General features: G+C 29.9%; 8 protein-coding genes and 2 long non-coding RNA genes across 15 annotated transcripts; 4 read left to right on the forward strand and 6 right to left on the reverse strand.

Moving 5' to 3' along the window:
• Nucleotides 1-22,261: 22,261 nt before the first annotated feature.
• LOC127286354 (MFS-type transporter SLC18B1-like) lies at nt 22,262-278,093 on the reverse strand. 2 transcript variants are annotated; one of them, XM_051312754.1, is made up of 8 exons: nt 277,729-278,093; nt 272,525-272,620; nt 128,829-129,119; nt 89,971-90,091; nt 80,454-80,677; nt 66,005-66,180; nt 56,826-56,994; nt 22,262-22,717 (listed from the first exon to the last, which is right to left on the reverse strand). In XM_051312754.1, the coding sequence occupies exons 1-8, from the start codon at nt 277,837-277,839 to the stop codon at nt 22,409-22,411; spliced, it is 1,497 nt and encodes a 498-aa protein (XP_051168711.1). In that variant the 5' UTR covers nt 277,840-278,093; the 3' UTR covers nt 22,262-22,408. The 2 variants fall into 2 exon arrangements, with proteins under 2 accessions (XP_051168711.1, XP_051168710.1); XM_051312753.1 differs by lacking the exons at nt 22,262-22,717; nt 56,826-56,994; nt 66,005-66,180; ... (1 more) ...; nt 89,971-90,091; nt 128,829-129,119 and adding an exon at nt 173,557-176,514 and having other exon boundaries at nt 277,729-277,773.
• LOC127286356 (uncharacterized) lies at nt 45,751-47,670 on the forward strand. 2 transcript variants are annotated; one of them, XM_051312758.1, is made up of 2 exons: nt 45,751-46,360; nt 47,226-47,670. In XM_051312758.1, the coding sequence occupies exon 1, from the start codon at nt 45,756-45,758 to the stop codon at nt 46,302-46,304; it is 549 nt and encodes a 182-aa protein (XP_051168715.1). In that variant the 5' UTR covers nt 45,751-45,755; the 3' UTR covers nt 46,305-46,360; nt 47,226-47,670. The 2 variants fall into 2 exon arrangements, with proteins under 2 accessions (XP_051168715.1, XP_051168713.1); XM_051312756.1 differs by having other exon boundaries at nt 47,229-47,670.
• On the reverse strand, nt 165,428-170,563 carry LOC127286357 (uncharacterized). Its single transcript, XR_007843728.1, has 2 exons — nt 168,361-170,563; nt 165,428-165,656 (listed from the first exon to the last, which is right to left on the reverse strand). It is a non-coding gene; the product is annotated as an uncharacterized LOC127286357 (long non-coding RNA).
• On the reverse strand, nt 191,008-199,167 carry LOC127286355 (cilia- and flagella-associated protein 251-like). Its single transcript, XM_051312755.1, has 7 exons — nt 198,712-199,167; nt 197,691-197,765; nt 197,345-197,437; nt 195,410-195,649; nt 191,896-192,097; nt 191,541-191,658; nt 191,008-191,393 (listed from the first exon to the last, which is right to left on the reverse strand). The coding sequence occupies exons 4-7, from the start codon at nt 195,584-195,586 to the stop codon at nt 191,021-191,023; spliced, it is 870 nt and encodes a 289-aa protein (XP_051168712.1). The 5' UTR covers nt 195,587-195,649; nt 197,345-197,437; nt 197,691-197,765; nt 198,712-199,167; the 3' UTR covers nt 191,008-191,020.
• A 21,211-nt stretch (nt 278,094-299,304) lies between the features above and the next one.
• LOC127286370 (forkhead box protein D1-like) lies at nt 299,305-300,999 on the forward strand. The gene is made up of 4 exons (XM_051312769.1): nt 299,305-299,367; nt 299,451-299,454; nt 300,126-300,801; nt 300,878-300,999. Exons 1-4 carry the CDS (start codon nt 299,305-299,307, stop codon nt 300,909-300,911), a joined length of 777 nt encoding a protein of 258 aa, XP_051168726.1. The 3' UTR covers nt 300,912-300,999.
• A 25,769-nt stretch (nt 301,000-326,768) lies between these two features.
• Nucleotides 326,769-335,581, forward strand: LOC127286358 (uncharacterized). 2 transcript variants are annotated; one of them, XM_051312759.1, is made up of 7 exons: nt 326,769-326,892; nt 331,632-331,908; nt 332,592-332,792; nt 332,967-333,194; nt 333,308-333,472; nt 333,685-333,801; nt 333,882-334,071. In XM_051312759.1, the coding sequence occupies exons 2-4, from the start codon at nt 331,646-331,648 to the stop codon at nt 333,151-333,153; spliced, it is 651 nt and encodes a 216-aa protein (XP_051168716.1). In that variant the 5' UTR covers nt 326,769-326,892; nt 331,632-331,645; the 3' UTR covers nt 333,154-333,194; nt 333,308-333,472; nt 333,685-333,801; nt 333,882-334,071. The 2 variants fall into 2 exon arrangements, with proteins under 2 accessions (XP_051168716.1, XP_051168717.1); XM_051312760.1 differs by lacking the exons at nt 326,769-326,892; nt 331,632-331,908; nt 332,592-332,792; nt 332,967-333,194 and adding exons at nt 334,181-334,340; nt 334,791-335,581 and having other exon boundaries at nt 333,329-333,472; nt 333,882-334,077.
• A 14,414-nt stretch (nt 335,582-349,995) lies between these two features.
• Nucleotides 349,996-354,044, reverse strand: LOC127286371 (uncharacterized). The gene is made up of 4 exons (XM_051312770.1): nt 353,535-354,044; nt 351,503-352,488; nt 351,272-351,342; nt 349,996-350,075 (listed from the first exon to the last, which is right to left on the reverse strand). Exons 2-4 carry the CDS (start codon nt 352,093-352,095, stop codon nt 349,996-349,998), a joined length of 744 nt encoding a protein of 247 aa, XP_051168727.1. The 5' UTR covers nt 352,096-352,488; nt 353,535-354,044.
• A 118,248-nt stretch (nt 354,045-472,292) lies between these two features.
• Nucleotides 472,293-474,354, reverse strand: LOC127286351 (acidic leucine-rich nuclear phosphoprotein 32 family member B-like). 2 transcript variants are annotated; one of them, XM_051312751.1, is made up of 3 exons: nt 474,040-474,340; nt 473,727-473,955; nt 472,293-472,922 (listed from the first exon to the last, which is right to left on the reverse strand). In XM_051312751.1, exon 3 carries the CDS (start codon nt 472,709-472,711, stop codon nt 472,385-472,387), a length of 327 nt encoding a protein of 108 aa, XP_051168708.1. In that variant the 5' UTR covers nt 472,712-472,922; nt 473,727-473,955; nt 474,040-474,340; the 3' UTR covers nt 472,293-472,384. The 2 variants fall into 2 exon arrangements, with proteins under 2 accessions (XP_051168708.1, XP_051168706.1); XM_051312749.1 differs by having other exon boundaries at nt 472,734-472,922; nt 474,040-474,354.
• A 52,085-nt stretch (nt 474,355-526,439) lies between these two features.
• LOC127286363 (uncharacterized) lies at nt 526,440-539,412 on the forward strand. 2 transcript variants are annotated; one of them, XR_007843735.1, is made up of 4 exons: nt 526,440-526,580; nt 534,853-534,961; nt 538,757-538,959; nt 539,251-539,412. It is a non-coding gene; the product is annotated as an uncharacterized LOC127286363 (long non-coding RNA). The 2 variants fall into 2 exon arrangements; XR_007843736.1 differs by lacking the exons at nt 526,440-526,580; nt 534,853-534,961 and adding exons at nt 538,287-538,417; nt 538,507-538,655.
• A 23,147-nt stretch (nt 539,413-562,559) lies between these two features.
• On the reverse strand, nt 562,560-563,792 carry LOC127286352 (uncharacterized). Its single transcript, XM_051312752.1, has 2 exons — nt 563,464-563,792; nt 562,560-563,356 (listed from the first exon to the last, which is right to left on the reverse strand). Exons 1-2 carry the CDS (start codon nt 563,683-563,685, stop codon nt 563,099-563,101), a joined length of 480 nt encoding a protein of 159 aa, XP_051168709.1. The 5' UTR covers nt 563,686-563,792; the 3' UTR covers nt 562,560-563,098.
• Nucleotides 563,793-576,716: the final 12,924 nt, after the last annotated feature.

Here is a 576,716-nt window from a genome sequence, read left to right on the forward strand (position 1 = left end):
AAATTTCACTTTAAGAACACAGAAGCCGTAGCCATTTTAAAAATTTCGTACCGAATCACTCACTTTTTCGGACTAATTTCTAATTATTTATACCGGCGCAATGGATATAATCCCACTTCTGAAATCTGTAGTGCAATAAAATAAATAAAAACAAACATAATTTAAAAGAAAGTCAGGATATATTTTAAGAAAATTGTCACTCCTTTATAATATTACTATACATAGTTTTTCCGACAAGTATAAACCACGGTCGACGAGCTTCTGCCCATCTCCTCTTATCACTTTCCTTTAATCGGACATAATCGTCTAAATTCGTAATTCTCTTCGTCAAGTCATTCGTCATTTACTTTCTAGCATTCGCGTACATTACACATATTACACTGCGTAAAGTATTGTTGTTTGGTCTAATCTGTATTTCAATACCAGCACGTGCTGCTATCTTTTGCACGTTGTTGTTAATATCCTCAATTCATCCATGATGAGCTTGCACTCTCTACTGACTCAACTTTCTGAGTCACTGACTTATATAGAGTACAATTGTGGTAAAACAAATGCTCTGCTTGCCCTCATTTAACACCCGAATGGTTTGCGTTTTGACAACGTTTACATTTATTCGAAATCTCTAAAGCAACCAAAATATAAATTTCTAGAGAGAATTTTAAAAGCTGTAAAAGGTGTAGAGTACTACCCGTTTAGCGAACATGAAGAAGTAATATTACCGAGTGAAGCTCGACAAAATTCAATTATTGTCTTTGATGATGTTGCCTGTGAAAAGCAAGACAATATTAGAGCTTTTTTCTGTATGGGTAGACATGGTCACGTAGACAGTTTTTACTTGTGTCAATAGTATGCACGTATTCCTAAGCATCTAGTTCGAGATAATGTAAACTTGCTAGTGCTTTTTCGCCAGGATGAAAAAACATGAAACACGTTTATGATGATCATGTAAATACCGATATGTCATACACACAATTTCGTGAATTATGTGCAGCTTGTTGGAATCTCGACAAACATGGATTTCTTGTTATTGATAAAGAGAGTGATATAAATGAGGGCAGATACAGAAAAGGTTTTGACTGTTTTATTGGTCTATAAATATGAGTAATATGCATCGTATTGCGTTAGTACTGACCTTGACAGTACAATGTTAACATTTCAAAAAGAAAAGAAGGTCCTTCATCAAATTGACAAAGCCAACGAGGCGATTCGACGTAAACATCGAACGCTTATGCTGGGCAAAGAAGCTGCTGAACAAACTTTAAGTACAACATTTAAACCGATAGTTGTGCCACTACAAAAACTTGTTGAAATGTCACATAATCCACCGCGAGTAAAAGCAGAACCTACAAAACATGAAGTTCAAAAAGAAGAAGAGGATAATGCTTCCTTTGCAACTGCTACGGATGAGGAAGAAGATGACAGTCTGCTTGACACTCATGATGCAACAGCATCAACACTAAAAAGTCCTGAAACTTATGATTACTTAACAAATAAATTTCTCAGAATGTTGCAACAAAATCGCAATTAATTCTTGGACATGACTTACGGCGTTCGAAAACTCGATAATAGTATTCTGATGATTGGTGATACACCTATTCATTTTGAGGGACAGTACATTGACGTTGGTGGTAAACGTTACCTTAAAACTGTTGGTCTAATGGAACTGCTGTTTCGACAAACTCCTGATGAGTCATTAATAAGTGATGCTGATCTCAACACATACAAGGAGATTATAATTGACACCAATGCACACAAGAAGAATTACAGTTCCAATGGTCCGACTCATACCAGCAGAAATCTCAAGTATAAAAATTTTATTGACAAATTGATATCTACATCTCGCAGACGGTCCGCAACCAGTGGCGGTACATTACCCAAGTTCATGACAAATAGAAAAAATGTCAACACTGACTACGTCTACTGGGATGATCCGAATGAGCTGGTAGACCGACTTCGTCTACTAGTTGCATCTCAAGCAGCTGGAAATCCTAGTTACAACAATGAAATAATTTCCATCATTGAAGAACTTCGTGAATCAGGAATCATATATTAATCGTGATTGTTATCAATATTGCTCAGTTTAAAAATGAGTCTTGACGTGTTTGGACGCCATTTGGAAAGAGCAACAGCAACAACTATAGCCAGTCGTGGACCACATGGTGTAGAATTCAAAGTCAACGTGGATGGTAACTACGACATAGAAGGCAAAAGAATTTGCAACGTTGCTGCGGCTGTAGCCGAAGACGACGCAGTGACATTAAAACTGACACAGCATATGATAGAGTACGAAGTACGTTTACTGTATCAAGTCACATCGTCACAGAGGAAAGAGATTGATGACACTAACCTGTTACTAAAAATTCACGAAGACACTGTTAATGTAAGACTAATTAACCTGGAACATGAAATAAATGGATATTTATCATATCGCGAAACGCTGAAATTCTTAAAGAATTGGATACTCGTTTAAGCGTTTTGGAAAATGAAGACAAAAAGTTGTCAGTAGTGATGGAACTTCACAAACCGGCTAGAAAAAACTATCCACGTCGCCGTGTGCAAATGCGTGGTATTGATGAGACTTGGCAGGCAGATTTAGTAGAAATGATACCTTATGCCAAAGGAAACAAAGGCTAAAAGTACTTGCTTACAGTAATCGATACATTTTCAAAATACGCATGGGTAAGTAAAAGTGACAACGATGTTAGTGCAGCAATGGAATCCATACTTGAGAAAGGACGTGTTCCAAAAAATTTACACACCGATCAAGGAAAAGAATTTTACAATACAACTTTTAAAAGTCTAATGTCACTTCATGACATTTACTTGTATTCAACACATAGTAATATAAAAGCATCTATTGTTGAATGTTTTAATCGTATCCTTAAAAACAAGATGTGGCCACAATTTAATTTAAGGGGAACCTACAAGTTGATAGACATTTTACCGCAACTTATCTCGCAGTACAACGGAACAATAGATCGAACAATTGGTATGAAACCAAAAGACGTCACTGCTGCTAAGGAGAGGACCTCAAGCGACGTTTTATCGCATTACGAAAAATACCCATGAATATAAAATATTTACATTAGGCGTTTATTTATTTAGCAGTTTATATTACAAATAGAAAACACCTCTCCCTTTCTCATTCTTCCATATCATTCTCTCTATCTATTTATCTTATTTTATAGTGTCCCCACGCAAGGGTATCAGTTGTATTTGGTAGTAAGTAACGCTTATCATCATATGGAGTACGAGCAAGTTTTGTTTGTCGAATTGTTTCTACATTGTGTAATCGTGACCAGATAAGACGTTGCATTCGCGTTTGTTTACTATTTTCTCGAAGACATTGTTTGAAATCGTTGAAAGTAATAGTTTTCTTTATAACATTTGATTTTAATCCCTTTGCTTTTTTAACATGATCGATACCATTCACGCGTACACTGTACATTTTACTCCGCAGGCAAACAAACTCGGTTATGATTTTACCGCTACATTCATCTTTCATAAGATCTAACACTTTTTTGTTGACCTGTGGCATTCCGTACACATTGTCTATAGGGTAATCGGAGGTGTCTTTGTCGATGTCCTGCTGCATTATTTCGTAAACGACATTACATTTTAATTCATAGATGAAACTATCCGTATACGTGTACAATAATTTACAATTTTTACCATACTTTTGTTGCATATAGTTATAATGAAATTCATACATAAGTATATTAGACACATCAAGTACAGTAAGACCAATGTAGATTGGTTTGTTGAACAAAACTTCCAATTGTCACGGTGGTACCTAAAAAGTTTAAATTTTGAGTTTTGTTTTCTTGTGGTAAAATTTACTTCTTGTAAATTTTAATACAATACTTTGATAATAAAACTCAATTGTCAGCATAATGCGATGGGAACGGATTCGTGACTTACTCTTGAAATGTCTTTTTTGCACATGTTATTGTTATTACAAATGTCTAAAATGAAATGTCATCACCAATAAAATACGTGCATATATTCTAACATTGTTTAAAACTCCTACGGGCATCCGTAATTAAATATAACATTGAAAAACGAACATTATCTCCACATGGTTAATTGAAAATATATGATTTTAGTACTGTAAATATTACAAGCGTGTTGGTGAACATTGCAACTGCGTTCGGTATGTTGCGGCAATGTTCCCAGTTTAAAATTGCAAAAAAAAAATTTAACAAATGAGAATGTTGCGAGTGCCTTAACGAACATTGCAGCAACGTTCTGAACGCATTGAACGTTGCGGCAATGTTCCCCACTTAAAATTGAAGGAAGTAGCGAACGACAATGATGCGAATGTTGCCAATATGTTAACAAACATTGCGGCAGCGCCCTGAATGCGTTGGACGTTACGGCAATGTTCCCAAACCAAAATTGTAGAAGTTAGCGAACGAGAATGTTGCGAGTGCGTTAACGAACATTGCAGCAACGTTCTGAACGCATTGAACGTTGCGGCAATGTTCCCCACTTAAAATTGAAGGAAGTAGCGAACGACAATGATGCGAATGTTGCGAATATGTTAACAAACATTGTGGCAGCGCCCTGAATGCGTTGGACGTTGCGGCAATGTTCCCAAACCAAAATTGTAGAAGTTAGCGAACGAGAATGTTTCGAGTGCGTTAACGAACATTGCAGCAACGTTCTGAACGCATTGAACGTTGCGGCAATGTTCCCCACTTAAAATTGAAGGAAGTAGCGAACGACAATGATGCGAATGTTGCGAATATGTTAACAAACATTGCGGCAGCGCCCTGAATGCGTTGGATGTTGCGGCAATGTTCCCAAACCAAAATTGTAGAAGTTAGCGAATGGGAATTTTGTGAGTACATTAACGAACATTGCAGCAACGTTCTGAACGCATTGAACGTTGCGGCAATGTTCCCCACTTAAAATTGAAGGAAGTAGCGAACGACAATGACGCGAATGTTGCGAATATGTTAACAAACATTGCGGCAGCGCCCTGAATGCGTTGGACGTTGCGGCAATGTTCCCAAACCAAAATTGTAGAAGTTAGCGAATGGGAATTTTGTGAGTACGTTAACGAACATTGCGTCAGCGCCTTGAGTGCGTTTGGCGTTCCAACAATGTTCCCAAGATAAAATTATGGAAGCTATTGATTGCAGATAATGACAATAGGTATTTTACTCATGTGCGGTTCGCTATTATCGCTTGCGGGTATTAAATGAGTATAGATAGGCGTAGAAACCACATTAGAAATTGGACTTCTTGCGAATTATGGAAAACGATGGTTAAACAAATCTACGCGATGAGCTTTTTCTTTCAACGAAATTCTTCTGCTTCCCATCCTTTCTTACTTTACCCCCCGCCTTCTTTTTTATTACGTATTCTGGGCCTAACAATCTTACATGCCCATGATAGTACAACATCAAAGTTGTAATTGTCGCAAATAAAAAAGGGGTAAAAATACCCAAAACCAAACATTTTCCAACAAGGAAAATTCATAAAATAGATCCAAAAGAAAAACAAGTTTTTTTCAATAATAACTCATGCTTGATTTTATCAAGTGTATATTATTATAATTGAATTTAAAGCAAACAAAAACTCAGCAATATTGGCATAGTAACAGGCCCAGAGCTCACGCCTCATACACGTGTTAAAAACCCTTAGTCCACAAAATTTTCCCACCTGAAGTCTCTAAACGTTCATATAAATGAGTATCGCGGATGTCAATTAATTGCAGTACAACTCTCATTCGCGAGTCAGCTCTGAAATTTTTCAGATGCATAAAAACGATTTGAGACGCCGGGACTAAGCCCGTCCGTGAGTCGGATTTTCAATTTTTGCAATCCACTACATAGATAGTGATTAAAATTGGACGGACGAAAAGTTAAAGTGAATAAAATAATAATTTGAATAAAATAAAATTATTGAATTTTTGTCTTTTTGACCGGCCAGTCTGAACGTGTGGTGCCTGCGCTGTTTAGATTCGGTGGACCTGTAAGTGCATTCTTGTGCGCTACCACTTGACATTTTCGCGCTTTGATAAGTGTGTACATTTTTCCGCCCGTCGGATAGCAGCTCGACGCCTCGCCCTCGTTAGCTTGCGACGGTATCATAAGCAGTAGAGTAAGTATTTAAATATGTATCGTTCCTTCTTATCTTACTATATTATTTTTATAATTTAAAGTTGAGATTTCTGTAGATAAAATAAATGTATTAAAGGGTCTTAATTGTTTTAATGTATTTTATCCCTTAAATTTATTCTCTAATAACGTAACTTGGCAGTTTCTTTTAAAATAGGATACACGATCCCATAAAATAAACGGAATTTTTTTTAATTTCGGCAGCTTGGTGCCTCCAGGACATAAGAGATAATACTTTTTATAATTAATAATTTTTGGTTCGTAAAACCAATCTTCTCAGTTCAACAGCAACAAGATTTTCTCTAAAAATCGCTCGACTTTGGAAATTTGGTTTGGCTATCAAAGCTTCAGCTCCATACCTACCCTCCCATTTCGTTACGAGTTTAACATTGACATATTTTCGGACATTTTCCATCGTTTTACCGTAAACAGCATTATTCATTAATTTGAATAAATTTTTCTCAAAATCATTACTACTCTAAGAGTAGTATTGCAGTCGATATAATTCTTGAGCCATGTTGATTGCTTAAATCTTAATAGTCGATGTATCGACTTTAATACTAACCCGTTTGTTAGAGCCTGTTTGAGAGCACGATAATGAAGAATGTATTTTCGCTTTGGTGAGAGAGTGGTAAGAAGCTTTGCTTGACTTGATCCGGGTGGACTTGCATGTTCTGGACAAAATGGAAGATCATTATGCTGATCGTGGAGCTCTTGTGGGTATTCTAAGTCGTCTTCCAGGATGTAGCCGTATGATGAATCATCCGGAATGTTAAAATCAAAGTTATTGTCAACAATAGACACCCACTTGAATTCTCCGTAGGGTATGGATTGTCCCATTGTCGATCCATACAAGTTATTTTCATCCAAGTACACAATGTAGACGCGTGGTGCCGTAATTTTCCCCAAATCTCAAATGTCATAATATTCATTTGACATAAAGACAGTTGACATAACCAATATTTGTCATAATTTTTTTGGTCATAATTTTACTTTAGCATAAATTTTAATTGACATACTAATTATTCAGCATAATTCGCATTTGACAGAATGTTTATTTAGTATAAGTTATATTCGGTATAACTTTCAATTGTCATAATTTTTATTTGGCATAATATACATTTGTCATAATCTTTATTTGACATAATTTTCATTGATCATAATTTTAATTTGGCATAATTATCATTTATCATAAAATGTATTTGATATAATGTTTATTCGTCATAACTACTTTTTGACATAATATTTATTGGTAATAATTCTTAACTGGTATAACGCTAATTTAACATAATGACTATTGGACTTAATGCTCATTTTTCATAATTCTTAATAATCATAACTGTCATTTGTAATAATCACTGTTTGATATAATGTTTATTATTAATAATCAGCAATTGACATAACGCTTATTTAGTATAATGTGTATTTGACATAATGTTCATTTGTCATAATTTGCATTTCACAAAATGCTCATTTGTCATAATTCTTATTAGTCATAATTTTCATTTGTCATAACTATTTTATGACATAATGTTTATTTGTAATAATTTTTAATTGGTATAACGCTAAATTAGTATAATGTGTATTTGACATAATGTACATTTGTCATAATTTTCATTTGACATAATTCCCATTTGTCATAACTTTATGTGTCAACGATTTTTTGCTGTATCTTCCCATCCTTGGTTTTTTAATTAGTAGTTTGTATATGTTGGTAAAGTAGATTAGGTGGCGCTGTCTAATATTTCTGAAATTAATTCTATCTTGCTTTTAAATATGAAAAATTACTTTTTTTTCCAAGTTACAATTTTAATATTGTACAATTTTTTAATGTCATCATTATTAATATGAATTGTCATATTATTTTTAAAAAAATGTAATTGAATTGTACAATATTAAAATTGTAACTTGGAAAAAAAGTAATTTTTCATATTTAAAAGCAAGATAGAATTAAATTCAGAAATATTAGACAGCGCCACCTAATCTACTTTACCAACATATACAAACTACTAATTAAAAAACCAAGGATGGGAAGATACAGCAAAAAATCGTTGACACATAAAGTTATGACAAATGGGAATTATGTCAAATGAAAATTATGACAAATGTACATTATGTCAAATACACATTATACTAATTTAGCGTTATACCAATTAAAAATTATTACAAATAAACATTATGTCATAAAATAGTTATGACAAATGAACATTATATCAAGTACATTTTATACTGCATGATAATTATGACAAATAAAAATTATGAACAATGAACATTATGTCAAATTAAAATTATGTCTAATGAACATTATGTCAAACTTAAATTATGCGAAATAAACATTATGTCAAGTGCTTATTATAAAAAGTTAACATTATGTCAATCAGTAATTATGACAAATAACAGTTATGACTAATAAGAATTATGACAAATGAGCATTATGAGAATTGTAAATTATGACAAATTAACATTATATCAAATAACTATTATGTTAAATTGAATTTATGCCAATTAAGAATTATTATAAATGAAAATTATATTAAACAATCGATGTGACGAATAAACATTATATCAAATATATTTTATACTAAATGATAATTATGCCAATTAAAAATTATGACAAATGAAAATTATGACTAATAAGAATTATGACAAATGAGCATTTTGTGAAATGCAAATTATGACAAATGAACATTATGTCAAATACACATTATACTAAATAAGCGTTATGTCAATTGCTGATTATTAATAATAAACATTATATCAAACAGTGATTATTACAAATGACAGTTATGATTATTAAGAATTATGAAAAATGAGCATTATGTCCAATAGTCATTATGTTAAATTAGCGTTATACCAGTTAAGAATTATTACCAATAAATATTATGTCAAAAAGTAGTTATGACGAATAAACATTATATCAAATACATTTTATGATGAATGATAATTATGCCAAATTAAAATTATGATCAATGAAAATTATGTCAAATAAAGATTATGACAAATGTATATTATGCCAAATAAAAATTATGGCAATTGAAAGTTATACTGAATATAACTTATACTAAATAAACATTCTGTCAAATGCGAATTATGCTGAATAATTAGTATGTCAATTAAAATTTATGCTAAAGTAAAATTATGACCAAAAAAATTATGACAAATATTGGTTATGTCAACTGGTTTTATGTCAAATGAATATTATGACATTTGAGATTTGGGGAAAATTACGGCACCACTCACTTAACGTTTGACATGCAAATGCTGACCATACGGTTTGCGCATGTTTATAGTCATCGTCAGTAATTTTGATTTTCGATCGAATTGTGTTGCTACATCCCTAATGATGAAATGAGCATCGTATCCACTCAGGTTATAAAAAACTACTGGTACCACACTACAATCTTGATAATTGAGGTTGCAATGCTCGTGTGCAGCCTCACGATATTTTTCAGTGAGGTGGTAGTGATCGCGTACCTTCCTCTGACGCGTACTCAGAGGCTTCTTACAAATATGACAAACTGTTGCACTTACATAGTCTTCTTTTTCTGCAACTGTTAGTTGATACATAGGCACTGGAATTGATAGAATGTGTTCAAACTCTAAAGCTATTCACTGCAACTCCAGGGCAAACCATTTTGCTGGATCAACATCTTCAGGACAAGAATTATAAATTGATAGGGTGCTATTGAAACTACACTTCAAGTAATAGCCAATATCAAACACTTGATGCTCTTGAATAACTTCAGTGTTGGACTGATTTGAATTCTGATCTTGTGTGACAGGCTTCAGAAGGGATTCACAGTCCGCGTAAATTATAAAGGGCACTTTTTCACAATTTTTAAAGTTGGTAAATTCAACAAAGTTTTTTCCAGGTTGAGGAAGAACAATTTTGCATTCGTTTTTTTTACACAATCTTCCATGTGAGTTGATGATTTTTCCTCTTGTGAAAAATAATTTTAATTTGTGAAAAGTTACTTTTTTCTTAGACAATTGACTACTTACTAAACGTGACAGATCCTTAATCCACACAGTAATGAAAGTTTTGGTTTGCAAAAGATTGATTTTGATCATCTTCTTCATCACTACTGTCATCGTTCCGATAGCATTCTTCCACTCAGAGCAAATTGGCATGCTGATCCTTTTTATTAGATGTTAAATGCAACGGGATAATAGAGAATATTCCTTTCTTTAAATGAGACCGTATACATTGATTGAGACGTCAGTTTGATTTTCAAATTTCTTAATTTGGTGTATTCCAATTGGAAATGTTATATCATTAAAATTAAGTGTATCTTGAAATGGTCTATAGTTGGAAACACGATATGTATGCCTGTGATGAGTAACAGGATGTAGTGCTGATAAAATGGCCCACTTGAAGCATTCCCAATCTTTCTCTGTTTTGATGGAATTCCGCTTCCTTGTTTTAAGAGTTGCGCAAATTAACGTTCTCTTTGATCACCTTCTCTGAATTTCTATGAATTTCGATGACCTTTTATGACCTTCTATCACCTTCTGTTAATTTCTATTACTTTCAATGATCTTCCATGAACTTCGATAACTTTTGAGAACATTCCATGACCTTCTATCACCTTCTCTGAATTTCTATGAATTTCGAGAACATTCCATGACCTTCTATGACATTCAATGACCTTCTATGAATTTCGATTACCTTCCATGACTTTCAACAATATTACCTATAAACCTTGTCGGTAAAACAGGGACCACCCAACTGATGGTAAATTAGCACGGACTCAAACCCGCGAAATCTACCTTACCGACTGAGGTAGGTAAGTGGCTCCGTACCCGCCTAGCTATACTACTGATACCACTCCGATATCAAAAATAAAAAAAGTTGAATTTTTCAATTTTATATGTAATTTATTAACATTAAAGAGTTTAAAAAGTTAAACATTGACGGCGTGAGCTAAAAATGAATCACGCATATGAATTTGTAATGCTAAAGGGTACTTAAACGTGTATAAAAAGTGACATCAATGTGCTTGCAAATTAAAAAATAAATTTTTTTCTTTTGAAAGTTAAAAGTTTCGTGGATTTGCCCATATTTTCTTTTCTAGGATCTTGTACAAGTTCTGGTACAAGAACATGTCTCAATTCCGGATGCTAAACTTGTTCAAGAACATCCCTTGAGTTTAAACCTAAGATTCGTTAGCTTACAGCGTACACATCAGGTGAGGTTAAGGTAAGCTGCAAATATCCTCTTTACCGCAAGTTTATAAAATTTTTTTAACTTTTATCATTATTAGAAAATTAGTTTTTATAATCATGGATTTTGTTTGCCATTTTAAGAATTAATTTACAAATCAATTAAAAAAGTACAATTTCGACACGGGGTTGCTAAAAATTATTTTTATAAACTCTTAAATAAAAGTCTATATAAAACTTCCGAATACAAATAAATTAATTAATTAAAATCTTATTTTAAAAAATCTTGTACACTGTTTAAATTATGCAGGCAAATCCCCTATATTGCAACAGTAAACCAAACAAATAAGATGGAACACGAGCACATGAAAAACAGAATGTAAACACTGGGTACAATGCGCAGCATGCGAGCGCAGAGGCCATGTTCTTTTGCTATCACTTTGCGCGCTTTTTTTGAAATACGAAATTATTAATTAATATATTAATATATTATATTATATATTAATTAATAATAACAATTAAATTTTTTCAATATTATATATTATAAATACTAAATATATTAAGAAATTGAAAATTGAAAATAATTATTAAAATAAAAAATCCAAGTATTGATAACAATGTTATTAAAAATATTATGGTACACAAAATTTTAAAAATTATAGCTCTAATTAGTTCCCTAATTCTACCTTTACTTATAATCTATACATGAAAATGCATTCAGTGCCGCTCAGTTGATTTTCTCTACCATACAGAATTTTTTACGTTGCAAAAAGTTTTGCAATTTTGTTTCTAATAATGATAAATCACTAAACAAAGACATTTTTTAAACCTTATATCCTATACTTATAGAATGTTCGCAGAGTGAATTCAAAAAAAAAAATTTTAATTGCTCTTATTAATAAAAAAAGTTTTCAATTTTATTTGGTAAATTTATAATTAAATATATTTTTTTAAAAAATTATCATCATATTTCAATTGCACATATATCAGTTGAAAGGTAATTTTATCACGTTCAAAACGCTGTATAAAAATTGTGATGCGATAATTTTTGACAAAGATAGATCAATTGTTTTAAAACACTGCCTTTTTTAAAAATCCCTGGCGGAATGTATGATGCAAATGCTCCACGAAACTCGCGGAGCATTCGTGGAACACGAGATTAAGATTTAAATTCTGTCTAAAATGTATAAAAAATGATGAAATTGATAGTATAAATATTAAAATCAATAAGTTTTATGCATTTTAAAATGATTATTGTTAAATAATTATAAAAATTTAATGTTGCTTCCTCGTGGAGGAAGCTTTGTAGTCCTTTAGTATATAAAAATTTTCAAAATGGCGAAAACAAATTTTTCTCTATATAGAAACATGTTATATGAGATCCTGATCAATTGTCCGGATGTAAGTATGTGTGTTTGTGTGGACCCCTTTTTGTGAACACGATAACTTTAACAGGATTTGGGTAAAATTTGATAGACTTATTTATCACATTAATATCTTAAAATAGACGAAAGGATTTTAAAAAATACCGCAAAAAAAATTTATCGTCTTTTTTCCAAAAAAATTTTTTTTAATCGAAATAATTTTTAAATAGGAAAACTTAAGGTGATATATAATAAAATCGTATTCCTGACGTCAAGACAAATCGATTGGTATATATAAAGTATAGATTTGATTTAAATTTAAAGAATTAATGAAAGTTAAAAAATCAAAAATTCACATTTTAGCTATAAAATTTTGTATTTTTTGAAATTCAAGTGTATAGGGGAGTGTGGTCAGGGTTGGACATAGTTTTGACTTTTCTCCATAACTTCCCCTGTAAGCCGAATTTTGAGATTTCTTGCATATGGTTCGAAAGATCTACAAAAATGTAATGTTTTTGACGAACATTGTAAAAATATTTGACCAAAAGTTTCGGAGTTATAATCAATAAAAAAAAAAGTAGTCAGGGTTGAACCAGGTAGTCAGGGTTGAGCCACTACTGTAGAAAAGTCAATAAAATATGAAGACGAGTATGAAGATATTAATAATGACCTACAAATGATAGAATGGCATTCAAATACACTTGTACTGAACTGAACTGAAATAAAAACACGTTTTTATGTAATTTTTAGATTTTCGCTTGTATCGCGAAGCTGGTCTGAAAAGTGAATAAAAATATTATCAAAAATTTGTATTTCCTTTCTTTCCAATGGAAATAATGTTTTTGACACCTCTTTAAGTGGACAAATGAATTTCTATCGCAAGAACCCTTCATAATTGCAAAATTTTTTGGTGGCTCATCCCTGACTCACGCGTTGTTTAGCGTCACATCATACACAAAAATAAACGCGTGATCCAAACACCATATTACGTTCCACATTTTCATATAACATCTTAATGAACAATTTTAGTCAAGTTACTTTGTCTTTGACATATTTTTTCTGCACTTAATTGTCTTCTTTTGAAACAAGAAAAAAGTTTTTTGTTGAGCGTACAGCACTGACTTGCATAATACGTCATTATTGTTCGCACACTTCACTACAACGTATGTGAAAAGTTCGCTGACATTGCCAACAAATACTTACATACAAAGACAGATGGATCTAGTATGATAAAACAAAATAAACGCGATGGCTCAACCCTGACTACTCTCCCCTATATGAAATAATTTATTCCTTGCATTAAAACGAATCGATTGGTATATATAAAGTATACATTTAATTTAATTTTAAAGAATTAATGAAAGTTAAAAAATCAAAAATTCACATTTTAGCTGAAAAATTTTGTATTCTCAAATGTTGATATTATTATATTATTTATGTATGTTTAATTCAATGTTAATGCTTTCTCCACGAGGAAGCAAATTTTTTTGCTGATCGTAAAGAGGAAGCAAAATGTTCATGTAATAAACATCTGAATTTACAATTTGTTATTAATTTTAATCTATTACAGTTTACTCTCAACAGTTGTCGACAAAATCAATAGAGACGCGCTTTTTAGCAGGTAGGTAGCAGCACTCTTTTTTTATTTTTAAATTTATTTCTGTATTTTTTATATCAAAAGCAAAACTCTTATTTATTAAACGGAAATATTGGTAAAAAATATATTATTTTATCAAAAAATTTAATATTTTAATAACAAATATTGGTGTAAAAAATTGAATTTTTTTATCTTAAAAAAGTTATATAAAATTAATTTTAAACGGAAATAATGGTGAAAAAATGTATTATTTTGTCAAAAAAATAAATATATTAATCAAAAACATTGGTAAAAAAAACAATTTTTTTCTCTAAAAAAAAAGTTGAAAAAAATTAATTTTAAACGGAAATATTGGTGACAAAAATTTATTATTTAATCAAAAAAATTAATAGGTATATTATAAAAAATTTTGGTAATAAACTATTTTTTTATTAAAAATATTGTTGCAAAAAATTAATTTTAAACGGAAATAGGTAAAAAAATGTATTATTTTAGTATAGGGTCAGTTTGGGTAAATGGGGACAGGGTGTAAATGGGGATAAGAGGTTTTGGAGCTTAATTGACAGTTTTAAAATTAAGTTCAACGTCAATATTTTAACCTCACATCACCTGCAAGAGGTTTTGAGTATTGCCAAGCTTTTATCTTGACAATTGGCAGCAAAATAAAAAGAGTTATAGCTCAATGCATAAAAACTTAAAAATCAAAGTCAAAGTGTTTCAGTATTTTGTCGAGCATTTCAAAGAAAACAGACTTAAAAATCATACCAAATTTTTTTCTTATTCCTTATGACTCCTATAACAGAAATTCACTTGAATTTTTGGGGAAATGGAGACAGCTTGTCATTATTAACAAAGTTAACAAAAATCAAAAATTCATGTGAATTTCTGTTATAGGAATCATAAGGAATAAGAAAAAAGTTTGGTATGATTTTTAAGTCTGGTTTTTTAAATGCGAGACAAAATACTGAAATAAAAGAAAATAAAAAATTTTTATTTGGTTCAATTATTATATATCTACTACAAAATTTTTTCAAGTTGTTTCATCCCTTAATACAGTAATATACTTAAGGAAACTTTTTTCTTAAAACTTTCTTAGAAACTGTACTGTCCCCATTTACACTAAATCTTCTGAAATTTTTTAAATTTTGGGGTAAATGGGGACAGTCAGTTTCATGTATTTAAAGATTATCTATTTTTTTTTGCTGCATAAAATTAATCCTGGGAATGTAAATAACATCTTAAAAAAAATAAACCCGCAAATATTATCTTTTAAAGGAAGAAACTTATGTAATTTGTGAAAAATAGTTATTTTGTCCCCATTCACCCCAACTGACCCTAATTATAAATTTTTCAATCAAATATATTGGTGAAAAAAATTAATTTTTTTATAAAAGAAGGTGAAAAATATTAATTTTAAACGGAAATATTGGTAAAAAAAATTTAATATTTAAACAAACATATTGGTGAGAAATTTATTTTTATATTAAAAATATCGTTAAAAAAATGAATAATTTTTTCAAAAATATGGTTAAACAAAGATTAATTTTTATTTATGTGAATTTTTAGAGGAAATATTCATAAAATAACACATTTTTGCACAATTATTTCCGTTTAAAATTAATTTTTTTCAACTTTCTTTTTGATAAAAGATTGTTTTTTTCACCAATATTTGATAGGCACGGTTTTGTCATCTCGGCTACTATGATAATGACAGACTTCGAATTAGGAATCATTAGAGCCGCAGAGACTTTGGAAATTATTGTGAAATGCTGCTTCTTCCATCTGAAACAATCCGCTTATCGTCGAATACAATCAGAAGAGCTACAGCAAGCGTATAACAATCCAGACGACCGTTCCATAAAAGAAGCAGCCCAAATGATGTGCGCAACAGCTTTTGTTCCAGTTGACGACGTTAAAATGGCTTTCGACAAATTCATGGAAAAAGTACCTGAAGCTTTCATTGACATTGCCGAGTATTATGAGGACACTTACGTGCGTGGTAAGCCAGCTCGTGGAAGACGTCGGGCAACGCAGCCGAGATATCCTCCTCAACTGTGGAACATGCATCAGGCAGTTAATCAAAAATTGTCACGAACAAATAACATGTCAGAAGGGTGGCACAATCGGTTTGCTGTCGTGGTCGGAAAGAATCATCCAAGTCTATACGCATTCCTGGTTGAACTTCAAAAGGAGCAATCGGATACCGAGACAATGATTCAGGAATTAGACCTCGGTCGAAAGATCCGGTGAGCAGAAAACATGTCTCGATTGAATTACGAAGAGAGTATATACAACCTGGTACAAGAATACGAAACGAAAAAGGAAAACGGCCAAATTCTGGATTATCTTCGCGCCATCGGACACAACATAAAATTTTGATTAAAATTTATAAAATTAAATATAAATAAATTTTTATGGAGAAAATAATTGGTGGATAAAATGGTAGTGGACATATAGTCCGGTGGAGAATGAAGTAGTGGAAAAATAGGAGTGGACAAAATGGAACGGAGAAAGTGACGCACTACCCTGCCACCTACCTGCTAAAAAGAGAAGCTGTATTTATTATCGACAAATGTTGATAATAAACTGTAATAGATTAAAATTAATAAAAACATTAAATTTTTATAATTATTTAATAATAATCATCTTAAAAAGCATAAAACTTATTGATTTTAATAATTATACTATCAATTTCATCATTTTTTAAACATTTTAGACAAAATTTTAATCTCAATCTCGTGTTCCACGAATGCTCCGCGAATTTCATGGAGCATTCGCATCATACAATCCGCCAGGGAATTATTCATAGAATAAAAATTACTTCTGGCTTAAAAGATTCTCATGTCAAATTGTTTTGACAAACAAAAACAACAACACACAAAGTAAAAAAATTGACATTTATTTAATCAAGATTGAAAAAACTGGTTTTTACTAACCAGTGCATTTTGATCCATGTCGACGTTCTTATACTTTTATAAGTATAACTTTTATACTCTATAACCCTTTTACTTTTAAATTAAAGACATGTTATAAATATACAAGACGACAATAATTGTATAATCAATAAATAAACAAATCATACGATGTGGACGCGTCTGGTCCAGACGAGGGTTTCATCGAATGTTTTTTTTCTCAATAATATTATATATTTTTATTACATTAAATTTCTTTACACAAAAAGGAACATATAGAGAAGAAAATTAAAAAAAAAATTATTTTTTATATAAATGAGGGAAAATTCCTGAAGTGATCCATCTTTAAAATTGAAGGTTTTCTGATCGGGCTAAAATTTGCACAAACTTTAGTACTATGGGTGAGTACTTTAACCATAAATTATTATTAAGTTTTATGCAAAACTGTAGAGGGGGAAGGGAAATTTTTTTTGACCTTTGTTTTCGGAAGGTTTTTTTCTGTTCTTTCGAATGGTGAAATTTTTTTTTTTTTGATTCACAATTTACTAATGTTAACCAATGTTAACTAATTGTTTATTAACAATTTACTCATCCAAAATACTTCCAAAAGTGCTGGTTGGATGCGGAATTACGTTAACTTTCAATTGCTTATTTCGGAATTACGGTAACTTTAGTTGTTTGTAAAATAATTTATTTGTTATAAGCCGAAAACCTTCAATTTTAAAGTTGGATCACTTCAGGAATTTTGCCTCAAATATATATGAGGTAAAATTCATGTAGCGTACTAAGTGAAAAAAAAGTTGATCGAATCGGGCTGTAACTTAACTAGGGATGAATACTTTAACCCCGAAGTATTGTTAGATTTTTTAAAAACTGTCGGAGAGGGAGGGGGTTGAATTTTTTTGAAAAATTTAAACAGTGAATTTTTGAAAACTTGTAACTTTTAAACAGAAAAAAGAAAAAAAAATTGCGATGCTAACCAATTGTTTATTAACAATTTACTAATCCAAAGTACTTCATATAGGGCTCGTTGGATGCGGAATTCTGTCCACTTTCATTTAGTAACGTTAGAGTTACGAAAACTTTATTTGTTTATAAAATATATTATTTTTTATTAATATTAATTAATTAATTAATATCTCTAAAATAACAAAAAGGACATCTCAATATTTTTTGAGGTAAAAATGCACATTTTTTACTTTAAAAAAAAAATAAATTACAAATAAAGACCGAACTTAAAAAAAGTCAAAAAATTTTTGATTTAAAAAAAAGGTCCAAATTTTGAATTTTTTTTCACTAATCGAAACAGCACAAAGAAACCTTTGGAAAACATATATGTCAAAATTTGTTTCTTCTACTTATATAATATTTACAATTTGTAGTTAATTAATTAACTATTAAGGTTAATAAAAAATGATATATTTTATAGACAAATAAAGTTAACGTAATTCAGACGTTACGTCTAAAAGTACGTCAATGAAAGTTGACATAATTCCGCATCCAACGAGCCCTGTATGAAGTACTTTGGATTAGTAGATTGTTAATAAACAATTGGCAAACATGGCAAATGTTTGTAAAAAATCTTCTAATCCAAAATAAAATAGTCCATATAGGGCTCGTTGGATGTGGAATTACGTCAGCTTTCAATTAGTACCTTTAGGATTGCAATAACTTTATTTATTTGTGAAATATTTCATTTTTTATTAACATTAATTAATTAATTAATTAATATCTCGAAAATAACAAAAAAGGACATTATGATATTTTTGTGGTGAAAATACACATTTTTAGCTTTTAAAAAAAAAAAATTAAAATGACCGAACTTAAAAAAAAGTTTAAACAAAGTTTGATTTTCAAAAAAGGGTCAAAATTTGAATTTTTTGAAAAAATTTTTGCACCATTCGAAAGAGCAAGAAAAAACCTTTCAAAAACATGCCGGACAAATTTTTTTTCTTTTTTCTGTTTAAAAGTTACAAGTCTTCAAAAATTTACTGTTTAAAATTTTCAAAAAAATTCAACTTCCTCCCTCTTCGACAGTTTTTGAAAAAACCTAACAATACTTCGTGGTTAAAGAACTTACCCCTACGGCTAAACTATGTGCAAGTTACAGACCGATATAGTTGCAAAAAAAAACTTTTTATAGAATATAAGATATTTTTCATTCTTTTGAATTCCAGGAGTGGGATTGCAAATAACGACAGCGCTACGAAGATTTCGCTACGTGCGATTCAAAGCTACATTCACTTTAAAAAATTTTCTTGCTATCGGGTGACTAAAAATATAGTGTCATTTTGATAGATTTAGGTTGGTACAATTGTTTTTCTGTGTATTTTTTTTCTCATATTTGCTTTATTTTATAATTTAACAATTTTTTTTAGAATCAAGAATGTATCAAATTCATAAGGATTTCCCACGATGAAGAAATGAAGCAATTTAAAGAAGTATCTAAAAGGCTGACAAATTTTTCAAGTGTAACACTTCAATTCTCAAAAATTATAAAAAGGCAATTCGAGGCAACGATAATTATTAATATTATTATATTAACACTTTTATTTCCAATTTCTATCCTCACAAAAAATCAAGAAACTAATTCGACTTTATCCAATAATAATAAACTATTTACTCTTCTTTTTTATATTAATAATTAAATATTTATTGGCATGTTTTGTGAGTTAAAGAGTTTTTCAAAAAATGAAAATTTAAATTAATTTAAGTTAAAAAATTTATCAATTTTTAAATTTAGGCTGCTAAAGAATATCCTAATTTTAAATCTCATACAATTATTAGTTTTAATTCTTGCAATAAGATTAATTTTCTTAATTTTTATTTATTAAATAAAATTAAAAACATTTCCCTTTATAAATTATTTTAACATTAAACTAGATAATTTATTTTTAAGGGGACTTTCTGGTTTAGAATTGACAAAAAAGGAAGGTTTTAAAACTTTTATTGTAAGAACAGTATTAAAGAAATTGTAAAAACTATTTTTGGACATTGTAGCACATTGCGTAGAGAAAATTTAAAAAATATGTTTGAGTGTATTTAGTTCAATTTCATAGCTGTAGGTGGCGTCTTCCAAAAGATACCTTTTTTTTGGTACGTTAGTTTCCGGGCAACCTGTAATACATAAATTCAAGTTCCAAACGGGAATCTCTTCATGAGGATTTATTCTGGGGCCTAAACCTCAAAAACGATTTTTTTTAAAGGTTTTTTTATTTTTTATGTACATTTTTCTCAAAAACTCGCAAAAACGCCGTGTTTTTGGGTCAATTTACCTCCATATAAAAACACAGGGGGTAGAAATATGAGTTTTTAGAGGTTTAGGCCCCAGTTTTTTAAATAAAGAATCGAAAAATTTTTGGGATTTCAAAATCGGTTTGGTAGATTTCGAGAAAAGCTCTGTACCAGTTTGAAAAATGAGTTTTCGAGAAAAACGCGTTCAAAGTTTTCATAACATAGTTCATTGAGTCATGAATATCAAACAACTTTTTATTACAACAGAACTTCGTATCCCGCTGTTTTTAGGGTCGCTGATTACGAATTTGATGTCCGTTTTGGAAAATTCAAAATGGCGGATCCAATATGGCGGACGAAAAAATAAAAATTCAACCGGATTTGTTTAAAACTTGCTACTCGGGGGTTTTTGGGGTCGCTGATTACGAATTTGATGTCCGTTTTTGAAAATTCAAAATGGCGGATCCAATATGGCGGACGAAAAAATAAAAAATCAACCGAATTTGCTTAAAACTTGTTACTCGGGGGTTTTTGAAGATAATGTTAAACTAATAGCATATATGAACAATTCGACAGTATTACTTTCAAAATTGATAATGAAGTATTTGATTCAAACGCAATGCTTTAAAATTTTGAACATATGCTATTCATTCAACAATATCTGCTTTTGGCAGCCCGCAATAGCATATCTTTAGATTCTATAGCATTTTTTTTCAGTGTATATGTATTTAAAACGTTCCTAGAACGTTAATGTTTTGTGCCTATATTCATAACTAGCAATCTCAAAAGGCCACAAGTAACCATTTTCAACTAAATTTAATTAATTTCTTAATCTTTGTCCGCCATATTAGATCCGCCATTTTGTATTTTCAAAAACTGACATCAAATTCGTAATCAGCGACCCCAAAAACCCCCGAGTAACAAGTTTTAAGCAAATCCGGTTGAATTTTTATTTTTTCGTCCGCCATATTGGATCCGCCATTTTGTATTTTCAAAAACTGACATCAAATTCGTAATCAGCGACCCCAAAAACCCTCGAGTAACATATTTCAAGCTAATATCAATAAAAGAGGAACACCAAATATGTAAATAAGATAACTGTAGATTGTTGTTGAAATACATACCGTCATAAATATTGTTATAACTTTTGTTTTTGTACATATTTTTTAAAAAACGTTTTGGGACAGTAATTCTATGATACTATGGAACATTTTTAAGCAAAAAAAAAAAAATCGATTTTTTTGAAATTCTAAACCAGAAAGTCCCCTTAAAGTTGTTATTTATTAAATTAATAGGTTATTTGCAATATTAAAGTATAATTTATTTCGTCACTAGTTAATTATTTTATTTGAAACTAACAGTTGTCAAACATGAAGTTAGAGAATTGATTCCACCTTCATGTTGTATTTGTTTGCTACGTAGATAAAATATTTTAGGAAGTTGACATGAATTCTATGTCAATGTCCTTATTTAGAGAGGTTATGTTTATAGTTTCTTCTAAATTATCATCTTGCAGTTTAAGCTTTGAAGAAATTGTCACGGTATTTTATTTTGGCCATGATTTGGAACAAATTTCACTAAAAATATGTAAGTTTTTAATTCTAAATAACGAAAAGCGCTACATAGCGACTAGCGCTATTAGTAATCCCACTGCAGGCTTTTTACCGAGTATTCTACACTTCGTTCTACATGGGACTTACTAACTGCCGGAGAAAATTATATTTCAGTTTTTTGTCCAAAAAATTTTTGAAGTTTTTTATAGAACATTTTATGGAACGGCTTTATACAATTGCGATATAAATATTCTCTTAAATCGTTTTTTATGGATTTATAAAAATAAAAATTAAATTTCTTATTTCAATGTAAGATAAAATTTTACACTTTTAATTATATTTGAAAAACATGAAATCAATTTCATTTCTAATTGTACATTTTTAAAACAAAACTTTTGTTAAACATTAAGTTTTTTATTGTTTAATAAGAAGTTAGTTATGTGATGTTTAATTGAAGTCAAGTTGTTCGATCTAAGTAACGTATAGATTCAACAGACCCATAATTAAATGAATTTCGACCATTATACGACGCTCGAGACCAAGCTTCTGCTCTATTAGAATAACTGTTACACGCAAAAAGTGAGTTCATTCCACTGGGTCTATCTAGCAAAATGGCTTTACCACCTCTTGTATCCACCTGAAGACTAGTACTGTGTGATCTTCCACTATCTGTTATTGAAGCTCGTAAATCGTCAGTAGTTTTAATTTCTGCATAGGATTTAGATCCAAACACACAGCAAGTTAAAAAAATGGCAGCAGCTATACCCTAAAAATAATTTAAACATATATAAATATACATAAATATTGCCCAATATTTTGGGTTCAAAAATGTAGATCTTTTTGTTGGAAACAACTTTTGTGTTAAACATTTTTCACGAAAATGCGTACTTTTCGGGATATTTGCAAGTTTCCATACTTTTTGATTATGCTGTATATGAAAGTATCAACTCGAAAAAATTATTTTTAAAAAGCTAAGGCATTTTTTTGAAAAATTTAAATTCTGAACATTTTTTACATCCCGGGAATGACATACACTAGAGATCCTCAAGGGAGAGTTGACGCTTGTTTCCCCTTCCACTACTTTTGCGGGCAACCGGAATCGGAAGTGATGAAAAAATATGATTTACAACTGGTTAAAATGAGCGGGATGTGTTAAAATGTCGTTAATATAAACCATTTCAAACAACCACGCTCATTTCGAACCAATCAAATAAATTTTGGATTAAGGACCAAATATACATAATTTGTCTATGCACGGAGAAAAATGGATACTTAAATATAGTATCCAAAATATACTTAAAATTTTTTTAATTAAATCTAACATCTATATACTCAAAAATAGTATCTTAGTAAAAAAATCCCAGATAACAAAGGTGTCCAGGCCCGCCCGGCACGCTGCGGCCGTTACACAGCATGTAAGCTGTGACGCTGCGATTCAGCTAGCACCTGCTGCCGCGATTGTGGTAAATCCTGCGGGCAAGCAATGGGTTGGAGTATTGTCTTACACATTATCTAGATCGCGTGCCGGCTGAGGGCCAGCAATTGTCTAGATTTTATTTCTCCTTATTTTTCAAATCAAATATTTACACAGTATGTTTAGCAAACTGGAAAATCAGTAAAACCCCTGGAATTTTTTTCAAATACGTGAATTTTCCATTCGTAGTGTATTTTTATATTATATATAAAAAATGTATATTCTTTTTTAATCCCTTTCAACCCTTATTTTGAAAATCAAAATTCTTTTGGCCTTTTTTAAAAAATATTGTTTTAAATTTTTTGAAAAAATTGTATATCATACTGAAACAAGATAAGAAATTTCGAATTATCATGTTTACAATCGGTACTTAATCTTTTTTTGTTCTTTACAAAAAAATAAATTTTTTAAAAAATATTTTTATCTGTGTGTCTAATTTTAATTGGATTATTATTTATTCAATGATTTACACGATTTAAGGGGATGAGAAAAAATCTTCGTTGTGACAGAAAAAAATATACACTCGAATAAAAAATTGAAATAAATACATTTATTATATTTATATTAATAAAATATTAATAATAATAATAACAATTGTTGAATTACGCAGTATAATAAAAATTATAGGATAAGAATTTCTTGAAGGCTTCACGTAAAATTTTGAAAAAGTACTTCATCTTCAACTAAAATCATGTTTTTCATTCCTGTTGTGAAAATAAAGTTTCTGAAATTTTTAGAAAAAAAAGTTTTGTTTTTAAAGTTATTGACAACTTAATTTTTTGTAGCCTTAAAAAAAATTTTATCGAAATCCAGTTGACAGACATAAGAATTAAAATAGGTTTTTTCTTCTCAAAATGTAATTTACAACAACTTTTGTTTAAAAAATTTTTTAAAATAGTTTTTAAATTGCTTATTTATAAACTGATAATATAAGGTATTCTCCATATCCCATTACAGATTTATAAATAATTGTTTTATATTCTACATACATTTTGAGTATAAAATTGTTGAGAAAAATTGTCACTCAATAAAAAATAATTAACAAAAAATTATTTATAACTATAAGTATTACGTGTAAGGGAACTATGCAAATTGAATGCTACAATTGTGCACAGTTTTCAAACAATAAAATTAATTATTTATTATTAAAAATTTATATATTATTAAATAACTATTCTTATTTATTTCTTTAATTTATTTCTCATTTTATTAATGGTTTTATAATTTGAAATATATGAGGAATATTAAACAATTTTTAGATTTTTAATGAGACATGAAGAACACAATTTTGTATTAACATTTTATAAATACGCAATTTAAAAAATTATTAAAAATAAAAAATTTTGTAAATTACATTTTAAAACAAAAAAACTGTTTTTTGATTATTTCATCGGTCAAGCAGATTTTGACCAAAAAAATGTTTTATTTGAGACTGCTAAATGATTGTAATAGTTATTATAATTTTATGAAAAAAATTTTTTGGAACTAAAAATTTCAGAAATTATGACCCAATAAGAATAAAAATCGAATATCTATTGAATGGAGTCAAACGCAGAGCGGGAAATGTCTCGTGATAGAAGCACCTGACCGTCGACCAATCAGCGATCGGAAACAGTGAGATGGTTCAACCCAACCTGCATGCTTAAACCCGGTGTGCTGTGTATTAGAACTACACGTATCTTTTCATTTTGTGTTGATCGGCAAACGTGAAAAAAAGTGCCGAAAAACGTTCGCGAGTAATTCTGTTTTTAAATAATTCTATAAATAAGAATATACGTTTAAACGTAAATACACCGGCGAATTATAGAAAAAGTGATTTATCAGAGGCAAAATTGCTCCAGTCGTGGATCATTTACCCCTTTACACTACACAAAAATAACTTAATGATGTAAATTTTTTTCCAAAAGTATTCTATATGGAAAGAATTGATTACTTTCTACTCTAAAAATTAAAAAAATTTAGACTAAACAATTATTTTTTAAGATTTCATGTGAAAAAGCATAAAATCAACAATTGTTGTATTGCTCTGTTTTCCTAAATATTTTTAAATGATTTTATTTCATAAAACTTATCTATACACCTCCCCTAAACTATTGAAACATTTAGTTCAATTAGAAATAGCTTATTTTAACCTTTTTAACGCTGTTGGTCCACCATTGGTGCCTGATCCACCACTGGTGCATTCACCCTAGTTGTATTTAAAATATTTTGCAAATATTGATTATTTTTCATAAAGTTACTCAAAAATTCAACTTTTTAAAATATTTTTGAATTAAAATTCTCTAAAATTTAATCTTTCGAAAAAATCTTGATTTTAACTTTTTTATAATTTAATTACTTAAAACGCTTTTCAATTAAATATTCTCTCTTTTCTTAGTAGGTATTTTATTCTTTTGCAAAATAATTTGGCATAAAAAAAAAGAATTCAGTTTTGAAAATTTATTTTTATAATAGAGTACTTTTTAAAAATTTTTTGAGTTGAAATCTTGAGATTTGAATTAACAGTTACAGAAAAAACTTCCGTAATTCGTTCTTTTGTTAACTTTTAATTAATTTTTAAGTTTGCTTCATTTTTGTATTGATACCAAAGAAATATTTATGTATATGTTGTAGAGGCTGCCATTAACTGTCCATTGTTCATTGGACCTGCGAATAAGACAGCTTATAAAGCTGCAATGCTTTTAATATTCAAAGCTACGAAACAAAGATGCCGCCTCAAGTGGAAGAAAAACAAGGGAAGCATCAGATCAGGAAGAAGAAAACTTCAATGAATCCTAAGAATTGCTGTTTTTTATTACTTAAAGTACTCTTTAAAGTTTTGGTGTTATCCAAATTTTATCTTAGTCCTGCTTCACTTCTGTGATTTAATCGCTATTGGTCTGCGCAAATTCTATTTAATCACTGTTATTCATAATTTACACGTTAATTAATTGTTTCTTAGAATCACGTTTCTTTTTCAAATTCGTTTTCCTGAGACTTCTTGACATACACTGTTAGAAAAATCTGTATTAAATTTAATAAATTGTATAAGAAGCAAATATGCAATACCAGTACTGAAATTTAATATACATTTTTATTAAGATTAATATACATTAATATACATTCACATTAAATGTAATACAAGTTCTATTAAATTTAATGTAAATGTATATTAATCTTAATAAAAATGTATATTAAATTACAGTACTGGTATTGCATATTTGCTTCATATACAATTTATTAAATTTAATACAGATTTTTTTGACAGTGTATGTCAAGAAGTCTCAGGAAAACGAATTTGAAATTCAGTGAAAATTACTTTTGGCATATGATTCAATCGCTGCTGAATATTTTGTCGATATTATGTTTATAGTTTGTGTAAAATTTCCCTATTTTTAATTTTTGGACTTTTGTTAAAATTTCTAAGTATTATTGTCTAAAAAATTACATAAAAATACGTCTAAGTGTACATTAACATACATTGTATTTAAAAAAGCAATAAATTTGTGTTATCGTTCATAAATATTGTTTCTTTATCCGATCACTTATTTTTATTAAAAAAAATGTTTCTTATACATTAAAATATTATCGGCATCTAAGGCGTACAGCCTGCCGGCATGCGGGTGCCTGCCACGGGGGCGAGCCTTATGGCTATCAATGGCGCGCACAAGATGCTGCGTTCTAGCCTGCCCGACGGGCATGTCAATCGGCCACCGGGCTAGCGCTGGGCTACCCAGGAGTCTGGCATTTTGTTATCTGGGAATATATTCAGATTTAGTATCTCTAGATATTTAAATGTAACATAAGCGCTTGCGCAAAAGTCACGCCGCACTGCTATATTCAATTCGAAAAACTAACCTAAAATCTCTGTGTTTCATACGTGTAGAAAATCGTTGACAAGTGTATAATATATATATATAATCAACAAAAAAATTTTGAGATTCCAAAATATGTTTAAAAAATTTGTATTTCAAGTTTGTTTATAATTTTATTCCTTATTATGATCGAAAAACTGATTTATTCCATGAAATAATGAGAATAATTGATTGAAATTGATATAAATACCGAAACTTTTACATATAATAATCGTGAATTTCTTTCTTTCATTCTGTCCACACCTGAAGTTGGTTGTTCTTGCGTTTGTTTCGTTTATAGGTTTTGACTTTTGACAATTCTAATTGTGGTTAACGTATGTTTTTTTTGTTTACATTTTTCCACGTTCATCAAGATTAAGGTTATTCTTAATATTTTATATATAAAAGGTAAATAAAATTAAGATTCTTCTTCATAAAGTTAAAAATTTTTTAAATTTGACATTTTTAAGAATTACTTTTTAATAATTTATGTTATTTTAACAAATTTTGTGACATTTAAGCATAGTTTCAAATTCTTTATTTATTATTGTTTTTTAAAATAATCATTCTAAATTAATTTTGTACTATAAATTTAAAATTGCATATGAATTACTAGGAACAAATAATTTTCTATATAATATTTTAATATTTTCTACACTAACTAAATCATACGAAAATACAAATGAATATTAAAAGTTTTGAATATAATATTAAAAGGGTAAAAAAAATTTTTATTAATCTTAATTACTTACATATTTTTTATTATCACAGTGAATTATCATATTTTTAATCCTAATATTAAAAATTAATTATTGACAATTTAAAAAAAGTGTTAAATAAAATTTTGCATTATTATTTTTTACAATAATTTAATTATTAATGAAATATTATCTTTACAGTATTTTGTAATATAAAATGTTTAATATAGTTGAAATAAAACATAATTTTATTAAAATTATTTTTCAAAATTAGCAATAATTAATTTTTTACATTAAAATTAAAAAAATAATTCATTATCATAATAAAAATGTATAAACATTCTTATTAATAACAATTTTTTTTCATAGTGTATATTTTAACATTTTTGAATATAAAATGATAAAATACTACATAAAATAATAATAATAATGTATGACTAAAAAATTTTGTTATTAATGAAAAATTATTTTTACAGTATTTTTTAAAAATATAATTTCTATTTATGTTATTAAAGTGTTCGTAAAAAGGAAAAAACTACAAGGCGCTTGCGCGCGCTTTTGTTTAGGTGGTACGTTTTAGTATCTGGGATACTTAAATGTGAATATCTTGGATAGTAGCATTTAATATATAGAATTAAATATCCAAGGATACTAAATCTGAGTATCTATAGATAGTTGTCCCATATTTAAGTATCTAATATATTTACTCGTGAATATACAGATACTAAATTTAAGTATCCATTTTTCTCCGTGTGAAGTTTGACTCTTGTTTTTAATGATAAAACATAGAGAAAAAAAAATTTGCTAATACCCATTTCTTATAGTTTCAGAATCGCTCTTTTTGGAATTACTCAATGAAAATTAACGTATGTTTATAAATAAATAAATGGCAAGCAGTTTTTTAATAAAAAGCACTATTTTTTATTTTTTTTTATTTATGAAATTTTTTTGGCACTTTAATTTAAAGGAATAATTTTTACTGATACATATTTCGTGGCAAGAATAGTCAGGCTTTAATGTATGGTACCTCATGTAAATGAAGGGCCAAATCTGTGGAAGTAAAATATGTTAAAAGAGATACAGAAAAACATCTAAAAAAAATTGAGTGGTAAATTTTGTGCAGTGGAGGGGGTTAAAAAAAATTTTTTACTTCTAAAATTTTTAAAAATATTACTTGACTTAGCGCAATCACCATAGTATTTTCTTACATTCTTTTACATCTCAGGAGTGACATATATTTTTACCAGCTTAATCTGAAGGGTACATGACAGTTAAACCTCTAGGTATGGGTAGGACTTGAGCGTCCCATAGATTTAAAAATATTTTTTAACAATTTTACTAAAGAAACAAATATCTAATAATTACAGTAGTTTTCAGTAGGCAAAGAAAATAGTTTCTATACCATCAAAAATCGTTATTCAATTTTTTTAACATTAAAAATATTATAATTGTCAATACATTACAAGGATAAGTGAATTGTTCAAGTTTAATGCGATAATTTTTTAAAAGAAAATAAGTGTTAATAGTTTTTATAGTAAATTAATTACATATATTTTAAATTGATTATATTACAAATTAAATTTGTGCTTAGTAATTTTTGTTTGATTACATTTTAAATAATTTATATAATATATGGGCGATTCCACGTGAGATTTACCTATGACCTTTTAAATTCGTCTAAATATATTTTTTCTTATGCTTTGCTTAACAAAAAGCAGTGAATTCACAGTTTTTTTTAATTCCAACAATTTTCCTCCGAATCCGAAACATAAATTAGATAAATTAAATTCTTAAAAAAATTTAATGATAACTTTTAAATGCCCTCGGCATTAGAGGGTTAAAATTAAAGAAAACTGATTTTTGATCCCTAAATTGTGTGTGGTATATTCTAACAGAAGCAATAAAGAAATTAAATGCTGTTGTTACGTATGAATTTCGTAACGTCTTATTAAAAAATTATTAATATTATTAATAATTCCTTAATACAATACTTAAATAAGAGAACACTTTAGGAAATTCATTGGTATATATTTTGTGATTTGAAAAAATTTCTTGGAGAAAAGAGAATAGAAATAACGATATTAATTTGGTGGTTTATTCCCAAAATAAGAGTAATTTTTGGAGACAATAGAATAACTTTATTTAAATAATTTATAAAAATATTGCACACTAGAGAACGTAGTGTTGAAATACTTTTATTATTTGAATTGAGTTTATCGAGTGGATTGAAGAGAAAATTCTAAGGAATTCCATAGGTAAGTATCATAAGAGTCAAGAGACTCTAATAAATTTTACAACACATACATTCTTACACACACATTACATTTTACACATAAAATTGTATTTACATCAAATTGAAGTTGTTTGAACGAGTCGGTATCAAAACTACACAAGAATTTTCATAAAAAAGTTATATTGTACAAAACATAAAAATTGTTATTTTTTACATTATATTTTTTTAATCTTGTTTTTATTTTTTGTAAATTTTAACTTTTTTGTAAATGAAAAAATTTTTTTTTTAATTTGTTATTTTGTACATTGAATTTTTTTTTGTTTTTTTTCAACGTTATTTTTTACATAATTTTTTTAGTTATTTTTTACATAATTTTTTTTGTTATTTTTTACATATAGAAAAAAAATTTTTTCGTTATTTTTTTGGGGCGGTTTGAGGTGCCCACAAACTAAATGCATACATTGAAACTGTATATAAGTTGCATTTACAAGTACAAATGAATTTTAACATTAATTCGTATGCAGTTTAAAGTTTGGGTCAGTTGGGGTAAATGGGGACAAAATCCGTATTTTTCACAAATTACGTAAGTTTCTTCCTTTAAAAGGTTATATTTGCGGATTTATTTTTTAAGTTATTATTTACATTCCCAGGATTAATTTTATGCAGCAGAAAAAATTTAGATAAGCTTTAAACGCATAAAACTGACTGTCCCCATTTACCGTAAGATTAAAATTTTTTTTTTTAAATTTGGGGTAAATGGGGACAGCATAGTTTCTAAGAAAGGTTTAAGAAAAAGTTTCCTTAAGTATATTACTGTATTAAGGGATGGAAAATCTTGAAAAAAATTTGTAGTAGATATATAATAGTTGAACCAATTAAATTTTTTTTTTATTTGAGTATTTTGTCTCGCATTTGAAAAAAAACAGACTTAAAAATCATACAAAATTTGTTTCTTATTCCTTATGACTCCCATAACAGAAATTCACTTGAATTTTTGATTTTTGTCAATTTGGTTAATAATAACCCTAAAACTTTGAAAACTCGGAGTAAATGGGGACAACTTGTTATTATTAACCAAATCGACAAAAATCAGAAATTAAAGTGTATTTTTGTTAAGGAAATCATAAGGAATAAGAAAAAAATTTTGTATGATTTTTAAGTCTGTTTTCTTTGAAATGCTAGACAAAATACTTAAATAAAAAAATAATAAAAGATATCAATTAAGCAAATTTAATCAATTTATAAAAAAAATTTAAGTTCGTCCGCCCTATTAAAAATTCCTTTCAAGTATTTTTATCCCTTAATACAGTAATATACTTAAGGAAACGTTTTTCTTAAACCTTTTTTAGAAACTATGCTGTCCCCATTTACCCCAAATTAAAATTTTTTTTTAATCTTACTGTAAATAAGGACAGTCAGTTTCATGCGTTTAAAGCTTATCTAAATTTATTTCTGATGCATAAAATTAATTAATTTGTGAAAAATACGGATTTTGTCCCCATTTACCCCAACTGACCCAAACTTTAAACTGCATACGAATTAATGTTAAAATTCATTTGTACTTGTAAATGCAACTTATATACAGTTTCAATGTATGCATTTAGTTTGTGGGCACCTCAAACCGCCCCAAAAAAATAACGAGAAATTTTTTTTCTGTATGTAAAAAATAACAAAAAAAATTATGTAAAAAATAACAAAAAAAATTATGTAAAAAATAACTAAAAAAATTATGTAAAAAATAACGTTGAGAAAAAACAAAAAAAAATTCAATGTACAAAATAACAAATTAAAAAAAAAATTTTTTCATTTACAAAAAAGTTAAAATTTACAAAAAATAAAAACAAGATTAAAAAAATTTAATGTAAAAAATAACAATTTTTAAGTTTTGTACAATATAACTTTTTTATGAAAATTCTTGTGTAGTTTTGATACTGACTCGTTTGAACACATAATAATTTACTATTGTTTGTATCATTTGGGTTTTCTTATACAATATATAATATATATGTACAACTATTCAAATATTTGTTTCACCTTTCTTTCAAATACTCCTAAAACTAATTGTTCCTTAAATATGGAATCTCAACCAAGTCACTGCCCGTGCAGAAATTATGGTGTGGGCCTCTCAAGGCCCTTCCCAGTACGCCTGGATTCTGGCAAGAGCCTGACATGGCAAACTGGCAAGGCCCTAGTAATGGCTTGAGACGGTTTTGCAAGGATTTGCCCTACTTAGGGATGAACTTGCCAGGGCCATGAGAGTTTTTCTGGGAATTACCCTATATTTTGTGACAAAAATAAGCAATCAGTGAAAAATGTATTACAGGCTTATAATCAGTTGTAATGAGTAATTAATTGAATCAGTAAGCAACAAAAACTTGTAACAAAACAAAAACAGAAGAATGCACAATTCTAGCCTGACAAATAATAATCCCAAAGTCGACCCAACTTCAAATATATAGTAACACCAACACTAAACAAAAAAATTAAATATGGAATTAATTATACAATTAACACATTATTTATTACTGGAGACCTTATATTTACCCCTACTTATTATTATTTGACGCAATCGCTTACATAAATTTTGAAAAATATTTAACGCTCGCTGGGATCGAACCCCCTAACCTAACGCTCCGTAATCTAACACGCTTACCATTACGCCAACTTAACGTGAGAAAATAAATACAAAATTGATTTGATAAGTTGCGACTGAGGAAAATGAAAACTTGAGCAGCAGAATAATAAAGAAACAATAATTATATATAAATTATAATTTATTTTTAAGTCAATATTTTCATTTTTTATTTTATTAAAACTTAGGAACATAATTTTTTCTTATTATCTAAAATATAGATAATATAGTAATATATATATATATATATATATAGTTGTTGATAAAATTCTTAGATTAAAATTGTTAAATTTTATTTTTAAATTAACTTAATTAACTTTTCTTTAATTTTTTAAAAAATTAATAATTTTAATAAATAAATTATTTTTATTAATTAATTTAATTAATTGTTATTTAAATAATTTAAAATTCATAAATATTATTATTAAAAAATTATTACTTGATAAAATATTTTGCATGGAAATTTAATTTTATTATTATTGTAGTTTTCTAGGTTATATTGCAAACATGGCATAACCAAGTAACTGTTGTTTAATCTGGGAAATGCCAGACTTGTGGAAAAACTGGCAAGGGCCATGAGAGAGCCATACTTAAAGTAGAACTAAGTAGGGAAATTTCTGCACGGGTGAATAATAGTGAGGTAAGGAGGGGATCCACTACCTATACAATTTAATTGTCCGAAGGGCAACGTAAGTAAAAGAATTAAGATGTTTTAGAGTTTTTTTTAGAAAATATCAATCTTCAATTGATACAGTTAAAAACTCATTTTTCCATTTTCAAAATTCGTCTTTAATAGCTGTAAAGTATGGCTTTACGAGTTTCAGAACAATTGACACCCCTTTTGTAAATTCCCATATGAGATCCCGCGTAAGATAACTTATGGTTTCTCATATAATGTACTACTTGAGATCTTATGAGAATCCTATATGGAAACTCATGAGAAAAATCACATACATGACCATATAGGATTCTATATGAGATCTCATAAGATCCCACATGGAAATATGTAGCAGTCATTTTTTTAAAAAATATGAGACATATTTCAGGTTTTAAACATAAAATATTTTTGCTTTATATAAAATGAACTCAAAATTTTGTCACATTTTGCGAATCTCTGACTGTTTTTGAGATATTTACAAATTTTATTTTTGAAATTTCGACCCCATATGAGATCCTATATGGAATCCTATATAGACACTGATGAGATTTTTCTTACGAGATGTTGTTATCAGATTTCGTATAGAATCTCATATAAGAAACTAAGCGATTTTATACAGAATCTCATATGGAAATTAACAGTAGGTACGGCATTCGACTTGAGGTTCAACGAATTGGTTCGGAAAATGTTGGACTTAAATCAATTTCAAATTATGATTCTGGGGTGGAAGTGATCTAGACTAAAAGAAAAAGTTAATCCATGTCCTATGGGAAGATAAAAAAAATATCAATTCTTGACGCTCTCTCCTCCTTTGGCTTTTTAACAAAATAGATGCAGAATTTTTTTCTAAATTTTAACACAAAGATCTTGTAGACGAAATGAAAATAATAATCTTTTAATAAAAGGCTTATTTCAATTTTTCGATATTACGGATATCAAGAACGATTCTGCAAAATGGTTCAAATTTAAACCGAAGGGAATGGAAAAGAAGTATAGATTTCTATAGATTTTAACCTGCTGAATCTGAAAATCTCCCTTAAAAAGTACCATCGTGTAGCCCATCAAAAAAGCTTTAAAAATCATTATATATATATAATTTTTATGCATTCTACTTATATATATATTGTAGATTGAAAATTTTTTTTTAAATGTCAAAAATTAAAAACGTTGTAATACAAAACCTATTTTATCAAATTCAATAATACTTGATTTTTAGACCTTCACCAACAATGTCAACTTTTTAGAAAAGTATGTATTAAATTCGAGAACTTTTAATTTTTTGTTCGGACAGTTCAGGAATTTTGCGTCATATGTTAAATGTCCAATAATAATCAATTTTTATCGTTAAATAATATGAAAGTTTTAGTTAAACAATATTGTTACATAAAAGTTTCCAACGTATCTTAAACGGACGGATAGGCAAGCGTCACGACACATCAGTTGCGCGACTAGTTGGATTTTTTACTTTTTTTTTAATTACTCGAAAACTAAAAAAACCGCGCTTCTGAAAATTACATATTTTTGGGAAAAAAATCTGAGCTGTCGAATTAAAATATTTTCAAAAAAATTAAGTGTCTAAAGTTCTTTAGTTTAATTTTTCAAAAATTATGATTTTTTTAATACGTTGATTGTCATCAAAAAGTAGGTTAAAATGACAACATTTTAGAAAAGTATGGATTAAATTCGAAAACTTTTAATTTTTTTTTGGACATTTCAGGAATTTTTTGTCATATATTGATGCACTTAACCCTTTGAAGCATACATTTTTGATTAACAGAAATTTATCGCTTCAGTGCACGATAGGGGTTTTTCAGGGTCGCTGATTACGAATCTATTGTCAGATTTTTTAAATTTTCAAAATTAAATATAGCGGATCCAATATGGCGGACAATTTTTTTTAAATTGGTCAAATGTGTTCAAAACTGATTACTCGGGAGTTTTCAAGGTCGCTGATTTCGAATCTGATGCCAGTTTTTGAAAATTCAAAATGGCGGATCCAATATGGCGGATGACAAAATGAAAAATTGATCGGATTTGCCTTTAACTTGTTACTCGGGGGTTTTTGGGGTTACTGATTACGAATATGATATTAGATTTTTGAAATTTAAAAGTTTTTTTCGAGGGGCTTTTCACTCTAGAATATAACGATTTTAGTGCAAAGAATATTTTCAGAATTATTTGTCGAACAAACGAAGAATGAAGAGTAAACCAAGAATAATATTTCAATAAAAAAATATGAGGAGTATTGATTTACACCATCTAGAAGGAACAAATGAGGCAAAATAACAAGAGAATCCGAGGGAATTTTAAGAGTAACGAAGGAATAGTGCAGTATAGCGTACGAATACTGTGAGAACCACCAAGAATTTTCAAGAATATCGGGAATACCTGGGAGTCTCGTGCGGTCGTTGGTCATCTGCGCATACGAGTTCGCGCAATACGAGCACGTGTTTATATGAATGTACTTTCCGCGTTAAAGAAACCTGTTCTTTGACAGTGTGTGTGTTCAGTGAGTTTACTAACTTCTACTAGTTTTAAAAAGTGTTCGGTTTTTTAAATTGGAATTAATCGATGTACGGTTCAATGATGAATAGTAGCGAAAGAGCTTATATCAAAGAACATGATGAATTTCAAGAACATTTTTGGAACAAGTTACAGTGTCAATTAGGTCTATTCGTTCCAATGCACATAAAAAATATTTGTCGTTATCAGAATTTCGACAATCCATTGTCTTTTAGAAATATAACAGACAGTGTTATCAACGATTTGGAAGAATTTTCAAAAACGAAAATGTTAAATTTAATAAAAAGGACAAATGAAACAACTGATTTGACAGCCTATTTCGGTATTTTCGACCAAAATTTTCAATTTTTAATTGGCGATCGATTGTTATTTAAGGAAATGGTGGAATTTGTAAAAAAGAAACCATTAGATTATTGGACCATAGAGAAAACCGAGGAGAAAACGAAGCAAGTAAAATCTAAAAAATCATCTTCAGGATCTAACGGAAACGACGTAAATAATGAGAAAAGTAAGCTTGTAAAGTTAATTGCGAACGCCGAGAAAAAATCTGCTTCAGATGGTTTTGAAGAATCGAATATTGAATTGTTAAAAAAAGTAAAATGTGATGTGCAATTAGTGAATGACATGTTTGTGGCAAAAATATTTTGTCCAATATGCAATCACGTAACAAATGTAAACAAATCAGCTAAACCAGAACATGGAGTAAAACGGTGGATTTTGTCAAATTTCTACAAACATTTTAAAGGTCATTCGCGAAATACGAGGCGAAATGCTGATAGCTTAAATAGGAGTCAAGATGAAAACAGACAACCACACAATCAGGCGATACTAGCTCCTCACCTTGATCCAACTCAAAGTTATATTCCAAGTAAGTTATGAATTAGGATAATAAACAATAATCTCTTATTTATTTAAAAATAAAAATTAGAGAATTAAAAGGTATATTTTATGTTTTTCTTTGCAATTTTCCAGTACCAAATAGAATCTATAATTTTAATAATTCTATAATAATTAGTAATTAGTAATTTTAAAGATATATCAAATTATCCCAGATAACAAACGTGCGTCGCACTTTAATCGCACTTCGTGAGTCTCACGAAGTGCATGCAAAATCACTATGTCAATGCGACGCATTTTAGTGCGGTCGCATTCGTGTTAGTAAAAACAACTGTTTTGACGATCACGTATGTGATCTTATAAAAATACCTTTTAAATGTGTTTTTCAATATTTTTAATAATAGCGTGAACAAATTAGTGATACTTTATTTAATTTAAATATATTTTTAAATATTTTAATTAACATGATTGATGTTTTTAAAAACACGTGTTTGATTAATTCACAATTTTTAAAAAAAAATTATATAATTATATAAAATAAATATTTGTTAATTGCTGATTACGTAATAAAAATTTTATTAATTTATAATTCAAAATTCATTGTAATTAGAATAAATAAAATTTTAATATCACATAATGTTCTATTAAATTATTATTGTGATTGTGATTTCCTCTCCTCGTGGCTCTCTTGCTTTTATTTTGCATAAATAACATTTATGCTGCAAATAAGTTTTTAATTCTAGTAAATGGTGAATTAGCATTATTTTGAAAAACCAATTGTTGATGCGAGATTAGCAAAAATATACGTGCCTTGTAAGTACATTTTTTCTATCTACATAACCTCACTTAACCCATTAACGCCCAAAAACTGAAAATTGTTTGTACACTTTCAGGGTACGTTATTTTAAGTAAATCGGTCAACATTTTGTACGAACGGTACATTTCCTATAGGTCTTGAGTGTGCTCCTTCCGATTCCGGTGTCAAAAATTAATTTTGTCAAACCCTAAATTAAATATGGCGGTTTAAATGTCAAAAAACACAAAAAAAGTTTCATTTTTTTAAGTTTGACATTTTTTTTCAATCGGAAAAAATGTAAGAATAAAATTATATTGTCAACCATAGGTGCATAAAAGTTGTGTACTTTCGAGAAACGTAAAGTAGAATAAAAAATTTCAAGATGGCGGACCCAATATGGCGTCAAATTCATTGTAAAATTTGAAAATTTTGTGCAATATTGGTCAAATTGACAAAATGTAACTGGATTCGCCTGAATTTTGTTACTCGGGGGTTTTTGGGGTCGCTGATTAAGAATCTGAAGTCGGTTTTCAAAAATGCAAAATAGCGGATCCAATATGGCGGATGAAAAATTTTAAAAATGCATTCGTTTGGTCTGAATTTTCATACTCGTGGATTTTCGGGGTTGCTGGTTACGAATCTAAACTTCGTTTTTAAAAATAAAAAATGGCGGATCCAATATGGCGGATTTTGAAAAAAATCCATCGTATTTACATGAAATCAGTTACTGGGGGTTTTTGGGATTGCTGATTAAGAATCTGAAGTCGGTTTTCAAAAATTCAAAATGGCGGATCTATAACCACTATCTCCATAAAATCCAATGTTTGCGCATGCGTACAGAAAAAAGTTGATGAATTCGTCGAAAAAGTTAAAAAATTTACTAACTTCGGGCCCATCCAGAAGATAATATCTAGTTCATGAAAGTTTTACTAACTATTTCTTTCCTTGTTGACTAGAACGTAAATTTTATACTTTCTGCTGCGATATCGGTGCAATACATGCGTCTTTTCGACGGAGGTATAAAGAAAAAAAATTTTGTTCTTTTTTTGTTTTCTTATATTTTGCTTTTGTAGTTCATTTTATTTTTTATAAATTCTTTTTTCTAATTCCTCAGCGAGTCTTTTTTGTTCGTCTGCATTTTTAGTTTTTAAACATTTAATTGTTCAGAAATGCCGCCTAAAGCAAAACGTGCTAAAAAATCTAATAAGCGTCAACCCGAATATGAGTTTGATGATTCTAACGATGCATACGATGAAATCGTATTGATACCAGATGCATATGATTCTGGTAGTTCTGATGATTTTGATTCTGAAACTGAAACATATGAAAATGAACCACAAAGTTTCTTCAGGGAAACTTATAAACGCTATACAGATAATCAAATTAAATTAGAAAAAAATCACACTTATCAGTGGGTTAATGGTGAAACAACATCTACTGGTAATTTAGAAAATTTGCTTCTATTAACCGATACTAACAAGAAAAAAATAAATGAATCATCTCCTGTAGAACTATTTGAAAACTTTTTTTGTGATGAAATAAAAAATTATATAATAGAAGCAACTTCCGAAAATGGTTTGGATTTATCTTCACAGAAAATTAAAAGGTATTAAAATAAGCTGCAACGCTTCTTATTTTAATCCATTTTTACTTATTTTAAAACCAAAATGAATTAAAATAAGAAAAATTTGATTAAAATAAGAAGCGTTGCAGCTTATTTTAATACCTTTTAGTTTTCTGTGTTTGCAAGACTTTAATACTTTTTTAGGGATTATTATTCTGACAGCAATTAACAAAAGAAAATCTCAAAGAGACCACTGGTCGACTGATCCCTACTTACGTAATAATGTTATTGCATGTGCAATGTCGCGTACTGAATTTGAGAAAATCAAAACTAAAGTATTCCAAATCTAAGGACACAGACCATAATGATAAAGGGTGGCGAGTTCGTGCAATTCTTGAAATGTTTCGGAGAAATATTCAAAGATATGGGTATTTTGAAACCGCAATATCTGGTGACGAAATGATGGCTAAATCTTATGCACGAACAGGTCTGAAACAATTTATTAAAGGAAAACCTATCAGGTTTGGTTTAAAATTTTGGGGTCTTTGTACTCAAGATGGTTATCTCCTAGACTTAGATTTGTATTGTGGAAAAAACTCAACAGTTGGAGATGTTTTAAGTAAATGTACATTAGGTACTCGCGTAATTATGTTTTTATTGAAAAATTTTTTTCTACTTACAAGTCCACGACAAATACCTGAGTATCATCTTTATTTCGACAATTTTTTCACCAGTCCTGACCTTGTTTTACATTTAAAAAAATTAGGCTTACGGGCTACAGGCACTGTGAGAGAAAACAGAGTAAGTGAAAAAAATGTTATTGACAAAAAGGCTCCCCGAGGAACATTTGTTGCGAAACATGACAAAAACAGTGGAGTAAATTATATTAGTGTAATGGATTCGAAGCAGGTTTCTATTGTTTCCACAGCTGCAGGAGTAACTCCTCTTATGCCTTTGAAAAGGTATAATGCGGAAGAAAAATCAAAAGTGGAAATTCCTTTTCCACAAGTTTTCCACATTTATAACAAATTTATGGGTGGAGTAGATCTCTACGATGGTCACTGCAATAACGTATTGCCAAGTATTCGATCTAAACGATGGACTTGGGTTGTTTTTTTAAGATTGATTCAATCTTCAATCGTGAATGCAGTTGTATTATACAATGCAATACACCCTGAAAATAAAAAGATCGGTACAAAAGAATTTGTTCTAGAGATTTCCAAGGCTTATATTGGTAAGTCTACTTCAAAAAGTAAGCAACCACATGAAGCATACCAGAAAAGCACACAAAAACCATGTTCCGAAAAAAATTGTGTTATTAGAACTTACAAGTATTGTAATGGCTGCCAAAAATACTTGTGTAAGAATTGTTTCAAAAAATGTCACTAGAAATAATCAGACATTTGAATAAATAAATTTTTAATTTTTAAACCTAAAATAAACAAATTATATTAAAAAAATAAAAAAAAAGATTCTTAATTTTGTCTACCTCCACGTGGTAAGAATTGGTAAACGCCTAAATGGGCGGCTAAGAGACAAAAAGTGAAAACCCCTTCAGGCTAATTGAACGGATTTTTACATTTTTCATCTGTCATATTGGATCCGCAATATTGTATTTTTGAAAACCGACTTCAGATTCTTAATCAAAGACCCCAAAAACCCCCGAGTAACTGATTTCAAGTAAATACGATGAATTTTTTTTTCAGTCCGCCATATTGGATCCGCCATTTTGAATTTTTAAAAATGAAGTTCAAATTCGTAATCAGCGACCCCAAAAACCTCCGAGTAACAAGTTTCAGGGGAATCTAAACAATTTTTAAAATTTTTCATCCGCCATATTGGATCCGCCATTTTGAATTTTTAAAAATGAAGTTCAAATTCGTAATCAGCGACCCCAAAAACCCCCGAGTAACAAGTTTCAGGGGAATCTAAACGATTTTTAAATTTTCCTCCGCCATATTGGATCCGCCATTTTGAATTTTTAAAAACGAAGTTCAAATTCGTAATCAGCAACCCCGAAAACCCCCGAGTATGAAAATTCAGACCAATTGAATGCATTTTTAAATTTTTCATCCGCCATATTGGATCCGCCATTTTGCATTTTTGAAAACCGACTTCAGATTCTTAATCAGCGACCCAAAAAACCCCCGAGTAACAAAATTCAGGCGAATCCAGTTACATTTTGTCAATTTGACCAATATTGCACAAAATTTTCACATTTTACAATGAATTTGACGCCATAGTTGGTCCGCCATTTTGAAATTTTTTATTCTACTTTACGTTTCTCGAAAGTACACAACTTTTATGCACCTATGGTTGACAAGTTAATTTTATTCTTACATTTTTTCCGATTGAAAAAAAATGTCAAACTTAAAAAAATGAAACTTTTTTTGTGTTTTTTGACATTTAAACCGCCATATTTAATTTAGGCTTAGACGAAATTAATTTTTGACACCGGAATCGGAAAGAGCACACTCAAGACCTATAGGAAATGTACCGCTCGTACAAAATGTTGACCGATTTACTTAAAATAACGTAGCCTGAATGTGTACAAAGAATTTTCAGTTTTTGGGCGTTAATGGGTTAAATTTTAGTGAAAATTTTATTTCAATACAATCCTGAGAAAAAAATAAACAACTTTTATCAGATGAAAGATAAATAAGCAAAATCGAAACATTGACGATTACAAATAGAGATTTTATAATTCAAAAAGAAGTAGTTGTGCACGTTAAAAATGGAATTCAAAGGAAAATTATCGAAATTACTTTTAACTTTCATTTGTGAGATTTAAGCTTAACGTTTTGGTATTTGAAATGCTACAAATTTTCTCCACGAATTTTTGGTAATAGGTATATGAATTTTAAAAATTTTTTTAAAAACTTATTTTTAAAATAATGCAATTAGAGTAGAATTTTATTAAGATAATTATTAGTTAAAATGATCAATTATTGGAATAGAATTTTGGATAAAAAATTTTAAACAATAATTATTATTTTAGAAGAGATGTAATTAATATATCTGGCTAAATATTTTTTGACGAGAATTTTGAAATTTTTATATTAATTTAAATTAATAAAGATTTTTTGTTAACAAATTTTCGATAACAATTGATTTTTAGAGATTATAATATATCATCTAAATCTTGTTTTTCAAAATTTAAAATGATGTAATTTTCATTTAATTTTAATTAAATTATATAGAACTGAAATAAATTTAAATTTATATAAATTATTAATTAACCACAAATTTAGTCAATTTAAACTTTCATTGATTCAAACCTTACTGAATTCAAAACTCAATTTGTTTTAATTGTAATAAGTGAATATAAAATTTTTATTTTTCATACATGGAATAATTATGTAATTATTAATTATAATAAACAATTATTTTGTTTAACAGTTTTGGTTTCGCACCTTTGAAACGCATATTTCTGAAAATTTATTTACCTTTTTTACCTTTTACAAAGAAAAATGGTATTGCGATTTCTAAAAAACTTAATTATACATAATAATTTAAACGAAAAATCTCATTTAACCAAACATTTCTTTATTAAAATAGATATAGGAATTAACTACTTTATTCTTATTTAGATATGTTATTAATACCGAAAGATTTTATTTAAGAATCCTTTATTGTTACTTATTCATAAATATATCTATTAAATTTGTTTTCGTCTTTCAGTAGAACCGACATTTCACCTTGAGTTTTTTTTTACTTTGTGTATAATTGATATTTGATTTTTAAGTTATAACTTTACAGATAGTTTTAATTTTGTCAATTTGCGATTTCAAACTCTGCCTTTCCAACAAAATTATTTAAGTTAAAAAAATGTTTAAATTAAGAAATTTGAAAATTTTAAATTGTGTAAAAAACGTTTTGTTTAATTTAAAAGTACAGACAATTTTGTTTTATGCATTGTTTATGTATCCGATAGGATATATCGTGCTTAAAAAATATTTTAATATTCTTTTCACACTAAAAAAAAGTCTCAAAAATTTGGAACTGGCAACACATTGCTGAAATTCAGCAATTTTGGAAATCAACAACTCCTTAAATTCAGCCTTCAAATGAGTTGAAATCCCGACTTTTTTAGAGTGTTATTTCATTGAATGAATGACTTACATAAAATTGTAAAGATTTTATTCTTATTAATATGTTATACTGTATATAACATTCAAAATTATTACTAATTATTATAAATAGCATAACTTTTAAATTACAAACTATGGAAAGCATACAGAAATAATATTTTTGTTTTTTGAATGATTACATTAAAAAATAACATTATTCTTAATTAATTTTTTATTTTTGTCCCTTAATTGTTTAAAATAAAATATTTTGGGTTGTTCAAACAATAAGTATGTAATCCTTTTTCGGAGACCTCAAATCCCCCCACCCCTACTCCCTTCTTTTCCAACATAAAAATGGAAAATTAAAAAAAAATTCTTTCTTGATTTGAAAAATACTTTTACATCCAAACAATTAGGAGAGCACCAACTTTTGTATCGTAACTTCGCGTGTGTGAAACATTTTTCCTGTAAATTAAATATATATTTAAACCAAAACCTTTTCCAAATTTTCTTTTTTTACAGGTATTTAATAAACAATTTTTTTAAAACTGTATGAATTAGAAAAAAAAATTAATTTGTTTTTAAAAAATGATTAATATAACTTGCTTTTAATAAATACATAAAGAAATATTTTTATAATAAAAGTTTTAAAAAATTATTTAATCTAAATAATAAATTTCTGCAATAGATATGTTTGAGTTAATTTGATTTATACGATGCTGAGATAAAATTTATAATTTTACTTGAATGTTATGGAATTTGACCTGGAAATAAAAATAAATAATAAATAAGTAAATTGACAATTAATATCTTTTTTTTTCATATGAAGTTTACAAACTTTTTGAGAAGGACCTGTAAGTTAAATATGTCTGAGAAATTTAAAGTTTTCTCTGAACTTAGTTTGAGGCAGCAAAGAAGACGAACCTCTTTACTTCGTGGGAACATTGACGTCCGAACTATTTCAAGCCCATCTACATCTGGTTCCAATACCTCTTTTTTTGTAACAAGTACATTTTCCGGTGACATTGAAAATTTTAATTTTAACAACGAAAATAATCGTGAAGAACTTCAATCACAAGATAATGGCAATGATCATGATAATGATAATGAAATAGTAGAAGACGAAGACTTTCAGGAGGATGATGATGATGATAATGATGAGGATGATTTCGACTATGATGATAACGACGATGAAGACGATGTGTACGACGATGATGACAATAGTGATGGAACAAGTTCTGAAGATAGAGAAGAAAATGTACATATTGATCGGAATCCTCTGATTGCACATAAAAGGATTCTGAAAAACGCATTTCTCGCTGCTAACTTAAAACATACCCAAGGGAATATTATTCTAAGAACATTACGAGAACCTCCTTTTAATTTAACTTATTTACCGAAAGACGTTAGAACATTATTGAATACCCCTACTATAGTAGCAAGTAACATAGTTCAAAACGTTGCAGGAGGAGAGTATCTTCACATTGTATTTAAAAAAACACCTAAGTACTGATGGTGCAAGTATTCACAATGGATCACATTAGTTGTGGCCTCATCAGTACCGTATTAACAATGTTGGTGATAAAAGACCCATTACAGCAGGTATTTTTAAAGGCCGGCATAAACCATCCAATCCATTTGATTTTTATGAGCCACTGGTAGAGGAATTCAGGGAAATTGATGATGAAGGTGGTATCATAATAGGAAATCGTTTAATCCCTCTGACATTTCGAAGCTTAATAGCTGATGCACTGGCCAGAGCATTCGCACTAAATCATTGCGCTCACAATTCTGCCAATGCTTGCTCTAAATGTAAAGTGATAGGGCATCGCAATGTGCCAGGCTTTCCACGTACGACGGTTTTCGAAGGAATTAGGCACGCCCCGAGAACAGACGAAGAATATGAAGCTCTTGAGGACGAAGATCATCACAAGGGTAGAAGTCCATTGTCTCCGTTTGTACCTTTAGTGAGACGAGTGCCTTTTGAACCGATGCACCTTCTGTATCTTGGAAACACGAGAAAAGTATTAAATGCACATGTTTATGGAAAATTTGGATTTAGAAGATTAGATGGTAGAAAATTGGATATTTTTGATTCGAGAATGGAATAATTGCAGGCATACTGCCCATCAGAATTCAATCGTCAACCGAACAAAATTTCTATGCTTCATACATTTAAAGCGACTGAACTGAGACAATTTCTTCTCTACATTTCTCCGGCTGTTCTACAAGATATCTTTACAAACGATCGTTATGAGCATTTTATGATTCTTCATTGCACCAGCCGACTTCTTGCTTCAGACGAGACACAACGTGAAATGTATCCTTTTTGCCAAGGAGCTTGCGAAAGTTACGTAACTTTGTGTGCCAGGTTGTACGGACGACAGTTTCTTTCGTACAATGTGCACTGTCTTTTGCACATGACAGAAGATGTCGAAACATTGGGTAATTTGGATTCATTCAGTGCATTTTCATTTGAAAATAATATGCCAGAAATGCGAAAATTAATTCGGAAACCACATCTCAGTCTTCAGCAAATATATAAAAGACTTTGTGAGAAGGATTTTAATACCGCAATTGTCGATGATGATACTGGCATTCAGTTCACACAACCGCATGCTGAAGGACCACTTTTAGGAGATTTTCCAGCTAATGTTTGGCACCAGTTTCACAACCTGCAAGTTGGTAAATTCAGATATGCAACGAGTCTGCGTGACAGCTACTGCGCGTTAGAAGATTCAAGAATTTGTCTCATAAAAAATATAATAAATTATGGAGACCAAACTTTTTTTATTGTTCAACATTTTCGAACTGCCCTGCCGGTATACAATATTGGAATCACGTCGGACGTTGCAGGCGTATTTAATTGTTCAAATTTATCTCGTAGGCTTGAAGCAGTTAATATCAAAGATGTGAAAAGCAAAGTTTACAGAATGCCTAAATGGAGCAGTGCAAATGGAAGGGAAGAAGTAGTGATTGAAAACAATTGGATATGCGTTTTGTTTCTATCAACGATAGTGTGGCCAGGAAATTAATACCATTTACTTCTTGATTACAATATTTCTCAGTGGATATCATATAGAAGTAACTGGTGAGTTTAGTCTATTTCTTAAATATTTTTATTCTGGTTAATTAAATATTTAAAAAATACAAGCTATTTTATTTTTGTTATCCAAATGAGATTCTGATTTTATTATTCCTAATCATGAAATTGCACTTGAATAGAAGCACATTTTTAAATTGTCTATTATTTTTTATTATCGTCTACTTATATTTTTATGTATAATAGATTAACAAAATTTATATTAAGAAAATCAAAAAATTTAATATATACAAAATATTTATTACAGACATTAATAATAATTTGTTGACTAAAAAGCAGAGTTTGAAATCAGAACTTCTTTATTAAAAAAGTGACAGTCCAAAAGACAAACATCCTAGAGCTAATATGTTTGCACTAACATTGTAAATAGTTTTAAGTGTCCTCTTAAAAGTAAACTTGCTATATAAAATTGCCACAAGCTTTGTAATGTTACAAATTTCAAAGTTGTAAAACTTTTATATAGCACTATATTTTTTAATGCAATTTATTTTATTGATTTAAGCCAAACTCAATTAAAAAAGATTATTTTAATAAAAACTTTTTTTCCCATACAAAAATAAATTTTGAATCTTGCTACTCATATTTTGCGTTATCTGGGATATTAAAAAACGTTGAATTTCAAGAAATTGTGGCGTTTTGACAGAAAATTCATATTTCGCTACAACTAAAAATATTAAATAACTGTTACTTTTTCTATCTTTCAATGTTGGATATTAATAAAAATTAATTATTTTTAATTTATAATTTAATGCAATTACGACACATAGGTGTTTCATAATTTTTTTAATTATTTTCATTGTGAAGTGAAATACAAGCTTTTAACTAATTTTGTAAAATATTTTCTATGTGTTAGCAGCACCATGTCACATTTTTTAACTTTAAAAGGATCGGAACAAAGTAAAGCAAAACGAGCACTTTGGACTACTACCAGTGGTAGGAAAATTAAAACCCCTCAAAATCTTTTGACGACCGATGACGATGCACCTTCGGAAAAAATATCTAAGAATCACAAAAGTGTTAAAGAGCAGATAGAACATTTGACAGCATTAGCAAAACAAGTTATGCCTAATAATTTACGGAAAGTCGAATCAGCGGCAGAGAAGGATGCAAAAAAGCAGACAAAACTATTGGCATCAGTAAAAAAACAAAATGGACTCGAAAAACCGATCGACTCCGTATCAAAAGCAAGCAAAGTTGAAACTCACTCTTCCATGGTCCCAGCACCAAAAGCAGACATTCCAAAATCTGGAGGCAGTTCTAATCCACTAGAAATAGTTAAAACAGTTCCCTCGCAATCTTTTGCGTGAAAAGTAAGTAGAAAGTATTTTCTACAATAATTACATTGTCACATGGATCTTTTGAAACATAAATTACATTATTTATTTTATTATTCAAAACTATATATCGTTCAGTGCAGTTAAATTGTTTAGAAATTAATTACACATACTCTTTTGCAAATCATTTTTTCAATTTTTTTAACAGGAGATCACCAGTCGTTTCCCCAGTTTCTGATCCCAAGAGCAATGCATTTCTGAAGATAAACAATATCGATTTTAACCGCAATCAAGTTCATTCACTTTCGGGTAAAAATAATAATCACATGGAATCACCACCTCAGAACGATGAATTTTTAATTACTTCAGATAGTTCAAAGATAAATAGTGTCGTTTCTTCGCCAACTGAAGCTCATTCGTTTTTAAATGGAAATAATTCTTCTAATGAAATGAATTATCAATTGGACATTCAGGTGCATGATAAAGAAACAGCAGATCTCTTGATATCAGAGATGAAGAAAACGGTAGTAGCATTAGGGTAAGTGGACGTAAAAAAAATTTTAAGCCATTTCTGAAAGAATGTTTTTTTAAATGTAAATTTATTCTTATAAAGTTCAAAAAGAAAACGATGAATTAAAGTAACTAATATATACCTCATGAATATTTAATTGTGATAAATTATGTATTTTTACGTAACTTTCTTAATTCAAGTATTTTTTTGTCTTTCTGTACAAACGCAGCTTGGTATACAGTGATACGAAAAGGACATACGAACAAAATGAACGAATAATAAATCAAAATGATAAGATAATACTTCAAAATGAACAGATCCTGGAAAAAATGTCACAAGAGACAATAGGAGAGGCAAATCTTGATGACACCTTGTATGAGCCACTTAATGGTTTTCCTATTAATACACTCGATCAGTTTATTTATCTAAACGAAAAAGAGCAAAAAAGTTTACGCAAAAAATTGGTAAGAAAGACTATAATTGTTTTATAAACCTCAATTATTTGCTTATGAATTTTTGTGTCAAGATTTCATATCTTTTAAGTTCAACCTGAAATTTAATTTTTATTTTCAAAATTAAGTTTAATATATGTAGACGTTCGCAGAAAAAGGGACCACTTTGTTGGTTTTATTTTAGGAGATAATTGCTATTATCCAAAAATGACTAAAATGTTTGATGGAAAACAATTTACAGAGTATCCCGCGTTGAATCATGACTTTGTGATAATTTGTTGTAATTATAAGTACGTAATAATCATTTTTTTAATTTTAAACTCCTTTTTCTAAAAACTAGTCCATTGATACTTATAACTTTAAATCCCTGTAACTTTGTGAATTTTTCATCTAGAAGAGTCTAAGACCAATCAAAATTTTCTAAATTTAGCAAAGAATTCACCCATATAGATAAGTCCAATATTGCCAATTTGGTCCCTTTTCATGCTGAAGTCCATATATTGTTAGATAAATTATAATTAAATATAGTTAGTTACAATTGATACTAAAATGCAATTTTAATGCATAAATAAAAATTATGTATTTTACAAAATAGCGAATTAATTGTCAAAAAAATTAGTATTGTTACTTTAACCCATAAAAATATTATTAATATAAGAAAGATTTCTTTTCACTTATAATTTTCAACTTAATATGGCACAATACTACTAATCAAGTGTGATTTCTGTTTTATTAATTTTAAACTTTTGCATTTTAGTTTCAGCATTTAGTGGCATTAGGAGGTCCAAGATTAAGAGATTTCTTAAATTGTGCAGTAAAACAAACTTTTACCGATGAACTTATTAACCAATTGTCATGGGATGGAAAAGGAGCGTACCAAAAACTTGGTGACACCAGAGTTTGCAACACTTTATACCGTAAGATCTTAATATAATGCATGCATTATTAACATATTAATATTCAATTAAAAAATAAATAATATTTTAGTTGCAGCAAATCAGCGGATAGGAGTAAGAGCTCGATCCAATAAACTGGACTTTAAAACTGACATTCAAGAAATTTTACGAGTTACAAAACAACGATTTCGAAAAGGTCTAAAAAAACCAACGGAGCCTAGTGCTGGTGGAAACAACGAGAGTGATATGCAACGATTGGAATCTGAAAATATGGATTTGGACGACGACGAGGAAATCGATTCCGAATTTAGTGACGAAGGAGATGTTGAATCGGATGCGTAATATTTCAGAATTAATTTTAAATTTTATTACTTGTTTTCAATTACCGATAAGGTCTAAAAATTATTACTTTTTTTTATACATATTTCTTTATGAAAGAATTTAATTAATATTAAGGTCAGTTGATCTGAAGTCGTCTAGAGTTGGTGGCTAGAGAACTTTTAAAAAACCTGAAATTAATATATAATACTTTAGCATACATTTTGATTATTATTTAATGGTTTTCAAATTGAAAATATGATTTATAAATATTTTTTAAGACAGACAATTGATTACAAAATTAAAAATGGTCCTTTCCATAGCAACTCAGTACAACTTGTACAATAAAAACACGAAACATCTTTTTACTTTAGCTTGACTTGTTAATAATTTATTTGACTTTAAAAATGGTGTAAAATTAACCTAATTCTGATTTACTTTTTGTTTTGTTGTCTGGATTGAAGTTATTTTGATCATAATAATTAACCTTAGCTCAAACTTCAAAACAAAAATTCAGTTAGAATTTAATTTAAAAGAGATTAAGTTTATGAATACGTTTTATGATTTTTGGCCAAAAGATTTTCAAAAATTAGAATTTAATGTTTGAATTTTCATTTTTGTGTTTAATAGAATAGTAACAGATTAAGGTTACACAAAAATTTTGCTTTAAATAATTTAACAATTTTAATACAGTAACAAATTCACTTTTAATAAAAAAAATTAACACTTTACAAGAAAAGTTTCGCACTTTAAATATATAAATAAATAACTTTCTGACAATTTAATTTATTATCTCTTGATAAAACCATTTTAAAAAGAATGAAAACATATTTAAGTATTCAAAAACTTAGTTGATAATGAAAATGTTTACTAAACCTATATTAATTTCAGATTGACTAAAAATTATATACAATGTTAAAATTGTTTAACAAATTCTAGACCATTTGTGTTCGAATTATTCTTGTGATACTAAAAGATAAATATTGTTAGGCACGGCTTACCAAAGACTGAAACTATAAAGTATTATTAATGTGTAGCGTTGCAAAATATTTTTTATTATTAGAACTACGAAAACGGTTTATTTGTACGCGTAATTTCAAGTCATCTTAGTATCACAAATTAAGCGTTTCGATGTAATAATTGGTCAAGCGCTCGGCTGGACGACCTCAAGCCAGTCAAACGCACAAAAAATTAAGAAAAATTAAAATTCAAAATTTTGGTTTTTTTCATTTTTTTTTATGACCGGCTTGAGGCCATCCAGCCGAGCGCTCGACCAATTATTATACCGAAACGCTTAATTTTAATATAACTTTTTATTAAATTTAATGTTTCATTGTATTGTTCAATATGTTTTTTTTATACATTTAATATGTTCTTTTTAATTGTTCATATGTTTCATTGTGTTCATAAATGAATAAACAGTTCATTTCCTTTATTTGTGCCTATTTATTTAATAAAATAATTTTTCTAATCCCAAAAAGTGTACTCGCATATAGATCGCACTTGACCCGCATCAATGCGATCTCACGCGTGAGACACATATGAGCCTCCATGGATGACGCATCGGCATGTGAGTATGAGATCACACGTGCGAATTGATTCGCACTAATGCGACTGCCAGTGATATCACTGTGCGCGCATTTTGTTATCTGGGATAGCTCGAAATATAGACGAAAACGACCAGACACAAGGAAACTTATCAAATCAAACGATGCTAGATCCTCACAGTGATCCAAGTCGAAATTTCATGGCAGGTAATATATAAATAAGTAAAAGTAAAATAAAATTAGAATTAAAATTAAAATTAAAATAAAATTTTCTTTTATATAAAAATTAATTTAAGATAAGTTATTTTTATCGTAAGGAAATAGTACTCTCGAGAAAAACTTAGTTCTTTTTTAGATGGAAATATAATTAATGTAAAGTATAATAAAATTGTAGCAATTAAAATTGTAATTTTTTCTTTCTTTAGATGACAACCAAAATGAAATCATGCTTCTAGACACTGTTGGTAGCGGAGCATCAAATAGTTATCTGAGGCAAGATTATGAAGCTTTTAATAAACCAACAACAACCCTTGGACATGGACCCTCAATAATTCGACTGCTAATCTTTCTCTGGGGGAATAGGAAGTCAAGATAGTTGTTGGGCAAACCATCTTGAAAATCTTAATTCGGAAACTGATAATGCCCAAACGGAATATGATAGCGAAAGTGTTATTACTAATATCGAAAAATCTCTTGTTAGGCCTAATGTGGATGCTACCTCGAATTTTACAAACAGTGGAGAATTGATAAATCAAACTTCCATTTTTCTGTCAATGCTTTTTAGGTGTCAAAATGAGAGGTCAATGTACAGAAGCGGCGGATATAGATATTGCAAAGCTCTTAAATTGTTCTCAACATATTTATTTATAGTTGGAGGGCGAATCACGTACGAAACATTAGCAGCAAATCTTCCACTACCATCTTTGAGTACAATTATGCGAACAATAAGTTCATCATCCATAAAACTAATAGAAGGAAGTTGTCGTACTAATGAATTGAAACAATTTTTTAAGACAGAAATCTTCCACTTGCTGTTTGGTTGAGTGAAGATGCAACGAGGATTACAGGCCGCGTGCAGTGTGACTCTCATACTAATCAATTAGTAAGATTTGTTCTTCCTTTTGACAGTTATGGAATGCCAAAATCATTTTCTTTCATGGCTAATTCAGCAAATGAAATATACGATCACTTCGCGAATAACTCAGGAGCTTCATATTTGTATACTATTATGGCACAACCATTGCAAAATGATGCCCCATGTTTTTGTTTGAACGAAACAGATAATAAGTTTACCGCTGAACTAGTTCTCAAGCGTTAGGACTTTATAATTTCAAAATTAAAAGACGAAGGCATTACTGTCATCGGTATATCTTCTGATGGTGACACTCGTCTGCTTAAAGCTAAGCGAATTAAAATGATGCTTGGTCTTAATCTTCCGTATTTTACTGCAATAGGAAATAACTCAATGATCCCAAGTTTTCATGCTACTGTTCTTCCCGATTTTTTTTGTATACAAGATACCGTACATATTGGAGCGAAATTGAGAACCAGATTGTTGAAATATTCTATAATCATGCCTTTGGGAAACTATTTTATCTCTAATGGACATTTACAAGTGCTTGTGGAATCTGTTTCAAAGGATAAACAATGTTTAAGTCAAAAAGACTTATCCCCAAATGATAAAATGAACTTTTCTTCTGTCATTAAAATCTGTGATCCCAAAATTTGGACTCTGTTGGAAACACACGTACCAGGTAGTGAAGGCACTCGAGAATATTTGAAACTAATGTATTATGTAATAAATTCTTATTTGTCAGTATCCTTAAATATCGCTGATAGAATTTATTATCTGTGGTATGTTATATTTTTTATCCGATTGTGGCGAGCTTGGTTGAATGTAAACCCAAACTATTCTTGGACAAATAACTGTATTACAACAAATGCTTATGTTTGTCTTGAATTAAATGCCCATAGTTTGTTGAATGCACTTTTTAAGTGTATTAAAGAAAATTCTTTTGAACATTTTCTCATTTGGCAATTTGGAAGTCAGCAGTCTGAAAACTTTTTTAGAAATCTCAGGTCAACTAATACAACATGTTCAACTGTTGTCAATTGCACTCTTCTAGAAGCCATGCAACGAATCCAACGAATTCAATTGCAGGCAGACATCTCTGTCATGGATTTCAACCGCGAAGGAGAAAATTTTAATTTTCCGCGAACAAGACATCTTAATGCATCCTACGAAGTTCAGGATAAAGAATTGGGTTTACTATCAGCTAGAGTAGACAGAAATTGCGCTCCTCCAAGTCACTTAGAAATTATTAATATTCTTACCTCCGCCAAACGAGACGCATACTCTATGATTTCTTCACTGGGCATGAAAGTGGACATCGCAAAAGCAGACGATATACAAATTCGAAATTTAAAAGTAATTAACGACGTTGGTGATATTGATGTAGAGGAAGGTGTGGAAAGTGACGAGGGGGAAGATGAGTTGGTTGAACTAAAAGGAAATAATTGGGAAGAAAATTTAGAATCTGAAGAAGTTCTGCAAGATTTAACAATTTTTTCAAACATTCGTGGGACTTTAGAATTGCGCGATTATTCTGATGCAAACATCCAGATTAGACCCGATAGTCCCTTTACAATAGTGACAGACTCTAACGGTAAAGTACATATTGTGCGTAAATCGTCTATTTGTTGGTTATTAAATTCTAATATTTTTAAACTAAGTAGTGACCGTTTACAGAGAGTGCGAGCAGCTGAACTTGAAAAGCAATCCTCGTCAATTAAAAATACGGTTGAAAATCCATAAATAACGTTGCACTATTTTTCACCATTTTCGACTCCCCCCCTCCTCCATGTTGCACATTTTGCATACATTAGCGTTATTTTTTCTATTGAATGTTGCAAATTCTTGACCCCCCCTCCCCTTCAAGCTCAACGTAATTTATGGATGGCCCCAAAATATATTCAATAAATGTAAAATCAAAAAGGGAACATATATTTATGTCACTGTGCCGGAAATGGTTAATTAACCAAAATTCTTTGCGTAGATATTAGAGCCATAGAAACTTACTGCGCAACAAGTAAAGTTGTTAACATTCAGGAACATAAGTTCCTGCATGGGATCCTGTGGAGATTCCTGTACAGGAACTTTTATTTAAAATTTTTTTTCAAACTTTCAGATAAAGGAAACTGCAAGGGAACCTCAGGTAACTAATGTTCCTGCACAGGTACCTGTACAGAATCCTTGTTCCGATATCCTGCAATGGATCCTAGTTCAATCAATTGTTGATGACGGTGCACATCTTAACTGGTTCTCAAAATTGAAAAAAAAATTTCGAATTTTTTTTCTTCAAATAGAAGAGGGATTAATAATGAGTAAAGCAATCCACCATTCATTAAAATCTGTCAAGGCGTTTTCTGTCAAACCTGCCCGCCAGTTTGTCAAATTCGTAAAAAGTGAAATTAGAGAAAATGCGCTTCATGTGGTTCAATAAGTATAAATTTTAAGTGATTCAATATTTTTTTAATTAGCAATCCTGGCACCATGAAGTGCTTACTAATATAATAAAGTACCATTGCAAGAGCCTTTCTGCGGGTAAGAAAATCGGAATAGGCAATAAAATTGGGAGAGGGGGGAGCCTCCGAGTTTAGACAGGCGCTTTAATACTGTTACAAAGTGATTAGTCACGCCACCGGTGGCGATCTCCGAACCTGCGCTAGAACTAGGCTGTGGTAAGGTAGGAACTGCGCAGGCGAGTGACCGACTAGGTAACGAGAATGTGTATCACTCGCTCGACTGAATTTCGCTTGCCGCTGCCACTGTAGAGCAAGAGAGAAGGAGCGAGGCAGTAGAGGCGGGAGAGAGAGAGCTCTATGACGAAGGCCATGGGATGAGTCACATAGAGACGAGACGTGCATACTCTATGAACTGGCGCGTTCTGTTACACGAGGTGGACTCGTGGATATAGTATGGCGATATAAGCGTTCCTTTTATTTTATGTATAAAGAGTTAATAAAGTGTGATATTGAGAGAAATAGTGATTTAGTAAGTGTTGATTAACCCTGTGGATTAATCGTGGGTAAGTTCAAATTAATGTGCAGGTCGTGTCTCGCCGCTGGTTTTTCTGCTTGCCAGTGTTCGGCAGAATTCCCTCTGGGGATAAAGAGTGTCTCAGAGGTGTTGTATTTGTTTATTTTTATAGGAATAGAGTTCGATTAAAGTTTATTAATTACCTTTAAAATTAATTGGCGCCAGAAGGCGAAAATTTATATTATAAATTTGCTTTATATTCTTATTAGTTGAGACTAAGATTTGATGATGCATTTAGCAGAAAATTTCTATTAATTGAATTCATACGTCACAATACCTACCCGACTTCTCGATGCGTTAGTCTCTTAACTTAAAAAATACTTTAGATTGGCCTCTAAAACTTTAGGTGCATATTCTTAGATGTATTACCTAAAGGTTTATGAAAAAAAAATTTTTGATTTTTTTGACTGTGTAAAGTAGGATCCCTCCTTAAGGGGGGCGCCTACTTTATCGGGTCAAAAAAATCGAATTTTTAAACGTTGCCTTAACTGAAATTACAACTATCAGAGAATATGCTCTTAAAATATTACGTCAAAATACAAAGTATTTTTCGAGTTACAGCTTGTAGAACGCAATAAAGCGCGTGGCCTGGCGCGCGACTCCACTCGCGGTCTCTAATACTTTTCATAATTTGTTGCGCTTATCTACTATTACACCTACCATTAAAATTACCATTTATCAGTAAAATGTCGTCTTATCGAAGATCTACCCATAAAAAAATAGTTGTTCATCGAGGCCTGTGACTGCCGTAAGTTTTTAATAAACAGTTTTTCAATCTTTAAACTCGTTTTTCTCAAAACATTGTTTTTGTAGTTTGCGTACACGATAGACAAAAATCTATTCAACCGATTAAGGTCTACCTGGGCTTGTTTTAAAGACAAAAAAGTGTCTCTTCTGTATGAACTAAATTTGTTTTTGATAGAGTTAAATTTAGTGCTTTCTTTTAAAGAAAAAATGAGATTTTTTTGGCGAAAATTAAATTTTTTTTAAAAAAGTCATGTAAAAATGTCAGTTTTTACTTTCTATTGAAATCTTTTAATTCATACAGAAGGCAATAATGTATATGTAAAGAAAAAATTTTGTTTTTTTGTTTTAGATAAGAATTGTGGACCTTAGGTTGTACGCAATGGGAAAATTTCAGCAGCGAGGCGTTATATATATGGCGTTTATTTTATTATTAAATTCTATTTTCATTTAATCAAAAAATTATATTTCAAAGATTTAAATATATAAGAAAACATACACTAAATCTCGCATCGATTTATTTAAATGTGTTTGAGAAAAAAATTCCTGAAATGTACGCAGTTTTTTACCTTCTAAAGTAGGCGCCCCCCTTAAGTTAAATAGATTACTTACAACCATCAAATGCAATGTAACTATAAACATTGATGCATTTTGGAATCCTATGTTGTCTAATAAAATTCCAGCTATACTTGGTCCAATAAACGCTCCTAAAGCAAAGGAACTTGTCCAAAGACCGCTTATAAGGCCGTAAGTTTCCAAATTGTTAGGAATTCCGTGTGATCTGCAAGCCAAAAAAAATATTTATCTACATCTCTCTATATTATAAAAAGATTTTGCCGCTGTCTCCTTATAGGTCATTCCACGTTAAGAGTAACCAACCGAAGACCTAATATATATACCTTATTAAAAACATAGATCATTGGTTGGTTACTCTTGACGTGGAATGACCCATATATATATATACCTATAATAATATTTTAGCTATGATTTTAACCTTTAACCCAGCGGCAACTTGATTTACAGACCAACCTATATTACATTGTACAAAATCTTTTTGGAGATTGTACATTCACAATTTGTATTTGTGTTAAAATTTGTAAAATTACTATATTCAATAAGGTTATGTTACTACATTAAAAAAAACACTTTTACAATTTTCTGTAAATTTACTACTTTCAAAGTGGGTAATAGGTGAAACATAATTAGTTGTTGCATCCGTCACCTATTACCCACTTTGAAAGTAGTAAATTTACAGAAAATTGTAAAAGTGCTTTTTTTATGTAGTAACATAACCTTATTGAATATAGTAATTTTACAAATTTTAACACAAATACAAATTGTGAATGTACAATCTCAAAAAAGATTTTTTACAGTGTAGTATTAAAACAAACATAACCTAAAAATTCAAACTCATAGGTCAAAGGACCGTTGGAATTGAGGTTCCTTACTGGAAATTCTCATGTACACGGAGAGAAAAATCTAGCTTTTATAGCATGATATGGCATACGTTTAACGCATGAATCTTTTCCATGCTATTATAGTAGAAAAATTCTAGTAATATTAATCAGAATTCATACATTAATGGTATGACTGGTGTCCATGCTTAAAAGGTTTGAGAAACATGCTTTCATAGTATGTACTTATTTAATACTTTAAATGCATAAGCGCCACCCGTAAATCGTATGAAACTGAAACCTACTACTATTGCAGGAGTCTAATGCTTTTTCGGTATTAGAGTCCTGCAACTGGCGATTAAGCCATGCCTACTTTAACTTGACTAAAACTTGGTGATCGCCAGATGCAGGACTCTAATATTGAAAAAGTATTAGACTCTTGCAATAGTAGTAGGTGGTAGCAATAGTAGTATGTTATTTGATTTTTAATTGAATAATTTTTAATTTTTATAAACTGCTGTCTGCCAAATGAAAATTTCAATATAAAATCCTATATTGTTTCGTTTATATAATTTCATGTGAAATCTTAGATAGATATTTCAGAATCTACATGAAATCCTATATGATTTCTTATATTCAAATCAATCATATACATCTCCCACGTGAAGATTTTTAATATGTTTTCGTGTTAGATTTTTTGTAATAATTTTTTATTCAAGAATCGAAAAAAGATTTGGTGTATGATTTGATATAGAAAAATTTCTGGTTAAGAATTAAGCATTGAATTTTGGTAGTTTTTTTATGAGAAATCACAAAGAAAATTGACATAAGAAATTGAAGGAAAAAATTAACGATAAAAATTGTAGGATTTCACATAGGAGTTTACATAATTTATTAACTAAGAATACGTTTATAAGAATTTACATCGAATCCCACTTCAAATTATGTTTCAATATTCTATATGATTTTCCATAAGATCCTATATAGTTTTTTACATGTCACATAGGATTTTATGTAGATTTTAATATAGGAATTTATGTCAGATACTATATAAGTTAAGAATTTTCAATAGTGTTATGTTTGACGAACATAACTGTTGTCAAGGGTCTAGAACTTCTACAGGATTACCGCTACGTTCAACAAACAAAGAATTTCAAATACCGTTCGACACTCTTAATGCATAAATGGGACGTTCCACGTCAACCGGCCCAAAGCTATGTCCAAAATTCTATGCAATAAAAATAAACATGTAATAGATGAAAATACTTGTAAACTCATCCCCTTTCAATTGCAAAGTGGCAGAATTGAAAATTCAATATGGCGTCATACTATGTCAAGTGGAAGCGGCTAACTTCAGAAATAAGTAAATATATTTATTAATTTCTTTTAAAAAATTATGCAAAAATTGTAGGTCACCACATATTTTAATGTTTTTTAGGTCGCTGATTACAAATCTGAAGTCAGTTTTTCAAAATTCAAAATGGCGGATCCAATATGGCGGACGAATTTTTTAAAAATTCATTGAATTTGCTTGAAACTTGTTACTCAGGGGGTTTCGAGGTCGCTGATTACGAATCTGAATTCAGTTTTTCAAAATTCAAAATGGCGGATCCAATATGGGGACAATAAAAATTGAAATTCAATCGAATTTATTTGAAAATCGTTACTCGGGGGTTTTTGGGATCGCTGATTACGAATCCGATGTCAATTTTTAAAAATTCAATATGGCGGACAATAAAATTAAAATTCAACCGAGTTTACTTAAAAATCGTTACTTGGGAGTTTTTGGGGTCGCTGAGTACGAATTTGAAGTCAGATTTAAAAAGTTCAATTTTATTGTGCGCCATATTGGATCCGCCATTTTGAATTTTTAAAATCTGACTTCGTATTCGTAATTAGCGACCCCAGTGATATAAAATTCGTAATCGGTGACCCCAAAAAATCCCCGAGTAACGAGTTTCAGGTAAATTCGATTGAATTTCAATTTTATTGTCCGCCATTTTGAATTTTTAAAATCTGACTTCGGATTCGTAATCAGTGATCTCAAAAACCCCTGAGTAACAAGTTTCAAGCAAATCTAGTAAATTCCGTATGAGATACTGCTTTTCATCCCATAAATTCAAGAAGTGTGTCTTCTACCCTTAAAACTCAAAAAGGGCCGATATAAAAAAATATGTGTTCAATATTTTTCCATGTTTTAGAAGTGTGCCAAGTTTCATCAAAATCGGTGATTAACAGTTGGGTAGTGTTACTTCTAAGAACCATAATCAAAAAAAATTTTTAAGTGCCAACATATTTTTATTTAAACCTCCTTCTGGCGCACAGTGAGTCGTACCGAAGATGTAGTCCGGGAGCCGGCGAGATTTAGTCCAGTCATTTCCTTCCGGACGATAATTTGTGAAATAATTGTTGCAGTTGTGTCATGAAGCTACGTGACCATCAGCTGCACTACCAAACTAGAGTTACACACGCCAAACACGTAAAAAAATTATTTTTAGTAATTTCCTCCCGACTGATACTTTGTCAAATGATAGTTCACAAATAAAAAAACACAAACAAATAAAAACGTCAGTTGGCTGTAAAGTGGTGGATTATATGTCAGCCAGTCACTCAAACATGTAAAAAAATATTTTTCAGTGATTTTCTTTCACTTGAAACTTACCCAGATAATAGTTTACATCATATCTTAATGAAATAAAATCGTCCGCTGGCTGTATGTGGGTGGAAACATTGTCAGCTGGCACAATGTGGCCCAAAAAAGTCATGCTGACACCCCTAGAATTGTTTCAAATGGAAAAAAACCCCTATTTTTTAATATTAAAATCGGTTATTATTTAATGGTGCCGCCAGACCCTTGACGATTCCCATGTATTTTATAAGAGGAAAAGCTGCCTTTTCCTAAAATTACAATAATTTCGTTAAAACTTAATATTTTTTAATCGGCCAACGATATTTCTCTTCAGGAGTGTTCAAATTATGAAGTTCTAATAATTATTTGAAAAAAATTATATTACATGTTTTTTACAAGGCAGCAAAAAACCACATAAATAAAAAAAAGGTAAAATATCAAATATCTCAGGTATGAAATATCATACTTATCACATAAAATGCACGAGATTCATTAGTTTACAAGTCTGAAAAAGAAGTATTTACATTTTCTTCAAAGTTATAGGTTATAAATTTTATGGAATGTAATTTATATATTCTAATCTAAACATGCCAAAACGATAGTACGCCTTCAACATCATTAAACATTCATAATGTTGTATCTATTGTATTAAACATATTTAAAAAAATAAATGTCGATATCATTTGTTGTCGATTTGAAAGTTTGTCTTTAACTTTATACAGCACTGATAGTTATGTGTCTACTATATACAAATTGAGTTGTAAACAATTTCAGACATTCAACCGGGGTATTATTAATGCAATTGACACATCTCTTCGGGATTTTAACATATTCGCACAATTTTACCGTATGATGCATGAAGAAATAAAAAAAACAATGACTGAAAATAACATAACCATGGAACTTGAGATACAATTTTTATTTTCATTGAAATCTGGGATAGATAGTATACGATACAATTTACAAAAGGTTAATGAAGTTGCTGCAATTTTGACTACAACTGCAGATGGTTTTATTCCAGAATCATTCAAACCGTTGTATAATAAAAAGACTAAAAATTTGCAGTATGTAAGTTCTATGAACCCTAATGTTGAGCAATGGATATATCCATTATTTCATCCATATGGTACGAGAGGCTGGTATTAAAATATGACTTGTGTTAATCCTAATAAACGTCTTTCACGGTCTGTATACATCAAATTTAAAATAGCGTCTATAGATGACAATCTACTTTTAAAGGGTGGACGATTTTTTCAGCAATGGCTTGTTGATAATTATGTGAAGGTTGAAAAAGATAGGACAAATTTTTATCGAAATAATCAATCAAATCTTCGTGCCGAAAGTTATAAAGGACTAATTGATCATTTACAAAGAAGGGCAAATTAGCCGAACAGTGAGTGTTACATCCCGGTAACAATTTTCCCTAATTTTTCTTATTCTTATCATTAAAATAAGACATTATATATAATTCTATAATAATTTTACAATACTTAAACTGTATGTCTTATTTTAATGTATTTATTTATGTATATATTGATAGGATAGAGTGTGGAAACGAAATTGATCTCAGAAGAGATATGACATTCGTTTTCACCATATAAGTTCAGAAAGTTGAAAAGCTAAAAATAGGATATATGTAAGCAAAATGTGTAGCAAGTTCGAGCTTGTTTGTTTATACGCGTGAAGAATGTGAAGGTTGTGAAGATCCAAGTGTAATATGATCTTCAAAAACCCATTGTCAGCATATAAAAGAGAGAATTCAGAAAGAAGAAGATTCAATGTCATACATGCGATGTAGATCATTACCATATAAGGAAAGTGATTCTATTTATAGATCACCCCTTCCCCAATAATATGACATTTCTCCCACTAATTAGCATAATCGACTAGTATATAAACAAGAGCTTTTTCCATAAAGCTTGTCAAAAGTTCCGGTGCAATCTCTAACATCGTAGAGCGACCCTTCAGTTTACTTTCGCCCTAATTATTGTATTCTTTCCTGATAGCCAATAGGTGCAAGTTAATTTGACTTTTCACTTAGAACATAGTTCTTTCCTGATAGCCAATAGGTTCAAGAGAAGCAAATTAACACTTAGAATCAATAATTTAATAGAAATAACTGTCGTATTTATAACTATAAATACTAAAGAAATCTTGCATTATCTCTTTTTCTAAATTTGTCAATTTAGTATATGTTGCTTCTCTTACACCTGCTATAAAATTCATTCCTGTCAAAGGTGCGAGTGACGAGAAATAACAATAAAGAATATTGTAATTCTTTAAATAGTTATAAAACAACCTAAGTCGTTAAAGTTACACAAGTGCGACCAAAACGAACTATTTCAAATCAAATCAAACCAATTATAACGACTAAGCTATAATCATCGATTTATCCGACTTCATTGCTAAAAGTAAGTAAAAGAATTGTAAACTTGTATCATTATTGTATAATCATTACTATATAATTATTATTTAATCAATAAATGTTATAAAAGGGAATATTTGACTTGTTATTGTAACGCAAAACCCGTAGTTTTGACAAGTGACCACGATCCTACATAAAAATAAATATCAGGCTTTACCAACCTGATTAATCAGCCTTATTACCTTCAAGTAAATAAAATTCATTTTTATTTAAAAACCACGCCTAGTTCGGAACGTAACAGTGAGATAGGTAAAATTGTAATTCTTCCATCATCATTCACATGTTCTCCAAGAAATATATTACAAAATTATCAGTATGCAATGGCTATTGTGAGGAAATTTGGGAAACCTGATCTAATTATTACGATTACATGTAATCTAAATTGGTGTGAGATACAGGAAAATTTACTACCTTATCAATCTGCCACTGACAGACCAGATATTGTTTCTAGAGTTTTTAACATAAAAAATAAAGTGATTAATGTGTATGTGTATGTGTATGTACTTGCATATGTTCCTGAGTATCAAAAGAGTGAATTGACTCACATGCATTTATAAGTAAGCTTAAAGCGAAACAATAAAATAAGCACATCACGGATTGTAGAGAAAAATATTTCTGCAGAAATTCCAGATCCAATGGAGAATCGTGTACTTCATGATATTATTATGAGAAACATAATTCTCGGTCCATGTGGAAGCTGGTGTAAAGATGAAAATGGTAAATGTTTAAAAAGTTTTCTAAAGAATTTCTGCTCAGAAACAATAATGGACGAAAATAAATAGCCGACGTATTGTCATCGCAATAGCGAAACATCTAATCGATTAAATAAAAACTATTTCATTGCTATATTAATGATGAAGTTGATTCGAGCATTAAATCTATAAAATATTTATTTAAATATATTTATAAGGGACATGATGCTGTTGCTATTGTGATAACCGACAGTGTGAATAGTGCAACTTCTGTATAATGTGATGAAATTCGAAATTTCATTGAAAATCGATATGTAAATACCGTTGAAGCGTGTGATAGAATTTTTGGAAGACTAATACAGAATAAAAGTCATTCTGTTACCCAATTGTCTGTTCATTTATCTCATTTACATATCGTTACTATTAGCGAAGAAGTTAATGACGATGCTATAAGATCAGCATTGCAGAAAAGGACAATGTTATTAGAATACTTTGCTTTAAACGAACGTGATGCAGAATCGAGGCAATTTACATATTCAAAAATGCCATGTCATTATGTTTTTAAAAAGGAAGGTGGTGAAAGTACATTCAAATGGTTAACACGTTTAAGATTTTTTAATGTCATTCTTATCAAAGCTGATCGAAAATGGGATGGAGCTTTGATTGAAGAAGAAGTATGGATGGTGCTCCGTCAATTAAGATACTTATTTATAAGCATTTTAATATAATGTCATCGAGTTAACCAAATAAACTATGGGAGAAGTTCAAAGATAAGTAATTGCAAGATTTAAAACGAAATTATGCATCTTCTGAAGCTGATGAAAGAGCATATATTGAAATATGTAACTTTCTTCGTCAAGAAGAATCTGATATTCCAAATTTTAAGGAAATGCCACAATTAAATGATTTAAACATTGTTGTAGATAAGGATATTACTAACGAAATTTATTTGCAGCAGCATAAAGGCATTGATGAAATGCAATATGCTCAGTTGAATTATAAACTGAAGGATATTGGAAATTTCAAATGTTTTTACATTAATGGACCGGGGGATCCAGAAAAACATATGTTTATATACTACTTTATACAATTTGTTAAGAAGTAATGGAAAACTTGTTTGTTGTATGGCATTCACAGGCATTGGAGCAATATTACTTCTACATGGAAAACCTGTTCATAAAAGGTTTGGAATGGCTGTTCCATTATTTTATGATTGTGTAACAAACATTAAAAGTCTACCAAAGGAAATATTTATTAGTAATTGAAAACGGTACTTTAAATGATAGTAATAATAATCTATTAGCTCCAGAACATTGCGTACAAAACAATGATTTAATTGATACATTTTTTAGAGAATTAACGAGACGAAAATTGGATGATTTAGGAAAGATGCAATATTGTCTGCACGAAAATTTGATGTGGATTAAATTAACAGTAGAGTAGTGCACTGTGTACAAAACACGCGTGCTTTAGCGCGAGGTCGGTCTCGTTTCGAGAAAAGTGTTTAATCCCCCTAGCGCACACAATATTTAACCCAGACAGTTCATATTTAGTAAACAAATGTATTTTTGCATGAAAATAAAAGGAAAAAAGGCGATCATGATTGCAGTTAATGAGTAACTTTTTATCAAATTTTTCAAGAAAAAATGATAATATTAGGATAAAACTGTATTTTTCCACCAAAAACGAAGAAATGCCGATCTTTATGCCTTTATATTTAAGGGGATTCTGTATACATTTTTACGTGTAGATTACAAAAAAAATATAGCAGTCATGATTGGAGTTGATTATCATAGCGTTGTCAAGGAAAAACCATGAATTTTTACGAAAAATACCTAAAATTGACTATGTACCCCTCCTAGCAGCCACATCTTTTGACATAATGAGCTCAAATTTGGTACACGGCTGGACCAAACTCACCCCACAATTACATCTTTTGACATAATGAGTTCAAATTTGGTACACGGCTGGACCAAACTCACCCCACAATTACATTTCAGTCTAGCATATTGTATCCGTTAGTTTGAAATTGTAAATCTAAATCTAAATAGAATTTAGTCCAACTTTTTGTGTGTTTGGTATCACTGTGCGCCGCCATTTTCTTTCTTTGCTAAATAGAAATTGAATTTAATACACCAGAGCTTCTATTTAGTGACAAGTTCAGTTCTTTGTTACTAAACCGATTTCGATGTCAGGATTGTAAACCCGCTTCCTTCTTGATGCAGGCCTGTACTTCGACAGACAACAAGGTGGGATTTTTTGGTAAAGTCATTAAATATTTATTATGTCTCACTAAGTAGTGGCTCTAGTGTACCTATGAATTCTTATTTATATAATGTACTTCATATAATTTTAGTTGCTACTTTTAGTTTTTTCTAATAAATTCTTAAAAAATAAGTTGTTTACACCATGGTTCCCCCGTTAAAAGACACATTGATAAAAACATATGTATAAAAAATCCAGTTGTTAACTACAAAGGCGGTTTTCTTGAAATCTCATTTTCGGACCTTAGACCTTTTTTTTAACTTTCCCTGTTACATATATTTTAAGATACTCTTCAAACTTAAAGACAATGGCAAAATATAGTTAAACTATTAAATACGATTTTAATATAATATATCTAGGTACCTTTCCAACTAAATTATACTTACATGGATGTTCTTAATGCATCCGTAAAACTTGCAACCAACTGTGCAGCTAAACCTAATCCATGGCATACTAAGCCAACGGCAGTCATCCAAAATGTTTTTGGATATGGTATTAATGGTGATGGTCCAATTAAGCTAAATCCAATAATGACAAAAGCACAACCTATTATTGTTGCAATCTGAAAATAGCCATTATAATGTTATATAATTATGATTTAATTATACAGTATATCTAACATATATCCACTTTCTTCAATATGAAAACATGTTTCTTCTTGTGAGAACATGTTTTATTGAATATTTTATTTTTAACTTTTAAATGATATATAACACTATGCGACAAAAAAAAGTTTAAGTTAATTTTTTTCCTAAAACTTATTAAAATAAGAATACCATTTACTGAATTTGTTGATATTACTACCCTTTTACATTTTATGCGTTTAAAGATATCGAAAACACGTATTTTAGCATATTTCAAAGTCTTAGAACTACATACTACAAAAAATTTTTCGTGTTTCATATTATTTTATTATATTTTATATATGTTAATCAGATTCTGCAAATAAGTTTCTGAATTAGTCTTTTATTTTCATTGCTACACAACTTATTCCCCTGAGTAGAAAGTTTCAAGCGAATTTATTACTTGGGATGATAAGACACTTCCATGATGGGCGACTATATATATGTGACGCTTCACGAGAGAAGGGACCTAACGTGCTTTTCACTTAAGGTTCATTCACTGTGACATTGCACAGTAAAAGCAAACCTTAAGTCAAAAGCACGTTAGATCCCTTCTCTCGTGGAGCGTCACATATATGGGCGATTCCACGTGAGATTTACCTATGACCTTTTAAATACGTCTAAATATATTTTTTCTTATTCTGTGTAGAAAAAAAGGTTTACGTATTTTTTTATAAGTGCTCAAATTTTCGAGTTATGAATTATTAAAAATCTGATTTTTTCAAGTTTTTTTTTAAAACACCTAATTTCAGTGACATGTAACTCTAAAAGCATTGAATTTAGGAATTATGACCAATATACAAAAAAGTTTCAGTTTTTTATCGACTTTCAAAATATGTTAACCCAAAAAATATTTTGAATTTGTTTATAAAAAACAGCGATTTTTTATAAACAAATTAAATTTTTTTAAATTTTAGACGCGATTGACTAATTTTTAGTATGAAGTTTGTAAGCAGCTTTACTTGTTTGTTGAGCAGTTAATTTGAGGCAACGGTGATAAAAAATATTCCAAAACTAGCTAGCTATCGAACAGCAAAAAATTCCTCATACATCGATTTGCAAAGCAGCAGTAGAACTTTAACATCAAATAAATGTTGAGTCTGCTTACATCATTAAAAAAAATAAATTTCAACCCTTAAATTTTAGTTAGCACACAAACACAAATGCATACGATTTTGATGGAAGGGTAGAATTTTGAGAAACTTACATTTTAATCAATTTATTATGAACTCTCTGATGAGTCAATTTTTCAACTACACGGGACTAATTTTTTCACAACAAACAGTAATTGGATAAGAGACGAGAAATCTAACTTTCCTAAAAAGTTAAATGTTTGGGTAAAATTAATGATAGGATAATTAGATCGTCTTTATTGAAGTTGATCTAAGTTTTCTAAAACGTTAAGCAATGTTATAAAATAAAACTATTTCTGCAATGAAAACACTGTAAAGAGAAGGTACTAAAATAGTACCAATTTTAGGTATTAAAATAGAACCTTTCGTTTTACAGTGAAAATAGCAGGCAATACTTTGAAATTTGGCTTCAGCAATATGGATGGAGGAGAAATTAATTGACCAGCTAGATCGCGTATACCAAAAAAAGCTTGCAGATCTTGATGAATACAAGTCAAGTGATGAAGGTGAAAAATAAAAGTCACTCCTAATACGAAATGCAACAGCATCATTTTCAAATTATTACATAACAATGTGTCAAGCAAACTATTTTCCGCTCTCTGCCGAACCCAGAGTCACGAACAAGGACGTGGCGGTAATCGACTACGTTTAATTTTTTTTGTAATTTTTATTTTTAATAATTTTTTTTGTTTTTTAAATTTTTATATTTTTTTTGAAGTTTTGAATTAAGTCATCGCGTGCAATAACAACACTTGCGCGCGGTTGCAGTAGATATTACCAGTCAGATAGTAATTAACGGTCCAGAAGTTCTCACTGCTGTCTGATAGGTACTATCCCCTGCGACCGCTCACAAGTGTTGTTATTGCACGCAGAGGCTCAATTATTTTGACTTTTTAGCCCTAGGAACTATCTTTAAATAAATAAATAAATAATAAATAAATAATAATTTAAACTGAGCTAGTGCTCAAATTGCTCTCCATTTACTTGTTGACACATTGCTATACGATTATAAAACGATGTTACTGCATTTCTAATCATTTGAGGACTTATCATATGACATTCATCTACTATTCTTTGTTTCAGATCATCCAGATCTGCAGGCTTCGTTTGATATACGCGATTTTTTAATTATCCCCAAAGAAAGTAATCCAGAGGAGTTAAATCTGGTGATCTAGCTGGCCACTCAATTTCTCCTCTTCTACCTATTCATCTGTTAGGAAATACTTTATTCAAGTAATTTCTAACAGAAAGCCCAAAATGAGCACGTCCGTGAAGCTGGCCGGAACATACCGTAATATGAAAATATTCACTTCATGAGAATTAAGGGCTCATTAAGGGCTAATTAGGGCTGTGTGTCTTGAATTTTGGGCTTTTGATTTATTTAAGGAAAATTACACCCGGCTAACTTCATATTGAAGCTGGCCGGAAACACGCATAGCTTCTATATTACTGCTCCAATTAACTTCTAAGTGGCAGAAACATTTAGGGCTCATTAAGCCCTTTAAGAATACTCTATATTATTAGTTGAAAAGTTTCATTTTTTTATAAAAAGTCGTGGTTCCGGCCTGCTTCACGTTGAAGCTGGCCGGAAACACGCATAACTTCTATGGCACTGCTCCTATTAACTTCTAAGTGGTTAAAAAATTTAGGGCTCATTCAGGATTACTAAAAAAACGCAATTTCTTATTCAGAGCACTACCATTTTATAAGAAATTTCTTCAATAAAGATTTTTATGTATTTTAAGGTTTCTATTGTAACCGATATTATGATACCCGCCGCTTCTTCAACAGAAAATGATGTAATTTTAATTGTTTTATTATAAGCAATGTTCATGTACGTATACAACAGTGCACTGAATGATGGTAAAGTGTGTTGCATGTGAATTTAATGTAAAATTTTGTATTTAAATAACGTTTTATTGGCAATTATAATTTGCCGTAAACGTGACATATAAATAAATTTTCGAAATTCGAAATGCTTTACAAGAAAATTAATCTGGTTTGAGATATTTCTCACTATTAAATTTCTAAGAGAAATACAAGTCTAGAAACAGGAGGTACAACTTCGGTAGTGGGGGTATAGGACAAATACGTAAGAGTATGGTCTTCTGAAATTAATTAAAAAAAGGACTCTATTCAATACTCTTTTTTACTGGGAATCTTGTAACTTTTTGCATCAATCTAATTGAAAATTGAAGTTACTATAAACATTCATGTACGTACGAGACTACTGTCAATTGTTCGGGGTGAAGTAAATATTTTCTACTTAATATAGGTATTGCAAAAAAATCAGAAACAGTACATTTTTTTACTTAATCTTTAACTTAATCAAAATATGTATTTTTTGTCACAAAACAATTTAAGTTATGATAATAACTTTATCATTTGTATAAATAAATATTATTCTTATTTCCAAACGTATTAAGGATTTTACCACGGAAGAAGTAGTTTTCACAAATTTTGCAATTTACCAAACTTTATTTACACACTGATTTAGATTTAAAATAAACTTATTTGTTCAAACAATTTTTAAATAAAGGACAATTGCTGTTTACTAACTTTTTACATAATGGAGTTTTTCCTAATTTTGCAATTCACCAAACTTGAAATAAATATTTAACTTTAAATTAAAAATTAAATCATTATTAAATAATTAATAACCAAACTAATATTGTAACATTATTATTAATTATTATTGTTTTTCTCCCTTATGAGAAAAAAACTAATTTAGATGAATTAAAATGAATTAATTTTTTTGGCAAGATTCAATTCATATTTATCGCTAAGCAAGATTCAGTGAAGCCCCGACGAATTGAAAAGATTAAATCTCAAATGTTTGTCCATTGAATTGGGACGAATAGAGAGTTTGAAAGTTGAATACAGCTTTGTCGAATTCAAAAGAATTGCATAACACAGATCGTAATCATAAACGGAGGAATGAGTTGGAGAAGGATAAACAATATACCTATCCTTCTCCAACTCATTCTTCTGTTTACGTTTGCAATTGCGTTTACGACGATATCCTGCTCAAGCCTTGAGCAATGCATTGGTATGTTCGCTGGGGGCGTGGCTTAATCATTTATCCTACAATTAGTAGTTCCATTTTTCACCAACATAGTGTAACGAAGCATTCGTTAGTCGGTTTTTGGTCTTGCTTTTCTATGTGGCAGTCTAATTCAGTTGCTTTCGCGATATCTGTCAAAGGACTGATTTGCGCAGGCGTGACGTACGAACGTTCACGGGGGGCGGCGAATAGGGCCGAATAGTCATTTTCGTAGGCTAGGATTGTCCATAGGAGTGAGAGAGATCGAACCATAGGTGGAGATCCAAGGACCGGCAGGGGGATCTATCAGCACTTCAATTACCCGATCGTAAGAGAGCGGATGTGCTTTCGTTCCAATTATCTTTTTTATATCTATTTTATAATATCTTTTATTGTAATTTTAGCAATTTAATAAATAGTTTTATTAGTGTTAATTTGGAGTGTTTTAACTAAGTGTTTTCTCCTTTGCGGATTTCTTTCCACAACTTGAGAAGCGGCGTCGGTTTGAGTCAGCTGAGCGTCCTCAAGGTAATAACATACGTAACATTGAAAATCTTCTAGGCCCAGATTAAAAATAATGCATAGGAAAATTTCGAAAATACATGTAGAACCAGCCAACTTCAATTGATACATGTATTAATATTCTCACCAGTTTTCTTACAAAACATAAAATAATTCTTGACAAAATATGAAGAAAATGGAATTTTAATAAAAGACACATGGATCTCTAGTCTAATTAACACAAAATTTTGCTTCAAAATATTATTTTTCATTAAGTAAAAAGTTAGGCATTTTTCGAGAAAAAAATACAATCAAATACAAATTAACATTTAAAAATTGAATAAATTTACAATTTTCTATTGAAACATTAATTTCTTTAAATGTCATGTCAATTTCTTTCCGATTATCTTTTCTTTTCTGAAATTATTGTCGAAAAAATGAATGTTTAAATAGATAGCATTAATAAACATTTTATCGACGGGGGCATCGAATTAATTTATACAAGGTTATTATCTACGGATAACATGACTGTAAAAATTCGAGTACTCGATATGATACTTCAAGCCAAGCTCGGGCTCGGCTCGAAAAAATTTCGGCTCGGCTCGGTCATTCGAGCTTTTTGTACACCCCTACTATTTATCCTAACTTACTTTAAAAGTTATGATTATTGGATTTTTTTTAGTAATCCTGAATGAGCCCTAAATTTTTTTAACCACTTAAAAGTTAATAGGAGCAGTGCCATAGAAGTTATGCGTGTTTCCGGCCAGCTTCAACGTGAAGCAGGCCGGAACCACGACTTTTTTTAAAAAACTGAAACTTTTCAACTAATAATATGAGCCGTTCGCTCGAAAAACGACCTAAGTCGACTTAGGTCGTTTTATCAAATTTTATTATAACTGTATTCTACAAGTCATATAGAATACATGTGTTAAGTTTCCGAAGTTTTAGTTCATTATTTATCATTTTATGAGAGATTAAAACTGCCCGGGTCCGAAAAATCTCATACGCAAGTGCCCGTCCGCGTCCGGCGCTGTCGCGCAAAGCCAGACTACAGTATCTGTCATCGTGTTGTCAGATGGTTTATTATGTTTCTAATCTGTTAATGATCTTTCGCAAATTAACAATTTCTCTTTGAAAATGGATAGTTCAACAACTTCAGATTGTAATGAGAGTCCAGGATTGAAAAAAGTTATTAATAAAGCCAAATGGAAAGAAAACAAGCGAAAACGTAGACGCGCTGGAGGAAAAGGTTATGTCGCTAAAAGTGGAAAAGACGTTCCTAAAAAGAAGTTTAAGCATACCCGAGGCGAAATTTAAGCCCTAATTTACAAGGAGTAAAGTAGAGTTAAACAGACCCTCTTTAGCTTCCTCAACTAGTCGCAAATTTCCCTTTCTTCCACGTTTGGATTTAAAGTAGGGTCTAAAAATTGATTAAAATATTGAAAATTTTGAAATTTCTCTAATTCTATTAATTTTTTGAAAACGCTTCAAAATATGTTAATTCCGGTTTTTAAAGGGTAATTAAAGAAATATTGTGTGAAGAAAAAATTCATTTTGCTTTAATCTAAATAATTAAAAGAGTTTTTTTTTGCATTTTTTTGTACTTTTTTAATCGAACTAGACCCTCTTTAGCTTCCTCAACCAGTCGCAAATTTACCTTTCTTCCACGTTTGGATTCAAAGGAGGGCCTACGGGAGTCTACAAGATCGTAAAGAGGGCCTATTTAGGTTCTAAGGGAAGCTAAAGAGGATTCAAATTTCGCCTCGGGTATAAATAAATGTTGTAACAATTATTGTTCTGTAAATATAAAATTTGTTTAAAATGTCTAATATAAATAAGATTATTAATATATTAAAATAAAAGTGTTTTTTAATAAAAAAAACTCATTTTTGTTTCATTTTTAGTAGTTCGCCGGAAAAACGACCTAAGTCATGTATTATAAATTAATTATTTAAAAGTAGCTAAACATATTTTAATAAACATTTTTTTAGAAAAACATATTCTCTGATAATGCCTTTTTATTAGGAAAAACAATCGGTATAATTAATTTGCAAATTATATTAGTCATTCGTTTCTAAATCTTTAATTCAATTTTTGTGTCAAAAACCTAAGTCGACTTAGGTCGTTTTTCGAGCGAACGGCTCATATAGAGTAATCTTAAAGGGCTTAATGAGCCCTAAATGTTTCTGCCACTTAGAAGTTAATTGGAGCAGTAATATAGAAGCTATGCGTGTTTCCGGCCAGCTTCAATATGAAGTTAGCTGGGTGTCATTTTCCTTAAATAAATCAAAAGCCCAAAATTTAAGACACACAGCCCTAATTAGCCCTTAATTCTCATGTAGTGAATATTTTCATATTATGGTATGTTCCGGCCAGCTTCACGGACGTATGAGCTGGTGCACCATCCTGCTGAAACAAAGTTTCATCAAAATTATCGCCTGCTATTTCTCTGATTGCAGGGATAATTTGATTTCTTAACATTTCTTCATATTTTTGGGTGTTAAGATTTCCTTCGATAAAGAAAGGGCCAATTACCCTATCATGAAATAAACCCGCCCAAACATTTATTTTTTGAGGATATTGCGATTTTTCTTCTCGCATCCAATTAGGATCGCTGTCCGCCCAATATCGACAATTTTGTCTGTTAACAGTCCCGTGTAATTGAAAAGTTGCTTAATCAGAGACCACAATATTATTTTAAAAAAGTAGGATTTTCATTTTCCATCATAGTTTCGCAAAATTCTACCCTTCGATCAAAATCATCTTCATTAAGCTGGTGTACTAAATTCACCTTATAAGGATGAAATTTATTAGATTTAAGAATTCTGTGAGCAGATGTAATACCAATTTCATGTTCTGCTGCTACTCTGCGAATCGATGTATGAGGAGAAATGACCGGTTGCACCAAATCGTCTAACTGTCTTCCAGACAGTAGATTTTGAAATGCCATTATTGGCATTTCGAAATCTTACATTAAATAAAGCTGCTGCCTCTTCAAATGTTCGGATTTTATCTCCATAACCCCTCATCATTAAAATTAAAAAGCGTTCTCGCTCTGTTAATCTCTGCATGTTAATGCAAGGATAAGACAGCGCAATTAAAACAGAACGAAAAGAAACAATTTCTGTGCAGTATGAATGACAGGAGAAAGAAAGGAGGGAAACAACAGCAAAAAGAGAGAAGAAGGAAGGAAAAAGAAATCAGAGTAACAAAGAAGGAGGGAAATTGGAAATGTAAATAAGAAGAAAAGAGGATATGTGTACACAAGAAAAGATAAGTGCTATTTTAATCCAGGATTTGTGTTAAAAACACAACAAGTTTTTTTCTAGTTTCGGATACACACACGGAGAGAAAAATCTGCCTTTTATAGTATGAAATAGATTGCTGCTATTTTTCTTTAAACTTTTCATACTAATAGAGCAAAGATTTGAGAATTTTTAGCATGAAACTTGTCTATGCTAATAAAGTTTGTCATATAGCCTCTTATTACATACTTATTATACTTTTAATCCAACGGCGCCATGCGAAGATCGCACATAACATCATCCCTACTATGTTTGCATAAGTTCTATGCTTTTTCGGGGATAGACTCTTGCAACTGGCGATTAGGCCACGCCCACCTTTACTTAATAGGAACTGGCCTAATCGCCAGTTGCAAGAGTCTATCCCCGAAAAAGCATAGAACTTATGCAAACATAGTAGGATGATGTTATGTGCGATCTTCGCATGGCGCCGTTGGATTAAAAGTATAATAAGTATGTAATAAGAGGCTATATGACAAACTTTATTAGCATAGACAAGTTTCATGCTAAAAAGACATACGATTGTACTATAATTACTCAAATTTCATGTCTATATAGCATAGAAAACTTCTGTGCATTAAATGTAAACCTTTCTATACTATAAAAGGCAGATTTTTCTCTCCGTGCACACTAGCTTTTTTCTGTGTGATGAACTACCTTGAGTATGAATCAATCTCTATGCACGGTAAGTGCAAAATGTTGGGCCCAAAGTCTGGGATTGGATCCAATATTTTTGTAATTTGTACCACAAGTTTGGGACTAGAATTTCCCAACGATTATGATTATGTCAACAAATTTTGGGCCCAATCATAGACATTGGGCCCAATATTTTTGGCATTTGTACTACAAAACTAAATCCAGAATTTCATGACGATTACGAAATGGATACTAAAAATTAGTGGGTTTTATTTTAGACAACTAATTTTTTTACTGTGAGCTTTACATTGGGCCGCGGAATCCTACATTGGTCTCTGTGCCCAATTTGAAAAGTAGCTTTGAATTTTGTAATCCTGTGACCCCAAAAACCCCCAAAGATACGATTTTTTAAATTTATTTGTTTGTCGAAAAATGTTGGGCCCGATATCTTGGATTGGGCCTAATATTTTGGGCACTTATACATATGTCTGAACGCAGAATTTCATGGGGATTACGAAATTGATATTCAAAATGAGTGGTCTCATTTAAGAAAACCACTTTTTTAATTGTAGGGCCCAACATTGTGCCCGGGCCCAATTTTTTGGTTTCAACAATGTTGATCTTTTTGCTTGAAACAACTTTTGTATTGAACATTTTTTACGAAAATTCGTATTTTTTGAGATATTTACAAGTTTCCATACTTTTGGAACACGCTGTATAAAGGGAAACCTTTCACTACGAAGGCAGTCCCAAAAATTATACGTACGGAGTTCATGTGTTAAAATACAGTTCTAATATATACGGACGTTAAAAGTCTAAGTTTCAACAGTGACACCCATCAATAACGAACTTTTACGAGCGGTCGTAAAAAAAATTCAATAGAATACCGAATCATCAAAACTCACGAAGAAAATTTGGAAACTCCACCACTACACAAAATAAGGTAACCTTACCAAATCTTATGAAATAGATTTCATAATTGTTTGATTGTCTTGTAATAATAATAATTGAGAACATTCAACATTTTTAAATAAATAATTTGCATATTGTATTTTTTTAATCATTCATTAACCTCCCTACGGTTTGTCCCGAGTTAACTCGGGATAAATTGACTGTGCTAAAACGGTTAACCCCGAGTATACTCGGGGTAACTGAATATTTAATAACTCGTTAACAATACATCGGAATTACATGTGCCAAGGGGGAAATTGAAGCTAATGCTCTATGCTTTTAAAAAATATTGCTTTGCAATGATAAAAAATTTTTTTGTCAAAGTTACATAACTTTAAATATTAGCTAAACAAGTAAGTTTTTCAATAAGTGGATAATGTGCATTTATTCAGAAAGTTTATTAAAAAACATACTAAAATCGTTAATCGGGGGTTTTCGGGGTCGCTGATTACGAATCCGATGTCAGTTTCCCAAAATTCAAAATGGCGGATCCAATATGGCGGATATGAAAAAAAAAAGATTTTTTTTATTTATCGGATTCACTTGAAAATCGTTACTCGGGGGTTTTCGGGGTCGCTTATTACGAATCGGATGTCAGTTTTTCAAAATTCAAAATGGCAGATCCAATATGGCGGATATTAAAAAAAAGATTTTTTTATTTATCGGATTCACTTGAAAATCGTTACTCGGGGGTTTTCGGGGTCGCTGATTACGAATCGGATGTCAGTTTTTCAAAATTCAAAATGGCGGATCCAATATGGCGGATATTAGAAAAAAGATTTTTTTATTTATCGGATTCACTTGAAAATCGTTACTCGGAGGTTTTCGGGGTTGCTGATTACGAATCCGATATCAGTTTTTCAAAATTCAAAATGGCGGATCCAATATGGCGCACTTTTTTTTTAAAAAATTGTTCGGATTTGCTTGAAACTCTCTACTCGGGGGTTTTCGGAGTCGCTGATTACGAATCCGAGATCAGTTTTTCAAATTGTAGAATTTTAAAAATTGGACTTTAGATTAGTTTTCAATAATTCAAAAACTTCCTGCATTTAAAATTTAAAAAAATCGAACAATTTTTCAAAAATTCGTTTAATAGATTAGATTCGCACATTTTAAATATCAAAAACTGACGTCGGAATCGTTATCAGCGACCCCGAAAACCCCGAGTAGAGAGTTTCAAGCAAATCCGAACAATTTTTTTTAAAAAAGTCGGCCATATTCAATCCGCCATTTTGAATTTTAAAAAACTGACATCCGATTCGTAATCAGCGACCCCGAAAACCTCCGAGTAACGATTTTCAAGTGAATCCGACAAATAAAAAAAATCTTTTTTTTAATATCCGCCATATTGGATCCGCCATTTTGAATTTTGAAAAACTGACCTCGGATTCGTAATCAGCGAGCCCGAAACCCCCGAGTAACGATTTTTAAGTGAATCCGATAAATAAAAAAAAGCTTTTTGTTAAATGTCCACCATATTGGATCCGCCATTTTGAATTTTTGAAAATGGACACCGGATTTGTAATCAGCGACCCAAAAAACTATTAAAGCATGTTGAAATATAAAAATTTCTATGCAGGTAAATTGAACCATTTTGGTTCCGATTTCTGCAATTTAATTAAACCGTAGGAGGGTTAAATAAACCTCTTCCCAACTTAGTTAATTTAGCTAAGTTAAATTGAGGAATTAGAATAGGGAACAATTATAAGTTCAGCTTAGGTAAAATTCAAAATTATTTAAATTTTTTAACAAATATAACATAACATATAATTCGTTTTAAAAAAAATTTACTTTTTTTTCGTTTAAATAATATGAATATATATAAAAATATGCACTTTTAAGCTAAAGTGTCATTAGTAAGTGAATTTTTCTTTTATTTTTGTAAATTCAAATAAAAAATGATGTTTAAATGAATTAATTTTATTATTCGTAAACTAATAGCTGAAACCGATTAATTAAACACCGAAGACTGCAAAAATCACAAAACTTTACATTAAACAAAAACTCTTAGTACTTTGATGGTATAATATGAATTTTTTTTATATTTTATGTAGTTTTAAGGAAAACTATCAAGAAAGTTACTTAAACAAACCTTAAAAAAAAATATTTTGCACAGTGTAATTCGATGGTCTAGTTGTAAAAGGTCACGTCAGTTTAATGTTCAAAAATACACGTCAGAGTATAACTAAACGAAAAATTTAAAAAAATAAATTATTTACAAAGCCCTCTTTTTTTCAACCTGATCATGATGTGGTCTCTTTTTAAACACCAAATAGAGTTGTCATTTTTCCTTTAACCTATCAAAATTAAGTAAGTTTTTAAATATTTTTTATAATCATCAGCCCTTACAACAAAAAGATATTGCTCTAATATCCGCAGGATATCGCGACATGAGAGGATATCTTGAAATCGTTCCTAGAATATCCTAATATATCCTAAAGATATCCAAATCGCCTAATAAAGGATATTTTTCGGATATCTTCAAGATATGCTACGGATATTCTTAGTACATCTTACAGTCATATTAAAAATTTTATCCAAGAATATTGTTAGAATTTTCTTATGACATCTGTATAGAATCTACATCATTTTAAAATTATGTACAGGCGCATAATTTTAGTTTTTACTGCGCATCTTTATTTTAGACTTTTTTTAAAAGCCCTAACAAGTATTTTTAAAGTAATGTTAAACAACCTAAACGATATATTAAAGTAATATAAACATTTTAACTTTGACAATGCATAAATAGAATCACGCTAATTATTAAAATATTATGAAAAAGTGTTGAAATTATTCTTGGGATGTCCTCAAGACTCTACGAATATAAAAGGTATATCGTTGGGATCATCTAGGAATATCCTTAGGATGTTCAGAAATATCATGAGGACATGTTTCGGATGTGGTTGTGACATCTTATGGATATCTATAGGATATTCAAACTGCCGCACTCTAGTTATCACTCTTGCCAAACATACATGATTCCAGGGCATTTTACCCAGAAAGCATTATAAGCCCAGGACTTGTCGGTGGACCGTAACCTAATGGAGAAGCAATTCCACGACACGTTCGATGAAACATTACATTTTGCCAATTAACACATTCCCCTCTCGGCCAAAGACTCTCAATTTGTGGTGTCCTAACCACCGTTCCGCGAAAACCCTCTAGGTATGGGTGGGACTTGAGAGTCCCATAGATTTAAAAATATTTTTTTACAATTTTACTAAAGAATCAAATATCTAATACCAGCAGTAGGTTTCAGTAGGTAAAGAAGAATGTTTCTGTACCATCGAAAATCATTATTCAATTGTTTTAACATTAAAAATATCATAATTGTCTATACATTTCAAGGTTAAGTGAATTCTTTAAGTTTGATGAGATAAGTATTTAAAAGAATGTAAGTGTTAATATCTTTTATGATAAAATAATTACAGATATTTTAAATTGATAATATTACAAATTAAATTTGTGCTTAGTAACTTTTGTTGCATTTTATTTTAAATAATTTGGATAATATATAAAGTCATATTAGAAATTTTAAAACCAGTAACAAAGAACAGTCAATTTAACTTTTTTATTCAATTTCAACAATTTTCCCCCAAATCCGAAGTATAAATTGGATAAATTAAAGCCTTAAAAAATTAAATGCTAACTTTAAATATCCTCGGGATTAGAGGGTTAAGATGGAACAGTGATAATCATCGACTACGACAATTTGGAGCTTTTCTCTAGGTCGCCCATCACACGAACAACTTCACCTGAACCCATTTCTTTTTATTTCCCGATCCCAAGAATAATCAGGCTCCTTCCCACCAAGATATCCCTATCTTAATTATACTATCTTTGTCCCATACGTCCAACCATGACATTAACCAGGTTCCTGACTTTGCAATCACTCAAAACGTCTAGTCGAGCATTTGCGCCACAGATCAAAACGTCGTTTCAATTGAATAATAAAATAATAATGATATGTACTAGAGGAAGAGGATTTACAAAATACACCGTCCGACACGATTTTTGACCTACAAAAAAATCAAACATTTTTAAAAACTAGGACCCAAAAAAAATACCCGTGTATGTCCGTTTTGCTAGATCAAGTCGTTTGTGTTTTTCAGGGGTGAAAACAACCCCTAAATGAAAAGTGACAAGATATTTTTTAAAAATTATTAATATTTTATAAAACTTGGTATCTGGGGGTTTTCGGGGTCGCTGATTATTAATCTGATGACAGATTTTTAAAATTCAAAATGGCAGATCAAATATAACAGTCAAAATTTTAAGAAGTTATTTATTTTTTATAAAACTTTGTATCTAGGGGTTTTTGGGGACGCTGATAGCGAATCTGATGTCAAATTTCCAAAATGATAATCAGCGACCCTGAAAACCCCCAGATACCAAGTTTTATAAAATATTAATAATTTTTAAAAGATATCGTGTAGTTTTTCTTCTCAAGGTTGTTTTTACCACAAACGACTTGATCTAGTTTCCGAAAATGTTTGATTTTTTGTTGGTCAAAAATCGTGTCGGACGGTGAAATCTGACTTATGGTAAATTTAATAAATCATGTTTTATTTAGTAGTTTTCTGATAATCATGCTTTATATTTATTAATGAAATATAAATAAACAGCAAAGTGAATTGGTTACATACCTTAGGATCAAGATGTTTATCACAGAACCATCCCCAAGCGGGTGCAGTAATAGCGTATGTACCACCATTAACAACAAACATTAATCCAACAACAACAGGCCCTAAATTAAATTCTCTTAAATGTGGTTCAAGAGTGGCCTGTAAAAATCCTATACTCATACTTGTGGCAACGATGGAAGCAGTAGCAACTATCACACCTGGGATCTTTAGAACTGTGGAAAAGCCTAGAAAAATTTCATTCTTTATGTTAAGTATAAATGGGTAAAAATTAGTCAACTGTTCCCACCCCAAAAGTTACCACTCAGGCGATTTCTATAAAATTCATGTTAACACAACTTCTATAAAACGTATTAAATTACACTTTCATTATAGGGTTTTTCTCTACTTTATGAATATGAAATCTTAATTTTGTAATTTTGTCTTTTAAACCGTTTTTTCTTAAATAATAAAAGTGTAATTTAATACGTTTTATAGAAGTTATGTTAAGATGAATTTTATAGAAATCGTATGAGAGTTGAAATTTCGAACAAATTTCTTGAAAGCCCTTTGCTATTGGGTCAATTCGTTTGGTGGTTGAATGTAGGTCCACTAGGACTATACTTGAGCCAAGTATCAACTCAATCTGAGAAATTAATTTTTGGGGTGGAAACAGTTAAAGAATTTTGACCCTAATACAAGGTCATTTAAAATAATATTGCAGAAAGTTGTTTCAGTTGTATGACGTTTTAAGTGACACTGTCAAAATCAAATCCTCATAGTTCCTACATAGAATAAGCAGTAACACATACTATAAGCAGTAACCTTATAGTAATTATAAGAAATCTTTAGCATTTCTTTTAGTTATTTATCGCCACAGCAGCGAACAATTATTAGGTTTAACTAAAATTATTACAAAGTACCCAGCTTTTTTATGTGAGACTTAAATTATTTCAGCGAATATTGATTGTTGCAATATCTATTTACATTAGTAAGTTTCATTTTCCGTCTTGTGGAAAATATTTACTAGTGTTCAAAAACATATTTTAGTTCATTCAAAAAAGAGACGAACGCATATCCCAAAAAAAATTAAAGTTAAAACTATTAACGAATAAACAGGCCTCAGGACACATCAGTTCCGTGACCGACTAGGTGAATTTGTTTACTCTTTTTTAATTACTCGAAAACAAAAAGAGCCGTCCTGGAAATTAAATATTTTTATGAAAAAATCTCAGCTTTCGAACTAAAATATTTTCAAAAAAATGAAAAGGGTCGAACGTTGAATAAAATGAATTAACTTAAAAATACTCCGTGTCTGAACATTTTAAAATTAAACCGCCTGCAGCCTGAAGGGCTTAACCAAAGTTTTCATTGGCCCCTGGAATAGCTGGAAACTCGCTGAACGCGGGGCCAACGATAGTCACGCGTAAATCCTTTTGGTCGCTGGCGGTTCAATTCATAATTTTAGGGTCTTAATTATCTCCGTAACTGCAGTCGCATATATAGTAGTATTTCTAGATAATTTTAAATAAACAAAAAAACTGTAAAATTTTTATTCTTCAAAATTTAAAATTTTTGACCTTCAACCCCGTTTTGTTTAATGAAATATACAGTCTTGTCATGAAATAAGCATAAATTTTCTTCAGATTTTTCGTATCTCTTAACATTTTTGAGAATCCAAAAATGTATTTTTCAAAATTTGTAAATTTCCTTAATATAAAAATGACTGTAGTTTATTTCAATGCAAGGAATACAATTATTTTACGTATAAACTTAAATTTAATTAAACACAAAACTTTTTAGCTAAAATGTAGGGGAGAGTGGGGAGTTGTGCTCCAGGTTATTTTCGATCAAAACTATTATATAAATTTTTTTTGATTAATATATTATAGAGAACTTTTAGTACACGTAAAAACACAACTTTTGGGATGATAGATTAATTAAAATTCGAAACAGAAATAGAAATTTTGCTGGTTTTTTGAAAATACTGGTTTTATGACTTTTCAAAAACAGTGGGGAGTTGTGCTCCACCGTTGAAAATTGAAGAAAAAGAAACATATTTTAGAATATTCTTTATTTAAATTATGAAATGTGAAAAAGTAAGATAACTTACATAAAATAAAGTAATAGATAAGATAATGAAAGATTAATTTTAGATAATTTAGATAAAATAAAATTATTTTAAAAATAATTGAATTAAACTATATGTAATTAATTGCATTTACAGTGAATACAGATGTTAAAAGCCTCATTTCACTAAAGAACAATATTTAAATTGCATAAAACATTCTAATTATTCATAAATAATGCAAAATGAAAAAAGAGAGTTCGTATTAGCATTCAAAACTGTTAAATATGAGGTCAGGCACAACTCCCCACTAACGCTGGAGCACATCTCCCCACTTTCTACATTTTCAAAATAGTCATAGAATAATTAATACATCGAATGTTTATGCCACGGAGGAATAGTAAGGAGACCGATCTCTGCGTTTGAAAATGTCAGAAAAACATGTACGATAAGTGCCAGGTTCAATGCATTGTACTCAACCACCAAAGTAGCTGAGCATGCGCATTGGACCTCAATTTTGACAGATGAATAGTGTGGTTATGCGATATACATATATGTCACAAAAAAAATCTTAGTGTTCAGTGTTTATGTTTATTCCAGAAATTTGATTAACCATTGTGATATTGTATCTCCAAAATCATGTGTAAGTATATAATAATGTATGCTATTGGAATATTTAAAGTGTCAATAAATTGATGTAATTATTAAAAGAATAATAGAGCCAAAGTAATTACACACATATTATTTATTACACAGCCACACAAAAAAAAAAAGTACCCGGGCCGGGAAATGAGACCATCATTTCTTGATGTATTTTGATGCGCTGAACACGAATCTGAAGTCCGTTTAGCTCCATCACGTCAGGATTTTGACATAACCTCAAAAAACATAGCTGATTTTAAATGACAGGAGAAATTTTTTAAATAATGGCAGATTTGCTTGAATCTTGTTACTCGGGGGTTTTTGGGGTCGCTGATTACGAATTTAACGTCAGATTTAATAAATTCAAAATGGCGGATCCAATATGGCGGACGAATTTTTAAAAAGTAGTTGGATTTTTACGAAAATTGGTATCTAGGGGTTTTGGGAGTCGCTGATTACAAATTTATCGTCAGATTATTCAAATTCAAAATGGCGGATCCAATATGGTGGACGAGTTTTTAAAAAATAGTTGAATTTTTATGTAACTTGGCCGATACTGGGGTTCCGAGTCCCTGCATCGTAATACGTTTCCTACGTGTGTCTGCCATGACGGCATCAAAGCCATTATCCAGGGACTTAGCCGGATAGCGGACAAACTCCGTTGTCCACCGTCACCGCGTGGAGGTACCCTGGATGCAGACACATGTAGAAACATAAAGATATTTGACCACCGTACTATATCTGCCATTTTACATTTGAATAATCTGACGTTAAATTCGTAATCAGCGACTCCAAAAAACCACATGATACCAATTTTTGTAAAAATCCAACTACTTTTTAAAAATTTGTCCGCCATATTGGATCCGCCATTTTGAATTTGAATAATCTGACGATAAATTTGTAATCAGCGACTCCCAAAACCCCTAGATACCAATTTTCGTAAAAATCCAACTACTTTTTAAAAATTCGTCCGCCATATTGGATCCGCCATTTTGAATTTATTAAATCTGACGTTAAATTCGTAATCAGCGACCCCAAAAACCCCCGAGTAACAAGATTCAAGCAAATCTGCCATTATTTAAAAAATTTCTCCTGTCATTTAAAATCAGCTATGTTTTTTGAGGTTATGTCAAAATCCTGACGTGATGGAGCTAAACGGACTTCAGATTCGTGTTCAGCGCATCAAAATACATCAAGAAATGATGGTCTCATTTCCCGGCCCGGGTACTTTTTTTTTTGTGTGGCTGTGTTATGTATGTCATGAAAAAGATTTTTCTTACATCGTGGCACACAGCGACATTTTAAAATAAACAATAATAATTATTAAAATAATAACATAACAATAACACATAACCCCTTCACCACAACACGCATGGAAGACTTGAGAAATATACGTCAGCCAGATCTCACTCGCACACTTTTTGCGAGAGAAAGAGACAGCATATGGCTAATGCGCATGCTCAGCTACTTTGGTGGTTGAGTAAAATGCAGTGAAACTGGCATTTATCGTACATGTTTTTCTGACATTTTCAGAAGCGCTACTACAGCAAGATCGGTCTCCTTACTATTCCTCCGTGGTTTATGCGAATTTCTTTTTTGTACGTCGAAAAGTTATTAATGGCAGCTAATTTTTATGCATTAAACATTGTGATCACTTTGAAAACAAGTAGGGTGTCCTTTATGTTCATTTCATGAACATTTTGCTTCCTCATTATATGATGCAAAAAATTTGCTTCCTCATGGAGGAAGCAGTAACACTGAAATTAATATACATAAAAAAATTGTGTTTGTTTAAATTCAAGTTTAAACATAAAATTATTGCATTCCTTGCATTATAATAAATCGATTGGTATGTATGATATATATTTAAATTATTATTATTATTTAAATTGAAAGAGTTAATGAAAGTTTAAAAAAAGGAATACAATTATTTTATATTTGAACATGAATTTAAATAAACACAAAATTTCTTTGTTAAAATGTAAATTTTTTATTTTTTAACTTTCATTAATTGTTTTAATTTAACGCAAATGTATACTTTATACATACCAGTCGATTCGTTTTAATGCAAGGAATACAATTATTTTATGTTTAAACTTGAATTTAAATAAAAACACAATTTTTTAGCTAAGACGTAAATTTTTTATTTCTTAAATTTCATTAATTTTTTTAATTTTATTCAAATGTATACTTTCTATATACTAATTGATTTGTTTCAATGCAAGGAATAAAATTATTTCATATATAAACTTGAATTTAATCAAACACATCATTTTTTAGCTAAAATGAGAATTTTTGATTTTTTAACTTTCATTAATTCTTTAAATTTCAATCAAATCTATACTTTATATATATTAATCGATTCATCTTGACATAAAGAAGACGATTATATTATATATTACCTTAAATTTTTCGATTTAAAAATTTTTTCAATTAAAAAAAAAATTTTGGAAAAAAGACGATAAAATTTTTTTTTTTGTATTTTTAAAAATCCTCTCGTCATTTTTGAGAGATTAATGTGTTAAATAAGCCTACCAAATTTTACCCAAATGCATTAAAACCTGTTAAAGATATCGTGTTCACAAAAACTATCCACACACACATACACACACACACATACATACATCCGGACAATTGATCAGGATCTCATATAACATGTTTCTATATAGAGGAAAATTTGTTTTCACCATTTTTAAAAATTTTATAAACGAAAGGACTACATAGCTTCCTCCACGAGGAAGCAAAATTAGTGAAAATGACCTAATCATAAAAGACAAAAAAACTTTTAGAAACAAATTTTAACTCACTATCTGAAAAGACACGAAAAATGTTTCCAAAAATAACGACAATAATTGAAAGTCATATTAATTAATCAAAAGAATTTAATTATTTAAATTTTGTTAAAAACTATTTCTATAAATATTAGATTAATTTTAATATTTAATACAATTAAAATAATTTAATTCTGTTTTTATATTTATTTTTGTGTTTTAAATTTAAATAATTTTCTTAGTCAAAATCATGTACGACGAAACCAAATAAGGAGTTGTAAAGGAAAATTATTTGACGAGCTATTTGAAATTCTATATACAGGAAGTGTAAAATCTGCTAAATGTAAATTATGTGCGCATGATAAAAAATTGGAAATCTTAATAAAAATTACTGCGGGTAATACAACAGGTATAAAACTACACTTGGAAAAACATAATAAATAAAATATTAAATAATATAATAAAGTGTAAGGGAGCATTAGTCATGAATAGTTAGGTAAGATGTTTTCGAATCTAGCGACCAAACCTGTCAATAAACTTCGTTTTCCGTATACATATGTGACGCGACGCGAAAAAAGGGACCTAAGCGTCGAAACGGCAATTTCACAGGAGAGAGAAAAGAGTAGGCAAGAACGTGGCGAAGAGTTTCCGATATCTCTTACTCTCTCTTGCTTCCCACTACTATTTCAAGTTGGCGTCTGTGTGTTCAGGCGTCTTCGGAAAGTAAAGAGAGATGCACCTCGTACACGTGCTTTCGTAGTGAGAGAGAACGGTGTAGTCAGCGCATCTCTCTCTAAATCACGAATACCGACCCGAACTTCAAGTGACGCATGGACACAGTGAGAGGGGAGCGTACGCATGTGTGTGTGTGAAGAGAAAGAGAGTCAATTCTTTACACGAATCGCTCATGTTTAAATCGTTATTGCAAAAAAACTATTTGATAAAATTTAATTTTGACTTCACATAATTAAAAAGCAATCCTTAATTTATCTGAATCAATCATAATCCGAAAATCAAAAATTGGAATTTTAGGTCCCTTTCTTCGCGTCGCGTCACATATAATTACGCACCATTATGTATATCAATCTAAAAAGAACAATTAAATTTTTTTTTATAATTTGCAGTCGCATGAGCAGGATTTTATCGAGCCGCAATAGCTCTAACTATCTTTGTCCCATGAGCCAATATTTCAGTTTTTTCTACATTTTAAGGAACGACGTGAATTAATTTGAAAATAAATACGATATTCGTGTTCAGCAGGAAATTCCACTCAGAAAAACACTTACGTAAATAAATATTCGAAAGCACTAATATAGAATACAATATGATAAAGAGTACGTTGACATTTTATCAAAATAGACTTTTTACAAAAATGAACTTCTGACTTCGCAAATGGTGGCAGATTGACTTCCAATTTTTACTATCATCTATTGGTAATAAGACGCAAATATACCATGAATGATGCGATTTTTGAGCAAGCCGTCTAAGCATAACAGCAACTAACTTAATGGTGAAAAATACATTCCATATAATTTTTTTTGACGAGGAGGACTCCCAGAACTATGTTTATTACTTGAATCCACTAGATTTTGATGCTAAAAATCAGCATTTTAAATGTTTTGCCCACATTTTAAATCTAGCTGTGCAGGATATGCTGAAGCAGTTGAAACTTAAAAATGAAAATATATAAAAGGAAAATGAATTGCAGGAAATCGAAAATAATGAAGACATTGAAAATTATGTAGATGATGAATCGGAAAATAGTAATGATGAACTGAAAAATTATAACACTCCCCTCTCGAAATTTAGGAAACTCTTTAGTCTTTTGAAAAAGTCCGAACAATGGCGCAATAAATTAAACAACTGTTGAGAATCATGCAATATAACAATGAGATCGACAAACATTGATGTTAGTACCGAATGGAATTCTATACATGATATGATAAAATTGTCACTTTGTATGCAAAGTGCTCTTGATTTATTCTGTAAAAACAACAACCTTCGCCATTTTAAAAGCTTATCGAAACTTTTTTCTGGCGAAAAGTATGCAACATTTCCACATGTCATTGTAGGATTTAATATTTTAGTAGACAAACTTATTATTTACCTGAAAAAGAAAACGAAGTTAGTTATTCTAATTTTTCATTAAAATTAACCCTTTGCCGAAATAAATTTTTTTTAAACAATATAAGTTTTTTGTATGTAATAATACTTAATTTTTTAATGATATACTTAGTTGGTTTAATAAACTTAATTTAAAAAATTGTTAAAAATACCTTTTTGGTATATTTGTTTCTTTTTTGGAATACTCAAAACACATTTTCATAACTCAAATAAGTCTACGAAGAAAACCCCAAATTCAATGAAGAGGATCTGGATTTAGATGAAGACGAGAGTATTGATGTTGATTCTTTTTATGACGATGTTAAAACGCACAAAAGACAGAGGCCTCAATTAAATAAAAATAATTGGTAAAAAAAATTGATTTTTATTTGCAGAGGAAAGGGCTGATAAACATACGGACGCAATAGAATGGTGGAAACAGCATGAAAAATTATACCCGAATCTAGCTCGAATGGCGCGTGATCTTTTATCTATCCAAGGAACTTCGGTTGCTTGTGAAAAAGCTTTTTCTAGAAGTTCACTAATAATAAGAAACCGATTGTCGAATGAGAGTGCTAGAGAGCTAATGTATTTGAATTCGTGGGTTTCATTTTCATTGTCATCCCAAATAAAAGGGGACATTTGAAATTTAAGTTTATTTAATCGTTATATATTATTAATAAATTAAAAATAATTTTATTTTGGTTATAAATAGCGTTTATTATTTTTAGTACTTATGAAGTATATAGCATTTTGGATTTTATATTTTAAAAGAAATTAAAAATAAATTTTATGTTGCATAATAGTTCTGGTTCAATAAATTAATATCCTAATTTACAAAGTAGTTCAAACTAAATAAATTACCTATAGTCACATATGAAGAACTTTTTTTTTCATTTTAATAAAATAATTTGATTTCTTTAAGATTTATAAACTTTTATTATATTCGACTTAAGCTTTAATTAAAACAATTAAAATTTTGCTGTTGTAGCAAACTATTTGTTTCAGGGTATTTTAATTTATAAATGCCCTTTATGAAGTAACAAATAAAAGCTAAGTTACTTTTTATTATGTTAAAAAATTTCTAAACAAAATTTATTTATTTATTCAAACAAAATTTCTAATAAATAGCTGTTAGACATTTTCTTGTATATCAAAAATAGTTAAGAGTATTAAAATATTTGAGACTGTCATACAATTCAAGAGCTGTATCTTATGATATGAGATGAGATGATATAAAAAACCAAAAGAATAAAGTAATTCTCGATATTACTTATTTCTCTTATTTCTCGCTCATGTACATCACTACTCAGAAACAAGATAACGACCAAAGAAATCCAAGAAATCAAGAAACTTTAAAAATAACGCACAATTTAAAAGACGCTAACAATTTATTAAAAGAAACACTTAAAGAAATAAAATATAACTTAACTAATAATCAACTCAAGGAAAAACTAGAAGGAAAGTTGACGACGTGACTCTAAGCGCTGATTAATCATGCATATAATCATTTCTAATACGATTTGACGAAAGTCACATCTCCAGAACGTTGAATGAAAGAAAAGGAAAAGACAAAACGAGACTAACCTATACGAGAAAAAAAAGACAACTACTTGTCACGCAAAAACGTTATCCTTTGCTAGACACCTTATATGTATATTCTTTTTATTTTCAGGGAATTCTTAGCTTTAACGATTTACTTCTTTACAGGGTTTTAACATTATTATTTCAAACGACAAAACTTCGATCCCCACCTCTTTCTGCAATTTTTTTTTAAATAAATAAATTGTTTAGGGTATTGCTACTTTCATATAAGACATTTTAATAATGTATTAAGCTAATCAAAGAACTTTTAATTTGTAACTGCTACGTTAGAAATCTCAGAAACATCAATTCTGTAGAAATAAAATTAATATGTAATAAGGAAAAAATATATTAGAATACGTTTTTAATTTACCACCATTATTCTGAGTAATGTCTTCACTATTTTCATGAACAGGTAAGACAAATGCAGTCATTACTGCAGCCAAGAATAGTGCAGATCCTAGCACTACAAAAGGAGTTGCAAACCCACCAATCTGAAAAGAAATAATGAAGTAAGTCTAGTAAAGTAGTTTTGAAAATATACAATTTCTGTAAGTGCAACTTTTTGTATTAGAAATTTCCTTTATATAATAAAAATACAAGGTAAAATATATGGGTTAAGTAAGATTACGATGAGCTATTATTATAAAAAAAGGGAAAGTGCATATTCTAGTATCTGTTTTTAAAAATGGGTGAGCTTTATTGAATAAAAATAATAAAATCAAGTAGGGGGTTCCATTACGTTCATTTCATGAATATTTTGCTTCCTCATTGTGTGAAGCAAAGAATTTGCTTCCTCGCGGAGGAAGGAATATATTTCTTTTACTAATTTAAATTTAATTAATTAAATATTAATTTAAATTAAATTACTTAAATAATTTGTAAATTCAGATATTTATTACACGAGCATTTTCTTCCTTTTTACAATCAGCAAAAAAATTTGCTTCCTCGTGGAGAAACACAAATTTTTTTAGCTAAAATGTGAATTCTTGATTTTTTAACTTTCATTAATTTTTTAAATTTAACTCAAATCTATACCTTATATACCAATCGATTCGTCTTGACGTAAGGCGTTCAATATGCAGTACAGAAAGAGCATCCAGTTTATTTTGACTCATTGTAGACCTCAAATATGTTTTTACTCGTTTTAAAGCAGAAAATAATGATGCATTTGATAATGGAATTGTTAAAAAAAATTTCAATAAGTGTAAGAATGTTTAGAAATGTACTCCTAATGTTTTGCGCAAGATCAAATTTTATAAATTTCACCGACTTTTCTATTTTAACATAAAAGTCTAAAATGCTCAAATTCTTGCTCTAATTGGTCCGATTCATTATCATCTTGATACGTTTCACGTATTTTTGTTAATGATTCTCAAATCTCTTCTTCTTTATTCGTAAAGAAGCAATTGAAGCATTTTATGATTTCAGAGTATGATGACAATCGACGTCTCAATTCTACTGTCAACCAGTCACACATCACTTAAAAAACATTTACTTTAAAGTTTTTCCGTCCAGTCAATAAAGTTTCATTTTGTCTACTTTCATAAAAGAAGGCTTTTCTTTTCCTAGTTCTCTTTTTTTATTTTGATATTGAACTTCCTCAATAATCCATTATATTTTAATTTCATTTTCGATTAAAATCACAACTACTAGTAAGAGAGTAGGTTACGTCTGTAGAAAATAATTTACACGCATAACAGTATAAAGATTTTGTACTTGAATCGTAAATAAGCCATTCTCTTTTTTCTTTTCCGCCATTGGATTTTAATCGATAAAATTCAAAAGTTTTTAATGCTCTAGCATAAGTGCAATTAGCATCGTTTTGAATTTTTCTTTTTTTTTACTTTTTGCGGAACCTGATGCATGTTTATAACTCATCTCTCATATAATAGCTAAAATTAAAAAACATTCACGAAATAACTTTAATCTATTTATGACTTTATTGATTATATATTAATTAACAATTACTCAAGTTGAAATTTTATATTATAGATGCAGACAGGTGTAATAAAAATACAAGTGACGAAAGAGACAACAATAAAATCAGTTTTAGAGGAAAACGCGCTGTTTTATTTTATCAATAACTATGCAATTTGTTAATAAGTATTTGTTTACTTTTTGATTGAACCTTACTTCGGAGATGTACCATAGCACATAAGTTGTTGTAGTGAGAACTCGCTGTGTACCTTATGCTTTTTGATTAAAGACCAAAGCAGAATATCTTCGATCAAAAACGCATTCGACAAAAGTCTCTACTACCATAAGGGTTGCATAGGGTAGGGCGACACTTTTCCCCAAAAAGTGCGTTTCCCAAAGAATAGTGTTTCCCAGAAAATCATGTTCTCAAAGGACTTTTTTCCCAATATTTTTTTTTCGTTTTACTATTTGTAATTTGTGAATATAAATAAATATATTATAAAATACATGTAGAACTTACAAAAAGAATAAAGTTTAGTGTATTAAAATTGGATATTGTATCCGATGTTTCGCAAATAACCCGTGACATCATTCATGTGCCGATATTCACCATATTCCGAAACGATGTTATAAATTTGAACTTCTCTTCTTCTTTGCTCCATCCTTTTCTTATTTTCTGACTCAATTCTATTTGTCGAAACATTGTTTCCGTAACAAATTGTTTTTTTACCAATTCCGTAAGAAAAGCATACAAATTGGGATGTTTTTCCCCTACAACTAGTTGGAATTTATTATGCCAGCCCTCTGATGCATTGTTAGTTCGAGCTCTTCGTAGTTGAACTGACTCATATTGGGACCACAGTTTTAGTGGATATCGTAAAGCAACTGCACCTCTTCGACCTCGTGTCGGTCTACCGGATACGTATGTTATCTTGAAATAATCATATATCCGGAAGAGGTGAAAGGGACGTTACATCAAAAAAATTGATTTTTATCTTTTTATATCAATTGATAGTATTTGAGTTGAATTTTCATTTCCAAAAACTAGAAATTACTTTCTTTAATTAATTTTTTATTATGAACATTCAAACGTACATGGTGGGTCCGAACCCAGTTCCCAAAGGTCGCAACACTTCTAATTTTCTTGTGAATTTCTATTCTATTATGTCTCCTGAGTAATTTAAGATAAAAAAGAAAAAAAATTGTTAGACGGATTTTTAACAAAATTGATTTTTTGTATTTTTTATGCTAAAAACTATGCTAAAAATAATTATTTATTTGTTTGTTAAACTATAGAAATTAAAAAATAGTATTTAAAGTAAACGATAAATCATAATTTTTTAGGCATGAAGAATATTGTATTAGCAAATGGCGCGTAGTAGTTTAGAAGAATATTCTGGATGATCTCGTGATAGTTTATATTTTTGTCAAACTGCATTAAAATCGAAGTGCACAGACTCCATCGCCTGTTCACTAAAAACCCCTAACCCGATTTGTGTTCGATCGCAAAAATCTTCTACATGGAAAAACACCACATGTACTTTTGGAGTAACAGATATGTTTAAATCAGTGTAACTTTCTTTGAAGCTTGCGATTTTCTCCTTATAATCTGAACGTAGTTGATTTCCAAAACACGACGCACAGTGCTGCCCTCCAAAGTAAAAAAGTATATAATTAAAAATAAAAACATTGTTGTTTACGGCTTTTTTACTTTGGACGGCAGAGTGGTCCAAAGTAGCAAAAAATGGTAAAAGTTAAATCTTCACGCGAGTTTTCAATGAATGTAGGTCTATTATATATCAATCGACGCAGAATTACAACAGGAACTCACAAAACTGCGATCTTAGAAAAAAAATATACTCCGAACTACGTTCGAAAAATACATTAAAAATGCAGTGTTTCTAAATTTATGTATATTAAAATATTCTAAAATGTTCGGGAAGGATTACTTAAGGTACTTAATGGTTTCAGTTGATAAATATGGTTCTAAAAGAAGTATAAACATAACCTCAAATATTATAATATACATTTTTTAATGAAATAACAAAAGTATTTACACTTTTTATTAAAATAGACGAAACATTACCTGTAGGTTATTCATGGTCATTATTATTTTTGTTATTGCTATTACTATTATTTTTATTATTATTAGTAATAGTAATAATGTTATTATTATTATCATTAAAACATTATCCGAAACTGTACACTTAATACTAATAGACTCAATTTTTTAGGAAATTATATATTTTAATAATAAAACTTTTCATCCAAATAATAAAATTTTGTCATTTGTTAAATTTTTCCTCTCAAGTAAAAAGTATCTGATATTAAAATAGGCAATAGAGTCTTTAAAGGACTTCTCGACACGGGTAGCGATCGCACCTTTATGTCGGGCGAATTATTCGATGAAATAAAAAGATTAGCTAACGGTTCTCCAATTTACGACGAAATAACGCGCGCCGGCGTGCAACTCGCGCAACGCGATCACGTGGCCGCGCCTCGTTATTCGGCTAAATTTGATATTACAATCGACGATTGTAACGGCGAATTATGGTTTGCAGTCATGGACGGACTCACCACGCCAATTATATTAGGCATGGACTTCATAACCTCGTGGAAAGTTGTTATAAACGCCATACGAGGTTATTGGTCCATAGAAGGGTCAGAAAAACGACACCTTTTTACGTCTCGAACCGATGAATTTAATTTCATAAATTCGGCTCAGTTAATAGAATTAACCCCCGAACAAAAAGAAACACTCGATAAATTCTTAGACGAAGAATTGTCAAACTTCGCCGCGTATACAGGTATTGTCAGCGACTTAACGACACATGTTATCGAGCTGACCGACTTAACGCCTTTTAAAATAAAACCGTATCGACGTAGCCTAGAAGCCGACAAAATAATAAACGCGCAAATCGATAAATATATCGAAAGAAAATTTATTCGCAGAAGCAACGGTCGCTTCGCAAGTCCCGCGTTGCTTACCTATCGAAAAGATGGGAAGCCCCGAGTCTGTATAGACTATCGAAGACTCAATAAAGTCACAAAAAAATCGGCGTACCCATTACCGCGTATGGATTCGATCCTCGACGCATTATCAGAAGCCAATATAATTAGCACAATCGATCTGACGGACGCGTTCCACCACATACCAATTGACCCGAAGTCGCGTGAATATACCGCCTTCATAGTCCCCGGTCGTGGACAGTTCGAATGGGTGAGAATGCCTTTCGGCCTCACCAATGCGCCAGCCACTTTTCAAGCATTTACGGATCGTTTGAAAGAAAAATTCGTTGAGTACGTGCGAGAACACGATCTTCCCGAAAGATTTGTCGACTAAGTCCACGCTTATCTGGATGACTGGATTATTATCTCCAGAACTTTCGAGGAACATCTGCAGATCTTGAAAATCGTGTTCAAAATCCTTCGTGACGCCGGGATGTCTATAAACCGCGAAAAATCGTTTTTCGCCAAGTCGTCGGTCGAATACCTTGGTTATCTTCTCGATAAAGATGGCTTGAAACCAAATCCGAAAAAGGTCGATCCGATTCTCGAACGCCCTCGACCGAAAAATCGCAAAGAGCTCCGCCAATTCAATGGTTCCGTAAACTGGTACCACCGGCATTTATGCAACATTGCAAAAGTTCAGGGACCATTGAATAAATTGGCCAGTCCAAAAGTACCGTGGGTTTGGACTGAAGAGCACGAAAATGCGTTCGTCGAAGTCAAGAAAACATTGAAAAATGCACTGACTTTGAATGCACCGCGTCCCGATTTACCTTTTCTTTTGTATACGGACGCTAGCGATACCGGTATAGGCGGAATCCTCACGCAAAAAGGCGAAGACCGCGAATATCTCATCACGTGTATGAGCAGACCTTTGAGAGGTGCGGAAGTAAATTATACTACCACCGAAAAGGAATGCTTGGCAGTGATCGAGTCCCTCAGGAAATTTCGTTGCTACATTGAGCAAACCGAATTGACAGTTCTCACGGATCACTCGAGCTTGATCTGGTTACAGGGAATAAAAGATCCCAGGGGTAGACTCGCGAGATGGGCCCTCGAATTGGCCGCGAATCGCGTTAAAATCGAACATCGAAAAGGAACGATGAACGAGGCTGCCGACACTCTTTCGCGTCTTTACGAGGACCCCCCGGAAGAAACTCCCCCTTCACAACTCAATCGAGTCTCTGACCAATCGTGGTACGAGACTATTCGGGAACGAGTTCGCGCAAATCCCCTTCATTTCGAAAGATACTGCATACTGCATGCTTGATTGAGCAAGAACTTTTGAAAACAAATTTTGGGGTCCTGGGGATTGAACCTACGTTCGCCGCGCGCTAGCTAAAGACCCTAACCACTACACTACAGATATCTGGCAGAAAAAAAAATCTTCCACAGGCTCTACAACTTGCTGATAGACAAGTAATCCTACTTATCGACCTAAAAGGGCGGGCACATTTGAAAATGTTTTTCACGGAGATATTTGAATATTCTGTATATTCACATTGCAGGTGAATATAAAAATTAAAAGTGTATCGAAATAATGCTGTAAAACCATGACTGAAGGTCATGTGAAAAGATTATAATAAAATTAATTATTTTTTTAAATATTATCTATTAATTAAAAATTCACAAATTTGCGAAAATTAATTTAAAAATTTTTTATTTATTAATAAACAATTATATTAGTATTGTTAAAGACAAGAAAAAGCGTTTTAAAAATAATTAAGAAAATAATATATTTAATTTTTTTGTATGTATTTAAAATTTTTTTATTTAAAGTAGGTATTTAAAAAAATTAGTCTTTTAAAAATATTTTAATTCAATGTTTTTCAAAATAATTGAATTTTCAAAAATAATTATTTTTTAATTAATATTAGTAAAATTAAAAAAAAAACAAATTTTAAAAGAATTGTAATTCAACATTTTGAAAATAATTAAATTTTACAAATTGTCACAAATAAATATATTACAAGCATTTTTTTCTGTCTATTTAGTCAATTTTATTTCGAATCGAAATATTAATTTTTAAAAAATTTTATTTCAACTTTAAAAACCATTTTGTAAAGGCCACAATCTTTTACAAAAAATAAAATATTTAAAAATTAATTTTTCATTAATTAATACATTTTTAATTATAATAAATAATTTTTGAATAATAATTTTGATTTAAATGTTTAAAAAATAGAATTTTTGTGTTCACTTTCATTTCTTATTTTAATATATTGAAATTATTTTCTTAATTATTTTTAAAACGCTTTTTATTGTCTTTAACGATACTAATATAATTGTTTATTAATAAATAAAAAATTTAAAAATTAATTTTCGCAAATTTGTGAATTTTTAATTAATAGATAATATTTAAAAAAATAATTAATTTTATTACAACCTTTTCACATGACCTTCAGTCATGGTTTTACAGCATTATTTCGATACACTTTTAATTTTTATATTCACCTGCAATGTGAATATACAGAATATTCAAATATCTCCGTGAAAAACATTTTCAAATGAGCCCGCCCTTTTAGGTCGATAAGTAGGATTACTTGTCTATCAGCAAGTTGTAGAGACTGTGGAAAATTTTTTTTTCTGCCAGATATCTGTAGTGTAGTGGTTAGGGTCTTTAGCTAGCGCGCGGCGAACGAACATTTCCTGGAAATTTCATTTAAATTTTTACTCAACTTTTACGCCAAATATTTATTTTGGTGGGACATTTAAATCTGTATGCAATTTTCATTAAACTTTTTAATTAAATATTCCCAAGATTTCAAGGATTTTCAAGGAATCTTTACGAAATTTTTAGTAAAGATTGGCTGCTGTGGGGGGGGGGCAACGATCAATTTTTAAGAAAATTGTTTAATAAAGATATAAATGGTTTAAATAATTCCTCGTAAAATGTTTAATAATTATATAAATGGTTTAAATATTTCCTCGTAAATTGATTACATATCTATTAAGTGAATCTACAAATTTGGACTGATTTACAGTAAATACGTCGAAGTCAGGTTTCATAGTATCGAAAATTTGATTAATATGGTAACACGCGATGTATAATGGATTAATTAGTTTGATCAATAACAGTCAATTAGTTTGAAGTTATGTTTGTTGACAAAAAAAGGTTTGAAGTTTCGTGAAGTAAGACGAGGTACTTTAAAGTTAATTAATTTCAAGAGTCGGACAGTCGATATGCTAGTTAATTAGTTTAAACAGAAAAATACATGCAGAAATAATACGTCTTTTGACACTTTGTTAAATTTATCGACAATTTATTATTACTACACCAGTACGAGATCGTGTCTAGGTCATTTTGTAAAATTTCAGCGTCATGAGAAGATATGACTTGACGGAATATCTTGACGTCGTCGGCAAATAAAAGTATTAAAGATTTTAAGTTAATATCAATGTCATTAATGTATATAGTGAATAAAGGTGAACAGAAAGATGAACCTTGAGGCACTCCACGCTGAGGTACAAAAGAAGGAGAACAGAAGTTTCCCACAACTGCACTATGGGATCTATTCTGGAAATAGTTAATAAGCAAGTTTTTTATATTAGTGGGAAGGTTTAGAGAATCTAATTTATTGTTTAAAATTGTGTGATCTATGGTGTCAAAAGTTTTAGCGAAGTCCAAGTAGATTACATCAACTTGATAACCATACTGTAAAGATTTTTTAATAAAATGAGTAAGAGCAGCTAAATTAGTCACAGTTGATCTTTTGGCATTGCATCCATGTTGACTATCACAAATAATTAGTTTTAATGGCGTTATTTCGGATAGGTTTAAGGCTATTTTCTATTATTGTCTATATAAAATGGTGGATGACAGTTTAATTACTGTCCTGTAAGGGAAACTAGTGTCCCTTATCTTACCAGCCGCGCCCGAGCTATAACCATGTGGTTATACTTGAGAATGAAAATGATAAAGAAAATCTTTGATGCCAGCACCTTTGGGTTAAATCGGTTAAAAACACATCGTATAGATTTATTGTACTAAAATTATAAAACTTTTGAATATTAACATTTATTATTGGAACAACAAATGCTCGTAATTGTGAAATTCTGAGAAATACGAATATATCAAAATAAATAAAACAATGTTTATATTTAAAATTTTTATAATTTTGATTAAAAACTCATTAAGCCCGAAAAATCCACACAGGAATCCCGCTGTAATTGACTTACTTGAGGTCCGAGGTCGGGCCAGGCCTGTTGAGTGGGAGTACACCACTTCCCTTGACAGGACGCAATCCGCGATCATCTGTTTTGTCCACGCAACCCTGGGTTAAGGGAAATTTGTTTTCTATTATTGTATACGTGACATAGGTGATGACCGTTTAATTCCCATGAGTGGAAGTGGTGATCCCATACTTTAACCAATGGCTCTGTCCGATAACGCTACGCAGGCCTACCGCAATGTCTGCCTTACGCGAGGTCCTAAAAGAGGCCCGGGCCGGTAGAGTAGGGGTATAATACTTCTCCTCACAGGAGTCAAACGTCTACTAAAGAAAACTTGTAATAGTCCCAGGATACACATATATAAAAAAATACTTCCTTCCATTTAGTTTGAAAATTTTTTGAAAATTATTACATAAATAGAAAGCGGGTTGAATATTGTTTTACGGGTTAAATAATAGATTATGAGCTGAATATTGATTTGAATATCAATTGTTAATTTGAGAGACAACAAAATTTAAAGACATTAGAAAACTTGATTTAATGAACCAAAAATTGGCTGATTTATAGTTAATGAAGTATTTTATTGGTGAAACACATGTAAACTGTTGATTCTCTCAAAAAGGAGAAATCACGCGTGCTCGATTTTAGACGGTGTTTTTGTCAAAAAAAAATAAAATTAATTTCAATTAAAAAAAATTCTGCCAGCCATACGATAAGATTTAACAATTTTCAATCGGATAACTACTGAAAATTTCAAAAATAGGTCAAATAACTGAAATATTGAATGAAAAGTAGGATTAAAACTCCCCTCCGTAACATCCGATTTTATTCAATATTTCAGTTATTTGTCCTTTTTTGAATTATTCTTTGGTGATTTAATTGAAAATTGTTAAATCTTAACGTATGGCTAACAGGATTTTTAATAATTTCAATCAATTTTATTATTTTTGAACAGATTACCGTGAAAGCGTAATTAGTCCTTTTTGAGAGAATCACCCTAATAAATTTTTTAAGACAGGAAACTGAAATAGAAGATTTGTTTTGAAAGTGACTTTATGAGCAGCTTGAAATTTAAAGAAGGATACCATGTCGAACATAAAAGAGTATTTGATTTTAAATAATAAAGATTTTAAAATGATTAAAAATGTAAATGAAATTTTAAATGATATGCATATGTATTTTCAAGAATGATTGAGAAAAGATACAAATTATTTTTTCATTGTGCAAAGTCCTTTTGTATTTACAAATGCTTCATTTAATTTTTCCAAATAGAGATGAAGTTAAACATATTCAAATAGTTTTTAGTGTTAATGCGATTTTGGTTATTGGATTTGGGTCTATTACGATGGAATAAAACCTTATATTTCGGAAACTCTTAATGCAGGGTGTTAATGGACAGTGGAACATATATGTGCCACCTATTTCAAAAAATCATAACTTTCTTAAATCGTAACAAATTAACTCCGCTTTAGTATCGTTTTGAAGGGTTGGTCAAGAGTAACAAATACATATCGATAGTAAGGGTCATCATGTTCTGGGATCATACCCCAGCAGCGAGAAACAACCCACTTTTTTCAGAAACTATGTACGAAAAATATTTGTACGAGTTTTGTACATAAAAATTTGACTGTTGGTCAATTAAATTTCTACCTTATCAGATATGATTAGGTTAATGAAATACTTAATAGGAGACACCTATTTACCATCTTAATTACAATATTAAAATTCAAAAACAAAAGTACCCTCCTCACTAGATATTTTCTAAAGTTCTTAATATTGACGTTGAAAAGTCGTGTGCATGGTTTCTGAATTGAGTGGAATCAAAATTTGAAGAGTAGTAAATCCAACTACTATTTACCAGTTATATGAAATGTAGTAAAAGGAATTATTTTCTTTAATTAATATAACTGCTTTTTGAGTAGTAAATTTTTTATTAATTTCTATGATTTTATAGGCTTCAATAAAATTCTTGTTGTAGAATTAACAAGTCATCTGTAATTAAAACTACTACTTTAAGTAGTAGTTTTTTACAATTTTAATTAATTCGATAAACTTAAAGAAGATTTTTGATGTAGAATTTACAAATCGTTTCCAGTTAAAACTACTACTTTAAGTAGTAGATTTTGCTACTCAAAGTGGTAGAATAGGCTTTAAGAACATTTTTGTTGTAGAATTAACAAATCCTTTGTGATTAAAACTACTACTTTAAGTAGTAATTTTTTACTATTTTAATTAATTCAATAAGCTTGAAAAACGTTTTTGATGTAAAATTTACAAATCGTTTCCAATTAAAACTACTACTTTCAGTAGTAGCTTTTACTACTTAAAGTGGTTCAATAGGCTTTAAAAACATTTATGTCGTAGAATTAAAAAATCTTTTGCAATTAAAACTATCATTTTAAGTAGTAGATTTTACTGCACTATGCAATTAAACAACTTATAATATAATTAAAAGATGAAAAATTTACAAGTCAAAACTTAAAAAGAATAGTTATAGCCACTAATAAAAGTAGTAAAAATGACTACTTTAAATAGTTAAATTACCAATTGGACAATCAGAAAGTAGTCTTCGAGTAGTTTGTAGACTGTCGTAGCGAGCGTGCGTGGTTAGTCGGTTAAGGTATCGGATAGCGAGCGTTAGGGTCGAGGGTTCAATACCCGTCGGTTAGAAATTTTCTCTGTTAGATACATAAATCGTTAGGGCATAAAATAAGCGTCAGTATAGGAGAGAGAATGATAAAGTAACTAATAATAAACAATTATAAATAAAAAATAATTTTATTTTCCTATTTTAAGTAGTAAAATCTACTACTTAAAGTAGTAGTTTTAATTAAAAAAGATTTATTAATTCTACAAAAAAATGTTCTTAAAGCCTATTGAACCACTTTCAGTAGTATAGTTTACTACTTAAAGTAGTAGTTTCAATTTCAAAAGATTTATTAATTCTACAAAAAAATGTTCTTAAAGCCTATTGAACACTTTCAGTAGTAAAGTTTACTACTTAAAGTAGTAGTTTCAATTGCAAAATATTTATTAAATGTACCAAAAAAATGTTCTTAAAGCCTATTGAACCACTTTAAGTAGAAAAGTAAAGTTTTTAATCATTTACAAAAATTTTTATCATGAAGGTGTGGTTTTTATATTTAAAGGTGATTTTTCAGTGGTTGTTGATTATCATTTCTAATTTTAAAGCAACCAGGAAATATTTAGAAATAATTATAAAGAATGCAGGAGCTATTAAATTTTTAATTAATCCTTTAGATGGATTAGCAGTATTTCGGGGTAGTATAAAACGTTAGGAGTGGTTTTAAGGGGTGAAACGTGTTAAAATATATTTTTTATTCATATTGAATACTAATATAATTAAATCTAATATACATCATGTCTCTTAAATAAATACAAAAAACTCGGCCATTAAAAAGTTAAAAAATCAAAAAAAAAAGTTTTTTTTGTTTAAAGTACACCTTATAGGCATATAAATGATATGCTATATGGGCCCGGCGTAGCTGATTAGAGGTAATTTTTAATTTAATCATTGTTAATCAGGACCAAACTGTTATGAATACTTTAAACTTACTTTTCTCAAAACTTCATGTGAAAAATCGGTGAGCACTCTAACCTTTATGGAACTGACGAGATACCCGGATACCTTTTGCTTTATCAAATTGATTTTTTTATAATTTTTAAAATCGTATTGACCTAAGGTTTTTTGACATCTCAAATTTATGCATATAAAGAGTTTTAATATTATTTATAATGTATCTTTTTTTTATTTATTCAGAAATAATAAACAAAGTTTCTTCACCCTTAAAAGGCGGACAAGGTACCCGGGTACCTCTGTACATTTCATGCAGATAAATGTAGAAATTTCTATTTAAAAATTATAAAAAATTACATTAAACATTTTTTTTTTAATTTTTATAGTAATGCACATAATTTTTTTATAAAATATGTAATTTAGTTTCTATAGTTAAATACTAATATTCATAAAAAATCGTCAGTTTTTAACTTAAAAATTACCGTAAAATTGAAGTTTGAATAGGATTAATTTGTATTAAAATTGAATTTTAAATAATAAAAAACAAATTTCTTACATTTTGCTTCCTTGTGGAGGAAGCTTTGTTGTCCTTTCGTTTATAAAAATTTTCAAAGTGTCGGAAACATATTTTTCTCTATATAGAAACATGTTATATGAGATCCTGATCAATTGTCCGAATGTGTGTATGTGTATGTGGATCCCTTTTTTGTTTAGAAGATAATTTTAACAGGTTTTAATAGATTTAGATAAAATTTGGTAGGCTTATTTATCATATTAATATTTGAAAACTGACCAAAGGATTTTAAAAAATACCCAAAAAAAAAATTTTATCGTCTTTTACCAAAATTTTTTTTTAATGAAAAAAATTTTTAAATAGAAAAATTTAAGGTTATATATAATAAAATCGTATTCCTTACGTCACGAGAAAGCAAATTTTTTTGCTGATCGTAAAGAGGAAGCAAAATGTTTATGTAATGAACATCTGAATTTACAATTTGTTTATATTTGATTTCTTGAATTCTCTGCCTAAATATGTAACTGTTTTGCAATTAAGCAAATATTATATACACGGATACTATTCAATGAAAGAGCAATGAGATTGTGAATATATACAAAATACTTAATACGTAATGGACAATTTTTTAATAATCAACTAATAATGATAATTTTTTATTAGCAAAAAGAAAATCTTATTTTAAGATGAGTTTTAAAATCAGCGCTAGTAGTTGTAATGAAAATTGCATTGCGTAAATTCATCAAAGCTGTCTTAAAAATGTTGCATCTTAAGGGGGGCGCCTACTTTATAGAAAGTCAAAAAATGTGTAAATTTCAGGAATTTTTTTCTCAAACGCATTGTCATAAATTGATACGAGTTTTTGTGGATGTTTTTTTATATATTTAAACCTTCAAAAAAAAAATATATATTTTTTTTTAAATAAAATTTAATAATAAAATAAACATTATATACTCGCTATTGAAATTTTCCCATTGCGTCCAATCTAGGGTCCACAATTCTTATCAAAAACAAAAAAACAAAATGTTTTTTTCCATTGGACATTAGTGCCTTCTATATGAATAAAATTTTTTTTTTTTGAAGTCGAATTTAACATTTTGGTTTAAGAAAAAGTTTTTTTTGCAAAAATTAAATTTTTTTTTAAGGGGGGAACACCAGTTGTAACTTTTGAAAAATCGATTTTTTTGTGCATTTTCTTAAAGTATACATATTTAGAAATGTGTCTGTAAATTTCAAAGTTGATCCGGTGAAAAATAAATGAGATATACAGAACACTGCAGCGGCGCGTCCCGTGGCTTTATACAAGGTGGCCAACCATACCTGACCCTAACGACAGATGGCCTTTTCCTATGATTTAGAAACGGCAACCACTGCGGAAGAGTTATTATATGGTCCAGGAATCGATGACTCTTTGTAACTTGGAAACAAAATTTCTTCTGAACAAAAAAAAGTAAGTTGAAACTTTGAATGCGTTTTTCTCAAAATGATATTTTCCAAGTCGGTGACCACGATTACTCGAATACCATTAAACCGATTTATTTAAAATTTAGTGTGCTTCATTTACACATATAAGTCTAGTTCGTGATCGAAGGATTTTTTTTTATGCAAAACTTTTTTTTATATAGCTGAAAATCGACCGTATTTTTTTAACGAAAATCATACTTTTGACTTTGACAGGTCGCCATTTTGTCAAATTTTTTTTTTTTTAAATTCTTCGATCACGAACTAGATAATCTTATAATAAATGTAAATCAATTTCATTTTTGTATTTCAGACGAAGTATACTTGCAGAATGCTGGTCACCGCAATTCGCCTTTTTTCTTAAGACGCCACTTCAATGGCTCATATCTCCAAAAGTTTTTGTTAAAAAAAATTTTTTGTTCTTTTAAATTACAGCTTTTTACATGTACTTTTAACTAATAAATAGTATTCTTTAAAAAGATTCATTGTTCTTTTGGAAAATATTCTTGAAAAAAGCATTATTTTTTGAGTTACAACTGGTGTTCCCCCCTTAAAGTCATGTAAAATTTTTAATTTTTACTTTTTATTGAAATCTTTTAATTCATATAGAAGGTAATAATGTACGATCGAAGAAAAAATTTTGTTTTTGATAAGAATTGTGGACCCTAGATTGGGAAAATCCAATGGGAAAATTTCAGCAGCAAGGCGTTATATACATGACATTTATTTTATTATTAAATTTTATTTTTTTAATGAAAAAATTATTACTTTTATAGTGTATTCATATTATGTGATTATTTCTTTCATTGAAACGTCCACTACACTTAAAGTTAATTGAACTGCTTATTTTAATACAAAATCTTCAATAAATTAAACATAGGTAACCTAGTGCCGTGTCCGCCCATAGAAGGTGTTTCTTTCCTCAGTCCCATAAAGGTTAAAAAAGGATCAGATCAGATTTTGGGAGGGTGATTTTTAAGCATCAGGAGTCTTTACGAAAAGATCTCCACAATTTTCTTTTAGCTACATATCAGACAAACTTTTTTTCCGTATATAAACACCGTGTCTATGTTAATTAATGAAAAATAAACATTATATTAAATATATATTTATAACCTTTTTCCTCAGTTCCATTACTATTAATTATCACATAATTTTAATAATAGTTTTTATATGATTATTTCAATCGAATATTATTATTGTATATTATTACAGTGGAAACCGCTTAGTATGACTCCGCTTACAATGACCAACCGGTTATTATGTCGCACTTATAACAATATGTTTGGTCTGTCTTTAACTATATAGAATTTAGTCCGTTTTTAATGACATCGGTTATAATGACAAGCCGCTTACATTAACGTAGTTTTAAGTAAATCAATCCGTTTATAATGATGAATTTCAATTAACAGTTGTATTTATTTTCGATATTTCTCTATTGTCTAACATCACTTAGCGTTTCATGAGACTGTGTTAAATCATTACCAGTTGATTATGCAAACAACCGCAGGGCTTGGATGACATCAGATCTTTCTGAGAAATGGGTTCGAGATTGGGATCGAGACTTGTTAAAAAAGAAAACAAACATTTTATTGTTGATTGACAACTGCCCAGCTCATCCGAAAATTACTGATTTGAAGTGCATATCACTTGTCTTCCTTCCTCCAAACACAACATCAATCTTGCAGCCCATGGATCAAGATTAAAAATTAAAAAAAAAAAACAAAAATAATTTTTTCAAGTTTGGCAATTTTTTTTACCCTGAAAAAATGTGAGATTAAAATTCTATTCTCAACTATAGGTGCATAAAAAAGGTATACTTTCGAGAAACGTAAAGTAAAATTAAAAATTTCAAGATGGCGGACCAAATATGGAGTCAAATGTAAAGTAAAATGTGAAAGTTTTTACCAATATGTGCTCAACTGCCCTAATGTCATTGAATTTGCCTGAATTTTGCGACTTAGGGATTTTTGGGGTCGCTGATTACGAATCTCAACTTCGTTTTCAAACATTCAAAGTGGCGGATCCAAAATGTCGGACAACTTTTTGAAAATTTATCATATTCGTTTGAAACTGTAAAAAATGTAGCATTAATTTTGAAGAAAGTAGGAATAGTAATATTAAAGTAGGTAATGACATTACTGCGATATAAACAAGTTCTGCATTTTTATTCGTCGGGTAGCCGCTAAAGTTAGTTGATTACTGAAATATAGTTTCCATTTTTAGCATACTACTTAAATATGAATTTTTAGGTGCATGTGTAAGATCACATTACATATAGGATATGCTAAGTTGATTGTATTCTGCAGCAGAACTTTGCGTCTGAAGTGTAGTAGGACATTTACTTTATTATATGTTATTTATCTGTTATCTTTTTTACTGGCATAATTTTGTTATTGTGTACTTAAACCTAAGCGAGTCGTTTTTTTCGTTTAATACGATATTTTCATTGCAGAGTATTTTTACTTTTAGTTGATAGTTTTTAAAAGTTGGACTTTTTAAAAATGCTACCAAAATCAAAATGTGCTAAAAAATCTAACATGCGTCAAATAGAATATGAGGTTGATGACTATGACGATACATATGATGACATCATATTGATTCCAAATTCAAACGATTCTGGTAGTTCCGATAATTCGGACTCTGAAACAGAATCGTATGAAGATGAATCACAAACTTTCTTCCGTGAAGCTTACAAAGATTATACAGATAATTAAAGTAAACTAGAAACAGATCACAATTACAATTGGGTTAAAGGTGATAAAGTATCTTCTGGAAATTTAGAAAATTTGCTTCTGTTAAGCGATGTTAATAAGAAAAAGATAAACAACATAACGCCTGTAGAACTGTTTGAAAAATTTTTTAAAACGAAGTTCACATTCGTAATCAGCAACCTCGAAAACCCCCAAGTAACAAGTTTTATGTAAATTTGACAAAATTGAAAAAACATGTCTGCCATTTTGAATTTTGAAAACAAAGTTCAGATTCGTAATCAGCGACCCCAAAAACCCCCGCGTAACGAATTTCAAGCAAATTGAATTGAATTTTCATAATGTCGTCCGCCATTTTGGATCGGCCATTTTGAATTTTTGAAAACGAAGTTCAGATTCCTAATCAGCGACCCCGAAAACATCCGTGTAACGAATTTCAAGCGAATGGAATTCAGGCAAATTCAATGACATTAGGGCAGTTGAGCCCTAATTGGTAAAAACTTTCACATTTTACTTTACATTTGACTCCATATTTGGTCCGCCATCTTGAAATTTTTAATTTTACTTTACGTTTCTCGAAAGTATAACTTTTTTTGCACCTATAGTTGAGAATAGAATTTTATTCTCACATTTTTTCAGGGTAAAAAAAATTGCCAAACTTGAAAAAATTATTTTTTTTTGTTTTTTTATAATAAAACCGCCATATTTAATTATGGCTTAAATAAAATTTATTTTTGACACCGGAATCGGAAAGAGCACACTTAAGACCTATGAAAATTGTACCTCTGGTAAAAAATATTGACCGTTTTATTAATAATAACTTAGCTTGAAAGAGTTCAAAATATATTCTGGTTTTCGGCGTTAATAGGTTAACAAAACCAACCAATGTTTTGAGTTCACAAATGTAGATCTTTTTGTTAGGACAACGTTTGTATTGAACATTTTTTATAAAAATTCGTAATTTTCGAGGTATTTGCAAGTTTCCATACTTTTTGAGCAAAATACATATTGCGTGCAATATGACAAAACTTGAATGATAATTTGGGTGATCCACTTCAGGAATTTTTACTCAGTATATTTCGACTTACGAAGATAATTATCTAAATCTGGTAATCTCAATGGATAGATCGGTAGTATCGCACTTACAAACAACACTGACGAACACTATCGAATATGAAGCGAGAACACACAAAATTGATCTGATGGATCGGTATCGAGATTCGGGGAACAAGTGCCGCGTCTGGCACGAGGATCTGACGATTCGGGAACTTCCGAATAGTTCAATCGTCTGATTCCCGTCAGGCCTTTAATTATGTAACCTATGTTACACCCTCCTTCCCATCTTTGGGACGAAGTGTAACAGATGCACAGATTCCATTTTTCGCTGGTTCGCAGAAACCTATTCTACTTTTCAGGTCCCTTTTGTCGCAAAACTCATCGTGAATTACACCGTCCGACACGATTTTTCACACACGAAAAAATCAACGATTTTCAGAAACTAGGACCAAAAAAAAGATACCCGTGTCTGGCCGTTTTGCTAGATCAGGTCATTTTTTGCTATTAGGGGTAAAAACAACCCTTAAATAAAAGGTGATAGAAATCTTGTACAAAATAATAATTTTTTATGAAACGTGGTATCTCGGAGTTTTCCGGGTCGCTGCTTACGAATCTGATGTCAGATTTTCAAAATTCAAAATGGCGGATCCAATATGGCGGTCGAAATTTATAAAAATTCACCAATTCATTTGAAAGTTGTTACTTAGGGGTTTTTGGGGTCGCTGATTACGAATATGATGTCAGATTTTCAAAATTCAAAATAGCGGATTCAATATAGCGGTTGAAATTTATAAATATTATTTATTTTTTATAAAACTTGGTGTCTAGGGGTTTTTGGGGTCGCTGATAATAACATAATAATAATAATAACATAATAACATTTATAAATTTCTACCACCATATTGGATCCACCATTTTGAATTTTGAAAAGCCGACATTAAATTCGTAATCAGCAACCCCAAAAATCTTCAAGTAACTAGTTTCAAGTGAATTCGACCAACTTTTATAAATTTCAAACGCCATATTGAATCTGCCATTTAAAATTTTAAAAAACTGACTTCAGATTCGTACTCAGCGACCCCAAAAACCCCTAGACACCAAGTTTTATAAAAAATAATTAATATTTATAAATTTCGACCGCCATATTGGATCCGCCATTTTGAATTTTGAAAATCTGACATCAGATTCGTAATCAGCGACCCGGAATACTCCGAGATACCACGTTTCATAAAAAATTATTTTTTTGTACAAGATTTCCTATCACCTTTCATTTAATGTTGTTTTTACCTTTAAAAGCTAAAAATGACCTGATCTAGCAAAACGGCCAGACACGGGTATCTTTTTTTTCGTCCTAGTTTCTGAAAATCATTGATTTTTTCGTGTGTGAAAAAAAAGATGAATTTTGTCGGACGGTGTTATATAACATAGCTGTTTAATTTCCTTTATGCAAAAACGACATCTCCAAGTGTTCCGCTGCATGACCTGAAAAATTAAAAAAAAAAAAGAAAATCTTTCGCAATAAACTAAAAAAAATATCTTTAATATTTTAATTTTCTAGTAGTTATTTTCTGTTTATTTCTTTTTTGTTATCTTTCTTTTTTTTGTTATTTTATTTATTTGCATGTTTTATTTATTTACATGTTGGTATTATTTATTTATACACAACCTGTTTATTTTATATTTCAAATTTATTTATTTTATAATTGTACATATTATGGTTTTTTTACATATATATTTTTACAATTAATTCTTTTGTAAATATTCTTTTAGTTCTTTTTTATTTTGTTTTCGCAATTACTTCCATTCTTTTTTCTCCTTTTCTCTTTCTTCCGTATTTCCTTTCATTATAACGCGCATATTTGTTCTCCAAAATTTCAGATTTTGAAAGATTTCTTGTTCTTTTTCAAAAGAGTATGAAGTTTTTCTGTCAAAGTTGCCTATTTCCTCAATTTTTTCATTATTTAGTGTGTTTGAGGCCTGGATGACTTTTCCACCCCATGCTCCATCTTCTTCATCTTCCTGAATATTTCCCTTTGCTTCGCTTTCTGTTTCAGCCTCTAACTCCTTCTCCATGTTTACTTCGATTATCTCCTTGACGGTTTTTAGATTTTTCTCGAATTCTGTAAATTCTTTATACAAATTTTCTATTATATTTTTTGTTATATATATTCTTTTTCATTATTTTCAATTGTTCCAGTTTAGTGTCGATTTTAATTTTTAGATTGTCTCGTTTATTTTCTAATTTTTCGATTATTTCTTTTTTACATTGCTTGTGTAAAGCCATTTTCTGAAAAACAAAAGAACCTTCTGTTATTTCCTTCATTACGTCAATGAAAGGGTTTTTCGTCTTTGTCGTTCAGTCAACAATTTTTCATTAGTTTTCTACTACTAATTATATAACCATTTTTCTGTAATTTTCTGCTAATTTTCCCTAATTTTCGCGTTTATTTTCCAACTGTTTTTCTGAATTTTCGATTAATTTTCTATATATTTTCGACAATCATATATTTTCCAATTTTCCGAATAATTTTAAAAGGACCTTCGTAGTATTTTTTCAATTTTTTCACGATACCTAAATCTTTATTCGATAAAGACTTATCTTTTTTCAGCAATAAATCGCCTATTGAAAATTCAAAATTTCTCCTACGTAAATAATAATACTTAGTTTGTCTATTGCTTGCTGAATCAAGATTTTTCTGGACCTCGTCTTTAATTACCTGTAATCAAAATTCGAGGTGTATCCCATCTCGAAATAATCTTTTTATGAAATTCACTCTCAATTGTTTTCGCGTCAGCTTTTTTGATCGGTATTATTTCTAACCATTTCGTGAATAAATCAATAAAAACAATAATGTATTTATTCCTATTTTTTGACAAACGTAATGGACCAATTATGTCAGAAGCAACCATCGTCCACGGTTCTTCAATAATTCGCTTACCCATTAGTCCAATTTTGGGTTTATCATTGACTTTAATTTTCTGACAAATTTTACATTTTCGCACATATTCAACAATTTCCGAGTACATACCAGGCCAAAAATATTTTTCCGCTATTCTATGGTATGTTTTTTTAATACATAAGTGCCCTGCTTGTATGTTATCATCATTTTCGATTAACATCTGTTTCCAAAAACCTTCCGGTATAACTAATTTCCACGAATTTTGATCTTTCAACAATTCTGATTTTAACCGATCTGCTCTGAAAAAATAAAGTTGACCATCACGAATTCGCCAATTTTCATTTTCGTGTGGTTTCGAACTAACAATTTGCATTTTCGTTTTATACCATGAGTTTTCCGTTTCCATTTCTTGATTTTTAATTTCCGCTAAGTCTTGTTTTTCTTCATTTGTCCGTGACAATGCATCTGGTACTATATTTGCTGATCCTTTCCTATAGATAACCTCGAAATCATGTTCTGATAGTTCTAACGCCCATCGCGCTAAACGTCCAGTTGGATTCTTCAAATTGTGAAGCCATTTGAGTGCCTAGTGATCGGTTATTACTCTGAAGTGACTACCTTCAAGGTAATGTCTAAATTTCCCTATAAAAGTTTTCACCGCAAAACACTCTTTTTCTGTGGTTGAGTATTTTCTTTCCGTTTCACTCAAATTTTTATTTTATAAGCAATCACAACCTGTTTTCCATCTATTTCCTGATAAAGAACAGCATCAAGACCTGTATCACTAGCGTCCGTTTCCAGTTGAAATGGATGTTGAAAATTTGGAGAATTTAAAATTGGAGCTGTCGTCAGCAACTGAAGCAATTTTTTCTTCGCAGTTTCCTGTTCGTCATTCCAAGTCCATTTCACATTTCCATAATCCTTTGGAACGTTGCTGGAGCGTTGCACAGACCAAATTACATGCGTTTAAATTGAAACATGCCCTTTCCAGGAAAAATGAATGCAGTTTTTTCCTTCAATTCCTCGCTTAGTGGAATTTGATTATATGCCCATTTTATGTCAATTTTTGAATTATATTTCGCTGACCTAAGCTTATCCAAAATTTCCGGCATCAAAGGAACTGGATAAAGATCCTTTTTTGTTACTGCATCTATTTTCCGAAAATCTAAACACAGTCTGTATTTCCCGTTAGCTTATTTAATCATAACAATTAGATTCGACCAATTGCTCTTACTTGGTTCTATTATACCTTCGCGTAACATCCGATCAATTTTCTTTATTATTTCCTCTTTAATTTTCGGTGCCACATAACAATATCTCTGCTTGATTGGATCTGCTCCTTGAGTATCAATCACGTGTTCTGTTAGATGTGTTAGTTAAAGAATTTTATCAAGTGGGGGTAATCTATCTTTCAGTAATTTGTCGTTTATTTCCTGTTGTTCATCTGTAAGTTCAATAATTCCTGAACAAAATTCCATAGGTTCCATAATTTTTTTCTTTTGTAATAATTTTCCTTGCATGTTATTACAAATAATTGCCTTGTTCTTGAAATTAATCCATTTTGTATCTAAAGGTTTTTAAAATTTATTTTCCGTTTTCGTAATTTTCTTTTTCTGAGCTTTTTCTCTTATCATTATCGCAGATTTTTCTCGTGTTCTCGGTTCATCGCTCAAATTTCTTAAAAATTGGATATAGGAATTTCCATTAATTTTTTAATTTGATTAGGGTTTGTTCGGGGTGATTTTTTGGATTTTTGGGAAAATGGTTTTTTCGGACTTTTTTCGGGTTTTTTATTTTCAACTTTTTTGTGTAGATTTTTCCTGATTTTCTTTCGTTTTTTCTTGATTTTTTAATTCCTCTACGTGATCCGTATTATCATTTTGAAACGATTTTCCTGTTTTTCTTCCCATTGTGTGCTCTTTTTCTGGAGAATTTTTCTTAATGCCAAGAAAGATTTTTAAAATTCCAAAACGATTTCCAATTTTCTAATTATATATAAACGAGTTTGTCGTACCTGTGTACACTAACGTTTCCATTATTGTATCACGGAATTTAAAGGTTAAAAAAAATCATAAATCTTTTATCATTGCTTCACAACTTTCTGGGCAATCAAGATTTTCTGTCGAATCAACTTCAATTTTGGAAAAAATTTCCTTCCTTTGGTGTTTCAATTTCGGTTGGTTATTATTATTCCCTTGAAAATAATTTCTATATTATTTTGGTTGAAATGGCGATTTTCCTACAAATTTTTTAAAATTTCCATTATTTCCTGCTGAATCATCTAAAAATGTTCGAATTAAATGTAATCTAAAATCTTGAAGTGAGAACCAATTATTCCGAATTGTTCAACACCATTCTAATGCCTCGTCCGTGAGAACAGCGTCAATATTCTTTAAGACATTTTTATCTGAAACTTCATAAAACCTCGCGTAAATCGAAACAATTCATCTAAAAATTGTGCGTGACTATCTACTTTATTATTATGAAATTTCATTGACCAATTTGACATAATTTCAAATTGTGTTTCTATCATGCCAAAAGAAAAAGGGTTTCTATTGATGTTATCGCATGGTCTCGAGTTTACATTATTAGTCGGCCATTGTTGCTGACTTTCTTGGATGAATTGCCTATTTTTGTTATATTTCAATTTTGCAGATTTTTTATCAATATTTTTTTGCACGTTAATCGTTTAACCCATTAAGGACTAAATGTACATAATTTGCCCATAAAGTTTGACTCTTGTTTTTAATGATAAAAGACAGAAAAAAAAGTTGCAATACCCATTTCTTATATTTTAAGAATAGCACTTTTGAATTCCGCATTGAAAATTAACGTATGTTTATAAATACACAAATGGCAGGCACTTTTTTAATAAAAAACACGATTTTTTAATTTTTTTTTGATTTATGAATTTTTTTTGGCACTTTAATTTAAAGAAATATTTTTTACTGATACATATATCGTGACAAGAATAGTCAAACTTCAAGGTAAAAGTATTCATTTTATTTTATTTAAAAATCGTGGAAGCAAAATGGCGACTAAAATAGATTTTTTTGCAAATTCATAGTAGGGTATACGAAATCCTAAGAACAAAAAAAATTATCAATTTGGCTTGAAAATTATTGCTCGAAGGTTTTTGGAGTCGCTGATTACGAATCTGAGGTTAGATTTTAAAAATTCAAAATGGCGGATCCAATATGGCGGATGACTTTTGCAAAAATTGTTTATAGAGTAAAAATTCTTGAAGTGGATGACCCAAATTAAAAAAGTACTGTGTTTGCTTGGAGAGACCCTTCGTATGTGGCAGGAGGCCTGGACGGGCGACACTGTTGGAAGGGTGACGCATACGCTGATCCCCAACATTCAGTGTCGCCTGAAATGCCAGTGGATCTCCCCGGGATATCATACTTCGCAGATGCTGACTGGTCACGGAGACTTTGGCGCCAAACTTTAGAGCTTTAGTCTCGGTGGCGGACCTGCCTGCTCGTGTGGGGACCCAGAGAAGACCATGATGCATGTCCTGGCCGAATGCCTGAAGTTCGCTGCCGAACGCCAAACCCTGAGGGACGGCATAGGTGAGGCTGTGGGTTGGCCGGCGTCGGTTCGGAGCCTACTGAGCCTGCACGACTATCCCCACTTCGAGAAGTTCGCCAAGTCGGTGGTGGATAGTAAGGAGGCGCGATGGCGACGCGGAAGCGAAGCTGGTAATGTTCCACCCGCAACATGACTCCCCAAAGGGAGTCCGGCGAGAGAGAACAATACCTATTGGTAACAATCGTCCCGTATACGACCATATGGAAGTATGGTCCAACGGGACGGATTTATACCAAGGCGAAAATCTACCTGCACTCGACCATTCGCAAGACTAGTCCGGCAGGCAGGATTAATCCGCGAATAATGAGAGGGGCAACATTCTTCCCACATTGACCACTAGAAATAGTGGTTCAGTGGGAAAGAATAATGCCAGTCCGTTATCTATCTGCCTGCATTAGTCTAGTCGTGAGACTAGTTCGGCAGGCAAGAATAGAACGAATACGGTGGCAACAACCCATCTGCAATCGACCAATGTATAATTGGTCCGGCAGATGAGGTTAATGCGTGAATAAATGAGGGAGGGCAACATTCTCCCCACATTGACCACTAGAAATAGTGGTCCGGTGGGAAAGAACTATGTCAGGGCAAACTCTGCTTGCGCTAGACTAGTCGTGAGATTAGTTCGGCAAGCAAGATAAAGATCAATTTTTTTCAGGCCTACCGGAACATCGGTGGGTGAAGCTTAGCTCGGAGACGGAACCTCCACGAGGACCCCGCTGGGTACTTTGTTTTCCTTCTCCCGCTCAAGATTTTCGAATCTTGCACGGGCGAAGGGAAACAATGCTAACCGTCTCCTCCCGTAAGGGCACTCGGTCTTCTTCGCCGTTTTGGTCCTTAAGGACCTTACAAGGGCAATTTTTCCATCCTCTTTCCCCATGGTACATCGGTAGTGAAGAGGCTTGCCAAATCACCGCCGTTTCTCCAGGTCGGCAGTGTTTTCGTTAGAACGTAGATGAGCCTTTAACATCGGGAGTATAGTCCTTAAGGACCCAGGTATCCCAGTCGGCTTTGTCGACTCAAGCGCAATTCTGTATTTGCTTGGAAATATAGAAATTTAAAACATTATTATGAGTTAAAACACTGCCTCAAAAGATTTTTCAAAAAAATTAAATTTCTCAAAGTTATACACAATTGAAGTTTTTTGTAGTCTTAAGTTAAAATATGAATATCTTAGAACTAAGTGAACGGATCTTTATAAAAATTGGTATACTTACACAGAAAATAATACAGTTTTAGTTGAAAATTTGAAAATTAAAATTTTTTTATTTTTAATAATTGTTATTGCAAAATTAATTGTTTATTTAAAAAACAAACTATGTTCTCGTTGTCGTAGAAAGTTGATCCAAAGTTTATTAGAAAGGGAATTTCATAAGGATTTGAAAACCGTTTTAAAATTTCTTGTATCGCAATTAGCAAAAAAGTTATCGCGTTTCTTGAGCGCCGCTGCGTGTCTCCAGCGCTAGCACGCAATATGTATTTTGCTCAAAAAGTATGAAAACTTGCAAATACCTCGAAAATTACGAATTTTTATAAAAAATGTTCAAGACAAAAGTTGTTCCTAACAAAATGATCTACATTTGTAAACCCAAAAAATTGGTTGTTTTTGTCAAATAAAATCCTCTAATTTTCAGAATCAAATTCGTAATCCCTATGAAATTATGTGTTTTAACGTGTGAAGTATATGACAAAAATATTGTGCCTAAAAAAAACCCCCCCCGAGCAACAATTTTCAAGCCACATTGGTCATTTTTGCAAAAGTCGTCCGCCATATTAAATCCGCAATTTTGAATTTTGAAAATCTGACCACAGATTCGTAATCAGCGATCCCAAAAACCCCCGAGCAATAATTTTCAAGCCAAATTGGTAATTTTTTTTGTTCATAAGATTTCGTATACCCTACCATGAATTTGCAATAAAAATCTATTTTAGTCGCAATTTTGCTTCCGTGATTTTTAAATAAAATAAATACCTTGAAGCTTGACTATTCTTGTCACGAAATCTGTATCAGTAAAAAATATTCGTTCAAATTAAAGTGCCAAAAAAATTCATAAATCAAAAAAAAACTTAAAAAATCGTGTTCCTTTAAAAAAAAGTGCCTGCCATTTGTGTATTTATAAATATACGTTAATTTTCATTGCGGAATTTGAAAGAGCGATTCTTAAACTATAAGAAATGGGTATTGCAAAATTTTTCTTCTTATCTTTTATCATTAAAAAACAAGATTGAAACTTCATGGACACTTTATGTACATTTAGTCCTTAATGGCTTAACTTCTAATTTTAATTGTTCTATTTCTTTCAATTAGAAAAAATTTTGATTAACCTGGGGTAATTCGTTATGTCAAGATTCAAAACTTGCGTAAGAACAATTTCTTCGGGAAAAATTTTTATTGATTTTTCTTTTACGTGTTTTTCTTTATTTTTTTCTAATTTATCAAAATTATTACTCGCACGTTTTTCAGGCTATTTGTATTTTTTCTAAGCATTATGCGATTTGCATTTCCTAAAATGAAATTCATTGTTTTCTATTTCATTTCCTTTAAATGAACTATGCGCTGAGGGTTTGTATTTTCCCTAACTCATCGCTTGTGTTCTAATTCTAACACCTTTTGTTTTTGACGCAACTTTTCTTTTTCTTTCCGCAAAAATTCTTCATATTTAATCAAATTATCTTGATTCCTTAATATTTTGTTATTCGTACCTATAAAAGAATCGATGTCAAATGTTTCGTTTTTTGATATATCAGTTTGTTTCCCATTATTTATAGCGATTTTCTTTATCGCTCCTAAATGATCTTGAAGTATTCTACTTTTCCCTACTTCTAATTGAATATTTGCATTTGACTTTGTTTGGGCTTGTTTGTTCAAATGCATTTCCGGTAATGATTTGTTTTTCTACGCATTTCTCTCATCGCTAATAAGGGAAATGTTAGGTTTAAATTAACATTTGTTAATTTTTCCGGAGATTCCATTTTGAAAGAAAATAAAAATTTAATAAATTGAATGATTGTATTTTAATTTAAAAAAATCGATTCGTTAATCCAAAATTTTCTTCGTTTTCAAAAATTTCCGGAAATATTTAGTCGTACACTGAAAAATTTTCCGTCAACTTTCAAAAAAATTGTTTCACAAAACAATAATTAATTTTTATTACGATCACTATTCCGTTCCGTATAACAAATAATTGTTCACTAATTTATAATTATTTCGCGATTAATTTTTTCAAAAAGTAAAAAACATTTTTTTTTTTAAACCCTATATAACATAATTTGTCCTAAATACGTGAGGAACAAATTTTTCAAACGAAAATAAAATTTCAATTTTATCGGAAAAAAATAAAATAATTATCAAATTATTATTCGCATCTAAAATAATAAATTAATCCACACTTTTAATTTTTAAATAATTCACGAATTTTAATTGAAAAAAAATAAAAAATTTCAATTAATCAATCACATTTGTATTCTCATTTTCCACGAAACTTATGTCATCAATCATAATTTTAATATTCGAAACATTTTGGCCACCCGGTATAAAATTAATATCGATTTTATTTTACTTCGCAACTTTTCGCCACCCTGTATATCACTTTATTTTTAAAAAATTCACGAAATTTAATTTTAACAATTTCTTACTGTCCGTTTGTTTACGTTTGAGGATCTTGACTTTACCGTATTGTGAACTGACCTTGCGCGCGACACAACACAAGCTACCAGCGTTTTTCTATAATGAAAAAATGATACTATCTATCCAAATGTTTACTGAATTTAATTAATTTTCTACAAATCACTTAATTAGTTATTGTCTATTCACATTTTCCTCAATTATTTTCGTAATTTTCAACTCAAATTAAATTCATTTTCTCGTTTTTTCCACTAATTTTCCACGATTTCTAGTAAAAACACTCACTGACTTTATATATCTTCCACTATTAAATTTTGTCTCTGTCAATTCGTCACACATGGGAAATTTGTCACATAAATACATATATACAAATATCACATATTATATATAATATTTAATGAAAATATATAAATACAAGACGAATAAAGATAGGATTTTTGGTTATGAGAAATAGGTTTTTTTTACGTTGGGCGCCGATTTATAACTAGCTGCCTGGAATAAGAGCTGATTATAAGGGAAACAGGAAATAAAAGGGAAATGACTATATTTTATTATTTTAAAATAAAGTATATTTCGACTTACGAAGATAATTATACAAACGCTGCAGTAACAACGTTACCTAAAAACTCTAAAACTAATTAAGTACAAATATTCTAGAACGAATGTTATCTTCCTTATAGAACAGAGACAGAACAGCTGTAGCAAAACAGGTCTAGAACACAGTTCCAGAACTGTTCCATAACAAAATTGTAACAGTTGTTCTAGAACAAGTTACACTGTTTGTTCTAGAACAGTTACATAACGTGCACACTGGGATGGATTGATCGGTAATATCGCACTCACAAACAACATTGACGAAGAATAGTTAATATGAAACGAGAACATATACAATTGATTAGGTGGATCAATATCGAGATCCGGAGAACAAGTGCGGCGCTTGACACGAGGATCTGATGATTGGCTCTTCGGGATCTTCCGAATAGTTCCGCTGTCAATCGTCAAATTCCCGTCAGGCCCGTAATTATGTAACCTATGTTACAACTTGCATTAAGATTTCATGGAAATTTTGCAAATTGTTTATTAACAATCTAATAATCCAAAGTACTTCAAATAGGGCTCGTTGGATGCGGAATTATGTCAACTTTCATTTAGTAACATCAAAATTACGATAACTTTATTTGTTTATAAAATACATCATTTTTTATTAACATTAATTAATTATTTAATTAACTAAAAATTATAAATATTATGTAAGTGGATGAAAAACATTTTGTCATATATGTTTTCCAAAGGTTTTTTTTGCTCATTCGATTGGTTAAAAATTTTTTTTTTAAATTTTTCATATTTTTTAGAAATCAAAAATTTTGTGGCTTTTCTGTCAAAATCAGTCTTTTTTTATTTTTCAAATTTTTTTAGAAAGTTTAAAACTTATAGTTAATGTTAGATATATTTTATATAGAAATACTATATTTATCGCTGATTAAGAATTTTTGAAAATTATTTGTCGACAAATCATATCGATATAATTATCACATGAAACATCTAACTCTGAACCAAGGAGTTTTAATGACATCTAATAGATGTCACTTTGCTGATAAAGTCGAATTCTTCAATTTCGTAATTTAAAACTTATACTTTCAACAAAAAAATATGGAAATGTCCTTTTTCGTTGCCTTTGAGATATTTATAATTTAATTAATTAATGTTAAAAAACAGGAATTTTACCCCTCCTATATATTTAATAAAAACCCTACATGTATATATATTGAAAGACAATCATAACTAGTTATACGCTTCCTCCTATAAGAACGCTACCCGCCTGACCAGAAAACCAAATCTCTTGAATATTAATTAGAAGAACCAATATGGCTAATTTTAATTCTAATCAGGAAAATTCCTAGCTAGCGAGTTAACGCGTAAAAGGTTCAAATACCTAGGAAAGTGCTTATTTCATCGGATTCGTGGTAGGTCAAGCTAACCAGTATCAAGGGTTCAAGCAGGGACGAATTGCAGCCCGCTGTGTAATCACTGCTAAGCAGCCAGTGTCGCCACCAAACCGAGACGACGGAATAAGAGGAAGAATCTACCTGTTCCAATAGTTAAGTGAACCTGGTGAATGAATGGTTAGTATACAGCTATACTCTTGGTACGCTGCTTAAGCTCAAGATATATTTTTTCTTACTACCGATGTACGACGCCCAGGCTATCGGAAACTTTAACTCACTCTCTCTCTCTCTTCTTCTTCTGCTCGTTGTCTCCTCGTCGGACTTCAAACACTATCTCTCGCGTATTAGGTGTCCCCCTTTAGTGTACTCTGTTACAGGCTACTAAAGGTATTCCATTTAATTTTGTAATGAACCAAACCTTGCCTTTGTTCTTTTCTTTGGAGTATATGCAAAACTTGCATATACTTCTGACAAATATGAATTCGTATGACCAGCCAGCTCAGCCTCTACTTTAGGGTTCATCTTTTCCCACCTACAATACTCCCTGTTTCACTTTTAAAAAAGGAATCTTGGAGGTACGGTGTGAAACAATTTCTATTCTATTTTTAGCAAACTAATAACGCTTCTGCCAAATTCCAAAATCTCTCTAAACGTTAAATACTGTACTTTATGTATGCCAATAATGCCTCTACATACTATTTGAATTCTTAAACATATGTACAAGTCTTCGCCACCACTGTATTCAGGGGAGTCACAACCTTCATTTTGAATATTTTACATTTTAATGATCGTAGGAAGATATATTTTTTTCTTGCATCATTTGGGTCATGAAAACATACATGATGGTCAAAAAAATAAAATTTTAATGCAAGAAAAAAATATAACCTCGTTTAATACTTTAAATTTAAGTGGGTCAAAATAAAGGTTGTTACTCCCCTCAATTAAATTGATTTCTTTTCTGATTTACTTTTGGACGAATGGCTTTATATTTTTTTATTTTATTTTGCGAATTTAAATTAACGAATGAAACGTATGAGTGTATAAAGACACTTCACAGGCACATCACTACACTTACCGCGGAATCATATTGTACACAATCGTTACTTATACACAATATTGTAGAATAATGATAGTTATAAGAATCTAAATTGAATAAAAATCAAATTATTTCTTAATAATAAAAAAATTTCTGTAATCATTAAAACCGCCTTGTGCTTATTTTTATTCTTTATGAATATTTTCTAATAAAAATAAAACGAACCGTAACAAACTTTCTCATCTTCTGAAATAATTTTTTTTCTCTCAATTTGAAATTACAAGCTAAATAGAATAATCTTGCTTAAAAATTTTTGAAAAATAAATTCAATGAATATTAAAATCATAAATAATTGAATTTATTACTCGGTTTTCTTAGTTAAAGAAAGAAAATTTGAATAAATCGATCACTCCGAGTCAGGCTTTGAATATTAAAATCAATTAGAACAAATTATTAGATTGTTTTAATAATTAATCAAAATGGCTTCGAGTAAAATATAAAAGATAGGCGCATTTATGTCTCAAAAAATTGACGACAGCAAGCGAAAAGAAAAATAACAATATTATTTTTATTTTATTATAATTAGAAATAAAATGTTGCTTTTCTCATTAAAAAATAAGTAACTTTAACAGCACATTTAGATTTCACATAAATGACAATTACGTTACGTGAATTCTTAAAAGTGCTCTAAATATTACTTGTTTTTTGAATGGCAAAAACGAAATGTTTTATAATACTACTACTTTGTACTACTTTGTCCTAAAAACTCAATGTAATTTTTTTATATGCAATAAAAAGTCATTTAGAATAAAACAATCATAACACATATGGCCCAGAAAATAATTAACAGCAAACGAAAGGAAAATCAAATTAATCCCTACTAAAAATGCCATCTAAAATTCCTTATAGAGGTGAGTTCACGCAACTCTCACTCTCACTCTTAAAAATTTTTCAATCTCACTCTCACTCAAAACATTTTTCTTGAGTAAATGTCAGAGCGGTAGTGAACAAATCATGAGTGAGTGAAAAATTTGTAAGTGAAGGAGAAGAATTTTGAGTGAGAATGAAAAATTTTTGAGTGAGGGTGAGAGTGAAAAAATTATGAGTAAAGTGAGATTAATAATCCTCCAAAAATACTTAAAGGTGCCTTCTGTAGTAATTGAAACTGGGTTCCTTGAAAATTACTAACCAGGATTCTTTGTAGGCTACATAGGTACCTACATTGGAACCTACATAGGTTCAAAGTTAAGGCGCTAAAGTTTACCATCATTTTAAGGAAGAAAAGATTATTAATTAAGGAATAATTCTGAACATTCTGCCCGGGTGCGTTTGATTTTAGAAGAGAATGCAGGATGAAAATAAAACCAATTCGAAATAAGCATGAACGGTGTGACAAAATTCCCATTTGTTTTAAGGCAGATTAAATTTAATTTTCCTTATTGACTTCGCGAATTGGTAGAACAGCGAGTCGAGAAAATGATCGTTTCAAGGTAGAAGTGCTAGTTTTGATACTAGCAACTCTTGCGAGGTCATCCGGCCCTGGATGCAGTTGCTGAACCTTAGCGAGTAGCCATCTCGCAGGGGGCAGGTTTTCCTCCTTAAGCAGTACGATGTCCCCGACCTTGACTGCATTGGTCTCTACCAGCCATTTGGAGCGCTGTTGAAGATGGTGAAGGTACTCGTGAGACCAACGATTCCAAAAGTCGTCTCTCATCTTTGTAATCAGCGACCATCGATTGCTCGGATTTTCGTTAAATAAGGGAGGTTCAGGGATGTCAACAAGGGGTCCACCAGTCAGCATGTGTCCAGGTGTGATTGCAGAGAGGGAATTTGCATCAGTAGAATTCGGGTAGAGAGGTCTGGAATTCAGACATGCCTCTATTTGGCATAGTACGGTGCTTAGTTCCTCAAAGGTGATGCGTGTCTCCCCAACGACACGTCGAAGGTGGTGCTTAACCGACTTCACGCCGGCTTCCCAGATCCCACCAAAGTGCGGTGAGTGTGGAGGGATGAAATACCAGGTGGTTCCTTCGTTTGCCAGCAGTTCGGCGCCGGGATGAATGTTTTGGAAGCGCCAAGGAACATTTGTCGCAATTCTCTCGCAGCACCAATGATGTTTCTAGCGTTGTCACTGAATACCTTTTCGCATTGACCTCGGCGGGATGTAAATCGCTTGTAGGCCGCAAGGAATCCGCTTGTCTCGTAGTTAGAAACCAGTTCCAAATGGATTGCTCTAGAACAAAGATACACGAATAGACAAATGTATCCCTTTGTTGATCAAACGCCTCTTCCTTTCGATGGTAGGATGTAAAAAGGTCCAGCATAATCTAAACCCGTGAACGTGAAGGGTTTTGAAATGGTAACTCTTTCAACTGGCAGTTGGCCCATCAACTGAGTTTGAAAGTTCGCTCGAAATCGGAAGCATTTGATACAGGTTCGGATGATTTTATTAATCAGGGTTTTGGAGCTGACAATCCAAAATTTTTTGAGGATCCTACTCAGGGTAAGTTGCTGACCACCGTGAAGAGTATCGAGATGAGCTCGAGTGACGATCAATTCGGAAAGTTTGCTGTTTTTTGGCAGGATAACTGGGTGTGTTTCATCGAACGAGAGCAGTGAGCTCTGGAGCCGTCCTCCAACTCGGAGAACCTCATCATCGTCTAAGAATGGCGACAACTTGATCAGTGGGTTGCTTGAGGGCAAAGATTTTTTGCTTCTCAATAACTCTATTGTTTCAGAGAAATTCTCGTCTTGCACGACTTTTATCCAGGTTGAAAGGCTTCGTTTTAATTCATCAGCAGTTAAATAGGGTTCAATTTCAAGGTTCGGATTTCGAAGAGCCTGGATAAAACGGAGGCAATAGGCTGTCACTCTTAGTAACTGTGTGAGTGACGAGACAAAGGAGAGGAGCTCGGGGATCCCTCTGTTCAATATAATGTTGATTTGAATTTCGTCGACCTTTTCAATATATTTTGAGCGTGCCTCTAGGTCGATGTTGGGGTTAAGGGTCTGATTTGAGACAGGCCAATTGTCGGGTGATTTCAGCAGCCAAACTGGTCCATGTCACCACAAGGTGGAATTGAGAAGCTCGCCAACAGTGAATCCTCTGGTAGCACAATCCGCAGGATTGTCCTTGGAAGGGACATGTCTCCAGGGAGTTTCTTTCGCCAAGGAGTGGATTTCACTAACCCTGTTGGCTACAAATGGCTTCCACCTTGAAGGATGACCTTGAATCCATGAGAGGACAATTTGAGAGTCGGACCAGTAGTGGATCGAATTTGGAGAACAGTTTAATTTTTCGATGACTACTGATGTCAGTATTGCGAGAAGTGTTGAAGCACGAAGCTCTAATTTTGGAAGAGATATGGCCTTGACAGGTGCCAGTTTGGTTTTGGCAATGATTAGGTTCGAATGTGATTCACCAGCGAAGGTTCGATGGACAAGATAGATCGTTGCAGAGTAGGCTCTTTCAGAGGCGTCTGAAAAACCATGTAGTTCCCAATTCGACTGATCATTTTCAGTGTTGATCCAGCGGGGAATTTTTACAAGGTTCAACTGTGGTAACTGCTGTTGAAACTCAATCCATTCAGTAGAGAGATTGATCGGTAGGAGTTTATCTCAATCTGAGCCAGCTAACCAACAATTTTGCAATAGTAGCTTTGCTTTCAGAAGAAATGGTGCTAGCCACCCAAGAGGATCATACAACTTCGCAATTTCAGAAGCAACAATTCGTTTCGTTGGTTGAGAGGAGTCAATAGGGGAAACTTTATAGTGAAACTCGTTAGATGCGGGGTTCCAGTGCAGGCCCAAGGTGGAAACAGAAGTCTCAAGGTTGAAACTTTTGTCTTTGCTTTTACTATCAGTGGAATCAGTAGGGACTAATTTATCGACGTTAGCAGCCCACTTGCTGAGCGAAATACCTGCTGAAGCTAAAATAGATATGAACTCATCTCTAACTTGAATTGCCTCGTCTAGAGAATCACCTCCAGCAAAAGTATCATCAACATATGTGTTGTTGATCAGCACGTCTGTGCCGAGTGCAAATCTCTCCCCTTCGTCTAACGCCAATTGCTTCAAGACTCTGATAGCCAAAAAAGGAGCGGGTCTGGTACCATAAGTTACAGTTGTCAAGCAATAGTCTACTAGAGGTTGACTCGGGGCAGGTCTCCAAACAATTCGTTGCAAGTTGCAGTCTGGGAATTCGATTTTTATCTGTCTAAACATCTTGACTATATCACAGGTAAATACATATTTCCAGAATCGCCACCGGGTAATGATCAACCAGATATCGGTTTGCAGTTTCTGCCCGGGGTAAAGGGTCTCATTCAAGGACAATCCTGAAGAGGTCATTGTATTTAGCTTTAGCAATAGGATTTTTTGATTGTTGTTTTTCAGTTCGAAGGAACATGGAAACAACTTGTTCTCTAGATTCCCCTAATTGATCAGGTGAAATAGAGACTGGTAAGCGAACACCGTATTGACCTGATTCATTTCGGTAATGGATGTCCTTGAAATGTTTTCACAATCCTGTTCCGCCTTGGTCAGAAAAATTTGTTTGGGTAATTCCTCAACTTCCCAAAAGGCACGAAGAAGCTGATTCAACGAGTCCCTTTCTTCCACTTGGAGCGTGGAGAAGCAATTTTGTGAGTCAGAGGGTTGAGGGATTGATCGACCAAAGATGATCCAACCAAATGTTGTTAGAAGGCCTGTAGGACTGTTCAAGGGACCTTGTTTTAATCCAGGGAGCAAAGTGTGACCAAGAAGATCAATACCTATTACGCAATCAACAGGTTCCTCATTATAGTAATTAGGATCGGCAAGATTCAAATCAGCAAGGTGTGACCAGTTACTATGCTCAGGTCTGCTCTTGGGCAGGAGTTGAATAAGAGATTTCAAAACTAGAGCATTGATTGGTAATTGGAAGTTAGGATCTTTCGGTGAATTTAACCAAAGATCAACCTTGTAACTTGAATTTCCGAGGGGGGAATTCCCAATGCCTTTCAGAGAGACATCACATTTCTGCTTAGGTAATTTCAGAAACTGAACAACTCGTTCAGTTACGAGGGTTCGTTCGGAACTGGAGTCGAGGAATGCTTTCACAACGATCGATTTTTCTTTAGGCGAGGTAAGTTTAATATAGGCAGTTGCGAAAATGCCCCTTGATTGACTGTCGAGTGGGTAAGAGATATGATTGGAAAGGTACGATGCGTTGCAACTTGCCTGTTCAGAAGAGAGTGAAGAGGCTTGGTTTGAAGTTGAAGGGTCGGCGTGTTCACCACCATCATGAAGAAAGGTATGATGCTTTCCAGAACACACAAAACATCCCTTGGTTGACGAGCAGTCATCAATTTTATGATTACTTCGAAGACAATTGTGGCATAGTCGTAAGCGTTGGACTTGTTCATTACGTTGAACTACTTTCAATCTTTTAAATTGAGGGCAGTACGATAAAAAATGAGAAGCCTGACAGAGAGAGCAAGAGTTTGATTTAATTTTCGTTTCAGTCTGAGAGTGATTGACTAAAATTTGTGACTTCTTATATTTTTTATCGGATTGATTAGATTGTGGTTTGGATTTTGTGTTATTTAGAGGTTTAGGAGAATTCTCGATGGGGTGAGAAGCTTCTAAAGCTCTTACAGTACTTTCGAGGAAAGAAGAAAGTTCCTCATACATTGGAAATTCCTCAGAATCCTTTAGAGAAGATTCCCATTCTTCGCGAGTAACTGGGTCAAGTTTATTTGTGAGGATGTGTACAAACCAATCGTCCCACAAATCAACTGGTCTATTCATATTTGAAAAGGCTCGAATCGACTCATTGGTTGTGTCTAAAAGTCTTAATATATCGTCAACAGACCTTTTAGACGCGGGCGGACAAGAAAGCAATTTTCGCATGTGTGCTGATAAGAGAATGCGTTGATTATCGTAGTGCTTGTCAAGCATTGTCCACGCTTGGAGATAATTGGTTTCGTTGACCGTTAGATTTTTTATGCGTTCTGCAGCCTTACCAATGAGTGATGATTTAAGGTAATAAAGCTTTTGAATATCGGAAAGCGCTGCTTTATCAACCATGGCTGTGAACAAGTCACGAAAGGTTTCCCACTCTAATTGATTGCCGGAAAATTTAGGAAGGGATAAGACAGGTAAATGTTTAAAATTTGTTTCTTTACCATTGTTACCTTGTACAGAAGTGTCTTGTGCAGATTCTGTTTTAGGAGTAGAGAGCGTACTTATTTCACGTTTGATGACAGCCTTGGTTGCAATGTATTCTTTCTCCACCGCATCAAACCGGGAACTTTTAAAATAGTCTGTTTCGGTATAAACGGGATTTGACATCAGTTTCCAATGATTGCTGTAAAAATCCTTCCAGTACTCTTCCAGGTTTGATAAGCGTCCCTCAAGATAGTTTAACGGACTCTCCTTGGCACATTTTGAACTCATAATCTTCGCATGGAGTTGAGTGATGAATAGGGCAAGAGTCTCCTGAGTTTTCATCTCCGCCATTTTGAATGTTGATCACCAGTGAAGAGCTTAAAAAATACAAGTAGTAAGCACTCTGACTGATTAACGCGACTTCTCTTTTTTGTAATTTGGTAATATTAAAGCTTAGCAAATTTTAGCAATTATAAATATCCAATTTCGTTAATTTTGTGTAATTCAAAATTGGTCATTATTTAATTTAAAAAAAAAGGGGGGCTAGATAAACCTTGAAGTCTACACATGAGTACTCTACTATTCACCACATGCAAGATGTTACACTTACAAGGCACTACTTGAGGACAATTGATAAAATTATAATTTTAATGCGTTAAGCGAGAAGCAAAATAAGTTTTAAAATCAAATAAATTTTATTAAGCGTTAATTTAGTTTAGCAAAGCGAACTTAGTAGATTTACCTATTTGTTGAAGCTCACTGGCGAGGTAATTAAGAATAAGTACTTACTTTAAATCAGCAGAAATAATTTTTTAAATGAGTTTGTTATACTTCCCCAGCATTTCAAAATAAATATGAGTCCACTTTTGGTTTAACAGTATTAATTTATTTATTTTCCTAAAACTATATTCTTGATTGAGAATACAATTGTACTTTGATCATTAAAGACCTTTTAACAAAAAATAAACGTCGATGATTTTGGATTAGACTTTGGAAGAAAATTCTCACTCGCGTACACACGATGCTTATTCTCAAGTCGGAAAAAAAGGGAACAACAAAAAAAAGAAATTCAATCGCGCAGGTCAGGATTAATCAGATTAAATTTCACGTGTGTAATTCGGGAGCTCAAAGTTAAGGCGCTAAAGTTTACCATCATTTTAAGAAAGAAAAGATAATTAATTAAGGAATAATTCTGAACATAGATGATAATTTTTATTATCTAATTCCAAATAAATGAAGAAATTGTATATTGTATGAATGAAATTTTATTTTATTATTTGGATTTAACGTAATTTTTATTAATTGATTTTTAATCATTTCGGTCACCATATTGGATCTGATTGCTGCTTTTTAATTTATTTTTCCTGAAATTTTGAATTTTTAAAAACGAATAGTGGTTTTCGGAACTTCACCCCACGAAAACTCAGAGTAGCAAATTTTTTATATAATATTATATATTTATATATATTTTAAGCCAATCAATCTAAACAATTTTTGAAAACTCGTTCGCCATAGATTTCTCATCAATAAATAAACAAAATCATTGACTAAATTTATATATTAGTACTAAATTAAATTAAAGTTACATGTTTCCACCTTACCTGAAATAATGCACCTCCGACAGTAGGTCCTACAATCAGCCCCAAACCGAAAAACGTTTCCAAACTGGCAAAAGTAGTAGCTACATTTTCTGGAAACTCTTTAGCTATTATAGCAAAACTTGCAGTAAGAAAGGCGGCATTTCCTAAGGCCTCAATTATCCTAATTGCAAATGATAAGATAATAAATGGATAATGTCCATTTACTTTATCTAATAATCCAAAGACAATTGCAGAAGTACCTGTGGTTAAAATTCCACCATTGAAAAGAAGTTTTGGTCCAATTCGGTGCAGCTGTTAATAAACATTAAGAATAGTTAATCTCAAAAATGACAAAGCAAAGTTAAGTAATTTTTCTAGTTTTATCAGTAAACAGGTGCACAATAAAAATGTTAATTTAAGGACGTTTATCTACGGAAATGTAGACAGCAAAAAAAAAAATTAATTAAAATTTAACTAATTAAAAAATGTTAATAATTGTTCTTTCTGAAAGAAGAAATATCAATTTTCAAGAAAAAAATTATAAACCTGCAAAATTTATTTGTTTATAAAATTTGCATATATAATAAAAATTTTCGGACATATCGCTTTTGTGCATTTCCATGAGAACAATTGAATGATTCTCTACAACTTCACAGTAGGGATTTTCAAATAATCAAGCCGTTTGGAAAACATGACTATTTCCGCCATGTAAAACGCTTGTCATATCAGCTATAAAAACTGTAATAAAAAATTAACTATTGGATATCTTTCTTTTAGAGTTAATTTAGAACTTTTTAAAAGCTTACTTTAAAAAATTATTTGGGATACATAGCAAGCCGTTTGAAAAATATTACTATTCGTTTAAAAGAAAAATTTGTTTATAAACAAATAGCCATATTTTTTAAGTGGCTTGCTTGTTTAAAAATCCTTTCGATGAAGTTGTAGAAAATCATTTTCTGAAGAAAATAAGCCATGTTACATATTACGAAATCCAAGGTTTCTTCCTAACCGTAAAGAAATGTTTAGAATGATTTTTGTTGAAGTCGAAACATAATTTCTTTCAAACGTTTAAAACCAATTTAACAAAAATTGACGAAGGTCAACCTTGTTTTCAATATCGGTGAGAAAAGTTGCAAAGATAAATTTATATAAGACCTAAATGGTTAAAAGTGACCTTATGTCCGAAATAAAATGAACAAATAAATATTTTAAAAAAATAAACAGCGCATCTTCATCATTATAAGAATCAAATGGATTCACTTGAAACATATTGCAAGTTTATCATATTTGTGTTAAAATAGTTTTTTAAGGGAGTAGTATAGCTATGTCAGTACTGGCTCATAGTTCCGGCGGCTGCCGCTAGATGGCGGCACTGTTGCATACCTTCGGTCGGTAATACCCTCAGTCGGTAAGGTAGATCCCTGACATGAGTTCTCCTCGGTTGGTAAGGTAGGGATCTGTTTTACCGACCAAGTAGGGTACCCATCCCCGAGAACTACCCTTCCCTGGTGACTTTTAAATTAATTTATTTTCAAGTATTATGCAAAGATATTTTGAATTTTCGCGCCAAGTGGTGGTGGTATTTCAAAGGTTAATACGAGTACTCATCCCTGTTGACTTTAAAATTAATTGGATAATTGGCCTACCCTTCCCTGGAGACTTTTAAATTAATTTACCATTAAGAATTTTCAAAGGAAATTTGAATTTTCGCGCCAAGTATCGGTAATGTGGTATCATCAGTTGGCAAGTTACCATCGGTCGGTAAGGTAGTGATCTGACAGAATTTTTGACTCGGTCGGTAGGGTAGGGAACTGTTTTACCGATCAAGTGTCCAATAGTTGAAGTTTAGTTGCCTAAAGCGCCATGTGCTTTGGATGTGTGCGCATTATATACATGTGTGTATCCGTGTTATTGAGTATATAAGGAGGAGCTGGCCAGAGGACCGTCATTAGCACGAGCATCTTCGAGCAAACGAGATCCAATTCCAAGGCATAGAGCAAGCAGCGATTTAGAGGCTTCCGTGGAGAGTCAGTGCAGGACGAAGGAGGTGTTCCTTGTTCAGAGGAAGTCTTTGAAGAGGGTACCTGGGTGTGGGGAGGGCAGAACCAGTGGAGGAGTGCGAAGGAGGCTCCATTGAAGAAGATGTGTAGAGGGCAGCACTATTCAATTTTGAATTCTTTTGAATATTTTTTAATTTTATACTTATAAATTTTGTTTTATTGTTTAAAGCATGCCTGGCAAACGATCAAAAACCATCGAGTTGGACCAGGAGGTGCAAAAGAAGGTTAAGTTGGCAAATGCAACGCTTCTTGGTGAATGTGAAGCTCTTCTCAAAATAACAGAAGACGCAGCGAGCCTGATACATGGTCTGACGAATGGAATCTTCAAGAATCAGTTCGTGACTACATGGATAGACGCATGCGACAAGAGCCTCGACACATTAAGGGGTGTTGTAAACGACCTTCACTATTCTCCAGAAAAGCAGAGATGTCTGAATCTGATTCAAGAATTTGTCTGTCTGCATACCAAATTCCAAGAGAGTTTAAAAAATGGAGCTGGAATGCAACGTGCTGCAGAGAGAGACAACGTAACAGATCGTGTTCGCTAGACCAGCTGTAAAAGTGCCTTCAAGTCTCGGCTGCAAACAAGCATCATTATCAACCTGGAGCACATCGACACAAATGCTTTCTTAGATGATGCGTGCATACTATTCGAGGAGTACATCAAGAACGTTTTGGAGAAGCACGGCGCTCTTAAAGTATACGCTGTTCTGGGTGCAAAATTTCGAAAAATCATCAATGACGAGGAAAAAATCGAACCGAAATTTTTTAATGTGCGGAGTGCTATTATTTACCCGACAACTGTATTAACAGACTGGTACAGCGAGAACGTCAAGGAGCTGATACTGAAGAAAATCGAGAAGTTTCAAGAAAGAAAATCACAGTGGACGCTGCATTCGATTACGAAGCTGGAAATAAACGTCAACAAATACAATCCAGTACGAGTTGGTTTGTACATTAATTTGCCATATGCAATTAAAATAAAACAGGCTTGTATTAACGTTAAAAATATGGACCAAAAGTGTTTCAAGTGGGCAGTGTTATCAGCTTTACATCCCACAAATAAGAATGGTCAACGAGTAGACAATTACTTCAGATATGGAAACGAGTTGAACTTTAATGGAATTGAGTTTCCTGTCTCCTTAAAGGACATTTCTAAATTCGAGAAGCAAAATGATGACATCTCCATCAATCTTTATGGACTTCGTCTAGTGAACACAAAATTCATCACTGTTCCGTTACACGTGACTGCAGACAAAAAAGTGAGGCATATTAATTTATTAAGAGTCGAAAGCCATTACGAGAACGTGGCCGACAGTGAGAAAGAAGATGTTCCTGATGTTAACACTCCAGCCGCTGCTGATCTTATCACAACTCCAAATTACCACTATGTGTGGATCAAAAACTTGTCAGCACTAGTAAATTCTCAAATTAAGTCAACCAATGAGCATAAGAAACATATCTGTGACCGATGTCTGCATTACTTTATCACGGAAGAGAAGTTAGCCCGACATGAGGAGGAGTGCAAGACCCTAAATGAGTGTAAAATCAACCTTCCGAAACCTGGACAGAATTTCATTTAATTCAAAAATTTCGGGAACAAGGAAAAAGTTCCATTCATTGTGTACGCCGACTTCGAGTGCTTGTTGAATCCTGCTGAAGCCGAAGAAACCACTAGCAATACTGAAGTGATTCAACGTCATGAAGTGTTCAGCATTGGTTATTACGTGAAGTGCAGCTACGATGACGCGTTTTCCGAATACCATTCCTGTCCTGATGGAGCAGATGCTGTCAAGTGGTTTGCCCAGAAGTTGAAGCAGTTGGCTGATAAAGTGGAGGCAATCATCAAAAATCCCATCCCGATGGACCGATTGACATCAGACGAGATTCAAGAGTTCGTGACTGCTACTACGTGCCATATTTGCGAAGGATATATTCTACCACAACAAAAGAAAGTTCGAGACCATTGTCATCTAACGGGTAAGTATCGAGGTCCTGCTCACGAAAAATGTAATTTGAATTATCAAGATTCTCGTGTGATACCTGTTGTATTCCACAATCTCAGTGGGTATGATGCCCATTTCATAATACATGACATTTGCCTTGAATTTGAAGGAAAGATTGATCTTTTACCGCTGAATAAAGAAAAATACATCTCTTTCACTAAAATATGTTAAAGATAGCGAATTCAAATTTCGATTTATTGACTCCTTCAAATTCATGGCTTTGTCTTTGGAAAAATTGGCATCATACCTTTCAGAGTATAAAATTGTGAATCAAGCTTTTTCTAATCTCACTCCAGAAGAAATTGATTTACTTACACGCAAAGGGGTTTTACCTTACGAATACTTAGATTCTCGAGATAAATTAAAAGAAACAAATTTACCGACGAAAGAGCAATTTTATAGTACACTAAACGATAGTACGGTTTCTGCTGAAGATTATGAGCATGCTCAACGTGTTTGGTCTACTTTCAATTGCTCAAATCTCGGTGAATATGTCGATCTGTATATGAAGACGGATGTGTTGCTTTTGGCAGACATCTTTGAAAATTTTCGTGATCAGTGCTTGCCAGCATATAGACTTGACCCTGCCCATTATTACACTACACCGGGATTAACTTGGGATGTAATGTTGAAATACACAAACGTGAGATTAGAATTGCTTACCGATATTGACAAATTAATGTTTTTCGAACGAGGTGTGAGAGGTGGCATTAGTCACTGTAGCAATCGTTATGCTTGTGCGAATAATCCTTTCATGGAAAATTTCAATGAAAACGAAGAAATCAAGTACATCATGTACTATGATGCAAATAATCTTTACGGTTGGGGTATGGTACAACCACTCCCTTATGGTGGATTTGAGTGGGTTCAAGTTTCAAACGATTTCGATTTTAACATACCTGACGATTCACCTATTGGTTATATTCTGGAAGTAGATTTAAATTACCCGAAAGAATTACACGACAGTCACAGCGATCTACCATTTTGCTCTGAACACTCAAATCCACCATCTGAATCAAAGCAAGCAAAACTTTTAACTACACTGAAACCAAAAGAAAAGTACATCATCCACTACAGAGTGCTTAAACAAGTTCTTGCTAATGGACTCGAGTTGGCAAAAATTCACAGTCATGAAATTCAAACAAACAACATGGCTTAAGCCATATATTGATTTCAATACCGTAATGAGAGCTAATGAGTCGAATGAATTTGAAAAGAACTTGTTTAAGCTCATGAACAATGCCGTATACGGTAAAACCATGGAGAATGTGCGCAAACATGTTGATGTTAAATTGATAACAAAATGGAATGGTCGCTATGGAGCTGAAGCTCTAATATCAAAACCAAATTTTCACAGCCGTTCGATTTTCTCTGAAAATTTGGTTGCGATAGAACTTCGAAAAACCGAAATCTTGATGAACAAGCCGATTTATGCTGGTTTTGCTGTACTCAATTTGTCGAAAACGCTTACTTACGATTTCCATTATGAGTATATGTTGAAAAAATATGGCGAATCTTGCAAGTTAATGTACACCGATACAGACAGTCTGATTAATGAGATCAAGTGTGATGATATTTATGCAAATATGAAGGAAGATGTACATTTGTTTGATACTTCGGACTATCCGAAAAATAATGTGTACAATATTTGGTTTGTTGGCTTGCGGAGTAAGATGTATAGCATTCGCGTGAATGGCCAAGACTATACGAAAAAAGCTAAAGGTGTGAGAGGTGTAATTGTAAAAAATACTATAAGTTTCGACGATTATGTGAAATGTCTTCGAAATGATTCGATTCAGACAAGGACTCAGCATGTAATTAGATCGCGATTACACAACGTTGAGACTGTAAGACAACTCAAAATTGCTCTGAGTCCTAAAGATGACAAGCGCTTTTTACTACCAGATAGTAGTGATACTTTGGCTTGGGGCCATTACAAAATAGTTGAAAATGATTAAGAATGTAGTATGTGAGTTGTAAATAGTTTTGTATGTATGTATGTATGTATGTATATATGTATGTAAGTATGTATGTATGAGTGAACATTTGTAAATTATATGTTAATAAAAAGAAGATTGTTATTAAATAAATAGTGTGAAATTAATAAACTAGTATTATTATATAAAGTACTTTATTGTAAGTCAAGGTTTCACGGTAGCTCGTCGCAGACTAATCAAATTCGGCGAAACACGTCGTGCAAATTCGTAAACGGTGAACCATACATCATTAGACTATTACGATTATATACATTTCTTACAATCGGCCATCCTGGCTGTATTTCGCCCCGAAGTACATACTCATATCAATCGATCATACAACAAGGGATTCAGACATACAAATTCTTTCATTTATTTACATTTTCTTGCATATATACCAACATACACTATACAATTAATATATATTATATTGTCAATGCACAATTGATAACCAACGTGTATCATATCAATATTAATATAACTCCAATAATTTTAATAGTTAATGTTACATATATGTATAAGAATTTATTTCAATCATTTGTTTATCATACCCATTGTTTATCTTAAATGATCGTTTCGACATAACAAAACTTTATATTTTAAGACACATACACATACGCAACTTTATACAAATCAAAATATACAATAATTATTTCAGTCAAAGGTACTCTACAATTAAAATCTTTATTTGCTCTTTTTTTTCACAGATACAGAATTGTTTTGACGCGAAGAGAACCTTATTTTCAATACACACATACAAACATAATTTTGCTTAGAACTACAATGTGATCATTCAATTAGTTACTCATACGATTGTTTCGGGAAATATACTTTTTTTTGAGATCGCTTACATTCAATCCTTTAATATTCTATAATAACAAGTTGGGATTCATTCTTGATTGAGAATATAAACGATTAGACGTGATTCTTTAAAACAGAATACTTTAATCTCTAATTAAAGAACCCGAATTTACATATTCTTTCACTCGGTCATCCTACACTTTAATTCGCCTCGAATTGTTCTAAGGACGGAAAATGTTCGGAGTAATGCTCACAGAGTAACGCAACAAAATCTGTCTGCCATGGCTTCATGTTACAAGCTTCCCATGTACCAATATACGGCTTTTGCGTCACCTGAATGTTCTCTAGGTGTGACAACACGTACCTGTCGTTCCTTAATTTTTTTTCTACTCTGTACGGTCCTTTATATTGCGGGATAAGTTTACGAGACACACCCACCGTACTGTCAAAATTTTTAATAACCGCAAGGTCGCCAATTTCGTATTGGTGCGGGTTTTTTCGTTTCGAGTCAAAATATTTTTTGTTATATTCTTGGGATTTTATAATTTTTTCGCTTGCTTTGTTTCTTATCGAGTTAAGATTTCTATCTTTTTCCACACCCTTCGTTTCCTCTAAGTATTCAGCGACGTAGTCTATTGCTTTTCCCCTTTGGTTGACTGCAAATTGTAATTTACTCGGGGTTATGCCGATTGCGCTATGGACCAGATTATTTAAGGAAAACTCGACATCGGATAGCATTTTATACCACATTTTGCCCGAAACAGGATCGGAAATTTTCCCTAAAGCTGGACCTAAGGCCCTATTCACCCGCTCTACTTGGCCGTTGGCTTTGGGGGACGCAGTCGCGACCAATACATGGTTTACGTTGTTTTCTTCTATGAATGATTTAAATTCGTCGGAAGTGAAGCATGATCCGCGGTCCGAAATGATCGTTTTTGGACGACTGTAATTTCTAAAATGCTCGATAAGGAAATCTATAAATTCTTTAGATTTAGTGGTTTTTACGGCGTATAATTTTGTAAATTTGGTAAAACCGTCGATTACCAGCAATATATATTTTTTAATAGCGATGTTCTTATCAATTGGGCCAAAGTGGTCAATATGACAGGTCAGAAACGGTACTTCCCCTTTTGGAATAGAATTTAAATACCCCTCCTTTTTACCTGTTGTCGGTGAGAATGCAACACACTTCAAGCAATTTGCGATATACGTTTTTGCTTTATTTTTTAATTGCGGGAACCAATAATTGCGTAATATGGCTTCTGATTGTTTATTTCCTTTTTGTCGAGTGTCAATTACAAAGCGTTACAATCGGTAACGACTTTGAATCTAATACTTTGCGAGTGTCTCAAGCTCGAAACTATGGTACTTTGCTTCAGCCTCGGAAGTACGTTTCGAGAAGTACGCAATTGGGTGAAACTGTCCGTCATTTTTCCGCTGCAATAAGACTGCACCGAAGCCCAGTTTACTAGCATCGCAATGGAGTTCGGTTTCGTCATTAGGGGAATAAATACTTAATACAGGAGATTCTGTTAATTTCAATTTAAGGGTTTCAAATGCTCGGTATTGATCCTCGCCAAACACAAACTCCACGTTTTTTTTTAACAAATCGTAAAGGGGTTTTGCTATTATTGAGAATCCGGCCACGAATTTACGGAAGTATGAGCACATACCCAAAAAACTCTGAACATCTCGAATACCACGTGGTACCGGAAAATCGACAACAGCGCTAATACCGCGATCGTTTGGTTTTATGCCCTCAATCGAGACTTTATAACCTAAATATTCGACTTCTGACTGCAAAATTTTGCACTTGTCCATTCTTAATTCTAGTTTATTTTCCACCATTAATCTGAGGACCAGCTGTAAAACTTTCAAGTGACGCTCAATCGTATCAGTTGCAATAAGTATGTCATGAAGATAAACCATGACGTCACCTGACCTGATTAAATCTGCAAATATTTTATTAATAAATTTTTGAAAGGTTGCAGGAGCGGTTTTTAAACCAAACGGCATTTTAAGGAACTCAAAATGTCTTAATGGTGTAATGAAAGCCGTATATTTTACCGATTCTTCAGACATATTAATATGGTGAAAACCGTCCTTCAGGTCAAGCAACGTAAACCAACGCTTACCACGCAAACAATCAACAAGATCCTCAATCAAAGGGAAAGGATAATTTGAACGTTCAGTAATTTTATTTAAAAATCTATAATCTATACAAAGTCTCAGTTCTCCGTTTTTTTTCTTTGTTAAAACAATTGGCGATGCATACTTAGAATTACTCTCCCGAATAATTTTTCGCGCTATAAGACCATCTAGGATAATTTGCAGCTTCCTTTTTTCATCGAAAGAAAGTCGTCGAGGACCAAAGTTAATCATTTTGTTTTCATTTAATCTTAAAACCAATTCGATTTTTATATTTGGAAATTCTGGTTTTTCTTTATTAAAATATTCCGTAAAAAATAAATTTTTTATTTCTGATTGAACCTCGATATTAACTTCATTATTTATTATTAATGAATCTACAACATTATTTGCATCAAGGTCAACTGCAAATATCTCCTTAATGGCCTCCGCTTCATTTTTTGGTAAAGACATCAACCCCAAATTAAATTTATTTAATATATCCCGTCCCAACACAACAGACATTCTTATCGTATCATCAGGTACAACAATAATTTAAATTTCGTATATAATATTATCAACTCTCACCCGCTGGCACTTGACTTTGTTTAATGAAGCTAATAGGGCTTCCCATATCAAAGAGTGTGTCCATAGACACCACACGACTCCCTTCTCCAACACTGAACTCATACACAAGAAGTTGGAAACACTGTTTATCAAATGGATTTTCTGCGTCGAGGTTATCAAGTTCTGGAACCTGCTTTAAATGTACGTCTTCGCGCACCAATCGTTCAAAATTTTTTGGGCTCACCATCACGTTGCAAACTTGATTTTTTTCTTTTTGAAATTGAATTCTTTTATTTGGACAGTGTTTTGATTGATGTCCAAGCTCGAAGCACTTAAAACATCCGCCCACTGGTCTTTTTGGCAAACAACAATTAGCAGCAACGTGACCATTTCTGCTACAATTAAAGCAACGTAGTGGGGACTGCGCAGGTTTTGCAGAATTTTTCCCTTTGGATATCTCTTCGGTCGCAGAGTCCTTGGAAACGGAAGGTTTGTTTTCGTGCGTAGATTTGACATCGTCCTTTAATGATACCTTTTCGAAAGCAGATAAAAGGTCTGTTTTATTTCGAAATTGCTGAATCCTGGCCTGATTGCATAAAGGTGTATCCGGAATACCATCTATCAGATAATCCAGAAACTCCTCATCTGCTATAGGGACTGCATTGGCTAAAATGAGTTTTTCATGGAAATAGTCACTGAATGACTCAGAATTCTTCCACAGGCGCCCTTCAAACCTCCTTCGCAATGTCATCCGATCTTGACGGTGTGATTAAACATGGACTCCATTTCAGTGATTAATTCATTCGTTGTCATTCCAATAAACTCTGTTTTGGAGTGAAACCACCTCATCAGATCAATTTCTCTAGCCTGCAAATCATCAGCACCGTCCGTAACATGCTCATCATTACAGTTGTGATGCGCCCCATTAGCGGATTGGTGTAATTCCGCCGCTTGCATCCACTCATCAGAAGGATCATGTTCCTGCAGACTTCTTATTATTTCCGCTTTACTTCCAGCAGTTGACAACCCAAAAGTTCTGGCCACAAACTTAAGAGTTGCCACCGTGAATGTGGTGGGGTCCATGAATAGAGTGGGAGTAAGGCTCTGCCCACTATTTCCGGAAAAGACAAAATTACCCGAACACGCAATCGACGTCAGAAGAACCGACTCTTATACGATCAGAGCGATTGTCACGTTCACTATTGACACCAATTGATGCGATTACACACCGCCATAATGGAACATTTTAAATTAAATTTTAGCTGTTCACAATTTTACAAATAAACCCGTATTTCACAAGTTGTAGTTTACAAGTGGACGAAAGCGGAACAAAACTACTGTTCCAGAATTTAATATTTTACTCAGAAGTCAGGAAAACACGAACTTCACACTGAAACTGAATCGCGAACACGTGTTTCCTAGTCAGAATTGAGTTTCTACGACGAGCAAATTTAAAGTTTTTTGTTAAAATAAAAATTAATAAAATTGTCGGAATGGCTTTTTTTTAAAAAAAGAAAATAAAAAGGGCAATGCGACCTGTTATCCCACTTCTGATTTGTGAAATGAATAAACTAGGATTATTATATAAAGTACTTTATTGTAAGTCAAGGTTTCACGGTAGCTCGTCGCAGACTAATCACATTCGGCGAAACACGTCGTTCAAATTCGTAAACGGTGAATCATACATCATTAGACTATTACGATTATATACATTTCATACAATAGACAGTTTTATTAGATATATATATTTTGGATTTTATTTATTTCCTTAGAAATTGTACACTTTTTTAATTAAAAAAAAAAGTTTTATAATAATGCTTAATATTAATTTAACATTTATTTAATGTTGATTCATTATTGATTTATTATTAATTCATTGTTGATTCATTATTGATTCATTGTTGATTCATTGTTGATTCATTTTTGATTCATTGTTGATTCATTATTGATTCATTATTGATTCATTATTGTTTCATTATTGATTCATTATTGATTCATTATTGATTCATTATTGATTCATTATTTATTCATAAATCTGTTTTAACTATCCAACTATTATGAGAATTATCAAAGCCTAACCACTTGATAAAAGTTTTATTTCCACGCGTCTTTAGAACTTTTTCTACAAGATAGATATCAGCATATTTTACTTTCAGGAGTTCCTCTTCATAGAATCCTCCACTGATTGGTTGATCTTGGTAATCCTTCAATTTGTAAGTAACAGGTTTAGTTGACTTGACTTTATCCACAGTAAATATTTCGGTCGTCCAGTTGGGAGTGTATCCTTTCTTGAAAATGTTTTTATACTTGCTGACTCGAACTTTATCTCCAATTTTGAACTTTGGTTTTTTCAAAAGTATTTTTCTGAGTTTGAAGAATCGTTCTTTCAAAGTCTCAACATCTGATGCAGTGACATCTTTCGGCTTCATTCCAATTGTTCGATGTTTTGTATTGTTATAAGTGGAAATCAATTTAGGTAGTATATCATGCCACTTTAAATTTCCTCGTAAACTGAACTGCATCCACATTTTTCTTTTAAGTATTCGATTAAATCGTTCAACAATTGATGCTTTTAAATTGCTATAAGTTGAAAAGAAATTTATTTTTTGTAATTTCATCAAAGCTTCATATTGTAAATTGTAAAATTCTTTTCCTTTGTCAGAATGCAAATTTTTTGGAATACGTCCTTCTGCAAAAATAGATTTCATTGCTTCAGTGACATCTTTTCCACTTTTACTCTTTACAGGAATGACCCAAGCGTACTTAGAAAATGTATCTATAACAGTAAGTAAGTACTTGTATCCTTTATTAACTTTGGAATATGGTATCATTTCTACCAAATCTGCTTGCCAAATATCATCAATGTCACGTATTTGAACTCGACGTCGAGGATAATTTTTTCAAGCTTGAGTGTAAAGCTCATTCACCACTATCAATTTTTTGTCTTTCATTTTCAAGAACTCTCAAACGAGAATCCAGTTCGCCAATAATTTCAGCATTTCGATATGATAAATCTTGGTTTATATCTCTTTCGAGAATTTTGAATTTTTCTGTTATAGAGTCTTCAAGAATTTTTAACAACACGTTACTATTGTCAATGTCTAATCGTAATGAAGATGTGATTTGATAAACTAGTCGCACTTCGTTTTCTATCATGCGCCGAGCAAATTGTAAATTAACTGCGTCGTTTTCCTCTTCATCTTTTGCAATGTTGCAAATTCTTCTGTCTTCAAAGTCGTAGTTTCCTTGCGAGTTGACTTTAAAACCAACGCCAGGCGGTCCAGGTGGTACTCTTTTTTGCAACTGCAGTTCCTTCTCGACTGAGAGGATGTCCGAACATATCAATGCTCATTTTGATACTGAACTATAGTTCATTTAACACTTATTAATATATAATTTCAGCTTCACGTATCTCTTCCATAATGGACATAATTTCATTATCGTGACTTGTATTACCAGCTGTTCGAGAGGCTGTAAGTAGTCTCAAGCGATCAACTAATTCATTCGGGTCATCCCAATAGATGTAGTTTGGTTTAAAATTTCTGTTTGTAATCATAAATTTAGGAAGTGAACTGACAGTTTTTGATCGTCTTTTTGGAGTTTCATTGTGAGAAAAAAGTCTTGAAATAATATTACTGTATTTAAAACTTTTACTCACGTGAATAGGTTCAGAGGAACTATAGTTCTTTCTGTGTGCATTTGAGGTGATGAGAATTTGTTTATAATTATTCATATCATCCTCACTAATGTATGATTGCTCTGGTTTATTTTTAAATAAAAGTTCTAGTAATCCAGAGGTAATATTAATCGAAACCTTTTCTATACCGACTGTTATGTAGCTTATACCAATAACTGAGAAACTTTAGTGTATTTATTATATTCCAACTTTGTTTGGTTCAGTACTAAATTATAAAAAGATGTCGCTAAGTCGGGTCTTCAAATTTTTGTCACGTTTCATTAAATAATAAAAATTATTCTTCAAAAGGTGCAAATATTTGAAATTCTTTCAAAATTTAGGTATTATTTATATGGATTTAAAAAAATAAACTTTAGTACCACGAATTACTATATCTATGTAAAAGATCGCTATCCTAATCCTGTCATAAAGTATCCTTATTAAGGTACGATGTACTTTACGGTACATCTGAATCATAAAAACTCAAAATATGCTATGTTTATTCGTGAATATTCGTAAATAGTCGGTAATATTCGTGATTTTCATAGTTTTGTAAGGTCTTCGTTTTCACACATTCTTTTGTAAAGACAGTTGTCATTTCGTCGGCACCCAGCATAGGTCCAAATAAATACATTTAAAAACAGAGTGAAGTACATTTATTCAGTCTATCACCTAAAATAAGGGATACAATAACATTTATTTTATCTCACAATTTCTGTTACATATAAATTAAATAAAATTAAAGAGAATTTAATTTATTACGAATTATCAGAAAATATTCACCGACCCTCAGTTAAGTTACTGTCTTTGTCAATAACAACAAATCCATACTTGTCTGAATTCCAACAAGCTGAACATAATTCTCGAAATTGAGAAAATGACATATCTGTGTTTACATGATCATCGTAGACATGTTTCAAATTTTTTTCATCTTGGCGAAAAAGAAGAAGTAAGTTAACATTGTCACGCACTAAATGTTTAAGAATTCTTGCATATGTCTGGCACAAATAAAAACTGTCGACGCTCACGTGTCTACCCATACCGAAGAAAGCTCTTATATTATCTTGCTTTTTACAAGCAACATCATCAAATATAAATATTGAGTTTGATTTTGCATTTTGAGGAGAAACTACTTCTTCATGCTCACTAAATGGTAAGTATTCAACTCCATCAACTTCACTCACAACTTGTTCCAAAAATTTATATTTTAGTTGTTGTAGAGATTTTGAATAGAGGTAAATGTTATCAAATCGAAGACCATTAGGATGTAATATTAAAGATAAGAGGACATTTGTTTTTCCACAATTTGACGGACCACAGAAAATTGCACGAATGCTACCTGAAAATAAACTACCATGACGTTTCACTTTCTTCTCATGTTGTTGAACAATTGAGTCCAGATTAACGACTGGCAGCTTATGAGGTTGTTCATTGAATCGCATCATGAATCAGACTGACGCAAATGGTATAAATACAGCTCTTTTATAACCTTTGAATCATTCTAATCTCAACTTTCATCGAGAGAGGTATGATTATACATCGTAGCTCTCGAGGTAAAGGTCTAGTGAATAGTCTTATTAACAAGTTACCATTTGAATTACATCTGCCTGGTTATCAATACTGTGGACCAGGCACAAAACTAGCAAAACGTCTAGCACGAGGTGATCCTGGTGTCAATCCTTTGGACGCAGCTTGTAAGGAGCACGATATTTCATATTCAAAGAATCGAGAAAACGTTGAAGCAAGAAACGCTGCTGATAGAGTATTAGCTGAGAAGGCGTGGGAACGTGTTTTAGCAAGCGATTCTAGTATAGGTGAAAAAGTTGCTGCTTTGGCTATATCTGGCACAATGAAAGTCAAGTCAAAACTTGGTATGGGAGTTAAAAGGAAGAAAAAGACAAAGGTGACTACTAAGAAACGGACAGCATTAAGAAAAATTGTAGATGCTGATAGAAAATCTATAATTCCAGGCAATGATGCTCGTTTAACAATCAAGAGTGCTATTGAAATTGCTCGAAAAGCTGTCAAGAAAGCAGGAGGAAGAAAGAAAGTTTTAGCACCCAGAATTTTACCAATACCTTCAAAAGTTGGAGGAGTTTTACTCTTAATTCCAATTTTTGCTGGATTAAGTGCTCTTGGAGCCCTTGCTGGAGGAGCTGCAGGGGTAACAAAAGCAGTAAATGATGCGAGTGCAGCTAGAGAACATTTAAAAGAAGCTGATCCACATAATAAAACAATGGAACCTGTTGCACTTGGTAAAGGCCTCCATTTGAAACCATATCGACACTTTCGAGGAGTTTTTATGCGAAATGAATTACCGAAAAGAGGACCTCGAACGAATGAATCAGCCATTATAAACCTTGATGATAAAAATGGTCCTGGAACTCATTGGGTTGCATATAGTAAAGTTAAGAACAAAGTATTGTATTTTGATAGTTTTGGTAATCTTCAACCACCATTTGAACTTGTGAATTACTTGGGTAATAATCTTTTAATAATGTATAATTATGAAACTTATCAAGATTTTGATTCTGTTAACTGTAGTCATTTATGTGTTAAATTTTTATGTGGACAGCTTTAATTGGCCAAAAAAAGTATATAAATAAGGGTAAATTGATGAGAACAATCAGTTTTTTAAAAGACATCATCATGGATGAATCGTTTACACTGACCATTTCTGGTAATTCATCTATACTAGAAGCTGAATATTTTCCTCCAATAGAATTGTTAACAAATAAAATTTATATTCTTGGACTCGTAGAACTTTTAACTTTTAATTCAATTCCTAATATTGACGTAGGAAAAAATAAATTTTATATTGGTAATCAAGTGATTACTATACCTCCGGGTAGTTATGAAATTGAAGATATTGAAAAATATATTCAAAATTCCATTACTGATGAAGCTCAAGTTATAAGTATAAAACCAAATAATAACACGTTAAGAAGTGAACTAAGAAGCAGTCTTAGAATAGATTTCAAACGAAGTGAATCGATTAGAAAACTATTAGGATTTGCTCCGCGACTCTTATTGCCTAACAAAACACATACATCTGATTTACCAGTGGCTATATTAAAGGTGGATTCTATCCGTGTTGAGTGCAGTATTACGACTGGTGCATACATTAATAATCAAAAAGTTCATACTATTCACGAGTTTTTTCCAATAGTGCCTGCAGGATATAAGATTGTGGAAGTACCTTCACACGTCATTTATCTTCCAGTCGCCGTGAAGACAATACATAATATTCAGCTGCGAATTGTTGATCAAGACGGAGATTTAGTAAATTTTCGAGGTGAAACTATAACTATTCGACTACACGTTAAATCAACATAATGGGACTGGTGCTTCATAGGAAATCTGGCGGAAGTTATATAAACGAGTCAACATGTCAGAAAACATTCAGTCTTCAATCTGTTCGCAAAGGTTTAACACCTCAGAACGTTCTCTTCCTGAAACAACTCGGTCTGCGAGTTCGGCTAGAAAAAAGAAGAAAGAAGAACCAATAATTAGTGCTCTTTTTATTTGCTGTTGTTGCAATAAAAATGGCAGAGACTTTGAATATTATAAGTCCAGTTAAATATGATGATTCATTAGCACATTATGAGATTCATTCTCATCAACCATATGTTTCATCAGCATTTAATAATAGCGATGAGATTCGCATCGCAATTCAACATCAACTACCATGAAAACATACATTTCGCAAACACCAAATCAGATTATATACGCTGATAATGCTGGTAATCTTGACTTTAATGATGACAGTAGAGTGTCAAATGAGCATGGATATTTTGATGTAAATATACCATTCAGCATGATTCTTGGTTTTGCTGAAGACTATCGAAAAATAGTTGTAAATGCAAAACATGAACTTATTTTGACAAGATCTCGAACAGATCTTAAAGTTATAGTTAACATTAATGCAGCTGTGCGTGAAGAATTTAAAATTGTAATTGATAAAATTGAATGGATGATACCATACTTATTTGTTAATGATCGACAAAAAATTGAAATATTAAGATTTATTGAAAAGGATCCACTTATAAGTATAAGTTTTAGATCATGGGAAATGTATGAATATCCACTTATACCTGCAACTCAAAAACATATCTGGACTGTGAAAACTTCGACACAGGTTGAAAAACCTCGATATGTTATTCTTGGTTTTCAAACAAATCGAAAAGATCACCAGGCAAGATATACAAACTTTTTTGATAGTTGTAATCTCATAAATGTCAAACTATTCTTAAACTCACAATATTACCCATATGAGGCAAAATTCCTGAAATGTCCGAACAAAAAATTAAAAGTTCTCGAATTTAATCCATACTTTTCTAAAATGTTGTTATTGTTGGTGAAAGTCTAAAAATCAATTATTATTGAATTTAATAAAATAGTTTTTGAATTACAACGTTTTTAATTTTTGACTTTTGAAAAAAAAATTTTTTTTCAATGTACAATATTTATAAGTAGAATGCATAAAAGTTAACATATATATAATGATTTTTAAAGCTTTTTTGACAAGCTACACGCTGTTAATAAAATTTTTTTTTTAAATAACATTTGACCTTGAGATTCAAGGTCAAAATGTTAATTTACGTTTATCTCAAAATCGGATTTTTTAAAATTATTTTTAACTATCTCAATGGAAAGCTTGAAAAATTTCCTACAAAATATGTAATTTTCAGAGTGGGATCTTTTAAAGTTTTTGAGATATTAATTAATTAATTAATTAATGTTTATAACAAATGAAATATATTACAAACGAATAAAGTTACCGTAATTCTGAAGTTAGTAATTGAAAGTTAACGTAATTCCGCATCCAACGAGCCCTATATGAAGTATTTTGGATAAGTAGATTGTTAATAAACAATTAGTTAACATTGCAATTGTTTATAACCAATCTACTTATCCAAAATACTTCATATAGGGCTCGTTGGATGCGGAATTAGCTTAACTTTCAATTGGTTAGTTTAGATTTATGATAACTTTATTTGTTTGTAAGATATTTCATTTTTTATTGTTATTTAACTAAAATTGAACAAAAATACTTCATATAGGGCTTTTGGATGCTTGTTGTTAGTAAAAAATAAAATATTTTACAAACAAATAAAGTTATGGTAATTCTGAACTTACCAATTGAAAGTTAAGCTAATTCCGCATCCAACGAGCCCTATATGAAGTATTTTGGATAAGTAGATTGGTTATAAACAATTGCAATGTTAACTAATTGTTTATTAACAATCTACTTATCCAAAATACTTCATATAGGGCTCGTTGGATGCGGAATTACGTTAACTTTCAATTACTAACTTCAGAATTACGGTAACTTTATTCGTTTGTAATATATTTCATTTGTTATAAACATTAATTAATTAATTAATTAATATCTCAAAAACTTTAAAAGATCCCACTCTGAAAATTACATATTTTGTAGGAAATTTGTCAAGCTTTCCATTGAGATAGTTAAAAATAATTTTAAAAAATCCGATTTTGAGATAAACGTAAATTAACATTTTGACCTTGAATTTCAAGGTCAAATGTTATTTAAAAAAAAATCTTTATTAACAGCGTGTAGCTCGTCAAAAAAGCTTTAAAAATCATTATATATATGTTAACTTTTATGCATTCTACTTATAAATATTGTACATTGAAAAAAATTTTTTTTTTCAAAATTCAAAAATTAAAAACGTTGTAATTCAAAAACTATTTTATTAAATTCAATAATAATTTATTTTTAGACTTTCACCAACAATAACAACATTTTAGAAAAGTATGGATTAAATTCGAGAACTTATAATTTTTTGTTCGGACATTTCAGGAATTTTGCCTCATATGTGACCTGGACAGTTAAAAGGGACCTTTTGTCAGAAAAAATTAATTTTTTATTGATTGGTGATTCTGATAGAAAAAAGTTTTCTCTATCAGAAACACCAATCAATAAAAAATCGATTTTTTCGGACAAAAGGTCCCTTTTAACTGTCCAGGTCACATATGGTAATTTAAATTTAAATTTTAATCAAAACAAATTCTCTGTTCTGTATGAAATGTATTGTAACTTTCAATCATCATACTATGAAAAAGATCCGGAACCCCTTCTTTCTAGAAATTACTTTAAAGATTATGCACCATTGGCTGTCATTGATTGCTCAAAAGAAAACGAATTTCTTAAACAAGCATCTGTTGATGTACGTTTGGAATTTGAATCAAGTGAAAATTTTCCAGCCAATACAGCAGCATATTGCTTGATTATTCACGATCGCATTATACAATATAAACCAATCAGCGGTGTTGTTAAAAAAGTAACATAGTGGGGGTAATGTGGAGGGGGCAAATGTCAGGTATAAAAAAGTGGAATTTAGACAGAAATTTTCAGTTCCAACAACCATGGACTTCATCGTAGACGTACAAGGCTTCAAAAGACCCTACAACGACTTCATCTTCAAGGAGCTGGCTATTCTTCCCCTTGAGGCAGATGCGCAACCAATGGTGTTCCTGTTTGAGCCACCGTGCAGCTGGAGTTCTCTACCTGGACGATATAAAAGTGAAAATTTATGGTTGATGCACAACTACCGTGGACTCAAGTGGACCAATGGTGACGTGCCGTATGATGAACTACGTTCAATTCTACAAGAGCTGTTGGGCCATGCACGAGCAATCTAAGTAAAGGGGTTGGAAAAAAGGAGTGTCTTGAAAAATATTTAATTAATGTTTATAACCTTGAAGATTTTAATTGTCCATCAATTAAAAAACTCAAAGTAGAGACATCATGGCATGTATGTACCTATCATTCTTTGTTAAAAAAATGGTGCGCAACAAACAATGTAATGATTTTGCGAAATTGGGTTTTGAGACCTATAAATAAATGTGTTGTAAGAAATTTAAATCAAGATATTGATGAAGTTGATGAACGTAATGAATATTTTACTGTCAGCCCTACTGAAACACTTAAAGATTTTTATGAAAATGATGATCTTTTTTACAAATAAAATTTTAAGATTAAAATAATATTCTGTCTATTGATTTTATCCTATCCCATTAGTTAAAAGTTATTTTATGTATTATACAAAATTAAAAACAATTTTAAATAAACTGCGCATACGTCAAAATTAAAAGAGTATAAATTGAGGAAGTATCAAAAGATTTGATCATTATTCTTTAGTAAGCTTAACAACGATGTCATCGTCTAATCAACAAAAGCCAGTGCCAGCTCCAAGGCAACCAAAACCTGTGCCAGCACCAAGGCAGATAAATCCAGAGCCAAAGCCAGCACCAAGAAATAAATAAAGTATACAATAAGTTTTTACTATATAATACACAAAATTGATTATTTTAAATATAACATGTTTTTTGCAAAAAAAAATTTATGTTTTTTAAAAAATAAATACATATAAAAATGTAAGAAATGTTATTATTCATTAACCCTTATTTAAAAAAACTAACTTAATGTTTAAAAATAAAATTGTTTTGAATAAATCTTTATCTCCTGTTTTGGAAATACTCATCAGGATTTAATACCACATGCGCGCTACGCGACGTGACCGCGCGCCGAGTCAACACGGTTCGTATGGCGCGGTGGGAATCCCTTCTCTCTCAACAGTCGTGGGGCATCCCCCAACTATTACAAATTCAAAAATTTAAATTTGAAAAACAACTATTTTTGATTTTTTTTTTAGCAGGGCAGAGGGGTTCAGGGGTTCGGTGGGCGTCATGAATGTTAATTTTTTTACTTTGCAGATATTTACTGTTGCGCATATGTCTTATGCGCAGCTATTTTTGCGCATTTAGAGTGGGAATGGAGGTTGGGAGGGGGTTGAATTTCAAGTATAAATAAGGCCTCGTCTGAGCGATGTTTTCATTTAACCTTCTCCAACTTGGACGAACATCATCTCCGAGAACAACTGAAAACTCCAGAAGCCTCCATGGATCTTCAAAAAATCAACAGCGTTGGACGAGTGGAAAAATTCCTGCCCACGAAACCACTGGCAGAGCTGACTCCTGGAAGCCAGTTTACCATCACGAAGCTGCGCACGAAGCTCGATTCACCAAGGCTTTCGAAAGTGACAGCGCCACCTGGTTGGCAATGCAGGAAGCAGCGGTCAACAACAAATTGTCCATGAAATATATTGGAGGCGTTTACAATAACATTGAATTTAAAAAAATTTAAGTCAAATTAAATTTTATAAAGTAACATTTCAATGTATATTAAAATGAATTTTTAATGTATTTACATGCTAACACTTTATTAAAAACATTTTATATTTTAATTTACGTTGTTTTAAATTGTAATTTTTTTTCCTATGAATATGTATAAAATTCCGAAATAATAAATTCTTTTCTTCTTTTCTTACAAATTTTTTTATTTATATTATTCTCCTACCGCTTTTACATTTTTTTTACATTTAAAAAAATTATTCTTAAATAAAGAAAAGAATGCTAAATGTAAGTAATCAAATTAAAACATGCTTTAGGAAAATAAAAATGTAAAAAAGAAAAATTAGAAAAACAATCTTAAGGGGACTTTCTGGTTTAGAATTTAAAAAAAATCGATTTTTTTTTGCTTAAAAATGTTCCATAGTATCATAGAATTACTGTCCCAAAACGTTTTTTAAAAAATATGTACAAAAACAAAAGTTATAACAATATTTATGACGGTATATATTTCAACAACAATCTACAGTTATCTTATTTACATATTTGGTGTTCTTCTTTTATTGATATTAGCTTGAAACATGTTACTCGAGGGTTTTTGGGGTCGCTGATTACGAATTTGATGTCAGTTTTTGAAAATACAAAATGGCGGACGAAAAGCAAGTTTTAAGCAAATCCGGTTGAATTTTTATTTTTTCGTCCGCCATATTGGATCCGCCATTTTGAATTTTGAAAAACGGACATCAAATTCGTAATCAGCGACCCCAAAAACCCCCGAGTAACAAGTTTTAAGCAAATCCGGTTGAATTTTTATTTTTTCGTCCGCCATATTGGATCCGCCATTTTGGATTTTCCAAAACGGACATCAAATTCGTAATCAGCGACCCCAAAAACAGCGGGATACGAAGTTTTGTTGTAATAAAAAGTTGTTTGATATTCATGACTCAATGTATTATGTTATGAAAACTTTGAACGCGTTTTTCTCGAAAACTCATTTTTCAAACTGGTACAGAGCTTTTCTCGAAATTTACCGAACCGATTTTGAAATCCCAAAATTTTTTTGATTCTTTATTTAAAAAACTGGTGCCTAAACCTCTAAAAACTCTTATTTCTACCCCCTGTGTTTTTATATGGAGGTAAATTGACCCAAAAACACGGCGTTTTTGCGAGTTTTTGAGAAAAATGTACATAAAAAATTAAAAAACCTTTAAAAAAAATCGTTTTTGAGGTTTAGGCACAAGAATAAATCCTTATGAAGAGATTCCCGTTTGGAACTTGAATTTATGTATTACAGGTTGCCGGAATCTAACGTACCAAAAAAAAGGTATCTTTTGGAAGATGCCACCTACAGCTATGAAATTGAACTAAATACACTGAAACATATTTTTTAAATTTTCTCTACGCAATGTGCTACAATGTCCAAAAATAGTTTTTACAATTTCTTTAATACTGTTCTTACAATAAAAGTTTTAAAACCTTCCTTTTTTGTTAATTCTAAACCAGAAAGTCCCCTTAAAACAAAAAAAAACTCAAAAAAGAAAACTGAAATATTCGTTTTAGCAAAAAAGAGAGATGAGGAAACTTAATAAAGAAAATCATAATCTATTTCTTTCTGCAAGTCTCACCGTAGCTAAATGTTTTTAAATTTCTAAAGAAAAATGAACCAAAATCATAGAACTAAAAAAGCAAAATCAAATGAACTACTTTTTGACTTTAAGTTATGTGCTTTAAGCCAAATTAGTTTGACTTGCTATTTTATAAATTTTTAAAAATCGCAAGTAGATGGCCATCTATCTCTTCTTCTTTACATGTCAAGAGTGGCAATGGTGGCGGTGGTGGTGGTTGTAATAACTGTACAAAATTTAGCGGTGATTGCTGTGGTAAAGATGTGATATAGTTTCCGTTTGATATTTCATCACCATCGGAAGAAGACAATGATAATTTCCTTTTTTTAAATTGCTTTACTTTATTTTCAGATGCTAATAGCTTATAATTATCAATCTCTTCTTCCCCACATGTTAAGCGTGGTAATGGCGGCGGCGGTGGTGGTTGTAATAACTGTACAAAATTTAGCGGTGATTGCTGTGGTAAAGATGGGATACAGTTTTCGTTTGATATTTCCTGGTTATAAGAAGATGAAAGCAATGGAGCTCTTTTTTGAGATTGCTTTACTTCCTTTTCAGATGATAATGATTGCTTTCTTGATTCCACAATTTTGGGTTTCTCTGAAACTTTATCATCATCAGAGGAGGAAGATAAAAATAGTTGCTCTTCCAAGGAAATTGAATTTAATTCCTGAGGTTGGTATCCGTCTTGTGTTTCGGTAGCCAATTTTCCTGCTTGACGTTTTTCAGCTGTTGATTTTGCTGACCTTGGAATCTGAGCTTTTGAAATTGATTTTATTTTTAATTGTTTTGACAACGTTTGTGCATTTTTTAACGCCATTGAGAATAATTTTTTTTCTGAGTATTCTGATTTTCATTCATTTTCGTATTTAAATTTCTTCGTTTTATTTTATGAATTGCTGGTGCGGTCTGAAATAATATCGTTGTTTTTTTCGACACATCTTCGTTTGGAGGTTGGTTTTGGTCTTCTAATGTTCCACCTTTTTTATCTAGCTGTTTTATATCTGTCTTTGTTTTTTTTGATGTTGTAATTTTCGAGATAATCTTTTTTCGAGTTATGAATGATTCTAATGTTGGTGAAGGTGGTTTCAGAAGTTGACCTGGTGGTTCAACTGTGCTTGATAACAGCTTGCTGCCAGGTTGTTGTGCTCCTGTTGCTACAACTGGTTCTGATATCAATGGTTTAACTGTTACTTGTTGTGTTGAACCACTGTTGTTGACACTCGGTAATAGGCCGTTATTAAGTAGAGTTGCTTTAGTCATATATACTGCTTTAGATTGTAAGGCTATATCACCAACTATCAATGGTAGAACTGACACTTGTTGTGTTATCAAAGAATTATCGATGTGAGCCCTCTACGGAACAAAATTAAAAAAAAATGAAAAATATTAATAATATTGTTTTAATTGCCAATAAAATTTGAAATAGACCCTATTTTATTTATTTTTAACTAACATAAACTACATAATAATAATTATTATTTTACTTATTCAACTATTACAATTATTAAATTTTCTTTTTTACCTGTTTTGAGAGTTGAGCTTTTTCGTTAAGATCAATTAGATGTTGAATTTTTTTGAGAGCACTTTCATATTCCTGAATCTGTGATGATACTTTTCTTATTACTACTTTAGGTGGAAATGGTATACCTTGTTCTGAATGTGAAAAACTATCACTGTTGACATTCTGGAACAAAATTAAAGAAAATAAATAATATTGTTTTAATTGTCATTCAAATCTTATCAAAAATCGTATTTTAATACTTTTTTACAACACAATAATAATTCATTGCTAGTACCAACTATAAAATATTACTAACAATACTTTTATTCATTTAACTATTAAAATTATTTTACATTTAATACTATTTGTTACTTACTTGTATTAAGTATTGATCTATTTCGTTTTGATTGATTTAATCTTCAATTTTTATAAGAGTGATCTCATAGTGCCTAATTATTTCTCTTAACTGCTCACGTTTACGAATCTGTAAAACAAGAGCAGTTTGTGTTAGAACCACTGAAAGAGATAAATCTCTTGAATTTAAAACAGATAATCTTGAGCAAAACAACCTAACCTCTACATTCAACACGTTTTTATATAATTTCATATATAAATCTCTTAACTTACCGCTTCGTCCCATATATAATTTTTTGAAACTGTTTCTCTGTCGATTGTTACAGTCTCATAATGCAGAACTTTTAAAATCACTGGTTCACGCTTTTTTACTCGAGGATCTTGTCGACATAAATTTCTTTGAAATTCTGATTTGTACGTAAAAAAGTATTCAATTTCTTCTTCTTTGTTTATAGTTGAATTCATCGTTACTATTTTTCCTTTATTAAACACAATTTCATTTAAAAACTTTACTTACATCCTAAACATTCAACTTTGACAGTTCGTTTGAGACTCTAAAAAACTTATAAGCGTGTTTCCAAAGTCTGACAATTATTAAAGATGCAACCATGTGATTTCACCCTAAAGAGTAAAGGTTCAATCACAACTCGATGTCTCGATTATTATGGTAACAAACGAAGAGTAACAGAGATACCAATTTTGTCAGTCTCCATAACAACCAACGGTGAAACAAGAATAAAGCGTCAATCAATGCAAAAAAGAGAGAAACAGAAACACTCTGAATAGTATCGATGTTCACAGATTGTTCGAGTACAGCGACACAGAGGAGATAAAGTAAACCAACTTGGTAAAACCTGATGAATGTCTTGATTACAAATTGCATGACTATAGCAGAAGAGAGAATCTACGTTTTCGTTTTGTTTTACAGTTTGTTTTCCAATAAATCATGTCCAAATTTAAATTTTTAGCATTTTTTGAAAAATAAATCAAAAGCATGTGAAAATTACGATTTTTATTTGAATGTGAAATCAAACAGTTTACTCTTCTTAAAAAATAGTTTTTAGTATTCGAAAAAGAAATTTTTTTTAAAAAAGAAAATGTATTTTAATCTTGGCGGTTTTGTCGGTCACTTCTTCGATGATTTCGACGATTACGCTTGTGACAATGGCAATGGCAACATCGTCGTCGGTGTCGTCGATGTCGTCTTACTTGATAGGAATGATGACTCTCTTGATCAAAATCAGAGACTACTGCTTCTGGTGTCGATGGACGGATCGGTGAATATTCAATCGGAAGAATTAAATTAGTTTCCACTTGTTCAAACTGAAATCGTGTTTTCGTGTTCCAGGTAGTTATTTAGATCGTACCATGTAGGACTCATGTTTTGACTCGCTGGCATTTCTGATTTCTCGTCATCGTCGGATATAAGGGTGATGGTATCTGCCTCGCTTAGCCTTTGTCAGTTAGATGCTCCATCTTGCTGCTCGGCCTCATCCCAGTGGTTGAAGAAGAAGTGTTCTGCCGGGTTTTTAGTCTCGTTTATATAACGTAGACTAGATCCCCACTCACACACCACCACTTAAGGCCGTATATACAACGGGTTCAATGGAACCCCGATTTATTTTTTTTATTTATTTTATGTTTTTATTTGTTTTATATATTTATTGTATTTAATTATTTTACTTATTTTATATAAAAAAAAATATTTAGCACAAACACTTATAATAATGATTGTAATTAAAAATATTGATTTAAATTAACTAAATATTAAATACAAATAATAATTACAGATATTGGCGATTCAAACAGCTACACTAGCGCCACAGTTGAACTAACTTAGGCGTGACTCGCTCTAAAGCAGTCTCTGTTGTGACAGTTTATTTCAAATTATTTAATTATTCTGATATTTTTATTGCGTTTGTAAAATAATTTTTAAGCGTTAAATAAAAAAAAATAATTTAAAACACATGGAGTGCTACAGAGCGAGTCACGCCTAAGTTAGTTCAACTGTGGCGCTAGTGTAGCTGTTTGAATCGCCAATAAGAATATTAGATGTGTAACGAAATATGTAAGAAGACAACAATTAATTTTAAAGTCTACAGAGATGGGTATGTCCAAATTACTGACATTTTAGCGCGAAAATTCAAATACATTTGAAAATACTTCATAATAAATTAATTAAAAGTCCCTAGGGAAGAGTTGTCCTCGGGGATGGGTACCCTACTTGGTCGGTAAAACAGATCCCTACCTTACCAACCGAGGAGAATTCATGTCAGGGATCTACCTTACCGACTAAGGGTATTACCGACCGAAGGTATTACCGACCCATGGTAAGCGACAGTGGCGCCATCTCGCGGCAGCCGACGGAACTATGAGCCATTACTGACATAGGTATACTACTTAAGGGCTTTTAGGATTGCTGATTACGAATATGCCATCATATTTTAAAAATTCAAAATGGCAAATTTAATGTGACAACCGATCTGGCATGACAGTTTTGAAAATCAATAAAATTACGCTTTTTTTAATAAAAATAAATCGGATAAGTGCCAGTTATACTAGCACAAAAAACAACGGTTCTGTAAACGAAGCAAACTTATTTGGTATAAAAACACATGTACAGAAAATATTTAAGCTTTGTATGTCAAATAATGTTCATACAATAAGAAAAAATTTTGTAAGGAAATTGTTCCTCTTCGTGTCACTTACATTGTTTAAGGGGAGGGTATGGTATTGAATTTTTTTTATTTTTTTAAATGAATGTATAATATTTCAAGTATATTGTGTAAAAATTTCAAGCCGATCGGAGCAAAATTGACTAAGTTATGAGCATTTGAGCATTCAAGTGTCGGTTGCTCTGCGGACTGTGTTTTCGTATATTTTGAATTTAGTTTGTGTTTAAACTTTTGCGGACATTTCTGAATGTTTTCTAATTTGGTTAATGTGTATGTATAAGTTTCGGGGTCGCTGACTACGAATCTGCAGTCAGATTTCAAAAATTGTCAAAATTTAAAATTGCGTTTTTCTCGAAATGACATTTTTGAAGTCCGTGTTCACGATATCTCAAAATCTACTAAACCAATCGTTCTGAAATTTGGCACAGCTCTTCTTGACTAAATTCCCTAGGTAACTATGAGAGCTCTTTTTTCTTTAAGAATTATTTATTATACAGTAAAAAATAGATCGATTTTTTCAGCGAAAATCGAGTTTTTGGGTTTTAAGTGCTGCGAAAAATAAAAAAAGAAACCCTCTCTTAGTTACCTCAAAAAATATCTTCAAAAATTTTTTTTTATTTAGATGATTCTGTTGCGAGTTACGTTCAACACCGCAAATCCATTTTTCTACGAGGCGCCTGAAGAGATTTACTGCCATTCGTTCAATTTGCAATATTTTTCGATGAGAATTCAGGAAAATATACTTTAAATATTTTATTAATATGTGGAAATTAAGTTAATAAAGTAACACACTTTATATCACCGGAAAAAACTATTAAAAAAGTGCCTTCTTTACAACGAATTAACAAAACCCCCCCTTAAACGAAAAGTGCTTTCTGGACAACAAATAATTCAGATAAGTGACTTGGACAGTGCATACAACCTAATACAGTGAAAAATTTGTGACAATGAAATTCTGATTTTTTTAAATTTTATAACCATGTGTAATGACATACGAATCACGGTGCTAAAAAAATCTTGATTAACAATTCTAATTACCGGAATTCAACATCATTTAGAAATTGCCGAATATAATAACTTAACATTATTTTGGTAAGTCTCCATTTTTTTATTTCCCCATTTGTGTTAATAAAAATAAACAAATTTTAGTAATTTGAGAAGTTATTTCATTTACATTACGGGCAGAAATTGTCGCTACGCCAGACGTTCGAGAAGTGAAAATTTGATGCTGATTTTAAAGGAAGATATTTAAAGTTAGAAAGAAGTTAGAGACTTATAACTTCCCTAGCGGATCGAGGGGATTTTGAGGAGTCCAAGCTGGTACCTCTGAAAACCCTCTGAAAACCCTCTTAAAGAACTGTAATAAAATTTTGCTAAAAAACAATGCAGAATAATTATTTAAGTAAAAAAATGAATTGATTATGATAAATTAATGTTTTAAGAATAGATTAGTAAAATTTTTGAGATAAATTGACCTGAAATGAATTAATAATTAATTTTTAAAGCGGACGATACATACCTGGCGAATTGAACAGTAAGTAATATTTGATTAGTTTTTAAATGTTCGTATATAATTATTTGAAAACTTATTTGTTTTCAAAAAAGTTGTGATTGAAGATTTAAAAAATAATTTTAGTTAAGCAGATTATTGCTTAATTATTAATTAAAGTATAAAGTTTGTGAAATATTAAGCGACTTTACCGGCAGTCGCAGTCCTCAAACAGTTGAAGTGAACGAGTTATCATGAGAATTTGATTGCGCATCAACCACCAGATGTCGCACCAAGCGATTTCTTTGAAACATTTTCAGATTATTTAGATCCAATGCAAAAGAAATCATTCATGAGCATGAACCAATAAATACTCAAAATATTTATTTGTTATAATTAATTATATATGGGCGATTCCATGTGAGATTTGCCTATGACCTTTTAAATTCGTCTAAATATATTTTTTTCTTATTCTTTGTAGAAAAAAAATGTTTATACGTATTTTTTTATTTTTTTATAAGTGCTCAAATTTTCAAGTTGTGAATTTTTAAAAATCTGATGTTTTCAATTTTTTTTGAAATACCACCTAATTTCAATGACATATAACTCTAAAAGTATTGAATTTAGAAATTATGATCAAGATACAAAAAAGTTTCAGTTTTTTATCGACTTTATAAATATGTTAACAAAAAAAATTTTGAATTTGTTTATAAAAAACAGCAATTTTTAATAAACAAATTAAATTTTTTTAAATTTAGGCGCGATTTTAAATTTTTTTATTTATTTTTACACACATGAAAATAAGAAGAAAATTTTGCAATAAGTTTTGGAGTGGGCCTGATGATCCTCTTGTTTATATCATTTGTTTAAAAAAAAATTTTCCTTTTTTTCATTTTTTTTTCTTTTTCAAAATGAAAAGTGTTTTTGACACTATGTTCTACTAGTAAACTCATAGAAAGGCAAATTGAAATACATTTTATTTTAAAAAATAAAAAAAACGAAAAAAAAGTAAATTTTTTTTTAAAACAAATTTTATAAACAAAAGGATCATCAGGCCCACTCTAAAACTTATTGGAAAATTTTTTTCTTATTTTCATGTGTGTAAAAATAAAAAAAAATTTAAAAAAATCGCGCCTAAATTTAAAAAAATTTAATTTGTTTATAAAACATTGCTGTTTTTTATAAACAAATTCAAATTTTTTTTTCGTTAACTTTTATTCATAACTCAAAAATTTGAGCACTTATTAAAAAAATAAAAAAATACGTAAACCTTTTTTTACAAAGAATAAGAAAAAAATATATTCAGACGAATTTAAAAGGTCATAGGTAAATCTCACGTGGAATCGCCCATATTTTATATATTTCCACGTGAAATTTACCATGATATTTTAAATTCGGCAAATATTTTTTTTCGATCTTTATAGAAAAAAGGTCCCTGTGGGCAAAAAACCATGTTCGTTCTAAAAACGTTTTTAGAACGTTTCATGTCCGCCAAATAATGTTCTGGAACATTTTAAGAACATGGATGTTCAAATAATGTTCCAGAACATTATTTGGTGGACATGAAACGTTCTAAAAGCGTTTTTAGAACGAACATGGTTTTTTGCCCACAGGGGTAAATGTATTTTTTTATAAGGTGCTGAAACTTTTATGTTATGAATTTTGAAAAATCTGATTTTTTGGAACTTTTTTTAAAAATACAGCTATAATTTCAATGACGTCCAAGTCAAAAAGTATTGAATTTAGGAAAGTTTCATATTTTCATCAAGTTTCAAAATATGTTACCGAAAAAAAAAATTTTGAATTTGTTTAGAAGCAACATCGTTTTTTTATAAACAAATTTATATCTTTTATATTTTTTTGTATAATGAGTTTTTTGTTTATGTAATCTGTTAAAAAAATTTTTTACTTTTTTTTGTTTTTTTTATTTTTCGAAATGAAAAGTGTTTTGGGCACTAGGATCTTTTAGTAAGGTAAAAGATGTATTAATTATTATAATACACCCACATAGCACAGTATTTCGCTGTAAGGCTGTGGTAAGGGTTAATCGTATGGCTTGTAAGGTTACGCGATAGAGCTGTGGTAGACTTAAGGTGAACTCAAAAGTTCCGCCCAGATGGTAAGCTTACAAGTAAAGGTTGAGGTAAGCTTACATGTAAAGGTTAAGGTAAGGTTACATGTAAAGGTTGAGGTAAGCTTACATGTAAAGGTTGTGGTAAGGTTACATGTAAAGGTTGAGGTAAGCTTATGAGTAAAGGCTGTGGTAAGGTTATTATTAAGTTGTAAGGTTGAGGTAAGGTTGTGGTAAGCTTACAAAGTAAGGCAAGTTATATTCAAATAATAATATTAATAATAAATAAATATTCAATAAAAAAAATTTTTTTTGCCTTATTCTATTTTGGGAACCTATCATTTCGCAGAAAGTTTTGAAAACAAATTTGGGAGGAGTAGGATTCGAACCCGGGACCGAAGTATATACCTAACAACCTAACCAACTGAGCTAAACGGGGAACTGACAATGTGAATATTAATCTTGCTTTTAAGGAGTTGATTATCTTCTTGGTTCCACTTTAAAAGTGAGAATACTTTTCTCATTATCAGTTCCCCGTTTAGCTCAGTTGGTTAGGTTGTTAGGTATATACTTCGGTCCCGGGTTCGAATCCTACTCCTCCCAAATTTGTTTTCAAAACTTTCTGCGAAATGATAGGTTCCCAAAATAGAATAAGGCAAAAAAAAATTTTTTATTGAATATTTATTTATTATTAATATTATTATTTGAATATAACTTGCCTTACTTTGTAAGCTTACCACAACCTTACCTCAACCTTACAACTTAATAATAACCTTACCACAGCCTTTACTCATAAGCTTACCTCAACCTTTACATGTAACCTTACCACAACCTTTACATGTAAGCTTACCTCAACCTTTACATGTAACCTTACCTTAACCTTTACATGTAAGCTTACCTCAACCTTTACTTGTAAGCTTACCATCTGGGCGGAACTTTTGAGTTCACCTTAAGTCTACCACAGCTCTATCGCGTAACCTTACAAGCCATACGATTAACCCTTACCACAGCCTTACAGCAAAATACTGTGCTATGTGGGCATTGTGCGAAATAAGAAAGTTAATAAAGTTAAAATAATATAAAAGTGCATGGTGTCATTTTAAATTATATGTATAATTTTTTTATAATTATTGTTTTAAGAAGGTGTAATAAAACAGTTAGTTGGAAATTATTGAAACAGATATTAAGCAAAATAAAATACATTTTATTTTAAAAAATAAAAAAAAAGTAAAAAATTTTTAAAAAAATATTATCTAAAAAAAAAGATCATCAGAACAAATCTAACATTTATTACAAAATTTTCTTAATATTTTCATTTGTGTAAAAATAAAAAAAAGTAAAAAAAATCGGACAAGTGAGAGTTACACTCGCATTAAAGCCGAGGGTTTCGTACTCTTATACTTAAAATTTGAAGGGGTTAAAGTGTAAAGGCTGTTGGAAAAATTCTAATTTTGCTTAACTTTTCTTGTAATGTGAGCATGAAAACACATAAATAGACAAATAGATCGAAAATTATCCGTTTTTCCTTGAAAATGGTATGATAATCAACTCCAATCGTACTCACTATATTTTTTTGGTAATCTACACATCAAAATATGTAAAAATGTATAAATTTGAATTCCTTAAGATAAAATTTTCTTATTTTGCTTCCTCATGAAGAAGCTTTGCATTCGTGACGATTTTTAATTTTTTAAAATTGGATTATATGGACTCATTTTTATCTAGAATTGATATATGTATATGCACGGAGAAAAATGAGTTTGCTATTATATGGATAGCTAATTTTTAGCTACAGTAGCTAATATTTAGCTGTTACAGTAAACTATTTTAGCCATAGTAGCTAATTTTTAGCTGTATTAGCTAACGAAAATTGCTGTCCATATAATAACAAATAGGGTTAGCTAAAATAGCTAAATTTTAGCTAATATGGCTAACTTTTTTTCTCCGTGTGAAGTTCTGAACAAATGTCCAGATGTATATATATGTGTGTGTGTGTGTGTGTATGTCACAAAATATTGTGTGCAAATTATTTCAGAAACGTTTTAATGGATTGTCCTGAAATTTTATATGCTCATTGTAATCGTTAATGCTTAAAATCTGACACAAAGATTTTCGAATATATTTACAACATTTTTTTCCAATTTTTTCAAAATTGGAAAATTTTTTTTTTTCAAAATATTTTTTTCTTTGTATATTTAATTTTGTTTGGTAAAAAAATTTATTTTTTGCATTAAAATGAATCGATTAACTTATATAAAGTTCATATTTTACTAAAATCTATAGATTAAATCATTTTTTTGGATTTTTGAAAAAAATCGTTTTTTGTATTTTTTGAAATATCTTTTTTTTAAATAGAAATTTTAATTAGGGGATACTGGGGTTGTTTGGCGCAGGGGTTGCTTGGCGCACTCGAGTTTTTTCGAAGGTTTTAAGTTAAATAATTTTTTCTCTCCGCTCAAGTTAAAGTACTTGATGAACTGTAAGTTAGTACAAAGTTTCATTTTTATTCATTAATTATTGTGGAGTATAGATTAAAATAATTGATTTTGGTACTCCAAAGTAAATTTTTAACCTCCTCATTTTTTTGTTATATCTTTTTAGGAAATGATTTAAAAAAAGGCCAAATATTAAGTTTTGAGCTCTAACCTATTGTTTTCAGAGAATAATAAAGAATTTTGGATATTTTGATGCGCTGATTACGGAAATGACAGTGAAAATTGGCGCAAATTTGATTATCATGGTAAAAACCATAAAAAAAACACCATAAAATCATGGTTTTTTGCGATTATCTCATAGAAATAAAAAAATTTCGAAAAAAGTTTTGGACTAAAGTTGTAGATCTCCAAAAAACACACATTTTATGTTTTATGCATTTTTTACCAAAAGTCATTATTTTTCGAGAAAAATGGTCCCAAAATAATTTGCGGAAATTGTGGGGTGGAGTCTACAGCAGCGGTAAACGCAAAATACTAAACACGGTCTTCGGCCGCGTAAAGTACTGCTCGCTTTTCTTTTTAAAAAAACCTTGGCGAGAGGGGGTGGATATGGCCGAAAGTATTTTGCGGAATTCGTTGGATCCTGAGTGATGGTGAATATGAATATTATTAAATTATAAGTGTTTTGCAACATTTTTTAACGTTATTTAATGCAAAAAATATATATTTACAATGTATGAATCAGAATATTAATATTGAAAAATATTCAAATTTTTTTTAAATCAGATTTTTCAAAATTTATAACTAACAAAAGTAGTAAAAATGACGACTTAAATAGTTAAATTACCAATTGGACAAGCAGAAAGTAGTCTTGGAGTAGTTTGCAGACTGTCGTAGCGAGCGTGCGTGGTTAAGGTATCGGATTGCGAGCGTTAGGGTAGAGGGTTCAATTCCCATCGGTTAGAAATTTTCTCTATTAGGTACATAATCGTTAGAGCATAAAATAAGCGTCAGTATAGGAGAGGGGATGAAAAAGTTAATTCTACTGATAATAAACAATTATAAATAAAAAATAATTTTATTTTCCTATTTTTAGTAGTAAAATCTACTACTTAAAGTAGTACTTTTTATTGCAATGAATTTTTTAATTCATGACATAAATGTTCTTAAAGCCTATTGAACCACTTTAAGTAGTAAAAGCTACTACTGAAAGTAGTAATTATAATTGCAAAAGATTTATTAATTTTACAAAAAAATGTTCTTACACCCTATTGAATACACAGAAAAAGCTTAGTCTCATTTTTGTTACATCTCAAAATGAGCCAATGCTAAACGACATAGACAGTGGCGCCACCAACCTGGCTCATATTTAAATGAGTAGCGCACGCTACTCATTTTGAGACTAGGTTTGAGCCCTATTGAAAATTTGTACAAAGTTTCCCACGTGTAATCCTTTAAAACGAATCTACAAGGAATCCTCATAAGATCCTTTATAACATCTTACGTTGGATGCATTTAAGGAAGCTTCCAGAAAACATACGACATTACTGTACGAATCTACTTTAGGCAATGTTACAGGAAACTATGTTAAAGGATCCTACAAAGGAAGTCACAACAAATGAAAATTTAAAAAAAATTTGATTATTTATTTATTCTTATTTTGTTGTCTTCCTTGTTCTTCGACTTCTAGTATTTTGGAGAAATATTTGAAAGTAAATTTGGAGGGACTGGGGATTGAACCCGGTTCGACCCGCGCTAGCTAAAGACCCTATACACTAACCTAACCACTGACACACTAATTTAAAAGTATCAAATTGATACCAAAACTATAAAATTGATATAAAAATTTCGATCAATTTGATATATTCAGTATGAGTTTGGTACTTTAAAATTATTATGCATCCATATAATATTCTAATATATCCGTTGCTATTAAGATTTTGCTTTTGCAGTCAGCTTAACTATACTTTCAACCATATATTAGTTATTTCAACTACAAATATTAGTAATTCCATCTAAATAAAATTAACTGCTAAAATTTAGTACAACTAGGTATGTAAGTTTAGTAAAAATGATTCTAAAACTGATAATTTCAACTACTTTTTTTAAACACTCTAATGTGGTGGATTTTATCATACTGATTTTTTTGAGTGTGATTTGAACTTTTTAAGCAAATAGAACTAAGAGCTCGTGTAAACCAGCATTTTTTTCTTTGAGTATAATTATACTTTCTAAGGTAAGGTTTTGATTCAAAATACAACGTCGGAATCGTAGAGATGAAAGTTTTTTATATATTAAAAGCAATTTTTGTGGAAATCAATATTTATAATAAATAATATTACACTTATTTATACTAATAACAGTTAGAAAATTGAAACTGAACTATTGTAATAAAAATTAGAAAATATTTTGAAAATTTAAAATATACGGATGTATAATAATATATAAATGTTTTGATTCTAAGATATATTTCTACAGAGAGCGTCACATGTATTGTTCTTTGAATTTAAAATGAAAAAAAATTATTTTATTTCCAAAAACATTCTAGAGCAATACATTTTTTCTATAAGATATACAACATTTTGTTTATTTGATGAATAAGAGAAAACTGAATAAACATACGGAGAAAACTGGAGTGTTAAATTTTTAATCTTAAAATAAATAAATTTGTGAAATAAAAATAAAATAATAAAATAAAAAAAATTAAAATAAATGAAATCAATAATTTGTTTTAACCACATTTAAAAATTTGTGCTTCTTATGGTTATTTGTTGTTAGCGACTAAAAATTCGTAAAATTATTAAAAATTATTAAAATTTATTATGACACAACTCAAATTAAATAATTTTAAATGTTTAAATTAATTTTTTTGCAATTAAATATTTTTAAAAAAATTGAATAAAACCGATAAAAGATTGTATTTTACCTTTCTGGAGTGTAAAACTACATATTTTAATTGCGACACTACGGAGATAATAATTTATAAACAATAGAGAGTTGTACTATAATTAAAACTAGAATTTTGACAAGTATTACACTCCTCAAGGTAAGTTTAACATTCTTTTTTTCTCCGTGCAAGAATAATAAATAAAATAAAGTATTTGTTAAAACAGTAAATAATAATATATAATGAATAAAAATAAATTATACAAATATGTCTAATACTACAATATATAATTCATAAATTTCTTTAATAGAGAAAAATAGCTTTTGGGTTTTCTTTTCTTTTCATGGTACCGATTTTCCGAAGAAACTTGCAAGGTTGGCAGTGGAATTCCGAAGAAAGGGCTTCTTTTCATCACATCAAGAGTGCCCGTCATTTGTATGACCTAATTTGAAAAAAATAATTCCCTTTATTAGTAAAAATACACTTATCTTAGTTTATTGATTATTCTTATTTAATTAATTAATTATATCCCTATTGAAAATCCCTGTACAAGATCGTGTACAAGAAAATGTACATGTTCAGCAGCTAAACTTGTAACTGTTCTGGTAAGATCTTGTACAATTTCCGCACCAGAATTTGGAACAAGTTCTTGTATTAGAACTTGTACAAGATCTTGCACAAGATCGTGTACAAAAATATATTTAATATTTATGTACATTTTCTTGCACAGGTTCATTTACGTCTTCGTTTAGTAAAAATTAAAAACTTTAAAGGCTGCGCAGTAGTTTTCTTAGAACTTTACAGCTGCGCAATAATTTTTGGCATGCTTAAGTAAAAGGTTTTAATAATTCTAAATTATTAAAGTCTCAAATTTTTTTCAAAAAAATTTTTTTAAATTAACTTGTTTAAGAACATGTACAAGAAAATGTACATTTTCTTATAAATAAATATAAATATAAATATATATATATATATATATATATATTAGGCGTGAAGGCGAACATAATTTGAAAATTTAGCCAAAGTCATAGAAAAAATCTGACATTACCCCAAAATTAGGGTCATAGGTTAGAAGGACGTAATCTGTGGTTACGGTAACCTTACAGCAACCTTACATCAACCTTACAATAACCTTACGGGAAGCTTACAACAACCTTACCCTGTAAGCTTAACACAACCTCATCATGCAAACTTACCACGACCTTACTGTGTAAGCTTACTGTAAGGCGGAAGTTTTAAGATGACCTCAAGTTTATTGTAGGCTTACACAGTAACCTTACAAACCCTACAGATATCCTTTCAGTAACCTCACAGCAAGAAGTCCTGCTATGTGGGCGCTGGCTGGATTATTATTATCCAGGTTTGCATTATGTGATGATTTTATGATTCCCTATGTAAAATTGGCACAATATATTATTAATTCTAATAATTCAGACAATATGAAAATGACAATAGTAAATAAATTTATTACGGAACTTTACTATACAGGGTGTTCCAAAAGTATGGAAACTTGCAAATATCTCGAAAAGTACAAATTTTCGTAAAAACTGTTCAAGACAAAAGTTGTTCCAAACAAAAAGATCTACATCTTTGAAACAAAAAAATTGGGCCCGAAGCCCAATGTTGGGCCCTACAATGAAAAAAGTGGTTTTCTTAAATGAGACCATTAATTTTCAGTATCCAATTCGTAATCCGCATGAAATTCTGCGTTCATACATGTGGTATAAGTGCCCAAAATATTGGGCCCAATCCAAGATATTGGGTCCAAAATTTTTCTACAGATACATAAATTTTAAAAAATCGCATCTTGGAGGGATTTTCAGATCACAGGATTAGAAATTTGAAGCTAATTTTCAAATTGGATCCAATGCCCAATGTAAGATTCCGCAACCCAATATGAGGGACCAATATTTTTGGAATTTGTACCACAAGTCTAATCACAGAATTTCATAACGATTATACGAAATGGAAGAAAACTAATTTTTTTACTGTAGGCCGCACATTGGGCTGCGGAATCTTACATTGGGCTCTGTGCCCAATTTGAAAAGTAGTTTTCAATTTCTAATCCTGTAACCCCCATAAACCCCAAATGATGCGATTTTTTAAATTTCTTTATTTAACGAAAAATGTTGGGCCTAATCCCAGATATTGGGCCTATTATTTTTGTCATTTTTACTACAAGTCTAAACGCAGAAATTCATGGGATTACCAGTTGGATACTGTAAATTAAGGGGTTTCAGACAACTAATTTTTTTTACTGTGGGCCTCACATTGGGCTCTATGCTCAATTTGGAAATTAGCTTCAAATTTCTAATCCTGTGATCTGAAAATCCCTCCAAGATGCGATTTTTTAAAATTTATGTATCAGCAGAAAAATTTTGGACCCAATATTTTGGGCACTTATACCACATGTCTGAACGCAGAATTTCATGGGGATTACGAATTTGATACTGAAAATTAGTGGTCTCATTATAGAAAACCACTTTTTTCATTGTAGGGCCCAACATTGGGCTCCGGGCCTAATTTTTTGGTTTCAAAGATGTAGATCTTTTTGTTTGGAACAACTTTTGTCTTGAACAGTTTTTACGAAAATTTGTACTTTTCGAGATATTTGCAAGTTTCCATACTTTTGGAACACCCTGTATACATCAATTTTAATTTTACAAGTAGTACGAAGTCAGGTTTTTGTTTGACGATTTACCTCTCTAATGTGCATCTAAAATAGAAATTATTATGCCATTAACATTTGACTTATTGAGATACTTATTGAAGTATCTCATAATAAGATAGGTAGTGAATTAAATGTGCCAATTTAACACAAATTGAATCAAATATCTTTTTGATTTGAAACACTTAAGTACCTAATTTTAGGATAGTTGTTGTCAGATTTTGTGGTGTATATATACAGTTTTTAAGGAATAACTACCGAAAAAAATGCATGGTTTCTGAATTGAGTGGAATCGGGTCTCTCTGTAGCTTAATTAGTAGAGCTTCTTACCGGCAATATGAAGGTTCTGGGATCATACGTCGGTAGCGAGATACGACCCACTCTCTTCAGAACTATAATGATATATTTAATAGGAGACACCTATTTATCATCCTAACTACTATATATATATATATATATAAATATTATTGATATTTACCTATACTCTTACGCAATATTTGAATAAGCTGTAAACATTTTTATGCTTTCCAGCAAATTGCCAAACTCCACTGTCAATTTATTTTACATCAAGTCCTTGGATTTAAATTTTTACAATAGTTGCGACAAGTCTTCCTGTGGATAAATATGCCTTTCTGCTACCGGTTTAATAAATACTTATTTCGTATTAAACGTTTTTTCTTACTGCAATTAAAAAAGGTAATTTGAATTCAATTACATAATAGTTTTCAACAATTATATACATTCTATTGAATGATACTTATCTTTTGCGTAGTCTGACATAATTTAGTCGCTAAAACAAATAATAATAAAAAAACGATTTAAAATCCTGGGGAATAAATATTTTAAGGTGTTGACTATCCCTTTGCCAAAGTTTTCTAGCCTGAAACATTCTCAAAAACCTTCCCCGTGCAGGGTTGCCAGATCGCACGATCTGGCAACCCTGCATGAGGGTATAGTACATACTGGTAATCGTGATTCACTGCCCTGAGTTATGAGACTTCGCACTTCTATATAAGATTTTACGTCTATTATATATACATTAATATCATTTTGATTATAACAATGGGGCCGTATTAGTGCAGATAGTGAGGTCAGGTTCAGAAAAATAAGGAATAATTCATCTTATAATTAATTTAAAACTCAGTCAACACAAGAAAATATTAAATAGGAACAATAAGAGTAACATTATGTAATAGTTGAAAATGACACTTGATGAAAACAATATAAGATGCAAAATGAAAAAATAATGAAAAATAATATTATACTCAAATCTCTACTAGTAACTATATTTTACATTCATTCTACAGTATTCTAGTCTCGGTTTAGCACGGCATCATTCGTCTTCTGCACTAATTCGGTCCCTAATTTTCAATTTTTCATGCGATTTATAATACATTCATACAAACGAAATTCATCAAATTAACATTGATAGAAATATTTTATAAGTATGGCGGATATTCACTACTTTACCCAGTCAGCACAGTAACTTGCAACAGTCAACCGAAATGGAACCCTTATGCTTTCACTCATTGCCGTCCACAAAATCCTGTTACCCCCCTCTAAAATCTAGCCGCTTTAACCGATTGGGCTCGAATTTGGTATACATACGTATTTTCGCGAGTAGATTAAAGGAAAGTTATAGCGAACCCGATTGGCATTGAATTTAATATAGTTATAGTACAAAAAACATGAAAATTCGGAAAAAAGTGTGTCCCCCCTTGACTTTTAGAGTTTAGGAGCTACAATGCTCAATACGTATTTTCGCGAGTAGATTAAAGGAAAGTTATAGCGAACCCAATGGGCATTGAATTTAATATAGTTATAGTATACAAAAACTCGAAACTTCAGAAAAAACTATGTCCTCCCCTTTACTTTTAAAGTTTTGGAGCTACGATGCTCAAATTTAGTATACCTCAAATTTGGTATACCTGCGTATTTTCGCGAGTAGATTAAAAGAAAATTATAGCGAACCCGATTGGCATTAAATTTAATATAGTTATAGTACAAAAAACATGAAAATTCGGAAAAAAGTGTGTCCCCCCTTGACTGTTAGAGTTTAGGAGCTACAATGCTCAATACGTATTTTCGCGAGTAGATTAATTGAAAGTTATAGCGAACCCGATTGGCATTGAATTTAATATAGTTATAGTATACAAAAACTCGAAACTTCAGAAAAAACTATGTCCTCCCCTTTACTTTCAAAGTTTTGGAGCTACGATGCTCAAATTTAGTATACCTCAAATTTGGTATACCTGCGTATTTTCGCGAGTAGATTAAAAGAAAATTATAGCGAACCCGATTGGCATTAAATTTAATATAGTTATAGTACAAAAAACATGAAAATTCGGAAAAAAGTGTGTCCCCCCTTGACTGTTAGAGTTTAGGAGCTACAATGCTCAATACGTATTTTCGCGAGTAGATTAATTGAAAGTTATAGCGAACCCGATTGGCATTGAATTTAATATAGTTATAGTATACAAAAACTCGAAACTTCAGAAAAAACTATGTCCTCCCCTTTACTTTCAAAGTTTTGGAGCTACGATGCTCAAATTTAGTATACCTCAAATTTGGTATACCTGCGTATTTTCGCGAGTAGATTAAAAGAAAATTATAGCGAACCCGATTGGCATTAAATTTAATATAGTTATAGTACAAAAAACATGAAAATTCGGAAAAAAGTGTGTCCCCCCTTGACTTTTAGAGTTTAGGAGCTACAATGCTCAATACGTATTTTCGCGAGTAGATTAATTGAAAGTTATAGCGAACCCGATTGGCATTGAATTTAATATAGTTATAGTATACAAAAACTCGAAACTTCAGAAAAAACTATGTCCTCCCCTTTACTTTCAAAGTTTTGGAGCTACGATGCTCAAATTTAGTATACCTCAAATTTGGTATACCTGCGTATTTTCGCGAGTAGATTAAAAGAAAATTATAGCGAACCCGATTGGCATTAAATTTAATATAGTTATAGTACAAAAAACATGAAAATTCGGAAAAAAGTGTGTCCCCCCTTGACTTTTAGAGTTTAGGAGCTACAATGCTCAATACGTATTTTCGCGAGTAGATTAATTGAAAGTTATAGCGAACCCGATTGGCATTGAATTTAATATAGTTATAGTATACAAAAACTCGAAACTTCAGAAAAAACTATGTCCTCCCCTTTACTTTCAAAGTTTTGGAGCTACGATGCTCAAATTTAGTATACCTCAAATTTGGTATACCTGCGTATTTTCGCGAGTAGATTAAAAGAAAATTATAGCGAACCCGATTGGCATTAAATTTAATATAGTTATAGTACAAAAAACATGAAAATTCGGAAAAAAGTGTGTCCCCCCTTGACTTTTAGAGTTTAGGAGCTACAATGCTCAATACGTATTTTCGCGAGTAGATTAAAGGAAAGTTATAGCGAACCCGATGGGCATTGAATTTAATATAGTTATAGTATACAAAAACTCGAAACTTCAGAAAAAACTATGTCCTCCCTTTTACTTTCAAAGTTTTGGAGCTACGGTGCTCACATTTGGTATACCTACGTATTTTCGTAAGTAGATTAAAGGAAAATTATAACAAACCCGATTGGCATATACTAATATTAATGTAAAAGTAGAACCGTATTGTACTGAAAACAAAGTTTTATATTTGAAACAATGAAATTACAGTTTAAGTGATAAATGATAAAAAGCTTTTTAGCTTAAAATAAAAAATAATTACAATACAAATAAAAGGAACTTAATACTTTGTTTTCATTGTACACTTCAACCATCAAGTTAAGTTTTTTTGGTAGGCTTATTTATCATATTAATATCTCAAACTGACCAAAGCATTTTAAAAAATACCCCAAAAAAAAAATTTATCGTCTTTTTTCCAAAAAATTTTTAAAAAGAAAAATTTAAGGTTATATATATAATAAAATCGTATTTCTTACGTCAATACAAATCGATCGGTATATATAAAGTATAATTTTGATTTAAATTTAAAGTATAGATGAAAGTTAAAAAATCAAAAATTCACATTTTGACCATTAAATTTTGTGATTATTTAAATTTAAGTTTATAGATAAAGTAATTGTATGCCTTGCCTGAAATTATTAAATATTTTAAATACTATTCAAAATCCCTACCACTAGTTTATCCCCAATTTTTTATATCATGGCTAAAACTAAAAAATGTGTTAACTACGAAGTTATTATTGGGCACGCAAAAATTCCCTGATAATTTAAATTCCTTGTTTATTCCCGGTTTTCACGGTCGCTCGCCACTATGTGCTAAGAAATATATACAATCGAAGTATACTCATGGGACGTTTCATTAAAAACGTTTTCGTGCACTTTTTAAAATCTTAAACCGAAATGAGATCCAAAATATATGTAAGAATTTTCATACGTTATTAAAAGGTCACTATTTTAATTATTTGACATAATTAGTGCTTCTTAGATAAAAAAATTTATTTTTTGTGATTATTCTTCTGAAAAATAGGTTTGTGACTAGACTGTAATGATATTTTATTTATACATATTCGTATTTTATTTAAAAAAATATTACAATTATGAATTATAAAAAACATTAAATTAAAAAAAAATTAAAACCTGTAGGATAATGAATTTTTTACTTCAGGTTATAAAAATTACCTTGAAACTAATTTTCTTTATTTAGAACAATTTTATTGTTGATTTGGAATTTATGAAGCACTGGTTTTCCGAAAAAATCTAAATTCATAGCGAACTTTCAATGACATACAAAAATTCTGCCAAAACTTCTAATATACTTATATAAAAAAGAAAGTTAAAGTAAAACTCAAAACAGAATTATGTACAAGTTCTACCTTTCTGGATTTGAAACGAACAGAGTTAGTGTTAACTTTCTTTTCAAGACTGACTCGCATTACGTTTAATAAATAAAATGTCAATTCGCAATAACCGTTTTGTTTTCGCATTAAAATTATTACTCGCTTGTAGCTACTGCAAAGTATTTTCCCATTAAAACAACGCACATTGACTGACTTATATTATGTTCTATAATCAAGACTTGTATATACACTCCGAAAAATATACTTTCGCATCTACGCATTATATATTATATTATTCATAAAATAAAAGGAGAATTTAAAGAAAAATCTAAACATGAGCAGTTTGACGATAACATTAAAAAGAAACACGACAGTTTGATAAAAGAAAATAAATATGAGAATTTTATCAAAGCGAAGAGAAATTAAATTTAAAGAAATATGTATAGTGTGGAAATAAGGAAAACCGAGAATTTTATAAATTTTCATAAGGGGTCATCCATAAAGCATGTGATACATTTTTCCGAAATTTTAACACCCCCCCCCCTTCTCCCCCTAGTGGTGCTTTTTCCATTTACGATTAACATGTAGTGTGATATTTTGCTGACCCCCCCTACCCCCTAAAGCATCACATGCTTTATGGATGGCCCCTAATAAATAAGTTTATAAAAATAAATAAATGCCTACATAAATTTTATGAATTGCAAAAAAAACTGTGATGGAAAAGTCGCATTAAAAATAAAAAGTTTTAATAATAGACAATTTAAAACGACAAACATTATAAGAAAAAAATAATTTAAAAAAATCGAAAAAATCTTCGAGTATATTTTAAAAATAGAATTTATAATAAAAAATTGAGAACTTTGTTTGGTTTGTAAAAGTAAATAAATGTTAAGAATTTAAAACAAATTTAATGAATAAATGATTAAAAAATAAATATTCTGTTAGGAAATTTTAATAATTAAAGGTTTTGTTATAAAATTCAAGGTTGAAAACAAAATTAAAGGGCTTTTGAAGGATTTCATGGTATGCTGGACACCCTGGATCTGCTAGTTCAAAATTTTTTTTACTCAAATAGTAATCGCATTATGTTTCATTTCAATCGGTTTCCCAGCAATTGCATAGGTTAACAGCTACAGTCCCCTTTGTTGCTTCTATTATTATTCCCGGCGCTAAAACATCGCAGTATGACACAAAACGGTTAATTCTTGTTTGACGGACAAATCGCATATACTCTGTATTGTATGCTCCCCCGAGATCTTCGAATTCTTCCCCTATAAAACCGGATATTTTTTCTTCTTGATTCTGATAGGATATTATGTTCTTTATTAGTATAAATTTTTTGTCACGACAATACGCAATGTGATCACAATATTTATGCGGTACATCGGTTTTTTTTGCGTATTTGACACCATGTATGTATGCTTTCTGAAAGTAACTGATCAAAGTATTTTCCTCTATTTCTTTTCCGACTTCTACTAAAAGTTCAATTACTTCCGGGCTTGCACGGCGCAATTCTGGCCTACCTGTTCCTACAAAATAATGACATTCTGGCATGTCCGCAGGTACCTGTACAGTTTTCTTATCTAAAAGATCATCTACTATTTTCCGCGTAGTACGACTAATTTCTTCTTCTTCTGCGGTGCGTAAGATAAATTTCTTCATAAAAAAGCGAGTAACAATTTGTTCGGCGCGATGATTTGGGCTCTTAACTGACTCTGCAATGGGTCTATTCATTGATTCGAAAGGTAAAGTTGAATACACCCATGCAGGTCCCCAGTCTTCCGCATCAGAATGATAATTAAGGTGAATATTGAACCGCATGTTCACCTCGCCATAGAGATTTTCAGTTTCATTAGCTACATCGACCATAAAAGTTTTTGCTTTATTCAAGTCCGCATTCGTAATTGATTGATTATTTAGAATGAATAATGCTTCGCAGTACTTAACTTGATGGCTGAAATACGGTTCTGGCAAGACACCATCAAGACAAGGAAGCAAATAATATAACTGATAATTACGCCACTCTGAAGCTTTCCATACATTGGATGTTTCTATTCTACGCGATTTCCTTGAGATTCTTGATGGTGTCTTGATTGTCGTCAAAATGTCATTAATTTTTTTTTTATTCTCTCTTTGGCCAATGTACCAACCTTTTCCGACATCGGTCATATGTCTTTCATTGAATGTCTTAACGTTTCCTAAGTAATCTTTATGTGCTATGTCTACGACTTGCCCCTTTATAAATTCAAACCTTCTAAGACTTAACAATCGCGAACACCCCAGGACACCCCTAGATTCTATGCCAGTTGCCATTAACGCTCTTACATCCGCATTCATTGTTTCGCTTGTACGTGGAACTATTGGCTCGGCATTAAAGATCCATCGACGCTCGACGCTTTTTCCTTGCGCTAAACAGAATGTGCAGCCGTATTCCCCGTTGTACTGCTTCATCCTTAAAACGACTGGCTTTGCAACTGAGTCGGCAGTCAAAATAACAACAGCAAATTTGCTGACTACCTCTCGTTCTGGTGTTGGTCGCCAAGTAATGCCAGTGTCGTGCAATTCGTTTAAATCATCAACCATTGACTCCATTATTTTTCCCATATTAGGGGTTTTTTTCCCTACCCATATGCCTGCCATAAACATATATCTTTTTCTCGCGTGTGGTGACAATTCATTAAGTTGTAAGAGGAATGGGTAGCAAGAAGCTTTTGACGACTTTGCAAGTTTTAAGCCATCAGTCCATAATGTAAGTGTATAATTGTTCCGGTTGTTTAAAAAATCTTGAGATATGCGTAAATATTCCCTACCATCATATATGTCTTCTATTGCATCGGGGTCTATCTTAACTCTCGTCTCCTTGTATTGTAACGCAGTGGCTGCTTTTGGGGAATCTAAAAATTCTTTTATTTGCGGTGCTAAGCGAATTTGAATAAATGTCCCAACAAACGATTCATCCTTTTCTGGACCACAAGCTCCACAATCGCAATCTCTTTCTACCTTCTTTCCGTTGCCAATAAGTTGACTACACATTTCACAATATAACCGATAAACTAAGTTAGAGTCGTCTCTTCCAAGTGTTTTCCATAAGGCTTTCTTCGTTGTGGGGACATTTATTCTAACGTACGTTTTTTTTAATAACTGCAATCTCTGTAAAAGTTGTTCGTAGGTATTATTATATTTGACAGTGAATGTTAATTCGATTAAAAGGTGATCTATCGCTTTTAATTCCCCATTATCTGTTAATTCTCTACGCATTTCATTTCTTCTTGCTAAACCTTGAAACATTGGACGTGGTGGTTGTTCATTTGCATAATCGTCATCTTCTGGATGACTATCAGAATCACTTTCTTCCGTAGTTTCTTCTCTATCGTCTTCTTCATCGTCGTCGCTATTACTCAAAAGTAGATCTTCCAGTTCTTCTGCTTCTATATTATCAGATATATCTACGCTTTCAGATCTACCTTCGCTAGCAGATCCATCTACGCTATCTACTCTGTCTACGCTATCAGATCTACCCCCGCTATCAGATCTATCTATGCTATCTAATCTGTCTACACTCTCCAAATCACCCATGCTGTCTGACCTATTTTCGCTAGCAGATCTATCTACACCGTCCGATCTTCTTACATTATCAGAATCATCCACGTCCATCTGTTCATTTTCTCTTTCTCTCTCATTTAAATTAAGGGCTTGTGATACCCTAGGCCTCTTAGCATTACTTAAACTTTCAATCTCTCTCTCATTCTCATCATTCATACCTAAAGCTCTACGATTGTTGGAACAACCTGCGTGCGAAGTCTCATCATCTAATCTTCGCTCCATTTTGATTGTATTGTTGAATCTGAAAAAAAATTATTTAAACATGTAGATAATACATATAAAGTTAAATTAGTAAGAGCTATTAGTAAGAGCTGAACAAAAATTAAATTTCTTTGAATTTTATGATGAATTGTAATACAGATACAAAAATGCATTAATTTTGCTATCTATTGAGAAAGTTTTGTATTCGTGACGATTTTCTGTTTTTTATAAATGGGTTGTAGAAGCTCATTTTTACCTAGAATGCATATATTTGAAGTTATAAACAGATGTCCAGATGTATTCGTAATTGTTAATGTCAATTTTGTCTAAGGCATATTCCTTGCAAGAAAACGTATGGACTCAGGTTTATAATTTATATATTTTACTAATATTTATAGAGCTGAAGTTTACAACGTCAAAACTGACAGGCGGCCATGACATGACAACAACATAATCCATAATAAATACATGGAAAAAAAAGTTTCGTACACGAAGAGAAATAGATGGTACGAGGTACTATCTAGATAGTATCAGGTACCATATTTGATATTACATAAACGGACAGCTACCTAGATTCTATCAGTTACAATCCAGATTTTACGGAGTAACGTCTTGATTGTAGTGGATAACATAACCATATTTCTTGTAACATCTTTGACGGTACTGAATAACATCTACTTTTAATCATCAAAATCTTACCATCCATTTCTCTCAGTGTAGGAATTCCCGAAATTGAGGATATGTACAAAAGTCCCTAATTATTACAGATCTTTTATTTGGAAAAAGATGGAACTTTTGAAGTAGATATTCTTTCATCTACCTACAAATATTCTTACGCACACTTAAATCTTATAACATAACATAGTTTAGCTATATACACATATAAACCCAAATACACGATGCTTTAATTTAGCGCTTGGGTCAAACAAGAGGATCAATTTAATTTGCCAATAATGCAAATTTTTTATTTTAACTTCAAGAAATAAACATTTCTATAACTAATATAGTTTATTTTGAATCGTTTGTAATTTATAATATTACAGCTGAATTTTAAATGAACAAAATTATATATTTTACTTAAAAAATATATACTTAAAAAAAAAAAATATATATATATATATAGGGGCCATAAGCCTTATATTTAGGCCATTTAGGATATTTATTTAAATGATTGAAATGTATTTTTTTTACAAAAAAGAAGTATATTTTCCATGATTTAAGGTGAACGGGAGAATTTTAGTCATATTAACCCATTGAAACGAAGAGTTTTTGGCGGACAAGTTTTGTAAAAAATTGTTGGATTCACTTGAAACTTGTTACTCGGAGGTTTTTTAGGGTCGCTGATTACAAATCTCAAGTCAGATTTTTAAAATTCCCATTTAACCTTAAATGATCAAAAATATATTTCTTCTTTGTAAAAAAATACATTTCAATCATTTAAATCAATATCCAAAATGGCCCAAATGTAGGGCTTTTCGGCCCTCCTCCTTTTAATAGTTTCGAACAAAATACCCTGAAAAAAATTCATTTGATTCAAATAATCTTGACTATTATCAAATAAATATTTATTTGTATCAAAGAATTATTATTTCAGTCAAATAAATGGTATTTATTTCAAATGCAGAAATTTTTAGTTCTAATAGGGGACACTGGGTCAAACTGGCCATGTGGGTAAACCGGCTAGGTGTTAATTTCTCCGAATTGGTCAAACTTAAAAGTATGTTAATTATAAATTTTAAAATACTATATTAAGAATACCTTATTTCCTCAGATTGACATTTTTTAATTGTGTTTGTGCAATTTTATAAACAAAAGTTTGTTTTCTCGCTTCCGCTGGAAATTTTTACGGATCTGTTCATAAGCAATTTGTGAGAAAATCGTGTAATGTTTATTAATTTTTTTTATGTTTAAAAGGTACATACCTCAGTTAAATTTATCGGTATATTATTTAATGATTTTACAAAGCATTTTTTTATACAGGTCTTAATTGTCAAAATGGGCCTGCGGGGTAAACCGACCAATTTTCAGTGATGCAAACCGGCCATTGTCTGTTTTCCTTGCAACAGAGATTCAGGAAGATTATCGATCGGCTAGGGAACTTCGTGCTCGCTTTCGTTAATCTCCGTCCTTTTTACAGAGATTTACGAAGTTTTACGAAGTTCACCGACAGATGTTTCTTCGTGAAGGATAACAATTAGTTAAAACTATTTGTTTTATAATAAATAAGATGTTTCTTTAATTGTAATTTAATCCTATCTTATTATTTTCCTTATTGGGAAGATTGTTTTCTTTCTTTTAATTCTTTAGAAAAATAAAAAAAATGGCCGGTTTACCTCAGGGGTGAGGCAAACCGGCCAGTTTGCAAATTTTTTTAAAATTGATGCAGCAGCTAAACAATACATTTATCTATGGGAAAAAGTTGCGCAATTAGATGACCTTCTCAACAAGCTATTATAAAAGGTTTTTCATTACTTTCTTTAGTTACTAGAGCCTTACAACTGTTAACATTGCCGGTTTGTATCAGTCTCCAATAGTTTATTTAATTCAAATAAAAATTATTTGGTTTAAGTATAAATATTTATTTGATAATAGTCTAGTAACCGATTATTTGAATCAAACAAATTTATTTCCAGTGCAGTTATTTAGCTCTTTCAAAAATATATAGGTGTACATCTTTAAATATATATATTATTACTATATGTGACGTTCCATTAGGAAAGAGACCTTAGCTGCAAAAAAATGAAAATTGAGTTTTTGATATCAGTCGGCAGATTTTGAGTTGCTCTTTCAGATAAAAAAGTTAAAAACTGTATTTTTCTATTTAGTTTTTTTGTAATAAACCTTTAGACATGACCATGTAAATCGCGTTCCACCACAGACTACGGAAACCATCACCACTACTACACGGAGAGAAAAATCTGCCTTTTATAGTATAGAAAGGTTTACATTTAATGCACAGAAATTTTCTATGCTATATAGGCATGAAATTTGAGTAATTATAGTACAATCGTATGTCTTTTTAGCATGAAACTTGTCTATGCTAATAAAGTTTGTCATATAGCCTCTTATTACATACTTATTATACTTTTAATCCAACGGCGCCATGCGAAGATCGCACATAACATCATCCTACTATTTTTGCATAAGTTCTATGCTTTTTCGGGGATAGACTCTTGCAACTGGCGATTAGGGCAGTTCCAATTAAGTAAAGGTGGGCGTGGCCTAATCGCCAGTTGCAAGAGTCTATCCCCGAAAAAGCATAGAACTTATGCAAACATAGTAGGATGATGTTATGTGCGATCTTCGCATGGCGTTGTTGCTATTAAACTACATGTTTTGTACTATAGAAGCATATATACTATGCTTTTTTAGTACGGACAAATACTATACTAAAAATTCTCAAATCTTTGCTCTATTAGTATGAAAAGTTTACAGAAAAATAGCAGCAATCTATTTCATACTATAAAAGGCAGATTTTTCTCTCCGTGTACTACTGCTACTAGTATACTTGTCGTATGCGTGAGCATACGACGATGTAGTAGTAAGGTGGTGGGGCTGATTTTCGATGGAGCGTCTCAACAAATCAGGGACGCTCTACTTCAAATGCCTTCCCTGCGAAATTCGTCTATTGCAGGTAAGGTCCCTTTCCTCGTGGAACGTCACATATTATAAAAAGATATCGACGCCGCCGCCGCTAATTTAAGAACGAACGCTAGGCGAGAACTTCGACGCTACGCGGTAGGTCACAGTACTCGTCTACCATTCAACGCACGAAGCATTCAAACTCGCGTACCGTTCAGAATTTGTCTTAAAAATTGCAGATGATTGAACACTACGCGGGAACTCACTATACCTATATTAGTATTGTAAGTCTGATTTTAACCTCAAACACAGCGACGTCTTGACGTTAAATGATCGCTATCTCCAGGATTGTACTAACCGTGTTAAAAAAATAGGTTAAAAATTAACATAACATCAATACTCAAGGTCAAACGACAGAAACATAGATAAAAACAAACATAACCACGAAAATCAGGGTTATATGTCATAAACTATGGTTTTCACGGAGTTCAGACGGACATAACCTCAAAACAAGTCTCATAGGTCAAGACATGACCCTCCCTTTAAAAATTTGAAGGTCAAAGGTCAAAGGATAACATAGCCTTAAATTTACGTTAAAGGTCATAGGCGTGGAGGCAAACATAACCTCAAAATTTGGTCTAAGTCATAAAAAAAATTAGGGTCGTTGGTTAGAGGGACGTCATCCGTGGTGCATCTTGGAAACAAATTCTTTAAAATGAAATAATAAAAATTTTTATTAAAGAATTTGGCTAAAACCAATCCTTGAAAATATATGAAAACTTATTACGTTTCTAATTTTTTTTTTATCAGAACAGATGAAAATTTAATTTACGGATGCAAGTTAAAATAAACAGGTTAAACCTTCGCTTGACAAGATGCCCACCCAGGGTGGGCCAGACAAATTGAAATTGCCATATCTTCTAAATTTTTGCTTTAATTGAATCGCGATTTTAAGTCACTGAACAAAATCTTAAGAACTTTCAAAAAATGTAAAAACAAATTTAAAAAAAAAATTTCTTCTTGATTATTTATAACTTTTATCAATGTATGTACGGAGATAACCGGGATGATTCAGATATTTTTTTAATTCTATTTTACAAAAATACTTGAAATCATACAGACTTTTCACTGTGAGTGTTTTATGATGTCAAATAATAGATATAAAAAATATTATATTGCATTTTTCATTTGTTTAAACAATTTATTGTTATTATTTATTAACTTTCTTTGTTCTGCACCTAGAAAGATGCAGTTTTTTTCTAATTTTGCAATTTATCAAGCCGAATATAATAAAAGATAGATTTGATGTAAAATTGTAAATTCAACAATTGTTTAAACAATTGTTAAATTAGTAAATTTATGTCAAATCTGTCTGGCTATATTATATTCGGTTTGATAAATTGCAAAATTAGGAAAAAACTGCATCTTTCTAGGTACACTACAAGAAAGTTAATAAATAACAACAATAAATTGTTTAAACAATCGTTTGAATACTAAATTCATATAAAATCTTCATGTTTATTATGTTGAGCTTGTTAAGTTGCAAAATTAGAAAAAAATTGCAACTTTCTTGGAACATTATAAAGAAAGTTAATAAATAGCAACAATTATTTGTTTAAACAATTGGTTAAATAGTAAATTCATATAAAATCTTTGTGTTATTATGTTGTGCTTGTTAAGTTGCAAAATTAGAAAAAAATTGCAATTTTCTAGGAATATTATAAAGGATGTTAATAAATAGCAACAATTATTTGTTTAAACAATTTATAATAATAGTTGTTGCAAATTGAATTATATATTTTATTTTATTTATAACCTTTGAATTAATAACTACGAAGAAAAGGTAACAAATTTATAAAATTCTTCTACTGTCGTATGTATATTTGAAAAAGTTATAAATTATTAATAATAAATTGTTTAAACAAATAAAAAATCAACAAAACATTAATAAAATATATTATTTGGTAACATATAACAATTTTGGAAAAAAACTGAATGATTCTAAGTTTTTATTGCAATATACAAAGAAGAAAACATTTGGCCCACCCTGGGTGGGATCTTGTCAACCGTGTATATAAAAAGTATCCAGTCCGGCGAAGGTTAATGTATATTGAAATATAAATTAATTTCCGCTGTTCTAATTTAAACAATTTTATTGTTTTGCATAAAACTTAATAATAATTTGTGGGTGCAAATTTCAGCCCGATCCGAAAACCTTCAATTTTAAAGTTGGATCACTTCAGGAATTTTGCCTCATATATATACACTGTAAAAAAAATTTTGTGTCGATTTACACGCCGAATGTAAAATAACTTATTCAAAAAAATGTTTAAGGTTATAAATTTACAAAGCATAATAAATTAACATTGTTGAATAAGTTATTTTACATTCGGCGTGTAAATCGACACAAAATTTTTTTTACAGTGTATATATATATATATATATATATATATATACTAGGGGGGCTCCGCCCCCCTGCGCGCTTCGCGCACCAACCCCCCTGTTTTAATCATTTCTTTTTAATTTTCCATTGATCTTCTTTTTCCAAATGAACCACCTATTTCAAAAAATTATATTATATTATAATGTATAATAATAGTTTTTAATATTTTATTGGTATTTAGCCAATTTCATTGAATTTATTTTATTTAAATAATTTTTAAATTTTCTAATTTTAATAAATTTACTGATAAATAAAAACCAATAAATTATTAAAAAGTCTTGAAACGTACATAACCTTTAAATTCAAGTCATTTTTGGCGGGAACTCCACGTCCTTTTTGGCAGGGGAGGGGAAATGAGAGGAGAGAGGGAGGACTTGCAGCTATATTCAGAGTCTTGAATAGTCTTGAACCATTGTACTATCCATGTCAAAAACGTTGGCTAACCTAACCTTGTCAAAAACATGGGTTGGGTACACTTTAGATCATTTTTGACAGGGGAAGGGAAATGAGAGGAGAGAGGGAGGACTTGCGGCTATATTCAGAGACTTGAAACGAACATAACCTTAAAATTTAGGCCATTTTGGCGGAGGAGGGGAAATGAGAGGAGGGAGGGGAAACTTGCGGCTATATTCAGAGACTTGAAACGAACATAACCTTAAAATTTAGGCCATTTTGGCGGAGGAGGGGAAATGAGAGGAGGGAGGGGGGACTTGGGCTATATTTAAAGCCTCGAAACGAACATAACCTCAAAATTTAGGTCATTTCTGGCGGGGGAGGGGAAAGGGGGGGACTCCCCCCTCCTAGGTCAAAATTTGCTGAAAAATCAGCACCACTGCTCACCACTACAACGCTACACTCATATGTCTGTGAGCATGCTACCTTCGTGCATCTTCGGCTCTTCCGAAGATGCACGAAGGTAGCATGCTCACGAAGGTAGCGTTGTAGTGGTGAGCAGTGGCAGTGGTTTTGCAGTAGCCACGAGGCGCCCGAGAATACGCGAAAAAGTACTTATGTTTAAAGCTATATAACACAATAAGTATTTGAAGGAGACAAATTTTAATTGTTGGAAATGAAAAAGCAACTCAAAAACTATCGATTGGTATAAAAAAATAAAAATCGATTTATTTAATCATAAAGTCCCTTTCACCGCGTCAGGACACATATATATATATATATGTATATATGTATATCACAAATAATGTTCACATAATGTTTCGATTCCAATGTAAAAAGGTAATTTTTGTGATTAAAAACAAAAACCAATAGGGTCAGTTGGGGTAAATGGACACAGGGGGTAAATGAGGACAAGAGGTTTTGGAGCTTAATTTACAGTTTTAAAATTAAGTTCAACATCAATATTTTAACCTCAGATCACCTGCAAGAGGTTTTGAGTATTGCCAAGCTTTTATCTTGACAATTGGCAGCAAGATAAAAAAGTTATCGCTCAATGCATAAAAACTTAAAAATCAAATTCAAACAGTTTCAGTATTTTGTCGAGCATTTGAAAAAAACAGACTTAAAAATCATACCAAACTTTTTTCTTATTCCTTATGACTCCTATAACAGAAATTCATTTGAATTTTTGATTTTTGTCAATTTGGTTAATAATGACAATCTGTCCTCATTCACCCCAAAAATTTGAAATCTCAGGGTAAATGGGGACAGCTTGTCATTATTAACCAAATTGACAAAAATCAAAAATTCAAGTGAATTTCTGTTATAGGAGTTATAAGGAATAAGAAAAAAATTTGATATGATTTTTAAGTCTTTTTTTTCAAATACTGAAATGAAAAAAAATAAAAAAATTTCAATTGGTTCAACTATTATACATCTACTACAAATTTTTTTTCAAGTTTTTTCATCCCTTAATACAGTAATATACTTAAGGAAACTTTTTTCTTAAAATTTTCTGAGAAACTATACTGTCCCCATTTACCCCAAATTTTATGAAATTTCCTAAATTTTGGGGTAAATGGGGACAGTCAGTTTCATGCGTTTAAAGCTTATCTAAATTTTTTTCTGCTGCATAAAATTAATCCTGGGAACGTAAATAACAACTTAAAAAAAATGAACCCGCAATTATTACCTTTTAAAGGAAGAAACTTACGTAATTTGTGAAAAATAGCGACTTTGTCCCCATTTACCCAGCTGACCCTAGTTACTTTTGTATTTAACACAATAATTTTTCGTCAAAAGTGGTTTTTAATGCTGAAAACGTCAAAATTTGACTTGTCCCCAAAAGATGTTTAAACAAAACAGTTAATATTTTTAGCAATGTACACTAACAAATACAATTTCTGTTGCTATTTTAGTATTGTATATTGTAGTGGAATTGAATAAAAAAAAACGTTTGATCAAAAAAATAATTATTTTCTTTTTTTTTGCTATTTATACTTGACTGCACTTTTGTGTGTTATTCTGCGTTTTATTATTAAACATTGAATTATTTAAATAAAAGTCAAATGTTAATATATTTATTCTACTTCAGTAACAGCAAAAGTTATATTCCTTAAGTTGATCCATAAAGAAAATAATCAATTTTCTAATTGATTTATCCTTTTTTTACATATTTTAAGATTCAAATTTCTACAGGGCATCACAAAATCGTCTCCACCGGCATCCACCGACCATTCAATATTAAAAAAAATAGAATATAATTAAATAATAAAGATTAAATAAAGTGTAGTTATATTATTTTAGTCTATATATATGTGGAACATATGAAACCGATTAAAAATAAATAATAATTTTCTCAAAAAAAAAAATTATTAACGCCAGTTCCACCGGTTCCACCGACCCCAGCGTCTCCACCGGCCACAGAATTTCCACCGTCACTAGTTCAAGTTTAATACACTCTAAATCTGAATCAGTGAAAATTTCACTGAATTCAAATCAGTGGCTCAGTTTTCTTTAATTCACCAGTGGAATTTCACTGAGAATCAGTGGTTTTTACTGATTCCCAGTGAAATCCCACTGATGAATTAAAGAAAACTGAGCCACTGATTTGAATTCAGTGAAATTTTCACTGATTCAGATTTAGAGTGTACACAATGAAACAAACAAAATTAAAAATATTTATTATACACTATCATAGCTCCGGTAAGTTTACTATTATTTACCAAATAAATTTCTATAAATTTCCATAAATTACCAAAATAAAATTTTTAATTGTCGTTCGCGCTATATATATTTTTGTAAATTACTGCAAAAATTTTCATAAATTACCACAATTAAAATTTTTAATTGTGATTTATGCTTTACATATTTTTATGAATTATAGCCAAAATTTCTATAAATTACCGTATAAATTTCCATAAATTACCGAAATAAAATTGTTAATTGTCGTTCGCGCTATATATGTTTTTGTAAATTACCGCGAAAATTTCCATAAATTACCAAAATTATAATTTTTAATTGTGATTCATGCTTTACATATTTTTATGAATTTTAGACAAAATTTCTATAAATTACCGTATAAATTTCCATAAATTACCGAAATAAAATTTTTAATTGTCGTTCGCGCTATATATGTTTTATTGTAAATTACCGCGAAAATTTCCATAAATTATCAAAATTATAATTTTTAATTGTGATTTATGCTTTACATATTTTTATGAATTTTAGACAAAATTTCTATAAATTACCGCATAAATTTCCATAAATTACCTCGAAAATTTCCGTAAATTACCGAAATAAAAATTTTTAATTGTCGTTCGCGCTATATATATTTTTGTGAATTACCTCAAAAATTTCCATAAACATTTTAAATCAAATTTTAACTATTTTATAGAATTCAAAAAGCAAAGAATTTTTTTCTAATTTGTTTAAAAAAATTAAAAAATTATAAAAAATTTTTCCGGCCCACCATGGATATTTATTTCTTGACACTTTATCTTCAAAAATATGTATTGATATTTATCATTTTGATAAAAAATTATTTTTAAAGTTTCAGACACCAAATCGTGCGCTACGTGGAGAATCACCCATTGTAGAGAAAAATTTGTTTCCGCCACTTTGAAAATTTTTATAATCGAAGGGACTACAAAGCTTCCTCCACGAGAAAGCAAAAAATAATTATATAATATAATTATATATAATATTATATTATATAATTATATAGTTATAAAAGAAAATAATGCTGTCAAATTAATTTTTGTATCAATAAACATTAATGAACATGAAGAAAATTAATTCCTAACTCGCTACAACTAGTGCTACTACATATTCACATACACACAAACACACACTATTAAAGTGTACGCGCGAAGTTTGTATACGCCTCTCTCTATTACGGCAGAGTTTGGTAACACAGGTCGACACCAGAAAAGATTCAAAAATCGGACCATGATATTCTGATAGATCAAAAAGTACCCATCACGTCGAGATTTTGAGAAAAAAGAACTCAAAATGAAAACCTGTTTCATCTCCTTTTTGATCACATGTTGAAAGTGATCCAGAGGTGCTAGAAGTCTCTCCTTACGCTTAAATTAAAGCCTGAACCTTCATTTAATAGAAGTAAATTAAAAAATCTACTTATTTATAATGTTTAGTTATTGAATTTACTGTTTTTTGGGGTCGCTGAATACAAATATAAGATCAAAATTAGAAAATTCAAAATGACGGATCCAAATTGTCGGACATGGAATTTTAAAAATTAATGGATTTGATTGAAACTTTAAACAAAATTTTATGTCCGCCATTTTGAATTTTCTAATTTTGACCTCATATTTGTATTCAGCGACCCCAAAATCAGTAAATTCAGTAACTAAAAATTATAAATACACGGAAAAACTTTGTGCAAGAATCATTCCTAAATTTGTTCAGGAACTGAGGATATGAGAATAATTTAAGAAATCTTATTTATATTTTCTTTGAAAAATTCTAAGCAGTATTTCTATAAGAATTGTAGAGAAATTCAAGACAACTTCCTAAACTCACTACAGAAAGTCTTGAACTTGTTTTAGAATAAATTTTTACGTTTGCGAGAAAAAAAATTTACTCTGGGAGGACTCGATCCCACGTCCTCGAGAGTACAAAAACTCCGCTTTACATCTCTCAGCTACCTTAGCAGCTTATGGTATTATGCATTGGAAACATATTTGACGCAACCAATCCCTGCCTAGTGCTTGGTTACTGTACTGTGTCTTCTAAAACAGTTCAAGAAACTTTCAACACCCAGTGACTGAGATATTCCGATCGCGGCATTAACAAGAAGTCTTCCAATGTCATTATAAAAATACAAGTATTTTCTTGAATGATTTTTGTATTTTTCTGTAAATTTTACAGAATTTTTCTCATATCCTCAGTTCCTGAACAAATTTAGGAATGATTCTTGAACAAAGTTTTTCCGTGTAAGTATGCCTCTGTATACCGCTGAATAGGTGTATGTAGTGTGCGCGCGCTAATCTAAAAGTGAGACATGAATCTAAAATCAATTTTTGAAAATTAAAAATGTCGGACAAATTTTAATAATTTGATAGTATTCGTTTGAAACTCGTTACTTGGGGATTTTCGGGGTCGATGATTACGAATCTGAAATCCATTTTTAAAAAATCAAAATGGACGATAAAATATGTCGGACAAATTTTAAAAAATTTATCGGATTCGTTTGAAACTCGTTACTTGGGGGTTTTCGGAGTCGGTGATTACGAATACGGTGTTAGTTTTTCAAAATTCAAAATAAGCGATCTAATATGGCGAACAAATTTTAAAAACTTTAACAAATTCGTTTATACATCGATACTCTAGGGTTTTTGTGGTATCAGGAATGAAAAGAAATTGAAAATCTATGTTATAATTACCAATTTAGTTTGTAAGTGTTTATCAATGCGAAATGAAAAATATTACAAAACAATTTTTAATATTGGATACATTTTTAATTTTTAAAAATTGACTTTAAAGTTGTAAGCAACGAATTAGCAAACCCTGAGTAACAACCCGGTAAGAAGCGAAGAATTGAAAAGAATTCAGAAACTGAATTCCTTTGAAAGGGTGAATTTACGTTTTTATTCAATTCCTCGATGAAGCAAAAAAAGTAGAAAAATCTATTCTTCTTAATTGACTTGGCCAAAATTTATACTCTAAATTATACATATAACCTGACGCAGTCAATTGTAAAACATAGAAATGCCACATTTATTCTCCACATTTTCTATTCCTCTAAATGCGCTCCAAATGGCCTGACATACAGTCAATGTGTAGAAATAACCAATCGTTCAAATTTGATTAAAACTTTCTACTCAGGGGTTTTCGGGGTCGCTGATTACAAATCCGGTGTAAACGACTCCAAAAAACTACCAAATAGTTAGTTTTCAGTAAATTCGATGTATTGTAAATTTATAAGAAATTCATTTACCATATTAAATTTGAAATTCTTGAAAATGACTTAAAGATTTTTAAACAGCGTGCTTTTCCTATCATAATCGCCAAAAAGAGAACATCAATTTTTTTAACCTTGTATTCTTTTCAGTAGACCAGGTCACAAATTTTGAAATATATGCGAGAGCTTCATAAAGCAATGGAATTCGAACGATTTACAAAAAGTCCGCCATATTGGAAATAAATTGTTTCTAAATTTTTTTTTTAATATTATAATACGTCACGCAATTTTTTGTCCTTTACGACCCCCTCCCCTCTGGCTGCGTAACGTATTACATATGTGCACAGCCCCCTACATAAATTTTAAATTTGACCAATGAGTCGTTAAGGGGAGATTCCTATTGCGACAGACAAAATCAACACAAACTTTGACAATTTTTTTCGGGGAACGGTTATGACTTAGTGATGTTGATTTATTTTTTAAAAAAAGGTACATCCTTGAAATTTTAAAACATACATTTTATTTTCCAAAAATTTTAAAATGGCGACCAATATGGCGCACCTTTATACCGTTATACCTTTAAAATAATTAAAAATTTAAACAAATGACAAAATGTCTGCCACTTTTTTAAAACACTGCGTTTTTTGCCTTATTTTCTCATGTTTGACCTGATGTAAAAAATCCTTATTGTTAACTATTGTATCATTTTAAAGGTATAACGTACCCTAGCAGAATTTAGTTACCTTTAAATTGATTGGTAAAATTGTTTAGACGCTACGATGCCCACCATTTTGAAAAATCTTGTTTCGAGAAAAAAATGTTTAAAGTTTCGACAACATTTTTATGTTTTATGTGTAATATTTGTCTACTCTAAAAAAATTGATTCAGTTTGCCTGAAATTCGTTACTCAAGGGTTTTTGAGGTCGCTGATTACGTATATGATGTCAGATTTTCAAAACTGAAAATAGCTGATCCAATATTGCGGTCGACTTACGACCTTAGCGGCACTTAGTTTTGGAATGTCGATGAGTTCAAAACGCTGTAGAAACGAAAATATTCTTCAGATCAAAAAATCGCTTTACACACATATGTAGCTTTCAAAAATGCATTAAATAAAAAATCGATTTTTTTACTCCCGCAATGGGTACCTCCCTTTAATCAAAATAAAAATTCACCGAATTTTTATTTGTCTTAATAAACAATCGATACCCATGTAGCACGTAATATTAAAATGTCAGCCTCATCGTAGGGGAGAGTGGGGAGTTGTACTCCGAGTTTTGTTTTTCAATCAAAACTATTGTATAATTTTTTTTACTATTCTATTATATACAACTTTTAGTACACGTAGTATACTAATATTACTATAATATTATTGTAATATTACGTGCTACTTAAGTTGTTTCAAAAGAAATTCTATTAATTGCAATTTCGAAAAATGAACACTCATGTAAAAAATAATTATATAAAGTAGTAGTTCACGTGACAATTTTTTAAAATCTGGCTATAAATATGTTGTTTTTATTACAATAAAACATATTTTTTATAAAAAATTATAAAAATACTCTCATTGTTAGAAATGTTGTAAATTTCCATAAAAATATATAAATTTTTGAACAATAATAGCAAGTTTTTATATTGAAATAAAAAATGTACTATCTTTGAAAAACAGTTTATTAATAAAAATATAATATAAAATATAATATAAAAAACATTCTGTCAAGAACAAGTTTTTCTCATTCGTTGAGAATATCATTTTCCCTTTCACTGCTACTCGAATACCAATACTGAAAAAAAATCTGGTTATAATGCTTAAATTATTTAATTATAATTTTTAAACAAAGTTGAAATAAAAAATGTACTGTCTTTGAAAAACAGTTTATTAATAAAATAAATAAATAAATCTCCATTATAAAATATAATATAAAAAACATAAAAATAAATAAAAATTAAATATAATATAATAAATAATTATAATAAAACTAATATAATAGTTAATATAAGTAGTTAGTTATAAGTACTAACTACTACTATAAGTACTTATACTAACTTATAGTTAGTTAATATAAGTTATAACTAGTTAATAACTAACTAATATAATAGTTTTTTATAATATTATTAATATTAATATATTAATATTAATTAAATTTTTTATTTAAATAAAATTTTTATTTTATTTTTATGTTTCGGTTCACTTTTATTCTTTCACTTCCTCCTCTCTCTTTCTTCCTCATACACTCTCTCCTCTCCATCCACTCTCTCCTCTCCATCCACTCTCTCCTCTTCATCCACTCTCTCCTCTTCATCCACTCTCTCCTCTTCATCCACTCTCTCCTCTTCATCCACTCTCTCCTCTTCATCCACTCTCTCCTCTTCATCCACTCTCTCCTCTCCATCCACTCTCTCCTCTTCATCCACTCTCTCCTCTTCATCCACTCTCTCCTCTTCATCCACTTCCTCTTCTTCCTCTTTATCCTCTCCCTCCTCTTCTTCCTCTCCCTCCTCTTCATCTACTCCCTCTTCCTCCTCTTCTTCATCCTCTTTTTCTTGTTCCTCCGTTAGTTCTTTACAAAATGATCTGCAATGAAAAACAATATGTTTAATATTTTTTCAATAATGCGACAACTGATTAGCATTATTTTTTTGGAAAAACTTCTGAATTAGGAAATTTGTATAAATATACATTTTGTTGCATTTTTTAAAATTAAGTATTGTTATAACTTACTTATCACGTCTGCAGTTAACTGCTTTGTGAACCCACATATTAAAATTCTCCTCGTAATGTTTCTCGTCCACACCATGGATTGTATGATCCTCATTTCTTTGAATTTTTTTTACGACACCTAGATAATGAATAATTCTTTATAATTCAAATGTGATAGAATTTTATTACTTAGAAATAACTTAGCTAAAATTATATTTTTTCGAATTTGTATTTAACAGTATTTTTATTTAACCGATTTTCAATAACAGTCAATAACTAAAAATTTCTGTCTAATTCCCGGTTTTCCTGGTGTGTGGGTGTGACTGCATATTTACGCAGTGGAGTTTTTATAAAAAACAAAGTGTTTAATACATACGTCTGATATTGTCGTAATCTTTGTATTGGATTTTAATCCAATTTTTCTTGGATACCCCCAATGGCTTTTTGTTGCCAACAAATTGAATTTTTTTAGGAGGCCAGTAGCCAGAGGCAATTTTGCGAACTCTGGCACTGATAGTCGTCGCATCCAAGGCTTCATTAAAAGCGTCTTTACAAATTTGGACTCCAGCACAAGTAACCTAGAAATATTTTAAATAATTGTTTCAATTATTATTATCTCATATTGAAAATAGAGTTGAATTTTTTTCAAACACTAAAGGAACATTCACAAATGAGGTTGATCCTGTTGATAGAATTTCGATAATTCCAACCTCTAAATCGCAGGCTATTTAATCAGACTTTAAAATTAAGAGGTTTTAAATAAGAATAGGGTCATTTCTTAAAAATAACTTTCAGTATCTTAAATACCACTATTATTGGGATTTTAATCATGAACTCTTAAGGTACATTCTTAATTTAAATTAATAACAAGTTATTAATAAAATCACAAGCTTTGCAGTGGTTAGTTAGAACAAAATAGTAACATACTGTTTATAATAATTTGTGTGAATATTTAAAGTTAAATCAAAACCATTAAAAAAAATATACGTACGGATTTCTTGAAACATTAATATTTATATTTTCTAGACAACTTTAAGTAACGAAATTTAGGCAAAAATAAGCACTTTTCCTGCAAATCGATGCCATTTCGCGAAAAATGAATTATTTTAAAAACGAATACGTATTTCGGTAGATTTTGAGCTGCAAAAACTAAAGCTTTTTTTATCTAGCTCAAATGTAGACCGAGTTATAGTGCCCACCGCACAGCGATACATTTTTGAAGCACTCCGCCATATCATTTGTCAGACCGACATTTTTGAAGAAAAAATGTTTTTTTAGTTCTAGAGTAGTGTAATACCCAACTGTATTTTAATTTTTTGAAAAAAATTCTATTCTTCAATAAAAATGGTTGAAAAAGCGTATTTTTTGGTCGGGTCAAATTAATCGGACATTTTTTTAAGTTCACGATATTCGCTTGAAACTTGTTATTCGGGGGTTTACAGGGTCGCTGATTACGAATCTGTAGTCAAATTTTGAAACTTTCATAATTCAAAATGGCGGATCCAATATGTCGGAGATATATTTATAAAATCAAAGTTTTTCGCTTGGAATTTCTTAAACAGGGGTTTTTGTGGTCGCTGATTACGAATCGGAAGTCATAATTTTAAAAATTTCTAAAATTCACAATGGCGGATTCAAGATGCCGGACAATTTTTTTCAAATTCACTATATTTGCTTGAAACTTGTTCCTCGGGGGTTTTCAGGGTCGTTGATTACGACTCCGAAAATTTTTTTGAATTTTTGAAAAATTAATATAATTTACGGCAACTTATTACTAAAGGATTTTCAAGGTCGCTAATCACGAATCTGACATTAAATTCGTAATAAGCGACACCGTAAACCCCTGAGTAACAAGATTCAAACTAATATAGCGAATTTTAAGAAAATTGTTCGCCGACTTGGATCCGTCGTTTTGAATTTTGAAAAACGGACACCGGATTCGTGTTCAGCGACCTGAAAAACCCCTATATAAAAAGTTTTATTAAAATTCAAAAAAAAATTTTCATTTGCAATTTGGGCACTTTCTTCAAAATTAAAACCGCAGCTAAGAGATTAAAAATACAAATTAAATGTATATTTGTCAAAACAAATTTTTTATATTTTTGAAAAGCAGATCATCGGTATCTGGCTCCATATTTTATCTCAGCTACTTTTGTCAAGGTATACTGACTCGAAAAATAGTGCAGTCAGTTTTGAAGCTGATATGTCATTGGTCGATAATTAAAAAAAAAATTGTAAATAAAGTTGGTTATGTTTTTGTTTATTAAGTGCCAGTGATGAAAACTTTTTTTAGGTTAATTATTTTTTGTATAAATTATAAATTTACAGTTAAATAAGTATAATTGTTTCATCGCAATGTTTTATAATATTTTGATCTGAAAAATAAATATTTATTCGATTTTGTAAATACTGGTAAAGGTTAATTCCTTAATTGTCAAGTTATATGTTAAGAAATTCCATACTATCGAGAATTGGAACCGAACCTCAAGAAATTGGTATACGTCCATCGACAAATGGTGATTATCCTTAATTGACGTTTAAAAACAATTTTTATCTGGCACTATAATTTATTTTAGAAAACTAATTATGAATATTAAACATTCCCGTGCACAAATTGCCACTTTTCATCCCGATTACCGACCTGGACCCGATCCGATTTCCTGTTCTGGCCCCGGGTTAGTAAATTATTATTGGCCCAACCAAGGCCAGGCCTGGTTACCATATTTAAAAATTTTTAAAAACTAGTAAAAATACATTTATAATATTTTGTGAAATTTTTTACACTCTAAATCTGAATTAGTAAAAATGTTTACTAATTTGAATTAGTGACTCACTTTATGCTTATTAATTAGTAAAATTTTACTAATTTGAATTAGTGACTCACTTTTTGCTTATTAATTAGTAAAATTTTACTAATTTGAATTAGTGACTCACTTTTTCCTTAGTGGTTAATAAAATGTTACTAACAATTAGTAAAATTTAACTAATTCTAAAGCAAAAAGTGAGTCCCTCTTAAATTTTACGAATTGTTAGTAAAATTTACTAATAATTAGTAAAATTTTACTAATTCATAAGCAAAAAGTTAGTCACTAATTTAAATTAGTAAACATTTTTATTAATTCAGAATTGGAGAGTAAACGAAATAATTATTCAAATAATTTTTTTCAACTTACATTTCGTTTTCATTTTGTAAGGTGTTTTTTTAAATGCAGATTCATAAAATAAAATAATATTGATTAATTCTATTGTTTTATTTATCAATTAGAGAAAAATAATTATAATTTGTTGAAAATTACAATTACTATAAGATCGGGCAAATTACCATGACCCTGGTCGGGTCCCGACTACGATTCCAAATCGGGAAAATTGGCATGGCCCCGGTCGGGTTCCCTGTTTCATTTCGATCGGGTCCAGATCAGATTGCCAGATCTGGTCCAGATCGTGCCCGGTCTCGGCCCGACCAGGACCAGGTCAAATTTTCTGCACGGGTTATTAAATTTTTGCCCAAGTGCACAAAATTAAGGCGGGTATAATATTTAATTTTTTTTTTCATTTATTTAAAATGAATGTATCCCATATTTCAAGAATATTGTACTTCTTGACTTACTTCCCTAGGTAACTACAAAAAGCTTTTTTTTAATAATTATTAATTATACAGTAAAAATTAGATCGATTTTATAAGCGAAAATCGGGTTTTTGGGGTTCAAATGCTACGAAAAATAAAAAAAATTCTTTCGTAGTTAGCTCGAATTAACGATACCGCCCTTGATTATTATCTTAAAAATAATTTATCGTAATTCTATCAAGGTCTCCAACCTAAGTGTTTATAAATCGAATGGTAGAACTTTAATTTTAAATTTTCTAGCGAAAAGAATGAATTGGGTGCATACCGTATTTGAGTCACTATTCCGCGCAGATGTCTTTTTCTTCTTTTTTTTCAAGTCTTCCCTCACATTTTCTAATTGTTTTAAAATTTGACTCTCCTTCTCGTTCTTTAGAATATGCATTTCTTCTTTTAAACGGAGGTTTTCCGCTTTTAAAACTGCATTTTCAGCTGTTAACTGCATATATTTTTTATTTAAAATTTTATTCAACTTCCTCGTTTTAGGGCACGTGTTGCACTTTTCCACCTTAAAACAGTAGTGTATTAGAGAACAAGGATACATAAAAATATCTTACAAAAGTAAAAATAAAGAAACTATAAAATAAAAACAGGTAATTTAAAAAGATTTTTAAAAACTATGTATAAGGTACAAAGACCTACACAAGAAAACTGATTGAAATGTAGTGTGAAGGAAATATAGAATATCAGTTTCATTAAGTTTCATTTCATTAACAAGTTAAGGTTGGCGAGGAGGAAAATGAAATCGTTTATACAAAATATACTCTAGTATATTTTGTATAAACGATTTCATTTTAAATCATAATCTGCTTTACGCAAAAAGACCTTACGTGGAAACACAAGTTTTCGAGAAAATAGCTGATAAAGCTAAAACAGACACTTTATTCGTGTTTGCCCACTTTTTTCTTAAGGGGTTAGTACTACATCTCAGTGACTTTTCTTAAATATTTTTCATTTATTACAAAATTTATTTTATTTACTTCAAATTTTTTGCACCTAAAAGAAGGGGTTTAAACTATTTAAAAAAAATTTATTCCTTATTTATAATTGATTATCTTGCTGTCATGGCCGCCTGAAAATACCCCTACTTTTGCGACAAGATACATAATATACATGTATATACTCTGTTCCAGGAGAAATCGATATTTTTCCTGACGAATTTGGGCCCTTTACGCGCAGAAAATTATAAAAGGAGGCGTATATTATTTTCCGTTTCAGCAAATAAGCTTTCTCTTTCAATTTCTTTTAAATTTGAAGAAACATGTGTATTGAGGAGTAAATTTTTTTTATCCATTTTAGGGTCGTTTAGATTTTATGGCATTTTGGTGCAAAATAAAAAATATTCAAATCCAAAGAAATAATTTTTTAAATATTAAATTTACCATTTGCAGATTTTGACGATTCCAACGATATAAATTTTTACGTCTAAATATTAAAATTTGCTTTTGAAAAAGTTATATAATTTCATGATTTACATATGTACAAACTTTAATCTTATAGTATTTGCAAAAAAATTTATACCGTTGTAATTGTTTCAACCTGTACATTGCAAATATAATATTTATATAATTATTTTTTTAAATTCCAACAATTTTTAATGTTGCAATGAAAAGCCATAAAACCATAAAAAACCCTTCCGACTGCCTTTTGAAGACCAGGCTCAGAAAAAAATCTAGAAAACGCCTTTTTCACTTACAAATACACCCTCTTACAACAAGATGCGCAGAAAAATATCGATCTCTCCTGGAACAGAGTATATATACTTTTATAAACATATTTATATATATATATATATATATATGTAATTTGATATATATTTATATTTATATACGTATATATTTATTATAAAAGCATATATTGTATTTGCGAAAGAGTACGCTCCATGAGCGCGTGACTTTTACATTGTACCCCGTTTTTCGATATGTTACCGAAGTTTCCAACCAAAATTATAGTTTCCACAGCATTTCTACATATATCTACTACAAGAATATGTAGTTTTTAGAAAATCGATTTTCCTGAAAAAAGATGTGGTACTAACCCTTTAACACTTTTATTAAAATCTTCGAAAAATTATAACTTTCTGCTTTCTAACATGTGAAAGAGCGTCTTAAACTATTCCAATTGACAAAGAAATGAAAAATGATTTAACACCCAAGGTCTCTTTTTGTAGATCATGTCACATATATTGAATTATTATGCTTACTTGAGTCACTTCAGTTTTGTTTAAAATGGGCACGGTTTCTGTTGTATAATCATCAACAGCAGGAGGAATTATTATTTCTTCAGTTATTTTTTGCTGAAAGTAAAATGCAATTAAACAACGCATATGTATGCAAAAAATGTACACAGCCGTTCAATTGAATTTGCCCACACTATTGCAATTCTTAAATGTGTAATTGCTATTAAAATTAAACAATATTTACAATTTTTTTGTCACTTTTAAAGAAATTTAGCTTTTTAACATATCACATATAAATTTCATTCTTTACAAAATTACTTGTAATTTATTTATAACACAGATAAGTTATTGTGTTTAAAACTATGCTTACATTATTTAAAAAAGCGGCGAAACTACTCGCGTCAGCGGTTTTTATTTCCTCTTGTCGGACAACCTTCTGTACATCCTGAAATCAATTTTAACTTATACTTCTTCAAGTATTAGATTCATATTAGATTAAATAAGAATTAAATATAGTAAGATTAGTCCAAATGAGAATTAGATTAAATATATTTATATATGAAATTAGTGACTGTTATAATTTATTAATAAGATTTATAAGAAGGCTTTAAGGTAAAAAAAATTATTTATCCATTATAAAAATAAATTATTGTGTTGATGTTTCGGGTCGGTACCAACCTATCTTCAGGGCTAAAAAAATATAAATAACATAAATTAGTTTTAAAATACTTCAATGATTAACAATTAAAAAACATGTAGATATAAAATTAAATAACTCGGAATAAATATTAACTATTACAAATTATTATGATCACTATGAAGGATCGATATTAACACATAGATATAACGGAGACTGAAGTTAGGTGACAACTAAAATTTAAATTTGAATCTCAAAAACTGTTATTGTTGAGAATCAGAACTAATTTTTATAATTGTTAGTATTTATTCCGAGTGGTATGTTATTTAATTTTACTAGCATCATATCATCTCTCGCTAACATTTGCTCGGTTGAAATTGTAATTCTTATTGTTTACTTATATCAGTTCCGTCATATGTATTTATTTTATTTTTTAAATTAAGATTATATTAAATTATTATCTTCAAATTTTACATTTTTTAGAAATTTTTTAATACTTTTCATAAATAAATAATTTATTCTAACGAATATAATGAGTTGTTTCAAAGAGTTGGTACCGACCAGAAACGTCGACACAATAATTTATTTTTATAATAAATAAATAATTTTTTGACCGATAAGCCTTTTTATAAATCATACTAATAGATTAAATGAAATTTAGACAACAAAAAAATTAGGTCAAATAAATATGTAATACTGTAAGACGGGGTTATTTCACTATATGAGTTTGCTCACTGCGGATAAATTTGCTTACCAAGTTATCTGCTTCAAATTATCTTTAAACTAAATTTTGATACTTCCATGAACAAATTCAGAGTCATATGGGCATTATTCTAGAACTTTTAAACTTTGAGATTGAAGAAAATTGATTTTTTTTTTGACGCACATTCATGAAATTAATTTTATTGGCTTTAGAATTGATCAAATGACAGAAAAAACTTTGAGTGATTCATTTTTACACAATGTTATTTTTATTTGTAACATAACGTGTTACGTTACTCGTAAAATTAGTTTTTTTGCTTATGGCCTCGTTTTCAGAAGCTAGTATATAAAATTATAAGTTCGCGCATCAAAAACAGACGAATTTACTACTTTTATTTACTATCATTGTTTTTTACATATTCATAATAAGTAATAAACACTTGTTACATGTAAAACGAACAATCTTGAACTGTGGTGTTGAAAAGTTATATTTAAATTTCTTAAGGTATCATAATGAGCGACAACATAAAGTTTGAAAGTTCTAGAACAATGCCCATATACGCAGTATAGGGGAATGTATCCATGAGTGGACTCATGAGATTATTAGTGTTATACCCAATTTGTATCCATGAGTGGCCGTATATAAATCGTCGAGTGTTCTGTATATAAAAATGATACTGCATTCACACCACTGTGCTAAATTTGACCTCCTGCGTTTACAAATTTTTAAAATGTCATTAAAAGCATTAAAAAAGAAATCTGACGAAGAAAAAAAGTTTAAAAAATTTTTAAAATTAAGTAGAAAAAAAGATATTTCATTTGCAACATTTGTAACACTGAAATTAATTGAAATGCACTAATATTGTTGTTTGTTTGAATGTTCTAAGTGTTTATAATAAATAAATATTCTATAAGCATTGAAATCCTTTAATGTTTATTTGATTTTTAATCATTTGTTAACCATTTCAGCAGGTGATCCACTTATGGAAACAAATTTATCTTGTCAAAAGAACATCACTTAACAAAATCAAACTAAAAATGTTTCTTTGAAGCTTAAAAAAAAGTCTCAATATATATAATACATATATGACTGATTCTCCGCGTACCGCACCATGTGGTGTCTGAAACTTTAAAAATATTTTTTTATGGAAATGATAAATACCAATACATATTTTTGAAGATAAAGTGTCAAGAAATATTCATATTCTAATTTTTTTAATCAAATTTAAAAAAAATTCTTTGCTTTTTGAATTCTATAAAATATTTGAAGTTTGATTTAAAATGTTTATGGAAATTTTTGAGGTAATTCACAAAAATATATATAGCGCGAACGACAATTAAAAATTTTGATTTCGGTAATTTACGGAAATATTAGAGGAAATTTATGGAAATTTTTTCTAAAATTCACAAAAATATGTAAAGCATAAATCACAATTAAAAATTTTAATTTTGATAATTTTCGGAAATTTCCGCGGTAATTTATGGAAATTTTTGCGGTAATTTAAACAAATATATTTATAGCGCGAACGACAATTAAAAATTTTATTTCGGTAATTTATGGAAATTTATACGGTAATTTATAGAAATTTATTTGTAAATTTACCGGAGCTATGATAGTTTATAATAAATATTTTTAATCTCGTTTGTTTCATTGTAGTATTAAACTTGCATTAGTGACGGTGGAAATTCTGATGCCGGTGGGGACGCAGTGGTCGGTGGGACCGGCGTTGATAATTTTTGTTTCTTTGCGAAAATTATTATTTATTTTTAATTGGTTTCATATGTTTCACATTTATATAGACTGCACCCCGTTTAGAAAATGAAAACTGGTCCTAGCTTAGTCCTATCTATTTTGCCCCATTATTAACTAGGTCTAGCTTAGTCCTACAATGGTTTGTGATGCGATTTTACCACAATTAATACTAACTTTCTAGAAGGAATATCCTGTAAGTTTTAAATTAAACTCTTGAGAGTTAAATTAAAATTTAAACCCTACGGGAATCACCCCAGACGCATGACCTAAAGAACGCTTTAACGACCGCGGCTACATAACCTAAATAGATATTTTTATTTGATTTGTCTATATAAATTTTCACTTTCACTGTAAGTGTTTTATGTTGTCAAATAATGGATTTAAAACATTATATTGCATTGGTAATTTGTTTAAACAATTTATTGTTATTTATACTGATATTAACATTTTTTGTAGTGCACCTAGAAAGATGCAGTTTTTTCCTAATTTTACAATTTATCAAGTCGAATATAAAGCCAGATAGATTTGATGTAAAATTATTAATTCAACAATTGTTTAAACAATTTATTGTTGTTATTTATTAACTTTTTTGTAGTGCACCTAGGAAGATGCAGCTTTTTCCTAATTTTACAATAGAAAAAAATACTGCATTTTTCTAGGAAAATTGTGAAAAATGTTAATAAATAGAAAAAATTATTTATTTAAACAATTTAACATAATAGTTGTTGCAAATTTAATTCTATATTTTATTTTATTTATAACCCTTAAATTAATAACTACTAAGAGAAGGTAACAAATTTATAAAATTGTCTATGTCTAAATTGTCTTATTGTCTATGTGTATTTAAAAAAGTTATAAATTATGAACAATAAATTGTTTAAACAAATAAAAATTCAACAACATATTTTTGAAATATATTATTTGTCAATATATATAACAATTAAATAAATTAACAAATATAACTATGGAAAAATGTTTTTAAATATTTACTGCAAATTAATAAATAATTAAAACCATGTAAATAATTATCAATTAATTAAATAAGTATTATCTGAGAATATTTTAAAAATCCTAAATTAAATCACTTTTTTCATAAAAAAAAATTTCTAACACTTAAGTAGATGTTCTAGCTAAATCCAAGTTAGGACCGGTCCAAAATATATAAACTGGGGCTGCCAATGTAGGATCAATGTTGGGCCAACAATCATTTTAGACATACGTTGGTAATTTCTACACGGGTAATAATATAACTACACGTTATTTAACCTTCATTATTTCATTATTATTTTTTATTTTTATTATTTTCGAAGGGTCGGTGGATACCGGCGGAGACGATTTTGTGATGCCCTGTACAAATTTGAATCTTGAAATGTGTAAGAAAAGGATAAATCAATTAGAAAATTGATTACATTCTTCATGGATCAACTTAAGGAATATAACTTTTGCTGTTACTGAAGTAGAAGTATATTAACATTTGACTTTTATTTAAATAATTCAATGTTTAATAATAAAACGCAGAACAACACACAAAATCCAGTCAAGTAAAAAAAGCAAAAAAAAAGAAAATAATTATTTTTTTGATCAAACGTTTTTTTATTCAATTCTACTAAAATATGCAATACTAAAATTTCAACAGTAATCGTATTTATTAATGCACATTGCTAAAAAAAATTAATTTTTTTGTTTAAACATCCTGTGGGGACAGGTCAAATTTTGACTTTTTCAACCTTAAAAACCACTTTTCATGAAAAACTATAATGTTAAATACAAAAGTAACTATTGGTTTTTGTTTGTAATCACAAAAATTACCTTTTTACATTGAAATCGAAATATTATGTAAACATTATTTGTGATTTTTCTTTTACAACATGAAATAAAGAAGTTGTGCGCTACGCGGAGAATCACCCATATTACAAATATATATATATATATATATATATATATATATATATATATAAGTTATAGCTGAGTACAATATCTATTTAACGGTGTATTATATATAATTAAATATATTTGTATTATATATGTGTATTATATATTATTTTAAATATCCTTCACTGAAAACAATTATTTGAGTAAATAAAAAGGTGGTCCACTAATGGATACAATCCCCTATTGAAAATAAGCCTTGAAGTTGAAAATAAATGAAGGGCTACCACCAAGGTATATATGAGGCGAAATTTTTGAAGTTAACGTTAATTGCGCATTCAACAAGTCCTATGTAAAGTAATTTGCATAAGTAGATTGTCAATATACAATTGCAATGCTAATTAATTGTTTATTAACAATCTACTTATCCAAAATACGAATTACGTAAATCACGGAAAATTTATTTGTTTATGAAATATTTTATTTTTTTATTAACATTACATAATTAATTAAATAATATCTCGAAAACAAAAAAACAACATTTTGTTTAATTTGTTAATTAAAAACATACATTTTAAGCTTCATTTTAAGGTGTAAAAAAAATAAAGACGGTCTTTTATTAAAAACAATAAAAATATTTTTCATTTTCAAAAAAGGGGTATATCCTGAATTTTAACAGAAAATTTTACACCATTTGAAAGAGCAGAGAAAAAAATTTCAAGGTCACATAATTCAATGTTTACATTTTGCTTATTGTTAGACTTCAAGAAATTCGCCCCCACACACACACATGTATATATATATATATATTTCAGACAATATTATATTATTTATAACCATACCTTATTTAATGTTGGTGCCCGTTTTAGTACTTTTTGTTTCGGTTTTTTCCCTACATCTTCTATTTCCTTTCTTTTTTTAGGAGCACATATTAATGGCGGAGTATATTTATTATACTCCCCTTTCTCTCGTTTTCCTCTTCCATATTCTGTGATGAGGCAATGTAATATTAAAAAATATTAGCGGGGGATAAGGTACTTCAATTTTTTTATTCTTTAAATGAATAAAAAAAAAGGAAAATTTCTGTTTTTTATTAAATAACCTTCCGTAATTACTTTATTTTTAAAGCAACTTTTTCCGATATACCATTTGAATGAGCGCGATTAAGCCATAAGAAATATCTATAGCCAAATTCCTTTAGACAAAAAATTGTAATAATATATATAGAAAAACATTTTTTTTCTAAATCATTGATCATAAACTTTGTGAACTTGACCAACGTTGAATTTTAGAGAATTATTATTCCAGAAATGTTTTAAAGAATGTTGCACAAAAAGTGTTCACAAATTTGAATTTAGTTAATAGAAATACTATTGACTAATAATATTTGGTTAAACATATATTTAATTGAAGAAACACTTCAGTTTAATAAAAATTGTATTTCATAAGAATTTTGCTAGTCATAATTTCTTTTAAATAGAAGTTTAGAAAATTTATTCTTACAATTCTCATTTAATTCTTTTAATAATTAATAAAAAAACTCAATATATAAGAAAATCTGTTAAATAAAAATTTGAGTAAGTAGAAATTCCATTTAATCACAATATAGTTGAACACAAATTTTTATAAATTTTCAGGGTTGCAACAGAAATTTGTTTTTTAATTTTCATGACTTTTCAGGTTTTTCAGGACAAGTTTTGATAAATTTCCAGGTCCTCATTTTAACAATATTAATTAGAATTTTGTCAATTTTTATACCGAAAATAGTTAATTTATTATATTATCATATATATTATATTATTATATTAACATATGATATTAGGAGGAATTCTTTGAAAAAAAGCAAACCTCAAAAAAGTTCTTAAATTGGCTTGATACTCAGATAAATTAATGTCCTATAAGAAAAAAACAAAATCTCAAAATATACTTAAATTTGTTTTTTAAAAAACAATAATAAGTAAAGAGGGATTGGAGTTTTGATTTTTCAGGTAACACAGCTATTTTCTAATCCGTATAACTTTCCACAAGAGTTTACGGATTTTAATTGAACATAAGGGTTGTTTGTTAAATTTTACATGTACTTTTCAATGCCTAAAAAGATTTATTTAATTAACTCTTAGTTTTCAGTTTTAAATACTGTATAAATATAAGAATGGGACAAAATTAGGTTTAAGACAAAACATGTAAAAAACTTACTTTTGCCCTGTTTTTAATATTTTCTCGACAACACAATGTTGTTCTATTTTTATCTTTATACTGTTTTGTTAGAAAAAATCTCAGCATTCAATGAAAAAACAAAAAAAATTTTTACGGAAAAGGGGATTAAAAATAAAAAATAACGATTAATTAAAAAAGTAAGAAAAAAAAATTTTTAGACATTAAAGAGTACATGAAAAATTAAACAAAAATCCTCATGATAAATTAAAATCCATAGTTTTGTAAAAATTATAGGGATTAGAAAATAACAGTGTTACCTGAAAAATCAAAACTTTTATTCCCTCTACTTTTTATAATTTTTTAAAAAATCAGTTTATATTTTGAAACTTTTATATAAGACAATAATTTATCAAAATATCAAGCCATTATTAAAATGAATTTTTTTTTAAATATTAGGTGGAATACAATTCAAGCGATTTTTTTAAATTTTCATGACTTTTCCAGGTTTTTCAGACCTTTTTTTTAAAAATCTCTAACTATTCCTGGATTTTCTATTAAAATCTGCCCCCTCGCGGTCAAAGTATCAAAGCTTAGGTGGTTAGCTATATCTATTGCTTAAATCGGTGAGGCTACACACATACGCATAATGTAATGGCTAAGCCGAATGACGTTCGGAATTGATCGGGCGGGCTCGTGAATCTTTGCGTGAATTAGAGAAACAAACTGAAAACGAACCGTGCGTGCGGGCCTCATTCAATGTTTAGACTTTTTTTCAGATTTCATTATCGGCGTTATCGGCCAATATTTTTAAGGTTAAATTTTTATTAAATGTAGAACTCTAAATGTTCTCTCGAGAAATATATAGTTGAATAAATACGCAATTCTTTTTCGATAAATCTTATAATAATTATTAATTTATAATAATTAATTTAAAATGAAACAAATATTTACCGCTGTAAAATAAAATTATTATTGATAAATCGTTTAAAATTATAATTTTTATAAATATTATCTTTATTTATTTAATTCAGTTAGATCATAAATAATAATGTAAAATAATGTGCTTTTGTCAAAGTCATAAGGAAAATCAAATTCTTTTTATTATTTTGCCGTAAAAATGTTTGAAAAATAATATTTTTTGTAATTTTATAATAAAATAACATATTTTAGAAATTAAAAAATTTAATACTGACAACAATATTTACAATTTAATTTTTAAGAATGTTCTCATTTTATTTAAAATTGAGTCAATTTTTGATGTCTTTACACTTTATAAGTAGCTTATATTTTTTAAAATATTAAATTTGAAAACATTTTGTCAAGAGATTAGTTTTTTTAACTTAAAAAAAATAAATAAAATAATCAATTTTAAAAAATATTTTATAGGTTTTTTTAAATCAGAAAAATTGTTTTTGTAAATTAATTACTTAATTATTTTTACATTGGGGCCCGATAAAAAATTTTTTTATTTCAATTGTTATTTATTTTTTTTATTAATTTATTACAATTATAAATTTTATAATATAATTTTTGTAATTATATTTTTTTGTTGTAATTATTATTAATTCTTTTATTGGGCCCACATGTAAAAAAAATTAATTTATTAATAAAAACAATTTTTTTATTTAAAAACTTATATCTATACAATTTTTATAATATATTTTATTTTTTTTTTGAAGTTAAAGAAAAATTAATCTTTTGACAAAATTTTTCTAAATTTAATTTTTTTAAAAGATATAAGCAATTTAAAATGCCTACATAAATATGTATTTACAAAATCAAAATTTATAAAATTTGAAAATAAAAAATATGTAAGTACCTATTATGATATTTTTTAATAATAAAAAATAGCAAATATATCAACCCGAAATTAAAGTTTGAACTGTAACTTTTACGTGGGCTTGTCCAAATAAAAAAATGAGTTAATTTTAAATAAAATGAAAATATTCTTTACAATTAAATTGTAAACATTGTTGTCAGTACCTATTAAAATTACCTACAATTTAATACATTATTAATTTGTATCGAATTTTCTATGGTGTTTACTTTCACATTATTATTTATGTTTTAACTAAATTAGGTAAATAAAGACAATATTTATAAAAATTATAATTTTAAACAATTTATCAATAATAATTTTATTTTACAGTGGTTATTAATAAATTTTTTTCTGTTAAAAAAATTAATCATTAACTTTTATATATGGGTGATTTCACGTGAGATTTCATTGGACCCTTTAAATTCGGCCATATATTTTTTTTTCTTGTTCAAATTTTCGAGTTATGTATTTTCAAAATTTTAGTTTTGTAAATGTAGACCTATTTTCAATGGCTGATAACTCGAAAAAATTAGACTTTTTCAATTTTTGCTAAGAGAAAAAAAGTTTCATTTTTTTCTACTTTTGAATAATGTTAACAAAAATTTTTTTTGCATTTTTTATTAAAAAATTTCAAATTTTTGTAAACAAATTAAGTTTTTTTTAATTTGGATGTGATTTTTTTTAAAACATACCTGGAAATAATAAGAAGATTTAGCAAAAAATTTATAGTGGGTTAATAAGTTTTATAGGTTAAAATAAACATTTAAACACCGCATGCGCAGCATTGTGCACATTTATGAATAGTAATAAAAATTGTTAAAAATTATGTAAAAAAATTTTTTTTAAACCTGAAATTTTATTTAGCTATGAAAAATGAAAAAAATTTTTTTTAACAATTTAACAATTTTTTTTACTTTTCAGAAATGTGAACAATGCTGCGCGCAGTGTTTAAATGTTTATTTAAACCTATAAAACTTACCGCCTCTCTAATTTTTTTTGCAAAATCTTAGTATTTCCAGATATGTTTAAAAAATTTTTTTTTTTTAAATCATATCAAAATTTAAAAAAAACTTAATTTGTTTATAAAAAATTTTTATTTATTAATAAAAAATGAAACAAAATTTTTTTTAACATTATTGAAAAGTAAAAGAAAAACTTTCCTTCTCTTGGCGAAAATTAAAGAAATTCATTTTTTTTTACTACATTTACAAAACTGAAATTCTTAAAATTTATAATTCGAAAAATTGCATAAAAAAAGAATCTTTTTTTTTACTACAGAACAAAAAAAATTAGATTTGACTGAAATTAAATGGTCGACTGAAATCACCCATATGTTTAAGAAAAAAAAATTTTAATTAAAAATTTATAATAATTATGATAAGATTTTTTGAAAACGAATTTCGTACTTATTCAAGTATATATTCGACGAGAGAAAATTTAGAATTCTGAATTTAATAAAAATTTAAACTTAAAAAAATATTGGCCGATAATGAAATCTGAAAAAAAGTCAAAAGATTGAATGAGGCCAGCACGCACGGTTCGTTTTAAGTTTGTTTCTCTAATCCGCGCAAAGATACACGAGCCCGCCCGATCAATTCCGAACGTCATTCGTCTTAGCCATTACATTATGCGTAAGTGTGGAGCCTCACCGATTTAAGAAAAATATATATCGCTAACCACCTAAGCTTCGATATTTTGACCGCGAGGGGGCTACTCTCGAAATGAGACACTATTTTGTTATAACATTTTTCGATGCAGACTAAAACAAAGAAGAAATTATGATTTTTTTTAATTTATTAAAAATAATAAAAAAAAATTGAATATTTAGAGGGTGAAGAAAAAGTCTAAAGCCTTTAGTTTTGTCTTTCGCCTCTTTTTTGATAATATTTTGTTTTTTCGATTACTGGAATAAATATTAATGAATCGATCTAAAATTTTGTACACTTTTTCAAAAAGTCAATATGAAGCCTTCGATTCAAAAAAAAAAAATTCATAGAAAATTCAAGATTTTAAATTTTGGGAAATTTTTAAAATCAAAAAAAATTTTTTTTATAATTTCCCATAAAATACTCCCAAATTGAAACACTTTTTTCCTGTAACATTTCACAATAGAGACCAAAATATAAAAGAGTTATGAATTTTTTAAGTTTAAAAAAATTTTAAATTTTGAAAAAAAATTTATTTTATATATTATCCTATAAAGTACTCCTAAATTCAAACACTTTTTTCCTGTAACATTTTACAATACAGATCAAAATAGAAAAGTTATGAATTTTTTGAGTTTCAAAAAAATTCAAAATTTTGAATTTTGAAAAAAATTTATTTTATATATTTTTCCCATAAAGTACTCCCAAATTAAAACAAATTTTTCCTGTAACATTTTACATTATAAGTCGAAATAGAAGAGTTATGAATTTTTTAAGTTTCAAAAAAATTCAAAATTTTGAATTTTGAAAAAAATTTATTTTATATATTATCCTATAAAGTACTACCAAATTCAAACACTTTTTTAATTTAACATTTTACATTATAAATCGAAATAGAAGAGTTATGAATTTATTGAGTTTCAAAAAAATTCAAAATATTGAATTTTGAAAAAAATTTATTTTATATATTTTCCCATAAAGTACTCCCAAATTAAAACAACTTTTTCCTGTAACATTTTACATTATAAATCGAAATAGAAGAGTTATGAATTTTTTCAGTTTCAAAAAAATTCAAAATTTGGTATTTTGAAAAACAATTTATTTTCTATTTTCCTATAAAGTACTCCCAAATTGAAACACTTTTTTCCTGTAATATTTTACATTATAAATCGAAATAGAAGAGTTATGAATTTATTGAGTTTCAAAAAAATTCAAAATTTTGAATTTTAAAAAAAATTTATTGTATATATTTTCTCCATAAAGTAATCTCGAATAATTATAAAATAGCTTCAATTTAAAAAAAAAATTTAAATAAAAATCAATGATAATGATTTCATTTTATCAATGATAATAATTTATCAATCAATAAAAATCAATTATAAAATCAATAAAATCAATCAATCATTAAAAATCAATTATAAAATCAATAAAATCAATCAATCAATAAAAATCAATTATAAAATCAATAAAATCAATCAATCAATAAAAATCAATCAAATCAATCCAATCAAATCAATCAATTTTCCATTAAAATTTTAAATAATTCTGTAAAACTCACTCTTTAAAATTATTTTAAAAATTAAAAAAAAAATAAAAAATACTCTTTAAAATTCAAAACTATAAATTTTTTTTTTAAATCTCTTTAAAATTCAATTATTTCTGAAATCTAAACTAAAATCATTCAAATATATAGTTAGTAAAAAAAATTCCTTCAATCTTGTTTAGTAATAATTGTAAAATACGTCGATTAATTGTTAGGAATGAAATCTTAAAAATACTTACGTTTAACATTTGTTGGAGTTTCCATTTTAATGAATATCCTTTTTCAATAATCACTTAAAAAAAGAAAAGCACTTTACGCGAACTGAAAGTAAAAAGCTCATCAAATAATGTCAAACTTGTGAAAGCTAAGAGTGGAGTGCTATAGACTGAATAGAGAGGGAAATAGCTATAGTCGAATTCCAGGAATCACCTTGCTGCGAGCTTCCTACCACAATGTTTTGACAGCGTTCTCGGAAATGTTAAATGTAGTCAGAATGATTTTGTAATAAATAATAAAAACTTATTGGAAAATGATTTTTTCTACTCTATTCAAATTTGAAATAGAAACAAATTATCACTTTTGTTAATAATTCATTAACAAATAATAATTAATTTAAATAATTAATTTAATAATAATTTCTAAAAATCAAAATATTGAAAATAATTTAATAGTTTCTAATATTTTCCAGTATTTTTGCAGTCTTTTGGAGACTCAAGGAAGGTAAAAAAAATTGCGACCACGGCACTCGAACTCTGATTGCAATTATAAAGAGTTTGTAACTTCCTTGAGTCTCCAAAAGAGTATTGAATAATATTTTAAAATTCAAATTTATTTTGTTTAACTTCTTATTGCTTTTTTTATAATAATAATATTCTCCATTTTTATGCATAAATTACTTAACAATCTATATATATATATATATATATATTTGTATATAGCCATTTACAATAAAAAATCTTTAAGTTTTAAATTTTAATTAATTTTTTTTTTGAAATTCTAAAATAATTAAATTTATTTTCGATACTTTTTCTTTGTATTCATGTGTTTTATAATGAATAACTTATTTATGATTTTTTTGACTCAATTAAAAAAAAATATTTATTTTTAAGGTGCAAATGCGAACAATTTTTTGCTAATTGTTAGTCCTTAGCATGATAAACACACAGAAAAAAAGTTTATTTGGATCAAATAAAAAGTATTTGATCCAAATACATCATTTACTTGTCTATTAGCCAATAAATATGTATGTGAACCAAATACACATTTACTAAACCTAAGTATTTCATTTTATCGTATCAAATAAATAGTTATTTGAATCAAATACAAAATATTCAAATCAAATAAATGGAATATTCAAAGCTAATAAATAATTATTTGAACCAATTATGAAAATTATTCCATTCAAATAAATAGTTACTGAACATAAGTATTTTATTTTATCGTATCAAATAAATAGTTATTTGAATCAAATACAAAATATTCAAATCAAATAAATGGAATATTCAAAGCTAATAAATAATTATTTGAATCAATTATGAAAACTATTTCATTCAATACTGCATGCTTTTTGATTCAAATAAATATTTATTTGCATTAATAAAATATTTTTCTTGAAACAACTAAAAAATTTTCTGAATCAAATATTCGATTATTTGTCATAAGTAATTGTTTTAATTGAAACAAAAACCTCTTTAATTACGGCAATTATTATTTCATTTGATCCAAATACATAATTTATTTGCATAAAATGTAAGAATTTTTTGATTCAAATAAATCAAAATTTGAATTGAATAAATAACATATTTACTTACTAATTCTTCCATTTCTAAATTAAATTCTTACTCAAATACATAAATGAAAAAATATGTAATTTCTGCATACTATGATCGCATATTTTCATTTTTCAACTAATTCATACATAGAATTAATCATTAAACGCAAACCTGAGAAATAAATAAACCTAACGCATGGGGGGAATCGAACCTACACGCAGAGAAATGATTTATTTGAAACAAATAAAATATATTTGAGTTAAATAAACGTATATTTGTCTCAGAGCCTACTAACTTATTTATTTGGCGTAAATAAAAGTTTTGTTTGTCAGAAATAAATTTTTCTTTGCCTCAAATAAATTTTTTATTTCAATGAAATAAAATATATTTGCAACAAATAAATGAGTTAGTAGGCTCGGAGACAAATATACCATTTCTCTGAGTGTACGACCTACAGATTATGAGTCTAACACTTTACCAACTACATATATAATATAATTAATTATATGCTTCATGATTATTATCATGAATCATCCCAGGTGAATTTTCAAAAAAAGGGTAAATATATTTTTATTAAAAACGCGTTTTTCGTTGTTCTTAATCATTGTAAACATTAATTTTTTGTTGATGAAAAAATATTTGACTTTTGGACTTACAATATTAAATAATATATACATATAAATAAATGAATAGTATCAAATAAGTCATTATTATCATTACACTTAAATATTTAATTGATCAAAATATTTTATTTTCCTTTAATAAAATAGTGTATTAACATTAAATAACACATTATTTATATTAAATAATTTAATTAATTAGAATTAATAAAGTTATTGTATAAAATACTTTTTATTTGTATGAAAAAAATGAAATATTTGAGTGAAATAAATAAATAAATTGTTTCAAGTAAATCATTATTATCGTTTCAAATAAATATTTAATTGATTGAAATATTTTTTTATTTGTCTTGATAAAATAGTGTATTAGTATTAAATAATTTAGTTTACTTGAATCCATTAAATAAAGTTATTGTATCAAATACTTTTTATTTGTTTCAAGAAAATGAAATATTTAAGTGAAATAAATAAATAAATTGTTTCAAGTAAATCATTATTATCGTTTCAAATAAATATTCAATTGATTGAAATATTATTTTATTTGTCTTGATAAAATAGTGTATTTGGATTAAATAATGAATTATTTGTATTAAATAATTCAGTTTATTTGAATCAATTACATAAATTTATTTTGTCAAACACTTTTTATTTGTATCAAATTAACGAAACATTTGAGTGAAATAAATGAATGAATTCAAGTAATTCATTATTTGTATTAAATGAATTCATTTATTCAATTCAATTAATTATATAATTGAACCAAATACGATGTATTTGGTTCAAATAAATGCGATTCAAATAATTCAAGTTATTTGAATCAAATACATATTTTTTTGATCCAAATAAAAAGTATTTGAACCAATTAAATATTTTTCAAATAATTTGAAGTATTTGAATCAAATAAATTTATTTTTCAGTGCACTTACATATTATTAGTTTCAAAAAATTCAATTTTTGTTAAAAATAGAAATACCGATCAATTTTGTAATATATTGGTAAAATGTAAACTTTGTATACATCAATTGATTTGTTTTTATGCCAGGAATACAACTCTGGCAAAATTTATTGAAAATTTTCATGAATTAATTTTTTATTTTAAAAAATACGAAATTTTTTAAAAAATTTTAAAAATTATATAATTTACAGATTTTAAGTAAAATATAAACTTTATATAGGTTAATCGCAATTCGTTTTAATGCGAGAAATCAGTTTCTTGGACAAAAAATTTATATTTTCAGTGTAAACAATTTTTTGGATAAAAGCATATTTTCAAATTTTTGAAAAAATGACATAAAAAAAATTATGCAGATATTTTTAGAAATTTTTGTGTCTGATTTTAGATATATATATAATAATATATAATAATCCTACAAAACTTCAGAACAATCCATCGAAGTGTATTAGAGATAATTTGTACACAAGTATTTGTGACATACGCACTCATACAACTTGACATTTGTTTAAAACTTTAAATATATGCATTTTAGACAAGAATAAGTCCACATTACCCACTTTTAAAAAATCGAAAATTGTCACGAATACAAAGCTTCCTCGCGAGGAGAGGAAGCAAAAACACGTGACCAAAAGTGGAACAAAAGGTGAAAAAGGACTTCTGAAGCAATTTATTTGTTAACAAATAATTAATATAGTTAAAAAATATTCTTGATTATGGTAATTAAATTAATAATATATATTAGATTTGATAAAAAGATATTACAAATAAATATAGTGCATTAATGCATTTATTTTGAAATAAAATATAACAAATCGCAAAATATAACCCTGCAAAAAATATCAATCTGAAAAAAATAATTAACTTACATTTAAAGTGAGTTTTTCGATGACCAGGAAAGGAGGTTAGAGTTGTCCCGCCAATATGCTGCGTCCAACGCAGAATATGCGTGCTGACACAGGCACACACTCTCACCAAAAACCAGAAAAACTCACTTCACAAAGATCGTTAAAACGTTTCTTTTAACCCTTCTCACTGTATTTTAATACACAAGATGTTTTTTTTAGCAAATTAGTAATCAATATTGGCAAGCTATACCAAGCACATGTAAGCACATGAAGCACATGTATAATGTAAACACAGTGAAAAATTAAAGAGCTTTAAATCATTATCTTACCGTCATGTGGCGCTGTGGTATGCATTTGATTTTTTAGCGCAAAATTTAAAATTATTATTTCTATATCTTTTTGCTTTTTGAAATTTGCAGTATTCTTTTATTCTTATTTTTTTTTATTTTAGTTTTTTTATTTAATATTTTTTTTATTTTCAATATTTGTACAATTATTAGAAGAATAAAAAAGTAGATAAGTATTTCAACATTAAAATTTCTTTTTATCAGAACAGAAAATAATACCAACAAATAATAATTAATATTTTTATCCTTCATGAAATGAAATTATTACGTTCAATACATATATTTTATTGTTATTTCCTTTTTTATATGAGGTATTCCACGCCAAATCAGAAGTCCATCTACAATTTGCATCACTGATTTTTTGAAACTTTTTTTTCAAAATTTCAGAATTTTCATGACTTTTAATTTTTGAATGTCCCTAACTTCCTTAAAAACCTTTAACGAAGGTGTTAACCAAGAAACATATTTCGATAGTTAATAAATTTTTCAATGACCTCTCAAAATTGTTATATACAATTTAGTGAATAATTGCTAATAGCTTTTTTTAACTTTTAGTAATTAAAAACCACCTAATTTTTTTTATTTGAGTTCCAAAAGCAATTCCCAGTTCAGTATTTATTATAAAATAATTATTTTTAATTGTTTAAGGGGTTGTGCACATAATACGTCACGCAATTTTTACCCTTTTTTGACCCCCCAACCCTCATGTCACACTTGGTTTCATACATTAGCGCCATTTTTCTATGGGTAGTCACAAATCTCTAGACCCCCCCATCCCCCTGTTCGCGTGACGTATTATGTGCACGACCCCTAAACAATTTTAATGATTTCAGTTCCTAATTACGAAATTAATGCCATGTTGTTCAAAAAGTGCTATATTATTAGTTAAGGTAAATGACTAATACTTACTTTAATAATTAATTTTTACATATAGCATTTTTTACACAACCCTTAATTAACAAATACACAATACCGCTGTTTTTACATGTTTCAGATTCGGTTTTTATAAAGTTTCTTTAAATATAATGTATTTTTATAATATTTAACAAAATAAAAAATGAATTAAATAACTTTTATATTTTTAATAATAATTTTATATAAACAAAATATTTTTTTGTCAATATTTTTTGTTTAGTTAAAAAAAATTCTTTAACTTTCAAACAGAAATTTGAAAATGAAAAAAAATTTTACAATTTTTTAAATTAAAAATCATTAGTTTATAAAAACTACTGAACTGGTAATTGCTGTTAGATCTCAAATACAAAAAATTATATGGTTTTCAATTACTAAAAGTTAGAAAAAAAGCCATCTGAAATTAATCCACTAAATTGTTTATAACAATTATGAGCAGAATTTTATCATCTTTAAAACAAGATCAAGAACGAGAATCCAACTTTTTTATTTTCGGTATAGAATCATGTAAAGTCCCTTTTCATATTTCTATATAAAACAAAAATTGACAAAATCAACCAAAAACATTGTTTATTTTTTTGAAAAAAAGACTTTGTGGCTTTAATGTATTTGTATGAGAAAAATATTTCTTTAATTTGTTTTTATAATGTGTGAACATTCACATATGATATCACGCACTGTTTCAAGATTTTTACCCCTACCCCCCCCCCTGTCATGCTATTTTACTATATTTTCTTATAGAAAAAAAATATGTTCAGCAAAGCCCCCCTTTCCCTCAGTGCGTGACATCATTTATGAACGCTCCCTATGCTGTGTTTTATAAAACCCCAAAATCCCCCCCCCCCTCCGAAAAAATTCAACAAATTTGGAAAAATATTTTACCTAAAACTAACAACTAATCTAGTACTACAAATGACCATCAGAGTTAATTCGTGATTGGAGAAAAACTTTTTCCATTTGGGATCTCTTCACGTGGAAGTCCCCATGATTATTTTTTAATGCTTATTCGAATTTTTTTTATCTTTTATAGTTTTATTTATACTTATCTTTTTAATTTAAAAATAAACCTTGAAAATTTTTTTTAAGCCCTGAAAAAATGTTTAACTGTATTTTAAACTTTTTAAGAGAAATCCTCAATTTATTAAATACTTTCTATTATTCTATTGTTCGCAATTTAGTTAAAGATATAAATTAGTACATAATAGTAAACTACCTTTGAGGTATCTATTGGTTCATGCTCATGAATGATTTCTTTTGCATTGGATCTAAAGAATATGAAAATGTTTCAAAGAAATCGCTTGGTGCGACATCTGGTGGTTGATGCGCAATCAAATTCTCATGATAACTCGTTCACTTCAACTGTTTGAGGACTGCGACTGCCGGTAAAGTCGCTTAATATTTCACAAACTTTATACTTTAATTAATAATTAAGCAATAATCTGCTTAACTAAAATTATTTTTTAAATCTTCAATCACAACTTTTTTGAAAACAAATAAGTTTTCAAATAATTATATACGAACATTTAAAAACTAATCAAATATTACTTACTGTTCAATTCGCCAGGTATGTATCGTCCGCTTTAAAAATTAATTATTAATTCATTTCAGGTCAATTTATCTCAAAAATTTTACTAATCTATTCTTAAAACATTAATTTATCATAATCAATTCATTTTTTTACTTAAATAATTATTCTGCATTGTTTTTTAGCAAAATTTTATTACAGTTCTTTAAGAGGGTTTTCAGAGGGTTTTCAGAGGTACCAGCTTGGACTCCTCAAAATCCCCTCGATCCGCTAGGGTTAGATGGTTGGAAAGCTGATAAAATTCTGCATCTAAATATATAGCAAGAAATTTTTTTTATTTTTTTAGCATTTATAACACCGAAAAGATTTCAAGAAAACTTATTTATTTATTCACATATATATATATATATATATACGGGCAGTGCCCTTTTGTACAAATGCACTTAATTTAATAAATTCACCATGCGAAACAATGATATATTGCTATTTAAATTATACCCAATATTTTAGCACGCAATTCTCTTACAAATATGCTTAGAGAAACACCATAGAAATCGATATTGTTATTGTGATCATTAGCTTCTCTTGTTAGTCTAGACAGTGAAAAGTCGGATTTCTGCTTGGTCTGAACGGAACAACAAAATTCAGCAAAGCTAAAAGTGGAGGACAGTTTATAATGCCGTTAATAATTTTAAACAAAAAAGCAAATCAGTAATCAAAAATCTATCTCTCAACAAAAGAATACCCAAAATCCGCCTTAATTCAGTGTAATCATGACTGAATCTATGAAATCCCCTGAATCCCCATCTGTCTAGCAACAAAACGCAAAAACTAATTTTGAACACGTTCAAGATCATTCAATAAATATTCCTGATAAGGTGACCAAATTAAGGAGGCAAATTCAAAAATTGGTCTAACTAATGCAAAATATTATACATAATATTAATTTTTCAGTTAGGCATAATTACCATACTAAATTAGATTAATCAACCCCTAAAAATTACCCCTAATTGAAAAATCAACACAACTATACGTTTTAAATACTACAACTTTAAAAATTCTTCATAAAAATTATAAATAATATCAGTTTATCTACCAGGCTTTACTATCATGCTAAAGTGGATCATTAGAGCTGATCACTATAGAAACTAAAGCGACATCTTTTAGTCACAACAAATCTACACGCTACAATAACTTTACTTACCTGAAAATATCCTCTTGCTGTCGGTATAGTAGAGTTCTTAATACTTTTAAGAAAACTTTTTTTAAAAATTCAATTGCAATTATTTTAAACTGTGCTCGATAAATAATAAAATAATTTAATAAAATTTTCAATTTCTATTAAATATTAATTATTTTTTCACACATTTTACACTAATTTCTTGAAAATATTATGAAAACTGACAACGAGTTAAAATCTGCAGTTACCACTTCCATAATCAACCCCTAAAAAACTACCCTTAATTGAAAAATGGACACATCTCTACGTTTTAAATACTACAACTTTAAAAATTCTTCATAAAAATTATAAACAATATCAATTTATCAGCTAGGCTTTACTATCATGCTAAAGTGGATCAATCACTGCTCAAAAAACAATCCCTTATTGAAAAATAAACACATCTATGCGTTTGAAATAATACAACTCTGCTAAATCTTTATAAAAATTATAAATACTAGTATTTTATTAGCCATGCTTTACTATCACGCTAAAGTGGATCAATCAACCCCGAAAAACTACCCCTAATTGAAAAAAACACATCTGTAAAAAGGAACAATTTTGTATAATAAGAAAATTGTTTCTCTTTGTATCACTTATATTATTTGTTATACAATACATATGTTTTAAACATTTGTTTTTATACCAAATAAGTTCGTTCCGAGTACGGAACCCCCGATCCCAGTACGAGTGTAACTCGCACTTGTCTCATTTTTTTCAATTAAAATAAACATTTTCTTTAATAAAAATGTGAAAAGAATATCGAATCAAAAAAGGAATCTAATCGTCCTCGCTATATTTTTTTGTAATCTACACGTAAAAATACATTAAAATATGTAAATTTTGAATGATAGTGTGTGTGCGTAGGGAGAGGGAGATAAGGTGTAGGGACCACAGGTTGTGATAGGCGACAAGGACAGTTCCTAATTGGAAACCAATGTATAAGCCCCTTTTTAATTTGTATAATACGTGGAGTGACTTTCTTTTTAATAAACAGTAATTGGCGTTGTTAATTGATGTCTTAATGTTTTATTTAATTGTGTCCCTGTAATGTCCTTACAGAATTCAGAAGTGGGATTTGAACAGTGTGCTGTGAAAATTGCCGGAAAATTTTCAATGACCGCGTGGCTATAATGGCGTCCGTTATTGTGTTCGTTTTGGAGTCTTAATTTACGCGCGCGTATGAGTCGTTTCAAGTGGTGTCGTGAAGATAATTTCGAAAGTTCCTTTTAAGTGTGTTGGTGTTAGACAAAAGTTGTAATTATTATTTGCGAGTGAGGCAAATTTAGTTCCGTGGCTTGAGGAGTTATAACAAGCTTAGCAAGATGTCTGACCCAATCAATAGTGAAAATTCACAGAGGATGCCCCAGGATTTTTTGGTTTAAGAACTAAAACAAATACTGAAGGTAGGAGGCCTCAGTACAACTGGAAATATAAACGAACTCATATTGCGGCTTAACGAGAAGTACCCAGACGGATCATGGATGCGGAGCATGGCGGCATTCGAAGAAGGTGATGATGACGAGTCTCAGGAGTGAGACGAACTCGAGGAAATGAGGAGCCATAATGAGGCCCTTTTATCGGAGTTAGAAGCAGCCAGAAAGTAAGTCGTAGAATTTCGTTTGTCTGCTGAAAAGAAGAAACGCGATGAAGATTATCAGCGAAAATTAAAAGAAGCTGCTGACCAGAGAGCTGCAATAACTCAACAATCGCAACAAGCGAAGTTCGAGCTGGAAGCGATGCGACGTTCCGTTCCTGGAAATTTGCGTGATGAGGGGGAGAATCACGCGATGACGAGCAGAGGTTCCGGTCAAACACAAAGGGATAGTTTCGGCGCAAGTGAGCGTGATGGTGGGGAAAGAATTAATCAAGGAAGGAGTGAAACCCCCAGAATTCACATGCCTCTTGCGAACTCAATCGGCGATTTGAAAATGAGCATCTCAGATGTTGGAGATCTTCTTAGCAATTTTGACGGATCGGCAGCAAACATGGATTCGTGGGAGAAGCAGGTGAAACTCCTGCGATCAGCTTATTATCTGGGAGATGATGTTACTAGTGTCCTGATATGTTCTCATTTAAAGGGGAAAGCTCTGGAATGGTTTCATTCAAGACCGGAGCATATAGAAATGGGAGCAGAAGATTTACTTCAGGAGATTCGGAAAATGTTTCACCAAATACCTAGTAAGGCGTTATTAAGGAGACAATTCGAGGAGAAGATTTGGAAATAAGGAGAAACCTTTACCGAATTTATTCACGATACAGTCATCCTAGCCAACAAGGCGCCTATTCCTGAGGATGAAAGAATGGATTATTTCATCGAGGGGATACCAGATGTGCAATTGCGTGATCAAGCAAGAATCCATCGTTTCCAGTCAATCCAGAATTTATTGTCGGCTTTTGTAAAAGTGTCTCTGTCTAGTCGAAGCGAGACGAGCACCACCGATTCAAAATCGCCAAAACCGAGTCGTGCCGAGCAAAATCCGAAGCCAGCTGAGCCGAATACCAAGTGCTTCAACTGAGGAAAGTGGGGACACATGGCGTCTCTATGTACTAAGTAGAAGCGTCCGAGGGGATCGTGTTACGAGTGTGGGCAAATGAATCACGTTATCAAGGATTGCCCTCAACGAAAGCAGAAGGCGAGGAGGGAGGTTGCTATCGTAGAAGAAGACGACGACTATTATCCCTTGGTAGATTTCGAGATAGAAGAGGATGGCAAACTCTTCTCCATGAAACTTCGTACACTCATCGACAGCGGCAGCGCAGTAAGCTTGATCAAACAGAAATTTGTAAAACCTACTTTAATTAAATCTTTAAATTCTGAAAACAATAATTATGTGGGAATAAATCAATCTAAATTGAATATTCTAGGTGTCGTAGATGTTGTTGCTAATATGAGGGGTAAAATTAGGAATCTCAATCTTTTAGTAGTTGAAGATGGAACAATGTCTTCGCCTGTTTTATTTGGACGTGATGCGTTAAAAGTATTTAATTTAAAATTATTAGAGAGGGAAAATTCCTATGACGAAGCGAGAAGCGAAATTTTAAATATCGATATAGCGGGGATAAGCGAGGATGATGAGATAATAGAAATTGATCCGGACATAGATCCTACTTATCGCGCAAAATTAAAGAAATTATTTCAACTTGAATATTTGTATCAAGAAAGACCTTAAGATTCTAAAGCTAATTTTGAACTTAAAATTAACTTAAACGATCATGAACCGTTTCATTATGGTCCTCGTCGCTTATCCTCTGCTGAAAAAACGGAATTAAAGAAAATTATCGAAAATTTGATTTTGATGGGTCGTATTAAAGAAAGTAAATCCGAGTATGCTTCACCCATTGTTCTGATACGAAAGAAAAACGGCGAGATCCGGATGTGCGTGGATTACAGAACGCTCAACAAATTTTTGTTTAATGAAATTTTCCCCTTACCGTTGATCGAATATCAAATTGATGTTTTGAAAGGAAAAAAGTATTTCTCTTTATTCGATCTAAAGGATGGGTTTTATCATGTTAAAATAGACGAGCAATTAACAAAATATACCGCGTTTGTAACTCCGTTCGGATTATATGAGTTTTTATGCATGCCGTTCGGGTTGAAAATCGCTCTAAATGTCTTCCAGAGGTTTGTTAATACGGTGTTGAAAAAATTTATTGATTCAGGTGATATCGTTGTTTACATGGATGACATTTTGGTAGCAACAACCACATTAGAACATCATCTCGAGGTATTGAAAGAATTGTTTCAGACAATGGTTGAAAATAAATTAGAATTGAGATTTGACAAATGTAAATTTTTGTTTACGACTATTGGATTTTTAGGATACGAGATTAGTGAAAAGGGGACAAGACCAACTAAGAGAGGAATCGAGGCAGTCATGAATTTTCCCGTGCCGAAAAATGTGCGCGAAGTGCAGAGCTTTTTGGGATTATCGTCCTTTTTTCGTAACTACATTGAAAAGTTCTCAGTTATTGCCAAACCATTGTACGATTTGTTAAAGAAGGGAGGGGAATTTAGTTTCGGAAATAAAGAAATAGAGACATTTAATTTATTGAACTCTAAGCTGGTAGAGTCACCAGTCTTGTCAATTTATGATTTTCGCGATGAGACCGAACTACATTGCGATGCAAGCTCTATTAGCTTCGGATCTATTTTATTACAAAAGAAAGCCGATTTAAAGTTCCACCCCGTCTTTTATTTTTCAAAGCGTACAACGGAGACAGAAAGTAAGTATCATAGCTTTGAGTTAGAAACGTTGGCGATAATTTATGCGCTGCGCCGATTCCGGATCTATTTTTTGGCAATTCGATTCAAAATTGTTACTGATTGTAATTCGCTTACCTTGGCTCTAAAAAAACGTGAGATTAATACTAGAACTGAAAGATGGGTCATGGAATTACAAAATTATAATTATGAAGCTGAAAATCGGGAAGGTAGACGAATGGCCCATGTCTTTTGAGAGAAATTTGGCCTTGGCTCAAACTAAGGACGAAAAAATTGTCGAAATTTCGAAAAGATTAGAGAAATTTGAAGAAAAATATTTTGAATTGAGAAACGGTGTAGTTTACCGGAAAAAGAATTATTATTGGTTCCCGGACATGCGATCGAAAATAAAAGAACATGTAAAAGCTTGTTGCAAGTGTATTGCTTTTGCCCCATCGTTGGGAAAAGTGGAAGGATTTTTAAATTTAGTTCCGAAAATTAGTAGGCCATTTGAAGTGATACACATTGATCACGTGGATGTGGCTGATTGCCGAGTGGTGAGCAAAAAGCACATTCTTATGATAAAAGATGCTTTCACAAAATTCGTGAAGTTATATTCCACAAAATCCACGACTTCGGCGGAATCAATCACTTACTTGAAACATTATTTTTCCACGTATAGTAAACCAAAGTCTTTGGTCTCAGACCGAGGCACCTGCTTTACGTCCGAAGAATTCGACTTCTTTTTAAAATCGTATGAGATTGTACATGTTAAAGTGGCTACCGCGTCTCCACAGGCCAATGGACAAGTAGAGCGGATGAACCGTGTTCTGGCTCCGATGATAGCAAAATTGAGTGACCATGAGGTTGGCAAAAAATGGCCAAATGTATTGGTGGAAGTAGAGTATGCTATAAACAACTCAGTTCACAAGGCGACGGGGGAAACCCTAAGTAAATTGTTCTTCGGAGTAGATCAGCGAGGTAGAGAAAATGACGAAATAAAAGAATTTATGGAAAATAATATAAACCAATCGGATCGAGATTTGGAAAATTTGCGTTCAAAGGCAGGCAAGAAATAGAAAAATTTGACAAATATAATAAAGAATATGCAGATAAAAAGAGAAAAGAACCATTTAATTATGTCGAGGGTGATTACGTAATGGTGAGAAATTATGATTCGACGAAGGGAATTTCCCCAAAACTACGACCGAAATTTAAGGAACCTTATGTAATCGCACGCGTATTGAGAAACAATAGATTTGTAGTCGCCGATATTCCCGGTTTCCAGGTTACACAAAAAAAATATGAGGGCATCTGGGAATCAGGGAATATGAGACCTTGGACCGACGTTGATTAAATAATAATTGTATATATGCGTACACATTTTTATTCATTTTAGAAAATTTTAAAGGTTATCTTTCAATCTCGTCCGAGGTCGGACGATTAGTCAGGACGGCCGAGCTGTAAGATTGTGTGTATAGTATGGGATATGAAAGTGTGTGCGTAGAGAGAGGGAGATAAGGAGTAGGGACCACAGGTTGTGATAGGCGACAAGGACACTTGCTAATTGGAAACCAATGTATAAGCCCCTTTTTAATTTGTATAATACGTGGAGTGACTTTCTTTTTAATAAACAGTCCCTGTTATTTTCACGCAAAAATACATTTATACACCAAATATGAACACCCTTTTTCAATTTAAGGGATGAAAAGCAGTATTTCATACGGAATTTACTAGATTTGCTTGAAACATATTACTCGGGGGTTTTCGAGGTCGCTGATTACGAATCCAAAGTCAGATTTTAAAAATTCAAAATGGCGGATCCAATATGTCTGACAATAAAATCAAAAATTAATCGGATTTGCTTGAAACTCGTTAGTCGAAGGTTTTTGGGGTCACCGATTACGAATCTGATATCAGTCAGGTAATTGATTACGAATTCGGTGTCAATTTTTAAAAATTCAATATGGCGGATTCAATATGGCGGATAATAAAATTGAAATTCAATCGCATTTACTTGAAACTCATTACTCGTGGGTTTTTGGGGTCGCTGATTACGAATTTGAAGTCAGATTTAAAAAATTCCAAATGGCAGCTCCAAAATGGCAGACAACTTTTAAAAAAATTCATTGCGTTCGCCTAAAACTTGTTACTCGAGGGTTTTTGGTATCGCTGATTCCGAATCCGATGTTAGTTGTTTAAAATTCAAAATTATGGATCCAACATATTCAATAAAGCCATTATTATAAAGACAAGATCTAATACTGCGACCAACAAAGGCAAGAAGCAATTATCCAACCAGCAAAGGAAAGAAACAATAATCCAATTAACAAAGGTAAAAAGCTATAATCCAAGCAGTAAAGGCAAGAAGCAATAATCCAACCAACAAAGGCAAGAAGCAATAATCCAACCAGTAAAGGCAAGGTGTGATAATCCAACCATCAAAGGAAAGAAACAATAATCTAACCAACAAAGGTAAGAAGCAATAATCCAACCAGTAAAGGCAAGAAGCAATAATCTAACCAACAAAGGCAAGAAGCAATAATCCAACCAGTAAAAGCGAGATGTGATAATCCAACCATCATAGGTAAGAAGCAATAATCCAACCAACAAAGGTAAGAAGCAATAATCCAACCAGTAAAGACAAGATGTGATAATGCAACCATCAAAGGTAAGAAGCAATAATCAAACTAACAAAGGTAAGAAGCATTAATCCAACCAGTAAAGGCAAGATGTGATAATCCAACCAACAAAGGTAAGAAGCAATAATCCAACCAACAAAGGTAAGAAGCATTAATCCAACCAACAAAGGTAAGAAGCAATAATCCAGCCATCAAAGGTAAGATCTTATAATCCAGCCAACGAAGGTAAGATCGTACTAATGCAACAATGTTGTCTGCTCTAGACAAAGATTTTGCGACAATAGGTCCAAATTTACCATTTGGTTCTTGCAATACTATCAGCAAAGGAGACTTTAACTGTCCATCAGCAGAAACAATTGGCTGTATAGTATAACTATGGGTCAAAGAATTTAAAGATTGTGCCAAGCATTCAACTTTCAAAGAGCCTTAGTAAGTTAACGTGCGACCTGCCTGAGTTTCCAAGTTAAATCCTGATTGGTCCGAATTGTAAATATTGCTTTTGCCAATTAATAATAACTCTTGTCTTACTTTTGAAACAAATTCCTTCGATTCTTGCAATACTTTAACTGCAGTCGCTACTTGTTTTTTAGTCACGAATTTATTTATTTTTCTAGATACAATCCCATGCGTAACTTTGAAATTAAAAATCCATTTTGCTGAACCAGAAAATAAATCGCGAGGCAAATCAATTTCTTCTTTCGCCTGTAACGCCCACCTTTTGAGATCAGTGTCATGGATTGGGAGTGATTTGTCAGATGCACTTTTGAATTGCTCTAAAACGTATTTTGATATGTGCAACAATTTTTTTTCTCGAGTCCTACCTGCTTGGAGTTGTTTTTCCCATCTGTAGAGTGATTGGAGATTATCACCTTTTTTAAAATTGTGTTGAACTCTCTTAAAAGAAACAGGTTTGATCTTATTGGAATGCTAAAATTCTATGACTTTTCTTTTATACTCATTGTCAATATCTGCGTCAACTTTTACTTTCTTACTTTTGTTTTCTATAATTTCAGAATCAATTTCAAAATTATCATCAATTACAGTTGCATCGGGATAAACGTTTTCATCATTCAAACATAAAGAATCGAATACTTCCATTGTTACTTTTGAATCTATTGATTCCATAATTAAATTATCTAAAGAATTCGCAAGAATCTTTTAATTATCTGTAATGATTGAATCGATATTATACTCTGGTCGATCAAAACTTTTTTGCAATAAACGTAGAACATTTCTTGGATTTATCGCCATTTTTATAAACACATGACAAAAAAAAAGAAAAAAAAATTAATAAAAAATTATTCTTAATATTATTATTAATAAAAAAATTAAAACTTATGTTAACTTTTCTGACAAAAGTTAAATTACACTAAACAAAAATTTTCCGTTTCTTTGGCAGTAGTTTAAAACAAAAAAATGTCTACAGTAGACAAAAAACAAAACAATAACGACAGCGATTTTACATGTGAATGTCTATTAGAAAGTAAACAGTGCAATTATTTTACTTCAAACCTGCAAATGTAATACATTTTGCTATTAACTGAAGATTGAAAAAAATTCTACTGCTTCAAGCAACAGTTTAAAACAAAAGAATGCCTACAATATAGAAAAAACAAAACAAAAACGACAGAAGTTTTACAAGTCAATATCTATTGTAAAGCAAAAAGTGCAAATATTCTATTTCTTATCTGCAAATTTAATACATTTTCCTATAAACTGAAGATTGAAAAAAATATTGCGACTTCAAGTGACAGTTTAAAACAAAAGAATGCCTACTGTAGAGAAAAAACAAATCAAAAGCAACTTTACTTTTATATGTGAATGTCTTAAAAAGCAAAGAAAAGTGTAAATATTTTATCATTTTTCTACAAATTTAAAACATTTTGTAATTAACTAAAGATTGAAATAATAAATCCTAAAACTTGAAGAGACAGTTTAAAACAAGAGAAAACCTAGGGTACAAATAAAACAAAAGAAACACGATAGTAATTTTACAAAAATCCTAAAATATCAATACTACCCCCGAGTAACAAGTTTTTGTTCGTTTATATTTTTGTTGGTTGGATTATCACATCTCGCCTTTACTGGTTGGATAAATGCTTCTTGCCTTTGTGGGTTCGATTATCATATCTTGCTTTTGTTGGTCGCAGTATTAGATTCTGTCTTTGTAATAATGGCTTTATTGGATATGTTGGATCCGTCATTTTGAATTTTAAACAACTAACATCGGATTTGTAATCAGCGACACCAAAAACCCCCGAGTTACAAGTTTTAAGCGAACGCAATGAATTTTTTAAAAAGTTGTCTGCCATTTTGGAGCTGCCATTTTGAATTTTTAAAATCTAACTTCGGATTCGTAATTAGCGACCTCGAAAACCCCCGAGTAATATGTTTCAAGCAAATCTAGTAAATTCCGTATGAAATACTGCTTTTCATCCCTTAACCCTTTAATGCCCAAATGAGCTGATTCTCGACTTGAATTTCAACCTCGTACCATTAACAGAAAAAAATTTTAAAAATATCAGATAAATTATTTCCGACTGCTTTTTTATCGCTCTTTCAAATTGCGTGGTCAAAATTTTCAAAAAATAATATTTAACCCCCCTTTTTTTCAAAAAAACCCAAAAAATACAAGTTTTTGTCATGTAAAATTTTTTTCAATTGCAATTCTTTCCAGTATATCATTTTTTGCTTATTCTTTAACGTATAAAAAACGTGCTCCCGATAGCTGTATTTAAAAATATGAATTGCAACTTTTTATTTTTCTTTATTTTTAACTCAAAATGAAGCCTGAAAGTCAAAATTTTTTCAAAAATAATGTTTGTAAATTTCTTTTTTTCAAATTCGCTTAAATTCGTCTGAAATTTGTTACTCGTGGGTTTTCAGGGTCGCTGATTACGAATCCGATGTCAGTTTTCAAAAATTCAAAATGGCGGATTCAATATGGCGGACGATTTTTGCAAAAAATTATCGGATTTTCTTAAAACTCGTCACTTGGGGGTTTTCGGGGTTGCTGATTACGAATATGCACTTGGTTTTCAAAAATTCAAAATGGCGGATCCAATATGGCGGACGACTTTTGCAAAAAATTGTCGGATTCCCTTGAAACTCGTTACTCGGGGATTTTCGGGGTCGTTGATTACGAATCCGATGTCAGTTTTCAAAAATTAAAAATGGTGATTTTAGTTTAGTATATTTTATACTTTTGTAATAAACAATATTGGCATTTAGGGCAGTACAGTACATTTCAATAATTAGATCGAAGCGAACAAGTTTGACGCACATATTTCTATTGCTTGTTAAAAGATAAATTCATAGTTTTTGACATAATAATTTGTTATTACTTTTACACCATGCCACCCAAAAGAAGACCAGATTCTCTGCCTAATGAATCAATTCCTTCTAAAACTTTTCGCAATGGGTCCAATGATTCGATTATTCTAAACACTCGTCGCACAAGGTCAATGGCAATCGAAATTGAAGAAATGGAAAATTTTGTTAATGCTAACATTATTCCATCTGCTGATGATTATCTTGAATCTGATGGTGATGATGATTCCATAAATGAAAATGATGATTCTGAATCTGATTTTTCTGAGATTGAAGATGAAATCTCAGAAAAATCAGATTCAGACAAACTTGCGACAAACTTGTTCGCTTCGACCTAATTATCGAAATGTACTGTACTGCCCTACATGCCAATATTGTTTATTACAAAAGTATAAAATATACTAAACTAAAATCATTATTTTTAATTTTTGAAAACTGACATCGGATTCGTAATCAGCGACCCCGAAAACCCCCGAGTAACGAGTTTTAAGAGAATCCGATAATTTTTTGCAAAAGTCGTCCGCCATATTGGATCCGACATTTTGAATTTTTGAAAACCAAGTGCATATTCGTAATCAGCGACCCCGAAAACCCCCAAGTGACGAGTTTTAAGAGAATCCGATAATTTTTGCAAAAATCGTCTGCCATATTGAAACCGCCATTTTTAATTTTTGAAAACTGACATCGGAATCGTAATCAGCGACCATGAAAACCCCCGAGTAACAAATTTCAGACGAATTTAAGCGAATTTGAAAAAAAGAAATTTACAAACATTATACATCAAACAGCTATCGGGAGCACGTTTTTTATACCTTAAAGAGTAAGCAAAAAATGATATACTGTAAAGAATTGCAATTGAAAAAAATCTTACATGACAAAAACTTGTATTTTTTGGGTTTTTTTGAAAAAAAGGTATTTGAGATCGTTATGTCAAAAGATGTGGCCGCTAAGGGGGAAGTACATAGTCATTTTTAGGTATTTTTTGTAAAAATTCATGGTTTTTCTTTGCCAACGCTATGATAATCAACTCCAATGATGCTTGCTATTTATTTGTAACCTGCATGTAAAAATACGTCAATTTATATAAATTTGAATTCCTTTATATAAAATTTTCTTCGTTTTTGGTGCTCTCTAAATTTGAATCAGTGGAATTTTACTGGTTCAAATTTAGAGAGTGAAAAAATACATTTTTTTCTAAAATTGTCATTTTTTCTTGAACAATTTGATAAAAAGTTAATCATCAACTCCAATCGAGACCGTTTTTTTCCCTATATTTTTCACGTAAAAATATATTTGTAAACTACATATGAACTGTCTGGGTTGAATATTGTGTGCGGTAGGTGGATTAAACGCATTTTTTCGAAATTTTTTATTTTTCGTTGACAACGGTATGTAAATCAATCCCAATCAAGTTCGCTATATTTCTTCTGTAATTTTCACGTAAAAATACATAAGTGTACCAAATTTGAGCTCCCTATGTCAAAAGATGTGGCTGAAGTGGATCAATCAACCCCTGAAAAACTACCCCTAATTAAAAAAAAACACATCTGTATGTTTTAAATACTTCAACTCGGCTAAATCTTTATAAAAATGATAAATACTTGTATTTTATTAGCCAGGCTTAATTACCATGATAAGGTGGATCTAACAACCCCCAAAAAGTGCCCTTATTTGAAAAAGAAACACATCTATACGTGTTAAATACTACAACTCTGCTAAATCTTCATAATAATTATAAATACTAGTATTTTAGTAGTCAGGCTATTATGTATAATAAAAACTTATAAACATTTTAGCTGAATTTATTAGTTTTTAGTGCATATCTTTAGAATGATTTTAGTCCAATTTTAGTTGGAAAAATAAAGGTGAAACTATAAGGAATATTTTACTTTTTTACAAGAAACTCAAAAATCAGTCCCTTTCAAGTATAACAACGATTAAAAAAAATTTCGACTTTTTTTGAGTCAAATTTCAAAATTTTTTTCAACTATATAACACTTCGAATAGATATGTTTTTTCGAACAATAAGATTAAAATTTAATTGAGATCCAATTAATTGTTTCAGAAATGTTATTGTTTAAAAATTAATTGTCAAAAATTTCAATATGGCGTAACATTTACAATTTTTAAAATTTTTAAAAATCCTTTGGGACTTTTATTTCTTATATCCGATACTACAATTTTAAAAAATTACAGACGAATCCAAAGACCCCTTACAAATCGTGATATTTCTAACGGAGTCTTACCCAATAATAAAATTAATAATAATATGTAAACACAAATTTGAAACATTCTTTTTAAAACAACACTTGAAAATTATAATTTAATAATAAAATAAAATTAAATTGTTAATAACAAAAAAAAATTTTTTTTGCAAAATCGTTTTAGGGGGTATATAAAATTCTATAAGAAAAATAACATTTTAACAAAAAATAAATTTTTACAGTTTTAGGTGGCACGTTTCAGAAATTCTTACTCTAATAATTATAAAGTACCTTCAATTTAGAAACTGTTTATTTTACTTCTTGTAAATGACTGCTTTAGAATTCGAAACTGAGAATCGATTAAGGCAAATAAGAATAAAAAATTTGTGAGCTATGCTCAAGATAGTGTCTACTGGGGAATCATTGTGTTCATTATTATGAATGCGATCTCAGTTTTTCCTAATTCAAAATGGCTAATTCAATATGGCGAGAGTTTTTAAAAATGATGAGCTATGCTCATGATGTATCTAATGGGGGATCATGAGGTCACTATTTATGTATACGATGTAAGTAACTTTAATATTGTTTTCTGCATAAACATTTATTAATGAATTTATGTGTATATAAATTATTGTTTGTCTAGACCAAACAAAAGTATTTTATAATCAAATCAATTTGAAAAGATGAATAGTAGCGCAGTTATTGCAAAATTGTAGTGTAATCTTTGAGCTTAGTGATCATGATTTTATAAAGCATCTTTTTTGTTGTGGTATGACGAATATTTGTCTATGTGATGAAGGTATGGTGATTTTTTTAGTTTTGTCATTAACTGAATGTTATTTAGATAGTGATTTTTGCGTACTTTGTATGACGAGTTAGTTAAAAAGGACACTTCATTGATTGAACGTTGTTCTTTTTCAATGATTACACAGCCACACAAAAAAAAAAAAGTTCTGATCTGGGGGTCTGACTATATATTTTCTATGTCTTTTGGGTCGCTGAATCCGAATCCGAGGCCCATTCAACTCCATCACATCAGGTTTTTGAAAAAACCTCAAAAAACCAAAATGGCGGACACTTTTTTGGAAAATTTATCGGATTCGCTTGAAACTCGCTACTCGGGGGTTTTTGGGGTCGCTGATTACGAATTTGAAGTCAGTTTTCAAAAATTCAAAATGGCGGATCCAATATGGCGGACATTTTTTGAAAAATTTGCCGGATTTGCTTGAAACTCGCTACTCGGGGGTTTTTGGGGTCTCTGATTACGAATTTGAAGTCAGTTTTCAAAAATTCAAAATGGCGGATCCATTATGGCAGGATTTTTTGTCAACTTTATTAGATTCGCTTGAAACTCGTTACATGAGGGTTTTTGAAGTCGCTGATTACGAATTTGAAGTCCAATTTACAAAATTTAAAATGGCGAATCCAATAAAGATGTTCTTTTGAGAAATCAAAAACTTGAGTGTTTTAATTCACCCGTATTTACTTTGTATCTTGCGTGTGCCTGCGTCCAGGGCACCTCCACGTGGTGTACATTGGGTAACGCAAATGCCGACGGTACATTATATAGTAAAATAGACGTGATAACATAAACATTGAAACTAAAGATATTACGCGCGTTTAATAGCACAAATTGTACGTTTTTTTAGATTATGTCCGAATCCTGATATGATAAATTTAAACTGACTTCAAATTCGTAATCAGCGCCCCCAAAAACCCCCGAGTAGCAAGTTTCAAGCAAATCCAGCATTTTTCAAACAAATATCCGCCATATTGGATCCGCCATTTTGAATTTTTGAAAACTGACTTCAAATTCGTAATCAGAGACCCCAAAAACCCCCGAGTAGCGAGTTTCAAGCAAATCCGGCAAATTTTTCAAAAAAATGTCCGCCATATTGGATCCGCCATTTTGAATTTTTGAAAACTGACTTCAAATTCGTAATCAGCGACCCCAAAAACCCCCGAGTAGCGAGTTTCAAGCGAATCCGATAAATTTTCCAAAAAAGTGTCCGCCATTTTGGTTTTTTGAGGTTTTTTCAAAAACCTGATGTGATGGAGTTGAATGGGCCTCGGATTCGGATTCAGCGACCCAAAAGACATAGAAAATATATAGTCAGACCCCCAGATCAGAACTTTTTTTTTTTTTGTGTGGCTGTGTTATTGATATATCGCAGATTTCAGGGTTTGGTACTTGAACACCATTATATTGACCATATCCAAGATACCAGACAATCGTCATCACGTAGCTACAACAACCTACTGTCCAAGCCCCACTTTCACATGTACAAAAATATTCTAATATCGAGTCTAGTATTACTTTTGCTTTATCTACAAGAACAAAAATGTGATGGTGTTTTCCGCTACCATATCTAGAGTTCATGTACGCCTTTACAAGTAAAAGTTGCTGAACTGCAATGCCATAGTTTTAGAAATTAATATTGGTAGTTCGATGTCTTTAATTCGGTTCAAATTCGGTTCTTCTTTCATGTGTTCAGCAAAGTAAGATATTGCATTATTTATCTGGTACGGACCAAGACTGAGATAGTATAAATCATTTAACTCAATCTTAGGAAATTGAAGTTTTTCATTATTTTCCCTCGTTATCTATCATTGTGTAGTTAATTTCTATGTAGGGTGCTCTAACTTGTGATAGATTATAGTCTTCTACTACTCATTTTAAACGATTTGGTACGTTTACTCGAGATTTCATAAGATCAGCTACATTATCAAAGGTAGTATCACTGATAATTGGTTTATGGAATAGATTTAATAACGCAAAAGCTATTAAGAGAGATGTAAAATCGTGAGTTAAAGTCGAATTGTTAGCTGGAATCGAAAATATTTTGAACTTCTTCTTAAATCGTCCAAAAAGTTGTTCTAGCACCCAACGAACTTTAGTTACAAATCCCAAAGGATTTGCTTCTACAGTATCAAGTTGACCAAGCTCTAGAGAAAACACGCGTAACTTATTAGTATCCTGAAGGAAATTAATGACATCACGAAAACCTCGATCAACCACAATAGCATCACCTTCACATATAACATCTAATTCTTGAAACCTGTTAAAACAGACATTACTATACTTGCGTCATTATGCTTTGCATCGTATGGCCCAAGAACAAAAAGATCCCAACCATTAGGTTACATCCTACCATAGGTTTAGTAAGTGGCAATTTTTTTTGTTCACTCCAGAGTTGTTTTTGCCCTGAAAAATTTTTAGATTTTGTGCAAGTCGATATGTAGCATCAAATAATATACAAGCATTATCTTCTGGAATGTCGAACAGTGTTTTAGCTATAGATGTATTATGTTTAGTTAATCCTGATCGATTATTATTATTAAGCATGTTTGATACTAAGTTTTCAGAAAGATCTTCACTTGCTACATTAAGATAATCACTGCCCTGCAAATTTCAATTCTTTTTCTGCGAATAACATGGGGAATATTGTTTCCGAACGGATTTTTTGTGCTGAACACGAATCCGGGGTCGAAAACTTCCCATCACGTCACGTTTTCGATAAAATAGGGGTTGAAACCCCTTAAAACAGGGTTTTTGGCCATTTTTGAAAAATTATACAGCGAAAACCTGACGTGGTACAAACTTTGCTGATATCAGAAATTAAAGGTTGGTTCATGCCTTTTCAAACGAGCCCTATTCGAAATTGATCGCACTCGCCCTTCGAGCAAGGGGTGTGTTTTTGTCTAGGAGTGCACGAAAAAAATGTAAACATAACAGAAAAATTCAAAATGGATAACAATTCAATATATCATGATAGTTAAGGGGTTTTCGGGGTCGCTAATTACGATTCTGAAGGCAGATTTCAAAAAATTCAAAATGGCGGATCCAATATGGTGGATGTCAAAATAAAAATTTGATCCAATTCACTTGAAAATGGTCACTCGGGGGTTTTTGGGGTCGCTTATAACGAATCTGAAGTCAGACTTCAAAAATTCAAAATGGCGGATCCAATATGGCGGATGTCAAAACAAAAATTTGACCCAATTTACTCGAAAATGGTCACTCGTGGGTTTTCGGGGTCACTATAAATGGACAAAAATTATTATCATTAACGAACACTTGGGCACTGGACAGTATATATTTCAAATTTTCTTAGCAGGAGTTAGTAATAATGAAAAATTAAGAGAAAATGTGCAACAGGATAGAATTCACAATGAATTATGCGATATGGTCATTGAAGTGTATGAAAAGAAAATTTAAATCTCTACTTATTAAAGGCGAGCAAAAATTTTTTAAACTTCAAAAAACACGAGACTTCATATAATTCAATCAATTGACTGCGTTTTCAGTGTGGTGTCACTAGTAAACTTTATATTTGAAGAAACATCCAGTTTTCAAGAAATATCTGTTTGTCCAGCTAGATGTACACCAGGAATAAAATCTCTTTCAACAATTAACATATCACAAAAAGAATTGAATAAACCGATGGAAACTGTGATAAAAGATCACTTCATTTTACTAGGATCAATTTGTCAGTCTTTTGTCTGTCCTAAAAGTGTCGAAAATACATTCTTTTAGGAGTAGTAAAGGACAAAGGAACGCCAGTTCTAGGAAGAAGTGTAACAAGTGTTTGACGTTATCTTGCAATGGCAAAAAGAAGCGTTAATTAGATATTATACGATGATCTCAAAGCAAACTCGCAACAAATTTAAAAAAATTATAAGTCAGTCTCTCTATATAAAATTTGGTTGAAATCCATGCGCTTTTCGGATGGATTTCTTACAACGGAGATAGAAATGATAGTGCGCATGCGTGACTATATATATATATGACTAGACACGTGAACGGGAGTCACGCATGCGCACTAGCATTTCTATCTCCGTTGTAAGAAATCCATCCGAAAAGCGCATGGATTTCAACCAAATTTTATATAGAGAGAAGGAAGGCAATTTTATCATGTTTCTTAAGCGTTTATAGTTTACAGATCAATCAGAATTAGTATACATGTCTTTCTAATTTCACACGTTTATTCATGCAATAAACACAAGATTTCATGAAAAAATATCTTGCGTGATAAACGATTTTTACATGAAATAGTGTTATGTAAAAAAAGCAACAGTGGCTCATGTGAATATAGTATGATTTTTCTCTCCGTGTACTCTTAAAATTTGAATTAGTGAAAATTTTAACTAATTTGAATTAGTGAAAATTTTAACTAATTTGAATTAGTTACTCTCTTTTTGCCTTTGAGGCATGGTGGGAATAGCTATTCCCACCTAATTCATTTCACATTTCTTCCATTAAATTCTGCTAATGATGAATTATGACATATACTTTACATTTTTAAGTTACCCAAGATGTTAATGAACGAAATCAAATATTCAAAAATTATTATTGGTTTCCTTGAAAATTGTTATAAATAAATAAAGCATAAAAAGGCATATTTTGTAGTAAAAATTCATTTTCTGACTTGAAAAAAATAAAAAATTATTACTGTTATGGGGAGACGGGTTCTTGGGGTCGCTGATTACGAATCCGTTGTTAGATTTACAAAATTCAAAATGGCGGATCCAAGATGGCAAACGATTATTTTAAAATTCATCGGATTCGGTTGAAATTCGTTACTCGGGGGTTTTCGGGGTCGCTGATTACGAATCCGTTGTCAGTTTTACAAAATTCAATATGGCGGATCCAATATGTCCGACAAAAATTTTCAAATTCATCTGATTCGTTTGAAACTTGTTACTCGGGGTTTTTTGAAGTCGCTGATTACGAATCTGACTTTAGCTTACAAAATTCAAAATGGCAGATCCAATATGGCGGACGAAAATTTTAAAATTCATTGGATTTGTTTGAAACTCGTCAATTAGGGGCTTTTGGGGTCGTCGATTACGAATCCATTGTAAGTTTTACAAAATTCAAAATGGCGGAGCCAATATGGAGGACGATTTTACCGAAAATTGTTTATATTTTTTAAATCTTATGAATTGGTAGATTTGGAGGTAGCTAAGCATTTTCACTCTTAGCATTACCCGGAACTAACGTCGAGGACGTGGCGAAATTCTAGTTCCATATTTTTTTTACTTTTTGAATTTTTAAATTTTTTTTTGTAATTTGTATTTTTTTTGGGGGTTTTAAACTTTTTTTGTTTCAGTTATCAATTGAATTAAATTAAAATAATTAAATTATTAAATTAAATTTAAAATAAATTAAAACTTGTTATCTAATATTTTATGAATCATTTGTGAAAATCAGCGAAGCAATTTCTTTTAGGAGGTAGGCATAAATTGACTTTGCAAACAGAACAACTCGATTGCGTTCTTCTTTCGTCCTTTTTGGTATTACATAATGCACAACGCTTATATTGTCCTTCTGGATCATAAAAAGGCAAATGTGCGGACTCTGATCGTCTTTTCTCAATAGAAATTTGAGGTTTGTGAGGACCTACCACTTCAACTTTCCGTTTTCTGCCTTTTGAAACAGGTAAATTTTGTGCGACAAGTTTATCTACAATATTCAATCTAAATTTCTTCAAAGACAAGGTAGGCTCAAAATTTTTTCTCCTTATATATAATAAAGGCATTCGTGATAGAAAGATCCAGGAAATGCCAGAACAGTCTTAGCCACCATCGTTTAGACTTTCTGTCAATTTGGTATGCAGCTACCGAACGATCCGCATTATCTACGTAGCCCATATGTTTATTATAATCAGAACAGATTACTGGAGAACTGATTTCTTTGAGAGAGCTTCTTATCCATCCACTTTACCCATCTAATTCCGGTGTTAGATGTCTGGAATTCAATATCTCCTCTTTTCATGCTTTTATCCAATAATTGGATTTTTGGTAATCCTCTTCAGTTTTTTTGCACTGTACTGCAGGCAAAAATCTTTTCACTTTTTAGTGATACCATGAGATCAGTAGAGGTAAAATAGTTGTCAAAGTAAACATGGTGATTACCGTTGACCAGTTCTCGTGTAAGATCTTTCATGATTCACGGACCTAATAATTTTTCAGTACTTGCCGTTTTACCGGTTTAAATTTGAAAGGCACAGACATAACTAGATTCATCAGCACGAATCCAACACTTATAGCCTCGTTTTACAGGTTTGGCTGGCATGAATTGCTTCATACTGCTTATTCCCTTGAACTTAATCATTGACTCATCAACCGCTTGGTATTTGTTTGGCAAGTAGTACGTCTTGAATGTTTTACTCAATGTAGTTATCAAAGGTCATATCTTATAAAATTTATCATATTCTGGACTTTCTTTTTTAGGTTCCTTCGTATTATCGCTTAGATGTAAATTACTAAGAAGAAAACCAAAACGATTTACTGTCATTAATTCACTTATATAATGATCCTGCAACTGAGGATTCATAGACCAACAATCACGATAGGATTTTGGTCTTTTAATTCCCATTAAAATGTTAATCCCTAAAAACGTTAGTATCTCTAGTAAACGTTAGTTTGATTTACTTCTTTTTGGTTACTCATTTTTTGCACCCGGTAAATATTTGTTTGTTCAACTATGAGATCAATAAGTGATTTGGGAAATAAGCAAAAAATATATCGATTGGAGATCTTACTATGTCCGGAATATTTGGCCCACAATTTTTTGTAAACGGAAGATCAGCTTTCCGTTTACTTACCTTTTTCCACCTTTTAATTACTTGTAATAAATCACTGTCATTCCTATTATCAGGGTCACTCTCTTCATCAGAATCATTGCTAACAGTTGCCGTATCTTTATTAACATTAGTAAGGTCATCGTCTTCAAAATCATCATCAGAACTGCACAAACCATCTACTGATTCGTCATCGCTTGGAATTTCTGCTAATTCGGCTTGCATTTTTACATTCAATATAATGTTTTAAAATTACTTGATTATGTTTAATGTCAAATGTTTTACCCCTAAATAATAATAATAATAATCGTTTATAGCGAGCTTCGTCCAGAATGCAATAAGTTCGATAAGTAAATAGATGTAATAGCACTTTTAGAGAATATTTCATTAAAACAATACTCGTAACAGTTCCTTTTTATTGACTTGACTGATGCGTAAAAATATTGTTATCAAAATAAAAGAGAAACAAAAGACAATCCAAGGACAAAAAACAAAAGACTAAAGACATAAGACAATCAGAGGACAAAAAACAAAAGACAATCAGAGCAAAAGAAACAAAAAAACACAAGACAATCACAGGACAAAAAACAAAAAACAGAAGACAATCAAACAGGACAAAAAACAAAAGAAATAAGCTTTTGAGACATAATCTCAATTGTAATCATCGCAACAGTTACCATAGCAACCGTTGCTAATGATTGTTTTTTGCCTGGCAACCGTTGCTAAGGGTAGCCTTTTGCCTAAAAAAATTAATATATAAACAAAATTTTCATTATTTGATTATCTTCGTCACGAATCCCTATAGGATGAAGGCGGTTTGTGCCTGCTTCTCTAATATTTTTTTCTCTGTCTTCCTCCTTTATGCCAAATTCAGACGCACTAAACAGTACTATACACTGAAAGAACTGTTTCGGAAAAACAGCCATAAATTAATGGTTAAGAATTATGCTTAAACTGTCACTAAAATTTAGGTTAAGTTAGCCCTCTGTTTACTTATATGAGGCAAAATTCCTGAAATGTCCGAACAAAAAATTAAAAGTTCTCGAATTTAATCCATACTTTTCTAAAATGTTGTTATTGTTGGTGAAAGTCTAAAAATCAATTATTATTGAATTTAATAAAATAGTTTTTGAATTACAACGGTTTTAATTTTTGACTTTAGAAAAAAAAAATTTTTTACAATGTACAATATTTATAAGTAGAATGCATAAAAAATAACATATATATAATGGTTTTTAAAGCTTTTTTGACGGGCTACACGCTGTTAATAAATTTTTTTTTTTTAATAACATTTGACCTTGAAATTCAAGGTCAAAATGTTAATTTACGTTTATCTCAAAATCGGATTTTTTAAAATTATTTTTAACTATCTCAATGGAAAGCTTGACTAATTTCCTACAAAACATGTAATTTTCAGAGTGGGATCTTTTAAAGTTTTTTGATATTAATTAATTAATTAATTAATGTTAGCAATTAAAACTTAACGTAATTCCGCATCCAAAGAGCCCTGTATGAAGTATTTTGGATAAGTAGATTGTTAATAAACAATTAGTTAACATTGCAATTGTTTATTAACAATCTACTTATCCAAAATACTTCATATAGGGCTCGTTGGATGCGGAATTACCTTAACTTTCAATTGGTTAATTTAGATTTACGATAACTTTATTTGTTTGTAAAATATTTCATTTGTTATAAACATTAATTAATTAATTAATTAATATTTCAAAAACTTTAAAAGATCCCACTCTGAAAATTACATGTTTTGTAGGAAATTAGTCAAGCTTTCCATGGAGGTAGTTAAAAATAATTTTAAAAAATCCGATTTTGAGATAAACGTAAATTAACATTTTGACCTTGAATTTCAAGGTCAAATGTTATTTAAAAAAAAAAATTTATTAACAGCGTGTAGCCCGTCAAAAAAGCTTTAAAAATCATTATATATATGTTAACTTTTATGCATTCTACTTATAAATATTGTACATTGTAAAAAATTTTTTTTTCTAAAGTCAAAAATTAAAAACGTTGTAATTCAAAAACTATTTTATTAAATTCAATAATAATTGATTTTTAGACTTTCACCAACAATAACAACATTTTAGAAAAGTATTAACATTTTTCGTCTGCCATCTTGGATCCGCCATTTTGAATTTTGTAAAACTGATAACGGATTCGTAATCAGCGATCCCGAAAACCCACGAGTAACCAATTTCAAACGACTCCGATGAGTTTTAACATTTTTCGTCAGCCATCTTGGATCCGCCATTTTGAATTTTGTAAAACTGACAACGGATTCGTAATCAGCGACCCTGAAAACCCCCCAGTGACGAATTTCAACCGAATCCGATGAATTTTAAAATATTCGTCCGCCATCTTGGATCCGCCATTTTGAATTTTGTAAAACTGACAACGGATTCGTAATCAGCGATCCCGAAAACCCCCGAGTAACCAATTTCAAACGACTCCGATGAGTTTTAACATTTTTCGTCAGCCATCTTGGATCCGCCATTTTGAATTTTGTAAAACTGACAACGGATTCGTAATCAGCGACCCTGAAAACCCCCCAGTGACGAATTTCAACCGAATCCGATGAATTTTAAAATATTCGTCTGCCATCTTGGATCCGCCATTTTGAATTTTGTAAATCTGACAACGTTTTCGTAATCAGCGACCCTGAAAACCCCCGAGTAAAATGTGACGTAAATTTTTTAATTAGATTAAAATTGTGTGCTTCCAGTGGCGGATCCAGAATTTACTCCAGGGGGGGGTCATCCATAGATGATCGACGTCCGTCGACCACCTTTGTGTGACCTTTTTTTTTAATACAAAAATATTTTGCTCCAGGGGGGGTCATGACCCTATTGACCCCTCCTGGATCCGCCACTGTGTGCTTCAAAGGGTTAAAATTAGTAAAATTTAAAAAATTCAAATTAGTTAAAATTTTAACTAATTTTCACTTCGAGAGGATGCCCTAATGCCAATTTTGTTTTAAAAATTTAGTCCCTTTATTTACAAGTTCAGAATCAAATTTATTAGTATATAATAAATATAAAAATTATTTATTCATCAGACTTCATTTAATAATTCGTGAAAAAAACGACGTCAAATTAATGATTTGACATTTTTTATAATTAAAAACCAACAAATTTAGCAGAAGTCAGATATCTCGGTCAAAAATAATTTTGATGCTAAAAAAAGATTTATTTTTTTTAAATTAAATAACATACAAAGTTAACAGAACAGTCGAAAATCTTGGTCAAAAGTAATATTGACAAATTTCCTATGCTTTGGAAATTTTTTGTAAAACCTAATGTAATTATTCGTAAAGAAAAAGTACGCCAAAAAATAATTTAACTTTTTTAGAATTAAATAACATAGAAAGTTAGCAAAACATTCGACAACTTCAAACAGAAATTATTTTTACTCTTTTTCTATACCATGAGAATTTGCCGTAACAGATAATTTAATTATTCGTTAAAAAAAGTAGTCAAAAAAAATATTTAACTTTTTTAAGAATTAAAAACGTAGAAAATTAGCAGAATATTCGACAATCTCGGTCGGAAATTATTTGGCACTTTTTCTATACTAAAGAATCTCCCGTAACAGCTAGTTCAATTATTCGTGAATAAAAAGTACGTCAAATGAATTATTTGTCTTTTTAGGGTTCCGTACTCGGTTCGGACCCCTATTAATATTGTTTTTTTTAAATCGTGTACCCCCCCCTAGCGGCCACACAAATTTATCTGAAGGGCTGAAATTTACTACACATATGTATTTTCGCGTGTAGATTACAGGAAAAGTATAGCGAACTTGATTGGAATTGATTAACATAGCGTTGTCAAGGAAAAACCATGAATTTTTAAGAAAAATGACGATGTACCCCCCTAGCAACCACATCTTTTGACATAGAGAGCTCAAATTTGGTACCCTTATGTATTTTGACGTGAAAATTACAGGAAAAATATAGCGAACTTGATTGGGATTGATTTATATACCGTTGTCAAGGAAAAATAAAAAATTTCGAAAAAAAGCGTTTAATCCCCCTAGCGCACACAATATTCAACCCAGACAGTTCATATTTAGTACACAAATTTTTTTACGTAAAAAATATAGGGAAAAAACCGGTCACGATTGGAGTTGATGATTAACTTTTTATCAAATTGTTCAAGAAAAAATGACAATTTTAGAAAAAAAATGTATTTTTTCACCAAAAACGAAGAAAATTTTATATAAAGGAATACAAATTTATATATTTTTACGTATTTTTACGTGTACATTACAAAAAAATATAGCAAGCATGATTGAAGTTGATTATCATAGCGTTGTCAAGGAAAAGCCATGAATTTTTACGAAAAATACGTAAAAATGACTATGTACCCCCCCTAGCGGCCACATCGTTTGACATAAAGATCTCAAATTTGGTACACTTATGTATTTTACGTGAAAATTACAGGAAAAATATAGCGAAGTTGATCCGGATCGATTTACATAGCATTGTCACGGAAAATTCAAAAAAATCGAAAAAAACGATTTTATCCCCCTAGCGCTCACAATATTCAACCCAGACAGTTCATATTTGGTGTATAAATGTATTTTTGCGTCAAAATTAAAGGGAAAAAGATGTCAGCACGATTGGAGTTAATGATTAATTTTTATCAAATTTTTAAAGAAAAATGATAATTTTAGGGAAAGAAATGTATTTTTCGACCAAAAACTAAGAATATTTTATCTAAAGTAATTCGAATTTATATATTTTTATGTATTTTTACGTGTAGATTACAAAAAAATATAGCGAGGACGATTAGAGTTGATGGTCCTGGTGCTGTCAGGAAAGAACTGATAATAATAGAAAAAATCATGAATTTTCTCCCAAAAACGAAGAAAATTTTATCTAAAAGACTTAAAATTTATTCATTTTTACGCATTTTTGTGTGTATATTATAGAAATAATTTAAAAAACATGATGAGAAGTTATTTTAATTAAGTTTTTTTCGAAAAAGAAAAATTTTGTTGTATAAAGTAGACTTTTCCTTTAAGTTTTTTATTCGTTTCTCTGTTCTATTTATTTTTTTCTAATTTTTTTCTCTTCCTCCTATTCTTCCTTTTTTAATTCGATATTCTTTTCACATTTTTTTTAAAGAAAATGTTTATTTTAATTAAAAATAAAATCGGACTGAAATCGTGGGTTCCGTACTCGAAGCGAACTCATTTGGTATAAAAACAAATGTTTAAAAAATATATGTTGTATGTCGAATAATATAAGTGATACGAAGAGCTCTTCGTATCACTTATATTATTTGACATACAACTTATATTTTTTAAACATTTGTTTTTATACCAAAGGAGAAACAGTTTTCTTAAATTTTTTTTTCAAAATTGTTCCTTTTTGTATCACATATATTATTTAACATACAACACATATTTTTTAAACATTTGTTTTTATACCAAATAAGTTCGCTTCGAGTACGGAACCCTCGATTTCAGTGCAAGTGTAACTCGCACTTGTCCGTTTTTTTAAGAAGTAAAAACGAACAAAAAGTAGCTAAACATCTAAAAATCTTGGTCAGAAATAATTTTGAAACTTTTTCTATACAATGGAATTTTGCCGTAAAAGCTAATTTAATTATTCGTGAAGAAAAAGTAAGCCAAATAAATTATTTGACATTTTTAAAAATTAAGATAATAGTCGAACGACGGCTTTGGTCTAAAGTTTGTACCTTACTTGTACCTCGTTCTGTACACTATATGAGGTAGGTACACTTTTTGAAAAGTACATGCTACTTTTGCTTAGAGCGCCTCTAATTCACGTGGGTCTGAATAAAGTTCAACCCAAAAGTGCTTGCGTATCAAAATTTCTTCCTGATTTCTTTTCTAGGATGTCTCCTGATAACTTTGAGCCCAAAAAAGAAAAAATCGCTTTGGCCCTTTTTGAAAAAACTCATTTCTTCGATATTTTGAAAATATCACTAAACATATTTTTTAAGAAAATGGATAATAGTAAGGTTATTAAAGTTTTAAATCATTTAAATTAACATAAATGAAAAGTCCCTAGGTGCTGAATTCCTTGCAACAAATAAAATCCACAAAAAAAACCTGAAAAACCGTGTAAAATGTGTTAAAAAGTCATAATTTTTGTTAAGATTGTTTAAAAGTTGTTTGTTCATAATAATAATATATTTCTTATTTAATTTATGAATGAAGACTATTGTACAATATTCTTCATTCGTTCTAAAAATTATCAAGTTTTTGTTAAGATTGTTTAAAAGTTGTTTGTTCATAAATATAATATATTATTTTTAGGGTTCCGTACCCGAAGGGGGAACCCTATTAATGAGACTAGTGAAGCAAGTCATGTACCCCCCCCCCCCCTAGCGGCCACACGAATTTATCTAGAGAGCTGAAATTTCGTATACATATGTATTTTGGCGTGTAGATTACAGGAAAAATATAGCGAATCTCATAGGAATTAATTATCATAGCGTTGTCAAGGAAAAACCATGAATTTTTACGAAAAATCCCTAAAAATGACTATGTACCCCCCCCCCTGGTTGCCACATCTTTTTACATAGAGAGCTCAAATTTGGTACACTTATGTATTTTTACGTGAAAATTACAGGAAAAATATAGCGAACATGATTCGGATTAATTTACATAGCGTTGTCAAGGAAAAATCAAAAATTTTGAAAAAAAGCGATTAATCCTCCTAGCGCACACAATATTTGACGAAGGCAGTTCATATTTGGTATACTTACGTATTTTTGCGTGTAGATTACAAGAAAAATATAGCGAGCACAATTGGAGTTGATGTTCATATTTTTTTTAAGGAAAACTCATATTTATAGAAAAAATCATGGATTTTTCGAATAAAAAAAGAAGAAAATTTTATCCTAAGGGATCCAAATTTATACTTTTTTATGTATTTTTACGTGTAGATTACAAAAAAAATATATTGAGAACGATTGGAGTTAATTATCATAATGTTTTCAAGAAAAAACTGATAATTTTCAATAAAAATCATGATTTTTCCCCAAAAAACGAAGAATATTTTATCTAAAGAGTTTCAAATTTATACACTTTTACGTATTTTTGCGTGTATATTACAAAAAAAATATAGCGAGAACTCCAATTGTGCTTGCTATATTTTTTTGTAGTGTTTTGCCATTCTTTATAATTTGCCATTTTCTTTTTTTTACCATTTGCTATTTTTTTTATCTTTTGACATTTTTTATTTGTTGATATTTTTATTATTTGGTGAAATCTAAAAAAAATCATAAAATTGAAAATGTTAAATGATAAAAAAATATTTAAAAACTTATGATATGTATTTCCATGCTCACATTACAGGAAAAATTAAGCAAAATTGGAATTTTTCTATCGGCCTTCACACTTTAAACCCCTGAAATTTTAGGATTAGGGGTACGGAACCCTCGGTTTTAATGCGAGTGTAACTCGCACTTGTCCGATTTTTTATTTTCTAATTTGATTAACTTAATATTACTGATTTTACAACTAACATTGTCCAAATTAATCAAATTTAAAATAGTTAATCTTATAGAAATAAAAATTAATAAAACGAAAGAGAGTAATTTTCAGACGGTCATAACTTCGGTTCTAATTAAGCTGGAAGGCTATTTTTTTTATTTCCTCAAAATTATGTCAACTTTAATTGTTTCAAAGTAGAAGTATTTTTAGATTTACTGGAAATTAGTTATTTCACAAAATCTGAAATTATAATTTTTTGTTTGGAAATTTTTCGCACTCTGCAGGTCATAACTCCAACAGTTTTAAAGATAATTCGATCAATTTTTTTTAATTTACAGAAAATTTTATAAGCTTTAATTTACGTATAGGTCTTTAACTGGTTAAAATGTAATTTGTGGATTTTATTTGTTGCAAGGAATTCAGCACCTAGGGACTTTTCATTTATGTTAATTTAAATGATTTAAAACTTTAATAACCTTACTATTATCCATTTTCTTAAAAAATATGCTTAGTGATATTTTCAAAATATCGAAAAAATGAGTTTTTTCAAAATAGGCCCAATCGATTTTTTCTTTTTTGGGCTCAAAGTTATCAGGAGACATTCTAGAAAAGAAATCAGGAAGAAATTTTAATACGCAAGCACTTTTCGGTTGAACTTTATTCAGACCCAACGTGTCACATGTAAACAAAATTCAAAATGATCGTGGCAACGTCGCATTTTTAATCTTATTTTTCTTAAAATATAAAATAAACAAATTTAAAAAGTTATAAGTATTTAATAATTACTTAAGTTGTAAAGCTTACATATACCCAGATTTTCATTCATGCGAGTGGGTTCTCGCACGTGTAAAGGTATCATGTGGCTACGTAAAATAGCACATAGACCGTAATATCAAAAGTATCGATTACACGTGAAGTTCCACATGTAACAAATTCTTGAAAATTTAAAAAAGTTTCAAAGTATGAATTACAAGTGTAATTACACGTGTAAATGTTTACGAAATTTTCGAGAAATATCAAAGTATCAAATACACGTGTCGTTTCACTTGTAGCCATTCGTGAAATTTCGAAATAAAATTAAAATACAAATTACACGTGTAAAAATTGAATAAAATATTCGAGAAGTATCAAAGTATCGCTTACTCGTGTAGTTCCACGTGTAACAATTCTTAAAATTTCAAAAAATTTTCAAAGTATGAATTACACGTGTAAAAGTTTATAAAATATTCGAGAAATATCAAAGTATCAAATTCACGTGTAGTTCCATGTGTAACAATTTGTAAAATTACAAAAAAATTAAAATATGAATTACACGTTGTAACGATATTCTCTATCTCTCTCTACGAATTTTGTATATTCCCGTCGAACATGTGCTCAACGGAAAATTCCATAGAGAAGACGCTACAAAAATGGCGTTGATTGTACACTTTCTGATTTATAAATTCCACGCTTCGAATTTATAAAAAGACCCACGGTTATTTGTTTAGAGGTTCCTCCTCAGCGCCAGGTAAAAGATTACCCGGGTCCCAGTTGACCGTTTCGAAGTGTGAACTTTTATTTTATTCAGGATCCTTCTATAATCCATAATAACGGTTGCACCGGTGAAAACAATTAGAACAATTGGAAAATACTTTTCCTTGTATGTAAACTGATGAGTAGCCAAACTCGAACTGATTTGCAACAGCAGAGCCCGTGTGGAAAAATCTTGTGGAAGTCTAGCGTCTAGAAATAGTCTTTCCAGTCATAGGCAAGCCCGTCTAAACTAGTCGGTCTTGCTATTCGCTAAGAAGCGTTTCAATGGACGTAGTCGAGTTCGTCTTATCTAGACCGTTTTTCAAGACTCAGGCCAGTGACTTTACAGCGCTACTTGACAAACGTATAGGTTATGGTCGTTTGCGGTTGTCAGTGTACTTTTATAGTTGTTGCACTTTTGTGAAATTCTTTTTTTTGTAAAATACTTTTGTAAAATACTTTTGTAAAATACTTTTGTAAAATACTTTTGTAAAACACTTTTGTAAAATACTTTTGTAAAATACTTTTGTAAAATACTTTTGTAAAATACTTTTGTAAAATACTTTTGTGAAATACTTTTGCGAATTACTTTTGTAATTGTGTACAAATATTTTTAAATTTTTGTGAAATACTTTTGCGAATTACTTTTGTAATTGTGTACAAATATTTTTACAATTTTTACTAATTACAATTTAATATATTTTATAATTAGTAATTAATATTATTTAAATTATATTTATATATTGCTGTTAATTTCAATAAAAATATTCTTTGTTTTTTTATAGATTTTTGAAATTTATTTTTTTAATCGAAGAAAAAATTTTGTCACGAATTTATTTATTTTTATATTATATATCCATTAACATAACCTCAAACTAAAAAGTAGTTTTTAACAAAACTTAAAATATATTTAAAATTTATTACACCCAAATTCGACATATCCAATTGTACAATATATATTAATTTAAATAATATTAATTACTAATTATAAAATATATTAAATTGTTATTAGTAAAAATTGTAAAAAATATATTATTTAAAAATATTAGTACACAACTACAAAAGTAATTCGCAAAAGTATTTCACAAAAGTATTTTACAAAAGTGCAACAACTATAAAAGTACACTGACAACCGCAAACGACCATAACCTATACGCTTGTCAAGTAGCGCTGTAAAGTCGCTGGCCTGAGTCTTGAAAAACGGTCTAGATAAGACGAACTCGACTACGTCTATTGAAACATCTTTATTATGGATTATTTCAATATTATTCATTATAATTATACCTATAATATTGTAATAATTAAAGAATTATTATTTGATACATTATAGAGATGATAAATCATAAATATAACGTAATATTATTATTAATATATATATTATATTATAATATTATTAACAATAAAGGCAATGGATATGGCTTTTATATAAATAGAAATAATTTTATAATTATATTAAAAATATATATGTAATTTAAGGATAAAAACATTTTGAATTTAGTTCGGTGCCCAGTGCGAGCGAGATTTTTCAAATTAGATTAGGTGTTATTTCCACAGGTGTTGTTAATTAATCTTAAGTGATAATATAAAAATAGTAAAAAACTTCGGATTAAATTAATTAAATAATAATAAATTTTTTTTGAAATTACTAATAATAATTAAATGAGGAGATAAGTTGTCTTGACTTATAAGATTCCAATACAACTTATCTTCTTATTATTAATAAATTAAAATCATATTATTAATGAATACTAATGTTGTTTTAATTTTATCTATAAATATAATAATACGTAATATTAATAGGATTATTATTATTATTACTATTATTATTAAGAATTATTGAACGCGAGTATCAAGACCTGGCCAGGTTGTCTAACTCTAGACCGTAGCATGGAACTTTCGTTCCATTTCTGATCGGGGGCTCGACAAGACCGTCTGGCCTGGGTCTATAGAGACGTTAGACAGTCTGTCCAGCGTCCTACCAGCGCCCCGAAATTTTTCCACACGGGAGTCGCCTGACCCAGTGACCTGAGCAATGCGTGTGGCACCTGAGGGTTGACATCCTCGGTATACTTCTGTGTCAGATCACAATCGATATCGGATGTGTTTATTAATTATGTGAATAATTAATAATATAAGGATAAAAAATTGTGAAGATCTTTTTCATTGAAATCTTCTTTCTCACCCGACTGATCAAGTTTTATAAAATAACAAAAATACTAATCTGACCAAATGTGGATTTCTCTATTTATTGAAAAATATAATGACGCTCTTTTTCAGTAATAATTTGTACATGTTTTCTTTTACAAATTATTATAAACCAAATACATAAAGTAAGATTTATATATAAAAAGAATACAATAATTATATTTTATACAATAATAACCAATAAAGAAAAATATAAAGGTTTTTACATATTTTTGCAATTTTAACCTGAAAAACAGTTTATTTTACAATTTTAAGCAAGTTTTTACAATTTTTTGAATATATACTGTCACGTCACCGTAACATTTTAAAACATTAATTTAAAGGTAATTTGGAATTTGAGGTGATGGTTGATTTTTTAATTCTATAGACATTGACCAGATCACGATTATTGTAGTCAACATTTAAGTGTGTAGTTATCGATTGAAAAATAGATACATGATTTTCATTTTCGGAATAAGGTAAGCCATGAATATCAAGGGAAGAGGAGAGCAAAGCCTGTTCGTTTCGATTAATAGTCTCCTCTAGAGAGATAACTTTTTCTTTAAGTTTTATATTTTTACTAGTACCATATCATCCTCTTGTTTCACTGATTTGAATTCTAATTGATTAATTCTTGACGCATTTTCAGAAATATTGTTTTTCATTTCAATAACAGAGGTATTAAGCGAATCATTAAATTTTAATTGTTTCTATTTAAATAGATCAAAAAGTTTGGTCAATGTTTTTGTAGAATTATTGAGTGCTGATTCTTGCCCCTGTAAGATTGCTTCTTGAATAGCTTTGGTGACAGCAGGCGATAGTTCTGCGGGTAAGTCGTTTCTCGGATCAATTGTCTGACCGCTATTACTTTCAGAAAATGAGGATGTTGACGTTTTTCGCCGTAGGGTGTCACTGACGTTGGATTTTAGTCGACATTTATTACAAATAAAAGAACTTGAACCCTTTTTTATTGCCTCAAATGATTGTTTGGAAATGTTCACGTTTCTGCAACCTAGATGAGCTAACCCATTACACTTAACACACGTAACTATATCATTCGATTTGCGAGGGATAGATTCCTCACAAACGCAACATACACCCATGGTAATCAGCTGCTGTGACACAAGTTTTAAAAATTATCACAATTTTGATAAACCACGAATTTCATGATGAATCAATATTGCGGAATTGTCACTATCACTCTAATGCATCTCTGAGTACTGTTTAAAAGATTAATAAATTACTATTGACCGATAAAAACCATATATAATACGGAGCAAAGAGAATTCTTTCTAAACCAGAAAGTCCCTTTAAAATTAAAAAAATTGTTTTTCAAAATAATAAATAAATCAATAAATCATTTGAACGTGAAGGAAAGCGATTGTTTTCATTTATTTTAAGTTTATAAAAATAAGCTTCAAACATTTTTTTTTAACTTGGAACAATTTATTTTACTAATTTTGTAACCTCTAGGGGAGAGTGGGGCAAAATCAGGTAACTTTTTGGAATTGTCGGTTTACAAAGAATATATCAAATAAATTAGTTCAAATCTCGTTAAAAATTCTTTATTGAACATTAGAGAATGAGAAAATAAGGTCAATTGCATAAAAAAAATTTTCATGATCAATTTAAACCAGGTTTTTCAAAAAAATGCAAAGTACCCGGTTTTGTTTCGATGGTGGGGCAAAACCGGGTACTATCAAGAAAATATATAAATCATTGAATATTCTTTAACTTTTTGTTCAATTATTATTATTTATCACTTAAATTATAGACAATAATTAATATTCAATAAATTTAATCAAAATATATTATATTAATAATAATGAATAACAGCAGTTAAAACTTTTAAAACGAAATTTTTCATATTTTTATTAATTTTTTATCGTTTATTTATCGATATGGTAAATAATTGATATATCGTAAGTTAAACATCTATCTCGGAACATACATGTCGATTCTTTAGAGAAAAAATTTTTTAACAAAATGTAAAATTCTTAGCTTATTGTTAATAATTTAACAATTACTTTTAATTAAAATTATTCGGAAATAAATGCTGAGACGTCTCATACTTCAGCTACATAAATTTGTATTCAGGATCCCCAAAAACCCCAATCTCAGAAGTTCCAAGAGAATTTGATCGATTTTACTTCCTCATGAGGAAGCTTTTCATTCGTGAAGATTTTCGATTTTTTAAAATTGGGTTATATGGACTCATTTGCATCTAGAATTAATATGTATAAAAAGTCCTCAGCGAATGTCCAGATGTATGTATGTGTGTGTGTGTGTGTGTGTCACAAAATATTGTGTACAAATTATCTCAAAAACGTTTCAACGGATTTTCCTGAAATTTTGTATGCTTATTGTAATCATTAATACCTAAAATCTGACAGAAGGATTTCCGAATATATTCACAACATTTTATTTTTTACAATTTTTTCAGAAAAAAAAAATTTAATATTTTTTTTGTAAATTTAATTTTTTTGGTAAAAAAACTTATTTCTTGCATAACCTATATAAAGTTCACATTTTACTGAAATCTATAGATTAAATCATTTTTTTGAATTTTTAAAAAAAATCGTTTTTTGTATTTTTTAAAATTACTTTTTCATACATAGAAATTTTAATTAATTCTTGTCAAAATTGTATTCCTGGTATAAAAACGAATCGAATAATGTATATGAGAGATTCTTTTTCAATCGCCCCAGCCCAAAAAGTCAATGTTCTGGGATTGGCTTCATACTTTGGTAAATTGTTGTCCTATATGATAGTAATAAATCCCTAAAATATAAACTCATTAAAAAAATATTTGTAGAAAGTAGAGGGGGTTGAAGTTTTGACGTTAAGGGTAACATTGTCATTTTCAAATCCGTATAACTATGACAAAAGTTAATGGATTTTAATTTATCTATAATGAATTTTAATGCATTTTTCATGTACTTTTCAAAAATGTATATAAAATTAAAAAAAAAATATTTTACCCCTTTTTTTCAAAATCAACCCTTATTTTTCGATTTTCACCCCTTCGGGAATTTTTTTTTTATTTTTTTTATTTTCATTGGAAAGCTGAGGTTTTTTCCCATGAGCTATGTAAATATGAAAGTGGGACAACAATATATTTGTGAGAAACATAATATTAAATTAGGCGGTGCCTACCTAAATCCTCGAAGATGATCTTCAGGTGTACCCGTTATCGGCACCGCCTACTTTAATATTCTGTTTCTCACAAAATTATTGTTGTCCCATTTTCATATTTACATAGCTCATGGGAAAAAACCTCACCTTTCCAATGAAAATAAAAAAAAAAAATACCCGAAGGGGTGAAAATCGAAAAATAAGGGTTGATTTTGAAAAAAAAGGTCAAAAATTTTTTTTTCTAAAATTTGTATACATTTTTAAAAAAGTACGTGAAAAATGCATTAAAATTCATTATAGATAAATTAAAATCCATTAACTTTTGTCATAGTTATACGGATTTGAAAATGACAATGTTACCCTTAACGTCAAAATTTCAACTCCCTCTACTTTCTACAAATATTTTTTTAATGACTTTATATTTTAGGGATTTATTACTATCATATAGGACAACAATTTACCAAAGTATGAAGCCAATCCCAGAACATTGACTTTTTGGGCTGGGGCGATTGAAAAAGAATCTCTCATATAGAGTTTACATTTTACCAATATTTATAAAATTGATCGTTATTTTAGTTCTACTTATTCTTTTAATCTTAAATATAAGTGTATCATGATGAGGAAGCTAAATGGTCATGAAATGAACACTTTCTTTAAAAATGTGTCCGTCATACGCTACATAAACATGTACCAAGCACGAATTTTTGAGTATTTCAACGTGACGCACCTTGAAATCATGTTGGGCATAATTTTAGGGTTCCGTACCCGAAGGGGGAACCCTATTAATAAGACTAGTGAAGCAAGGCATGTACCCCCCCCCCTAGCGGCCACACGAATTTATCTAGGGGGCTGAAAATTGGTACACATACACACCCCTCCTCAAGCGCCGTAAAGTTATACAAAAATGGATTCAACTTTGGACAACGAAAACTTGTAGGATAAGGTTATTCAAGTTGGGTGGGGGAAAGCCAAGATGGTTGCTTGCTGGTGCACCTATCAGCCTATCAGCATTCATTCCCACGAGAAATTTCTCGTGGGAATGAATGCTGATAGGCTGATAGGTGCACCAGCAAGCAACCATCTTGGCTTTCCCCCACCCAACTTGAATAACCTTATTGGGCTTATATTTTCCAAATTTTCAAACCGTGAAATTGCCCTAGCTCCTATATTCAAATAAAACGTATTTTTGTAATTATCCCAATGAAAAATCTTGAAAAAACCATATTGGAACGTTACGGTGAATTATTTTTTTCTTACTGTGAATTCTTTTTTCTTAAACATTTGAATTGACGTTTGATTATTCGAGTTTGCATTATAAATGAATAAAATAAATGCTTCGAAGTCTAAAAAAGCCGATTTGGAATAAGAAATATATAATTTAAAAAAATAAATGAAAGCGAAGTGTGACAGATTCACCGACGATTTTATCAAGTGAGTAGTGTTCATATGATAAATTTACCATATGAGTAGAACTCACATGGTAAAATTGTCGGTAAATCTATCACATTTCACTTTTATTTCTTTTTAAAAAAATTATATATTTCTTATTCAAAATCGGCTTTTTAAGACTTCGAAACATTTATTCTTATTCATTTATAATGCAAACTCGAATAAACAAACGTCAATTCAAATGTTTAAGAGAAAAGAATTCACGGTAAGAAAAAAATAATTCACCGTAACGTTCCAATTCGGTTTTTTCGCCAAACCGAATTCAGCTTAAGTTACCACCAATTCTTTTCGCTTACTCCTAATTCTTTTTTTTTACTGGGTACCTGTCAGTTATAAAAAAGAAAAAACAATTAAGAGGAAATATTTTTTTATTGTATTATGAATTTCAAGTGAAAAATTAGTATTAACATGAAAATAGAGAACATATAGAAGTCCTTAAAGAACATAAAGAAGAGAGTTTAGAAACGATAGAAAACGGCAATGGCTTAGGCTATTGGTCTGAACAGACAGGAGAAGCGATTCATCACCAATGGAAATTTGGGAACCATACAAAATAAACAACATTGGAGATAAAAGATTCGCGACACAACTTTATAAGGCAGTGGTAGAATTGTCCTCGTTAAATTTGTGAGACATTTATGGACCATTACAAAATTTGTAAAAATGGCTTTATGTATGTGTGAAAAAATGAACTTTTGTTGAATTTGTAAAATTAAATGTTTGTGAAAAAATATTAAATTTAAAAAAAACATTTTTAAATAATTGATTTTTCATTTGTAAACAAAGTTTTCTATCATGTTCTCTATTTTCATGCTAATACTAATTTTTTACTCGAAATTACAGTAAAAACATATTTCTTCTTAATTGTTTTTTCATTTTTATTACTGACAGGTAAGTAGAACCTTGTTCAGCGTTTATAAACTAAAAAAGTTTGCAAATAATAGATATTTGCTAACATTTTTTGCGTCCAAACGTAAAAAATCGTGTTTTTCAAGATTTTTCTTTGGGATAATTACAAAAATTCGTTTTATTTGAATATAGGAGCTGGGGCAATTTCACGGTTTGAAAATTTAGAAAATATAAGCCCAATCCTACAAGTTTTCGTTGTCCAAAGTTGGATCCATTTTTGTATAACTTTACGGCGCTTGAGGAGAGGTGTGCATATGTATTTTGACGTGTAGATTACAGGAAAAATATAACGAATCTCATAGGAATTGATTATCATAGCGTTGTCATATAGGGGGTAAAATTAACTAAGTGAAGAAAAGTTGATCGGCTCGGGCTGTAACTTACACATAAATTAGGCCTAGGGGTGAGTAATTTAACCACAAAGTATTGTTAGGTTTTTTCAAAAACTGTCGAAGAGGGAGGGGGTTGAATTTTTTAAAAAATTTAAACAGTGAATATTTGAAGACTTGTAACTTTAAAACACAAGAAAGAAGAAAAAATTGTCCTACACGAGTAACCATTTTGAGGCAGAATTAATGACTTTTTAACTGTTAGTTCAATATTCTGTTCATATCTATTAAATTGCATTTACTTTTCCGCCATTTTGAGTCCGCCATCTTGAAATTGAAGGTTCTCATAAACATAGTTTAAAAGTACAACCATTTTATCCACCAATAGGATAGGTTAGATGTCTTAGAAAAAATGTTTTCGGCTTTAAAAAAAATGTTTAAAAAAAAACAATAATTTTTTGGGTTTTTTTTTATTTTATTCGCCATATTGGATTTTCTGGTCGACCAATCTCTATTTTGACCTCAAAATCTGAAAGAGCGATACCCAATACCCCCTAGAACCCATGGGCATTAAAATATCTGGTCTTTTAATGATTTAATTCTTTCATTGAAGTTCAGTTAAAAATTGTGGACATTTGGGCGTTAATGGGTTAATATTATTTATGTATTATTATTTAATTTTATTAATGATAATGTAATCGTTAAAAATGATTTTGTCCAAAATATAAATTAAAATCTTCATATAGTTAAAAACATGGTCTCAGTATCCTTTTATTTGTCACATAAAAAGTAAATATTTTATTTAACAAATATTGGATTTATTTGTAATGTTTCCTTAGAATACAAGAATTTTGACAAATATCGAAATAAAAAAAATGTTCATTCATTTGAAAGTTCAAAATTTTAAAGGCATGTAATAAACTACTACTTTAGTTAAATTAAAATTGTTCCATAAAATTGCAGATAGACAGTGATTTTGCTTTTTAATTTGGTAGAAAAGGGCAGTTTTTTGTTGAATGGAGACAGTTTTCAGTCAATATTTTTAACTTAATGGAAACAGAAATAAAAGATAAATTTGCTTTCTCTTTGCTTGCGACCTTAAAGATTCCGAACATTAGTGAAGGTATGTTCTAGAAATTTAAAAAAATTGAAAAAAATGTGTTTTTTACGATTTTACCGGTTTCAACATTAAATTATAATTTCGGTTGGAAGTTAATTTGTTCAAACAAAGTGTTTAGTTTTAGACTGTTGCATTCTATTTTTAATTCTTTTTTTATTATCATTTATTGTTATCATATTTATTATTTAATAAGTATTGAAATTTTGTAGAAACCAGGAATCTCAAATTGTTAATGCTCCTGCCGTCACTCATTCCACCTTCCTGCAGACTTAGTCCAACAAAAAACCCTACACCTATTGGAAACCAAGTATCCAAAACTCATTGGACACTTTTATCTTACATGAAAAAATTATTAATGATCTCTTTATCCTGACTATTATTGCGTTAATAACAAAATTAACATAAAAATGTTATTTCAGATTCAAGGAAATATTGAAAAAACCTTAAGGGAATTAAAAGAAAAGCACCGATTATTTAATTTAACCTTTCAACCACTGATTGTTGTGGTTGGACCAACTTTGGACAAGATAAATGCTATATATGTTTTTATTGAATCGGCGGTATATAAAGTCTCAACAATTTTGAAAGCGGTAGACTTGTGCTACAAAGCTTTTCATATTCTCCATGCACAGTATCCAGTGATTTGTCAACAAGTCTGGGGCTGATACAAAAGGGAATCTACATACAGAATACTGCGTGGGATAAAACAATTGCAGGTGTAAATACAAGTATACATTGTATCCAAGAAGAGCGCGAGATTTAAGTGAAGTACTTCTGCGATTTTTGAGATTTTGCATCTTTATAGACTTTTGTTAAGTCATAACGGTACATAATAGCTAGAACTTGGATAAGTGACCTATTAAACAAGAAATCAGGATACGTTTATTTAAATATGTTAGTTTTTGTTTAATGTTTATTATGTTTTTATGTTATATTTGCGGAGATCAATTCAAAACTCCATAATTTTTAATTCGTCATTTTCAACTGCAACATTCTCTTGCTTTGAATAATGGATATAAATGCAAACAAGGCGATTGCATTTTTGAATTTCAAAATGTTTATGCTTTTAAAAAGCACCTTGAAAAAAACATTATGATTTTCTGGAAATGACAGCAGGAAATTTTAATATAAGTTTTAGTGTTCCGTATTTCCCGACATTAGAAACAATACCTGAGGATAAGCCTAGTTTTATTGAAAAATCACCCTCGTTAAAAGTTACGCCACGAGTTAAAAAATATATCAAAAGATTCAACTGTCAATTTTTTACTGAAATTGTACAATCACAACTGTATCCCAAGAAGTATTGTTCAAGATATTGTCGAATTCACTACGGAATTTTGCGTTTCTGGTCTTCTCGATATTATAAAAAATGTAATTTTAAGTACAATTAATTGCGAAAAAGAAAAGCAAAAATTTGCTGAACTGATATTTAAAGCTGCCCCACCTATAAATAAATGCGAATATTATTTTTATTCTATGTTTTTATCATATAATATATGATATAAAAACTGCTGTCATGGCAGCTTAATTATTATTGTGGTTTTTTTTTATCCACACATGAAAAGTACTTACCTAAATTTTATTTTCCATTTACAATATATTATACATATAGAGAGCATCCCAAGGATTATATTTTAATTAAACTTGACCGAAATAAAGTCATATTAGTTAATAATATGCATATTATTTTTTCTTTTCATTTTCGGATCATTTGAAACGACCAGCTTGTAAACATCCATTGTTGTTGTTGATCAAATTTTTTAAACCTAAGGGAAATATCACATGGGGCGTAACTATTGTACAATTTTGAAAAACATTTGGACAACCAAATTGTAAATTACCATGAGATTTTACTCACCTCACTTTTCTTATCTGTCATTTCAGTCGACATTAACCAGAATTCAAATTTGAAAATAAATGCGAATTTTATTTTTATGCTTTACTAAATGTGTTTAAAAAATTAGTTCACTTTATTTTAGTAATGCGTGGATTTGATTTACGGTATAATGCAAAGAAAAGGTATTAGAATAATCGAAGAATTATATTACAATTAAATTTCATATATGTTTAACTGCAGAACAAGAATATAATACATTTAAAATAAGCACAATATATTTTTAAATTAAATTGATTAAATCGACCAAAAAATATGTTTAAATAAAACATAAATATGTTTGACTGTATAGCCAAGATATTTTAAGTTTGATTTAAACAGAATATGTTTAAATCAAACATATTGTTTTCTCAGTGTAAATGAAAGTTGACATAATTCCGCATCCAACGAGCTCTATATGAAGTACTTTGGGTTAGTGGATTGTTAATAAACAGTTGGCTAACATGGCAATTGTTTATAAAAAATCCGCTAATCCAAAATAGTCCATATAGGGCTCGTTGGATGCGGAATTACTTCATCTTTCAATTGGTACCTTCAGGATTGCAATAACTTTATTTATTTGTGAAATATTTCATTTTTTATTAACACTAATTAATTAATTAATATCTCGAAAATAACAAAAACGGACATCTCAATATTTTTTGTGGTAAAAATACACATTTTTAGCTTTCAAAAAAAGTAAATAAAAGAAATAAAAAGGACCGAACTTAAAAAAAAATTCGAAAAAATGCTTAATTTAAAAATAAAATGCTCAAAATTTGATTTTTTTTTGCACTATTCGAAAGAGCAGGAAAAAACCTTTTGAAAACATATAGGACAAATATGTCCTATATCCCTCTTCGACAGTTTTAGAAAATACTTATCAATACTTTTTGGTTAAATTACTCACCCCTAGGTCTAATTTATGTGTAAATTACAGTCGGATCCTATGAACTTTTTTCACTTAGTTCGCTACAGGAATTTTACCCCCTATATGTTCCAACCCACATGAATATAACTTTCTGAAATTTTCAACTAAAAATTTTGCGGGTCAAAAGGAGTCTTACTTCAGATTAAGGTTTTAGAAAATTGAAAAAAAAGTTATGTGGAGCATAATTTGGTGTTTGTATCATGCGTTTATTTTGTGTGTGATATTGTTGTTTCCGCTAATAAAGATGTCACCACGGGCTCTTAATTAAAGCGCCACCTTTTCATTTGATTAGAACTATTCAGTTAATATTTGCACGCAATGTAAATCAGACTATTGTATTTTGTTTAAACCGTTCACACGAATAAACGTGAATTAAAATAATTCTATCTTATTATTAACATCAGGTTATGTAACCAGGACTCTTCCACTGCAATAAGTGGTTCGTGAAATGATCGGATTTGTGAATATGAAAGGTGTAAAATCACAATCGCGTAAGACGCTTGCAAGCTAACCTCAAAAACGAATTTCCGGTTTTGTCGAGCGTGGCTGATGCAAATTTTCGCTAGTTTCGAAAAACTTCCGTGTTTTGCCGAGCATAGCGCGAGTGTAGCTGTGTTTGGTTTTCAAAAGCTAACCTCAAAATAAAGTGTCTGTTTACGTTGATGAGCGATTATTACCCTTGTGTTTCTTAAATAATAAAACGTTGTTTAACTCGAATAACAATAATGTCAGGACACACAGTGCAAATCGAAAAATTAAGTAAAGAGAACTTCGACACATGGAAGCTCCAGATGAAGGCTATCCTGATCAAAAATGATTATTGGCCGTACGTAAACGGAACGACTGCCAGGCCAGTAGCTGTCGAAGAAAATCCTAACGTCGCCGCAATTGCAGCTTGGGACAAAGCTGATTCAAAAGCTAGAGCAGACATTATTTTGTCAATGTCGCCATCCGAACTGTGTCACGTCAAATATTCTGTCACATCGAACGAAGTTTGGAGAAAACTCGAGGAAGTGTATCACTCGAAGGGACCTGCTCGCAAAGCAACTTTATTAAAACAATTATTATTTACGAAAATGCGCGATGGCGAAAATATGATGGATCATCTAAATAACTTTTTTGGGACAGTCGATAAACTAAAGGAAATGGAAATCCTAGTCGCGGAGGATCTTCTGGCTATTTTATTACTTTATAGCATTCCTGACAGCTATGAGAATTTTAGATGCGCCATAGAGGCGAGAGACGAACTCCCTTCAGCCGAAGCCCTAAAAATTAAACTTCATGAAGAATATAACGCGAGAAAAGAAAAAGATGTTCAGAAAGAGCAGCATTCTCAAGGGGCATTCCATGTCAAGTCATTCGGAAACAAAAGTAAATTTCAAAAACCTAAAAACGAATCGCATAAATCATCCGGTGAACAAAACGGAAATTCGAGTGGATTTAATAACCAACGAAGAAAATACAAATGCAATTATTGTCACAAACCAGGACATAAAGCATCTGAATGCTGGTCGAAATCAAACAAGCAGAGTTCTTCCAACGCAGAAGAAGCTTTTACAGCTATTGCAATCTCGGTACCGGAGAAAATCAAGATCGAAAATACGAAAACTGAAAAATATGAAAATTGTGCAAGTGTCGAAGAAAAAGCATCTTTAACTATTGCGATGAGTGCTGAACCAACTACGAGTGATGAGTGGTGTATCGACAGTGGCGCAACGTCGCATATGTGTCGCGATAGAAACAAGTTTTCAAATTTTCATCCTGTTGAAAATCAAAAAGTGCGTTTAGCCGTCGATATAACGACGGATATCATCGGAAAAGGAACTGTTCACCTCAGTGTTCCAAGTGACAACGAATCGAAGAAAATACGACTGGAAAACGCTTTATGCGTACCTGAATTAAAAACAAACCTTTTGTCGATTTCAAAAACAACTGCCAATGGGTACAATGTCAACTTTCAAGAAACTCACGCGACAGTGTCGAATAAAAAGGGTGAAATTGTTTTGACCGCGAAAAGAAGAGGTGATTTATATTTTATTGAAGACAACAACGAGTCAACTGCTAGTGCAAATTCGTGTACAAGTGAAATCGAGAATTGGCATAATCGGTACGGTCATCTGAACGAAAAGAATTTAAAACAATTAATTTTGAAAAACCTGGTTAACGGTATGTCATTTGATTCCTCTGTGCAGTTACCATTTTGTGAAACTTGTGTTCTGGGAAAACACAGTGCTACCCCGTTCCCTCAAAAATCGTTAACGAAAAGTGATAAAATTCTCGAATTAATTCACTCAGACGTCTGTGGACCGATGAGAGTGCAATCCATCGGAGGTGCCACTTACTTTGTCACTTTCATCGACGACAAATCGCGTTACGTGGAAGTGTTCTTTTTAAAGTCGAAAAGTGAAGCTAAAAAATCTTTTTTGAAATTCAAGAATTGTGCAGAAAATCAATCAGAGAAGAAAATAAAAATTCTTAGGACCGACAATGGACTCGAATATTGCGGAGCCGAATTCACCGAAGAAATTGAACAAGCCGGAATCAAGAGACAGCGAACAGTCGCTCACACACCCCAGCAGAATGGGATAGCGGAGCGAATGAATCGCACGTTGGTCGAGATGGCCAGATGTCTGTTGATTAAATCAAAACTACCCCCAAGATTCTGGGCTGAAGCTATTGCCACGGCTGCTTACATCAGAAATCGATCACCTTCGAGAAGCTTGGATGATTCAACACCGTTCGAATCGAGATTCGGATACAAAGCGAATGTGTCAACGCTAAGAACTTTCGGTTGCAGAGCTTACGCCTTGAACAAAGATCCTGGAAGAAGCAAACTGGATCCAAAATCCAAACCGTGCGTCTTCGTGGGATACTGCGATGATTCAAAAGCGTATCGCTTATGGGATCCTGAAACGAGAAAAATCATTAAAAGTCGAGACGTGATTTTCAATGAAGAGGACAAAGGATTACCGATCGCTGAAAAACAAGAAGATTTCCTGGAATTTCAAGTTTATTTCCGTGGCTTCGAAACAAATCCTAGTGAAGATGATATCATTGAAGCAGAACCCGAAATTCATCATGACAATACGGAACAAGATCAACAAGAATCCGAAACAGATTCCCCGTCGGAATACGATTCTGCAGAAGATGAAAAACTCATTCGACAAAACGAAACTGAAGATCAACAAGAATCTGAAATCAATCATCGAAACGAAAACGTCAAAATCGAAAAACAAGAACCTCTACCCGTCGAGATGAAGAGGGGGCCTGGACGCCCCAAAAACCATAAAAACCGGCGAACGGGGAAGACCACCAAAACAATATAAAATGATCCTGGTCGAAAATGTGAAAGACGAAGCAAACCTGATCGAATCCGAAGCATTTGATCCGACAGTCGAAGAAGCAATAAATGGACCTCGAGCGAAAGAATGGAGAGAAGCAATGCAGTTCGAATTCGATTCCCTTAAAAAGTGCAACGCCTGGACTCTGGTAGACCGACCTACAAACAAAAGGGTCATCGATTGCAAGTGGGTATTGAGAACCAAACTCAATGCACAGGGGAACATAGAACGCCGAAAAGCTCGTCTCGTCGCCAAGGGATTTACCCAACAACCTGGAGTGGATTTTCAAGAGACTTATGCGCCAGTAGCCAGATTGAGTTCGATTCGGATCCTCGTCGCCCTGGCCGCAGAATTAGGACTTACGCTGTACCAACTCGACATCGTGATGGCTTACATCAACGGAGATCTTGACGAAGAGATTTTTATGGAGCAAGCTGACGGATTCGTCGAAAATGGAAACGAAAACAAAGTTTATTCTCTGAAGAAATCTATATATGGACTTAAACAATCCGGAAGACAATGGTTCCAAAAATTGGACCCAAAACTGTGAGCTTTTGGATTGAAACCTTTGAATGCAGACAAGTGTGTCTACGTGATGAAATCCGGAGAAGTCTACATGATTGTCGTTGTATATGTGGACGACATTTTCGTTGGAACAAATCGAGAGGACGTTTACACCAAATTCAAAGAAGAATTACTCACCAGCTTTCAAATCACGGATCTGGGAAAACTGCACTACTGTTTGGGCATCGAGTTTCATCAAGATCCGATCACAAAACAAGTCACAATGCATCAAGAAAAATACATCGAAAAGATCCTCAGAGATTATGGAATGAGCGATGCGAAGCCGATGTCAACACCTTTGGATGGTAACAGCAAGCTGACCAAGAAGATGATGCCATCGACAGAAGAAGAGATGGCAGAGATGAGAGATAATCCTTACCAGTCTCTCATAGGATCATTGATGTATCTGGCCGTTTCTACGAGGCCAGACATTGCCCACACAGTCAGCGTTCTCAGCCAATTTAATGTCAACCCCGGAAAAGCTCATTGGACTTCCGCAAAACGTGTTTTGCGATATTTGCAATGTACAAAAAATCACGGTTTATGATTCAGGAAAACCAAGAGCGATTTAATCGGATATGTTGATTCCGATTGGGCCGGAGATATCGACGACCGAGTGTCCTACACAGGATATGTGTTTAAACTGGCCGGAAGCTCAGTCACCTGGGAAGCGAGAAAACAGAAAACGATCGCCTTATCGAGCACTGAAGCCGAGTACATGGCTCTCTGTGAAGCCGCCAAGGAAGTCGTTTATCTTCGCAATTTTCTCAAGGAGATATATTTTTTCAACAAAGTCGCTGAACCGACAATTGTTTACTGCGACAACCAAGGGGCTCAAAAATTGATGAGGAATCCAATTTTCCATCAACGGACCAAACACATCGACATCAAGCACCACTACGTCCGAGAAGTGTTTCAACGTGGAGATTTGGATGTGAAATATATTGCCTCCAGTCAGATGATCGCGGATGTGTTAACTAAGAGTTTGTTTGGACCCAACCATAAAAAGTGTATTCAAGGACTTGGACTTTTTGATATCAGTGAACCCGCGTTGAGAGGGGGTGTTGTTCCCGCTAATAAAGATGTCACCACGGGCTCTTAATTAAAGCGCCACCTTTTCATTTGATTAGAACTATTCAGTTAATATTTGCACGCAATGTAAATCAGACTATTGTATTTTGTTTAAACCGTTCACACGAATAAACGTGAATTAAAATAATTCTATCTTATTATTAACATCAGATATGACGCTTAAAAAGGTGTCAAAAACTGCATTTCCATTGTAAAGAAAAGAAATACAAATTTTGCAATTTGCAAATTTTTGTTATCATTCATGAGGAATAAATTATCTAATTTAATAAAAAATTACACAATAAGGGCTTTTTATTTCAATTTCGTGGTTCCTTTACTCATTTATAAGTGTATTTAAGCGCAATTCTATCATTTGAAGGTCATTATTAATAAGTAATCTGCAGATTTCATTGATTTTTGAGAGTGGCTCAACCCTAAGGTGGTTCAAAATTTTTTTTTTAATTTTTCCAAGTCTTACCCGCTTAATTTTTTTTACATGGTAGAAAAAATTTCCTATTGTTTCTAGCGGATCTACATAATGGAGTGTGCCGCGAATTCGTGGGGGAAATTCGCGGATCATTCACTTTGACTGAAAATATTGTAGAAAATCAGTGGAAAGAGTGAATAAGTATTATTAAATTAAATAAATAAACTATTTAGTGATTGATTTATGCAGTACTTTTGCTAAATTAATATTGTATTATTAAATAAATAAAGTTTAAAGTGTATGATGTTCGGATAAGAGTGTTTAATATGGTAGGGAGTTCTGTAGTGACATTTCAATTCATCGTCGATAATGAAGTTAAGCCGCCGGCGTTGCACCGTAGGTGTCAGTAGTCATACTTTCTTACTTTCAAAAATTCTCTTTTTATCTTGTAAGAAAAATGTAGTATTAATTTGACTAAGAGTTAGTTAATTAGTGACATAATTTATATGTTGTTAATTAATAATAAATAATTTTATTAATTTATTGCTTCCTCATGGAGGAAGTATTGTTTTCGCGAAATTTTTCGAACTCATTTTTTTGACATATCTTTATGTTTTTTGACCTCAGGAATCCAAAAATGACATTTTTAGAAAATGTCATTCCGTATGTGTGTGTGTATATACATTACATTTTCATAAATATCTCAAATTCTATAAGAGCTTTAGGGCTGAATTTTTTTTTAAATTGTAGATCTCACTTGGGGACATAAAATGAGAAAACTTTGGGACAAATTAATACATATTAACTATATTTTTTTTTACTTTTAAAATTTTTGAAAAATCGTTTTTTGCCCATAACTTGAAACACATGTTTTGAAAGTTGGGATGTTTTTACTTAATTTTGTAGAGTTTTTTAAGACGCATTTTTTGAGCTATTGACGAACAATCTGCTATCATTTTATCCAAAGTTATTGACATTTTAAAAATCATAAAAAATCGTTTTTTGCTTATAACTTTAAAAAAATGTTATGACACCTACAGTTTTCTTAGCCTCATTTTGTAGAAATTTTCAAGACGCATCTTTTGACCTATTAACGAACAGTTTACGATTATTTTATCCAAAGTTATTGACATTTTAAAAATCATAAAAAATCGCTTTTTGCTCATAACTTTAAAAAAATGTGATGACACCTACAGCTTTTTTTAGTTTCATTTTGTAGAGATTTTCAAGACGCATCTTTTGACCTATTAACGAACATTTTCCGATTTATATTTAAATAAATATTTAAATATAAATATAAATATGCTTCCATGAGGAAGCAAAGTGTTCATGGAATGAACACAAAAATACATACTTCAACTTGGCAGCGGTTTTATTTTTTTAATAAATAATTTTTTGAAAATTATTAAATGATAAATAAAATAAAGTGCATAAAAATTTAATTCTCATCAAGATTATTTTTTTAACCAACATATCTTTCAGAATTTAATTTTTTTAAACATTATTTTAGACAAAACAATTAATGTTATCATTAATATTTCCATTAAAAATTATTGTTTTTTTAATCGAGAGTGGAGCGAGATCACCATTTGGCTTTTATTTTCGTATTCTATGAGTTAGAATATTGTTTTACGTAAATGTCATTTGTAGTAGTTTGCATATATGCCCTGAGTAGTTTCTTTTGCAATTTTTTAAGTGTTCTGAAAGTTATTGTGTTTTTTTTAAATATATACACTTGGGGCGAGATCATCACCACGATATCATTATTAGCTTTATTCAATTTTGAATTATTATTTATAAAAGATTTTATTTTCCAAAATAAATTCGTAGAACGGAAAAAAATACAAAGCATGTAATAAAAAACGTGTCCTTTTTTCTTTGCGCCGATCTTCTTCTCCCGGAATCCGCCTTTGCATCACATCAGGAGAGTCAAGTTATATGGCGCCTTTTTGCCGTACTTTGGCTTTCCATCTATATCCTGCTTGGATTAAGCTGCTTCTTGGTCTTCTTCATTCAGTCAGCTACATATCTTGGTCTTCAGCATATTTTTTAATTAAGACTTCTTTCATAAACTCTGTTATAGATTTCCAATTTGTCTCCATTTTTAGCATACTTCCTACTATTGTGTTTGGAGTGAGTGTTTCTCCCAATTCAGATTCTGTTTTTCTTCTTGTGGTAGCCCATCGTTGACATTCAAAAACTGCATGAGTGACATTATCGTCTTTATCTATACAATATAAGCATTTGCCACTTTTAATTTTCTTCATTTTATAAAGATAATGTCTAAAGTAGCCATGCGCTGTCAAAAACTGAGTTGTGTAGAAATCAACTTATCCGAAATTTCTGTTATACCAGGGTTCCAGTTCTGGGATTAGTTTGGCGGTCCACTTGCCTTTGGTACTTTTCTGCCATCTTTCTTGGTAATCTTGCAAACTTAATTTCCGAACTTCTTTCTTGAGTTGACTCTTATCAACTCCGTTTTTCTTTTCATAAATCAGTTTACGTTTACGTTCCATAGGTTTTCTACGAATTCCTTTTTTCAGTTCATCTGCAAATATTTCTGACCCATACAACAGTATACACTGTGCGACAGACAGTAAGATCCTTCGTTTGCTTGGTCTTGGGCCGTTGATATTAGGCATTAGTCTACATAGATTGGCCGTAGCCGTCGTTGCTTTATTTGCCGCACTTCTAATATGATCGGCAAAAGTCAATTTAGTATCTATTTTAATACCCAGATGCTTTGTAGAGCTCTGGGTTTGGATCACCTCCGTTCCGACTGTTATTGGTAGAAGTGTAATTATTTGTCTGGTTGTCAGAATCGTCACCTCTGTCTTCTGCAGTGCCAAGCTTAGGGAATGCTTCTTCATACAGATTTCTATTCGCCGCATGACAAGATTTAAAGTTAATTGTGCTTTTTCTAAGTCTTTTGCGAGGATCAGTGCTGCTATGTCATCCGCGTATCCGAAAAGCATTGAATTTTCGGGGAGTTCAATTCTAAGGATGCTGTCATAGGATGTGTTCCAAAGATCGGATCCTTGTGCTGCTCCCGCGTACAACTTTCTTTTTTGAGCCCCTTCAAGAGTATCGTAAATAAGTTCCCTCTCACTTAGATAATCCTGGATTATTCCCATAAGATACTCAGGTACATAAAAATCTTCTCTAAGGGCCTTTAGCATATCAGACCAGTTGGCAGAGTTAAAGGCGTTTTTAACATCAAGTGTGACTAGTAGAGCTATAGGTCTGGAGTATTGGTTTCCTTGCCTGGTTCTATTCGCAAGTGTCACCACTTCCTTCACTGCATCTATTGTCGATAGTCCTTTTCGAAAACCATATTGGCGACACAAAAGGTCTCCTGCTGATTTAATTGCTTCTTGCAGTCGGGGCTTAATTAATTTCTCTAGTAGCTTGCCTGCTGTGTTCAGCATACAGAGGCTGATGGATCAGATAGATTTCCTTTTTGTTTACTTATAAGAACCAAGCGTTGTTTTTTCCATCTTTTGGGGAAAATACCTGTTTCTAAACAGCTGTTGAACATATTAAATAGGAATTCTGTACAATTTTCAGCTACTATTTTAAGTACCTCCCATCTGGGCCAGACGATTTCTTCATTTTTATAGTGTTCATTGCTTTCTTGAGTTCTAGCTCTGTGAAAAACTCGATTCCTTCGCTCACAGTATTCTCTCTGACATTGTTTTGTTCTTCGCGTGATGGGAAAAGCGTGTCCACTATGTAAGACATTTCCTGCGTACTTTTAACTTCTTGACCTTTAAATTTCCCTAATTTATTTGTTACTACTTTATAACCTAGACCCCATAGGTTTGCATCAACTTCCTGTATAAGCTTGTCCCAGCAATACCGTTTACTTAATTTAATAGCTTTTCCTAGTGTCTTTTTTGCTGACTTATTCTCTGTTGTTTTGTACAAGAATGCATCTAGGTCTTTCTTTTTTGCCCTCTGAGCCCTTCTTCGCTGGTACAGACATTTCTTTCTAAGATCCGCAATTTCTTCGGTCCACCAGTACATTTCCTTTTTTATTCGCTGCTTTTTCTTTGGCATTGACAAATTGCAGGATGACTTTAGCAATTTAATACTAGACTCCACGATACGTTCTGCTCTACCATTTCGCTCTATTTCTCTCTTTATTGCATATGATCCCAGTTGGATAACTGAGATAAGGCACTCAGACTTTACTTTCGCAACGTTCCACTTTACTACTTTTTTCGGCTTATAAGATGTTGTTTCTTTTGAGTCCCCAATTTTGAAAACAATATACTGATGGTCACTCCCAGTAAAATCTTCTATCACTTTCCAATCAGATATCTTGCTCGTTGTATCCTCTGTTGCAAGGGATATATCAGGGATTGTTCCTCTGTTTCCTGCTTTTTGGAAGGTTGGTATGGGTTCATTCGCGGTGAAATAACAGCTAATTATAGTTGTCTTTCCATTATTAACCCAAACAAAACCATTTCCATGATCTTTAACTCTAAAGTTGTTTGTATTTCTTATCCATATAGCTGCCGTTTCTGATAGGTCCGAATACCAATTTAGGAATTTTTCATTCCTATACTGTTCGCTTGTGTCTATCTTTTTTTCCAGTGTTAATTGTCCCAGAATTTCTCGTGCGGTTTTGCTTCGATGCATATTTCCTTGCATTGTTGTCAGCACTTTAGTTTCTGTTTCGCTGTTTCAAATTCTAGGATAAATGACTTGCATTTTCCAGATCCCGCTATGTGTGATAAGTCTTGTTCACCTCTTTCTTCGCAAAGGAAACATTTTGCTTCTTGGGTAGATTCTATTACTTTATGTTCTTTACATCCACATTTATAGCACATATCTTTTCTATCAGTACCTTCACATTTAATTGATCTATGTCCGAATCCTAGGCACCTGTAACATCGGGTGACTACGACTCTCTGTCTTATGCGGCAGTTTACCCAGACAATTTTTATACGTGCAGTTTTAAGCAGTTCATTTGCTGCGCGTTCATCTATTTCGTTGTTTGTGAGTCTAGGTCCATGATTTCCAGAATCAGCTTAGGGGTTCTGCACTGTACAACTCCAGAGTTTTCTACTGCACTTGCAAGGGAATTTGTAAATTCTTCCTTAATACCAGACTTAAATGTCATTTCCAGTAATACATTTCCTGATCTAGTTCGCCGAATTGATTTTATTTCTGTCTTTGTGTCCTCTAGGTTAACATTTTCGCGGATATTTTTTAATACTTCCCGGTATGTTTTACCCACTACGGGCTTTATAAGTATTGCTTCTAGCCTGTTTCTGACGCTTTTCCCCATTTCGTGGTTCCTAGTAGTCCCATTTTCCCTGTTCTTTTCCGTCGACTTTATTTCTCTCCTGTTTTTACTAAAAGGTACTTTAGTCCAGCCTTTATTTGATGAGATGTCTCTGGCTCTTTTATCTTCCATACTCTCCAATGGACTGGTAGCACTTCTTTTCTGCGGTTTGGTCTTTGGTGTTACTTTCCTCTTGGAAATTGAGCCTAACCTTTTCCTCTGGACTTCAATACTATTCGTTCTTACCCTTTCGTACTCTGTTTTAATTATTTCAACGTACGTTTTTAAATCTGGTATACCATTTTTAATGTCTCTGTGAACATTTTCTTGCTTTTCCATAGCTTTGCTTATCGCTGTTAGAATTTCAGTCATCTTAGTTAGTTTCTCTATTGTGACACGATTTAACTCCATCTGCATTGTATCAATCTTCATTTCGCTTGTAAAGGTAAATACTTCATCAGCCAAGTCGTCAACTGATAAGGTACTGCAGTAATGGGATTTCGATGCTTTATGGCCTGCTTGCTCACCCTGGTTTAGCGCCACTGCAGAGGCATCCGAACTCCTCTGCAGTGTAATCAAATTTTTTCTTAATTCTTCCTTATTCATTGTTGTATTTATTCTTCAGGGTTCCTTCCCTTAGGTTCTAGACCAGTGCTGGTTTTTGGTTCGCGCCGATTATTTAATTTCACCGGTACCACCTATATCTAGGAGGCGTATCTAGGATTGGTCGGTTAAGGATTTAATCGCTGATTAACTTTTAACCGGAGTTGGTGAAACTGACCCTTATTGTTAGTCAAATTAATACAACATTTTTCTAACAAGATAAAAAGAGAATTTAAAAGTAAGAAAGTATAACTACTGACACCTACGGTGCAAAACCGGCGTCTTAACTTCATTATCGACAATGAATTGAAATGTCACTACAGAACTCCCTAGCATATCAAACACTCATATCCGAACATTATACACTTTAAACTTTATTTATTTAATAATACAACATTAATTTAGCAACAGTACTGCATAAATCAATCACTAAATAGTTTATTTATTCAATTCAATAATACTTTTTCATTCTTTCCAATGATTTTCTACAATATTTTCAGTCAAAGTGAATGATCCGCGAATGTCCCACGAAATCGCGGCACATTCCATTTCGTCGATCTGCCAGGGGTCCCACAAGGTATGGAAATCTATTATTTTCTATATATTTAATCCGATGTTTGGTGTTAAAAGCATTTCAGCATCGCGTAAAATAATATTTCAAGAACTTCTCTTTCAGATTATGCAATAAAAATTGAAATAGTTTTAAAAATAAAAAAGATATATAGGGGGCATTGTTTCTGAACAGGAGACCCCTATCTCACCAAAAATGGTTTTGACCAAATGAGTCGTAATAGTGTTTAAAATTTAGCTCTTTTCGTCTACTTCTCAAAGCAAAGTGGCATTAGAAAAAATTTTAAATGGCTGAATTAATATGTCGGACATAAAAAATTAAAAATCAATCTGATTTGCTTGATTTTTTTAAGTTTTCGGGGTCGCTGAATACGAATCTGGCATCAGATTTTAAAAATTGAAAATGGCGGTCAAAAAAAATTGCAAATGAATCTAATTTGCTTGAAACTTGTTCCTGAGGGGTTTTCGGGGTCATTGAATACGAATCTGTCATCAGATTTAAGAAATTCAAAATAACCGATCATAAAAAAAATAATTATATCATACTAATAATCAGGAGAACTATTGTAGTTAAATCTATTATTTAATTCCTTGGGTATCAAGAAAATGAAACAATTTCAATTTCAAATTTGCAAAAAAAATTATTTCCAGCCCAAAAAATAATTGTTGCGATGAGGAAATAATTTTTTGACTAATTTTCTCTGTAAAAAAATTAATTAACTAATTATTTTAAGATTATCAAAGACTGTTTGTAATCAATCAATTAATAAAGTTTGCTTCTTCTCAATTTACACATTATTTTTTCTGTATTATTAGTTAATAAATAGAAGATTAAATTATTTAATTAGGAATATGTGTTTGTCACATGGTATAACGTCAGTGGCGCGCGAAAATATAAAATTCAAAAAATTGTGGGGGTTGGCCAATGGATGTCTTTGCCATTGGTCAATACCCATGTGCTTTCTACTTTCCCATGGTCGTATGAGGCAGGTTTCCCACTACGTAGCCTTACTGATGAGTCCAATATTGGGACGCAGTAAGCTCGCACACAAATGCTTTGCTATAATATATATTCGCAGAATCGAATTTGGAATTATATAAATAGTACCTAGTTAGTAATAATGCAATTATTTCAAATTTTATTTAATGTAAATTATTATTAGATGAATTTAGTATGGGACAACAAAATATTAAGTCTCCATTTTATATTTATTTGTTCATTTTATTATTTATTTTGTCCTTTTATTGTCTTTTTACAATTTTCTGTCTATTTATTTTATTCTTTTTACAGTTTTATGTTATATTTTGTGTGTTCATCTGTCTTTTTACAATTTTATTTTTGACTTTGTTTATTTTACTTTTTATTTTATTTATTGACTTTTTATTTGTGTTGTCCCATAAAAAATCTGAAAAAATTAGGAAAATCTTTTCTCACCATTTAAAAGGAGTTAAGAGAGTAAGACTTGGAAAAATAAAAAAAAATTGGACCACCTTACTCAATCCTGACTACTTTTTTTTAATTGCCTATAATTCCAAAACTTTTGGTCAAATATTTTTACAATGTTTAGCAAAAACATTGCCCTTTAGTAGATCTTTCTAACAATATATAAGAAATCTCGAAATTCGGTCTACAAGGGAAGTTATAGAGAAAAGTCAAAACTATGTCCAACCCTGACTGCTCTCCCCTATATTGTATCACCTAGTTCGTAAAGGAAGAGTTTTGAAATTTTTTTTTTATAAATGTCGATGATTTTTCCTTAAAAATTGTGATTTTAAATTTTTCAAATTTGGTTTTTTGACCAAAAAAAATATAAATTTTGGTAAAAATTAAAATTTCTTCCTTCATGAACTAGCTGTTGTATGTATAACAGCCTCAACTTTGGTTCTGGTGCTCCAATTTTTATGAAATTTCGCGAAAACATTCTCGAGAGTATATATTTTTAATATTTGTTTTTAGTACTGCGTTAGAACAAAATTTTTTTGTTTAATACGGTAATATAATTATTCCTTTTTCAAGGTTAAAAATTATAAAAATATCCTTTTAATCCAACTGTTCATTGCAATGTTATCTATTAATGTAACAAAAATATCAAATTTTTAGTGTAAATAAATTAGTCTTACCTTTTGACCATAAATTGGGCTAATAATAAACACCACCAATTCAAAAACTCCAAATACTAAGCCATATTCCGTTGCTGAAGCTCCTTTTCTTTCAGCCTATAAAAAAATCTCATTTTAAAAATAATTTTAATTTAATTTATTTATTGCACTGTTCGACACGATTTTGTGAATAAGAAAATGTCAAGAATTTTTGAAAAGTAAGGTAAAAATGAAATTACCGTGTCTGGTCGTTTTTCTATATCAACTCGTTTATAGTATTTAGGTTAAAAACAACCCTGATGTCAGATTTTCAAAATTTTAAATGACGGATCCAATATAACCAAGTATTATAAAAAATCAACAACTTGTAAAATATTTTACTGGCATATTGGATCCGTCCTACTTTCGAAAATGCTTGACTTTTTTGTTGCATGCCATAAAAAGTTTAAATTTTTTTAGAAAATGTTTTCTTAAATACAATAATTAGTTAATTAATAATTCCGATTTAAACTTCATTTTATCAAATAAAATCAAAATCCATTTTTCATCAATAATGACATAAAAAATAAACAATCAACATACAGTATATTTCTTCAGATACTGGGGGTCGATTACGTAACATTCCCACATTCCACATCCCACTTCCCATATTTCACACCCCACATCCCACATCACATATTTCACATCTCACTTCCCATATTTCATATTCCACTTCCCATATTTCACACCCCACTTCTCATATTTCACATCTCACTTCCCACATTTCATATCCTACTTCCCATATTTCACATCCCACTTCTCACTTCCCATATTTCATATCCCACTTCCCATATTTTACATACCACATCCCACTTCCCACATCCCACTTTTTATATTTCACATTCCACATCTCACTTCCCACATTTCACATCCCACTTCTCACATTTCACTTTTCACACTTCACATTGTACATTACAGTTTTCTTATCACGCTTCCCACCTTTTATATCCCACTTTCCACTTCTCACATCTCTCCCATTTCCCACAATTCAATTCCCAATTTTCACATATCACTTTCTATTTCCACATCTCACGTTCCACTTCCCGCATCTTATATCCCATTTCTCAATGTTCACTCATTATCGTACATCTCACTTTCAAATTTTTACTCTTTATTCCGTTTATTAGTCTTTCGATTAAACTTTTGTATCATAAATAATCAGCATAAATTAATGTATTAAATTAAAAATTTTAGTAAATAGTAACAGAAAGTCGAAAGAATATGACATTATTTTAGTGTTATGTTTAACGCATCGCAAAATTTTTAGTTTCTTTCAGAAACTAGTTAAATCTACACAATAACAATTTTTATAAAATGGAAGTGAAAAAAACAAAGCAAAAAGTGGGATGCATGACGTGAAGTGTGAAAAGCGGAAAGTAACATGTGGGAAGTGATATATGAGAAGTGGAATGTAGAAAGTAAGATGTGAGAAGTGAAATGTGGGAAATGATATGTAGGAAGTGAGATGTGGTATGTGAAAGATGGGTAATGAGATGTGAGAAGTGGGATGAGCAATATGAGATGTGGTATGTGAAAGATGCGTAGTGAGATGTCAGAAGTGGGATGTAAAATGTGGGAAGTGAGATGTGGGATGTGAAATGTGGGAAGTGAGATGTAGGAAGTGCGATGTGAGATGTTGGATGTGGGAAGTGGTATGTAAAATGTGAGAAGTGAGATGTTGGATGTGGGAAGTGGGATGTAAAATGTGAGAAGTGAGAAGTGGGATGTAAAAAGGGAAGTGAGATGTAAAATGTGGGAAGTGAGATGTGGGAAGTGGGAAAGTTACGTAATCGACCCCCTGTACAAAGGTGTGTAATTCATGTTTAAATTCAAACAAGAAAGAAATTTGGATTATTGTCTGAAATTTTTCTTTTCTTAAATTTTTAAATATTATCAATTTATATTTCAATATCTTTTTTTTTAAATTACTTTTTGTTTCCTTAAATTTTTTATTTTCTTTCTATTGTTTACAATTTTTAATGTTGAGAACCATTTTTCATTAAATTTGTTAAAATTTCGTAACTAATTTAATTTATCACCTATTGTATTACGTTAAATTATATTAAACGTATCAGGTATTATATAATTAGGTAAAAGCTTAGGATAAATCTGGGAAAACTTTTACTTAAACTTGTTAAACACACTGAAATAAAAACCTAAAAAAATTTGAAAATTTATTTTTTAATTTATCAATTGTTTTTTCAATTCTAAATTTAAAATAAGATTAATTAGCTTTAAAAATCTTTGTACGAAGAGTTTAAAAAAATATTTCAACATGTATATTTAAAAGAATAATTCTTTAGTAACATTTATTATTTATTATTTATAATAAAATTTCATTTTTTTAGTGATGCATGTCGAACAGGTGGATTTCATTTGTTTTTCCGTCTCCTTTCATAAAAGAAATGAAATGAAACTATAAAATTCAATTGTTTTGATTGTTATTTTAACAAGAATCTCGATTTTGTCGAAAATCACTCGACATGTATCACTACATTTTTCACTTATTATTATTTTTATTTCTTTATAGTTACTTCATTTTTCGTTGAATTGCACTCAAGTTGTGCATCACTTTCATAGAATTATCTTGCACTTTAAATCACTCTTTTTCATTCATTTTTAAAAAATTTAATATGAATCAGATTCTTATTTATTCATAAAAACATTCTTTTATAATTGCAAGGAAATTTCTCTGAAAGTTTGTCACAAAATTTTGAACAGTCTAGGCATAATTCTACGTCTCCTAAAAATAAAGTGTTTATTCAAATTTCAGTGCAATAAAGTGTTAACTCAGAAAATTAGGTTATATGGTGTCTATTGAAAATTTCGTGCAATATAGTTTTTATTCAATTGCTTGTGCAATATAGTGATAGTTCAAGTTGAGGGTAATAAAATGTTTATATTTAATCGTCAATTCAATATAAAGCTTATTCAAATAATTTATATATTTTTTTATAACTTTACGAATGAAAAATACACAGAAATATAATATGTAATGTAATGCACATAACATAAAAATTTATGTTAAAAATTGTAGAAATGAAATTATAAAGTATTTTTAACCTTAAAATGATTAAAAAATTAATTCTTTTGAGTAAATCGTCAATTAAAAAATTAAATATACACTGCGACCCGAGTTTAGCGAAATCTCGGAATCGGCAACAATAGGATGCTAATTAAGCGGTAAGCGTAAGATGCTCCGACTCGAGCAGGAGCGTATAAGTAAGGCAACGCGGTTCCTTCTAGTTGAAAATGAGTACCAAGCGGAGACGTTTGTCTGGGAGGTACAAAGTTTTTTAATCTTTAATTTTAAATAAAAAATTTGTTAAATTATAAAAGCTTATTTATATACATGTATACAAATTTTATTTTTGTTTTCACTCCCAGCAAATTTATAAATTTACTTTATGAAAATCTTAATTTTAATATTTGCTCTCAATGTTATATTTGATGAAATTTATATTATTTAATTTCAAATAAATTTAAAATTTATAAGGCAAATGGTGAGTTTTTCCCCTATCTTGTCTGATGTCAGTACAATTATTTGAATTTTTATTAAAAGTAATTTTAAGTATTACTTATTACTGTTTATAATTATAATAAAATCTAAAAATTAAAATATAATTATAATAATTATTGCAATAAAAATATTATGTATTATAAGATGAAGAATTTTCAAGAAAAGAGTTTAAGGATTTCGTATTTCAAGTAGTTCGTACGGCCCTGATTGCTGACGTCGATTTCGGAAAATCTCATTACTGAGTTTAGCGAACGACCCACCAAACCTGCCGCTAAACTCAGGTCGCAGTGTAATTCTTAATTTAAAAACGAATATAATAAAAATTTAATGAAAAACTTAAATAAATTCAAATGAATTAATATAGTGTAAAAAAAAAATTGTAATTTTATTTTTGTCAATAACGTTTATTGAATAGAATAGAGCAATAAGATTAATTTATTGTTTAAATTTTAAGTCATCTCATATTTATTTTTAAATCAATTTTTTGTATTACCTAATCAATTTTTTATAAACATATTTTCTAAAAAGGATCTTATATTATTCATTTAAATTTAGAAATTCATGTAATTATAATAATATGTTTTTTAAACAGTTTCAATAATAAAATAAAAATTTATTTTAATGTAAGCTTTATATTAAATTGACGAGTAAATATAAACATTTTATTACCCTCAACTTGAACTATCACCATATTGCACAAACAATTGAATAAGAACTGAAATTTGAATAGACACTTTATCATTAGGAGACGCCGAATTAGTGAAAACTTTTTTCACCTTGATTATTTTAACAGAAATCCCCCACATATAATAATTTTTTATAGATTCTTTCTCTTAAGTTTTCTTAAAATTTTTCTGTCTCGAAGTTGGTAGTTAGACATTGAAACGTCGGCAAAAAAGAAGTGAACAACGAAATTAACAGCTCTATTTTGATTTGAACAGTATTCTTCTTTTCAAATAATCTATTTTAACTGTTAATCCTAAAGCAACATTTTTTACAATACATCTATTTATTTCATTAGAAAAAGGATTAAAAATATATACCAATTAAACAAGTACTTTGGAAATTTATCTAAATCATCAATATACAACTAGAGTGTTTTCAAGCTTATACAGTCAAGCAGTTTGTATTTTAATAATTATGTAAACTGTTTTTAATGTAATTTCTTGATTAATGAAAAAAACTGTCAACATATTTAGCTTGGCGAATTAACTTATTTACAAGAAATCTCAATTCGTAATTTGCACGATTACGCACTGGAAGAATGTAATCTGAATGTACATAACCAAAGTTCTAATACTCATTTTTCTAAAGGAAATATACTTATTATAAAATATGTTTAATATAACAATCATTAAATATTTAAAACAATACGAGAGCGTTGGATATTTTTATCCTTATGATCTACAAATCTAAAAATACATTTGAGTTTTTAAGTTATTGAAGTTTTATAATAAGAAAATTCAATACGTTATATGAATGTATTTCAAAATTATTTTCAATAGCTCTTATAGTCTTTAATATATATACTTTTGTTAATAGAAGAATAATAAACAATTTATAAAACATATTGATCTATTTTAATGCATACTTTTATTATCTAAAAAGTTTTCATGAAATAAGAATATAGCGATAATAAAATAATTATTATTACTAAATTTTTTACCTCTTGCGGATAAAATGGAGCTTGTAATGAGACACATACTGCATTAGCAAAATCAGCAATGCTAATAACAATTAAAGTTAACCATTGCCTTTTAGTAAATTGTCCCACCATTATAATAAACAAACTATTTTGCGATCACTTAATTGTTCCTATCACTCACGTCAAGAAATTAATTGCAACTAAGGACCACAAAAATTATTATTAATTATAAGAAAATAAATAATACACTAAATCTGTCGTCTGATACACTTAAATCCTTCATTACTTATAAAAATATATTAATTTTATTTTAATATTGAAGCTTGTTTAATTTTACGTGTTTAAATGATTCATTTTGGCTTATGTTTGATTTGTTTCCATGAGACTGATTATTTTCCGTGTCAAAGGTTACTCGATAAGCAATGGTTCCAATTTATTATCTGAAAAAAGTTTTAATTCATAACTACCAAAAATTTAAAAGTGCTGATTAAGAGGCACTTTTATAAAATATTATAGAGAACAGTATTAATATAAAATAGAACATAGTCACAATAACATTAAAATCTCTTGATTTATTTGTTGGCAATATTTTGAAGTAGATTACTTTGGATATATCCCAGTGAGCACGTAGTGGAATTGATCTAGTGTCTTCTACTCTAGAACAACTATTATAATTTTTTTATGTAAGACTTCTAGAACTGTGTTCTAAATTTATACTGTAATATTTTTTTATATAATCTATAACAAATAAATAACAAGTGTTCTACAATATTTTATCTTAATTTGTTCTACAATTTATATATCATTGTTACTGCAGCGTTATAGAAGATTATTACGAAAGTTTATTGAATTGTTCTATTCCTGTGTTTCAGATTTGTTATGTAATAATTATTAAATCTGTTCTGCATAGAAAGCATCTACTAAACGTTCTAAGTCATCTGTTATTAATTAGTATCTATTAAATTTCACACTGAGAAAAATAATAATGTAATGTTAACAAAATAATTTGGTGGAGCACTTTTAGTTAAGATTACAAAAATTTAGTTGACATAACAGTAACGAAAGAAGCAATCAATCGAGAAATTTAGTTGGCTGTACCAAAAATTTCGTTCAAGCTTTTGCGTCTGTTAACTGAATAATTTGGTTCTCCAAACCAAACCGTCTGAATGCTCAATTGCGCATGCGCTGTTTTTGTAAATATGGCTTCTTTCTCTGTTTACGGATGTCACACGTTAACCATGCTTCGCTCTTCGTGTGGTCCAGTTTTATTCAAGTGTTTTCGGGATTTTTATGTGTTTCAGAAATTCGGTAAAAAAGTGTGTGTAGTGATGCATATCGAACAGAGAGAATAAAGCTTGTTAAAAGAACGGAAGTTTTTCTCCAGCCTGTATACTTTATGAAAATAATTTACACTCATAATGTCACTAGGATTCTTAGTGTAGTGGTCAGCGTTCTTGATTTGCGTTGCGTAGTCTGAGGGTTCGATCCCCAGCAGTGTTAGGTTTTTCCGCAATAGAAATTAATTTAAGTAGACATAGGGTGGTAGGTAATATAAAGCGAAAAGAATAAAAGAGGATAACAAAAGTGATAAAATTAAGTGAAAAATAAAAAATATAAGTGTGAGCCAAAAAATAATTTGATTGAGAAAAGAAAAAAATTTTTTTCATTTAACTAAATTTTTTGTTTGCTTAAAAACAATAAGTTAGTTGTGCAAAACAAAAAATTTGGTAGACCGAACAAAATGATTCAACGAAAAAATTTAGTAGCCCGAACCAAACGGATTAGTTGCACATATATCAAATAAAAAATTTGGTTTGGAGAACCAAACTTCAGTAGATGATACCAAACAGTTTTCTCAGTGCATATACAGTGATTTAGTACAATTTAAAATTCAACTTACATAACAATTTTTTCTATAAATATCCATAACCCACATAGCAAAGCTTGTTGCTGTGAGGTTATTGTAAGGATATGTGTAGGGCTTATAAGGTTACCGTATGCAAGCTTGCAGTAAATGAAATTACAATTACAAGTCTTTAATCTCACCTAAAATATTTTTATAATAACTGACAAAAGAATAAAGTTTTCTCTAAGAGCCACTAAAACTTATGCAATCGACTAGAAAAGTGTTTACTAGTTCAGTTTTACTAAATTAGAGATTTACGAACATAAACCCAGTAAAAAGCGAGGAATTGAAAAGAATTGTAAATTTTCAATTCTTCTGAATTCCGTTACTGTCCAATTCTTTTGTATCCATCTTGAGCAGTCAAAAATAATGCCAGTTGTATTCTTTTTAATTCCGTTTTAAAATAATTTTGTGCAGAAAAAAATTTGACGGTCTGAAGTTTTGAACTTTCGAGTGTCTGTTGACTGTTCCGCGCAAAACGAATAATTGACTCTCAGGTATAACTGAAATATTTAGTCCAAATTACATATTCAGTATTTTGGAATTTAAAAGAATTAAAAAATTAGAGAAACATTCAAACAGAATTGATAGGAATTAAGTTTCAAGCAATCTAAGTCCTAACAATAAATACTCACTTCTTATCTTCTTCTTACTGGGATAATTTCCCAGATATTGATATCAAATATTTAGAATGCTGGAAGATGATTATTCGATGAAACGGTATTTAACTTGGTAAATAAAAAAACACATCGTTTAATTCAGTTACAATTATGTGATGTATTTTTCCAAATTCTGTCAGAAGATAATTACTGTTTACAGGAATGACCATGTAAAAAATTGTAGATAAAAAAATGTCTTACACATAATTAAAACTAAAATTTGCTGTATGTAGGCAGAAAGCATTTGTTTAACTGTAAATTATGAAGTTTTTACTTGAACATAACAAATGCTCGTTTTATACATGAGAATACCAGATCTCAATTATTTTAGACGATACGATATGAGATTATAAAAACAAAATAATATACACTAATAAAAATAACTGCTTAATACTGCCAATTTTATTTGTATGCTTCCCAGTGGGCAAAAAACCATGTTCGTTTTAAAAACGTTTTAACCCTCTAGGTACGGGTAAGAATTAAGCGTCCCATAGATTTAAAAATATTTTTTAACAATTTTACTAAAGAAACAAATATCTAATAATTACAGTAGGTTTCAGTAGGCAAAGAAGATTGTTTCTGTACCATCGAAAATCGTTATTCAATTTTTTTAACATTAAAAATATTATAATTGTCAATACATTTCAAGGATAAGTATATTGTTCAAGTTTGATGCGATAATTTTTTAAAAGAAAGTAAGTGTTAATATTTTTTATAGTAAAATAATTACATATATTTTAAATTGATGATATTACAAATTAAATTTGCGCTTAGTAACTTTTGTTTGATTTTATTTTAAATAATTTATATAATATATGAAGCCATGGTGGGATTTTTTAGACCACCCAAGTAGAAATATCCGTAGCTCGCCGTAATTAAACACCGGCATGGTACTGATCCAATACTGGCGTCGGTATTGACTTTCAGTACTGGCAGTGTACTGACTAATACACCGAATCAGTACTATGTCGGAGGTAAAAAAATATTAAAACCAGTACTGGCAATACACTGTCATTCACACCGAATCAGTACTATGTCGGTGATAAAAAACATTAAATGAAAAAGTCTTTAAATTATTCCAATAGGTAGAAAACGATGATTTTTTATTTAAAAAAATGTATATTAATTTCTTTCGAATACTTTCCCTCAAAATTTTGGATGTAATTGTAATGTATTATTATATACCTATATAAAATATATTTATGTTTTTTTAGTTATTTTAGTACTCATATGTGCATTAAGTTATTTATCATGCATACAATAACAATAAGTTGAGAATTTTTTTCTAATAGTTTTAAAAATAAAGCAAATGTAATTTTTTCACTGTAATTTTTAAATATTATTAATAATTAAATATTAAATTTAAAAAATTTTTTACCATTCATATTTTACAGTCGTCTTTTATTAACTTATTTTTAATTATGTAATTCATCAATCATTTTTGTCTGTTTTAATATTATTTACGGTAAAAATAATTTATTAAAAATATTTAACTGAAATTGATATCCAGTTTTATTTCATTAAATCTTTGTAAAAATTGAAAAAATTTTGTGAGTTTAAAAAATTTAAGAATAAATTCATTTTATTTTCGTGATCAATAGATAATACAAACTTTGAAATCAAAACTTTTGTATTAGGTGAACTACTTCAAGTCAGCACTTCAAGCCAGCGCGGCTGTGCGGTATGCGTGTCTGACTTGCGTTCTAAGGGTTTAGGGTTTGATCCCCCATGCGTGCGAGATTTTTCGTTCTTAGTTTTAAGTGTTATAAGTACAATATTTGTTCATGTGTAATATCAATTATTAAATAATTATTAAATTAAGTATAAGTGCAAAGTAAAAAAAATTAAATATTATGAATTTAAAAAAATAAAAAAATTTACAACACAAATTATTTTTTGTAAAATAATTTATTAAAAATAAAATAATTTAATTAATATAAATGATAATTATTATTTTAATTATTTATTGTTAATAATATTTTATATATTCTAAATAACATTAACTATTATTGGCTTCACATTACCTGTTCGTGGTAAAAATGGGAGTAATAAGCTAATAAGGATGAAATTTGCATTGGAAAGCGTGTTTTAGCATTTTGTAAAAAAGTGAGATTTTAAGTCCGGATGAGTACTTTGCCAGTATTATGCCAGTATTATTCTAGTACTACGTTAGTACTGGTGAGCGGGACAAAATCAGTACTGGACAGCGTTACCAGCCAGGGTTGGACCACTACTGGCCCAGTACGGCAGTCAGTACTGTTATACTGACTGGCAGTGTTGGGTCAGTACTATGCCAGTGGCACATTTCTACTTGGGCAATAACAAAAAGCAGTGAATTTACAGTTTTTTTTCAATTCCGACAATTTTCCTCCAAATCCAAAGCATAAATTAGATAAATTAAATTCTTAAAAAAATTTAATGGTAACTTTTAAATACCCTCGGCATTAGAGGGTTAAGAACGTTTCATGTCTGCCAAATAATGTTCCAGAACATTATTTGATCTTCTTATGTTCTTATAATGTTTCAAAAAAAATTAATTGGCAGACATGAAACGCTCTAAAAACGTTTTTAAAACGAACATGGTTTTCTGCCCACTAAGTTATCATACAAAATGTTTGTAATAGATACAGCTATACGTGATGGCTATTTTAACAAAAAAAAAGAAAAATCTAAACACAACAAAAGAGCAATGCGAATATAACTGATGGTTAAAAAGGTCTGCTTATCATTGTGAATTAACCTTATACACTTTGACTTATTTTCGTGGCAAAATCTACCAACTTGTTTCTATCAGTGTAAGATCGCTCGTTTGTTCTCATTTCTCGATTTTTTCGCTCAAGTGCAAAAAATGTTTTACCCAAGTTATAAGGCTTGCAAACGCTGAAGAGAAACATACACATAAATTGTTTTAAATAATATAAATTTTATGAAAAACTACAATTCCAATGAGTTCAAGAACGATAAAAAATATTTGTTTAGAGAAATAAAAAATAGTAAAATCACTGAAATTTGGGTTTTTCTTAGATATCTAATTGAAAAATTAACGTATTCTCTTTATCAAGATACCATTTGTTTCAATATTTTATTAACATTTAGAAAATAAAAAGAAAAGAATTGTAGGCTTATTATTATATTTTAAGATTTAAGCCGTTTCACAGTTATCCAAAAAGCAGAGGTCGCAATATTTTCGACGGTAGTGTATGCAGCAGTACTTGATTTCTATACGATTCCTTTAAATATACACTTTTTTAGACGTTAAACTTAAGTAGGAAATTTATAAATAATAAAAAAGCTAGTAAATATCACCAATAAAATAGTTACAATTATTATAAAACTGAAGAAAAAAATATTTAAGAGTTGCAACTAAAGTAATATTTTTTAAATTCGTTAAATATTATTATTTAATATGCAAACTATTTTTTGTTGAAAATTATTGAAAATAACAGCAAGTATTGAACCATATTTCAAGTTTTTAAATTCTGAATTTCTGGCGAATCTCAGAACGAATGAACTAAGTGCAGGATTATGCAAAGTAACGGCCATATAGTATAAAAATACGGAGCGACTCTGCGCCATCTTTTCCGGGACATTCTAATAACTTACTCACGTTCTTTCCTCCCGCTTTCTTTCTTTTTATCTTTTCTTCTGAATCTCCTGACGACTTCTACGAAACCCACATCAGTAAAGAAAATTTTACCCAAAAATAATCATATAAAAGGCGTCATCAAGTACTAACCATTCGAGAAAATTTTTTTTTTACCAAAGTTTTTAAACTGACATAACTTATGTTATAAACTATTTCTGTAAAAAAAGCTCTATAAAACTGTTTGGTATTTTTTAAAATTCTAGCTATTTAGTTTCTTACAAAAGATTTTATAAAAACGAAGAACAATTTACATTAATTATATACTTTATTTTTAGTTTTCAAACTTCTACATTTAAGAGGTTACACCACTTTGACCCGCCCAAAAAATAAGCTTCTTTAATAATTTTTATTCAAGAATAGAAATTTTTTTAAGAAAATTAAAATACAGTAGGGTATTATAATACTCTTGCACTAAAAAAAATATTTTTTTTTCAAAAATGTTGGTCTGACAGATGATATCAACAGTCGCCATTGTCCCTCATCAACCAATTTACTATTTCTTCGTTCAAAACTTAAATATTTTCCGTACTTACCAATGGCAAATAAAGAAAATTATCAATAACAATGTCATCATTTTGATTTTCTGTGATATTACCAGGTAAACTAATGTTTTCAGTTATATTAAGTTGAACCACTTCATCGAGTAGCGGCTTCCAAACTTTCTTCAAAATTGAATCTTTAATATAACTCCAAGCAGATGATAACATTTCGAAACATGGCCGAAGGGTGATTTTTTTACGCGGTCGTTTAATCTGGTATTAATTGCATCATCCGCGAACAATAATTTCAATATTTTTTTTTTTTTATATATTTTTTTCGTTAATGAAATTAAACCTTGATCTAAAGGTTGTAGAATTAAAGTTGTATTTGGTGGCAGGTAAATTACTTCAACATTTTCATGAATGCTATTCAAAATGTCGATAGAAGGATGTGTTGGAGCGTTGTCCAGAAGAAGGATAATTTTTCCTCGATTTCCAGTCTCTTCTTGATGTTGCAGAACAGTTGGAATAAAATTATCTTTATACCACTCTAAAAATATTGTGCGACTCATCCATGCCTTTGGCTGCGATTTATAAATGACTGGAAGTCTTTCGGTCCCATTTCTCAAATCCCTTGGAACTTTTAACTTTCCAATAGTCAATAGTGGAAGTTTTTTGGTTCCTCTCGCATTAGTACAAAAAAGTGTGGTTATTCTCTCTTTATTTTTTTCCCACCTGGTGCACATTTTTCTAAATGAGAGACCAAAGTACTTCGTGGAATTATATTTTTTGATTTAAAAAAAAATATTTCAAAATATTTACATTAAAAATAGATGAAATAAAATGAAATATAAAAAGAGCTGCAGAGACAAAAACATAATAATTGCAATCAAAGTATCTTTTACATTTAAATCAGGCTTTAAATGAATCAGTCGTTTATATTATGATATTTATTAGCTCTAATATTAAATAAATTTTTATAATTAAATCAAGTTTTAATTATTTTTAAAAATATTTTTTATAAATATTTTTTAATTCAAATATTTCTAGAAATTTCTTAATTTATAAAAAAAGTAAATTGCATTAAAACTTACTGTAAACAGTGGTCGATTCAAAACTTTTAATTCTTTATTTATTTTAAGTTTTTCACAGAATTCCATTGCTTTCCATTGTAAAATTGGTCCACTTATGGCATCTCCTTGATCTCTTTTTTGATAATACCATGTTTTTATAGCTTTTTCTAATCTTGGAAAAGTACTTGATTTTGTACATTTTTTATTTTTAAATTCGTAACTAGCACACATCACTTTCAAGTCTTTTTCCATTTTTAGAATATTTATCAAAGCTCCTCACTTAATATAACTTTTTTTTCTTCACCTGCTCTTAACTTATAAATAATTTCTCCCTTTTGCTTTATTGTTAAGCGCATTCTTTTAGCTTTTGCTTTATTTCTTATTTTCTCCAAAGAAATCGTATAGTTTATTTGGATTTTATAAAAACGGAAAATAATTTTCGAACTGTCTTTAGTCGATAGAGAAATATCAAACAATGAGTAATTATTAGAAAAATTTAGAGAGAGACATACTGTATTTACAAAAAGAAAGAAAGGAAAAAATAACACATACAAACATATACCTTGAAATTTAAATTGTGTATACTTAATTTAAAAATCAATAAATATGTACAAGAAACTATATTAATTAAAATTTTTAATTCTTGATTACTGCGGTCAGTAAATATTTTAAAAAATAAAATAATAAAATTAATAAAATAATAGTTAAATATTATTTTCTTAATTTAAACTTTTTAAATTAATTTCATGTTATACTTCTTGATATTATTAATAATAATGAATAATATCAAAATAATTAATATAGTACCTACCCGTGTGGAAAAGTGATGTGGACCCCCAGCGGGGGCCCTTATGGATCGCCCTCATGCCATGAGGGCCGCATATGGATGATCCATAGGGGCCCCTCATGGAAACGACATGCTCATCGATGAGGGCGCCCGCATGGGCGATCCATGAGGGTGCCCCTACGGGTGCCCTTATGGGCCCTCACGTTTGCCCTCATCTTGCCCTCAAGTTTGCCATAATGTTTTTTAATCAATAATATTAATAATAAAAGTTAATTAATAATAAATAAGCTTAAGTTATGAATAAATAACATATTTATTTAATAATTATTCAATTTTAAATTAAATTCTTACTCAAATTGAATTTATTAATTAACGTTCTAATTAATTAACTGTCGGATATAATTAAAAGTAATAATAAATTAATTAATTAAAAAATTAAAAAATATGTAATTTATGCATACTATTAACGGATATTTTCATTTTTCAATTAATTCATACATAGAATTAATGATTAAACGCAAACCTGAGAAATAAATAAATCTAACGCATGGGGGGAATCGAACCTACGACCTACGGACTATGAGTCTAACGCTTTACCAACTACGCTACGTACGCTACTTCAAAACGAATGCTAACTTCTTGATGCTATTTAAACTTCAAAAATACCTAACAAAGAAAAGTGCTTAACATCATTAAATTATATTTTCTAATCAAATGCAATTTATAAAATATAATTAATTATATGCTTTATGATTATTATCATGAATCATCTCAGGTGAATTTTCAAAAAAGTGTAAATATATTTTTATTAAAAACGCGTTTTTCGTTGTTCTGAATCATTATAAACATTAATTTTTTGGTGATAAAAAAATATTTGATTTTTGGACTTAGAAAATTTTGCTAATCGATCATGAGGGCGATCCATGCGGGGCCCCTACGGTGCCCCTCATGGATTCGCCATATGGATCAGCCCTCATGGGCCCCCGCCGGGGGCCCCGAACTCTTGAGGGCAAGATCGTGGCTTTTTCCACACGGGTAATAAAATATATTAATTATTATTTTATTAATTAAATCATTTCATACTAACTTTATTATATTTCATTTATTAAATAAATAAACCTAAAGTAAAAAGAGTTCTTAAAACGTACTCAAAGTTAAGGTCATAATTAATTATTTTGTTATAATCTAATGTTAATTTTTTTTAGTTAATCATTTTAAATAAGCACGCTCTGTTTCAAACATTCTATTATGACTTGCCAGACATGCGCAATGGTACAAGTTTATTTCATGACTAAGGGGGCCAAATTTGTTAGTACACTACTGCAAGAAGGTGGACTTTCTCGGTGGTTTAATTAAAATTAAACTAAAAATTACCTGTAATTAGCAACGCCGAGTCCATATAGCATATCATTTCTATGCCTATAAGGTATACTTTAATCAAAAAAAATTTTTTCTGATTTTTTAAAAATTTTAAAGTATTGTAACCCCTTAATAAGACTGTGCCACAAAAGACTGATTCCCAAAGATGATTATTGTAATAAATAATAAAATACAGATATAGTTATGTTAGTTTTATAGAGCTTCAAATGTAAACTATCCCATCTTGACCCACTTTCCCCTATGGCCGTCAAAAATTTTTAAAATCGATAGATTTGACTAAAAATTTTTACTTGAATAAGTCAGAAATGTTAACAATGCAATTCATAATATATTTATTGTCTTGTAAGAATGTAATTGTAACACCATATATGTGGTTTCTTGAGTATGTGCAAACAAAACTAAATTGAGGGCTCATGTGCGTCTAACCCCCGTATAACGAATTTTAACACAATCCAATAAATTTTATAAAAAGTTGTCCGACATATTGGATCCGCCATATAAAATTTTTAAAAAGTAACATCGGATTTGTAATCAGCGACCCCGAAACAAACTGTAACTTGCTCATAGTTAATCCCTAGGGGGTGAGTACTTTAACTACGAAGTATTGTTAGGTTTTTTCAAAAACTGTCGGAGAGTGAGAGGGTAATAATTTTTTTTTAAAATTTAAACAGTGAAGTTTTGAAGACTTGTAACTTTTAAACAGAGATGTGTACAGAAATGCTATTTTTGTTCTGTTTCGTGCCAGTGCCAAGGGACAAAACTGGTTATATATTCAGTTTCGTGACGAGGCACGAAACGAAAAGGGTTATATATTTAGTTCCGTGTCAAGGCACGGAACGAAAATGGTTATATATTTATTTCCGTGCCAAGGCACGAAACGAAAATGGTTAAATATTCAGTTATGTGCTAAGGCACGGAACGAAAATAGTTGTATATTCAATTCCGTGCTGAAGCACGAAACGAAAGTACAGAGGCATTTATTTTTGTGCTATAAGCACAGAATAAAATTAATTATTTGGGAATTAGGTTCCGTTCTAAATACGTAAACAACAATAAATGGGGACAGATTGTCGGGCCTGTTTACATTAAGTGTCCTTGCACACAAGGATATCATCTCATAAATTTAAGAAAATATTATATATCACCGTCCGACAAAATTCAACTTTTTTTGACACACAAAAAAATCCAACATTTTCGGAAACTAGGACCCAAAAAAAATACCCGTGTCTGGCTGTTTTGCTAGATCAAGTCGTTTTTGGTTTTTAGAAGTGAAAACCGCCCCTAAATAAAAAGTGACAAGATATCTTTTAAAAATTATTAATATTTTATAAAACTTGGTATCTGGGGGTTTTCGGGGTCGCTGATTATTAATCAGATGTCAGATTTTCAAAATTCAAAATGGTGGATTCAATATGGCGGTCAAAATTTTAAAAAGTTATTAAATTTTTTTTAATCCTTGGTATCTAGGGGTTTTTTGGGTAGCTGATGACGAATCTGATGTTAAATTTTTAAAATTCAAAATAGCAGATATAAAATAAAACATTAATAACTTCTTAAAAAGTTATTTTATAAAATATTAATAATTTTTAAAAGATATCTTGTCACTTTTCATTTAGAGGTTTTTTTCACCCCTAAAAACCAAAAACGACTTGATCTAGCAAAACAGCCAGACACGGGTGTTTTTTTGAGTCCTAGTTTCCGAAAATGTTAAATTTTTTTGTGGGTCAAAAATTGTGTTGGACGGTGTATTATATATGTATATTATAGGGTAAGTCCGAGGGAGTTGGCCATAGTTTTTTTAAAGGCCTGTAAAAATAAGAAGAAAGTGATTTATGTATGAACTTTTATTGCTAATTAAACATTGAACATTTAACTTACAAATAATAAAAGAAATGATAAATTTTTTAAATGTAAACAATCTTAAAATTAATATTTTTTAAAAAACACGTTTGGCCATCTCTCCCGGAATGTAAAGTGGGGGTAAAGTCTCCAAAACCCGTGTTTTTGAGGGTTTTTAGTATTTTTTTTCTCCTAAACCTGACGTAATAGAGACTTCTATATAGGTTTAAATTAAATCTTATATCTTACACTTTAAGACTCATATGCGAAAGGAAAAAAAATTTTGAAATTTTAAATAAAAATTAGTTTCAAGTCACCTAAAAAGATTTTTGGGGTATTTACCCCCATTTTTTCAAAATTTCAAATTTTTTTTATCCTGCGTAAATGGGTCTTAAAGTGTACGATCTAATTGTAAGCTTTAATTTAAACATATATCGAAGTGTCTAGCACGTCTGGTTAAGGAATAAAAAAATAATGAAAACCCTCAAAAACACTGTTTTTGGCGACTTTACCTCCACTTTATTCAAAATCCTGATGTGATACGCAATTTTGGAAGCCGGAATCGGGTTCAGCACACATAAAAACATTCGAAACCACTCCGCTATATATATAAAAAAGTCTTATTTTGTAGACCTGTGTTATGATTGTTTATAAACGTTTTTAAGATTTAATTACACAATAGTGGTTATTTTATTTGATCATATTTAAATTTAACAACTGCTCTATCAAATCGAAGAACGCTAGGACCCCTTTTTCGATCGATTGGCATCTCGTTTCTGGAGCTCGGACTACCCGTAGCGGTAGAGCTGATGTACCTTCCATAGCCTTACCTTGTCAATAAGACAGCTGCTCACCCGTAACGGTAGAATACCGCTCCCAAAACGGAATCTCAGTCATACTTTGAGTAAAGGAACGCAACGCTCTCAACGCTGAGACGTTTGACCACCCAAATTTTTTCAGTGTAGGAATTGGAAATTTTATATATAGTAAATAAAAAAAATTGTCGCATACAATAAAAATTGTTTATCAACACTTTGACAGTCTATTAGATGTTAAATAAGATTTCCGAGAAATTTAATTAAAATAAAATAGATATAAACTAAATATCCAGGGTGTATCATAACCGGGTACTATCAAGAAAATATATAAATCATAAAATATTCTTTAACTTTTGACTCAATTAATATTTCCTAACAGCATCCGGATATTCAAGATATCCTATGGACGTCCTAGGGATCTGCGATAATTAGGATATTTTGAATATCCGGATGCGGTTAGGGATATATCACTTACATTATAGGAAATAATTAATATTCAACAGATTTAATCAAAATATTTGTATTAATAAAAAATAACATTTTGAAAAATTATTCGACATATTGGATTCGCCATTTAAAATTTTGTAAAAACTGATATCGGATTCGTAATCAGCAACCCCAAAAACCCTTAAGGGTATAATGATCTGTAAACTTTGTTAAGTAGAAAAATATATAACTAAAAGGGTTAATATAATATTTATTAATGATGTGAATATTCACTTATTGCAATTTATATAGTATTTTTATTTAATCTTAGTAATGAAGTAAACGAAAGCGTTCCTCGCACAGTGGTACAAATCAGTAATGTACTTTTTAAAACAGGCTACAGCTTTTATTTGTTGACAGATTTAAAATTTTTTTTTAAATTGACAGATTTTTAAAAATGAATTGGATTCGTTTGAAACTCGTTACTCGAGGATTTTTAAGATGATTTAGTAGCCTTGAAAAACACTGATTGTTAAAGTTGCTGATTATAAATATCAAGTTTCCATTTTTAGGTTTGATAAGCGGCGAAACAATTTCTTGCTGGCAATAGGCAGCGTGAAATGTTGCAAGTTTTGTAAATCCAGGACGTTCTCTTTTGGTCAGCTTTTGTACTACAATGAGCACAGCTTCTGAAACAATTTTTCCTTATAGAAAATTTTAGACTCTAAAATAATAATTTTTTTGTAAAAACTGTTTTACAAAACAAAATACCAATGCGAATCAAGTAAACCTCTGAAACAATACTTCTTTACAGAAAGTGATATACGGAACCTCCATGAAGTTGGCGTCGACGCTATATACCAATAGTGTCAAATTATTTATTTTTAAGATTTTTAATCCAAATAATGCCTTGCAAAATACTTTTCAAGGTATTATGTGATCCCAAAATCTTTTTAAAAAGGATTTAATATTTTTGGTCCAGTGAAAAATAAATTTTGACTCTGAGCGTCGACGCCAACCTCATGGAGGTTAAACGGAACAAAAGACAATCGCAAGATATCATTAAATATTTCTTTATAAAAACCGATAAAGGATATAAAAAGCGAATGCAAAACAAGTAAAGCTGTAAATCAGTTTTTTAAATAAAAATTTTAGACTAAACAAACCCTGAAAAAACCGAAAACATGTTTTAAGTGAATCCGTTGAATTTTTAAATTAAATGTCCGCCATACTGGATCTGCCAATATGAATTTTAGAACACTAACATCAGCGACCCCAAAAACCCCCGAGTAAATATCCACGTGAAAAAGTTCCCGGGAATTGACCACCGGAAATTCTTGCGGAAATTCTGATACATTTTTTTCATATAATTTAGCACAAGAACTCTGTTTTTCAACATAACTGAATTAAAATTATTGTTTATAATGAACAAACACATTTTATACATTGCACTTAAGAAAAATTTATTAAAGTCGTTTTGTTTTTACTATTTATGAAACTAATCAAACAAAACTTTTAGGTTCCGAACTAATTAGGTATTACATGTAGTTGAAAATCAGAAATTGAAACTTTTAATATTTCAAAAAATTTCTTTATTAATTTAAAATTTTGCTTTTTAATTCAAACTAAATTTAAGGTTCTTAAAGTATAAAAATTCATGGAAAATTCAACGTTCTCAAAATTTAGAAAGAACCCCGTTTTTAATTTTCATTGCAAATACTTGCCTGCAAAGACAGTTTCAAAATTATAAAAAATGCTATCATAATTATGATTTTTATTATTACAAAATAAACTGATTAATATTTACCTGATGTTCAATTTCCATTAATAATTGATCGTCACTATCATCAAGGTTTATGTCAGACGACATATTAATTAAATTCGATTATTATTTATTGTAATCTATTTGATTTAAAAGAACCGTTGGATGCAGACAAAAACTTTATTCGTGTAATTATTAGTCAATATGATATTTGCTTTTAATTTAATGTTCATACAAACAAATCGTGAAAAGTTTCCATAGAAACGATTCTTCGCTATCGAAGGCCCTTGAATGATCTAACCATTGGGTACGCAAGAAACAAGTGGTGTCGCTTCTACAATTCCGATCCTCAATTGTTAATTAATTTTCAGTCACATCATTTTTTTTTCTCGCTAAAAGTTTTTCTTGATCAAAAAGGTTAGAAAAAATGTCCTCCGAGGAAACAGAACAATTTTTTTTATTCGATTCCTATTCAAAGGATGGATATTTTTATATTGTCAGTAAGGAAATTATATTGGTTACATAGAAAACAGAAATAAAAATCGGTGCGGTTCTTCAGTTTAAGTTTCCTGAAAAAGCTGAACGACCAAAAATTAGGAAGAGAATTATAGTTATGGAGTCAGGTTAGTATATTTAATATTACAAATTTAACCCAGTAGAGAAAAAACATTTTCTTTTCTAGAATATTTACAATACACATTAACTTAGTTTATTTAATTTTTATTTATGAAATTATTGTTCTCAAAGAAGGTTTTGAATATACAAAATTCTTAAATTATTGTAGATTGCGAGGAAACACTTCAGAGGGAAATGCGGAGAAGGATAAAAGAGTTGGAAAGGAAAAAAATTACGATTAACGATAAGAAGAAAATGTAAAATTTGGCAAATGGAGAGAAGAGGTTAAAAACTATTGAAATGAGAAGACAGGCGAATATTGCGATGGCGATTGAGTTGGAACAAAATATGAAGAAAAAGAACAGAAAAGCGGACCTGCTTGCAAGATTAGAAAATACATTGAATATGAGGCATTTCATATGAGAATACGGGGTCATGTCTCAGATTCATGTCTTAGGTCTCCCTGAATTTTTGTCATTTGTGACATCATATAAAGATGAAGCTTCTTTATTGCCGTGTTTTGGTGATGAAGTTGCAATAGGTTGATGTGGATTAGACCAATCATATGAAAAATCCAAATCATTTTCGCCAGGAGGTTTGGAGATCAAGGAGAAAGGTTGTTGAGAAGTTAAGTTCAGAACAGTGTCGCTAGAACCATTTGATGCCAAAGTTCCACCAGACGGATGTATTGAAAATGCATTTTCTTTTTCAGTATCAATATGATTATTATTGGTCAAGATCACTGAGACAGATTGTGTGGAATGCAGTGACATCAGAACAGTTTCACTGGCAGAATTCGACTCCATATTTCAGACGGTTGTAATGCAGACAAAATTTCTTCTTCCTCTTCTTCTTCAATACCCTGAGTTGAGGTTGAAAAAGGCAATTCCTCATTTTCGAGCGATTCATATTCACTGATCAATTCTTGTACATCCTTAATAAGACAAAATATTTAAATTAAAAAAGTAGAAATTAGTGTGGATATATTCACAGAAAATTAAAAGGCATTAAAATAAGCTGCAACGCTTATTATTTTAATCCAATTTTGCTTATTTTAATCCATTTTGGTATTAAAATAAGCAAAATTGGATTAAAATAATAAGCGTTGCAGCTTATTTTAATACCTTATAATTTTCTGTGTTTAGATATTTGTTTAAAAAATGATAAAATTTAAGATCACTAATGATTTAAAATAACATACAATATTATTAAATATAAAGAAATAAACATAAGTAATATAAATATATAAATAAATTAAATATAAATCATAAAGGAGAAACATATTTTAATTGTTTTTAGTAATAAAATTAAAGGGTTATGAAACAAAGATATATGAAGGGTAGAATGACAAAAGGGGTCAAGCGCCAATTCACGGTTTTTACAGGAAGTAAAAAAAACATTTTTAAAAATTTTACAGGTCATTTAAAAAAAAACTGAGAAAACCGTTTCGATATATTAGTATGTTTTAATAAATAAACAACAATTTGTTGAAATAAACCTACATATTAACGATAAAATTAAAAAAAACTGTGGTTCCTTGAGGTTATATCAACTGCGCACATTTTCTTTAAGCATTAATTATAAAAAAATATACAGTTTAAAGAAAAACTGGAAAATTAGTTTCTTTCTATGGAATCGACGAAATGAATAGAAAAAAAAATTCCTTTAAAAAATTGTTTGTTTTCAAGAAAATTACGAATTAATTGCTTGCTTTGGAATTGAGCAATACTTTCATCTTTAAATTCAATTGTTCACTTAGTATAACCATAAAAATATTTAAAAATTAATAACAAAATGATTTTAAAATTGTTTAAAATTGAAAATACATTATTATTATTATTAATTTTATTAATTAAAATATTATTAAAATAAAATTAAAATAAAATATTAAAATAAAACCTAAAAAAATAATATTTTTTTTTTATTTTGATAATATTATTGACTCATCACTTTCTTTTGTTTTTCAATCAGGTTGCAATAAAGTAAATTTGAGGCTATTTTATTAATTTAATTTTTATTAAAAACTGATTTAAATACGCAATAAAAAAGGAAATCCTTCTACAGAAATGTGTAAATGAATTTTCTTGATTTTTTTATGCAAAAACCTCATTTTCGATAAATTGGCGCTTGACCCCTTTTGTCATTCTACCCTTCATATATGTTTATAATTTCTTACAATTTTTTAAAAATAGAAATTCAAGTTTGTAAATTAATAATTTTAAAAATTTGTTAAATTCATTGTTTAGGATGTTGGAAGAAGCGTATTGAAAATTGCCAATGAAAAATAATACACATTATGAGAGGAGTTTGAATTTTAATTTTTTGAGAATTCCTAGTTTTATTGCAAAAATTAACTAATTGTTTTTTTAATTTTTTATAATGCATGTAGATATTTAAATATTGTCAGTTTAAATATTATTAAGAAATTGTAAATTAAATTATTAAATAAATAAATTATTAAGTTAACAAAATATTTTTTAACAAGCAGAATTTTATAATGAAATCCTACTTTTTAAGAAACGGACTTGGTTCATATATATAGGGCTCGTTGGATGCGGATTTTGATAAGCATTCTAATGGTGTTTTTAAAAGTACTCTAATTTTATTTGTTCGTAAAATATTTCATTTTTTATTCACTTTTATTAGTTAATTAATTAATATCTCGAAAACAAAAAATAATGCCATCTCAAAAATTTAACCATCAATTTATTACGACTTAAATAATAGAAAAATGTTGTAAATGTTTTTTACGAGGAAGATCTTAAACTTTTAGAAAAAAATTATTTTTTAAAAAAAAATATTAGTTTTTAAACAATTTGTTTAAAAAATAAAATTTGTTTATAACTTTTAAACATGTTCTCCCTCATTTAGAAGCGCGAAAAAAATCATGAATATTATTTAAGTCGTAATAAATTGATGGTTAAATTTTTGAGATGGCATTATTTTTTGTTTTCGAGATATTAATTAATTAACTAATAAAAGTGAATAAAAAATGAAAGATTTTACGAACAAATAAAATTAGAGTACTTTTAAAAACACCATTAGAATGCTTATCAAAATCCGCATCCAACGAGCCCTATATATATGAACCAAGTCCGTTTCTTAAAAAGTAGGATTTCATTATAAAATTCTGCTTGTTAAAAAATATTTTGTTAACTTAATAATTTATTTATTTAATAATTTAATTTACAATTTCTTAATAATATTTAAACTGACAATATTTAAATATCTACATGCATTATAAAAAATTAAAAAAACAATTAGTTAATTTTTGCAATAAAACTAGGAATTCTCAAAAAATTAAAATTCAAACTTCTCTCATAATGTGTATTATTTTTCATTGGCAATTTTCAATACGCTTCTTCCAACATCCTAAACAATGAATTTAACAAATTTTTAAAATTATTAATTTACAAACTTGAATTTCTATTTTTAAAAAATTGTAAGAAATTATAAATATCTTTGTTTCATAACCCTTTAATTTTATTACTAAAAACAATTAAAATATGTTTCTCCTTTATGATTTATATTTAATTTATTTATATATTTATATTACTTATGTTTATTTCTTTATATTTAATAATATTGTATGTTATTTTAAATCATTAGTGATCTTAAATTTTATCATTTTTTAAACAAATATCTAAACACAGAAAATTATAAGGTATTAAAATAAGCTGCAACGCTTATTATTTTAATCCAATTTTGCTTATTTTAATACCAAAATGGATTAAAATAAGCAAAATTGGATTAAAATAATAAGCGTTGCAGCTTATTTTAATGCCTTTTAATTTTCTGTGAATATATCCACACTAATTTCTACTTTTTTAATTTAAATATTTTGTCTTATTAAGGATGTACAAGAATTGATCAGTGAATATGAATCGCTCGAAAATGAGGAATTGCCTTTTTCAACCTCAACTCAGGGTATTGAAGAAGAAGAGGAAGAAGAAATTTTGTCTGCATTACAACCGTCTGAAATATGGAGTCGAATTCTGCCAGTGAAACTGTTCTGATGTCACTGCATTCCACACAATCTGTCTCAGTGATCTTGACCAATAATAATCATATTGATACTGAAAAAGAAAATGCATTTTCAATACATCCGTCTGGTGGAACTTTGGCATCAAATGGTTCTAGCGACACTGTTCTGAACTTAACTTCTCAACAACCTTTCTCCTTGATCTCCAAACCTCCTGGCGAAAATGATTTGGATTTTTCATATGATTGGTCTAATCCACATCAACCTATTGCAACTTCATCACCAAAACACGGCAATAAAGAAGCTTCATCTTTATATGATGTCACAAATGACAAAAATTCAGGGAGACCTAAGACATGAATCTGAGACATGACCCCGTATTCTCATATGAAATGCCTCATATTCAATGTATTTTCTAATCTTGCAAGCAGGTCCGCTTTTCTGTTCTTTTTCTTCATATTTTGTTCCAACTCAATCGCCATCGCAATATTCGCCTGTCTTCTCATTTCAATAGTTTTTAACCTCTTCTCTCCATTTGCCAAATTTTACATTTTCTTCTTATCGTTAATCGTAATTTTTTTCCTTTCCAACTCTTTTATCCTTCTCCGCATTTCCCTCTGAAGTGTTTCCTCGCAATCTACAATAATTTAAGAATTTTGTATATTCAAAACCTTCTTTGAGAACAATAATTTCATAAATAAAAATTAAATAAACTAAGTTAATGTGTATTGTAAATATTCTAGAAAAGAAAATGTTTTTTCTCTACTGGGTTAAATTTGTAATATTAAATATACTAACCTGACTCCATAACTATAATTCTCTTCCTAATTTTTGGTCGTTCAGCTTTTTCAGGAAACTTAAACTGAAGAACCGCACCGATTTTTATTTCTGTTTTCTATGTAACCAATATAATTTCCTTACTGACAATATAAAAATATCCATCCTTTGAATAGGAATCGAATAAAAAAAATTGTTCTGTTTCCTCGGAGGACATTTTTTCTAACCTTTTTGATCAAGAAAAACTTTTAGCGAGAAAAAAAAATGATGTGACTGAAAATTAATTAAGGGGGAAAACGCACCGAGAAACGCGAAAAAAAGCCATTTTTTTAAATTTTTTTTAAGGCAACCTTTTAATTCAATCAAAGCAATCTTTTTTTTACATGATAAAATACATTTTGAAGAATATATCATGAAATTTTTTATGAAAAAAATTAAAAATTCTCTGAGATATCCTCATGCTTGTCAAGTACTGCAAAAAACTATCGCTTTGCGGTACGCAGCCCTGCTTCATCTGTAATCATCCAAATCAAAAAAACCAAAAAGATTATTAATCTGGAGAGCATTATCTAGTCTTTTACGTACGGGATTTTGAAAATATCGATTTTTGACAAAATGGCGGACATTTTTATAAAAAAATCGATTTTTAAGGAAAAAAACGACCTTATTTCGTCGATTAAAAAAAAAATAAGCCACTAAAAAAAAAATCCGTACGTTAAAGACTAGATAATTATGTGTAGAATAAGCACAAAAAAAATCTTTGCAATCGGTTAATTAGTTTTCGAGAAATCTTGCGTACCGACTTCGAAAACATGATTTCGAGAAAAACGCGTTTGAAAGTTGAGTAATGAATAAATCACAAAATTCTTCAACTTACTACAGCTGACAGATTGAAAATTCGTTACCGAAATGAAATATAGATGTCAGCGCCTTTTAGTAAACACAATAAAAGTGGTTTATTGGTGTTACAATAGGGGCCGACGGCGTATTACTACCTGAATTTCGTTCGGCCGCTCGGCGCTGTCTAGACTGCTGTACGACGCATTCCGCGCGCTTTTACTAGATCGGCTCTAACTTTGTTATTTATTCGAATTTTCGCATGCGGCTTTCACCACACATTCTTAAGATGTTAAGCTTGAAGAATAGTAAAAAAAAAAAAATCGAAAATTTTGAAATTTCTCGGTGCGTTTGCCCCCTTAACAATTGAGGATCGGAATTGTAGAAGCGACACCACTTGTTTCTTGCGTACCCAATGGTTAGATCATTCAAGGGCCTTCGATAGCGAAGAATCGTTTCTATGGAAACTTTTCACGATTTGTTTGTATGAACATTAAATTAAAAGCAAATATCATATTGACTAATAATTACACGAATAAAGTTTTTGTCTGCATCCAACGGTTCTTTTAAATCAAATAGATTACAATAAATAATAATCGAATTTAATTAATATGTCGTCTGACATAAACCTTGATGATAGTGACGATCAATTATTAATGGAAATTGAACATCAGGTAAATATTAATCAGTTTATTTTGTAATAATAAAAATCATAATTATGATAGCATTTTTTATAATTTTGAAACTGTCTTTGCAGGCAAGTATTTGCAATGAAAATTAAAAACGGGGTTCTTTCTAAATTTTGAGAACGTTGAATTTTCCATGAATTTTTATACTTTAAGAACCTTAAATTTAGTTTGAATTAAAAAGCAAAATTTTAAATTAATAAAGAAATTTTTTGAAATATTAAAAGTTTCAATTTCTGATTTTCAACTATATGTAATACCTAATCAAAAATCTTTAGTAGTAGAGCTATGTCAGTTCTAGCTCAGTCCTCTTCGATTCCTACCTTACCGACCAATGGTAACTCTACTTTACCATAGATCGGTGTTACCGACCGTTGTCGCGAGATGACGCTGTAGCTCGCGAGAATTTTTCAACCCTCTTTGCCACCCCCTTACCACCCACTCATTTGCATATGCTTTGAATTTTTTAACCCTCTTGGCCACCCCCTTACCACCCACTCATTTGCATATCATTTGCATATGCTTTGAATTTTTAACCCTCTTGGCCACCCCCTTACCACCCACTCATTTGCATATCATTTGCATATGCTGTTTTAGGGAATCCCTCCCACTTTCCACCCTCTTGACCCCCCCCTCTTGACAACCAGAGTGGGGTACGGTGAGTTGCGCGCGCACTCTCCCTCTCTTTTCAACAACTTTGCGTGCGCATTATTATAATAAAGAGGGGATACAGAGTATATGGTGAGTTGTGCGCGCACTCTCCCTCTCTTTTCAACAACTTTGCGTGCGCATTATTTTAATAGAGTGGGGGTACAGAGTTTACATTAAAGGGGAGTTGCCTGCGCAGTTTTCAAGTGGGGGTAATATAGAGCGGGAGTTGAGGAAGAGTGGGGTTGCAGAGTTAAAATGCGGGTTCCAGTTCCAGAGAGATCATTTCTGTCCTAGATTTCCAACATCAGCAGCAGCAGCATCAGCACTAGCAGCATCAGCACTAGCAGCATCAGCACTAGCAGCATCAGCACTAGCAGCATCAGCACTAGCAGCATCAGCACTAGCAGCATCAGCACTAGCAGCATCAGCACTAGCAGCATCAGCACTAGCAGCATCAGCACTAGCAGCATCAGCACTAGCAGCATCAGCACTAGCAGCATCAGCACTAGCAGCATCAGCACTAGCAGCATCAGCACTAGCAGCATCAGCACTAGCAGCATCAGCACTAGCAGCATCAGCACTAGCAGCATCAGCACTAGCAGCATCAGCACTAGCAGCATCAGCACTAGCAGCATCAGCACTAGCAGCATCAGCACTAGCAGCATCAGCACTAGCAGCATCAGCACTAGCAGCATCAGCACTAGCAGCATCAGCACTAGCAGCATCAGCACTAGCAGCATCAGCACTAGCAGCAGTAGAGACATTTTTTCGGTATGTATTATATCCTTTTTTTCAAATCCTTTTTTTATTCAATTTTACTATTTTTAATTTTATTTTTTGCTTACAGATATAAAAAAAACTATGGATTTACAAAAACTTAACGCTGTTGGCCGTATGGAAAGCTTCCTACCTACCAAACCGCTAGCTGAATTGACTCCAAATGGGTTGTATGCAGTGACTAAAATAAAGCGAGTGCAGACCAAATTCGGAGTCAGGATTGTAGCAGAATTGGATGCTGCTTTCACAACATTCCTGCCAGCAAGGTTTGCTCGGCTGTTTGAAGCTGAACCTACTTCCTATACGATGATGGAAGAAGCCGCGCAGTCTCAAACATTGCAATTAAAATATCTCGGTGGAAAATTTAATGAAATTCAATTTGAATATAAATAATATTAAATATTATAAAAAAATATATAAAAAAATTGTAATAGAAAAAAATGTAAATATATTTAAAAATGTGAGAGAAAAAAAATTTATAAATTTTTACTTAAAAAAATTGTTTCTTTTCTTATTTTACCTTCATTATTAGTCTTAATACTAAGGGCATTGCACAGTGGCCGATTTCTCGAAAAACCTGGCCAAAAATCGAAAAATGATATGATTTCAACCAAAATTGGTATACCCATGTTTTTTGGGCATCTGAATTCAAATTTTACATTGGTTGTGTCAAATTCAAAATGGCCGATCCAAAATGGCCGTTTAGATTTTAAAAAACTTTGCTGAAAATCGAAAAATGATACGATTTCAATCAAAATTGGTATATCCATGTTTTTTGGGTTTCTGAATTCAAATTTTACATTGGTTGTGTCAAATTCAAAATGTCGGATCCAAAATGGCCGTTTAGATTTTAAAAAACTTTGCTGAAAATCGAAAAATGATACGATTTCAATTAAAATTGGTATATCCATGTTTTTTGGGCTTCTGAATTCAAATTTTACATTGGTTGTGTCAAATTCAAAATGGCGGATTCAAAATGGCCGTTTAGATTTTAAAAAACTTTGCTGAAAATCGAAAAATGATACGATTTTAACCAAATTGGTATACCCATGTTTTTTGGGCTTCTGAATTCAAATTTTACATTGGTTGTGTCAAATTCAAAATGGCGGATCCAAAATGGCCGTTTAGATTTTAAAAAACTTTGCTGAAAATCGAAAAATGATACGATTTCAATCAAAATTGGTATACCCATGTTTTTTGGGCTTCTGAATTTAAATTTTACATTGGTTGTGTCAAATTCAAAATGGCCGATCCAAAATGGCCGTTTAGATTCTAAAAACTTTGCTGAAAATCGAAAAATGATACGATTTCAATCAAAATTGGTATACTTACGTTTACTGGGTTTCTGAAATCAAATTTTACATTTGTTTTATCAAATTCAATATGGCGGATCCAAAATATTTGCTGGTATTATAAAATTGCGTAAATGTGTTAGAGCTTATTTTTTTTAAATTACAGACAGTGCTTAAATTTTAGTTTAAAGCGAATGCGAATGAAGAAAAAGTCAGTCTTTCACGTTCAGTTGCACCGCCGGCCGGTGCAACGCGCTGTCGGTAAACCGCGCTTAGTGAAATAAAAAGTGATACCAAAACTGCAGGGGCAGCTTGGGGCAACTGATTTCAATTAAAATGAATTAAAAATATATTCTAGTTTATGATAATACCAGGTAGATCGCGGATATCGGTGGATTTCACAACTATTTTCATGATTTACGTTGATAAAACAATACAAAAATCGTCGCCATGAATAGCGATGTTTAATGTCATTTTTTAAAAACTGTACGTTTTAAATGTGATTATAAATACATTCAACATATTTCATACACCTTTGTTAATAATTCCCAAAAAAAGATATTCAAAAATCTGCTGTATATTAGTATATTTTCACTATTTTAACTGTGACGAAAATTTATAGTTATGAAACGTTCTGAGTAAATCTCTGGCAAAGATCACTTTTACTTGTTCACATAATAAATTGGTGATAAAAAAAGTGTAATTTTTTTTCGCAAAATTATGCAGTGAACCCTCCTTTATAATATTCAACAATAAAAAGTATAAATTTCTAAAAAAAATTTTTTGACTTTTGGCCAGGTTTTTCGGGAAATCGGCCACTGTGCATTGGTTGAACAACAATAAAAAGATATTAATTTTTTAATACTATTATATTTATTTATTCAAAAATAGATTAAATTTATAATATTAGAGATTCAGAAGTTTCATAAAAAGATTTTAACCCTTTCGTGCCCCCGGGCAACCTAGCTTATAGATTTTGTTGAAACTCGTCACTCGGGGGTTTTTGGGGTCGCTGATTACGAATCTGAAGTCAGATTTTCAAAATTCAAAATGGCGGATCCAATATGGCGGACTAATTTTCAAAATTTTATCTGTTCCCCTTAAAACTCATCACTCGGGGGTTTTTGGGGTCGCTGATTACGAATCTGCAGTCAGATTTTCAAAATTCAAAATGACGGATCGAGTTTGTTCAAAAAATTTTTAGAAATTCTTAAATTTTTCTCACTTTCAAATCAATTGTTTGCAGCGGTGACGGTCTTCCACACCACCTAAGAGGTTCCGAATAAGGCGCGTTAGGTTTTTTTTACAGTGAACCTTCGCCAAGAACCCTATTTTAACAAGGTGGATGAATTTCATTATCATGTGAGTCGCGCGAATTTTCAAAATCGATGTAAGCTTTACATATAACAAAATACAAAAATTTGTAATATGAAAGAAATTAATTAAATATAATTTTAAGATGGTGATTAAAATAAAATTAATATTTTCAATATAATTAGTTTAATAAAATAATAATTTTAATAACCCCCGAGTGATGAGTTTTAAGGGAAATCGGTGAAATTTTAAAATTTATTCCTCCATATTGGATCCGCCATTTTGAATTTTGAAAATCTGACTTCAGATTCGTAATCAGCGACCCCAAAAACCCCCGAGTGACGAATTTGAAGAGAACAGATAAAATTTTGGATATTCGACCGCCATATTGGATCCGCCATTTTGCATTTTGAAAATCTGACTCCAGTTTCGTAATCAGCGACCTCGAAAATATTAAAAGTCAATGTGTTGTTAAAAACGGATGAAGCCTAAATGAATGACTTAACATTATTGATATATAACTTTTGTTAATTTTTTATCAATGTTGTACCTATTGTTTAAAATAATTATAACTGTATAATACTGTTTTCTATTTTTTAACATATAGTAATAACGATTGCCAATAAAACTATCCATTGGAATTACTGATTGGGTTAAATTTGTAAGAGTTACATCAAATTTTGTAAGTGGTACATATATGTACCGGAGGCACGAAAGGGTTAAAGTAGTATAAGTACAATCCACTTCATCAACGCCATCTGAAAAATTTCTCAATTCATTCGATACATTTAGAAACCAATTTCGAAGAATCATAACAATGTTTACAGCACAATGGTTAGTTTGTGTAATATAATGCGTACATGTAGTTAACAACGATTCAGTTTTAATATTTTTAATCGCTGGACAGTCTAAATCTTCTAAATTTTGTACATTTAACAAATATTTTTCTAACCACTGCTTTTTTTCAACACCTTTCGTGTAGATAGTTTTTGCACCTCGTAATGTTTCTTGTATAATAGTACGCAGTTCATCGTAAGATACATCTCCAGACATCCAGTGGATTCTATGATAATTGTTTGTTAGCCAGCGATTTTCACTTTTATAACGTTCAGGTAGTGAATTCCAAGCACATGGAGGTTCAAAGAGGTAAACTCGAGGTTGAGCATCAGCTTCAAGAGGAAGTATAGCCAACTCTTTGAAGATGAAATCGTTACAGGGTTTCTTGAAGCCTTGAACGTCTACAATGAACTCCATCTTGGAATAGAAATAAATTTCTATCCCAGGAACGTGAGTTATATACCTCTCAGATCAACCCCCTCCCCACTACTTTCATTTTACCCCCTCCATTGCTTTACAGTTTTTTAACTATACCGCTGATTGGTTTATACTGTACAATGCGATCATGTATGATGAGACAATAAGCAGTTGTTTCAGCAGGTATATTATTTCTAGCTTCAAATTCCAAACGTACATCAACTGACGTTTGTTTGAGAAACTCTTTTTGTTTTGAACAATCAATAACAATTAGAGAAGCCAATGATTTAAAAGTATCAAGCTTCAATATGGGTTCAGAATCTCTTCCATAGTAGGAAGATTGAAAATTAGCATACATATCATAAAGTATAGAATATTGATTTTGATTAAAATTTAAATTTAAATTTCCATAAGGATATGATTATGAATTTAAAAAGAGTTTTACATTTGTAATGTCGCAGTGATCAAAATAACTAGCAGACTTTTTACGTTTATCTTTTCTTCCTGTTTGGAATCCAACAATTACATATCGAGGCTTCTCTAATTGTGTTGACGATTTTATTTGCCACATGACTCTTGTACTTGATGGAATTAAAGGATATTCAAACATTTCCCACGATCGAAAACTCATTGAAATAAGTGGATCTTTTTCGATAAATTTCAATAATTTGATTTTATTATTATCAGATAGTAAAACATATGGCACTAACCATTCCACTTTATTAATTTGCACTTTGAACTTTTCATCTGCACCTTCGCCCATTTGAATAATAGAATTTAAATCACTACGTGCTCTTATTAAAATCAGTTCATGTTTAGCATTCATAACAATTTTTTTATAATCTTCAGCAAAACCAAAAATCATACCAAGTGGTATTGATATATCACAATATCCATCTTGTAATGCCATTCTTGTATTCAATTCCACATTCAAAACTCCTGCATTTTCAGAGCGGTTAAGTTGAGGTGGTGTTAAAGAAACCAAGCTTTTCATAGTAGTTGTATGTCCAACATACTTGCAACGGTCAATCTCAATACCATTCAATTCATAACGAATTTCATCAAACAAATAGGCTATCGCATTGTTGGTGAAATGAATATTTTGTGTGGCATCAGTTCTATCAACATTAGTCAACCTTCCAAAAATATGTAATACACTATTGCTTGGTAAAATAGATAAATCTTGATTTTGTACAATAATGCGAATTTCATCACTATTGTTAAACGATGAGGATGCATATGGTTGATGACTGTGAATCTCATAATTAGCTATGGATTTATCAAAATTCACTGATGCTGGAATGCTGAGAATCTCCTCCATTTTTCTTATAACAGCGACACAAAATAAACAAGAAAAAATTTTCTCCTTTTCTCTTCTTTCTCTTCCTTAGTTTTGATTTCTGACTCGTAGACCTAGCTGCTTCAGGAATTGTCGACTCTGAGGTGTTAACACCTTGCGAGCTGTTTTCAAACTGATCTTAAATGGACATGGTGTTTAAGTTTTATAACTACTTCCAACTTTTCGATTATAAACAATACCCATTACATTGATTTAATATGTAAACGGATTGTTATTGTCTCTCCTCTAAAATTAACCAAAATACCGTTCTGATCTACTATACGCAGCTGAATGTTATGTATTGTCCTTACGGCGACTGGAAGGTAAATGATGTGTGCTGGAACTTCTACAATCTTATATCCCGGTGGAACAGTGGGGAAAAATTCATGTATAGTGTGGACTTTTTCACTATTTATATACGCTCCAGTGGTAATATTACATTCAATGCGTAGAGCATTCACTTTCAATATTTTTACAGGTAAATCAGAGGAATGTTTTACATTCGGTGGTAGTTTGCGAGCAGTGAATCCCAATAAACTAACAATAGAATCTTCAGGAGTAAAGTCAATCCAAAGATTTGATTTAATATAGCATCGTAATGTACTATTGTTGCACTCTATTGACAAATAATTTTTATCTGTTATTTGACGTTTTAAATATGCTTCTATATCCTTAATTTCATAACTACCAGTAGGTATAGTAATCTCAATATTATTTATATAAAATTTGTTGCAATTTTCATCAATGTTTGGAATTGAGTTATATGTAAATAAATCAACAAGTCCAAGTGTATAATTTTTATTAGGTGAAAGTTCAATAGGTGGGAAGTATGAAGCCTCCAGAACTGAAGACTTTCCCGTTAACGTTAAAGTAAAAGAGTCATTCATGTTGGACATCTACTTTTATACTGAAGGTTATAATTATTTACATATTCTTATATAGATTAAAACTGTTCTTAACGTTAAGTTGCTTACATAAGAATTTAAGACATAAATGACCACATATAAATGTATCAAAATTTTGATATCTCTCATGATTATATTTTATTTAGCTACCAACACCTAGATAAACAATGAGATCCAATGGTGGTGAAAGATTTCCAAAACTATCAAAATATTCAGTTTCATTGTTTATCTTTTTATATGCTACCCAATGTGTTCCAGGGCCGGGATTACGACTAGCAATGCTGCTAAGTTAGCAATTATTGCTAATTAGCAAATATAACTTAACAAAATTTCATGACATTTGTAGGAAATTTATCCCACAATCACATTTTACTGCTATTTGGTAAAAAAAATTAAGTACAAGCTTATACAATAGAAATTAAAATCAAGTTAACCTAAAAAACGAGCAAATTGACACCAAATTTTTGTCAAATTGCTCGGATTGATAGCAGTGAGCATGAAAACAATTGAAAGATTTCATGCAACATAACCATTTCAATTGCTTAATCATATACAGGGTAGCAAGAAAAATGTTAATCATTTATAAGATATTAATTATTATAAGTACAATAAAATAGAGAATTAAATAATAAATAATTAAAAGAAAACGTAAAAGAATCAAAATGAAATAATTATTCAATTAAATATATTAAACCATAATAAAAAATAAATTATAAATAATGAAATGTTTCTCGAAAATATTATGATTATTTATTAAATAAAAATAATTATATTAATACTATCATATTAACAATATTTATGAAATGAAATGTTTAAAGTCTTTTTTTTGAATTAATATGAAATCAAATGTTTCTATTCTTTTCAATTAATATAGTATTTAAGTGTGTATTTTTCTGTAAATAATTCATAGGTTAACCTAAATCTGTCAAATGATTAGAATTTTATCGAACACCCGGTAGCAATATTTTTTTCCAGCGTGAATATAACTGACATTGCCAACTAGCAGTTTGCTAACTTAGCAGTATTGCTTGTCGTAATCCCGGCCCAGGACTTTCTTTATTATCAAGATTAATTATGGCTGATTCACATTTATAAGGTCCTGTAATAGGTAATTCATTTCTCATAAAAACTACACGAAATTTAGGTATTTTCATAAGTTTAGCATATTTAAGTAAATCATAGTCGGTTAGTGCGCGGTGAGGTAGCTTCAATATTAGTTTTATTGAACACTCTTTGTATATTTGAATCCATTTCCTTGATGTGGTTTAATATAAAGACCAAGTCCTTTACAAGAGAGTTTCAAATATATACCCTTTCCTATAGCAATGGCCTCCATTGTTTCATTATGTCGATGTGCTTCTAAAAGTTGTTTTTTAGCAGCATTAGCATCATTTACTGCTTTTACAATACCACTGACTCCACCACTAAGTGCTCCTAATGCACTAAGCCCGGCAAAAATTGGTATTAGCGGTAAAATACCGCCAACTTTTGAAGGTACAGGAAGAATTCGAGGTGATGAAATTTTACATTTACTACCAAGATTTTTAACTGCATTTTGTGCCCCAATCATTGCTGTTTTAATAGTGTCCGTTGCGTTATGATTATTTTTCATATTATTTTTAGCAGCATGAATAATCTTCCCTAATGTCATGCGTTTATTTTTCCTGGAAATTGTATTCTTCTTCTTCTTCTTCGACTTCTTCTTCTTCTTCTTCACAATCTTTTTCTTAATACTATTATTAATTTTTAAACCCATCCCAAATTTAGGTTTAGCTTTCATTATATTAGTTACAGCTAATGCAGCTGCTTTTTCACTAATTTTAGCGTCCTTGGAAATTACTCGTTCCCACGCCTTTTCAGCTAGTATTTTGTCTGCAGTATTTCTTGCAGCCACGTCTTTATCTTTTAAATAGGCTATATCATGCTCCTTACAAGCCGTATCCAAAGGATTTATACCAGGATCCCTCGTGCAAGACGTTTTGCCAACTTTGTTCCAGGTCCACAATATTGATAACCAGGAATGTGACACTCGAATGGTAATTTGTTAATTAAAGTATTGAGAAATCCTTGACCACTGCAAGAATTTTTCTTCACTTTATCGTGAGTAATCATTCCTCACTCGAAAATGGTCTATAACCAACTGATTGAGGGCGACTATATATTGGGGTATTTATAGTTTTTTCATTAGTCAATTCTAAGATGCAGTTCAAGGTACAAGCTGTACAACTCCCCATTGCCAATGTAGATAACCTCATTGAAAGTAAAGATAATGGGGTTAAACGACATGGAAGTTTATTTTCAAATAGTATTCGAGCAGCTTTTTGTGGACCATCAAATTGTGGAAAAACGAATGCACTTCTCTCTCTGATTATACATCCGAATGGTTTAGGATTTGAAAATATATATTTATATTCAAAATCATTACAGCAGCCGAAATATAAATTTTTGGAACAAGTACTTAGTAAAGTAGATGGCATCGAGTTCTTCCCATTCAGTGAACATGAACAAGTTGTTACGCTTAAAGATGCAAAAACTAATTCAATTTTCATTTTTGATGATATCGCTTGTGAGAAGCAGGACAATGTTAAGGCGTTTTTTTGTATGGGGCGGCATGTTAACGTCGATAGTTTTTATCTTTGTCAAACATATGCTCATATTCCAAAACATCTTGTTAGAGATAATATTAATTTGCTTGTACTATTCAGACAAGATGAAAGGAATCTCAAGCATGTTTATAATGATCATGTGAATACACCCAGATAACAAAGGTCTCCGGCCCGCCCTGCACGCTGCGGCCGAGACACCGAGTGTAAGCTGTGACGCTGCGATTTAACTAGTACTTGCTGGCGCACTTGTTGTAGATCAAGCGGGCTAGCAATGGGCTAGAGAATTCGCTTACACATTATCTAGACCGTGAGCTCGCTGAGAGCCAGCAAATGGCTAGATTTTATTAATCCCAATTTATTAATTAAATTATATGTACTTACAAATAAAATAAATATATAATAGGAAATAAAGTTAAAATAATAAAATTTCAATGTTCACATAAAAAAACGTTAGTCAAAGAAATGTTTTGTAATACGTTCGAATAATGTCGACATCAAGGGTGTGCAGCCTGCCGGCACGCGGGTGCCTGTCACACGGGGCGAGCCATATGGCTGTCAATGGCGCGCACAAAACGCTGCGTTTTGGCCTACACCCCGGTCCTATCAATCGGACCCCGGGCTAGAGCAGGGCTAGGCATTAGTCTTACATTTTGTTATCTGGGCAGATATGACTTTTACACAGTTTCGAGATTTATGTTCAGTATGTTGGAACTCTGACAGGTATGGATTTGTAGTTATTGATAAAGATAGAAATATAAATGATGGAAGATATAGGAAGGGATTTGATTGCTTTATTCAGTTATAAATATTAAGCATTTCAAGAGAATTGTATTAGTTCAGTTTGAGACTTTCATAAATAAACATGTTTCGAAAGGAGCGAGAGACACTACATCAAATAGCTGCAGCAAGTGATGCTATACGTCGAAAGCATCGTATTCTTAAAAGTGGCAGAGAGTCAGCTGAAAATATGTTGAAAGAAACCTTTCAGCCATTAGTTACTCCATTGGAAAAATTAGTCAATATAACTAAAAATCCTATAAAGATTGAAAATTTTCAAAACCATGTAAAGAAAGAAGAAGAAGAAGACTTTGAATCATCTTTTAAGACTGCCATTAGTAAAGATACACCTTTCAACAAATCTATTTATAATGATGATGTAACGTTTTATGATCCTATTTATGAAGAAGAAGACATGCAAAATTTATCAAAAGAAAATATAATTGATAGATTGCCCAATCAAGAGAATCATAATATTATTGTTAATGAGCAAAATAATAATATACTTAATGATACCTTTCATGAGCAAGGCATGTATAATATTAAAGACGCAAGTAATGTGATTGATACTCTGGAAGAAGAAGAAGATTCTGATAAATTAACAAAGAAATTTCTACAAATGTTGGATAAAAATAGGAAACAATATATAGATATGGTTTATGGAGTACGTAAACTTCCCGACGGTACATATATGATTGGTGATACACAAATTAATTTTGAAGGTTCTTACATTAACCTAGTTGGGAAGAAAAAATATTCTAAAACGGATGGATTATTGGAACTCATATTCCGACAAAAACCTGATCAGAAGTTAACAAATGCTAATGATTTCGTAAACTATAAAGAAATCCTGCGTAGTACGAATGCACATAGAAAGAACTATAGCCCAAATAAACCTATTCGTAGTAATAAGACTTACAAATATACTAATGTTATTGCAAAACTTTTGCTCAAATCCGGAGATTCTTATTTGAAGAGAAAAACTCAATTACCACAATTTATGACGGTGAAGAAAGAATCATATCCAGACTATGTCTATTGGGATGATCCAAATGAGATTGTTGATCGTCTACGCTTACTTGTCGCATCACAACAGGCTGGCAATTCAAGTCATAACAATGAAATTATGTCAATAATTGAAGAATTACGGGAAGCTCAAATTATATATTAAGAGTGAACTTGTAAAATCAACATCATTATTATATTGAATATTGTTCTATTCAGATCATTTTATTATAAATCCTTGAACATGGATGATAAAAAGTTAACAGTTGTGACAGAGTTACATAGGCAAGCTAGGAGAAATTATCCACGTCGTAAAGTAGAAATGCGTGGAATTGATGAAACTTGGCAAGCAGATTTAGTTGAAATGATACCTTATTCTAAAGTTAATAAAGGTTTTAAATATATGCTTACAGTTATAGATATATTTTCCAAGTATGCATGGGCTATTCCTGTAAAAAGTAAAAGTGGAAAAGATGTTTCTGAAGCTATGGAATCTATACTTGTGAATGGACGTGTTCCTACAAACTTGCATACTGATAAAGGAAAAGAATTTTATAATTCTATATTTGAGAGTTTAATGAAATCATATAAAATTAAACTGTATTCAACTTATAGTAATTTAAAAGCTTCAATTATCGAAAGATTTAACCGCACACTAAAAAATATGATGTGGCCACAGTTCAACTTACGAGGAAGTTATAAATGGGAAGACATTTTACCATCTCTTGTTACAAAGTATAATAACAATAAACATCGTACTATTGGAATGAAACCTAAGGATGTCAGCAGAGAAGATGAAAAAAAACTGTTGAAACGCATATCCAAACAAAGAAAAATTTTGCCTAAAAAAGCAAAATTCATAGTTGGTGATCGAGTACGAGTGAGCAAGTATAAGAATGTTTTTAGAAAAAGGATACACACCCAACTGGACGACTGAAATTTTCACCATTATTCAAGACAAATCAACGAATCCAGTAACTTACAAGCTGAAGGATTATCAAGATCAACCCATCGAAGGCGGCTTCTATGAAGAAGAAATTTCCAAAGTGAAATTTCCAGATATTTATTTGGTAGAAAAAGTCCTCAAAAATCGTCGTAATGAAATCTATGTCAAATGGCTTGGATTCGATAATTCTCACAATAGTTGGATAAAAAAATTAGAAATGTAAAATTTGAAAAGTTAAAGTTAACTTTTAGAAAAGTTAAAGTTAACTATTTAAAAAGTTAAAGTTAACTATTTCAAAAGTTGAAGTTAACTTTTAGAAAAGTTAAGAGAATGTTCTTTTAATATACTGAATGAAATTAAACAAAAAAAAAAGTCGTTATAATTTTAAAAAAAAATTTTAGTCTTTTCACAGACTAGACTTGTTTCAACTTGCCTTTTTTGAACAGGAACAAAGAAAAGAATTTATGCATTTCATGGTCAAGACTTTTCTCAACTTGCCTTTTTGAACAGGAACAAAGAAAAGAATTTATGCTTTTCACAGATTAGACTTGTTTCAACTTGCTTTTTTTTTTGAAAAGGAACAAAGAAAGAAATTTATGCTTTTCACAGATTAGACTTGTTTCAACTTGCTTTTTTTTGAAAAAAAGGAACAAAGGCATCTTCTGAGAATTTATTTATACTTGTTAGAGCTATGTCAACAATTGTAATAATGTATATGAAGGTTATATTAAATAAAGTAGACATAAAATTAATAAAAAGTTTTCATTTAATAAGAATTTCCTTCCCCACTACAACTCTTTTTTTCAATATGTATAATAAATATAAATAAATAAGAAATATAAACAATAAATATAAATAAATAAGAAATATACAATAAATATAAATAAATAACAAATATATACATCAGACTTGTAACATTTCTACATCATCATCATCATCATGGTTTACAATATTGCAATGTCCCCAAGCGAGAGTGTCTGTACTATTTTTTAATAAATATCTCTTATCATCAAATGGACTTAAAGCTGTTTTGGTTTGTTTTAATGTGTGTACATTATGCAATTTTGATCTAATACAATACTGTGTTCTAGATTGAATTTGAACGTTTTTTAAGCAGAATAGATAATCATTGAAAGTAATAGTTTTTTTCACAACTGCCGTCTTGATACCTTTAACTTTTTTTATAAAATCTTGACCTTCAACGCGAAGACTGTACATTTTACTCCGCAATCCAACAAATTCTGTTACAATTTTCCCACTGCACTCATCTTTCATGAGACCCAAGACTTTTTTGTTAGCTTGCGGAATGCCATATACATTATTAGCTGGGTAATCTGATGTATCAAATTTGCAAATATCTACCTTCATATCAGAGTAGATATCTGCACATTTAATTTTATACACAAGGCTATCGGTATCAGTGTAGAGTAATTTACAATTATTACCATACTTGATTTTCATATAATTATAATGAAAATCATACATTAATGTTTTAGAAATATCTAAAACGCTAAGTCCAATATAGATTGGCTTATTCATGTACACTTCCGTTTTTGTGAGTTCCACAGCAATCAAGTTATCATTAAAGATAGCTCTTGTGTGGAAGTTTGGTTTTGATATAAGAGCCTCGGCGCCGTACCTACCCTCCCACTTTGTCACAAGCTTGACATCTACATGCTTTCGTACATTTTCCATAGTCTTGCCATAAACAGCATTATTCATAAGTTTGAACAAATTTTTTTCAAACTCATTTTTAGCATTTGTTCGCATCATAGTATTAAAATCAATATAACTTTTTAACCAAGTGGACTGTTTAAAATTTAAAATTCGATGTATATGATTAAGTTTAATACCATGTGCTAATGCTTGTTTAAGTGCACGATAATGGATTATATACTTTTGTTTCGGTAAGAGAGTAGTTAACAGCTTCGATTGTTTTGATCCAGGTGGCTTTGAGTGTTCAGGACAAAATGGTAAGTCACTATGACTGTTATGCAATTCATGAGGGTAATCTAAATCCACTTCTAATATGTAACCAAAAGGTGAATCATCAGGGATATTAAAGTTAAATGTATTATCTATATTTTTTACCCACTCAAAACCACCGTAGTGAAGTGCTTGTACCATAGCCATAAAGGTTATTAGCGTCCAAGTACACAATGTAAGATGATTCTTCCTTTTCATTATAATTCTTCATATAATGATTATTAGCATGAGCATATCTATTTGAACATTGGCTAATCCCACCCCTAATGCCACGTTCAATAAACATGATCATGTCAATATCTGTGCACCTCTTGTGCATGTAGATAATCTTCATTACTTATATTTGAATCATTTAAGGTACTGTAAAATTTCTCTATTGGCGGTAGTTGTTATTACGGGAAGAGAAGAGAAAGAAGACAAACATTAGTATTTTTGAATGCTGCTTTTTGAGTTGCATTTAAGACTTCCATCGGAACGTTAGTTATAAAAACAGGCTCAACATCCTCTGCCACTTGTTTTAATTCACGAGCAAACCTTTTTGCTGCATCTTCTTCATTAATAGGGAATGCTTTGTATACTGATAAAATGTCATCATAACACTTTAAATAGTAGCCAATGCTCAGAAGTTTATGTTTTTGAAAAACTTCTGTATTATCCCCTACGAATGAAGAATCAGTCGCAGGAAGCAGTAGGCTCTCACAGTCAGCATATATGATAAACGGAGCACGCTCCTTGCTATAAAAATTCTTAAAATGAACCCTATTTTGTCCAGGCTTTGGTAAAATAACTTTAGTTTTATTTAGTTTTATACAATTTTCTATATGATTATTAAGCTCCTCTTCATTTTTAAAATAATGTAAACACCGATCACAAATATGCTTCTTATATTCAGACTGTGATAATTGTTTGCCTACAAGCCTGGATAAATTTTTTATCCAAACGAAATGATAAGTGAATGAGGTGGTAGTGTTTGATTTTTCAACACAATCTTCCTCCTCACATTCATCATAATCTTCCTCAATGCGTAAAAGATTCACATGTGAGACTTTCTTACTAGATGAGAGATATAATGGTATTACAGTAAATTTTGATTTATGCTTTTGTAAACCATAAACATTTACTGAAACATCATTTTGAGATTCAAATTTTCGGATATCCTTAAATGTTACAGGAAATGTAATACCTGTAAAATTTAAAGTATCTTCAAATTTCTCATATTTTTTCACTCTTCCCGAATTAGAGGAGGTTTGATATAATGCTGAAAGAATCGCCCACTTGAAGCATTCATTACCTTCTTTTCGGACATTTATACAGGCTTTTTTTCGTTCAATGGCAAGTGGCAGTTTAATGAAACAACCAACACGCATAGGGTTGTATTTGTTAAAGTTCACATCTAATCTGAGAATAGAGTGAAGTTGCCAATTTGATTCTTTCTCCTGAAATTCTTCCATAAGTTTGAGGGTTATTTGCTTAACATTTTCATTATAAAAGTTATTTAAATCTGTTGCAGGGAAAATCTCGCCTGTTTTTGCAATAAATGATTTCAAATCTAAAATACTTGTTCCATCAGCTAAAGTCTTTTTAAATTTAGCTACCAAAACTGTATAAACTTTTAAGCAACCTAACCTATTTAAACAGGCTTTAACTTGATCTTCATAAATTGAAAAGGCATCATCTAAGAATAAATTAACATCTATGTGACTCATATTAATAATTGTTCCGCTTTGAATTCTTGAATTAAATGCCCTATCAGTCACAGTCCATTTAATTCTATCATTCGCTTCCAAACCTGATCCACGTTTCATTACCGAATCAAAGTGGCATTCAAAATAATAAATTTGTTTTAGTAAATTTAAAATTCTCTCCTTTTGATTACCTTTAATAGAAGAGAAACGTTTTGAAAATTTTTTTAAAAGAGAATAATGTTTTTTACATTTGTTATGCCACTCAAATGCGCTAATGAAACGATCATCACCTGACTTGGATGATACAGATTCTAACTCAATTTTCGCAACATTAATGAAATTTTCTGATACTTCACAAATTTCATTAATGCTATCCTGTGAAACTATTCTTTCATAAGGTTTATTATTTCTGCGTGTAGCCATTTTTTATTATTGTTTTTTATTTAGAACGATACTGTAACAAAAAGAATAAGCTGAAACAGAGAAAAAAAAATGCTGTTGAATGTAGTTGAATGTAGTGGAACCCCCTCTCACGGATATATTTGGAACCTCCAAACTGAATGCTTTTGACCCTTAATTGTTTGTTGTTACTCCTGAGACTAGTCTGCAACAGAATAAAGGAATTTTTTTTTTTTTTTAATTATTACTAACATTATATACACATATAAATAAATACTTACATAAAAATGTTCTGACTACACTTTATAACACACAATGTGTGTAAAAGTAGCACCCCCTCTCTAGCGTACTTGAGCAAGTTGAGACAGGCAAGAAACAAGTCTTAACTCACTGAGACTACAGTCTGTGAAGTGAAAGTAGTCTCAAGCGTGTTGAGTTAGATGAGATATATGTGCACGCTTCTACTACAATGCTTCTACGTGTAGGTGGCCCCCTCTCTTGCGCGCCTGACTGAACTCAGTGAGACTGCTACTATTGGTGTGAGTGAGTAGCAACCCTCTCTCTCATGGACCTGACTCAGCTTGGTGAGACAGCTACTATTGACGTGAGTGAGTAGCACCCCTCTCTCTCTCTCTCATGGACCTGACTCAGCTTGGTGAGACAGCTACTATTGACGTGAGTGAGTAGCACCCCTCTCTCTCTCTCTCTCTCATGGACCTGACTTAGCTTGGTGAGATAGCTTCTACTACTGGTGCATGTAAGGAGGAGCCCCGGGTTGATGCTGCTGATTCTGGAACCTAGAACAGAATGACTTTCCTTGCCACGGGAATCGCCTGATGTACATGTCGTCCCCACCATTCACAACACCCCACTACCGAACTCCATCCCCACTTGACGCATGGACTACCAACGGGCCCGGTGATGTACGCGCGCATGTGCCGCGCACACTTTTGAGTCATCCACTGTGCACCACCCACAGCCACCTACTCCCAACCACCCGCAGTCCCGCGCGGTATCTCGCGAACCCTTTGTTCCTCGACGTTCTAATTATGATTTTTGAATTTTCGGGGCCGTATATGTTAATAAATAGGAAAGATATATGCAAATTAGGGGGTGGTGGGTGGCCAAGAGGGTGGAAAGTGGGAGGGATTCTCTAAAAAGGCATATGCAAATGAGTGGATGGTAAGGGGGGGTAGCTAGGTTACACTCCCACCCCATCTCTCCCACCACATCACTCCCTACTATTACTCTACTGCATCTATTGTCCTGTGCGGTAGATCTTGAAAACACTATGAATCACTTAGTAGGTAAAGTAGATATTCATGGATAACATCTATGAATGATAACTTACCGACTTATGGTAACTTACCTGATATATAGTAATTTATATCTGGGAAGGGTAACTTCCCGACATATGGTAATTTTATCTGTGAAGGGTAACTTACGAAATAATAATTAAATAATTTATATTTTTACTTAAAAAATTGGTTATATATATTTTTTTATATTTAGTTGTCAATATAATTTTTATTATTTTTGAATTAGGGAAAAGGTAAATTATAGGAAGTATACAAAAAAAACACACAGAGTATATAGAAATTACAAATTTATTAATTAATGTTATTAAAAAATATTTTAAATATAAAAATATATACAACATTAATTTATTAAATATTATTATATTTTTTATCATTTTTTTTATTTGACTTTATTTTGACTAAATTTGTAAAAAAAAAGCTTTTTAATTTCTTTTCCTTTTTTTTCCATCATCATAATCATTGTTAGAGGAGGAGGGGTTGGATTCCGAGGATTTTAACAAAAAATTATAATAATAATAAAAATAATGGTAATAATAACAATAATAAAAATAACAAAAATTTCAACACTACTAATAATAAAAATAATAATAAAAAATAATTATTATATTAATAGTAATAAAAATTAAAATAAAAAGTGAAAAAATTAGTTTTTTTTTAACATACCATCCAATATCTCGGTAAGCCCCACTGTTCGGGATTTATCACTATCATCCATTTCGGCATCGATACCGCTTCCTCCTGACGACGCCTTGGATCCATTTGTAGGCGAACAATAGTTTTTGTTTCAGAATTCTGTACATAAAAATATCAAAATTTGTTAAAAAATGAATTTATAAGAATATGAAAGATTTCTATTAAAAAAATTATAAAATATATAAAAATTATACATACCATTTTTTTTCTTCAAATTCAAATTTTCTTTAAACAAATCACTTTTTTTCACTACACTTTAATGATAATGAATAAACTCAAAAACTTTAATTCAATATAATTAGTTTTTTTCAATGAAAATTAAAATATTTTTTTAACTTATTAATTTTTCAAAAATGGAAAAAATTTTGTTTTTTACTGAACTTTCTTACAAAAAAGATGTTTTTAGTAAGAGAGGAGTTTTCATAATGACAGTTTTTTGCATGTTGGAAGGAATTTTCTCTTTTATGATACTTTTTATGTTTTTTATGATAGGGATACAGGTAAAATCAAAACAGCTTGTTGACAACGTTTAGATGAATCTTCAAATTCACGAGAAAACTTGTAGTACTTACCGTTAAAAAATAATTTCCAAAAAATATATATAATAATGAAAAATTCTCGAATATAAAAAAAAACGTTGAAAAAATTTAAATATTTAAATATATAAGTAATCGAACCATTTAAATTTTTCCCGGTCAATGTAAATTAGTGTGTGGAATGTGGGAGGGAATCTCAAAAGGCATATGCAAATTATATGCAAATGAGTGGGTGGTAAGGGGGGGGGGTCAAGAGGGTTCAAAAAATTCAAAGCATATGCAAATGATATGCAAATGAGTGGGTGGTAAGGGGGTGGCCAAGAGGGTTAAAAAATTCAAAGCATATGCAAATGATATGCAAATGAGTGGGTGGTAAGGGGGGGGGGTCAAGAGGGTTCAAAAAGTTCAAAGCATATGCAAATGATATGCAAATGAGTGGGTGGTAAGGGGGTGGCCAAGAGGGTTCAAAAATTCAAAAATTCCCGCGAGCAACAGCGCCATCTCGCGACAACGGTCGGTAACACCGATCTATGGTACAGTAGAGTTACCATAGGTCGGTTAGGTAGGAATCGAAGAGGACTGAGCTAGAACCGACATAGCTCTACTACTATCTTTATTAAATTATAAAAGAGTTTTCAATAAGAAACAAATTTTTTAATTAAAGTAAAAATATTAAAAAGTTAAATAAATAAATTTTTGGATAATTTTATTAAAATCATCTTAAATAATTAATTTATCAAAGAATTTAAAATTTCTAAAGATTTACAATTAAAAATTTTGCAACAATTTCAAGGAAATATAAATAAAAAAAGTGTATAAAAATTTCTAAAAAATTAACTTTAGATTTGTGAAAATAATTAATACTGCAATAAGAATTTCAGTAATTGTATTATTAATTCTTCATAATACAAGTTTTGCTAAATGCACAATAGAACTTTTTACAAATAAAAAATTCTCTGAAAATATTAATAAAATTAATGTGCTAAAAGTAACATTTTCGTTTTGAAAATTGTTTAAATATTTAAATTATCGAAGATGATTAAGACTTCTAAAAATGGTGAAATTTGCAAAGAGTTTTCCTAAATTTTTTTATAAATAGCATAATTATACGGAAATAATAAAAAAAAATTGAATTGCATAAATAATAAAAAATCATGGTATTTTTCATGCTACAAAAAATTTAGATTCTGAAGAATTAAGAGTTACTACTCTAAAAGTAAACCTTGAAAAAATAATTAGTGATTTGCTAAGTTGGTATTTTTTCTTAACTTATTACTGACTAATTTGTTAATTTACAAGTTATATCCATTTTTTTACTTCCTAACTTACTATGAATACTTTCAGAATCTTAATGATTATAATCATCTATCTGATGAAAGCAATTCTTTGTTGCCGCCAAATGATTTTCACAACGGACTGCGTAACAATGTTTCATGTCTCATGACTCGTTCTATCAATTCTTCTTCTACCGTCTTAGTATTATCTGCTGGAATTCACAACGATATTTCGTGGTCTAATACTTTGACTCCTTCAAGTAATGCTCCATCAGAATTGTTAACATCATCGCCCTCAGGAATGGATGATGAATCCTTAGGGATCAATTCTGCGAATTCTCAAATTGATGCTGCAAATTTTTCAAGTAATTCTAAACCTGAAATGGCAACATTATCATCAATTACTTTAGATTTTGATGACTTTAATGAAAATAAAATCCATGATGACATCTTCTCCTGGTTATATGAGCCAATCTATGAAAATTCTCATGTAATTGGAGGTGACGCTTTGTATATACTGAGAAAAAAATACTGTTGAATCAAATAGTTCAATGCTATTGAATTTCCCGTTATTGATTCAATATCAATTTTATTGATTGAAAAGTATATTACATAAAATGAAAAAACGAAACTATTTAAATCAAAAGTATGGTAATGTAAAATTAATGCCATTGTGTAAATTGATGCTATAGTTAATCTATTTATATCAACAGAATTTTTATTTGAAGCATCTAAAAGGTAAATTTGAAGAAAATGTGTATAAGTTTGAATCATACGAAAAATTGTTTACTTCAAAGAAGCGAGCTCTTGGAAACGAAAGCATATGCTTTCGTTTCAATGAATGGTGTTATTGCGGGCTGCCTATAGCAGATGCTATAAAAATCGTGACACTATGCATTTGAGACATTGATACACGGAAAAACATTGTTCAAGAATCATTCCTAAATTTGTTCAGGAACTGAGGATGTGAGAAAAATTCCTCAAAATTTACAGAAAAATACAAAAATCATTCAAGAAAATACTTGTATTTTTATTATGACATTGGAAGACTTCTTGTTAATGCCGCGATCGGAATATCTCAGTCACAGGGCGTTGAAAGTTTCTTGAACTGTTTTAGAAGACACAGTACAGTAACCAAGCACTAGGCAGGGATTGGTTGCGTCAAATACGTTTCCAATGCATAATACCATAAGCTGCTAAGGTAGCTGAGAGATGTAAAGCGGAGTTTTTGGACTCTCGAGGACGTGGGATCGAGTCCTCCCAGAGTAAATTTTTTTTCTCGCAAACGTAAAAATTTATTCTAAAACAAGTTCAAGACTTTCTGTAGTGAGTTTAGGAAGTTGTCTTGAATTTCTCTACAATTCTTATAGAAATACTGCTTAGAATTTTTCAAAGAAAATATAAATAAGATTTCTTAAATTATTCTCATATCCTCAGTTCCTGAACAAATTTAGGAATGATTCTTGCACAAAGTTTTTCCGTGTACCCAACTTACTAAAACATTCTTAATTATTGTCATCAAAATAATGACATGACTTATTATTTCACTTATTATTAATTTATTAATCGTGTACTTTTGTTGTAATAAATGGCGTCATTGCGGGCAATCTGTATAATAGATTTTTAAATGTAACTATAAAAAGATTTTTTTCCCTTTTTCTAAAATTTTATTTATATATAATATAAAGTTTATAAATAAAAATTTATAAATGAGGCATTCTTTGTCAACGCGGACACCCCCCTCTCGCCCAAATTGTTTTCATTTTAAATTCATGTTTAATGGCTTAAATTTTAGTTAAAGGAATATACTTTTGAAATCTGAGTGGCATATTTACAAATACAAAGGTCTAAAAAGGCCTCAAACATTACTTTTTGGATTGTTCAAAATGAATTAGAGTAACTTTTTATTGGTAAATTTAAAGAATAAACATTATATTGGATCCTATATTTTGTTTTTGGATATATACCACTCAGATTTCAAAAGTATATTCCTTTAACTAAAATTTAAACCATTAAACATGAATTTAAAATGAAAAGAATTTGGGCGAGAGGGGTGTCCGCGTTGACAAAGAATGCCTCAAATTCATAAAAATGTTATTTTTTGATTAAGTTAAAAATTTTAAAAACCCATATGATATGTTTAGAAGTGTAAAAAAATTTATTTTACTATTTTATAATTTTTTGTATTTTTTCGAAACATAAAACTTAAAAATATTTAATTATCAATTAAATTATATTAATATTAATAATAATATTCTTTTATCTACTTAATATGAAAAAATCTTGAGTACGAAAGACTGTAAAGTAATCGTTGAACGCTATGAAGCTACTGTTTCACGTTGGACTTCGGTGGTTCTAGTCAATCACGAAAGTTAAGCAACGTTGATCGCGGTTAGTACTTTGATGGGTGACCACTAAGGAATACCAAGTTTTTCAGGCTTCAAAAAAAAATATGTATGTGTGTGAGGGTGTGTGTATGGAAGGGTAAATTCTTTCGATTTAAATATATATAGGTGTGGTGTGTATGTGAGAGCGCGAAATAAAAAAAATATAGGTATATAGAAGTGTGAACATGAGAAATAATTATAATATATAAAAAATTTGTAAGCTTAGATCAGTTTTTTTAATTTATCGTTGTTTTCATTTAACCTCATAAGAGGATTGAGTTTATAGCATGGTGCTATTAAAGCAATAGTATATGCTATAGATTCTATAGCATATGCTTTTAAATTTAAAAACTTTTTCCATTGACTCAAAAGCATATTCTATAGATTCGAAAGCATATACTTTTGAATTTAAAAACTTATTTCTTTAATTCAAAAGAATATTCTGTTGACTCAATAAAAATACCTTTACATTAACATAGTTTTCTGTCAATTTAAGAAATATGCTTATGTTTCAATGACAGTGACACTATCGAATCATTAAAATCGGTGCTTTCAAAACAATGACATATACGTTAGGCAGCCCGGTATGACACTACTCATAGAATCAAATCCATATGTCATTGATTCAACAGCATTTTTTTCTCAGTGTAGAATTTAAAAATTGTATGTTGAAAATAGATTTACAAAAAAGGCTTTGTCTGACATTTTAGATACCCTCAATTTTTTTTTGCCAAGTCCGAACACACTTCCAAAAACAAAATATATGTTACTAAATTTAATCCACCAAATTCTACCACATTCTAATACAGAAGTATTCTCAAAGCATCGAATTTGTAATAATTGTTTCCAATATTTAGGAAAATGGCTTGATACTAAACAAATTTTAAACTGCCCGAGTTGCAGCAGTAATCAAGTTGATGGAATTTTCTTAGATTATTCTATCGAGTCTGTGTTGTTGGATGCGTTTAATATTCGAATGCTCCATGAATTCATTGATATTTTTGCTAATGAATGTTCGGAACATAGTTCGACAAGTTTATATGATCTAGTGTCAGGTTCGGAATTTAAACGTTCAAAAGAATCCGTAATTCCTGGAAAATACGATTTATGTCTTCTCTGGTGTGTAGATGGTGTTCCTACAGCAGAGGGTTCTGGCAGTCAATTCTGGCCGATTCACTTACAAATAATGAATATTTCTCCGCAAAATCGCAGAAATTTTCAATTTGTTGGTGGGCTTTGTTACTGTAATAAAAATATTAAAAAACCTAATATGAACTCTTTTTTATTGCCATTCAGCGACCAACTGCAAAAAGTAAAAAATGGGATTAATTGGATTCATCCTACACTAGGTCATATTTGTGCAAAATATTATGCAATTTAATGGAGAGAACGGTTGCTTCGCATGTGAACATCCAGGTCGCAGTTCGGAAACAGGGCCTGGTCATAATTGGGTGTTTCCGATTTTAGAGACAGATCCTCCTTTGATAACAGCAAAACGCATGCAAAAACAAGAAGATGTCCTAAAAAAGCACCCTAACTTAAAACACTTTGTAGGTGTAAGAGGCCCTTCTATTTTATCAAGCATTCCCTATTGTGACAGAGCAAAAAGCTGCCCACCGGATTATTTACATGCTGTTCTCATAGGAGATATGGAAATGTTTGTAGATTCTTGAACTGACACAAAAAATCATGACAAAGATTACTATTTAGAGAAAACTCATCGGGAAGAAATTGTCAAATTGTTGAACCAAATCACACCACCAGACACTGTGACCAGGACACCTACAAAATTAAAATATTTGAGTTTCTGGAAGGCCTCTGAGTTCCGGGCATTTTTGCTTTATTATGCACCTACCGTTTTGAAAGGAAGGTTAAATAATAAATACTATCAGCACTTTTTGCTATTTGTTAGAGCAATTCACATCCTGTTACAAAAGAAAATAAATTCAATGGAATTAGATTTAGCCGAGACGCTGTTGCACATTTTTGTAACGGACGTTGAACGTCTCTATGGAATTAGTAAGTGCTCTTACAATATTCATCAGCTTCTGCACATGGTTAGTTATGTGAGAATGTGCCTGGTCCACATTCTCATCAGAAGATGGAAATGGTGAGCTTTTAAAAATATCACATGGTTCCAAAAACTTAGACGTGGAAATTTTTAATACAATTAAAATCATTCACGTTTACAAAGCTATTATGCATTTGATGAATATTGAAAGACCACAAAATCGTGGACCGGAGCCTGTAGGACCTCCTGCAAATTATACCCCAACAATCGACGAAAAAACAACTATTCGAAATTCAGCCTTTTTTACACTGCAGTCAGAAATGAAAAAAACAGTTTTAATTTACCGAAAATGTAAAATTAATAATGACACCCAGATAACAATCGTGCGTCGCACGCATGTCGCACCTCGTGCGAATCGCACCAGTGACTGCATTTTGGACGCAATTTAGCAGTCACCTGTGATGCAATCACTGGTGCGAGTGTTATGAGTCGTACATATCCATCATCAGAGTGATGCCCAACCCAGCGAAATGTTATATATTTCGCCAGCACCGTGCTTGTCGCACAATGTGTCGCATGCTGTATACGTAAAGCAGTCAGCTGTGATGCATTCACAAGTGCGAGTGATATGACTCGCATATGACGTTGGAAATTTTTTAAATTAGAAAATGTTTAGGAAACATAATTTTCAAAATTTGTTATAATGTCTAAGAATTCAAGAATTTGTTTACCATACATTTTTTATTGATTGTATTTTTATATATTTCATTTCATAAATAATTATAACTATAATAATTACAAATTATGTAACTAATAATAAAATTTTGCAATATTTTAGTTGAAATTAATTAGTCAAATTAAAAATTTTTATTATATTCCCAGATAGCACCATATCTTACGGTGAGGTTATGGTAGCTACTAATGGTATAGCTTGTAACGTTACGCGATATGCCTGTAATAGATTAATGGTGAACTAAAAATTTCCGCCATCAAGGTAACGTTATCAGTAAAGGTTGAGATAACGTTACATGTTAAGGTTGAGGTAACGTTACAGCGTAAGGTTGAGGTAACGTTACAGCGTAAGGTTGAGGTAACGTTACATGTTAAGGTTGAGGTAACGTTACATGTTAAGGTTGAGGTAACGTTACAGCGTAAGGTTGAGGTAACTTTACAGGGTAAGGTAAAGGTAACGTTACAGGGTAAGGTTGAGGTAACGTTACTGTAACGTTAGACTTTTATTTAGTTATAATAAATTATAATTATATTATAATATATTCAAATTTTTTTTAAAAAATTATATATTTTACAATATAGGTTATAGATCCCGATAGGGTTTGTTAAAAAAAATTTATTGCGCAGTCGTAGGTGCCATATGAAACTACTGCGCATAAACAATTTTTTAATTTATTTATTATTTTGTTCCTTATAATATAACGTTACCGTAACGTTACCTCAACCTTACTATAAATAAACTTAACATCACCTCAACCTTACCCTGTAACGTTACCTCAACCTTACCCTGTAACGTTACCTCAATCTTACGCTGTAACGTTACCTCAACCTTACCCTGTAACGTTACCTCAACCTTAACATGTAACGTTACCTCAACCTTTACAGGTAACGTTATCTCAACCTTTACTGATAATGTTACCTTGTGGGCGGAAATTTTTAGTTCACCATAAGTCTATCACAGGCATATCGCGTAACGTTACAAGCTATACCATTAGTAGCTACCATAACCTCACCGTAAGATATGGTGCTATCTGAGTTATATATGTATTATTTTACTCATATAATTACTTAATAATATCTATTATATTTCTTATAATTATTATTATATATAATTATAAAATAATTTAACATTTAAAAATAATTAAATAAAATAAAAATCAATTTTTCGTAAACTATTGTTTTTGAGAAAGTTTTATTTATCTGCAACGTAAAATTTTAATGAGAACCAAGATAAGATTTTATCAGAAAATTGTACGAGAGTTTCTTTAACTTTATAGAAATTTCTTTAATAATCATATTTGAATACAAGTTTTAAACAGTATGATTAATAGTATCACTTTTTAGCTGATTTAAAATCAGCGCTCAAATTTTTAAAGATGGCCGATTGTCAAAAGTTCTGATTGGATACTAATTTACTTGTGTATGGCAAGATCTTTTCATGCTTGCGCATCATGGGCCCTGGAATAAAACTAACCTCACTTTATTCTCGTTCGACTGTCGCTTCTTTTTTTCGAGTGTTTTTAAGTGCAATTTGTTGCATATTTTATATGCATAAAATGAAATAAATAAATTCACAAAGTGAATATTAAATATATAATTCATCTGTCTCTTGTCTGCATAATAAGGTAAGTGATTTTTTTGTAATTATATTGACATATTTACACTTTTCCGCAGGAATTTTTACTTTGTAGATTTTTGTCATTTTGATAAATTATTTCGTTTTTTTATTCCAATACTAAGAATTTAAGCACCTATATTTCATCCTGTCGTTGTGAATTCTAATTTTGAAGGTCACTTTTAAAGATTTTATTAAAGTTTAGGTTTTATTGGTGAAAACATGTAAACGTATAAAGTATAATTTTCTCTTGAATTGGAAATTTTTGAAAAAATTTTTTTTCCTTTTGTGTAGTTTTTACCAAAAAATTTTATTTATTTCATATTTTTATCTTTCATACATTACTTGCATTTTTTGCATAATTAAAAAAAAGTTAATCTATATGTAGATACAGTTTTACATTATAAAATTGTTATTTTTCAATTAATGTTTCTTGAGAAATATATTATTAAGCATACATTGGGTGTCTATAATACCTTTTCAAATTTTAAGAATACCTGAAATATCTAAGATTTTCAAAAAAGTTACAAATACTATAAAGAAACTGTAAATATTCTAATTTTTTCAAATTCCTGAAATTTTTTTGTAATTACGCTTGAAATTTTTTTAATAATAGAATACACTTTGAAAATACATTCACGTGAAAATGACCAACACGATTAAAAATATAATATGACCAGGCACAGTTAAAAGAATCTGTATTCGTGAGATTAGTTAACTACATTTTTAATTTGCTTATAATTTTTAATTCATGAAAGTTAAAATTTTTGCCAAAATCTTTCTCCTGAAATAACAGGTGATGTCACAGAGCAAAAATTTGACTTTTAAAAACACCATTTGAAAAGTTTCGAATTAGTTCAGTCAAAAAAAATCGAACCAATTTGGACTTTTGGAAAATTTTGAGTTGATAAATAGAAATTAAATTTTTCTTCTAGTCAAATTTTCGATTCAAATTAAAAAAAAACATCTCCATAAATAAATATTTTTTTAGCATACGGATCATTTATTACATATGGTCACTACTTCAAATATTAATATTTAATATAATATACACTGAGAAAAAAATGCTATTGAATCAACAGCATTTCTGCCAACAGTGTGAAAATCGCACATTTAAAAGTATATGCTATAGAATCTGCATCATATTTTACCATTTTTACAGCATATGATATTGAATCAATAAGTTTTATACTTTCGGCGGAAATGCTATTGATTCAATAGCATATTTTTCGCAGTGTAGGTATAATAAAAATTCAAATTTAAAAACCATGCAAAATTTGTAATCTACTTTTTAATACGGTTAATTATAAATTTATTTCGTTTTTCACATAAAAAAGCAAAATGGTTAGCTGTATTTTAATGACCAAATTTTACTGTGTCAGCTAAAAGTTTGCAACCATGAAAAACTATTTCTATGTGTGTAGAGTTGGTGAAATAAAAATTTGTAATAATAATTTTGCTGTGAACATTTTTTCATCTTCATCTTTTAAATCGGAAACTTTTTATTTGATAAGACACTTCATATGGTGTCTATACAGACCGGGAAAAACCTGGAAATTCCAGAAAATAACCATTAATTTGAATTGAATTAGAAAAATCCGGATAACCGGAAAATTTATGTCAAACAGGGAATTTTTTTAGAAATTTAAATCTTTAGTACAACTTGTTATTTGAAACCATTTGAATAGATTAAATAATTTAAGACGATCGAATTCAAAGTATATTGTTCTTGGTATAAAAATTGCATAAACTTATTTCAATCAGGTTAGTGGTAAAGAAATTGTCAACTGTTGAAAATTAAAAAATTTTTTTAGGTGATCTGCTTGAGGAATTCGGACCCATAGTTTCTTGATAAATAATGAAAACAATTTATTTAAAAACGGTTTAAAATAGAATACGTTTAATAATATGAAATTTTTTAATTATTAATAACAATTTAATTGATATTTAATTAACCAAACGAAAATCGGGGAAAATCCAAAGAATAGACAGGAATTTGGTCCATCCAAAAATGTAGACACCATGACTTGATGCATGGAATTAAGCGTCATTTTTACATTTGGCAAAAAATTTGAAAAAAAAATTTATAAAATCACTCAATCCGCCAATTTAGTAAACTTTTCATATTCGAACTACACGCAAGCTTGCGCCTCCGCGCACCCTGTCTCGCGGGACAGTACATTACGGGACACAAATGTGTGAATAATTATTCAATTAATATACATTTATAAAATAAATCAGTTTTATTTATTAGAATACAATTTTTTAAGATCATATTGCACCTTCCAACTAAAGAGTAACATGTCTGGCAAATTCAAAGATTTCTTGAATCTCAGTTCAAGGCAAAAGAGACGACGACTAGATGTAATTCTTCATAACAGACAAAACCACGAGAAAAATGTTAAATTGGCAAATTGTAATGAAGCTGGTGCATTGGAAGAAGGTACTGGTGACAATATTGTACATCATGCCTTTCGCGAACAATCTTCTGAAGAGGATTATGAAAGTCAAAGCTCCAATGAAGAAGACAGTCTCGAGAATTTCGATGATGGAGGGATTCCTAATGAAGTCGGGAACGAAGATCTTATCTCTGATGGGAGTTTCTCAGAAGAGGAAGTTGCAGTTAATAATGATAATCCAGAAAATTTAGCATATTTACAAAGAAAGGCGTTGAAAAACGCTTTCTTGTTAGCTAATATAAATCATAGCCAAGGAAATACATTATTAAAAACTTTAAGACAATTTCCTTTTAATTTAAATTCGCTGCCTAAAGATTCAAGAACTGTTCTGAATACACCAACTATTGTTGCTAGTAAAAAAGTACAAAAATTGGCATTCTTTAAAAGAATATATTTCAGTAAGTGAACAAGTATATGGAGAACAGTTCATGTCCTACAATGTTCACGGCATGGAGCATGTTGTCGCTGATGTTGAAACTCTTGGTCCTGCAGAAACATTCAGTGCTTTTTGCTATGAGAATAACATGCAAGAGTTACGAAAATTGATCCGAAAGCCAGGCCTTAAGCTTCCGCAAGTGTATAAAAGACTAGTAGAAAGAGACGATTACGATTCGACACCTCCAGATAAAAATGTTCAAATTCATCTATCACAAAGACACGCACAGGGACCTTTACCAGAATATATTCCTGCCAATATTTGTCAAGAATTTAACAAAATTGAAATCGGAAAATGCACATTTTCAACTCAGCAGCGAGACAGTTGTTGTTTACTAAACGATTTAAGCGTGTGCGTCATAAAGAACATAATACAAATAGAAGAACAAATTTATTTTGTTGTTAATAGTTTTCTATCCTCTGCTGATGTATATGACGTTGGAATATCGTCATCTTCTGCAGGCGTGTACAGTTGTCAAAATTTGGACCAAACTTTAACAGTAATTCCGCTTCAAAGTGTAAAAAATAAAATGTACCTTATGCCACAATGGAGCAGTAAAGAAGGGGAAGAAGAGCGTATACTTGAAAATAAGTGGATATGTGCCTCGTTATTATCTCCTTTTAAGTTGACCGAAAATTAAAATATATAACTGAAGGCATATGACAATCAACATACATAGATCAGAGTAAGAAAACTAACGTTATATATTTTTAAACAGCATGTCAAAAAATTGGTGTGTTAACAATTGTTCTATGAATGACGCTTTTATTAGTGTAAAATAATTATATGCAGTTTTACGTTTTTATAAATCATGAAATTAGTGGATTAAGGGAAGCTAATTTATTTTGCAGTAATATTTAAGTTGTTTAAACTATGTGTGGAATGTTCTCATGAAAATTGACTACTTTGTCGATTTCATTTTTCGAGATAATCGCAATTTATTAATTTCGGTAAAAAATACAGAACTTTTTTATTAATTTACATCAATCTCTATTGAGTCTTACTGCAATCATGCAGTTGTCATGAATTTATTCCATTTTTGAGTATTTATTTTCATTGTTTTAGAAAATACCGAAAAGGGACCACTTTTTCTGTTCGTCGAAAAAATTGCAAATTTCGATAATTTTCGGAGGTGAAAAATATAAAATCTATTGATTTATTATTTTTAAAATATCTCTTAAAGAAATTATAATCTGTATAACTTACTAAAAAGATCAGAAATTTTTACATTCCAACTTTAATTCTGTTTTTATTAAAATGAGGTTTTTCATATTTCTGAACATTATTCATAATAGAAGCATTCACAACATTTTTTATTAAGTGTATTTTTTTATTTTTTATTTGAAAAAAACGATAATCATTTGAAAATTGACTTTTTAAATAAATAGGCCAATTTGTATTTTTGTTGAAAAACTTGTAAATTTGTTTAACATCGCAGGAAAAACATAGATTTTCGCACTTCAAGTTTTTTTTTCATTTTTCCCAAAATAAGATTTTCGCAATCCTAAACTTTGAAATGGTGTAATTTTTACACCGAAATAAGGGATAAACTTCTCGAAAATTTTCCAAAAACAAGGAATTCGTTCATACAGATAAACCAAAGTGATCCCTTTTCTTGCGGACATCAACATATTAAAATTAAAAAAAAATTAGGAAAAATTAATTTTCGACCAAAATTATTACTTTCTCATGTGATGAAAATGTAAAAATTTTTTTCATAAAATAAGATTTTTTTATATTTAAAGTTCTTTACGATCCGTACGATTTTTTAAACCAGTAAAGAGAAATAAAATCATTTGTGACTGCTTTCTGCCCCTTACGTAATCCCCTTATTAATTTCTCTTTCGTTTAAAGTACAGGTTAACGTCATGAGCCAAAATTTATGGAAAGGGAAGCAGGATAAGCACCCATTAAAGACATCTCGAAGTGGTAGAACACTCAAGCGCTCACAAAAAGTAATAACGTCTTCTGATGATGGATCTTCATCGAAAAAATCAAAAACAACAACAGAAGTAGATGAAAAGATAGCTAATTTAAAAGAGAAATATGCAACAATAATAGCCAACAGGTCGAGTAAATCACAGTTACAGATTCTCAAGTCTATTGAGACCTTAAGTTCTGGTATAACATTGTACGTAATAATTAATTACAAGAATAATATAAATTGTAAAATAATAATAATACCCTAAGAGCAACCAGATATTCAGGATATCCCACAGACGTCCTAGGGATATCCGGATATTAAGATATTCATACTATGTCTCAGATGTCCGCGTGGATATCCCGAGGACATCTTGTAATATCGGTTGCTGTGAGGCTAATTATATAATTACCCTCACAGCAACCGATATTACAACCCAAATAGCACGGAATATTCCATTCACATTCCAGGAATATTCCAAAGGAATATACCATTCACATTCCTGGAACGTGTAAATGTTTTACCTCGGGAACATTCCTTTGGAATATTGCAGGAATGTTCCACTGGAATATTGAATTTTTGTGAAATATTCATAAGATAAAATATTTATTATTCTTCATATAGTAATATTATACTAAAATATTCAATATTCCAGTGGAAGATTCCTGCAATATTCCAAAGGAATGTTCCCGAGGTAAAGCATTTACACGTTCCTGGAATGTGAATGGAATATTCCGAATGTTCCAGTGGAATATTCCCGGAATGTAAATGGAATATTCCGTGCTATTTAGGATTAAATGAAGCTTTAAGAACCAGGAACCCTCTAATTATAAAACTAATATTATTATTTAAAACCGAATATGTTCAATATCAAATTTATTTAATTTTTTTAGGCCAATCGATCAGTCAAAAGTCAATAAATCAAAACCAGGGTGTTCGTCAACACATGCGGAACAAAATCTGCAGAACAAAAGTCACCCACGGACTTCACATCACAAATTAACGCCTAAAAATGTTAATGATTTTGGATCAAATAAAAATGGTTCTAACAATTCCAGAAGTAATAATTCTGACAGGATCTCAGGAATTGTACGGTGAGTATCAATGTATATCATGGAATCCTGGGTATACACAAATAAGTATTTATATGTTGTAATGTTGAAATATATCTATGAACGCATTAGTAAAATATGATTATGAAAATATCATTACTAAAAATCAGTAGAAATTAAATGTTTTCAATCTGAATTTTCTTTTACATTTTATAGGCTATACAATAAGTCTAAAGATAATAAATCAAAACCTGATTGTTCATTAGCAACTGGAAGTCAAAGTCTCCAAATTGATGGTCATAAGCCAACTTCTTTTCTTTCTCCATACACACTCGGTTCACCACTTGATTTCAAGTCAAATAAAAATGATTCTACCAATTCCAGAAGTGATAATTTGAACTAGAAAATACAGGATAAGTTCCAGGGTATATTAGAAAATCCTGGGTAATACAAATAAATACATAAATAAGTGATGATGGAAGCAATATTACTATATAAACACTATTATAATTAGAAATCGGATATTTTCTGTATCCTAATTGTTTTTTATTTTCCAGACCGCTCGATAAATCTAAAGTTGATAAATCAAAATCTGAAAAATCATCAACATCTAAACAGCAAATTTCCGAAAATGGACATTACCCGCCACTATCTTTGCAAGACATGTTTGCGAATGAACCTTCCGATCCCGGAAGTGATGATTTGACCTTAGAATCAACACGGTAAAAAAGTGTACATTTTCATATCTAATCTGCTTAAGAAAAAAAAAATAATAATAATTATAATAAAAACAATAATAATAATAACTAAATAAATAAAACACTTACCTTCACGCACCCTGCCACGCGGGGCAGTACATTGTGAAGTAACACATACATTTAAGATTAATATACTTTGTTGTTAATGAAGTATAAATTTCATTTTATTTTTTAAGGTCACCAGAGAGGGAACACGACTAAATTTTAGGTGGGAACAATGCACCTGGATTTTCTACTCAAGAAATTAAAGTCGTCGAAGGTGCTTCTCCAACGCAATTTCAAAACACCTTAGAGTAAGTATAGTTAGTTGCTCATCACATAATTTTCTCTGTTTTGACACAAATAATAAGAAATAATATTTTTATATTTTCAGTATCATACTTGAACAAAACGTTCAAATTCTAGCTCAACAAGAGTTAATTCTTAAGGAACTCTCCAAAAATAGAATTGAATCTGAAAACAAACTCTCAGAAAATTTCTTAACACCTCTTGCAGGATTCCCTATTGATACAGTTGAACAATTTGAAGAGTTAAACTCTAATGAAACGAAAGACGTTCGTATGAGAATTGTAAGTAAACTGAGTTATTAAAAAAATTGACTAAATAAATATTTAGTCAATTCAAATCTACACACATTAGACTTCGATTAAATATTTTACGAATTCATTTCAGTATAATCACCTAATCAATATGGGAGGTGTAACTTTGAGACAATTTTTGGCTAACTCTTTAAAGCAGATAATGACAGATAATCTGGTTTGCTCTTTCACTTGGAATAAAGGAAGTGATACTTTGGCATTCGGCAATACAAAGGTTTCAAATGTGCTATTTCGTAAGTATTCTTTGTTATTTTAATCAATTATGCATAGATTATTATAATCAAGCAATTTTTGACGATTTATTTAACAAGTTTCTCAAATAATAACAAATTTATCATTTCGAATAATAACATTAAGGTACAATTTTTATTAACTTATTATCTATTTTTATTTACAATACATTTACAATAAAGTCTTAATGAAAGGTTTATTTTTAAAAAACTTTTATGATTTTGGAAGATATGATCAATTTTCCTTTTTTTTATTATTTTTGATGACAATTAATATTATTTGAATTTTTTATATTGATATTGATACTACTGTTTTTATACTTACATTTTAAAGATTGAAAAATTAAATTGAAGTGGTTGAAAAACAATTCAATAAAACCTAAACGTATATGTTTTAAAATTTTTAATTTATTCTATTGAAATTTACGTTAAATTATATATTTATTTTTGCAGAATCTGCCAAAAAATGCATAAACTTCGAGGGTCCTGCAAATAAACAGATTTTTAAAGATCACATGTTAGAAGTTCTGCGACACACGAAACAAAGACATCGAAAACGTCTCCGCAAAAATAGACCTGAAAATGGTGTTGGTGATGAAGATGATGATTTGACTGCTGTAGAACAGGAAATTGCAAGATTAGAAGCCGAGCGTTATTCTAACTATGATGCCAGTTCTGAAAATGAGGACGAATCATACGACGATTCGGGATCTGATGAAAATGATAGCTACACAGACGAAGAGCAAAATTAAGTTTGTAAGAAACAAGCAAAAGCTGATTTTACACACACAGAAACATTCCTTTAGATAATCGAAACGTATTATTATTATTATTACTTCACTTAGTTTTAAAATTTTGTACTTCTTGTAATGTTTTTTCTCTCAGGTAAAGAGAATCTGTGATATATAGAATGTGTATCATCGCATATACGCCAAAAGTCAACGTATTTTGCAAAACATTTGTTTTACTTACTTCATTATTATATTTCATTACTTATAATATTTCTGTACACCCTTGTCATAGACTTACAGGATACAGTTAGAAAAGACTGAACAATAATATATAAGTATAATATTGTATAGGGTGTCTACAACACTTAAAAAACCCTAAGTCCTAAGGCAAATGAGAAACTAAATGTTTTAATTTGTTTCATATGAATTAATTGGTTTTTTATTTATTTAAACATTTATTTTTCATTCTAACATTACATTTGTTAAAAAAAGCGTGAATTTTATGTTACTTATTTTCGCATATCTTTGTCGCGAATTTTTATTTAAAACATCTACTCACTAAAATTATATGTTAAGTTGTAATTTGTGTTTTATCGAATTTATTGAAAAATGTGTAATAAAAAACCAAAAAAACTGCATAAATTGTTTTTTAATTGAAATTTTTCTAAAAAAAATTAATTCTTATGAAGAAGCACGAAAGGCGCATCTAACCGTCACGCATATAAGCATTACGCGTGCGACCATCATTCGTGCGATCTTTATGAGTCGCATTTGAGGACGCATCTGTGGGATGCGGTGAGGGCACGTGGTGCGGATCAATCGTCACGCGTGCGTGCCATATGTGGCGAACAAAGCGCGCACTTTGCTATCTGGGCATTTACACCTCCGAAATTTACACTAGACAAAACGTTCGTTGTAATACTCATATTTTTTGGCAAAATTGCTCTTTATTTGGAGTCCCAAGATTTTTTGTATTAATTGAAAATCGTCTATTCGCTCTCGTAAGACAATTAGAAATATCGCGCGACAAAAGAAAAGAAATTGTACAATCCAAAACAGCAGTTAGCTTAAATTCAATTATAAAAGCAGTTATCGAATTCAAACATCTAATTGTGATTCCAGTTAAAATAATTGAAGGAAAATGTTTAAGAGTTTTCGACTACGTTTACCTTTTTCCAAATGATGTAGAGAAAAAATGAAAAATATTCTACTATCTAATATGCAGTAAGAAAAACATTTATGTTGTATTCCAGTTTTTAAGTCCTTTACAAAGGTAAATTTTCTTCTAACCAAAAATTTAAGAAGAATAAGTTATAGTAATTCAATTTATTAGATGTTAATTCAGGAGACTGAATATTACTGCTTTAAATAATGTATATAACAATAAATATATAAATATATAAAAAATATGTAAATGAATGTAAATAATATTTTTTAAAAATAACGTCAAATATATATCAAATCAAATTGTTTATAATTATTATATTTAGTATTACTTAATATAATAAAAATGGTACCTACCAGCTATTATTTAAAAATTAATCAAAACTTTCATTCTGAGTCAGTACAATTATTTGTGAAAAATACAAAATTCCACTATAAGAATTTTAAACGTACGAATGTTGAACCATCCAATTGTTAGTAATAATTAACTTGATGATTTTTCTTGTTTTTTAAATATATAACCTCTTCACTTCACTATTTTAATGACGATTATTTTTTTATATGCTTTTAAAATCACCACTAAAATGAGACGAAAAATGTTGATGATTTTTCGCGTGATAAATTTTCTTCTGAGATTTCAAAACATTCTTTTGAAAATTTCAGACAATCATAGCAATAAAAACGCTTGGTACGCTTGGTAAATTTGCATAAAACAATAAATAATAAGCTACATGAGAATGACTACAAGGCATCTTATTTGCAAAGTTTTGGTTAATTTCTTTTACTATTTTATTATTATTCGACTAATATTATTTTTTTTACGATTCTTACAAAGTTGGGAAAATTACGGCGTTGAAGTTGACAAAAAATTATTTGAACTAATGTATTATTTAATTTGTCGTATTTCAAATTTGGCGCCATGGCGACATGGCTGGGATTCATGTCAATTCACAAGTTCCGAACCTAAAAGTTTCGTTTTATTAGTTTCATAAATAGTAAAAACAAAACGACTTTAGTAAATTTTTCTTAAGTGCAATGAGTAAAATGTGTTTGTTCATTATAAACAATAATTTTAATTCAGTTATGTTGAAAAATAGAGTTCTTGTGCTAAATTATATGAAAAAAATGTATCGGAATTTCCAACCGGAATTTCAGCAAGAAATTCCGCAAGAATTTCCGGTGGTCAATTCCCGGGAACTTTTTCACGTGGGTAGTTTCAAACGAATCCAATTAATTTTTAAAAAATCGTCCGCCATTTTGAATTTTAAAAAACGGATTTCAGATTCGTAATCAGCGACCCCGAAAACCCCCGAGTAACTAGTTTCAAGCGAATCGAAGCAATTTTTAAAAATTCGTCCGCCATATTGAATCCGCTATTTTGAATTTTGAAAAACGAATTTCAGATTCGTAATCAGCGACACCAAAAACCCCTATTAGAACGTTTGTCGTTTTAATCAATTTTTTTTAAATATATGCTGCAAAAGGTTAATTAATAACAAACAAAACAAAAAATTGTTTTAACTATTCTGCCGTGTTAAACAGAAACTTACGTAAGCGACATTTTTGTTTTTGTCAGTATTTCAGTAGTAAAATGTACCAAAATCAGCCTAAGCGACAATGTCACTTACGTAAGTTTTTGTTTAACACGGCAGTACAATAAACTAATGAATAATCGTATATAATATGTATATATTAGCCACTAGTAATAATTAAAGTTTTGAAATTCGATATTATAAATAAATTTTTATTAAAGATTTTTAATTTTAAATATAATATAACATAAAATAAAGTTTTGAAATATGTATGAGAATTATTAAAATTAAATTCTTTGTTTAAAAATATTTAAATATTTTTAAATATACAAGTATTTAATTAAATCTGAAATTGATAAAATTTTAACACAATTCTTCTTCTTCTTCACACAATTCCACTTCTTCTAATTGTTCGTAAAATTCAGAAAGTTCTGATGAATCATTTTCATTCTCTTCTACTGTTTCTTCTCTTTCTATTTCTTTGATCGAGAGCAGTTTTCGTACTTCTTCTGGAAGTGCCAATTTGTGTCGATTTTTAATTCTGGAGGTTAAGTTGAAATCATTAACTATGGGATCAGATGTATTCATTACCCAGTAAAATAAATCATTAAGAGTTGAAAGGCGGCTACATTTCCTACTATGATTTTCTCTATAATTCTTATAATCTTTATTTCGGTCCTCAGATGCTTCCTCTCCGAGCATTCCCACAGGTACAACACTGTTCCTCATAATGTCAGCTCCATGACAAAATATTTTGTGAGCAGTTGCTGACATTGGATACCACGAATAATACTTGACGTATATTTCAGCAGTAGAGAAACATAACTCATCAAATAAATATGGATCTATTGGAAGCTGAACGGACAAAGCAATTAAAATTGTTTTAAAGTTCATAACTAACTGTTTATCAAGTCCTAATAACTCAGCTAATTTGACTGGATTACTGTGATTAGCTGTGTTACCATTATTGGTTGTACCGCTACCTCCAGATTTTGGCTTATCAACGTGCAAAGAAAACTCTTCCCAGAACATCTTTTGAGCTTTAGCTTTTTTTTCAGCAAATTTTATTTTGTGTTCCTTACTTCTCACCTGCCATGATTTGAAATACATTCTGTATGAAATGTGTAACAAAAGTTTAAATGTCCTTATCCAAGCATGCAGAGGACTTAATCCATACTAAAGCGATTGAGGATTAGGAATAAAAACATTTCTATCTTTGTTCGAAAGATTGACTTGAATTTTAACCCCCGTCAAATCTATTTCATAAGCTTTTAATTCGATTATTTGATTTTTAAGGTCTTTTTTTACTTTCAAAATGAGTTCGGCAGATTCCTTTACATACATTAAGTTGATAGGTCGAGCAAATGACGCAAATTGAGATAATCTGTTATTCCATAAGACCATATTATTTGAAATCATCCATCTCAATGGCACCAGAGTGGCAGCAAATAAACTTTAATCATCGCTTGACTTCTGAGAAGTGTCCTGATTTGAGCGTCATGGCGTTACAACTGGCGTCGTGCGTGGCAGTGACAGAAGCGTCAAAAATGCATAAATGGCGTTCCTACTTGAATTCAATTTGTAAAGTCTGTAGACATAATTAACTAACTATAACTTACTTTTTATATTTTTGAGATTAAGCAAGACTCATGTGACACGAAAAAATTATTTTTTTAAACATTCAAACAGTTTTTTCGAAATTTAAAGTCGACAATTTTTGGTACTTTTTTGCGAATGGCGTTCTAACATTTACTCAATAAAATTATATTTCTGCTTCCAAAAACTGAGCAAACCACCCAAATCTTGTTACTCGGGGATTTTCGGGATCGCTGAACATAAATTTAATGCCAAATTGACAATTTGACAGTTGACAGCTGTCAATTCAACTGTCAACTTCTATAAAAAACAATTATTTTTTATGAAAATAACTGTATAAGGGTTTTCGGGATCGCTGATTACGAATATGAGATCAAATTGACAATTTGACAGTTGACAGCTGTCAATTCAACTGTCAACTTCTGTAAAAGACAATTATTTTTTATGAAAATAACTGTATAAAGGTTTTTGGGGTCGCTGATTACAAATATAAGATCAAATTGACAATTTGACAGCTGTCAATTCAACTGTCAACTTCTATAAAAAACAATTATTTTATATCAAAATAACTGTATAAGGGTTTTCGGGGTCGCTGATTACGAATATAAGATCAAATTGACAATTTGACAGATGACAGCTGTCAATTCAACTGTCAACTTCTATAAAAAACAATTATTTTATATCAAAATAACTGTATAAGGGTTTTCGGGGTCGCTGATTACGAATATAAGATCAAATTGACAATTTGACAGATGACAGCTGTCAATTCAACTGTCAACTTCTATAAAAAACAATTATTTTTTATGAAAATGACTGTATAAGGGTTTTCGAGGTCGCTGATTACGAATATGAGATCAAATTGACAATTCGACAGCTGTCAAATCAACTGTCAATTTTATAAAAAGTGATTAATTTTAATGAAAATAATAGTATAAGGGTATTCGAGGTCCTGAATACGAATATGTGGTCAAATTGACAATTTGAGAATTGACAGCTGTCAATTTAAATGTCAACTGTCAAATTGTCAATATGATCTCATATTCGTAATCAGCGACCCCAAAAACCTTTATACAGTTATTTTCATAAAAAATAATGGTTTTTTAACTGTCAAATTGTCAATTTGATCTCATATTCGTAATCAGTGACCCCAAAAACCCTTATACAGTTATTTTTATAAAAAATAATTGTCTTTAATAGAAGTTGACAGTTGAATTGACAGCTGTCAACTGTCAAATTGTCAATTTGATCTCATATTCGTAATCAGCGACCCCGAAAACCCTTATACAGTTATTTTCAGAAAAAATAATTGTTTTTTATAGAAGTTGACAGTTGAATTGACAGCTGTCAACTGTCAAATTGTCAATTTGATCTTATATTCGTAATCAGCGACCCCAAAAACCTTTATACAGTTATTTTCATAAAAAATAATTGTCTTTTATAGAAGTTGACAGTTGAATTGACAGCTGTCAACTGTCAAATTGTCAATTTGATCTCATATTCGTAATCAGCGATCCCGAAAACCCTTATACAGTTATTTTCATAAAAAATAATTGTTTTTTATAGAAGTTGACAGTTGAATTGACAGCTGTCAACTGTCAAATTGTCAATTTGGCATTAAATTTATGTTCAGCGATCCCGAAAATCCCCGAGTAACAAGATTTGGGTGGTTTGCTCAGTTTTTGGAAGCAGAAATATAATTTTATTGAGTAAATGTTAGAACGCCATTCGCAAAAAAGTACCAACAATTGTCGACTTTAAATTTCGAAAAAACTGTTTGAATGTTTAAAAAAATAATTTTTTCGTGTCACATGAGTCTTGCTTAATCTCAAAAAATATAAAAAGTAAGTTATAGTTAGTTAATTATGTCTACAGACTTTACAAATTGAATTCAAGTAGGAACGCCATTTATGCATTTTTGACGCTTCTGTCACTGCCACGCACGACGCCAGTTGGAACGCCATGACGCTCAAGTGGTTAAAGCGAGAATGACCAGAACTTCCATCGAATCCGTATGAAAATATGAAAACTGTCTCAAGTTCTGTACAAGATTTATCCCCCTTTGACAAATATTGAAAAAAGACATCTTTTTGCAATTCGAGGGTTCTTTCAGTTGTGTGAACTAATAAACAATTTCTAAGTCCTTTTGTTTAGATTTTTTTGCTGCATAACGACATGCATTTATGAGTTTTACAGAGTCATTTTTATTATCATTCGAAATCCTTGCCACTTCTCGCATTTTTTATCTTTCTGACATTATATGAAATTGAAGAGAAGGACGACCAGATCCTCTTTTCATATTTGACACTGACGATACAGGAATATCTGAATTTCATTGTAAATCGGGAATTTAGAATTCAGAATATAAGCAGTCTTCATATTTTATCTCAAATTTTGAGCCTCCTCAAAAAAATTCTTAATTTCTCTAAATTTTTCTCTTTCACAGTATTTATCTGGATTTCTAACTGCCTTAAGAATGCTAAAGGCATTAAAGCGGGAGTCGTCAAAAAGTCTATTCATTTTGACGATTACGTTGAATGCTTGCGTGATTTTAAGATTCAGACTAGAACTCAATACAACATTAGGTCACGGTTACATAATATAGAAACTGTTAAACAAGTTAAAGTAGCATTAAGTCAATATGACGATAAAAAGTAGTTGCTTACCGAGAGTAGCGATACTCTACCCTGGGGTCACTACAGGATCCCAGAAATCGAAGAATTGTAAATATTTTTGTAAAATAAAATGTAAGGATTTTCATGTTAAATAAATGTAAAAAAATATTATAAATTTTATGTATTTTGTTATTTAAAAAACCTTGTATATACATAACTCATAATTAAAATTTATTTAATTTAAATATTAACAAAAATTTGCTTTTTATAATTTTGTTCTAATAATAAACATTGACAATGCCAAATTTAAATATTAATCTCAAAATTGAAACAATTAGAAATCAATTTGAAACAATTATCACAAAGTGAATTTAATACTCTCTATAACACAGGCACACAAAAAAAAAGTTGTCTGTTTCTTGAACTAGACATATATTTCCTATAGTATTTTGGGCCGCTGAAACCGAATCTGAGCTCAGAATTGCTCCATCACCCTCAGTTTTTTTTTAAATCGACCAAAACCACCCTTAAATGGACAAATTCACACTTCGGAGATAAAAAATAAATCAACTTATTTTTTAAAAAAACAGAATTTTACATCTACGAAACTTTGCTCTACTAACTCAAAATATAAAGCCAGCATTGATCCATCACCCTCTGAATTTTTTTAAATCGAAAAAACTACCCCTAATCTGAAGAATCAAATTCAGGAGGTAAAACAATAAAATAACTGATTAAAAAATTTTATAACCAGAAATTTTTACTCCAGCAATGAGCATTTCTGACATTGTTTCCGCATTGCTGGAGTAAAAATACCTAGTTATAATCTTTTTTAATCAGTTATTTTATTGCTTTACCTCCCGAATTTGATTCTTCAGATTAGGGGTAGTTTTTTCCATTTAAAAAAATTCAGAGGGTGATGGATCAATGCTGGCTTCATTTTTTGAGTTAGTAGAGCAAAACTACATACATGTAAGGTTCTGTATTTAAAAAAAGCCGGTAATATAATATTTTTTTAATTCTTAAATTTGAATTTTACTATTTAAGGGTGGTTTTTCGATTTAAAAAAAATTCAGAGGATGAGGGAGCATTTCTGGCTTTGTTTCTGCATTGCTGGAGTAAAAATTTCTGGTTCAAAAATTTTTTAATCAGTTATTTTATTGTTTTACCTTCTGAATTTGATTCTTCAGATTAGGGGTAGTTTTTTCCATTTAAAAAAATTCAGATGGTGATGGATCAATGCTGGCTTTATTTTTTGAGTTAGTAGAGCAAAACTACATACATGTAAGGTTCTGTATTTAAAAAAAGCCGGTAATATTAAATTTTTTTACTTCTTAAATTTGAATTTTACTATTTAAGGGTGGTTTTTCGATTTAAAAAAAATTTAGAGGGTGAGGGAGCATTTCTGGCTTTGTTTCTGCATTGCGCTGGAGTAAAAATTTCTGGTTATAAAATTTGTCAATCAGTTATTTTATTGTTTTATCTCCTGAATTTGATTCTTCAGATTAGGGGTAGTTTTTTCAATTAAAAAAATTCAGGGGGTGCTGGATCAATGCTGGCTTTGTTTTTGAGTTAGTGGAGCAAAGTTTCGTAGATGTAAAATTCTGTTTTTTTTAAAAATAAGTTGATTTATTTTTTATCTCCGAAGTGTGAATTTGTCCGTTTAAGGGTGGTTTTGGTCGATTTAAAAAAAAACTGAGGGTGATGGAGCAATTCTGAGCTCAGATTCGGTTTCAGCGGCCCAAAATACTATAGGAAATATATGTCTAGTTCAAGAAACAGACAACTTTTTTTTTGTGTGCCTGTGTAATGTAACTGTTTAATAAAATATAATTTAAACATTATTGTAGAACTCTAGTCCTCGAATAAAATCTTCGACGAAGTGCAACATACTTTCATGATATGCACGTAGTAATTTTACATAATTTCAGGTTAAATCATTATTGATTCATTATTGATTCATTATTGATTCATTGTTGATTCATTATTGATTCATTGTTGATTTAACCTTAAATTATGTAAAATTACAACGTGCATATCATAAAAGTATGTTGCACTTTGTCGAAGATCTTATTCGAGGACTAGAGTTCTACAATAATGTTTAAATTATATTTTATTAAACAGTTACATTATAGAGAGTATTAAATTCACTTTGTGATAATTGTTTCAAATTGATTTCTGCAAGTTTCAATTTTGAGATTAATATTTGAATTTGGCATTGTCAATGTTTATTATTAGAATAAATTTTGATTTAAGTTATAAATTTGCTTTCTCTTCCCAAGTATTGTGAGAGTTATCAAAGCCAAGCCATTTGACGAGAACTTTATTTCCACGTCTCTTGAGAATTTTTTCAACCAGATAAATATCTGGATATTTTACTTTAAGAAGTTCCTCTGCATAGAATCCTCCACTAATGGGTTGATCTTGATAGTCTTTGAGTTTATAAGTTATAGGTTTAGTTGATAAGACTTGATCTATTGTGAATATTTCTGTTGTCCGATTGGGAGTGTAACCTTTCTCAAACACTTGCTGACTAGAACATTGTCACCAATTTTAAACTTTGCTTTCTTTAAAGGTATTTTTCTTAGCTTCAAAAATCGTTCTTTCAAAATCTCAACATCTTCTGCAGTAACATCTTTCGGCTTCATTCCAATAGTCCGATGTTTAGTGTTATTATAATTGGAAATGAGATTAGGTAATATATCATACCATTTATAATTTCCACGTAGACTGAATTGCATCCACATTTTTTGTTTTAGAGTTCGATTAAATCGTTCAACAATAGATGCTTTTAAATTACTGAATGTAGATTTTTTGGAATACGTCCTTGTATGAATATGGATTTCATAGCGTTAGTGACATCTTTTCCATTTTTACTTTTTACAGGAACAGCCCAAGCGTATTTGGAAAATATATCTATAACTGTTAGTAAATACTTAAAACCTTTATTTACTTTGGAATAAGGTAACATTTCTACTAAATCTGCTTGCCAAGTGTCATCAATATCACGCATGTCGACTCGGCGGCGATGATAATTCCTCCTTGCCTGACTATGAAGTTCAGTCACTACTGTTTTCTTTTTGTCGTTCATTTTCTAGAGTACTCAAACGAGCATCCAATTGACTAATAATTTCAGCGTTTCGATATGATAAATCAGTATTTATTTCTCTTTCCAAGACTTTTAATTTTTCGTTTATAGAGTCTTCGAGAATTTTTAATAATATATAGTTATTGTCAATTTCTTTTCGCAGTGAAGACGTTACTTGATATATTAGTCTTAACTCGTTTTCGACTAAACGTTGTGCAAGTTGTAAATTAACTACGTCAGTTTTTTCTTTTGCATCAGCAACATTGGAAATTTTTCTACCCTGTAAGTTGAAGTGACCTTCTGAGTTAAGTTTAAAACTAATTCCAGGTGGACCTGGAGGTCCTCTTGCGACCCTTACAATTCCTCTTTCATTAAGAAGATGTCCGAACACATCAATGCTCATCTTAAGACTGAGAGAAAGTTGATGGAACACCTTCTTTTATACTTTTCTTGAGCCTGACTAAATGAAACAATAATTTTCAATATATAATTTGCGCTTCACGTAATTCTTCTATGATTGACATAATTTCATTATTGTGACTGGGATTCCCAGCTGCTTGAGATGCCATAAGCAATCGAAGACGGTCAACCAATTCGTTAGGATCATCCCAATAGATATAGTCTGGTTGAAAACTTTTTTTGCAATCATAAAATGTGGTAGTGAAGTGCCAGTTTTCGATCGTCTTTTTGGTGTTTCATTATGAGGAAAAAGTTTTAAAATAATATTGACATATTTAAAAGTTTTACTTGTACGTATAGGTTCAGAAGAACTATAATTTTTTCTGTGAGCATTGGAGATGATGAGAATTTGTTTATAATTATTCATATCATCATCGCTAATGTATGAAATTTCAGATTTATTTTTAAATAACAGTTCCAATAAACCGGAAGTAATATTAAAACGTTTATCACCAACATTTATTAAGTGATCTTTAAAACTTATTGGTGCATTACCAATCTTGAGAGAACCATTTTTAACCTTATATACGCCGTACAACGTATCTAAACATTGCTTTCTATTATGATCTAGCAAGTATATATGTATTTATTAACTACTTTATCATATTCAAAGCCTGGAATTACTGATGTTTCATCTTCATCAGCACTCAAAAAATTCATACTATCATCTAATTCATCTTTACTTTTAATTACCTCCTCCTTCTTTTCTATCTTATGATTTTCATGTTTAACATCAGAGAGGTTAACAATTTTCTCTAAAGGTTGAACTATAGGTTTAAAAGTTTCACTCAAAACATTTTCAACAGCTTCTTTTCCAATTTTTAACATGTTATGTTTCCGTCTAATGGCCTCACTAGCTTTGGCAGTTTGGCGGAGATACTCTTTCTCCTTAGGAAAAATGTTGTTAGTTCAAAGATGTACACTAGACTAATACTCATGGAACCAATCACCTTCTATTTATAGTGTTATAAAGCAGTCAAAACCTTTCCTATATCTCCCCTTATTCAGATTGCAGTCTTTATCAATGACTACGAAGCCATATTTATCAGAGTTCCAACATGTTGAACAAAGCTCACGAAACTTGGTAAATGTCATGTCTGTATTAACATGATCATCATACACATGTTTTAAATTTGTTTCATCCTGACGAAAAAGAACTAATAAATTAACATTATCTCTTACTAAATGTTTGGGAATCCTCGCATATGTCTGACAGAGATAAAAGCAATCAACATTGACATGTCTACCCATGCAGAAGAAAGCTCTTATATTATCTTGCTTTACACAAGCTACGTCATCAAATATAAAAATAGAATTTGGCCTTGCACCTTTTGGGGAAATTACATCTTCATGCTCGCTAAAAGGTTAATATTTAATTCTCTTAACACTACCTATAACTTTTTCCAAAAATTTGTACTTTGGTTGGTGAAGAGATTTTGAGTAGAGATAAATATTCTTAAATCTCAGACCATTTGGATGTAAAATTAGAGAAAGTAGTACATTTGTTTTACCACAATTTGATGGTCCACAAAAAATTGCACGAATACTACCAGACAACAAACTACCATGACGCTTCACTTGCTTCTTATCGTACTGTTCTACAATCGCATCTAGATTCACGACTGGAAGCTTGTGATGTTGTTGCTTGAAACGCATTCTGAAATAGACTGCTGTAAAAGGTATAAATACAACCCTTATATAGCTTACGAGTCATTCTACTTTTAACTTTTATAGAGTGAGGTATGATTATACATCACCGCTCCCGAGGTAAAGGTTTAGTTAACAGGCTTATAAATAAGTTACCATTTGAATTACACATACCTGGTTATCAGTACTGTGGTCCAGGTACTAAATTGATAAAGCGTTTAGCACAAGGTGATACAGGTATAAATCAATTAGACGAAGCTTGCAAAGAGCACGATATTGCATATTCAGAGAATCGTAATAACGTTCAAGCAAGAAACGCTGCTGATAGGATTTTAGCTGATAAGGCGTGGCAACGAGTTTTAGCTAACGATTCCAGTGTAGGTGAAAAAGCTGTTGCTTTAGCTATATCTGGTACAATGAATGTCAAATCAAAATTAGGTATGGGAATGAGAAGAAAAAAGACATCTAAAAATAAGAAGAAGAAGCAAAAACAATTTGTATTAAGAAAAATTGTTGATGCTGCTAGACATTCCATTATTCCGGGAAATCATACTCAATCTACAATCAAAGCTGCAGTTGAAAATGCTCGAAAAGCTATTAGAAGAGCAGGTGGTAGAAGTCAAATTTTAACACCTCGCATTCTACCAGTACCTTCAAAAGTTGGTGGTCTCTTACCATTAATTCCAATTTTTGCTGGACTGAGTGCTCTTGGAGCTCTTGCTGGTGGAACAGCAAGTATAGTGAAAGCAGTTAACAACGCGAATGCAGCAAAAGAGCAGTTGAAAGAAGCTCATCGTCACAATAGAGTAATGGAAGATGTTTCTTTAGGTAAAGGTCTTTTCTTGAAACCCTATCGACAGGGATTGGGACTTTATTTGAAATCTTACTCTAAAGGATTAGGTATAAGGCAAAAAAAAGATGTTTAAAAAAAAAGTTCTCATAAAACTTCCTCAACGAGCATTAACTAACTATGATTTGCTCAAATACGCTAAAGAGTTAAAAATTCCTCATTTTCGAGGAGTATTCATGCGAAATGAGTTGCCAATAGGAGGACCTCGGAAAAATAAATCTTCCATTATTAATCTCGATAATAAGGATGGTCCCGCAACACATTGGGTTGCTTATAAAAAGCTTCAAGATAAAGCATTGTATTTTGACAGCTTTGGTAACCTTCAACCACCTTTTGAGCTTATCAGTTATTTAGGCTATAATACCTTGATACAATATAATCAGGACAGTTGTCAAAGTTATGATACTTTTCATTGTGGACACTTATGTCTTAAAATTCTAAGCGATCAACTCAAATTCTCTAACAAATATAACCTATATAAATACATGTAATCATATGTGAGCAATCAGTCTACAAAAAGTCATCATCATGGATGAATCATTTACTCTAACTATTTCAGGTAAATCATCTATACACTGTAAAAAACCTCGACTGAATTTTACATCGACGCTCGAGGGTAATAAAAGGACCCTCGACGCTCGTGGTGATTTTACGAACTAAAAGTAAAATTACATTGTCGGACTGAATTTTAATTTGCTGAAATTAAAATTTATTCTGACAAATGAAATTTCATTTTAGAGTTATTATTTTTCAGTTCTATAGTTGTAATTTTACAATCTAAAGATTAATTTTCGTAAAGAATTAGTAAAATTAATTTTTAAAATGAAATCTGAATATTGGTTATATTTAATGCTAAGAAAATTGGATTGAAATAAAGGTTATGTTGTACGGTTCGGCGAAATTTAAAATTTCATAACTTTTCCAGATCATTTTTTCCAAAATTCCACAATAATGATATATTAATGTTATTTAAAAATTATTTCAATTTTGAAAATGAGCTGAAAAAGTAATGAAACCCTAAATTGTACGCGAGACCGTATATATCGTCTATTTGAAAATAAAAATGATTAATGGTAAAATTATTATTAAAAAGCAATATTTATTTAAAATAAAATATAAAATTGTGTATTTTTCTTTGGACGACCAAATTACATAATATACTCCTCTGCTTATCTGAAATAATTAATAATCTTAATTAAATTTAGTGAATTTTGGAAACATTCCTTTTTTGTAATTATTAAAGTTAAAAATATGAATAAAGCAAGATTTTCAAAAATATTTTGAGTTGAAATCTGGAGGATCAGCCTAATTAATAAATTTTTTAATCCTTTAACCCAGTAATTTTTCTATTACTCACCTTAAATAAATTTTTAATAAATCAAATTTGGAAGTTTAAGGGGTTTTCAAGTTCAATATTACTCTAAAATTGATTGAGAAAAAAAATTACACAAATTAATTTTAAAAAATTTTTAAGAAAAATAACTTAAATTGTTGTAAATCTAAAAATCTTAAACATTTTTTGCAGTTAAATTTATTAAGAAATAAAAGAAAAACTTTCTAGTAATATGAAGCTATTCAAGAGAACCGAGAATTTTTAATAAATAATTGGTGCCATAATTTTATCCACAATCACTTATTTTAATTTTTGAAGTAGTAATTAAGATATTTTACCTGTCTTTAAGAAATCTTAAAGATTTCTTCTATTAGCCGAGCATTAAAATTCCAACACTCTAGTGATAATAATTCAAAATCCTGTCTGATCTAAATTGGTTTTAAGAGGAAGAAGATGAACCGGCAACATTTATGTCACGAAGTTTATTATAAAGGCACATAACTTCTTGTAAAGCTATTGTATGATGGCGAGCTTTACTTTTGTACATGGGTTTTATTGGACTCATATACATTTCAATAAAAAGTAACGTTGCAGCAAAATCGTCGTTGTAACTTCTATTAAAGACGTACGTGGCAGCAAACAAAAATTAGTAGGCTTTAATAAACTTTGTCGTTTTGAAAACAGAAATTTCATCAATAGTTACATAATATCTGTTCGGATCTGTATCTGCAAACAAACATGTTGAAATTAAAATTTCAATTTTTTTCAAAATAATTTTGTTCATGATACCTAATATTATAAAAAATACAGGCTTCGCACTTATCTACTAAAAGCTACTATTTGCTACTTTTTCTATAGTTTCCTACTATTTGACTACTTTCTTCACAATTTTTTATATTTAATTTTCCTTTAAATCATTAAAATAGATTAAAATAAAGATGTACTTTTATAATCTTGGTCAGATATCCTAATTAGTTTTAATTCCTAATTTAATTTAATTCCTAATTAATTTTAATTAGTTTTAATTCTACTAATTAGTTTTTAAATATATTTAAAAAGTAATTAGTAATTTAGCTTTATAATTTTTTTTATCCACTAAATTTAAAAACGCTGAAAAAAGTAGCCAAATAGTAGCATACTGTATAGACAAAGTAAAAAAAAGTAGCTTTTAGTAGATAAATTAAAATTTTTAATTCTCAATTTTCTGTTCATTTTCTAAAATTTTTGTATTTTAAAACAATTTTTCCCTCAAATTCTCATTTTTTTGAATTCCTAAGAACATCGTCTTTTGTTGCAATGTATGCTTTTCAAAGATTTTATATTTTCTTAAATTTTGGAATTTCTTTTTTTTTTTAAATTTTCATTTTTAAGAACGATTTTTTCCCTTAAATTTTTCTTTTCTTTTAGGAATTTTAAAAATTTATTTATTTATTAGGGCCGGGCGTTTTTTAAGTCAGGGAATTTTTTTCTTTGGGTTTTAGACATTCTACATAATTGTTGAAATTTAAGAATTTAATTTAACTTAAATAATATTAAAATGTAAATGAAAATCATAATTATTATATAAGTTAATTTCTTACATTTTGTTATGAATTTTAAATTCCGATGAAAATTTTTTGTTAATTTTATTTAATCTTTTTATATTAATTATTAAAAAAAGTTAGTTAAAAATGAAACGTCAATGTCAAACTATAACACTTACTATTTCAAGTGGGTACTTTAAAAAAAACAAAATTATAAATTATATATATTATATAATTATAAATGCAAAAATATAATATTTTTCCGTGGCTACTTTGTCCTACTTTATTTAACTTTAAAGCTACTTTTTACTACTTTCTTTTAACCAACTAAGGAGTGTGAAGCCTGCAAATACTAAAATTAAAAATATATAAATATAAAAAAAATAAAATATTAAATACCTATTACTCGTAGCAGGCAAGGTGTCTCCGGCAGTCCTAAACCAACCAATTTCGCTAAATCGGACATCTGCCTTAAAAATAAATAAATATAAGATGATATATTTTTATAAAGTAATAAATTATTATTTATTACTTATGCATATATATTACTATTTATTATTAAATATGTATTATTTATGTAAATAATTAATTAAAGATTATTAAAATTGTAAAAAAATAAGAAATGATTACTTAATAATGTTAAACGTAAAAATTTTGTCATATTGTTGAACCATTCTATCGGTGAATTGGGTAATTTCGTGATCCATCAACTTCTGGTAATGCCAAAGTAATATATTATAAATAATAAGCGCTGGCCACTCAGTAATAACTTCAGACATCGCTGGAAAGTTGTTTAAATTGTTCAGAAAAAGCCTTTGAGCTGTATATGTAGCATTTAAATGATTAAGGAGATCAAAATTTTTGTCAGCTTCAAGTGTAAGAGCAAAATCCTGAAGTAAATGTTTTCTTTCAGTAATACTTTCCTCACTTTCTCCATCTGGGTGATTCTCGGGCTGCCAATTTTTGCATCCTGCTTGAGTAATTGCCAACCTTTTTTGATTGGATAAAGTGACTTTCTTAGCCTGTTTCATAAAATTGTCTTGACTGCACCTCAGCAAATAATCGTATCTGTTTTTCAACTTTTTCTTTGCGATGTAGTAGCCTTCACCAAATGAGCCTCCTGCATCGTTTACATCTTTGAAAATTTTAGGATAGTCAGCAACCATTTTCTTTGCCACACAAACGAAGGCATTTTCTTTTAAATCTGAACAAAAACCTTTCATCTGATCAACAATTCTTACTATAAAAGTATTGACTAAAAAATTTGTGCGTTTCCCAGATTGTAAGTCACTCCAGTAGACATCTCCTTCCTGAGGCCATAAAATGTTAAAATTTTCCCAATTTACTATGTCAATCGTAATTGAAGTTCCATTTTCGACGTTTTCAAATTCGCTACCACTTTCACATCTGGCAGAAATTTTAGAAGGTGGCCCATTCGTTAATGATTGTAAACTGTTGGAATCTTCGATTTCTTCTGAATTAAAATTTCGCTTCGAGGAAAATTTTGTAAATTGCTAATTAGAACCTGGATCTGTACGGCTCGATTTTTCAGATAAATTAAAATCAGCTTGTTTTTTTGGTCTGTCGAAATTCCAGATCTTAAACATACACTTCATCTGAAAAATAAATTGTTCGAATTAAAAGCGTTTAAACATAAAAGATTGTTCTAAAGGCATAAAATATCAAATAAATTTCTCATAGTTATAGAATAAATAACCTCTGAAAATTTAAACGTTACCCACACAGCACGATATCTTCCTGGAAGCTTCCCGGGAAGATCGACGCGATTCACATGGAAGCAACCAGAACATTTCTAGGAAGAATAGGATGTCCGCCTCACAGGAAGCTTGTACCAGAATCTTACAGGAAACTTTCACCGGAATCTTCAGGGAATCTTCCACCGGAATCTCTAGGGAAGCTTCCCTGGAGCTTCTGGCGGGAGGTACATTTTCATAATATTTTAGAAAGAATGAAATTTCTTTCTTATACTATAATAATATACAAAATTAAAAAAAAAACTTAAAATAATCTTTAAAAATTTTTTAATTAATCTTTCGCCGGAAGCTCCAGGGAAGCTTCTCTGGAGATTCCGATGGAAGCTTCTTTAAAATTTCCGGTGGAAGTTTCCTAGTAGATTACGGTAGAAGCTTCCTGTGAGACGAACATCCTAATCTTTTTAGAAGCTTCCTGGAAGCTTTTATTTGAGTATCGCCGATCTTCCTGGGAATCTTCCAGGAAGATATCGTGTTGTGTGGGTAATAATTCCATTATATTAATTAAAGAAAAATATTTAAAACATTAAATTTTATACGGTTTTATATAGTTCTGTTCGCATATTTAAAAAAATAAATACTCACTGTATTAATTTGAAAGTTAACACATCTTGAATGGTATGCTCTTATTTCAAAATTGAAAATTTCATGTCATAATATTGTTATGTCATATTTTAAATAATTATTAATTTTGCCTAATCTAAACTTATAATTATACCCTGTTCTAACTCCTTAATTTAACTTAGTTAAATTAACTAAGTTGGGGAAAGGATTATTAAATGAATGTTTCTTTAAAAATAAAAATTATTTATTTAAATAAAAGTGTAAATGTTCTTAATTGACAATCAAATATTTTAGAAAATCTATTTAATTTGATTTGGTAAAACTACCTTTTTATTTGTGGTGGCGGAGTTTCCCAATCTTCGTTTCTTGGCACCTGACTTTGATCTTCTATTGAGGTAATAAAGATTTTATTACTGGAAACCTTTTAACTGATGACAACACTTTAAAACTGTATTTTACACTTGTTATGAAGAACTTCTTGTATATATATTTTGGGACTCGATACTATGATCTTTTTACGTATAATTTGGGACTGCCTTGTTAGTGAAAGGTCTCCCATTATATAGTAATATTTTCCAATGTATTTCTCGCAGCGGGACCAGTTCGCCTCTATGGGTAGATTCAATGTCGGGACCTCACAGACACGAAAAATCTTTATTGCTTTTTCTTTTAGTAGTGGTGACTCCATAATAGATTTCCTGGTTTTTTAGATCGTCTTTTCTAATTTTAAATATTAAGAACATCACACCTTTATGAAATATAATAATTTTACATATTGATTTACATTGATTATTTCTGTCTATACATTTAGTTTTGATAACAATTATTTTTGTTTATAAATACATTTGTTATTTGCAAATATTTGTTTATTTATAAACACTCATTTATAATTTAATATTTAAAATTAATTATTAACAACAATTATTATTTATTATAAAAAAATGTGACGGTGACATGATTATATATTTGTTTATTTATAAATATATTTGTTTATTTATAAACAATTGTTTATTCACAAATATTTGTTTACAAATGTTTGTTTATTAAAGAACAATTATTTATTTACAAATATATTTATTTATAAAAGAATTTATTTTATATAACTATTTATTTATTAATTATTATTAATTATTATTATTTTTATAAAAAATGTTACGGTGACGTGACACCTCCCCCCCCAAATCGAGCATGGTGGTGAAACGAAGTGCAACAACATGGTCGACAGTTTTGTTTACATATATTCGTAGATTTTTTTTGTTTGTTTACATAAATTATTTAAACGAAAGTAAGTATATTCGTTGATCTATTAATTACAGTATGAGCGTGATTAAATTCCTTCTTCGTTTTTATTTGTTTACATGGGCTTATAAAAAAAAGATAAGTCCTTTCATATCGAAGTACTAATTTAGAGAAGTTTTACATTAATTTTTTGTTTAATTTTACTTAAACATAACGTTGTTACTAATTTCTAAACATTTTACCCAGAGACGTCGTAATTCTTTTTAATACAGAGTTATAAACTTTATGTTATTACAATATAAATTTGCCTGTCTTGACAATCTATCGTTAATTTAATATTATATATAAAAAAATATATAATCTGTATTATTATTATGATTCTTTTTTTTATGAGAAAAAAAATTCAGAATTCTTCATTTTAAATTTTTATGTTTAAATAAATGTAAACCTTTTTACTTCAAATTGAAGGTTTTAATAATTAATTTTGAAGTTGCAACGAAATATTTCGTGTAATTTTTAATTTATAATGGTATTTTATTTTTTCATTTATTATTGTTATTTTTGTATTTATTTATAAAAAAAAGTTTTTTTTTTTGTTTATTTATTATATTTTTTGTGTTTTTTTTTTGGTGTTTTTGTGTTTTTTTTTTTTTAATTATTATAATCGATGAGTGATTTGAATTTAGGGTGATAGATGGAATATCTAAAATATATATTTGTGCATATGTTATTAAAATTGAATAATGGTAATATATGGATTCCCGGTTAAAAACCTGAAGTGATATATATATATTAAAAAGACTGTTTTTCATCAATAATATTGTGATTTTGGTAAGTATTTATTTTCATTATTTTATTGAGTAAAAAATTTTTTTTATTATTATCATTGAATTTAATACAGTATTTTTAATTTGTTTAAGAAAAAAAAAGGCTTGTTTGGAGTAAGTTTGAAAGGAATGTTTGGAGTAGATAATTAAAAGAGTTTTGGTAGTAAATAAAAGAATTAATTTTACCATAGAGAAATTTATCCTTTTTTTTTTTGGTTTTTCTGAAAAATTAAAAATATTTTATATTCCTTTTCTTGTTTACCTGGCAATGGTAAATCGAGTTATGATGGTGTTAGCCTAAACTAGAACAGAAAAATATATTAGTTTTTGTTCTGTAATTTTGATTTTTTGAGTCTATTTACGTGTACTATTTTTGGTTTATTTTTTATTTCAATTTTAATATTTCCTTTTCCTAAGATTTCTAAAACTTTATGGGGTCCAGTATATTGATCACCAAATTTCTTTGGTTTAGGTCCGCTTAATAAAAATACTTCATCATCTATGTTGAAATTTTGGGGGTTTATTTTTTTGTCATAATATGTTTTTGATTTTTCTTTTGCGGTAATTAGATGTTCTCTAGCTATTCCTCTGATTTCATGTAAACGAGTTATTAGTTTTATTAAATAATCATCGTATGTTTCAAGTTTTTCATGGTCTGCTGGAGATTCACTAGATGGTTGTCTGGCTAGTTTGCCGAAAACTAATTCGTATGGGGTGCAACGTGTTCCTTCATGAATACTAGTATTGTAAGAAAAGGTTGCTAATTCAAGCCAATCGTCCCATTGAGAATTTTTATTTACAAATTGCTTTAAATATTCCGCAAGAACATGATGTGATCTTTCTAGAGAACCATTTGATTGTGGATGAAATGCTGTAGTTTTAAATTGTCTAATGCGAAATCTTTTGGCTAATCTTTTGATGAGATTACTAAGAAAATTTCTTCCTTGATCAGTTAGTACTGCTTTTGGGGAACCAAAAATACAAATAAATTTTTTAATAAAAGCATCTGCTATTGTACTTGCTAATTGATTGGGTAGTGCAATAGCTAAAGAATATTTAGTAAAATTATCTTGTATCGTTAATATATATTCATTTTCTTTTTCTGTTACAGGTAATGGCCCTACTATATCCATAGAGACTTTTTCAAACGCTGTACCTGGAGTATCTGTGATAACCATTGGATTTTTAGTTTTTACGCGCACCAATTTTTTTATTTGGCATTTAAGGCAAGATTGTATATATTTTTGTATGTCTAATTTCATGTTTTGCCAATAAAAATTTTGACGTATTCTGTTGTATGTTTTTGATACACCCTTATGTCCTCCTAACGCCGAAGAATGTGCTTCCTCAATCAAATCTTTTTGTTTCTCTTTGGATGGGAATTGGGTTATTCCCAAACAAATAATTATTTTTAATGAAAAATCGGAAAAATGTCATTTATAATATTTAAAATTTCATTCCAGGATATATGATTTATTTCTGCAGTTTTTGATATACTTATTGAATGTAATTTTAATTCTCTAGCATTTACAGATAATGAGTTTATAGCTGATTTAATAAAATTTAGTTTATCTGTAAGGTTCAGTTTTATATTTGAATCAATTGGTAATACTAAGTGATATTTATTACCACGGTGATATTCCTTGACTTATCCTAAGGTTAAATTTTTAAATTTTGGCAATTCGTTTCTTTGAAAAAGTAATTTTGATCCTGTATCTCTAGGTTCACCTGTTATTGAAGTAAAATAAGCGTAATTATCTTTTCGCATTGTAAGTTGGTCTCTACATTCTATTATGTTTCGTTTTATAGGTAATTGTTCGTCCGACGGAATATCTTGAGAAGGGGGTGGCTCCGGTGGGGGTCGAGATTTATTATCTGTTGCTTGATGTTGTGTATTTTCTATTTCTGGATTAAGTTTAGGTAAAAATATTTCTTCTAAGGATTCACTTTCACTTTCATCTGTAAAAAATTCTTTGTCACTGGAACTAGAGTCATAATTTTCTTCGTTTTTATTATTATATTCTGGGTTAGAAGAATCATTGGATTTATTTATTTCATGATTTTGTTTCTTGGGTCTCCCTCTTTTTCTTTGAAGGGGAGTTTTTCTTTTAATAATTTTTGTTTGTTTCTTCGTATTTTTATATACTTCTTCAGATTCACTAGTTTCTCTTCTTGTATTTTTCTTATTTTTCTTAACGTTTTTCATTTTTATTTCTTCATTGAATTCGATTTTCTTATTTTCTTTGAGATTTTCATCATAATTTTTCCTTGCTTGCTTTCTTGTTACAACTACATTTATTTTGCAGTTGTTTTTAGTGTTTTTTATTTTCTTTTCTTTTTGTTTATTTGATTTTTTGTCGATGGATTCTTCTTCATCGAATTGTTTTTGTTGAATTTGTTGAAATTTATATGATTTCATACTTGATTCTTCATTTGATTCTTTTTCATTTGATTTTTCTTTCTTAAGTTTTTCTTTATTAGAATTATTTTCACTGAATTCTTCATTATTGGATTCTTCTTTATTATTGGATTCTTCTTCATTAGATTCTTCTTCACTGGATTCTTCTTCACTAAATTCGTCTTCATTAGATTCTTCTTCACTGGATTCTTCTTCACTAAATTCGTCTTCATTAGATTCTTCTTCACTGGATTCTTCTTCACTATAGTCTACTTCATCAGATTCTGTATATTTGTAGTAATTTTCATATATGTAATTAATTTTATTAATATTTTCAATATTATCAACAGGGTTACGAGATAGAGCGTCAGCATTTACATTCATTTTACCTGCCTTATGTATTACATCGAATTCGTATTCAGCTAATTTTAATCTCCATCTTGTTACTCTTGAGCAGGGATCATTTGAATTTTGAAACCATACTAATGGTTTATGATCTGTGACTAATGTAAATTTTCTACCGAAAAGATATGGTCTAAAATGTTGTACACAATAAACTATGGCTAGTGCTTCTTTTTCGTATGTATCAAATTTTCTTTTATTATCGTTTAAGGTACGGGATGTGTATGCAATTGGTTTATCTTGTCCAATTTTACCTTGAGAAAGTATGCCTCCAATGGCATATCCTGATGCATCTGTTGTAAGGACAAACGGTTTTGTAAAATCTGGTCTTTGCAAAAGGGGTTCCTCACATAGTTTTTCTTTTAAATTGTCAAAAGCATTTTGTTGTTTTTCAGTCCATAGAAACGGGGTATCTTTTTTTAGTAGTTGTGTTAACGGTGTTGAAATTTTTGAAAATCCGTTTATAAATCTTCTATAATATCCGGCTAGACCTAAAAATTGTTTTATATTCTTTTCATTTTTTGGTGTTGGAAATTTTTGTACGGCTTCTATTTTTTTTGGATCTGGCCTAACTCCTTCTTTATCAATTATATGCCCTAAATATGCAACTTCTGTTTTAAGAAATTCGCATTTGTCTGGTTGCAGGTGTAGGTTTGCGTATCTAAGTCGGTCAATTAATTTATTGAATTTTATTTCGTGTTCTTCTAGAGTTTCTGCATATAATACAATGTCGTCTAAATACACAAAGAGGTCATTTTCGATTAATGAACCTAAGGTAATGTTCATCAGTCTTTGAAAAGTACTGGGGCCATTTTTTAAACCAAATGGCATTCTGTCAAATTCATAATGTCCATATGGGGTTGAAAAGGCAGTTTTATGGGAATCTGTTTCGTCCATTGGAATATGGTGAAAACCTGTTGCTAAATCAAATACTGAGAAATAACGGGCATTAGATATTTGGTCAAGAATTTCCAAAATATTCGGTAACGGAAAGTTGTCGGAAATTGTTTTTTCGTTTAATTTTCTGAAGTCTAATACCATTCTCCATTTTCTTTCTCCGTGAGTATCGAGTTTTTTGGGTACAAGAAAAATTGGAGTATTGTATGGTGACTGGGAAGGTTTAATTATTTTGTTTTTTAAAAGTTCGTTCACTTGTCTAGTTATTTCTTCTTTGTGGACTGGTGGATATCTGTATTGTTTTGTTATAATTGGTCGATCGTCGATAGTTGGAATTGAATGCACTAAAAGAGGTGTAGCTTCTAATGGTTCGTCGGGTAGTTGGAATCTGTCAGAATTTGTTGCAATAAGTTTTTCTACATGTGATAATTCTTCTTTATTTAAATGGTCAAGTCTTAATAGTTTTTTAATGTCTTCAATTCTTTTATTAGAAGAAATATTATTAATTTGGTTACTATTGTTATGTATTGTATTTATAGGTTCATTTGGATTTTTAAAAAAATATTTTTTACCTTTAATTTCTAAACATTTTAATGCGTAATTTATATTAACATTATTTTTTAAAAAAAATTCTGAACCTAAAATTCCGTCTTCTGTAATTGGAACGTTATTTGGAATTAAATGGAAAATTGTTGGAAAACCAAATATATTTAATTTAATATTTCCTAGTGTGTATACAGGATGATTATTTATTCCTGTTAATCTTAATATTTCGTCTTGTTCAATTTGAATTCCATGGTCGATAGTATTTAATTTTAATAAATTTCTACCTGCTCCTGTATCTATCATTATATTTGTTGGACATTTTAAACCATTAACTGTTGTAGTTATTGAAGGAATGGGGTTGTCGGTGCTAATATTTATTTTTATTTCTTTTATATTTCTTTTCTGTGTAGTAGGTGCATTATCTTCATTTAGCGAGCCTCCCGTGCAGCACCTGTGTTGGGGAGGGGTCTGGAGTTTCCCTGATTTTGTGGTTGAAATCTTTGTTGTTGTGGTTGATATTGTTCTTGTTGTGGTCTGTATTGTTGATTTTGTGTTTGTTGGTTATTATATATTTTTTTACGACATTCACTGATAAGATGACCAGGTTTTTTACAATAGGAACACTCTTTTTGAGCTTGATAAGTATTATATGGGGTATTCCTTTGATTAGGTGGATATTGAGAAGATCTGTAATTTGTTTGTTCATATTGTCTATTGTTAGGTTTAGGTTTCCATTGTTCTTGATATTGTTGATGTGGGTTCCATTGATTTTGATAATGTCGATTCTGATTTCGCGGATATTGAAAAGGGTTGTTGTACGTTTGATTCCAATTGTTTGTTCTGTTTGCACTTTGGTAATTAAAATTTTGTTTTAATTGACGACAAACTATGGCTGAATGACCTATTTTGTTACATATTTGACAGATTAATTCTTCCCTCATGATGTGGATTTTATCTTTTTTAGTTTCTAATTTTTCCTCTCTGTTCCTATAGGAAGATCTTAAAGCTAAATTTGCTGCTAATTTTCTTTCAACTTCAATAGCATTATTTATGGCATCTTTAAATGTATTTACGTCTTCTAATCTGGTTTCAATGTCTGTTTTTAATCCTCTAATAAAACAATCTAAAACATCTTTTTTAAATCCAGTTACGAAATTTTCATCTTCTCTTCCTTGATTACTACGCCTATGTGAATCTAAAATTCTATTTCCTATTTCCCGTATTCTAGTTGCGTAAGAAATAACTTTTTCGTTTTCCCATTGATAAATGCTTCCTAATTCACCCTGTAGTTGGTATATAGATTTATTTGGAGAATACACATTTTTTAGGCTATCTATTAATTCATTAATGTTATCATAAGAATCATTTAATAAAGATTGTCGAGCTTCTCCCCTAATTTTTGTTTTAATAAGTTTTGTTAAGTTTGCTTCTGCATTTTGAGGTAATAGGCTTTTGGCTTCATTACATGATGAAATAAATTGTTCTAAAGGTATGTTATCGCCCGAAAAAATTGGTACTATTTCTAAGGCATCGCGAAGTGAGACGACTTGATTGTTAAAAATCGTTTCTCGTGTTTCTGGCATTATTTTTCTTTTATAGTTATCGGTAATATTTATAAATTTGTTCTGTTTGTCTTTAATTAATAGTTCTAAAATATCGTCTTTATCTGAAATTGATTTGTCAAAATTCTTATATGGGGTTCTTGTATTATTTTCTAAAGGTTCTGTTTCGGATTCAGATTCTGATTCAGTATTTATTTCTAAGTTTTCTGGTTTTAAGGTTGTTTCGATTATGGTAGAAGAAAAGTCAGTTAAATTTAGTGAATTTGTGTCAATAGATTCTTCAAAATTAGTTATTGTTTCGTCGTTTGCTGTATTGCCACTAATTATAACACTATTATTTTGTCTAGAATAAGGATGTGGAGAGTCAGTTTTTTTATTATAAGTTTCAAATGCAGTTTGATTATTAGTTAGTATTTCATTTGCTAATAAAGGATTATTTTGAGCTTGACTACGAGTAGTTCTCTTTTCTTCAGACATTGGTTAACATTTTTGAAAAAAGTAAACAAAATTTGTAAGTGTAATGTAATGTAGAATAAAACTTGTCAGTTTTATGTTTTCTAATTTTTGTATGTGTGAACAAACATATGTGTAGACAAATATATGTGTATACAAATATATATATATATATAATATGATAGATAAATACGTTTATAAAATAAGTAAAGGATTATTTGATTGTTTCTGTTCATAAATTATTTGATTAAAAACAACAGAATTTCTCAAAAAATTTGCAAATTTTTATTTAGAATTAATTATTTATTAATATTGTTGAAAAAATTTAAGCAACAATTTTTTTTATTTTAAAAATTTTGAAAATTTATTTGTTTATAACTTGTTAATCAATATTTTGGTTAAAAAAAAAAATTTATAGAAAAAATGTGTTTAAATTTTATTTAAGAGAATTATTTATTTTTAATATTAATTTATTGTTTATTTAAAAAAAAAAAATTTTATATAATTATTTTTATATTTTATTTTATATTTTTTACTAAGGCTCCCTCAAGTTGTTTACATATATGTGTGTGTGTGCGCGCGCGTGACGTTGCGACGACAAACATGGCTGCCTTTTTACATTCTCGTTGCGAACGAAAGTACGGTTTCGCTATTTTCCTCGTATTTTCTTTATTTATATTCGAATCAGTTTGAAATTGTGGGAAAAACTTCCTGATTAGTAAAGGAAAAACTTTCTCGCGAGAAGTTTTCATAATTTGAAAATTCATCGCATACTTTTTTGTGTTGAAAAGTGAAATTCCTCTATTTGTAAATGACGTCTTTTAAAATTTTTTAATAAATAAATAATGTGATTTTTCTTATTTTTTATAGCTTGTAGGCTTCTGTTGTGTATATTGTGTATGCTTACAAAATTTCACAAAATTTCGTCAATATTTGACCGAAAAAGGACGATATATTTATTAAAAAGTAATTTATTTTCGAAAAAAAAAATTTTTAGTTTTCATTTTTTAGTACTAATAAATTACATTTTAGAAAAAAGTTTCAAATAGATAAAATATGTATTTTTTTCTTCTGCATAACCTAATATTTTTTAAATATTTTATTTATGAGTTTTAAAATTTGATGGTATAGTGGAGGGGCGGACAATACTTCTGCGTGAGTTCGAGCGAAGAATCGGTTCTACGATCCGGCTCCTCAATTATTAATTTTGCCTAATCTAAACTTATAATTATACCCTGTTCTAACTCCTTAATTTAACTTAGTTAAATTAACTAAGTTGGGGAAAGGATTATTAAATGAATGTTTCTTTAAAAATAAAAATTATTTATTTAAATAAAAGTGTAAATGTTCTTAATTGACAATCAAATATTTTAGAAAATCTATTTAATTTGATTTGGTAAAACTACCTTTTTATTTGTGGTGGCGGAGTTTCCCAATCTTCGTTTCTTGGCACCTGACTTTGATCTTCTATTGAGGTAATAAAGATTTTATTACTGGAAACCTTTTAACTGATGACAACACTTTAAAACTGTATTTTACACTTGTTATGAAGAACTTCTTGTATATAAATTTTGGGACTCGATACTATGATCTTTTTACGTATAATTTGGGACTGCCTTGTTAGTGAAAGGTCTCCCATTATATAGTAATATTTTCCAATGTATTTCTCGCAGCGGGACCAGTTCGCCTCTATGGGTAGATTCAATGTCGGGACCTCACAGACACGAAAAATCTTTATTGCTTTTTCTTTTAGTAGTGGTGACTCCATAATAGATTTCCTGGTTTTTTAGATCGTCTTTTCTAATTTTAAATATTAAGAACATCACACCTTTATGAAATATAATAATTTTACATATTAATTTACATTGATTATTTCTGTCTATACATTTAGTTTTGATAACAATTATTTTTGTTTATAAATACATTTGTTATTTGCAAATATTTGTTTATTTATAAACACTCATTTATAATTTAATATTTAAAATTAATTATTAACAACAATTATTATTTATTATAAAAAAATGTGACGGTGACATGATTATATATTTGTTTATTTATAAATATATTTGTTTATTTATAAACAATTGTTTATTCACAAATATTTGTTTACAAATATTTGTTTATTAAAGAACAATTATTTATTTACAAATATATTTATTTATAAAAGAATTTATTTTATATAACTATTTATTTATTAATTATTATTAATTATTATTATTTTTATAAAAAATGTTACGGTGACGTGACAATATACACTACCGTCCGAAATTGTGCGAACTCTGCTTTTTCAACAACTATAAAACTGTTCAAATCTTCAAAAATATTAAAACTAAAATTTTTTCCTCTTTATTTTATTAAAGTTAATAAAATTCTGAAAGAAATGACACCTTGACAAAGAGAATATGCTAATTTTTCAATTAGATATCTAAGAAAACCCCAATTTTCAATGTTTTTACTATTTTTTTTAATTTTTTTGGCAAAAATTAATATTTTTAAACGTTCTTAGGCTCATTGAAGTCGTATTTTGTTATGCAATTCAAATTATATAAAACAATTCATGTATACATTCTTCCCTAGCGTATGCAAACCGTCAAAGTTGTCTCATAAAATGTCAAAAAATTTAAATTTAATTCTACAATAAAATATAATGTTTAAAAATCAAGTAAATATATCATTCTAAAGTTCTCTGATTTATGTAAGTAAATTTAAGATTTATACATTTTACTGATCATTTTTTGTCATATAAATATTAATCACAATTTTTTGACATTTTATGAGCCAACTTTGACGGTTTGCATACGCTAGGGAAGATTATGTACATGAATTGCTTTATATAATTTGAATTGCATAACAAAATACGATTTCAATGAGCCTAAGAACGTTTAAAAATATTAATTTTTGCCAGAGAAATAAAAAAAATAGTAAAAACATTGAAAATTGGGTTTTTCTTAGATATCTAATTGAAAAATTAACATATTCTCTTTGTCAAGGTGTCATTTCTTTCAGAATTTTATTAACTTTAATAAAATAAAGAGGAAAAATTTTATTTTTAATATTTTTGAAGATTTGAACAGTTTTATAGTTGTTGAAAAAGCAGAGTTCGCACAATTTCGGACGGTAGTGTAAAAAGATATTATTCTGATTTAATAAAACTAGATTAAAATTTATTTTAATAATTATAATAAATGTTTAAATTTTAACATTTATATGTCCTTAATCAATAGCGCATATTTGCAAACGTATACTTCGTCGCAACCAATATTACATTTTAAAAATGGATGTGGAGTTATTAATTGAGAGTATTCAAAAGTAGATAATACATCTCTCGATTCTTCTAATCCATTATATTTAATCGATTCAAATATTCCAAAATCTTGATTGTAAATTGCTTCATGTCGTAGTGCCAGAAACATGATATTTTGATGAGTATCATCTATTAATATTTCATCAATCGTGCATAAGATAAACTTATCTCGTTCATCTTTTCCGACACAAATAGTCATATCTCGTTTATAATTGATTCCTTTGAAAGTAGCTTCTGTGCAGACTCGTTGAATTTTTCCGGAATTTCCCAGGTTTGAGATAAGTGACCGCGATTCTGGATCAGTAATGATAGGTGAATTGAAAGGAAATGCTTTTTTCGATATAACTTTAGAAGAATAAGTCGTTTCATTCAGATGTGAGCATTGCAAAAGCTCCTGCCTTCTACTTAAACTTTTTGTCACGTTCTTGAAATTTTTGCAATGTCGTAAGACATTTTTAAAAAAACTATGTTCACTCTCGAAGCGAAGACTCCACAAGTGCTTCAATGGACCAAAGTGAAAGGTTAAAGAAGGATAGTGACTAATATAATGATGCTTCGGTCTCAATGGAATCAAAGGAAAACATTTTATTCTTAATTCCAAGAAATTAGCAATCTCTTCTTGTAGAAGAGAAATTTGTTGGATAGATATAGATGAAGTGCAAGCAAGAGCGCAAACCTCTCGCATGTGGATCACCATTTTCCACACTGGATCCTCAAAATCTTCAATTTCATCACTTATAACGATCGTGAATATTAGAAGAAGCCTTCTTATTTCGCTTGCAGTACCTGTTAATTTTTTTCCTTTTTTAATAGGTGGAATAGTTTGTTTTTCTTCATTACAGAACTTGAAATTTTTAATTCGATTATTTAATTCAGCATACGAGAACCAATTTTCATTAAGAAAATATTGAATAGCCAAAGCTAAATCATATTTAATTATGCCCTCAAATAAATCGTGAGCCAAGCACGGCGGTAATCCAGGGTTACACACATGATAATGTAGCAAACTATTTAATGGAGAATTCCTTCTTACACCAAAATATAATTTGTTAGTCTTTACTGCTATTCTACAATTCGTTTCATAATTAATACGATTTCGGAGATTACGAATTCTATAGTTACCCGACATCAGTTCGTCTCTTGTTATTTCGCAAAATCGACAAAAGTGTGTAGAAGTACTGAAATTATCAGTGAATCCTCCTATCTGGTGGCTCCCCAAATTATCACCCAGCATTGCCAACAAGGTTCCATGGTATTGTTCGGTTTTATCTTGATATATGACTTTTATTCCTTCTGACTCTAATATTTTGATATCGTTTAATAATTTTTTTAAGACTTGATCCCACCCAAATGTTTCAATATACTTTTCGCGACACAATAATGCTAACTTAACATTTTTTACTTTACATCTTAAGAACGGCGGTAAAATTGCTAGAACGAAATAAACACCTACTAACTTAAATTTTTTTTTTGATGATCCGATTGGATTGACTATTTCAAACGCATCTGCAAACATGAGAAGGGAAATTACGTTAGATTTATTATTCAAAAAACTGTTATTTTTGACAATTAAGCCATCATATACATCGTGAAAAATGTTACTATCTTCTGAAACCCTATTTTCTTTACAATATTGACGAACTTGATCATTTGATAGAAGATTCTTTAATTTATCCAAAATTGGAACGTAGTGGTAATAATATTCATTTTTGAAAAGACTATCCATATTTTCAAACTCATCATTTTCTTTTTTTAATTTAATTTCAATGGGCTCAACGAAATTAAAATGTTCAGTATAATATTTATTTCGGGCGTACGTGTTTCTTAATGAACCTTTTGCTAGATCCAGCAGCTGTGTAAAAGGCGAAAAATGTTTGTCAAACATTTCTGAAATTTCTTTCTTAGCTTCATCGGAAAATTTACTTTTTTGTAGATCGTGCATAAAATTTTGTTCACACTTCTTATAGGCTGAACTTATTCCAGCAATAGATTGTTGCAAAACTGCTTCTGTGGCGAAATGTTCTGTACTCATCAATAACATATTTTCAGCTAAAATTCTGGTGGAATCTGAATTATTCGTTTCTGCATTTTCTTGTGCAGAAATACCATCATTCTCTGCAATATAATCCTCTTCATCGTCCTCCGCGTCATCTCCTCTACTCGCATCTGACACTTCTTCTTCTTCATCTTCCTCGTCACTTGAATCCGAGCTTGAAAGGGAATTAAAAATCGTATTCCAATCTTCTACATTATGTAAACGATTCGCCTCAGTATTGTTTTCTGCAATATCTTGATCAATATTTTCTTTTAAACATTGATGACATCTGAATAAATGGACGGAGAAATTATTTATGTCAAAGAATATTTTTTTGTCCTGAGAGCAATTTGGGAAAGGACACATTAAACTTTCCCCCTTCCTTAAATGATTAATCAAATGCTTTTTAAAGGAAAATAAATTTTCGCATTTGACACCACAATCCTCTCTTTTATATGAGTAATTACTTTTACCCTGTGAAATTTTATTCAAATTGTGCATTCTGTAAGTATGTTTACGAAAATTTTTGTAATCATCGAAACTTTAGAGCAATCATTGTGCCTGCAAACTGCCTTAAAATTAGATAAATTACGATGATAGTACATATGTTTATCATATTTCCTTATAGAAGAGAAATGAGAGGAACACGTGTCACAATTATACATATAGTAGTCGCAAACTGCGTTAATAAAAAAAAAGATTAGGTAAACAAGGATGACAAGTTTGTTCATTATGACTTTTCATAGTGGGAAAAATAGAGTAACGCGTAAATACATTGCGAAGAAAAAAAGTTAATGAGAAAGCCATGAAATTTTCAATTAATTTATTTTTGCAGTCATAACAGCTTCCAGCAACTGTAACAAATATTGGTTTTTTTATTATGTTGCTTTTGAGGACATAAGTGTTAGTTTTATTTCAGTATACATTAACTTTATTTATATTTCTTAAAATCTATTTTCCTTTCCCCAAATCCATTAAACAATACAATTTTTTAAGAAAATAACGTTTCATTTAGAAGTTTAACTTAATTTCGTAGACACCCTGAATAACTGAACCAGTTTTTTCGAGTCCCAATTTAATTATGTTAATACAATTTTCAAATAGCAAGTTACTTTTTCAGAAAATATTTTCTTATATCTTTGAATTATCATATATATATATATATCATTTTTCTACCACTCAAGATGTGTTACTTTTTAAATTGTGAATAATTATACTACCAAAGAAGGAAAATTTAAGGATGTTCAACCCCTTATAACATAATGTCAATCTAAAAAGTAGTTTTTAACAAAACTAAAAATATATTTGAAATGGATTTCACCCATTATTGAAAGATCCCATTCTACAATTTTCAGAAAAACTTATTTTTCATTAAAATTTATTGTTAATTAATAATTAAGTTACATTTTGAGTTTTCCCTAAAAAGTTAGTGAAGAATTGCAATTTTTATTCAATTTTAATGACCAATAGCTCACTTCATTCTCTGAAAGATTCTCTACATTCTATTTCTTGAATTTTATTTAAAAACTAGCATAAACACGCGCTAATTACTTAATTATTAATTAAATTGAATATATTAATTACTATTTATAATTTTAACATATTAATTATTATAAAGAATAAAAATTATGAAAATTGCTAAATCGCTATAATAATTATGAGCAATAATATGAACAATGATTAGGGAAATTAATAATAAAAAAAATTCTTTCGAGGTTAAAACTTCTGTCAATTACTAAAGAAATATAAGGGAAAATTACAATTATGACAAGTGATACTCGCAAAAAAATAATACAAAAAGAATATTAAGAAAAAAATTAAATTAAATAATTAAATTAATAATATATTAAATAATTAAAATATAATTGAATTAAATTAAAATTAAATTAATAAAAAATTTTTAAGGAAAATTAAAATTATGTTAAGTGATACTCGCAAAAAATACATAATTAATAATTCGTTTAAATTAAAATTCGTAAAATTAATAATTAGAAAATTTCTTTCGAGGTTAAAAAATTCTGTCAAATAATAAAGAAATATTAGGGAAAATTAAAATTATGTCAAGTGGTATTCACAAAAAAATAATTCTAATAATTAATAATTCATAAAATTAAAATTCGGAAAAATAATAATTAGGAAATTTAAAAGTGATGTGTAATGTCAATTTGATAAAATGAAAATTATATGAAATAGCTAATCATAATTTTTAAATAGAACAAATATGAATTTCATAAATTACAATTTGGAAAAATTTTTTAATATTATTTTATTTTAAACTGCTAAAATGAATCGCATATATTATTATTCTATTAAACTATGAAAAAGATAAAACAAATCAATAACAAAAACATACCTAACTTCAGGTGTGGACAGAATGAATGAAAAAATTCCGATATTATTATTAGTAAAATAATTTTGTTCCAAAGTTATTAAATAAATTAAATTTGTTTATCAAATATTTTGTTAATACTACATTTATTAACAAAATTAAACGAACAGAATTGTAGAAAATCTTCCAGAGACTAAAATGAGCTATTGTTCATAAAAATTGGAATAAAAATTACAATTATTCAGTAACTTTTAAGAAAGAACACAAAATGTTTATTAATTACTATTTAACAACAAATTTTAACTCAAAATAATTTTTTCTGAAAATTGTACAACTGGATCTTTCGAAATAGAGTGAAATTAATTTTAAATATATTTTTAGTTCTGTTAAAAACTACTTTTTAATTTGAGGTTATGTCTACTAAGTTATTTAACAAACATTAACAAATGTTATCAAACATTAATGTACCACCACGTGTACAACACATAATCATGCATATATGAATGCATTACAAGAAAAAAAAACTTTATAATTAAATAACTAGTTTTCACTTACCTTTAATCAAATAATGACATCTAATATTTGCGATGAGACGCGTTGTCGGCACTTTATTTTTCGCCAATGATGCTTTGTTTCTCCATTCAGAAAGATATGAGAAGAATGGTAAATTTCCTCAAAGCACATACGAAATTTACTTTTACGGAATTAAAAATAATTTTTCATTTCGTAAATTAAATTTTTCTGTCCGTAAATTTCATTTTTCTTTCCGTAAATTTCAGCCGAGAATAGAGGTAAAATTACCTCAAGCGTCGAGGGTCCTTTTATTACCTTCGACGCTCAGTGTATTTTTCATCCGCGACTTAAAATTGCGCTCTCTGCCGGCGTAAATTTACATACAAACTTAAAATTACTTCGACAGTCAACGTAAAATTCAGCAGACATTTTTTACAGTGCAGTGTACTTGAAGCAGAATATTTTCCACAAATAGAATTATTGCCAAATAAAAATTATGCTCTTGGTCTTGTTCAACTTCTAACTTTTAATTCAATTCCTAATGTTGATGTAGGAAAAAATAAATTTTATCTTGTTAATGATGTGATTACTATACCTACTGGCAGCCATGAAATTGAAGATATTGAAAAATATATTCAAAATTCCATTCAACAAGGATCGCAAGTTATAAGCATTAAACCAAATAATAATACCTTGCGTTGTGAAATTATGACTAGACGTGAAATTGATTTTACACATTAAGATTCAATTGGTGAATTATTGGGATTCACTGCACGCATTCTCGAAGATAATGCAATACATACGTCAGATTTCACAGTAGCTATTCTTAATGTAAATGCTATTAGAATTGAATGTAGTATTACAACTGGTGCATATATTAACAATAAAAAAGTACATACCATTCATGAATTTTTTCCAATTGTTCCAGCTGGCTATAAGATCGTGGAAGTACCATCTCAAGTCATTTATCTTCCAATCGCCGTGAAGACAATACATAATATTTAAGTGCGAATCGTTGATCAAGAAGGAAATTTAATAAATTTTCGTGGTGAAACTATAACAATTAGATTACACGTTAAGTCAACGTAATGGGTATAGTATTTCACAGAAAAACTGGTGGAAGCTATATAAACGAGCAACCATGTCAAAAAGCAATCAGTCTTCAATCAGTTCGCAAAAGGCTAACACCTCAGAACATACGTTTCATAAAGCAGCTCGGTCTACGAGTTTATCAAGAAAACAAACGAAGAAAAGAAAACTAATCATTAAAATATTTTTCATTTGCTGCTGTTTCTATAAAAGAAATGGAAGATATTCTAAACATTCTTAGACCAGTTTTTGATGATTCTCTAGCACACTATGAGATTCATTCTCACCAACCCTACAATTCATCAGCATTTAATAATAGTGATGAAATTCGAATTCCAGTTCAAAATCAAGATCAATACATTTTACCCTCAAAAAGTACATTACACGTAACAGGAAGATTAGTAAAAGCTAATAATACTAATGTGACTAACACAAAGTTAATTAGTAATAGCGTTAGTTTTTTATTCAACGAGATTCGTTATGAATTGAGTGGAGTGGAAATTGATCGCTGTAAAAATGTTGGTCTAACAACTACTATGAAAGCCTATGTTTCTCACACACCTAATCAATTAATTTATGCTGAAAATGCTGGCTATCTTGAATTCGATGACGATCTTAGAATAACCAATGTGAATGGTTATTTTGATGTAAACTTACCATTAAACATGATTTTTGGATTTGCCGAAGACTATCGAAAGATTGTTGTTGATGCAAAACATGAACTTATCCTCACAAGATCTCGTACAGACCTTAATGCAATAGTTGATATTATGGCAACTGAAGAGCATGAGCAATTTAAGATTATAATTAATAAAGTGGAATGGTTGATACCATATATATATTCTTTGGAGATCGTCAAAAAATTGAATTATTAAAATTTATTGAAAAAGACCCTCTTATATCTATGAGCTTCAGATTGTGGGATATGTATGAATACCCATTGTTACCTACTACTCAAAAACATGTTTGGACTGTAAAAACTTCTACGCAGGTTGAGAAACCTCGATATGTAATCCTTGGATTATAAATAAATCGAAAAGATCATCTTGGAAGATATGCAAATATTTTTGATAGCTGTAATCTCATAATCGTAAAACTTTTCTTAAATTCACAATACTATCCTTATAGTAATTTAAATTTGAATTTTAATCAAAATCAATTTTCAATTCTCTATGAGATGTATTGTAATTTTCAATCATCATACTATGGTAAAGATCCTGAGCCTATTCTGTCCAGGAATGAATTTAAAGATTATGCACCATTAGCTGTCATAGATTGCTCCAAGCAAAATGAATTTCTTAAACAAGCTTCTGTGGATGTGAAACTAGAATTTGAATCTAGTGAAAATTCTCCAGACAATACAGCAGCTTATTGTTTAATTATTCATGATCGAATTATTCAATACACACCCATCAGTAATGTTGTGAAGAAAGTATCGTAAAGAGTGGGGGTAAAAGTGAGTAGTGGGGGTAATGGTAAAAAAGTGGAGATAAGAGTATAAATACAGCATCTCTTGAAGTCTAAAGTCATTCATCTGTTAAAGATACCATGGCGTACGTCGTAGATTTCCAGTGCTTCAAAAGACCTTATAACGAGTTTATCATAAAAGAGCTAGTAATCATCCCACTTCAAGAAGATGCTCATCCATTGGTGTTCCTCTTCGAGCCGCCATATGCCTGGAGCCGCCTACCGAGAAGATACAAGAGTCAAAATCGATGGACTGCATTTAATTATCATGGTATTGATTGGAATGCTGGTGACATACCTTATGAAGATATACAACCAATTCTGAAAGAAATATTAATAGGTACACCTACAGTTTATGTAAAAGGTTTAGAGAAACAAAAATGGTTAGAAAGCTAAACACAAAATGTATTAAATTTAGATGATTTGAATTGTCCGTCGTTGAAAAAATTAGCCTTAGATCAATATACTCCATGTACAAATCACACACAAAATGATTTCCATTGTACTGTAAAAAATGTATATAATATTCGAAAATGGTTACTACAACCATCTAATGTACCGACAAATATTCCTTTAAGTCACGATAAAGTTGATAATAATTCAACATTACAAGATTTTTGTAATAATTGTGGCCACTTTCTATTAAGTCCATAAATGTATATTGTCATTGTAAATAAATGTTTTTTCAAAATAAGTAAAATTGTTTATATTTATTTATAAAAAAATTGTATAAAATTTTTCATTTACACACGTCTGGACATGTTTAAACTTGTCTAGACATGTATTTGTGACGTCATAGAATCAAAATTGAACGCGCATGCGTACTATGAAAGTGGGCGTGGTTATTCAAATGATTTTGGGCAATTGGATAGAATAGGGTGGGGGCTTTAAGCAATTGCGCATGCGCGAGTAAAATTTTAGGTATAAATTTAGCGTGCATGAGCAGTTTTGCTCATTCTTTTTCTATTTTCTCAGATATCGTCTAGTCTTTAAAGATGGATCTAAGTAAAATAAATGCTGTCGGTCGTATGGAGGGTTTCCTGCCTACGAAACCGCTTTCAAAGTTGACTCATGGAAATAAGTATCCTATTACCAAAATCCAGTTTGTCAACACAAAATATGGAGAAAAGGTAGTCGTTGAAGTAGATGGAAAATTTAATACTTTCTTACCTTCACGATTTGTACCTATGTTCGCTGACAACTCCATTTGCTTCGGTCAAATGCAAGAAGCTATTGATGCTGGACAATTACGCCTCAAGTATATTGGTGGTCCATATAATCATATTGAATTTAAATTAAAACAAGTTTAATTTTGTATAAATTTATGTAAAAAAATAATTCTATAATAAAGAAAATAATCTAATATTTCTGTTATTATTTTAGGTTAAGTTCAGTTTAAGAATTAATTATTATGTTAAATTTAAGGATAGGATAAAATAACTTTTAATTAAAATATAAAAATATTAAATATTAAAAAAACATATGTACATATATACATTAAATAAAATTGTTTTTTTTCAAAAAAAATATTTAAAAAAACACTATATATATATACATAAGAAACATTTAACCTTCGCGGTACCGGGAGCCACCTGGGGTGACTCGCCGATAAAAAATGTTTAAAATCTACTTGATTTTTCATCAATTACTAAAAAATTACTACAATGCATTACTGGTAAAAAAAACGTTTGGGTCACCCCTGGTGGCTCCCGGTAACGCGAAGGTTAAAAAAAAGCATGCAAAAAAAAATTTTAGAAAAATATATACAAATAAAAAAATTTTAAAAAAATCCTTTTTTTTACGAAAAAAAAAATATTCAAAAAAACAGTGTTATTTGTATATATATGGGTCATTCCATGTGAAAAGGCAAATGGATTTGTCCACTCGTGGTTTAAAGCAATCGCAAAGTCATAGGGCTTAAAATTTAGCATTTTTTATGTAGAATCGAATTCCGAGTGGCTGATTTTGAAATTTTCAAAATGGCGGCCATCACAGGCTGGAATGTGACATAAAAAAAGCTTTTTTTTATTTAAATAGTCAAAATTTTTACATTTTAAGACCAAAATTATCCAAAACAACTACTTTTCATATTTGTGAGTTCACAGAATACAAACATATGGTCCAAACAAAAAATTCAAAATGGCGGATCCAAGATGGCGGATTAATTTTTGAAAATTCAATAAATTTAACTGAATTCAGTTGAATGGTGTTACTCGGGGGTTTTCGGGGTCGCTTATTACGAATCTGTTGTCAGAATTGAAAAATTCAAAATGGCGGATCCAATATGGCGGACGAAATTTAAAAAAATCGGTTAATTCGCTTGAAACTTGTTACTCGGACAAATCAATTTGCCTTTTCACATGGAATGACCCATATATATATATATATATATATAAAAGAAAAAAAACTATTAAAAAAGAAAAACAATATTTTAAAAAATTAAAAAAAAATTAACGCTTTCGCGTGGCCGCCGTCAAGTAAAGCGCGTTTCTTCGCCCTCTTCCTCTCCCTCTTCACATTGGCAATGGCTCAATTACAATACTTGAGCGAGAGGGAGGGAGTGGATGTTGGCGGATTTGTTGAGCGACCTCCTCCAGCCGCCCAGGGACCTCCTCAACAGCCGCTCTGGGCTGATTCTGCTCCACAGATGGTTCGAGAAGGAACATAAACCATCTGTGGAGCGGACGGAGCGTGTTGGGCATCGTAGGCCTCGTTGGCCTACGATCCGATGGGTGAGAACCCGTCAGCTCATGCTAAACAAAAAAAAATTATTCACTATTATTATCATGATTATTATTATTATTTTTATTATTATTATTAGCAGAGGACGGACCCTTATTTGTTGCCCAGCTTGTTGAGGCTGTTCAACCTAAAAAAATTAATTTTTATATTCTGACGTCATATTTATTATCAGCGACCCCGAAAACCCCACGGTAACAAGTTTCAGGCATTCCGCCAGAAATTTAAAAAAAATATTTGCCATATTGAATCCGCCATTTTGAATTTTAAAATTCTGACGTCAGTTTCGTAATCAGCGACCCCGAAAACCCCACGGTAACAAGTTTCAGGCATTCCGCCCGAAATTAAAAAAAAAATATTCGCCATTTTGAAATTTAAAATGACGTCACTTAAACTCCCCCCCTCCCGTAACAAGTTTCAAGCATTAAGCCTGAAATTTTTAAAAGATTATTCACCATAACCGTTTATTCATAACTTTGCGTTTGTATATCGCCGCCAATGCCGCCGCTGTTCCAAGACTCTGAATATAGCCGCAAGTCAAGAGAAGGGGGGTAGGAGAGAAGGGAGGGGGGACTTGCGGCTATATTCAGAGTCTTGAAACGATCTTAACCTTTAAATTTAGGGTGGGGGGAGGGGAAAAGGAGGGGAAGAGAGGAGGGGGGATAGGGGTTGGCTCGCGCAAGCAGCTATCAAAAAAGGTGTTTTATTGCAAGGTCTACAGTTTCCACGATTATTAATATTTTTCAATAAAAATTTATATACAAGTACATCGAAATATTTACTTCTCGATTAAATAAACTTCGTTTTAAAAAAATTTTAAATAAAGGCTAACAAATTTTTTAAAAATTTCTCTTTATTGACGCGCATAAAGGTATATAACCCCTTAAAGGTAGGTCCCAGTAAGGCATCACCATCTATGTCGAAACTAAAATTTTGAAAAATTTTATAGTATTTTCTTGAAAACAATACAATAAAATGCTTTCTCCTTTTAGGACCATTGATTATTGTCAAGAAATACACGAGCTATAACTTTTTTTGAGTTAAAATAATGAAAAAAAATTAATGACGATATGTCGACCGTATGAAGTATGAGTGTGTATTGTAAAAAGTGGGGACTATTGCACAGTCCTTTAAAACTAATGCATAAGCAGGTGTGGTCAGATTAATTAGTCGCTACTCAAAGTGATAGCACGGTTAATAAATTGTCTTCCAAAAAGACTCAGTGAAGCTTTGAAAAGATTGATTATCTCCAAGTTTTTGTACTTTGCTTGTTAAATAAATAAAGTGGAGTTTGTTCTCAGTTGAGTAACCAACTCACAAAAATAATGTTATTAGTTGTTTTTTACGGCGACAACATAATTGGTGGCAGCGGTGAAATATTTAAAATTATTTGGAAGTTCATCCAAACTTTAAATATCCAGAACCAAGAACTAGTTCCAGATAAACAAAGTGATAATTCAAAGTGAACGAGAGAATCAACAAAAGAGATATCCAGAGAGTTATCCAGATCTACAAAGACGTATCCAGAGTGTTATTCAGTTCTACGACGTGTTATCTAGAGTGTTAAACAAGCAGCGATCCAGATATCCATATCTACGAAGTGTTATCCAGAGTGTTAGCCAAGCAGCGATACAGATATCCAGGTCTACAGAGAGGTATCCAAAGAGTTATAGAAATATACGAAACAGAATTCGAGATTTTCCAGTACTACGATCCAGACCAACGTTCAAAAGCAACATTGAAGTAAGGTATATAAAACAAAACTACGAATCTTTAGAACAAGAGTATAAGTCCACTTTACGTACGTTGAACGGCGACCTTCATTGGGTGTGGCTAATTGTAAGTTTGTTTTAAAACGTTGGTATACTCCGTGATTTTATCAGTATTTCCATCGTCAATAAACAAAAAAAAACAAATTTCATATTCTTGTGTGCTCCTTGTAGCAGGATTGCAAGAAATGAAATTTTAAATTAGAAAACGCGAACGGTTATAAAATAAAATTGTACGAAACGATATAGGAAAATTAAATCAAACTGGATTTAAATTCATTTAGAAAAAGTAGGGAAAACGAAACTATAGACACAGACAGTTCATCCCCTTCAATATCACTGACTGACAGACTTAAATTAGACAATATTCTAAAAATCATGCCAGAAACATCAACAAGTTCAAATGACCTTTTTCAAACAATTCTTGCAAAATTGGAAAGATTTGAAACAAGATTGTTAGCTATGGAACAACCAATTAGAAGAGAGGAAGGTTTACCCTTAAATGAGAATGAATCCGTCTTCAGAAACCGAAAACTCTGACTGAATATTTTAATATTGCCTCAGAAATTAACGTAAATATAAAAGATAAAAGAAGAATAGAAAATTTTACAAGAAACCCAAGAAATGAGAACCCAGTTCCAAAACCAAGATTTAGTAAACAGACAAATATAAAAGAATGCAATCATTGCAAAAATGTAGGACATAACAGAAGATGTATGTAGAGGAAAATTGGGAAGTTTACCACCAGACCGAGTGCAGCTAAGCAAAGAATTTTCTTTATCGGAGAACCCGCTAACCACAACCTTCCACCGATCCCGAGAGAACGAAGAAGACACGACACACCTATTGTGGCTTTAAATTTTGATAAATTAAAATCGGGAAAATTTGTAGTTGATACAGGATCGAATATATCAATCATAAAAAAAATATAAATAAACAATGTTTATTTATTTAAAATTATAATTTTATTCTAATAATAATTAATTGTGTTAACGTTATTAATAAAATGTTGGGTTATGAATGATTAAAAGAAACTTGTTATTTTCCTCGCAAAGACTCGAACTATGTAGTCACACAAATATTAGAAGGAGAGGACAGCTCATCCCCTCTACCTTCACGACTCAGGTCCTAAAGGGACCAAAGGACCTCAACTGCGACCATGGATCTTGTCAGATACTTACGTACTCTCTTGAGAGTAACTGTATTGTTTAACAATGTATTTGTAAAACGTCGTGAATTCAAGTCTTATTAAATTATTACTTTTCTAAATTCAGTTGTTTAATTTAATGCAATTTAAAGGAAAACGCACAAAATACACTTAAAATGTCTTTCGACTAATTTGGTTGAAACTGTGGGAAAATATTCTTTGATATGTCCTGAACAAATAGTTCTTATGAAAACATCTCCCCCAAAGAATATTTTTCGAGATATAATGGGTTAAAGGTAAAAAAATAGGTGGGTCTTTCTATACGCAGATTATCATTTTCATAACCGTCGTAATGATTAAACAATCTACAAAACATGCGTTTTGGCCATCAGACAAACAATTACAATATAATTACTAATATATATTAGTAACAATTTACTTTATTACTAATTATTAGGAATAAATTAATATATTAAATATATTATTAATTAACAAATTATAAAAAAATATATTTTTAAATAAACTAGGGTAAATGCACTAATTGTGGCGCGATTCGAATCAAAACACCTTTAAAATAGAAAATTTGACATTTCTATTGTATAAACTCAATTTAAGACTTATTAAACTAAAAGCTTATGTTATTTATATATTAAAAAAAATTTAACTTTATAAAAATCGATTATTTAAACAAATATGAGAAATTAAAACTAATACCGTAATTTTCTATTGCGGCGCGTTTGTATCAGTTTCGGTGGATCAATTTCGGTAACCAAAATTACGTGTATTTTAAAGATACTTTGCCCGTCGAAATTAGAGCCAATGGAAATCTTAATAACGTTTCAATTGCGGCGCGGAAAAAAGTTTGATCTTCAATAATTAAATTAATAATTGTTGAAATGTGCATATTTATAATTAATTATATTAAAAAAATATTAAAATAATTTTTTTTTAATCATATTGCAACAGTTATATTAAATATAATAGTAATAATAGTTTTTTTTATGAACGCGCTGTAATTGGTAGACTTACCCTATTTTATAATTTTCCGTGTTAAATAAAAATTAATTTCGAATCGTTGATTATAAACGTTGCGTACTTCAGCATCGTTATAATGTTTGTATTAATAAATAAATAAATAAATAATAATAATAAATAAATAATAAATAAAATAAATGGACTATATGGCGAACACGGAAACTTGGATCTTTAACCTAATTTATGGTCATATTGTAAATTGAAGCTAATGACATTTGTTAGTATATAATAATTCAATTTATTGTCCTCAAATTCTTAGAATTTATACAATAGAGTGCAGTGACGTAACAATATCAATTATACAAGACCATATATACTTCTTCATACAAACTAAAATGCCTTAAAATTAAACACCCAAATACTCATTGCTGATTAGAACTCGTTATTCACATTTCTTTTGTCGATTTGATAAAAATTTTCTTTTTGATTTAAACATTTAAACATGGAATCACTCAAACCAGGACAGATGTCTTTCTCAACACTTTTAATATAAAATTTGATAAGATTTTTAATTTACTTATTTCCCTCGAAGCCAGAAGATCCACCCAAAACCGCCCCTCGGAGAACTCCAACTCTTTATTTTTAAAACTCGTAATTCTTAAGTCCTCATAAAATGGACACTCTGCCAAGATATGAAACATAATTTCTCTAGCTTCTAAATCACATATCGAACAATTCCCAGTGGGATCCATTAAAAATCTTTCTTTTTTGTATTTAATTACGTGGCGTCTAGTTGGGGCCAATCTGATTTGGCTTATTAATCTTGCCATACACATAGGCAGACCCACGTTCAAATATATCTGAGTTTTCTCTCCGATCGGCAGGTCTGGATAAATCTGCAAGCTTGACGAGTCCTCTAATCTCTGCCAATCTTTCTCCCTTAAAAATCTCATAAAGTTTGGATTTTTTTGCTCATCGATTTATAGATTAACTAGACATATAAGGTCACCATATGAAGTTTGGATTTTTTGCTCATTGATTTATTGATTAACAAGACGGAAACTGTCGCCATATAAGGTTTGAATTTTTTGCTCATCGATTTATTGATTAACAAGACATAAACTGTCACCATATGAAGTTTGGATTTTTTTGCTCATCGATTTATTGATTAACAAGACGTAAACTGTCACCATATAAAGTTTGGATTTTTTTGCTCATCGATTTATTGATTTACTAGACATAAACTGTCACCATATAAACTTTGGATTTTTTTGCTCATCGATTTATGGATTAACTAGACATAAACTGTCGCCATATGAAGTTTGGATTTTTTTGCTCATCGAATTATTGATTAACAAGATATAAACTGTCACCATATGAAGTTTGGATTTTTTTGCTCATCGATTTATAGATTAACAAGACCTAAACTCTCACCATATGAAGATTGGATTTTTTTTCCTATTCTGATTTTCGAGCCAAATTACTTCAAGGACAAATAAGATGTTTTTAGTATTTTTTGTGAATTGGATTTCATGAAAATCTGGTTTATTAGCAAACTCTAACTTTCTCCACCTCGTCTTCCACTCTTGTTGCAAACGCCAATCTTAACAATGGCTGCCTTTATCCCCTTGTTGCGTAATATAATACTAGCGATATATTCCTCGCTCGCTAACGCTCGCTCGGTTGAAGTTTTACTTTTTTTCCTTTACGTATTGTTGTTTATTCATATGTATATTTATTTTTTGTTTTAAATTATTATTTCATTATAAATTATAATAATTCAATTTTTTTAATTTTCAAATTACTTTTTAAAAAAAATTTAATTTAATGTAATAACCAAATTTTATATGTCTGTTGACTTAAATTCTGATTTTATTCTACAATATTGATTGTAAATTGTTTCTCTTTTTTTCAATTGCTACTAAATGCTATGTAAGGAAAACTGGTAAGGGCCTTGCCACTTTTCCTAACGAATACCCTACTTTTTAATATTATATAGTATTCAAATTTGTAAATCTAAAAATATATTTTTAATTCAATATAATTAATTAGTACTATTAATTGATTATTTAATTAAATATATAATCGAACTGATCTTCGTATTTATCAAAGCCAAAACGCATGTTAAATCGTTTTAGCTATCTCCGTAATCAATGATTTAAAAATCTAAAAGGGTTATATCTTCGGAAGTGTGCATTGATTGAGTGCATTTGTGTAAAATTGGGAGTGACATGAGATGCTTTATTCTTTGTTTTTTAGAAAAATTGTCAAGAATTTATAATTTAAAATTCAAATTTTATAAATATTTTTAAAAAAATTTTATGGTGTTGCTGTTAATGAAAAATTATAATACAATGTAATGAATATAAACATGAAACATCAATTCAAAAAACAAGATTTATTGATTCATTATATCGAAAAAAATAAACATATATCAAATTTTAAATTATTATTGTTAAATAATAATTAAATTCTTAAACCATAAGAAGTCTTATTTGTGTCAAAGTCATTTGCGACGCCATAATTACAGTCATTCATGAAATTATTAACATTTTTTCATTTTCCATTTCCATTTTTTAATATTATATAATAAAGGAACCCAAGCAGCACGGTGTATCCCCTCAACATCCCTTGAATATCACCGTGGAATATTCCAATGATTTTCTAAGAAAACCAAAAAAAATATATATATCCAAGCAATATTGAGGGAATATTCCAGTGATATGGATGAAATATTCCACGGTTATATTAAATTAAATTTTTTTTAATCTTCCTGATTATTTAAATAACAATTTATAACACAATTCCATGATTTCAACACATTAATAAAGTGGTTCATTTAATGAAAATATTTAGCTTCTTCATCTTGATTAACAGAACTTATACTATTAGTTTTAAAAAATTAAAAATTTTCATTTTTTGTGAAAAATAATGCCAGCAATTATATTCTGACAAAAATCAATTAAAATGTTTATATAGGAAAAAGTTATTTAAAAAATTCAATTAAAAAATAAGGAGAAATGTAAAAGATATCGAAAAATGAAAAAAAAATTAAGAATGAAGAAATAAAATTACAAAATATTGAAAAATGTAAAGAATATTGAGAAAATTGTAGAAAAAGAAAATTAGAAGCCAATAATAATATTAATTTAAAATGTTTGAAGTTAGCAAATAATATAGTAATTTGGATGTTATTTGTTAATTTTGTCCAGCATTTTCTTTCAGAAATGCCAGAGGATAAAAAGTTTAGTACATGTTGTCATAAAGGCAAAGTTTTGTTAACTGAATATCCATTACCCCCGGTAGAATTAAAGGAAATAGTTTTTGGTCAAACTGCAATTAGTAATCATTATAAAAAATGTATAAGAAGCTACAACAATACAATAGCGTTTGCAAGATTTGGTGCAACATATGCTTCTCTACAAAATAAAGGTCCTCAAGTCTTTAAAATGTGTGGTCAAATTTACCATAACACATATTCATTACATCCCAAAGAAAATGAATTCAGAAAGTATGGTCAACTGTATATAATTGAGAATGAATTAGCTACACAAAGTCGTAAAGATATTAATAATAACTGCAGAAATGATATTTTATCTAATTTAGATAAGTTGATTAGAAAAATTAACCCTTATGCTAAAGCGTACAAAATGATGTACGAAGTAGAAAAAGAAGGACAAGAATTTGTTACTAATAATAATAATCTACCTCGAGAAATTAAAATGATTATGAAAAGAGATATTAATTTAGATAAAAACCGATATAACTCTCCTGTTATAAATGAAGTTGCTGTTGTATTTGTTGATGAAAATGATGAACCTCCAATAAAACGCGATTTTTGTGTATATTCTAAATTTGATAAACCAATTAGCATCCCTGCAATAAGTAGATATGTAGATCCAATGACATATCCTTTAATATATCCTGCAGGAGGTAGTGGTTGGATGCCGAAATTATTATCAAAAGATCAAAGAAACAATATAACAGCTTTACAGTTTTACTCATTTAAAATTAGTGTTAGAGATGAGTTTAGTCCATTTCTTAATTTAGGTAAATTAAGAATTAATTAATTAATTAATTAATTAACCAATTTGTTAACGACCATAAAGGTCGACAAACTTTTGGGGGCAGGATCAAGTAAAGAATAACACATTAATTTTAATTTTTGTTGAATACTTAACTTTTATTACAAGCGAACCACATTACACTCGTATTGGTGCGAGGATATTCCAAAGACAATAGCTGTCGTCATCCTCGTATACGTCGAATATTCCAAAGACAATAGCTGTCGTCATCCTCGTGTACGTCGATAAAGAGGATATCCTGAGACGGTAGTGGTTGGATGCCGAAATTATTATCAAAAGATTAAAGAAACAATATAACAGCTTTACAGTTTTACTCATTTAAAATTAGTGTTAGAGATGAGTTTAGTCCATTTCTTAATTTAGGTAAATTAAGCCAACAATTTATTGTCGATGCTGTTGTAAAAATTGAAGGTGCAAGATTATATTTTATAAAGAAACAACAACATATCTTGAGAACTGAATTATACTCTGGATTAATGGATTATTTACATAAGAGAAAAGAAGAGAAGAAAATTGTTCAAATTCGTAAAATGTTTATATTGCCATCTAGTTTTGTTGGAAGCTCTAGAGCATTACAACAAACTTTTAGTGATGCAATTTGTTTAGTTCAAAAATATGGTAAACCTGATTTGTTTATAACTATGACATGTAATCCTAAATGGAAAGAAATTACTGATAATATTAAAAAAATGAAGATGTAATAAATAGGCCAGATATAGTTGAAAGAGTATTTAAACAGAAAGTAAAAGAATAGCTTCATAAAATTACTGTGAAAGAAATATTTGGTACTTGTATTGCTTACACATATGTAATAGAATTTCAGAAGAGAGGATTACCGCATATTTACTTATTACTATATTTACATATAGATGACAAAATAAGAACAACATACGATGTCGACAACTTTATTTCAGCAGAAATACCTGGTGAAATAACTAATCCACGTTTATTTAATTTAGTAAAGCAATTTATGATTCATGGACCATGTGGAAAACAGAACTTAACTTCTCCTTGTTTGAACATAAATACAAACAAGTGCACTAAAAATTATTCCAAACAATTTAATGATAATACAGAATTTAATAATAAAAGGCTGCGCTAAAAATTATCGGCTGCGCCTATCAAAAGTTAAAAAAATACAAAGCTACGCTGAACAAGAGCGGCTGCACCTTTTAAAAATTTTAATAAAAAATAAATGGTTGCACTCAGAAACATCGGCTGCGCTTTACAAACAAATATACATATAAAATGGCTGCGCTGGAAAATCGCAGCTGCGCCTAAAATCAATGTCGTAAAAAACACTTAAATATTAATTTTTCTAGGCAGGTTACTTTTAGTTAATTAATTACTTTTCATAATACCATTATGTAAATTTTTTATACTAATAAAAAAACAGTTTCTAAATGAAATTAATAATTAGTACTTTTACTTCATTAATTACTGTTCATACATTTATTGTTTTTTTTTAATAATAAAACCACAATATTTAAATGAATTTCATAAATAGTATTTATTTTCTACCTTTTCAATCCGAAGACAAAAAAGACAGAAAACGATGTAATATTAAATACAAGTTTCATAATAGAAATTTTTGCAAAATTCATGCAAATAACTTAAAAAAAAAAAAAAAAAATTTGGCATTTTTTTTTGAATAGACATGTATGTAAGGCATGTGATTTCAAATTTTGAAGGAAAACTGTAAATAACTTCAAAAAGAAAACGAAAAATTTGTTTTTGGTGTCGGTCGGTGTCGGTCGTTTTAGAACTTAATATAATAAGAAGGATATGAGGGAAATTGAATATCGCCATAACTTTGTGAAAAAAATTTTTTTTTAGCTGAGATTTAAAATAGTGACGTATTTTATGTTTTATTATCGTAAAAAAATAAAAAATTGCAAAAAATTTTTTTTGCAAAAAATCGCGCAAAAAAAAATTTGGCATTTTTTTTTGAATAGACATGTATGTAAGGCATGTGATTTCAAATTTTGAAGGAAAACTGTAAATAACTTCAAAAAGAAAACGAAAAATTTGTTTTTGGTGTCGGTCGGTGTCGGTCGTTTTAGAACTTAATATAATAAGAAGGATATGAGGGAAATTGAATATCGCCATAACTTTGTGAAAAAAAATTTTTTTTAGCTGAGATTTAAAATAGTGACGTATTTTATGTTTTATTATCGTAAAAAAATAAAAAATTGCGAAAAATTGCAAAAAAATTTTTTTGCAAAAAATCGCGCAAAAAAAAATTTGGCATTTTTTTTGAATAGACATGTATGTAAGGCATGTGATTTCAAATTTTGAAGGAAAACTGTAAATAACTTCAAAAAGAAAACGAAAAATTTGTTTTTGGTGTCGGTCGGTGTCGGTCGTTTTAGAACTTAATATAATAAGAAGGATATGAGGGAAATTGAATATCGCCATAACTTTGTGAAAAAAATTTTTTTTTAGCTGAGATTTAAAATAGTGACGTATTTTATGTTTTATTATCGTAAAAAAATAAAAAATTGCAAAAAATTTTTTTTGCAAAAAATCGCGCAAAAAAAAATTTGGCATTTTTTTTTTAATAGACATGTATGTAAGGCATGTGATTTCAAATTTTGAAGGAAAACTGTAAATAACTTCAAAAAGAAAACGAAAAATTTGTTTTTGGTGTCGGTCGGTGTCGGTCGTTTTAGAACTTAATATAATAAGAAGGATATGAGGGAAATTGAATATCGCCATAACTTTGTGAAAAAAATTTTTTTTTAGCTGAGATTTAAAATAGTGACGTATTTTATGTTTTATTATCGTAAAAAAATAAAAAATTGCAAAAAATTGCAAAAAATCGCGCAAAAAAAAATTTGGCATTTTTTTTGAATAGACATGTATGTAAGGCATGTGATTTCAAATTTTGAAGGAAAACTGTAAATAACTTCAAAAAGAAAACGAAAAATTTGTTTTTGGTGTCGGTCGGTGTCGGTCGTTTTAGAACTTAATATAATAAGAAGGATTTAGTCTTATACATAACTATACAGTGAAACCCACGTATATCGGATTTAAAGGGACCGGGAAAAATATCCGATGTAAGCGGGAATCCGATCCATCCGGGAAAACGCAATGTATTTGAGAATTCAAGGCACCGGAAAAGAAATCCAATGTAAGCGGGAATCCGAATAATGCGGGTCCGATATTCGTGGATTTGACTGTATTTACGCAATCTTTTTCTTATTTGTAACTTACTTAATGTAGTATGATTGATGTGAATATAATTCTTATCTACTTGAACGCTTTTGAACATTGTTTTTTTTATATAAAACTACATATTATTTGTCAAGGCAAGTGATTGGTAGTTTTTCATTAACCTTTACAATTAAAACATAAATAATTTATAATTTTTTAGTAACAATTAAATAACATATATGGGTGATTCTCCTCGTAGCGCACGATTTGGTGTCTGAAACTTTAAAAATATTTTTTTATCGAAATGATAAATATCAATACAGATTTTTGAAGATAAAGTATCAAGAAACAAATATCCATGGTGGGCCGGAAAAATTTTTTATAATTTTTTAATTTTTTTAAACTATTTAAAAAAAAAATTCTTTGCTTTCTGAATTATATAAAATAGTTGAAATTTGATTTAAAATGTTTATGGAAATTTTTGGGGTAATTCACAAAAATATATATAGCGGGAACGACAATTAAAAATTTTGATTTCGGTAATTTACGAAAATTTTCGAGGTAATTTATGGAAATTTATGCGCTAAGTTATAGAAATTTTGTCTAAAATTCATAAAAATATGTAAAGCATGAATGACAATTAAAAATTTTAATTTTGGTAATTTAACGGAAATTTCCGCGGTAATTTATGGAAATTTTCGAGGTAATTTACAAAAACATATATAACGCGAACGACAATTAAAAATTTTATTTCGGTAATTTATGGAAATTAATGCGGTAATTTATGGAAATTTATACGGTAATTTATAGAAATTTTGACTATAATAATTCATAAAAATATGTAAAGCATAAATCGCAATTAAAAATTTTTTAATTTTGGTAATTTATGAAAATTTTCACAGTAATTTACAAAAATATATATATAGCGCGAACGACAATTACAAATTTTATTTTGGTAATTTATGGGAATTTATGCGGTAATTTATGGAAATTTATACGGTAATTTATAGAAATTTTGACTATAATTCATAAAAATATGTAAAACATAAATTACAATTAAAAATTTTAATTTTGGTAATTTAACGGAAATTTCCGCGGTAATTTATGAAAATTTTCGCGGTAACTTACAAAAATATATACAGCGCGAACGACAATTAAAAATTTTATTTTGGTAATAATTTATGGGAATTTATGCGGTAATTTATGAAAATTTATACGGTAATTTATAGAAATTTTGATTATAATTCATAAAAATATGTAAAGCATAAATCGCAATTAAAAATTTTAATTTCGGTAATTTATGAAAATTTTCGCGGTAACTTACAAAAATATATTCAGCGCGAACGACAATTAAAAATTTTATTTTGGTAATAATTTATGGGAATTTATGCGGTAATTTACGGAAATTTATAGAAATTTTGATTATAATTCATAAAAAGATGTAAAGCATAAATCGCAATTAAAAATTTTAATTTCGGTAATTTATGGAAATTTTCGCAGTAATTTACAAAAATATATATAGCGCGAACGACAATTAAAAATTTTATTTTGGTAATTTATGGAAATTTATAGAAATTTATTTGGTAAGTTATAGTAAACCTACTGAAGCTATGATAGTTTATAATAAATATTTTGAATTTGGTTTGTTTCATTGTGTATTAAACTTGGACTAGTGACGGTCGAAATTTTGTGGCGGGTGGAGACGCTGGGGTTGGTCGAACCGGTGGAACTGGTGTTAATAATTTTTTTTTTTTTTTGAGAAAATTATAATTTATTTTTAATCGGTTTCATGTTTCACATATATATATGGGTCATTCCATGTGAAAAGGCAAATGGATTTGTCCACTCGTGGTTTAAAGCAATCGCAAAGTCATAGGGCTTAAAATTTAGCATTTTTTATGTAGAATCGAATGCCGAGTGGCTGATTTTGAAATTTTCAAAATGGCGGCCATCACAGGCTGGAATGTGACATAAAAAAAGCTTTTTTTTTATTTAAATAGTCAAAATTTTTACATTTTAAGACCAAAATTATCCAAAACAACTACTTTTCATATTTGTGAGTTCACAGAATACAAACATATGGTCCAAACAAAAAATTCAAAATGACGGATCCAAGATGGCGGATTAATTTTTGAAAATTCAATAAATTCAACTGAATTCAGTTGAATGGTGTTACTCGGGGGTTTTCGGGGTCGCTCATTACGAATCTGTTGTCAGAATTGAAAAATTCAAAATGGCGGATCCAATATGGCGGCCGAAATTTTAAAAAAATCGGTTAATTCGCTTGAAACTTGTTACTCGGGGGTTTTCAGGGTCGCTGATTACGAATCTGATGTTAGAAATAAGAAATTTTAAATGGCGGATCCAATATGGCGGCCGAAATAAAAAAATCGGCCAATTCGCTTGAAACTTTTTACTTGGGGGTTTTCAGGGTCGCTGATTACGAATCTGATGTTAGAAATAAGAAATTTAAAATGGCGAACCTAATAGAGGGTAAGATTAATAAAAAAACCATTAGAAATGTTTAAAACTTGTTACTCTGGAGTTTTTTAAGTTGTAGATCACGAATTTGTCAGCAGAGATTAAAGAAGAAAAATATTAATAAAAAAAATCGCTAAATACGAATCAAAAGTCGGAATTCAAAAATTCAAAATGGCGGGAGATTTTTTCAAAAAATGGCTAAATACTTTGGCTTAATACTATATTTATCAAAAGAAAAGCCCTGAAAAGGACTGATTGAAATTAGTTTTAATGCTATTTATCAAAAGAAAAGTCCTGAAAAGGACTGATTGAAATTAATTTAAAAATTTTAGACTCTTTAAAAGTTTTTAAAATTCTTTAGAATGTAGAAAAAAATTTATTAAAAGAAAAGACGAATATGAAATAAAAATATAAGGAAAAAGAAATGAGTGAAAAGGAATTAAGTAGGTTCTACTATAAGTATATCGGATCTAGACTGTATTTATTAACGTTGAGAAAAAGTATTTTCCAGTATGGTGATAACTGCACAACCGTAGTCGTAGGGAGTTATAGTAATAGTAAATAGTTTGATGCTCTGTCCGTTCTTTGTGGCTCCGTGTGGAGGGGGCAACTGCATGATGGCGTCGATTAGTGCGCTGATTGGCTCAAGCTATTACGTGAGAATCGCGCAGGCGCACAGTGGTAAGAAATGCAAAGTTTTGTACAAAATTCTGCTGACAATACAAATCTTGACCATTTTCAATTTTTTTTCGAAATACTGAAGAAGGTTTTTGCTACAAGCCTTTTGCAACATAGCCTCATAAAATTGATTTAATCTCTTGAATAAAATCAATCCTACCTAAAAACGCATGAGCAAGAAGTCTCGAATTAAAGAATTAATAATAAATAATAATAAATAATAATTAATTAATAATACTCTCGAAATAACTCGAATGGTCAAATTAACTATACGATTAAATTTACGTGAGAACAGCTTAAGCAAAACTGCTTAAAATTAACAATTTTCGACCAAATTTTTTTTCTGGGTAAGAAATAAAATAGGGATTATTGCTCTTCAAAATGTGCTCATTGAAAATTTTTTTATTTACTTTTATTAGCCAGCGTCTCACCCGCCCGAAACAGAAAATGAAAATCGGAAAAAAGTCAAAAAAAATTCATAACTCAAACAATTTTTGACCAAATTCTTTTTCTAGGTCAGAAATTAAAAAGGGCTTAATGCTCTTTAAGATTTTACCATTGTAAATTTTTATTATAAATTTTTAATAACCAGCGTCATTTTTTTTAAAAGCTTGCGCCATATTGGATACGCCATTTTGAATTATTTATTTCTGACCTTTGATTTATATTCTGCGACCCCAAAAACCCTTGAGTAGCAATATTCAGTTGATTTCATCGATTTAAAAAAAATCTTCTGCCATATTGCATCCGCCATTTTGAATTCTGACCTTTGATTCGCATTCAGCGATTTTTTTAGTAATATTTTTTCTTCTTTAATCTCTACATACAAATTCGTGATCTATAACTTAAAAAACTCCAGAGTAACAAGTTCTAAACATTTCTAATGGTTTTTTCATTAATCTTATGCGCTATTAGGTCCGCCATTTAAAATTTCTTATTTCTAACATCAGATTCGTAATCAGCGACCCTGAAAACCCCCGAGTAACAAGTTTCAAGCGAATTAACCGATTTTTTTAAATTTCGGCCGCCATATTGGATCCGTAATTTTGAATTTTTCAATTCTGACAACAGATTCGTAATGAGCGACCCCGAAAACCCCCGAGTAACACCATTCAACTGAATTCAGTTAAATTTATTGAATTTTCAAAAATTAATCCGCCATCTTGGATCCGCCATTTTGAATTTTTTATTTGGACCATATGTTTGTATTCTGTGAACTCACAAATATGAAAAGTAGTTGTTTTGGATAATTTTGGTCTTAAAATGTAAAAATTTTGACTATTTAAATAAAAAAAAGCTTTTTTTATGTCACATTCCAGCCTGTGATGGCCGCCATTTTGAAAATTTCAAAATCAGCCACTCGGAATTCGATTCTACATAAAAAATGCTAAATTTTAAGCCCTATGACTTTGCGATTGCTTTAAACCACGAGTGGACAAATCCATTTGCCTTTTCACATGGAATGACCCATATATACTAAAATAATATAACTACACTTTATTTAACCTTTATTATTTAATTATATTCTATTTTTTTAAATAATATTGAAGGGTCGGTGGATGGCGGTGGAGACGATTTTGTGATGCCCTGTACAAATTTGAATCTTGAAATGTGTAAAAAAAGGATAAATCAATTAGATAATTGATTATTTTCTTCATGGATCAACTTAAGGAATATAACTTTTGCTGTTACTGAAGTAGAACTATATTAACATTTGACTTTTATTTAAATAATTCAATGTTTAATAATAAAACGCAGAATAACACACAAAAGTGCAGTCAAGTATAAATAGCAAAAAAAAAAAGAAAATAATTTTTTTTTTGATTAAACGTTTTTTTTATTCAATTCCACTACAATATACAATACTAAAATAGCAACAGAAATTCTATTTATTAGTACACATTGCTAAAAATATTAACTTTTTTGTTTAAACATTCTGTGGGGACAGGTTAAATTTTGACTTTTCAGCCTTAAAAACCACTTTTCACCAAAAATTATAATGTTAAATACAAAAGTAACTATTGGTTTTTGTTTGTAATCATAGAAATTACCTTTTTACATTGGAATTGAAATATTATGTAAACATTATTTGTGATTTTTCTTTCACAACATGAAAAAAGCAAGTTGTGCGCTACGCGGAGAATCACCCATATAATAATTTCTTATTCGAGTTATGTCAGTCTGTTACAATCTTAATTACAAATATTGTAAATGTTATTTTAATATTTGTCTTTGGTTTTTGAATTTCTTATTCACGGCTCCTACAGGAATTCTAATTCAAAATTTCAGGAGATTTCCACGTTTTTCAGTCAATGTTTAGAAAATTTCAGAAATATTTTAAATATCATTTCCGCTTAGTATAAATTATCACATTAACTTAAAATGTTTAATATAGTAATGTATTTTTTCGATCATTTTATTTGTTTAATTAGTATGTAATTTATTTTATTCTTCTACGAGTGAGTGATAATGGAGTCCCTGTGATCAAACATTTTTTTTGTTTTTAAAAAGAAAAAAAATTTTAGATATAAATTACGTATTTAAACGAATTCTTTCGACGTTCCCACTCTTAAGCATTTTGTAAAATATTTTTGTTATTTTCACGTATGTAATATCGAAAACGAATTTTTTCTAAGTATCCCTATTTAAATAAAAGGCTTTGTTTATAAAAGTTATTATTTTTTAGTACGAATTGAAAAGTCTTATTATTATTTTTAAAAATTCGAACATAAAATATCGCAGTGAAATTTTTAAAAATGCAGAGTTTCGTGGTTTATAGGGCATTTGAAATGAGTATATTTTTGTAAAAACATAAATCAAAACAGCCCTGTATAAAAAAATAAGAAAACTTACAACGCTTACATAAAATTTTTTATAAAAAGTAGAATGAATTTCATAATTTTTAAATATCACATATATTTTTAAGGCATACTGAGTTTTCCAAGTTCTTCCCAATAAAAATTCTTTTATGTTAAATGTAAATTCGAGCAAATAAAAATTCGAAGAAATAAAAATTCTGTGAAGTGAATTTTCGGCTATATAAAAATTCTGTAATATAGAAAATCGCTTTGATGTAAATTATGCAAAATGCTATTTCGAACAAATAAAAATTTGGCTCAAAACTAATTAGGACAAATAAAATTCTATAAAATGTAAATTATGACTAATGATTTTTAGAACATAATCATGCGTCCCAGATCATCATATTCGTACCATGTTTCATTTTGCCTATACGATATTCCTGTATAATGTCCAGCTGATTCAGATCCGTTAGATCGTCTTGTTTTAACTTTCGGTGGATAGAAATTGACAATACCTGATAAGCGATATTCTTTTGGCATGAATGACAGCTGTAATGATGTTGGTATCAGCCCGAGTGAAACGTTTATTAGTGTTGTTGGTTCGATCATGATGCAAGGTCCTAAAAAGTTGTAATGGTTATAAAAGTTGTGATTCATTTTGCAACTTAAATGGTTTTGAACAAATTTAAAATTATGTTAATATTTAAAAACGTATCAATTTTTGTTACTGTTGTATCCTCATAATCCGCACAATCTTTTCTTTTCTTTTCAATGACTTGATTGTGATTGTCATTTAACAATGTTTCTCGTATGTCCAGGGTAATATTTATGATTTTTTTTTACCCTTTTGGGACATTTGTTACTTCGACAAACAGAGGTTTCGATTAGTGAAGGACAAACTTCCACTAACTCGTTTACCATACGTTTTACTGTAGTTAGACAATTTATTATCTAACATTCACCGACTTTTTTTTCTACTGGAAAAATCTTTCTTAAAATTTCAGACCGAAGAGAGTATGACTTGGCAGTTATTTTTTCTTTTGCAACATATAGTAAAAACGAATGAAATTCACTATTTTTATTTTCAGCCAGCTTTTTAACTTCTTCGCGGTGACCTGGTCTATCGAATATATCAGTCAGATGTATTTGAAATTTGCTATCAAATGCGCAAGTATTTGATAAAGCATACTTTAGTCCATCAAAGTTATATGTTTCCAATTTTGACGAATCTCCATTTTCAAATAATGGAACAGGAGGAAGATTTTCGTCATCGATAACCTCATTTTCTAAAAAATTGTTTCTATAGTAGTCGGACTTTTTTGTTTTAATTAAATTACGCCAATTTTCTTGCTGCCGAGAAGCAAGGATTTTTGGCGCACTGTTGTTAGTTTGACAACTTGTGCAAACTCTTTTTTCTCCATATCCTTCTTCTTCGGTATCAATTGCTTTAGAGCACTCTTCAAAAACGTGAACTGCCTTATCGCAAATAGTACACCTGTTTAAAAGTAAAATATGTTTATAATTTTATAATTTTCATTATTGATTCTATTGTCATAGTTTTAAGATTATTAAAAAAGAATGAAAAACTTTAATGTTTTAAGAAAAAGAGGAAAATTACTTATGTGCTCCTGTTGGAAAATCTCCGCCATTACAAGCGGGGCATTGAGGTAGTCGGTTAACCGCAACTTTGTCAACAGAAACAATAGATGTTTGAGGTTTGTCGATTTGTATTTTGCAATTCTCATCAAAATATTTCGAAAGAATCGGCAATAATTGATCAGGTCGCATAGGAAGATGATAATTACAGAAAACACGATTTTTAATATTATTTATTGCTGCTTCTATTTCTGCACTTGTTGCTGGAATTCTTCCGAAACCAAACTTGTCTCTGCAAACACCAGACCATAACGGAAGCCACTTAACGCGTTTAATTAAATATTGCGGTAATGCTTTGCAAAAATGTGCGTTTTCATATTCTGAATTTTTTTATTTAGTTCTTCGGGCCATATTTTCAAGGAATTTGACTCTAGATCATGATCATCACTCTCAATTTCATCGCGTGGAATATCTATAAATATGAAATTTTAATTATTTTCTTAATTAGTTGTGATATTAAATTACATTCTACCAGAAATGTTTAAGGGCAGGTTCAAGTCGTTTCAATTTTTCCATTGAAGCTCCATGTAAAAATCGGAACGACTTGGACCTGCCCTTAACTAAAACTTATTTTCAAAATAAATAAACATTTATTTGTTACAAATTTAAGTTTAAGAAACACCCAATACTTTAAAACAAAAATATTGAATTTTAGAAAGTTTGTCGACCATAACTAGGTACTTCTGAAAAATAACTGTGAGAAAAGCTATTAATATTAAGAAATTTTTAAATACATAACTGAATATTTCTTAATTATCTTTAGATAGAATTTGCAGTACATATTTACTAGTACATAATATTCGATTAATAATGTGAACTTATTATTTTATCAATTCTATTAAATGAAAATTTCCATGAATAAACACTCTAAATTTAAATCAACGAAAATTTCACGGTTTGAATCAGCTAATGAAGTTTTCACAGCGGTTACAGCTAATAAAAAATCGACAAACGAATCGGTGAACATCAGCCATATTTGGCGGATGATGAATTTTTTTATTAAATGGAGTATTTTGATGATTAAAATAGTTGTCAATCGCTGCTGATTCGCAACGAAATCAGCGATTTACTGCAAATTAATAGCTTTCTAAATCAGCGACTATACGCTGCCAATCAGTGACTGTTAGCTTATTCAAGTTTAGAGAGAAAATTCAAGAAAATTTGACAAAACATTACTTCTATGCCATTTAAAAATTTGTTTAAAAAAGTAGCCCTTTTCATACGTAATGACTTATTGTTAGTTAAATAAAAATTATACTAAACAAAAATCGATTTAAACCCCAATCTCCTTTTATGAGAATTGTATAAAATTTAATTATTCATAATTGAAAATTTTGATCTAGAGAATTCAGCCTATAAAAATTTGATAAATTATATTCGTTTTAATAAATTTAAAAAAATTAATACATCTCAAAATTAGAAATGTTTTTCTTACATTGAAAGAAGGATGTTAAAACTCTAACAGGGGTGCGTTCACGTAACTCCCACCCTCACTCTCACTCAAAAAATTTTCTCTCTCACTCTCACCCTCACTCTCACTAAAAAATTTTTAACTCTCAATCTTACTCTCACTATGCTCAAAAATTTTTCACTCTCACTCGACTCTCACTCAAAAATTTTTCACTATCATTCTTACTCTCCTTCAAAAATTCTTCACTATCATTCTCACTCTCATTCAAAAATTTTTCTCTCTCGCACTCACTCTCACTCAAAAATTTTTCACTATCATTCTCTTTCACTCAAAATTTTTTTTCTCTCACTCTCACCCAAAAATTTTTCATTATCATTCTCACTCTCATTCAAAAATTTTTCTCTCTCGCACTCACTCTCACTCAAAAATTTTTCACTATCATTCTCTTTTAGTCAAAAATTTTTTTCTCTTGTCACGTCACCGTAACATATTTTTATATTTATTTATGTAAAATTAATTTTTTTTAAATAGGGGAATAGTGTCAGGGTTGGACACTTGTCAGGGTTGGACACTTGGCTTTTTTTAAATAAGAACACTAGCGCCACCTGTGTGCGTACGTGACGAATCTTCTAGTAGTATAACCTAACTTTTTGTGGCATTACATTTTTGGAGAATCAAAAGTAGCGTCTCCTGTGACTTCGGTGACAAAAAAAGTTTTGTTTGACTTGTGAATAAACCTAAAAAAATGTGTAAAAAAAGCAAGAATTCGGCAAGATAAGCTTATTGAATGTATTGTGGGGTACATAATTTAAGAAGAAAAAAAGTAAAAACTCGAATCGCGACAAATGTCTAGTTATGGTTAGCACAATTCGAAAATGATGCTTCTAGTTAGGGTTGGACACTTTATACAGTTAGGGTTGGACACCCATATTAATTATATGAATTTGACACAATTTATAAATAAATTTTATTTTATTGATATTTCAGTGCAAAATTGTGCCAAAGATATTAGAAAAATAATACTTAAATTGTATAAATTTTGTTCATCATTTCATTGAGTTATTTGGAACAATAAAGCGTTATTTTTTGTAATTTGAGTTGATTCCTTTTTTAAACCCATGAAGCTTTACAATTTGTAAACAATAAGTAAAGATAAACATGAAAAAATAAGAATAAAAAACATTACAAATGTTATTTTACGTTTTTACCAATAATGCGTTTCGATTTTCAAAAAGTGTCCAACCCTGACTGAAAAGTCCAACCCTGACTATATTTTTTTTTTAAATGTTTATAACTTTTTTAATTTTGGACCAATCAATTTACGGTCCACAGCAAAAGTGTTCCTCTTTTGTAGATCTTTCCACCCATATACCACAATTGACTGAATTTATCTAAACAAAATATTTATAAACAAAAAACCAAAACTGTGTCCAACCCTGACACTATTCCCCTACATTTGTAAATAAATAATTGTTTTTAAATAAACAAATATTTGTAAATAAGCAATTATTTATAACTAAAACGAATATTTGATAGTAAATTAATTGTTTATAAATATTAAATGTATAATAAAATAATAATGTTAATAATCATAATTAATGTTAAAATATATCAATATATAAAAATTATAATGTTTCTTTGGGATGTAGTGTTCTTGACATTTTGTGTTTTTAAAATAAGGAAACTAACATACGGAGTCACCAACACACAGAAGAAAAGCAATAAACACTTTTCATGTCTGTGAGGTACCGATCTTGAATCTAACCCAAAGAGGCGAGCTGGTACCGCCGCGAAGAATACATTGGAAAAAGGCAGTCCCAAATTATACACACGGAGTTCGTCATAGCAAGTGTTAGACACAGTTTCCAAAATTATCATATTTCTCAGTGGTTACGTGCGGTAATAAAAATCTTAACGACCAAGAAGATCCAATCTTAGGAGGTCAATACAACAGGTGCTAATTGAAGACTCCTCAATATAACATCCTAAAGGTAAAAATACCAAATATTAAAACAAGGATTTATTTGATTGCATAACACAAATTGTTAAGAACATTTCAATTTTTTAAAAATAAATAATTTTTATATTATATTAAATCATTCATTTTATAAACCTCTTCCCAACTTAATTAATTTAACTAAGTTAAATTGAGGAAATTAGAATAGGGAACAATTATAAGTTCAGATTAGTTAAAAATAATATTTATTTAAAATATGACATAACACTCTCACTCTCACTCAAAAATTTTTCACTATCATTCTCACTCGCATTCAAAAATTTTTCACTCTAACTTTCACATTCACTTAATAAATTTTCTCTCTCACTTTCACGTTCTTTAAAAAAAAATTCACTCTCTCACCACTCACTTTAAAAGATTTTAACTCTTACCCTTACTTTTACACAAAAAATTTTCACTCACATTCTCACTTTGACTCAATAAATATTCACTCTCGCTTTCGCTCAAAATTTTTTCACTCTTACTTTCTTTCAAAAATTTTTCACTCTTTCTGTCACACATTTTCACTCAAAATATTTTCAATTTTTCTTTCACATTCTCTTTTACTAAAAAATTTTATATTTCACTTTCACTCTCACTGAAAAAATTTCTATCTCATTTTCTCTTACTCTTACAGTTATACTTTCACTACCAGTAACATGATTTTAAACACATTTACTTTCACTTCCCCTTACACTTACATCTATTTTATATTCCCTCAAATCCTTCTTTATTTTAACGGTCAATTACACTATCAGTTTCATTATCAATAAATTGTTTAGTGCACTACATTTCTCAGTTTTACTGTAATACTTAATTTTTTCACATTTTATCGTTATGTTCAATGTCAGTGACATTTACATATCACTAGTAACACCACTAACACTAAATATTAAGGATTCATTTCTACTATTACTATCAATTGCACTAACCTAAACTGTATTTTATATTGTTAATAAGATTCCTTTCTAAAAAAAGACAGTTCGAGAATTTCTCGAAGGAACTCGAAACCTCGAAAATTTGAAACAGGAATACAATTAATCGCCAATTAACTATTTGAGTCACGTTTTACAAAATACGAAATGATACTAATAAATTATTAATAATTGCCAAAATCTTTATTAAGTTATTTTTTTATGTATAAAGTTGAAAATGATTCATTAAATTATAAAATACATATACGACATATAATACGCATCATGAGACAAACATAACCTACTTAGTTGAAGCCACGTGATCGGCCATAATCAAAATAGTGCGCGCATATTTAAATATAATTTGCGCTTTCGGTAAAACCACGGATCCTGATCTGGATAACTAAGTGGTGCTCATTCAGTTTATATTAAATATGATTTTTAAAGTTTCTATAGACTGTTGCAAGAATTGTAATAATACATCGAATATATAACAAAAAAGCGCTGCTAAGTTGTACTGTTGTATAAATTTGGAGTGAGTAACTCTTTGTGTTCGTTATGAACACATTGCTTCCTCCTAGAGATTACGTAATTTCTATTTTCACTTTTTTCAGTATATTTAATTTGGAATAAGGTAATAAATTCTGAATTTTATATCTTATCGAATTTTCAAATATATAATCAATCGATGCACTTTTAAATGCTCTACAAGCCAGTAATAATAACTTAGAAGTTATATGAAGATTTTTGAATAAAAAAGTCAAAAAAGTCATGTTTTTTCAAATTTTTTATTTTTGAAACATCAATAACTTTGTTATATTTTATGGAAAGAAGTTCAAAAATAGGTCAAATTTCATTATTTGTACGCCAATGAGACCTTTAATTTAAAAAAAATTTATCCCGATAGCTCTTAAGGGCTTTGAGATATTTATGAAAATGTAATGTTAACACACACATGTGCGCGCGCGGACGTTTTCTAAAAACATCATTTTTGAACTCCTGGGGTCAAATTGTATCGAAATATGTGAAAAATATCATCCTCTACGGAGGAAGCAAAATATCGAAAAAATAAATGAGTATTAAAAATTGTGAAATATCAATAGAGGGGGAAGCATTGAGGATGTTTAAATTATAAACGAGATAAAATTAATCACTACACTACTATTTTTACAGAAAGCGGAAATTAATATTAATAATCGTTGATATACATTAATTTGGAAAGTTCTTTGTCTAACGGGACACCCTCTACTGTCCAAAACGCATGGAAAATGCATGTGTAGTTTTTTTGCCACATGGTATTTTTGGAATTACAACTATACGCAGTCAATATAGCGCTTCGAATAAAAATGTGCATTAAACAATGTAATTTTTGCCGTAGTTTCAAAAATTAGTTCAATTGTTCAAACACTAAATATTCAAAGCTTTGAGGGGTTGCTGATTATGATTATGAAGTTAAAATCAAAAAATTCAAAATGGCGGATCTAATATGACCAACGATTATTTTTAAATTCATGGAATTCACTTGAAACTTTTAACTCGGGGGTTTTTGGGGTCGCTGATTATTACGAATCCAAAGTTAGTTTTTCAATATTCAATATAGTGGATCCAATATGGCGGACAATTTTTTAAAACTCATGGAATTCACTCTTAACTTTTTACTTGGTAATTTTTAGGGTCGCTGATTACAAAACCAAAATTAGTTTTTCTGAATACACGGAAAAACTTTGTGAATCATTTTTTGTTAAACTCGCTACTAAATTTTAATAAACTTGTGACTAAATTTAGAAAAATGTGAAAACTATTAATTAATACAAGTGTTTTTAATAAAAGATGATACACAAAGTCTTTCCGTGTATAAAATATTGGACCTAACATGGTTACCAAAATTATCAAAAATTGACCAGGCTCTCTTAAAAGTTGTGACTCAGGGGTTTTCGGGGACTCTGATTATGAATTTTAACTGAAGTCTAAGAAGACGCAAAAAAATTTTTAAAATTAATAGATTTTTATTAATCTTTTTATCTCGTTGTTTTTGTGTGGCCGATTACGAAACTGACATCAAATTTGTAATCAGTAACCTCAAAAATACCCGAATCATAAGTGTCAATCAAATCTGTTAAATTGTTATAAAATTGGTTTGCATAATTTTAGAATCCGCCATTTGAAATTCTTAAATTCATTTTCGTAATCAGCGACTCCATAAATCGCAAAGTAAAAAGTTTCGTGATAAATCTGACAATTTTTAATTTTTGCATAAGCTATATTAGACCTGCCATTTTGTGTTTCGAAAAACCGTCCTCGAATTTGTGATCAGTAACCCCAAAAACCCACGAGTAATAAATTTTAAGCCAATTAATTAAGAGGGAATAATAATAATAATTTTTGAGTGAAAGTGAAAGTTTTAGTGAAAAATTTTTGAATGAGTGAGAGTGAGAGAGAAAAATTTTTTAATGAGAGTGACAGTGAGAGTGAGAGAGAAAATTTTTTGAGTGAGAGTGAGAGAGAAAAATTTTTGAGTGAGAGTGAGGGTGTGATTGAGGGTGAGAGTTACGTGAACGCACCCCAGCATGCGGATATACGGGATATCCGGGGGCTTTTAGAAATTGGGATATCGATAGGACGTCCTATAGATATTTTAATTTCCTGATAACCCTAGCACGAGGATATTCGGAAATATCCGTTGCTGTTAGGGAAAGATAATAGTAGTCGATTGTTGCCCCCGAAGCGATAAGTAAATCATGAGTGGATTATTACAGATTTCGAGCTCAAGAAACGCGTGGTAAATTTCATTTTCATCTATACCCTCGGCAAAGTGGTGAAAAGAGGGAAAACCTTAAAAATTTTGCAAACTAAGAATTGTAGCTAGATTCTGTTACAGGAACGAGAAAATTATTACAAATTAATTTCTAAATTATTTAACTTTTAAATGGCTGCTACATATTTTATTATTGTCAGAAAAGACAAAAAATTCAGGGAAAATTCGTGAAAATTGCACAAAGTGTTTTTAGTAGTTACAAACATAGTTCAGGTATGAGCAAGAGGAACTGACTGGTTCCAAAATATTTTTGGATCCATAATCGTATGTTATATATCTTCGGTATATCGGGAAAAAGTGTGAAATTCTTCGAAAATCTAGGAAATCTCTATTTAATAAAAAAAACTTATTGACAGCGTTTCAAACACAACATTAGTAAATGAAATTCAATCTTGCATTACTTTTTGGACTACAAATAACTACATAATAGTTTCTTATTGTTGGAAGTAGAAAAATCGATGGAAAACTTGTGGAAATTGCACAAAATGTTCTTAATTACTCTCTTAAATTGAATCAGTGGAATTTCACTGATAAATCAGATAGAAGTCTGCCACTGATACTTTTTAGTGAAATTTGACTGAAAGTTCAGTAAAATTTCACGGATTCTCAGTGAAAATATCACTGATTGAAATCAGTTAGGACAGAGGTTAAATTTTACTGAATCTCAGTCACTTACTTCTCAATGATTCTAAGTGAATTCCACTGATTCATTTTAAGAGAATAGATAGAAAAATTTAAGCAAGAGCAACTCTCTTAAATTGAATCAGTAGAATTCCACTTATTAATCATCTGGCAGTCCGACACTGATCCCTCTTATTGTTAGTGAAATTTGACTAAAAATTTAGTAAAATTTTAGTAATTCTTAGTGAAATTATCACTGATGGAAATCAGTTATCGACAAAGGTTACTGATTAATCTGTGAAAAAATAATTTTTAATTGAATTTTATTTACAGCTGGTCTTTCTGATTCACCACCTATAAAGTTTTTTATAAAATGAAATTTTATAGAATTTTTCGAGAGCTTCACACATTTTCTCAACTTTCGGGAAATATTCAGCATACGATTGTAGATCCAAAAGCATTTTGAAACCAATCTCAACTCTTCTTGCTCTTGATAAACTATTTCTAACTACTAAAGAAAATTTTGTGCAATTTTAACGGCTTTTTCATAGACAATTAGAACATTTTTAGTAGTTATTTATAAACCAAGAAATAATTTGGAAATTAATTTGATATTATTTTATCGCTTCTGTAAACTAAATCTAGCTGCAATTCTTACTGTACGAAATATTCATGATTTTTCCTCTCTTTCATCATTTTCTCAAGGGTATTGAGGAAAATAAAGGTTATCTCTTAATTTTTGAGCTCAACATAGATCATACTCTTGTTCTCATTGCGGGAAAAATCGATTCCCTTTTAACATCCTCCTTCATTATGAAGTGAAATGTAGTGTACCGCTCTGTTCTGCCTGTTCCAGATTTTCATCTTCTGTCGAAAGAGAATTAGGATTTTGACAAATTATATCCAATATAATATGTCGCTGTTCCTCGCAAAAACCATCTGACCGTTTGCTTTCTTCCCGTCAGTTTCACCCAGTGAAATTGCTAATAGGGCTTCGACAATCACCTTAGCTTCATTCATGCTATTGGCAAATACCAGTTGCGTTATTGCGTCTAAATAAAACTTTCTGACTCTCTTACTTTTAAACTCTTTAGCTAGAAAGTCAACCCACTTTTTTTTAAAATTTACTTGATTTTTAAACATTATATTTTATTGTAGAATTAAATTTAAATTTTTTAACATTTTATGAGCCAACTTTGACGGTTTGCATACGCTAGGGAAGAATGTATACATGAATTGTTTTATATAATTTGAATTGCATAACAAAATACGACTTCAATGAGCCTAAGAACGTTTAAAAATATTAATTTTTGCCAGAGAAATAAAAAAAATAGTAAAAACATTGAAAATTGCGTTTTCCTTAGATATCTAATTGAAAAATTAACATATTCTCTTTGTCAAGGTGTCATTTCTTTCAGAATTTTATTAACTTTAATAAAATAAAGAGGAAAAAATTTTAGTTTTAATATTTTTGAAGATTTGAACAGTTTTATAGTTGTTGAAAAAGCAGAGTTCGCACAATTTCGGACGGTAGTGTAACAGTCAGGAACTTTGCTCTTTAAGCACGCATCAGCATATTCACTGATTGTACTATATTTATTTTATTAATACGTCTATTAATTCAATTAATAGAGCTGGTGCCATATCGCTGACTGTTTCTCTCGGTACTGGTGCTCCATATCTCACAAATTTCCTAAAAAAACTGAATTGTATTTGCGTTATGCGATTCGCTTAGCATACTAGCTACGACGTAACGCTGGTTATCCTCTTCCACTGAAATTACATATAATTCAATACATGCAGAATCTGAGCCATCAATTTTTTTTAATTTTACGGCTAATAGAGCCAGTTCCATCTATTATTAACAGCCCTCCAGTCTTTTCGCTATTTGTCTTGTATAATTTCAATTGGAAATTGGACCACAAGAATACAATAAACGGATTTCAACTTAGAAATCTGATGACATTTTTCAATTCTCCTAATTGTAGCATTGCCAATGCTATTATTATCATATTGACTCTTAGCAAATTCTGATTTTGTACCTTGCAGCACTTTTGTAGAATACAAAAATCCTGGCTCAGAATCGCCTTCCTGGATATACTCATTTGCCTGATTCGCAAGTTAAACCAAAGGACAAATATTATTGTCGTACAAATGTTTTGCTACCCTATCTCTTTCGGGATTTCTTAAATACCTCTTCCCACATTTTTTTGTGCCTTTTGTTAGGGTGCAAATGGCAGTAACTATTTCGGCATTTAAATTAATCAGTTCACCAGTTATAGTACCGCCACAATTGCAGCAACCCTCAAATTTTCCCTTTTCGACTCTACATAAATTTTGTGGCTTTTAAAATTAAAACCACAAGAAGTTTTCGATTTTTTCCACACTTTCTTTTGTATTTGATCCTGCCATTCACCGGATTTGAAAGAAAGGAAAAGGCGTTTGTTTTCGCGACCGATTTTGTTTGGCCCTCTTCCTTTCAACGAGTTCGACAATACTGTCAAACTCTCGTTTGCTGAAATGAATTTCGACTACTTGTTTTTGCCCAGTATTATTGGAGTCTGAATTATCTTCATCATCATGTTCATGTTCAGCACTTGTGAAATCATCCATTTCCTAAAACAAAATCACCAAAAAAATCAATATTTTAATTTTTAACGGTAAATCAATTTTTACTCCCCTTGTTGTCAAATAACCTCTAAACCTGAATCACCTAAAACACACTGATTTAAAAGTGCATTTTCACTGATTCCAATTAATTGTTATACAGAGGATTTTTACTAATGTGAATAAGTGGTATACTTATCACTCATACAGATTTAGGCGTTTCTTTTAAATCCCGCATGTTAAATTAAAAAATATTAAAATTTAACAAAATGGCGGCGATTTTTCGAAAAAAATTAAAATCAAATTTTCTCAAAAACCCCAGCATTTTTTTTCTTCTTGATTTTTTTATTGCTTTCTGGAAGTCTAATGATTATTTTCCAAAAGAATTTATTGAGGTCCTGCGTCTTGAGAAAGAGTAAAAAATTTTTTTGTTATATTTTTTTTTAATTTGTTGCTATTAGATTTATGCTATCTTTATTTCTTCGTTAGTGTTTTATTTCTAGACGTTTTGTCTTTTGAATTGTCATTTCTGAAAAACTGACACAAGAAAAGATTAATAGAAATTTTACTAAATCTAATTTTTAGTAAACGACCGAATTTTTAAAGTTCCTTTGATTTTGTTAACTGTTTTTATCGTTGTTTTTTAAACCGAAGAGAAAATGAATGTTGGAGAAAAAATATTTTCTGCAGATCGAAAAAAGTGTCCTAATTTTATGGGAATTCATAAGAAAGTAATATATTGTACACGGGAAATTAAATTTATGAAGTTAAGAGAATTAGCTCCATTGCTTCAATCTTCTTTTCCGGATATAACCATAAAATTTGAAGATGATGTATGCAAACGATGTTATTATCGAACTGTTTCTTTGTACGATGTTTCCTCGAAAATTGCAACATCTACTGACTACAGATATTCTCAATTTTTTGAGAATAACGAATTTCATTTACAAATGGATATTGATTGTGATATTCCTGAACCAAGTTTATCTGTACAAGATGATATTGATATTTTTGATTGCAAAGCACATTTAAATGAATTAAACAATATTATTGCTGATTTGGGATTGAATGTAGCATCTTTACGTTTAGATGTACAAAAAGATTCAATTAACAGGTATGTTTTCATTTTTTTTTCTTTTTTAAAATTAAAAACTAAAATTATTTTTAAAAAATTTTTTTCAATTTCCTGAATTTTTCAAGTTAAGGCAAAAATTTCATCTTTACGAATAGGTATTTAAAATATTTAATTAACAGATATCTGGATGATAAAAGAAACCAAATTCTTCAGTCATTTCCTGAGTTGATAACAAGAAAACTTTCTAACATTTACAATGTGCCAATATCTGCTGATGCTGAAAATAAAAATAACCAAGAATAGGACGAAAAATTCAATTTGGCACTTGAAAATTGCACAACATACTCTAAAAACTTCGATTATTAACAATAATTCCCGATGTTTATTCTAAAAATCAGATTTTAAGCAATTTTTTACAAGTAACAATGCACATGGTCAACGAATCAAGAAAGTTGGAAAAAGAAAAGGGAATTTATCAGTTACCAAACCCACATCGTGGACATTCTTTAAGCGAAGCAAACGTGAAATTAGCAGAAGAATATTATTTAAATGATGATTTAGATTGTTGTCGTCAAAGTCCAAATAATAAAGATGTTATAAACGTTTATGAAAATGGTAAAAAGGTACAAAAAGCTAAACGCTTTTTAACACGTAGTGTTAATGAAATTTTTTACCTTTTCAAAAGGCAACATCCGAATGCAAAAATGGGTAAATCTACTTTTTATTCCTTCCGACCGAAATGGGTTATGATTGATCCGCCAAAAGAATTTTGCTTGTGTATTCACTGTGCCAATTTTGAGCTTTACCTTACTCCACTAAATAATATTAGAAATCAAAGGCATGCGAATATGTCTAATGTTGAAAAGGAGGTAATTTCTTTAGTACTTTGTTCGCCAATAACTGAAGATTGTAATTTCCAAGAATGCTCTTAATGCCCTGGAAGGAATGGTATAACACTTCAATCTTTAGGTATTGCAGTTGAAGTTAGTGAGGAAAATGTAACTTTTGCTATTTGGAATAACGCAGTACTAGAAACTAGAACAACTACCGTTTCTGCTTTTATAAGTGAATTAAGTACGTGGACAATGAAAGTAAAACTCCATAAACGAATAAAGGAGATACAACAATTAGAAATAAGAAAAGAAAAAGAAAACGTGAGAAAAGATCCGAAAAAAATGATTTTACATTTCGATTTTGCTGAAAATTGGAAGAAAATTAATAAGCAAGAAATTCAAAGTGCCTATTGGAAATCCGAGCAAGTGTCCATCTTTACGGCTGTATGTTATCACGATAATAAAGAGCCAAAAAGTTTCGCAGTTGTATGCGATGATACAAAGCTTGATACAGCTCATGCCCTATTAGCAACAGATTTAATTCTCCAAGATTTAAAAAAAGAACTTCCTAATTTTGGTAGTATTGAAGCAATCACTTATATTTCTGATGGAGCACCATCTCAGTTCAAGAATCGTTTTCAATTTTCTGAATTTGGCAAATCAAAGCAAAGCCGAAAATGGATTTTCTCAGCAACTGGTCATGGAAAGGGTGCCTGTGATGGCATTGGGGGAGTTGTAAAACATCTTGCAACCACACACAATTTGAGAATGCCACATATAGAGAGCATTAAAAATGTTGAATCGTTTGTTGATGAAGTCCAAAAATACTCCAGCGCTACTAAACTGTTGTACCTTTCATCTAAAAATTTAAAAAAATACAGGAATGAACTAATTCAGAAAACGAAGAATGTAAAAGCTGTTAGGGGAATTCAAAAGTGTCACTTATGGAAAGTAGAAGAAACTGAACACGGAGAAAAAGATCTGTTTATGGCACAAACAGCATATCATGATTGGCATCGTATTATTGAAGTTAATTGTTTTTAACTTAATAATTTTAACATTTCTTATTTTAAAACGAAACATCTTCTTTTATATTAAGTTAACAAATTTCCAAAAGCGACACCGTGACCTCGACACGGTCCATAGAAAATCTATTTTCAATTATTTTCAAATAAAGCAAAATACTTTGCCATATGCTGTTAGAAAATCTTACATACTTTTTTTTAAAACCTTTTTTTTCAACTTTAACCCGAAAAAGGGTTATTTTGCATTCTCATCTCAAAAAAGGGTTATTTTGCAATTTTATGCAATTTTTACGAATTTTTGTATATATACCTTTAAAATCTTCTTTTATATTAAGTTAACAAATTTCCAAAAGCGACACCTACACCGTGACCTCGACACCGTCCTTGGAAAATCTTCTTTTACTTATTGTCAAATAAATCAAAATACTTTGCCATATGCTTTTAGAAAATCTTACATACTTTTTTTGTAACATGTTTTTTCAATTTTAACCCGAAAAAGGGTTATTTTGCATTTTCATCTCAAAAAAAGGGTTGTCTTACAATTTTATGCAATTTTTTACGAAATTTTGGATATATACCTTTCAACTTACTCTATTTTTAAAAAGTTACTTATAAACAATTTTTTACCAATTTTTTATGGCTTTTTTTATTATTTATTGTTGTTTTTTAAATTTTTAGTTAGGAACCTATTATATTGTGCCTAATTTTAAGTGTCATTGAATTTAATTGTTTTTAACTTAATAATTTTAACATTTCTTATTTTAAAACGAAACATCTTCTATTATATGAAGTTAACAAATATCCAAAAGCGACACCGACACAGTGACCTCGACACCGTCCTCTAAAAAATTTGCAAAATCTCCATGTGTTTGTGGGGCAATTTACAGCAATATAATATAATGTAATATAAGATAAAAAAATATATTGTTATATAATATAATATATTATACTATAATATAATTAATATTGTTGTTATAATTATAATAAATTAAAACATTTAATATTTAACAATTGTCATTTCATCCTTCAATGATACTGATCAAAATTAAGATAAATTTTATACAATATTAATAATATATTATATTAAAACATAAGTTATATATATAATATACATAAACTACAATAAGTAAACAACAATAAGTACAACTATAACCGAGCGAGCGTTAGCGAGAGAGGAATACATCGCTAGTTATTATTATTATTATAATTATTATTATTATTAGTATTATTAATGCTTGAATTTAACAGTACTTTTGGTTCTTAGAATTCACAGCAAATTTATTATTAAAAATAATCATTTTAACAGAAATTAAAGAAATTCTTTTCTATATTTAAAAAGATAGTAAATTCGTAAAGAAATTTCATTAGTTTTACCAAAAAAAATCTATGATTTACATTTACGAATATAACAAACTTCTTTGCTCGCATTGCAGATCATGCCAAAATTAGAGAAAATAAACTTTTTGAACCAACTATTTTTATAAATTCCCAGTTGTTCCTAACTTTTCCCGGTCCTTTTTAATTTCCCTGACCTTTCCCGGGTTTTCACATTAGTTCCTGTGCTTCAGCGAAGTTTTATGTTGTATGGCTAACATAACCTAACTTGTGCGCATATCTAACAAATTAATTTAAATATTAAATAAAATATTAAATATTAGCAATGTACATACCTCATGAAAATTTTCTGTAACTTCTTCATCACCTTTCAAATCTTTTAACAAATTATGTACATTACACGTCAGATAAGAATGCAACGTTCCTGCAGGAACTTCAATTTCATTTTGGATGCTTTGCCACACTTCTGATGATTTAGAAGACACCTTGTCCTCATCATTGAAAATACTATCCTTATATTTTATAAACGCGTTCTTTATTGTTGAAATATTATATTTCGAAGGTCTTCCACGTACAGAGCTCATTGTAAAAAATAAAAACAGGATAATATAAAAAATCTACATTACCAAAAAAAAATAAATGACAATGAACAACAACAAACAATCCGACATTTTTGAGAAGAAGAGGTACGTGACAATTTGGTTTTCTTGAATGGGCGAATAAGTTTCAAGACGCAGTAGCCTTCTGCGCATATTACCGACAGGGGGTAATAAAAAAGCAGATATCCATTTTACCAAACAAATCAGTGTTAATATTTATTTTGAATTACCGACAAATAGAAAGTTAAAAGTTCGTCTGAGCAGAAGACTACCACGACTTACAACTTTTTCCCTTGCTCGGTCTATTTTGGAAAACCATATTCTTACACTGAAAGAAAATTAATAGGAAATTTTAGTATAAATGTTACGATTTAGGGAAAAAGTGCAAAAATGAGAAAAATTGACAGAAAATCTATTAGACTACAGAAAAGATATTTTAGAATTTGATAAATCTATTTCAAACTTAAATAAATTTATTTGAAACTTTAGTGAATATTTACGAATTTTAATATAAGTTTTTGTATTCAAATAAACATTTTTCTGAAATTTAGTATATTTTATATCAATAGTTAAGTTTTCCCTGAGATACAAAATTTATACTAAAATTTCGAAATTACTTATTGAAATTTGTTCTAAATTTTCATACAGTGTACGTATTTGATTTCTATCTCCAATACCTAATTTGGCCTCCTGTTTCTAGTCTTCTTGAGAAACATCTTCGAGAACAGTATTCCATCAAATAAGAATATACCCTGGCGGATTATTTTGGCTGAAAGGAGTTCGAATTCGACCCTTCTAAAACCCTCCTTGAGACCTGTTTAAGCTTCTTGATAAAAGACAATAAATAATGATTGTTTATGGAAAAAAACAATTACCAATAGTAAATTATTATCTGTAGAGTACATTTTTGTAAGAATTGATATAAATCAGGGCTAAATCAATTAATAAAAACAATGAGCCATGCTTACCTGTCACTTGCGAAAAGTATAATTTTTGGTTAATTTTATTCAATAAAATTTATTATAAAACTAGTTTGTTTAAAACAAAGTGGTAATTATAGTATATAAATTTCACAATATTTATGTAAGTTAATGCTTAATATTAAAAAAAAAATGAAAAAGTGAGTGGAAATTGTTAAATGTGTTGTGAAATATGAAGCTACTTTACCAACCATTTTTTACACATAGAGCTTCTTCACATTCAAAGTACGGGAAAATTTGGGAAAAATTCGAAGCCAAGAAAAATTAATTTTTTCTCTTTTTTTTCTTTTAAAAATTGGTCTCTTAAAGTACGGGAAAATTTGGGAAAAATTCGGGGCCAAGAAGAATTCATTTTTTCACATTCTTTTACTTTTTAAAATTACTTTTTCAAAGTACGTAAAAATTTCGGATAAATGAAAAAAAAATGAATTTTTTTTGGCCCCGATTTTTCCTAAATTTTCCCGTACTTTGAAAGACAAATTTTTAAAAGTAAAGAAATAAGAAGAAATTAATTTTTCTTGGTTCCGAATTTTTCCGAATTTTTCATGTACTTTGAAAAAATGATTTTAAAAATTAAAAAAATGAATTTTTCTTGACCCCGAATTTTTCCGATATTTTCACGTACTTTGAAAAATTAATTTTAAACAGTACAAAAATTTGAAAAAATGAATTTTTCTTGGCCACGAATTTTTCGAAATTTTCCAGTACTTTCAAAGACAAATTATAAAAATGAAAACTGAGAAATAATGATTTTTTCTTGACCCCACATTTTCACAAATTTTTCCGTACTTTGCAAGACTAATTTTTAAAAGAAAAAAAATGAGAAAGAATTAATTTCTCTTCACCCCAAAATTTTCAGGTGCTTTAAAAAAGTAATTTTATAAAGTAAAAAATGTGAAAAAATGAATTTTTCTTGGCCCTGAATTTATCCCAAATTTTTCCGTACTTTGAAAAACTAATTTTAAAAAGTAAAAAATGAAAAAAAATTAATTTCACTTGGCTCCGAATTTTTCCAAAATATTCACGTGCTTTAAAAAAGTAATTTTTAATATTAAAAAAATTAGAAAAAATAAATTTTTCTTGACCTCGAATTTTCCCCAAATTTTCCCGTACTTTGAAAAACTAATTTTTTTTTTTTTAAAAAAAGAGGAAAAATGAATTTTTCTAGGCCCCGAATTTTTCTTAAATTTTCCTGTACTTTAAAAAACTAATTTTAGAAAGTAAAAAAATTAAAGTAAAAAATTTTTCTTGGCCCCGAATTTTTCCCAAATTTTCCCGTAGGGTAACGGCACCAGTGAAGGAACTGACACCAGTGAAAGAACAAATTTCATATTTTGCATTCTAATTAGTGTAATAAGCAATTTGGTATTATAAATTATATATTTTTATGTTCCTCATTCAATTTACGTCTTTAGTATCTAAGATACCTAGAGACTTAACACGTAATTTTTATAAAAAATAATTTTTAAAAATGTTCTGTTGCAAATTTATCTTCAACAATAGGAACTCTTCTCTGACACGTTATTTTTTTCACATTTAACTAATTTAAACTTCCTTAAATCGTCGGTCTTCTTTAAACTAAATTTATCTTGTGTATTAGAAATACTTCTTTTCATTTAAAAGCTAATAAAATATTAATTTGCCATAAGAAAAGCAAATTCCGTCATTAGGTTTTTTTTTTATTTACTAGTGAAAGAACAGAAATGTTTTTTCACTGGTTCCAATGCAATCCAATGAAGGAACACCTTCAACGAATAGTCTGAAGTCATAAACAAAAAAATGACAAAATTAAATAGGTTAACACTGTTAGGTTACAATAATATTGTCAAAATAAATTGCAACTAGATTGGCAGTACTTCATTAAAGGTAAAATACTTTTAAAAAGTCCTAATAATATTCTTAAAATTAATATTTAAATAATAATTATTAATATATTTTTTAAATATATTTGAAATATATATTTCACATCGTTCTTTCACTGGATGCAGAAAATTCTTTCATTAGACAATTTGTTCTTTCTCTGGTGAAATAGGTATGTTTTACTTATTAATTAACATTTTAATTAACATCTTATATTTATGAAAATTAAATATGACCTTCGCATTTTACACTTAATTAGCTATCGAAAAAAAATTGGTAAAAAAATGTTCAATAACTGCATTCAAAAATAATAAATGATAAAAGTATGCATTTCCTTAAATGTTTTTTCACTGGTGCCGTTACCCTACTTTGAAAAAGTAATTTTTAAAAGAAAAAAATCGGACAAGTGCGAGTTACACTCGCATTAAAACCGAGGGTTCCGTACCCTTAAACCTAAAATTTGAGGGGTTTAAAGTTTGAAGGCCTAGATAGAAAACATAGACATATTCATAGACATAAACATAGAACATAATCTACACATAAATTTGAAAATAATGTGAGCGCATAGATTTGAAAATAAATTAATAAAACTAAAAAATAATAAAAATATCAAAAAATAAAAAATGTCAAAAGATAATAAAAATAGTAAATGGTAAAAAATAGAAAATGGCAAATTATAAAGAATGGCAAAACACTACAAAAAAATATAGCAAGCACAATTGGAGTTGAAAAGAAATCAAGAATTTGCCCCAAAAAAAGGAAGAAAATTTTATCTTTCTAGGTCAAAAATTGTAAAACTTAAGGAAAAAGTCCACTTTTAAAAAAATTGTATGTTTTGAAAAAACTCAATTAAAAAATTTTTTTGGTGAAAAATCATGATTTTTATCGAAAATTATCAGTTTTTCCTTGAAAACGCTATAATAATCAACTTCAATCGTTCTCGCTATATTTTTTTTGTAATCTACACGCAAAATTACGTAAAAGTGTATACACTGCGACCTGAGTTTAGCGGCAGGTTTGGTGGGTCGTTCGCTAAACTCAGTAATGAGATTTCCCGAAATCGGCGTCAGCAATCAGGGCCGTACGAACTACTTGAAATACGAAATCCTTAAACTCTTTTTTTGAAAATTCTTCATCTTATAATACATAATATTTTTATTGCAATAATTATTATAATTATATTTTAATTTTTAGATTTTATTATAATTATAAACAGTAATAAGTAATACTTAAAATTACTTTTAATAAAAATTCAAATAATTGTACTGACATCAGACAAGAAAGGGGAAAAACTCACCATTTGCCTTATAAATTTTAAATTTATTTGAAATTAAATAATATAATTTTCATCAAATATAACATTGAGAGCAAATATTAAAATTAAGATTTTCATAAAGTAAATTTATAAATTTGCTGGGAGTGAAAACAAAAATAAAATTTGTATACATGTATATAAATAAGCTTTTATAATTTAACAAATTTTTTATTTAAAATTAAAGATTAAAGAACCTTGTACCTCCCAGACAAACGTCTCCGCTTGGTACTCATTTTCAACTAGAAGGAACCGCGTTGCCTTACATCTACGCTCCTGCTCGAGTCGGAGCATCTTACGCTTACCGCTTAATTACCATCCTATTGTTGCCGTTTCCGAGATTTCGCTAAACTCGGGTCGCAGTGTATATTTGAAACTCTTTAGATAAAATTTTCTTCGGTTTTTGAGGAAAATTCATGATTTTAAACGAAAATTATCAGTTTTTCCTTGAAAACGCTATGATAATCAACCCGAATCGTTCTCGCTATATTTTTTCTATAATCTACACGTAAAAATACGTAAAAAAGTATAAATTTGGATCTCTTAGGATAAAATTTTCTTCTTTTTTTATTCGAAAAATCCATGATTTTTTCTAAAAATATGAGTTTTCCTTAAAAACAATATGATCATCAACTCCAATCGTGCTCGCTATATTTTTCCTGTAATCTACACGCAAAAATACGTAAGTATACCAAATATGAACTGTCTTGGTCAAATAGTGTGTGCGCTAGGTGGATTAAACGCTTTTTTTCAAAATTTTTGATTCTTCCTTGACAACGCTATGTAAATTGATCCGAATCATGTTCGCTATATTTTTCCTGTAATTTTCACGTAAAAATACATAAGTGTACCAAATTTGAGCTCTCTATGTAAAAAGATGTGGCAACTAGAGGGGGGGTACATAGTCATTTTCAGGGATTTTTCGTAAAAATTGTCATTTTCAAATCCGTATAACTATGACAAAAGTTAATGGATTTTAATTTATCCATAATGAATTTTAATGCATTTTTCACGTACTTTTCAAAAATGTATACAAAATTTAAAAAAAAAATTTTTTGACCCCTTTTTTTAAAAATCAACCCTTATTTTTCGATTTTCACCCCTTCGGGTATTTTTTTTTTTTTATTTTCATTGGAAAGCTGAGGTTTTTTCCCATGAGCTATGTAAATATGAAAATGGGACAACAATAATTTTGTGAGAAACAGAATATTAATGTAGGCGGTGCCGATAAGGGTGCAGTTAAGGGTAACATTGTCATTTTCAAATCCGTCTAACTATAACAAAAGTTAATGGATTTTAATTTATCTATAATGAATTTTAATGCATTTTTCATGTAATTTTCAAAAATGTATACAAAATTTAAAAAAAAAAAATTTCACCCCTTTTTTTCAAAATCAACCCTTATTTTTCGATTTTCACCCCTTCGGGAATTTTTTTTTTATTTTTTTTATTTCCATTGGAAAGCTGAGGTTTTTTCCCATGAACTATGTAAATATGAAAATGGGACAACAATAATTTTGTGAGAAACAGAATATTAAAGCAGGCGGTGCCTACCCAAATCCTCGAAGATGATCTTTAGGTATATCCGTTATCGGCACCGTCTACATTAATATTCTGTTTCTCACAAAATTATTGTTGTCCCATTTTCATATTTACATAGCTCATGGGCAAAAACCTCAGCTTTCCAATGAAAATAAAAAAAAAAAAAAATACCCGAAGGGGTGAAAATCGGAAAATAAGGGTTGATTTTGAAAAAAAGGGGTCAAAAATTTTTTTTTCTAAATTTTGTATACATTTTTGAAAAGGACGTGAAAAATGCATTAAAATTCATTATAGATAAATTAAAATCCATTAACTTTTGTCATAGTTATACGGATTTGAAAATGACAATGTTACCCTTAACGTCAAAACTTCAACCCCCTCTACTTTCTACAAATATTTTTTTAATGAGTTTATATTTTAGTGATTTATTACTATCATATAGGACAACAATTTACCAAAGTATGAAGCCAATCCCAGAACATTGACTTTTTGGGCTGGGGCGATTGAAAAAGAATCTCTCATATGTATACAAAATTTCAGCCCTCTAGATAAATTCGTGTGGCCGCTAGGAGGGGGCTACATGCCTTGCTTCACCAGTCTCATTAATAGGGTTCCCCCTTCGGGTACGGAACCCTAAAAAATAAGAGAAAATTAATTTCTCTTGGCTCCGAATTTTTCAGAAATTTTCAAGTGCATTGAAAAAGCAATTTTTAAAATTAAAAAATGTGAACAAATGAATTTTTCTTGGCCCTGAATTTTTACAAAATTTTCCCGTACTTTGTAAGACAAATTAATAATTAATTAATATTAAGCATTAACTTACATAAATATTGTCAAATTTAAATACTATAGGGTAACGGCACCAGTGAAAAAACATTTAAGGAAATGCATACTTTTATCATTTATTATTTTTGAATGCAGTTATTGAACATACCTATTTCACCAGTGAAAAAACAAATTGTCTAATGAAAGAATTTTCTGCATCCAGTGAAAGAACGATGTGAAATATATATTTCAAATATATTTAAAAAATATATTAATAATTATTATTTAAATATTAATTTTTAAGAATATTATTAGGACTTTTTAAAAGTATTTTACCTTTAATGAAGTACTGCCAATCTAGTTGCAATTTATTTTGACAATATTATTGTAACCTAACAGTGTTAACCTATTTGATTTTGTCATTTTTTTGTTTATGACTTCAGACTATTCGTTGAAGGTGTTCCTTCATTGGATTGCATTGGAACCAGTGAAAAAACATTTCTGTTCTTTCACTAGTAAATAAAAAAAAAAACCCCAATGACGGAATTTGCTTTTCTTATGGCAAATTAATATTTTATTAGCTTTTAAATAAAAACAAGTATTTTGTTAATTAATTTAGCTCTGATTTATATCAATTCTTAAAAAAATGTACTCTACAGATAATAATTTACTATTGATAATTGTGTTTTTCTTAAAAACAATAATTATTTATTGTCTTTTATCAAGAAGCTGAAACAGGTCTCAAGGAGTGACACTTTACGTCTAGTTAATCAATAAATCGATGAGCAAAAAAATCCAAACTTCATATGGCGACAGTTTATGTCTAGTTAATCAATAAATCGATGAGCAAAAAAATCCAAACTTCATATGGCGACAGTTTATGTCTTGTTAATCAATAAATCGATGAGCAAAAAAATTCAAACTTCATATGGCGACAGTTTATGTCTAGTTAATCAATAAATCGATGAGCAAAAAAATCTAAACTTCATATGGTGACAGTTTATGTCTAGTTAATCAATAAATCAATGAGCAAAAAAATCCAAACTTCATATGGTGACAGTTTATGTCTAGTTAATCAATAAATCGATGAGCAAAAAAATCCAAACTTCATATGGCGACAGTTTATGTCTAGTTAATCAATAAATCGATGAGCAAAAAAATCTAAACTTCATATGGTGACAGTTTATGTCTAGTTAATCAATAAATCGATAAGCAAAAAAATCCAAACTTCATATGGTGACAGTTTATCTCTAGTTAATCAATAAATCAATGAGCAAAAAAATCCAAACTTCATATGGCGACAGTTTATGTCTAGTTAATCAATAAATCGATGAGCAAAAAAATCCAAACTTCATATGGCGACAGTTTATGTCTAGTTAATCAATAAATCGATGAGCAAAAAAATCTAAACTTTATATAGTGACAGTTTATGTCTAGTTAATCAATAAATCGATAAGCAAAAAAATCCAAACTTCATATGGTGACAGTTTGTGTCTAGTTAATCAATAAATCGATAAGCAAAAAAATCCAAACTTCATATGGTGACAGTTTGTGTCTAGTTAATCAATAAATCCATGAGCAAAAAAATCCAAACTTCATATGGCGACAGTTTATGTCTAGTTAATCAATAAATCGATGAGCAAAAAAATCCAAACTTCATATGGCGACAGTTTATGTCTAGTTAATTAATAAATCGATGAGCAAGAAATCCAAACTTCCTATGGCGACAGTTTACGTCTTGTTAATCAATAAATCGATGAGCAAAAAAATCCAAACTTCATATGGTGACAGTTTAGATCTAGTTAATCAATAAATCGGTGAACAATAAAATCCAAACTTCATATGGTGACAGTTTGGATCTAGTTAATCAATAAATCGATGAGCAAAAAAATCCAAACTTCATATGGCGACAGTTTATGTCTAGTTAATCAATAAATCGATGAGCAAAAAAATCTAAACTTTATATAGTGACAGTTTATGTCTAGTTAATCAATAAATCGATAGGCAAAAAAATCCAAACTTCATATGGTGACAGTTTGTGTCTAGTTAATCAATAAATCCATGAGCAAAAAAATCCAAACTTCATATGGCGACAGTTTATGTCTAGTTAATCAATAAATCGATGAGCAAAAAAATCCAAACTTCATATGGCGACAGTTTATGTCTAGTTAATTAATAAATCGATGAGCTAGAAATCCAAACTTCCTATGGCGACAGTTTACGTCTTGTTAATCAATAAATCGATGAGCAAAAAAATCTAAACTTCATATGGTGACAGTTTGTGTCTAGTTAATCAATAAATCCATGAGCAAAAAAATCCAAACTTCATATGGCGACAGTTTACGTCTTGTTAATCAATAAATCGATGAGCAAAAAAATCTAAACTTCATATGGTGACAGTTTGTGTCTAGTTAATCAATAAATCCATGAGCAAAAAAATCCAAACTTCATATGGCGACAGTTTATGTCTAGTTAATCAATAAATCGATGAGCAAAAAAATCCAAACTTCATATGGTGACAGTTTAGATCTAGTTAATCAATAAATCGGTGAACAATAAAATCCAAACTTCATATGGTGACAGTTTATGTCTAGTTAATCAATAAATCCATGAGCAAAAAAATCTGAACTTCATATGGTGACAGTTTATGTCTAGTTAATCAATAAATCGATGAGGAAAAAAATCCAAACTTCATATGGCGACAGTTTATGTCTAGTTAATCAATAAATCGATGAGCAAAAAAATCCAAACTTCATATGGTGACAGTTTAGATCTAGTTAATCAATAAATCGGTGAACAATAAAATCCAAACTTCATATGGTGACAGTTTAGATCTAGTTAATCAATAAATCGATGAGCAAAAAAATCCAAACTTCATATGGCGACAGTTTATGTCTAGTTAATCAATAAATCGATGAGCAAAAAAATCTAAACTTTATATAGTGACAGTTTATGTCTAGTTAATCAATAAATCGATGAGCAAAAAAATCCAAACTTCATATGGTGACAGTTTATGTCTAGTTAATCAATAAATCAATGAGTAAAAAAATCCAAACTTCATATGGCGACAGTTTATGTCTAGTTAATCAATAAATCGATGAGCAAAAAAATCCAAACTTCATATGGTGACAGTTTACGTCTTGTTAATCTATAATTTGATGAGCAAAAAAATTCACACTTCATATGGCGACAGTTTATGTCTAGTTAATCAATAAATCGATGAGCAAAAAAATCCAAACTTCATATGGCGACAGTTTATGTCTAGTTAATCAATAAATCGATGAGCAAAAAATCCAAACTTCATATGGTGATAGTTTACGTCTTGTTAATCAATAAATCGATGAGCAAAAAAATCCAAACTTCATATGGCGACAGTTTATGTCTAATTAATCAATAAATCGATGAGCAAAAAAATCCAAACTTCATATGGCGACAGTTTATGTCTAGTTAATCAATAAATCGATGAGCAAAAAAATCCAAAGTTCATATGGCGACAGTTTATGTCTAGTTAATCAATAAATCGATAAGCAAAAAAATCTAAACTTCATATGGTGACAGTTTATGTCTAGTTAATCAATAAATCGATGAGCAAAAAAATCCAAACTTCATATGGTGACAGTTTAGATCTAGTTAATCAATAAATCGGTGAACAATAAAATCCAAACTTCATATGGTGACAGTTTACGTCTTGTTAATCAATAAATCGATGAGCAAAAAAATCCAAAGTTCATATGGCGACAGTTTATGTCTAGTTAATCAATAAATCGATAAGCAAAAAAATCTAAACTTCATATGGTGACAGTTTATGTCTAGTTAATCAATAAATCGATGAGCAAAAAAATCCAAACTTCATATGGTGACAGTTTAGATCTAGTTAATCAATAAATCGGTGAACAATAAAATCCAAACTTCATATGGTGACAGTTTACGTCTTGTTAATCAATAAATCGATGAGCAAAAAAATCCAAACTTCATATGGCGACAGTTTATGTCTAGTTAATCAATAAATCTATGAGCAAAAAAATCTAAACTTCATATGGCGACAGTTTATGTCTAGTTAATCAATAAATCGATGAACAAAGAAATTTAAACTTCATATGGCGACAGTTTATGTCTAGATAATCAAAAAATCGATGAACAATAAAATCTAAACTTCATATGGTGACAGTTTATGCCTAGTTAATCAATAAATCGATGAGCAAAAAAAACCAAACTTTATATGGTGACAGTTTAGGTCTAGTTAATCAATAAATCGATGAACAAAGCAATCCAAACTTCATATGGTGACAGTTTATGTCTAGTTAATCAATAAATCGATGAGCAAAAAAATCCAAACTTTATATGGCGACAGTTTATATCTAGTTAATCAATAAATCGATGAGCAAAAAAATCCAAACTTTATTGGGATCTGAAATACAGCGACACCCCAGCAAACACGTTCTATAAATGTTCTATAACAGTGATGTCACAGTTTTACAGAACAGTTGTTACAAGTTGGTTACGAATCTGTTATATAACCTCATTGTCATTGAATTCTAGAACATTGTTACAAAAGAGTGACAGAACTGTTCTATATTATGATAACGTCACAGTTCTATAACAATGTTATGTAACATGTCTATAACACGACAGTCACAAATGATCTGCAAGTGATGTTCCAATGTAGTTCTAGAACTGTGTAGGAACAATGTTATGTAGCTGTCCTTTGTCTTAAATATATATAAAGTATATAATATAATAATAATAATATATAAAGTCAAATCAAATTAACTCGATATAAACATTTACATTTAATTTTTTAATGACATAAGAATGTGTTAAATATAAATTATATAACTTAATAACAACTTTATTATGCACCACAATAGTACAGGGTGTCCTAAAATTTTAGGGATGTCTGGATATCTCGTAATAATAGCCTTTTTGACAAAAAAATTTAAAAATTTGTTCAGAATAGCAAAATATGTTAAAATGTGCACTTTGATTTTGTTATTCTGAACAATCTTTCATTTAAGTTTCTTTTTCTCAAAAATAAGATCGTTACAAAATACCCAAATGTCTTGGAAATTTCGGGACAACATGTATAACAACACTAGATCGTTGTTACATTCACAGAAAACTAAAAGGTATTAAAATAAGCTGCAACGCTTCTTATTTTAATCCATTTTGGTATTAAAATAAGTAAAAATGAATTAAAATAAGAAGCGTTGCAGCTTATTTTAATACCTTTTAATTTTCTGTGTTACTGTTCTTCTCATTTAAAGAACTATGATACATATTCATACTGAAACAATGTTATGTCACAAATATAGATTTTTGTTCCTACACTGTGATACGTTTACGTAACACATATATAGAGGCATTCTTTGTCAACGCGGACACCCCTCTCGTCCAAATTCTTTTCATTTTAAATTCATGTTTAATGGCTTAAATTTTAGTTAAAGGAATATACTTTTGAAATCTGAGTGGCAAATATCCAAAAACAAAATATAGGATCCAATATAAAGGTTATTCTTTAAATTTACCAATAAAAAGTTACTCTAATTCATTTTGAACAATCCAAAAAGTAATGCTTGAGGCCTTTTTAGCCCTTTGTATTTGGAAATATGCCACTCAGATTTCAAAAGTATATTCCTTTAACTAAAATTTAAGCCATTAAACATGAATTTAAAATGAAAAGAATTTGGGCGAGAGGGCGGTGTCCGCGTTGACAAAAAATGCCTCATAATATTTTTTTTATCCCTGTTACGTAATTTAGTTATGTAACAAATACAGAACTCTGTTCCTTACTGGTTACATACCACTTTTCATAGTTGTTACAACACAGTTCTAGAACTGTTACAAATGACTTTGTAACCGCGTTCTAGATTTGTTACATATCTGAACATACCTGCTGAGTACGACGTTTTGCGTAACCAGTGACTCACACGTTCTTAACCAGTTACAGAACATGTTCTCAAGAAATTTGTAACAGTTCTAGAACAGATATATAACAGTGTTTGCTGGGACTGACTCTGGTGGCGAGAGTTGAAAGTAAAACATGGAGGCTAGTCTTTCTCTGTTTGCACGTGTTGCATGTAAATATTCCGGTATTTTTATGTTAAAATGCTTTTTAAAGTAAAATAATTTGGTTGCAAGTAAAAAGAGTACTAAAATAATTAAAATGGAAGAAGGAGGAGTAACATTTAGTCCCAAAAAATCGAAGAGTAACGTGTATTGTTCCGTGTTTGGATGCTCTAGTCGAGCAAGGAGAAATCCAGAACTCAGATTTCATACGTTTTCTGATTTTAAAAAAAATTTAGTAAAAATTGTGAATAAAAGTGGTAGCGTAGAAATGGTTGACAGGCGAAAACGCTGGGAATACGTATTGAAAATGGGGAAAAAAGTAACCTCAAATATGCACGTTTGCTCCCTTCATTTCAAAAAAGAAGATTACATGATCCCAGGTAATTATTATGTATTTTTGTACTAAAATTATTAAAATAAATAAAGGAAAAATTTTCTTTGTTAGAAAAGTAAGTATTATTTAAATAATTACTAAAATTTTGTATAGTAAATTGTTCTAGATACATAATTCTTGCGCATGCATGCAATATTTTTATAACAAATTTGATTTAACCTAATTACCAGATATTAATAAATTACATAATTTTTGTAGATGGACATGCAGGCAAAAGATATTTAAAAATAACTGCTGTGCCGTCATGCAAACTTGCGTTTTTTTGCAATTATCTCAAAAATTTGAGCGAATCTAACAATTCTGACTTTGGATTCGGATTCAGCGACAAAAAATACATGGAATTACACTATCGCAGTGACATTCAAAAATTTTTTAACTTTTTGATTATATTTTTCTTTCTGAGCAGTTTTTTGAGTTTATCTCAAAAATAAGAGCCAATCTGACAATTCTGACTTCGGATTCGGATTCAGCGTGAAAAAATACATGAAAATAGACTAGTGTGTCTCGGCCAAACAACTTTTTATTTTTTGTGTGCCTGTGTAATCAGTGTGGGATATGCGATGATGTTGAGGGTAACCAAGAAGATAACGTCGAAGACAAAGCTACAATTTCAAACAAGCCGATGACAGTTGACGTTGGAATTTTAGTTAAAAGTGGTGATTTCACAATGGATCTCAATTTTTCGAATTTTATACAAACAGAAAAAGAATTAAGCACTGTGACCGGTATCCCGAATTTTAAGATTTTAAATACTTTGGTTGCGATTGTTGAACGATTATCTCCACATTTATCATTTTATTCGGGGGAAAGTAACTGTTCGCGATAGAATTTTTATCACATTTATAAAATTAAAACAAAATGTCAGTTTTGCATTTTTGGCAGATTTGTACAAGTCTTTGTCCGAACGTCACATTGCTAACGTGGTATATAATACAATTGACATTTTAGGCATTAGCTTAAAGCGTGCAGTTTATTTTCCATCTAAAGAAGAAATATCGAAAAATATTCTCACTTGTTTCGAAGAATTCAAGAACGTTTCTCTCGTCCTTGACTGCACCGAGATTGAAGTAAAAAAACCTTCGAATACGTGTGATCGTTGTTAATGTATTCATTTTACAAAAGCAAGTTCACGGTTAAATATTTAACAGCTTGTACTCCAGGAGGTGTACTTGCCTATGTCAGTCCTGGATACGGCGGTCGAGCGTCATGTTACATCCCGAGCGAAAGGCGAGGTTGAATTAGGGATGGAAAAGTCGACTTCGACTTTAGTCGAAAGTCGACTTTCGATACTAAAAAGTCGACTTTTCGCGGTCGACTTTGATTCGGTCGAAGTCGATGAAAGTCGATCTTCGTCGGTCGACTTCTCGACTTTCTGTCAACATGAAAAACAACTGACACGTGATAAACACGCATGACGAAACTGTGGACTAACGGTTTTCGGGACGTTATATATTATTTTTCGTACATTGTGTTGCACGACATTATTTTTAATTAAATATTAAGCACATGGGTCCTAGTGCTGTTTGGATTTATTTTTCAAAAATTGGTGACGGCAGTAAAGTGCAGTGTACAGAATGTAAAAAGGAAATGTGTTTTAATAAGAATATTTAAATAATATTTAATAACAATAATTTCGATTGAATTATAATTATAATTAGATGATAAAGAATAATTTTAATATTTTAAAATAGAATGTTTTTACCATTAATGTAAAAATATAATCAATTACATTAAAAATGTTTATTCTGGATTTTTCCTTTCATAGTTAAGTATTACTTATTGTAATATAATTAAATTTAAGTTCATCAAATTAGATTTTTCTTAAAAAAATGATTCAGAGATAATTATTAATAAGTTATAAATGAATATTCTTAAAATAAATATGATTTCAAAAAAAGTCGATAAAAAGTCGACTTTTTTTACAAAGTCGACTTCGGTCGACTTTAAAAAGTCGAAAGACTTAAAGTCGATTGTAAAGTCGAAAGTCGACTTTTCGTTTCCCCTTTCCATCCCTAGGTTGAATTTAATTTTAATTAATAAAATCAATTTTTTAATTTTGGAGGAATGGTAGGCTGATTAAGTCAAGTTGGTAAGGCTTGACCATTTATTTTTATGTGAGAACGTTTGTTCCTATCGATCCTATGGGGGTCGTCTTTAAGTAATTTACTATTAAATAATTGCCTTTCCACTTATAATTGTTAAGTTAAATATGAATAGTTACGATAAATTTAGGTAAATGAGAAATTAATAAAGAATTTTATTAATTTAAACTTTGTATAATTTATTAATATAAATGAATTGAACTCAAAATATTACAAAGGTTTTTAGTGTAAAAATGTTGTTACAAAGAAAATTGTGTTTATAAAATATATTACTTACAATTACCTCTGTTGAGAGGGCAGAAATGAATATAAAACAAGTTGGCACTTGTCAGCGACGCTGTGAGTTTTTACAACTCCTTAAAAGGAACAGTTGGGACTTCTTCACAGTTTTTTAGTTCGTAAACTCCGAAATGCACACACGTCACGTTTGCAAAATCGATAAATGAGAATACACTAATACGACGATTTATTTTAAATTTCAATAATTGACAAGCTCACAAATCTGGCGATGATGATTACTTGCTCAAAAACCGAACAACGAGTAAACATATACTGTTTGAGGTGCAAGAGTTACAGTCGTAGAACTTTCAAAATAACCGAAGGGTCAAGCTTCACGATGGTGAATTTACTTTAATAAAATGAATTATAGAATGATTCCGGAGCAACTGACGATTGACAATGGATTTGCATGGGTTTTTATACTAGAAAATTACCCTCAGTGGGAGTAAATAAGTTCAAAGATCACCCCATCTCTAAGCTTGACTCTTAGATTTTCATAGAACTGTAACAATTCTCAGAGCTTAGATGAACACCTGCATCCTGTATCGCATAGCACAAGTATCGCTATTACATTGTCTACAAGCATCTCACAATATTGCGATGCCCCGCTAGAATACTGTGCTTGCGCCTCGCTAACGCTTACATGAGTCATAAGTCCACTCGCTGCTACTGAGTAATATGCGTAGTAGTGTCAAATGGCATAGGTTTAATTTCTAGGAATAGCCTACCAGGCTTTCGATATTCAAGTCAAAGGTTAGCCTATGCGATTTGATACAAGTGAGAAGTAGATCATCGCATAAGACTTTATACTTTATGCAGCTGCAAAAACAATTCCTAAGAATTAGCTGAAGCATTGCGTGGGATTCAAATTAGAAAAATTTTATATACTGAACATTATTTATATTTTTGAATAATGGCATTTTAAATGCTTTAAGTTTAAAATGTATAAGATTTATTATTTTAAAGTAATAGATAACTGTATTTTAAATATAATAGCAAAAAGAATTAATTAATTTTGAAGAATTAGGGCGAAAACTAGTGTAGATAGTTTTCGCTCTTGTTCAACAACCACACGCGATTCCTCAGCATAGCCCTTCTGTAGCGGGAGGTCACCTTCGGTGATGCATCTACTCGCTATATCTATATTCACATATCCATGCCTGTACGCACTATATCTATATATATCGCTCGCTCGCGACGAGTCATAACATGCAGGCAGAGATATGCATATATATAGATATAGTCGCGCGTATATGAATATGAATCAATGCTTTTATATAATTTTTGAAATAATTATAGTTTTAAGATATTATTTTTAACTGTTTTAAATACAAAATAAATTTTATGGTTTATTATTTATATATATATATGTATTGAACGAAGTTTAAAATTTGTTACTGGGATGTAACAGTCAGATAAAGCGATTTTTGAGCAAAGCCCTATTATTCAACATGCGAATGTTTACAATGAAATAATGGTCGACAAGGGGTTTTTAATCGATGACATTTGCACCGAACATGGGATAAAACTCGTAACACCTCCTTTTTTGAGAAAGAAGAAGCAGTTGTCTTAAAGTGAAGCCGTATACAATAGAAGCATCGCCAGTGCCAGGGTGCATGTTGAGAGACTAAACCAGAGGTTAAAAGATTTTCAAATTTTGGGAGGAAAAATGCCATTTTGCTTCGTTAAAAAATGCAAACACATTATGACTATACTAGCTGCAATAGTAAATTTGAGTTTGCCTATTTTAAAAAATGATAAATTTCTATCATAAAGTTCAGTCGTTTCGCATCGTGCAATAAAAATGGTTAAAATAAAAATGTTTTAAAAACATGACAATAAAACTTATTTTATTTGTTAAACTTATAATTTTATTGTAAACTAAGAGTTATGAAAAGGAAAAATAAACTTCGGCGCAATTTTATTGTATACAAAATTTTATTTTACATTTCCTTAATTCAATACATTATATCGTTAAATATTATAAAACTTTATTCGATAATTTTTCTGTTTTACATCGTTTCTTTCGTACAAATATTGTGAATCATGTGCTCAAAGTAAGCTTTTTTTAAATCGCCTAATTGTTTTTCTATGTAAGACAAATTCAATTCGACAGGAATTACAATGAAGCTTTTATCAAAAGAAGCGTAAATAATAAAATCGGTTTTCTTAAGATTCAAAATAGCCATCCTTAATTGAATTTGAGCATAGTACGAATTTTTCTCTTTCAAAGTCCTCTGTGGTAATTTAATGTAATTTAACTTGCACAAAATTTCTTCAACTGTTTTTGTTTTTCCTGCATAAGGACATTTGATTTCTATCAATTTTTCTGGTTTATCGTCTTTAAAAACAACTCCATCCGGACTGTAACCTAACCAGGGATTTTCTGCAGAAATTATTAGACCAAATTGTTTTACATCGATACCACTTTGTTCAGCATACATTTGACGCGCATGTTTTTCCTGTTCAATTCCATGTAACATTTCAGGAGTAGCTTTGAACGGTTTAGGGAAAAAATAATTTAATGACTTGTTTCTCCAATTTGGTTTCTTATTTTCCGTATAAGTAAAAATACGATACCACCTGGAGCCTGTCATTCGAAACTGTCGCTCTGTTTTCCATTCAGTAACATTTTTGTCAATCGATTTTACATCGCCATTTAATCTACTTAAAACGGAGTTACAACAACTTCTTAAATCAAAACATATATAAATTAAACGTCATTTGAAAATTGATCTAAAATATAAAATATGAAATTCAGATTACATTGTACAAAAACGATTTCAAAATCTAAAGATTCCAAAATCAAAATTGTTTATATCAATTTTTACGTGAATACAATCAATTACAACTTGAAACAATAAATTTCAAGTTTCACAATGTGAAGTTTAAAAAATTAATTATCATGATATCTTTTGTAAAAGCGAAAATATCATAAAACAATATAAATAAATCATAAATTGCTTAAATTCATTTGTTTAAATAAATTTACCTAATTATTATAAATTTCAGGTGAAATTGTATTAAAATTCTTGAAATTAAAGTTGCATCAATATAAAATCAAAATTAATCATACATTTGTTTTGCAAGCGCTGAATTTGGGTCGCATTTAAAAATCAAGTCTGCTATAAAATCCTCATCCTCTTGTGTAATTTTCACTGCATATTCTTTGTCGAAATCATTTTTGAAACAACTGTGTGATCGAAGAGGTGCTGGTTTATAAATTTCCAATGCTTTTTCCTGTGGAAAAGACCTCAAACACGTTGTGTCTGTACATGAACATAATTCCAAACTCGTAATGTCAATCCTGCGATGTCAAAATAAAATAAAAGCCATTTTACATACAGCTAAATAATCTATTTATAATATGCATACATTTCTATTCAAATTAATTGGGTAACGAATATTTAATAATGTAAATAAAAACAAAAAATAATGTAGACAGTAACATAACCTCAAATTAAATCCCTTTAGTTAAAGGATTATTGTTAATAGAATTTTTATTTTATAAAATTACAATTTCTTTTTCAAATCATTAATTTTTATTAATTTAAATTTTCACTAATAGTTAATATTACAAAAAATATTTCAACATATATTAGTGTACTTACGAGTAAAAGCTGAGCAAAACTGCAACAATGTGCTTGTACTTTTCACCTAAACCGGCCTTACAACTGCACGTCTTTTTTAATACATTTCCAGAAAAGCTAATCTCTCCTTTAATTTCGTGAGGAGCAGATTTTAAATTTGACGATTGTAAACAAAAACTGATAATTTTAATTGATGTTTCGTCGCTGTCCAGTTGACCAGGAAATATAATGTGGCCAGCTTGTAAGACTTTTTCCCCTTCAACAAAATTTCTTGAAGTCGGTGTACACTCAGCAAATTTAAAAATTTCGGAAAAACTGAGTTTCATTTTTGCTTTAAATACTTTTAATTTAAAAAAAACAAGACCGACAGTATACTATGACATGCAAGGGTGCTTTGTTGTGACCGCCATATTGCTACGTCATTCTCACCGTGACGTCACCCTACCGAAAGAATGGTACTGGAATGGTACTGAATTGGACTTGGCTTGAGTTCCACTTCAGTACCACTACCTGATAAGCCATAAGAAGACATTTTTAAAGTACTTTAACAATAGTTTTAAAGGTATATAAGATCAACAAACCGTCTCTCACGATATACGTGTAAAACAGCAAAAAAAACATAATAGTTTGTAGAAAATTTCTGTTAAGTTTGGAAATTATATTGCAATCCCTCCTTAATAGTAGGGGAGCCCATGATGCTAAATGGGGATTTACTCGAGCGTCGTGGGGATGAAGATATTTTGTAGTTTAGATAATAAGGAAAATAAAAGGTTCTATAAAGTATTCCTTTTTAGTGGTGGGGAAGCGTCTATAAATTTTTAAAAATGTAAAAAAAAACAATTACATGGAAATACTCGAGCGTGTCAGATATTAGTAGTAAGTTTTTGCACCTATTTTTTAAGAAAAATTTTAGGTTCCAGTAGGAGTTCGAAGTACCAAATTTAGGTACTTTATTTTTACCCCAAAATGAAGGGTTTAAGCAAAAAAAATTGAGTTCCTGAGTTAAAACATGATATGCCTTGTATTTAGACTAACTTGACTGGACTACTAGTAAATTACCATGTCACGCGGTGTTTAAATTTGAACAGTAGCTCATGTTCTCTTTTGTCATCTATAAAAAGTTTAACTTTTGTGTTTTATGACCAAATTCATTATTTATACTAAAATAAGAATAATTAATCTTAATCATCTATATAAAAAAGTTTAAAGCATTAAAAAAGATTTAGTGTTAAAAAGTTATATTTTTTTACAAAATGATTTAAAAAACGCGAAACTCTGCGATTTAGATTTTGGGAAAAACATTTTCTTACACAATTTTAAGTGATAAAGAAGAAGGCACTATCAGATTTTGTCGTCATTTTTGTCAATCTCTAAGCTCGTTCCCGCGCACCGTGTCCGGCAGGGCACGATTTCAGATCCCAATATGGTGATAGTTTATGTCTAGTTAATCAATAAATCGATGAGCAAAATAATCCAAACTTCATATGGCGACAGTTTATGTCTAGTTAATCAATAAATCGATGAGAAAAAAAAATCAAAACTTTATATGGTGACAGTTTAGGACTAGTTAATCAATAAATCGATGAGCTAAAAAATCCAAACTTCATATGGCGACAGATTATGTCTAGTTAATCAATAAATCGATGAGCAAAAAAATCCAAACTTTATATGGTGACAGTTTACGTCTTTTTAGTCAAGAACTTGACGCCTAAAAAAATCGAAATTTCCTTGTATTTCCTTTATATAATCAAACTTTATATTGGTTCAGAAAATGTCTTGTATGAGCAGTAATGTTAAAATCTTATCTTCTTTTGGGATTTAATTTGCGAAATGCATAATATTTTTAATATTATGAAAATTTGCAGTTTTTTATTTCTATTGAACGTTTTTTTGTGAATATTCTTATCTGTCTTTGGAAAACAAATAAAAAGCATAATATTGTGGTGGAGTTATATTTGTGTATCCGTGATGTGCTTTAAGGAAATTTTTTCTAGTGTTAATTTTTCTTGAAGGATTGCTTTTGGATGATCGATTCATATCTTATATGAATGCAAAAGAGAGAAAAAATATATTTTGTTGTTATTTTTCGGAAAAATTTACTTAAAAGAAAACTCAATTTTAATGTTTGATTTTTCGTGAAGGGTTGCTTTTGGAAAATTGATTCATATCTGATTGGAAAGCAAAAAAAGAGCAAAAAAATATGGTGTGATTGAATTTTCAAAAAATTAATATTTTAGAGCAAACTGCGCTGAGTTGACTGCAAGCTAGCGCGATCCTCATATCTCGAAAACCTTTTGAGCAAAAAAATCATTCTCTGCGACTAAAAATAGCAAAAAAATATGGTAATATGGATTTTTAAATTTTCGAAAGTGGCGACGCTGAGTGATCTCACCTACATCACAGTCATTTAGAGCGTCAATGAAAGATTTTGGTCTTTTCTCTTCCGATACATTTAAATAATGCCTTCGCCACATTTTCATCTCTGACATCAATTCTTTACTGGATCCCGTAATATCATTTGGCCATTCTTCTTTTAATTCTTCAACCGTTTGCATAATTTCTTCTGGTGTTAAATTCACACATTTTGTTGGTAAAACATTCTGAAGTGTTTTCAAAAGTTCCTGATGATCTAGGAATCTTACTTTTATCTCATTCAAGTAATGATCTTAAAATGGAATAAAAATTGATCTGCGAAAATATGTCTCTGGGTCGCCTTCATAATTATCTCGATTGTTTTAACGTCCTACACGACGAGGAATTTTCAATTCAACGTCAACTTTTTGCGCTATTTCTTTGACCGAATTAAAAATTGCACTAAACCTTTCATCTGAGTTTTGACGAATTTCATCAATTTCCTGATACAAATTATTTGCTTAATTCATGCAGAGACTTAAATCACAATCTTCTTTTTGTAAAAATTCGCTGAGATTTTTTGTCAGGATAAAAATCGGTTTCAAAACTGTCAGTGCAATGATGAACTGAGGTGTACAAATAGACGCAAGTAGAGAATGAGGTTGTACTCCTTCAAATTTTGTTTCGACATTATTTAGAAATTCTAAAGATGAACAGATGCATTCATAAACATCGTAAAATAAACTCAGTGAATCCAAATGTTCCACCCAACGTGTTTCGCAGAATTTGAGAAGACGTTTTTGTTTTGATCCCGGGAAGGTAGTTTCAATACTATTTTTTAAAACTAGCCCAGATTTGTTAGAATTGCGAAAAAAAAATTAACAACTTCTTTGATTGTTCCAATACAATTTCTGATTGATGTAATTTCACAAGCATTTGTAATGGACAAATTCAATCTGTGATTAGCACAGTGATAGTAATGAGCTTGTGGACACGTCAATTGAATGATTGCCGCACATCCTTTATACTTTCCACTCATGTTCCGCGCTCCATCGTAACCTTTCAAAAATTAAAATTTTGTTTTACTTTGTATTATGGACAATAAAAATTTTGAATGAGTAAATTAATATAAAATAAGTTTTATTTAGACAAAATAACTTTTTGAATTTAAATAATTTTTTAAATTTACCTTGTCCTCTCATAAAATCAATGTCCACGCCAAGTTTCTTTAATGTACTCAGTACTGTGTTCGCAAGTTCTTTGCCCGTTACGACTTCTACGGGAACAAAACACAAAAAATCTTCTCGGATTTGAAATTTGTTACCAATTTGATGAACATATCTTGCACATAATGAAAATTGCTCAATACCTCCCAAATCCATTGTTTCATCAGCAAGCACTGAAAAGCACTTTGCGTTGTTGATGCGATTTACAATATTCTTCGAAATTATTGTACCTGCTGCATTAATTATATCGTTTTCAATGCTCGGACTTATATAAGTAGCATTGTCACCACACGTTTTGAAATGTTTTTCAGGAACTAAATCGCCGCTTTCTATTGCAAATCTAAGTAAGGACCTGAAATTCCCGTCATTCTCTTCAGGCATTTTCAAAGATAGAGGTCCAAAGTCTCGATGACCTCTTAATGCCAATCCTTGTCGACCGCAAAGCAAAACAGCCCGAATTATGGGAATTAATTTTTGTCGATTTTCTAATTGTTTACGCTTGAGACTCGTGTAATTTGGATAACCACATTATCTTTCTTGTTTTCGTAAATCAATTTAAAATTTTCTGCACTTTCTAAAGCAATTACATGGTAACTTTTCGATTGATGTTCCTCGAATTTTTGAATTGATTTTTTCCAATCCCGAAAAGGAGTTAGCACCAAATAATTCAATTTTTTATTAGATCCTTTGCCACTAAAATCTGGTGCAAACAAAACACAAATTCGACAATAAGCTCCGTCTTCTTTAGATGAATACGTTAACCACGAAAAGGAGCTTAACCATTTAAATTGAAATTTTAAATTGCGTTTACTCGATACAGGAAATTTAAAAGTATCATTTGGTTTCCACACGTTTGTGAGAGCTTCATATTTCTCATTGTCATTCAAATACCGTTGACAAAAATACGAAATATCATTATTAGGAACCTAAAAACAATGAATTAAATTTTTTTATTTTAATATAGATATTATACATACCTCTATAATGGTCATAAACTGATTCAATCTATTTTTACGTTTGATAAGGATTATATTCAGATATGTTTTAATACTATAATATATAATTTTAATTTAAAATAATTTAAATAATTACAACATTTTTTCGTGAAGCTACAAGCAAACTTACGTTAATAAGCATCGGTTCTGAAACCTCTTGTTTTTGTTTTTTCTTTACTGGACTTTGTTTTGTCGAATCGTCAGAAAACGATTTAGTTGTCGATAGCGAGACATTCTGGTCTTTGACTTTAAAAAAATTTGTAATTTTGTGCATATTTATTGTTATACTAAATTATTCTATCACAACACAGCAAGCTGAAATAATTAATAGATTGTTAACTATTTGAACCTTATGTAATAATTCAAACTTAACCTATAAAATTAGTGTATTGAGTTTAAGAGTAACATATATTGCAAGATTTTTCTCATGCACTTTCTTTAGTTTTTATATATTTTAACTGAATACTGTAATAATACAAGTTTATTTATAGTTTTTTTTTAAATATAAACTGGAAATAAGACATTTCTGTATGCAGTTCGAGTCATACACAAAATATAACTTGCTCGGTTCAAAGCATTTTTATCCTAATAAACATTTTAATACAGTGTGAAATTAAAGTCAAAGCACATAATCCTCAATCTTCCGGGAAACAATAAGTTAAATTTCGAATAAACAAATCACGACAATTTTATGTATACGTAAATTTGCAAAGATCAAGTCTGCTTGTGATGGTGAACGCGCGCATACATGAGAACACTTCTTAAGCCTCGTACACTCAACAAAATTGCTATAGCTTAAGGCTCATTTGCACATAAAATTTTCAAATAAAGCTTAAATATCTAATTAACCAATCGAATTTATGATTAAAAATCTTAAAATTCGAGTTGGAATTTAAGTGATATATTGTTTAGGAAAAAATATATGTATATTTATATATATAGTCAGCAGATAGTCACTGAAATTTGAAATCAGTTATAATATTCAAACTTATTCTCACATATTAAATTTTAACTTATATGTAAAAAAATAAACCAGCTGAAAACATTTCGGGGGGGGGGGGGGTTTGAACCCCTAAAAACCCCCCTGGCTACGCTCCTGGTTGGGAAGAATTCCGTAGGCATCTTTCAAGCGCTCATAAATTTCCTAGTTCCTCAAATCCATTGTCTACAACTGTTGATAACAAAATAAGTGTACATGTTGCAGGAGTTGGGACTACAAAACCTGCAGATAGTGATATTAAAATGGATGTAGATGATCCTTCAATAACAAATCCTTTAGACATTGAAAAGCAAGTAGAAAATTTGGTTTTGAATTATGTGTGTAAACTTTATGCTAATTCAAAATTACCTCGCAGTTTCGTTCAAGAAGCGATCGCAGATGATGGTCATTTAATAGAAAATATTCTTACCGCTGTTAAGCCAGCATTAAACAAAGAAGGAGACAAAAATTATCAAAAAAAATTTATTACAATCAAGGAATCAGTAATGAAGCCATTTAAGTTTACGCTATCAACGGAATATCGTAGAATGAAATTGATTGAAAACACAAATAAATTCATTACACCAAAGAGATACATTATTGGAGATCGAGTTGACAACATTTTGCGTGAAAGAAGAATTGTTCAAGAAAGAAGCAGCATTACAGCAGAATTTATTCCCATGAGGGATGTGCTTAAGAAATTTTTATCCATGCCAGGAGTTATGGGTAAAATAATTGATTATTTCAACTATTTAAAAGAAATGCTTTGAGGCAATTGCTTTATTATTTAATCTATGAGATGAAATGGTTAAATCTCGATTTACTAAACGAAAAATTGAAATCTTTTAATTATGAAAAAAACAGGTTTCTTAATAGGCCACCTCCTTTCAAATACGACGAAGTGAAAAATAAGAACTTACATATGTCGGCAAGCGAGATGCACACATTTGTTTTAATTTTTCCCCTTATCGTAAATGACCTCATTGAGGGGGTAATTGATATAAAGCTAGAAGTATGGCAATACTTTTCGGTATTAAAACAAGTTTTAGATATTTGCTTCGCAAAATCTGTAAGACCAAAGCTTACAAGTCATCTCGACACTCTTGTTAATCAACATCATAATTTATACTTGAAGGTATTCAAGGACACATTAAAACCAAAATTTCATAATATGAAACATTACAAACTTATTATTGAAGAGTCAGGCCCTTTAGCAGATCGCAGTTTGTTAAGATTCGAATCTAAAAATAAAGAATTAAAGGCCATTTCAGCATCTACATCGTCGAGAAAAAATCCTTGTTACACAATTATAGTCAAAGAACAACTGAAATTGTGTCAACGCCTTCTTAGCAACCAAGGACTATTTTCAAAATTTGAGGTGGGTGATGGTTATTGCGTTCAAACTATTTCGAGTGATCAACATGTACAAAATGTTCGTGGTTCTCTCCCAATTGATTTTTTAGAACCCTGTTTGGATGTTTCTTGGGTTGATACATCGGGAGTTAAGTTCAATGTTAGTTCATTCATAATTCTAGACGTAAATCCAGACGGTGTTTTCGTGTTCGGGGAAATTCTAAAAATTTTTGTGAATAATAAAAAAGTCCCATTTGTATGCAGAGAAGTGCAAGTTCAATGTTTCAATGAAGGTATGCATGCCTATGAAGTTTCGGTAACTGACGAAGTTACTTGTCGTTTAATTGAACATTTAATATCACCACAACTTGTAATTCATTATTGTCTTTCTGATAGGAAAAACATGGTGTCCCTTTAACACGCTGTTTAAGGACTGTTTGAAATCTTTCGATATGGGTCTCTGATTCTAAAGTCGTGGTGTAGCTTAAATATATTTATGAATGTAACTAAATACATGCTTGACCAATTATTTTTTTATTTGAAAATGTACAAAAAATATAATAAATTATTTCTTAATATGAAGTTTATTCTTTAAACAATGTCAATTACTACTTTTATAATCTATTATATTTATAAAAATATTTTTTGCAATATCTTTAACTTACGAAATCTAACAAAAATATTTATTTTATAAAATGAGCAGATGGATAGCAAAAGTAGTTTGTAGTTTTTTGCACACTTGAAAAAAATTTTTCAATTTAAATAATAGATATTTATAGTAGGGGAGGATGGGGCAAGGATAGTTAAGGGGTAAGGATAGTTAGTTGCTGTTATGTTTAGACGGCTTGTTCAAAATTCGCGTCATTCATGGTATATTTGCGTCTTAACACCAATAGATGATAGTAAAAATTGGAAGTCAATCTGCCACCATTTGCGAAGTCAGGAGTATATTTTTGTAAAAAGTCTGTTTTGCTAAAATGTCAACGTAGTGTTTATCATACTGTTTTCTATATTAGTGCTTCCGAATATTTATTTTCGTAAGTGTTTTCCGGAGTGAAATTTCCTGCTGAACACGAATATCGTATTTATTTTCAAATTAATTAACGTCGTTCCTTAAAATTTAGAAAAAACTGAAATATGGGCTCATGGGGCAAGGATAGTTAGGACTATTACGGCTCGATAAAATCCTGCTAATGCGACTGCAAATTATAAAAAAATGTTTAATTGTTCTTTTTATGTTGATATACATAATGGTACGTAATTATATGAGGCAAAATTCCTGAAATGTCCGAACAAAAAATTAAAAGTTCTCGAATTTAATCCATACTTTTCTAAAATGTTGTTATTGTTGGTGAAAGTCTAAAAATAAATTATTATTGAATTTAATAAAATAGTTTTTGAATTACAACGTTTTTAATTTTTGACTTTTGAAAAAAAAAATTTTTTTCAATGTACAATATTTATAAGTAGAATGCATAAAAGTTAACATATATATAATGATTTTTGAAGCTTTTTTGACGAGCTACACGCTGTTAATAAAATTTTTTTTTTTTAAATAACATTTGACCTTGAAATTCAAGGTCAAAATGTTAATTTACGTTTATCTCAAAATCGGATTTTTTAAAATTATTTTTAACTATCTCAATGGAAAGCTTGACTAATTTCCTACAAAACATGTAATTTTCAGAGTGGGATCTTTTAAAGTTTTTGAGATATTAATTAATTAATTAATTAATGTTTATAACAAATGAAATATTTTACAAACGAATAAAGTTACCGTAATTCTGAAGTTAGTAATTGAAAGTTAACGTAATTCCGCATCCAACGAGCCCTATATGAAGTATTTTGGATAAGTAGATTGTTAATAAACAATTAGTTAACATTGCAATTGTTTATTAACAATCTACTTATTCAAAATACTTCATATAGGGCTCGTTGGATGCGGAATTACCTTAACTTTCAATTGGTTAGTTTAGATTTACATTAACTTTATTTGTTTGTAAGATATTTCATTTTTTACTAACAACAAGCATCCAAAAGCCCTACATGAAGTATTTTTGTTCAATTTTAGTTAAATAACAATAAAAAATGAAATATCTTACAAACAAATAAAGTTAATGTAAATCTAAACTAACCAATTGAAAGTTAAGGTAATTCCGCATCCAACGAGCCCTATATGAAGTATTTTGAATGAGTAGATTGTTAATAAACAATTGCAATGTTAACTAATTGTTTATTAACAATCTACTTATCCAAAATACTTCATATAGGGCTCGTTGGATGCGGAATTACGTTAACTTTCAATTACTGACTTCAGAATTACGGTAACTTTATTCGTTTGTAAAATATTTCATTTGTTATAAACATTAATTAATTAATTAATTAATATCTCAAAAACTTTAAAAGATCCCACTCTGAAAATTACATGTTTTGTAGGAAATTAGTCAAGCTTTCCATTGAGATAGTTAAAAATAATTTTAAAAAATCCGATTTTGAGATAAACGTAAATTAACATTTTGACCTTGAATTTCAAGGTCAAATGTTATTTAAAAAAAAAAATTTTATTAACAGCGTGTAGCTCGTCAAAAAAGCTTCAAAAATCATTATATATATGTTAACTTTTATGCATTCTACTTATAAATATTGTACATTGAAAAAAATTTTTTTTTTCAAAAGTCAAAAATTAAAAACGTTGTAATTCAAAAACTATTTTATTAAATTCAATAATAATTGATTTTTAGACTTTCACCAACAATAACAACATTTTAGAAAAGTATGGATTAAATTCGAGAACTTTTAATTTTTTGTTCGGACATTTCAGGAATTTTGCCTCATATACGAAAAAAGAAGCTTATTGACCAAGAAATTGGTGATCATCTGAAGAAAATTGGTTAAACCTCAGATTTTAGTTCAGACGAATTTTAATGCAAAAATTGATATTCAGAAAATGTTCAAAACATGTTGTTAATACTTGATATATCAATATTAAATAGTCTAAATCCAATAAAATAAAGAAACCGAAAATTTACTGATTTTCTATGACAATTTTAGCATTTGGATTCTTTTAACTATCCTTGCCCCGGTACTGGGGCAAGGATAGTTGAAATTTTTTTTTTACTTTTTCATTCGTATCTCGTAGGGATTGCACTCTACAGCAAAATAATGTATAGCAAAATTATAGCCAAATAACCAGGTTTTCTGAAGATACTATTCGATTGCTGATATATATTTAGGTTTGGCCGCTAGATTTGAAAAGGTCTTACCTAACTATCCTTGCCCCATCCTCCCCTAATATTTACTTGAATCGAATAATTTTTATTTCTATTAAATAAACTAGTCGAACACAAAATAAATAAATACTATTTAATTTACTCAATGAGTGAAATATATGTATAAATATGTCTGAAATCCAATAAATATTATGCTATATATTACGCATTATATTCACGCTATTATATTAATCATCTCAAGTAGTAAATATTTTTTATAAATAGAATTATTTAAATTTCAAATTTTTTAATACTGGATATAATTTTTAAATCTTTAAATAAGCTTTATTAAATATATAATATAAATATAATTACAAAAAATTTAAAGGGACAGGATATATTGTATGCGATAGTTACACTATTCATACATTTGATATGCTTACTTTACACAATAATTCCAATTTCATGAATTTGTAAATTGACTTTTATTAGAAATTATTTATAGTTAATTTAAACTTAATGGTTTTTTTACTTACTTTTAAAAAAACCAGCAAACGAAAACCACGGAGCAGGTTATGTTTACTGTATTCACAACAAAGACGGCCATTTTAACTTTTTGATATTTTTAACAGTTGACGCTACTGGACAGTTGATTTGTCACAGCCACTGAACGGCTGTGTAAATCCTACTGTTAAATCGGTCCGTCGAAAATCGACTATTCTGTTTAGTGCCATTACTATCCCGTTCTCTCCGTGTAAGTTAGTTCTTAACAAGAAATGAATATACCAATATTAGAAATATGTCATATTAATTGCCACAATAAAAAAAATTAAGGTGGAGCACGACAACCCACGAGGTACAATTCCCCCCACTCTCCCTTATAAACAAACGGAATCGATTAATTTCAGAAATTCAAAATTTTTTTAATGAAAATCGTATATTTTGAAAAAAAATGCTAGGACAAGCAGCTACGATTTCTATTTTTGTTGATTTTGAATCTAGAGATAATACTTTAAAAGATAGTGTAAATGACTTTTTGTCGACGTAAAAAACCTTTATTTTACTTCAAAACCACTGTGTACTATTTGTTTTTTTTTTAATTTTTTTGTTATTTTTATCTATAAAATTTGGTTTGTTCTTAGGACAAGTATGTCCTCAAGTATATTATGACACAGGTTAGCGCGCAATGTTCAGAAGAGTAGTCTCATGCTGAAAAACAATCGTTTGACGCTGACCTGAGTCACTGGAACTGCGTTAACAATCTTTAAATCGGCTTTGTCGCTGAGCATCCATAATCTTTCTTTCTACCTCCAGGAGGTCATCACATTCTTCATCTATTGATACAGAATTATACCTAGACTGAATATTAAAAGAAAATGAAAATTATAATGTATTTAATAATTTACATACGGGGAGACATTCCTGAAGTGATCCAATAACTAAAATATGAATGTTATAAATTTTTTGAAAAATCATAACTATTGTATAATAGGATGAAAATTTTTTGACCTATGTGATTTCCTGCTCTTTTGAATGGTGGAAAATTTTTTTAATTGAAATTTAACTCCTTTTTTGAAAATTAAACATTATTTTTGACTTTTTGGAATAAAGGACCATTTTTATTTATTTTTTACCCCCTAAAGTGTATGTTGTTAATAAACAAGTTAAATAAAATGTCGTCTTTCTGTTTTGGAGACATTAAGTTATTAATTAATTAACAATTATAATTTATTCATTATTTAATATTTCTAAAACAAAAAAACGACATTTACTTTAAGGGGTAAAAAATATATAAAAATGGCCCTTAATTTAAAAAAACCAAAGATATTTTTGATTTTTAAAAAGGCGTATATCTTAAATTTAAAAAAAATGTACACCATTCGAAAGAGCGGGAAAAAATCTTTCAATATTATATAAGTCACAATTTTTTTCAATCTTTTAAACAGTAGTTGTAAAATCTCAGTTGTTTTATGTAAGTGTCAACCCTTAAATGTTTGACGACATTCCTGGCCTACAATATAAAATAATAATTATAAAATAGGAATGTTAAACTGTCAAAAGCATTAAAATTCTGTATCTCTCAAACGAAAATAGTTACAGGGTCAAAATTTGGACGTTGTAAATTTTTACGACGACGAAATTTTCCACTTTTTGTGTAATTTTTTGGATATATTCTTATTAAATTAAGTACTTTAGGTAATTTGGGGTCGCTGAAAATGAATCTGAAACTATTTTCTACACATTTTTAGTCAAATTTTGTGTATCTGTTGTCCAAGCCAAAAACACATCGTGGAGCTAAATGTCAAAAAATGTTTAATAAAATGCTAAAAGTTAAATGTCATTTCTTCATATATTATTTACATTTCTGATATGTTTTGGTTGTCTTTCAATTTTAATGTTTAGTAAATTCTATTTGTCACGCGCTCTGAAGAAAGATACCTAAGGCCGTGTCCACCTTAAAAACTTTCACGAAAGGTGCGAGCAAATTACACATAAAAAATTGTAAAAATTTCAAATAATCAATGGAGTTGAAACACGAACTACTACCAATTGTCTAAAAAAACATTTCTCGAAAATTGAACATTTAGCCCCGTTCTCCCCTATATTACACATAAAATATTACCTGAATAATGTTTCCAATAGAAATTGAGCGATTGAGTGCGTGTTTGAGTGAGTGATTGAATTATTGTGTGACTGAGTGAGTGATTGAGTCATTGAGTGAGTGAATGAGTTATTGAGTGAATTTTTATATCATACACTTACCTTGCCAATTATTTTTTTTAATTCGTTGATTTTTTAGAGTGTCAGTAACTGCCAATTGTAGGATGTGTACTCATCAAATTCTTCCCCTTTATAAACTTCATGCTCTTCATCAACATGTTCAATATTATTTTGCTGCAGTTCCTCTTCAAGGAGTTCGCCCATTCTGATCATGTTGATGTCATTATAAATGTCACTAAAATAAAAAATATTTTTTGACAATAAAAAATTGTCGAACAAAGTCTTCTAAAGTGCTGAAATTTTTCACGATACTTTTAATTTTTGAATTCATCGATTCTGTTCGATTATTTGTGGTATTGCTAAACGTATTGCGCAAATAGTTGCTGTTTAAAACCCATTTATCCTTTATATCATTCCAATTTTCGTCAAAGTAATTAACAATACTGTGCGGCAAAAGTTGTAATTGTTGATACAATTCATTGTACTCTTCGTCAGTCTTCGAGTAGACCATTTTCTGCAAAATCGTGAGAGCTATTTCTCTTATTTGAACGGTTATTCAACGTTTAGAATACGTTATATCTCTACTAAAAGTTCTTAGCGTATGAAATACGCAAATTAGTAGGTAAACGTGAGGTAGGAAAGTGACGCACATCATTTTTTTCATTGCATTGGTCACGAAGAACAATCCTTGAAATACGTTATTTTCATTTTGGTAAATGAAACAGTCGGCTCCTTTGAAGTAAAAAAAAAGTTTCAGTTAAACAGAAAATAAAATGCAAATGTTTATAAAAATTTTAAAGTTGAATTAAAACTTCAAGTGGAAATAAGGTCGATAGCATAAAAAAAAATTTTTTTGAGCAATTTAAACCAGGTTTTTTAAAAAAATGCAAAGTTCAAAACCGGGTACTGTCAAGCAAATATATAAATCATACAATATTCTGTTTATTCAATTATTATTGAATATCACTTAAATAATAGAAAATAATTAATATTAAATAAAATTAATCAAAATATATTATATTAATAATGAATAACAGCAGTTAATAAATCTTTTGAAACAAAATTTTTCATATTTTTATTAATTTTTTATCGTTTATTTATCGATATACTAAATAATAGATATATCGAAAGTTAAACATCGATCTCGAAACATACATGTCGATTCTTTTGAGAAAAAATTTAAATATGCGTAGTGTAATGTATTTAAATACATCCGGTTTTGCCCCACCGTTGGTACCCGGTTTTGACCCGTACTGCATTTTTTAACAAAATGTAAAATTCTCAGCTTATTGATAATAATTTAACAATTACTTTTAATGAAAATTACTCGTAAATAAATGCTGAACCACTCTTCCCTACGTACCATAAGTTTCAGTCAATAATTTTATGGTCTCCTGGATATCGTCCTTGCCTTTTTCAGTTAAAGACGCGGAAATATTACTGATATCCTTACTCGTAATTTTTCCCCGTCTCATTGTAGACATTGGATTGTATTACTTTATTTGAGACTCCTAACTCATGCAACACAGCTATTTCTTTCTGTTTGCTTGTTTCTACTTTCCTGTTTCTGGAAAGTTCATTATACAGCTTCTGAAAACGTATTTATATTTAAAAATTAGAAAACAAATCACAATACAATCATTACAATAAATAATTTAGTTTAATTAAATTAATAAACTAATAAAACTCTTTTTATTTTCTAATCTTCATTTCATTAAAATCATTCCTTCAAAGTATTGTAATTTATTAAAATTAGTAGGCAACGACTTTTGTCGAAATATAATCGAATGACTTAATAATTTTATTTTTCGAAAAAATATATACAAATATAAAATTCACACCTCCGAAATCACATGATTGTGTTCCAAAGCTAATTTATTCAAAACAAACTCATCACCAGATTTGCTTACAATAAAAGAAATAGTTGTAGGGCATTTGGGTCCTTTAAATGACCTTAAAGCAATCAAGAACACAAAAATGTAACTGCTAATACTCAAACAAAAAATTTAAAATATAATAAGCCAAAAGTTCTGAACTATCAAATGAACAAAAATTTTTTTTAATCTATAAATTATTAAAAATTGTAATGTCAATGTAAAATAAAACAGTAAATTAAACAATTATTAAATTAACTAGCTAAAAGAAACGCGCGTGGTATCTATAATTTTTTATGGAAAATTAAAAATTTATTTTTATTTGACGAAAAGTTATCGGAATTTTAATCTCACAAAATTAATAATGTTATTTTTGAAATCCATGCAGGGTGAATGCCTATTTTGGTTACCACAAGGCCCATGAACTTAAAATCGCTTTACAATGCTAAAAAGTTCTGGATTCTTTATTTCCTCTGTGATTTCAGCACATATCATTTTATTTAAAGTTTCTGAATCGCAAATTTGTGTACGTAAAAATATAATTAAACGCACATGTGGCAATCCCCGCTTTTTTCTTCTCTATGAAAGACGATACATATAAAATTGTAAATGAATAAAATTACAAGTACCTTGAGTATGGTTAAGGTTAACAGTCCATCCAGGATCACCATAAGGAAACATTGTTGAATATGTCATGGGATCAAAATTTTCACTAACAATAAGACTAGAAATTAATTTCTCATTATTTTCTGTTGTGCATCTTGAATTTACATGAACATGTAAATCCCTCTTCAATTTCTGTAGATAATTTCTTTATCTTACATGACAAATTTTTTTCTTTGGGTATTTTCTTTTTATTGTCAGTTTCATAAATTAATCTTTTAATTTACACTGTTAACCAATACAGATGTTGCAAATGCTAATTCATATACTTCACACTTAACTGTACCAATCGGTTGTTGATCAAGAGCTTCAAAAACTACTGTTGTTTAAAAAGGGAACAATCTAATTAAATATTCTACTTGGAAGAACATTCAAACACACTGCATTAAGACTTTCAAAAATATAAAGTTTTCTAATGTCTTTAAATCTCTTTGTCTCTAAAATTAACAATTGATATTCAAATCAATATTCAGCTCACGAACTATTATTTCACCCGTAAAACAATATTCAACCCGCTTTCTATATAATTAATTTTCAAAAAGCCAGCTTCCACTAATATCAAACATATAATATTTTTTTCTTTTATCAAAATATATGCAATACCAATTTTATCCTCAAAATTCAAATATCTTCAATGCCAATGTTATCCAATACCAACAAATTTTTCCAAAATCTAGCTTCCACTATTATCAAATAATTAATATTTTTTTCCAATATAAAATAAATTCAATACCAATTTTATCCTCAAAATCCAAATATCCTTATTGCCAATGTTGGCCAACACATTAAAAAAATTGGGAGTTAGCGAAAAGAATTGGTGGTAACTTAAGCTGAATTCGGTTTAGCGAAAAAACTGAATTGGAACGTTACGATGAATTATTTTTTTCTTACCATGAATTCTTTTTTGTTGAACATTTGATTTGACGTTTGTTTATTTGAGTTTGCATTATAAATAAATAGAGTAAATGTTTCGAAGTGTAAAAAAGTCGATTTGGACTAAGAAATATATAATTTTTTAAAAAGAAATAAAAGCGAAGTGTGACAGATCCTCTGACAATTTTATCAAGTGTGTAGTGTTCATATGATAAATTTATCATATGAGTATTACTCACATGTTAAAATTGTCGGTAAATCTGTCACATTTCTCTTTTATTTCGTTTTAAAAAATTATATATTTCTTAGTCCAAATCGGCTTTTTTTACACTTCAAAACATTTATTTTATTTATTTATAATGAAAACTCGAATAAACAAACGTCAATTTAAATGTTCAAGGGAAAAGAATTTACGGTAAGAAAAAAATAATTCACCCTAACGTTCCAATTCGGTTTTTTCGCCAAACTTAATTCAGCTTAAATTACCACCAATTCTTTTCTCTTACTCCCAATTTTTTTTACTGGGAATATAAAGTATACATATATACAAGTTTTCTTTAGTAGCCGTTCCACTTCTGTGAGGAAAAGTGTTATACCCCTATACTCTATCGGACTGGGCCTATTTTAGGACCTCGCATAAGGCAGACATTGCGGCAGGCCTCAGTGGCGTTATCGGGCATAGCTATTGGTAAATAAAGTATGGGTTCACCACTTCCACTCACGGGAATTAAACGGTCATCACCTATGTCACGTATACAATAATAGAAAACAAATTTCCCTCAACCCAAGGCTGTGTGGATAAAACGGGCGATCACGGATTGCGTCCTGTAAAGGGAACTGGTGTACTCCTGCTCAAAAGGCTTGACCTCAAGTAAGTCAATTACAGCGGGGGCCTGTGTGGCGTTCTCAGGCTTAATGACAACATTATTTTATAACGCTCAATGAGTTTTTCATCCAAATTTTTAAATATAAACATTTTTTAATTTCTTTTGACATATTTCGCAGAATTTCACGATTACGAGCATATGTTGTTCCAAATATAAATGTTAATATTTAAAAGTTTTATAATTTTGGTACAATAAACCTATACGATGTGTTTTAAACCAATTTAACCCAAAGGTGCTATTCGAAAGTTTTCTTTCAAAACCAAACCAAGTTTTCAAAACCAAAGATTTTCTACTTCATTTTAATTCTCCAGTATAAGCACATGGTTATAATTCGGGCGCGGCTGGTAAGATGAGGGACACCACTGCCCCTTACAGGACAGTAATTAAACGATCTTCGACCATCTTATATAGGGCAGTGTCCAAGTTAGCCCCGTAAGGGGAAGCACTATACCCCCACTCTACCGGCCGGGACCGAACTAGTGCCTTGAGTGAACAAGGCACTGCGGGGGGCCTGAGCAGCGTTCTCGGTTCTAATGACATTTTATATTTATGGCCCCTAATGAGTTTTTCATGAAAATTATAAAAATTTTTAATATTAAAAATTTTTAATTTTTTTAACATATTCACATTCCTCATAATTTCACGATTACGAGCATGTGTTGTCCCAATTAAAAATGTTAATATTTAAAATGTTTATAATGTTTATTGAATTATGTCGCCTGAATCCCCCAGTATCGATCTAGTCATGATCCCAAATCGCAAAAAAATGAGGGGCAAAAATGTTGATATTTGAAAAGATTTAATTTTTATTTAAAAAGTTATTCGGGATCATGATTAGATCGTTCCCGGTCATTTTTCCGAATCCATTTTTCCGAACGCCACTGTTCCGAAAGTATAAAATTCCGAATGCCATTTTTCCGAATGACATTTTTCCGAATGTCTATGTTTCCGAAAATAAAAATTCTTTTCCATATTATTTTTTGTTTAATAAAGAAGTGTAAATATAAAATTGTGTATAAAATATAACATATAAAATTCTTTGTAAAGGTGTAAATATATAAAATTCTTTGTAAAAGTGTAAATATATAAAATTCTGTGTAAAATATATTATATAAAATATATAAATATATAAAATTAGAGCACAACATTGTGAGCTATTGAACGTAAAAAATCCAACACTTTCTGTTCTCTTTTATAATATTCATAGTTGGCTGTAATAGATTGAATCCTTTTCTGTAGCTCGTACCACTTTTTCTTCGGTGCAGCTCTTACAGACCTGCCTAAACTTAACTCCGCAATGGCACACTCTGTATCAGCTTGCTCCTTTTGTATTTCGGTCAGCAGCGTGTACAAATCTGGGTGATGTTTACCCACTACAATTGCGAAACGGTTATGCCATCCCTCACTAACGTTGTTTGTTTTGCTAGTCCCTTGCATAGCAGCTTCATGCTGGTTCTCTGCATCAGGAAATACTGCAACACATGAATTAAGAATAGCATTTTCAAAATCAGTCATAATTTTACGTGGGTGGCAATTTTGAATGCGGTACTCTTCAGCAGCTGTTTTGACAGCGTTGAAAACAGCAGTGTATTGCGAGGATTCCTTTGAAGACAATAAGGCGAATACGAAGGGCAGAGCAATTTCTTCCGAAGGAACTTCGTCCTCAGAATCAATAACATTCTTCTTCACTAGTCCCAAAATTGTAAAAATTTGTGTAAATATATGTGGTGCAACTTTGAACGTTCCATCTAAGAACCAAACGGAACTTCTCGACAGAAACTCTAAATTCCTAGATGTACTAAAAACAAGAATTCTTTCGTTGTTTGGCAAAACGTCCAGTGAATCATATATTAGAAATGTTTCACCAACTAGGGTATTTCGATATCGCTCTGGGAGATCCTGCAAAACGGCTAGGGATTTTGGATTTGGCGGTAGATTTTTTTGCCGTTTTCGCCGTAGGGTCTTCTTTAAATTTTCCCGCTCCGGAAGTTGGCTAAGAACTCCCTCTTCCAACTGAGGTAATTCAGTACGTAATATTTGAGCTGGCGTTTGTTCTGGATGATCCTCTGCCAATCTCTTTAATCTGACAAATAAATAGTAATAAATAATAATAATGAAGACTAATAAAAATGTTAAGAAGTATAATATCTTCAACACGACAAATGAATTTAAATATAAACAATATCACAGAAATAAGTACAACTATAAAATATATAACAGTAACTAACCTTGCTTTCGCAATATCAGCTTTACAAATCTCTTGATTTGGTGGGTGAACATGAGCCCCATTTTTAATAATTATGACTGCTTCTCCTGGCTGTGTATCCATCGTAATTGCACGACATGTACATTCCTTTAAACTTAACTTGACACAATCCCAATAAACCTTCCCTTTCACTGCTTTTGATTTGTAATATAAGTGACCGTCGATTATTAAATTGGTGTTACTTATTCTTACTGCTGATTCTTCCATTATATTCATATAATAATAACCACAAAATGTAACCAAAATTTAATCATAAGAAATTAATATTTTGTGTTGATAAAAAATAAACGTCAAAAAATAATATGAAAGTTAGATTGGTATCTATGGCAACATTCATTCGTACAGTACACAATAGTATAAAATAACAAAGTGCGGTTCATATTTTTAAAAAATTCCGAAAAATGGTTTTCGGAAAAATGGATTCGGAAAAATGTCATTCGGAAAAATGGCATTCGGAATTTTAGACTTTCGGAATTTTAGACATTCGGAACATTGGCGTTCGGAAAAATGGATTCGGAAAAATGACCGGGAATCTGATTAGATCGATACTGGGGGATTCAGGCGACATAATTTAATAAAAATTATAAACATTTTAAATATTAACATTTTTAATTGGGACAACACATGCTCGTAATCGTGAAATTATGAGGAATGTGAATATGTTAAAAAAAATCTGCCCGCTCCCCCTTCGGGGTAGAGGACACATTCTCATCCGCGCTTCGCGCGGGGGGACTCTCTGCGCTCGCGGGTTTGAGCGCGCCTTGGGGCGCGAAGAGCACTCCGTCGCGCTACGCGCTCCAAATGTTATGCTGACTCTACATTTAATATTATATTATAATATTTTAATATAAAAATTATATACAATAATTTTATTATTATTATATAGGATTAATTTTCTTAAAGTTCTTCGACTTTCAGGAGAACATTCTCATCATGGCACTCGCGTTTCACGCTCGAATGTATGATGCGGAATTAGAAGTGTTTTTGAGTATTTGGATTTTTTATTATTTAAATATATGAAACATTTGAGCAAACGAATACATTTAAGGGGTTTGTATCTCATCTCCATTATTTTTTTCAAATAGTTTTTTTAATTAAACAATTTATTTTATTTACTTCAAACTTGTTATACATAAAAGTAAGGGTTATATATACTATTCCCAGTTAAAAAATCTTGTACAATATCATGTACATTTTCTTGTTCAAGTTCAAGTACTTGCACATTCGCGTGATTTTGTACAAGAGCAGAAAAAGAACCTGTAAAAAGAATTGGAACAAAGTACATGAACCTGTACAGGTACATGCAAGTGTATTTGTTTGCGACTTTGTGACTTTTGTGTGTGCAAAATTGCAAATCAATTTGTTTCGATTTATAAAAGTTATTTTGTCAACAACATTTTATGTCTATACACGTACATACATACATACATACAGACACACAGACAGACACTTTCGCCGGACCATGATTTTTCGATTCAGGGCACCTTAAAACGTAAAGATTTCATGGAAATAGTAAAAGTCAATTTTCGACCAATTATAATACCTTCTCATGTGATGAGAATGTAAAAATTAAAAATTTTTAATATTAAAAATTTTTATAATTTTCATGAAAAACTCATTAGGGGCCATAAATATAAAATGTCATTAGGCCCGAGAACGCAGCTCAGGCCCCCCGCGGTGCCTTGTTCACTCAAGGCACTAGTTCGGTCCCGGCCGGTAGAGTGGGGGTATAGTGCTTCCCCTCACGGGGCTAACTTGGACATCGCCCCTTATATAAACAATAATAGAAAATAAACCCTCAACCGAAGGCTGTTTTTGACGAAACAAATTGGAGGTAGAAACCCTCGAGAACCCTCATTATCAAAGCACAGATATTGTATATGTATACATAATCTAATAATAACGAGAAATTTTAAGTGCTACGAAAATATGAATGAATGAAGGAATGAATACAAAGATTATTATAATATAAATAATAAATAATAACTACTTTTTATATATTTAAAACAATATTTTGTAATAAAATTCGTAGTTAAACAAGTTGGAAAAAAAATTCGTTTATTTGAATGTTCAAATCTTTTGGCTCAAAATATAAGTAATCACTATATTCTTAGATATATAAATTATATTACGTTAAAATTCTTTCTCCCGTCTGCAAAGTAGGAATTGTTACTCTGCCGCCATGATGGCAAGAGTAAACAATTCTTTCTGTAGAATTCCAAATTTTCTTTAATAAATCTTTTTATATTTTAGGACCGAGCTTTTGCTATTGTTTCCGTATTCCAACGATAAAACGCAGCAAAAGTGGCGTCCGAAAATTCTTTTATTCTATTTTCTATTGCTATAATTGACTGAAATTTATCTCTAATTTGGAAATTTGCCATATTGTTAGGATGATTCACTAACAAAATAAAAATATATGGGTGATTTGACATGTAGAAACCAGATTTTATTTTTCTAAAAATGACGTATATTTTTAAAAACTAAACAATACTAAAAGTTAACGAAACTTTAATTTTTGGCGCGTAATATTTGATAAAAACTTTGAACAAATTTATTCAAAACAATTTTATAAAATACATTATTTGTACTTATAAATGTAGACACAGCAAAATTTTGATAAAATAAAGCTCTCAACATTACGAATTGAACCAGTGTACTGAAGCACATTCTACATCATAAAAGAATTTCGAGTCTCGATAGCACAATTAGTACTACTTAAACTTAGTTATACTTAAGGTATTAGTCGCGTAAAATCATTTTCGTCAGATATTTTTTAAATTTTGCATGAGTGTTTCTGACATAATTATCTACAAAATAAGACCATTCCTATCGATTTTGACCGTTCCTAAGGTTTAAAATATCATTTCAAAGTTGATACTTTTTACATGGACGGAGCACCTAATGCATATAAGGAATTTGCTTTATAATTATTTAAATAAAAACCAGTCGTCAGATTTTAAAATAAAACTACCACATAATACTTTCATTAGAAACGAATGCATACAAAAAAACTGAAATTTTTTGACCGTACCAAACTATAAATATATTAGGAGAAAGTTAACAAAATTTTAAATTATATGAAGTTCCACTGCTGGAAAGCAGTACACTTAGCAACGCTGTAGCGCGCGAATGCACACAAAATTCAAAATCATGCAAAGTACACAGTTAGAAAGTAGGAATATCTCATAGAGTAGAATAAAAAAATAATATATTTAAAATTTTACAACATAGATTAGTATTAAATAATTCTCAATTTTTTAAATTAAATCATATATTTTAAGAAAAATAAGAATGGGAAACGTTAAATTGGTTGGTTATATTTTAACAGTTAAGAAATAAAAACATTTTTTGATGAAATATTTATTTTTTACTTTATAAACCAATTTATAATACATTATTGATGTAAATATTAATTATAAATAATTAAAAATTAGTTTTCAAAGAAGCATACTTGAATTTTTTTTAATAATATTCACATCTTTAGGGGAGGATGGGGCAAGGATAGTTAGGTAAGACCTTTTCAAATCTAGCGGCCAAACCTAAATATATATCAGCAATCGAATAGTATCTTCAGAAAACCTGGTTATTTGGCTATAATTTTGCTATACATTATTTTGCTGTAGAGTGCAATCCCTACGAGATACGAATGAAAAAGTAAAAAAAAAATTTCAACTATCCTTGCCCCAGTACCGGGGCAAGGATAGTTAAAAGAATCCAAATGCTAAAATTGTCATAGAAAATCAGTAAATTTTCGGTTTCTTTATTTTATTGGATTTAGATTATTTAATATTGATATATCAAGTATTAACAACATGTTTTGAACATTTTCTGAATATCAATTATTGCTTTAAAATTCGTCTGAACTAAAATCTGAGGTTTAACCAATTTTCTTCAGATGATCACCAATTTCTTGGTCAATAAGCTTCTTTTTTCGTATATAATTACGTACCATTATGTATATCAACATAAAAAGAACAATTAAACATTTTTTTATAATTTGCAGTCGCATTAGCAGGATTTTATCGAGCCGTAATAGTCCTAACTATCCTTGCCCCATGAGCCCATATTTCAGCTTTTTCTAAATTTTAAGGAACGACGTTAATTAATTTGAAAATAAATACGATATTCGTGTTCAGCAGGAAATTTCACTCCGGAAAACACTTACGAAAATAAATATTCGGAAGCACTAATATAGAAAACAGTATGATAAACACTACGTTGACATTTTAGCAAAACAGACTTTTTACAAAAATATACTCCTGACTTCGCAAATGGTGGCAGATTGACTTCCAATTTTTACTATCATCTATTGGTGTTAAGACGCAAATATACCATGAATGACGCGAATTTTGAACAAGCCGTCTAAACATAACAGCAACAAACTATCCTTACCCCTTAACTATCCTTGCCCCATCCTCCCCTAATTATTAATTATTCTTAGTAAGTCTTATACTTTTAAAAAGTTTAAGCATTTATATACATAATTATTAATCAAAAATAATTCAAAAATAGCTTTTAAAGAAGCTAAACACTTTTTGTGACTCCAACATTCAGTAGCACTGGTACATTCAGATTGCGACGTTGCTGCGATCAAAACTTTAGTTCTACACGTGCGAGAACGCGGCGCTCTGAGTGAAACTTACCTGTACCCTTCAAAAAGTTTGACTCAGAACTATACCTCTTGCTAAGCACAGACTGAGTCAGACTCAAGACAAACTTTTGGTTAGAGCCGGCGCGCGACTAATACCTTAATGCGCAATTTTTTGAAAACTTTAAATAATTTTTATAACAAATATTAGGCTTATTACTTCAAAAAAAAACAAATACTTTTCGATGTCGTGTGGCGTTTTTGAAAATTCAAAATGGCGGATACAATATGGCGACTAACTTTTATAAAATTAATTGAATTCACTTGAAAACTGCTACTCGGGTGTTTTTGGGGTCGCTGATTACGAATCCGCTGATAGTTTTCAAATTCAAAATGGCGGATCCAATATGGCTACTAAACTTCATAAAATTAATTAAATTCACTTGAAAATTGCTATTCGTGGGTTTTTGAGGTCGCTGATTACAAATCCGATGATAATTTTCAAAAATTCAAAATGGCGGATCCAATATGGCGACTAGATTTTATAAAATTAATTAAATTCACTTGAAAATTGCTACTAAGGTGTTTTTGGGGTCATTGATTTCGAATCTGATGATAGTTTTCAAAAATTAAAAATAGCGAATCCAATATGTCGTCAAAATTGATGGATTAATGTTAAAAATTTACTCAGATTCTTTGGAAATTTGATATTTAGGGGTTTTTAGGGTCGCTGATTACAAATCTTGGGATAACCTAGAACTAATAGACGTTTTTGCTTGAGAAACCATTTGCCATTAATTCTGACGCCATATTGGATCCGCCATTTAAAATTTTTTAAAACTATTATCGGATTCGTAATCAGCGACCCCAAAAACCCCCGTGTGGCAAATTTCAAAAGAATTTAATTAATTTTATGGAATTTAGTCGCCAATTTGGATCCGCCATATAGAATTTTTGAATAATATCATCGGATTCGTAATCACTGACTCCAAAAACCCCCGAGTGGCAATTTTCAAGTGAATTTAATTAAAAATATGAATGAGAAATTCCCTTCCAAGTGTATATTTTGATATGAAGTAAATTCGATCAATGGAAGGTAAAGAAAAACACATAAAAAAGATTTATGTTATTTTGTTAAGTTGCGACGTTTCGATGGTTTGGTTTACTATCTTCTTCAGGCTAATTTATTAAATAAAACACCAAATTAATAAATACACAAAATTAAACACATAAATTAAAACACTAAATAATAATAATACCTGAATATTTAAAATAATACTACATTGCAACTAGTCAATGTTAGAATCCATTTTTAAAATTATCGTTAAAAAATTAAAAAGTAAAACACTACAAAAAATTAGATACGCGACAATTTTCGTCATTTCGATGCGAACATCAAGTCAAAACTGAATTAAAATTTGTTTTGGAGGAATACCACACGTGTTAGAAAAGGAAGTCAATGAACTCATAGGTAAATAGTGTATATAGAAAAAGACCTTCAAGATTCTATTATGAATTTAATTTTCTAATAAGAGGGAAATACGTTTTATTAAGAAAACAAATATCTTCTTTCTTGTAAGGTGTATACCTTATACATTGCGTATGTATGAGTGTCTGTTTGAGTGTCTGTTTGTGTGTCTGTTGACGATTATGTAATGAGTCAGATAGTCAGTCTGAACTCAGGTGTGCGTGGAGAAGGTTCAACTTTTAATAAAATATAATTTTAATTGTATTTGTATTAGTCTACCGCTCATTTACCATCCTCTCACAGTTCAGAAGTGGGATTAGGAACACTGTGCTCTCGTTTTATGTGTGAAGTGTATATTTTTTTTACATTTTACGCAACTTGGAATTCGTCAAAAGTTCCCTCGTTGTAACTACTTCTAGAAAGGACGCCTGACTTCAATGTTCGATTAGAGAAGAATTTAGCAAAATTGTGTTCGAGCAATTATTGTGGACGATTGTGGTCTACATTATGATAAATTTTTGCGACTGATTTGAGGAAAAAGAATAGGAATCCAAGGTTTTGTACCTGAGGAAGCTTTGTGCACGTGGTGAAAGTTTAACCGCCATTTTTGAATTCGAATCTTCAATCAGCGATTTACGCTAAAATTGTGATCATCGTCCCTTGTGACTAGTTTGGTGATCGTTATTTATGTATTGTGACTTTGTGTCAAATTTTTAGCAATTTATGCATTGCCGTTATTTTAATTGAAAAGCCGTTTCGAAAACGTTCGCGGCTATAGTTCACGCAAACCTGGACAATTTGAATAAACACAGTACGACTCAATTATGTGTTTATCTTAGTAAACAGTGAATGCCCTTCAGCAAGTATAACGATTTCGTGTTTGCCTGAAATATAATATATTATCGCCGAAATTATAAATTCATAATGGCAACAGACTTGGGTGTCATTGAATTGAAGAGCATTTTACGATCTAAAAATATTGCCACTACTGGAAAGAAAGCAGAATTGACTCTGCGTTTACAGCAGCATAATCCTGATGAGTCATGGATTGACGAGTGGAGGGAAGGCGGAAAGGTGGTTACCACTGATGACACCGAAGACCATCCCGAAAGAAATCAACTACAAGACGCTTATGATATTATGAAGCGACAAATGGATGAGATGCAGCAGAGGATGACAGCAATGACGTTGCAGTTGCAGCGCCAAAATGTCCAGATTGTAACAGTTCCTGCTCCAGGGACAAGTTCGAGGGTCGACCCGAATTTAGGGGTACCGCTGATAAATTTTGAGACCGCATCAACTTCGAGTGGGGGAAATGTGATGCCGACTTCGTCTGCCTTTCCTGATCCCGTCACACTTCAAGCGGGAAATAAGGGGCCGACTACGAGTGTCTCTCCTCACGCCGTCTCATTTCAAGGGGGAATGACGTCATCGGCTCAGGTTCCTGTACACCAGTCTTCTTCACATCAAAATATCGAGGTAAACTCAAGGTTATCAATTAATGTTATAGGTGAATTGTTGGGGACGTTTGATGGAAATAGTCAAAATTTCGAAAATTGGTCCCAAGAATTACAATTAATTCGCGCCACTTATAATTTGACTGACGACGTAGCAAGAATTATGATTAGTAGCAAACTCAGGGGCAAAGCGCTTAACTGGTTCCATTCGCGTTCACAACATTTATTAATGCCGGTGACAATGTTAATTGACGAAATGAAAAAAATGTTTTTTCCTTATCTCAGTAGAATTAAATTAAGAAAACTTTTTGAAGATCGCGTTTGGTCTAAATCTGAATTATTTAGCGAATATGTTTACGAAAAAGTAATTTTGGCAAACAAAGCAAATATTGACGATGTAGATTTAGTTGACTATTTAATTGAAGGTATTTCCGATGAGTCATTGCGAGATCAAGCTCGGATGCAACGTTTTAATTCTAAAGAAAATTTGCTTCACGCGTTTGAAAAAATTACTTTAAATAAAAGATCAATTGAAACAAATAAAAGTTTTCAAAAGGATTCGGGTTATAAGACAAATAAATCAGACGTAAATAATAAGGAAAATAAAAATGTTGCGAATGATGATAATAGATTTACCGACAAAAGCAAAAAACGTTGCTATAATTGTAATTTATTGGGACACTTTTCTCAAGATTGTCCAAAAAAGAAAAGAGAAAGAGGTTCATGTTATCGTTGCGCGTCTATGGAACATACAATTGCTAATTGTCCTGAAATAAGTAATCGAAAAAAAATAATAACACAGAAGTTTCAAATGTTGATTTTAGAAAAGTATATAGTTCGGAATATTATCCAGATATTGTATTAAAATTTGAAAATGAAGAGGGTACTGTCGAGGCTCATCTTGTTGCTTTGTTAGATAGCGGAAGCCCAATTTCTTTTATAAAAAATAAATTTGTGAACCCAGATGTTATTATGTCTTTAGAGGGATCGAATCTGGAATATCACGGCGTTAATAATTCGAAATTACAGTTTTTGGGAAAAACAAAAGCAATGTGCGATTTAAAAAATTGTGTTAAAGAAATTGAATTATTGGTCGTGAGAGACGAGACGATGTCTTCACCAGTAATTTTAGATCGTGACGCATTCAGGGTTTTCGGATTGGGTATTTTGACTCCGCAATGTTTTGAAAAAAAGCAGGATGATCATTTAACGGAAATAATGCATATTGAGATTGATAATTTGAATGCCGAGGATAATTTAAAAACAAGCCAACGGGCAAGTGGAGAGAGTTAATCGTACGATAGCTCCTATGCTTGGTAAATTATCAGATGTAGAGATCGGAAAAAATTGGACTAAAACTATTAATGAAATTGAATTTGCTCTGAATAATTCTGTCCATAAGACAACAGGAGAAATTCCTAGTGTTCTCCTTTTTGGCATTTCTCAGCGAGGTAAAATACATGATCCTATATCGGAATTTATGAGCGATTGTGTTAATAAGGAAACCAGATGTTTGGATTCATTTCGAAATAAAGCAAGCGAAAATATGATTAGGCAGCAAGCACTAGTGAAAGAGCAAGGTGATAAAAAGAAAAAAAATCCTGTCGAATATAGCGTTGGTGATTACGTAATGCTAAAAAATTTCGATGCGACAACAGGAATATCTCCTAAACTAAAGCCACGTTTTAAAGGTCCTTATCAAATAACAAAAGTTTTGAGAAACAATAGGTATGTTATAGCATATATTCCTGGATGTCAAGCAACGCAGAAAAAATACGAAGGTATTTGGGAACCAGCGAATATGAAATTATGGCGAAAGGGATTAAATTAAGACGATGTAACTTGTTTTGCATAAAGGTGTGATATTTTATTATTTGAAGGAATGTTCGAAATTTAAATGAAAATTTTTGTACTATAACGATGTTCGAGGTCGAACAAGTGTCAGGATTGGCCGAACTGTAAGGTGTATACCTTATACATTGCGTATGTATGAGTGTCTGTTTGTCTGTTTGAGTGTCTGTTTGTGTGTCTGTTGACGATTATGTAATGAGTCAGATAGTCAGTCTGTACTCGGGTGTGCGTGGAGAAGGTTCAACTTTTAATAAAATATAATTTTAATTGTATTTGTATTAGTCTACCGCTCGTTTACCATCCTCTCACATTCTTATTAATTGTAGAATCGTTACTTAAAATATGAATCATTTCGGAAATAGAGCGTTTTTTATAATTTTTTTCACGATCAAGTATAATGGTATTCTTCCAATCGAAGTCATGATCAAAATTTAGTTGATGTGCACGAACCACAGATTTATCGTTTTTATTATTTTTATGTTCATTGATACGTGTATTCAATGAACGTTTTGTTTGGCCAATATAATTTGCAGGGCATCTCTTACAATTAAATTTGTAAACAACATTCGTTTCTTGCCACTTTTCGGTTTTATCTTTACCGAGTATTGTTATAGATTTTAGATTTTTATTAACAATCGGAATAGGATGAATGTTATGTGGTTTAATAATTTTTGACAACTTAGCAAAATCAGAATTGTTAAACGGTAAACAAATTTTAGGAATTTGTTTATAAACCAGGGATCGTGTTTTTTTGGAATTCGAGTCTTTATTTTTAAATCTAATTTTGTTTAAACGGATTTTAATATTTTTTTATAAAAAAGAGGGGGGTAATCATTATTTATCAAAATTGTTTCTACTTTTGATAAGTTGTCCTTACGAAACGAATGGTGAGAAAGAAGAATTGCTCTGTCAACGAGATTGTATACAATGTTGATTATTGTTGAATTGTATGATTTCAGAAGTAATTGATAAGTCTACCTGAAGATGTTGGTTTTTGGTACCAGTTATTTATTAATTTATTGTTTTTAACATTTAAAGTAATATCTAGAAAATTAATTTTATTATCCATTTGTAGTTCATGAGTAAACTGTAAGTTATTATTGTAAGAATTAAAAATGTTGATGACCAAGTCGATATGGTTCTTATGAACGCAAATGATCGTGTCATCAACATATCTATAGTAAAATAATGGAACACAATTATATTGAGATTTTAAAATGTTAAGACAATCACATTCCAAATCATCCATTACAATATCGGCGAAAAGTGGTGAAATGGGAGAACACATTGGAGTGCCATCAATTTGTTTATAGTATTTTTTATCAAAAACAAAAAACGTGTTATTAAAAATAAATTTTGTACATTTTTCTATTTCGGAGAAAGGCATTTTACAATTTGACAAAGACGTAATTCTCCGTTCAAGACCTTCAATGACCAAACTGAGAGGAATTTTTGTAAACAATGATTTTACATCAAGAGACATTAGAACAAATTCGTCAGGAATAGTTAACTTATCAAGTTTTTCAATAAGATCGAAACTATTGTTAATATGAGAATTTGGGACTTTAATGTTGTTTTTAAGTTCATTATACAAAACTTTTGCTAAAAAATGAGTTGGGAGTTTCTCATTCATATTTTTAATTAAATTCACTTGAAAATTGCCACTCGGGGGTTTTTGGAGTCAGTGATTACGAATCCGATGATATTTTTCAAAAATTCTATATGGCGGATCCAAATTGGCGACTAAATTCCATAAAATTAATTAAATTCTTTTGAAATTTGCCACACGGGGGTTTTTGGGGTCGCTGATTACGAATCCGATAATAGTTTTAAAAAATTTTAAATGGCGGATACAATATGGCGTCAGAATTGATGGCAAATGGTTTCTCAAGCAAAAACGTCTATTACTTCTAGGTTATCCCAAGATTTGTAATCAGCGACCCTAAAAACCCCTAAATATTAAATTTTTCAAAGAATCTGAGTAAATTTTTAACATTAATCCATCAATTTTGACGCCATATTGGATTCGCTATTTTTAGTTTTTGAAAACTATCATCAGATTCGAAATCAGTGACCCCAAAAACACCTTAGTAGCAATTTTCAAGTGAATTTAATTAATTTTTTGGAATTTAATCACCTTATTGGATCAGCCATTTTAAATTTTTTAATACTATTATCGGATTCGTAATCAGCTACCCCAAAAACCCCCTTGTGGCAAATTTCAAGTGAATTTAATTAATTTTATGGAATTAGTCGCCATTTTGGATCCGCCATATAGAATTTTTGAAAAATATCATCCGATTCGTAATCAGTGACACCAAAAACCCCCGAGTGGCTATTTTCAAGTGAATTAATAATTGTTTAAAAGAACAAGCATATAATCCTTCTTTTTATAAGGTTTTGTATTATTACCTTAATACGTGTATTGACGGGTCTCCATTTATCTTTTTTTAGCAGCTGATCTCGTGATCTCCTAAGATTGGATCTTCTATGGAAATTTTACGACCGTTCGTAAAAATTTTTATTGATGGTACTTACGAAAACTTAAACTTTTGAATGTTGAGATTTGCGTATATATTTTGAAACTGTATTTGACACTCGCTACGATTAACAGCGTACGTATAATTTGGGACTGCCTTAAATGTGAAAGGTTTCTCTTCATATAGAAACATTTTCGTATAAATATATTTATTTATTTAATAATTTAATTTTACAAAAATATTATTTATTTATAAAAAATGTTACGGTAACGTGACAATGGCAATTGTTTATTAAAAATTCCTTTAATCCAAAAGAGTCTATATAGGGCTCGTAGATGCTTTCAAAAAATAAATAAATAAAATAAAAAGGACCAAATTAAAAAAAAAGTAAAAAAAAGTTTGATTCAAAAAAAGGGTCAAAATTTAAATTTTTTGAAAAAATATTTGCATTATTCGAAAGAGCAGGAAAATACCTTTCGAAGACATGTAGGATATTTTTTTTCATCTTTCTGTTTAAAAATTACAAGTCTTCAAAAATGCACTGTTTAATTTTTCAAAAAAATTCAACCCCCTGCCTCTCCGAAAGTTTTTGAAAAAACCTAGCAATACTTCTTGGTTAAAGTACTCACTCCTAGGGCTAAACTATGTGTAAGTTACAGCCCAGTCCGATTTTGCTTCCTCATGAGGAAGCTTTGCATTCGTGACGATTTTTGATGTTTTAAAATTGGGTTATATGAACTAATTTTTATCTAGAATTAATATATATGAAGTTCTAAGCAAATGTCCAGATGTATGTGTGTGTATGTCACAAAATATTGTGTACAAATTATCTCAGAAACGTTTTAATAAATTGTCCTGAAATTTTGAATGCTCATTGTAATCATTAATACCTAAAATCTGACACAAGGATATCTGAATATATTAACATTTTTTTACAATTATTAAAAATTTGAAAAATTTTTTTTTTAAATTTTTTTCTGTGTAAATTTAATTTTGTTTGGTACAAAAAATAAGTTATTCGCCAAATTAGGAAAATGTCTTTGACTGATATTAAGGAATGTTTATGAATTTTTTCAGCTTACAAGAAGCCCGATAACAAGTTTAAAAATTATAAATAAATATTATTTTTAAGGGGAAATTACGGTGATTTTTTTTCAAAAACTCAAATTACTTTTTTTTCATCAAAATACGGCCCTGTCCGTTGGTTAAAACGTGCTCTCCGTGCTTTTTCAATTTTATTGCTTCTTTTAGTGAATTATCTAAATTTTTAATTTCACTTTTTTGCTCATTTTGTTCATCGTGGCTTGTTAATTAGTTTTTGATTTTTTAAAGTTCGGTTAAGTTTAAAATTGCAGAATAATTGGTTATTTTGTAAATCGCCTGCGATCATAACCTCTAACTTGTGTAACTGCCACATGTGATGATGAGTTCAGTGAAGGATAATTCGCAAAGAATTTGTGTTGGATGCAAATCAAACATTGTGCGTGATGTCGTTAACTGCCCTGGCTGTAAATCTATATTTCATCCTGGTTGTACTGGCAGCAAGCTTGACAATGGTTTTTTTTCAAAGTGCTGTAGGCCTCGACCTACAACACCTACAAATTTGGCTCCGCCCTCTCAAATCACGGTCCTTGATGTCGAGCGAATTATCTCCAATGCATGTTCTCGACTTGATAGTTCCTTAGGCAAAAAATTGGATGGATTGCAATCAAAGTTGGATGGTGTGGTTATGAGGGTTGCAGACGTTGAGAGTGATATTCATAATCTCTCTAAACGTGTTTCTTCCATTGAAGGTACTATATCTAATTTTGACAGTGATCTTTTCAAAAAATGTGTTTCTGAAATTACAAATAGACAATCTAGAAGGAGAAACATAGTGTTGTTTGGCATTGCAGAACAGGATTCTGCTTCTGCGATTGATTCCATTGATCATAAGAGTTTTTTAATCTCTTTACTCGATGGCATCATATCAGCTGATTATTTGACTGATGTACGTGTATTTAGAGTTGGTTCTCTTTCACAATTACAGCTGAAACCACGTCCTATAAAGATTGTCTGTGCCACAGAGGAAAGTGCGCGTGCGCTTCATCATCAGCTGTTGAACGCAAAAAAAAGTGGAAAGCATGCAAATTTGAAGGCAGTATGGTTTTCATTCGACCGCACCAAAGCTCAACTGGAGGAGATGGCCGAAGTGAGACTGCAGTTGCAAGCACGTCGACAGAAAGGCGAAACGAATTTGAAAATATCATTTCACCAAGGCTATCCTGTGATTACTCACACATCAACGAAGCCGTCAACAAGCCTTCAGTAGTGTTAGCTGACAGTGTTTCTCACTCTCTTTTCGATTCTCATTCTTTGTTATTGTCTCGGCCATGTGAATACAATCGCCATATCGATCGTAGATCGTCCATATCATTTTATTATCAGAATGTTCGTGGTATTCGCACCAAATTGCATGAGTTAAATTCTATGATTCCGTTGCTTAATTATGACGTTTTCCTGCTTGCGGAAACCTGACTAACCGATGACATTTTTTCTTCGGAATTGGGTTTTCGTGATTTCGATGTTTTTAGACATGACAGAAACTCACACACTAGCACGAGTCGAATTGGTGGGGGTGTTTTGATAGCTGCGAAGAACAATCTACAATGTACTAAGATTCTTACTTGTCAGAATACCATCGAGCATATTTTTGTTAAATTTAAGTATAACCATAATTTAGTGATTTTGGGTACTTTCTATATCCCTTATGCGACGTATGAAAAAGTTTTTACTTTTTGTCAAATTTTGGAGGAAATTTCAGTTTTGTATCCATCAGCTACTTTTGTTATTATGGGGGATTTAAATATGCCTTTTGCGATATGGAATACTGAATTTGATAATGGTCCTGGTTGTACTTTTAAACCTGGTACTTTTCGTGCGCAACGTCATTTAACAGAATTAATTTCTGATACCATGCTTTATTTGAATTTATTGCAGATTAATAATTTTTTCAATACACATTATTCAATCCTTGATACTGTTTTCGTAAATAATATAAATTTTGACTTAACTTTGGCGCATGATTGGCTTCTCCCTATTGACAGTTTTCATCCGCCTCTCTTGCTTGACTATAAATCTATAAATAAAGATGTGTGTATAAACCGTGGTATTAATTTTATGACAAAATATGATTTTAAAAATGCAAATGTTTCAGCTATAAACAATTTTCTTTTAGAAATTGATTGGAGTTGTCTGTCGTCAGCCAGTGGGGTGGATGAGGCTGTCAGTATTTTTTATTATTATCTATACAATTGTTTTGAACTTTTTATTCCGTCCAAGATTATATGTCATTCTTCGTATCCTTCTTGGTTCAGTAGTGATTTAAAAAAATTAATCCATGAAAAAAAGCTTGCTCATTTAAATTACAAATCTGATACAACAAATGATAATTATTTGATTTTTTCTAATTTGCGTTCACAATGTAAATCTTTATCTAAAGCTTGTTATAATAATTATATACATCATTCTGAACTCTCAATTATTCAAAATCCAAAAAATTTTTGGAAATTTGTAAATGCGTTGCGAAATGAAAATCGAATACCAAATTATATGTTTTTCGATAATGTTTCTGCTAATAACAATTTTGATACCTCCTGCCTTTTTGCCAACTATTTTGAATCTGTATATGAGCCGCGTTCTACGTATGACAATCATAATCTTTATGACCTTGTTGACATTGGTTCTGTGTGCATTACGAGAGAGTGTATTCTTAAGAAAATTAGGGATCTTGATACTAACAAGGGCGCTGGACCCGATGGTCTTAATCCTAAACTGATAAGATCCTGCTGTTCATCTTTGATCGAACCTTTATTTATTTTATTTTCAAGATCAATAACTGAGGGGGTGTTTCCTTATGAATGGAAAAAAGGAATAATTGTGCCAATTCATAAAGATGGGGAGAAGTCAAATGTTAGAAACTATAGACCTATAACTATTCTTAATGTTTTTTCCAAAATGTTAGAAAGTATTGTTTTTGACGAATTGTATCGCGCTCTTTCTAGTGTTTTGATTGATGAGCAGCACGGTTTTGTCAAGGGTAGATCAGTGGAAACTAATTTAAGTATATTTTTTAATTATCTAACTTTAAATATTGAATCAGGTTTTCAAGTTGATGTAATATATACTGATTTCTTGAAAGCCTTCGATAAGGTAGATCACTCTTTACTTATTGGCAAGCTCCGTCAACTTGGCGTACACTCAAATTTACTTGATTGGCTTCAGAATTATTTATGTGATAGATCGATGGTTGTGCGTGTTGGAGATGCCTATTCAAATTCATTCCAGACTTCTTCTGGTGTACCTCAGGGATCGCACCTTGGTCCGCTTTTATATTTAATACAAATAAATAATATTAAGGAAATATTCAATTATTGCTCGTTTCTACTTTTTGCAGATGATTTAAAATTTTTCTTATCTGTAAAATGTCAAGATGACTGTCTTAAAGTGCAAAAAGACTTGAAAAATCTTTGCAATTGGTGTAGTACTAATAAGACTTTTTTGAATGTTTCTAAATGTTCTGTTATAACTTTTTCTAAGAAGGACAATAAATTTCTATACAATTATAACATTGACGGCATTAACCTTTCAAGAGTGGAAAGTGTGCGAGACCTTGGGGTAACACTGGCTAGTGATCTCTCTTTTAATGAGCACATGGCTAATGTTGTTAATAAGGCTATTGGGGCTCTCCATTTTATTAAACGGAATTCGCATGATTTTAAAAATCCAAGTAGTTTAAAGTGCCTCTACTATGCGTTTGTCATGTCACCCATCATGTTTGCTTCACAAATTTGGTCGCCTTATTACAGCGTTTACGTTTTAAGACTTGAGCGTGTACAAAATCGTTTTTTGCGTTTTGCAGCTAGGCAATTAAATTTACATTTCGATTATCATTTGCACAATTATGATTTACTACGTGAACAGCTGAGATTGCCAAAAATTGAGACACGTTTTTTGTTTAACGACCTTTTATTTTTATTTAAAATTATTAATAACATTATTCAATGTCCTGCTGTATTAGAGTGTATCAATTTCTCGGCTCCCTCAAGATCTTTAAGGTATCATCCACCATTTGTCGTTGACTTCCATCGTACAAATTATGGTTTACATTCTATTTTTGACAGAATTATGAGAGAAGCCAATTCATATAGTGAATGTATAGATTTTTTTGGAATCTCTTTGATTTCCTTCAAAACAAATTTAAAAATTTTACTATTCACCGCACAAAAGAATGACAATTTGTTGTAAGAGAGTGTTTTGGTGCGTTAATTTTTTCATTTTTTCATTATATCTTTTATATTTTTTTATACTTCAAGGGTTCTTTTAAAACCCGTGTACTTAAATAAATAAATAAATAAATAAATAAATTTTTGGTTAGTATGACTATTTAAGAACACGGAAAAATAGTCTAAAGTTTTTTTATGGTCTAGAACTGATATAAATTGAGTAGCAACGTGCAACAACTCACCGAGCGCGCGAACGCACGCGTTTATTCCGGTCGAAGCGCAGTAAACGGCTCAGAGACACTCACTGCTACTTGACTGGCAATAGATTACTTGAAAATGATTTTTTAGAAGCCAAAGAAGGATATACTACCGGACCAAAAGTGATAGGCTCCTCTCTTTGAAAGCTTATAACTCAGGTAGAAAAAATCGCCTTATATTGCGACAACATGAAATCAATAGGTACACTATTCATACGTTACTATACGGAATTGCGAAAAGCTGGAAAATTTTTTGCGTAAGTTATCGATTTTAGAAGACAAAAAATACATGGTTTTTTGCATCATTTTTACAACTGTCTACTTTAAAAGGCCATAGTATATAGAAGATAAAAATCCTATCTACATGCGAAATTTTTTCTATAATATTTGAAACCCTCTGAAATAGAATATTAAAAAAAAATTTCGATTATTTCTTTAACTTTTAGAGATTATTTAAAACAAAGTTAAAAAGTTATCTCGTTAACAAATAAACGAACATATTTGAAACAAATCGCAAATTATGCAAAAATTGATTTTATTAACAAAACAATAAACAAAAATTGTTTAAAAAATTTTGTTAAAGATTTATTTACGAAAATGTTTTCGGTTTTTTGCTTTATTACCTCATTAAAACAAGGTGCATGCCATCGTAAATTTTCTCCTCAAAGGCGTCAAATTTTAAATACTTGAAAAACCCATTTTTTTTACTCGAAGCAGGTATATATTTGAGAGTTCAGTGAATTTGCCAATAGACAAATGAGAAAAATTGAAATTGTTTATTTTTTAAAATAACTATTTTATAGAAAATGAGCAGACGCATTTTTTTTCTTTTTAACTTTTTATTATAAAACCAATATTTTAGATAATAAAGACAAGAAATTAAGAATATTAAATTAAAAATTTCATTCCTTTTAAAAATAAAATCATTGTATCTTCGACAATTATTAATGAATTTAATTAGAATTTGGTATATACACGCATTGTGGTCTATTTAAGATAATAATATTATTAAAAACCAACAAATCAGAAATTTTTAAATAATTTTTATTATAAAAAGCGACTTTTCAGAAATCATATTTTCTTACTTTCACTAACAAAAGATATGCAAAAAATTTCACATTTGAAAAAACTTCCATTGAGAAATACTATTAGTTTTTCATTTTCTAAAATAGTAGTTTTTACAATAAGCGAAAGGTATACCTATTAAAATGATTAGATCAAAACAATTTATATTGTTAATATTAATTAAATTGTAAAATTTGAAATGGGCTTAACTTGAAAAAGCGTGACATTTTCGTTTTTTTTCGTTAATTGAAATGATTTTTACACGAGGGATATATCTGTAATACCCTGTAATATCTCTGTAATGCCCCGGAATATTTGGTAATAAGTGTAATAATAGCGTAATTTATAAAAAGTAGATAAAAATTGAGATTTTTTCTAAATTAAAACATAATAACGCATTATTGAATAACATTTATTACACGATAATTACCAAATGAGTGATTGCGAAATCATTAAAAAGAGATTAAGAAGACTTTAAACGTTAAATAGGGTGCATTTGGAACTCATTAATGCATACAAAATATATTGGGCATTTCTATTGAACTGCCTGTGATTTTAAGACTTTCTTGAAGATTCATATCTTTTTGAGTAAAATTGACGGAAAATACTTGAAACCTTATATTTATATATTCCGGGTCAGTCAGTTTTGAACTTTTGTAGTGGTTCTACGTTTGAATATAACGTGTTTGCTAATATTAAAAAGTTTTAATTTTAAACGTATCTTTTTTACGTTTTGTGTTGTAACATTTCTTTATCACCATGCGAGAATTTAATGTTGAAAACTGTATTTTTAAAGTGAAGAATGATGGTGGTGAAGGAGATTGTCTTTTTAAATGCAGTGCATTGTATTGTAATGTAAGAAGTAGTTGAACGGTTCGACAAAAAATTGTTTCCTACGTTATTGATAATTGGGAAGAATATAAGGAAGAAGCATTTTATAGTCTGGACATTAATAATCCATTAAAATATAAATATTATATAGGAAATCAAGGAGTTTATGGTTCTATGTTGGAATGTCGAGCTCCTGTATATGTATATAACATCAATGTAACTGTTATAAGAGAAACTCAAAAGTGTGAATATTACACTCTATTCTTTAAAAAACTCGGTGCAACAGGATCACTGTACTTACTATTTACGGGACAACATCATTATACTCATAAAGACGGACATTTTAAAATTTTAATTCCTTGTGATATAAAATAGCTTCAAAATCGCTTTTGATAATATAATTTCTATTCTAAACATCATAAATTATCGTTTAAGAAAACAAAAAGAAATCGATTTTTTCAGGTCAAAGGTGTTACTCCCCCTTAAAATCTTTACTTATTCATTTAGTAAATAAAAATTACTATTTTTAAATTGAAAGTGACGAAACAACTAATTCTTTAGTAACGTACAGTGTTACTAATTGAATTAGTAAAATTTTAACTAATTCAGATTTAGAGAATAAACAGACAAATAGACATATTTTTATTAAAAAAAATTTATTTTAAACAAAATAATATTTAATTAAAACAAAATTATAATATTTATTTAATCATTAAAAGTTGTAGAATCAGAGGCTATGAGGTGATCAGAAAAGGGCAAAGAAAGGGCAGAATCATAAGGATCGGAATGCGGTGAATTTTGTGGTGTTCCGTGATCGTGAAATTCGAAAATATTGATTTTACATTTCATCTGTCAATAAATTGATAATTATATAAGTAACTATAATTTGAATTTATCAAAAGTTTTGTTATTTTACTTGTATTGTATATCTTTTCTTAAATTCTTTAACATTAGTAAAAAACATTTAAATTTTAGGGTTATGATTTAAATTCAGAAAACTTAACTTTACTTAATATTTTGTTTAAAAAAGGAATTTTTAAATTATTACAATTAGTAATTCTATTTACTATTCGTACCTTTACTTCCAAATCTGTTCATCAAATTATTTTTTTAATATTAAAAGGTATTTAAAAATAATGCACAAAACAACTTTAATGCTAACGGCTTTAGCTTTTGTGATACATGAGTTAGAAAACAATCGAATTAAAAAGGTGACACATCTCGGGCAAATGGATAATTCATTAATTTTCTTTAGTGTAGATAAAGCAGAAATTAAAAGCTTGGTCTGACTACTTTTAAATTTGAAAATTATTGAGTGCATGCACGGAGAAAAAATTAAGCAAAAATAGTAAAGTCAATAAATTTAATAAATTCGCGTGTGAGCTCCCTTCTAAATTTTTGCGCTATAAATAATTTTTTTGACAAATTTTAACTGAAAAAAGTTAATTAACTCAATAAACTTAATAATTAGTTAATTAATTTTTTTTTGCAATTAAAATTAGACAAAATAATTATTTCCTCATTGTAACATTTTTTTCTGGACAAAGAAATAATTTTTTTGTCTTATCTGTTCTGAACAAAATTAATTAGCTAATTAATTGAAAAATTAGTTAACTAATTTTTTACAAAGAAAATTTGATAAAAAAATTATTTCCTTATCGTAACATTTTTTGGGGCTATAAATATTTTTTTGTCATATTTTCTTTGAAAAAAATTAATTAGTTAATTAGTTGAATAATTAGTTAATTAATTTTTTTTCTAGGGAAAATTTGACAAAAAAATGATTAGAGCAAGTATTAAAAAATTGATTCTGTTAATTTAGAAAAGAATATAAATAAATTGACTTGGAGAATTTAATAAATGGGTCTTTGACTGCTAATTTATATTAAAATAATTACTGAATAAATAACACAGGCCTGCGAAATTAAATTTTTTTCAGTAATTTAAATAGCTCTAGGTGATTTTTGTAGATTTTTTTTAGATTTATTGAAAATAATTTAATTTTTGTGTCAATGAGTATATGAAGGTTTTTGGGGTCACTGAATCCGAATTTGAGGTCAGATTTAAAAAATTCAAAATAGCGGACACAATATGGCGGCCAAAAAATTAAATATTCACCAGATTTACTTCAAAATTGTTCCTTAGGGGTTTCATAGACCCTAAAAAACCCCGAATAACAATTTTTGAACGAATCGAATCTATTTTTAAATGTTCTGCTATATTGGGTCCACCATTTTGATTTTTAAAATCTGACCTCAAATTCGGATTCAGTTACTACAAATTGTATGTTAACATTACTAAAAGTGTTAATTTCAAAATGTCATAACTTTTTTAAAACAAATAGTAAAATAATTTAATAAAATGTCTTTTAAAGCTGAAAAGTAGTACTATAAGATCCTTTTGTCGAAAATTGAAAAAAAAATATCAAAACCGGCTAAAATAGCCCTTTTTTTGAAAATTTAGGCTTCATTTACTAAAAATCCTAACGTGATGGGCCATTTTGGAGGTCAGATTCGTTTTCAGCACAAAAAAATCTACAAGAATTACCTAGAGGTATTTAAAGTACTTACCCTCGCAGGCCTGTGTAATTACTAGAAAATTTATTAATAAATGTGCCGCGTCGCGAAGAAAGGTATCTTAGAAGCAAATGAATTACACTGTGTTACAAAAAAATTTGCAAAACACTTTTTATCGGACCTACTAGAGGTTGTGGGTAACAAAAAACTAAGAAGAATTGTATATTAAAAATTTCCCTAACACACCCAAATTTTAATTTTAGAGACGAAAAACCGTTTTCACGTATATTTATGACTAAAACTTTTCTTTTTTTTTTTACAGATTAAATTTTTTTTTATTTCGAAGCTAAAAAGCAGGGCTTTTCAACCCACATAGAGTTTTTTTGTTAAAAATAATATTTACAAGCGAAAAGTTACAAGAAAGTTTAGAAATTGTCAGTTTTTCCTCAATTTTTCAACTTTAACTGATTTTTACGGCATTAATTATATTTTAAACATTTTTTTCTTCATGTAATATTTAAGCCTACTAATTTCTGTGTCGTTGGAGCCCTACATATTTGAATAGTTTTCTATAAAAATTGACTAATTTATTATAGTTTTTCTATTTTAAAGACCAGTAGCAAATTTAAGTATTTGTCAGTTTCCCTTAATTTTTTATTCTTAATTGTTTTATGTAAAGTGCTTCTGAAGTTTTAAGCATTTTTTTGTATCTTGGTCTTTCTAAGAATATGTTTTTTTGTAAATATTAATTTTATTTTACATATGAGGCAAAATTCCTGAAATGTCCGAACAAAAAATTAAAAGTTCTCGAATTTAATCCATACTTTTCTAAAATGTTGTTATTGTTGGTGAAAGTCTAAAAATCAATTATTATTGAATTTAATAAAATAGTTTTTGAATTAAAACGTTTTTAATTTTTGACTTTTGAAAAAAAATTTTTTTTTCAATGTACAATATTTATAAGTAGAATGCATAAAAGTTAACATATATATAATGATTTTTAAAGCTTTTTTGACGGGCTACACGCTGTTAATAAAATTTTTTTTTTAAATAACATTTGACCTTGAAATTCAAGGTCAAAATGTTAATTTACGTTTATCTCAAAATCAGATTTTTTAAAATTATTTTTAACTATCTCAATGGAAAGATTGACTAATTTCCTACAAAACATGTAATTTTCAGAGTGGGATATTTTAAATTTTTTGAGATATTAATTAATTAATTAATTAATGTTTATAACAAATGAAATATTTTACAAACAAATAAAGTTACCGTAATTTTGAAGTTAGCAATTAAAACTTAACGTAATTCCGCATCCAACGAGCCCTATATGAAGTATTTTGGATAAGTAGATTGTTAATAAACAATTAGTTAACATTGCAATTGTTTATTAACAATCTACACGGAGAGAAAAATCTGCCTTTTATAGTATGAAATAGATTGCTGCTATTTTTCTTTAAACTTTTCATACTAATAGAGCAAAGATTTGAGAATTTTTAGGATAGTATTTGTCCGTACTAAAAAAGCATAGTATATATGCTTCTATAGTACAAAACATGTAGTTTAATAGCAACAACGCCATGCGAAGATCGCACATAACATCATCCTACTATGTTTGCATAAGTTCTATGCTTTTTCGGGGATAGACTCTTGCAACTGGCGATTAGGCCACGCCCACCTTTACTGAATTGGAACTGCCCTAATCGCCAGTTGCAAGAGTCTATCCCCGGAAAAGCATAGAACTTATGCAAACATAGTAGGATGATGTTATGTGCGATCTTCGCATGGCGCCGTTGGATTAAAAGTATAATAAGTATGTAATAAGAGGCTATATGACAAACTTTATTAGCATAGACAAGTTTCATGCTAAAAAGACATACGATTGTACTATAATTACTCAAATTTCATGTCTATATAGCATAGAAAATTTCTGTGCATTAAATGTAAACCTTTCTATACTATAAAAGGCAGATTTTTCTCTCCGTGTACTTATCCAAAATACTTCATATAGGGCTCGTTGGATGCGGAATTACGTTAAGTTTTAATTGCTAACTTCAGAATTACGGTAACTTTATTCGTTTGTAAAATATTTCATTTGTTATAAACATTAATTAATTAATTAATTAATATCCCGCGTGGAAATGGTAACTATGGAATGAACATGGGTACAGATTTATCAAATTTTCACCCATGGTTAAGCCATTATGGGCCAAGAATGGGTTTTGTCCAAATCCCATAGTTAAACTTTGGCCAGTTTGTAAGTTAAACCTTTGCAATACTTTCGCCTGTGGTTGTGCCATAGTTGGACTTTGTCCAGTTTGTAAGTTCAAGTTTTGCTATACTTTCGCCCGTGGTTGTGCCATTCTATGGCTCAAGTATGGGGTTTTTAAAAATCACCTGTTTTAATTGTAGGATAAGATTTTTTGGAACTTAACTATTTTTTTAGCTTAATACTATTTTAAAAAATTAAAAAGGTGAATTTTTTATGTTTTTATAAAATTTCAAGTTCAAGTATTTTCACAATATAAAACACCAACTGAAAGTTTTTAATTAAATTAATTTTATAGTTATTAAGATCTGAAACAAATAAATATTTCCATTGAATTAGGAAAACATATCATAAAATAAAGTTCTCTGAATGTAAATTGTGACATTTTAATTATTATTTTGTATTTGATGTTTTGTTAACCCTTACCAGTCACATGGGGTGACTAGTCACCCCAGACGGAAATCGCTGACTTTCGACTAACAAAACAGTAATTTTACAAAATTACCGTATTTTTTAAATGTTAGACCAACAGTGTTATATTTTTATTGTTTTAATATATCTGTTGACTAGTACCCTACCTTAATAGGTTTTGAAATTGAAAAAATTAAAAGTTGACACGTTTTTAATTAAAAAAATGCATTTTTCTTAACTTCTTGCAAATATTATTTTCTAAATGAGCTGCATTTGTAAATTCATCTTTTTAAACCATAGTATCTTAAAAAAGAAGATTTCTAAATTACACAGGAATTTTTTTGCCATAAATAGAAGCGTTTTACTCGTTTGTTGTAAAAAACTTTTGTCGTTGGGGTGATTAGTCACCCCATGTGACTTTAACGTTACTAAAATGAAGTGTGACTGGTAAAGGTTAAATAAATTGATAATTTAAGAATTGGAAAAAGTGTTAAAACTTAATAAATAGAATGTTAAATTATTTATTTTGTTAGAATGTAACAAAGCGATGCCAAAATGAAGCCAAAATGAAAAAAATCAAATAGGAATTGTAATATAAGTTTTAAAACAATATATGTTTCGTTAATATTAAACTGGTCTCATAAATTTTTTAAAAGAATTTTCTTTTTTTCTGATGCGGTTCTTCATGATCGCTATCTTTTTCAAATTCACTATTCCCTGCATAGTCATCATCCTCTTCTTTTTCACTGTCCTGTTCTCCGTCCTCTTCATTTTCAGTAATCTCGTCGGACTCACTTTCCTCTTCTTGTTCGCTATTCTGTTCCTCTTCTTGATCACCATCGTTTTCTTCATCAGCATCCTTCGTTCGTTCAGTGTCCTCTTCACCGTCACCATCACTATCCTCAGAATGCTTACTGACCTCTTCATTATTAATAACCACTGAATCCTCACTGTCCTTTTTACATTGTCCCTCCATTTCATTCTCAATGTCTTTTTCACCCGTATTACTTTTTTCGTGCTCCCTAACTTTTTCTGCGACGCTATTAATTCCTTTTATTTTTTCTTTGTTCCTGAATTATCTTTTTCATTTTTCGAAGTTTTAGGGTTTCTCAAAGTTCCACATTGGTAATTCAAGACAGTTATAAATTCGAATTCAGTGAAATCTTTATTTCTTGCTTGTACGTATTCTATAAATCACACATTATGTCAGAAATATGATAAATTACGTTTTATTTTCGAAATAATATTTAAATTTTGCTATTTATTTATTAATTAACAGAGGTGTGGATTTATTTTATTGCTATTAATTTATTATTGTATATGTATTATTTTACTATTATTATTCACTAAGAATAAAATTTCTTTCACTTCTTTTCTTTCATTCAAAATGACATTTTTTTAATGAAAGAAACTTGTGCACTAAATTAAAGAAATTTTTGCATTGTTGTAGAGTCAAAGAAATATTTCTTTGAATTAAAAAAAAATTTTTTTGAAACGAAGATCATTTTTTTTAAATACAGATATGTAAATTGTAACAAATAAATTTTCTTTGTTGAGTTGAGTTTTTTTACAAACCTGAAATCTTTTAATATTTTTTTCAAAACGTTCAAGCACCCGAATAAATTCATGCACTCGAAATTTTTGAGAACTTAAACTCATTCAGGCAGTTGAAATCTTCGAATACCTGAATACTTTCAAGTACTCGAAAAATTTTAGATACACGAAATTTCTAAGTACATGATACATCAAGAAAGCCTGAGCTCAGTGAGACGAAAAAAGTCGACCCGATCCACTTCTTAATTTTTTGCACACCTCTATTAATTACAAAATATTATATTTATGAATTTTTTTAAATTTTTTTAAAAATAATTTTCTATTAAGTAAATACAATTCATAATTGGAAATAAATAAAAAATATAAATAAATTAATACAATAATTATAAATTAACAAATAAAATAAGATGAGATATAAAAAATATACGTATACTAACTGAAAACATCAATCCTTATATTTTCGGGAATTCCGTTCCCTTTTTTCCCGAGTGCCGTCATAGTTTTGAGTTTTTCTGATCCTACTAATTCAAGCATAAGTTGACGAGTTAATTCCCTTGGATTCTTTTTGAATCGCTTTAATAAAAATAGTTTATTTTTATCAATCAGAGTATTCGATCCTTCAAACAACTGCGTCATATTAGATCCTTTAAAGTCATTGCCTATTATCTGTTATAACGGAATAAATTATTATTATTATATAATGAAATCATGTTTATTAAAAATAATTTTAATTTAAATTATATAACTTACAGATGTCTGTACTCTGTCATTTTGATTTAAGGCTTTTTTAGCACAAGCTAACAAGATCTCACAAAAATTGACTATTTCCGGAGTCGCTAAAAATTTATAAACAAATTTTGTGTTAATTAATTGTTTTAAAAATTCTGTAAAATATTTTTAGTTAATTGGTAATAAAAAAGCAAGTAAGTGACTTTTAAATACTTCAATAGAATGAATGTTCAGTAAAAACTACTTTTTTTGTAAATTAATTCTTTTTTTCTTACTGTTTGTGAATAAAGTATCCAAGTTATTTTTAATAATAGATTCCGCAATTTGGTTGGAGTTGTCGACATAATCTTCGATCTTGTTATCTAATAATATAGTTAACTTTTTAATGCACAATTGTTTACAATAAATTTAGTTATCTTTTAATTAAATTAAAAATAAATAATTAAAGTAATTATATTAATTGTTTAATTGTCAGTCAGTGAAATTCAAGTTACCAGAAGTTAAAGATAATTCTGAATTTGAAGGTAACTCAAAAGTTAAATTCAATTCGGAATCTGAAGGTTGTTCGGAAGTTGTAATCTGTTTGGAAGTTGAAGGCAAGTTTGTTGGTAAAGGAAGTTTTGTATTTGGAAGCACTTTGGAAGTTGAAGTCTGTTTTGAAGTTGCAGGCCGGTTGGTTTTTAAAGACACTTTATTTGTTAATATCTTTTCGGAAATTAAAGGTTTTATTATTGAAGGCGAGTTAATTGTTGTAGGCAATTTGGGAGGTGAAGGCTTCTTGATTGTTGAAGGCAAGTTGATTGTTGCAGGCAATTTGGGAGGTGAAGGCTTCTTGATTGTTGCAGGCAATTTGGGAGGTGAGGGCTTCTTGATTGTTGAAGGCGAGTTAATGGTTGAAGACAATTTTTTAACAGCATAAGGCGAATTGATTGTTGAAGTCGGTTTGGAAGTTGAATCCAATTCTGAGATTTGTTTCTTTGTGGTTTTATTAATTTTTACTCCCTTCTTTCTCGATTCTTTTTCAACTTTGTCACTTTCCGAATGGCTTTCTAGATTTTTGTCATTGTTATATTCTTTCGCTGACTTAGATTTGATACATTCAACGTCTTTTTGATTATTATCCTTATTAAATGTTTGGTCACTTGTAGTTCCATTTTCAGGATCATTACTTTGGTCAAATGTTTCATCTATATAGTGATATATGTAAATATTATAAATTGGGTCGGAATGTCCAAAACAAATCACTTAAAATTAAAGACTTAATTATCAAAGATACACTTTCCTTACTCTTAATGTGAGTAAAATAACTTTCTGAAATTTTCAAGCAAAAAAAATTCTCGTCAAAGTTACTAACAATTTAATTTTTTAATAGTCCTAAATTAAAAAATATTGATTTCTGAGATTCGGTTGTTCATTTGAAAAATTAATAAATAAATAATTATTGTTAATTAATTTAATTTCAATAAAGTGTCATTTTTTTGCAACGCCTTTATGCTCAGAAAGGCAAATGCAATATGAAACAATTTTTAGAGGTTTTTTAATTATAAAATTATTATACAAATAATTTTTGCGTAAAGAAATTTTAATTTTTAATATTTATTCAAATTACTTATTTATAAAATATTATTTTAAAAAGTTGTTCTTATCGCCCATCAATTAATAACAAATTTTTATTAAATATATTTAAAAATAAAAACACAGTTTTAGGTTGACATTATATAAATGAGTATCTAAAAATGTATTAAAATAAAAAATTTTTTTAACAAAAATTATGTTTGCAGAATAAATTTCAAGACAAAAAAAAAAACCTACCTCATATTTTTAAGTTAATGAATCGGGTCACGAGAAAAAATATTATTCTAATTTTAGACTATTAAAATTTTCTATTGTTAATAACTTGAACAAAATTTTTTTTCTTCTAAATTTTGATCATATCAGGAATAAGAAAAATTATTCAAAATCGAAAATTAATTATTTTTTAAAAAATTTTATTTGATCATTTTATGATTATTTACTGGAATATTAAAATGATATATTTAAAAATTAATTTAAAAAAATACAAATTGTATCTGTATTCAAATTTTCTATCAATTCTCTTCAGTAAAATAAAATTTTGATTTTCAATATTATACAATTAATCAAATTTATCCCGTTCTATTTAGAAATATATTTAGAATATTTTTGGGAATATTTTTTAGGATTAAAAAAAAATAAATTATTTACTTCATAAGCATTAAATTTATTATTTATTTTTTTTAAGAACAATTATTTTTAAAAAATAACTAAATGGGAAAATATTTCGTTGCTTTGAGCGTTTAAAACTTGAAAGACAATCTGATTTAAAATTTTTTCTTACTTTCGTTGCTCATTGTTTCATCAATGTTTTCCAGCATTCCTGCAACTGCATTTTCTGTCAACGAAATATTTGAAATTTGTTTTGCTATTATTTTTTTTGTTTGAGCTCTCATTTTTTTTCTTATAGCTGAATGAGCTTTGTCACTTTCCGATAGGACTTTTGATTTTTGGTCAGTTTGGTCAGTCTCCATTTTAATTAAATTTTTTTTTGTTACTGTTTCGGCTTTAGTTTGTTCTTTCTTTTTTCGTGTATCTTCCTGATTATCAATGCAATCAAATGAATCAATATCCATTGTAGTAGGATCAATAGTTTTCTCATCGTTATTATCTACAATATAATAAAAATTAAAATACCGTAGGAAAATAAAAATAAATCGGTATTTTTTGTCCATCAAATTACTGAATTAAATTAATTAAATTAATTGAATAAAATTAATTCATTAATTAGTTGTACAGCTTATTAATAATCTCTTTTTACTTATTTTTTTACTTTAATAATTATTTATTTAATTGTAAATTTTTTGTGAAATAATTTTATGGTATTTATAAAATATAAAAAAATCTGTCAAATTTTTTAAAAAATAAAATTATTTTTATAAATGTAAATGATTAAAAATTTTTAGTATACAATTTACTTTACCATAGATCGGATTCAATTCAGTAATTTTGTTTTCTAAATTTGTTTTAGTTTGTGTTCGCATTTTCGTTTTCAATTTCAAATGATCATTCTCCTTTGCTAATTGAGTTTTTAATTTTTTCACACGATTATTATTTTTTATCTGTGCCATCCTGGTTCCATCTTTTTTCACAGTTTTACTCACCTTTTCTAAAAAAATTTTGGACTCTGAAAAATATACGACAGTAAGGATACAATTATTGTTTAGAAAAATAATGAATAATTATTTTGGCTTTTAAAAAACAATATTATAAAAAAAACATTTCTTTCTAAAATTAACAATAAAATTAAGATAAAAAAATTATATTTACTGGAAATTAATAAACATATAATAAATAACAATAAATACTCATGTAAAAAGTTAGTGGAAAAATTTTGGAAGTCATTTCAGAAATTTTTTTTCTAAATCCTTTCATAAGTATATCAAAATAAATATCAATAAAATAAGATTAAATAATAATAATAATATATAATAATTTTTACCACTTCGTTGAAGAAGAGTTGCATGGAAAATTCCTTTATTTGGATATTCAATGTCAATTATGTCTCCCTCATTTTTTCTTGATGCATTTTCATTTTTTTCCATCACTGTTACTTCGTGTGGCTTTTTCACCCACTGAACAAGCATGTACATTTTTTTGGGCATTTCAAAAAGATGCAGAAAAATTTGCAGACAATTCGATGTTTACAGACAAATCTGTCACAAATCTATGCAACAAACTTCGTTGCCAATGGCAATTGACAATAGACATATTGTTATCATTTTTAAGTTTCTTTTTTTTGTAGCTAATTTCACTAACTTTATGTTCAATGAAATCTGACATTTGTGGAATCATTTTGAATTCTTCACTTTGAATTATTTAAATCGTTTTAAAGAATTCAATTACCGTTTTATATTATTATTATTTTCAATTATATAATTGAAAATGCCTCGTGCTCGAGATTTTGAATTTTTGAGCAAAAAAACACAAAAGCGCATTGCCAACATTTTGACAGAAGACTCAGATTTATCAGATGTTTCTAATTCAGTAAGTGTGTGCCAAAGTTAGAAAACAAATTTGAGTTTTCCTGTTTCAAAATATTTAATTCTGATTTTTTATAAGTAGACCGATGGAATTGAAGATAGTGATGTCTCTGTGAGGGACGATTTCGATATCAATGTTCATAGTGATGAAAGCGTATCAGTTGACGAAGGTATAAAATACGTAAAATATTTTCATTATTTATAATGTTTCATTATTACTCCGACACATTTGATTTTTTAAAAATGCAGTAATTAAATTTCTATTGATAATGAAAATTCAAAGCATATTTTTTAAAGTTACTTGTTTCTGTAATGTAGTAATTAGTATTTATTTAATTGGTAAATTCAAGATAAAAACTTTAAACTGTGAATGAATTACCCTTAAATTATTATCCCTGGTTTTACCTGACATACTTTTTTCATTTAATAATAAAAAAATAAAAAAATTACACTTGTCCAATACATCTTTCAAAAAGGCAAAAATTAATTAATTTTAATATTTTTGCAATTTATTTATTTATTTATTTATTTATTTACAATTCCAATTACTATGTTTCTTGTTTTGTTTATACAATCACTCTCTTATAAAAATTGAAAAAACAATTATTAAAATTTGACAATGAATAATATTGTTAAATTGCTTATCATGAAGATTAAAATAATTTTATTTTTAAATAATTTGAAATAACAGGTAATGGAGGAATCAATATTATTTTTATTCAAGTTATTTATATATTCCTGTGGAAATATTTACGAAAGAATTTCTAAAATGACTTCCAGAAAAATCATAAAAACAATTTTTCCATTTATACCAATATTTAAGACAGGGAAGAAGGTAGTGGTTTTGGAGTATTTTTCCATATCGTCGGTTGTAATAATTTTTTTTTCTAATTGTTAATTAACAATTTTTTTATTATCGGCTTTGATATCTTTTGTATGTCTTTACGATTGCTAATATGCATTTCTCTGATCAAAAATTATTAAAGTTTGGAGAAAAATTATTTTTTAACCTCGACTTTACATAAACTCCTACGTATTTATATATTAACGAAATTTTTCAAAAACATTCTTTTAAAAGAAACCGATTTTCTGGAAGTAACATTTGGATTTTTTTGGGGGTATTAAACTTAAATAAATTTTAATTTAAATATAACGCTAATCACAATTCATCTTAAGCGGAAAATTTATTTTTGTAATATTATTAGATAGAAGAGATGAAGAAAACAATTCAGATGCTGAAATTTATTCTTCTTCTTCAAGTAGTACCGATTATGAGTCTGCTGTTGATTCGGGCGAAGATGGTATAGATTCTGATGATAATTCTGAAACCAGCACTGGTCCTGAAGATCCAAATAATATTCAGAACAATAATGATATCGACGAAGAGGAAGAAAGCGATTCACCATTGTACGAAGGATCTCCCATTACTGTGGGAGAGAGCATTTTATGTATTCTAGCTCTAGTTTTAAAATTTGCCTTATCAGGAGTAGTACTTGCTGGTATTTTAGAACTAATAGCTCTGCACTGTCCCGAACCGAATTTTTGTCGAACTAGTTTGTATTCATTCAAACAATACTTTGAAAATTTGCATACTCCCGTTTCGAGACATTATTATTGTCCGATTTGTTTTTCTCCTCTTGAGCATAAAGTTATGCAATGTCCTGAATGTTTGCAAATAATTGATTGCAACTATTTTCTCTCAATCTCAGTTATTGATCAAATTCAAGCTCTCTATTTAAGAAGAGATTTTCGTGAAAAATTGCAGCATAAATTTAATCGTCAGAAAATAAATCCAGACAATATTGAGGACATTTATGATGGGAGTGTGTATAAAGAGTTAAGTACGCCTGGTCGTTTTTTGGCCAACAGAAATAATATATCCTTATCTTGGTACACTGACGGTGTAAAGGGTTTTAAAACATCTAAATTTTCTTTTTGGCCCTTTTATCTTGTTATAAATGAATTACCATATCATGAAAGATATAAAAAAGAAAATTTAATTCTGGCTGGCATGTGGTTCGGTGATGAGAAACCTCTTCCAAACTTGTTCTTATATCCTTTACATGATGAATTACTCCGTTTTTATAATGGCATTAATATGCGATTGCCAGATAACGAAAATTCGGTTACTGTGAGAGGATTGGTCATTTGTGGCTCCTGTGATCTTCCAGCAAAGGCGTTGTTTTTAAACATGAAGCAATTTAATGGAAAGTATGGGTGCCACAAATGTAAGGATGAAGGATTAAGATTAGGAAAACGACAAGTGTATCCTTATAAAAAAAATGTGCTTCTTAGAGATGAGAAAGAGACATTGGAGCATGCTAAAAGTTTAGAGTACGGAGTAAAAGGCAATACTATTTTATCAAGTATGGTTTATAAGTGGATAACAACAACTTCATTAGACGCAATGCATATGGTCTTTATTGGTGTAATAAAGGCATTAATGGCATTTTGGTTTGATTCTAAGTTTGCTGGACAACGTTTTTCGATTTCTCAATCTGTAACTGTCGTTGACGAAAGAATTGAATCGCTTTTTCCACCAAATTTTATTCAAAGACGATTGCTTTCCATAAAAAATCATATTAAACTTTGGAAGGCATCAATGTACAAAACATTTTTCTTTTATTACTCTCTTCCAATTTTAGAAGATTTGTTACCTAGAGAGTACTTTGACCATTTACAATTATTAGTCGGGGCGATATATTTACTATGTCAACCAAGTATTTCTGAAGAAATGATAGACAATTCTTCTCGAATGCTACATGAATTTGTTTCCAGGTTTGCGTACCTTTATGATTTGGAAAACATGACGTGCAATGTTCACTCTCTTCTGCATCTACCTCTCGTTGTTCAACTTTTAGGCCCTCTATTCGTTTATCAATGTTTTACTTTTGAAAGTATTAACGGAATCCTAAAAAACTTAATTCACGGGAGTAAGTGCGCTCAACTACAAATCTATTTTAGAGCCTCCTTATTTATAAATACCTTCACCTTGCATAAGGAATTACTAAATGCCGAAAGTAAGTCTTATGCATTTTGTGAAAAATTTTTGTCTCCTACAAAGAAAATGAAATTGCATGCTATAGGCGAATCTTTGTACATAGCCGGAGGACTCTCTAGATTACGTATTGGGGATGACATTTTAATGGCACTTATGGAAAGAGAAATCGAAGGCACAAAACATGTTATTTTTAAAAAATTGTTTAAAAATAAGATTTTGTTTACCTCAGAACTATATACGAGGGCGAAACGTACAAATTCTAGTTTTGTAAACTATATTGATAATAACGCATCAAAGTTTGGGCAAATATACCTCTTTTTAAAAGTTCTGCACTGTCAATGTAGAAACCACTGCCAATGTCAAGCAAACTATTATGTAATTATTAAAAAGTTAAAATCAAACCTCGCTTACCCTTCGACTGTTTTGTCAGACATAGGTTTGCATTTTATACATCGAATTGAAAGCATGCCAAACGAAATTGATATTTTAGATGTAAATTGCTTAAAAACTGTGTGTTTTAAAACTGAAGTTCAACTTCAAAATAGAAATGTTGTAACATATATTGCAGAACCGGTTAATACGATCGAAAGCGAATAAGTTTTAAAGCTGATATTATATATTTAAAAATGTATTATTATAAAAACTAATTTTTCCCAGAAAAACCTCCAACATCTGGATATTAAAGCTTAACTTATTTTATGTTTAACATAGGGACAGCTAATATATCTAGTATCTAATTTTAAATATCTAAATGTTCAAGTTGAATATCTACATATTAAGCGTTTATATCTGTTTTTTATTATATAGTTGGGAGTAATTATTTTTCACTGTGTACTTGCGTTTACTTCCGTTTCAAAAAATATTTTTCTTACTTGTAGTTTATGTTAACTTAAACGTTGTTTTCATAACATTGACTTGATATTTCATTTCGTTACAACTTTTTCTTTCCCTGTACTGTATTTTTAAAAAAAATTTTGCAGTGAGTATTATGGTAATAATATTAACTCATATTTTAAACATTCTTTTCACCGAGTTCTTTTTAATCTTGTGACAGAAAAATTTAAAAATTATTTAAAATTTGTTTAAATTTATTTTTTAGATGTAAAGTTTACAAATAACTATAATAACTGTTAAAAAGTTAAAAAAATATGTATTTGACAATAATTCATAATATAAAATTAAAATATGCATTAAATAGCGTAAATGAAGCTATAATATTTATATTTTAAGTTAAATCATATAAAATTATTACAAAAATTCCTAAGAAATTTGCGAGAAATTGACAGGAATATTTTAACGCGTTTAAAATAAAAATAAAATTTTCAATCTTACTGAATACTGAACTTATTGGGATTTTAACTTTTAAAAAAGTATGAAAAAAAATTTAAAGAGACTGTAACTCTCTAACTATAAGATTTTATATAAAAAATTCAAAATTTATTGATTTTTTATTTATAAAAACATAAAAAATTCACCTTTTTAATTTTTTAAAATAGTATTAAGCTAAAAAAATAGTTAAGTTCCAAAAAATCTTATCCTACAATTAAAACAGGTGATTTTTAAAAACCCCATACTTGAGCCATAGAATGGCACAACCACGGGCGAAAGTATAGCAAAACTTGAACTTACAAACTGGACAAAGTCCAACTATGGCACAACCACAGGCGAAAGTATTGCAAAGGTTTAACTTACAAACTGGACAAAGTTTAACTATGGGATTTGGACAAAACCCATTCTTGGCCCATAATGGCTTAACCATGGGTGAAAATTTGATAAATCTGTACCCATGTTCATTCCATAGTTACCATTTCCACGCGGGATCTCAAAAAATTTAAAATATCCCACTCTGAAAATTACATGTTTTGTAGGAAATTAGTCAATCTTTCCATTGAGATAGTTAAAAATAATTTTAAAAAATCTGATTTTGAGATAAACGTAAATTAACATTTTGACCTTGAATTTCAAGGTCAAATGTTATTTAAAAAAAAAAATTTTATTAACAGCGTGTAGCCCGTCAAAAACACAGTGGTCCTCAAGCATCGACAGGTTCAACTAAAATGGATCCAAAAATTGAATGAACAAGCTTTTAAAAGACTATTCGTAGATGTAAAAACTGGTTTTTTTAAAATCCTAGCTGATCGTTTTCTCGAAAAAACTCAAAATTAAGTTTTACGAAATGTATTTTTAACATTGTATTATATACTGTTCAATAATCAACAATTATATCTTTAATGTTCTTTGGTAAACCATTTTAGTGCACAGTATGTACTCACTAAGCATTAATATATTTGACTTATAGTAAAATAAATACAAAAGCTTGTAGAATAGCTCATTAGATTACTCTTTATAGACGCTAAAACGACTTTGTCTGAAATCAAAACCAATTTTTTTCGAAATATTTTTAAACTGCGTTTTACAATAATTTTTTATATTTTAAGATTACCATTATGCTTAACTTATCATTTAAGCTTTATTTATCTATTTATATTTAAGTTGAAATTCCATTCATTCATCCATTCATATCAATGTATTTGTGCATTAGTTTAGTAACGTTTTGTAACAACTGACTGATTAACTTATTGCTTGTGCTCAAGACCAATTGCTTTTTCTCTATTTTAAAATGAGTTCACATGAGGAGAACAGGAAGAAAATATGTGCACCTTGCGGTCAGAAAATTGCTTTTAGAAAGGTTAAACCAGAAAAGTTTCTTATAAACAAAAAGTTAACTAATTTATGTAATTAAAAAATTTATCAACAATAATTTTAATTTAAATTGGCCTTTTAAAGATACTTTTTTCGTAATCAAGAAAAGTAAGATAGCATATTCTACAAATGCTTAATAAAAATTTCTCATCATTTAAATTAAAACTATTGTTGATAAGTTTTTTAATTAAATTAGTGAACTTTTTGTTTATAAGAAACTTTTCTGGTTTAACCTTTCTAAAAGCAATTTTCTGACCGCAAGGTGCACATATTTTCTTCCGGTTCTCCTCATGTGAACTCATTTTAAAATAGAGAAAAAGCAATTGGTCTTGAGCACAAGCAATAAGTTAATCAGTCAGTTGTTACAAAACGTTACTAAACTAATGCACAAATACATTGATATGAATGGATGAATGAATGGAATTTCAACTTAAATATAAATAGATAAATAAAGCTTAAATGATAAGTTAAGCATAATGGTAATCTTAAAATATAAAAAATTATTGTAAAACGCAGTTTAAAAATATTTCGAAAAAAATTGGTTTTGATTTCAGACAAAGTCGTTTTAGCGTCTATAAAGAGTAATCTAATGAGCTATTCTACAAGCTTTTGTATTTATTTTACTATAAGTCAAATATATTAATGCTTAGTGAGTACGTACTGTGCACTAAAATGGTTTACCAAAGAACATTAAAGATATAATTGTTGATTATTGAACAGTATATAATACAATGTTAAAAATACATTTCGTGAAACTTAATTTTGAGTTTTTTCGAGAAAAGGATCAGCTAGGATTTTATGAAAACCAGTTTTTACATCTACGAATAGTCTTTTAAAAGCTTGTTCAGTCAATTTTTGGATCCATTTTAGTCGAACCTGTCGATGCTTGAGGACCACTGTGAAAAAGCTTTAAAAATCATTATATATATGTTAACTTTTATGCATTCTACTTATAAATATTGTACATTGAAAAAAATTTTTTTTTTCAAAAGTCAAAAATTAAAAACGTTTTAATTCAAAAACTATTTTATTAAATTCAATAATAATTGATTTTTAGACTTTCACCAACAATAACAACATTTTAGAAAAGTATGGATTAAATTCGAGAACTTTTATTTTTTGTTCGGACATTTCAGGAATTTTGCCTCATATAAGAAAAACGTAGCTAGCCTCAAAAATGAAATTGCAACATCTATAAAAATTCATTTTTTACACTTGCATTTGGACTTCTTTCCCGTAAACCTTGAGCAAGTAAGTGATTATCAAGGTGAAAGATTTCATCCAGAAATATATAAGCATTAAAAAACGCTTTTAAGGGAAAAGCACAGTGAATATGATCTCCGAATATTGCTGGACAAAACTTCAAAAGCACTTTATATAAAACAATTAAGGATAAAAAATTAAGGAAAACTGACAAATTTTAAAATTTGCAACTGATCTTGCAAATAGAGAAACTGCAATAAATCAGTCAATTTTTAAAGAAATCTATTCAAATAGGGCATATTCGACGAAACTTTAGTACGCTTTAATATTACATGAAGAAAAAAATGTTTAAAACATAATTAATGAGGTAAACATCAGTTAAAGTTGTAAAATTGAAGTAAAACTGACAATTTCCACACTTTCTTGGAACTTTTCTCTTGTAAATATTACTTTTAACAAAAAAACTTTATGTGGGTTAAAAAACCCAGCTTTTTAGCTTCAAAATGATAAAAAAACTTCTAAATCGGTGAAAAATAAAAAAGTTACAAGGGTTTTAGTCATAAATATACGTGAAAGCGGGTTTTTGGCTGTATAATCAAAATTTGAGGGTGTTAAGGGGGGAACACCAGTTGTAACTCAAAAAATAATGCTTTTTTCAAGAATATTTTCCAAAAGAACAATAAATCTTTTTAAAGAATACTATTTATTAGTTAAAAGTACATGTAAAAAGCTGTAATTTAAAAGAAAAAAAAAATTTTTTTAACAAAAACTTTTAGAGATATGAGCCATTGAAGTGGCGTCTTAAGAAAAAAGGCGAATTGCGGTGACCAGCATTCTGCAAGTATACTTCGTCTGAAATACAAAAATGAAATTGATTTACATTTATTATAAGATTATGTAGTTCGTGATCGAAGGATTTAAAAAAAAAAAATTTGACAAAATGGCGACCTGTCAAAGTCAAAAGTATGATTTTCGTTAAAAAAATACGGTCGATTTTCAGCTATATAAAAAAAAGTTTTGCATAAAAAAAAATCATTCGATCACGAACTAGACTTATATGTGTAAATGAAGCACACTAAATTTTAAATAAATCGGTTTAATGGTATTCGAGTAATCGTGGTCACCGACTTGGAAAATGTCATTTTGAGAAAAACGCATTCAAAGTTTCAACTTACTTTTTTTTGTTCAGAAGAAATTTTGTTTCCAAGTTACAAAGAGTCATCGATTCCTGGACCATATAATAACTCATCCGCAGTGGTTGCCGTTTCTAAATCATAGGAAAAGGCCATCTGTCGTTAGGGTCAGGTATGGCTGGCCACCTTGTATGAAGCCACGGGACGCGCCGCTACAGTGTTCTGTATATCTCATTTATTTTTCACCGGATCAACTTTGAAATTAACAGACACATTTCTAAATATGTATACTTTAAGAAAATGCACACTAAAAAAAATCGATTTTTCGAAAGTTACAACTGGTGTTCCCCCCTTAAGGAAATTTTTAATATACCTTTCTTCTTAGATTTTTGTTACCTACAATCTCTAGTAGGTCCGATAAAAAGTGTTTTTCGGCCGTCGCACAGTGTTATAGGTTGTGTTTACGACAATTTTACCTTGATTTTATTGATTATTTTGAATATAGAAAAGACTTAAATATCATTGCCCCACAGCAACCATTCTTTACTAAAAATTTCGTAAAGATTTCCTTGAAATCTTGAGGATATTTAATTGAAAAGTTTAATGAAAATTGCATAAAGATTTAAATGTCCCACCAAAATAAATATTTGCCGTAAAAGTTGACTAAAAATTTAAATGAAATTTTCAGGAAATGTTCGTCGCGAAAATTGAGTAAAAATTTAAATGAAATTTTTAGGAAATGTTTGTCGCAAAAATTGAGTAAAAGTTTTAATGAAATTTTCAGGAAATGTTCGTCGCGAAAATTGAGTAAAAATTTAAATGAAATTTTCAGGAAATGTTCGTCGCGAAAATTGAGTAAAAGTTTTAATGAAATTTTCAGGAAATGTTCGTCGCGAAAATTGAGTAAAAATTTAAATGAAATTTTCAGGAAATGTTCGACGAAAATATCTGTAAAAAATACAAAAATAATGTTTAACAAGTATTAATATTATTATTAATAATAATATTAATAATAATAATAATAATAATAATAATAATAATAATAATAGATAGATAAATAGATAGATATATAGATAGATAGATAGATAGATAGATAGATAGATAGATAGATAGATAGATAGATAGATAGATAGATAGATAGATAGATAGATAGATAGATAGATAGATAGATAGATAGATAGATAGATAGATAGATAGATAGATAGATAGATAGATAGATAGATAGATAGATAGATAGATAGATAGATAGATAGATAGATAGATAGATAGATAGATAGATAGATAGATAGATAGATAGATAGATAGATAGATAGATAGATAGATAGATAGATAGATAGATAGATAGATAGATAGATAGATAGATAGATAGATAGATAGATAGATAGATAGATAGATAGATAGATAGATAGATAGATAGATAGATAGATAGATAGATAGATAGATAGATAGATAGATAGATAGATAGATAGATAGATAGATAGATAGATAGATAGATAGATAGATAGATAGATAGATAGATAGATAGATAGATAGATAGATAGATAGATAGATAGATAGATAGATAGATAGATAGATAGATAGATAGATAGATAGATAGATAGATAGATAGATAGATAGATAGATAGATAGATAGATAGATAGATAGATAGATAGATAGATAGATAGATAGATAGATAGATAGATAGATAGATAGATAGATAGATAGATAGATAGATAGATAGATAGATAGATAGATAGATAGATAGATAGATAGATAGATAGATAGATAGATAGATAGATAGATAGATAGATAGATAGATAGATAGATAGATAGATAGATAGATAGATAGATAGATAGATAGATAGATAGATAGATAGATAGATAGATAGATAGATAGATAGATAGATAGATAGATAGATAGATAGATAGATAGATAGATAGATAGATAGATAGATAGATAGATAGATAGATAGATAGATAGATAGATAGATAGATAGATAGATAGATAGATAGATAGATAGATAGATAGATAGATAGATAGATAGATAGATAGATAGATAGATAGATAGATAGATAGATAGATAGATAGATAGATAGATAGATAGATAGATAGATAGATAGATAGATAGATAGATAGATAGATAGATAGATAGATAGATAGATAGATAGATGATAGATAGATAGATAGATAGATAGATAGATAGATAGATAGATAGATAGATAGATAGATAGATAGATAGATAGATAGATAGATAGATAGATAGATAGATAGATAGATAGATAGATAGATAGATAGATAGATAGATAGATAGATAGATAGATAGATAGATAGATAGATAGATAGATAGATAGATAGATAGATAGATAGATAGATAGATAGATAGATAGATAGATAGATAGATAGATAGATAGATAGATAGATAGATAGATAGATAGATAGATAGATAGATAGATAGATAGATAGATAGATAGATAGATAGATAGATAGATAGATAGATAGATAGATAGATAGATAGATAGATAGATAGATAGATAGATAGATAGATAGATAGATAGATAGATAGATAGATAGATAGATAGATAGATAGATAGATAGATAGATAGATAGATAGATAGATAGATAGATAGATAGATAGATAGATAGATAGATAGATAGATAGATAGATAGATAGATAGATAGATAGATAGATAGATAGATAGATAGATAGATAGATAGATAGATAGATAGATAGATAGATAGATAGATAGATAGATAGATAGATAGATAGATAGATAGATAGATATAGATAGATAGATAGATAGATAGATAGATAGATAGATAGATAGATAGATAGATAGATAGATAGATAGATAGATAGATAGATAGATAGATAGATAGATAGATAGATAGATAGATAGATAGATAGATAGATAGATAGATAGATAGATAGATAGATAGATAGATAGATAGATAGATAGATAGATAGATAGATAGATAGATAGATAGATAGATAGATAGATAGATAGATAGATAGATAGATAGATAGATAGATAGATAGATAGATAGATAGATAGATAGATAGATAGATAGATAGATAGATAGATAGATATAGATAGATAGATAGATAGATAGATAGATAGATAGATATAGATAGATAGATAGATAGATAGATAGATAGATAGATAGATAGATAGATAGATAGATAGATAGATAGATAGATAGATAGATAGATAGATAGATAGATAGATAGATAGATAGATAGATAGATAGATAGATAGATAGATAGATAGATAGATAGATAGATAGATAGATAGATAGATAGATAGATAGATAGATAGATAGATAGATAGATAGATAGATAGATAGATAGATAGATAGATAGATAGATAGATAGATAGATAGATAGATAGATAGATAGATAGATAGATAGATAGATAGATAGATAGATAGATAGATAGATAGATAGATAGATAGATAGATAGATAGATAGATAGATAGATAGATAGATAGATAGATAGATAGATAGATAGATAGATAGATAGATAGATAGATAGATAGATAGATAGATAGATAGATAGATAGATAGATAGATAGATAGATAGATAGATAGATAGATAGATAGATAGATAGATAGATAGATAGATAGATAGATAGATAGATAGATAGATAGATAGATAGATAGATAGATAGATAGATAGATAGATAGATAGATAGATAGATAGATAGATAGATAGATAGATAGATAGATAGATAGATAGATAGATAGATAGATAGATAGATAGATAGATAGATAGATAGATAGATAGATAGATAGATAGATAGATAGATAGATAGATAGATAGATAGATAGATAGATAGATAGATAGATAGATAGATAGATAGATAGATAGATAGATAGATAGATAGATAGATAGATAGATTTTTTTTTTTTTTTTTTTTTTTTTTTTTTTTTTTTTTTGAGGAGTGTCTAAAAAATGCCTTACGCATTCCCTGGAAATGAAAGAGTGGAGTTTAGGGGTATGTCGGGCTCCTTTATGTTTACCGACTAAAAAATCTAGTCTCCTCATCACTTCGCTTTCTCGCACTGGAACCGCGTTAGCATAACTTCGGTGCGGGCGCTGTCTAGGAATTCTATCCTTTTGTGTAGTCGGAAACTCACTTTTTTTTCTTTTTTTTTTTTTTTTTTTTTAAATTATCTTCTTAGACAGTATTTTTAACTTGTTTTGTATAGTCTTTAAAAATTTATTGCTTTTTTGTTTATTTTTAGTTTCCAAGGTTTTATTTTTTTCTTCTTATTTGTCTATACTCCTCTTCTTTATTTGATATAATAGAACGGATTACTTTATATGTGCTTTCCCATCCTTTCTCATTTGACAATAAAAATTTCATCATATTTACTTCATTAAAATCATTTTGTGTTTCTCTAAAAAATATATTTCGATAGTCTGACCACCTTGGGCATTTAAAAAGTGTGTGTTCTACGTTGTCTCGTTGGCCACAGTAATAACATAAACCAGTGTCATGCCTTCTTCTGACGTAAAGATAGTGCATAAAGCAGCCGTGTCCTGAAAGCGCCTGGGTGAGATAGTAATCTACTTCGCCATATTTTCTATTTCTCCAAGTTTCTATAACTGGGATGAGTTTCCATGTCCATCGTCCATGCTTCTCACTATTCCACTTCGCCTGCCACTGAACTAGCATTTCCTTCTTTGCTTCTTGCTTAGTTTTACCGTCATTGACGCATTTTCTTTCCTGCGCGAGAAGCTCTATTGGTGGTATGTCAGCAATGACCCCAACAGCTGCTGCGGAAACCGTTCGATACCCACTGCATACTCTTATCCCCATTACCTTTTGGAGTCTAGTCAAATACTGTAGGTATTTCTTCACTTGCAGAGCACGTATCCAGACAGGTACAGCGTACAGGATCTGTGAGTGCACTACGCTGACAAGTATTCTCCTTTTCGAGGAACTTGGACCCTCAATATTTGGCATTAGGCTAGCCAGAACAGACATCGTTTTTTCACCTTTTTCCACTATTTTATTGATATGTTCCTTGAAAGTCAATTTGCTATCAATCCACACTCCCAGTTGCTTTAGATATTTTCTCGGCGATATTTTTACTCCTTGTACTTCGAATTCAATTGGATCCAATTTTCTTTTGCTAGTGAGAAGCAGTGCCTCTGTTTTTTGAGGTGCAAGTGTCAGTTTTCTTTCTTTCATCCATTTTACAACTCGAAGAATTGCAGTATCCGTCTTTTCTTTAAGCATTTTTTCAGATGTCGCTACTACGACCAAGACGATATCGTCAGCAAATCCCACCAGGTATACCCCATTTGGAAGCTCCATTTTCAGTAGCCCGTCATATTGTATGTTCCAGAGTGTTGGTCCCAGAACTGAACCTTGTGGAACCCCACTCGTAATCTTAATTTCTTTAGTACCAGACTCTGTTTCAATTCTTATTTCCCTGTCAGAAAGGTACGAGGCGATAATGCTTATTAAACATTCGTCAATTTCTCTCTTTCTAAGTTCATCCAAAATGACCTGCCACGAAGCACTGTTAAAAGCATTTTTCACATCTAATGTGACTGCTGCACACAATCGTTTGCTAGCTGTACTGTAATTCGCAGCCTCTTCAGCCAGTGATATAATCTTTTTTATAGCATCTATCGTTTGTCGGCCCTTCCTAAATCCAAACTGGTTCTCAGCCAAGTCCCCCTTCCTTCTTAATTCTTCTTTAAGTCTTCCCAATATTAGCTGTTCATAGAGCTTACCTTCTCCGTCCAAAAGGCAAATTGGTCTAAATGAACTAGGGTCATCTAAAGGCTTGTTGCCCTTTCTTAGCAGGATTAGCTTAGCTCTTTTCCAAATGGTTGGGAAAACTCCTTGTTTCGCTAATTTATTAAAAGTTTCAAGGACAAAATCTGGTTTTCTCTCTACTACCTGTTTAAGAACAACATTCGGTATCCAACCCGGCCCAGGTGCTTTGTTTATTTTTAGTTTGTTGCTCGCAGCTTTTAGCTCACTAAGTGTGAAGTTTACAAACCCATATGTTTTCTGGACAGCAAAATTGACAGCAGGATGGATTGGAAACAGATGTTCCGTTACAATCTCCATTGCTTCGAGTGTCATTTGATTATTTTTCGGAAAACCAAGTATTCTTTGTCTGACTATTCTATAACCCTTGCCCCAGACGTCACTATTAACTTCATTGCATAATTCTTTCCATTGATTTCTTTTCGAGGACTTTATTGTGTTTTGGAGAACTTTTTTTGATTTCGCATATTCTTCCCAAATTGCTTCAATGCCTACTGTTTTATTTTTAACACCTCTTGTATATTTTCTTCTCTTTCTTAGACATTCACTTCGGAGCTTTGCTATGTCATCATTCCACCAGTAATTGGCTCTATAGTTCTTCTTCTTTTTGGCCTTTGGCATACACTTTCCACATATCTCCACCATTTCAGTATGAAACCCACAAGGAGAGGTGTTGCTTTCACTCACTTCGATCTTATTGATGGCATTTAATAGCTTTTCCTTATTCAGACATCTAGTATTCCATCCTTTAAACAACTGAATCTTATCGGGATGACTACCTTTTTTAACATCGAACTGGATGTATCTGTGGTCACTCAGACTCTCCAAATCCAGAACTTTCCAGTCACGGATAACGGAACTTACTTTGCCCGTGGCAAGGGTTAGATCAAGAACAGACCCATAATTCTTTCTTAGAAATGTTGGCTTTTTTCCAATGTTTTTAATAAACAAGTCATTTTTGGCTATCCATTCCGTCAATCTTTGTCCTCTTTTATCTGTCCAACTCATTCCCCACTGAGGAGACTTCGAATTAAAATCTCCCGCTACTATTGCCTCTGTTTTATTGGCACGTATGTCGTCCTCCAGCTGATCTAGAGAGTCTTCCAATAGCTTAGTATCCTTGTTAGGAGAAAAGTAGCATCCGTATATTGTAAAAAGGGGAGTAGTTACATATGTGTATCCTTTACCTTTGCCATTGGCTATAATTGGTAGCTGGTTATTTAAGACTTTAATAGCTGTATCCAAATCATCATCATAGAACCAATCCAGTCTGCCAGTAATAGATTTTTTGTTGGGTTCACTTACTAGCAATATATCTACTTTCAGTTTCATAGAAGTAGCTATTGCCAGGTCAAGAGATGGTCTGCTACGGTTAGTGTTAATTTGAAGAATCCTCGCCATTTAAGTATTCTTTTGGGTCTCTTTTACCACCATTATTTGAAGAAACCAATTGGCATTTAAAACTATTTGTCTGATGTCCTTCAATACTACAGTTTATACAAAATGGTTTATTCGGACATTCTACAGCTCTATGACCCTCTTTAGCACATTTCATACAGAGATTTTCTCTACTAATTCCGTGGCAAGATGTTTTATTATGCCCGCGTTCCCAGCATTTTAGGCAATAAATGTCTCTAGTTTTTCTCTCCATCAATCTACATTGCGTCCAACCAATTCTAATGTTCTTATTTTTGAGGAGGTTACTGGCGGATTCTGCTCGCATTACAATAGTTGCATTCTTACGCCCACCGAAAGCAGGTCTCAGGGCCTTGACTACAAATTCGCTTTTATCTACTTTAGCTAAATTAGCAACTGCTTCCTCGATCTCCTCGATCGTAGTCACATCGTCCATATCTTTAATATGCAGTATTTTTTTTTTGACAAGAATGGATGTCTTTAACTCTGGAATCTTTGCAGTAATTTCTTTTCTAAGAGACTCCGCCATGCTACTATCCTTCTTTATTTCTATCAACACCTCTCCATTTTTAGTCTTCTTTATTCCTTTAACCTCGACTCCTATGCTTGAAGGGTTAATTGACCCTTTTATTTTCTTAAGCACCTCCGCATAGTTTTGGCCATTTGTTTCAACAAGAAGAGCATCATGTTTTAATCTTGCGTCAGTCTCTTGAACAATTTGATCAACATTTGCGTTACTAGGTTTTCTCTGCAAAATTCTCTGTTTGACCCTTTGGTTCACGTTCTCTTTAGCACTGGCCACAAGTCTCACTATTTGTACAGGTGAATCAAAGAAAATAAACTCCATCATTCTTGTAAAAACCGAACCTATAATTGTATCTGTTTGGGGAATAACAATCTTTGACCTACCATTTTCAACTAGAGATTCCTTGATTGATTTTAATGATTCAAATAGGAGTGAATCATTTATATCATTGATAGCATCATGAACACTGATTATCGGATAATACATATATCTAGATTTGTGCTCAAAACCTCCTTTAGGGTTTGGAAATCCTATTGAGTACATCATGACTGCAAACTCGCCTTCCTTTTTTCCCTGTTGACAAAGGTCCGCTTTGCCTCCAAATTTGCTAAGTGCAGCATTCAGTGCTTTATCTTCAGAAGTAAAGTCTGATTTACAAGGCAAGATAATATCCCATTCCATAGGAGCTTCCCATAACAATCCTGATTTTGTCTCTATTTTATTAAACACATCAGCATTCCAGTACTCTTCTGGGATTTTGGAAAACTCTTCGTAGGTGCTAAGTTTGCTTACTTCCTGACACCACTTCTCTGTCTTTTGTATCCTTTTGCAGTCTTTACATTTTCCCTCTGACGCAGATTCTTCCTTTTCCGCTTCGAGAACACGTATGCGATCTTCTAATTCCTTAATCTTTTTGCTCATCATACATTTTTTGCTAGCATTGGAGTTCATACTAGATCTAAATTCTCCAGAGCGCAAGTTTTCAACTTCCAAGGCAAGTGTGCTGCTTATTTCGACGAACTCTTTTTTCGGCTTATAAGCATCTCTTAGCAACCTTACAAACTTATCCGTAGTGACAATTATATTGTCAATACTGCCCCAGAATTTATTCTCTTTTTCCGAACTATCAATTCTCTTTCTTTTCGATGCATTCACTTCATCCTGATGTCCTCCGCTTGTCAAAGGGGAGCACAAATCAGTGTCTTGTCTCTGCTGTACGCCATCAAGTTTGACAGTGTCCTCATTAGCTAAAGGTCCCTTTTCCTCACTTGTAGCATTATATACTGTGGAGGCCAAGTTATCCACTTCCATAGTACTGCGGTCGTAGGATGACGACAATGCAAAGCCCGCTTTCTCACCTTGCTCAATTGCCGGTGCTGGCGATCCGAATCCAGCGTTATCATTACTAATTGTTGTACTCATCATAGTTTCAAGTAAAAATTAAATTAGATAGATAGATAGATAGATAGATAGATAGATAGATAGATAGATAGATAGATAGATAGATAGATAGATAGATAGATAGATAGATAGATAGATAGATAGATAGATAGATAGATAGATAGATAGATAGATAGATAGATAGATAGATAGATAGATAGATAGATAGATAGATAGATAGATAGATAGATAGATAGATAGATAGATAGATAGATAGATAGATAGATAGATAGATAGATAGATAGATAGATAGATAGATAGATAGATAGATAGATAGATAGATAGATAGATAGATAGATAGATAGATAGATAGATAGATAGATAGATAGATAGATAGATAGATAGATAGATAGATAGATAGATAGATAGATAGATAGATAGATAGATAGATAGATAGATAGATAGATAGATAGATAGATAGATAGATAGATAGATAGATAGATAGATAGATAGATAGATAGATAGATAGATAGATAGATAGATAGATAGATAGATAGATAGATAGATAGATAGATAGATAGATAGATAGATAGATAGATAGATAGATAGATAGATAGATAGATAGATAGATAGATAGATAGATAGATAGATAGATAGATAGATAGATAGATAGATAGATAGATAGATAGATAGATAGATAGATAGATAGATAGATAGATAGATAGATAGATAGATAGATAGATAGATAGATAGATAGATAGATAGATAGATAGATAGATAGATAGATAGATAGATAGATAGATAGATAGATAGATAGATAGATAGATAGATAGATAGATAGATAGATAGATAGATAGATAGATAGATAGATAGATAGATAGATAGATAGATAGATAGATAGATAGATAGATAGATAGATAGATAGATAGATAGATAGATAGATAGATAGATAGATAGATAGATAGATAGATAGATAGATAGATAGATAGATAGATAGATAGATAGATAGATAGATAGATAGATAGATAGATAGATAGATAGATAGATAGATAGATAGATAGATAGATAGATAGATAGATAGATAGATAGATAGATAGATAGATAGATAGATAGATAGATAGATAGATAGATAGATAGATAGATAGATAGATAGATAGATAGATAGATAGATAGATAGATAGATAGATAGATAGATAGATAGATAGATAGATAGATAGATAGATAGATAGATAGATAGATAGATAGATAGATAGATAGATAGATAGATAGATAGATAGATAGATAGATAGATAGATAGATAGATAGATAGATAGATAGATAGATAGATAGATAGATAGATAGATAGATAGATAGATAGATAGATAGATAGATAGATAGATAGATAGATAGATAGATAGATAGATAGATAGATAGATAGATAGATAGATAGATAGATAGATAGATAGATAGATAGATAGATAGATAGATAGATAGATAGATAGATAGATAGATAGATAGATAGATAGATAGATAGATAGATAGATAGATAGATAGATAGATAGATAGATAGATAGATAGATAGATAGATAGATAGATAGATAGATAGATAGATAGATAGATAGATAGATAGATAGATAGATAGATAGATAGATAGATAGATAGATAGATAGATAGATAGATAGATAGATAGATAGATAGATAGATAGATAGATAGATAGATAGATAGATAGATAGATAGATAGATAGATAGATAGATAGATAGATAGATAGATAGATAGATAGATAGATAGATAGATAGATAGATAGATAGATAGATAGATAGATAGATAGATAGATAGATAGATAGATAGATAGATAGATAGATAGATAGATAGATAGATAGATAGATAGATAGATAGATAGATAGATAGATAGATAGATAGATAGATAGATAGATAGATAGATAGATAGATAGATAGATAGATAGATAGATAGATAGATAGATAGATAGATAGATAGATAGATAGATAGATAGATAGATAGATAGATAGATAGATAGATAGATAGATAGATAGATAGATAGATAGATAGATAGATAGATAGATAGATAGATAGATAGATAGATAGATAGATAGATAGATAGATAGATAGATAGATAGATAGATAGATAGATAGATAGATAGATAGATAGATAGATAGATAGATAGATAGATAGATAGATAGATAGATAGATAGATAGATAGATAGATAGATAGATAGATAGATAGATAGATAGATAGATAGATAGATAGATAGATAGATAGATAGATAGATAGATAGATAGATAGATAGATAGATAGATAGATAGATAGATAGATAGATAGATAGATAGATAGATAGATAGATAGATAGATAGATAGATAGATAGATAGATAGATAGATAGATAGATAGATAGATAGATAGATAGATAGATAGATAGATAGATAGATAGATAGATAGATAGATAGATAGATAGATAGATAGATAGATAGATAGATAGATAGATAGATAGATAGATAGATAGATAGATAGATAGATAGATAGATAGATAGATAGATAGATAGATAGATAGATAGATAGATAGATAGATAGATAGATAGATAGATAGATAGATAGATAGATAGATAGATAGATAGATAGATAGATAGATAGATAGATAGATAGATAGATAGATAGATAGATAGATAGATAGATAGATAGATAGATAGATAGATAGATAGATAGATAGATAGATAGATAGATAGATAGATAGATAGATAGATAGATAGATAGATAGATAGATAGATAGATAGATAGATAGATAGATAGATAGATAGATAGATAGATAGATAGATAGATAGATAGATAGATAGATAGATAGATAGATAGATAGATAGATAGATAGATAGATAGATAGATAGATAGATAGATAGATAGATAGATAGATAGATAGATAGATAGATAGATAGATAGATAGATAGATAGATAGATAGATAGATAGATAGATAGATAGATAGATAGATAGATAGATAGATAGATAGATAGATAGATAGATAGATAGATAGATAGATAGATAGATAGATAGATAGATAGATAGATAGATAGATAGATAGATAGATAGATAGATAGATAGATAGATAGATAGATAGATAGATAGATAGATAGATAGATAGATAGATAGATAGATAGATAGATAGATAGATAGATAGATAGATAGATAGATAGATAGATAGATAGATAGATAGATAGATAGATAGATAGATAGATAGATAGATAGATAGATAGATAGATAGATAGATAGATAGATAGATAGATAGATAGATAGATAGATAGATAGATAGATAGATAGATAGATAGATAGATAGATAGATAGATAGATAGATAGATAGATAGATAGATAGATAGATAGATAGATAGATAGATAGATAGATAGATAGATAGATAGATAGATAGATAGATAGATAGATAGATAGATAGATAGATAGATAGATAGATAGATAGATAGATAGATAGATAGATAGATAGATAGATAGATAGATAGATAGATAGATAGATAGATCTTTATTATTATTATCAATAAAAAAAATTTACTATCTGTGAATAAAAATAAAATAAATAATATACAAACATTGTTGCTCTGCTTTAATGCTTTGTTTCACATTGAATCAAGCACTGCATGCTTGATTGAGCAAGAACTTTTGAAAACAAATTTTGGGGTGCTGGGGATTGAACCTACGTTCGCCGCGCGCTAGCTAAAGACCCTAACCACTACACTGAAGATATCTGGCGGATAAAAAAATCTTCCACAGGCTCTACAACTTGCTGATAGACAAGTAATCCTACTTATCGACCTAAAAGGGCGGGCTCATTTGAAAATGTTTTTCACGGAGATATTTTAATATTCTCAATATTCACATTGCAGGTGAATATAAAAATTAAAAGTGTATCGAAATAATGCTGTAAAACCATGACTGAAGGTCATGTGAAAAGGTTATAATAAAATTAATTATTTTTTTAAATATAATCTATAAATTAAAAATTCACAAATTTGCGAAAATTAATTTTAAAATTTTTTATTTATTAATAAACAATTATATTAGTATTGTTAAAGACAAGAAAAAGCGTTTTAAAAATAATTAAAATAATTTCAATATATTAAAATAAGAAATGAAAGTGAACACAAAAATTCTATTTTTTAAACATTTAAATCAAAATTATTATTCAAAAATTATTTATTATAATTAAAAATGTATTAATTAATGAAAAATTAATTTTTAAATATTTTATTTTTTGTAAAAGATTGTGGCCTTTACAAAATGGTTTTTAAAGTTGAAATAAAATTTTTTAAAAATTAATATTTCGATTCGAAATAAAATTGACTAAATAGACAGAAAAAAATGCTTGTAATATATTACTTGTGACAATTTGTAAAATTTAATTATTTTTAAAATGTTGAATTACAATTCTTTAAAAATTCGTTTTTTTAAATTTTACTAAAATTAATTAAAAATTAATTATTTTTGAAAATTCAATTATTTTGAAAAACATTGAATTAAAATATTTTTTAAAATCTAATTTTTTTAAATACCTACTTTAAATAAAAAAACTTTAAATACATACAAAAAAATTATATTAATTAGAAATAGGATAAGTAAATTAAACAATTAATATAAACACATTTATTACAAAATTTAGGTAAACACAAAAACATAGTATAATTCTGTTTGACAGAAATAAATGTTTCACATATAAAAGAAGAGGTTTTAAACTATTAAAAACCATTTCATTTTCTTTTTTTCGATGGAATAATGGCCGACGAAAATTATCCCTACTTGAAACTGGTGGACATGATATCTCATGTGCAGGACCATCAGAAGAATAAAATTCGACCAGATTATTAAAAAGTAAGCTTGTCTCTATTGTTATTGATTATAATTTTGTACATATGATGAAAATAAAAAAAATTGCTTACTATTTTCATTTTTGACATTTTTTAAAAATATGTATTTATTGCTAAAAAAAGTAGACAATTATTTCTTAACATTTCGTCTACTTTTTTAACTATAAATATTTTTAAAAAATGTCAAAAATGAAAAGTCAGACATTTTTTGTTATTTTTATCCTATGTAAAAAATTCTAGCTCATATCAATAAAGACAAGCTTATTTTTTAATAATCTGGTCGAATTTTATTTTTCTGGTGACCTGAACTTGAGATATCATTTAGTTGCTAATGGATAAGGATTTAAAAAAAATTATAAATGTGAAAAGCAATAAAATTTTTAGGTTACTTTATTTGCTTTTAGTCTTTAATGAAGATATTGAGATTATAGTTTTAATAGCAAACTTTTTTTGCTATCCCTTAAGGATAAACATGCCCGAGTTTACCTGACAAAATTAAATGTTCCAAGATGAGGTTCTTCATATGGAGTATATTCAGACTTTATAATAATACTTTTCTTTAGGACTTTCACACACACTAGAAAAAATGTATATTTGTATATAAATTAATACCACATCTCTTCAGTCGCGTTAAGATTTGTCAACTTTGCAACTATCTGATAGGACGAATGATTTTTTTTTATGATTAGTTGGTTAAAATTATTTTTGTTTATTTATACGAAAAAAGGCAGAAAAATGACAGTGCCTAAAGTTTATCGCTGTGAAGGAAAAATAGTTAAGATTTGTCAACTTTGCAACTATCTGATAGGACGAATGATTTTTTTTTATGATTAGTTGGTTAAAATTATTTTTGTTTATTTATACGAAAAAAGGCAGAAAAATGACAGTGCCTAAAGTTTATCGCTGTGCAGGAAAAATAGTTACGAATGAAACATATGATAAGTTATTTGCAGTCAAGAACTTGGGAAAAATATGATAAATAATTAATAAAAAAAAAAAATAAAATAATAACTTTTATTATTAATTATTTTATTAAATTATTAATTTAAATATAAATAATTATTAAACTAGTTGATTTAATTTAAATTAGTTAATAATAAAAATAACTTAATTTAATAATTACATCAAATAATTTAATAATGGATTTAAATAATTTTATTTAAAAATTATTTATTAATTTATTAAATACTTTACTAAAGATCAAAATTTGAATTAAAGATAAAAATTCAAAGATAATTAATTCGTATTACCTTTACAAAATTACACTTGTAACAAAAATTTTGAAAAATACCTTCCTCTATTTTATTTCAATTTTGTTGTACTTTGCTTACTAAGGAAAAAATATTCAATAATTATAATAAGAGAAAATGTTATTAAATTGAATTAGTAAAAATTCCACCAATTCAAATTTAGAGACTACATTTCAGGTGTTAAAATACTCTTGAATATTTGAAGTGACAAATGTTTTACTCTGGACAAACTGAAATAAATTAATCTGTCCATCCCTCTTTGAGGTAGTGAACCGTAATCACAGTCACATCTGTGATCTTCAGAGTCGCTTGTCAGTCCAATTTGCAGGTTGTACTATTCTGTTTAAGATTGATGAGTTGTTTGATAGCGTATCTTTCTATTTTCTTGTACCAGAGTGATAGAAAAAATGGTCTCTTACAAAAGTAGTAAGAAGTCTTCTAGCTTTTTTCCTGTGGGATAACACCGAATATAGACCAATTGAATTTAAAGATCAAAAAACGACTTATTCTTTGAACATTCCTGAATAGTATTTGTTAGCATTTATACAAATCAATTAAAATTTTTCAGTGTAACTTTCTCTCATATTTCTATTTCTAGGTACTGATTTTCCCTACAGGAAAAAAATGTACGGGAACCTATTGGGATTGACAATCGAGTGAATTTTACCTACTTGGTCATATACATATACATATAATTGAATATGATTAAATACATCTTTGCGTAGATCATTTTTTTTCATCATCACATTTTTTTGCCCAGTTCATAACTTCTTTAAAACAAAAACATAAATCACTGTAAAAATACAAAAAAATACTTTTTCAATAGTGAAATCACTGTAATTACTGACAATTAGTTACAAATTATCACTCAATTTTTTCTCACCAAAGAAGTATCCTGTATACTGAAATCACTATAACAATTAATTACAAACGAACACTTTCAATTTTTTCTCAACAAAAAAATTATCATGAATACTGAAAACACAGTAATCAGTCATAATGAATAACAAACTGACACAAAAATAAACACCTTTTTCAGTACTGCTATCATGTGCCTACTGTCACCTACTGTCATTTCTATAAATGTTTCAATTAAAATTAATGTTATTTAAATATAAATGACCTTCAAAAAATATAATTTATGCATGCGTTGTATAAATTTATTTTTTTTAACTTTCGTGATTATATAACCTGGAAACTATAATAGTCCAGTGAAATTAGTCGAAAGACAAGGCATATCATGTTTTAACTCAGGACCTCAATTTTCATTGCTTAAACCCTTCATTTTGGGGTAAACATAAAGTACCTAACTTTGGTACTTCGAACTCCTACTGGAACCTAACATTTTTTTAAAAAATAGGTGCAAAAAATCAGTTATTTTTCAAATTGACGCCTTCCATAACATTTTAGCATAAAAATAGTTATTCTAAAAAAGAAATTGTATAAAATTCTAAGAAATTTAATAAGAAAATAAACCCTATAGCTAAAAAATTAAACAAGATATAGCTTCCGCAAAAAACTATTTTTTCGAGATTTTAGCCAAAATCAGGTATTTTTCAGTTTTTCCAATATAGCTTTGAAACAAATTATTTTTTGAAAAAAATGATCAACAAGAAAGTTAAAGCTGACAAAATTCCTGACATTTTGCAAAAAAGAACAATGTAATAGCTCTAATAGTTTCTGAGATACAGTCTCTCAAAGTTGACCCTTTTGAGATTTTACATAGAATCTCATTTTATTACCATTGTATGTAAAATCTCAAACGGTTCAACATTGAGAATGTATCTCAGAAACTATTAGAGCAATTACATTTTTTTTTGCAAATTGTCAGGAATTTTGTCAGCTTTAACTTTCCTGTCGGTCATTTTTTCAAAAAATATTTTGTTTCAAAGCTATATTGGAAAAACTAAAAAATATTTGATTTTGGCTAAAATCTCGAAAAAATGGGGTTTTTTGCAGAAGCTATATCTTGTTTATTTTTTAGTTATAGGGTTAATTTTTTTATTAAATTACTCAGAATTTTATACAATTTATTTTTTATAATAACTATTTTTATGCTAAAATGTCATAAAGGGCGGCAATTTGAAAAAACTGATTTTTTGCACCTATTTTTTAAAAAAATTTAGTTTTCGGTAGGAGTTCAAAGTACCAAATTTAGGTACTTTATTTTTATCCCAAAATTAAGTGTTTAAATAAAAAAAATTAAGTTCTAAGTTAAAGCATCTAAAAATTCTAACTTGACTGGACTATAATTGAATCAACAGGATATGAACAAACAAGGGTGAAAGCTCACCTTGAAGAAAATATTTAAATCAAGGTAGCTACCCAACCTTGACAAAATCGAATCGCACCAATTTATAAGTTTATTTATATTTTTAATGGATTCACATCTTTATTTGTAAAATATTTATTTCAAAAAAATTTTAGCTTTATGTTACACGGCGGTCCTCGAATAGTTTTAACTATGACTTTCTTCCACCTCTGATTTTTCTTTTGGGATTGATAAGGGGCTGTCTCAGGATCATTTTCCAAGAAAAACGAAAATCGAAGACTGAGCACTTTTCTTTTAATTGTAATTTTTCGATTTTTTGTATAATTTTTTTGTGAAACCTACGTTTTCCTTTTTGCAACTGACGCTTTTTATTCTCAATATACTTACTATGTTATTAGAACTATTTTTTTCAATATATATTACACAAAATAAATCAAAAAAAGAAAATTTTATTTTAAAAATATTTTATTACTTGACTTATAATTCAACAAACGCATTGTAGAGCTGCAACGGAACTTTAAATGTGACGTTCATATGTTTATTTTTATTTTGCTCACCTGTTCCTTCTTAATATCAGAGTTATCACGTCTATTTCTGTTGTCACTTTTCCTAATGTTATCATTTGAACGGTCACCTCCTTGGTTTGTAGTATAATGTAGTAAATGAAACATTCGTGATGTTTTACTTCGTGTATCGTTAACAAACAAGCGAAAAGTAAGAATTAATTTACACGAAAGTAAATTACAAATGTGAAAATATTATTCAAAATTATCATTTAAATAAGTGTTAGTGACTCGAACATCATGTTGCATAGTAAACCAAAAATTATTAAAAACCATGCACGTACGCATGAAGAAACTCGGTATGTTATTTGTTTGTTATGTTGCAGTAAAAATAAAACTATGATTAATATACAAACAGCTTTAAAGAAGAAACTTCTTGATCTGTTTGACAATTATGACGAAAAAAATGAGTGTCTTCCAAGAGTAGTGTGCCCATCGTGCAAAAGAAATCAATATTCTAATATTGACAGGGACCGGATTTCTATTTGATGTCTATTTGTGTAATCCGGTCCCTGTCAATATTAGAATATAGATTTCTTTTGCACGATGGGCACACTACTCTTGGAAGACACTCATTTTTTTCGTCATAACTGTCAAACAGATCAAGAAGTTTCTTCTTTAAAGCTGTTTGTATATTAATCATAGTTTTATTTTTACTGCAACATAACAAACAAATAACATACCGAGTTTCTTCATGCGTACGTGCATGGTTTTTAATAATTTTTGGTTTACTATGCAACATGATGTTCGAGTCACTAACACTTATTTAAATGATAATTTTGAATAATATTTTCACATTTGTAATTTACTTTCGTGTAAATTAATTCTTACTTTTCGCTTGTTTGTTAACGATACAAAAAGGAAAAAGTAGGTTTCACAAAAAAATTATACAAAAAATCGAAAAATTGCAATTAAAAGAAAAGTGCTCAGTCTTCGATTTTCGTTTTTCTTGGAAAATGATCCTGAGACAGCCCTTTATCAATCCCAAAAGAAAAATCAGAGGTGGAAGAAAGTCATAGTTAAAACTATTCGAGGACCGCCGTGGTTATTTAATGCTTCATGCAAAATATTAATTTTTTAAAAAATATTAATTTTAATTTTCAAATTAGAAAAATTAACCAATCAAAATTAAGAAGAATGTGTAAAATAACCAATAAAGAAGGGTGTCTACACTTGAAATTAGCTGCAAGTGTCTGATGAAAGTTTGTCGTCAGTTTCGACCAATCACAATTCATAATTTTGAATTCTACGAATAAGAATAGGTGTCTACACTTGGAGTTAGACAATTACACCTCTCGTTTTTAAGATAGGAAAAAGCATATCTAAACTGAATACTTTACTTAAGATCGGTTCACCTACCCAGATAACCCACGTAAACTTGTAGCAATTTTGCCGCGCAATATTGCCAACCTAGCACGGCAAACTTACCGCAAGCTTACTACAAGCTTCAAATGTCATACCTAAACCAAGCTTGCATGCTACGCTTACCGAAAGATTTCTCAGTAATCCTACCGAAAGATTGCAGTGTAAGGTTACTACAAGTTTGCTCAATAAGATTATCGCAAGATTGCTCAGTAAGCTTGCACGGTAAGCTTGTAACAATGTTGGTGCAATCTTGCCAAATAACCTTCCTTTAAACATAAAGGAAAAAAAAGTTTACCGTGCAAGGTAATTCACTTCGACAATAAGAATTTTTAATTGTAGTATTTACTTGTAGTTTCATTGGTCTGCATTATTATTTTTTTCATTACTTATTGTAGGTTTTGTTATTCGCAAAATCGATGCAGGGCAGTGTAATTAATTAATATTAGACAACTTCAACTAGAATAGTTTTAAGTTACAAGTTTTTAAAAATATTTCTCCAACTCAATATTAAATCTTTTTTGCTTTACAAGGACAAAGTTTCATACTAATTTTGTTCTTTTTAAACAAGAATTTTGAAAAGAAATTAACTCAAAAATAAACATTCAACAATTTTATGTTGAATTTTCAATTATTTAAATTATAATTCTTTTAAGTTCTGCTTTATCAAATAATGATCCTATATTTTAAACTGAAACTCTAATCTTTTTAGATACCTTCACGTGGAGGACAACCGACAAGAAAAAATGCTCGTCGTCGACCACCTTTTTCTTACCGATGAAAATTTGATAATCATCAAAATGGACATAATCCAAGTCACTATGAACAAAATTATGGATATCTACGTAAACAAAATTATGGAAATTATCGTGAACAAAATTACGAACATCATCGTGAACAAAATTATGGGCATCATCCTCAACAAAATCGCGAATATCATCATCGACCGAAATACAGACAAAATTATGGGTATCATCATAGATGTGATTGTCAACATCGCCAGAATGATGGATGTTTCGCTCCATGCAGATCAGAAAATTATAGATGTGATAAGAGTAACAATTGTCTGCGTCACAATTCTTGCCATTGTGAACATCGCCATTATGATCACGAAGGTCACGGGCATTGAGATTTTTAATTTTCAATATATCGATATATATAGTCTATAATATGTCTATAATATGAATATCGAACTTTTTTAAAAATGACTAAAATTATTTTGGTCTTTTTTACACAATAATCTTTTAATATTATAAAATGATACTATTTCGAACAAATATAAGTAAAACAATCATACTATCTAAATTACTTTTGTATTTTTTTAATTAAAAAAAGAAAATCTCATAAAATGATTACTGAGAATTAATAATACGGATATTAAAAATCATTCTTAAGAATCATCAGACTTTTCTAAATATAGTCCACAATATTTTACTTTAGGTAAAATATAATGAAATACATTTTTACAGACATAAGTTGTTTTAAAAAAAATAAAGAATTTTGAAATGTAAAATGTAAAAACCTTGACCTAAAAATAAAAAATTTGAAAATCATAATTTTTAATTTTCAATTCATGATTAGTCTAATTATTGCGAATTTATTCACTTTCAAATGTCCCGAAATTATTAATGTTTCACAAATAAACAAAATCAATGTCAAACTGGGCATCGATTTTTTTATGAAGACATAATGCAATATTTATTTTGGAGAAGTTATAAAAAATGTATTGATTCATTTATTTACAGACATTTAAATATTAAATTTCACATTCAAAAATTACCCGCCACTACCTCTCATAGTTGGCGCCACCATCTTAAATCTAGTAAAATATGAAACAGTGAACTTGCCCATCACAGCTATTCCTAGTCATTGGCCGCCGTATTTATTATCTGTCACTTGATTTTTAGTTCACTTTTCACAATTATTTATAACAATTGTGGAAAAGGTAAGGTTACATATTGAGAATAGCGCGATCGTTTGTTCTTTTATCTGTCATTTCTAAAAAATTTCAACTGAATATCTATTTTATTTTCAGAGAAAAATGTCAAGTGCGGAACCATGTTTTCACCTAATTAAAAATTAAAATTTTTTTTTAATTTTTAAGAAAAATCGGTTGAAAAGAAAAAATTAGAAAATTTAGATTTCATATTCATAAAGTAGAGAAAAAACACTTTCGAAAACCCTATAATAAAAGTGTAATTGAATAAGGTCTATATAAGTTATGTTGAGATGAATTTTAGAGAAATCGCCTGAGTGGTAACTTTTGGGGTGAGAGCAGTTGACGAATTTTGACCCTAATAAATTATTATTTAATTTTTTATTAATAATTACACAGCAAAGTTTTTGGGTGAGGTTTTTGGCCCTCTCTCCGGCAGATGAGTTGTTCTACAAAATTGACTGATTGCTGCAATACTTTGATTTGAGAGAACTGCTGTGCACGGTTTAAGAGCGCTGATGTCCCACACTGGACCGCAGACGTCTCATAAAACTTAACACCACTACTGTGGGATAACTGCTCACCTACAACGGGAGAGAAGCTATCTTAAATTAGTTCTACAGGGTGACTATAGTTAGTTAGCTGCTTAACAACCAGAAGAGTGTAGAAGAGTAATTGCAACTTTCATTTTTTCTGCTTTTAACACTACGCATTTGCGTTTAATTTCAGTAATTTCAAATGTAATTACTTGACTGGAGTAAGGACTTAGTTTGTAGACTCCTACATCTTGGGAATTGCAAGGGTAGTCAAAAAGATTTTCTAGTTTTAAAAATTTAATTTCTTCAAAAAAAATTTTTATATAGTATTTTTTTAAACAGATGATTTCACCGTTTTTTAATTGAACTGTTTTATTTGCATCACTCAAGTTAAGAATCATGTTTTAATATGTCACTTTTTTTAATATTTTGAGAAGAATCTTTTTGGATGTCAATGTCTAATTCTTTTTTTTGCTTCAAACGTTTATGCAGAGGATGTTTCACCTCCTATAAATCCGGAACTTCTGGACACGAGTGTAATTTATCAAGGCGTCTAAAAACTTGATGTAGCGGTTTTGTTTTTCCTCTTACAATTTCTTTTATCCAGCCTAAGCAGTCTAGAATATGAAGGACATTATGGACATTAATATCCTGCGAGTCCTGTACGTAATAAGTAGGAAATAATTCTACAAATTTCGTGAGCAACTTTCTGGCATAAGTCCTCTGGCAGTATAAAATCGTATTCAAATGATGGTACAGAGCCGGTAATTCACCGGTTGTCATTTTACATCCGGCCCAGTAGTAGAGTGCTGGTACCGGTATAAGTCCGCATTTACCACCGGACTGGTAACATGCCGGTCGTAAGCATTGGCACATCTCTGACTTTGCTGCCTGGGTAATTAATAAAGGAAATGGTTCCGACGTACTAGGTGAGGCATCTAAGGTACTCCCGGAGTACGATTACACAATGTCTGAAACTTCTGACTCCATCAAATCTGACCAGCCAATCGAAGAATAATGTGCTTCAGGATTTTTCTAAAGATAATTGCTGTGGCAGTAATAACACGACGATTAAAGCAAAGCAACCCTATAGAAGAAAAAGCACTATCAAAGAAGGAAAAGAAAACACTAATTAGAATGGAAAAATGATTCTCGATTCAGGAAGCTGCATGAAAATGCAGATGCAGATACCAAGTTTTAAAAAAAATTAATAATTTTTAAAAGAAATCTTGTCACTTTTCATTAAGGCGTTGTTTTCACCCCTAAAAACCACAAACCACTTGATCTAGCAAAACGGCCAGTCACAGGTAATTTTTATTTGGTCCTAGTTTCCAAAAATGTTGGATTTTTTGTGGGTAAAAAAAAAGTTGAATTTTGTCAGACAGTGTAATAGTATAATAAATAAATAAAGTTAACGTAATTCTGACGTTACTAAATGAAAGTTGACATAATTCCCTTAATAAAATATATTGTAATCAAATAAAAAGGGGAATAAAACAAAATATTGTAAACTATCCTAAATTCAAATTATCAAATTATTAAAGACAAACACCTCAAGGATTCAAGAGTAACTCTTATATTTGATTATGAACTTCCATTGCCGAGATTCATTTATTTTCAGCTTGGCTGATGCAGCCACATTGGCGCAGATAGACAAACTAATAAACTCTCAGACGGAGCGAGTAGTTTTAGAGGCGGTTTGAGGATCAATATGCAGCCGAATTTATAATCTTTGGATTAATTATAAAATTATATAATATAATTTTATCTATTTAATTATTTTATTTTGCACTGCTCCAATAGGCTCATCTTCTAAGCTGTTCCAAGATTAACCGCGCTCTACTGTAAACTGCGCCTGCGAGATGGCAACCCGATCCGATATTTGATAGATTCTCGAACACACACTTATCGACGGGGTCGCTATTGTGCATGCATGCGTTGAGTCAGGAAGAAGACCGAGAAATTAGCAATTGCTCGACCTTCACGTTTTAGACGCCGTGGTTGGCGGAAGTATAAGTCAATAAATATAAATACAGATATATAAAGATATAAAGACAAATTGTCTGCCACCATTATTGGAGAAAACGAATATAAAATACATCTTATTTATTGAAATAGTGGTAAGTGTTATTGATTTTTCAATTCAAGATAAAAAGAATAAATAAACTCATGGATTCTTGCTCAAGAATAATTTTGTACAGAATACAAAAATAATATTTAAGAAGTATTAATATTATTATTAATATTAATAATAATAATAATACATAGATAGATAGATAGATAAACAAATAGATAGATAAATAGATAGATAGATCTTTATTATTATTATTATTATTATCAATAAAAAAAATTTACTATCTGGGATTAAAAATAAAATAAATAATATACAAACATTGTTGCTCTGCTTTGATTCACATTGAATCAAGCACTGCATGCTTGTTGAGCAAGAACTTTTGAAAACAAATTATGGGGTGCTGGGGATTGAACCTACATTCGCCGCGCGCTAGCTAAAGACCGTAACCACTACACTACAGATATCTGGCTGAAAAAAAAATCTTTCACACACTCTACAACTTTATATTATCGATTTTTGAGTCGATAAGTAGGATCACTTGTCTATCAGTAAGTTGTACAGTGTGTGAAAGATTTTTTTTTTCAGCCAGATATCTGTAGTGTAGTGGTTAGGGTCTTTAGCTAGCGCGCGGCGAATGTAGGTTCAATCCCCAGCACCCCATAATTTGTTTTCAAAAGTTCTTGCTCAACAAGCATGCAGTGCTTGATTCAATGTGAATCAAAGCAGAGCAACAATGTTTGTATATTATTTATTTTATTTTTAATCCCAGATAGTAAATTTTTTTTATTGATAATAATAATAATAATAATAAAGATCTATCTATCTATTTATCTATCTATTTATCTATCTATCTATCTATCTATGTATTATTATTATTATTAATATTAATAATAATATTAATACTTCTTAAATATTATTTTTGTATTTTTTACAAATATTTTCGTCCAACCTTTTCTGAAAATTTAATTTAAATTTTTAGGAAATGTTCGTCACAAAAATTGACTGAATATTTAAATTACATTTTCACTCAACTTTCGGTATAAATTTTTAATAAATATTTAATTAAAATTTTTAGTCAACTTTTACGCCAAACATTTCACGAAACTTTAATTTAAATCTTCACTCAATTTTCGCGTCGAAAATTTCTGGAAAATTTAATTTAAATCTTCCGTCAAGTTTTACGCCAAACATTTACTCATTTTGGACATTTAAATCTTTGTACAATTTTCTCTAAACTTTGCAATTAAAGTTTCCGAAGTTTGCAAATAAATCTTTAGGAAATTTTCAGGAAATTTTCGGTGCTGTGGGGGCCTTTTACTTTAATAAATTCTGTTGAGTGAAATGTTAATTTTTGTTTATTTTATAAAAGTCGACTCTCGAACTCATTCCCTACCGGGTTAATATTATTTAATGTAATTCCTTAATAAATGTAGCTTCAGGTAAACTCTTTTCTCTGTCGATGCCAGGCGCTCAAAATAATTAAAACAAAATAAATCAGATCGCCTTTGTCATCTGTCATCTGTTGAGTTTTTCCCGGACTCGATCAAGGTCTTAATAAATATATATTTTGAATCTAAATGACAGGTTCTAAAATAAGATATAAGAATTATTTCGAGATTACAATATATATATATTGTAACGTTTGTAATTTTAAGAATCAATGTTTTAGCTCGCCGAGCCAGGGTTCGTTTTGATTCCAATAAAATAATAACAATAATAACGGGTTAATTACAAACTGATAACAAATTATTTATTTACAACGGTATTTACAATATCAAAGTTATACGGAGATTACAGTTAATCGCGAAAGTTGGTTTCGAGTAACGATTTGTCGGCGTCTATCAAAAAAAATGTTGAGCCGCGAAAATTGAAAATCGGCATCAATCTGGAACGTCGCTTATTTGAGCCGCGCATTAACAAAATCGGCTTCAACTCGTAACGATGAGCCGTAAATCTGTTACTATACTGCCTAAAAATTCGCGATAAACAGGTGAACCACGAGTAAAACTCGTGTTCCAATTATACCAAGAGTAACACTCTAAGTATATCTAAAAACGGAGATTAAAACGGTAATAAAACAGAAAATCTTCCTTAAACTTCGAGAATTCAAATTTATGTTACTATACATTTTGTTACGTTACTTTACATCCTGATACGTTACTTTACAATTCTTTACTGTACAATTTGTTACGTTACTTTACATCGTGATACGTTATTTTACAATTCTTTACTATACATTTGTTACGATACTTTACACTATATACATTAATAACCGATATAATGTTCAACGGGTAAAACCCGACGAACGAGAGTAAAACTCTCTGCAAAGATTCTTGGAGTAAAACTCCAATTCAAGTGGGTAAGACCCACCCGGACTCCGTGTAGCACGAGAGTGACGGTCCTCAGCGAGAGCGCAGCTTATATTGCCGATCGGTGGGCTGGGCGCACGCTAGTGAGCTTTGGCGATGCGGCCCGCGCGGTGAAATCGGGTACTACGTCTTTGAGCTCCGCGGTCGGTAATTTGTTTATCGACGCGCGATAATATTTAGTACAAATATTTACCGGCCGATTTCTAACTATCATTAAAATATATATATGAGGCATTCTTCGTCAACAGGACCCCCCTGCTCCCCAAAAATGGTTTATGTTTAAATTATCGGGCATAGGCTTAAAATTTAGCTAAAAAGGAATACTTTTAAATGCCGAATGGCACTTTTTGAAATTTCAAAATGGCGGCTAAAATATGGCGGGCGAATTTTCAAAAATTAATTTAATTCGTTTGAAACTTGTTACTCGGGAGTTTTTGGGGTCGCTGATTACGAATCTGAAGTCAGAATTTCAAAATTCAATATGGCGTATCCAATATGGCGGACGAATTTTTAAAAAAGGCCTGGAGATACTTGAAACTTGTTACTCGGGGGTTTCTGGGGTCGCTGATTACGAATCTGAATTCAGAATTTCAAAATTCACTATGGCGTATCCAATATGGCTGACAAATTTTTTAAAAAGTGATTGGATTTGCTTGAAATTGTTACTCGTAGGTTTTTGGTGTCGCTAAATACGAATCTGAAGTCAGAATTTAAACATTCAATATTATGGATCCAGTATGGCGGACCACTTTATTTAAATGTAATTTTTTTAATAAAAATTGTTACTAAGGATGTTTTAGAGTAGTTGCTTTTGAATATAAGTTAATTTTTAAAAAATTCAATATATTGTATCACATATAACAAACGATTATTAAAAAATCGGAAACTTAATTTTTGAAATATTCCAGAAGATTCAAAAATTTGTAACGGTTATAGATTTTTAAAAATTCTGTTTAGAAATGAGAATGAAGTTATAAAAGAGAACAAAAATAAGACCATAAATTCAATGGAAGCACTTCTACAACTTCGTGTTTTAATTCTGATGATTTAAAAGAAAGAATGAAAGAAGAAATTAATTTTTAAGAAATGATAGGTGGACTGAAATAAAAATTTTTGAATTTTAGGTTACATGATGCGCAGAGATTATAAATTTTAACTGTTGTTCCATAGTCTTGAAGTTTGAAAAAATTTGCTAAGAAATATAGTTGTTCTAAATAATTCTATAGAAAAGCAAAGTAAATGAATGCTGTAAAAGGATTTTAGCAAAAATAATACTAAGATACGCCAATAATCAACGAATGCAACAGTATGAAATTGTATTGAATTTTATGAAAGCGACATTAATAGCAGAATAATGTCTTGTGTAAATACCAGTTAAAGTTGATGCAAATTGATTAAAATACTCAATTACTTCTAAAGATTTTGTTGAAGAATTATGTGATAAGCTTGCGAAATTAAAATCATATTCATTATTACAAAGCAGCGAATTTAGTATATGAAAAATCGGAAAAGTTATATTTGTGACATTCAATTCTATATAAAAATATTCGCAAAAAACATTACGAAAATTACAGAAAATTTCTCGGAAATCCATTTTTCCGATACTAATCCGGGATTTTCTAAGGAATTTTCGGAGAATCAATACCTTGAAAATATTCAGGTATATTATTAAGTAGGAAAAATCAGTACATTTATTTTTTTCTAGAAAATTATAATTTAGGACAAGTTGCTGTTCAAATACTCATAGTAGTAAGATTTCTCATTAGAAAGATATGACAGTGACAGACCTGTGTAACACAGAAACATTTTTTAAAAATTTTTCAAGTTTACGAAAATCTAATAAAATTAAAAAATATTGTCCGATATATTTACACAGTTAGAATTATTGAAAATTGACCTTATATTTATGTGATCAGTTAACCTAAAAACCAGTATCTAACATTTATCATGTAAATCATATAAGTGAAAATAATCGTTTGTTATATGTGATACAATATATTGAATTTTTTAAAAATTAACTTATATTTAAAAGCAACTACTCTAAACCATCCTTAGTAACAATTTTTATTAAAAAAATTACATTTAAATACAGTGGTCCACCATACTGGATCCATAATATTAAATTTTTAAATTCTGACTTCAGATTCGTAATCAGCGACCCCAGAAACCCCCGAGTAACAAGTTTCAAGTATCTCCAGGCCTTTTTTAAAAATTCGTCCGCCATATTGGATACGCCATATTGAATTTTGAAATTCTGACTTCAGATTCGTAATCAGCGACCACAAAAACCCCCGAGTAACAAGTTTCAAACGAATTAAATTAATTTTTGAAAATTCGCCCGCCATATTTTAGCCTTCATTTTGAAATTTCAAAAAGTGCCATTCGGCATTTAAAAGTATTCCTTTTTAGCTAAATTTTAAGCCTATGCCTGATAATTTAAAGATAAACCATTTTTGGAGAGCAGGGGGGACCCATTGACGAAGAATGCCTCATATATATATATATGAGGCATTCCACGTCAATGGAAGACCCCCCCTGTCCAAAATTGGTTTTAACGTAAAAAGCTTTATTATAGCTTAAAATTTAGCTTATTTTGTCTACTTTTAAATGCAAAGTGGCGATTTTTAAAATTCAAAATGGCGGATCCAATATGGCCGCCAAAAAGAAAAAAAACGAAAAAAAAGTAATCAAAAACTCTTAAAACTTGTCACTTGGGGGTTTTCAGGGTCGCTGAATACGAATCTGATGTCAGTTTTCAAAAATTCAAAATGGCGGATCCAATATGGAGGACGATTTTGGAAAAATCTGCGATTTACTTGAATATGGCGGACTTGGAGTTAAAAATTAACTGAATTCGCTTGAAAATTGTTACTCGGGTGTTTTCGGGGTCGCTGAATACGAATCTGATGTCAGTTTTCAAAAATTCAAAATGGCGGATCCAATATGGCGGACATGAAAACTAAAAATTGGTTGAATTTTTTTGAAAATCGATACTCGGGGGTTTTTGGGGTCGCTGAATACGAATCTGATGTCAGTTTTCAAAAATTCAAAATGGCGGATCCAATATGGCGGACATAAAGTTGAAAATTGACTGAATTCGCTTGAAAATTGTTACTCGGGTGTTTTCGGGGTCGCTGAATACGAATCTGATGTCAGTTTTCAAAAATTCAAAATGGCGGATCCAATATGGCGGACATGAAAACTAAAAATTGGTTGAATTTTTTTGAAAATCGATACTCGGGGGTTTTTGGGGTCGCTGAATACGAATCTGATGTCAGTTTTCAAAAATTCAAAATGGCGGATCCAATATGGCGGACATAAAGTTGAAAATTGACTGAATTCGCTTGAAAATCGTTACTCGGGGGTTTTCGGGGTCGCTAAATACGAATCCGACGTCAGTTTTTTAAATTTCAAAATGGCAGATCCAATATGGCGGACGAAAAAATAAAAAGTCAACGCATTCGCTTAAAACTCGTTACTCGGGGGTTTTCGGGGTCGCTGATTACGAATCTGATGTCAGTTTTTAACAAATCAAAATAGCGGATCCAATATGGCGGACATGAAAACTAAAAATTGGCTGAATTTTTTTGAAAATCGATACTCGGGGGTTTTTGGGGTCGCTGAATACGAATCTGATGTCAGTTTTCAAAAATTCAAAATGGCGGATCCAATATGGTGGACATAAAAATTAAAAATTGGCTGAATTTCTTTGAAAATTGACACTCGGGGGTTTTCAGGGTTGCTGAATACGAATCTGATGTCAGTTTTTCAAAAAATTAATTTTTATTTTTTTGTTCTTATTTTTTTATTCAGCGACCCTGAAAACCCCCGAGTAACGATTTTCAAGCGAATTCAGTCAATTTTCAACTTCATCTCCACCATATTGAATCCGCCATTATGTTTTTTAAAAACTGACATCAGATTCGTAATCAGCGACCCCGAAAACCCCCGGTACTGATTTTCAAGCGAATTCAGTAAATTTTCAACTTCATGTCCGCCATATTGGATCCGCTATTTTGATTTGTTAAAAACTGACATCAGATTCGTAATCAGCGACCCCGAAAACCCCCGAGTAACGAGTTTTAAGCGAATGCGTTGACTTTTTATTTTTTCGTCCGCCATATTGGATCTGCCATTTTGAAATTTAAAAAACTGACGTCGGATTCGTATTTAGCGACCCCGAAAACCCCCGAGTAACGATTTTCAAGCGAATTCAGTCAATTTTCAACTTTATGTCCGCCATATTGGATCCGCCATTTTGAATTTTTGAAAACTGACATCAGATTCGTATTCAGCGACCCCAAAAACCCCCGAGTATCGATTTTCAAAAAAATTCAACCAATTTTTAGTTTTCATGTCCGCCATATTGGATCCGCCATTTTGAATTTTTGAAAACTGACATCAGATTCGTATTCAGCGACCCCGAAAACACCCGAGTAACAATTTTCAAGCGAATTCAGTTAATTTTTAACTCCAAGTCCGCCATATTCAAGTAAATCGCAGATTTTTCCAAAATCGTCCTCCATATTGGATCCGCCATTTTGAATTTTTGAAAACTGACATCAGATTCGTATTCAGCGACCCTGAAAACCCCCAAGTGACAAGTTTTAAGAGTTTTTGATTACTTTTTTTTCCTTTTTTTTCTTTTTGGCGGCCATATTGGATCCGCCATTTTGAATTTTAAAAATCGCCACTTTGCATTTAAAAGTAGACAAAATAAGCTAAATTTTAAGCTATAATAAAGCTTTTTACGTTAAAACCAATTTTGGACAGGGGGGGTCTTCCATTGACGTGGAATGCCTCATATATATTATGTATAGAGTTACACTGTAAAAAAAAGGAGTTGAACTTCAACTCCCCAGGGGATGCTATAGAAGCTCCCACCCATTGTGGAGTTAAAGCAAATGGAGTTCAGAACAAGGAGTGCAACTTTAACTCCTTACATGAGTTGGAGAATATGATCCGCCATTATAAAATAACTCAAAAGGGAGTTGATACTGAACTCCCTAACCTGAACTCCTTTCCACTCTTCGTTTACTCCTTTTTCGAGTTGATTCTTAACTCTAAAAATCGAACTCCCAACTCTTAGTGCTGTTAACTCCCTAAATTTTTTACAGTGTAGGAGGGTAGGGTGAGGACTTGCATCTATATTCTGAGTCTAGAAAAAGAACATAACCTCTAAATGCAAGTTATTTTTGGCGGGAAGTCCACATAACCTCTAAATGCAGATAATTTTTGGCGGGAAATCCACCTCCACTCGCGGCGATAATAACATTATTGAATCGAAGATAACCTCATAATTTATGTATTTTTTGGCGGGAAATTCACCTTCTTTACGGGGAGAAGGGAGGGGATTGAGGGGACCTGCTGCAATATTCAGAGTCTTAAAGCGAACATAACCTCTAAATGCAGATCATTTTTGGCGGGAAATCCACCTCCACTCGCGGCGATAATAACATTATTGAATCGAAGATAACCTCATAATTTGTCTTTTTTGGCGGGAAATCCACCCCCTCAAGTAGGTGGAGGTTGAGACAGAAGTATGGTTTCGAAGCAATTTGACTGTTGATCGTCATGGAGTTTTTAGCGCTGCTTTAGTAATTCCTTTCTTCCCCAAAAATTTAATTCTAGATTCAATCCGAGAATTCGGGGAATTTTGTATTTCTTCGGGGGCAGAACTTGAAAAGTTCTCAACAGAAGTTGTGAAACTTATTACCGAAATAGGTTCTAAAAAAATCTCTTGCTGACCTCATTGGTAATTATTTTTTCCCTGATTTCTATTACAATCTTTACTTTTACTGATAATTTAAAATTTTAACTTTTTTGAACACTTGATAATAAAATCTGAAGTATTCTTATAAATATATGATTAACTACACGGAGAAACTTTGAGTATCACTTTTTCTTAAACTCACAATGTATTTTTAGTAAAGTTGACTACTAAAGTGGGGAAAAACTGCAACGATATTAATTTTTCTTAGTCTGACTACTAAAATTTGGCATTGGATCGAAAATTAAATTTCACGAAAAAACATTTCGTCGAATGTCAATGCAAGTAGTCACCCATCCAAGTACTAACCGCGTCCAACGTTGCCTAACTTCCGTGATCTGATGAGAACTTGTTCCTTCGCCTTCGTGTTTCCGCTGTCTTGTCTTGACTAATAACTTTGTCGTATAAATATTGTATCGCACCTAACCTCACTTTTACTGACACGAAGGAACATAAATACACTTCAACTTTACAAAAAAAAAAAAAAACAAATTAGTGTTCATTTGAAACCGATTCTCAATAATTAAAAGAATTATATGCTTGGATATAAGAGATGTACATGACATGATATATTTTTTTGGGAGGTTTCATAGACAAGCTCACATGTCCTCAAGAGAGTACTGTATGTTTTAAGCGCCCCTAACTTCATAAAAAAAAGTTTTTTCGATGTATAATTTAACCGGATTGTGAAATTTTAAACACAGAAAAAGAAAAATAACCTAAAGTAAAGCCTCATTAATATTATTTATGATTCAATTAAAAGTTAATTAATAATTGTTGCGATTAAGTCGGGTTTCATCTAACCCTTCTTAGTTACGACACTGACCACGTCGAAGTTTTCTTAACTTGACTACTAAATATTAAAAAAAAGAGGTCATTTATTGTTAAAGAGACTTCTATTGCATAAGAAATTTCGTCTTTTTCTCGTTTTTTCCCCACTTTAGTAGTCAATTTACTAAAAATACATATGAGTTTAACAAAAAGTGATACACAAAGTTTCTCAGTGTATAAAATTCTGATTTTTAAGTAAAGGAGTTTAAGTATAAATATCGAAATGTTTCTGTATTTCTAGTCTTTTAAAATTGTCATTCATTATTTATCAAAACCTGTGACATTTCCATTTTCAAAAAATCTTTTCTATATCGTTTGTAGAGAATTTAGGGGATTTACATTTAAGACGGCAAAAAACTAAAGTAAAGCTGGGAATCTGCGTCATAGTTGGTGACACGATGCATAAATTAAAATATTCGCAGAATAAGTAAGTTGACTGAATAGCACAAAATTAGTAATAAGACAAATACATATTGGGATATCCGCTGGGGGCGTGGCTTAGCATATTATCCTACGTTTAGTAGTACCATTTTTCACCACTATGTCTGAAAGTTACTCTGATTGGTTTAAACTGGACAAAAATTGACAAACATCCTACTTTCAAGGGTTAAAAATGTTTTTAACAGAGAGCGCTTCACAGTAACGGACATCCCAATAGCAGAATATGAATTTACATAGCTGACGTATTCATATTTAAATTTTTATAATAATTATGTTGAAGTCAAAAGTAACATTATTATTATTATTATTAGTGGTTGAATTTGCAAAGCTATTACTTTGCCGAAAATTGATATAAAAAATCTAAAAAGTTAAATTTTAAGAAAAGATTTGGGTAGAGATTTAGATTTTATATCAAATTCGGAGAGATTAAACTCGATAAGTGGGAAAACTGTACTAAATACTTACGTAAGTGATCCGCATTAGTTTGAAATCAGACTGAACAAAACAATAAGTCCAAAACAATCCAAATACAAATCCGAAAATAACTGATCAGCAATTAATAAGGAAAAATACGAACATTGTATGGGAAAAATAAGAAAATAATCCGCTTTATTTTAAATTCAATACGCACAAAAAAATTAATTTGATATAACAGTGAAATAATATGGAAATTGTATGCACAATATTCGCAAACAGTCGACAACAATCCGCAATTATTTCACTTCAAAAATACAAGTTTAAAATGAGAACGGAACAGTTCGAATTTAGTATGTAAAAAATCCGATTTCAGTCCGCATCAATTCGAAATTAGTGTGGTAAATTCTTATGCCGAAGATACGTGCAAACTATTCGAAATCAGTATGAATAGAATCCTGTGTTAGTCGGAAACAATCTGATTTCGATTTCAATATCAATAAAACACACTAACAAGTCATAAGTCCGAAATAATCTGGTAATCGTACATAATCTATCCGCAAACAGTAAGCAAAACTACGAATTTAGTTCCATTAAATATCTCAATGCAAAGTAAGTACGAATCAGTCCGAATCTAGCATGTTTATAATTTGATTTTAATCCTCTTCAATCCGCAATTAGTCTGCTAAAGTCATATTCTGAAGTTACTTAAAAATAATCCAAAATCAGTCGTTTCCGTAGCTGACCGGACTAATTCCTTATTCAATAGTTTGATACAGCCGGAATAATTTCTGATTTAGTCGTACTAATTTCTGATTCGCAACTTATACTAAAACCATATTGTTTTCAGCTTTAACCGGACTTATTCCGGATACATAAACTTGATTTTAACTGAGATTATCTTGCAGTAATTCTGGATTTAAAAGTAAAAAATCCCATTATTTTAGTACTTGACCGGACTAATCCATTATTCAATAATGTCATGCAATCGGATTAATTCCGGATTGGGTCAAACTGATTTCGGATTCGCTAATTATACTTATACCGAATTGATTTCAGTTTTAACCAGACCTATTCCGGATTACCTGAAGTTGACAATGAAGCGGATTATTTCAGAATAATTCCAGATTTAATAGTAATAGACGGATTATCTCCGCATTTGTCCGGACTAACCGTTGCTTCAATAGTTGCATACAATTAGATTAACTCCAGATTCGGTCAAAGTAATTTCAGATTCACTACTTATACTTAAACCATATTGATTTCAATTTTAACCGGACTAATTCCGGGTGACAAAAACCTGACTATAAACCGTATTGTTTCAAACTAATCGCGAATTAGACCAAAATCAGTCCGATATTTTAACCAGAGTATCTGATAACTCCACAAGACAATATTACCGTTAGTTTTTATAAGAAATAGATTTTCGTTATCAAATTCATGTTCAGCCATAAATATCTATAATAATATTATTTTTAATAATTAGAATATATTATTATTTGTTAACAACAAATAGTAACTATCCTAATTTCTTTTCTCAAATTACACAATTTAGGCTAACTGTGAAAGAAGCTTTCACCATTTTCCGCGAAGCAGCGAAAAACGAATTGAGGACAGTAAAACGTAAGGAATAATATTAATAACTTATTACATAAAAATTTTTCTAAATCTTTTTCTATCTCTTGATTAATAAAAACGGCGATATAACTTGTGAAATCTTAAATAATAATAATTCTAATAATTTTTTTAGCTTCAAAATTAGTCCAATTGACAAAACATAGTCAAAAAATAGTATCAGTTTCTTCAAATGATTCAATAGAAAAGTCTTCTGATCTGGAGGTTATAGAAGAAATAATAATCTTACATGAAGAAACAAACAAAATTACAGGTAATATTGAATTAAAAAAAATTTTTAACAATATATTCTTTATATTATTCATTTGAGTGCAAAATTTGTTAATATATGTATTATTTATTTTATCAAATGCAGGACTCGACGACGAGTACACTTTTCCGCTTGACAGCGAATTTGAAGGTAATAACGTAATATTGTACTTAATTATAATATTACATTGTTTACTTACTTCAGTATCAATAATACATACCAATTATTCCTCTAAATGCGCTCCAAATGGCCTAGCATATATGTATTTAATTTATAGAAATAACCACATCTACATTACATTTCAAATTTATTATTCCTTACAATACACTTTGGAAATTTTTAAGCTGGCGATTGAAAGGAATAGACATTTATTTAAAATTTACTCTCCAAACATTTAATTTTTTCTATTCGCTCACAGTTTTTCTGAGGATATCAAATTGAGACCATAAAGTATATCAAATTGTTGATAATATAACGTTTTGATGCTGTTTATGGTCTGAACTTGAGAGCCTCAGAAAACTGTGCTTCAAAAAGTTTAAAAATAAAAAACTTTGCGCATTAAGAAAAATAAGAAGTTTGAATTCTTTTTTCTATTGAATTATCTGTACTGGGAATTGAAACGAATTCAATTTTTATATTTAGACGTTCACTAAATTTAAATTCGCCTATTCGGAATACTTGAAAATGATCAACTTATGTTTAATATATGAAAAATTTCAATTTTTCTCTATTGCTCGCTTCTTACTGGGTAAATACATTTTTTTACTTATATACTCTTTAAAGGATAGAAGTCTTTTTAAGATTTATCGTAAATGTAATGTGTGCAAGAATTTGTAATTTGCTTTACGTGTTAAAATGCAACTTTGATTATTAATATCTATGTAAAGTAATAATAATATATTAATACTTATTAACTTCTTATTGCAGAATATTTTAATCTTGTGGAAAAGGATAATCAAATAGATAAGGAAAGAGGTAATAAAATATGAAATATCATGTATTAAAAGTAAAACCCCAATAATATTAATATCTTAGTAAAATTCTGAGGTGGAAATAACTTGTGAATTATGGTGTACACTTATGAATTATCATGAATTACCTAGAATTACTTTAAAATATCTCGAATTATAATGAATTAACTTAAAGTATATACATTAGCCTTCATCTGAAGTATCGTGAATTATAATGAATCATCTTGAATTAACTTGAAGTATATAAATTATCATGAATTATCTAATGTATCGGGAATTAACATGAATTACTTTGAACTATCAGGAATTATTATGAATTATCTTGAAGTATATGAATTATTCTGAATTATTTGAAATATCGTAAATTATCATGAATTATTTTGAAATATGAAATAGGTGTACACCAAATTTTTTAATTGTTTCCCCTCGTAAAATCACAATTATTTCTTATGTAAAATTTAACTAAATACTATTTTTAATTTCAGAAGAATATGATACAAATTTAGAGAATGAAAGAATGGAAGAATGGACGCGGTATAAAATTTCCACTTGTACGCCACTTTTTACGTCTGTGCAGTATCTTTTCTCCCTATATGGTAGTTGTTCGTGGTGACGTCAGCTCCTTTCCCAAGATTTAGCTGCTTTTCTGCGTTTACACTTAAGAGGAGAAGAGAGCGAACCGTTAATAGGTATAGGGGGTAAGGTGGGGGGAGTAAGGTACCTTGTCCCAATAGTCGAGTCGGGGGGCAGCGTAGTCTTGTAACAAAGCCGTTCTCGGAGGCGTCGCAGTATGACGAGTGAATCACCACTTCACAAAAGAAAATCAACTTCTCCGCTGTGACGAGTACCTCAATTATCGTGACCAGTAACTAGTCTCAATAATGGTGGTGACTTAAATATGGCGGCTGACCATGTATAAACTGTGGAGTCTAAAGAAGCGGGGCAGCACCACCCGACTATGTGTGTCGAATCAAAGGCAACCTCTCATTCGACTAAATTTAGGGATTTATCTGAGAAAGGCACCCTCTCTCAGCCCAGTAGTTTATAGGTTATGTTTTATAACCGTGAGTTGACTCACCACCTCACAATAGAAAAGCAACTCTTTTATTGAGAACAGCAACTGATCTCAATAACGATGGTGACCGGAATTTAAGTTGATTGAATTAGGGACAACTCGATTTAGACGTTGTGACTCATACCTCACAAGAAAAATGTAACCTCTTCGTTGTGACGAGTATCTCAGTTATGGAGACAGTAACTGTCTCCGTAACGGCGTGAGTGTCATAGGTTCGTCGGAATGTTGAGTTGTCACTAATTAAGTGTATTAATGTGATTAGGACTTACCATGGTTGGTTGCACCAGTGATGGAGAGAATCACAAATTCGGTTGTAAGAAAAATTTTATTTGAGAACACAAAATACAAGTAAAAACTCGGTAGTACACAAGGTAGGTGAAGTGTCTAACACGTAAAAATTTCAAAGTCCGATGTTCAGAAAATTTTCTAAGTATAAATTCCCGAAAATTTTCTAAGTATAAACTTCCGAAAATATTCTAAGTTTGAAAACACGGAATTTTTCTAAGTACAAACTTCCTTAAATTTTCTAAGTACAACTGTCGTGAATTGTTTAACTGCAAACTGTTGCGGGTTAGAGGTTAGGCTAGTCAGAGAAGTAACTTCCCTGAGAGAGCTCTGCAACAGAACTGACGTTTTGGTCCAGTGCATCAGCTTTTATAGCCCGTGACTTTTCCTAAACGTGAAGAAGTGGGAGAATCCTCCAAGAGTGGGGCAACCTTTCGTCCATACACTTCTTACTCTTGACTGAAACCGCGAGTCAAGGGTCAAGTCGCGTGTATTCACGCGAGATTTCCTCAATTATCGAAAATTCACACACATCCCTCTTAACCTACTTTAATTAAAGAATTAATTATTCTAATAATTATTATTATATTATTTATATTATAAATTAACAATAATATTAATAATCTTATAATCATATATAAAAATTAATAAAACATTCACACTTACTATCCTACTCATCCGCAAAGAGATACATATACCCACGGCACACAGTCCTCATATATACATTATATATATATATGTACATACATGCATAATATACATATATATATATATATATATATATATATATAAGCGCGGTTTCGCGTTTAATATAAAAACGCGAGCCTATATTAAAAATAAAAATTACATTTGATTCGCGAACAACCCTTTATTTAAACAATTTAAAAAAAAATAAAGCGCGCAAGAGATCCGGAAAATAGAAATGATGAGAAAGTGGCCGGCGAGAACGAAAGGGCCTGACGCGCAGGAGTGGGGAAGGCGTGGGCCTAATGCACGAGCAAGCGTAGGCGGCGCGTGGAAGAAAGGAAAGGGGCACACGGAGAGAGTGGAGAGAGCGAATAGAAAAACGTATAGAGCGCGTGGAAGAAAGGAAAGGACCGCACGGAGAGAGTGGAGAGAGCGAATAGGAAAGCGTAGAGAGAGTGGAGCGTTAGACGCGGCGTGATTGGAGAAAGGGAAGAAAAGCGGAAAACTGTGAAAAGTGAAAGGGAGGCGCTAGACAGGAAAATAGAGGAAAAGTACAGGAAAACGCGTAGCCAATGGTTCAGCCAAAGCCAGGGATGCATAAGGAAACGAAAGTTTACGCTTATAAATGTGCGTGAGTTCCACCTTCCTAATGCAACCCCGTTACTATGCGTAGTGACGGTATCATAACTAAAAAAATTATTTTTCTACAGATTATGTATGTTATATTAAACTCAAAAATTTAGAACAATTTATTCCATAGGGATAAAAAAATTATAGGAAATAGCTTAATTTTGATACGTGAGGTGGTATAACCCTTCAATGTTAAACATAGATGCTAAAGAGATTAACAACAAAATCTTAATTATTTTTTTTTGGTTTAAAATATGTACACTCTTAGTTTGAATAAGTCAAAATTTGACTGATTGAATTAGTCAAGCATGTTTTCACTGACAAATCATTGATTTTACTGGTGAAATAATAATTTTAACAAAAAATAAGTCAACTATTTTGACTGATACAATCAGTCACTGAATTTGACTGAAAACCAGTCAAGTAATTTGACTGATTTGTCTGTTAATTATTTTAACAGACTCAATCAGTCATTTCAACAAATATATCTGTTAATATTACTTTTTTTAACAATAATACACTGTAAAAAGAAAGTACTAAAATAGTACCGATTTTAGGTATCAAAATAGAACCAAAAGACAATTTAGTACCTAAAGTCGGTATTATATTAATACCTTTTGTTTTACAGTGTAATAATTTTAAAAAATATATAAATTTTCGCATTTTTATGATCGCGGAAACTACATTTTCACCATCTCAATCACAATTTTATACCTCCATATTTTAACTATCCTACAATGCAAAAACTACAGTAATAAATAAATAGTTACAGTAAAATATAATATAATGTAAGTTATGAAAATATTGTCGCTTACGTCAAAATTTCTGTACTTTTAGCGAAAAATATCAATCTATCAGACTATGCAATTTGCTGCAGTTTTTTTGTTTGTTGTAGGGTACATTACTTATTCCCAGCTTTTCCAAACTTTGAAAACCAAACCTAATCTAAGACAGGATTATTTACTTCAATGGCAAGGGCCTCTCGCAAGGACACTTGGACCTTCAGTGTTAAGTCATCTTTTGACGAGATTAGTGCTCAAGTAAATGTGACAAATTGTATTGACACCTTTTTAAGTGATTTTTTAATAATGTGAATTTTGAATATTGTGCCTGGATTATTTTAAATATTTTTCCATTGATTATTTCATGTCGAAAGTTAATAAGGTAAGTAATATATTGTAATTAAAAAATTAATTATATTTTTCTAGTAAATTTAATATTACTATTCATTGCACATCAAGTTAACTTCTATAATTGTTTTTCATCTTCATTTATTAATGCACTAGGAAAAATATTTATATGATTTAATAACCGATTAATTGAATATTATGAAATAAATATTTATATTTGAATCATTTATTTTAGAATTCAAATCAAATACAATTTAATTGATTCAAATAAATACTATTTGCTTCAAGTAATTATTTATATGATAATAGACAAGTAATCGAATATTTGAGTCAATTGTAATTATTATATTAATATATATTAAATTGTTAATATGATTAATTAATGAACTGCTTTATTTTGTCATTCTTTTCTACTCAAGTTTATTTAAAGTAAATGAATGTATAACGCAAAGATAAAAAAATATAAATGCATAAACAGGATTATATTTCACTAACATTTTATTTATTTTAATATTAAAATATTGTTGAAATATTATTTTTTGAAAACATAATTATACAAAAATAAATCTTTATCGAACAATAATGTTGCTTAAGCATTTTTATTTTATATTATATGTGTTATAGTTTTTTTGTTTTAAAAAAAGTTGTGTAGAGAAAAACTAAAAAATAAGTCAGTTAAAACTTGAGTTTTCAAAATTATTTATTATCATATATTTTAACAAAAATGAATATTTATTCAATATTGTTATTTAAAATTTTTAATTTTTGGGTCTAGGTGTTTTAAAATATGGTGTTTTATTGTATGAATTTGTAGAAATTTTAGAGTTTATGTTTTTTTCTTTTGTTAAAGAATTTGGGAAAACCCAAAACAGATGATTCAAATACATGTGTGTAGGCCTGGAGACCTACGGCGTACGATCTTGTTTGTGTTAAATACGTTAAAAAAAATTCTAGAAATTTCTTTCACACCCAATTCTACTTGTCATAAAACTTAATCTTGAAATATTTTTTTTTCATTTAATCTGTAATAAATTCTACTCAAACTTTACTGAGTTCTCAAAAGTAACATAAAATAACATAACAATATGCCTTGCAGACGTGCGACATATTTATATCTTAATATTTATTGTACTTGAAAATATTATTAATTAATGCATTTTTTATAAACAATTGAATACTTTATTATAATTATTTATTAAAAATCCACTAATGCAATATACTTAAGATTGAGTTCGTTGGTTGCGAAATTTTTAAGCTTTAAATTTGTAATTTTAGAATTATCGTAACATTATTAATTTATAAAAATTCCATTTGTTCGATCTCAGTCGAATATTAATTTAAACTTTCTATGTTTACTTTTATGTCTACTAAGAAAAAATAATAAAGCGCAAAGCAATTCAAGCACTTAAATAATAAATAATAATAAAATTTACGACAAGAGTGAGGTCTTTGAAAATTTGTAAAGTTTTTTGGGGATAATCTTAAGTCCATCTCCTGGAAGGTTTAGACATGTACAATTTTGTGTCGTCGAAATAGATAGCAAAACTTAGAATAACAAATCCTTTTTTTTACTACTTTATTGCTCTAGCTAAGAACGCTTCCAGGTAGAACGCAAACAGTTATGATTTCCATCTGTCTTGCACATTGCTCGAGTCTTTCGGGTTTTTTTTCCTAATTTTCACCATTTGAGGGGCAAGATACCCTCTCCAGAAGATTTCCTTTCCAAAAAACTTCCCTCTCCAAATTAGCCAAATTTGAACTCGACCCTCACTCTTGAAGCCTTCAACAGAAACTTGTCAGGAGATACTTGTCTACCACCGTCAGGAATAGACATCTTGTAAATTAGGATTAATCTTTTATTAAAAATAAATTGTTAAAATGCAACTAAGAAGTGCAATAGTTACTTAACAAAAAAAAATGAAAAATTCCTAATTCCTCAAAAAATCAAAATAATTAAAAAAAAAAAAAAACCTTTAAATTTTTCTCACTACAAAACATGGTCCTTCGAGTCGCGGATGTTTGGTGAAAGAAAATGAACTTGAACATTTCGCGACATACTACTTCTCAGTTTTAATTCCAATTTAACAGTGTAAAAAGTGATAAAGTGCACGAACATTTGTGATTTTAAAACAATAAAGTGCGCATTACTAAACCGTGACTTTCAACAAAAAACGGTAAAACACTTCTTGTGATTACAAAGCAACGAAGTGATTTATTTAAAAATTAGGTGATTTCAATACGGAAAGTTTCTTCTTGTAATTCTAAAACCACAAAATTAACCTTTGGAAAATTCCGTAATTTTAAAACGGCAAAAAAAAAAGTACTTGTGATTTCAAATCCACAAGTGAAGTTTGATTTTCCGTGACTTTCAAAACAACGGACTTCACACTACACCATTTCAAAGTGACAAATTAAACAATCATCTTTTGGTATTCGTGCGGTAATTGAAGTCGTTTCGCGAAAAGAACTTAATCCATTTGGATTACAAAGTGATATCACCGCGAAACACTGGAACTGAGAAGTAGACCAGCACCACTTTCAACAATTACGAAGAGGCTTTATTTTCAAGTGCCAATCTTCGTAGAGAAATTCTTTTGGGGCAAATCATCCAATTCCTGTTCGAGAGTACGAGATATTCATCAATCAATCCATTTCAACAACAAGGCAACCAGAAGAGGACTTGGACATCAAAAGTAAGTCTTGTGAACTACCAATTTCCAATTTATCCTCTCATTTTTATGCCTTAATTCAATATATGTGTCAGAAACGAAAATAAAAATGTCCAGAGAACTTTCAGCGTTAGTTACTCAAAGAGGAACTTTGAAAAGCCAGCTCACTCGAACAGAAAATGCTTTAAAGTCGATAAATTCAGAAACGGATCTAGAATCTTTAGATTTAGAAGGTAGATTAGCAGCCCATTTAACACTTTGGGATGAATTCTGTGAAATACAAGATCAGATAGAATTAATTACAGATAAAACTCAAAAAAATTTAACATTGCATGAAATTGATCGCATTACCTTTGAAAATCGCTTTTATTCTATTAGCGGTTTAATTAAGAAACATTTAAGTTTACAAAAAGAAACCGCGAGTGTCAACACAGAACAATCACATACTGTGAGCAATGGCCCGGATGCACGTTCCCAAGAAATTTCTAGTTTTCACCTTCCAAAATTACAACCTCCCTCTTTCAATGGGACATTTGACACATGGATGACATTTTATGACTCATTCAAATCAATGTGTCATGAAAATCCAAAAATTCAAACAATTCAAAAATTTCATTATCTGAAAAGTTGTTTAAAAGGCGAAGCAGCCGATGTAATTGCTTCTTTAGAAACATCCACGGAAAATTATATAGTTGCGTGGAATCTGATCAAACAGCGTTACAATAATAAAAAATTCATAATTGATACACATTTAAAAGCATTGTTTGATATTCCTTGTATATCAGCAGAATTTTCCATTCAATCTTTACTAGACAACATTCAAAAGAGAATCAGAGCACTCGAGGCTCTTGGGCAGCCGGTAGATCAGTGGGGCACCTTGCTTATTTTTATAATCAGGCAAAAATTCAATAATCACTTGATTGAGAAATGGGAAGATTTAGTAGGAAGTATTGAGGTACCTTCCATGAAAAATATGATTGAATTTCTCGAACGTCGCGCAATTATCGAATCCAATTATAACACGAATAAACGTTCTGTTCCCAAAAAACATCCTTTTCAAAAAGAAAAGAATTCTCAAAATAATTCGCGAGTGTCTCAAATTTGCATGACCTCTACCACCTCGGAGAAACCAAAAACTGCTCAATATTCGTGTGTTTTGTGCTCAGGGTCTCACGCTTTAGCGGCGTGCGCAAAATTTCTAAGTTTGTCCCCAATTGAGAGATACAATAAGGTCAAACAAGCATCGATTTGTCACAATTGTTTTTATTCAAATCATCGCACAGTAGACTGTAGAAAAGGTCCCTGTCAAAAATGCCAAAACAAGCACCACGTCCTGTTGCATTTCGATAAATCAACGCGAAATAATTCTCAATCGAATCAATCCAACGCGGAAGAACAAAAAGATTCCAATTCAGATGAAAATTCTAAAGTTGTGCAATCAAACAAAATCTCTTTTCAATCCTCTTCGCAAGTTCTTTTAGGAACTGCCTTGATTGATGTTTTAGACAATCAAGGAAAATATCGCACTTGTCGAGCACTTTTAGACAGTGGCTCACAGTGTAATGCTATTTCAGAAAAATGCGTCTCTCGATTGAATTTGCAAAAGCGCAAATCAAACATTCAATTGCAAGGAGTTGAAAATTTTAAAACAACTATAAATTTTTACACTTCAACGCTTACGCGTTCACGAACAAACGATGCTCAAAATGAATTAACATTTCTGGTTTTCAAAAACATTTCATCTCGCTTGCCTTCATTCTCAATTCCAAATGAAGTCATTCTCGCTGACCCAGAATTCTATAACTCGTCTGATATTGATTTGTTGTTAGGTGCAGAATGTTTTTACAACATGTTAGGGACACGCAAAATTCATTTAAAAGGATTGTCAATTTCCTTGCGAGAAACAGACTTGGGCTGGATCGTGGTCGGTTCGATTGCGCAGTCACAAGCCACCAACACTCTCAAGCAAGCTTCTTGCAACGTTATTGAATACGGTAGTTTTCCTTTGTTATGGGAGTTAGGTCGAGAAGATTCTTCTAAAAATTTTCTATCCAAGCAAGAGCAAGAGTGTGAAGAACATTTTGCTCAAAATACAGTAAGAAAAGAAACAGGGAAATACGTAGTCAATTTGCCTTTCAATGATAAAAAACAGCTTCTCGGCAATTCGCGTAATACAGCATTGCAACGCTTGTATTCAATGGAACGCAGATTCGACCGTGAACCTGAATTAAAAATTCAATACGTTGCATGTATACAGAATTATTTAGACTTGGGTCACATGACATTAGTCACAGATGATTCAACTCGAGATTTTGGGTATTACCTGCCCCATCAAGCAGTTGTCAAACAAGATAGTTTAACAACAAAGGTTCGTGTCGTTTTCGACGCATCTGCCAAGACCACCTCGGGACTGTCGCTTAATGACACTCTCATGGTTGGCGCCACAATTCAACAAGACTTATTTTCAATAGTCGCTCGTTTCAGAACTTTTCAATTCGCATTAACTGCCGATATTGAACAAATGTATCGTCAAGTTGAAGTCAAACCAGAAGATCGTCAATTTCAAAAAATTCTTTGGCGCAAAGATCCGAATGAGCCGATTCTAACGTATACTTTAAATACAGTGACATTCGGAACAGCATGCGCCCCATTTCTCGCCACTCGCACGCTCAAACGGTTGGCAGAGGACGAATCGGGAAATTTTCCCAAAGCAGCTCAGGTAGTTAAGGACGACTTTTATGTAGATGATTGCCTCACAGGCGAGGAAACTGAGGAAGAGGCTCTAAATCTTCAAGGCGATCTCGTTACTCTTTTGAAACAAAATTATTATTATTTGATCCGCAAGGGTTGTTGGGTCCAATAATCATCGTCGCAAAAATATTAATTCAAGACATTTGGAAACTACAGCTAGGTTGGGACGACGTAGTTCCCACAGAGATAAGAAATAGGTGGTTAGATTTTCAAAAAGAACTTCCGATTGTTAACGAACTGAGAATTCCGCGATGCATCACTAGGGATGGAAAGGGGAAACGAAAAGTCGACTTTCGACTTTACAATCGACTTTAAGTCTTTCGACTTTTTAAAGTCGACCGAAGTCGACTTTGTAAAAAAAGTCGACTTTTTATCGACTTTTTTTGAAATCATATTTATTTTAAGAATATTCATTTATAACTTATTAATAATTATCTCTGAATCATTTTTTTAAGAAAAATCTAATTTGATGAACTTAAATTTAATTATATTACAATAAGTAATACTTAACTATGAAAGGAAAAATCCAGAATAAACATTTTTAATGTAATTGATTATATTTTTACATTAATGGTAAAAACATTCTATTTTAAAATATTAAAATTATTCTTTATCATCTAATTATAATTATAATTCAATCGAAATTATTGTTATTAAATATTATTTAAATATTCTTATTAAAACACATTTCCTTTTTACATTCTGTACACTGCACTTTACTGCCGTCACCAATTTTTGAAAAATAAATCCAAACAGCACTAGGACCCATGTGCTTAATATTTAATTAAAAATAATGTCGTGCAACACAATGTACGAAAAATAATATATAACGTCCCGAAAACCGTTAGTCCACAGTTTCGTCATGCGTGTTTATCACGTGTCAGTTGTTTTTCATGTTGACAGAAAGTCGAGAAGTCGACCGACGAAGATCGACTTTCATCGACTTCGACCGAATCAAAGTCGACCGCGAAAAGTCGACTTTTTAGTATCGAAAGTCGACTTTCGACTAAAGTCGAAGTCGACTTTTCCATCCCTATGCATCACCATACCTGACACTGTTTGCATTCAACTGCACGGCTTTTCAGACGCAAGTGAAAAGGGGTACAGCGCGTGCTTTTACCTTCGCAGCACAAACAAAGATGGCGATCATTACACCTCCTTGATTTGTGCAAAATCCAGAGTCGCACCCCTCAAAATCGTTACATTGCCGCGCTTAGAATTGTGCGCAGCAAATTTATTGGTTCACTTAGGTGAAACTCTAAAAAAGGCTTTGCGGTTACAATTCGAGCAGGTCAATTATTGGACTGATTCCACAATTGTACTTAATTGGATCAATTCGTCACCACACATTTTAAAAACGTTTGTAGCAAATCGAGTGGCTGAGATACAAAGTTTCACTGACGCAAAACAATGGAATCATGTCCCCACCAAAGATAACCCGGCAGATTTTATTTCTAGGGGTCAGAATCCAGTAAGTTTCTTGGAAAATGGTTTATGGTTCGAGGGTCCTTCATGGCTCCGACAAGAGTCTAGCGCGTGGCCTACCCTATCTTTTGTAACCTCAGACGTACCTGAGAAAAAGGTCATTAGCCAGACTGCAGTGTTAAAGATCTTTATCGAAGACACGAACATTCTTGACAAATATAGCAATTTAAATCATTTGAAACGCATAATTGCTATTTGTTTACGATTTGCATACAATTCAATGCAAAAGGACAAAGAGAAAAAAAAAAAAAATTTTTTCAATGTACAATATTTATAAGTAGAATGCATAAAAGTTAACATATATATAATGATTTTTAAAGCTTTTTTGACGGGCTACACGCTGTTAATAAATTTTTTTTTTAAATAACATTTGATCTTGAAATTCAAGGTCAAAATGTTAATTTACGTTTATCTCAAAATCGGATTTTTTAAAATTATTTTTAACTATCTCAATGGAAAGCTTGACTAATTTCCTACAAAACATGTAATTTTCAGAGTAAGATCTTTTAAAGTTTTTGAGATATTAATTAATTAATTAATTAATGATTATAACAAATGAAATATTTTACAAACGAATAAAGTTACCGTAATTCTGAAGTTAGCAATTGAAACTAAACGTAATTCCGCATCCAACGAACCCTGTATGAAGTATTTTGGATAAGTAGATTGTTAATAAACAATTGCAATGAGATAGTCAAAAATAATTTTAAAAAATCCGATTTTGAGATAAACGTAAATTAACATTTTGACCTTGAATTTCAAGGTCAAATGTTATTTAAAAAAAAAATTTTATTAACAGCGTGTAGCCCGTCAAAAAAGCTTTAAAAATCATTATATATATGTTAACTTTTAAGCACTCTACTTATAAATATTGTACATTAAAAAAATTTTTTTTTTCAAAAGTCAAAAATTAAAAACGTTGTAATTCAAAAACTATTTTAATAAATTCAATAATAATTGATTTTTAGACTTTCACCAACAATAACAACATTTTAGAAAAGTATGGATTAAATTCGAGAACTTTTAATTTTTTGTTCGGACATTTCAGTAATTTTGCCTTATATATATAATAATAATCATCATAATCATATTTATATATAATAATGATGTCCATTCTGTCTAGTCTTTTAACACTGGGAGTTAGCCATGATTATGCTTTTGTTTTTTAGTGATATGAGAAGAATTAATATTAACTAATTGTTATTGAGAAAAAAGAAATTATGCAAATTGTTTTCCTTTTTTTGAAAGTTAACACTTTGTATTTTTCATTATTTATTTACTATTTTCATCATTTCATTCATTATTTTCAATTCTTCATTCATTAAAAATATAAATTTTTGAACAATTTTATGTCAATTATTTAAACCATAAATACATTTTTTGTAACTGTTTCTTTGATAGATTGAAGAAATGAATAGAAAGACTGTTGAAGCTCTTACTGTGGATGAGCTGTTTGATTTCTTGAAAACAGTAAATTCAATATACAATGACGCCGCATTAGTTTTAAAAGGTAAGAATGGCCATGTATATAATATTTATTATTAAAAGTACTAAGTTGAAAAAGAGTATATTCTATACAATTTGATTAATAGGTTGGTTATTTGGTGATATTCAGGACCATGTGACTTAGAATATTTTCCAGTGATAATAAGTTACTAAAGATAAAAGAAAAGTTATAACATGGAGAGATTAAATTGTTTTAAATGTAAGAACGGCATAAAAGGGGGTTTGAATGAATTGAGAAATCATTTTCAAACAATACATGGACTATCCGTAACTAGTGGACATGGAGAGAAAGGATTTATATGTGCTTAGCAGGGATGCAGGCGTAATTTTCAGTATTTTTATAATTTGCGTAAGCACATTACTTACTTTCATTCAAATAGACAAATTCCAAATGTGATATTACATGACAACACAACATACCACAGCAACTTAAATATAGGAGAAAATGGAATTAATGATAATTTTGGAAATGAACACCAAGATTATCCAGAAAATATTCAAGAACACGACAAAAATTCTTTTAGTTTACGAGATTTAGTAATAAGAATGATTTGTAATTTGAGGGCAAATAGTTCTGTTATAGGGACAGTTTTGACTAATATAATTGATGAATTTGGAACAGCTATTTCGAAAACTAAGGAAAGTTATAAAAAAAATCATGAATCATTTTTAAAGAAAAAAAATTTACTTGATGATCTTGAAGCACGAAAACTTTTGAACAGTTTAGATACCAATGAAAGTAGTTTTCAGAATTTGCGAAACTATTTCGCAACAAATTACGGCTTTAAAAAAGAATTTAAATTATATTGAACCACTAGAAAAATTCTTAGGTTACAGGACGGAAAATATTTTCGATGCAAAGACAAGTATATTTAAACCACATGACGTACATGAAACATTTCAATATGTTCCAATAATTGAAGTTTTAAAACTAATAATGTCGAATCCAGTTGCAAGAGAAGCTATTAATTCAGAAAAATCATCGCGAGGTGGTACTATAGCTTCATCTATTGATGGAACCTATTTTAAAACTCATCCCTTTTTTTCAAAATATTTAAATGCTTTAAGAATTGAACTGTACGCTGACGAATTTGAAATAGTTAACCCCTTAGGTTCAAAGACTGGTGTTCATAAAATATTAGCCTTTTATTATAGGATTCAAAATCTTCCCCAACATGTAAATTCTTCACTAGGAAATATTCATGTACTATTTTTTTGTGCTGAACAGGATTGAATAAAATATGGTTTAAAAAAAATTTTGGACCCTTTTCTGGAAGATTTAAAACAACTGGAAAATGATGACGGAGTTACTGTACAAGATGGAGAAAATATTTTTGTTTTAAGAGCTTCGATTTTTGCATTTGTTGGTGACGGATTATCAACTACTCAAGTTTTCGGTCTCCTTGGTCCAGGTTGTCATGTTTTTTGCAAAGCATGTCTTATTAATAGAACGATTTACTTTCTGGTAAATATCATTGTTTTGAAAAATGAACTAAAACTCTCCATAAAAAACATCTAGAAGAAAATTTAAAAAAGAAGGAAATGTCAAAGGATTATGGTATTTTATTCGACTGTCCTTTACACGAATCAAAATATTTTCATTTTACACAATCTGTAACTTTTGATATTATGCATGACTTTTTGGAAGGAATTTGTCCATATGAGATTAAACTAGTTCTTCACTATTACGTTTGTGTGATGAAAAATAGACCTTTTACAATTGAGTTCTTAAATTCGCGAATACATCATTTTCAATATGGAAAAATCGAAGCGAAAAACATACCATCTGCAAAATTTACATCTGCAATGTTACAAAATTTAGGAGATAAAAAGATAGGCCAAAGGGCAATGCAAACTTGGTGTTTAATAAGAGAATTACCTTTCTTATTATTTGATAAAGTTAAAGAAAATGACCCTCACATGAATTTAATCCTCTTGCTTTTACGAATAATGGAAATAATTTTTGCTCCAAAATTGGATAAACACATTCTTCCTTATCTCCAAGAATTAGTAAATGAGCATCATCAAACTTTCCTCCAATTGTTTCCTGAAGCGAATATGATTAATAAGCACCATAACACTGCTCACTTAGCTGACAACATATTAGAAATGGGACCACCAATACATATGTGGAGCATGCGATATGAAGCAAAACATACTCCTTCGAAAAAACAGGCGGCAGTTGTATGCAACTTTAAAAATCCTTCAAAAACTTTAATAAGAGTTGCTCAATGTAGTCAAAGTTGTACTTGGGGAAAAAGGATTTTAAACTAAGCAGCGTTCAAAATTTTGAAGGTAGTACAGTGCTCGTTCAGTACACAAGAAGTGCGAAAGATTTAATTGATCTAGGTCTACAAGAGGAAGACACAGTTTTCAAAACAGACAATGTTCACGTGAATGGTATTGAATGCAGAATAGGCTTCTTTGTTTGTCTTCGAAGTTAAACAGAAACTGAAAGCAATGTACCGGAGTTTGGAAGAATTATTGAAATAATTGTTATGCAAAATGATTCAGTTCAACACAAAATCTAGCGGATTTTAAACCAACATGTGTATGGAGAAAACCTGGAAACGGAGATTCTTATCTCAACCTTCGGCACATTATTTTATAATTTAGTATACCATGGTAAATAGTTATTCTATCAATTTGAGCACATTAATTTCAGTATTTACTTATTAATTTATAATTTTATACATGGGGAAATTTTTGTATTGGTCGAATTTTTGAGTTTTCAAAGAAAATTTTTTCACCATTAAAAAAGCAGGAGAAAACCTTTCAAGAGCAAATATGAAATTGTTTCACTTCAGAATTAAGGTACTATGTTTTGTAAAAATTTTATTCCGAGAATCAAAATATTTTACTTTTATTCACTTCAAGAATTTTCTCCCGTATATATAGTTTACTTATTTATTACGTTATATATTACCATTATTATTTTATATTATTTATTATATTTATATTATTTCTATTATTATTATAAAGACAAATTTTTCCAGTCAACGATATAAATGGAGCTGCATTTTGGAAATGGAAAAAGCTGATTTTTTAACAATAGGACTAACAATGGGTCCTGCTCTCTTGTTAGTTAAAACTATACAGGATTTAAAATCTAAATGTGACGTAAGAATTCTACGAAAATTTTCCTGCTACTTACTTATTACAGTTTATTAAATATATGTAATAAAATTGTAAACATCTGTGATTACAGGAAAATGATTTAGGGCAAAATAATTCTGATAGTGCAACTCTAACTGAAAAACATATTGCAACGGACAATGCAAGTAATTCTTACAAGGATGAAAGCTTAAATAATACCAACAAAAAAGATATTGAAAATGAAAATTTGCGTGGAGATTTAACTGAAGATTTAAATATAGTAGAACCCTTATTGCACAAAAGCATCCAAGAAAATAAACTGGTACCTGAAAAGAGTCCACAATGATTAGACGAAAAATTTTCGGTGCGTTAAAGATACTAATCTTAACATTTTTAATGATATATTTTTAATTATAATAAAAAATACGTAACACTTTTGCTTTGTATTCACAGAATAATCAACGTCCAAGGGAAATATTAATATCAAGCATTCAGGGTGTATCCCTCGTTGCTGCCGCGGAGAAAGGCAATATGAATGTGAAGCAAAAAAATTAATTTAAAAGAATCTTAGTAGCAGAATTAACAAAAACACACAATTCATTGTAAGTTCTCTCATTTATACAACTGTGAATATTTAATATTTCTCTAGATTTTATTGGATGTAGTCTTACATATGTTCATTTATAATAATTTTTTTCAACAGTTATCCACCAAACGATGCCAAAACCGCATTAGCGAAAGCTATTGTTAAAGATTTTCCTCGATTAAGGAATTTACATAACAACGATTGTAAAGGACTACTTTTAGAAACCCAAAAATTCAGAAGATCAGGAATCTATGGAAGAAGCGTCAGTTGACAGCACTTCAAACTGCAAACTACTTTCAGAAGAAGAACTGAGCTGCAAGGTACATATTTGTTGTACATGAAAATTTATTCAAAAAACAATTCGCACAAAGTAATCTTTGATTAAATTCAACTTCTGACAAATTAAAATTCGATCAAAATAAATTCCCGTCTAATTAAAATTCGATTAAAATGAATTTATGACAAATTGAAATTCAATCAAATTGAATATCCGGCAAATCAAAATTTTAACAAATTCACTTCAGAACATATTCATGCGTCCCATGAGGACACTTTAAAATTGTAAAAAAAACCTTATGAGTTTCTAATACATTCTATAATTTAAATTTCAGATAAATTGGATGACATACACGACACCTACTATGTATAAGGAAGGTGAAATTATTCAAGCATTGGCAGAAACTTTTGCAAATAGACGTTCCTGAATACAGAAGGAAAATCCAAGCGCAAATGAAAATTTCCAAAAGTACCCACGACTTTTAGATTTTGATGGGGAAATGGCAAGATTGCTTTTCATTAGAAATTATAGTTTATATAGGTTTAAACTTTTTGGCATGATTAAAAGTGATTTTTTTACAGATTGATTTGGAATTTCAAAAGATTTACGGAAGTGAATGCAGACAATTTCTTGGAAAGTTTCCATCTTTTTACGCCCCGCGAATTCTGAAATACGCGGAGGAAAACCTGAAAGATGTCATCAAAAAAATTGATGAGTTTCATATTAATGATGGTAAGATTTTTTCATAGTACTATATTCTAAAGCACACTAGTTAAATTTTAAATAAAAAGAAAATGCTATTTTTTTGTATTTCAGAAAACATGAAAGCTCTTATAGTTCTGCCAGAGTTACTACCAAAAACAAATTACCTTAAAATTTTTTTACAATTTTATGGAATCATTTTTATATAAGATTCCGTCAAATAAAACGAAAAATTCAGTTACCAGCTTCCATATATTATTATCCAATATATAAACGTAATTAATTTTAGAAAATGTAGTAAACATTAATTATATTTATAATAACAGAAATTTAATAAATTTTAATTTTTTATTATCCTAGTATATAAACATGTATTTAAATATATTATTTTTACATAAAAATATGTTGAATAATAAATGATTTTAATAATAAAGACTATTAATTCAATCAGTAGAGACCTTTCATCAATAAAAATTATTAACAAGTTTAAATAAACATGACAGATTTAATAATAGATTTTATTAAATTTATCAATAAAAATCACCTCTTGTTTCAGTCACAAATACTAATTCAAACAATACAAATTATTGTAATTTTAATGGAAATGAATGATTTTAATAATCAAAACAATTGATTGAAATAATCAAATTTACAAATTTTATCATTAAAAATGACTAATTTTTCCACTTTAATCAATAAAAACTACTATTAAGTTTATTCAAAATAATTGATTTTAATAATAAAATCTATTACATCAATAAAAATCACTTCTCGTCTCAGTCACAGTCACTTATACAAATAATGCAAACTATTGTTATTTTAAGGAAAATTAATGATTTTAATAATCAAAATAATTGATTGAAATAATCAAATTTACAATTTTTATCAATAAAAATGACTAATTTCTTCAATATATTTGACTGATTCAATCAGTAACAGTAGTTGACTGGTTTGAATCAGTCAATTGTACTGGTCCGCCAGTGAGCGAGACTACACTGATTGAATCAGTCAATTTTGACTGCGAATCAGTCAAATTTGACTGATTCAAACTAAAAGTGTAATTAAAAAGGACTTTTATGATTTTGGATAACATTAGTTACTAAATAAATGATAAAAGCTGACGCACACAGCAATATGTAAACAAATATAACATTGATGCTATTTAGGTTAAATGAAACACTTGCTATCGCCGGAGATAGGATTTTGGACCCGACATTTTGAATTTTAAAAAACTAATATAATATTCGTAATCAGCGACCCTGAAAACCCCCAAGTACCAAGTTAAAAGCAAATCCGATTAATTTCATAAAATTTTGGTTGCCATTTTAGACCCGCCATTTTGAATTTTGAAAAACTAATGTCATATTAGTAATCAGCGACCTCGAAAACCCCCAAGTAATTAATTTCAACCAGATTTATCGACTTTTAAAAATGTATTAACTTATTTGTTTATAACAAATAAATTAATGTTTTTTTACTGTAATATTACAAAAAAAGTTCATTTTATTTGTTGCTTAAGTGATTTATGAACTATTAAAATGAAATTTTATCTGTTTATGTAAAATATGACTCCCTATAAGTTCTTGAAAATTATTTTTTATTTTGTTAATTTAATATTTAAAAAACGAAATTTTTTTCCAAATTTAAGATCATTAATATGTTGTCAATTACTTTACCTTTAACTTAAAAAAAATTTATTTAAATTGGTTGAAATTTGCGATCTTTACATTGCATTTATTCTAGGGGCCAACTCTGCGACGTCTTGGACATCTATAACCCCTTATGGAATGCGGCCCTTCAAATTTGCCTGAAACTTGTTGATCGGGGGTTTTTGGGGTCGCTGATTACGCATCTGATATAAGTTTTGTAACCCTTCGTCTGTAAACGTTTTTTCAGCACCTTCCGTCTGTAAATGTGGGTTATTAACGTCCCACTGTGTTTTTAATTTGTTAATGTACCCAAAAAAATTTCATGGTACTTTTTACAACCCTCAACTTCTTATATTAATCATAAAAATGCTAAAAAAAATTATTGTTGCAATTATTTTTTATAAACAAATGGAGAAATCAGTAAAAAATTAAATTTAGTAGTAATAAATATAATAAAAAATATTGAAAAATAAATTAATTAAATAACTAATTTATTTATTTTTTAAAATATTTTTCCATTTATTTTATTTGCTTAGTTAGCTTAATTTTTTTAAAATTTAGAATAATAAAAAATTATTACATTTCTTACAGAATGTTTGGAATCACATTTAAACATTCTTGTGATGCGTCAAAACATGTGTGCACGACACCATCTTCGGCACATTTTTTTTGATGGAGCACCATTTTCAATTTTAAAAAATAGGAACTCGTAAGCAACGAATATTCTTAAGACATCCTATGGATATCCTAATTAATGTTATCATTAGGACGATAGTATATCCTAAATATACTTAAAGATAAGCACTTTTACACTTTATACTTTAACAGTAATTTATGAATTACAAAATAATTTATTAAAACTGAGTTGCTGATAGCAAAAGTGTTATAATTTGAATACGATCTGAAGGGGGTAAAATATTTTGATAATTTATCTATTTAGTAAAGACATTTATACATTTCGTAATAATTTTACTTTTAGAATATTTATTTGAATAATAATTGTAAAAAAAGTCATCTGTTAAATAGCAACAATTGTTAACTTAGTTCACTAATACTCATAATCTTTTCCTGAATTGTTAAATATAATGAAGTATTATAACAGTCTAAAACTACTTGATGCACAGTGTGTTAAAACAGTTCATGGACTCGGTTCGATATGTAGCTAGATAGTGATGTAAATTAGGCAGTCAACAATGGAATCACGAAAACAATAACACAAAAAAAGCTTGTTAAAAACTGAGACAATGTAGGGAAATTTGGTCTGGGCGTAACAATAATTTGAAACGAAATTCCAAGCAGTCACTATTGTCGCGTTCGTTAGTATTAGGCGACAACTAGCAGCGACGAAATATCGCTCAGTAAATCAAGGTCCTAACAGAAGAGTATCCTTCCGTGCGCTATAACACGCCTCATCCCCCAAACGTCAACCCGACTTCCGTTGTGAATCACATAGCATCATAAATATTACTTCCTAAAAACTGCATCTATTCGATCTGCTTCCAATAAATGATATCCGATACAATATATATTTAAAAAAATTAAAAAATGTTAAAATGAATTTAGACATACTTTGAAAGAAATAGTATCCTGTAAAAACTAATTTAAAAATAAGCAACAAAATAGTAATTGTCCAATTTATTTTTTTTAAACCGGACAAATACGTTGCTGATTGCTTAATGTTTATTACTACCAGCCTGATACGATTGCCGAACACTCGCATGTCTTACGTCAGTACCGACCCGATAATTAAAATTCACCAAATCTACAAGATAATCATTTTTTTACAAGTTTATTTATTTTATATTATACTAGCTTGTACGTCATTATATGAACTTTGTGATGAAATTTTTATATTTGAGCCGCCGGATTATATAACGACAAATAAAACTACAGCGGTATTCGTTGGCCCCTTACACCTTAAAAATTAATTTTTGAAAATAAATTTTTCAAATTAGTTTCTTGTAGGAAATTTTCTGGCGCATCTTTTTTCTTGTCACAAATTTTTTTGTATTTGTAACCATTTTTGAGAAAAAAGCAAAAAACTAAATTTTTCTTAAAATCATTTTTAATTAAAATTTTCACTTTAATTCGTTCTAAAATGAAAAGTTCTAAATATTTTTGCATACAATTTACAGGATTTATAGTTTAAACTATCCTTTGAATGAGCTTTAATAATAATTCTTCGTTTCTTAATTAAAAAAAAATTATTAATTTTTTTCTTGCTTAGTGTTACGTTTGAAAAATATAAAGCCCCATTGTAACACTGAGCAAGAAAAAAATTAATATATATTTTTTTAAATTAAAAAATGAAAAATTATTGTTAAGGATCATCTAAGGGGAAGTTCCCATTGCGGAGGGCAGTTAGTTGCTGTTATGCTTAGACGGCTTGCTCAAAAATCGCGTCATTCATGGTATATTTGCGTCATAACACCAATACATGATAGTAAAAATTGGAAGTCAATCTGCTACCATTTGCGCAGTCAGGAGTTTATTTTTGTAAAAAGTCTGTTTTGCTAAAATGTCAACGTAGTGTTTCATCATATTGTTTTCTATATTAGTGCTTTCGAATATTTATTCACGTAAATGTTTTCCGGAGTGGAATTTCTTGCTGAATACAAATATCGTATTTATTTTTAAATTAATTCATGTCGTTCTTTAAAATTTAGAACAAACTGAAATATGGGCTCATGGGGCAAGTATAGTCAGAGCTATTACGGCTCGATGAAATCCTGCTAATGCGACTGCAAATTATAAAAAATGTTTAATTGTTTTTTTAGGTTGTATACATAATGGTGTGTAATTATATATGGAAAACGAAGCTTATTGACCAAGAAATTGATGATCATCTGAAGAAAATTGGTTAAACCTCTGATTCTAGTTCAGTAGCTAGATTCGAAAACGTCTTACCTAACTATTCTTGCCCCATCCTTCCCTACACGTTAATTTGAAATACATAAAAATTTCAAAGTTTTTCATGATAAAACAAAAAGGATTGAATTAATCAGTCAAATATTTTTAAGTGTTTTTTGAAATTTTTTGTAATATTACTGTAATATTACCGGATAATAATAGTATGAATTTATCACTCGGTGGTATTTTATATAGTATGAAGATATCGATCACTCCGAGTCAGGTAATAAAAGAAAACACAATTTTTAACGTTTTCAACGGCTCAGCCATCCTCTTCAGAAAACTAAAAATTTTTTATTACAAAAAAAATTAAAAATAAATATTTTTCACAATTATTGTAGAAGATTATTAAGAACAATAAAAAATTATAAAAAAACCTTTACCATTAAAAATTAAATAAATAAAATTAACATAATTATAAGGAAACTTTTAAAATTGTTAAATTTTTAAATTCCTGTCGGCACGACGTATAATTTGACACTGATCGAACATTCAATAAATACAATCAATAACATGTAATGTCGTTATTCTTGTCAAGAATATTAAAATTGTCCCAGTCAATTAAAGTCATGTTTTAGTAAGTTTCTATGTGTTGCGGTAACACCCACTTTTGATTTTTTATGTTCATTAATCCTTACTCCCACCATTCTCTTTGTTTCGCCAACATAAGAAGCAGGACAATTCATACAGTTAATTCTATAAACTACATTGGTATTTTCAGATTTTTTATTTTTATCTTTAACTTTCTTGATCAAATTATGGTAAAAAAAATTTTTAGTTTTCTGAAGAGGACGGCTGAGCCGTTGAAAACGTTAAAAATTGTGTTTTCTTTTATTACCTGACTCGGAGTGATCGATATCTTCATACTATATTACCGGATAATATTACTGTAATATTACTGTAATATTACCGGTTAATATTGCTGTAATATTACCGGTTAATATTGCTGTAATATTACAGTAATATTACTACAATATTACAGTAATATTACTGTAATGTTAGTGTAATATCCCAGGTTAAAATATCGGACTGATTTCAGAGTAATTCGCGATTAGTCCGAAACAATGCGGTTTATGGTCAGGTTTTTGTCACCCGAAATTTATTCGGTTAAGTTAGAAAACAATACTGTTTGTGAATGCCTATTGAATCCAAATATAGTTTGGACTAATCTGGAAGTAGTCCGATTTTACGCAACAATCGAATCTGAGATTAGTCCGGTCAAATACGGAACTAATCAGTTATTTCTTAAAAGTAAATCCGGAAAAATTCCGAAATAATTCGATTTATGATAAGGTTTTTGTCATTTGGAATGAGTTCGGTTAAAACTGAAATCAATATGGTTTAAGTATAAGTAGTGAATCCGAAATAACTTTGACCAAATCAGGAGTTAGTCCGATTGTATGCAACTATTGAATCAACGGTTAGTCCGGACAAATACGGAGATAATCCGTTTTTTATTATTAAATCTGGAATTATTCCGAAATAATCCGCTTTATGGTGAAGTTTAGGTAATCTGGAATAAGTCCGGTTAAAACTGAAATCAGTTCGGTACAGGTCGTATAATTAGAGAATTCGGAATCAGTTTGACCCAATCCGGAATTAGTCTGATTGTATGCAATTATTTAATAATGGATTAGTCCGGTCAAGTAGAAACATATCGGATTTTTTACTTTAAAATCCAGAATTAGTGCAACTATAGAATAAGAGACTTGTTCGGTCAGGTACGGAAGTAATTTGTTTTTTTACTACAAAGACCGCAATTATTTCGAAATACTCTAAATTATGATCAAGTTCAGGTCATCCGAAATAAGTCAGACTATATCTAAAAGCAATACGGTTTAAGTGTAAGTAGTGAATTCGAAATCAGTTTGACCCAATCCTGAATTAGTCCGATTGAATGCAGCTATTGAATAGCGGATTAGTCCGGTCAAGTACGAAGATAATCGGATTTTTTTACAATTAAATCCGGGATTATTAAAAAATAATCCGATTTATGATCCATGGGCGGACGAGGCACCCGGGTACCTATGTTTAATTTATTGAAGATTTTGTATCAAAATGAACAGTTTAATTAACTTTAAGTGTAGTGGACGTTTCAATGAAAGTAATAATCACATAATATGAATACACTGTAAAAAGAAAGTCTTATTTTAAGGCCGAAAAGAGGTCTTATTTTAAGAGGCAACATTTTTAAGGCAGCTTTGCTGAATTTACGCAATGCAATTTCCATTATATCTACTAGCGCTGATTTTATGAATAATCTAAACAAAAGATATTCTTTTTAAAAATTATCATTATTACTTGATTATTAAAAAACTGTCCATTACGTATTAAGTATTTTGTAAATATTCACAATTTCATTGATCTTTTATTAAATAGTATCCGTGTAAATACTATTTGCTAGATTGCAAAACAGGTAGATATTTAGGCAGATTATTTAAAGAATCAAATATAAAAATGTAAGAAATTTATTTTTTATTATTTAAAATACATTTTTAATACAAATTAATTCTAGTTAAACTTCATTTTTATGGTAATTTTTAAGTTAAAAACTGACGATTTCTTATGAATATTACACAGGAACACAAAAAAGTTGTCTGTTTCTTGAACTAAACATACCATTTCTATAATAATTTGTCCCGCTGAAAACGAATATGAAGTCAGAATTGCTCCATCACTCTCTGATTTTTTTTAAATCCAAAAAAACCACCCTTAATGAACAAATTCAAACTTAGATAAAAAAAATAACTGATTTTTTTATTAAACAGAACATTACACCTACATATTTTGGCTCCACTAACTCAAGAACTGATCCAGAACTGATACAAGACCCTCTGAATTTTTTTTAAATCGAAAAAAACCACCCTTAATCGGACAAATTCAAACTTACAAGATAAAAAATTAAATAACAGATTTTTTTAATGAAGAGAACCTTACACATTATCTTACTTTTGCTCCACTAACTCAAAAACAAAACCCGAACTGAACCAGCACTCTCTGATTTTTTTTAAAGCGAAAAAGACCACCCTTAACCAGACAAATTCAAACTTAGGAGATAAAAAAATTAAATAACAAATGTTTTTTTAAAAACAAAACCTTACACCTACGAATTTTTACTCCACTAACACAAAAAAAACCAAGAACTGATCCAGCACCCTCTGAATTTTTTCTAAATCGAAAAAACCACCCTTCATCGGACAAATTGAAACTTAGGAGTATTAAAACAGTAGCAATCTTTTTGGCATGATGATTTCTTCAATATGATAGGTACAGAAAATTTTAATTGTACTTGCTTTCGATTTTTCTCCCAACGAATTAGCTAAGTTTAAATTTGTCTGGTTAAGGGTGGTATTTTTAGTTTTAAAAAAAATCTAAGGGTACTGGATCAGTTCGGATTTTGTTTTTGAGTTAGTGGAGCAAAAATACGTAAGTGTAAGGTTCTACTTATAAAAAAAATTTGTTATTTAATTTTTTTACCTCCTAAGTTTGCATTTGTCTTTTAAAATGTGCTTTTTTTTAATTAAAAAAATTCACAGCGTGATGGATCAGTTCTGGCTTTGTTTTTGTGTTAGTGGAGCAAAAATACGTAAGTGTAAGGTTTTGTTTTTAAAAAACATTTGTTATTTCTTTTATCTCCAAATTTTGAATTTGTCCATTAAGGGTGGTTTTTTTGGATTTAAAAAAAATCAGAGGGTGATAGAGTAATTCTGACTTGATATTCGTTTTCAGCGGGACAAATTATTATAGAAATGGTATGTTTAGTTCAAGAAACAGACAACTTTTTTTTGTGTGCCTGTGTTATTATTTAACTATAGTAACTATAATAAATATTTTATAAAAAAAATTATGTTTTTATATATAAAATTAATAAAAATTGTTTAATGTAATTTTTCATAATTTCTTAATATAAATTTCTACATTTATCTGCATGAAATGTATAAAGGGTACCCGGGTACCTTGTCCGCCTTTTAAGGGTGAAGTAACTTTGTTTTTTATTTCCGAATAAATAAATAAAAAAGGTACATTATAAATAATATTATAACACTTTTTATAGATAAATTTGAGATGTCAAAAAATGTTAGGTCGATATGATTTTAAAAATTATGAAAAAAATCAATTTGAAAATGCAAAAGGTACCCGGGTATCTCGTCAGTCCCATAAAAATTAAGTATAAGATGAGATGCCAGAATTAGTACGACTTAATCAGGAATTATTCCGGTTGTATAAAACTATTGAATAAGGGATTAGTCCGATCAAGTACGGAAATAATTCGTTATTGATTTAAGATTATTTCTGAGTAACTTTGGAATATGACTTTAGCAGACTAATTTCAGATTTATGCGGACAAAAACCAGATTATGAATATACTAAATTCGGATTGTTCTGTACTCAGTCATATTAAGATATTTAATAGAACTAAATTCCTATTGTTATGGACTTTTGAAACGTCAAGTGTCACGTGTAGCTGGTTTTGAAGTGAAAATCAAAGCTTCAATGAAATGTATGTAGTGACCTTTTAAATCGTCACATTTAAATCAAACGAATATTAGTTTAACCTTCGCCGGACTGGATACTTTTTATATACACGGTTGACAAGATCCCACCCAGGGTGGGCCAAATGTTTTCTTCTTTGTATATTGCAATAAAAACTTAAAATCATTAAGTTTTTTTCCAAAATTGTTATATGTTACCAAATAATATATTTTATTAATGTTTTGTTGATTTTTTATTTGTTTAAACAATTTATTATTAATAATTTATAACTTTTTCAAATATACATACGACAGTAGAAGAATTTTATAAATTTGTTACCTTTTCTTCGTAGTTATTAATTCAAAGGTTATAAATAAAATAAAATATATAATTCAATTTGCAACAACTATTATTATAAATTGTTTAAACAAATAATTGTTGCTATTTATTAACATTCTTCATAATATTCCTAGAAAATTGCAATTTTTTTCTAATTTTGCAACTTAACAAGCACAACATAATAACACAAAGATTTTATATGAATTTACTATTTAACCAATTGTTTAAACAAATAATTGTTGCTATTTATTAACTTTCTTTATAATGTTCCAAGAAAGTTGCAATTTTTTTCTAATTTTGCAACTTAACAAGCTCAACATAATAAACATGAAGATTTTATATGAATTTAGTATTCAAACGATTGTTTAAACAATTTATTGTTGTTATTTATTAACTTTCTTGTAGTGTACCTAGAAAGATGCAGTTTTTTCCTAATTTTTCAATTTATCAAACCGAATATAATATAGCCAGACAGATTTGACATAAATTTACTAATTTAACAATTGTTTAAACAATTGTTGAATTTACAATTTTACATCAAATCTATCTTTTATTATATTCGGCTTGATGAGTTGCAAAAATTAGAAAAAAACGGCAACTTTCCAGGTGCCGTACAAAAAAAGTTAGTAAATAACAACAATAAATTGTTTAAACAATTGTTGAATTAATAATTTTACATCAAATCTATCTTTTATTATATTCCGCTTGATAAATTGCAAAATTAGAAAAAAACTGCATCTTTCAAGGTGCAGAACAAAGAAAGTTAATAAATAATAACAATAAATTGTTTAAACAAATGAAAAATGCAATATAATATTTTTTATATCTATTATTTGACATCATAAAACACTCACAGTGAAAAGTCTGCATGATTTCAAGTCTTTTTGTAAAATAGAATTAAAAAAATATCTGAATCATCCCGGTTATCTCCGTACATACATTGATAAAAGTTATAAATAATCAAGAAGAAATTTTTTTTAAAAATTTGTTTTTACATTTTTTGAAAGTTCTTAAGATTTTGTTCAGTGACTTAAAATCGCGATTCAATTAAGGCAAAACTTTAGAAGATATGGCAATTTCAATTTGTCTGGCCCACCCTGGGTGGGCATCTTGTCAAGCGAAGGTTAAAGGTTCGATAAGTAGGCTGTAAAATAGTGTAACATACATTATTTTGTTTATAATATTTATATTTTAAACCCGCCCATAAATATAAACTTCTAAGTTCTTGTACATTGCAAAATTCAAATTGACAAAAGTTACTTTCCTTAGATTTCCTTAAAAAGTTGTTTATGAGAAAATGTTCACTAATAACTTGGCAACGTCTTTGTTATCTGAATTACATACTACCAAACTAAATAGTTATGTAGTAACTCCTCAAAAGCTTTTCGACAAAATTAGCAATTTTGATTCTCGAAATGGTGCTGTACCAGATGGTATTCCGCCTCGGTTTTTTATTGCATGTAAATCAGTTCTATCCGAGCCATTATCTATACTTTACAATTTATCCTTAAGTACAGGAAGTTTTCCTCAATGTTGGAAGGTTGCGAAAATTACTCCTGTGTATAAGGCGGGCTCTCGGCAATTTGTAAAAAATTATGGACCGAGTTTACCATGATTTGTTGATTATAAAACTCGATTATTATGTTGTCAAGGGATCTATATTGGATTGGTTTGAGAGCTATTTTAAGGGCAGATCTAATTATGTTAAAGTTGATACTTTTGAATCAGATTGTTTTTGCCCTATTTCTGGTGTCCCTCAAGGATTCCATCTTGGGCCTGTTTTATTTGATATTTTTATAAATGACATTAAATGCGTTTTAAAATGGGCTAAATTTCTTCTTTATGCTGACGATTTAAAATTATTTTATAAGATAAATTTAGTTGATGATTCTGAAATTTTTCAACGAGATTTGAATAATATTTTAAAATGGAGCTCTTACAATGTCTATGAATAATGACAAATGTTACGTCATTAAGTTTTCACGTAAAAATGATATTGTTGATTATAAATATTCTATTAATGATTCTGACCTTCAGATAGTTGCTGATATAGAGGATTTGGGAGTGACTTTTAGTAATGATCTATCATTTGTTAAACACATTTATAATATCTCTATTAAAGCAACGAAAATTAAATAAAATTATTATTGCTTTCGAGTAATTTAAGAGTGTTAAATGAGTGTATTTTATTTTATTTTGTTCTTTTTTGGATTTTTAAAAAATCCTCTTATTCCTTATAATTTAAACTGTTTATTTTGATAACGTATGGATGGATGAATAAAGAAATCGTCGAACGCTACATTATATTATATTATTTATTATTATATATTTATTATTATATTATATTATTAATTATATTACACTATATTATATGAAATTGTTACACTTCAAATATTTTTTTTTATATACGTGTTCACATATTCAACTAGTTATATTGTAAAAAGGTGTATTATGCCGTTAATAAACTAAACTAAACTAATGTGTCCTTTTTCAGATATGACATACATTTGTTGCCTTTTCTTGCCCCTTTTCGATATTTTCATAGTTAAAGCTCGCGAACATGGTGATTTTCATCTCAAAATTGGTTAGACGAAACGCTTTTTTGAAAATTAGTTCGTTTAATGGTTACACAACTGTATGCCTAATAGTATTTTGAGTCGCTGATTATGAATCTAAAGGCAGATTGCAAAAATTCAAAATGGCGTATCTAATATGGCGGACATCAAATTATAAAATTCAATGGAATTTGATGAAGCTCTGTATCTGTGGGTTTTTGGGGTCGCTGATTACGAATATGAAGTTAGTTTTTAAAAATTCAAAATGTCGGATTCAATATGGTGGCATTAAATTATAGAAATGAATGGCTTTAGATTATTGTTGACATTCTATTATTGATATACATAAACTCTCAAAAAAAAGTCAGTACAATTGATTGGAAATAATTTATTATAAATTATAAATAAATATTATGTTTTATTAAAATTTATTAATTTTTTAAGTTTGTCGTCCGCCATATTAGATCCGCCATTTTTAATTTTTAAAAACTAACTTCAGATTCGTAATCAGCGACCTCGAAAACCCATAGATATAATGTTTTACTAAAATCCATTAATATTTTAAGTTTGACGGCCGCCATATTAGATTCGCCATTTTGAAGTATTTAAAACTAATTTCATATTCGTAATCAGCGACCTCGATAACTCCCGAGTACCGAATTTTAGCCCAATTCGTCAAAGCTGTTTAGTGAAAACAGTTTTGTCCACCTAGATTCGGGTTTCAGACCACTGTGCGATCGAAAGGTTAAAGATGAAGCCAATATTAATGTAGAAGGCCAATTATACGGTGCAGGCATCGCAAATTAACGTTGATTTCATTTTTTTATAAGTTTTTATATGTCGAAACTTTAAACGCGTTTTTCTCGAAATGACATTTTTCAAAACGGTGGGCAGTCTAGCTCGAACAGTTTTGATCGGTTTGACTTCGGCTAAAGTTTTTTTTATCGTTATTTACTAATGCTTTAGAGTACGTAGCGGATTTTTTATTGGTTTTTTTTTCTTCTGGCAATAGATTTTCTGAAAAAATCGACTTTTTCCTTCAAATAGCTGACAAATCCACAAAAATGAATATTTTTAAAATATCCTACGTACTCTAAAACTAAATCTATCACAGATTCAGAAAAAATTTAAATTTTTGTTTTATATTAAACGATCTAACCGGAACCTTGCCCACCGATTTGCTCTGTAGAGAAACGAGACCAACTTTAGCGGCATCTATAGTCAACAAATTAAAACTTTTTTTAAGTATAAATATATTTTCGTAAACTTAAAAAGTTAACAAATAAAGTCCTCGAAACCAATTAATTTTATTTACTTTATTCCTATGACTTAAAAAAATTCATGAAAAACAGGTTCAAAAAAGACCTCAAAGGTGTCACTCCCCCTTAATGCGGTCCGATTTTAAATTTGTCGTTTGATTCAGTCTGATTTCAAACTAATGCGGATCACTTGCGTAATTATTTCGTACAGTTTTCCCAATTATCCAGTCTAATCTCTCCGAATTTGATACCAAAGCAATCCGACTTTTTTACCAGGGATTACAGTAATATTACCGGTAAGGTAATCATGAGGCGTACATTTTAATATTACAGTAATATTACGTTCTACTTGGGATATGATTTAGTGATGTAGTTTTTTTTAAAAACAATGGTACATCCTTGAATTTTTACAACATATATTTCATTTTCAAAAAATTTCTAAATAGCGATCAATATGGGCGCACCTAGTAAACAATGTTTTTATAAATAGGAAAAACGGTGGGCATTCTACACTCCGCAATTTTGAGTTTAATACAAAAACTCAATAATTTTTAGAAAGGTGACATCCTAAATAATAGGTTATACCTATAAAATAGTTAAAGAGTTAAACAAATGACAAAATGGCGGACACTTTTCTAAAAAACTGCTTTTTTGCCTTATTTTTCATGTTTGACCATGTAAAAAATCTTTATTGTTAACAATTGTTTCATATTAAAGGTATAACCCCAGCAGAATTTAGTTACTTAGCTGCAAATCCGAAGATGATTGGTCAAATAGTTTTAGTCTAAGAGCTGGTTACGAAAATTGTCAACGATAAGGTGCAAGAAAAGTTTTTGTATAAAAGCCTTCCTTTTTGATAGATAAACACATAACATTGCCGCCAGAAGGCGCTTTGGTCACCGGAAGTGGGGGTTGCAAATTTTTGATGAAAAAAAAATGATGAGGTGCAGTTCTGAAACTTGGTATGGTAGTAGATATTAATAGTAGAAAACACGAAAAATTATTGCCAGAAGTCTAAGTCAGCAATTTGACCTTGCCAGAAGTCGATAAAGTGGCAAGAAAATTGATAAAATTGCACTGATAAGGTGCATTTCTGGCAACTTCAGTTTGTGGTTTTTAGTGTCTTTAAATACCTGTATGCCAGTTGCCAGAAATGAAAATTGTTGCAAAGTTGTTTAAATATGAGACAATATCAGTCATAACTATGGGTAAGCGCAAAATAAAATTTCGAGTTAATATAAAGATACAGAGTTGTTAATTAATTTTTATTAATTATTTATATAAAAAAAACAAAATTTGACATTAAATTTTTGAAGTCAAGAAAAATTTATATCTCTAAATTTTTCCATGACTACTTTATGTTTTTGAAGTCGCTAAATGCGAATTTGAAGTCAATTTAACCTCATCACATAATGTAGTTATGGTAAGATTTAGAGATACAAATTTTTCTTAATTTTAAAAATTTTGTGGTCAAATTTTCGTGTTTTTGAAGTTATTTCAAAATCCTGAAGTGATGGGGTTAAACGGACTTCAGATACGGTTTTAGCGACCCCGAAAACATAAAGTAGTCAGGGTTTGCTCAAAAGCTCAGAACATGGACTTTTTGTGGAAGTATAATGGTTTGGAATTTCTGATTACGAATTTGAAGTCAGTTTTTCAAAATTCAAAATGGCGGACGACTTTTCTAAAAATCTGTTCAATTTACCTGAAACTCGTTACTCGGAAGTTTTTTTGGTTACTGATTACAAATTTGAGGTTAGTTTATAAGAATTCAAAACGCCTAATTCAATATAACAGACAACTTTTTAAAAATTGATTAAATTTGCCGGAAACTCGTTACTCGGGGTTTTTTGGGGTTGTTGTTTACGAATATGGAGCCCAATTTTCAATAGACGGATCGTGTATTTTAATGAATGTAGTATTAATTTAACTTGTGTTTCGATAATGTTACTTTGCAATCATCAAAATTTAATACAAAGTCAAAAACATATTCGTAATCAGCGATTCTGAAAACCCCCAAGGAACAGCTTTGTAGTCCTTTAGTTTATAAAATTTTTAAAAATAGTGAAAACAAATTTTTCTCTATATAGAAACATGTATGAGATCCTGATCAATTGTCCGGATGTATGTATGTGTGGATCTTTTTTGTGAACACAATATCTTTAACATATTTTAATGGATTTGGGTACAATTTGGTAGGCTTATTTATCACATTAATCTCTCTGTGTTTATTTAAATTCAAGTTTATATATGAAATAATTTTATTCCTTGCATTAAACTAATCGATTTGTATATAGGTTCTGGCAATTGGCATATAGCTATTTAAAGACACTAAAAACCAGAAAATGAAGTTGCCAGAAATGCACCTTAATTAATTTGAAGTCTATCTAACCCCATCACGTCAGGGTTTTGACATAACCTTAAAAAACTAAAATTTAAATGTTTTTTGAAGTTATTTCAAAACTCTGACGTGATGGGGTTAAATTGACTTCAAATTCGCATTTAGCGACTTCAAAAACATAAAGTAGTCATGGAAAAATTTAGAGATATAAATTTTTCTTGATTTCAAAAATTTAATGTCAAATTTTGTTTTTTTTATATAAATAATTAATAAAAATTAATTAACAACTCTGTATCTTTATATTAACTCGAAATTTTATTTTGCGCTTACCCATAGTTATGACTGATATTGTCTCATTAAACAACTTTGCAACAATTTTCATTTCTGGCAACTGGCATACATGTATTTAAAGACATTAAAATCCACAAAATGAAATTGCCAGAAATGCACCTTATCAGTGCAATTTTATCAATTTTCTTGCGACTTTTTCGACTTCTGGCAAGGTCAAATTGCTGACTTAGACTTCTGGCAATAATTTTACGTGATTTCTACTATTAATATCTACTACCATACCAAGTTTCAGACTTGCACCTCATCATTTTTTTTTCATCAAAAATTTGCATCTTTTACCTCCCATCCCCACTTCCGGTGACCAAAGCGCCTTCTGGCGGCAATGTTATGTGTTTATCTATCAAAAAGGAAGGCTTTTATATAACAATTTTCGTAGCCAGCTCTCCGTCTATTTAGACGCTACGATGCCCACCAGTTTAAAAAATCTTGTTTCAAAAAAAAGGTTGAAATTTTTAAGAACATTTTTATGTTCTATGTGTAATACTTGTCTACTCTACACAAATCAATTCAATTTGTCTGAAATTCGTTACTCAGGTTTTTTTGGTGTCGCTGATTACGAATATGTCAGATTTTTAAAATTCAAAATACCGGATCTAATATGGCAAACGACTTACGTCCTTAGCGGTACTTATGGGATCAAAAAATCGCTTTACACTCATATTCCACACATATATAGTTTTCAAAAAATGCAATAAATTTAAATCGATTTTTTTAATCCCGCAATGGGAACCTCCCCTTAAAGGATAGTTTAAACTATAAATCTTATAAATTGTATGCAAAAATATTCACAACTTTTCATTTTAGAACGAATTAAAGTGAAAATTTTAATTAAAAGTGATTTTAAGAAAAATTTAGTTTTTTTCTCAAAAATGGTTACAAATACCAAAAAATGAATAAAAGAAAAAGATGCGCCAGGAAATTTCCTACAAGATAGTAATTTGAAAAAATTTATTTTTAAAGAGCTAGCGGCAAACGAATACCGCTGTAGAAATTTTATGTGTCGTTATAATATCCGTCGACTCATTTAGTCCTGATATTTTTCTTAATAAGGAATTGACATTATTCTGCAAAAACCTAATAAAGCTAAAAAATTAGAAATTTGTTATATTTGATTTCGCTTGTAATTAAAAGTTTGATCTCCCAAATTCCTCCCAAGGATATCATTGAAACAATAGCCAGGCAAGAGTCTTTACAGTTGTAATTTATTACCTAAATGATAAGGGGCTCCAGTACAAAAGCATAGCAATTATATCGGACAATTTGAATCGCGGCACAACTGCAATGTATGAATATCAAAAGATAATACTGAATTATATTTAAAAAAATATTTCACTACCACAAAATGTATTATTTTACTCACGAAGCATACATGTCGATAGTTCTTATAAGACAGAATTTCAAATGCCAGCTGAATTGTATTTTCAAGTGCGTATCCTGGAGGGAGATTACGAGTAAAAGTGCTGCTATGTAATCAATAATTACTATGTGACAAGTATAACTAATTTTCAGTAAATTTTATTGAAACATATAGAAAGATAAACATACAAGCTTTATGAAAAGCCACTTTATTGGAAAATTGTTATACAAGTTGGTATGATAGAAAATAAATTCAACATAAATATAAAGTCGAGCAGTTTGACGTCCATTTGTTTTTCATTAACCCTATGGTAGGTGTCTACATAGTTGACTGTTATAAACAAAAAACGACAATTCGGTCGCTTGATGGAGACTATGGATTTGCCACATACCCAGTCAGCACAAAAGCTTGCAACAAACTTGCAGGAAGCTTGCCGTGCAAGTTGTGTAAGATTGCGGTTTAAACATGTAACAAGTGTGGTGCAAGTAACAAAATGTCCTCCTACGGCAAGCTTGGCGTAAACTTAATGTAAGTTTCCAAAACTTAACACGGTGCGCAGTTGTAAACGGAAGCTCATACGGCTGCACAATAAATTTTCTATCTTTCAAAGCAGGGTGACCGTTATATTTATTTAAAAACAAATTGTTTAAAAAAATTATTTTTAAATTATGCAAGCTTGCAGCAAGCTTCTTTAACTACCTTGCCGTGAGAGGATATTTTGTTACTTGCACCAAACTTGCTACATATTTGCACTGCAATCTTGCACAACTTACACGGCAAGCTTCCTACAAGTTTAATGCAAGTTTTCGTGTTGATTGGGTAGCAACAATTACTTAAAGCACTGTTATTCGTAATGCCTTTCCTGTATACTTGAGCTTTATTAAAATTGACGAAATAATATTCGATTAATTAAACAGAAATCGAATTTTTGGATTTAAGGAAACTACTTCATATTTCGATAGATGGTCAAATTAATTTTTTTTTTAATTTTTTAAGAGTTAGATCTCTATTTTCCTGAGAAACATGATGTAGATGAAGATCCTGAAATTTCGTCAAATGTGATTTTGAGGATTAGACGTTACGAATAATAATATCAAAGCTGCTAATAACACTGCAGTCTGGCATATTATTTTATTTTAAAGTTCGAAATAGCCCAGGTGCGAATTTCGGTCGGCCGCCAGATATGGTTGGTTAGCCCATGTTCGGACCAACTAGGGCTGCACGAGAGTCGGCCGCCCTAGTTGGACCGACCATGGTAAATATTGCCACCCAAAGGTGGCCCGACTATGAATGCCAACGTCGGCACCCCTAGTTGGGCCAATTATGGTTCCCATAGTTGGGCCAACTGTGAGGGATAATGGTCGGCATGAATTGGGCAGCTACAGTTGGACCAACCTTGGCCGCCCTAGTTGGGCGGACTATGGAGAACAATGTCCGGCATGACTAGGGCACCCACAGTTGGGTCGACTATGGGGAACTATGGTCGGCATGACCTTGTCAGCCACCGTCGGTCAAACTGTGGTTGTCATAGTTGGGCCAACCGTTGAATACGACGTTCGGCAGCCACAGTTGGGCCAACCTTGGCCGCTATAGTTGGGCCGACTGTGGGATATAATGGTCGTTTCAATAATTAAAATATAAATACATGATAATTTAAACGCAAAATTTATTTCAAATTGACAAATTTTATTATCTAAATAATTTTTATTTTTATAATAATTTTTTGCCAACGCCAAAGTGATTCGACATGAAATAAATTGTTCATTATTATTTTATTATAAAATAGAATATTTATTAAATAATTTGAAATAGGTAATTTTTTTAAGAATTATTTTGTTAATACTATAATATTAATTATTATTATTTAAAATTTCTAAAAATACAGTCGGCATAGTCCCCCATAGACAGGCCCACTTTGGTATTTAATAATATTCTTTTGCATTCAAGTACGATGTCTATCAAAGAACTTTTAATTTCTGACTGGGGCGATTGAAAAACAATCCCTCATATAAGTCTGAGTCGAGTAACAATTTTTTTTTGCAAAGAGTAGATTAAGTTCATAATAAAGATAACTTATTTAAAAATTTGTTTAAAATAATTGTTCACTACAATAATTTTAAATACTAATGAGATTATTTTGTTTTCAAAAGGTTACTTTACACAATTTTTATACTTTATATTTTAACCGCTTTTTTGTTTATTTATAAATGTAATTAAATTAATGCCATTCAAAATGTCTCTCAATGTATATGTACAGTAATATTTATGCAGGAATCGTATTGATAAAAACTACTGTACATACATACAAATTATTAAAGCATGATTTAGACCTATTTTCTACAGAATGAATTTTTATCATCATTATATACCTGTTTAAGAAGGAATTTTAGTTCGTTATTTTATGAATTAATTACTTTTGTTTCCCCGTTACTAAAATTTTTAATTCAAAAAAATATATATTATTTTGATCTACAATGTAGTAGTTTAAAATGATAAACCATATACAGTTCGACCACGTGTTTGCTGACGTCTCTCAGTTTCTTATCGTAACAACACACTTTCAATATCCTCTTAGATTCACATAAAAATATTTGAATACCTGTCGTATGAAATAGCCGAGGGTAGCAAAACTTCGAATCTTTCCTGCTTAAATATGTCCTGCCACAAGGCAATAAAATACCTTTATCTCGCTCGTGCCATTACCCTCTTGTTCGGAGGGTTACCAATTTACATTTCTATTGGAGCTTCGAAAAGATAACTCCATTTAAATAAATTAGAAATGCTATCTCTGTTCTTTGTGGAAAGGGAGGATTAAGTGATATTTTATCAATTTTCGCAGTGATTCGTTACGTGGGAAGCTAAAATTTCATTCATCTTTAACTTGGTCACGAACGATTATTTATATATATATATATATATATATATATTATATTGAAATCGATCTGAATTTCTAAGCAACGTCGATATTTTCAAAGAATAAATGACAAATATTTAAATATAAATATCTTATTAATAAGATTTATAAGAGGCTTATCGGTCAAATTTTATTTATTAAATTATAAAATTAAAATTATTGTGTCGACGTTCCGGGTCGGTACCAACCCATCTTCAGGACTCATAAAAATAATATAAATAACATAAGTTACTTTAAAAAAAAATACTTGAACTATTTACAATTATAAAATTAAATAATATACCACTAAATACTAATTATTAAAAATTATTATTAAGATCAACGTGAACGATCGATATTAAAACACACATGACGAAGACTGAAGTGAGGTGACATAAAGATACTAGAGACTGTACAAGTGATGCGCATGACAAAGGCGGTAACAAAATTTAAATTTGAATCCCAAAAACTGTTATTGTTGTGAATTAGATCTATTTTTATTATTGGAAAAATTAAATTGTGATATAATGAACAGAGATTTTGAACATGTGTTTTAAGATTGATGTTTTTATGATTATTTGAAATATGTAACGTTTCTAGAGTTTTTCGTTTAAATAAATTCTGAGAATAGTCCCAATTTTTGCGCTTTTCAAATTAAATTCATGAAAATTAAGAACAGAATGCTTGCTAAGCGCGGCATTGGTTTTGAATTTAGAAACATCAGTGATATGTTACTTTTTTCTTACATTCAATGATCTGCTAGACTCGCCGATGTATACACCGGTACAGTCTTTACAATCTATTTTATAGACTATACCTGGCCTCTCACCAAGAGGTACAATAATAATAATAATTTAAATAATTTTACTGATTTACATAATAGTAGTAATAATAATAAAATGTTAGTTTTACCGTATGTAGAATCTCTACACGGAAAAAAATATTGTGCTAAATTTACATGGAGCAGATATTTTGAATATCTGTTTTGAGATTTATGTTTTATGATTATTTGAAATATGTAACATATCTAGAGTCTTAATTTATTGTTGTTTGTATTATTTAATTTTAGATTATTAGATTTTGTAATTTGTTTAAATTGATTTTGTAAACGGAAAAAAGTGGTGCTAATAACGCACCAGCATTTATCGTCCGTTAATTACATCATGTGAGACGTGTTTTTATTGGACAAAGCCATGCGCTCATAGTATTCCTTATTTTAATGTGAAAAAAGGTTAAAACATGTACCCCGATTTCATTAAAACCATACTATAAATGCTTCCCACCACTCAATATGAAATTTACTCGAAATCTATGCGCTTTTCAGATCGACTTCTTGCAATTTAGATTCAAATGAAGTGCGCATGCCTCACGAGTCTAGTCTCATTTGCAAGAAATCCATCCGAAAAGAGGATGGATTTCGAGCAAATTTTACATATGGAGGTGGAGAGCATTTCTTTCATGAGTTTTAAATGTTTATAGTATAGTGATGGGACTGAATTAGTATATACCTTTCCTATTACCGCGAAAAGTAAATTCATACAACGAATACACGTTTTCATGAAAGAATTTTTTGTTTAAAAATCACATAATGTCTAGCCAAAAGAGAAGCAATGCTTCATGTAAATTTAGCACAATATTTTTTTCCGTGTAGAGATTCTACATACGGAAAAACTAACATTTTATTATTATTACTACTATTATGTAAATCAGTAAAATTATTTTAATTATTATTATTATTGTACCTCTTGGTGAGAGGCCAGGTATAGTCTATAAAATAAATTGTAAAGAATGTACCGGTGTATACATCGGCGAATCTAGCAGATCATTGAATGTAAGAAAAAAGGAACATATCAATGATGTTTCTAAATTCAAAACCAATCCCGCGCTTAGCAAGCATTGTGTTCTTAATTTTCATGAATTTAATTTCAAAAACGCAAAAATTGGGATTATTCTCAAAATTTATTCAAACGAAAAACTCTAGAAACGTTACATATTTCAAATAATCATAAAAACATTAATCTTAAAACAGAAGTTCAAAATCTCAGTTCATTAAATCACAATTTAATTTTTGCCAATGATAAAAATAGATCTAATTCTCAACAATAACAGTTTTTGGCATTCAAATTTAAATTTTGTTACCGCCTTTGTGATTAATATCCATCGTTCACATTGATCTTAATAATTTTTAATAATTAGTATTTAGTGGTATATTATTTAATTTTATAATTGTAAATAGTTCAAGTATTTTTTTTTAAAGTAACTTATGTTATTTATATTATTTTTTTTAGTCCTGAAGATGGGTTGGTACCGACCCGAAACGTCGACACAATAATTTTAATTTTATAATTTAATAAATAAAATTTGACCGAAAAGCCTCTTATAAATCTTATTAATAAATTAAAACGGTCATTAACTTCATATATAAAAATCTTATTTTACAAAAATTTGTAAATAATATATGTTATCAATAACTATACTTAAACAATTTTCATGTGATACTGATTTAATTTAATTGAGTTGCCAATTAAAACAAGTTGTAAATAACATGTTTCTATAAAGAAAAAAAATTTGTTTCCGCCACTTTGAAAAATTTTATAAACGAAAGGACTACACAGCTTCCTTCACGAGGAAGCAATAGAAAAGTGTTGACAAATGAAAAAAAGAGATCACAATTGTTAATACATACATGATTTTGCAATTATTGCTTATTATTATTGGGTATTGTTTACCTTAATAATAATTTTAAAATATTAGACAAATATAAGAAATGTAAAAAAATGAAACCATAATTTAACTAAAGTTTTTAATAAAAAGTACTGTCAAAAGAAATATTTATTTTTAATTAAATTGTCGATAATAATAAATTTCGCTAATAGAAACAGTTATATAAAATTTAATTCATATTAATTTTTACATTTAAACATTTTTAATAAATTATTAATTGGTTTTAATAATCTGAAATACAAAATTGCTTTCTTAAATGTCATTATCGACATTTTACGTATCTATTTCACCACTTGTGTTGATTTTGGTCGAAGTGTTAATGTACATTTTAACATTTTTTTAGTGATTTTCACAATGATTGAACCGATTTCAAAATATTGTTGTTAGTCTTATAAAATCAACGAAAAACGTATCATTGGAATGAGCATCAATGAAGTACAAACATAAATAAAATTAAAAGTAATTAAACAAATCACATTAATTAAATCACAGATCATTTAAATGTCACTATTGACATTTTTCGTATCTTTTGCGCCACATGTGTTCATTGTGGTCGAAGAGTCCATTTTAACATTTGTCAGTGATATATAGAATGATTAAACAAAACTCATAACGTTGCTGTTTGTCTTTTAGAAATACATTTCTATGAAATTATAAAAAAACGATAATGATTTCGAAAATTCGACATTGGTTACATAATGTAACTTGAAGAGAAGATCAATTCCTGTAAGCGGATTTTCATTTTTATGAATCTCAATCATTCTTCCGTCACCAATGATGAAATATTTATTCATTTGTAATCCCGAAACAGCAAGCAAATAGGGTTGAACTGTTTCCACTGATTCAGTACGTAATGCAGAAACAGTTGCTTTAATGTCTGAGCTTTCCTATAAAATAAATGAATTTTATTAGTTCGAATCACCTCTGATTTTTCAATTTAATTTAATTAAAAACAAAGAAATTGATATTAAATAGTTAGTAGTTGAGTTTTAACCTTTAGCATTCTCAATAACTCGGGATTTGGAAAAGTTGAAGTAATAATATCTTTTGAAGTCGTCGGACCAAATAAGTTTTCGATTTCAGTTTCTCTGAATGCAGATTGTAGTCCTTTAGATAGTTTAATTCTCTCACTTGCACTTGGTCCTCCACTGGTACTACGTATACTCTTACGTTTGGGAATAAAATTTGCTGCAGGAAGTAGCACTGGTAATAGCATCAAAGCTTTCAAATTATCTATATAAAAATGTAAAAAAATTTATAACAAATGTAGAATTAAATATTTGTTAAATATTAAAAACTTCTGGTTTTCTTTCGCTGGCATACTTTAAAATTCGAGGAGCATACCAAGATTGGAATTTTCCTAAAAAATACGATTTCCAAGATCTGAAGCAATAAGAGAATTAATTCCATATACTTGTTACTTTTCGGTATTTTTCCGGATAGCAAAGAAGGAAAAACACGGATTAGGCACCAGGTCGGCATAGCTTTTTGACTGAGATTGTTTAAATATAAATACATGAAAAAATATAAATATATATATAAATATAAACTAAATATAATTTAGTAGGGTCAGCCGGGGTAAATCCGAACGCTAATTATTTCAGCTTAATTAAAATTTTTAAAAATAAGTTCGATATGAGAATTTTTACCTCAGATCCTCTTCAAGATATTCTAAGTATTATCCCATTTTTCGTTTGTTAATTAGCAACAGCATAAACAAAGATAACGAGTTTTGCAAAAAAGATTGAAAATCAAAGATGACACTCTTTCAGTATTTTGTCTCGTATTTGCAGAAAAAGAAGCTAAAAATTTATTTTATTATTTATAATTGTTTGTTATGAATACTAGAACAGAAACTATTTTTGATTTTTGCCTTCTGTAAAATTTTATTAATAATATCAGACCGTTCGTATTTACCCAGGAAAATCGGAAAACCGGGGTAAATCCGAACGGTATTTTCAATAATTTTTTTTTACATCAGAGCCACATAAAATTGTTTTTATTTCATTACACTATTATTTTAACATTATAAAAGTACATAGAAAAAAGTTTTTCTTTCTATACGTATCCTCGTTAGTAATTAATAAGCAGAAACTTAATCTCTGTTCTCTCGAAGGAGTGTTTCAATTTTTTTGCCAAATGGTTTGTTGAAAAAAGTTTTTCAGGATCTTAATAAAATTTGGTATTCTACGGTTTTTGGGGTCGCTAATTACCAATTTGAAGTCAGTTTTTCAAAATTCAAAATGGCGGACGAGAATTAAAAAATTCATTGGATTCGCTTGAAAATTGTTACTCGGGGTGTTTCAGGGTCGCTGATTACGAATTTGGAGTTAGCAAATTTGATCATTTTTAAAAATAAGTTTTAGGAAAGTCCGACATTTTGAATTTAAAAAATTTGACTTTTATTTTTGTATTTACATTCAATCATTCCAAAATACTTTCTGTACCAAGTTTTGCAAAAATCCGTTATGATTTGATAAAGTTATTGAAGGTTTTAATTGTGTAATGCATTTTAATTTTTAACCTGTTTGATTTTTGTATTTATATATGATGCATTATTACATAATAGGTTTATTATCGTATTTTTTTGAGTTTTTATATAAGTTTAACAATTGCAATACTTTAAAATTATTTTCCCTAAGATTTTTCTGAAATACAGTGGCGTTCGTATTTACCCCGGTATTTTAGGAAAGTTGCAAAATATCGAGGTAAATACGAACGCTAAGTTTCCTGCGATTGTAATTTATCAAAAATTTTTGCTACCCCATAAAATTGTTCTATGGAAGTAAAGTAACAACTTCATGCACCAGAATACCGGAAGTATTTTTTTTTTAAAGAAAAAACTTATGTTATTGTTGAAACTTACTAAAAGCGTTCGGATTTACCCCGGTTGACCCTAATATATCTCACAGTATAAACAATATACGATAAAAAAAGGAATAATCATAGACTGATTAATAATTTGCAATTTTTTATTTTATATAATTAAATATGAGTCGTTATCAAAACTACACAAGAATTTTCATAAAAAAGTTATATTGTACAAAACATAAAAATTGTTATTTTTTACATTATATTTTTTTAATGTTGTTTTTATTTTTTGTAAATTTTAACTTTTTTGTAAATGAAAAAAAAATTTTTTTAATTTGTTATTTTGTACATTAAATTTTTTTTGTTTTTTCTTAACGTTTTTTTTTACATAATTTTTTTAGTTATTTTTTACATATAGAAAAAAATTTTTTCGTTATTTTTTTGGGGCGGTTTGAGGTGCCCACAAACTAAATGCATACATTGAAACTGTATATAAGCTGCATTTACAAGTACAAATGAATTTTAACATTAATTCGTATGCAGTTTAAAGTTTGGGTCAGTTGGGGTAAATTGGGACAAAATCCGTATTTTTTTCACAAATTACGTAAGTTTCTTCCTTTAAAAGGTAATATTTGCGGATTTATTTTTTAAGTTATTATTTACATTCCCAGGATTAATTTTATGCAGCAGAAAAAATTTAGATAAGCTTTAAACGCATAAAACTGACTGTCCCCATTTACCGTAAGATTTAAATTTTTTTTTAAATTTGGGGTAAATGGGGTCAGCATAGTTTCTAAGAAAGGTTTAAGAAAAACGTTTCGTTAAGTATATTACTGTATTAAGGGATGGAAAAACTTGAAAAAAATTTGTAGTAGATATATAATAGTTGAACCAATTAAATTGTTAAGGAAATCATAAGGAATAAGAAAAATTTTTTGTATGATTTTTAAGTCTGTTTTCTTTGAAATGCTAGACAAAATACTTAAATAAAAAAAATAATAAAAGATATCAATTAAGCAAATTTAATCAATTTATAAAAAAAATTTAAGTTCGTCCGCCCTATTAAAAATTCCTTTCAAGTATTTTTATCCTTTAATACAGTAATATACTTAAGGAAACGTTTTTCTTAAACCTTTTTTAGAAACTATGCTGTCCCCATTTACCCCAAATTAAAATTTTTTTTTTAATCTTACTATAAATAAGGACAAACAGTTTCATGCGTTTAAAGCTTATCTAAATTTATTTCTGATGCATAAATTAATTAATTTGTGAAAAATACGGATTTTGTCCCCATTTACCCCAACTGACCAAAACTTTAAACTGTATACGAATTAATGTTAAAATTCATTTGTACTTGTAAATGCAGCTTATATACAGTTTCAATGTATGCATTTAGTTTGATCGAGTGATCTCAATATTTTGCAATGAAACTTTGGTGAAATATTGTTCAAATGTTGTACTATTATATAAAAATTTAATAAATATATTAACTCTTTCTGTATAGCCAAAAAAAATTCGTAAAAATATGCATTTTTTCATGAAATTAACCTTACCCCCCCCCATAATGATGGTACCGGATAACATCTACTTTTTACCACCTTAAGATCATAAATTCTTACCATCTATTTCTCTCCGTGTATTCAAATGAATTTTATCATTAATCATATGTAGTTTAAAGTTAGGAACAGTTGCGGTAAATGGGGACAAAATTCCTATTTTTCACAATTTAATTAATTTTATGAAGCAGAAATAAATTTAGATAAGCTTTAAACGCATGAAACTGACTGTCCCCATTTACCTTAAGATTTAAAAAAAAATTTTAATTTGGGGTAAATGGGGACAGCATATTTTCTAAGAAAGGTTTAAGAGAAACGTTTCCTTAAGTATATTACTGTATTAAGGGATAAAAATACTTGAAAGAAATTTTTAACAGGGTGAACGAACTTAAATTTTTTTTATAAATTGATTACGTTTGCTTAATTGATATCTTTTATTATTTTTTTTATTTAAGTATTTTGTCTCGCATTTCAAAGAAAACAGACTTAAAAATCATATAAAATTTTTTTCTTATTTCCTTAACAAAAATCCACTTGAATTTTTTATTTTTGTCGATTTGGTTAATAATAGCAAGTTGTCCTCATTTACTCCGAGTCTTTAAATTTTTAGGGTTATTATTAACCAAATTGACAAAAATCAAAAATTCAAATGAATTTCTGTTATGGGAGTCATAAGGAATAAGAAACAAATTTTATATGATTTTTAAGTCTGCTTTTTTCAAATGCGAGACAAAATACTGAAATAAAAAAAATTTAATTGGTTTAACTATTATATATCTACTACAAATTTTTTTCAAGTTTTTCCATCCCTTAATACAGTAATATACTTAACGAAACGTTTTTCTTAAACCTTTCTTACAAACTATGCTGTCCCCATTTACCCCAAATTTAAAAAAAAATTTTAAATCTTACGGTAAATGGGGACAGTCAGTTTTATGCATTTAAAGCTTATCTAAATTTTTTCTGCTGCATAAAATTAATCCTGGGAATGTAAATAATAACTCAAAAAATAAATCCGCAAATATTACCTTTTAAAGGAAGAAACTTACGTAATTTGTGAAAAATACGGATTTTGTCCCCATTTACCCCAACTGACCCAAACTTTAAACTGCATACGAATTAATGTTAAAATTCATTTGTACTTGTAAATGCAGTTTATATACAGTTTCAATGTATGCATTTAGTTTGTGGGCACCTCAAACCGCCCCAAAAAAATAACGAAAATTTTTTTTTCTATATGTAAAAAATAACAAAAAAAATTATGTAAAAAATAACTAAAAAAATTATGTAAAAAATAACGTTAAGAAAAAACAAAAAAAATTCAACGTACAAAATAACAAGTTAAAAAAAAATTTCATTTACAAAAAAGTTAAAAAATTAATTCTTTATGGACGGGAAGGACACTTTTTTAGAGCAATTTTCAATGACATATTTCTCTGCGACTAAGAATTTTAAAAATTTGAGCGGAATTGTGTCTTATGTATTCGATATCGCTCTTTCAGAATCCATATTCAAAATTTTGAAAAAATCAAAATTCAAAAAGTTACGGCCACGTTTTTGAAAAAAACACAGTTTTTTGAAAATTTTTTATTTTAAATTATTATTTTTCGAAGCTATTCGCTTGAGGAGATGCATAAAACCTTAAAATATCGTGTCCTAAATGTTCAGACATGAAAATGGTGCAAAAGATTTTTTTAAATTCAAGATGGCGTACCAAAAATGGCGTCCAAATTCAAAATTTTTTACAAAATTATAACCTAGTGGACGAAATTTTAAAAAATGCTCAAATGTGCTTGAAATTTGTTACTCGGGAGGTTTTTGGGGTCGCTGATTACGAATCTGATATTAGTTTTTCAAAATTCAAAATGGCGGATCCAATATGGCGGACGACTTTTTAAAAAATTGATCCAATTTGCCTGAAATTTGTTACTCGGGGGTTTTTGGGGTCGCTGATTACGAATCTGACATTAGAATCTTTAAAAAGCTATTTCGGATTAATTAGAGACCCCAAAAACTCCCGAGTAACAAATTTCAAGCTATTTTTTTGTAATAATTAATTTTTTAAATCTTATTGTTTCCATTATTTTTATTCTTAAAAATTATTATTTGTTAATTTTTTATAGTTTTATTGATATAATAATGGCAAAATAGTTATTTTGTAAATTAAGCTTTGCTTATTTAGTTTATGTTGAATTATTTTTGTTTACTTTAAATTTTTATGCTCTTTTTAATTTTTTGTAAAACTTATGTCATTTTTAAAATTTCGCGCGTCTTTTATTATAGTTCTCTTTTCGTTCGCTAGGTGGTAAAGCTATAGTTGCGGTAAGTTCTCTCGCATACGAGACGCTTTGCGAAATATATAAATACCCATAGCTTTAAGATAAAATTACTGCAAATTTTTTGCACATTTCAGAGGTAAGTAGATTTATTATTCTTATTTTCTTTTCTGAATAATTTCTTTCGACATTTCTCAGTTATTTTTTAATTCTATTTTTTTGTTCTTTGTTTTTACTATTATCTGTTCTCTTTTTGTTCTTTTCGCAGTATTTTATTTCTTTTTTCTATAATTTTTTTTGTCTGAAATATTTTATGGTAAGTATTTTTGGTAAAATTTTATTTTTTACATATATATATATATATATATATATATATATATATATATAATATATGTAAATATAAAACTTTTAAAATGCGACCTCAAAAACGTTTAAAAACTGTAAAAAATATTTCGAAAACTCTTGAATGCGTATCGACTAAAATTTTTGAAAAAGATAATGAGGTAGATATTGCATATATACCTAATGAAAGAGATTCCGATTTAGAATCTGATGAAAATAGCGAGAGTAACGATTCAGATATTGAAGCAGAAGAGAGCATTGATTTTGATGATGATGATGATACTTAATTGCATTCAAAAGATCATGTTATACCATCTTATCGAACAGTACTAAAAAATTATTCTGAGAAACAAAAACTTTTGAAAAAGGTTACGAATATCACTGGGTTCTTGGCGAAAATCCTAACAATCGATTGCCTCAAAATGAATGTTTATTAAAAGACACACAAAAGAATATGATCTGAAATAGTACACCAGTGGAACTATTTAAAATATTTTTTTCTATGAGCATGAAACAATATATTATTGAAGCATCAGCTGAAAACGATTTAAATATTACAATAAAGGAGTTAAATGCATTCATAGGAATAATAATTCTTACTACTTTCAAAAAAAGGACATCAGAAAAAGACTATTGGTCTTCAGATTCATTATAAGAGTGTCCAGTTGTTAGAGAAATAATGCCACGTGATAAATTTTTGAAAATAAAAAGAAATTTAAAATGTTGTAAAATTGAAAATAAACATCCTGAGGATGCAGCTTGGCGAGTTCGAGCGATTATAGAGATGTTTAGAAATAATATAAAGTACTTTGGTTTCTTTGAAACGGCACTTTCGATTGATGAGATGATGGTCAAATTTTATGGTCGTTTAAAAATAAAACAGTACATAAGAAACAAGCCAACTCAGTTCGGCATAAAAATGTGGGCTTTGTGCGGGGCCGATGGTTTCTTATTTGACTGCAATATTTATTGTGGAAAGAATAGCAACAGTGATCAAGAATTATCAGCATGTGCTTTGAAAAGTAAAGTAGTGTTAAAGATGTTAAGAAACCTACTCTTACAGACCGTCCCAAAAAAGCTAAAATACTATCACCTGTATTTTGACAATTTTTTTTGCAATCCCGATTTAATGGTTCATTTGCGAAATATTGGTTTGATGGCGACTGGCGTTATAAGACAAGATCGTTATTTTGTACGTTGAAATTTTTTTTGTTTTTTCTGAACGTCATTTTTTACAAAATTTTTTTTGTTATTTTATACATACGAAAAAAATTTTTTTTTGTTATTTTTTACATATGGAAACATATTTTTTTGGTATTTTATACATACAGAAAAGAATTTAACTTCTTAAATGTGCCCATGCGCATTGTGACACGATACTGTCGCTCCAAGTTAGGTTGGATCTCTTCTCACATTTCCCCCCTTTAGTAAATTGTCGCCGCACTTGCTGTGCGCCAATGTTTTCTTTTCCGAGTGTGTGTTTATATTTATAAAACCCAAAATATTATTGTTTTTTTCGACTTAAAAGTTCAATTATACTTATCATTAATTTTTTTTAACTGAAAATATTATCAAAAGACTTTTTGGAAAAAATCTGTTTATACATGCAACAGTACATGTAAAGTGATAATTTAACAAAGAAATTGAAAGGTAACAATTTACTTGTTTTGATTCTTCCGTTTGAATTTTTTTCATTATATTTGCTATTTAAATTTTTTTTAAAGTATTAAACTCTGAAATTTGTAGCTTAAAAATGACAATTCTAACCTAAAAACATAGACTGTCATTTTCATTCCTGTGAATTTAATAATGAGTTTTTTTATCGATCAATCCGAGTCAATTAATAATATTATTTTTAGTTAATAATTGACTTTGGTTGATCGATAAAATCAATTTATTATAAACAATTTTTTATTTTAGAAAATAATTTATTTATTTTATCAAATATTGAAAATTTTCAAAAATAATATTTGAATTATACAAAATTTTTTTAGCATAAATTATTTTTTTTTGATTGAATTTATAATAAAAAAAATTGTTTTTCTTTGAAAAATTTTTTGTAAGTTTTGAAAAAAAAAATTTATTTTTTCAGAAAGTATTATTTTATTATTTGAAATTTTTTGTCTTTATTAAATATTTTTAAAATACATAATTTTTTTTTAATATTTCGCAATTTTGTAAAAAAAAATTTTTTATTGCTTTTTAAGTAAGAAGTTTATAATAATAATTCGCATATTTACTTTAAATTTTATTTTTGTAAATTCTCAATATTTAATAAAAAAATTTATTTATGATTCTACGAAAAGTGAGATAAAGAATTAAATGCGTATATGGGCTCATGCGCATTGTGAGACGATACTGTCATTTCAGGTTAGGTTTGACCTCCCCTCATGTTTCCCCATTAGTAAATTGTCGCTGTACTTGCTGTGAGGCAAAGTTTTCTTTTCCAAGTGAGTGTATACATTCGTATAAATCTAACATTGTTTTCTTCAACTTTAAACGGGAAAATATTACAATTATTTAATTCACTGAAAATATCATCAAAAATCCATTTTGGAACAAATTTAAATACAGATGTAATGTACATGTAAAGTAATAATTTGATGCAGAATTTGAAAGGTGACAATTTATTTGTTTTAATTGTTCCTTTTACTTTTTTTTATATTTGTGTATTGAATTTTTTATTTAATAGTATTTAATTCTTAAAGTCGCGTCAAAATTGACAATTCTAACCTAAAAAATACAGATTGTCATTATCATCCATGTGTAGTTAATAAGGATTTTTTTTATCGATCAATTCGAGTCAAATAATAATTAATAATATTATTTACAGATAATAATTGACTTTGGTTGATCGATAAAATCAATTTATTATAAACAATTTTTTATTTTAGAAAATAATTTATTTATTTTATCAAATATTGAAAATTTTCAAAAATAAAATTTAAATTATACAAAATTTTTTTAGCATAAATTATTTTTTTTTGATTGAATTTATAATAAAAAAAATTGTTTTTCTTTGAAAAATTTTTTGTAAGTTTTGAAAAAAAAAATTTATTTTTTCAGAAAGTATTATTTTATTATTTGAAATTTTTTGTCTTTATTAAATATTTTTAAAATACATAATTTTTTTTTAATATTTCGCAATTTTGTAAAAAAAATTTTTTATTGCTTTTTAAGTAAGAAGTTTATAATAATAATTCGCATATTTACTTTAAATTTTATTTTTGTAAATTCTCAATATTTAATAAAAAAATTTATTTATGATTCTACGAAAAGTGAAATAAAAAATTAAATGCGTATATGGGCTCATGCGCATTGTGAGACGATACTGTCATTCCAGGTTAGGTTTGACCTCCCCTCATGTTTCCCCATTAGTAAATTGTCGCTGTACTTGCTGTGAGGCAAAGTTTTCTTTTCCAAGTGAGTGTATACATTCGTATAAATCTAACATTGTTTTCTTTAACTTTAAACGGGAAAATATTACAATTATTTAATTCACTGAAAATATCATCAAAAATCCATTTTGGTGCAAATTTAAATAGAGATGTAATGTACATGTAAAGTGATAATTTGATGCAGAAATTGAAAGGTAACAATTTATTTGTTTTAATTGTTTCTTTTCACTTTTTTTATATTTGTGTAATGAATTTTTTAATTAATAGTATTTAATGCTTAAATTTGTCGCGTCAAAATTGACAATTTTAACCTAAAAAATATAGATTGTCATTATCATCCGTGTGTATTTAATAACACAGGTCCACAAAATAAATTCGATGAAAGGTTACTTTGACCAAACCTGGTGTATTATATGTTTTTAAGGTCGCTGATCACGAATCTGAAGTCCGTTTTGCTCCATCACGTCAGGATTTTTTCCTAACCTCAAAAAACTTGTTGGATTTTACTTTGCAGACAACATTTTGTAAATATTGATGGATTTACCTCAATCTTGGTATCTAGGGGTTTTTGGGGTCGCTGATTACGAATTTGAAGGCAGATTTTCAAAATACACAATGACGGATCCAATATGGCGGCCGGATTTAAAAAAAATTGCATTTTTACAAAACTTGGTATCTAGGGGTTTTTTAGGTCGCTGATTACGATTTTGAAGTCTGATTTTCAAAATTAATAGATATAACATGAGTTCAAGGTATTCTTTAGTTTGCTATTACTTACATTCAGCCGTACCCAGGAACAACGACGTGGACGTAGCAGGCTTAAAAAAATCAGACATTTTTATTAGCTAATTCTCCACTTACGACCTTAGTCAATCTCCTTTTAAGAATAGTGAGAGGCAAGGGGACTCACCATAAACAAGCACCCCGAAGGGAACTGAAGCCTGCTACGTCCACGTCGTTGTTCCTGGGTACGGCTGAATGTAGGTAATAGCAAACTAAAGCATACTTTGAACTCATGTTATATCTATTGATTTTGAAAATCTGACTTCAAAATCGTAATCTGTGACCTAAAAAACTCCTAGATACCAAGTTTTGTAAAAATGCAATTTTTTTAAATCCGGACGCCATATTGGATCCGTCATTTTGTATTTTGAAAATCTGCCTTCAAATTCGTAATCAGCGACCCCAAAAACCCCTAGATACGAAGATTGAGGTAAATCCATCAATATTTACAAAATGTGGTCTGCAAAGTAAAATCCAACATGTTTTTTGAGGTTAGGAAAGAATCCTGACGTGATGGAGCAAAACGGACTTCAGATTCGTGATCAGCGACCCCAAAAACATATAATACACCAGGTTTGGTCAAAGTAACCTTTCATCGAATTTATTTTGTGGACCTGTGTAATGAGTTTCTATTATCGATCAATCCGAGTCAATTAATAATTGTTATTATTATTTTTAGTTAATAATTAACTTTGGTTGATCGATAAAATCAATTCATTATTAACAATTTGTGATTTTAGAAAATGATTTTTTTATTTTATCAAATATTGAGAAGTTTAAAAATTAATATTTGAAGTTTACAAAATTTTTTCAGCATAAATTTTTTTTCATTGAATTTTTTTAAAAATAAATTTTTTTTTATTTTTTCAGAAATTATTATTTTATTATTTGAATTATTTTTTTTCTTTATTAAATAATTTTAAAAATATATTAATTATTATAATATATTAATAATAACACAGGCACACAAAAAAAAAAAAGTTGTCTGTTTCTTGAACTACACATATATTTCCTATAGTATTTTGGCCCGCTGAAACCGAATCTGAAGTCAGAATTGCTCCATCACCCTCAGTTTTTTTTTAAATCGACCAAAACCACCCTTAAACGGACAAATTCACACTTCGGAGATAAAAAATAAATCAACTTATTTTTTAGAAAAACCAAATTTTACATCTACGAAACTTTGCTCCACTAACTCAAAAACAAAGCCAGCATTGATCCAGCACCCCCTGAATTTTTTTAATCGAAAAAACTACCCCTAATCTGAAGAATCAAATTCAGGAGGTAAAACAATAAAATAACTGATTAAAAAATTTTATAACCAGGTATTTTTACTCCAGCAAGGCAGAAACAAATCCAGAAATGCTCCCTCACCCTCTAAATTTTTTTTAAATCAAAAAAACCACCCTTAAATAGAAAAATTCAAATTTAAGAAGTAAAAAAATAATAAATTACCGTCTTTTTTTAAAAACAGAACCTTACATCTATGTATTTTCGCTCCACTAACTCAAAAAAACAAAGCCAGCATTGATCCAGCACCCCCTGAATTTTTTTAATCGAAAAAACTACCCCTAATCTGAAGAATCAAATTCAGGAGGTAAAACAATAAAATAACTGATTAAAAAATTTTATAACCAGATATTTTTACTCCAGCAATGCAGAAACAAAGCCAGAAATGCTCCCTCACCCTCTAAATTTTTTTTAAATCGAAAAAACCACCCTTAAATAGAAAAATTCAAATTTAAGAAGTAAAAAAATATTAAATTACCGGCTTTTTTTAAAAACAGAACCTTACATGTATGTATTTTCGCTCCACTAACTCAAAAAAACAAAGCCAGCATTGATCCAGCACCCCCTGAATTTTTTTAATCGAAAAAACTACCCCTAATCTGAAGAATCAAATTCAAGAGGTAAAACAATAAAATAACTGATTAAAAAATTTTATAGCCAGGTATTTTTACTCCAGCAAGGCAGAAACAAAGCCAGAAATGCTCCCTCACCCTCTAAAATTTTTTTAAATCGAAAAAACCACCCTTAAATAGAAAAATTCAAATTTAAGAAGTAAAAAAATATTAAATTACTGGCTTTTTTTAAAAACAGAACCTTACATGAATGCAGTTTTGCTCTACTAATTAAAAAAAATAAAGCCAGCATTGATCCATCACCCTCTGAATTTTTTTAAATAAAAAAAACTACCCTTAATCTGAAGAATCAAACTTAGGAGGTAAAACAATAAAATAACTGTTTAAAAAATTTTATAACCAGATATTTTTACTCCAGCAATGCACAAACAAAGCTAGAAATGCTCCCTCACCCTCTAAAATTTTTTTAAATCGAAAAAACCACCCTTAAATAGAAAAATTCAAATTTAGGAGATTAAAAATTAAATAACTGACTTTTTTAAAACAGAACCTTACTACATCTATGTATTTTCGCTCCACTAACTCAAAAACAAAGCCACCATTGATTCATCAACCTCTGAATTTGTTTAATCGAAAAAACTACCCCTAATCTGAAGAATCAAATTCAGGAGGTAAAACAATAAAATAACTGATTAAAAAATTTTATAACCAGGTATTTTTACTCCAGCAAGGCAGAAACAAATCCAGAAATGCTCCCTCACCCTCTAAATTTTTTTTAAATCGAAAAAACCACCCTTAAATAGAAAAATTCAAATTTAAGAAGTAAAAACATATTAAATTACCGACTATTTTTAAAAACAGAACCTCACATGAATGCAGTTTTGCTCTACTAATTAAAAAAAATAAAGCCAGCATTGATCCATCACCCTCTGAATTTTTTTAAATAAAAAAAACTACCCTTAATCTGAAGAATCAAACTTAGGAGGTAAAACAATAAAATAACTGTTTAAAAAATTTTATAACCAGATATTTTTACTCCAGCAATGCACAAACAAAGCCAGAAATGCTCCCTCACCCTCTAAAATTTTTTAAATCGAAAAAACCACCCTTAAATAGAAAAATTCAAATTTAGGAGATTAAAAATTAAATAACTGACTTTTTTAAAACAGAACCTTACTACATATATGTATTTTCGCTCCACTAACTCAAAAACAAAGCC

Source organism: Leptopilina boulardi, unplaced genomic scaffold, assembly GCF_019393585.1.
Source record: "Leptopilina boulardi isolate dan_hultmark-lab unplaced genomic scaffold, ZJU_Lbou_2.1 LbouV2_353, whole genome shotgun sequence".
In the NCBI taxonomy this organism is placed as follows: domain Eukaryota; kingdom Metazoa; phylum Arthropoda; class Insecta; order Hymenoptera; family Figitidae; genus Leptopilina; species Leptopilina boulardi.

Bases quoted from the DNA above. Each gene is read 5' to 3' on its own strand.
- LOC127286356 (XM_051312758.1), top strand. From the start codon at position 45,756: ATGCCAGAAATGCGAAAATTAATTCGGAAACCACATCTCAGTCTTCAG.
- LOC127286355 (XM_051312755.1), bottom strand. From the start codon at position 195,586: ATGCAGTTAACAGCTGAAAATGCAGTTTTAAAAGCGGAAAACCTCCGT. The intron at 192,098-195,409 runs GTATGCACCCAA...AAATATTTCTAG, and splicing joins GGAATAGTGACTCAAATACG to GTTACTTGTGCTGGAGTCCA. The intron at 191,394-191,540 runs GTAAGTTATAAC...TTTTCATTGCAG, and splicing joins GTTAACTGCAGACGTGATAA to ATCATTTTGTAAAGAACTAA.
- LOC127286370 (XM_051312769.1), top strand. From the start codon at position 299,305: ATGTCGTCTGACATAAACCTTGATGATAGTGACGATCAATTATTAATG. The intron at 300,802-300,877 runs GTATGTATTATA...TTTTGCTTACAG, and splicing joins GCAGTAGAGACATTTTTTCG to ATATAAAAAAAACTATGGAT.
- LOC127286358 (XM_051312759.1), top strand. From the start codon at position 331,646: ATGAGCCAAAATTTATGGAAAGGGAAGCAGGATAAGCACCCATTAAAG. The intron at 331,909-332,591 runs GTACGTAATAAT...TAATTTTTTTAG, and splicing joins TTAAGTTCTGGTATAACATT to GCCAATCGATCAGTCAAAAG. The intron at 332,793-332,966 runs GTGAGTATCAAT...TACATTTTATAG, and splicing joins AGGATCTCAGGAATTGTACG to GCTATACAATAAGTCTAAAG.
- LOC127286371 (XM_051312770.1), bottom strand. From the start codon at position 352,095: ATGAAAGGTTTTTGTTCAGATTTAAAAGAAAATGCCTTCGTTTGTGTG. The intron at 351,343-351,502 runs GTAATCATTTCT...TTTATTTTTAAG, and splicing joins TTTACGTTTAACATTATTAA to GCAGATGTCCGATTTAGCGA. The intron at 350,076-351,271 runs GTATTTAATATT...GTTTGTTTGCAG, and splicing joins TTGCCTGCTACGAGTAATAG to ATACAGATCCGAACAGATAT.
- LOC127286351 (XM_051312749.1), bottom strand. From the start codon at position 473,925: ATGACGCAGTTGTTTGAAGGATCGAATACTCTGATTGATAAAAATAAA. The intron at 472,923-473,726 runs GTTAGTATACGT...TGTGATTTATAG, and splicing joins TATAAGGATTGATGTTTTCA to AATACGTACAAGCAAGAAAT.
- LOC127286352 (XM_051312752.1), bottom strand. From the start codon at position 563,685: ATGCTATTACCAGTGCTACTTCCTGCAGCAAATTTTATTCCCAAACGT. The intron at 563,357-563,463 runs GTTAAAACTCAA...TTTATTTTATAG, and splicing joins AGTTATTGAGAATGCTAAAG to GAAAGCTCAGACATTAAAGC.